This window comes from Dermochelys coriacea, chromosome 3, assembly GCF_009764565.3.
Source record: "Dermochelys coriacea isolate rDerCor1 chromosome 3, rDerCor1.pri.v4, whole genome shotgun sequence".
In the NCBI taxonomy this organism is placed as follows: Eukaryota; Metazoa; Chordata; order Testudines; family Dermochelyidae; genus Dermochelys; species Dermochelys coriacea.
Genome location: NC_050070.1, coordinates 155,806,546 through 156,383,261, shown reverse-complemented (window position 1 = coordinate 156,383,261; position 576,716 = coordinate 155,806,546). Strand labels below are relative to the sequence as shown.

General features: G+C 42.0%; 4 protein-coding genes, 2 long non-coding RNA genes and 1 other non-coding gene across 25 annotated transcripts; 2 read left to right on the top strand and 5 right to left on the bottom strand.

The window, feature by feature from the left end:
- Positions 1-18,885: 18,885 nt before the first annotated feature.
- On the bottom strand, positions 18,886-35,604 carry FOSL2 (FOS like 2, AP-1 transcription factor subunit). Of its 3 annotated transcripts, none has more exons than XM_038397012.2 (4): positions 34,613-35,604; positions 25,951-26,205; positions 21,751-21,858; positions 18,886-20,369 (listed from the first exon to the last, which is right to left on the bottom strand). In XM_038397012.2, the coding sequence occupies exons 1-4, from the start codon at positions 34,709-34,711 to the stop codon at positions 19,860-19,862; spliced, it is 972 nt and encodes a 323-aa protein (XP_038252940.1). In that variant the 5' UTR covers positions 34,712-35,604; the 3' UTR covers positions 18,886-19,859. The 3 variants fall into 3 exon arrangements, with proteins under 3 accessions (XP_038252940.1, XP_043367570.1, XP_038252941.1); XM_043511635.1 differs by lacking the exon at positions 34,613-35,604 and adding an exon at positions 34,484-34,572; XM_038397013.2 differs by lacking the exon at positions 34,613-35,604 and adding an exon at positions 34,008-34,453.
- A 3,429-nt stretch (positions 35,605-39,033) lies between these two features.
- Positions 39,034-47,488, bottom strand: LOC122459475. The gene is made up of 3 exons (XR_006280194.1): positions 47,401-47,488; positions 46,524-46,605; positions 39,034-41,272 (listed from the first exon to the last, which is right to left on the bottom strand). It is a non-coding gene; the product is annotated as an uncharacterized LOC122459475 (long non-coding RNA).
- Positions 47,489-93,778: 46,290 nt separating this feature from the next.
- BABAM2 (BRISC and BRCA1 A complex member 2) lies at positions 93,779-403,001 on the bottom strand. 11 transcript variants are annotated; one of them, XM_038396235.2, is made up of 13 exons: positions 402,683-402,832; positions 398,619-398,780; positions 354,164-354,240; positions 335,434-335,528; positions 302,713-302,907; positions 294,918-294,992; positions 287,314-287,427; positions 233,553-233,662; positions 154,086-154,185; positions 152,012-152,082; positions 149,407-149,489; positions 120,986-121,139; positions 93,779-94,291 (listed from the first exon to the last, which is right to left on the bottom strand). In XM_038396235.2, exons 2-13 carry the CDS (start codon positions 398,744-398,746, stop codon positions 94,228-94,230), a joined length of 1,266 nt encoding a protein of 421 aa, XP_038252163.1. In that variant the 5' UTR covers positions 398,747-398,780; positions 402,683-402,832; the 3' UTR covers positions 93,779-94,227. The 11 variants fall into 11 exon arrangements, with proteins under 11 accessions (XP_038252163.1, XP_043367562.1, XP_043367565.1 ...); XM_043511627.1 differs by lacking the exons at positions 120,986-121,139; positions 402,683-402,832 and adding an exon at positions 402,871-403,001; XM_043511630.1 differs by lacking the exons at positions 287,314-287,427; positions 402,683-402,832 and adding an exon at positions 402,871-403,001.
- Positions 403,002-403,071: 70 nt separating this feature from the next.
- RBKS (ribokinase) lies at positions 403,072-508,722 on the top strand. Of its 4 annotated transcripts, XM_038396239.2 has the most exons (9): positions 403,072-403,205; positions 431,347-431,479; positions 450,636-450,699; positions 452,951-453,013; positions 465,852-466,016; positions 473,024-473,115; positions 484,656-484,844; positions 497,765-497,833; positions 507,163-508,722. In XM_038396239.2, the coding sequence occupies exons 1-9, from the start codon at positions 403,144-403,146 to the stop codon at positions 507,334-507,336; spliced, it is 1,011 nt and encodes a 336-aa protein (XP_038252167.1). In that variant the 5' UTR covers positions 403,072-403,143; the 3' UTR covers positions 507,337-508,722. The 4 variants fall into 4 exon arrangements, with proteins under 4 accessions (XP_038252167.1, XP_043367568.1, XP_038252168.1 ...); XM_043511633.1 differs by lacking the exon at positions 465,852-466,016; XM_038396240.2 differs by lacking the exon at positions 497,765-497,833.
- Positions 508,651-518,358, bottom strand: MRPL33 (mitochondrial ribosomal protein L33). Its single transcript, XM_038396247.2, has 4 exons — positions 518,242-518,358; positions 515,864-515,882; positions 511,825-511,931; positions 508,651-508,965 (listed from the first exon to the last, which is right to left on the bottom strand). The coding sequence occupies exons 1-4, from the start codon at positions 518,261-518,263 to the stop codon at positions 508,916-508,918; spliced, it is 198 nt and encodes a 65-aa protein (XP_038252175.1). The 5' UTR covers positions 518,264-518,358; the 3' UTR covers positions 508,651-508,915.
- A 125-nt stretch (positions 518,359-518,483) lies between these two features.
- LOC119853313 lies at positions 518,484-525,491 on the top strand. 4 transcript variants are annotated; one of them, XR_006280192.1, is made up of 3 exons: positions 518,484-518,666; positions 522,857-522,956; positions 524,554-525,491. It is a non-coding gene; the product is annotated as an uncharacterized LOC119853313 (long non-coding RNA). The 4 variants fall into 4 exon arrangements; XR_006280193.1 differs by having other exon boundaries at positions 522,857-522,977; XR_006280191.1 differs by having other exon boundaries at positions 522,857-524,751; positions 525,223-525,491.
- Positions 525,492-561,383: 35,892 nt separating this feature from the next.
- TRNASTOP-UCA lies at positions 561,384-561,470 on the bottom strand. Its single transcript has one exon. It is a non-coding gene; the product is annotated as a tRNA-Sec (tRNA).
- Between the last annotated feature and the right edge of the window lie 15,246 nt (positions 561,471-576,716).

Below are 576,716 nucleotides of genomic sequence, written 5' to 3'. Positions count from 1 at the left end.
GTGAAACTAGCTTAGTTTGCATGTTTGATTTCATTTGCTCAGTAATCTGCTTTGTTCCGTTTGTTATCCCTTTTACCACTTAAATCTGCCTTTTGTAGTTAATAAAATGTGTTTTGTTTATTATTAAACCCAGTTTCTGTAATTTCTAATTGCGGGGGTAGAGGGTGAAGAAGTGTGCACACCTTTCTCTACATTGAGGGAGGGGGCGAATTTCATAATATATCTTTGGGGTCTGCACTCCAAGGGAGGTGGACATCTGAGTGCTGGAGCAAGTCCCTTAAGCTGAGTCTTCCCAGAGCTGATCTGCAGCTGGGTATTGCCTTGCCTGTGTGTGTGTTAGAGGAGGTATTAAGAGCCTGGCTCAGCAAGACAGGTTAAAGGCGGCCCATGCTGGCAGAACAGGAAGACTCAGTGGTATCTCAGCACCTCAGGTGGCTTCCCAAGGGGTCCAACCTGTCACAGGACTATTGAGAATTTCAGGGAAGTGGAATAGTGGGGTACTAGACTGAGTAAAAAGATATAAAACAAAAACCTTGGCAAAAAATGAATGCAGAACATGGCAGTCACAGTGCCCAAAACCAAACAAAGACAAAGCTCAGGTTCACAGCTGACTCCTCACAACACAGGAGCACCACTATCTTTACCTCTTTCATGAACTGCAGGTCTTTAGCATATCGACCCAGGTCTAACTAACATGAAATTCTGGCCTGCTTCCTTGGATTTGTGACCTAGCAGAACCAAACATCTATCCAGATGCCTCATATCTTCTAACTCATCAGTTTCTTCATCTATGGGATGGAACCATCAACAGGGCTTTCATTTCAAACAAACCTGAGGATGATAGCATCCATGTTGATGGAGCAATGGGCTAAAAGCGTCTCTTTGGAGTCAGACTTCACTCCCTGGGATGAATGGGGACAACTCATGTGCAAAGGCTGCCCTTTATTGGGAGCATGAAAATGCTTACTGAAGCTACATTTCCATTCTGCAAGCCAGGTTAATCATCAGGATTACTATGAGTAAATGTGGCCAATCAGCCAAAAGTGTGAGGCCTCAAAATCACCAGGTAGAGGGATGAAAGTCACCAGAAGTGGGATACAATCACAGCGGAGAGGAGAGTGGTGGTGAAATTGCAAAAACATGAAGGCCCAAGTTTGAATGGGGGCTTTTAGAATGCACGGTTTGGAAGGAACAATCAGTTTGATCCTACTTTAAGCACACAGCCACTAGTAATGTCTGCTGTTTTTCTCAATTCTACCTGAGATGATTTCGCCCTTAGTAATTATTACTGGATTGTTTGTTAAAGTCTCCTTGACAGTTACCTAAATTGCTATGACTATTGTGACATTCAGGTTTGCCACTAGAGGGCACCAGATTATTGCAGCATTCAATTATTTCCTCCAAAACATCTAATATAACTGGACAGTAGTTCTGCTGGAAACCGGGGAAACTTTCATAACAAGAGGGCGGCAACCAAAACCACCCTTAGGATGTGAAACCAAGACTAGATATACACTAGAAAGTTTTGCTGGTGTAATAATGTTGGTTAGGGTTGTGATTCTTCACGGCATTTGTATGCTGACAAAAAGCTGTAGTGTAGACACAGTTGTACCAGCAAAAAAAGTATATGTTGACCTGGCAAAAGAACGCCTTTTTCAGATAGAACCTACATCTCTACTAGGACTTTTGCCTTACTGCTATACCAGTATAATTATACTGGCAAACCCCTTCTAGTCTAGATAAAGTCTAAGGCTATGTATACACTACAGGTGGGAATGATGCTCAGAGATCGATCCACCGGTGGTTGATTTAGCAGGTCGAGTGAAGACCAGCCAAATCGACAGCAGAACACTCTCCAGCTGATCCTGAGCTGTAGCTCACGAAAGCTTAAGCTCAAATAAATTTGTTAGTCTCTAAGGTGCCACAAGTATGTTATTCACGTAGCTGAAGTAGCGTAACGTAGGTTGACTTATTGTGGTAGTGTAGACATAGCCTAAGACTTCAGCTCAGGGAGCGAGAGCTTGGTGAATCTAATCGATTGGTTTGTGTTTACAAAATCCATGAGAACTCACACTGGGTTTATCTAGAGCATCCTAATCCAATATTCCCCTTCACAATCTGAAGCCTATTTAAAGTCTCCCAATCTGTGGATACAGAGGCTAGTAGTGAAATACACAGCATGTCACCAGTTCAGCTCCATCTTGGGTTAGCAGAGACTGAAAGCTAACTTTCAGTGTGGCTAACTGGCACCAGTTCAGTGGCCGATTAAATGCACTGGTGGAAAGATGTCTTCATTACACAAGAAGAATCAAAGTTGGTACTGTGCCACTCCTTTGTTTTGTTGGCAGCCTTAGCAGATACACCTAGGATTAAATTAGCCATGGAGACTGATGACCTCTCTCACCATACAGATGCTGTGCTAGGCACGTTCCAAACATGGAAGAAAGAGACAGTCCTATCCAAAGAGCTCACAGTCAAAGAACCTGAGGGCTTCAGTCTCGGGTTGCCAAGCAAGCTCCTTTCACTAGCATGAAATGTACTTAAAAATAAAAATAGCTGCCAGGTTTTATTTTAAATAAAGCAACCATGAGTGATCCATTCATGATGTCTGGCATACAGCAATTACCAGGCCACAGTGGTAAAGATATTGTAACAGAATGAAAGCTAAGCAGCTCCATTGGAAGGTCACATGCATTGGCAATGGTCAAGTAAGTTGTCAAGCAGAGTCCTCAGAAGCAAAACAGCAGATTATGGATAGACCAAAGCCAGGAATGGAAAACACCAATGAGAAACATCAATACACGTTATCTATCTACTGGAGCCCATTTCAAGACATGCAATGCCACTCAAATGGGAAGCTGGGCCTGCAAACAGAAAATACAAGCTTTTAGAAAAATCTCATACAAAACTCCAACTGGCTAGGAATGTACTGGCTCTGGGTGACTGTGTGACATTGAACTCTAGTGTCTGGCTCAGTAGGAGGATAAGGGACCTATGCCCTCTACGTGAGTAAGTCCTCTTTTAGCTCAAGTTGTTTTTGGGGTGGAAGAACCAGGGACCTAGTCCCAGCTTTCTGTGCATTTATGTGCCTGTGCATGTGACTTTTGTAGCAATTTCCTTGTATGTTATGGATTTATTACCCAAGGAAGTTTACATTTTCCAGAATTTCCTCATTCTGCCCTCCACACCTCTCTATGCCTCCAGCAATAGAGTGAGATAACCATTCATGGTGACCTGTTTCCAGGGACTGTGTGTGTGAGACTGTCTCATCATGGAGCAGGTCTTCAAGGAAACCATTTTGAAGCACTTGGAGGAGAGGAAGGTGATCAGGAACAGTCAACATGGATTCACCAAGGGCAAGTCATGCCTAACCAACCTGATTGCCTTCTCTGATGAAATAACTGGGTCTGTGGATACGGGGAAAGCAGTGGACGTGATATATCTTGACTTTAGCAAAGCTTTCAATACGGTCTCCCACAGTATTCTTGCCAGCAAGTTAAAAAAGTATGGATTGGCTGAATGGAATATAAAATGGCTAGAAAGCTGGCTAGATTGTTGGGCTCAATAGATAGTGATCAATGGCTTGATGCCTCCTTGGGAGCCGGTATCAAGCACAGTACTCCAGGGGTCAATCCTGGGGCTAGTTTTGTTCAACATCTTTATTAATGATCTGGATGATGGGATGGATTGCACCCTCAGCAAGTTTGCAGATGACACTAAGCAGTGGGGGGAGAGTTAGATATGCTGGAGGGTAGGGATAGAGTCTAGAGTGACCTAGACAAATTGGAGGATTGGGTCAAAAGAAATCTGATGAGGTTCAACAAGGACAAGTGCAGAGTCCTGCACTTAGGAAGGAAGAATCTCATGCACCACTATAGGCTGGGGACCACCTGGCTAAGCAGCAGTTCTATAGAAAAGGACCTGGGGATTACAATGGATGAGAAGCTGGATATGAGTCAGCAGTGTGCCCTTGTTGCCAAGAAGGCTAATGGCATATTGGGCTGCATTAGTAGGAACATTGCCAGCAGATCGAGGGAAGTGATTAGTCCCCTCTATTTGGCACTGGTGAGGTCACATCTGGAGTATTGCATCCAGTTTTGGGGCCCCCACTACAGAAAGGATGTAGACAAATTGAAGAGAGTCCAGCAGAGGTCAACGAAAATGATCAAGGGGCTGGGGCACATGACTTAGAAGGAGAGGCTGAGGGAACTGGGCATGTTTAGTCTGCAGAAGAGAAGAGTGAGGGGGGATTTGATAGCAGCCTTTAACTACCTGAAGCGGGGTTCCAAAGGGGATGGAGCTCGGCTGTTCTTAGTGGTGGCAGATGATAGAACAAGGAGCAATGGTCTCAAGTTGCAATGGGGGAGGTTTAGGTTGGATATTAGGAAACACTATTTCACTAGGAGCGTGGTGAAGCACTGGAATGGGTTACCTAGGGAGGTAGTGAAATCTCCATCCTTGGAGGTTTTTAAGGCCCAGCTTGACAAAGCCCTGGCTGGGATGATTTAGTTGGTGCTGGTCCTGCTTTCAGTGGGGGTTGGACTAGATGACCTCCTGAGGTCTCTTCCAACTTTCATCTTCTATGATTCTATTATTCTGTTACAACTGGATAAGGGGCACCAAAACCAGCGTTGATTTGGATTTGGGTTCCATCTGAGTGGATCCTCCATGTTTCTTTTAATGGGAGAGAAAACATGACTGGATAAGTGGTATGGGCTCTCTGATAGTTTTGGTGCGACTCACAATGACAGCTTGACACTGTGATTTCAGGTCATGAATGGTCATCCAGATGCAACAACATGGCACATTCAGGCATTCACCCACAACCCACATACGTGAACTAGATTCAAAAGAGTTTCCCATCCCATGAACTAAGAACTGAATAAATCATGGGCACTGAACTTCCTTTTAACCCAAAAATCAATCCCACCCTGTCAGCATTGAGGCGTGTTGCTGCTGTCCATGTGGGTTTTTTTCCAGCATATTCAAGGATCTTCAGTCCTGTCTATTTTGTAACTTTCACTAGCACTAAATTCACTTAGGCCCTAATTCATCAAAGCATTTCAATGTGTGCTTAGGCACATCCTTATTCAGCAAAGCACTTAAGCACATGCTTAACTTTCAGCATAGGCTTATATACTTAAGTGCTTTGTGGCACAGGGTCCTGATATTTTTAAAAAACAAAAAACTCTCTTCCCCTCCCCCAGCCCATGTCAAACACTCCTCCCTGACTTCATTAGCTGAAACCTACAAGGGCTTACACTGAAACTCCTTACATAAGAAAACCCTCCCGCTTCCTCTTGTCTACAGTAACTCAGCAGCTCTTCCCTGCCCTAGGGCACGTATCTCTAGGGACAGATTAGATATGTTCCTGTTAGTTAGGCAGAACTGAAGTTCAGAAGCAGTGATAAAGGCCTGCACATCCCAGCTTGCTGACACTTCCCCTTTCTGTGGAATTTTTTACCCCCTTATTGCTCATACTTCTGGAAAGATGATGGGTGGACCTGGCCAACTAATGAGTAAGCTGCATGTCATAGCCAGTCTGCTACAAGAAGGGGTGAATGAGTTTGCTTGTCTACAGATAACATCAGGTTTGCCATCAAAATGAGGGGCGTGCATACGTGAGACCAAGCAGTGGGAAATGTAACCTCTCCTCTGACTTTCTCTTTGCCCCAGAGTTTTTACAATTCTCTTGTCATTTTAATAATTACTATCTGGTGCATTTGTAGCATCTTTTAAGCAAGGATCTCAAAGCATTCGACAGACAGTAATTAAACCTCATGACTCCCCAATTTATAGATGGAGAAACTGAGTCACAAAAAGTTAAGTGACTTGTCCGTTGTAGTACAGTGAGTCAGTGGCAGAGTTTAGGGTTAGAACCCTAGAACAGGTGTTCCAGGCTCCTAGTCCAGCATACAGACCTCTTCAACTTGACTTACATTTTGAAAGACACACTAACTTGCTTTTAGGAAGAAATATAAGAGAAACCCTTCTAGATCAGCAGCAGTTTTATCCAGCTGCCAAGGTCTGTTAGGCGTCCTACATGAACTGAAATGGTGATAAGCTTTTTATAGTAGGTTACATTGCATGCTCAGCATATCATACATCAGCTTCTCTCAATTCCCTGTACCCCATCCTATCCCTGATTAGTGTATTCTGGATTGTCACAGAAGTTTTGTCTGGGACAATGGTTGATGTTCTTAGGGGGATGTGTTCCTTCCAAACAGGCACTCTTCATGCCAGCACATGGGCTTTTAGATGTACCACACCCACACACTTTGCCTCACTCCAGCATGCAAGCAAAGGAGCATGTGGCCTAGAAAAACCGACATCCACCTCTCTCTTTACCCTTAGGCTGAGAGGCAGCTTAGTCTCTTTGAGGGCCCTCTCAGAAGAGCTCCTCCTAGCTACCTCCACCTGGCATGAGAGCTGCCATTATATAACCCAAATGGGCCAGTCTTGTTGCTGAGCCACTTAATGGACTCCACTGCCTTCCCTCACCTCCAGTATAATCATGAGAGGGTAGATTCCAGCCTGGCCAGGAGTCCCACAGGCCTGTCTAGGATCTAGAGCAGGATAACTGGAAGTCTCTAAAGTCATGTAGGTCAGTTTCCTGCATACATACCAGAACCTTCAGTCTGGCTTTTGGGGACTAGCCTTCCTGTAGAAAGTGGGGTGAGGTGCTTCTGGCCAGAAAGCTGGGATTCATCTGGCAGGCCATGAAGGGTTCGCATGCCCCAATAAACATTTTTAGGAATTACACAGTAGTTGTTAATTATGAACCAGATCAGCAGCTCAAATTTGACCCCAGATTTAGATATTGGCAGAGGCGCACTGTATGCCAGTGAGCTGTGGGTCTCGGGGACTGGGAATAGGGGCAAGCCCAGAGAATCCATCACAATAGTGGGTCTCTGGTCCTTCTCCTTCATTGTACATAGGGAAGGCAGTTCAGTTACTCACAGAAACTACTGAGTGGGGTCTAGTGGGTGGGGACCTATGGTGGGACTAAGGAGACTTGAGTTCTGTTCCTGTCTGCTGTGTGACCTTCGGCAAATCCCTTCCTCTTGACTTTCCCTTCACACCCTTCGTCTGTCTTGTGTATTTAAATTGTAAGCCCTTTAGGGCAGAGGCTGGCTCTCACTATGTGGCTGTACAGTGCCTAGCACAGTGAGGTCCTGAGCTTAGCTGGGGCATCTAGGAGCGATTATAATGCAACTAATAAGTAAATAATGAAGGGTTTACAGCAAAAGGTGCTGCAGTGGCAAATGACATAAAGCAGGTAGAACACATACAACCATTTGAGATTCTACACCCATTTTTTCCCCTCAGTGACTTTTCAAGACACATACAAACAAATGAAAATAACCAGTAAATGAGTAAGACTTTTAAATTAACACAGCGGTCATTTTTTATCCACGTCAGGACAAAGGAAAAACCCATGGGCCAGCTCCATAGCTAGTGTAAATAGGCCTAGCTCTGTTGACTTCAATGGCACTACACTGGTTAACTCCAGCTAAGGCTCTGTTTCTATATATTTAATGTCTTCCCCCTTTTACTAATGGCTTTCAGCCTTATGTCATGAGCTCGCTTGGCAGGGGAACAAGCAGCCCTTTACTAGAATGCATAGATTTAAAAGGAGTCTGTATTTAATCTTTAAAAACATAAAGCAAATGTACAATTGCAAGAAGGCATTCTGAGACATGGCTTATTGTGCAACCCCAGGATACTTAGATGGTTAATAATTATACTCAACCTTCGGTCTAGTTCCTAACAACACCCCAGGCGTGTCGCTCTTACAGAATGAAGGCACACGCCCTGCCATCTCTCATTGCTTAACAGGAACACAAAGTACAGTAGTAGGAGGTGTTTCCTTGAACTCTGAACAATTGGACATTTAGGGATTAATTACTGTTGAGGAGCTTTGGACTGGCAAACACACACAGTTCTGCTGCTGCATCTCTCAGCCAAGTTCTCCCAGTCAGCCTAATTAGGCATTATGAGCCAGTCTTTAATTACATGAGCACATACTATTTTTTGCACAGGACCCCTGCCTCATTCACGGACCATGCTCTGTGCATGACTCAGGGCTATGTAATGAAGGAAGCTGTTGTTTGTAGGACCCCTACCTCATATGCTGTGGAAGATCTGTGATGAGAAAGGATTTAGCATTTAGACTGCAGTGTCATTTGCAGTGTTTCAATCCTTTCAGAACACAGAGGAATACATAGTCCCTGCCTGGATTTTCCCAAGGGTGCAAAATATGACAGCAACATCTTTTTAAAGTGAGGGGCATAACACTCTAGCTGCCAGTATTGACTGATGCCTGGCAGGAAAATTATTGCCTGAACGGTATCCTGATTGAACCATCCATAGTGTATGTGTATATACACACACAGACGCACACATACCCCGATGAGCTTACTGACACACCAACAGGAGCACTGCAGATGTTATTAATTTTTTACCTTCATAAACTCTGGACAGCTCAGCCAATACACTTAAGTCCTGACTTGCAACACCCAACGGAAGCCTCCTTCCACCTCTTGCCATAGGCTGTTGAAATAACAATATATTTAAGCTGGCCCTCTTAGTTTGTAATGCCCTTACTGGAGAGGGACCCGTCTATATGCAAGAGCTGTTCCTTCTGCATTCTGTTGGATATCTGCACCCCAGCATCATCTGTCCTTTAGGAGCTTCCCTCTCATGATTGGATGAAAACAGGAGGATTGGGGGGGTGGGGGTGGTTTGAAGTGAACCAGTCCCCTGTACAGTTGGAAATTCAATGGCCTTGGGCCAGTCAACTTTCACAAAATCCAAGACTACCTTAAATGAGTGCCGTTAAATATTCAGTAGCAGAGGTTAGAAATCACCTGATTAATAGAGAAGTTTTACATTGACAGTACCCCTTTAAATGCTGAGGCCCCTCCATTCATGTGTGAACATGCAGTGGTTGGGGGCCAGGGCACCAAGGAGTCTTTTCCCCCTTTCAGACCCATGCACAGTGGCCATCTGCAGTTGCAGCCCTTATATTTTCCTGATCACAGGGACTGCTCCCCTGCTACTGCTGTGAGCCAGCACAAAAGGGGTGAGGAGGAAGGGGGCGCAATGGCACCATCCCTGCCTGCAACTGCCAGCAGAAATGGTTGGCCACAAAGGGGAGCATATGGTGCACTAAGAGGCATTGCAAAGGACGTGCTTTCCTCCATGCACCAGGGAACTCTGGGAGACATTGTGTGTGGCTGGTCCTCCCACCAGATCTGGCCAAAACCATGCACAAACCACTTCCTATGCTGGCCCATGTCTAATAAACATCAGCCAGTCCTCGGCGAGCAATGCCATACTCTGCCTTCAGAGCAGCAACCAGCCCTTTTCACTCACCACGTCCAAAAGGCACCACCTCAGGATGGAAGAAGTGATACAATAGTCTTCAAAATATGTTAAGGACTGTTATAAAGAGGACAGTGACCAATTGTTCTCCATGTCCACTGAAGGTAATGCAGGAAGTAATGAGCTTAATCTGCAGCAAGAGAGATTCAGATTAGATATTAGGAAAGCCTTTCAAACTATAAGGGGCAGCTGACATCTTCCACACAATCACTGCCCTGTGAATGCAGGGGCCGGAGCAGGGCCATAGTGGATTTTAGTCTTTCCCATCTTCGTCTATGTAACCCTTTGTCAGACAGCCTGGGATAAGGACCTAAGTGAGCTGGCTTCTCTTATTCCTGGGGTGGATATTGCTAATTGCTGGTGCTCATGCGGAAGCTAGCACCTGTTCTTCCCAGCACACTGCTGCTTGGGCTGCATGAAAACAAAGGTAGGCAGTTTTCAGATTTGCTTGAATGTAACATGGCTTAAGCTTCCTAAATCTGAATTAGGTGAAAGCACTTCCCTGGCCCTGCAAAAGTGTCCATGCTACACCCCAGGCATGAGGGGTTGGTGTTGTAAAAGACAAGAACTGATCCAGACCTTCCTTTACCCAAAATTCAAGCAACATCTCTTGCTGTGGAAGCTCTCTCATTTTTTTAAGCACCAGCACAAGTGTCATTAATGGAAATTAATAATGAATGTACCTGAATGTAGAAGCCAGAGGGCAGCAGTTTTGTGTTATATACGGAGGTGAGAGTAGAGAGGAGGAGTGTCCTTTGGTGGGTTCTGCCTGTAATCCTTCAGACACGCATATTGAAGGACCATGACCAGAGTACCACTGGCTGGAGCTCCTTATCTTCCTCTCCACAGGAACTGAAGGACAAGCTCTGACTACAGAATAAGGAGAGTAGAAAGAAGAACAGAAAGGAGTCTACTCTGGATAGGTTTCAGAGTAGCAGCCGTGTTAGTCTGTATTCGCAAAAAGAAAAGGAGTACTTGTGGCACCTTAGAGACTAACAAATTTATTACAGCATAAGCTTTCGTGAGCTACAGCTCACGGTGAGCTGTAGCTCACGAAAGCTTATGCTGTAATAAATTTGTTAGTCTCTAAGGTGCCACAAGTACTCCTTTTCTTTTTACTCTGGATAGAAGACAGAGGCAGTATATAATTGGAACTGATTACCAACATCACAGAAGTGCTCAGCCACACAAGCCCTGTCTCCCTACACAATGCTTACCTTTGGAATGGAACACGTGAAATGAAAGAGCAACTTCAGGCTCAATCTCCCACATGCTGAACAGTTTATTTCCTTGTCTACCATTATGTCCTCCTCCCAACTTAGTCCTTGCCTCCTTGGCCTCAGTCATCCCCAGAAGAACTAATATTTCAGCCTACAGACCAAGGAGACTCCTACCATTCAAATGTGCTAACACTTGAGGGTGGAAAGAAGTGTGTGCACATTGTACTGGAAGATGGAACGAATCCACTTCTATGCTGCTTGGATAGTTTCAAAAGGACTTCAAGACCCTGTCCTGCCTTCATCAAGGAAAGTCTTTCCCTACAGGCTTTAGGGCTCATTGCACTGCACATTCCCCTGGATATCTTACTACTAAAGCTCAGCCGTAGAAGAGGGACCCAGGAATATCCACTCAGAGCAATGATCCAGCTAATCTAAAACCTGCTCCCTAATACTGAAGAAGGACAAAGTATGTTGCTGAATGAGGCCAACAATTGAGTCACCATACATAGAGACATGGGGACTTGGTATCCAATTTGACTGTCACAATTAAAGTCAAAGGTCTTGCTACTTCTGACATGAAAACTAATTGGAATTGGGCCATTGAGTTCAATAGGAGCAGGACCAGAAGATAACGTCAAAAATGCATCAGTTGTTCCATTTCAGTGTATTTGATGCAACACTCGTGTCACAGTTTTTCTCTGTCACATCCTTCCCATATGGCAGTGGAAACATCACTGCAAAACAGCATGCTGGATGATATCCTCCCCCAACTCTACGTGCCACTTAGCATTCTCGAAGTATAGCATGGAGCTTGTACTTTCCATTGATTGCAATGTTTGCCTCCCCATCTGCTCCTGTAGTGATAAAATCAAAGAGCTGCTGATGTCAAAGCTGCCATCTCCAGTGTAGTATAGCCACATCGTCCCTTTAGGCTACAGCCTTGTTCCAAACACCAAAGCATTGCTCAAGGTAAAGTCCCATGGGTGTTAAACCTCAGCCGACAGTGTGAGATAACTGTGCCTTAAAGTTAAGAAAAGGGACCTCTGGGTTCCTAAGAACTGGCTACACTATTGTACACTGACTGTTGGGAAAGGAGATGCTTTCTTGCACGCTAGCAATGATTGTGATAATGGCCCTAGTTCAAAGAGGAGAGCCTGCTCTCTCTCATGATGGGAGACCAGACAAAATGAAAGTGATGGCTTCCCCTAATTGTTGAACCCAGTAAGTCAAAGTGATCCTACTAGACAAGAGTTAATAGGTCAGAACTTTGTTAGTCTGTCCCTGTAAAATGACCAAGGCAACAGCTGCTTCTGGCATTCCTGACTTCCAGGATAACATGCGCTTTGTGGTAATACAAAGTCCCGTGGTTCCATAGTAAGCTCCATGAACCTATATAACAGAGGAGAAATCTTCTCCCACATGAAGTGAAGGGTTTAAAAAAAACTACAGAAACCAAGATTCCAATGTAAATGTGGTTGGACTTAGCCTCCCACAGAAAGGAAGGCTTTGCTCTGCTGTGTAATTTCATCCTTTAGAACCAAATTATAGTAACTGCGGACATTCCACTAGCTGTGGGCTAATGATGGGAAAAGGCCATTCTAGCCAGTGCATACTGGGAGAAAGAGTGGGAGGCATGGGTTTGTAACCAGCTTTTACAGAACAGCAACCCTAACTCTTCTGGTATAGCACCGTATTACCAAACAGGGGCTCACAGTGTGCTCTGTTTCTAAGGAGAATGGGAATAATATGGCCTTCTGATGGCTGATTTTTTTGTTTTGTTTGCTAAGGTGAATTTAATGCTGGTGAAAAGTACTAATCTGATACCTTGGAGACCTCTGTGCAGCTTGAGAACAGAGACAGAGCAGCTGAAGCAAGGCACTCGCATATACGTGCTCAGAGTCCTTCACCAATCACACCATCCCTGCCCAAGAGGGGCGAACACTGAGATAGTTCAGTCTCCATGGCCTGAGATAGTTCAGTCTCCATGGCCTGTTTGCTCCTCAACTTCTGTGTTTGCTTAGCGTCAGTTGTAATTGTGATGTAGATCACTGACCATTAAGTTCACTCACACAGGCATATTCTCAAGGCCTGGTAGCTCATGGTTACACAAAGTGCCCTGAGCATTCCCCTAAACTTCAGAAAGCTTGTCATACCATGTTATTAATGTAAGCCATTCCAGCACATCAGCATATCCTTCCCTAACACCCATTTCCACAGTGTGGCAAGGAACACAGCTTCCTTCATGGAAGAAGGGGCGGTGCTTGTCTTTCAAAGGAGATGCAAAACCAAAGTACTAATTGCACATACTCATAAAACATCCAGTGACGCTGTAGGAATAGAGCTGCTTTGTAGGAGTTGGGGCCGAAGCCAACATGGCCAAGTATGTATTGCCTAACAAAAATTGCTCCTGTATTTTCAACTGGATACAGGATCCTTTAGTTCCTGTCCTAAACTGTAGCATAGTGTTGCTGTGTGCTGGTAAACAGATGCCACCTTCCACCCCAGAGGCAGCTGCTTTTCATAGATGGGTGACGTTATCCCTGTATAAATCCCCAGCTAAGTGCAGGTTGCTTCCACAGACTAGCTAGGTGCCCAGGAACAGACTTTAGTCACCAGGTTGTAACAGTGGAAGCTTTGAGTCCTTCTGTCTGAAAGATGGTAAAGCAGGTCATTACATCTTGCATTTTCTAGTTACATCCCCTTCTTTTTGAAGGCAAGAGAAAGGGATTAATGCAATATTTGCTTTTTAGCCCACATAGTTCATTCCGTTAGCGTCTGCCCCATTTACCATTGTTGCTGCTGAAAAGCTGTCTGGATTACATCCCCTTTGATGAAAGAAGCCCTGAAATGCTTTATAGACAGGCATCAGTAGCCATTTGTTTGGATTGAAGGAACATGCACGCTTTTAATTGTTCACGGCAAAGACAGCCTTTTAATTACTTCAATTAACAGAGAGAAGAACGCCAGTTAGCTCTCCTTATACAAAAGGTGTCCACAACGTCATTAAAAACAGGATTTACAAGTGTCATAACTCCCAGCAGCATAGTCAACAACACAGGCAATCATTACAACTGAGCACCGAGGGAGAGGAGGAATAAACCATGAAGGAATGGAAGGAAAAGAAAAGAGGATGAAATGAAGAGGGGAGGGGGAAAAAAAAAACTTCATTCTTCTTTTCCAATCTAAATTGATTTTATTCTACAAAATGCTACTCAGTTAAAATTGTAAAAGCAAAACTGTTTTAATATGTTCTTTCTTTCATAGCAGCAAGCTTTCTCTAACAAGCTTTTTGTTTTAGTGCAAATACTGTAGGCCTGTATTACAGTAAAATAACAAGAACAGAAAAGAGACAACACCAGAGATTGCTTCAGAGCCAAGATTTTCCATGATCGCAAGAACTATACAAAGATCAAAATGAGCAAAGGGTCCCAATTTAGCAGTCACCTTTAAGAACCTTTGACAGGAATTATTTCACCCCAGACAAAAAAAATTATCTAAATTTTTGAGGGGTCAGGGGGAGATAATGGTGCCCCAAACATACAAAGATCTCCATAGATTTATATGAATCTTTGGGGCCTGATTCCAACTTCTCTCACACCAGTTTTACATTAGTGTAACTCCACTTATTCCCTTTTCAGAGGAGTTATTCCTGATTTATACACATGCAAATGGAATCAGAATCAGGCCATTTTTTTCAAGGATCTTAAAGTAGACTTCAGTTGACACTAGTAACTTATCGCTCTACTAAAGATGCACTATCCCTTATTGATGTTACTTTGAACTACACAGTATATCTAAATATATACACATTTTATCCTCTCATTGAGCTAAAACAATCAGATACCTATTTTCTACACATTTTTAATATCAAGTAACCACAAACAAGAAAGTGGAGTAACCCTTTAATCATACAGTGTGGGAGGAGAACAATTTAAGTAGAACAGGACAGGATTTTATTATTATTTTGTACTCAGATTTGTCCCCAGCCCCAGCTATTGTTCACAAAGGAGTGATAATGCATCTTTAGAAACAAATATCTTTTTATACATTTTATACAGACAAGAAAAAAAAATAAATTCAGGAATTTTTTTTTTTCCTTTTTAAGTAAAGAAAAAAAGCATTAACAACCAGCAAAACCAGACAATTGAAGTATTTGTAATGCTCTCATTATTATATCCAGGTCTGGAACAGAAAAAGAGATGTAAACATGACAAATAAATAAGAAATAAAATGAAAATTGTTCCCTCCTTTCTTAAAATGTTTGATCTGGCCTTTCTGAGGAGAATGATCTTGTAATGGTCATTGTGGAAATTATTATTTTAAAACATTTCAGAATTCTGCTTTAGAGTTGGAAAAAAACAAACCAAAACAGGAACATGAGTTGGGAGGATGTTAAATTAATGGTGGGCAGCTCTGTTGGAGCAGACACAAAATGTTTGCCTGCCAATAAATAATGAGATACTAGGCTTTTTTAGGATGAAGGCCAGGTAGATCATACATACAGAAAGCAGCAAAATTAAGGATTCAAATGAACTTAATAGATCATTTAAATAATATTAAAAACAAACAAACAAAAAAATCCCTATTGACCCCCAGCAGGTTGGTCCCAGGCCTACCACCCCTCAGCTTTCAGACTAGTCAGCCCCCTCACCAAAGAGGAAGGAATAGATAGGGGCCATGCCAGAACTGGGAGGGGTGGGAAATGGGGGTGAAATCAGCATGAGAAAAGCACATGGAGGTTGAAAGAATGTTTCCTTTGATTTAGCTGCTGTTGCTCCTCCAATTCAGGAGTAATTTACTCTAAATGTGTGCTCAGGTGCTTTACTGAGCTGGGGCCAAACACTAGAGGACTGATCCAAAGCCTGTCGAAGTCAAGGGAAAGATGTCCAGGGATTTACATAGCCTTTGGATCAGAGCCGAGTAGCAATATGTCCCCAACCACAAAGAGAACATTTGAAGACACTGCACATTTAGGAATCACCATGACACAGGTGTGATGGAGATTCCTGGTTGCAAAATGATGGAGCATGTCACTAGCTGAAAGAGGGCAGGTCAAACGGACACTGGTAAAAGATGAATCCAGAGCCAGCTCACAGCAGCAGAGAGGTCATGCTGTGTCTGATTTGCAACAGAGTAAGCAAAGCCAAGGCTACCTACCATTCCACTCAAGTGGAATGCACAAGCCCTGTGGCCTAAGAGAGGTTCTTAATCTGGGATTCCCTGAAGGGTTTGGGGGGAGGGGGGCAAAGCAAGCAGGTGGAAAAGGCTGCAGAGCTTCTGGGTTTTCTCCTCTTGCTTTTTGTTTATTTGTTTGAATTTATAAGATACACAACTATAAAAACTGTCTGTCACGACTGACAAGTTGTCCAAGGTATTTTCAGTTATTAGAAAAGGGTTCCTCTGCTTCTGACGGTCACAAACACGCTGCCTAAGGGGTCACCACTCAGCAGGGATGCCGCTGCCTCAGGCTCAGCTCTGAAGTGCTCACTGAAAGATCAAAACAAGGGGAACAGTGAGGGCAGGAGGAAGGTGAGCACCAGCAAGGAGGTTGGGGGTACGTCTACACTACCCGCCGGATCGGCTGGTAGTGATCGATCTATCGGGGGATCGATTTATCATAGCTAGTGTAAACAATAAATCGATCCCTCATCACTCTGCTGTTGACTCCTGTACTCCACCGCGGCGAGAGGTGGAAGTGGAGTTGATGGGGGAGCGGCAGCAGTCGACCCCTCGCCGTGAGGATGCAAGGTAAGTCAACCTAAGATGTGGCCACTTCAGCTACGTTATTCTCGTAGTTGAAGTTGCGTATCTTAGGTCGATTCCCCGCTCCTCCCCCAGTGTAGACCAGGCCTTGGGCTCCTTTGGGTAACATCTCAATGAATTAGGCTTAAAGAGGAGCCTGGTTCTCTCTTGGATGTATGCCCATGTCACAGAGATGAGGAGTAGGGTTCTATGGCTTGGTGGAGAGACAGACAGGTCAGAAGGGACCATCATGATCATCTAGTCTGACCTCATTTCAGGCCACAGAATCTCACCTGTAATAGACCCCTAACCTCTGGCTGAGTTACTGAAGTCTCAAATTACGGTTTAAAGACTTGAAGTTACAGAGAATTCACCATTTACACTAGTTTAAACCTGCAAGTGACCTGTGCCCCATGCTGCAGAGGAAGGCCCAATAAGTTTAGGCTCAAACTTGCCCAATTAAGCAGAAGAGGAGCTGATATCTGGAAGGGGGAAAAAACTTGAGACATCCAGATAGACCAGATGTGAAAAAAATAATTTCTCATTTCTGAGACTAACTCTTGTTGGCTGGCAAAACAGGGTTTTATAGGCAGGGGAAAGGACACTTGAAATTTTCTTTCAGAAACATTCTATTTTGCTACCGCAATTACCCACAAAAGCTGGCCAGGTCTTCCACTCTTGGACAGATTTCTCACCACCCTTCCACAGTAATGAAAAGGACTGTCTGATCCCAAATCAAATAGATAGCTGATAGGATTGTGAGCATCACCTGAAGTTACATTAGAAGAAGGGACAAGTTATTTTTCAAGACACCACAAATTCAGTTTGGTACTAAGGAGACTTTAGAAGAGCCTTTTGTTTGCATGCTACCAATTTTGTAATCCTCAGAAATCTGGGTAAACAGGTACCTACTCAGTTCTTAATGGGTATGCTAATCATGAATTAATTCTAGGGAGGTTCCTGCAGAACAGTGGGTCAGTTCAACTGGCCCAGGGAGAAATTACATGCGTTTAGGAGTCACCGCTTGTTGATATTATCTTCTGCCCTGCATAAGTGGAAATGAAACATAGGAGACATTTTACTGAGTGACCCCAGATTTGTGATTTAGATCAGCCAAAATGAGCATCTGGTAAACTGAGGGGGAAAAAGGACAGAAGCCACAGTTTATCTTGAAGTGACACTTTCTAGCTAAAAAAAATATTAAAAACAATCTTCGCTGGGCAACTTATTGAAAAATGTTTAAAACCACTTAACTGATTAATAGAAATAAAGGTAAGTTTTGCACTTCAACTAAGGACAATTAAACTAACTGGTTAGTTTCACTTTTGGGTCTCTGGCACGAGCATAAAGTAGGGAATGTTCCAATAATTAAGAAAGAACAGGATCAATGAATTTCAGTTTCATGAACAATTCACTACAACATTTCTGTTCCTGGCAAGTTTTGTACATGTGTGGCTTTGGTTTGGTTTGAAAGAAAACCTACATTCAGACAGTATTCCTTTAAACCTTACACAAGCAACTAAGCAACAGTGAGGGTTTGTTAGAATCCATAATTGCCACGTAAAAGCCCAATTCTCTGAGATGCTGAGTACCGTTAAATCCCAATAGAGGCCGTAGGATCCGAGGGTGCTCATCATCTCACAGGATTGGGCCCTAAAATAGAACACTGCCCCAAAGATTTCTCCATAGTCTAGCCTAATTCAGAACATACCCAGATTTCGGCTGATAAACCAAAGAAGATTATACCCCACACAATTAGATATGCTGACACAGCAGCTTCAACGGGCTTAAACGAATGGAGATTCTCTTTGAATGCACTGAAAGGAGCTCTCAGCTACTACAACAGGAGCCTGATCCAACTCTCATGCACTCTATCTTGGAAAAACCTCTGATGCACCTGAGCATGGTTTCTAACTGCCATCAACCTTCAGTAGGAGTTGGATTTGGCTCCGGCTCCAGAGGAGTTGAGGATAAACATTAATTTTAAATGGCCATGCCCATTGTGTGCATTCTGCACTGTCAGTTCATAGAACTTGCATCCAGTTCATAGAATATCAGGGTTGGGAGGGACCTCAGGAGGTCATCTAGTCCAACCCCCTTGCTCAAAGCAGGACCAATCCCCAATTTTTGCCCCAGATCCCTAAATGGCCCCCTTGAGGATTGAACTCACAACCCTGGGTTTAGCAGGCCAACGTTCAAACCACTGAGCTATCAGCTGAGACCCTGTGTAGGAGAAGACAGAGGACTTCTGTCCTGTTAGGGGCAGAGGCTCTGCTTGTCTTGAACACCAGAATTAAAAATCCCCCAATCCAGCAAGTATCAAAATACAACAGGGGCTAGGAATCAAGACACAGTGACACAGACAAGGAAAGACAACAGAGATGCAAACTGCATTGCATGCATGACAAGAGAACATCCAGGCAACTTCACCCTTTTGTTCTTAGTAAATCTCTGTCTTAGATGCACTGGAATGGCACTTACTCGTCAGTGATATGTTTTGGAAAGATGGGCTGAGGAGGAGGGGTTTGCCCATGGAGTGGAATCAGCATCTGAGTCAGGCATACTGAGAGGAGGAGCAGGATGCATTGCACCCAAGATGGCAGGTAGCCAGGGTGAAGGAAACAAAGGATCCACCAGCAGATTTGACAAACACTAATTACAGGAGAAATGCTGCCAAAGACACCGGCTAGTGGAAATGTACTCTGGTATCCTATCAGCTACTGGGGCATCACTCTGGGTCCCATTACTAGGCATTTTGCTAACCTGGCCTTTGCAGCATGGGGACAGGGGGACAAAATATCCATATCTCATCCTCCAACTTCTCCAAACAAATCTTCCCCTCAGTTCATGGCATCCTTGCTACTGAGCTCATGGGCTATTCACTTACAAGCGCTACCCCTGTGACCAAGCATTTGTGACTCCTCCCAACGCTCCCCACAGCAAGAATTTCCCACAGCTCCTCCCGCCATCAGCAGCAGCAGCAGCAGCAGCAAACAAAGATCATAACAAGCCTTTAGAGTGGATATCGACTAGATGAAATGTCATGGTATCAGTGTGTGAGAGAGAGAGAGAGAGAGAGAGAGATCAACCAACCAGAATGAACTAAGCACAGAATGTATGTAATCAGATCAGTTCACAAAGGAAAGGGGTAACTAGTGATTTTCTGCAGCTCGCCTCCAGTCCTGGCCAAGCGTGTTTGCCAAGTCCATTAAAACACCCAAAAAGAGATTTCCATAGGCAGCTCCTCCAGAGAGGAGATTCCCCTCTCCAGATGTACTGAGCGTGTCATTTCCACCATCACCATCTCTGCTTCCATGGAGTTTACATTTGTTCTTGTTCTTCCTGCTCAAGGAGGCTCCTGGAGCCACATTTCCCCTTTTCTTGTTCTTACTGCCCTTGTGCTTGAACGCCCTTGTGCCAGTCTTTAATCTTGTGGAGGAGGTTCCCCCCACCCCCACAGTCCTGGGTGGGAATGTAATACACTGGCAAATGAGGGACACGGGGTGGGGGTTACAAGGCCAACAGGGTTGGAGAGTTCAAGGAATCTGAGGACTGGTCACCGCTGCTGCTACTTCTCCGGTGAGCTTTGGAGCATGACTCCGAAGGGGAAAGAGGAGACTCCTGATCCAGCACACTGGGGTACGTGAAGACCAGGTTGGAGGTGCCAGGAGTGATGGCAGGTGTCGAGGTCACCACAATGGGAGTGTTGAGTGGCTCCTCCCCATAAAACCCCCCTGCAATGCTGATAGGCTTAATGACAGACCTCTGAGCTTTGTCGAGGCCCAAAGAGGAGGATGGGATCTCTTCTTCCACCGGCTCCTGCTTCACCACCACTTCTCCACTCACTCCAGTCCGGACTGTCTGGAGGCTGTGAGATGGTGGGGTGCGACGCTCCTCAGGGCTGATTTTGCACACAGGGCCATGAGCCACCAGCATGAACTCCAGCTTATCCTTCTCTTTCTGGAGTTCAGCAATCTCCTTCTGCAGCACTGATTTCTCTTCCTCCAGCTCCTCCGTTTCCTGCAGACCGAGGAGAAATTAATAAATATGACAGCCTAGGGGAGAGAGCGCGGTGGGCAAAGTCAGAGCCTTATCAGAATGTGCTAAGCACAGAGAGAAGCTGAGCAGATATGCTGCATACCCCTCTCAGAGACCATCTACGAGCAGTAAGAAACACGGCAAACCTTTGGGATCTACCACTTAGGCAGTACCAAACACACTCTTTCAGAGCCAGTCAAACAAAAAATGTCCCCCTGGGACCTCAGAGGGGTGCTTCACTGCAGAAAGGACCAGCAATGAATGGGTATTAGGGGAAATCACAAACAATGATGCATGGCGTCCAGGGTGCAGCAGTACAAGTTATGAATGACAGAAACATGCCTGCCTCTATTCCATTCTCAGAGTGGCCCTTCCTCCACCACTGCTGTAGTGTCTGGGGCCAATCTGCCATTGCATGTTAAGGAAAACTTACAGCCACTTCACCTGGCACATTTCAAACGCTCAAAACTGCCTTGGGCATTCAGGCTAATCTAAAGGGGTTCCACTGGACTGAGTTTCCATTCCTGGGTCCATGCTCATCCCCAGCCAGCTGTCTCCTTTAGGTGCTATGCCAGCTAGGCACCAATAACCCTGTGAAGTGAAGAGACCCTCATGGAAATTCCAGCTGGCTCCTAATCACTGCAGTAGGCAACTAGGTTCTGGGACAGAACAAGTGATGTATTGGTCCGCATATGAAAACCAAAGTATCTTAGGCACCTGTATGGCCACCTTTATTATTGTATCTGAGCACCTTGCCATCTTTAATGTTTTTATCCTCATAACACCCCTCTGAGGCAGGGTAGAGCTGTTATCCCATTTTACACCACTGGACCATCCTACCTTTCCAGGGGACCTGTAGAAAGATCCTTCTAAGTATACAGGGAGTTGTACTAGGGGAAATGTGATCGGTTTAACCTATTCAATTACTTCAGCGTGAATTAACATTATATAAAGGGAAAATCTATACTGACAATCAAGCACTGAAAAGAGGTGGGGTTTGGAGGGTGTGACAGTGAAACAACTATATATGCTTATAACTTGGGCAAACAACAAGAGAGTTGTGTGGGGAAGGGCACATGGGTGCAAGTGTAATACTCCCCACATACGTTGTTAGGAGGCTTTGAACCCAGGATATTGAGCATCAGAGCACATAACTACCACATGAGCTAAAGGAGTGACTTCACTAGCTGATAGCAGTAGGAAGCAGTGATTTCTGAGCCTGACTTGAACCAGCCACTGAAAGGGCATGTGCTACATATTTTGCAGTATATTTGTGTCACCCACCAGCAGGAGGAGAGGCGTGGTTTAGAGTGACCCAAGGAGTATATAACCAGAAGGGGAGAGATGCGTGCAGAGTACATACCGCCTGGAGTTTCTCTGTTAGCTCTCGACGCCTGTTACGGCACTTAGCAGCTGCCAGCTTGTTCCTCTCTCTTCGGATCCTTCGCTTCTCCTCTTCCTCAGGTGACAGCTGTAGGCACATACCAAAAAAACTCAAAACCAAACCACAAGATCTGAGCAAATCCTTCCTTGCACTTTGTGAACAACAGTTCACCACAGAGCAAAAAGGGCCTGATTCTGTAAGGTGCTGCGCACTCTCAACTCCCACGAAGGTTGCTAGAAGATGAAGGTGCTCAGCATCTCTCCTAGGATTGGCTCCATAATGAAGAGGGTTGAAGTAGAGAGGGGCGCGACACGACTGTGCAAGAGGACAGTGAATCTGCAGCCAAGGCCAAGCAGACAATGGGTGGCACATAAAGCAAAACCAGAGCAAAATGTCATAAGCGCCTCTTTCTTGAAACAAAATATCTGCTTCTTTCCACACAAGCACAGTCATTAACCTGAAGGTCAGGGACCAGATCCTCAGTGGGTGCAAATCAAAGTAGCATTACTGAAGTTGATAGAGCTATGCTAATTTACACCAGCTGAGGATCTGGCCCCAGATTTCCTAGCCAAGATAACACACTGTACTTCCTGTATCCGCAGGCAACTATCCAGCAACATAAAAAGACCCACAGGGCAGATTATGTTCTCTCAGAAGCCCATAGAGTGACACTGTTGTAAATCCAGAGTACTCAAGGGCAGCAGATGACCAGCCGTGTCCAGTCACGTCAGGCTCAAAAATTTAGGTTTTGGAACAACGTTTGCAAAATCTCACAGTAACAGAAATGCTTCCATTGCTATAGATACCAGGCCAGCTCCTCAGCTGATGTAAACCAGCACACTGAATGAAACTCATGCGGCTACCTAGACTTACAACAACTAATGATCCGGCCCACTGTTTTTAAATTCCAATGCAAACTAGATTTTTGTTTGGATTTTATCATTCCCATGCAGGGTTCACAACTAGAACATGAGAAGCAAAGAGTGACACTGGGCCAGATCTTCAGCTGGTGTGTATTGACAGCTCCACTGACTTCAGACTTGCTCTGCAACTTTAAACCAGTAAGGATTAGCCCAACTGATTAGAAACAAAACTGAAACAGACTAATGTGGTGTTAAGATCCAAGTTGATCTAATGCAAAAAAATAAACTGCCAACAAAGAGGAAGCATTTTGTTCAATTAAAAAGAAAAAGAAAGCTTTCAATTTTAATACCTTAGGGCTGTGAACAAACTAGTCATCGCTTTCAGTATCTGTTCTTGTTTATGGTTTTTTTTACTCTGCCTAACTTCATTCTGGGGTTTTATTTATTTATATATTTTGTTGCAATCATTCCCGTTTCAGTACATTCATTTTAATCTGCGTGTTTGTCCCCTGCCCTGATCCCATTGTGCTTTTGCTCTTTTATTAACTTTATACATTTCTGTGATTGCCCATACATGAATTTTTATTATGTATAAAATGTGCATGAACGTGTGTGCATACATTATATACAGTTTATATGGCCCCTGCTCAGCAGAGCCCTAAAGCACATGCTTAAATTGTTAGCTGACTTGGGGCCTATGGATGGGATTCTCAAAAGCACCAATGGGATTTAGCAGCACAAGTCCCACTAAAACAGGTTTCAGACCAAAATTTTCTTCCCAGTAATTTCAGTTCTATTTAATGATCTGACTCAGGTTGCCACTTTAACAAGTCCATGAACAACCACGACTGGTGACAACTCAGGCCCTAATCTGGCACATAATATTTGCATATGTGTAACATTAACTGGGGCCTAAAAATAGGAACAGTCCTTGGTGTTTTTAAAGGAGTCCAGTTCTTCATTGTTCATACCCCTTTCGTATTAATTCTCCGTGAATAGGCTAGTAGATGGGTTTGCCAGCAGAAACAGTTACCAAACCACCTATTTTCGGCAAATATTATAGAATAGTCTCAGAAAATGAATTCTGAATTTGATTCATGAGCCCCCACAGCAGAAATCTGATCCTAGGAGTCCCATTCAGCTCATCAGGTACTGAACACAGCATACGTCTAATCAGCACAGCTTGAATCGGAAGGACCCACAATGAATCGCTCACAAACAAGCCACAGGCCAGGAATTACTGGCCGGCATTCTTCAGGAAATAAAGTCAAACAACAATCAAATTGGAGGATATTGGGATCTCTTCACGGCCAATTTGTGAACGCAGAGGCAACGTTTGTCATACAAATTATTTGTTGCTAATTATTCCTCTGGTTCCAGTGCCAGCTTTCCTCCACTTTAGACAACAGAGCATTGGACCCAGTGAAAGCGAGGAGAATCCATCCTTGTGCAGGGGGCCAGCACAAGACCTATGCACCGCTTTACTCTTAACGGAGGATTGGGCTCCTCTTGAGCAAACACATACTTATAAAAATAGGGCTTAAAAATGGAACTGTGTTAGCCCTCTGCACAGAGGGGATTTTCATTCACTATGAGCAATATTAACCCCTTGTCTGCCTTTGAGATCTCAAAAAACCAGACAGGCTACAATAGTCAGACTGAAAATCAAAATGGATGATGTGGAAGTAAAAGCAAGGCTTAGTGTTTTATTAAAACCAGACCTTGTGCAATACCCATCTAATCTGCTGGCCAGGTACAGTGTCCCATTGCATTTCTCTGCAAAGGCCTGCACAACTGCGGCTTCAGAGTCACACAGGGTGATCCAGATTATTTCTAGTTTCTTTAGAAGTGAATTTTGCACTAATGGAAGGCACTGGTTTGACCGCCCTGGCAGCTAGAGTCCACTATTAACTCACATAACAGGTAAAGTGTGGACAGTGGAAGTCCAAGCTTGCCCACACCAGCCATACTAATGTCCCTCTGAGCAGCAAAGCCCTGGGCAAAATGAGCTCAGTTTACAAGATCATTCAGTCCTTGCTCAAACTGCCACCAAGGGATTGGATATTGTTGGGTTTGCGAAGTGGACTCCTACCCACTAGGAAATAGACTTAGATCTCCAGCCACCCACTACACAGGCAGCTCTTTTTAATAAGCATATGTTTGTGCAGTAAAAGCCTCCCACATCCCAGTTCTGGTTACTTTCATGCTCATGCCAGGAATCAGAATGGGACCAGCTAGCCGGGGAGCACACTGGAAAAGGGAGGAATTGGCCCAGAGGAGAAGGGATGGCGTGGCACTCCAGCAGGGTCAGCCCTCCCTCCTCCAATCCCCGGGTATTTTCTTAAGCAGATTGTATAAAACTCAGTTGTTCCGAGGTTTTCTTCTGTTTGAGGCCCCAGCCAAATAAACTCAAACTGAAACCCAGTCTAGACTACAGAGTTTCACCTGGTTTTGATGTGAAGCCACAGATCGGCCCAGACTTGAGGGAGCTTGGCTGAATTACAACTTGTAATGATCTCACATCAATAAAATTGCCTCCTTTCGTGTGATATTCTGAAGGACCTGAAAGGCCTTTATAAAGTAAGGGCCAGCCCTGGATGGCAGGGTGGAAAGGAGTGTGATCAGAGTGTTCTGTGCTCTGGAAATCTGGAGCTGACTGAACAGTCCTTAAGAGTCACTGTAACCACAGGGTTGCTCTAACTGGCACTCCTAGGACGGAGGGAATGGAAACATGACTGAAAGCCACCTCTCTCTCACACACACACACACACTCACTCACACACTCACTCACTCACACACGATGCTAAGCAGCATTCAGGCATACCTGAGGATCTGGCCCTAGGAATTAATTCACCTATCACCAAAATGCAGCCACCCCTGAAAGGGAAACCTGGCAGCTATTTAACAAAGCACCATAACACCACATATCAAATTGAGGACAGGGAGTGAAGAATATGTTACTCATTGAAAAATGCAAGGAGGGAGGAATTTTAGGGAGACAAAATAATTAGCCAAATAGAATTAAGTCAGCCTTAGAGGGATTAAAACCCTCTTACTGTTGCAAAAGTTGCCATGGATCCTTGTAAAGCCCCAAGTTGTCAGGGCCTTGGTTTTTAGGCGTCATCCAAAAGAAAGCCCTTCCAGCAACACAATACCAAGCTGGGGTGGGCATCAGTCAGTTTCAGACCTACTGAATCACCAGCCCTATTACTTGCAGCACCTAAGGTTGTCTTGCAGTTGCCCATCCAAACACCCGCTATACCCAAAACTGCTTAGCTTGCAAGTTAGGATGAGGCGTTCTATCCACCATGGTTACCTGCTCATCTCTTCTCCTCCTGCCCACTGTGGTCCCAATAGTTTTAATGACACCAGGTCTCTGAAGGGCTGTATGTCCACCAACTGAAGACAAGTTGGGCAGAGGATGGCTGTAGGGATGTGAGCGAGAGTAGGGACTCGACATGGAGGTGATCACTGTGGGCTGGACCATCCACTGCAGGTCTTGGCTGGTTGTTATGGCATTAATGGTGGGGATAAAAGCACTGCCTGATCCTGGCATATCTATCCGGAATTTCTAGAAGGAGACAAAAAAAGGGAGAGAGCAATCAATACATGCGCGCTATTGATGTCTAAGCAGAAACAAGAGGAGAAGGAGATTCACTGGGAGAATCTAAGTAGGTACCAGAACCAGGACATAAACACCTGAAGCAGACCGACTCAGTGACCCATCGATATACAGATGGCATGGAAAGCTACGCCCTTCCACAAGCAGACAGCCTGGTATGGCAACCAGCAGAACAGGCTTCAGCATCTGGCACTTGCCCCACACATGCCATTTAGTTTCCATGCAGAATAGCCTGTGTTTGCACTTGTTCCGGAGGAGTGGATGGGACGGAGAGCACCTGCATAGACAGCACATGCCCTGTGCACCTTCTGGTACTTGAACAAAAACTAAAAGCCTCACAGTGGAAGCCTATCATGTTGAAGGATCTATGTTGTTCTGATGTGTGAAGTGAAGGGCCTTTTCGCTTGTCACAATGATTATTTGTACCTCTTGATGCCATTCCGCTCTGGTGCAGTTTGGTTTTACTTCACTCCTGAATGAGACTCACTGCCAAGCAACTCTTCTTCCCCGCCCCCAATCCCAAAGCAAATCCTTCCCTCTCCCCTCCAATCCCACTCCTGCCAAACGTTTCCTCTCTTTCCCATAATACACTTGCCCTCTCTGCAAACAGTGCAAAGCATGTTATATAGAACATTCACCCCACACAGCAAATCATGGCCAAGTCTAAAAGGGGAATTGAGGAGTTTCTAGAAAAATACTTCATCAATCCAGAAAAAAGGAAGAGAAATTTCAGCCATAAACACCAACACATAGTTCACTGGAACCTTTTTACGGGATCTGTTCTGCCCATATAACTCGGGAGCTTTGGCCAAAGGATATGGCTCTATGAATGAAAGGTTTGTATAGACAATTGCAGTGATAACAGAGAGACACACAACACAACAATTCAGGGCTTCATTATGTGGAACCATGCTCACCACAAACAGGTTCTAGGGTATAATGTGAAACGCCCAGCTCTGGGACGGTTATGTGCATGTTTACCTATTTTAAATCCAGCCTATAAAATGTGTTTCAGGATTCAGACTGGACAAGTTCCTTGCAGCTCTTGGCATTGTCTAAACAAAACAAGGCAGCAATAAAACCAAGACAGTAGGTAATGATCTCCTCCATAAAACTTGTACACCTGGTTTCAGTCAGACTTAAGTAAATCCACCCGGATAATATGCTGGCACTAAACAACTAGGAAAACAATGATGTGTCCAGGAGGGGAAAGCATGAGAGAAAGAATGCTTTTGTCTAGGAAGAGATCCTTTCAGGAGACGCTCAAAGGGTAGATTAGGTTTTAAAGACATGTCTTGCACCACCAACATTCTGAACTTTAAATACAGAAGTGACAATAGACTTCTAGGACCAGAGGTGAGAACTATCAGCCAACAACAGTTTGTGGCCCTTGAAATTATCCTGTGCAAATGCACATCCTTACGTCAATTAAATGACATCACAGGAGCCAGAAAACTGGAGGAATGGGAAATCACCACCACCCCGATTCAAGAGAGTACTTAAGCATTAAGGATGATCTTGAAGTTAAGCATGTGCTTAAGTGTTTTCCTAAATCAAGGTCTATAAAAATAATTTTCCAGATTTTATAGGACCAGAACTTTAGCCATTGGACTCCGTGTGTGTAACACTGGCCCAAATTCCTGATGACTTGAAATTCCTGATGCAACCAGAATTGAGCCCAAAAGAGCCACCTGAAACACAGAAAAATTCCAATTTAAAGCATCAGACAGCCCCAAACTAAGGGGGAAAGTTAGGAGAAGAAATGAGTGAATCAGTTAAGGGAGGGAATGCAAGAATGAACTTGTCCCCTGATATCAAACCTTCAGCAAAAGCCCCACCAGAACCTTAGGTCCTTCTATACTGCCTCTTCATCACTCCTATAAAGGAGTTTGCTGAAAATAGTTACATGTCCCACTCTTCTCTCTCCCTGTTCTCCAACAAGGTAAGCTATGCTTGTAGTACCGGACAGGATGTCTTCATGTCTTCACATTATATAGTGTAACTAGTGCTAGGATGAGATAGAGGAAAAATTACATTAAGGTCATAAAGAGGGAGCATGAGCTAGTGTAGCAGTTAAAGAACAGCTGTGAGAGTCAGGAGATCTGGGTTCCACTTCAAACTCTGCTACTGATTTCCTGTGTGATCTTTGCCTTTCTGTGCTACCGTTCCCCCTCTCTTTAAAGAGGGGAATAATTATTCTTACCGTCTTCACCTGCGTGTTGTGATGCCAAATTAACCATTGCAAAATGTGTTGACAGCCCTGTATTGAAAGTTCTATAGATATGCAAAATCATCATTCAGGAGAGTTTATTGCAAACCTAAGGGTAATGACTCTTGCAATGACATACATCCTGACCTTCAACTCCTCGTAACCAGGAAGGAGTTCACATCTGACAGGTCATAAAAATTATAATAATCACCAAATTATCTGGATGAAGAGTAAGATACTAACTTCTCCCAATCCATTAAGAGATGAAGATCAGGCCCCATGTCAATGTCACTGCCCTTAGATTCGCAATCAGGTCTCCCATTTGATCTAGAACCCTGCTATCACATGGAATGAGTTCTTCTCAACACACCTATTCCTGCTAACAGTGGCAAACGCAACCAGCTTAGGGGGCCAGTAACAAGATAAAGGCATCTATACAGGGTTAAGGCAGGGTTCTGTCTTGTAGATGGAGCTTTAACTGCATCGCTGGATTGTGCTAAAGCCTTGGACCATCCATCTGTAAACCCAGGATATTTGCCTTTGTGCCCAGACAAAATTGTCTACAACAGGCTTAGAGGCAGAAGGAAACACCTCTATTTTCTGCCGGGACTCGTGTCCTCCTTTACTCTAGCCTCCTTCCTAATCCCTTAAAATGGTTTCAGAAAATTTCTGCTGAGACAGGCAACTCTGAAAGGTGTCAGTAAAAATCCTCCGTTATTATTCTCCTTTTGCCATCTAACTAATTACAGGATGTGTCACTTATCACGAGACTGTGTTAAAAGACGCTCCACTCTGACTCATGTTAGGTCTCTAAACCGAACGCACAATTACCTACTACATGTAACCGTGGTCATTTCCACATTCTGCTTGGTGCTCAAGGGGCCATGATCCTGATGGCGGCAACTCTCTCCTTCCCATCTTGATCAACTCACCTGCTTTACAAATCAGACACTGCACTGCCATTCACTTTCCCGTACAAAAATGCTAGTAGGCCCCAAGCCCTTTGCACTGGAACGCCACAGTGGTTACCTATGAGGCTCCCAATTTGCTTCCAGGTCTAATCCACTGTGATACCATAGTTTTCAGTGGCAGGTTCTGACCCGCTCCACCTCCTTTTGAAGTTCAATGGGTGCCAATTTGTTCCCCTCACCTAGCAGGCCTGCATAATCTTGCCCTCACCTGTATCTAAACTCATTCCCAGTAGTCCTTTTACTGCTCTTCCCAGACCTAACTATTTCTCCTTTCCCCACAATCAGCTTTATACCTTCCATCATGCTGGCCCTTATTCCTGGAACACTCTCCCGACCCTCATCCACCAAGTCCCCCTTCCCTTAGCCCCCCTTTCTCCAAATCCCACTTTATAACCTCCTGCATTCATCTCCTCAGCAGTAATCCCCACACCCACCCTCTCCTGATTGGTTGTTTTATGTTTTATTTAGATTGCAAGATTGGTGTCTATGTTTCTGAAGTGCCATGGAGATTCATGGCACTATATACAATGTTTAGCAATAGTAAAATGGTAATGCTGCACACTTTAGATCTCCACACCCCGCTCTGGAACGTACAACCACTGCAATACTGCAGAGTCAGCGCCCTAGCACGGCCCCAAGCAACATGCAGATCAAGATAGCATCACATTCCCTGGTAAAAGACAAACGCGCCTCTAGCTTTCCCATTGCTTCCAAAAGGGCTGAGGTCTATTCCCATTATAATCTAAAACATGGGACTGGGTAATGGCCTCCCATGCTCCATCTCCCAGGGACGTTCCAAAGATAATGAATTAAATCTTGCCACAAAATGCAAAGGGATGGGCTAGATCAGTGGGTCACAAAGACCTGTATATATACCAGCAACTGCATAATATTTCAGGCTGATGGGACTGCACTTTTCCTTCCTCATCTTCATGGGGAGCTTCCGTGCTGCTCCAAGTGTGTCACTGCTGCCCATGAACCCAAGAAAGGTTGATCCCCTCCAACCCAAATGATCCTATAACAAATTAACGGCTCAATATTGCAAGCTTTTCTCATGCAAGTAGTTTCCTTGCAGGTCAGGCACTGCAGTGGGATAATATGTAGGAGGAAATCTTCCAGTCTGAAAGAGCAAATATATTATCCTCATTAAATTCTACGTTCACCACAAGGCAAGTTTGTTATTAGGTATAGAATATTTTACGTAACATTAAAAAACATCACAGCGCTGCACTGTAAGGATAGAACAGTTAAAAGGCATCAAAGTTTTGGCTCAGAAAGACGATTTCCACTGAAACATGACTGATGCAGCCTTTCTTGCTTCTGAGGAAGAAAGATTCAAAAGAAAACTTTGCAAGTTGTGTATTTTATGTGGTAATAAAACTGCTGATTTCCATAGTACAGAATCAGTGGAACTGCCTATTCCTAAAACAGAGATGAGGCTTCTGTTTGATCCTAATCTACAAAATCTGCAAGGGGAAAGAAGACACAAGCATCTTGAGAAATGTCCCAGATTTTTAAAGAAAACACTTATGTCCTTATTAAGCCAATTTCCTGATCTAAGACCTAATAAGAGAGTAACCTTAAAAACTATATTCTGGCATCCATATCAAACACACACTCTTTTTCTCTCACCCTTTGAAAGAAAAACAAGGGGAAAAAAAATAAAACCAGCGCATTTCATTTAGACTTCATTAACTCACACATTCAACACAGCCAATCAATGTGTCACAGCCTCTGCAAAATTCACTTGATCTACTGTATGTATTGAATTTGAAAGATACAAAACAAAAACAAAAACCAAGAGCTCCAAGCTATCCAAGCATGTTCAATTTCTCATCCCCCTTCTCTCCTCCCTCCTTCTCACATTTACTGAAAATGAGTAAATAATCTGATTCCAAACTACAATCCCTGGAAGCATTCCTACTGGGATTATCCTACAGAGGGCACCAACGAGATATATTTGGAGCGAGCTGGTAAACTTTTGAGTCATTTCTGGTAAAAGTTCTTTGATGTGAGGAATGTCACAGGCTGGTACTGTTGGCAAAGTTTAATATAGGGTGATTTTTAAAAAATGATCCTATGACTTCTTGATGCGACTCCCACTCCAAGTTAATTTGCACAAATTATGCAAGAAATAATAATAATTGGGGGGAGGAGGGGAGATGAAGCAACCCTGGTGGGGGGAAAAAAAGGGAGAGAGAAAGAAGAGAGTGAGAGAGAAGGCCAGCTGATGTAAACAAGTTATGAAATAACATAGGTTTGTGTAACTGGCCCGATTGCGTAATGCTTTCCACAGAAACCATGGATTTAGTTTATGCAGGCACATAAGCCTTTCTGAAGTGTTTTCCTAAGAAAACTAAAAGGAAAAAGGCCCCTTTATAAAAAAAACAAACAAACAAACAAAAAAAAACGACCAGCCTTTAGGTTCATGTAGTCACGCAACTTCAACAGGAAATATCTTCCATTCTTCTAGTTCCAATATTATGGGAGATCAGAAGCTTACAACAAGAAAAAAGTTATCTCAAAAATGTAACTAGATCCCATGAGCTCTGTAAGAGCTTGCATTCTGAGGGTCAAGAGAACAGGAAAACCGAACAGTAAATACCAACAAGCCGCAATCAGCAAGCTGAGGAATGTCTGAATACCAGAAGAAAGCAAAAATATCACTCCCTAGGTACGTAGGAAGCCTGGCTAATACAAAAACACATTCCATCCTCAGAGACAGACACTATTAAAAAAGGGGGTGTGGGCGCGCTCTACTGAAATTCTTTAAACACCTTCCAAATCAAATAAAGTCTACTTAAAAAGATTCCATATATTTTAACTCCCTTGCAATAAAGGACCTTGAGACTGAGTATCACAGGACCTATTAGGGTAATAGCATATAGATGTCAAGGAAGTAATGCTGTTTTGGTTCAGCTCACAAAACAGCTTGTCTACTTGGGAGAAGATGGTGGGGGAGGGAGGAGCTTTTAACTAAAACAAGACAGGAGAGAGCGTCACAGATTTTTTTTATTGTTATTATTTTTTAATAAGTTACCTTGAGGATTCCTTGGCATGAAAAGCAACTATTATTGCTGAAAGGTACCAAATAACAAAGTAAGATTTCCATACTATTATTAATTGCAAAATCTATGTGAGTATTACACCAGGCTGTGAATTAGCCAACACTTGCTTTCTGCTTAGCCAATGATTATCCTCTCCCTATGGGTGGATGGATTTTTTTTTTAAAACCATTCTTTCTTCCTTTCAGCGCTTTTTACACTAAAAAATGGGAAAACTACTTCAGTGAGGTGAGTGAAAAGCCCCAAATAGAACTGTGACCCAAAGACCATGTAATGTTCTTTCCAAATTTTTATTTACAAATAATAGTAATAAAATAAAATAATAATAATAATAATAATAAGGGTCTGAGCTCTGGATTGTATTTACCTACCTATAGGAATTGGAGCTAGATACCTGGTTTGTGTTCAGTGATACAATCCCAGTTATCTGAGCAGAAAACAGAAACTTGTCTTTTCCAGGAAAGTTTGTGAAGCAGAGGAGCATTCCCACCTTTGTCTTAAAACTATTGGTCTACTTAGAAATTCATCTCTCATCTATAGGCTTTGGGAGCAATCTGAAAGCAGACTAATGAGATTAAGGTGTGAGATACTCTTATGTAAAGATCACAGACCCACCTCTGCACTTTTTATTCGGGCGAGCTGCCTAGGGGTGTCAGGATCAGACCCTATTTCCTGGTGTCCTGTCTCCCATCAAGATTCTGAAACGTCATTGATAATACGTGGCATTTTGAAATAAACCGTAGTAACTAGCACCATTCACTTGGGTTAAATGTTTAGTAGAATTCCTACAGAGCTGGCAGTATTTCAGATTACATTGCATTGCCTTCACTTTCCAAGGATAAATAAAAGTCAGGGATTCTGACTTCCAAGTCTTCAGTACCTGTTTGATGACATCTGCCATGTCTGTAGGTACGCTCAGCTAGCACATGGGATAAGTATAGAAAAGAACACTATTTTAGTGGAAAGCGGAGTAAGAGTTGATATTTTTAGCACTGTGAAACATTTCATACAAGTAGTAACGCAAATGCATTGCATACACTCAAAGATGCACATAAGGTGCAGAGCAGCAGTCATACAGTATATGCACAACATACTGCATGTATTTATATATAAACACATACACATTTCCATACACAGAGACAAATTGGTTGAAAGTCATTTTAATACGCTCTCTTTTTTTTTTTTTTTTGTAATTACTCCCACTAGGAAATCCACCAGGAATCTACACACACACACTCCAATCCCCAAACTGTAACGCATATACTTTCGTTTTATGCCAGTCTCCCTCTCTCCCTCACACACACACACGTTGCTTCTTTCAGCCCCAAATTAACTCCAGCAGAGGACAGCAGAACCCACGATGAGTGACTGACCCAGTAATGTCGCGGCGGCGGCAGCAACACCAGGGTGTGTGTTTTCAGCACAGACCCCGCTGCCCCCCTGACAGCAACTGGATCCTTGAGACGGCAATTTCAAGAGGAAAACATAAAGCAACACTTCACTCACACACTAAACACTTAGCTGCACTGGCGATTAAACGTTGCCTTTCTCTCCTGACCTGGCGTCCTGTAATCCGTAGATTAGATTCCTCATTATTTACATTCACACAAAACCGCCCAAACTCTTGCAAAGACAAAAGTTGTTTTCCCCCTCCTTTTAAGGCGTGGACTCGAAATGGATTTGGAGTGCCAAAGGATAGGCAACACCTATTATTTCCCTAATCTCCAACTAGGCAGAGGTTTGATAAAGGCGCTCAGAAAGTGGACTGGGTGTGGCAAGTGAATTTTACTATTTGGTTAAGCAGATTTTTTTTTGAAGTATCTTAGAGGAAAATGGCCCACAAAAGCACAATATAACAAGGATATTACAGACACAGATATGTTATACACAGCCACACTCCATTATTTAATCCTGTCTGAAGCGGAGACCTGGTCTCAAAGTAAAGCTCTTGGTGTGCAAAGTGGAAGACAGAATTGTGTTACCTACTGTCCTTGGGTTCCACAGCAGAGGGTGCTCAGATGATCAAAAATAAAGATGCACTGAAGGGGGGGGGAGGGAGAGAAGCTTTGATCATGTCAGTTGCATGGCAAGGTGCCTGTGACCGCCCCTACCTGTTGTGCTGTGCCGCTGGAGTAAGTCTCTGGGTGGCCTGGAGAGCCGCTGCTGCCCCTGGAGGAGGTATCAAAGTTCCCGGGATAGTCCTGGTACATGATCCGAGGTAGAAGCCGGAGAGAAACGCAATGTAGTTTCCTTCACACACACACGCTCTATTTCTCCGCCTCTCTCGCCTGATTTTTATTTTCAGCCTTCCAACTGCACTCCGTAAAGATTTGGGGGTTGGTTGGTTGTTTAAATAAAGAGTTAAAAATAAAGCCCTTTCCTCAACTTTTTCCTCCTCTCAAGACTGGGGGAAAATAATATTTCCCACCTCACAAAATAGAGGCCACTCTCTCTGATCCCAAAGGTCTTTGGTGCACCCCGGGGGAAAAAAAGTGGATTTAAAATTTGCCGCAAAAAAAGAGTGTAATTAGACGTCTCTCTTTGTTTTAAAGTCTCTTTCTGTCTTAAAATCTGTTACATTTGCTCTGAAGAAGAGAAAGGGGAGGGAAAAAAGACCTAACCACACACACTTAAAACGCGTGGTCTATTGCCCTTCTTCAGACTTCCTGTGAATATTTGCTCTGGTTTCAATGCTCCTCTGGCTCTGTAGTTTTCAGTCAAGAGGCTCTTCGCCTCCGATTTAATTAAGTCCTTTATAAAAGTGCCAGTTCCCTGCTCTAACTGAACTGGGTGACTCAGTCCAGGATTTTAGCCTCTTGATTTTTTTTTTTTTAACTCCCTTAATTACGGATCTGTACACTTGCTGCCTGCCCGCGTGAGTCTCTCTCTCTTCTCCCCCCGTGTCGCCGGCCCCCCTTTCTGTCTGTCTGCGAGTCTCTCTGCTATCTCGTTCTCTGAGCTCCTTTGCTCTCCCTGGATGAGTCAGTGCAATGGCATTAGTTCAACTCCACACTCTTATTAGCCAGCCCCTCCTCTGAGAGCTGTACCATGTGGAGTCACACACGTCAAACCCCGCTTTGCAAGGGGGAGCCTCCCACCTGGCGGGGGGAGGGGGAAATTCCCCCCGACCACTTAATGCGATTTGGCCAAACCCAGCCCGCCGCCTGCGAACCAATCTCAGAGCCCGGCAGGGCGGGACGGCACCATCCCCGGTGCGACGGGGGAGCAGCCCGGGGCGCCGCGCGTCTGGTTTGTTACGGGCAGAGGCCGCCCCTTCCCCCCCCCCTCACGGGCGGCCTTTAGTCTGTTCCATTGGCGCACGTTGCCAAAGATGATCATTTGCGTTATCCGACGCCGGCCCGGGTTTCCTTGGTTAGGATGACGCGGCCCGAGAGGGATTCCCTACTCGCTCGCAGCAGGTCGGCTCCGCTTAAAGGGGAACCGGATCAGAAAAGGGGAGAGAGAAGCGGAGATTCGAGTTCCTCCGGAACGCGCACCTGGCTGTGTGATACCGGGGAAGGCGGGGGCTGGACCCCCAACTACCCCGGCGCTGGCTTTGCAGCGCGGGGAGCGGGGTGGGGGGAGTGTGCAATTGGATCCAGAGTTGTCCTCGCCACGGTGTGTGTACAACTGGAGCCAGAGTTATCCTTGCAAGGGCGGGGGGGAGCCTTTGAGTGTGCAACTGGAGCCAGAGTTGACCTTGCAACGGGGGAGTGGGGAGAGCTGGATCCAGGCGCTGGCTTTGCACCGCGGGGGAAGCTGGATCCAGGCGCTGGCTTTGCACCGCGGGGGAAGCTGGATCCAGGGGCTGGCTTTGCACCGCGGGGGAAGCTGGATCCAGGGGCTGGCTTTGCAGCCCTGCCTGCAGTGCTCATTGGCACCGTTTCCCCTCGCTGCTGTCCCCTGAGAGACTCTTCCTAGAACAGGATCAGCGAGAAAAGTTCCTGTTCGTTGCCTTCATTCCCGTGCAAGGCTTTGATCTCGGTGGTTTAACACCAACGTTCCCGCGAACATTGTTTTGTTGCGGGTTGGCTGCAAGAGGGGGCCACCCTACCAAAGGCGGATTCCACCCCCCACCCCCGCCCTCTTACGGCTCAGACCCTCACACTGATCTCCCCACGCCCCGGGGCTTCACCCCCAAAGGCAGAGGCTGGCCACGCGTAAAACTCCTCTGCACCCTCTGGAGCGGCGCTGCCCCTTCCGCTGGAAACAGGCGCGCTCCGTGCTTTGTTTACACAAGCCCTTCCCAGCAGGACGAGTCAACGCAGCTGGTGGGAGGCAGCAGGGCCGCGGCGATCGTGCGGCGGGGCCGGGGCCGGGGCCGGGGCGGGGGCGAAGAGAACTCAGAGACCAGGGCTCACCCTTGCCGGCTGCCCGCCCTGCCCTCATCACAGCGGGCTCCCGCGCCCTGAGCAGCGGGCCGGACGGCCGGGCCCCCCAGAGCTGCAGCAGAGCCCCCCCCCCCCCCCCGAGGAGCGGCCCGATCCCAGGAGGAGGGATCCAAGCAGAACAGGCTGCGCCGCTCCCCGCCTCGTCTGCCCGTCGCACCTGGGCATCAACGGGTGTTTGTCTCCTTGTTCCCCGCCAAGTGGCAGCTCTGCCAAAAACGCTACTCCCCTTCCCCAGCCGAGCGGGCCCACCCCTTCCAGTAATGCCTGGGAGGGGCCCAGGCAGGGGAGGCTGGTGGCTGCTCCGGGCTGCGCACCGCACGCAGCGATCACTCCCTCTGTTCCCGTGGCTTCCAGTAAAGCGGCTGCTGGATAACCCCAGCCTCTGTCTAGAGCATCACGGAATCTGTGCTGCTTGCGGATGCAAAGTACAAGCCTCTGCGTTAGCAGCTGCAGCCCGGCACGGAGCTGTGGTGATGACAGCTCCCCGGGAGGGAGCTGCAGGCAAGAGAGACCTGAACAAAGATCAACTCCAGTGTTCCAGCTGAGTAATTACGGGGGGGGGGGGGGGGGGGATGAAGTCCTTGTAGGGGGTCCGTGCGCAGGGGGGCAGTTTTCCCCTAGGAAATGTCTTTGAAACGACAGATCATCTGGAGAATTCCAAAGGCAAAATGTTTGGTCTTCAGGAGGCGCTTGATGAACCAGGGTGAAAAAAAGATCTCCCGTGGGAGATATTATTGAGGAGTATCCAGAAAAGGGGGATCCATTTGGCATTTTTGTGGGCCTCCTTCCTGCATAAACTGAGCCCCAAGGAAATATCTCCCTTCAGTTCAGGCATTGATCATAGGCTCCTTAAACATGTAAGCCAACGCACACACCCAGTGAGGTTGAGCACATCAAGGAAATAAACCACAAGTGTATGAACAACTCAGAACAAAGGTTACATTTAAGGGACACCACCCAGCAACACTGTACTGCTGGTAGAAAAATCAGACATTTATTATGTCCTCTTTTGCATGATTTCCTTGTAACTCTGTTTTTTCTCTGATCAAATGTTTTTAGTATCTCTATCAAAACAAAGGATGTGGAACACTAACAGGAAATGATAGATGTCCCTTAAAATGTAAGAAAGATGGTCAACATAACCCCAAGTCATAGTAAAATATATAGATACATAATCAGTATTCCTTGTCCTTTAAATTGAGACGAGAGAGCACATCTAAGAAGTCTAATAATGAGCACACAATGAGTTTCAGCCACTTGTTTTTCAGCAGCTGATGATGAAACAAATGCATGGAATACCAGTGGTCTTCACTGTGTATCAGAGATGAGGCAAGGAAGTGGAGGGCAGGCCAGGGTCAAGCCCTACTATGCAACCTCCCATAAGTACATACCACAATAGGACAGAACCCCAGACTTGCATCAGTCAATGCCTTTTGAGAGCTCTTTAGTTTAATGGAGATTCTGTGACTTTGTGCTCTGATGGATGAGAACAGAGTGTTGTCTAGGGCAGGGGTGGGCAAACCTTTTGGCCCGAGGGCCACATCTGGGTATAGAAATTGTATGGCAGGTCATGAATGCTTATGAAGTTGGGGTTAGGGTGCAGAACGGGGTTAGGGCTCTTGGTGGAGGTGCAGGCTCTGGGGTGGGACCAGAAATGAGGAGTCCAGGGTGTGGGAGGGGGCTGGGGCAGAAGGGCTGCAGTGCGGGGGTGGGGGGGCGTGAGGGCTCCGGCTGGGGTTGAAGGCTCTGGGGTGGGGCTGGGAATGAGAGGTTTGTGGTATAGGAGGGTGCTCTGGGCTGGGATCGAGGGGTTCGGAGGGCAGGAGGTGGATCAGGGCTGGGGCAGGGTGGGAGGTGATGGCTCTGGCTGGGGTACAGGCTCTGGGCTGGTGCTGGGGGGTTTGGGGTGTAGGAGGATGCTCCGGGCTGGCACCGAGGGGTTCAGAGAGCAGGGGGGGGAGCAGGGCTGGGGCAGAGGATTGGGGCATTGGCGGGGGGGATCAGGGGTGCAGGCTCTGGGTGGCGCTTACCTCAAGGAACTCCTGGAAGCAGCAGCATGTCCCCCCTCTGGCTCCTATGTGGAGGCGTGGCCAAGGAGCTCTGCATGTTGCCCCATCCTCAGGCATCGCCCGCAGTTCCCAGCCAATGGAAGCTGTGGGGGCAACGCTTGGGGTGGGGGCAGCATGTGGAGTGGAGCCACCTGGCTGCCCCTATGCGTAGGAGCTGGAGAGGGGACATGCAGCTGCTTATGGGAGCCACACGGAGTGGCCAACGACCCTACTTCCTGGCTGGAGCGCTGGAGCAGGGCAAGCTCCCGACTCTGTTCCCCAGCCGGAGCTCAAGGGCCAGATTAAAATGGATGGTGGGCCAGATGCGGCATGTGGGCCGTAGTTTGCCCACCCCTGGTCTAGTGGTTTGAGCAGGTGACTAGGATTCTGGCACTTACTTGGTATATGACTGGGCAAGTCACTTAACTTACTTCTCTATGCCTCGGGTTGCCCATCTGTGAAATGGATGTATCGATACCATTGCACAGAGGTGGAATGTGGCTTAATTAATTTCTGTAATGTGCTTTGAGCTAAAAGGAGCTGCATCACACATCTCTGTTTCTAAATATGTTAATATCACTGTTCAAATAAACTGCATTGCACACCAGCAAGTACAGTGTTCCCCCAGGTAGAACAACAGCCACTGGTGGTGTGCCAGACTCTGCAAGTACAGAAGTACACCACAGAAAAACGGTGTCTCTAAATAGGAACCTGCAAATCAGCATTTCCCTTCATAGCTTTGATAGTAAATATAGAAACACTTGTGACCCTATTATCTTTAGGTATGACTAAATCCCACAGTTTCCTGCATGTGACATATTATATTGAGTACTTCGGTTTCTGCAATGGAAGGACTTTTTCCTAAAGCTTTCTAAACAAATAGCCACGAAAGCTTTAAGGAAGTGGTAATGGGTGGAAAATGGAAAAAATTAAAATTTCAAGTGACTAGGACTGTGAAAGGTGTCAGGATTGACAGTCTAAGGAGCATCCCCCCCCCCTCCAGTCTGTCCAAATTGCTGCAGCTAAAGTGGTCATCTCCTGCTGCACCAACCTTGTCACCTTCAATTTCTTTTCCAAGCTCTGCACAGCTTTGCTCATCCTGCTTTCCTCCTACAGCCCTCCCAAGCTGTATGCTCTGCCCAAACCTCTCTCCTTAATGCTCCCTTTATTTCCTTCTCCTGCTCTCAGCTTTGTGTCTTTTTTCTCCCTGCTCTTGAAATAGTCTCTTCCTTCTTTTTGCCAAGAGCTTTCTGTCTCCTTCTTCAAATCTCTCTCTTTAAAACACATTCTTTCCCCCTTCCTTTCACTAATCCTATGATACTGTGATGATGTATGGTATGAAAACTTAGATAGAGCTACGTCTGTCTCCTTTAACCCTTCTGTCTCACCCTTTAAATCTGCTTGTCTCCCTGTGCACTTTTGGCACCATGGTCTGTATTCTATTTGCCTGAATCAGACTGTAAGATTCTTTAGGGACCCATACAGCTATGGAGCTATATACGTGATTTGTAATAATAATAAGGTTCTGTATGTAGCCATAGGACAAATACACAAGAGCACACTCCTTCAAAGATATTCTTTTCCCCTCCCTCAGGAGTGGGTGGGATGGCCTCTAATGGAGAGAGATGTTTGGTCTACATGGTCCATTCAGTGTTTGACTGAAAGAAATTGGTTTGGTGATGATTTTTATGATGTGGACACAATTCCATTAGGAACTGGCCTGAGAATCACCAATTCATTTCATGTAGGCCCCAAACAACCATCAGATGGCAACTGTAAATCACTATCAACCTGGAGTCAAATTGGCAACCAAGGCCTGGTGAAGAAGACTATAGGCCATTACTAATTCACTATGCCATACGATTCCCTCGACTGCTATTATATTAATGATCATCCTAGAATAGAAGATGTCAAGATCAGACTATGGCCAGGCATGCCAGACATTTTACTGAATAGATATGCTGACTCTTGTGGGGATTGTAGGATCAAAGATGAAGCAGGTCACCTAAAAGAGAAAAATTACATGCCCCACTCAAGCAACTGGAAATACAACAATCATACTAGTTTAGTGGTTATTAAAATGTTGATGTTCAAAATGAAATGTGTATGTTTTCTTAGTCCTCTTCTAGAGGATGCATCCAGCACTTAGCACATCTCCTTAGCTGCTAAGGAAGATGACATCTAAATTCAAACTATAAAATCCCAGTATGCTCTCTTTGGAGATTACATGTTTTTCTACAAACATCCATCTGGGAGTGGGGGGCTTTTCTTCACTTTGTCCTTACCTTCACAAAGATGCACTAATAAAGAATTCCAGCTCATTTCTGGAAGTCTGAAAAGAGACAGCACATCAATTAAATAGTTTTTAGTACCTGACAAGTTAGACATTTAGAAGCAAAAACTCCTGCTGATATTGTTTGGTTTTCAGCACCTTCATTTTCCAGGCAATTGAAATTCTTGGTCCAAATTAGTTAATCTGTTTCATGCAGTGTCTAACTTTAGAGGAGGTGGGGCTAATGCTATAAAAATAAACCAGTGCCTCCAATTTGCATTGCATTAGGATTAAAGGGGTGGGGGGAGAGTTGCTTTAATAGACACTGTGATACTGTGACGTCTTTTTTCCTTTTGATTGTACGTCAAATAGATGAGCTGCACTTGCTTGATCTCCACCAGCAGAAAGAGAATTAGATCAAGATGTGAGAGGAATTTGCCTGCAGTTGTTATGAGATGATCAGAGAGAGAAGCATTGAAATACTGAAATAAAAATAACTTCTGCAAAAAGTTCCTTTGCTTTGGTCATCTCTCTTGGACTACTGAATTGTCTCCCACTGGGCTCTGATGGGTCCTGTACTGGCTACTTCTGGACACAGGATCCCAGATTCCATGGACCAGTGCTCTGATCTAGGATAACAAACCCCACGTCCCTGAATGTTTCAAAAGTCCAGCTGGTGGTCTCCTTAGCATTTAGCAGGACCATTAAAGTCACAGATTATTATGGTAACTGATTAAACAGTAGAATTAAAATCATAACAACAACATACTGGGTCTATTTTGGCCCTTCTGCTCCCCGCCACTTCTGTGAGGAGGGAAACTTGCATTCTTGGAGCCTGACTGGGGAGGAGGAGGAACGCCACCTGCATGACACATTGGCGGTCCTGCAGAAGATCCTGTACAATGCCCTGCACGGTGCCAGCTCTGCAGGTGGGGATTTGAGCAGGCAGCTCTCAGGCCTCGACTGGTTTCTCTCCTCACCTCAAACCCAGGGGGGAAAGGCAGTTTGACTTATTGCAGATATAGCCTGTAATAACTCATGCTGTCTCACCAAGGTCGGTTGCACAGCCGGCCATACCAGCATGGCTGCCCCAGGAGTGACACTGCACATGGGTTGCAGGGGGTGGACAGTGATGCAGAGGCAGTGGAGTTTCTTGTGGATCCCTCACGATCCACAGGTTTGTGGAGCCCCAGCCGCCACTGAGTTCCGAGTTCTGAGTTCCACTGAGAACAAGTAGATGTTCGCAAAAAATGATTTGCGAACATCTACTTTGGCCAGCCAAACTCGCATTGGAACCCAGTCTGGCTACAACTTGCTTTAACCCATCTTTAAACACAGTTTTTAAATTTGGGTAGCGTGCACATAATTAGCTAACACTTGTAAATCCTTGGGTGAAAAGTACTGTGAGAAACGCAGAGCTGCACCAGTTTACATTCACTGAGGATCTGGCCCACCATGAGTCTCAGGCCTGAATCTGTTCTCCAGTTTTACATTGTTACACCAGTTTTACATTGAATTCACTGTTGTCATTCCTGGTTAATACTGGTGTCATTGAGAGCAGAATCAGGCTCTCACCAGGGTCAGATCACAGGTACAAAAGTAATTAGTGAGTGGTCCTTCCTATGAGAAAATAATCAGCCCTGTGTAGCTTTTTCTATCTGGCAATCAGTTCTTCGTAATAAATTGCTTGGTCAAAGTAACTCCAAACAAGCCTGTCTGACAGTGCCCCAGACACACATTCTTAGCTGCACGCACTGCATTGTGCAATAAACTCTACAAAAACAAGAGATAACATGCATGCCTACCTAGTTTGTTCTTGCCTGAGCACTAGGCCAATTAAGACCAGCCCAGGTTCCAGGGCAGGAGAAGATCATTTTAAGGCAAATGAGGCTTGGTTCATTGTGTTCCAGGGCTTTTGCAGCAGCAAAACTGGAGCAAAGAACTCAGTGCAGTTGTTTACATTTTCTTAAAGGAATGGGAATTGAAGGCTCTCAGTAACTGGCCAGATTGGGCCATGTGTAATTTACCCAAAGTAAATTTTGGCAAGTCAGTGGCAAGTCAGTGGCAAAGTCTGGAACTGAATTCATGTTTCCTGACTGCTACTCGACCCCTCCTGCTCTATGCATTAGACAATGCTGCCCTTTTAAAGACATAGTAATCAATTTTAGTTCCCTGTAGCAGGGAGGAATGGCAGCTACAGCCATTTTTTTAGACATGCTGGAAAAAAACCCTTCAGACATGACATACAAAGAACCCTTTGTCTAAAAGATGAACTACAAAGGGGAAACAAAGTTAGACACACACAACATTCCCACCCATCTCTACCACAGGCTGGGAAAGCTGCAACTCAGGTTTCAGCAAATGGTGACATCACAGGCCTCCAGTAAGAGCAGCTAAATCAGGCCAGGATATTCCTTACGTTTCTAATGTGACAATGAAGTGATAAAAAAGAATTGAGGGGTGGAGGCTGGGTAAATTTGTGACTTTATCCCTCCCAGAGGAGCTCAGGAAAAGGCCCATATGGGGTTTCACCTTTCAGTAACCATTTAAAAGTCTCCCAGTACAATGATGTTTGACTTTTTGTCGGACCTCTGCTACATGACCAATATTTGCTGCTCTCTTGGGAGGTTAAGACAATTTTCACTGGGTTTCTGCTGTCATATCAGGGCTCTCAAATGCTCCAAACAAAGTATTTTTACACACACCAAAAGCTTGCTTTCCTGTTGTTTCTCTAAGTATTAAAGTGTGAGTATTTTGGTGTTAACCTCTGGGAGTGCATTTTTCAGCCACCACATCATCATCGATTCTTAGTTCTTTGTTAAGCACCCCAATGTGTACAAGACAAAGAATAAAGACATTCTCTGCCCCCAAAGAGTTTATGGGCACAATCTTGCAAACACTTATCACCAGGCATAGAGCTTGTTCTGAGTGTGTGTAGTCAGAATGTGGAGCTCTTCTTCACTGATGATCCTACTGTCTTCAGTGGAGCTAACTATGCATCAGGCCCCAATCTCCCAAAGCACCTTAACTTTAAGGATAGAAGTAATTCCATTGAACTGATCTCAGCTGACTTCAATGAGTCTACTCATGTGCTTAAGTTCATTGCTGAAGTAGGGCCTATGTGCCACCCAGTGTGAGCTAGGGTTCCACAATCCAGCCCATCCACATCAGTGGGACCAATCTCTGTAATAGTCACTACTACTCATATTTGCAGGATCCAGGCCATAGAAAGTTTCAATCCTAAAATATACTCCAACTCACTGTTTCCAAAAAGGAATGGAAACTGTCCCCTTAAAATACCCCCTGGCCAATGTAGAACTGGCATAGTGGCCCTGCTCCTGGCCCCCATTGTATGGGGTAGAATGAGAGCTTGTGGCCACTACAGCTATCCTCTGCTTTCCAGGGCTCATAGGCAGCCTTGGAAAACAGAGCATAAGTTAGAGCTGCCCCAAAGTTGCTCTAACATACACCAAGAGTTGGGCAGGCTCTCTCATAGCCCCAGAATATGGGGCTATACAAAAGTGGCTTAAGGTCACCTTTGCTGGCCCCTCTCCCACCCCTGTCCTATGCAAAGGAACAGAAACAGAGACTTGGGCTAGGTTTCTCTCAGTATACAGTGAACATAAATTCGTTGATACAAAGTTTCATCTCCCCCATTCACCCAACTTGTCCTGTTTTTCAGTGGGGAAGTCTCCTGTAAGGGAAGGGATCCACATTCCTTTCCTTTTCCTTCAGACAGCTGTGTGAGTTTAGTGCTCAGTTAAACACTCATTTTAGCTCAGGAGAGCTGTTTTATGCCGGAGGGAGCTGCTACTGTGTCTTGTGGAGCAGGCAGGTATTAGCATGCACTCACTCATCAGGGTGCTTAGGTCACTAGCATCAGGTGGGGAAAATATTTCAAAAGTACATTCTGGATAATGAAGAAAAATTCCAACCCACCCACCTCCCTCCCCCCAAAGCTATGAAGACCCAAAAGACTCCGATTTGCTCATGTGATGCTCTTGTTAACCAGGATAGTGGAGCCACAGTTGCAGCTGTAGAAGCCGTATTTCCCCAGGGTCCTTCTCCAGTATGAAAGTGACAGACACTCCTTAACCTGCCACTTGAGATAGTCCCTACATCTAACTAGTGCAGCCAACACAACTACAGAGCTAGCTACAGCTCCCAGGGCTTCCTACTGCCTCTTGCCCTGTGCTGTTGAAAGAAGAATCCTTTCTTAAGCTGGCCAAGTTGGGGCCTGCTCCTGCTCCCACTCCCATTAAAGTTAGAGGCAAAACTCCCCTTTGACTTCCATGATGGCAGGATCAGGCCGTGCCTTATAAAGGAATTAATAGCGTGGAACTTGGCTACACTGCAGACTTTGGACCTGATTTTCCCCTGATGAGTGAGCATAAGGTGGGTATAGAATGCTATCTCTGTTACAAAGGAGTGGAGTAATTTGATTTGGTGGTGTTTTGCATCAGTTTGGCCATGTGTAAATGACTGCACAAGGTACAAGGCAATAGGGAATCAGGCCCCTAATCCTAACAAGTAAGCCCTTGCCTTCAGTGCCGACTTGTGGCAGAGAGTTCCAATGGTTAATTAAATACATAGATTATGTATACATTATTAATTATACACTAATTTTTTTAAAATTTCTTTTATCTGTGTGGAAGAAATTGACTGACATATGGTCAGAAGTAGAGATCTGTAAAAAGAAACCCTGGGTCAGAAGGTGACACTCGTATATACAGTATCACTATATCCATTCTAAGAGCCTGATCCTGAGACATGCTGAGCACCAGCAACTCCCATAGAACTGGATGTGCTCAGCGCCTCCCAGAATCAGGCCCACAATGACTTCAACCCCTATATACCAATAAAAGGGATATAAAACCTCAGGCTTCAGGACTTAAACCAATCTTTAACTATTAGGGGACAGATTATCCCACATCTGCCTACTCTGGGGTCCTTGCACCTTCCTCTGAAACATCTGGTGGTGGCCATTCTCAAAGACAGGATACTAGATTAGGTGGACCTGGGGTCTGATCCAAGATGGTGATACCTATGTTCCTTTCCCATGTTATTCCTCCCTTCTCCAAAGTATTCAATGAAGAGCACAGAGAAAAACAGAGAAAAGAAGAAGGGCTGAGAGAGGGATAAGCACAGCTATTCCTCTTGACAGCAGAGGTTAGACAGTTGAGAGTTAATGTCTGTGCTGAGATCTAGTGCAGGCAATCTGACCTTTCTGCAGGTTACCTTCCCCTCCCTTGATGTGAGAGAGTTTGACACTAGCACTCAGGGGAATGTGTCACCGATAACTGAGACATACCTTCTCTGGGAAGGAATATCGATCAGTTGCATAGGACTCCATGTGAAAAGGAGGCTCGAGAGAATATTTCAGCACAGCTAACCTAGGGATCAATCAGAAGGGACATTTTAAATGCAGTCATAAAACTACAGAAAATCTTTTTGATGGTGCATGTGAAAGGTCCCTTATTTTACGGCAGTGAATTTTGAGGTGGTGAAAGCCTTGAAGGCTGAAGTCCCCTGTTTGTTAAACAGTTACTGTTTGGGCAATGGTAGTGCTCTATCAACATTACTTAGTCCTGACCTGGAGGGGACATCTCAGTGATTGAGTAGCTAATTCAGTTTCCCTGGCTCATCCATTCTTTGGCTTCTCTGCCAAAAAGGGGATCGGCTAGTGCTAGTGGTGGTGATGGTTTCAGAGATTTGGGCAACTGCAGATTCCTAGATTCCAAGGCCAGAAGACACCATTGTGATCATCTGATCTCTTGTGCAACACAGGCCCTAGAACTTCCCCAAAATAATTCCTAGAGCAGAGCTTTTTGAAACAAATCCCATCTTGATGTAAAAATGGTCAGTGATAGAGAATCCACCATGACTCTTGCTAACTTGTTCCAGTGGTTAATTACCCTCACTGTCAAAAACATATGCCTTATTTCCAGTCTGAATTTGTCTAGTTTCAACTTCCAGCCATTGAATCATGTCATACCTTTCTCTGCTAGATTGAAGAGCTCATGATCAAATACTTGTTCCCCATGTAGACACTTATAGATTGTAATCAATTCACCCCAAACTTTCTTTTTGTTAAGCTAAAACTAGAACTGGAAAGTGGATTGAGACCATCAACTCATTTGCCCTAGAGAACCAAACAAGGATGGTCACAATGTTTAGTCATTACCTACCTGGGTTGGATTTGTGCAAGAGATCTGGAAATGAAAGCTCCATATGAATGTGTGAGTTTCTGTGTTAAGTGAAATGAGAGTGCATCTGGGGAAAAGGAAAGAGGAGTTAACACAGAACAAAAGAATTTCCCTGCAGCCTCATCCTGTGAAACAGTATAATCCCACATACATTGGGCCAAATTCTTCTCTTAGTGCAACCCCACTGATGTCAGTGTCCTTATGGGTAAGAAGCCAGTTTGAAGTAGTATCACTGGAACAAACAGCCTCACCACATTAGCAGACTTGGCCAGCTATACGATCTCACACTAGGTGACAGGTAAGCCGTTAGGCTGAGCTGGTCCATTGCACTCAGATTTCTCTGGTGGCCCCAACAGAGAAGGCAAGATTTCCATTTTTAAAAAGTTATGATCAAGATTTTAAAGAGCATCAGCCTAAAGTTAGACTACAGAGTGGTCAGGATATTTGAAAATCAGGCCAGTTGTTCAGTAGCCATCCACTTTTGAAAATCTTGGTCTAAATGTCTAGCTCAGCTGTTCTCAAACTTCTGACAACAAAAATGACTACATCTGAGCCTAGACCAAAGCCTGAGTCCAAGCCTGAACTCCACCTTCAGCCCCAGGCAGGGGGGCTGAAGCCTGAGCCCCTCCAGCTTCAGCCCCAGGTGGGGGCTCTGGGCTTTGGCTTCAGCCCCGGGCCCCAGCAAATCTAACACCAGCCCTGGAGACCCCATTAAAATGAGGTTGCAATCCACTTTGGGGTCCTGACCCACAGATTGAGAACCACTGTAAAAAACTAGCTCTTATGCTTGTCAAGAAACACTTCCAAATGTAATGAAATGCAATGCTGTTTTCCAGAGCTCAGGGACAGCCTGAAACAATTGATCTAGGAAAGGTGTGAACTATCCCAATTCGTCTCAGATGGATGTTCACTCAGAAGCCTAGTGATTACAGTTTAATGCAGCTGATCTTTCTAGTGCAAGCATGGAGCGTCTCTGGGCAGACTGTTATAATTTAGTCTTTGTTAAATGCCAGCAGCATGATCAGCCTGTGCAAGACACAGATGACTCAGTCCCTGCACCAAGCAGTTTGCAATGTGAATGGGCAAGTACCACCACTTATTTCCCCCTTTAACTTCTGGTTAAGCCAGAGATGTAGAGGTTACCGTGCGGATGCAAAAGGAGAGGGAGTTTAGCACCAAAGATCATACACAATAAAGGTTTTAGAGTAGCAGCCGTGTTAGTCTGTATTCGCAAAAAGAAAAGGAGTACTTGTGGCACCTTAGAGACTAACAAATAATGTTATTGTTGTTTTTTAACACAAAGATTTGGGTGACAAACAAAGAAATTTAAGACAACAATTTAAATGGAACACGGGTGATATTGTGTAAACTGATCTGGGGCACATCCTGACTGAGAAAATGTTAGCCCATAGAAAGTTGCAAGTCAGAGGCTTACTCAAAGTTTTCTTGTAACTTTTAGAGTTATTGGGCTTCGTCCATGAGATAAATGAAATAAACTACAATAATTTTGTTTACTGTAGTTTAGTAAAGCACACAACTGAAAGCCATGATCAGTTAGCTAATACAGCAATATTTTAGCAGGGGGTAGCTAGATATACATTAGTATCCAAGGTTATTTCCTGGTATTTTAATGTATGTGGTAAAAATACTGTTGGGCCTTTGGCATTGTGTAGACATAAGGGGCCCATTTGCATTCTCAGTACACCACTGTAACTCTAAGGGCGTTATACTCTGGATTTACACTGCTGTCACTGAGAGCAGAATTTGACCCATAAACTTTGAAAGCCAGTGGGAATTGTGTCCCTAGGGCACTTAGGAGCTTTTGAAAATCCACTCCTATATTCCTGAGTAGCCTATGTCAGTATTTCATCAAAGCAAGTGTCCATGTGTATATTTGGTGTAACAAGGATGTGCAGCCAAGTTACAAGGCAGTGTGATCGGGGGAATGAGCACAGTCCTCAGGAGTCAGTCCAAAGTCCTAACCCTAGCTTTGCCACCTACTCCCAGTGTGATCTTGGGCTAGTTACTTCAAATTTCTGTCTCAGTTTCCCCATCTGCAGAGGAAGATGATAACATTTGTCCACCTAGCAGAGGGCGTATTGTGTGAATTAATAGTGAATGTCTGTATATTCTTTGACATGTAAAGTGCTGTATAAATGCTTGGGATTATTGTTTCATATAGGACCTGACTCTGATCTTCCTGTAATTTTACACCAGTGTAACTCAATTGACTTCAATGGCAATATTCTTGATTTACACCTGTGTCCATGAGATCACAGTCAGGCCTACAGTTTATGAAAGACTCCTATGTAATTGTCTGATATTTCTTGCAAGTGATCTAGTCCAGGAGGCCCTTAGAGGGCAAAAGTCAAACTTCAACTACCTACAGGATAAAGCAGTTAGTATTCAAGAGGTGCTCGGCTAATGCCTGTATGGGGCTGTATCAGTCCTAGATAGATAGATCAATTCAGACTTGTGACAGCATAGACACTCACCATCTGCCCCCAAAGGGTGAGAAAAGAACAAACTCCATCATACCTCTGCCCTCATTAATCCACAGCCAAAATGTGAGAGAAGGGGGAGGGAGGGGAGAGGGATTACTTTTAATGGCTCTTTAGAAATGTGAAGGTCTCTCTCCCACAATCAGCCTCCGTGTGGCTGGGAAAGGGGTTATCTTTTTTCAAATGAAATTTTTTGGCAGACGATATAAGATATACTCTGGGGAGATGGTGATGTGTTTAATATGTGATGCATTTCCATAGAAATCAAGGGCACAGAATGTGTGTGTGTGTGTGTGTTGGGAAAGGGGCAGTGAAATTATATTTTCTGATTGAATGTGCACCATGTTTCAGTCCACTATGGGAGAGTTTACAGTGGTGCTAAGTGGCTACATCGACAGTGGGGTGGGGAGGACCCACAGCGAGACAGGGCAATCCCAGAAGTGGGTGGCACTGGTTTCCAACCCACATGGGCTGTGCTGACTTTGGGCATACTTGCAGCAGCCTTCATCAGCAGTGCTCCTCTAGAATGAAAGCTGCTTATTGCAGGAGGACACCTGTTGGCTTGCCCAGCCTTGGGACGAGTCTGCTTCAGGCAGAGCGGGCCCAGCCTGGCGCAGGGAGATGTAATGTTGACTTCCCTGTGCCAGCGGGAGTGAATCTTGTCTCTTTGGCCAACACTGCATTCATTTAAATGCACCATGTAGGTCTTCAGGCCTGGAAGCTTTTGTATTGAAACATGCGCTGGTCTAAACCAGGCTGATCCCAGCTGATCTTTCTTTCTGGCACTAGCATAGCTGCACATAGTGGAATTGTAAAGGCTACGGAATCCTGTTCTCTTTTGTGAGTAGTCATGTGCTCCATCATGCTGCACTGGCAGATGTCAAAGCTGTCTATTATCAGCGTGTTAATAACCTTTCATAATGTTTAATTACTTGGAAAGGTAATCAGTCCGTTGGTAATTACTTAAAATGCATGCCCACTTTACTTGCTCTTGGCAAAGACTACTGTTCTCCCTTTCGCTTGTTCTTCCAATAACTATGTTATGACTGATCCTGCTTTGAAAAGGCTAAACTCATTTGTAAAACAAAAGAGAAGGTTGCTCAGTGATTTTCTGGTTTCTTCACTCCACTGACATCAGCTCTCACTGACACTACTGCGATTTCAAGGATCAAGGGGAGACTTACACAAAAAAATTTAAAGTGGAGTCTTACTTTGGGTGCGCAACTTGAGACACCTTTTGTCTGATTTTCAGAAGTGCTGAGTGCACATAGATCCAGGGGTGGCAGGTTTGTATAATTTTTGGTGGTGCCCAGAATGGGTACAAGTCCCACCCCTCCCCCACACCTGCCTAAGGCTCTGGGACGGGAGTTTGGGTGCTGGGTGCAGGCTCTCGGCTGGGGCAGGGGGTGGGGTGGAGGAGGGGGTACGAGAGGGGTCTGGTGTGCTGGGTGCAGGAGGGGGTATGGGTGCTGGGTGTGGGCTCTGGGCTGGGACAGAGGGTTGGGGTGCAGGAGGGGGTGCAGGGGGTGGGGCTGGGCCGGGGATGATGAATTTGGGGTGCAGAAGGCAGGCTGTCCTGGGGCTGGGGGCCAGAAAGGAAGACTTCTCCTGCCCTCTCCCCGCCGAGAGCCTCGAGCTCCAGGGGAAGGGTAGGGGGGCCCCCTCCACAGCACGACATTCTCCCAAGCCCCCCCCAGGCTGCTGCTCAGGAGGACCGGCCAGGATAAGCTCCCCCGCCCTGAGTTGACTTCAAAAGTCACCTGCTGGGGGGGTGCATGTGCCTCTTCCCCTCCTCCCTCTGCAAACACAGCAGCCGCCTCAGCCTGCCAGCGCAAAGCTGCAGGGAGAAGCCGCCCGCTGCCCAGGGCAGGCAGGGACACTCTGGGGAGCGGGCGTGCAGGGGCGGCAGGCGGGGCTGGGGGAGGCACGCGGGGGTGGCAGGCAGGGCCAGGGGAGAGACCCGGCCCTGAACATTGGTGGAACCAGGCTCCCTAGGCCCTGAATTTGCTGGAGCCCGGGCACCACAGCCCCATACAACTCACCGCCCCTGCATAGATCCCATTGACTTTGAATAGAGCTATGGGTGTTCAGCACTACTGCAAACAACAGACTCAAGATGGGCCTCCAAAAGCTTGGGACATTCAAAATCAACTGCTTTTTAACATGTTGACCTAAATGCTAGTCCAGTGACAAAAAGAAAACACCCTCAAGTTACTAGATAAGAATGAGACCCTGTTGGGATGTGCATTGGAAATCAACTCTGAAGATGAAAGACCCAGAATACAGTTGTTATTGAGTTGAAGGCATAGGTGTTGGAACTAGGGGTGCTGCTGCACCCCCTGGCTTGAAGTGGTTTCCATTATGTACATGGTTCACAGTTTGTCTCAATGGCTCTCTTTCCCCCACTATACAAATTGTTCTCCACCCCTGGTTTAAAGGGCACATCTTGCATTTATTGCGCTGAAATGTGCTGTGATTCTTTCAGTTCTGATTGGCTCCTATAAATCTTTCTGATCCAATAGGCTACTGCGGTCAGAATTCATCCCTATCTCTATGCCTACAGAAAATATTTGATTTCCTCCTCATCCTGTCTTTCTGCACCAAACCCCTCTTCTCAATTCCTCACCTATCCCCCAGTCCCACACTACTTGTCCCTTGGGGAAAGTTTGCTCCCATACCACTAAGACAACTTACTCATTGACTTGTTTTTATTTTCAGGAATTACAGTAAGTAGGGAGGAGTCAGTAGCTAAGGTAGATGTGTTTGTGGTCATACAATATCAAATACATTCCTGGTATAAACAGTTGCAGCTTCCATAAAAATCAATGGGAATTGAACCCACTGACACTAAAGATGAATTTGGCCCACGGATGGGGAGTTCTGAGGGCAGCCGATCAGATCAAATGGATTTACAGTAGCCAATTGAATAATTTTACAGTCATTATGCAACTCCCTCTGCTTTGACTGGCTACTTGTAACCTCAGCCAATAAGAGTGCAGGAGTTTGTATACTGTAACGTTGTTAAGAAACAAACATATAATTGTGTGTCCCGGAGCTCTGATTGGCAGAAAGAACTCAATTTCAGTATAACTACCATCAATCCACATAGGCAGTTCCAACAGGATACATGATTCAGTCCCTAACATTGTCAATGTTGCAGAGATGGCCAGGAAACAATGTCTTTCCCATTGTAATTCTTACTGGTGCTTCATGTCACCATCGTCAAGGCAAGTAGACTACATGCAATATCCAGTCCAGGCACATTGGCCAGTAGGACTTTATAATTCAGCAGATCTCTTTTAAACCCCTTTAGACCTTGTGAGGAACGTTACATTTTTATTTCAAGATAGGAGTGGAGTATTGTAATTTAGGACTGCTTTTCCATAACTCTGAGGAACACTAGCTAAATTCCACAGGGAAAAGAGGAAGCCATTCGGAAAGGTGTGGGAGAAAGGAGGAGGTAGAAGGGCAGATGAAGAATGCAGTATTTTTACTCAAGGGCTACATCTATAAGTGAATTTTTCATCACGTCTAGCGCCCACTGCAGCTCTGAGCAAGGTTACAAGACAAGATAGTAAAAATGCCTGCACCTCATATACCCAAGTGCTTTTACTCCATTGCTCCCACCAATGGAGCAGTACTGGAAGTGCTGGTAGGAAAACTGCTAATGTAGACAAGACCTAGAAGTTGGGGGGAAAACATCTGTATTTTGTTTTTAGTCCTTAAAAATGGGGATAACCCTACTTGCCTGCAGCATCTGGGCTTCAGTCAGTTGATGGTCTTCTGCTCAATGAGGTTTAAGGTTCCTAAGAGTCTCTCTGTTGCTGGCTTTCATTCCGGAGGGTGTTGCTATTCTTGTTAGATTTGTTTCAGTGGATGCAGAATATTGTTTTCATGGCTGATGCACTGTCAGAGGGAAATGAGGTTGAGACTAGGAAGTGGCTTGTTCTTATTTTTATAATTAGCTCTCTTTGCAACCTTTGTATTCTCTTCTGGTTTCTCACCTAGAGAGGGTTCTTTGATCATCTGATAGGCGTTTTTCAGAGTAAGGGCCTAGGTTGCTAGTTGCAAAGCATGCTAACAGGTCAGTAGATCATATCTTCTGATATCAGAGCCATTATGGTTTTCTTTTAAATTATGTCTCACTATGTCATTATCACCATTCATAAATAAAAATTCTTCTGTTCACTTGGCACTGCTCAAAACTTACCCATAGTACAAGTCTCTCTTGTTCATTCTGAACCCATAACTCCCATTGTGGTTAGAGAGAGATGTGTCATCTGTGAAACAAATGCAGACTATGTAATAGCAATCAGCACTTCAAACAAAAGATCCCCAACAGGAGGAGTAGTGGAATCAAGTAACCCAAGCCTTAAAGGCAGAAGGGGTGGCTTATTGGTCTGAGCAACAGGCGTGAAACTGAAAACAATGTCTAATTTTGCATCTGCACTTAGAATCATAAAAATGTAGGGCTGGAAGGGACCTCGAGAAGTCATCAAGTCCAGCCCACAAATCTAGACTATCCCTGACAGGTATTTGTCCAACCTGTTTTTAAAAACCTCCAGTGATGGGGATTCCACAACCTTGCATGGAAGCCTATTCCAGAATTTAACTACCCTTATAGTTATAAAGCTTTTCCTAATATCTAACCTAAATCTCTTTTACTGCAGATTAAGCCTATTACTTCTTGTCCTACTTTCAGTGCACATGGAGAACAATTGATTACCATCCTCTTTATAACAGACCTAAGCATATCTGAAGTCCGTTATCAGCCCCACCCTCCGTCTTTTCTTCTCAACACAAAACATGCCCGTTTTTTTTAACCTTTCCTCATAGGTCAGGTTTTTTAAACCTTTTATCATTTTTGTTGCTCTCCTCTGGACTCTCTACAGATTGTCCAGATCCTTCCTAAAATGTGGAGCCCAGAACTGGACACAGCACTCCAACTGAGACCTCACCAGTGCCAAGTAGAGCAGGACAATTTCTTTCCGTGTTTTACATACAACACTCCTGTTAATACATCCCTGAATGATATTAGCCTTTTTCTCAGCTACATTACATTGTTGATTTATATTCAATTTGTGGTCCAGTATAATCCCCAGATCCCTTTCTGCAGTACTACTGCCTAGCCCAGGGGTCTGCAACCTTTTAGAAGTGGTGTGCCAAATCTTCATTTATTCACTTTAATTTAAGGTTTCGTGTGCCAATAATACATTTTAATGTTTTTTAGAAGGTCTCTTTCTCTAAGTCTATATATTACATAACTAAACTATTGTCGTATGTAAACAAGGTTTTCAAAATGTTTAAGAAGCTTCATTTAAAATTAAATTAAAATGCTGATCTTATGCCACCGGCCCGCTCAGCTCGCTGCCAGCCTGGGGGTCCATTCACCTAGGCCGGCAGCAGGCTGAGCAGGGCCTGCAGTCAGGACCCCGGCTGGCAAGGGGCTGGCAGCCAGAACCCCAGACCAGCAGTGGGCTGAGCAGGGCCGGTGGCCGGGACCCCAGACCGGCAGTGGGCTGAGCGGCTCAGCCCACTGCCACTCAGCCCACTGCTGGTCTGGGGTTCCGTCCGCCGGCTCCTGCCAGCCAGGGTCCCGGCTGCCAGCCCCGCTCAGCCCGCTGCCAGTCTGGGATCCCAGCCCTGCCCACATAGAGTGGGTACCTACCTTCTCCCTGGTTCTAGCCCATTCTCTTCCTCTCTCTCTGCACTGAGCTGAGGGTGGGAGTGTGCTGAGAACAGGGCTGGGGGTGAAGAAGCAGGCTGGGGGTTGGGGTGCAGGGTCTGGCCAGGAGCTAAAATGACAGAGGGGGCTCAGGGTTGGGGCCGGAGGTTTGGGTGTGGAGCGCTTACCTCCCATTTGGTGCGAGGGGTGCAGGTGGGAATGGGGGGGTGCAGAAGCTCCCGTTTGGTGCTCAGGGTGGGAGTGGGGATGTGGGGGATGCAAGAGTCAGAACACAGGGTGTGGGGGGGCTAGGTATGTGGGGGGGTGCAGGAGTCAGGACTAGGGGTGTGTGAGGAGGGTGCAGGAGTCAGGGCAGGGGGCTGGGTATGTCTGGGGGGTGCTGGATCAGGGCTGGGATTGTGGGGGGGGTGCAGGGGTCAGGGCACGGGGCTGGGGTGTGGGGGGGTGCAGGGGTGAGGGCAGAGGGATGGGGCTGTGGGCTGGGGTCATGGTGATGCTCCCAGCCCCCTGCCCTGAGCAGCTCATGGCAGGGGGCTGGAGGGGATATGCCCTGATTCTACCCCCTTCCCAAGGTCCCTGAAGCAGAGAGAGGTGCTGCGGCTCCGCTTTTCCCTCTCCCGATTCCATAGCAAGGGCCACCAGCTGATCGGCGGCAGGGAGGGAGAGGAGGAGGGGCAGGAACCCAGCACGCTGGGAAAAGAGGCGGGGGGAGGGGGAAGCTTGCCTGCCCTGCAAGGAGAGAGTGGTGGGCGGGGGGCGGAAAAGAGTGGGCCGGGCCGGGCTGGGCAGGATTTTTAGTGGCACACTGCTGTCTGTCCAGGTCTGGCAGACAGCAGCGTGCCATTAAAAGTTGGCTCACATGCCGAGTTTGACACGCATGCCATAGGTTGCCAACCCCTGGCCTAGCCATACTCTCCATTTTGTATTTGTGCATTTGATGTTTCCTTAGTAAGTGTAGTACTTTGCACTTGTCTTTATTGAATTTCATCTTGTTGAATTCAGACCAATTCTCTAATTTGTCAAGGTTGTTCTAAATTCTAATCCTGTCCTCCAAAGTGCTTGTAACCCTTCCCATCTTAGTGTCAGCTGCAAAGTTTATAAGCATACTCTCCACATTATTATCTGGTTCATTAATGAAAATACTGAATCATACCAGTCCCAGAACTGACTCCTGCAGGACCCAATAGATACACCCTTCCAGTTTGACAGCGAACCATTGATAATTACTCTTTGATTATGTTCTTTCAACCAATTGCACACCTGTCGTATAGTAATTTAATCTAGACCACATTTCCCTAGTTTGCTTATGAGAATATAATGTTCGACTGTGTCAAAAGACTTACTAAAATGAAGATATATCATATCTACTGCTTCCCCCATCCATGAAGCCAGTAACCTTGTCAAAAGAGGAAATTAGATTGGTTTGGCATGATTTGTGCTTGACAAATCCATGCTGGCTATTCCTTATAATCTATTATCCTCCACGTGCTTATAAATTGATTGTTGAATACTTTGTTCCCATATTTTTCCAAATATCAAAGTTAGGCTGCCTGGTCTATAATTCCCCAGGTCCTCTCTTTTTCCTTTTTTAAAGATAGGTACTTTGTTTGGTGTTTGCCTTCTCCAGTCTTTTGGGACCTCTCCTGTCCTCCAGGAGTTCTCAAAGACAATTGCTAACAGTCTCAATATTGCTTCAGCTAGTTCCTCGAGTATCCTCTGATGAATTTTATCAGGTTCTGCCAACTTGAATACACCTAACTTATATCAATATTCTTTAACCTGTTCTTTCCCTATTTTGGCTTGTATTTGTTCCCCATCGTTGTTAATATTACTTGTGTTGAGTATCTGGTCACCATTAACCTTTTTAATGAGGAATGAAGGAAAATAGGTATTAAACACCTCAGCTTTCTTTATGTGTCTGCACTAAAATAGATAGCCACTCTAAAATGCACGTGCAATTAATTAGTGGGTGTAAGTCAGAGCATTCAAACATTTAACTACCTAACTAGTCCCACAAAGCAGGCAATTTGAGATCTTAAGGCCATGTTTACACTACAAACTTGGACCAACACAAGTTATGTTGGCATAAAGCCACCAGTTAGGATATTGCTTGTGCACAGGCATACTCGACTCCTTGTGTTGGCACTGCATGTACTCACAAGAAATGCTTGTGTTGATGCACAGTGCAGTGCACTATGGGTAGGTATCTCAGTGTGCAACTCACCACCATCCAGCCATTGTCTTTTGGAAAGATCTGGCCATGCATTGTGGGCCAGACACAAGTTGCGCAGATGACTAGGAGCAAAGAGTCAAGTTTCTAGCAGGCAATTTTCTCCATCCCATAATGTCATCCATATCCCATAATTTTCATGCCTTTTTAAAAACTCCCATGAACGCAGGAGGTCCTCCTCCCTGTCTTCCATTTCTGACAGAAGCATGGAAACTGCACAGTTCTGCACTGCTACAGGGAGCATTGCAAGCGCAGGATGCATGACCTCTGGTATTTGCAGTGCCTCAAGAAGAGCTGCATCAGTGGGGAACATGATGATTTTATGAAGGACATGTTGCTATGGGACATAGCAGAAACCAATTCAAGGTTGATGGTGGTGTTTATGGAGCAGCGGCAGACAGCGAGCACCGCTTCTGGACCCGAGAAACAAGCACTGATTATGGGCTTGCAACTGTAATGCAGATGTGGGATGATAAGCAGCAGCTGCAGAACTTTCAGATGCAAAGGCCATGTTCCTGGATCTGTGTGTTGAGCTTGCTCCAACTGTCCGCCGCACGGACACCAGAGTGAGAGTTGCACTGAGGTTGGAGAAATGAGGGGTGATTGCACTGTGGAATCTTGCAACACCAAATTGCTACTGGTCTGTGGGAAATCATTTTGGAGTTGGAAAATCCATTGTGGGAGGCACGGTCATGCAAAGGTGCAGGGCCATTAATCGTCTCTGTGAGTGTCGGTAATATGCAGGCCATAGTGACTTACAGCAGTGGGGTTCCTGAATTGTGGTGGAGCAATAGACAGGCATGTGTTTCCCTCTTTTGGCACCTTGCCCTAGAGTATATCCACAGAAAGGGCTACTTTTCTATGCAAGTATCAGTTGATCATCAGGGATGCTTCTGTGACATCTATGCTGGATGGTCAGGGAAGGGGCATGATGCTCATATCTTTAAGAACATGGGACCGTTTGGAAAGCTGCAAGCAAGGACTTTCTTTCCTGACTGGAGGATTACCGTAGGTGATGCTGAAATGCCTGTCGTGATCCTGGGGGACACCCAGACTGCCCCTTTTCCCCCTGGATCATGAAGCTGTACACCAGCCATATTGGCAGCACCAAAAGGAGAGATTCAAGTGCTGACTCAGCAGATGCAGAACAAAGATGGAATGTGCTTTCGGCAGATTGAAGGAATTGCTGGCATTATTTACTCACAAGATTCTATCTCTGTGAGAAAAACGTCCCAATGGTTATAGCTGCCTGTTGTGTCCTGCAGGTCTGTGAGACAAATGAGGAAAAGTTGCTGCCGGGGTGGAGGGAGAGTAGCTGTCTGCTGAGTTTGAAGAGCTCAGTGTGGAGCTATATGGCTGAGGAAGTCCTTGGAAGAGCACTTTAACAGTGAGCCACAGTAATGCGTTATGGCAGACCGTGCTCTATCAGGCCCTGCAGTTTTGGGGACCTGTTAGGAACTGATTGGTGCTTGGTGTTCGTCTATGAATATACCAGTATCAATGCATCTAATAATTGTGTGGTGCTTTCTGTACATTTATAATTTATACATTGTGTTTGTCACTGATCCTGAGTCCTGATCCACTGTATAATAACAAGTAAGTGGGGGCTTTCAGTACTGCTAGGCATTCTGCAGCATATATTGTGAACTAATAAAGACGAATGACTTTCCAAAGAATAGAGTAAGAAAACCAGTGCAAAGAAAAATCTGGGCAAATTAAATGCAAATACATTAAAAATGCAATAAATTATCGGAACAGAACTTAACAAGGGGAAAGAATATTCGTTTCCATCTTGGCTACATACACAACATGCATGGCTCTCACAGGACAGTGTATGTGAAGCCGTGGTTGTCCTTCCTTCCCCCAGGAGTGGTAGGGGTAGGGATGTGGCTCCTCATAACGCGTGGAATGTTAAAAGGGGGGTGTAGGGAGGAGGTGCAATGGAGTTATCCAGGGACTGCAAAGGGAAGTGAGCCCATGATTGTTGAACCTGTAGGTCCACAAGAGTCTGCAACTTCTGTGTTTACTGCTGTAGAAGCCTCATTATTTCCTAGGGTAGGGATTCTCAAACTAGGGGTTGGGACTCCTCAAGGGGTCATGAGGTTATTATGGGGGGGGTCGCAAGCTGTCAGCCTCCACCCCAAATCCCGCTTTGCCTCCAGCATTTATAATGGTGTTAAATATATAAAAGAGTGTTTTTAATTTATAAGGGAGGCCGCACTCAGAGGCTTGCTATGTGAAAGGGGTCACCAATACAAAAGTTTGAGAACTACTGTCCTACGGCATCTCACTTTCCTTTTCTTGCTGGGACTCCTGGACTTTGTGTAACCCACACACTTCCTGGGTGTGGTGTTCTGCCCCCTCCAGTGGCACTGAGACCACTTAGCCCTGGTCTACACTACAAGTTTAGGTCGGATTTAGCAGTGTTAGATTGGTTTAGCCCTGCACCCGTCCACACTATGAAGCCATTTTTTCTGACTTTAAAGGCTCTTAAAACCGGTTTCTGTACTCCTCCCTGACGAGAGGATTAGTGCTGAAATCAACCTTGCTGGGTCCAATTTGGGGTAGTGTGGACGCAATTCCACGGTATTGGCCTCAAGGAGCTATCCCAGAGTGCTCCATTGTGACCGCTCTGGACAGCACTTTCAACTCAGATGAACTGGCCAGGTAGACAGGAAAAGCCCCGCGAACTTTTGAATTTCATTTCCTGTTTGGCCAGCGTGGCGAGCTGATCAGCACAAGTGACCATGCAGAGCTCATCAGCAGAGGTGACCATGCAGTCTCAGAATCGCAAAAGAGCTCCAGCATGGACCGAATGGGAGGTACTGGATCTGATCGCTGTATGGGGAGACAAATCCGTGCTAGCAGAACTCTGTTCGAAAGATGAAATGCCAAAATATTTGAAAAAATCTCCAAGGGCATGAAGGACAGAGGCTATAACTATAGCAGTGCCGCGTGAAACTTAAGGAGCTCAGGCAAGCCTACCAAAGAACCAGAGAGGCAAACGGCCGCTCCAAGTCAGAGGCCCAGACATGCCGCTTCTATGATGAGCTGCATGCTATTCTTGGGGGTGCCCCTACAACTATCCCAGCCCTGTGCGTTCCATCAACGAACTCTCACAACAGGAATGCGGATTTTGGGGACGAGGAAGATGACGATGAGGAGGAGGTTGAAGCACAGCAAGCAAGCAGTGAAACCGTTTTCCCCGACAGCCAGGAACTATTTTTCACTCTGGATCTAGTACCCTCCCAACCCACTGAAGGCGGGCTCCCGGACCTAGAAGGCGGAGAAGGGACCTCTGGTGAGTGTAGCTTTGTAAATATAATACACGGCTTAAAAGCAAGTGTGTTTAATGATTAATTTGCCCTGAAGACTTGGGATGCATTCGCAGCCAGTTCAGCTACTGAAAAAGTCTGTTAACGTGTATGGGGATGGAGTGGAAATCCTCCTGGGACATGTCAATGAAGCTCTCCTGGATGTACTCCAAAGTCTTTGCAAAAGTTTTCTGGGGAGGGAAGCCTTATTCTGTCCTCCATGGTAGGACACTTTATACCATGCCAGGCCAGCAGCACGTAGTCTGGAATCATTGCATAACAAAGCATGACAGCATATGGTCCCAGTGTTTGCTGGCATTCAAGCAACATCCATTCTTTATCTCCCTGGATGTGTGTGTGTGTGTGTGTGTGTATGGGGGCATAGTTAGTTGGGTCTGTGCTGCACGTTAACTCGAAAACCGCAGCCCCTCCTTTAAAATGGCCAACCCATTTTAAAGGGCCAACCCAATGGGCCAACCCAATGGGTGCTTGGTATGTGAAATGGGGGCGCTGCTGTTTGAAACCATTCCCACATGTTTAGAAGGTTAAAGAAGCCAAAAGACTGGCTTACCATGTCTATCTGCAAGCCAAATTCTGTTGCCCGCCGGCCCTGTGTGTATGATCTCTCACACCATACCGGCAGGCCCTCGATATAAGAGGCAAAATGCGACCTTGTAAAGAAAGCACACGTGCTATGTAATGTTAACAGCTTGGTTCACCCATTGTTCTCTAAAATGTCTCTTTTTAAAGATTAATCTCCCTTTTTTCCCTCCCACAGCTGCAAATGTTTCATCACTCCACATATCATTTCTGTCCCAGAGGCTATCAAAGATTAGAAGCCGAAAAAAATGCACTTGCGATGAAATGTTCTCTGAACTCATGCAGTCCTCCCATGCTGAAAGAGTCCAGCACAATGCATGGAGGGAGACAACGTCAGAATCCAGGAAAGCACAAAATGAACATGAGGACAGGAGGGATGAGCGAGAGGAGAGGAGGCAGGATGCAATGCTGAGGCTACTGGAGGATCAAACTGATATGCTCCGGCGTATGGCTGAGTTGCAGGAAAGGCAACAGGAGCACAGACCGTCGCAGCAGCCCCTGTGTAACCAACACCCTCCTCCCCAAGTTCCATAGCCTCCTCATCCAGATGCCCAAAAACGTGGTGCGGGGGCCTCCGGGCGACCAACCACTCCACCCCAGAGGACTGCCCAAGCAACAGAAAGCTGGCATTCAATAAGTTTTAGAGTGCAGTGTGGCCTTGTCCTTCCCTCCTCCCCCTCCCCACCATCCCATCCAGTGCTTCCCTCTTCCCCCACCCCTCCCGGGCTACCTTGGCAGTTCTCCCCCCATTTGTGTGATGAATTAATAAAGAATGCATGAATTTGAAACAACAATGACTTTATTGCCTCTGCAAGCGGTGATCAAATGTGGGGAGGGCGGTTGGCTTACAGGGAAGTAGAGTGAACAAAGGGGGTGGGTTTTCATCAAGGAGAAACAAACAGAATTTTCATACCGTAGCCTGGCCAGTCATAAAACTGGTTTTCAAAGCTTCTCTGATGTGCACCGTGCCCTGCTGTGCTCTTCTAACCGCCCTGGTGTCTGGCTGCACGTAATCAGTGGCCAGGTGATTTGCCTCAACCTCCCACCCCACCGTAAATGTCTCCCCCTTCTCTCACAGATATTGTGGAGCACACAGCAAGCGGCAATAATAATGGGAATATTGGTTTCGTGGAGGTCTAACCGAGTCAGTAAACTGCACCAGCGAGCTTTTAAACTTCCAAATGCACACTCTACCACCATTCTGCACTTGCTCAGCCTGTAGTTGAACAGCTCCTGACTACTGTCCAGGCTGCCTGTGTACGGCTTCATGAGCTATGGCATTAAGGGGAAGGCTGGGTCCCCAAGGATAACTATAGGCATTTCATCATCCCCAACAGTTATTTTCTGGTCTGGAAAGTAAGGCCCTTCCTGTAGCTGTTAAAACAGACCAGAGTTCCTGAAGATGCGAACGTCATGTACCTTTCCCGGCCATCCCACTTTGATGTTGGTGAAACGTCCCTTGTGATCCACCAGTGCTTGCAGCACCATTGAAAAGCACTCCATTTGGTTTATGTACTGGCTGCCAAGGTAGTCTGGTCCCAAGATAGGGATATGGGTTCCGTCTATCGCCACACCACAGTTAGGGAACCCCATTGCAGCAAAGCCATCCACTATGACCTGCACATTTCCAGAGTCACTACCCTTGATAGCAGCAGCTCAGTGATTGTGTTGGCTACTTGGATCACAGCAGCCCCCACAGTAGATTTGCCCACTCCAAATTGATTCCTGACTGACCGGTAGCTGTCGGCATTGCAAGCTTCCAGAAGACTATTGCCACTTGCTTGTGAACTGTGAGGGCTACTCTCATCTTGGTATTCTTGCGCTTCAGGGCAGGGGAAAGCAAGTCACAAAGTTTCATGAAAGTGCCCTTATGCATGCAGAAGTTTCGCAGCCACTGGGAATCATCCCAGACCTGCAACACTATGCAGTCCCACCAGTATTTGCTTGTTTCCCGGGCCCAGAATAGCGTTCCATGGTATGAGCCTGCCCCATTGACACCAGAATGGCCAAATTGCCGGGGCCCATACTATGAGAGACGTCTGTGTCCATGTCCTCATCACTCTCCTCACCGCGCTGCCGTCGCCTACTCGCCTACTTTTGCAGGTTCCGCATATACTGCTGGATAATGCACGTGGTATTTAGAGCAGTCACAACTGCCGCGGTGATCTGAGTGGGCTCCATGCTTGCTGTGGTATGGCATGAGCAGGAGAGCAGAGTGGCAGCAGAAGCAGCGGGTGGATGACGATGCTGACAGCAATATGGCGCCTGCATGGAAAAAGATGGCACGAAACGATTGTCGGCCGTTGCTTTCACAGAGGGAGAAGCAAGGGGTAGGCTGGCAGCAGATGGTGCCGTATGACTGCTAGCCGTCGTCATCTCCTGGGTGCTTGCCAGCAAACAGTGCAGTACGACTGCTAGCTGTCATCATCTCCTGGGCGCTCGTGGTGCTGCTGGCTGGGACAGCAGCCTGAGGCAGAATGGCCCCCTCAAGGATTGAACTCACAACCCTGGGTTTAGCAGGCCAGTGCTCAAACCATTGAACTATCCCTCTGCTAATATTCCAAGCAGGACTGAATCTCCATTAGACAAAACTTAAAGAAGAGAATGACCTGAGTCACTCCCATTTATGTCCAGGTGCCCCTGACAGACCTCATCAAGGTCTGCCAAGAGCACCCATGTCTGCCCAGGCGCCCTGACCAACCTCACCGAGGCCAGCCAAGAGCACCCAGGAGACAACGAGGATGGCTACCAGTCGTACTGCACTGTCTGCTGCCACAAGGCAATGAGCTGCTGCTGTGTAGCAATGCAGTCCCACATCTGCCAGCACCCAGGAGATGTACGGTGATGGTGAGCTGAGCAGCCTCCAAGCTTGCTGTGGTACGGCGTCTGCATGGGTAACCCAGGAAAAAAGGTGCGAAAAGACTGTCTGCTGTTGCTTTCATGAAGGGTGGGGGGGCCTGACGACATATACCCAGAACCACCCACAACAATGTTTTTTGCCCCATCAGGCATTGGGATCTCAACCCAGAATTCCAACGGGCAGCAGAGACTGCGGGAACTGTGGGATAGCTACCCACAGTGCAACGCTCCAGAAGTCGACACTAGCCTCGGTACTGTGGACGCACTCCGCTGACTTAATGGTCTTAAGTGGGGACACACACAATTGACTGTATAAAATTGCTTTCTAAAAAATTGACTTCTATAAATTTGACCTAATTTCATAGTGTAGACATTAATGAGTCTGCTACAACCTTAGCTAAGGGCCTTGTGGCTTTTAGGTCATGCAGTAGAGGCTTATGCATTAAGATTTAGAGGTCCCAGGCTCGATTCCTCCTGCTGACGATTGGGGTCTGTCAGTGTTACACTTGCTTCTGTCTGTTCTTTCCTTCTCTATACAGCCTGAAATATTCACCCTCCCATCCCACTGCTCATGGGCTGATGCACCACTGGCTTGCATGATCTCATTGAACATGTCAGCCCAAGTCCTTTTCTTTTTCCTCCTTAACTGGCTTAAGCGTTCTGCTGGTATGGAGGGCAGCAGCTACAGATAAAACACACAGAGGTACCATTGTCAGTATAGTCACAATGGAAAACGAAAGTTACGGTTCAGAACTCCCTTTTCTTGCTCCCCCAAAGTTTTAAACAAGACATTCTTCTTCACACTTCTGCTTTGGAGTGCACCTGCACTTCGCCACTCACAGCAGCAGCCCTGGGGAGTATGTCCCACCAATGGCAAGGGAAATGAAGAGAGAATTGCTCAGTTGCATGAAACTATGAGTATAGGGCAACGGCACTGAATACTGGCACCATTTCCCACAGGCAGTGGTGATTCTAGCTAATCTCTCGCTCCTGGGGGTAACAAAGGCATAGACAGCACAGCTGCTGCTGGTATCCTGAAGCTGCCTGGGCCCACATGCTGCTAGCCTGTATACTGCAGTGGTGCCTGCCAAAGTTATCATGGACTGGTATGGGAAAGTGTCCTGTTGTGGAGGAAGAAATAATACTGCCATCCACAGGTGCCGACTCTGTGGATGCTCAGCACCCACCAGCAGCCCTCCATCAGCTCCTGTCCCCCCAGTGCCTCCCACCCGCAGGCAGGGCTTGCGGATCATCACCTCCCCTCCTTCCCCAAACCTCCTGCCTGCCACAAACAACTGTTTTGTGGTGTGCAGGAGGCTGGGAGGGAGGGGGGAGGAGTGAGGATGCGACACACTTGTGGGAGGGGGCGGAACTGGGCGGGAAGAGCCGGGGGGGCCTTGGGGAAAGGGGTGGAGTGGGGGCAAGGCCTGTGTCAGAGGCGGGGGTCGAGCACCTCCTGGCACTTTGGAAAGTCAGCCTGGCCTGCCATCCCTAGAAACCTTCAGGAGAGAACGGCAGTGTACCTCCATGAAAGAGGCATCAAGAACTGTCAGGAGGATTGAAGGAACATCCCAGCGAACGTAGATACATAGGTCAGGGGAGGGGATGTGAAACAAACGCTCCACAGAGTAGTGAAAAGCAGATAACATCTCTACCTCTTTGATGGTACCATGACCTCTCCTTGTAGGAGTAAATGAATGAAAAGTTGATAGCTGTGTGCACCATTGTAACAGGAAATACAATGACACATTTACCCAAGGTTTTTTCCCAGGCTCCACTGCTGGGACTGACTGGACTGCAGTGGAGTCTCAAACAGGTCTTGACTCTTGGCATAGCTGGACCTCCCTGGTCACAAGTGCCACATCCTCTTTCTCCTCCTCCTCCTCCTCACAGTTCATGGCAGTGATGGGGTCTTCACCGAGCGTGGCATGCATCTCTTTGTAAAAGCGGCCAGTCTTCAGCTTGGCACCGGATTGACTGTTGGCCTCTATGGCCTTCAGGTATGCCAGCTAGTTCCTTTGTTTTAATACAGCCCTGATGCTGATCCCTGTTGAACCCCTTCTCTGGCATCCCCTCTCTGGCTGGTCCATAGATATGGCTACACAGCCTCTTCTCCCTACAGGCCCAGGAGAACCAATACCTCCTTTCTGCTCCAGGCAGGTATGTGTCCAGCGTGTGTAGTCAGCAGGATCAGCCAGGCAGTTGCACACAACATTGCCCCCGCCAAGCTGGGCAATCAGGAAAAGGCATTTCAAAAATGTGCAGGGTTATAAAGAGGGGAGAGAGGGTTTTTGATCTCCATGACCCCTGAGCAGTGGAGTTCACAAAGTGACCAGAGCAGTCAGTGTTGGGCATTGCAGAACAGCTTCTGGAGGACATAGGCAACACAGTGTCTACACTCGTGCTGTATTGACCTCAGTACATCCAGCACTCTACACCGTTTGGGGAGGTGGTGTTACTCCGTTGCCATAAGGGGGTGCTTACATCAGTGGGAGACAAATGTAAGTTAGGCACATGCACAACTAGGTCAATACAAGGCAGCTTATGCTGACCTAGCTCTGTAATATATACCAGGCTTAAGTCTTACCATTGGCACTCTCACTTAATTGGGCCTACATTTTTTTGTGCCCAGTTAATCCAGGCACAAAATTGAAGGCCAGTTTTTAAAATCAGGCTGAAAACATGCCATGGTACTTAGAGTAAAATTAGGGTTTTGCCCTGGTATACTTGTTCAATGTTTCTCTCTCTTCCATTGTTGCATAGCATCCTATGAGCAGATGATGGGCTGCTGCCCTTCATTTCAGAAAGGGATACACTTGCCTTGGGAAGAAAGGCTTATTCATGTAAAATATCAGAGATGGATGCCAATGCCCCCAAACCTTGGGGGACTTGTTAAATTCAAGCCTAGATCCAGCTCTGAGTTTTCTCAAATGGCCCCGAACCAAGTTCTTAGATCTTAATATCCCCAAATGTTGCAGTGTTTAAAATCCAGATCGGAATTTACAACCCATTTCTATTTATGTTTTTTTCATTTTGGTCGAAGTCTTGTCAGGTTTTTTTTAAAAAAATGTTTTTAAAAGCCCTGGGGAGCAAGGCTTGCAGTTGCTAAATCACAAGGCTCGCCACATTGAAGTGTAGGGACATGCCCACGAATGGGAACTGGCTGTCTTTACTTTTGTTCTTGAATGCTTGCCAGAGCCCTTAAGACAACACAATTAGGTTCAGCCACCTAACATCCCTGCACAGAAGACAGCCTATAAATATGCACACTGGCATATCAGACACCATCAGCACATTTGCCAGCAGGCAGATGTCCCTGTTGCAAGGGTGTTTAAAGCTTCCATGATGAGAAAGAACAGAAAAGCCTAGAAGCACCGACCATGTATTCTCCGTGGCAGCTTTAGAAGGTTGAGGTGACCTAGGATTCAGTGTCATTTCAGAGCTCAGTGAGTAGAGAGAAAAGTGAGATACTGACCCATCATTCCTCTACTTCCTTGTGTTCATTCTTGTTTAAAGGTTCTCATGGTAATGAAAGACATTAGAAAACCTTCCACAGTAGCACCATTGTGGCCTTTGAGTCTTTTTTGGACTGTGATGGGTTTTGCTTTCAAATGACACAATTTAGATGACAGGTTTCAGAGTAGCAGCCGTGTTAGTCTGTATCTGCAAAAAGAAAAGGAGGACTTGTGGCACCTTAGAGACTAACAAATTTATTTGAGCATAAGCTTTCGTGAGCTACAGCTCACTTCAGCTTATGCTCAAATAAATTTGTTAGTCTCTAAGGTGCCACAAGTCCTCCTTTTCTTTTTACAATCTAGATGGCTTGACATTAAAAATAAGGTTACCCTAGATTTTGCCCCTGCTTCACTAAGAGTATTCACACCACTCAACCACAGAGTGAGTGGTGATGAGAGCTAGCTCTGTGCCAACAAGATGAATGCTCATGTTCTTTAGGTCATCCTGTACCTCAAAGCAGCACCCTGGAAACCCCATATTCACCATTGTCATATAATTATGAGATGTTTTGTATGAAGTATGCCTTGTGAGATATCATTTTAAAAGTCTTGATCTGTTGAACATTAATATCCTATTGGATTGTATGTGCTGCCATTGCATGTGAACTTATGAAGTTTTGTTATGTGTGTGTTTCTGAAATATGTTGTGAGGGTGGGAACACCCACAATCAGCCTTTCAGGTACAACAATGGAGTAGCCAGATAATGGTTAAAGGCTCATCTACACCCATCAAGGAAAGAATTCACCATCCCAGGAACTGTATACAATGGAGACTTCTCAGAGAGAACTCAGAGAGACTGCTTGACCAATGGGGGTGGACTCCCACATCACAAGTATAGATCTTTCTAGCACGTTGCAAGATACTATAAACAAGGGGAAGTGACATCACTTGATCTCTTCTCCCACCTCCCCTCCCACTCAACCCCTGGAAGAAACATCTGAAGGACAAAGACTTTGAACTGGAGAGGGTGACAGTAGGCTGGAAGAGTCCCAGTCTGCGTATTGAGGATTTGTAACCTGCTTGTACCATCTGTCGGGTGAAACACTGCTTGATTCAAATTCTCTTTAGTTTGTAGAACTCAGACTGTGAATTTATTTTTGTTTTTTAAGTAATCAACTCTGATCTTTCTGCCTGCTACTTATAATAACTTAAAATCTATCTTTCTGTAGTTGATCAATCTGTTTTATTATATTTTACCTAAAACAGTGTGTTTGGGTTGAATTGCTTGGGATATTTCAGCTCAGTTTACAAAGGCTAATGTGTGTCCTCTCCAAATCAAGGGAGGGGTGAACTGGATAATGAACTAACACTTGTCAGGCTTCTGACCAGGGCAAGGCAGTACAGTTCTGGGGTGCAAGGCTGGAGAACTCAGAGGAATTGGCTGGAGCCTTTCTATTGTTGGTTTATGAGTGGCTGGCAAAGCATTCCTGTTACTCAGTTGGGTGTGTCCCTGCCTGTGGATGTCTATGTAAGTGCAGCACCTGTCAGACGTTTGTGGCTTAACAACAGAATCACAGGGTGACAGGAATACCCCAGGTTGGGGGGACAGAGGGCTCAGCAGTCTCACTGTCCAGATTGCACCCCAGGGACCCCATCACACATACTTTAAATCATCATCCTTTAAGACTAATCGTAAAGGGATTAGAATCCTCAGAACTGTGTGTTGGGAAAGGGAACATAGTACATATGAAAATAAATACACGGGCATTCCCCAAAGCCACATATGGCACAGTCAGTAGCTTCCGCAACACAACTCAGCCAATGCACTGAGCTCTGACCAGCAGCTCCCCAAACTACTCCAGTTCCAGACATTCCCATTTATCTTGGCCAGTGCTTCCCAATTCTCATCTCTAGCTATATGTAGACCCTCTGTTTTTCTAATCATGGGGTTAGACAGAGATCTGCCAACATACCTCAGGACAATGTACCACACCTCCTTGGCCCCCACACTTCTCTGTCAGTGCTTGCTTAAACAGACCTAGGGATGGAGTATGATCTAATGGTTAAGGACAGGGCACTGGGCACTGGTGATGTAGGATCTCTCCCAGGCTCTCTCAGTGGCTTGGGGCCTAGTCTATCTTATAACTAAAACAGGTTAAACTTAGGTGTTTAGTTAGGCACCCAAATCTATATTTAGGCATTTGTGTCAAGATCAACTAGTACCTGGTGCTCTGTGCCTTGATTTCCCCTCACCTAGCTCCAGACACTTCCATCTCCTGCTCTTAGATGTGCCAATTCTCCTGTCTCAAAATGATTTAGCCCTCAGGCCAAATCATAGAATCTGTCTTCTCTTCTGGGATAAACAAAAAGCCAAACAAAACAAGAGTCCTCAAGTCTTCACCCTTGGCTCCAGTTCCCCCAAGCCTTTTGGCCCTCCTTGAGGACTCCTCAATCACCTTTGTATCACATATTTGATCCCTTCTTCAGGGCTTCCTACTCATCCTTGCATCAGGGCTTCCGGCCCCAGCTTCTGTCAGCTCTCCAGATTCCTCTGAGCAGGGAAGCTCTGCTGGCCAACTCCAGACTTGGGACTCTCTGGAGAGACCTCCCCCACCTCTTTCCTTTCTAGCTGTCATCTCCATAGCTCATGGCCTCCTAGCAATTCCTACCACCCATCTGGCTCTATTGTTGGAGAACTTCCCTACATGCCCCCACCACCCACCCCCGAGTAGACTCGCTCTTATAGAAGCAATGCCTCTGGTCTAATGCCAGCTAATGCTTGGTCACCTGACCCAGCCCCTGACCTAGGCTCAAACCCATCACCAAGGAAACTAATAACTAGGTGCAGTTGGGGTTGAGCCCAACTCCTTTAAAGTCAGCCTGCCCTGTGACAGCATCCAAATAAATTTCTTGGTTGTCAAAAGTGCTCAGCAACACAACTCCCATTGAAGTCAATGAGCTCACCATCTCACAGGATGGGCCCCTAGCCCTGTACTTCAGTCTGGTTTATAAGTTAGGTTATAAAGTTCAGATAGTAAGTAGCAGTCCCACCCACAATTTCTTTCCACATAGTTATAGTTAGCTAGATACCAGGAAAAGGAGAGCTCCTACCCTGAGCTGCTGACGTCTTTTTCCTTTCGGGTTCATTGGCAGCTTTATTGTGGTTGAGTTTTCTTTCTTTTTGCTGCCCAATCTCTGTTTGACTGGAATCGCTCCCCTCTTACAAATGTGTGACTTATTGCTGAAAAGCAACTCTGCCACTTCTGCAGAGAAACAGCTTGTACAAACGACACACTGGTGGTTACGGGATGTGTGGTTTACCTCAAGACGTCATGTCTCCTCCTCCACAGAAATCAGAAGGGTTATTGCTCAAATTCAGCTTCAGTTGTATAAAGGAAAAAAGCCCTATGACTTTCACTACTAATTTTAATGTTCAAAGAAACCCTCACACCCACTCCCCAGCCTGTTTTAAAGAGATACGGTCCCTTTAGTTGAGGCTCCATATGTAACTTTTTTGTAAACACATGCATATGAAGTATGTTACAAAACACAGTGGGTCAAATCTCAAGTTTTTAAGAAGTCATTACCCAGGGAAAATTTCCATTGCCTTTGATAGGATTTTTTTTCCTGAGTAAAGCCTAGGTATAAACAAAGTAAGGATTTCAAGGACCAGATTTTCTGCTTAATTCCTTCCCCTTTGGGTCACTTATGAGAGACATACCAGGCCCTACTTCTTGTACTAGTGCTTTGACTATGCTCAGCTGGCGAATGGTCCCTGGGGGATCATGGCTAGCTGGCACAGGTTAGAGCATCTCCAAAGACTTTTCTCATGGTCCCGAGTGCTGCGCAGAGAATCAATGTACAGTACCTGGTTCGCTGACAGCCCCCACTCTGGTCTGCCAAGGGTGTCTATGTTATGGGAATGGATGCATCACAGAAAGCTGCTACACGGTGCAGTTTTTTCAGTCCTGAGTTTTGCAAGTAAACAGTGGTGTGTTAAATTTAAACAATCTGAAATCAAAAGTGAGTTTCCTTTTGCCAGAATCATCAACCCTGGCATCTGTCATGGATGCAACATTACAGGGTCACCTAGTGAGAAGGAGATTTATATTATAGACTGGCTGCATCCCAAAGCTGCTGCTGCACTTAGTTCCAGGGAAAGGACATAGTCCGCACACATCACAAAGCTGCAAGATGGTGCAAGAAGAATTAGAAGACCCCTTTTTATCTATGGTAAGATATTGCATCAGCATATCAGAGTTAACTCATGGTATCTTCCTCTACGCGTGAAGTACTATGCTCGGGGCCTGCCCAGGAAATGCATCTGGTTTCCTGCAGGGCAGTCAGATCGTCAGTAATTAGTTAAGCAAAGCACTTACTTACCTGCAGACTGCCTCCCTATAGTAATACCTAGCTCTTTTGTAGTCGTATAGATCTCTAAGTTCTTTACAAAGGAGATCAGTATCATTATCCCCATTTTACAGATAGGAATACACAGGGAAGGGAAATGACTTGACCATGGTCTCTCAGCAAAGAAGCCAGGCCTCCTGAGGCTCTGTCCAATACCCCAGTGGTTCTCAACCTTTTTTTTTGCAGACCACTTGAAAATTGCTCAGGATCTCGGTGGATCACTTAATGATCTTTTCAAATGTTGTTTGTACCATTAGCTAACTATTGTAAAGCAATTTGGATAAAAGCGCTATATAAAAAAAACCCTTAATAATAAATGGTTTTTTGTTCTACAGATAAAAGCACACAACTCATATTTTAATATCAGTAGTCTTACCTTTCTAATGCGACGGATTAATGCTGGGGCTAGGAAGGAGGGGGGAGGGTCTCTCCCTCTCTCCCCTGCCGCGGCAGCCCCCGAGCTGGGGCTGGGAAGGAGTAGGGTCTCTCCCTCTCTCCCCCATGCAGCAGCCCCTGAGCTGGGGCTAGGAAGGACCGGGGTCTCTCCCTTGCCACAGCAACCACAGAGCTGGGACTGGGAAGGAGGACCATCTCTCCCCGCCAGCTCCAGCCCTGGAGCTGGGGTAAGTTGCCTCTTTCTCTGGTTGTTGCAGCCCTGCATGTCCCAAATTCCCCCCACCCCCTCTTCTAACCCCACTGCTCCCTCCCACCTACCCCGTTTCCTCCCAAGGTCACCACCTCACCTTACATGTGTATCTTCTCCAGGGTCCAGGCACCTAATTAGTGGAGCCAGGCCTGCACGGCTCCACTAGTTAGGTGGGTGGCCCTTCATTCTCTTGTGTGTGGCCGCCTAGGCATGCACCTTAGAGGGAACTATCCGTTGACCACCTGAATGGAGTTCACAATTTGAGAACTATCCACGGATCATAGTTTGAGAATCTTTGCAATATCCTATCCACTAGGCCACACTCTATCCTTACTCAGTCAGCCAGCCAGCGCGGATACTGCAAAAAGGAGGAGGAGAGAAATGCAGTGACAGTGGAAATGTGGCAGCTATTAGGAGACAAGCATTTATATTGAAACTTAAATTGAGTGATTATGCAAAACAAACTTAATTAAAGCCTTTGAAATCTCTCTCTTTTTGAAAGCAAAATATTAGTGTTTTTTATGTTCAGAAGACCCTTTCTTTGATTAAAAGGAAAAGGTTAATTTTACTCTCTGTTCTGGTGTTTGAAGGGTATTCACTTCTGATTCTAACAGAGATGGACACCAGGTGGAGGAGAGACTGGATAGAGAAGGTGGGGGAAATATGGCTTTGGTTGATGTCTTTAGAACACTGGATGGCTAATCAGTTATGAATGGATACTTTCGGCTGACAGGTCGAACATGGCACCAGTTGCTTGGATCCTGGTTCATATTCCAGTCAGGGACATCATCTGGTTGGCTCCTTTCTCCTCAGAGGGAACAAGATTATGGGCATTTTATCTCGCTGTGCTGAGGCAATGCAGTTGATGTCAGGCTCTTATGAAAAGCCGACAGAGTGAGATGTAGGCTACGAGGAAAAAAATAGTGGGGCAGAAAGTAACACAACAGGGAAGGAACACAGAACAAGAGTTTACATGCCTCTGCGATGCTGGCAATTAGGTATCTGCACTGATGGGCTCAGGACTGGAGGACATGATGATGTGATGGTTTTCAGGACTCACGGGTGAAAAACAGAGTTCCCCAAACAAGAGCAGGACCTGTTGGCCTTCTTCTCAGGAGGACAGTCTTTCAGTCTGGTTTGCTCTTTCTATTTTAGAATCAGGGAAGATGAAATGATACAAGCTGGGATGCAAGGTTGGAGGGGAAAAGGCTCATTATTTTGTCCACCAGTTAGGACTAATATCTGCCACGCCAATCTTGGTTCATTAATTTCCGGTTCCACATTGTCTGTTTTTACCAAGCATGATTTCACCATAGTCCTTGAATCATATCAACTGAGCCTTTTTGTTTAGACTAAGTTAGTCTTTCTGTCTGGTTCTCTTGCACCTCTTCATAACATTCACGATGGAAAGCAATTTGACTTACTTTCTACTAACGCTTGTTATTCTAGGTTATGTAATGTCTTATGAACTTGCATATACTTTTCACAGCTGAGCTCACAATTAGGGTAAATTTGTAGTCCCAGTTATTACAACAGGATAGATTGCAGTTCCACACTAATCTGGGCAGGGATAGATTTTGTGACCCAGCATATTCATTCCAGTTCCTCCTTTCTCTGATTCTCTGGGTAGATTCATGGACTGGTTTATCAACCCCTCAATAGCTGAGAACAGCCAGAGCACATTACTTTGACAGTCACACTTGCATGTTATCAACAGAGCTTTCCATCCAAGGATCTCAAAGTGCTTCACAACTATTAATTCACTCTCCCACCTCGGAGGTAGGTACATATTATAATCCTCATTTACCAGCTGTGGAAACTGAGACTCAACTCACCCAAGATAAGACATCAAGTCAGAGACAGAGTCCACTACATAACTCATGATTCCTGCCTCCCAGTCTCCTAATCCTGCCTCCAGACAACACTCTCTCCCATAGAAAACAGTATCAGTCCGGGAGTTAATAACTGTGTTTGCACACAACTCACATGTTATCTTCCTTAGGAAATCAGTAGGGTAAAAGGGCAGCAGAAAAGAAGCATTTGCATTTTAGAATACAATGATATAATCAGTTCCACTCCTGCAGAAAAATTGGACCAAAAAAAAATAAGAGAGCGAGAGAGAATGTGCAGGGCTCCCTCCCCTTTAAAATGCCCACTACAAACACAAAAGCTTTCTGTCTGAGGAGGAAAGTTGTTTTAATTACCCTTGATTCTGCTCTAGATTCCTTTTTATTTTATGTGAAATTGCTAGGTTCTAAAAGGCAATGGGCTGTAATTCAGGTATGAATGGAGCACAGAGATTCTCTAAGCACACAGGTCAGAGACCTTCAGCCCAACTATCTTGCTTTTTTATTTCATCTGATGTTATAAATTTCAGGGCCTAAAGTTATTTCATTTTTATCAAATGCTTTGTTTGACTGTCCCATATCCCAGTTAGGTCTGTACTAAGCAGTACTGGACTGAAACTGTTTATAATTTAACATCAATAGACTCTTAGATTTAAAGGCCAGAAGGGACCACTTTGATCATCTAGTTTTAATTGCATAACACAGGCCATAGAATTTCATCCAGTTGCGAGCTCAATAACTTGTGTTGAGCCCAGTAACTTTAGCTATTCTTTAGTTAGCTCTCACTGATGTCATCTACTAGCTATTGACTGATTTCTGAAGCTGCTCCACCTGCAGAACTCCCATTCAAAATAGCCTGGAGAGTCTGGAGAATTGGGCATTTAATCTGCAGATTCTCTACCAAACAGGAGTGTTGTGAGGATAAATACACTGAAGATTGTGAGGTGCTTACTATGGTAAGGGGGGCATATAAGTACCTTTTGTAGATAAATAGCAGAGGCCAGAAAATACCACATGGGGCATTAAGCCTGACACCGCCCACTATACACTTTGCAGCACTTACTACATCAGTCCCTCTATCTTGCCCTTCAATCTCTGTAGTGACGGTGGTATGGCCACCTCCTTTGGGAATCCATCTTATTGCCCTCTCATTCTTAGGATTAAGAACCTTTTCTCATATCTACCTTACACTACTTCTCTAGTTCAGGCCATTGCTCCTTGTCCTCCCACCTTCTGAAACCAAATAGTTCTTTTTTTAATCTGGTTACCATATAGAAATTCAGATACAATGAACATGTCCCCCATTCATCCTAATTGTGATTCTTTTCTCCCCTGCACTATCATTGTCCCTTCCAGTCCTTGTATCATTTCCACTGCCCTTCTTTATAGTTTCTCTATATATCCACCAGGACTGTGTAGAAAAGCGCTACTGCCTCCTTAGTTTCACAGGTGATGTTCTGAATAGAATTACAGCCTAGAATTACAGTGTAGAAGTAAATGAGGAATGTCAAAAAAGTAAAACACCTCCAACAAAAACAATAAATCAGATACATTATGGACATGTCTAGATGGGGAAAATAGGTTTGTGTTCTAAAATGTGTCAATGAACCTGTGTTAAATAGATAACACATTTTAAAATGTCACTTAGCAACCAATGGAGACAAGGGCAGTGATGTTTAAAGATACGTTAACGGGCCATGATCAGGAGTAGGCTCCAGTTTGGTGCTTTTCCACATTGTCCAGCTACACCATGTTAGCGCTTGTTTATATGGGAAAGTTTTACCAGTTATACTAGTATAATTATACTGGATAGTTAAACCACTATAGTCATACCAGTATAAATCCCTATGTAGCAGGGCAAGCACGAGACCCTGCCCCCTCCATGGTCCCACCACTGCCCCTCCTCTTCCCCCGGAGGCCCCGCCCTTGGCCAAGCTGGAAGCCAGAGCCTGCCGTGGTGGGGATCCCAAGAGCAGCCCCAAGCCTGTTCCTGTCCCCTGGGTCCCCCACCCTGGGCAGGTGGAGTGTCCATGGCTCCCCACAGCTGCCTGCGTAGCTCGTACCCTGACCTGCTTCAGCTTCCGGCCTGGTCTGGGGGCGGGAATGCTGACCAGATTGGTGAAGACTTGAACGGATCATCTGTTCTACTTTGTGAGGCTTTAATAAGCACTCAGGTACATTGACTTCCCTTGCTTTCCTGAACATGCTCAATGAAGGCAGGCTGCCAAAGATTGTGTTCCCTGTTGTTTTATGAGAAAATGCACTAAAAAAAAATACAATTCAGTGATTGCAATGTGTACAGTCTGAGCAGCTTTGCGCACACCCTGCAGCTGTGCATTAATGATGCTCTGCTGAAGCAGTTACAAACAGATTGATTGATCTGTCCCAATCTGCACTCAGTCCTGCAACTAATATTTTATTGATTGTATTATAGTTGAGCTGGAGTGAAAGCTCCTTGGGGCAGGGACTGTTTCTTTGTGAGTGATTATAAACTATTTACATAATTAAAAAAAAATAGTACTTATCAATGAATTAGGCCGTGGTATAGTCTTCTAAGGATACTCTGGAAACCCCATCACTTGAGTCATTTAAATCTGGACTGGATCAAGTGTTTGAGAAATGAATATCATTGCCTGTTGGCCACTATGTCAAAGATGGTCTGTTTATCAAAAGCTTTTATGAACTCTTAGGTGGCTAAAGAGCACAATTCTTTATTTACAGGCTTTTGGACAAGTTTGGTGGGAGACTGCTGTGGTTTTTGTTACCTATGTTTCTATTCCCTGCTCTTTTTATTTGTAAATTCCTTCCCTCTCTTGTTGACTGTGACAAGATTGCAGACTCTAATGCAGGGGTCTTCTGTAGAATTATCCTAGGCTCAGGTGCTACGAACTTGCATTAAGGGTCAGGATAATTACTGCTGAGTCATGCTGGCAGGTTTGTCCATTTAGCTCCAACCAGGATACAATGGGGATGGGAATATCATTTTGGGCCAGAAGAAATTAGGGTTTCCCTCCAGAAGCTCCCTAGGAACAATCAAGCATGGAGAGGAAGCTTAGTCCGATCTTTATATTGCGTTATTGTTTTTGAGTTACCATTAAAGCCAAATCCTAAGAAGGGAATGAGTTTGGGACAAACTCAGGGTCCATGTATTCTGATGAGGTCAGGGAGGGACTCAACCTATTTGCAGTAACATATCCCCCTTCACAGCTTTCTGCACTAGATGTTCTTCTGATTGATTTGTTTGCTGCTTTAGCTTCCCACGTGTTGATGCTGATGTCACACTGGGCGAGGTTCTTTTTCAGGACATATTTGAATCTCCTCTGCCTCCTAATCTTTTGCCTAGTACAAATTCACTATACAACTATTGCGTTGGGAGGATGGTGCCCTCCGTGAAGAAGATATGTCCAGCCCAGTGAAGATGAGTTTTATAAACATTGCTTCAGTACTTGTTGAGCAACTTCTTTGCAGAATTTCATTATTTGTGATTTTATTATGCTACTTGGTATGCCTAATAGCTCGAAGGTACTGCTGATTAAATTTTTCCAGCTCTTTGACATGCCGGCAATAACACATCTATGTTTCTCAGCCTTCAAGTAAGTGGAAAACGCTAGCTACAGTGTAGTAAAGATGGACTTTGTTCTTCTGTGTAGGTTCCAGATTCAATGTGGCAATCTGCTTCTGGGCAGTACATGTTCCTTCATTTGGGTAGTGATTCATTGGTCAGTGGAGGCTGTTTGGCAAAACTCCACCAAGGAACATGAAATCCATGACCATGTTGACCTCTTCACCATTGACTGTGATGATAAGTTTCTATGTATCTTTCCCCAGGAGTTGTGGCTTCTTCACAATGAGGCCAGATTGTCAGGTGATGTAAAAGCAGCATAGCTTCATGAAATTCAATGGATTTACACGCCTTACAACAGCCTAGAGTCTATCACATCATTTTTAGCTACTCAGCAAACTAGTTGGTGGTGAACTGAAGGTCCTCCATGAAAAATAACATTTATCTGCATAAGGAGCCCATGTGAAACCTCCTCATTTCTTTTTGTAGAAGTTTTTAGTCTGCCAAAGTTAAAAACTTGCCAGTTCAAAGTTTAATAACATTTTTTGGTATCGCTACTTTTCGTGTTTATCAGCTCTCCAGTATTAATTCACCTCTGTGGATTTGTCAGTGACCACCACAAAGAAACTGTGAGCCAAAATAAACCTGGCATGTCTTGATTTGCTTTTACAAATGGATTGGCAGGAATGCTGACTTTCCACAGAGGCCCTGATTCAGAAAAGCACGTAAGTGCCATTGACTTCAATGAATTAAAAGTTAAGCAGGTGTTTAAGTGCTTTGCTGAACTGGAGCTCAGCTGTCTGCGTGATATGAACAAACTTTTAGAGGAGTGTCCAAATTTTGAATCAGGTGAAAGCATCAAAAGCTTTGGAAAGAGCAATAACGACTGTAGTCAAGGCCCACATTTTGTTCCTTATGTTTTCCCCCTAGTTACTGATGATAGGTTAAGCATTAAAGATTCAAGTACAGTGAATGGAACAATATAGAGACATACACAGTTTTGTTTTTGTTTTTTTAAGACCCTTCAATCCTCTAAAATTTACAGTCAAATCCTGAAGGTCCTCGGGCAAACTCCTCACTGAGGGCAATGGAGATTTTTGTAAGCATAAAGACTGAGAAAGGCCTTCAGGTTCTGGACAACTATGAATGTCATTTGCTTCATGGCAGCTGGAGATGTGTCTAGTGTTTATACTGTATGCCACAACCAATCTCCCTTTATGCAATTTTATAGGCATATCAGTGGAATGTAGGGTTATAACAAAACACAACAATCTGGGAAATTTGCTTCTCTATTTGGAAATGGCTCATATGTTTTTAATCTGATTTTTTAATTTTTTTTAAAGGAACATGTTATTTTAAACTTTCTGACTGTCTAACCCAATTGAATCTGTGTTAATTTGCTCTATATTAAATCCACATTTTTCATTGTTTCCTTTGCTAATCAAAATTTTTTCATGCAAAATGGAGTGTGGTGAGCAAATAGAATATCACAGCTCAATCAAAAAGCAAAAGTAATATCATGCAAATGACCCCCCCAACCCAATTCTCCTTATAGTGAAAGCAGTAGAACAGCAATTTTTAATAATTTTTCATTTGTGGACCCCTAAAAATGTTCAGATGGAGGCACAGACCCCTTTGGAATCTTAGAGTCAAAACCACAGCAGCAGAAGAACCCATGCTGTAGGTTGAATGTAGAAACTGCTGCTTCTTGACATGAGTGATAATACTTGGCTGCAAACATTGAGATGATTGATGAATGCTGACAATCAGCTGCAAACCTGAATGTTCCCCTAGTGACTTCCTTTTTAGCTCCAATCACATTTGAACACATTACTTGGAAATGCCATGATATGGGGAAACAAAACCATTGTCTCTTTAATACCAGGAAGAGTTTTTCTCTACTGCAAGAAGGTAGTGTGTTGCAGTGGTTAGAGCAAGTGCATGGGAATCTGCACTCCTGCATTTTGTTCCTTGCTCTGCCACTTAACCGCTCTGTGCCTGTGTTCCCGTCTATAAAAGGGACATAACTACTACTTTGCAGGGTTGTTGCGAAGCTCAATTAATGCATGCTTCTAATGTACTTTGATGTCCTTGGATTAAAGGTATCTATAATTGCGAAGTGTTATTAATATTATAAATCAAAAACTTCACACAATGTCTTCACCTGTCAAAGTGGATGATTAGATGCTATCAGGTTTGCAGTTTGCATTTACAGCAGTTGCCAGCACAACTTTGATCATGTTTCTGTTTTTAATATTAATATCTATTACAGTTACAATCCAGTAAACGAGGGGTGCCCACCGTTGTCCACTCCCTGTAACCACAGAGCTAGAACAAAGCTGGTGAAATCCACCAACGAGCAACTTTGTCTTCTACCAATATAAATACATAAATAAATACATAAATAAATAAAAAAAAAAACCAAGGAAAAGCAGGTATTATGATTGAATACAGTAGGCCTAATTCATCCCTCGTGTAACTTAGTTTCAAGATCTTCTGGTCCTAAATCTGGAAAGTATCCATATTCAGGAAGCACTTAAGTATGTGCTTAACTTTAAGAATATGCTTAAGTACCATTGAAGTCCATGTTTTTCCGATTAAGGGCTTCTCCTCCCATGTCAATAAGATCTTCCTTTTTGGTATTTAATGTCTTTTACCTTTATGGCCCCAAACTCGATAATTGGATCCAGTAGAATGGACTCCCATTTCCATGCTGAGATACACTGGCAGACCTGACTACAGGATCAGACCTTAGATTTGTTTCCACCGGATTAACTGATTGCTTGACCTATTTGCCCCAGTGTTCTTTAACTACTGGACAAAACTACTCTTAACTGCTGGACAAAATTTTACCTTCGGTTACACTAGTGAATCCAGTAAATCCAAATTTGTATTTTCTGGTGTAACAGAGAGTACAATTGGGCCCACTGTTTTAAATTCCTAAGATTCTTAAGATGCATGAAATGAGCACTATGTCTAAACTAAAGGGAAATTATCAAGCTTATTTTTTAAAAAATCCAAATTCCATTACCTGTGTACCATACACAATTAATGCGGGAAGAATTTTTTAAACTCTCACTTTCTTTCCCCATTTAATGCTATTTGTTTACTATTGGGTAAACCTAGCCGAAATGTATGTTGCACTTGAACTATAAAAGAACTACAAAAACTATAGACCTATAAAAGAAACTATAAAAAAAGTTGTATAACCAGTTCCTCTCTATTTAGGGGGCAAATTTTGCAGCTAGTAAGAATAAAGGCAGTCTGCAGTAACTCCCCTGAATTCAGTGGGTTGTTCCAGATTGACATTGGTATAACTGTGATCAGTATCTGGTCCCAGCCCTTTTTTTTTTCTTTATTAAAAAAAATCTGAATTTGTTTCTAAACTTCCAGACACCATCCCTTTAATAAAACGAGTAAATAAATATATATTGATATGTAAGTTAAGTGCAGGGCCTTGGGCTCCTGCCATATTGCCGGCATCACAAAGTTAAGGCACTCCTGCAATAAAGGTATTTGTGCTCTTGGTGCTTTGGGGAGTTTGTGCCAGACAGGATAATCTCTGTGCTGCACAAGGAGGGCTTGGCATCTACCCTCAGGTCTCCATGGAAAAGAGCAACACAATTGGCAGCCAGAACCCTTGAATAAGCACTATTTTATGGCTTCTCCCCACGCTCATCTGGACACCATTCAGAGGATAACATCAGCCCTCGTGGTGCTGCTGCTGGTGGCAATGAAATGCTAGAAGCAGAGGCAGGCACTTTCAGCAGCAGTGTGTGTGTCTGTGTGTGTCTGTGTATGACAGTGGAGAGGGAAAAAGGGGGCAAGAACTAAAGCCAAGTTCAGGTGCAAGCAGCTGGATACAGGAATATGCACAATGAAAGGAAGCTGGGTACAAGAAATGGGCCAGACTCAGCCTTTACTAAAACAAACAGAAAAATAAAAAGTAAAAAGCAAGCCACAACAAAGGGAAAGAAAACACAAATTTGCCATTGTCAGCAATAATGTTGTGATGGGGGCATAAGAGATTGTACCCCGAGTGGGGGTCTGATGGGGGCTTGAGAGATTGCTATAAACAAACAATAAGGCCAGAGAGTGTTTTGCTTTCAGAAGTTAATCACAGTTTGCCGAATGTTTATATTTTTCTTTTCTATAAAGGCTTTTTTGGTCTGTCTCCCAAACAGCTTGTTTTGTCTGTGAGATTTAATCTGAGTGGCACGATCAGGTGCAAGACAATTTAGACAAACCTCAAAACAACTCTTATTTTTGTACAGTGAGATGGCGGTATGCAGGAAGCTCCTGCAAACAGACTGCTCAGGATAAGAAGTATCTTGACTTTTGCGACTGTATTTGTGCTGATATTAATTCCTTGTAGATATCACCTTGGATCACCCTCAGTGTTTCATTGAACTAGGGCTATGACTATATTAGAGAGCTTACAGTGGCACAACTGCATTGCTGTAAGCTCTCCAATGTAGCCGCTCTCAACCATCTCCTGTTGGCGAGTGGCGGTAGCTATGTTGGCTGGAGAAGCTCTCCCCCCGACATAGTGCTGTTGTCACTGACATTTGTTGGTGTAACACATGTTGCTTGGGGGGGGATATTCTCACCCCCTGAGTGACATAAGTTATTCTGACAAAAGCTATAGTTTAGATAGCCTCAGGTTTAACTCTTTCACTCCTTAGAGACTAACGAATTTATTTGAGCATTAGCTTTCGTGAGCTACAGCTCACTTCATCAGATGCATCTGATGAAATGAGCTGTAGCTCACGAAAACTTATGCTCAAATAAATTCGTTAGTCTCTAAGGTGCCACAAGTCCTCCTTTTCTTTTTGTGGATACAGACTAACACGGCTGCTACTCTGAAATCTTTCACTCCTGTTTGCCAATCAATCTCAGACCAAGTTATTTTAAAATATATTAGATTTCAAAGTATATTGGGCCAATTTCTGCTTCCTTCATTGTAAAAGGAGGTGTGTTTGTAAATCAAGAGAGGTGACTGGAGATAGCTATTTTGCTGTAAAATCCTAGTGAAGCCAAGATATTACCATTTTTCCTTGATGGAGCTAGTCAATTTAGACCCCAGATGGGTGGGGTGGGGGAAGAGGAACCTGATTTGACAATAAGGTCTCAGTCACACTTTTGTAACACAACAGCATTTGTGATTTGAAGATCTGAAAATCCTGTTATATGTATTGAAGTTTTAAAGTCTTTAACCATTCTCTGCTTTTCATTTTCCTCTCTTCTTCCTATTTCTCATTTCCCTCTGAATTATCTTTAAAGGTGCTTTGTCTGCATAACAAACTAGTGGGTGGACTTTTGTTACAGCTAGCACAGATTCTGGGATTTTCAGAGTTTTCAGAAATTCTGTCTCCATGACTTGACAACGTGGAGTTTTGCATGCAAGTGAATTGAAGTGATGGATACACACATTGATATGATAAGAAGGTGAACAGGCAGGACAGAAAGTGAATGGCTGGGTAGATGTCAATGAGTGTGAGAGGGACAGATATTTGGGTGTGCCCAGTCAGTTTGTTGCTTGGGTGGAGGTGTTGGCTGGGTGGGTGGCTGAGGCGAGGGGAATGATGGCCAAACAAACATGACAGATGAGTGTGGGGTGTGTGTGTGTAAAATGGGTATGCTGGATGTGGCAGGCGGCAAGTTGCAGTCTGTATTGGCTATGCTCCTCCATGGCCAGGTGCAGTGCAAGGCGGAAGGTGGGAGGACGACCCAGGACCGCCTGTTACTCTGGGTCCCAACCCAGGGACCCTCTAGCAGCAGGCTCTCTGACCTCCCTCTCTCCCTTGTCTGCCTATCATCCCTGGGCCACTTCCCCTTGGCCCTTGCATTTTCTTGGCACTTTCTGGCAAGTGCCTGCAGCCTAGAAGGTAACAGGCCAGAGCTCACCTTCCGCTCCCCTGAGCCTACCCAGCACTGCTCTGTCTCAGGTGCTAACCCTGGGAGCCAGTCCTCCTCCCTTGCTTGTCAGGGAGAGACCCTCCTGTGCTCTGCTGGGCAGCTCCTTATATCTGGGCTGCCCCAGTAGCTGCCTCCTATCTGGCTCCTAACAAGCCTCGCCCTAATTAGCTGCAAGTTTCCACAGCCTCCCTGGCTGCTTCTGCCACCCCCCCCCCCCCCGCTGGAGTGGGCCACCTGCACCACTACAGGGAGGAATCAGAATAGGGAGAGCAGGAAAGATTGGGGTGCCCATCTGCTGCCTCAGATTCAGGGTCCAAGACTGGAGCTCCAAAGTGCAGGTGTAGTGGAGTTCCCCTCTCCTGTCAGCACTGAGGGACCACTAGGACTCTCCGTGGGGACAGGGAGAGAAAGGAATGGGAGGGAGAATCAGCATAGAGTTAATAAGAGTGTATTGGAGGGCAAAGACAAGGAGAAGCAGAGAAGAGCGTGAGGAGGCCAGGGAGGGAGAAAAGCAGAATGAATAGGTGAAAAGAGATAGCAAAGAGCAGTAACCTGGAGAGAAACAAGGTGTGGAGACAACAGCTTGGGCTCCATGATTCTAGGGCTGAGCTGAAGGCTAGTAATATTTTAGACGTTTAAAATATTCTTTGTTAGCAATGCTGTTATTTTTCCATGGCCTTCTGGGTTGGAAGACATCACCTCCCCCTTCCCTCCCACCTGGTGGCTTACATGAAGGTTTTTATGTCAAAATGTTCTGACCATGGCTAATGTCCGTAATAGGACCATCTGCGATGCCAACAGTGAGAGTGCTAATGCAGACAAGGTACCACTGGCATTTCATACCAACATGTTGTTTAAAGCTGCTCAGGGCAGAGCCAGACAAGATGGTGGCAAGCACACTGGTGGCTGCAGGAACTTTATGCACACTAGAGCTCACACTACTGGAGATGCCCTGGGGTGGAAGGAACATTTTGCAAAAAAAGTCTCGTGTAGACCCAGTCCATGAAGGGCTAAGGGCAACATTCTGAAGCTTCCCTTGAACTCACCTAAATATATTTTACAGCTCCCACATCCTATGCAAGTGACAGTGCTTCATACACAAGTAATCTTTTGCCATCCCTGTCCCGAGTATAACACTATGTTCTAGAAGAGGTAGGAGAAATTGTTCTCAGTAAAATTAATCTCTGGGAAAATTCTACTCTGTGTGATACTGGCAAGCTCTACAGTGTCAAGAGCAGTTATCTTCAGATGCCTACCTTCAAGCATAAAATCTGCCTTCGGCACTTTCATGATACCTTTAGAACGGACAAAATGCTTTAAGAGCGGGCAAAAGGAAATACTGTGCAGTTACCATGTGGAACTTACTGCTAAACTAGGTCACAGTGATGAACACAGGGACGGAATTTTAAAAGGGGCTGAGTAATGTTATAACCCATTCATAAACACTGTTATGCAAATTAAGATATGTGTAATCAACCCCCCAGCTTGAGGGTGTAAACTGATTGTCAGTGAGCATCAGAGGATCCTCAGCCCCCATGTACAGTCATTGCACAATTGACTAGCTGGATTATTGAAGTGGTGTGGGAATGTCACTGTCCTTAAAAGTACCACAATATTGGCCAGTGGAGATTACGTGGACTGACATTCTATTGGGAAAATCCTATGCTTCTAATCAAGCAATCTTTGTTATGCTGGCTGAAGCCTCCCCTTTGAAAATTCTTCCCCTCCCTCTGTCATGTAACTGAGTGGTTACAGTTTTGCAGTGAGCAATCCATGTTGGCGATGAATACCAGTTCACTAGAAGTTACAAGGGAGGGTAAAGTTGCATGGGTTTTTCATGCAACCTGCCCATAATTAGCCCCAAGCAGAGGCTGAGTCATTCATAAGAGTCCAAGGTACTATTACAGCCAGACACGCCAAGGCCCGGTATATAATTTATACAATCCATGACTGTGCGGAAACTGCCCAATTAAGCCTTCTGACCCCACTAGAAAGAAGCCGTTATTGCTTCATGGTTACAAGCGCTGTTAGCGCGTCTCAGAGGATGAGTCCAACTCATACAGCACAAGCTCATTCACCCAAACTCACGTCCTTCTTGCTGAAACCAGAAAATGCCAGCCTGTTTCCTGGTTCATCAGCAGGTTACCTGAGCTTGAAACCTGCAGTCCTGAGGCAAGTGGAAGATGCTGAGACACAGCCTTACTTACATCTGGTGGATGTGGTGAAAATACATCAATGCAGAGGATCTATATTGGCAACTGAAATGCAGCAAGCTCAGGGATCTTCTCCATCAAAATAAAGGCATTATAGTTTTATTACAAGGAAAACAGGAACTGAAAAAAGCACCAGGCGAAAATTGAACTATTTCTATGAACCGGGGTTTCATTTTTAAATTTGCTTCCCCTCCAAACAAGCAAGAATGACTGGGAAGACTGGATGGCTCAGGATATAGTTTATGGGATATGGAGCCTTTTATGTCCACCTAGAGTTGGGGGCACAGGGGAGCAAGCTGTCTGCAACTTCTATTCTATTGGTGGGCTCAGAGCCAGTGGACAGAGTCATCCAAGTGGGGATAGTCACTCAGCCCAGGCTGGTCAGAATACACAAACGTTTCGGTATTAGCTGGCAGGGCTCTAATGGAGAGGCAGCTAGATTTTACAGCTGCCCTTTCCAATCAGAACTTCAGCAGAGGTGCCCCACCTCTTGCTCTGTTGGGGTGAATCCTTCCAGCAGGCACAGCTGCTCCATCCAGTTCAAGAATTAATCTGGCCCAATTTGCCAGTGACCAAAATTTGTTACCTTGTGAAGGCTGTTCAGCGTTCTATGTGCAGTGAGCTGGTAGGGACTTAGCTTAGTTGCTAGTGGACAAGGATATGCACTGCAGCACCACTATAATAACTGAGACTCCTTGGCCCCTTGCTGGCAGTCTGAGCAAAAAGATCAAAAAGTGACTGGGCTATGGAGCATAAATTGCTCTGTCACTCCTAGGAGTAGTCCCGTCAGGGGAGGTTAAAGTTACATCTGCTGGAAAAGGGTGGGAAAGCGGCTGACTGCTGTTTTGGGGCTAACCAGAAGATTCCCGTCTGACCAGAGCTGTCACTCTTGACATCAGTGCCAAGATGCGAAAACCCCAATGTGTCTTATTTATTAAGCAAGTATTACAATATTTTAAATGCAGAAGACATTTTAAATAAACACTGAGACACGTAAAGGTACCTAGTTTGCTGACAGGCTTAGCAACTTACAAAATACTCACTCCTCCCCAAATCAAGGACTTTAGAACTCATCAACGCTGGAATAGATTCCTCTGGTAGCATAAGATTTAGTTTTCATTGGCACAGCTTTGCCATTCTCACAGGTGGAAAAGCAACATTAGGGTTTAAGTAGAGTTTGATGAAAATATGTAGCACCCCAAGGATCAATTTTCACTGTAGGAGGTTGCAGAATGTATTATTCGCTAGGCATTAATTCTACATCCTCTTCTGATGTCAAGAGAGCTGCAGGCATGAATAACATTAGACTTCTGGTTTGTATTTTGTACCTGCAATTAATCCTTCCTTTATTTCCTGTTGTTTAATATTGTATTTGTTCTTTATTGCTGCAAGAAAAGCCTCTCGTGTTCTTCTGGGTTTTTTTTTACGCTGCAATGGGATATATTTGAAGGCCCATACTGTGGTCCCAGCAAGCAGCAGGGCAGCTGCCAAACCTCATTTCCTTTGTTGATTTCTTGATACTTTAAGAATTATTTTCAACAGTTAATCTTGATTTTTTTTTATGCTTCTTTGGCAGATAATTACCACACAAATGAAACTGTATTTTGCACAGTGCCCTGGAAGCAAGAGTTGAGCCTTTACACAAAAGTGACGAATAGAGGTGACCCTTATGGAAGCAACATTAAAATCAGTAATACCGTGGCCACTGGAAACACACTGTGAACTTGGCGAGGCCAACGGTTTGGAAATATTCTATTGCTAGAACTAAAAACAAATCTCACTTATTTCAAACCCACTGCTGTGTCTAGTGCAGCCATTTTACTGGGCTTACCTGTGAAGACCCTGATGAATTCTCTCAAGAAGCAAAGAGCAGATGATACCACTGACAGACGTGGCAGTTTTATTCAGGTGCAGGCTTTCTTCAGAGCAAGAGAGTACACCGTACTTTATTCCTCCACTGATCCTAAGGTGACATTTAAATTAAGCTTTGGTGCAAGACTGATCTGATGTCAGTCTGAAAACAAATATTGCTCTCCACACTTCATTAAAAATCAGTTCAAACATAGGGGTGATTTTAGGACACAATCAAAGCATGAAAACTAGAGGCAGCAGTGACTAGAATACCCATGTGAAGACTATAATTTCTGCATGCTTACAATTAGTGGGATCACATGCAGACATGATAGTGATTATCCATCCTCTTTCTGGTTAATGATGGAGTTAACCTCCCTGTACCAGCATCCTTCCCTGCAAAATACCATACTTAACTTCACAAGTAAGAATTGCTTCTAGCAAAAGACTGGTCATCTTTACAGAACAATATTCTATATTTAATACAGGTCTATGAAATAGCTGCATGCACTTAAACAACTGCTGTCTCTTTGTTAACACATCTCATGGAGCTTAAATTTGCTCTAACTCGCTGTCAAGAAACGAATAGCTTAGCGGTTCTCAAACTGTTGGTCAGGACCCCAAAGTGAGTCATGACCCTGTTTTAATGGGGTCACCAGGGCTGGTGTTAGACTTGCTGAGGCCTGGGGCCAAAGCCGAAGGCCAAGTCCCACTGCCTGGGGGCGAAGGCTTCAGCCCTGGGAGGTGGGGCTCAGGCTTCAGCTTCAGCCCTGAGTGGCGGGCTCAGGTTACAGGTCCTACCCTCCCATGAGGATGAAGCCCATGGGGTTTGGCTTTGGCTCTCCTGCCTGAGGCGGCGGGGCTCGGGTGTACTCAGGTTTCAGTCCCCCCTCCTGGGGTCGTGTAATAATTTTTATTGTCAGAAGGGGATTGCAGTGCAATGAAGTTTGAGAACCGCTGAGATGTACTCAAAATTATATGAGTTCACATTTGTGCATAGAAAGATATGTGGTATAAAGTGATAATACATCTGATTGGCTTTGTTCACACTGGGGTCCAAACAGAGTTATGAAAACACATTTAAACATGGATTCAGCTAAACTGGTTCCTAATCTGGCTTGATTAGTGAGTGGGGATAAATCCAGACTGCCTTGGAATATTACAGAGAACAGAGATTAAAGCTCAAAAGTAGGGGAATTAAGGGATTTTCACTAGCATTTTAAAAAACTTAAAATAATATAGCATTTAGATTTAATGGGAGCAACTGTGTGTTAATTAAAGAGACAGTAGCTATTTAAGGAAAGATTGATTGATTGCTCGTTGGTCATCTGCTTTGTCATAGACTTCTCTTGCCCAACGGGTAAAGGACTGCATCCTGTCAATTTTCAACCAGGCTCAGAGGCTGCGTCCAAATTTTATCAACTTCCTGCAGCATGCTTTCTTCATAGGCTTGGAAGTCTGAGGTATCTTCTATATCTGCAAGGTGCCCACTCGGCACTCCCCTTTCATATTCATCTACCATTATTGATTGTACTTGATGTCTGAAGTGGATTCCAAATTTGGAAGGGTGGTCTTCCCTGCTCTACCATGAGGTTTCTATTGCCTGTTACATCTGCTGTTAGTGAAGGCTATTGTTAGATAAGATGGGAGAAGAGGGACACACATAAGAAGGAAATGTTACTGAGCTCCCTTCCAACCCTGATATTCTATGATTCATCAGTTTTTTGCAGCCCTCTCCTATGCCTCCAGCCTTGTCTCAGGGAGTGCTGCTTGAAGTAGGCTACCTATTCTTATTCTACTCTTTCCTGCTTTGGAAGTCTGAGGGACAGGGGATGATCTAGCAACTTGTGCTGCAGTTCATTGACAGATCTTATTTCCTGACTGACAGGGCCAGAACACTGACAGTCAAGGCTGTTGCTAGATAGGATGGACAAGAGAGACCTATGGGAAAATATGTCTAGTAAGGTTTTAGTAATGTGTAGGAGATACATGCTACCTTCAGCAGTGATCTTAGCTCTCAGAAACTAGAATGCGACAGGCCCACTCAATACTTGAATGGGATGACTGCCAAATAAATCCCAGATGGTGATGAAACTTGTGTTGTTGATTCAACGGGTGAGATGCTACTCTCTCCAAACCAGTGCCCCAGCAGAATGGAAGGAAGTTCCAAGATCAAAGGTCAAGATATACTTGTCGATGACTGTTTTTTTTCATTATTCTTCCAGAATAACCATTTCTTTCAACCATTCACTTCATAACTTTACCAGAGGAGTTTACTCCAACTTTGATCTGAATAAGTGGGTACAGTTCATGTCAGAGTTGGTGATGTATAAAGAAAAAAGGGCTTCATTGTGTATTGTCACAATTCAATATATTTTGAGGAAGTTCCATGATAAAACCTGAATTCAGAAGCTTATTGAAGAAAGGGCAAATGCATTCCCTTCGTTGAAGCATTTGTTGGGGTGGAACTTAAATTTTTTAGACATATTCACAACAATTTCAAGGTGTTTAGTTATTTATCATATGTTCTGCAGTTAATTGAGTCAAGCTTCTGTATTTTATTTTTTTTAAACTGCATATATTAAGAACAAAAGAGTGATGGTCTCATTCCCATTAAACTGGTTGCAAGGAATGTTATAATTAGAATATACACTCAACTCTATGCAAACAGGTAATAACCACATGCATAACAGCATTTGCCTCAACAAATATCTGTAACTTATTAATGTAAGACTGGTCAAACAAACTCTCTCTTAAGCATCTCCCACTTTATCATTCTATAAACCGATTTATAAGACAGAAATTCTCTCATGTTCCTCCCAACACACCAATTCTCTCACTGGCGATTTTTCAAAATATATTGTTCTGTGAATGATCAGGATGGCCTCTATGGACTGTTAGCAGTTCACAGATCACCGGTTGAGAAGCACTGCTTTGGAATGATAAATAACTAACCATGTAGCTCTTCTATAGCGCTTTTCACCAGTAGATCTCACAGTGCTTTACAAAGGAGGTTAATATAATTATTTCCATTTTACAGATGGGGAAAAGCAAATGCTCATACCATCTAAGATTAGAATACTGTACTTTTAAAAAAAAGGAAAATTTCAAAACATTAAACCTGGAGACTGAAATTACCCATTTATCCAAGCTACAGACAGTACAAGTTTCTCCCAATGGAGGACAACGTACCTCAATTGTGATTTTGAGGGACTACAAATTAGGGTAATAAAGCTCAATCGCCATCATCCTTTCAATCCATGGAGACTCTGACTACATGGCAAACAATAATGCCAACTGTGGTTTGTCATGTGGACATATGATCAGTTAGGAACTGGACTGAAACCATCAATTCATTTCACCTAAACCACTGAACAGCCATTAGAGATTAGTGAATTTTAACATATCACATGATTGATTAGGAGTTCTTTATAGTGTGAGAGTGGTGCCTTAGGAGACTTTTGGAGCACAGAAAACACAATACTAGAGTAGTCCAATGTCCAAAATACATAGTATTGATGTTAAGGATAGAATTTTGATTAAAAATGTGTAGGTGACTGTCATATTGAAATGCTTGAGGAACATTACCAGCCTTTGGTAGCTTCATGACAATTTCTGACATGTAAATAAATTAAAAAATGGAGATTATTATTCTTGCCACTTGAGCAATCAAAAATCTAAGCAGATATTCTTGAGTGAACTTTCCAAATCTTCTTAAAGAAGTCAGTCCCATCACAGAGTTCCTAAGTTAATAAATGCAGTGTAGATACATAATGGTATACAAGCTACTGTTACTTAGTTTCAGCTATGCATCACTAGAAAAGAAATATTTTAAATATCTCCTTCTAGAGATAAAGCAAAAAACTAGCACAGGAACTTGGATTTCAGCAGGAGAATAACTGTCTTTCTATATCCCCTCCCAACCACCGCATATATGAAAATATGCTTGGTATATTTATACGTCATTTTGATTTATACCTCAGGATGTGCAGGTTGATGGTTGTCTCATATAGATTAATGTAAAGTTTGTTCATATGCAGTTATGACGCACGAATAGCAAAGACATATTTAATTACAACCTTGCTTAGCTTAGCTCGACAAAGGGCTTCAGTTCTGTTTACAGCAGCGCAATGTATGACCTGTGCTGGGAGAATCTGTTCTCAGCCCTTTGAAGACTGTTTACAGCAAGGTCTATGATTTGACTCCAACTTGGTCTTTAACTCCTAACTGACTTTGACTTTTGATAGTATATGGCCATTTTAAAAAAAATACAATTTGCTAGAAGGTTGGTAGTTTCTCAGGGAAACTAGACTAATAGAATGTATTAATTAAGAAAATTTAATTTACAAAGATCACACTTGTTCCTTGGACACACAGTTCTTCTAGTAGACAATACTTTTCTCTATAAATCCAAAGTTACATGAAGATTGGGGAAATACTGCCAACCAATTAAAATTTGTATACAGATATCATAACATTAGCAGAAATAGTGATTATATTACTTTTCACTATTATGTCTTCAGCACAGCTCATCAGTCCAGTTCCCTAACACTTAGCAGAAGGTACTTTTTCTGTATGCCATTTATAACAACACATAAACATATTCCATGCTGGAAAGTACCCTGGTCTATCTACAACTTAATTTGGGAAGTGACACCAGTAAGAGTCAGCTATATATGGCCTGTTATAACAAATCACAAGAAGGGGAAGATGAGTGGCTGGGATTCTTCATTTAACATTACAGCACTAGAAAAACTGATGCATCCCATTATGTCTTCTCATCAATTCTTTAAATATATGTGCTGACTATAACTGCAAGTCTTAGGTTAAATAAATCTGCTTCCCTAGATTATTGTATTTGTTGCCTTCAAAGACTCCAGTAATTCCTTGTTTCATTAATGGTATTTATGTTACTTGACAGAGTTGTGGGACTATGCAGGAAATCTATATTGTCTCCTTAATTTACACAATTGGTTACTTGAACAGTTGATACTAAAGTGATAGCCTGCTCTCAGTAACAGCAACTGATGTCAATTAGAAAGTCACCTTAAATTGTATTACCTGAAATAAGCTAGAATATAAAGACACTGAATTCAACATATGAGTTTTCAATTGAGATATTAAAAAAAATACTGGCATGTCAATATCAGACGCATCTGAAAGGCACTGAGTAGTTAAATATTGCAACTCATACATGTGTCGATAAGAACCATAAATATAGGCAAATGTCAGAGGCAGAATATTGCATTATAAAGTCCATTAGGCATTTCTGGTAAGTATGGCAGCTTTATATATTATTAGGATATGCTGAAAATATACAAAGGTTCAGAAAAACAGAATACTGGTATGAAAACAATCACTTAACAACACCTGAAAGACAAGCATTTCTGAAACAAGGCATCGCATATAACGTTGTTACAGGGAAATGGTATCACATCAACACTAAAGTTTTAATTTATTCAAGCGGCTATAAAAGGAAATGATGGTGGTAGGAGAGGATTGGATAAGGAGTATCAAATATTCAGTTTAGAATTAGCCAGCTGAGATCCTTGTTTTACAGAGTTAATGAAGTCTGTGGTGATCAAAGCTATTCCAGAGGCAAAAAGTATATATAAAAAAAAAGAGATTCCAACCCACTTCCAGGAAGTCGTCTTGGGGCTGATATGCATGTGGATGTAAGAATCTGTCTGGTATCTTCTCCAGACCTGGTGTTTCCTACAGCTTTCCATTGGCAAAAGCTGCCTCTTGGAACTGAGGGACGAACGTTTTGAAATAAGCCCTAGTGGGGAAAAAGAAAATCTGTGGTTAGCAAAGAACAAATTCAGAACAATCGTGTGTGTGGTATCTACAGCCAAGTTTTTTAAAAAATGGAAGCCTGAAGTTAGCTGCCGATGTCCATATTTAGCCACATAAATAAGCGAGCTGATTCTCAAAATTCTACAGTGTATTTTTGGTGATCCTTGTGCTTCAATCTTTTTAATTTCCATAGGTATTACTTCCTTTGATGAACTGACCACAATCATATGCAGCACTGCTAATGTGATCAGTACCAATGTCGTCTTGTAGTGTCAGCATAACTTTGTCTGATGCATATTTAATATTTTATACATTCCAAGACTATGTTTTGCAGGAAAAAATATTTTGTGACTCATTGGCAATTGCTCTCTTTTCTTTCTTTGATTTGTATTCTAATTCCTTTAGTCTAGGTACAACAGTACATCAAATACAGAGATAAACAGTGTTGGGCTCTCTGAGTGAGAATCAGTGAGAAACAGAGTGAAAGAAAAGGCTAAATCATTTGCTACAGCATTATAAATTTGGCATTTGTTATATACTTGATGGTCACCATGCTTCTGGGATAACTGGATTTATTCAACTTTTGAAAAAGCTTCAAATATAGCACCACAATCACTCAACAGAATTGCACAATCAGCTGGGAAAGTGAGAATACTGGCAATGGACAAGCTTTTGATTTGCCTTCTTCCAGGAACATTTATGAAATACAGGGCAAGTGTTGACAGGAGTAGAGCAGTTTATAAAAGCATCAGTTAATTCTCTGTGGTGAATAAATTAAATGGATGAGCAGTAATTCTTTGCATGCTAATTGGTAAAAGAAGAAAACTTCTGAGTGAAAGTTTGGAATAAAGACATATCATTTTGTAAATGGGGGTGTACTTTGTGTATTCTGGACCTTAGTATCACTGTCTTCTCTATGATGAAGTTAGTGAGTCACTTTATCTGTCCATAGAATGAATCCATCCTGATCACTGCAAGTTGGTTTATACTGTACCTTTGGGTTCACTGTGCTTCTCCCCTCAACTCTGCACTAACAGCAAAATGTGTCCACTTCTGCAATTAGAGGCTCCTCAAGATCTTTTATTTGCCAGGTAAAACAAAGGCAATTAAACCTTAATTCTGCCACTTGTAACTTTTACCTACTACTTTCTGTTCTGTGAACTCTTCATTTTTCTATTTTTTGTTTTAAATCTGTTTTACAATCCATATTTATATTTTCTCATAGAGTATTTTTTTGTAATTTCTGAAATGAGGATACCTGTAAATTATGTTCACTGTATTACTTATATCTAGTGCTATGGTAATAATGCATGCAAAGAATTCCAGATATCGCATGAGACAGGTGAATATGCTGAATCTCCACAATCAATCAAGTGAGATATCTAATTTCATAAACTGGATAGAATTTCTTGCTGCCATAGAACTATTACTCCTGATCACGACCGAGACTGAAAATACTGTATGATCAAAAAAGGGAACGCTCCTCTCCTCTTTGTGGCAATATGCCTGCTAAGCTCATTAGAAGACAATGGCAATCAACTTGCATAAAATTTGTAAGGCTGTATGAGAATACTGGCCAAAGGCCAGATGAGTAGTGTAAGATAAGAAAATTGTAGGACACCTTAGGGAATCTGAGATCACACCTTGAGCTTAAGAATGATAATGGAAAAAGAGAGAGAGAGAGAACGAGCGTGCACACGAAACAGTAAATCAGTATATATCCTTTACTGAATACACAAAAGCTCCTGATTTTGTGGACCAAATTTTGGAAGAGATGGACTCTGAAACTGTGCTCACAAAAGTGACTTCACATCAGTATGGCTATACCAGCTAAGTGTGTGTGTTATCATCTGATTTGTACAAGAAGATATGTGGTTTGCACTTGCATTTTTGCAGTAAACATTTGAAAATGTGGCCTATTGGAGTATATCATGACTAGCTCTGCAACATTCTGCCAGATATGGGAATTTCCCTTATATTTTGTCAACCATAGTATCTCTGTTATCCTCTTAGCGTTTCTCCTTGTGTTATTTGTCTTAATGTTAATTATATTTCCTCTACATGCTTATTTTAAATTGCTTGCTTTCTTCCCCTTTGAAAGCTTCTCTGGACTCTCCTATTATGCCTGCTCCTCTCCTCTTGACTTCTAGTTTCAACAGTGTCTCAAAAAGCCACATATATTTTCCTAAATGGCAAGAAAGTTCATTTTTGTTAAGTTGGATGTGTGAGAGAGTATTTCTATAGTTAGTTCCATTTCTGAAACATCCATCTATATTTCTCTTCCCTTTTGTATTAACACCACAAATACTGTTATCACTTTTCAGTCAGCTTTCTGCAGTGGCATGATTCCCAAATTAAATCTTACTGACACTAAGTACACACTTCTATGCTATCTTTATCTACATCTACAATGTCCCTTCTCTTCACTGTTTCCTCTTGTGTGCTTGTCTGTGCTGCTGCAATACTAATTTTAAATTCCTCCATACAGTCTGATTCTACAGTACTATTTCAGCAAGCACATTACTCTATTGTTAGTTCAGATTGAATTTATTGCTCTTCTAAGGGTTCAAAATGAATTTAATACTTTATAAAATTAAATGCCTATTCTTCCTTCCCAACTCGTAAGCCATATGTTTAGGTTTCTACTTTGTCATTTATTGTCTTGCCCAGAATGAGGTACAGGTAATATCAAAGGCAATTACTCAGGATGTATTTTCCCATCTTGGTACCTGAGATGCAAGACATTATGGAAGACTTGAGATGATGATTATTCAACACACTTACTAGTTGGCTGCAGAAAGAAACAGGGAACATGCAAAGAACTTCAGCCATGTGACATGCTCAGACAATTCTTTTAGCTGCAGCATGTTGGACAGACTGGGGATGAGAGACAAGGAGATGAAAAAGGGGCAATTCAGATACGAATGTGTCATGGTGTAAATCAGTGTTTTAATGGGGGGGACAGAGAGGAAATGCCAAATTTTAGAAATGTTCGAGAAGTGACAGGAATTGTCTAGAGCCTCCATATGGGGAGAGGAGGATAGAAAGAAGTCAAATGACTCAGATTATTAGAGCTGATTGGGAATTTTCAGTCAAAATAATTTTTGCTGTTTCTGTAACACTGACATTTTTAAGTTTGCTGAAATTTTTTTATTTTTCCCAGTGGCAAATGAGAACAAAATATTTTGTTTCAGCTCAATTTGACCCAAATTGAAACATTTTGTTTTACTGCACTGAAAAATGTTTTGTTTCAAGTCAGTTTGACAGTAAACTTTATCTGCCTGAAGTGCCACAGTGCCTTATGGGAGTTGTAGTCCAGGTGTTTTATGGTCCCATTCTCTATTATGGGCCAGGCTCCCATAATGCACTGCAGTCTCCCTCCTGAGCTACATAATGCATTACAGGAGTCCCATGACTGTGGTGCATCATGGGAGATGTAATCCAGTCAGGGGCCCTTGCCCTTAGGAAAGAATAACTGCCTGAGGCACCCAAATTACAACTTCATGAACCGGTACAGCACCACCAGCAGATGCAGTTTAATATTGAACTGGCTCAAAACAAAACATTTATAGCACTTTTTGTTCCATGAATACTTTTAATATATCAAGTTTTCATCCCAATTTGGGCCAAAACAAATGTCAAAATATTAAAATTAAAATTTAAAATAAAAATGAGATGGAAAATTTTGATTTTTGCTTATTTCTGGAGATTATTAATTGGAGGAACCATAATTGTGGAGTTGTTAACTGGCTAAGAAAACAAAGCCATTTCATGAATTTGTTTGCTGGCACCTGTGCAGTGTGGTGAGGTTCCACAAGCCTTTTGTGACAACAGAAAAAGACTAGAGCTGAAGAGGACATTGCCCTACATCAGGTTGAGGATGACTATGGGAAAGAATAACTCCAACAGAAAGAACAGGAGTACTTGTGGCACCTTAGAGACTAACAAATTTATTTGAGCATAAGCTTTCGTGAGCTACAGCTCACTTCATCGGATGAATGTAGCTCACAAAAGCTTATGCTCAAATAAATGTGTTAGTCTCTAAGGTGCCACAAGTACTCCTTTTCTTTTTGCGAATACAGACTAACACGGCTGCTACTCTGATATCCAACAGAAACAAAGCCAAGTAATGCTAAAGAGAAACAAAGAGGCTGTGCTAATCTACATTGGTCAGCAGAAGAGATGGAACATGGCTTTCACCAGACTGAATAAACTTCTTTTACTTAGATCTGCATTTAAAAATGATATACAACCACATACATACTTTCATCCTATATACCCCCCCTCACCGTATGTAACCAAAAACTTTAAGCAATGCTTAATTTCTCACAATATCCATTCATTTAACTGCATTCATACTGAATGACTTAATGCTCTCAGCAATTTAAATTTGAATAGTGCTATGCCACAGAACACTGGGCAAAATATTTCTTAGCAATTAGAAACCACATTTTTATTTTTACAATACTTTACCGTCTGGTACAACTAAACATCTCAAAAGATCTTGTTTTAAAATTCCTTCTCCCACCATGCAAGTCTTTCGATTCCAGACAAGAGGTTGTTAAAAACAATGCAGTCTTCCAGGTAACTGTTGAGACACAATGAGGATTGGGAAGCCTGCTCAGAAGCTGCTTGGTTTGTGGCATCTCCGCCTTGTACCACTTAGGGAGTGGAGAGATTTTTTTGGGTCAATTTTTGGTTGATTTTTTTCCTTTTGGGAAACGCTGAGGTCCCTTCATTCTCTGCTTTACTTCCTCCCCTTCAAATGGCCCTATATCACAATGATATCACAACAAACTAAGGAGGACTGGCTGCAACACTCCCTGGAGTGCAGCAACACTCCCTGGAGTGCAGCAAAACTCCTGTGTGCAAAAGCCTCTCATCCAGGTGCTGAACATGATACCTTTGCAAACCTCTCACAACTGTTTAGGTCTTAGCTTACACTGTGGCCCTGTCTACACTGGCAAGTTTCTGTGCAGTAAAGCAGCTTTCTGCGTTGTAACTCCCAAGGTGTACACACTGCCAAGCCACTTAGTATGCAGAAACTGCGCAGTTGCAGCGCTATAAAAAAAACACCCCAACGAGAGGTGTACAGATTTCTGTGCTGGGGGGTACAGCACCCTGGTTGATTACAGTGCTGCAATTGGCCTCCAGGAGGTGTCCCATAATGCCTGTTCTTGCCTCTCTGGTCATTGGTTTGAACTCTACTGCCCTCCCTCAGGTGACCAACCGTCATCTCCACCTCATATATTCATTTGGAATTTTGAAAGTCCCCTTCCTGTTTGCTTGGTGATGCATGCAGTGGTCTCAGCACATCTTTCCAGGTGGCCATGCCTGCTCCACCCTGCAGGCGATTCCCAGCTTGGAGCAATGCTGAGCTGCTGGACCTCATCACCATTTGGGGAGAGGAGGTTGTTCAGTCCCACCTGTGCTCCAGCTGTAGGAATTATGACACCTATGGACAGATTTCATGATGCATGACAGAAGGGGATCATGACCAGGACACACTGCAGTGCAGGGTCAAAGTGAAGGAGCTGCGGAATGCCTACCACAAGGAATGGGAGGCAAACCGCCATTCTGATGCTGCACTCACAAGCTGCCAGTTCTACAAAGAACTGGACACAATACTTGGCGGTGACCCCACCTTCACTGCGAAGACCACTGAGGATACTTTGGTGGCTGGCGTGTCAGTCGAGAGTGGACTGAGCCAGGAGGAGGAAACCTTGGATGAGGATTTGGAGGGGGAGGGGTACCCAGAATCAGAGGATGACTTGAAGGTCAGAGATGCATGCATCCAGGAGCTCTTCTCTATCCCAAAGGAGGCTAGGTAGCCACAGTTATCAGATCTTGGCAAAGCGCAAACAGGAGAGGAGGCCCCTGGTAAGTGGATTTGATTTTGGGAATCGCTGAAGCCAGTTGTTGGGGGCAGGAGGGTTGCAGAAAGCAGGCTTGTCTCCCATCACATGCCTAGTCTGACTGGCGGAACAGGCTGTTGATTGAATCCCTCACGTCACAGGAATCTGCCTCAGAAATCTCCAGGAAACTCTCATGGAGATACTGGGCAATCTGCTGCCACAGGTTCTTTGGCAGAGCTGCTTTGTTTCTTGCCCCATTAATGGTAACTTTCCAGCGCCACTGTGCCATCACGGGGGTGAGGGTGGGGGATCATTGCTGCATACAGGCAAGCCGCATAGGGGCCAAGGTGGAAGACCCTCCCTTGATTCCCTGCTCACCCTCAGCAGTGAGATATCTTCCATACTGATCACATCCTGTGGAAAGTGTGGGGACAGGAATGATTATCAGGCCCCCCCTACAGTGCTGGCTCTCTCCAAGAGCCACATGCCCAGTGTACAACGGGGTCTGGGAACACTGATTTACCCTGTGGCTACTCACCATTTTGGGGGGCTTGTGCTTCAAGTGTGCTTGCCTGGGATCAGCCAGTTAGTGACAGGTGTGTGAGTACTGGCCATGTTTTAAATCACTGAATCAGTGTTCTCTGTGTTGCAAACAAAACTCCTCTGTGAAATGTTACGTTTTGGCTTCACAGCGATGACCTTGGGAGCCCAGCCTCTCTCCTTGTTATCGGTGGCTGAACGGCTGTGCAGAATTAGAAACGACCAAGAGGAACTAAGGAGGACTTTCTGCGTGAAGTTATGATGTACTCCACTGCCAAGAAACAGGAACTGAAGGAGTGGCAGGACAGCAAGAACAGGGACCGAAAGGAGAATGCAGCATGCCAGAATGAAGCCATGGAGCGGCTCTTAAACATTATGGAGCGCCAAGCAGACATGCTCCAGGCGATACTAGCACTGCAAACTGAGCAGCTCCGCACCCACCCTCTCCTGTAGCCGCTGCCGCAATACTCTTTCCCAAGCTCCCCCCAGGCACCGCCAACACAGTCTTATCAACCTCCTGGCTCCAGTCTGTACCCGCTGCATTCCACTCCTGCCCCGTCACAGTCCAGCACTGCAGACTCAGACTATCCACTGCACTCAACACCTGTCCCTCTGCAGTTTTGCCCTGCTGAAGTACAGTACTCGCTGCATTGTACTCCAAAGGAGAAGGTTGGATATGATCCCCGGACGTACACAAATCTTCAGTTGTCCCAGGACCCTTCCCTTCCCCCATCCCTCTCAGTGCTGATGGGTTTTTTTGTTTGACTCTCTCCTGTGGTTGTTGCTTTTTAATAAAAGAATTGTGTTGGTTTGAAAGAAATCTTTATTCTATTAATTGAAAGCAAACAGAGCCCTGCAATGCAGCAGACAATTATGTTAAATCTTCATATTGCATTGTCTGCACCAATCACAATCACCTCCTAGCATTACAAGCACTCCCGAGCATAGTAACAAATATTAGTGGCTTTCAGCTTCACATTGCTGCCTCAAGGCATCCCTGATCCTTATGGCCCCGCGCTGCGCCCCTCTAATAGCCCAGATTTCTGGCTGTTCAAACTCAGCCTCCAGGTGCTGAGCCTCTGTGGTTCAGCCCTGAGTGAAGCTTTCACCCTTCCCTTCACTAATATTAGCCCCGTGAGGCACGCAGCTATAAGCATAGGAATATTATCATTGGCTAGGTCCAGCTTCCCATAGAGGCAACGCCAGCAGGCCTTTAAACGGCCAAAAGCACACTCAACAGTCATTCTGCACTTGCTCAGCCTGTTGTTGAACTTCTCCTTGCTGCTGTAAAGTTGCCCCATGTATGGCTTCATAAGACACAGCAATAAGGGGTAGGCAAGGTCTCCCAAGATCACAATGGGCATTTCGACTTCCCCTACGGTGATCTTCTATTTCGGAAAGAAAGTCCCTGCCTGCAGCTTCCTGAATAGGCCAGTGTTCCAAAAGATGCGTGCATCATGCACCTTTCCAGACCAGCCTGTGTTAATGTCTGTGAAATGCCCACTGTGATCCACAATCGCCTGGAGAATCATAGAGAAATACCCCTTCCGATTAATGTACACAGTGCTGTATGTAGGTGGTCTAGTGCCAGAATTGGAATATGCGTGCCATCTATCGCCCCTCTGCAGTTAGGGAAGCCCATTTGTGCAAAGCCATCTACAATGTCACGCACGTTGCCCAGAGTCACGGCCTTTCACAGCAGGATGCGATTAATGGCTTTGCACACTTCCATCAACATGAGCCAATGGTCGACTTTCCCGCTCCGAACTGGCTAGCGACCGTTCGGTAGCAGTCTGGAGTAGCCAGCTTCCACAGTGCAATTGCCACACACTTCTCCAATGGCAGGGCAGCTCTCATTCTCATGTCCTCATGCTGCAGGGCTAGGGCGAGCTCATCACACAGTCCCATGAATGTGGCCTTCCTCATCTGAAAGTTCTGCAGCCACTGCTCGTCAACCCAGACGTGCATCATGATGTGATCCCACCACTCAGAGCTTGTTTCCCAAGCCCAGAAGCGGCGTTCCACTGTGGTCAGCACCTCTGTGAATTCCACAAGAAATCTCATGTCATAGCTACTACGTGTGGCAAAATCAATGTCACACTCCTCTTGCCTTTGTAGTTTAAGGAATAACTCCACTGCCATTCATGACGTGTTAATGAGAACGAGCAGCATACTGGTCAACAGTTCGGGATCCATTCCTGCAGCCCAAAGAGGCAGGATGCGTAGTACATGAACAGTTGAAAGATGGTGCCAAATGCGGATGGAAGCACAGGGATTGCTGGGATGCAAAGCAATGCATCACAGGGCATTGGGACAGGACCCAGGATGCCCCGCGACCCCATCTATCTTCCCACAACTCTTAGCAGCAAAAGAGGAAGAAATGCTCTGTGGGATAGCTGCCCAGAGTGCACAGCTCGAAATACCGCTGCAAGTGCTGCACATGTGAACACGCTATTGAGCAAGCAGCTGACAGTGTGAACACACAACAGCAGTTTCCGTTCAGCGCTCTCTGAGGGCGCTGTAACTGCCAGCGCTGTAACTCTGCCAGTGTAGACATGCCCTGAGTATAAGGGGTTTGCTATCTTCACTGCTCAGAATGGGTGTGAATCATCGCACAGGTAGATGTCTAGCTCTTTTATAAGCATCTTGCTGCAAGAATCTTTTGTTTTTGTTTCTTCACATGGTCATTTTCCAAGTTCAAGGTGTAAGTCATTGGGTTTCTATGGCAATTTTTCTTTAGCACTTTAGAAAACAACACACATTCTCTGTATTTAACCAATATGTGTAGATAATAGCATACACTGAATTGCAAGTGCTATGCTCAAGGACACTACTGAGAGTAAAGCACTTATCTTTCCTTGACCTTACTATCCACTAAAAAGAAAGGCTTGCTATTCCACATAGTAAATATCTGAGAAAAGGAAGAATCAGACAACTCAGTGTTTACATGTTCTTCCAGTCATTTAAAACCCTGACAGTGGTGCAAGGTCTCAAGAAGGCTACATTTATTAATATATGTCTAAATCCAAGAGGCTTGGAAGCCAGGTGCTGAAAACATACTTGACTCACAATTCACTTGCTTTTGTGAAATTTCACCCTACATTTAATGTTATTTTAATGCAGTGCAGTGTTGGATTTTATTGTTTAAATGGTAGCAAATCTGCACTGACATTGTACTTTGCCATTATGAGGTGGTTTCTACTGACTTGCAATGCTATTGTTTGACCTTTAGATTCCAACAAGGAAAATCCTCTCCACAAACTAGATTTGAAATTGTTTAGCTGTAGTAATTTCCCATTACACAAGACTTCCCAGGAGCTTATGCTGAAAGAGTCCTGCCATTGTGATGCACTTTCTGTTTTCTCTCTCTTTTTCCTTTATTCTTTTTGCTCTTATAGATAATTGTTTAATAGTTTTCTTGCTACTGGTTGGTGTGTAAGAGTGTTGAGAACTGTTAAGGGTTTCTGTTTCTCTTCACCACCTTGATGTTCCCAAAATGTCAGATCCTGACCCCAGAACAATCAGGATTCAAGCTGAGAGAGAAAAAGCCACATGAAGTGCCTTCCCAACCAGCATTTATTATGCTTCCTACGTCTGGGACAGGGACATGATGGTTGTCAGTCATCTTTCCAATTCACTCAAAAAGCCAAGCTGGAGAAAGATAGGCACTTCAAACTCCGCTTGTGCAGGAATGTTTTGGTGCCAGTTTTCTGACACGGACAGCCTCAAAATCATGTTTTCACTGACATCCTACATCTGTGTCAAAAACTCAGGCTATCGTCCCAGTGCCTTATATGTCAAGAGATTATTTCAGGAAGAAAAAAAAAATTCTTGATGGTCAAAGCATGGTTGCAAGGGCTCTTCCATACCCACTGCACCCAGAGCAGAAAACTCATCATCAATATGGTATAGTCTGTCTTCGCACTGGTTTTCAATGGCAAGTGAAAGCCCTCCAGTAAAAAAATTGGATCCATCTTCTAAAGATATAGATGTCACCACCTTCTCCTAGATCACTTAATGTCTGGATTTATGTTCCTTCTCACTTGGAGGCAGCATCAGCTAATCCCACTTTGATTCCTCCCTGGTGCCAGTTTTGTGGGCAAACTTGGTCCTTTAGATACTACTTGTCATTTAAGCATTTTAGTTAAGTGCTGTTTAAAAATGTTTCAGCAGTTAGTGTGAAAGGATTTAACACCCTTAAAAATATGTTACCCCAAGGATTGACCATAACATTCGAAAGTTAAATCCTGTTTATAGATGTTGAGTGGAGTTTAAAATCGTATTAGCTCATGTGTTGGGTTTTTTAAACACCCTTTTTCCTAGTCTAGATAGGGCCTAAAGGAGAAAGGTGGTTATTTGCCAGTAACTGAGGTGTCCCTGTTGCAAATCCAATTTAAACCTGCTGTATCTGGCTGGAAGGTGTACTCCGCTCTAAAGATGGGGATCCCTGGAAAGTCAGGGAGCTCTGTTTCATCTTCTCATGGATCATGCTAAGAAATGTGGTACCCTTGGCCTCTGGCAATCCCTAGCTGCCTGAATAGCCCCTTGGGGTTACCAGGTAATGCCCTTTAAGGCAGCATAAAGGCTGCTGCAAATTATGGTGAGGACTTGGCCCAGGACTATACACTCCCACCCCACTCCCAGCTGCAGCTAGTGATTATTGGATGCATCTGAGAATCAGAGCCACAGAGACTAAATGACACCTTCATAGACATTACCTCCGAATTTGCTCCAATATCTTCAGAGAACACCATTTGCTTATAAATAACTTCACTCTAGCTGAAATTTTCACGTGTCAAATGATGAAAATCAATTTGCACCTCTCCTTCCCAAATGAACCGCTGTTGCAAAACACCCACAAGTTCCTCTAGATCCATGGAAGCTGTAAAGGAAGTTCTACAGGAAAGACACTAGGGACTTTATTCTCAGTACTTTGATGGAATGTACAAGGCATAGTGGTGACTCAATGTAAATGTTGATTGAGTTGTCTCCTTTCCCCACTACGGTGTTCACAGCAACAGATGGGATGAGCTTACCCAAAGCAGAACTTAATATACTTAAGAAATTATTCAGGCAAAGTTTATTTTTACACAAAGCTTAAACTAGTAACAGTACCAAAATTAGTTAGATCTTGAGTTATGTGCTCTGGAAGTGGTGGGGAAGTATAAACTACACTTCAGCAAATTTAACGTGAACACTGCATTAATGTAATTTCTTCACTCTCTCCTAGTCAGGTTATTACAACTCCCCATTGCCATAGTATCTAAGAACCTTGGTATACATATCTATATTTGGTAACAGGCACTCAGGTCAGAAATTCTCCTTTTTTCTGATCCTTAACAAAATATTCCAGTTACTGGGGAGAGTGGAAACAATTCAAGTCAGAGAAGATTCTTTCATAAATTAGCTGGGAGAGCCACACTTCACCCTCTTCCGAGTAAATTAGGTGAAGGCCAGATCTAAACAGAGTACAGATCAGTGCAGAATAGAGCTCTGAGGCTTACTAGTGTCTTTCACCTATTCCTCCAAGACTAGAATTATTATGCTGCGACTTCTTAATAAAATCATAATATATCAGCGGTGTCAACAGCATGGCCATGTTAGAATTAAAAGAGAGGATCTCCAAATCCTATTAAAGTAATCTGACTATTCACTTTTTGAAGTGCAAAGTGGTGTTTATAGGACACCTTTGTATTCTTCTGTTCCTGCTGCAACTTGTTCTGAAACAAAGAAAACTTGTTTTGAAAATGCTTGCCACCCACAACAATCTGTTCTTGGGCACTTGAGAAGAGGGCTTGTCCTTTCCTGACCACATCAGCGCTGTCTCTTTCTGTGCAACTCCCTCTAACTAATCCTTAGAAGTGTAAAAGGTACACATCATAACCCTCCCAAAGACAGGAGTGGCCATTTTTCCATAACAGGACAAAGCCAAAGAGAGAAATGTTAATGATTCTTTCAAGTCTGTTTCTTCTTAAATTCAATTTCAATAACTTTCAGGCCCTATCCAATTCAACTTAATTAATATAAATTAGCTATGTTAATTTATAATTGTAGAGTAATGATTACACATATTCCTATAATGGATTTGTATTTAGGTCACATTTTGCAACAGCATTTGCTAGAACTGTAACCTGTGATTATACTCTTCCTTATGTATTCTTAAGATCTACAAAAACAGTTTTGAATTTAACAATGATGTAATACAAAAAGTTCATCAAGTGCTAAGGTCATAAGAGAAATGTAACACACACTGAATGACAGATATGAACATCCATTTAATATACAAGTGTGACATTATACCAGCTCTTTGGCTACAGTTAGTATTTTTATTTTAAACTCAGACTTGGGACATGAAACATCTCTGCTATTTTTACACAAAGCGAATTGAAACTTAATAACCTAAGTTAATATACTGAATATAATAATTATTGTTAAAATATTTCATTTGCTAACCCATATTTTGAGTTATATTTTATTTATTGATATGTATTTCTATAGTTCTCACCACAATAATACCAGAGTACCTCACAAGGTTAAGGATACATTAGCACCTACATGGTAGAACTTGCATCTCTAGCTCTTTGCCTTTTTAACTGTTTCTGTACAACAATAGGAGCTAGTGGAGGGTATCTTATGACACAGCTATTTAAGGGAAATGATAGTTTAAGCAGATATATCATGGACTACACCCTAAAGGTGAATGCCAAACAATAAAAATAGAAAATATGAATTTCCACCTCTCCATCACCACATAAAAGTGTGAACTTCCGAAGCGAATCCCCATAAATCTATGAGGTGCAAACTCTAAACTCCATTCACCTCAATGAAGTGTTGACTTCTGAATTTAACTAGGAACTCTTCACTCCTCCAAAATTTTTGGTTAGAGAGTCTATACAATTTCTAATTTACTTCACACCCACGGTAGAAGAAAAAATTGTCATTGAACATGTCTTTCAAGGGTTGGCCCATTGTAGAAATGTCAGGTGGCACTATTCTGCCAGAAAGGAAACAATAATAGACATTAGATTTGTAGTTTGTTGTGCACTATTAGAAATATTTCAATAAAACTGCAGGTTATTGAATGACTTTTTTGAATCAATTCACATTATCACAGAATTCAGTGTAGCTCAGTCACATAAATAATGAGGGTCTTACTAATACACCACATAGTACAAAAAGCCTAGTCCATCTATCTGAAATAACAAATAAAAAATAAGTACAAAAAACTAACTACGTTGAAGGTAAAATGGGTGTAAAGGAAAAGGAGCACGAGGGTTCTGGATTCTCTTGAAAGATAGGTCAAGGAATTAATTTGGAGGCAAGGTTACATCTCCTTATATAACCTTCCATCACACGTTCAATTCTGAGAGGGGACAAACACATGGCCACTGCTTCCAGAGAACTCTGACCTTGGTCTCAAGAGCACGGATCTCTACTGATAATGCAGAAGAATCTAATTGCTGTTGAAATCTAAGTATACATTAAATCACCTTTTAGACAACTATCAAAAATGGATTAAGAGTACTCTAACAAAAAAAGTAACTTTCCTGAATCATCTATAAATACTATATCTTAAAATCAAGACTCTCTGAGGGTCTATTCTTTTATCAGCATTTGTGAACTTACATTTGTGAATTTATATTGCATTAAAACTCATGTGAGCAACATGTATGAGCCCCATTAAACATCAATGGCAGAACAGACCCCCTGCATTTTAAACTGGCTTATCGATGCCTTCTGCCTGGTTGTTCAAAACAGATAAGTATTTTACTTCCTTCACCTTCTCCCCGGGTTCATAAATAGACTTGGTTTAGTCAGATGAAGACTTGTGGTCTTAGATCACAGCAGTTTTACTTCTGCTTTCTTAACTTCCATTTTCCCCAGGGGATTAGTTGGTGCTTAGAGTCCCAACTGTCTGTGAGGATAGGAGTCACTGGATTTTCTCTGTCACCATGTGAATGTTCAGCTTCTATGCTAGTGGATCATATGAAAGATATTCCAGAGGCATCATGCAAGTGTTTCATCTTAATGTAATCTCACTAAATAAATTCCCAACTGCGCGATCCACAGTGTGACAGGCCCACTCTATCTTCCCGTTTGTTTGAGGGCATTAACCATAGCTTTTCAGTAAATATTTTTAAAGATTATCCTCCTTAAAAAGGACATGGCTGATGTATATTTATTATTACTGTTGTTTACTTCTGTAGTGCTGAAAGTGTGGACAGTAGATTAATTGAGCCATATGGTAAATCCCAAACCTGAGGAGCTTCAAGTTTAAAGTTGCAAGTGGTTACAAAACAAAACAGCAGAAACACAGAATAGTGCATGGCAATTATAGCTATAATGCTTTATTGAACAGGTGTGATTTTTGTAGGAGAAGGAAAGAGCTAGACATGATGTAACTGAGATGCTGTTCCAAGCATAAAAGGCAGTATGAAAAATGTGTGAAGTAAGGAGTGGGGGAGGTGTGGGTAGAACTATGGAGGAAGACGGGATGTAGGAAGAGATTAGGACAAAGATGTAATCAGAGCCAGAGTTAGATAGCTTTGCAAATGAGATATCTGAAAGGACTGCAAGAGAAAATAGGAAGCCGTACAGAGATTCAAGATAGGCAATGACTGTGGCTCTAACAAAATTTAACTATTTCAGATACTGAAAAAAAAGATCAGCCCCTCAAAACAGAAGGGTTAAATAGTGATACATTGGTGACTAATCATCAGGGCAATCAGCCAACCAAAAACCTTTGAAGGTGGGTTTTCTTGAGTGTGGATGTATATTGTCAAACCATTCCCTTTGCGCTGCCAGTTTGGCTCCATTCTGATGAGCACAGGCAGGTTACTGAATTATACAGGAATTCTGTTTGGGCATTCAGAAGAACAGAGCAAGCAGTCAGAGGGAAAAGGGATGAGATGAGATCCATGAAGAATCACAGAAATGTAGGGGTGAAAGAGACCTTGAGAGGTCATCAAGATCAGCCCCCTCCTCTGAGGCATGACCTAGTAAACCTAGCCCATCCCGGACAGGTATTTATCCAATCTGTTTTTAAAAACCTCCAATGATGGGGACTCCACAACCTCTCTTGGAAGCCTACTGTAGATCTTAACTATCCTTAGATAGGAAGATTTTCCTAATATATAAACTAAATCTCCCTTGCTGCAGAATAATCCCATTACTTCCTGCCCTACTTTCAGTGGACACGGAGAACAATTGATCTCAGTTCTCTTTACAACAGCCTTTAACTTATTTGAAGACTGTTATCAGGCCCCCTTCAGTTTTCTTTTCTCAAGACTAAAGAGGCCCAAGTTTTTTTAAAATCCTTCCACACAGATCAACTTTTTTAAACCTTTTATCATTTTTGCTGAGCTCCTCTGGACTCTCTCCAATTCGTCCACATCTTTCCAAAAGTATGGTGCCCAGGACTGGACACAGTACTCCAAATGAGGCCTCACCAGTGCTGAATAAAGCCGGACAATTATTTCTCATGTCTCACATACAACACTCTTGTTAATACACCCCCAAATGATATTGGCCATTTCACAACTACATCATTTCACTGACTCATGTTTAATTAATGATCCACTATAACCCCCAGATCTTTTTCAGCAGTACTACTACCTAGCCAACTATTCCCCATTTTGTAGTTATGCATTTGATTTTACCTTCCTAAATACCCTGAACTTGTCTTTATTGAACTTCATTTTGTTAATTTCAGACCAATTCTATAGTTTGTCAAGGTTATTTTGAATTCTATTCCTGTCTTCCTATGTGCTTGCAATCCTTCCCATCTTGGTGTCATCTGCACAATTTATAAGCATACTCTTCACTCCATTATCTGGATCATTAATGAAAATACTAAATAGTACTGGAATCAGGACTGACCCCTGTGGGACTCCTCCAGATACACCCTCCCAGTTTGATAACAAACTGTTGATACCTGTTCTTTGAGTACAGTCTTTCACCAGTTGTATACCCATCTTATAGTAATTTCATCTAGACCATATTTCCCTAGTTTGCTTATGAGGCTGTCATGTCATATCATATCTACTGCTTCCTGCCTATCCACTAGGCCGGTTACCCTGTCAAAGAAGGGAATGAGGCTGGCTTGGCATGATTTGTTCTTGACAAATCCAGGTTGGCTATTCTTTATAACCCTATTATTCTCTAAGTGCTTACAAACTGATTTTTTAATAGTTTGTTCCACAATCTTTCCAAGTATCTACGTTTGGCTGACCAGTCTATAATTCCTCTTTGTCCCCTCTTTTAAAGATAGGTCCTGTATTTGCCCTTTTCTAGTCCTCTGGGACCTCACCCATCTTCCATGAGTTCTCAAAAGGTAACTGCTAACAGTTCTGAGATTGCTTCTTCTGGTTCCTTAAGTACCCAACAGGCTGAATTTCATCAGGCCCTGACAACTTGAATACATCCAACTTATCTAAATATTCTTTAACCTATTTTTTCCCTGTTTTGGCTCGTGTTCCTTCCCCCTTGTTGATATTAAGTGTGCTGATCATCTGCTCACCAGTAATCTTTTTAGTGTAGACTGAAGCAAAATAGGCATTCAACACCTCTGCCTTCTTGATGTCATCAGTTATTAATTCTCCTTCTCCACTAAGTAGATGACCTACACTTTTCTTTGTCATTCTCTTGCTCCTAATGTATTTAAAGAACCTCTTCTTATAGCCTTCTATGTTCCTCGCTAGGTGTAACTCATTTTGTGCCTTAGTCTTTCTGAATTTATCCCTATACTTGTGCTATTTCTTTTGTACTCCTCTTTAGCAATTTGTCCATGTTTCCACTTTTTGTAGGATATGTGAATCAACAAAACAAACTAAAATGTTTATTTATTTATCTGGATTGATGAGACATGCCTGTCTGTACTCTAGGCAAATGCGTAACATAAAAGTTACAAATTTGACCAAGACACCAATTAAAAATATTAAACATACCTTAATCATTTAACTAACCAACATTTAAAATCCCAGTATCCATCTAGATTATTAAAACCCAACTCCCCCCAAATCCAGACACTTCATCCTGCCCTTTTCCGCTTTTCAAAAGCCCAGAAGAAAAAGTGGGTATTGCAGAAGTCCCTGGAGATAAACACATAGGTCTTAATTTAGATTTAGCAGTCTTGACTGCCTCCCTTTAGGGAACCCCACTATCTGTTTATCAAATCAGTTGATCAATGGTATTTTTAGAGCACCTATTTCTACTGTACCTAAGAGCAAATAATGCTTATTGCCCAAATTTTTAAAGTTAGCCTACATAATGTTCTAACTTTCAATAAAATAAAACAGCTTATATGAAGTGCTCTTTTTATATTCCAAGTTTGCCAAACAAAAAGCCTTATTTTGTGGATTTTCCTTGTTGATAAAATGTATCTATAGATAAATTAGATATTCTTTCAGTAGAAATAGATTCTTTCCCCATGCATATTTCATTTCATACAGTGTTCTGTGTTCTTTAATAGGTTTCAGAGTAGCAGCCGTGTTAGTCTGTATTCGCAAAAAGAAAAGGAGTACTTGTGGCACCTTAGAGACTAACAAATTTATTAGAGCATAAGCTTTCGTGAGCTACAGCTCACTTCATCGGATGCATTTGGTGGAAAAAACAGAGGAGAGATTTATATACACACACACAGAGAACATGAAACAATGGGTTTATCATACACACTGTAAGGAGAGTGATCACTTAAGATAAGCCATCACCCACAGCAGGGGGGGGAAAGGAGGAAAACCTTCCATGGTGACAAGCAGGTAGGCTAATTCCAGCAGTTAACAAGAATATCAGAGGAACAGTGGGGGGTGGGGTGGGAGGGAGAAATACCATGGGGAAATAGTTTTACTTTGTGTAATGACTCATCCATTCCCAGTCTCTATTCAAGCCTAAGTTAATTGTATCCAGTTTGCAAATTAATTCCAATTCAGCAGTCTCTCGTTGGAGTCTGTTTTTGAAGCTTTTTTGTTGAAGTATAGCCACTCTTAGGTCTGTGATCGAGTGACCAGAGAGATTGAAGTGTTCTCCAACTGGTTTTTGAATGTTATAATTCTTGACGTCTGATTTGTGTCCATTCATTCTTTTACGTAGAGACTGTCCAGTTTGGCCAATGTACATGGCAGAGGGGCATTGCTGGCACATGATGGCATATATCACATTGGTAGATGCGCAGGTGAACGAGCCTCTGATAGTGTGGCTGATGTGATTAGGCCCTATGATGGTATCCCCTGAATAGATATGTGGACAGAGTTGGCAACGGGCTTTGTTGCAAGGATAGGTTCCTGGGTTAGTGGTTCTGTTGTGTGGTGTGTGGTTGCTGGTGAGTATTTTGTGTTCTTTAATAGTTGTTTTTCTTTTCCTTCAATGATAAGTGACCAGAAACAAGTATTCCAGCCCTCCTATCTTGGCTGAAATCCACATAATGCATGACAGCACTGAAAATCCCTGGCAGGCACCTCAGAAGCTAACATACCATATCTTAAGTGTCAGACTTAATTAGCCAAGAAGTCAGTTTCAAAGCTGTACATGAAAAATGTGATTAAACTAGAATGACTTTGTTATATGTATTGTACAATGTATATACACCCAGAGCGTATTATCTTGATATGAAATGCTATTCTGTTTAAGCATTAAGGTGGAAGATATTCTTTGTTTATTAATTTGCTATTTTTGCCTATAATACTGTATCTTACAATTAAAAATGGTTTTGATATTAAGGTTATCCTATACAACAACATTATATAATGTATTACAAAGAACAACGTTATCATTTGTGCTTTAGAAATATGTTACTCCCCACTCCTTTCATTTACCTGTCTTCTTTTTGTGTATAATTCATGTCAGGATGCTGCTCTGTCAATGAATATGAGTTTTGATTTGAAGAGTCATAAAACTGAATTAAGTCCACCACAAACCTTACACAGCTGGGTCATATTCTATTGCTATATTAGAATTTACTGGCTCTTTGAGGCTCAGGGGGAAAGACCATCTGGGGAAAATAAAATCTGCCCTCAGCTGATCCTTGGAAAGAAAACCCACTACCTCTGTTTCTACTGCAAGGCTTTAGCCAAGAACAGCAAGAGTTTCTTTTTTCTTTTTCATAATTGCTGCTGTCAAAGATAGTTCCTGGGACCCAACGTTCAGAGTAGTTTTTGGTGGATCTTATGTTTTTTTGTTTTGTTTTGCTCTGTTAAGTTTGACTGCAAATCATTATTATCACCAACTGGATTGCGATTAATGCACATGAAGATAACGCTTTGGATAGCGAGCAGGTAAAACACCATAGTTGTGGTTGACTTGACCAGACCCAGCTAAACCCACTTTAAGCACAAAGTACACATTTAGTATACATCCAGATTTAGCAAGCTTTGCAAGTAAAACCAAAGAAGCATGAGGTACAATACAGAAACTGCAAGCTGTAGGATGTAATATATATATATATTTGGTATTCAATAGTAGATATACTTTGGAGTGCTTTTCATGCAGTGAGAGCCTTCATCCAGGGCAATCTTTACAAGTGGCTGGACAATACAAAGCAGAGAACAATAGCAAAGGATATACAATGCTAATACGCTCTTGAAGGAGGATGCAGACTGGTGGGGAAAGCCTTCCTGGCTCTAACTTTTTTCTTTGGGGATTGTGAATATTTTTTAACCATTTTCTCTTTAATTGGTGTGCCTGGTAGAGAGTCATTTGTTACAAGACACAGGATTCCAGTGAATGCACTGCTTTGTGCAGGACATATTAAATAATGATGGATGACCAGGTTTCTAAATGTAACTTACCATTTGTTGCTGCAAATCATAAGTTCTAATAAATAAAAAGTTCTGACATACAATTTTAGAAAGGGTGATTGGGTGTCAGGATTATTTGGAATTTTCTCAATTCCTGGGGTTCTCTTCTATGGTACAGAAAACTCGCTTAATATGTGGTAGTGCATCCTGGAGTTGTAAAGCTCAGATGTATAATATTCCATTATTATTATTATTATTTATTCAGGTGGCATTTGAGTGTAGCTAGAGCACATCTCTTTTCCATTATCTTCTTCATTCATTATCACCTTTCTTCCTCCCTACCCTCCATTTTGAATTTTTAAACTTTATTATAACTTCTGGATCGTTTACTATAATATAGACACACACAAAAAAAGACTACATGTGGATAGCTGATGTGTGGATGCAGAAAAGCTGATTTAAAAAAATCTACTGTTAAAAGATCCTGAGTGGATCTGAAACAATCATTTGAATGTTTGTGTTCAGAAGGTTTTTTTTTTTCCCATGGAATCCTTTTTATTAGCAGGCTGGGAGAAAACTATAATACAGATTTAATTCTTCCCAATAATTTTGCACTATGATGTTTACTTGTGCCAACGTAAGGGTAGGAAATAAAAACTGAAGAAAGTTTTGCATGAATTGTAAATATTAAACTTTTCAAGGCCATCCAAAGTATCATAGATGGAAACCAAGAGTTTCAGGGTACTAGTAAAGACTTTTTTTAAAACAGTGTAAACAATATCAATAGATATTTTGTCTAAGATGTGGTAAGCCATATAATTGACTTCATATAGGAACATGGGATACAGGACTGGAAGGGACCTCCTGGGTCACTAAGTCCAGTCCCCTGCTATTGCCACCATATAATCCCACTCATAAATGTATCAAGCTCCATCTTAAAACTAGTTAGGTCATTTGCCCCAACTCCTCCTAGTGGAAGGCGGTTCCAGAACCTCATTCCTTCTAATTTCCAGTTTATATCCATTTGTTCTTGTGCCAACATTGCTCTTTAGCTTATATAGCTCTTGTCATTCCCTGGTGTTTATCCTCCTCATGTATTTTTAGCAAGCAATCATAACCCCTCTCAACCTTCATTTTGCTAGGCTAAACAAGCCAAGTTTTCTTAGTCTCCTCTCATAAAAGAATGAAGGCAGATGAGATGAGATACTGGCTGATGTCACTATATGAAGAATGGTTGCTAAAACAAATGTAAGGAGATTCATACCCAAATGTATTACAAAAAGCTGGAAACCACTGGTTGAGCACGTAAGCCCCACTCAAGCCTGGACCCATACAGAGCATGCAGGGGCACGTAAATCTGTAATGCCACATTAAGCAAACACACCAGCGAGTGGGTGGATGGTAACAGTATTATTCAGAAACAAAATTGGAATAGCCAAGTTGGAGAGAGCACATAAACCCTGAAGTATAAGTATTTATTGGGATACCAGTTTTCCACTCTTCTGCAATTTTTGACAAATAAAATACTTTATTTAGGCTAACACTAGGATAAAGGACTAAATGCATCCCTAACTTGAGCTCCTTGCAGCTCCGCTGAAAGCCATGAAGCTTCACAGGGTGCAAGTCGGGGCAGAAACTCAGTCAGAATATGTCTAACAACTGAACATAATTTGCATAAACAAACAAGCGTTATTTACAATATTCCTTCGTGAAATCACAGGCTCAGAGTCTGCATATTCTTTAAAGACATAGTTCATGTACACTTGAATGCCTACTTAAGAAAAAATCAAGAGCTTTCCCATGGAAACCACACAAAGATATTTTATTTCACAGGTACTGCACAAACACAGATGCTAGCTTTCCATAATGTACTATACATTCTTATGCTAGCCACATATTTTAGGACAACATCTTTGGCACACTTTTAAACAGATGGCTCATATGAGTTTAAAGGTTTGTCTATTCTGGGGAATTGTGTGTTGTTTTCAAATGTGCTAACTAACATGTTTGAATTAAAAAGCTCAAATACACTTTAGCCCCTAGTGTAGAGAGTCATGTTAAAAATGAATTAGCTGGTTGTGGTGAAATGTGTTAGCTGGTCCTAAGGATTGGGCCACATTACAAAATGTTACCATAAAACATACCTTAGTTTGGCACATCTTTCTTTGTGTCCACACTTACTTTTGAGTCCTGGTAGTAAAACTCTAACTTTCTGTTGGTCTCATTAAACCATCTCCCTGAATGACATAAGCCCCTCTACCTGCACTATTCCACTGCTACAATGTCTTTGTGGATCATGTATTACCTATGCCAGTAAAAACAGTCCTCTGGGAATAGACCTATAATGCCCCTGTCCCTGTGACAATGACCCTCCTGATCACCATTCTGAAGTCTCTTGTCAAGGAGTCACAGTGACCAGAATTCCTCCTCCTGCCAAAACACTTTAAAACACCAGCATGTTTTGGAAATGCATCTCTTCCGGAAGCCTACCTCAGAGCAGACAGATATGGATACCCATAAAGAAACAGGTAAACCTTGCACTGCTGCCTGGTCAGGAAAGAAGTCTTGGATTTTCTCAGCCTGTGGGGAGGAGCAGTGCAAGCCCAGATGCAGAATAACTGCAAAAGTAAAGATGTCTATTTGGACATTGCAGAGGGAATGCAGCTGGGGCACAACAGGGAGGGGCATCAACGTTGGGTGAAGAAGAAGGAACTGCAGCAGCTGGACAAAAGGCAAGGGAGGCCAACAGAAAATCTGGGGCTGCCCCACATACCTGCTGCTTCTATGCAAAGTTAGATGCCATATTTGGTGGGGATCCTACCATTACCCCAAAAGTGACAGTGGACATTATGTGAGATCCTGAGGAGGGAACCCCAGCAGTGCACAGCAAAGAAGAGCTTGTCAAGGACACGGACACAGAGGATGCAGATCCAGTGGAGAGCCAGAGTCAGCTGAACTTGACTCAGTTGAGTCCTGAGGAGGAACTCATTATGCACTTTCTCTGACTACCCTTGGCTAATGTCAGTGAAACCTTCCTGGTGATCCACTAATGCCTGCATAACCATGAAAAGTACTGCTTTCTAAGTATTCAGTCTGAGGGATGGGGGTGGGTGGGCCAGGATCAAAATATGCATTTCCTTTATTACTCCACCACAGTTCAGGAAGTCCACTGCACTGAATCAGCAGTCTATTATTTCCTGCACATTGCCCAGAATCACAATCCTGTGCAGCAGGTGACAATTAACAGGCTTGCACACCTGGATGATGACTGTCCCCACTGAAGACTTTCCAACACCAACTGATAGCAATCTAGGATCGCAAGCTTCCACAGCAAGATTGCTACCCATTTTCCACTATCAAAACAGCTCTCATTTTGGTGTCTCTGCACTGGAAGGCTGGGGTGAGTTCAGCACACAATTCCAGAAACGTGACCTTCTGCATCTGAAAGTTCTCAAGCCACTGCCTGAGCATCCCAGATTTGAATCCATTCCCAACCATCAGTGCTTATTTCACAGGCCCAGAAGTGCTGTTCCACCATGTGTAGCTGGTCAGTGAATGCCTGCAGCATCAGGTGACTTTCATTCACTGTCTGCATCATTCTCTCCTCCTCAGTTTTCTCATTTTCACTGTTGCATGCCTGGCCTCCGTGATAGTTGCTGAAGTTCCACAAATACAGAAGAAGCAGGTGCCCTGTCTCTAAAATTGATATGAGAATTCCAATGCTTTTGCCAGTGAGGTGGCAGAGAGATTGAAAACTGGTACAAGGAACTGTGGGAATTTTAGGAAGTGGTGTGAAAGAGAAGATCATGGTGGGAACAGAGGGAACTTGACCCCAAGGTCCCACAGTTCCCTGAGAGGAGTACTGGTTTCTCACAATACACTTCCAGAAGTCCCAGGAAGCTGGACCGTGGTGTGGGGCACACTGGGATGCCTTCCTGTAGAGAAACACACTTTTTCTCCGATACAACCTCTCGACTTGAAGGCGTTCTGCACTGGCAAAGGCAGTTGAATCTGCCCATGCTCTACTCGAATTGCAAAATCGGCAGGACATGCTGGCAGAAATACTACCAATAAAACTTTCTAGTGTAGGTGTGACCTAAAGTAACCTTGGCTAACACATCTTAACCTGTTTCAGAGTAGCAGCCATGTTAGTCTGTATGCGCAAAAAGAAAAGGAGGACTTGTGGCACCTTAGAGACTAACAAATTTATTTGAGCATAAGTTTTTGTGAACTACAGCCCACTTCATCGGATGCATGCAGTGGAAAATACAGCGTGGAGATTGTCTTTGTCTACACTAGATGTTACATGGAGCTTAAAATGTATTAACTAAAACATTATTCATTTTCCCAGTGTAGACAAATCCAAAGAGAGAAACTGCTGCTTTCTTCCCAATAGAGAGTAGGTTTTTTTTTTTAAATCTGGGCTGCCCACCCTGCAAGATGCAGTAAAGTCTGCAGTCACTCCCACAAACATACCACTATAAACAGAAGAGCTTCTCTCTTCCTTTGTGCTTAAGAGATGGATACCCCAATCTTCTCTCTTCCCCCACCTGCTCACACTCTACTCCCTCTACTGTATGTATTTATATTTAATCTAACTCTTCTTATATGCGAAGACTCAGAGGTGACAAACCTCAAAAAATGTCTAGAGGTAATACTAAAGAAAAATTATGCAGTCAGTGCTTTTCTAAAGGACTGTTAGGAATGGTGATTGGGCAGGGAGGTTCAACTTGCATGTGCTGATTTGTATATGAGTATAGCGCAGACAGAGTGTGTGTTTGTGTACAACTCCCCCCCCCCAACTAATGTATTGTCCAGTTCAGGCATGAAATAACTCACAATGATGCTTCCGAGTTATATTTTTCATTCTTTTAAACAAAACATATGTAATATTCTGGCACTTGCATATCCCTCATCAATCCTAACAAACCAACTCAACAAAAAGAAAATACGTTTAACAGGAGACAGTGCTCCTAAAAAGTCAATTATTATAAACAATCAAAAACACATACCTAGTGCAATATGTCATCCAGAATCCCAAATGCTACTATTTGATATTGTCCATATTACTTAAGGCATTATAAAATTTGCATGTGTTTCATTTATTCACAGTTTACTTCTACCCATCCCAAGTTATAATCTATACAACCATGTGCATCATTCACCTGATTTTTGCAGCTGAGCTATTTTCTTTTGACTTCCTTGTTTAAGTGCCCTTTGCTAATTCATTTTAATCTTTTGATTCTGGTGTTCAAAGCCCTTAATTCTGATATGTTATTTTATTTATATATTTGATGTCTATATTTGCTGTAGTCCAACTTGTACTCTAAGTTATTGCTGTTTCAGCATTTCTACAATTTGCAACATCTAAGTACAGGGCCTTTGCCCATATAGTTCCATCTAGGTAAAATGTGTGTTGCTTATTCATTGCCTCACTTTTAAGTCTTATTTTAAACAGTATATTCTGGTTTATTTCCTTTCTACACCTTTGTGTTAATTCTATGTTGTTTTAGATATAGCACTTTGGTGCTTACAGTAAAGTAAAGCAATAGTTAATTAACATTAACACTGTACTATGTACCAAGATATAAATGTCTAAGTTATACTTAGTTATCCTTGAATTTGTAAATACGATGACTACAATCAGAAACTCCAGCCAGTAGGAGCAGGTGCAAAGCAACCCATTGCTACACTGGGGGGAGAGGGTAAAATGAGGCCACCGCTCCCCTCAGTATCCCCCAGACCCAGAACTGTGCAGGGGAGAACCTCCCATACTCTGGGGAAACAGGGATCCAGGAAGTGCCTCTTGGCCAATCTGCCTTGTGGCCTTGGGGAAGGAGTGCAGAGTCTCCAGCTGGTAGGACAAGCTAAAGAAGCAGCCAAAGCAGGGAGATTCAGAGAACTTTCCATGGTTTTAACTGGATTTTCTCTGCCCTGTGTTGATTGGTTGTTTGCTCCACCCATTCCCTTTCCCATCTTTCAGAATCTCTTCACTTCAGATGCAGTCCACACCTGCCCCTGAGCCTCTTCTCCCCAGCCCTATTTCCCTTACCCCCTCTTCTGTTCAATGTTTCTTACCCTTCACTTTTCTTTCTGTTTAGCGTACCCCCTGCGAACAAAACCCACCTAAAAAAAATTGTGGAATGAATATGACATTTTCTGTCTTCAAACTGTTGACTCTGCTTGTTTGTGACACCCCTTCCCTCCAACTCTGTGTTTGTCTTATCTATTTAGATTGTAAGATCTTTGGGGCAGGACTAGCTGTTACACTGTTTGCACAGTGCCTAGCACAATGGGGCCTCACTGGTTGGTCCTTTGGCAATATCATAATAATTGATTATTAATAATAAAATATAAACATGCAAGTTACACTCAAATGTGTGAATATTAAGACTGCATTCAGTTCCAACACAAAAATAACCAAAGAAAACACTAGACAGAAACAGTGCCATATATAAGAATGTCCAATGCATACAGATAAATCTATACTCTAATACTGAACAACACTTGACCCTCTAACAAATGAAACTTTTAAATTATAGTCTTACTTACTTTGCTCTCTTGGCCATCTCATTACCATCCCAGCGTGGGCTGTAAGGGTAGTTTTTCTGGGCCTGGGAATACAGCTGTCCACTGTTAGTGAAGTGATAGACTGACTGAAATGTTAGAGTTGGCTGGTCTCGAGGAAAGTACAGTGGTAGGTCAACTGCAAAGACAGCAAAAGAAAAAGATGACATGAAAGAGACACCTTTTCTTGCTTTCATCTTTATTGTGAAATATATGATTCCTACCTATTGACTCTAAACTCAGGTTAAGAAATGTAGCTAACCAGATCTTAAATGAAAAAAGTGAAAATGATGGGGAATTCTAACATCTCTTCTTGTACTTCCAATAAACATGGATTACATTATCTCGATGTCTGACTTAATTTATGTTTACTGAAGTATTTTATTTTACAAAGCAAATGACACGATTTTATTGTGCATTTACAGGTTAATTACAGTATTTCCACCAGTTCAGTCTCTCACTCTCTCTTTCTAATATGATCATAGAATATCAGGGGTGGAAGGGACCTCAGGAGATCATCTAGTCCAACCCCTGCTCAAAGTAGGACCAATCCCCAATATCTGCCCCAGATCCCTAAATGGCCCCTTCAAGGATTGAACTCACAACCCTGGGTTTACCAGGCCAATGCTCAAACCACTGAGCTATCCCTCCCCCTAATGCTTAATGCATTAAAGTCTGTATTTTTCCAGCTTAGTTTCTACTTTCAGGAATGTTACTACACATTCTGTTTTGCGAAACAGAGCAATATTGTACTTGTATAGACCCTTTCATCTGAGGAGCTCAAAGTGCTTTATCAGCCATAATTAATCCTTATACCTTGCCTGGGAGATGCAAGTATTATCATCCCCATTTTACATATGGACAAACTGAGGCCCAGAGAGGTTAAGTGACTTAATCAAGGTCACACCTGCAGAATCTAGAACAGACCAAAGGAATCCCAACTCACAGTCATCAGTGTTAAGCAAACAAACAACTCAAACTACAAAGTTACTGATATCAGAAATGTTTTACTCTTAAGTATCCCCAGAATTAGATCCTATCTCTTTTAACTCTCCTTGCTTATCACCCAGGAAGGAGGCCATCTCAAGATTAGTCAGGTCTGTTAGATCAAAAAAACAGTCTACAAGAGAGAGTATTCCAGAGGCTCTTCAATTGGTAAAACTTAACCTTTTAATTGCCAAATGTATTCTTGGAGTATAACATTTTCTTGGGTCTTTTATATTCGGTAGACTTAAAAAGTCTCCCTAGTTTGTTTTAAGACTTTTACTCATACATCAATCTCAGTATTTATTTTTAAGGCCCATCCTGCATCCACTGAAGTCAGTAGCAAAACCTGCATTGTCTTTAGTGATACAGGATTTGGCCCTCAAAGCACTCCTCACTATTCCATTTAATATCCCAAAATGATGCATTCCACTAACCCTAAGAGACAAAAGAACAAACTCTTTAGTCAGCTCACCAATTTAGTTTTGTAAGACTGTAGCTCATTCATGGTAACTTGGGACCTCAGAAATCTTCATTTGTGACTTCACAATTCTACCTATTCTACCTACCTATCTTGAGACGTCAAGGATCCTGACTGAATAATGTCAGATGCAGTACCAAAAGAGAAGCCAACCACCAACTGTAAAATTGCTGAGAATAATAGCAACTAAAAATGGAAAAGGCATGTTAAATCATCTATCCCATTTCTACGCCAGAGCAGGATTGTTCCTTCCAATATATTTGCTAGTGCTTTGTGCATTCTATTTTTAAATGTTTCAAGATATGATGCTTCCACCACTTCCTTTGAAAGCCTCTTCCACAGCCTAAGATAGAGCAATCTCAGAAAGATTTTCTGATAGCGTAAATTTTCCTACTCTTTGAACTGGACAAGCCTTATTTCCCCTGCACTCCAAATCAAGCCAGCCAACCCCACAGTCACTCCCTCCATGTGTTTATGGTAATGAGATACACAAAACTTAATGAGGGATTCCAGCTGTGGTCTCAGGCTAAAGCAGATCAGTTAAAGTACTGATGTCTGGCCAGTTCAGTGACCCAGCGTCTGAGTTTTATGTCGTGATAAGGCTCTGATTAACTGGGGGACTCAGCCCACACAAAAGCTTACTTGATACATTTCAGAGGTAACATGATGGACTGATTTCAGAGTAGCAGCCGTGTTAGTCTGTATCCGCAAAAAGAAAAGGAGTACTTGTGGCACCTTAGAGGCTAACAAATTTGTTTGAGCATAAGCTTTTGTGAGCTACAGCTCACTTCATTGGATGCATTCAGTGGAAAATACAGTGGGGAGATTTATATACACACACAGAGAACATGAAACAATGGGTGTTACCATACACACTGTAAGTAGAGTGATCAGGTAAGGTGAGCTATTACCAGTGGGGGTGGGGGAAACCCTTTGTAGTGATAATCAAGGTGAGCCATTTCCAGCAGTTGACAAGAACGTCTCAGGAACAGTGGGGGGAGGGGAGAATAAACATGGGGAAATAATGACAGGTTTCAGAGTAGCAGCTGTGTTAGTCCGTATTCGCAAAAAAGAAAAGGAGTACTTGTGGCACCTTAGAGACTAACAAATTTATTTGAGCATAAGCTTTCGTGAGCTACAGCTCACTTCACTGGATGTTGCATCCAATGAAGTGAGCTGTAGCTCACGAAAGCTTATGCTCAAATAAATTTGTTAGTCTCCAAGGTGCCACAAGTACTCCTTTTCTTCATGTGGAAATAGTTTTACTTTGTGTAATGACCCATCTACTCCCAGTCTTTATTCAAGCCTAAGTTAATTGTATCCAGTTTGCAAATTAATTCCAATTCAGCAGTCTCTCGTTGGAGTCTGTTTTGAAGTTTTTTTGTTGAAGAATTGCTACTTTTAGGTCTGTAATTGAGTGACCAAAGAGTTGAAGTGTTCTCCAACTGGTTTTTGAATGTTATAATTCTTGATGTTTGATTTGTGTCCATCTGAGTTAGTTTGATCAATTTTGGGGAAGAACATTACTATGTTAAAGAAAAAGAAAAAGAAAAATTAGATTAAAAAATGAAATACTTTGTCAAAGTCTTCTTGGTAGCATAGTTAATGCATGATATCCCTGAAAAAGAATTGCCACACAATGAGCCACTTATCAGTAAGCAAACTACTTGTTCCTCTCTCTCACAGACATTACCCTTATGCCAAAGAATCAAAAGAGCTGCTCTGTAGAGAGCAACGGAAACCCCACGAGACTGGTTCTCAGTTTTGAAGTTGGAAGTTTACTTTGTTTTGTGCTGTGTATTGAAACTCCATTTCTTAGTACAACTTTTATCTGCTCTCTCTGCAGAATCAGTTCCTTGAGGAAAATCCTCCCTCAAATAACTGTGCAAATGGTATGAAACACTTGTTTGCTTATAAGTACGAAGGATAGCAAACTCCAGTAAAGAAATTAAATCATATTATCTCTATTTATTTCATTTATCTTTTTACTAGAGAATTTCTGGTCTCCATTAGCTTGATTCTGAAAACCTCTCTCTATGTGAAAGAGGCAGTAATAGCATTTTTCCTCCCATTAACTAAACCAAAAGCTTTGTTTTTAAGAAAAAGTATCTAGCAGTAGAGCTACTGTCTAAAAGCACTATAGAGACATTGCTGTCACTTCAGAGAAGCTCTCATTTTCTGTGATTAGCCTTTCATCTTTCAGAGTATTTTTTCAACAGAGGTACAGCAAGAGAAGAAAGAAAGAAAGAAAGAAAGAAAGAAAGAAAGAAAGAAAGAAAGAAAGAAAGAAAGAAAGAAAGAAAGAAAGAGCTTCCTCCTTTTCTGAACCAAAAAATTTAGGTAGACTTTCAGGAGTCAAATATAATGTAAACTGTGGAACCAGATGATCAACATAGATAGGTTTACATTTGAACTGTCCACTCCTGGCCAAGAGCAGTACCATCTTGAACTTCAAGCCAAATCTTGAAAAGTAATGGTAGTTGCCTTTGATTTCCAAAGCTATTGTCCACCTGATAATACAAAGGATAACCAAAACTCCCATTTTTTAAACCAAGTGCTTCTCTAATTAAGGATGTGAGCTGAGTCTCATGAAGCAAAAATGTGACCCTAATTATGGAGCACAACCACACCTATAGTTCAAGAAAACAGGAAATGGCTTTGAACTTTAACCTGCTCTACAGATCTCAAATAGCCAGCTATTATTTCAGAAGTAGACATTAAGGGCCAAATTCATTGCTGGCATAGTGGGCATAAATCCACTGGAGTTAATAAAGTAGTAGTTTCTTATGTCAAGTTTGAATTCAGCCCCAAAGTTTTCACATCACATAAAATAAGCAAACATGTTATAAGTTAATATTTACAAGTGGTTTTGAAGATAAAAGGTCATATTTTGCTCTCGGTCAAACCTGAGTTTTTGTGGAGGAGGCAAAGGTGTGATGGAGAAGATTTTTGCCCTTTACTGGTTATACAAATGATATAACTATGTATTATAGAATACAGATAAAATCTGCTTCTGTATAGTATAAAAGGGCACAGAGTTAAATGTTGGCAAAATTGTATCAACTGCAGACCACATTTATATTTTACTATGTAGAATGCAAAAAGAAAAGGAGTACTTGTGGCACCTTAGAGACTAACAAATTTATTAGAGCATAAGCTTTCGTGAGCTACAGCTCACTTCATCAATGCTTATGCTCTAATAAATTTGTTAGTCTCTAAGGTGCCACAAGTACTCCTTTTCTTTTTGCGAATACAGACTAACACGGCTGCTACTCTGAAACCTGTCATTATGTAGAATGCATCACAGTGCAAAATAACAGGTTTCAGAGTAGCAGCCGTGTTAGTCTGTATTCGCAAAAAGAAAAGGAGTACTTGTGGCACCTTAGAGACTAACAAATTTATTAGAGCATAAGCTTTCGTGAGCTACAGCTCACTTCATCGGATGCATTTGGTGGAAAAAACAGAGGAGAGATTTATATACACACACACAGAGAACATGAAACAATGGGTTTATCATACACACTGTAAGGAGAGTGATCACTTAAGATAAGCCATCACCAACAGCGGGGGGGGGGGGGGGGGGGGGGGGGGGGGGAGAGGAAAACCTTTCATGGTGACAAGCAGGTAGGCTAATTCCAGCAGTTAACAAGAATATCAGAGGAACAGTGGGGGGTGGGGTGGGAGGGAGAAATACCATGGGGAAATAGTTTTACTTTGTGTAATGACTCATCCATTCCCAGTCTCTATTCAAGCCTAAGTTAATTGTATCCAGTTTGCAAATTAATTCCAATTCAGCAGTCTCTCGTTGGAGTCTGTTTTTGAAGCTTTTTTGTTGAAGTATAGCCACTCTTAGGTCTGTGATCGAGTGACCAGAGAGATTGAAGTGTTCTCCAACTGGTTTTTGAATGTTATAATTCTTGACATCTGATTTGTGTCCATTCATTCTTTTACGTAGAGACTGTCCAGTTTGGCCAATGTACATGGCAGAGGGGCATTGCTGGCACATGATGGCATATATCACATTGGTAGATGCGCAGGTGAACGAGCCTCTGATAGTGTGGCTGATGTGATTAGGCCCTATGATGGTATCCCCTGAATAGATATGTGGACAGAGTTGGCAACGGGCTTTGTTGCAAGGATAGGTTCCTGGGTTAGTGGTTCTGTTGTGTGGTTGCTGGTGAGTATTTGCTTCAGATTGGGGGGCTGTCTGTAAGCAAGGACTGGTCTGTCTCCCAAGATCTGAGAGAGCGATGGCTCGTCCTTCAGGATAGGTTGTAGATCCTTGATGATGCGTTGGAGAGGTTTTAGTTGGGGGCTGAAGGTGATGGCTAGTGGCGTTCTGTTGTTTTCTTTGTTGGGCCTGTCCTGTAGTAGGTGACTTCTGGGTACTCTTCTGGCTCTGTCAATCTGTTTCTTCACTTCAGCAGGTGGGTATTGTAGTTGTAGGAATGCATGATAGAGATCTTGTAGGTGTTTGTCTCTGTCTGAGGGGTTGGAGCAAATGCGGTTATATCGTAGCGCTTGGCTGTAGACAATGGATCGCCTGCGCATCTACCAATGTGATATATGCCATCATGTGCCAGCAATGCCCCTCTGCCATGTACATTGGCCAAACTGGACAGTCTCTACGTAAAAGAATGAATGGACACAAATCAGATGTCAAGAATTATAACATTCAAAAACCAGTTGGAGAACACTTCAATCTCTCTGGTCACTCGATCACAGACCTAAGAGTGGCTATACTTCAACAAAAAAGCTTCAAAAACAGACTCCAACGAGAGACTGCTGAATTGGAATTAATTTGCAAACTGGATACAATTAACTTAGGCTTGAATAGAGACTGGGAATGGATGAGTCATTACACAAAGTAAAACTATTTCCCCATGGTATTTCTCCCTCCCACCCCACCCCCCACTGTTCCTCTGATATTCTTGTTAACTGCTGGAATTAGCCTACCTGCTTGTCACCATGAAAGGTTTTCCTCCCCCCCCCCCCCTGTTGGTGATGGCTTATCTTAAGTGATCACTCTCCTTACAGTGTGTATGATAAACCCATTGTTTCATGTTCTCTGTGTGTGTGTATATAAATCTCTCCTCTGTTTTTTCCACCAAATGCATCCGATGAAGTGAGCTGTAGCTCACGAAAGCTTATGCTCTAATAAATTTGTTAGTCTCTAAGGTGCCACAAGTGCAAAATAAATCACACTTTTTTAAGTGAGCATCTGAATTGTGAAGATTACAAAAGCAAGCTTTGGTTTGGCATATTATTTAGCCACAGTACTTAGATACTTAAGAAACACAAAAAAAGTATTCATGTTGAATGTAAGTGCTATTTCCAAATCAAAGCTGTCTCACAAGTACCTTGGTGGTGTATCTGCAGACAGTAAGTGGATGACTCATGTCTGTAAATTCCTGAAAGTGGCAATAGACCCTTGCTTAGTCATCTTTTGCATGGATGCTGTTTCATGAGCTTTGTAAACCATAATGAGGGATTTAGCTCTTTACCAGCATTTTTTTTTTGCCCTTCTACACAGTACAAATTACATCTCTAAAAATAACTTTATCTAGGTGAGTCACGTCACTTAACAAGCTTCCACAAGTCATATGGTTAAACAGTAATATTTACTTAAGAAGGTACAAATCTTGCTGTCAGACTAGTCTTGGTTTTAAAATGAAAAGGTTGTCCAAGGAAGTCCCATTTACTCCTTCTCTCCCAGGAATGGAAGCACTTCCGTTGGAAAATGTAAACTATTAACTAGTTCAGGAAAATAAAGCTTTCTGATTCAGTTTCAGATTCAGCATAATTTAATCATTTTGATTTTTTACTTTGGCTTATTTTTTTAAAATAATCATTTAAAGTAACACAATAATTGGCCAGAGGAACACACAAGTAGGGTTAAAAACAGAAAGACACTTGTTTCACTCAGACTAAGACTATACTAACATTTACAGACTAATTACCAATAGGGTCAACTCCCTAATCTGGCAAAGCTCCTATCCTTATTCAGGTAAAACTTTTATGGTAGTGCTGAGTAAATCCGAGCTAAGAACATCAAGATTGCCCCTATCTTTTTATTCTGTGTTTATTCCAAAATGAAAAAGAAATAGTGATTTGCACATCAAGAATGAATCACAGAGATTTAATGACAGCTTATAAATAGTTTGATGTTTTCTACATATAAAAGAAGCTACAAAAAACAATACATATACATTTGAGTTTTTCTTGCTTTTGTGCTGTCATGTAATTTAATGGATAAACTCAGTATATTTTCAATATTGTTATCTAAATGACAAACCCTGGCTAACAATTGCCTGAAAAATTATGCCAGGAGTTAGTAAGCTTCTTTTGTTTACCTTCTCAAAGATCAAGTAACACTGAGATCTGGAACAGAACAATGTTAACCATTCACATCACACACGCAAACAACTCCAGAGTTAATAAGAAAGCATTATTTACCTTGGAGCTAATCTAACAAGTTAATATAACATGCAAATCTTTGATTCCTGATTAGATTGGTGGTAAAGACATTTTTTTTGGACATTTGATTTTATATATCCTTTTAGCAATACAGTACAACCTCAGAGTTATGAACACCTCAGGAATGGAGGCTGTTTGTAACTGAACAAAACATTATAATTATTCTTTCAAAAGTTCAAACTCTAAACAAAACTGGCAGCAGTATGCAGGGGAGGTATGTCATAACCAAGAATATCCCTGCTCCATTTCATTTACAATAAAACCTCAGAGTTATGAACACCAGAGTTACAAACAGACCAATCAACCACATAGCACATTTAGAACTGGAAGTACACAATCAGGTAGCAGCACAGACCCAAAAAAAAAAGGCAAATACAGTACAGTACTGTGTTAAACGTAAACTACTACAAAGATAAAGGAAAAGTTTAAAAAGAAAGATTTGACAGGGTAAGGAAGCTGTTTCTGTGCTTGTTTCATTTAAATGAAGATGGCTAAAGCAGCATTTTTCTTCTGAATTGTAAAGTTTCAAAGCTGTATTAAGTAAATGTTCAGTTGTAAACTTTTGAAACAACAACCACAGCATTTTGTTCAGCATTATGAACATTTCAGAGTTACAAACAACCTCCATTCCTGAGGCGTTTGTAACTCTGAGGGCTTGTCTACACTTATTGGGAGATCGGTGCGTGGCGATCGATGCATCGGCGGTTGATTTAGCGTGTCTAGTGAAGACCTGCTAAATCTACCACAGATCGCTCTCCTGTCGATTCCTGTACTCCACTGGATTGAGAAGCGTAAGGGGAGTTGACATTGCATAGTATGCACTCCGTGGTAAGTAGATCTAAGCTACATCGACTTGAGTTACACTATTCACATAACTCAAATTGCGTAGCTTAGTTCGAGTTTTTCCTGTAGTATAGACGAGCAGATCCCAGAGTATCCCAGAGCAGGTCCCTCCTGTACACTAAAAAATGCAGGGGTCCTGTGAAAAAAACAGTATATGATCATGTAACTAAACTGTATCATAAAACATACATACTACAGAGGCTGAATTAGGCAATCTTAATTCTCGTGTTTCCTAACTTTTGAGTGCTTAACTTTTCAACCTTAATAATGGTTCTTTTAACACAGTTATTTTGTGTGTAATTTCCTACATTTTATAAAAACAAACTGAAAAAACAAATTTCATCATATGACATAATCATAGAACCACAGACGTGTAGGACTGGAAGGGACCTCAATAGGTGATCTAGTCTAGTCCCCGGCACTTAAGACAGGACAAAGTAATAACTGGACCATTCCTGATAGGCGTTTGTCTAACCTGCTCTTAAAAACCTCCAATGACCAAAGTTCCACAACCTCCCTAGGCAGTGTGTTCCAGTGCTTAACCACCCTGTCAGGAAGTTTTTCCTAATGTCCAACCTAAACCTCCTTTGCTGCAACTAGAAAAGGAGTACTTGTGACACCTTAGAGACTAACACATTTATTTGAGCATAAGCTTTCGTGAGCTACAGCTCACTTCGTCGGATGCATGCAGTGGAATGTGAGCTGTAGCTCATGAAAGCTTATGCTCAAATAAATTTGTTAGTCTCTAAGGCGCCACAAGTACTCCTTTTCTTTTTGCGGATACAGACTAACATGGATGCTACTCTGAAACCTGTCACTTTGCTGCAACTGAAACCCATTACTTCTTGTCCTATCCTCAAAGGTTAACAAGAACAAACTTTTATGTACTTGAAAACTGTTATCATTTCTCCCTCAGTCTTCTCTTCTCCAGACTAAACAAACTCAGTTTTTTCAATCTTTCCCCATAAGTCATGTTCTCTAGACCTTTAATAATTTTTGTTGCTCTCCTCTGGACTTTCTCCAATTGTCCACATCCCTCATGAAATGTGGCACTAAGAACTGGACACAATACTCCAGTTGAAACCTTATCAGCCCCCACCTGGGTCATCAGGAGGGTTGGATCTTTTAGCTCCACCACACAGACCTCTACCACTTGAGCTAACAGAGTAACTGATATGAGTAGTAGGTTGCCATCCTCTAGCACTTGAGGGGGATGAGAGACACACTTTGCCGGTGGGTTTCACGGTTATTTGCTGACAGCAGAGAAATGCTGAAATTCAGGAATCTGGGGTTCCTTTCCAGGTTCTGGAAAGGAATGTGCTCTAGTGGTCACAGACCCTTCTGTATCTTGTTTCCTCAAACCTGATCACTTCTGCCCATGTCCTCTTCAGCCTCTTCACTGTCCCAGTCCTGTTTTTGTAAGCAACTGAAAACAGGATCTTGTTTTGGAAAATGTTGGGCAACCTTACTAATAAGCAGTGCTACCAGCTCCACCTATACTAAAAACGGTCTCCTATGTGTGGCTGGTTGTTCAACTGCTCTTTTCAGATCAAGCATGACTGAGGTACAGAGATAAGTGTCCTCAACATATTGATACCTCTGCACCCAGATATCCTAACTAACCTTCCTAACTGTCTCATGTACACAGGTTAATGAACACACACACAGATATATGATCTGACCTTCCTGTTGTTTTACATTGTGAGATACTCACACACCTCTCAGAGTATTCTAAAGGTTGGGGTCAAATGCCCACAATTCCCTCTGATTTATCCCATAATCATACACTTTCATATGACATTTACGAACTTGCCACTGCAAACTCAGATGCAGCAAAGAGGAAAGCAGCTCTCTGTTCCACTGTAAGGGCAGCACATACAATCCTTTTGTATTTGCAAGGATGCAGTGCTTAGAGAGATTCAACTGAAGCTGACTCAAGAATGAATTTAGAGTTTTACCATCTCCTTTCCAAGTCACTGTGATATTCTTGTTCCTGAGGGAGGGCGGTAGCTGTGCCTGCACATGGCTCCTCTCCCCATAGTGCATCTCCTTCCTGGATAAAGCAACAGCATGAGACTGAATGCAAGAAGCCATGTTTTCAGCAAAAGATGGCAGGTAAGAGGAACAGATGTGGCTGTGAAGAAGACTGCACTGGGTATTTAAAATGAGGTGAACTTCTGGCCACTGTGACCTCCTGGGCAGCAGAGTTCAATCAAATGTACTATTGGAGAGGAAATTCTTAAAGGGAATGTTGCTTTGTGGGGCTGCAGCTGAAGGACTGTTTATAGGGGTGTAGGTACATGTGAGTCCAGAGTGCTACTATGCCAAAAGAACTGAACTGCAAGGGGCCTATATTGCTCTGAAAACAGGTATAACAGCTGGAGAAAGTGGGAGGTTTTTTTGTAGGAGACACAATTAAGTATGGATGCACACCAAGCTTTACAGAACAATGGAGAGTTTTGTTGGTATGACTTTCTAATGTAGATCAGGCTTTAGTCTTACTACAAGCAAAGGGAAAAGGAGTACTTGTGGCACCTTAGAGACTAACAAATTTATATGAGCGTAAGCTTTCGTGAGCTACAGCTCACTTCATCGGATGCATTTGGTGGAAAATACAGAGGGGAGATTGATATACACACACAGAGAACATGAAACAATGGGTTTTATCATACACACTGTAAAGAGAGTGATCACTTAAGATGAGTCATCACCAGCAGCGGGGGAGGGGGGGGAGGAGGAAAACCTTTCATGGTGACAAGCAGGTAGGCTATTTCCAGCAGTTAACAAGAACATCTGAGGAACAGTGGGGGGTGGGGGAGAAATAACATGGGGAAATAGTTTTACTTTGTGTAATGACTCATCCATTCCCAGTCTCTATTCAAGCCTAAGTTAATTGTATCCAGTTTGCAAATTAATTCCAATTCAGCAATCTCTCGTTGGAGTCTGTTTTTGAAGTTTTTTTGTTGAAGGATAGCCACCCTCAGGTCTGTAATCAAGTGACCGGAGAGATTGGAGTGTTCTCCAACTGGTTTTTGAATGTTATAATTCTTGACGTCTGATTTGCGTCCATTTATTCTTTTACGTTGAGACTGTCCGGTTTGACCAATGTACATGGCAGAGGGGCATTGCTGGCACATGATGGCATATATCACATTGGTAGATGCACAGGTGAACGAGCTCTGATAGTGTGGCTGATGTGATTAGGCCCTATGATGGTGTCCCCTGAATAGATATGTGGACAGAGTTGGCAATGGGCTTTGTTGCAAGGATAGGTTCCTGGGTTAGTGGTTCTGTTGTGTGGTGTGTGGTTGCTTGTGAGTATTTGCTTCAGATTGGGGGGCTGTCTGTAAGCAAGGACTGGCCTGTCTCCCAAGATCTGTGAGAGTGATGGGTCGTCCTTCAGGATAGGTTGTAGATCCTTGATGATGCATTGGAGAGGTTTTAGTTGGGGGCTGAAGTGGATGGCTAGTGGCGTTCTGTTCTTTTCTTTGTTGGGTCTGTCCTGTAGTAGGTGACTTCTGGGTACTCTTCTGGCTCTGTCAATCTGTTTCTTCACTTCAGCAGGTGGGTATTGTAGTTGTAGGAATGCATGATAGAGATCTTGTAGGTGTTTGTCTCTGTCTGAGGGGTTGGAGCAAATGCAGTTATATCGTAGAGCTTGGCTGTAGACAATGGATCATGTGGTATGATCTGGATGAAAGCTAGAGGCATGTAGGTAGGAATAGCGGTCAGTAGGTTTCCGATATAGGATGGTGTTTATGTGACCATCGCTTATTAGCACCGTAGTGTCCAGGAAGTGGATCTCTTGTGTGGACTGGTCCAGGCTGAGTTTGATGGTGGGATGGAAATTGTTGAAATCATGGTGGAATTCCTCAAGGGCTTCTTTTCCATGCGTCCAGATGATGAAGATGTCATCAATGTAGCGCAAGTAGAGTAGGGGCATTAGGAAACGAGAGCTGAGGAAGCGTTGTTCTAAGTCAGCCATAAAAATGTTGGCATACTGTGGGGCCATGCGGGTACCCATCGCAGTGCCGCTGATTTGAAGGTATACATTGTCCCCAAATGTGAAATAGTTATGGGTGAGGACAAAGTCACAAAGTTCAGCCACCAGGTTAGCCGTGACATTATCGGGGATAATGTTCCTGATGGCTTGTAGTCCATCTTTGTGTGGAATGTTGGTGTAGAGGGCTTCTACATCCATAGTGGGTAGGATGGTGTTTTTAGGAAGATCACCAATGGATTGTAGTTTCCTCAGGAAGTCAGTGGTGTCTCGAAGATAGCTGGGAGTGCTGGTAACGTAGGGCCTGAGGAGGGAGTCTACATAGCCATACAATCCTGCTGTCAGGGTGCCAATGCCTGAGATGATGGCGCGTCCAGGATTTCCAGGTTTATGGATCTTGGGTAGCAGATAGAATACCCCAGGTCAGGGTTCTAGGGGTGTGTCTGTGTGGATTTGTTCTTGTGCTTTTTCAGGGAGTTTCTTGAGCAAATGCTGTAGTTTCTTCTGGTAACTCTCAGTGGGATCAGAGGGTAATGGCTTGTAGAAAGTGGTGCTGGAGAGCTGCCTAGTAGCCTCTTGTTCATACTCTGACCTATTCATGATGACGACAGCACCTCCTTTGTCAGCCTTTTTGATTATGATGTCAGAGTTGTTTCTGAGGCTGTGGATGGCATTGTGTTCTGCACGGCTGAGGTTATGGGGCAAGTGATGCTGCTTTTCCACAATTTCAGCTCGTGCACGTCAGCGGAAGCACTCTATGTAGAAGTCCAGGCTGCTGTTTCGACCCTTCAGGAGGAGTCCACCCAGAATCCTTCTTTTTGTAGTGTTGGTAGGAAGGTCTCTGTGGGTTAATATGTTGGTCAGAGGTGTGTTGGAAATATTCCTTGAGTCGGAGATGTCGAAAATAGGATTCTAGGTCACCCCAGAACTGTATCATGTTCGTGGGGGTGGAGGGGCAAAAGGAGAGGCCCCGAGATAGGACAGATTCTTCTGCTGGGTTAAGAGTATAGTTGGATAGATTAACAATATTGCTGGGTTGGTTACGGGAAAAGCAAAGGGTAATTCACGACCTAATCACAGAGCTGCTTAGGGAGGGGTGTAAGGCAAAAAGGACAGTTTGCCCTAGGCTCCCACATTTGAGAAGGTCCCCAAACCAAGTGACATTTTGACCTGAGGTATGGGGTCGCAACACCACTCAGATTTCGCCCACCATTTTTTGCATACCAGGTTGCAATATCTGGAGTGGGGAGTGGGGCCCAGCTGCATGGGACAGGAGCTGAGACACTGCTGCAGCATGACTGTGGGCTGGCTCACTCTCCAAACCAACCCCCTGCCTCCTGGGCCTCCCATGAGTGGTAATTTTTTGGAAGGGTGGGGATGCCTCCGTTTCAGATTTTGTCCCAGGCCTCCAAAAACCTCTGTGCACCCCTGCTTAATCTGTATCAATTTCCTTAGACCCAGTCTACACTTTCCCCTTATTTCATCTCCTTACCCACTGTTATCCCTCTATGCACCTCTTTAAATAACTGTCCTCCCTCCCTAGGGCTTAAATTTAGATTTTAAAGTAAAGATTGAGCCTGAGTATTTGTATATTTTACCTGCAAAATAAGAAACATTATAAACAAACCCTGGATTGTGAAACACGAAATAGACTATGAAAGTCAGTCACTGAAACAGAGTGATTCATTACTAACTTACAGAACTGTAAAGTGTGCCCCCACGGGCAGTGCAGGTGAAGGTTATTTTTCTAGAAACTATGTACATCTAAAGTTGTAACAATAGGGTCCTATGTAGACCTTTTCATTTCAGTGCTATCTTGCAAGCAAGGTAATAAACCACAGACAAAAAGGAGAGGAAACACTTTTTCTCTTTTAAAGAACACGTCCGATATATTAATAATTTCCTATCTATAAGCAACCCAGAATTTGTTTTATATTACAATACCCCAATTCACATTTCCAGCCCCCTCTTCCAGGCTGCACTTGTCTCCCACATTTATAAATCTCAAAGAAAAGATAAGGTACTCAGACCATAAAAAAAGAAACAGGAGTGGTTTCACCCTATCTTTTATCTCTACCATATATTTGACAGGAACCCTCCCATTACCTATTTGTAAAGAATTTGCAGTACAACACAGGAACATGACTGCCTCAGCAATATTGTAGCTAAGGACAAAAGAAAAAATTACTTCTGTGTTAAATACTATGAGAAGGAATGGGAGATATTCTGTATACTTGACAACATGGCTACCAAAGAAATCAATTCTTGATATTTATCTAACTTTTTAAAGACAGAGACAGTAGTGTAGTTTAGTGGTCTGAGCAAGAGCGGAACATCTCTTAACAGTGACTTCCTACATAGTGGGCAAGTCTCAAATTCTTACTGCAAATGTACTACTAAATTAAGCCGACCTAAGTCATGTTGACATACAGCCACCACAGTAATGGAATTGTTCACATTACGCTCTGTGTGTTGGTGGTGCGCTCCCTCACCAGGAGCACCTGCACCAATTTAACTGCCAGTGTTGGGGCATTGTGGGACTGTTTCTGAAAGGCAGCAACAGTCGACGTGAGCAACGCAGTGCCTACACTGACACTGTGTTTACCTAACCACTATGCCTCTTATGAAGGTCGAGTTATTAAGTTGGCATAGTGGGCGAGTTACATCGGTGGGAGCTATATTTTAGTGTAGATGCTTACAGAATTAGGTCAACGTGAACGGCCTTACGTCGACCTAACTCTGTAGTGTAGACCAGGCCTTAATGAGCTGTTAACACATGTCAATCAGTCTGCGCAGTCTAGCATGGGACTGATTCACATGCCAACTTGCCTCAGTCTAACTGTTCATACAGACAAAAGCACTTAGTATTTGTTAGAGCAATATGTTTCCAAAGCTGTAAAATGGGGCTAGTAATGCCAGCATACATACCACACCAGAGTGTTGGGAAGCTCAATGAAAAGGGCTAAGCATTCATTTATGTTTTGGACATTGGGCTGGAATGACTTCATTCTATCACATTTCATTGAAAGGATTGTTCCACCTCCATACTTTCATACAGTATGTAATGAGGGAATGAAACCTCCTACAGTGGGTGGAGATCAGAAATACAAATGCACTTCTGTTCTGGTAGAGAGAACAGTAACACACAGAAGCACTGGGGATTATGTAGACAGTCTACCACCCATATGAGATTAATGACTGACTAAGAGTTTGAATTTTTTTAAGAGGTATAAACACATACACTTTATTTGAGGTATATAAGAAACATACCTGGTGAGCTGATCTGGTACTGGCTAGATCCTTGTAGTGATAATTGTTTAGTATTTACTCCTGCATCTGTTCTGATATGTTATATATGTATATTTCCTTGTAAGAATCAGGTAACATTTAAAGGATAAAATATGTAACATTATCCAATAACACCGTGAATTGTATACAATACCTTTCCTCATGAAAGAGGAGAGAGATCACTTGATCATTACCTGTTAGGTTCACTCCCTCTGGGGCACCTGGCATTGGCCATTGTTGGTAGACAGGATACTGGGCTGGATGGACCTTTGGTCTGATCCAGTATGGCCATTCTTATGTTCTTACAGACCATGGACCAGATTCAGACCATGGGTGCAGGGACATGAACATTGTATCCTCTGCATAGGTTAGGACAGTTACACCAGGGGAGGCGTTCACCACTGGGAGAAGGCAGGTGATGGTACCATTGCACCTCCTCCAATTGGGTTTTACTAAAGAAAGCAGCTTCCATGAAGTTCTTGTGGGAGCTCCACCAGTGAAGGCTCTATAAGAGATCTGCTGATTTAGTGCACCTCCTGAATGGTCTGACCTGTCCTAGTTACCAGCATGTTTGGCTTTGCGGTGGTTGGGTCAAGATCCCTCAGTGGATCAGGGTTTATAGTTGTTTGGCTACTGTATCCCACCACTCCTCCCTTGGCTTTCTGCTGCTGAAAACCTGTAGCCTAAATTCTGCTGATTCAAAGTGCAGACTGAAGGGGTGAATCTGGTCCATAAGTATAGGAATCATTGTCAACCAATGAAGTGAACTTATCAATTGGTTGGAAATGCATCAGCCATTCTATGTCAGCGACACCACCGTGCTAATATTTTTAAGGGAGAAAGAGAAAGAATGAAGAATAACTTTAAACTGAAATTACTGGGGCAAATTAAGTCTGTAGGGACACCTGGATTAGAATTTGGTAAATATATTAGGACTAACATCCCTTCTGCTGCAGAAGGTCCATAGGATCTTCAAAGGAACACTCTCAGCTGGAAATCTGCAACCCAGTAGATTTTAAAAGTGAATTAAAAGCAGTTCATGGTGCTCCACATGCCCCCGAGGCCCCCACCAGTTTTGTGCTTTTGTAATCACATTTTATTATTTTGAAAAATGATTTTCTTTCTCTTGTTGCTGTGTGAAAGATGCATGCAGACAACATGGGGAACTGATTGCCTTTCCAGCTGAAAGAATGAAATTGATTATACACAAAGTGCTGTCAAATGTACCAAGTGCAACTGAAAAAGAGAGAAAAATGTATGCTTTCTCTTAAGTCTTTGGGTTGTATATTAATCTTAGGTGTAATAACAAAAGTAGAAGGTTAAAAAAATCAGAAGTGTGTCATTTTAAGTGGAGTCCCTTTAATAACTGTATGTTGGCAATATCCAGGATTTACATTCTGTCTCAAATTCATACCCCCTAGCATCATGCTGGAGCATTAATTTAATAATGACAGAGAAGGAAGACTACTACTCATTGAGGACCCAATCCTGAAACAAGTTCTGTGAAATGGTGGACCCTTACAACCATGTGAAATTTTCCTGCCTCAGTTGATACGAAGATCAAGTATTCAGGATTAGGAAGTAGGCCAGGAGTCCAGTGAAAGGCTCAGAAGGTGAATTTGCTAGAGGGGTTATGGACAGCCTAATGGAATGGAAAGACTGGGGGTGGGGGTGGGGGAAATGTTGGTGAATCTTTGCCTTGGTCAGCTTTAATCCAGCCAGGTACCTCTGGGGCAGAAGGTTAGTGCTGTATGCTCATTCAGTTCTTGGCCTCTCTGTGAAAACTGAGAGCAAAGGATCAACTAATGACAACTTCGATGGTGTGTATTGTGATGGAAACATGCTTCTTTTGAAATGGACAAAGGCCTCTAACTCTTTTTCATATTGGACAGGAATGGCTTTCAATCACTATAAACCTCAGCTAGATTTGAACTGGTGACTGAGAAGAGCAAGGCTATATATCCCATTTTGAAGACCTTGAGCCATCCAACTTGTCCCTCCCCAAACATCTCTTATGACTGCATATAGCATCTTTGCAGAAGGCCAACTTAAAAGTCTAAAATACAGAAGTGGTTATTTTTGATTATAATGTTTTTCCATAGCCCGTGTCTTTCTGAATAACGGAAACAATGACTTATGTTGGAATAAACTATTTCTGCATATTATGGAGTTTGAACTTGTTTATCTTGTGGATTACACTGAGCCTGGAATTTATGCATCTCCTATAAAAACTGTTCTTCAGAAGTGTGAAACTCTTTCTGGTTTGAGAATGACTGAACAGCGTTTTGCCATTGCCATGTCTATACTGAGATTTTTCTTAAAATTCCTACCAGTGGTAGTAACAATGGGAGTTATAGTGTAGACCAGGCATTGGTGACCACTAGCATTTTTACTACTGTGTCATCTAGATTTGATCTGCACAGAGATTAAGGTGACCAGATGTCCCGATTTTATAGGGACAGTTCTGATATTCGGGGCTTTGTCATATATAGGTGCCTCTTACGCCCACCCCATCCTGATTTTTCACACTTGCTATTTGGCCACCTACCAGAGATAGATGACATGGTGGTAAAAATACCAGTGCTTTGTCTACACTAGAGTTCCCACTGTTCCCATCAGTAGGAGAGCAGCACTAGTAATAGTGCAATGGAGCAAAACTTTACAGAAAGCATCAGATTAGACAAGGCCACAATGCCAAAACACTATTCTGTCCTTGTCAAATTTAGCCTGATCTAATGACTATGTATTAATTATATTGATTACTTAAGAATTCTCAGTTATCACTTTGAGGTTTAACAGGTTCTTGTCCCAAGATCAGGTCCAGTATTATTAAAATTACAGTACAGTGGAGAACCCTGATGTGCACAGTTGCAATACTCACACTGTAGGAACCCTTCTATATTTACAATAGTTTATTAATACATTTAGCAAAGTCACAAACACTTTAAACCAGTAAGGTTTCTCTTGTCTTCCTCATTTGTATTTCCTCATCTTACTAATATTGGGGTGTCATTCTCCTATAGATTAACATATTAATTATCTCAATTTATTATCATATATGTCAACTTGTTGCCATGGCACTCTTGTGGTCGGATAACAGTGGATGTTCTATCCAGAAGCTGGTGTTAGTTCATGTTCCTGTGGTTTGCTGATGTTGTTAGGAACAAAATTCACCCTTCCACACTCCATTTCCCGTTCTCCAAAACTTAGGGGTGATGGTTGGACCATTTATCTGTGTCAATATTCATGGGCCTCAAGTCTTATGCTAACTACTGAAGCCAATTTCTTACAAGATACAGGCCTGTAGGTTCCTTGCATTACTGCTGAATAAAACAAATGCTAAAGTTAGCTCTATGGGCTACACAAACCAGAAGAGGTTATATACTTCAAAGGGGCTTTCCAAGAAAGACACAAACAGTTCCACTGAATAGCTTTTACCTTATTTATTGTTAGTGGTAGATCTGCTGAACTTTGGGTTTTTTACTACCCCATTCTTATAATACAAAATAATCGCAGTGCAATTTGGGATGACTTTTTAGAAAGACTGTGCCCTCCAGCTTGTGAAAACGATAAATTTAAAATATGTCCTTCAAACAGAGTTTCTGTATGCTTTGTTTAGTCTTATATGGGAAATAGTTCACAGCACAAATTAAGAGTCTGTTCAAACAGTCTCCAGTAATAAAAGGAAAGCATATGATAGGATGTTGTAAAACTAACCTGGCAAATGCTTTATAATCACTTCTATCTTTTGAGTGACGTTATCCTCCATCTCCATTAAACCTTACTGCTTTGGACTTTTAAAAGCTAGACTGGACAAAATACCAGAAAATGTACCAAATGACACTATCTTGCACTGGCCCCTGGGAAACGGAATGGATAACCTAATAGGTCTCTCTGTCTCTAATTCTTATATAATTCTCTCCAGTGGGATTGGAGGGGGGCAGGGGAGAGTTGCTGTCTGTCATGTGCAAGCCACGTGTTAATGACTTTTCTTCATCTCTCTCTCTCTCTGTCTCTCTCTCTTTTTTTTTTAAATTCCCAACGGTTTCCTCCTCTGGTTTCCACTTCTTTGTATTGTTTCTGGTGCACCAGTTTCTATAGCAACTTCTCCTAGCAGTGATGAAACACTGGTGCACTATAAAGCTGAACCTTGCCTATTTGAGCCATTTGAAGTCTGCACTGTAAGTACAGCAGTGGTTTCTACCAGTGTAGAAAAATCTGTGCTCAAACTTAGCATAGATTTTGGACTATGGTGTCCCACTGCTGGAGAAAAGAGACATTTATTTATCCTTCTTATGGTACTAATGCTGTTAGAGGAGAGAGAAAGCCTTTGCAATTTGTTGAGTAGTTGCTAAATAGTGTTTCAGTAGAATACGGAGGCATTTAAAGTGTGTTTCTCCTCTGACAAGTGTCTGTTTAAAAACGGCAGTCAATTAATAATGGTTCCTTATTAATTTTACTCAGTTTACAAGTAATGATGTTTTTTCTGCTAGTGTTTCAAACTCAGCCTGGGAGCTGAAGATCAAAATGAGTTGTTTTCTGCTCACGTTTCACCACCAGAAATAAAGTTCCTAAAATCTTGATGACATCTGTGCAACCTCACCCTCTTCTGATTTCACTCCCATGCAATCTCATTGTTTTCAAATTATACTCTAAATTACTCCTGCACAATCCAATTGTCTTCCAATTCCACTCCAGTTACTTCATAGAATCACAGAATAGAATATCAGAGTTGGAAGGGACCTCAGGAGGCCGTCTAGTACAACCCTCTGCTCAAACCAGGACCAATCCCCAATTTTTGCTCCAGATCCCTAAACGGCCCCCTCAAGGATTGAACTCACAACCCTGGGTTTAGCAGGCCAATGCTCAAATCACTGAGCTATCCCTCCCCCCAAACTTCCACACACCCTAGTGCTGGCAGATTACATCCTAAATTGCATCTGTGCCATCTCACTTCCTTTAGTTGTGGCACATGTGTAACAGGTGAGAATTTGGCTCTGCAATTGGAATTTACTTCATGTTGCTGATGCAAGAAGTATATTGGCTTTGTAGTGATAACAGGGTAAAGAGCTAAAAGCTTACTGTCTTAGAAAGTGAATATTTATAACTCTGAATACACACAGGAAGCAAGGATGGAGAGGAAAACTAGTCTTGCTGTTTAGGCACTGAACTAAGAAATCAATATTTAATTCCCAGTTCTGTTGCACATTTCCTATGTGATCTAAGGGAAACCACTTAATTGAATTGGCCTTGTTAGCACTGACCCCCACACTTGGTATGGCAACTTCCATCTTTTCACGTGCTGTATATTTATACCCGCTTACTGTATTTTCCACTCTATGCATCTGATGAAGTGGATTATATCCCACGAAAGCTTATGCCCAAATAAATTTGTTAATCTCTAAGGTGCCACAACGACTCCTTGTTGTTTTTACTTAATCTCTCTGTCTCTGAGTTTCACACCTGTAAAGTAGGTATAATACATTTTCCCTACCTCATAGGTGATCTTTGAGGAAAAGTTCATTAACGTTTGTGAGGTAACTGTTCATTATGGTAGTAGTGGTCTAGACACACTGTTGAGTAGTGACATTTCTACATAGTCACTTTTCAGAGTAAAAGAAGCTACTGTGAAAGTTGATGACTTTTCTAGACACTTGTTAAAGAGCTTGTAATTCCCATTTCAAAGCAGATGAAGCAATACTAAATAATGAGCTTTAAAATATCCAAAGCAATATAATAAAAAAATGAAAAACTTCAAAAAAATGCAAACCATACATATGTTTCCTTGAAACGACAGACACTGCCAATGGAAACTAACATTATACCAAAAAATGCTTGCTTCTGCTACTACTACCACTGCCATAAAACCAAAGAATTTTAAAATCTAATTTACTTTTCACTATGTATGGTTTCCATTCATATTAGGTTTTATAATTTGTCCGATCTCAACCCGCTGTTATCAACAAAATCTACTTAAAATATTGACATATTTTTATATCAATCTAATATGAACACAGGCAAACAGAATAAAAGGAGACAAACCACCTCTGCCTTCAACTTTACTAGCCTCAAACACAAAGCACTAAGGCCTGCAAAATGTCATTCAGCTCATAGAATATTAACATCCAGCAAGGAATCATAGGAACGTGATGCTGAAATATTCTCAATAGATAATGATGAGGTTATATAATTATTTACGATACAATACAAATTTGAAACTACAACTGATTGACAATGCCCCTTTAAAGACCTGGCAATGATGGAAACTCGGTAGCAAAAGGGCAGTTCATTCTCCACAATATTGCAATTGAGTTCTGGGATTAGCCTCGGACTGTACCCAGTTAAGTGAGAAACAGAGTAGCTTGTCTGTGACTAAAACCACTTTCCCACCAAGGTGCCTGATCCTTAGCGGTGGGGAGTACTTGCAATTCCCACTGAACTCAATAGGTGACATTCACCCCATGCTCAAGCCCTATGTAGCACGTAAATTCCACTTAAACCTTATTGTGAGGACTTATGTGGGACTTAGATGTGGGACTAAGCTTTGTACAGATGCTCTCTACACAAGAGTGAATTTTAGGATCAGACACCAAAGAATAAACATTACTGGGAGCAAATGGCAGGTAGCCAGAGGAGGGAATTGGTTTGCCAGCTTACCCTTCTTTGCCGACTCCACAGTCAAGGAATCACTCCCAAGAACTGGTCCTAGTGACCTCCTGGAACCATTGCTAGCCTCAGCTTTCCAGGATTGGTCCTTGAAAAGCTCCAGCTTTTCCTGACTAGCTGTCACTAAGAGCAGAAAGCTATCCTGTCATAACCGTAACAGACTTCTGACTTCACTGTACCTCAGTATTGAGCTTCTTACTTTTAAACCAGGGTTTTTGTTATTATGCTTAAACTACCTTCTGCTTCCGAACCTTCCCTTCTCTTAACTAACGTGCATCACACCCTTCTCCTCTGTCTTGCTCCTACATTATTGTGCATTTGCTTTCTTTGTCTCGTCCTTTTCCCTTTCATTTCCACAAATTCGCCTTCCACAACCTTTCACCTCTCTTCTTGAAGCCACACCGCCACGAACAATAAAATAAAAAGAATCATACAATAATCAGGAGAGATTTTAGTTTATAAAACAAAAATTTAAAATATTTAATTAAAAACACAGAACCATCAAGATGTGTGCCAACTATCTCAAGTAAATACAGAATCTTACTGTTGTAACCCATGTCCTCCATTTGCAAGATGACTGGGCCATATGACTGCCTGTTTTCCCAGACATTTAGCTGAAGGTGGCTCCTCCCGTGGAGGAGGAGGAGGAGCCAATCAAGTTCAAAACCCCAAGGAGAGCAGGAACCATAAGACAATCTGCTTGGAATTTTAGCCATTAGTCACGATTGCTGGCAGATATTTTGATTGAATTGGAGGAACAATTCTTGAAGACTATTTTCTTTTCAGCACCCAATGGTATGGGAACAAGTCCCACATGGGAGGAAAAATTGACAAGGCCCCCAAACTATCAAACTCATTAACATTATTATTTTTATTATTATTTGAATTGTGGTAGCACCTGGGAACCCCAGTCGTAGACCAGGATCCTACGGTGCTAGTCACTCTCTGCTTCTAATATTTAACTCCACACAAGAGGAAGGTATTGGCTTCATGACCAAATCTGCTGACAGACAGAGGATAACTGTGAGAGGGTGCACTGTCTTTTATGTTCTTAGTTCCAAATCAATGTCTCCACTCGCCTAACCCCTAGAGACTTTACTGCTTTACACAGTTCTTTGATTTGCGTGGCAGGGCATGTAACTCCTGGACTAGGAATCTGCAGAAGCAACTTCACAAAGGACAACAGTAATACATGTCAAGGTAAAGCAACAGTTCTTTAAATAAGCCAGCTAGACTCAAATATGACCAGACACTAAACAGTACAATAGGTTGCCTTTTTTGGTCTGAATGGTTAGCCAATATTTGAGGCCTTGCAGGATGTTTCCATTAGGAGGAGAAATTGATGGTAGAGTCAGGTATTTATTTCCTGCAATCCTGTTTATTTACAAAACACGGACACAAACACCTGTTTCTCTGAACACAGTATGAACAAACAGAGCAGGCAGTGTCCTTGCTGGTTATTAGCCTCCCTTCCAGACAAAGCTCTGCCCAGTATAATTTCTCTCTCTCAGCTTCCTCTCAGGGTCATGCTATCAGTGTTTCTCTGGCTTTGTCCTTACTTTTCTGGCTGCTTTCTTCTTCTAACACATACAGCTAAAATCAAATTAATACCCCCAACCCCTGCTTTTGCAATCAGTTCCCAGTGAAACCCTCTCATTCTTACAAAGTTAATTTTTTGCTCAGACCTTTCATTTGGTCAGTGCTTGGGGTGGTGACTTCTAGTGCTCCAGCTATCTTACTACATAAAGGAGCTTAATTGCTTTTTCCATTTTGCCCAAGTCAAGTGTGCCCATCAGCTTCAAAAAGGTACGTGATTGCCCACAGAGTACACACTTGCTGGAAGCTACCAATATACTTGAAGGAAGCTACCATGCTCGCTGGTATAAGATCATATATGGAGCAAATAAGCAAGATCTTTCCATTTGAACATGTATCCTTACGAATCCTCCATTATAAGAAGAAACAACCACTAATTCATCACTGATACTTTTAATTACTATTTCCAATCCTTCTATCTTCTACCAATCTCATTTGTGTTGAGATGCTAAATGCACATCTACAGTAAAGATCAAGTTTCAAAAAAATTATGACAGGTTTCAGAGTAGCAGCCGTGTTAGTCTGTATTCGCAAAAAGAAAAGGAGTACTTGTGGCACCTTAGAGACTAACAAATTTATTAGAGCATAAGCTTTCGTGAGCTACATCTCACTTCATCGGAATCCGATGAAGTGAGCTGTAGCTCACGAAAGCTTATGCTCTAATAAATTTGTTAGTCTCTAAGGTGCCACAAGTACTCCTTTTCTTTTTGCAAAAAAATTATGTAACACATTCTCACTCTGTCTATATCCAGAGTTCTATTCAACCTTGGACACACATCCATGAAATCTGCATTAACATTAATGTGAGGCATGTGTACATAGCCAAGGAAAGAAAGACCTTGTAAGTCTCTGAAAATGAATAATCTTATTTACAAAACTAAAGAAAAAACATCATTGTTATAAAACAGTAGCAAAGGGAATAGACTTACTCTTCAACTACACCACCATTAACATTAAACTTGGTTAATGACTTCCTCTCCCAAGTGAATGAACATGAACTTCTCTGAATGTTCATTTCTTCTCTCATAATATGTACTGAAAACACCTGATTAACTTTTAGAACTAAATCACTAAAACAACAATTCCTGTGACCTCAGTTTGACCTGACTTCGACAGACTCACATAATGATTAGATTAAAATGTTGCTAAAGTCTGCAATTAGATAGCTCTCCTATATTGCAAGACAAGCTGTACAGACTTCCTTTACTGAGCCCTTTATTTCATAAGTACTGCACAATACTGTACTTTTGATCATGTGAGACTGTTCTGGAGTGGAGGCGGGGGTTCCAGTAGACATAAATCCTGAGCTGAGTCAACAGAAAAAAGACTTTAATACAATATTAGAATAGTGTACGTAAAGTACAGTATTCTGTACCACTGTATTATTATTTTAAAATTCAATTTACCTTTTACAGTTTCAGTCCTTTACTTTTTCACTTAACTCAGGCTACTTACTCTATGAACCCTGGGTACATAGTCATTTGTGCAACCCACACTAATGCCTGTACCACCAAAACTTCACTGCTAATTTTAGTGAGCTAGCTAGATGAAAGCCCGTGTAGGTATGTCTACATGAGCTGCAAATCTATTTTATAAAGAATCTTATTCCTTTTACTTGGTTTGCCACGATGCCTTCTGCACATTTGCACAATTCCTCATTTTTCTCACTTATATTTTATTTATTCTCTGAACATTTTTTCCATATAGCAAATACATGAAGTACAATATTTTTTCAACTTAAATCTATCTGTGCTAGACATTTTAACGTCAGGCTGATAAATATTCAACCATAATATACACAGACATTTCAGTGATTAAGAGATGAAAGTCTGCATTACTTTATTCAGGAAATGAAATGTAGGTTTCATTGCAATATCCTTTAGTACATGTAACTTATTTAAGTTATGCAGTGGGTTATTCAACAAGCAAGTGATGCAATGACTTGTACAGATAAGTTACTGCACAATTTACAAAGCCTTGGAGCTAATTCATAGTGACAAGCTGTTCCGTTATAATCATACCTCTCAAGGGCTCGACAGTCATAAGTAGAGAGCTCTGAATATTACTTAACAATTAAAAACTGCTCTACCATTTAGCAGAAGTTTGAATTTTGACTCTTGTGAAACCTAGCTACTTCAATGTTTATTAGGGCTAATACCAGGCTTTCTTCTCTCAAGACAAAAATCAGCTCCATGGGAAACTTTAATTTAATACAACTTAAAACCAAACTATAGACAATAGGGATGAAGAAAGCTGGGGAGCGTTGGGGAAAAAGATGGGGAGAATGATGCAGAAAGTGAAGGAACATTCAGTAGGACACCCCTGGCCAATGAGAGCATGGAGTGGGAAAGGAATGTGAGTGAATGTGTAACAAAAGGTTGACTTGTCCAACTAGACCTTCTTTACTGGCTAATGCTGTAAGTCCTACAGCTATAGTGGGAATTACTTCCAGTTTCAAATTTTTTGGAGTTCATAAACAATAGGATCAGATGTTTTCTTTAGAATCAAAAATGATTATAGTCTCTTGAATTCAGCAAGTTTCTATTTAGACACCACCATCAGTGTTCCCATAGGAGAAACAGTCCCAAATTAAAGAAAAAAGAAAGAATACAATCAGGAATATTCTGGCACTAAAGGGCTAACATAATACAATATTGTAGGCGCAGTGTGGTATTTATCATTGTTTTACACTAAATGGCACCACAGAGAAGAGTACTAGTCAAAAATAAATAAATAAAGGGTAAGATGATTGACAGTCTGAGGACAGGGCACAGATACTCTTGCCCAAACCAAATTCTCTCTATATTTCTGTGTTTCTAAGATTCATGCATTTAAAGGCCAGAAGGAACTACTGGTATCATCTAGTCTGATCTCCTGCACAATGTAGGCCACAGAACCTTACCTAGTAATTTTTTCATAAAGCTCAGCTTTTGTTTGAGCTATAGCATATCTTTCAGAAATATATCAAGTCTTAATTTAAAGACTTCCAGTGATGGAGAATCCACCACATCCATAGGTAAGTTGTTCCAATGGTTAATTACTGTAACTGTGAAAAACATGCACCTTCTTTCTAGTCTGACTTTGTCTAAACATTAGTTCCCAGCCCCAAAGGAACTGGTTATATTTTTGTCTGCTAGACTAAAGAGCCACCAACTATCAGAAATCTCTTTCTCATGTATATACTTGTAGGCCATGATCAAGTCACCTCAATCTCATAACATGTTCTAGTGCTGTCTTGATTTACAAACTTAGTTTAAAGCGTTTGCATCAAGGATGCCCAAAACATAGCTGGAGGGTCAACTGTGGCACACTGAGTCCTAAAATCTTGCTTGTGGCTGTCCTCTCTCTAACTACAGGAGGACAACAAAGGTGATCAGGTGCAGGTTTTTCTAGAGGGTGAATTGAAAAAAAGCAACAACTTCTATTCATTTACCTCAGAAAATACAAGTACAAGAAACATTATGGATGTGTACATTATTTTGATCTAAAAACACCCACATATTTATTGGTTTGTGGCAAGTGATGAATGAATTTGGGTACCCCTGAGTTATGTACACTAATGGCCTGGGTGCCCCTGAGTTATGCACACTAATGGCCTGGGTGCCAACATGTGCTGCTGGAACCTTGGGGCAAGTTACTGGAGCACTTTCCCCAGGGCCGGCTCCAGACACCAGCGTTCCAAGCTGGTACTTAGGGCAGCAGTCAGAAAGGGGCGACAGAGTTTCCGCAGCAGCAGCTTCTCCGTTCCGCTGGCCTCAGTGGCAATTCAGCAGCAGCTTCTCTCTCCCCTGCCGTCCGGGGTGGCAATTTGGCAGCGACAGGTTTTTTCACTGCTTGGGGCAGCAAAAATGGTAGAACTGGCCCTGACTTTCCCAGAATACATTTGGTGTTTTTATAAATTAGAAAATCAGATCTATCTGCATAAATCATCCCTCATTCTCAAATCACAGTCAAGATTGTGTGTTTTCAAAAGTGTGATGGCCACATCAAAAATACATAGTCATTAAATAAAAATAATCAAAGCTGATTGCCTTTTTTCCTTTTATAGGAAACAAGTTAACAGCTACTCACTGTGAACAAGGAAGCAAAAATCTTTCCACATCAGCAACAGTGTGAGCTTTGTGAAGCCCTCTGCATCATATTCCACCACACCACTATAAAAACAGAAATATAAAACAAGAACACAGTTTTACACAATATTCCTTACAATAATAAACAATAAGCAAATGGATATTGGGTTAAAGCGAAGGAAACTACTCAAGATTTTACTTTATTTACTGTCTGCTATTATGTTCTATCCAAATGCAGGCTGCATGTGGCTCCTCTCAAATGGAATAATTTTCTAACTTACATCACAATAATGGAGCTTCCATCTGAGGAATGGCTATAGTCATTGTAAACAAGATACTTTTGAAAATGCAGTGAGCTCTGCTTATAGCACTTGCAATGGTAATTCAGTAATAACTGAACATATCTACCCAAAACTGCATGTATGTTACTCAGATAGAGATCATTAATAGACTATGACTATTGAAGTTAGATGTAAAAAGCAGAGACCTTACTGAAAATCTAGGGACCCATGTCAAAACACTGACTTCCAATAGTCTAGGTCAGGGGTGGGCAAACAATGGCCTGGGGGCCACATCCCACCCTCCAAACATTTTAATCCGGCCCTCTAGCTCCTGCTGGGGAGTGGGGTCTGGGTCTTGCCCCACTCTGGCACTCTAGGCGGAGAGCAGGGTCAGGGGCTTGTCCTGCTCCGCGTGGCTCCTGGAAGCAGTGGCATGTCCCCCCCTCCAGCTCCTACGTGTAGGAACAGCCATGGGGAGCTGCACACTTCCCCAACCCCAAGCACCACCCCCACAGCTCCCACTGGCTGGGAACTACAGTCAATGGGAGCTACAGGGGCAGCGCTTGCGGACAGGGCAGCAGGCAGAGCTGCCTGGCCGTGCCTCCACATAGGAGCTGGAGGGGGGGACATGCTGCTGCTTCTGGGAGCTGCTTGAGGTAAGTGCTGCCTGGAGTCTGCACCCCTTCCCCCCGCCCCAACCTCCTGCCCCAGCCCTGATCCCCCTCCTGCCCTCTGAACCCCTCAATCCCAGCCCGGAGCACCCTCCTTCACCCCCAACCTCACCCCAGAGCCCGCACCCCAGCTGAGCCCTCACCCCCTCCCACATCCCAACCCCCAATTTCATGAGCATTCATGGCCCACCATACAATTTCTATACTCAGATGTGGCCCTTGGGCCAAAAAGTTTGCCCACCGCTGGTCTAGGTGGAGTCTAAATCTGACAATTTATACATTGAAAATATACAAATATACATTCAAAATCCACAAATCACATTTTAAATTTGAAGAAGAGTTTCACACGGACATATTTTTTACTCACATAGAGAAAAAAAAATCCATCTGACAGCTGAATTAATATCTTCATCCTCGATTCCTGATTATCTTATATTGTTAAACACTCAGGCGTCTCAAATTACTGTGGTGCTGTTGTTGTTGTTGTTATTGTTATTTTTGCTGCTGTTGTTTTTTTAATTTAGTTTTTGTATATTGTAAAATTTATCACATTGTCATAAATAACACACAAGGACCTAAATTCTGATTCAGTTGCTTATGCAATTCCCCTTCACCCCGAAATGGATTAAATACCCAAACCAGTGTACGACAGCATCAGAACATGTAAACTGGAATGTTTCAGTATACTAATTTGTTATGTACCATTGTGCGTTTCATACTTTTCATCATCAACTGAGAGGTAAACAACTTTATCTTATCGACCCTGGGATCAGATGGTATCTACGGTCATGTTTAAACCACAGCAGGATGCTAGCACAGTTTACTTGGTCATTAGGGAGATGGATTCTTTTTGCCTTAAGAACTGTGTTATAAATCCACTGCACAGATGGAGGGTTTTCTGAAGCACAGATTGGATTGAATGATTCTCAGAAAAGAAATCATGTTTTTAGTCAGACCAGTTCTTCAAGGTCTGTACTAACTTCTGATTTGCACCATGGTGTAATTTAAGCCATTGATATCGATCTATAAAGACTTCTATGGTTTGGATCCATAAGAGACTGCCTCTCTCCTTAGGTGTCATTGTGCCACCTCAGACCATCTGGGGTGCTCCTCCTTACAGTCTCTCTATAACCATCCATCCATTCATTTTCTGATGTGCCTATTGTCATAATATCTCTGTAGTCACTCTATACAGAAATAAGGAAATTTCAGTTTCTTCACAAAAGGATGAAATCTACTATCTCCTCCTCATTTTAGCTTACTTCCTGAGTTGAATTAATGTGGTGGCTGGCTTCCAGGAGTAATAATGCTGGATTGCTTGTTAGCATCACTACCAGGAGAAGGCCCATGTGCATCATTTTCTGAAGATGGCTAGATGTGGACTCATCCAGTGGAAGTTAATTATATAGCCCAGGGTCATGTAATGAGCATGCTCTCCTGCCCTACAGCAAGTTTTACCTCTAGCTTCAAGTCATCCTGTTGATTGTAGCTGTTATAGTAGGATTATATATAATGTGTCAGCAGAACCTTATAATGAGAGGTAGAATGTCACTGCCTCAGCTAACAACCAAGACATCTAACTGTGAATCAGAAAGGTAAAATAGTTTTGCTTTTGCAGCTGTTACAGGAGAAGATGCATTAAAAGAAGACTTACGTTCCAAAGTGACTCAGGAAAGCTGCAATATACTCCCTTCTCTTATGGTATCCCTGAATAACGTACTGTACCTGGGGGGGAAAAAAGCCAACCCAAAGCTATGAAGACATTTTACAAAAAGAAAAGGCTCCCAACTTTTCATATTTTTCTAGTTTTATTGGAGAAATCTATTTACAGAATATTAATAACATTGTATTCTACTTTTAGATGGCACGTTTCATCCTAAAGGATGCTAAAATGCCTTTCAAACAAACTGTACACAGGGCTCTCTTCATTCACCTGTAGGTGAAGCAGCACCAGGTAGCACTACTGTGCAATAAGAAGTGAAGAAGAATATCATATCCAGTTGAAGCAATAGAAAGAACCTTAGATGAGCAATATATAATTGGCTGAGCTAGTATTTGGCCAGGATGCTAGAGAAACATCCTGTTAAGAAAATTGCTAAGGACCATAATTGTGTGTGTCATCTGAAAAACAGCATCTCTAGCAGCAGAGTACTTCCTTACAGTAAGCTGTATTATTGGCTTCAGGCTGACCCAGATAGAAGAGAGCCACTTACTGAATCGCCAACACCAAATTCTGAAGTATCCCGAGTTTCCCTTGAAAGTCTTTCATCCCAGCAATGATCCAGACCACTACGCTTAGGTTGGAAGATCTGAGCCCATTGAATAGTCCTTGCTTTACATGAATAGTCCTGTTGACTTGAATGGATTACTTGCAAGATAAGCAAGGTTGGACTCATGATGAAATCAACACCAAAGATGCTAGGCTGAAAGAGTATCTAGTTCCCAACTCATTATGTTATATCTATAGGATGCTTCCATTCATAGTCACTTATATAAATCCGACTTTGCTTTTCATAATGGAAACTAACTCTTTTAGAGCCTCTTAATGCAGAGAGAAAGAAGAGTGCGGAAAATATATACTTTATTTGTGTTGGCAATGGCAACATTGGATTTCCTTGGCTGGCAAATGCTTGTGTTAAGTTATTTGAAATAACCTTGATACAATCAGTGCTCAGAGCTATGTTATACTCTCTCAAAGAAAAATAATTCTATTTATAAAATAGAACTTATTTCAGTTTATAAAAAAGTGCTCAGTTTGAAGGCTTTATATGGGATCTGAAGCATTATTTTGGAAAAAGGAAAACAGATGATAAGTTTGCTTAAGTAACTTTGTTTAAAAAAAGGATAAAAACAGTCCTGTGTACTTGTAGGTTTTAAAAACGGAAAGTAGTTTTAACAGAAAACCACAACAAAACATCTCTAAAGATAGATTTCTGTATAATTATGGAAATGCATTTTGAAGGAACTTTTTCTAAAAGACATTTAATTTCCTCATTTAAACAAGAAAAACAAAAAAATATGAAATAAAAAAGACAAATAGGGAATCTACAGTAACCAGATTGCTGAATGTCTGGCCCTAAGTTACTGTTCTAAGTTAAAAACTACATTTAAATCATCTGAGAAAATTTTCAAAGTACTGTACCTAATGAATAAATCTTCTCTTTGGCTGAGACTCTAAGCCAAACGGAATACAACTTTCCATTAATGAAACGGTAAGTGGCTATTACTTTACTATATCAACATTCATCAGAGAAGATGAATCAGTCCATTTGGATGAATTAGCTGAGATAATGTCTCTGTAACAGGACCTTTTGTCAAGTGCTCACAATCGACAGTAATCTAGGGATAGTCAGCTGTCTTTCCACTGAAAGATAAATTCATTGGCTATACATTGCTATTTATCTAGCAAGAGAACAATAATATGTTGGGGTGACATTTTTATCCTAATGTTCCTTAAAAGAATAAGAAAACCCCTTTAAAAACCAAGAAATGCTGTATACCTACAACTCCCACTGACTTTACTGGGACATGAAAATGTTCAGTCTCTCAGAAGATCAGGTATAAGTTGATGTTACTTGAATAGTTTAACTTGCTTGAGTTTGCTTTACTTAAATCATCTGGTCGAATAAGCAGAATCCTTTGTTTCCACAGTGGTTTCATAAAAGTGCTTGTAAAAGTACAGTATAACACAAGAAGAAGGAGAAATTAAGTTCTGTGTATTAACTTACCTTGTTAGTTAGCAGCTGGCACACTTGTGGCACATAGTCAATGAGACAGCCTCCACCTGGAAAGGCTGGGATGTGAAGGGCAGAGGAGCCTCCAAGAGCACTAAAATTAAAATAATTTTATTTCACAATATATCAGATGCTGCTCCTATGGGACATGTTAGTGATTCTTACCTTTCCCAATGTAAAAAGCCCAGCATCACAATAAGAAATGGTTACAAACTGATTTATATTAGCCCTGGACTATGTAATAAATATTAGAGATACAAACCGTAACTTTACCGTATACTACTGCTGACACCTTACTGACAGCAGACATCTTTAACCAAGAGTATCAAACCCCTCCAACTGGAAGAGTTAAGTGCTCGTACTAGGAGTGGCAGACATACCAAGCATCCTCTCAAAGAATAGTTTTAATTTTATCTATTTAATTATTTGTGTTATTTTTATCACCATTGCATGTAGGTTCATAGCAGCTTAAATGCAACCAGACATTGCATCAAACTGTACACAACAGACATTATAAACAGCCTTCCTTGTAACACCCAAGCATCCATAAATAACCCACTTATCTTCACAGTAGTTCAAAAAGAGTAGTTTCTCAACACCTTTGAGAGCCACTAAATAACGTATTCATTACCACTACCAAATCCTGTAAGTGTGAGATCAACACCTCATGGTCAAGCATATCAAAGGCATATCCAATAAAATCAACATGAACGTTTGACTGGAGCTGGCTGCACTGTTTTAAAATTACATTATGTGCTCTCCTCTTCTCTTGACTAGCTCTATACCTGAACTTTGTCCATCACTAGAAAAAGATCATCTGAATAAAGATACTAACTCTGTCCCTGTACCACACACAGACCAGAAACCAGAATGAGAGAGACCTAGGACAATGAGAGGAATCCAATGCTGCATAGGCACAACATTTTTAATAACCTTTCCCATAAAAGGAAGATTTGAGGGAGGACTGTCAAGAATTGTCAAGGCCAGGAACTTCATCTGATGGCTTCCTCTGTAAGCAAGGCCATAGCCACTTTTTCTGAAAAGTTGATTGTACACCCAGATAAAGGCAATACCAGTTTTTTCAACAACAGACCTAAATCCTTCCCATTGTCTTTTACCAATCATAAGGGACCTGAACCTATCTTACAGGTCATGGCTTGTATCTCTCTTTGAACATACAGTACTTCTCTATAAATGAAACTAAGCTATACTCCAAAAGTTAAGATGTTACTTTGTCTCATGCTGTTTACGTATTGCTCCCACAAAAACATTAGGATCCAATAGATCTTCTCTGCAAAGCAAGGTCCTTATCCTACAAAGGGATCCTCTGGCATGAATTCTTATGCCTTGACCGACTTTTTCTTTGTCTAGGTAGAAGGGTCTGTACTGGCAAAACCCTTTGAAGGATAGAAACCTAATCGAAAATTTATCATTATGAGGTACACTGAAATCTGTTACTGAAACAGTCTGGAGTCAGCAGATTGTTCACCACATGAAATAGTTCTGCAGGTCTGGACTTTGCAGATGCAAGATTGAATAAGAAAAAGAAAACACTTCAATGTATATCACAGCCACAGAGGAACAAAACTCATTATGCTGTCATTAGTCAAATATGGAGCCATTTTTTGTCACCAACTTTAGTTTCCTTCTTGGTTGCTTTGTTTGTTGCAGGTCATCTCTTTTCCAAGGTGATGTGTTGAGGAGTATGGGAATGCTATCTGGCCACTTATGGATGATCATAACGTATTAGCCAGCCATCAAAAGCGCTTTCCGATAGCCAAACACTAATTTCCCCTAAGAAAATTCTGAAATTATATTCAGATTGGAGGAATGAAGCAGGGTCCTCATCCTGACAAGTTAAGAGTGGGCTCTGATCCTACTCTGAAGATGATAATGATTGGGCCATGTCAAGTTTACAATCACCACTCCCTATATTATACAAATATATCCCCGAACACTCCTACCTTTAAACAAAGGAAATGCTACTGCCCATCCCACAGTCTCCCTTGCTTCAGTTGCATCCAAATCTGAGGCTCCTCTCAGCAGTAAGATTCCACTGGAGATGCTCAAAATAGTACAAAGAAAATCAGAGATTTCTCTTTTGGTTCCAACAGACATAAGAGAATCTCTAACAGTTTTCAAATGCTGCTTCTTTTCTTATATTGCCCTAGTGCAATCCATTTTCCAGACTCTGAATGATTATTTTAAATTTAATTTAATAACCAATGGCTTGTCTACACTCTAGAGAGTTTTGCCACTTTAACTGTAACAATTATAGATAAAGTGGCAATACAATTCTCTACTATGAAAGCAGTTATACCAGTATAAAAATGCCTATACCAGTATAGCTTACTCTGGTTCAGGTACTGAAATAACCAATAAACAATACCATTCTAAGGCCATGTCTACACTTGCCATTTAAAGCGGAAAAAGTCCCTTTTTTTTGCACAAAAACCATGGGAGCGTCTACACTTGCCAATGACTTTTTGCAGTGAAACTCAGAAGTTTCACCACAAAAAGAAAACCACCTCCACGAGAGGCATACAGCTTTTACCAGTGATGTTTTTGCAGTGATGTGCAAGTGAAGACATGTTCTTCCTGTGTAAACAGCTTTTAGCCTCCGGAGGATATCCCACAATGCCTACGTGACCACTTTAGCCAGCAGCTTTGCTGTTCTGTTGCCAGGTAAAAAAAGACATTCACCCCTCCCCCTGTAAAGCCCAGGGAACTTTGAAACTCCCCTTCCTGTTTTCTTGGCAAGTACTCACTTATCTGGCCAGGTGACAATGGCTACTCCACAGAGCAAACGATCCCCTGCTTGGAGCAATGCTGAGCTACTGGAGCTTATCAGTGTGTGGGGAGAGGAGACTGTGCAGGGACCCCCTTTCCTACAAGACCCATGGTAAAACTGGAGAGAGCTGCACTGTGGGACAGCTGCTCTAGAGCGCGGCTCTCATCCGCAATGGAAGTGCTGCTAATGTAAACAGTCTCTGACGCCTGAGGAATTAAGTGAGTACACAAACCAGCGCTTTACTTTCACCGGTTCCCTATCACCGGTGAAACTTACACCGCAAAAACTCTGCAAGTGTAGACATACTCTAAGACACCTTTATACTGATATAACTGCACTGACACTAGGCTCATACCAGTATAGATATACTGGTAAAACATAACACCTCAAACTGAAGTAGTTATAGTGGTATAACTTTTCTAGTGTGCAGCAGGCCTAAAAATGTCTAGGAAAACCAAAGCATGCTTAAAACAGCAGAGATGGAGCTAGCCCACCAAACCACGAAGACAGAGATGGAAGGCAGAAGGTAGGGTAGTTGTTTTGCTACTACTATAAAGATTCTCAGTCTGCCTGAGAAAAATCTTTGCCTTACCGTTTCTAAGGGGAAAAATAAATTCCCCTTTCACCATAAAAATGTCTTACAAATGTTCTCCTTAATATTCTGCTGATTTCATACAAGAGGAGTTTTCCAGTCTGGTTATATTTTTAATTTGAACTAGTGAAAATATATTTTAAAAACTCCCTTAGCAAATGAAATCCCTATTAAGCATGTGTGACACATATTAAGAACCAATTTTGCCAACTACCTGAAAATTAAAATGTAGATATACTGAGTATAAGGAAATAAATCCATCCTATATGAACTCAAGTAAGAATGTATGTTCAATTATAAAATATCTATGCATTTAAACTGCATAAAAATCTGCATGCCACTAATCTCCTTAAATCCATTACTGGGGAATAACGGTGACATGCCCTGTATAAGAAAGAAAGACTCATCAAAATGCTCAGGCACATCTAATTATGTGGTAATCTATTAACAAAGATAAAAGGGAAGATAATGTTTTGGGACAACTGGATAAAAAAAACCCTTAAAGATGTCAGACTTTTTGGACAAAGAAACAGTTTTGGAGCTTTTTAGAATCATAAACAAAAATTAGGGTAGAAAATATTAATTTTGGCAGCACTACAAATGTGTCAATGTATGTAAAAAAATCTTGAGGAATGAGTTCATATTTCTCAAACAAGCACTTATTAATGAACACAACATAGAGAAGCTATAGTATTAGTGAGCATGCAAACCACAAATGGATACATCTCAACATATTTTATAATTTTTTTACAGATCTTTAGTATTAATGAATAGAAAATGATGAAGTTATCTCCCCTGGAAGTGCTTAAAGGAAACAGGAGACTGCAAACATGTAATCTGCATCTGTCCAAAAAACAAACAATTTTAAGATCATAAAAAGAATCAAGCTTCTTCAACTTAATGTATCCAGGTACACTACTTAGTAGAATCAAAATATCAGTACAAAAAGGGCAGATAAATTTCACCGAATTAACTAATGGATGAAGATTATCCTTAAATACTGGAAAGATACAACAGCATCAACAGAAAAAGAACAATTTTTGGAAACGCATCTTAAAAAATAATACATATGTGGAGAATGAAATGGAAGAGTATAGCAAAATGTGAGAACTATTTCTAAATTCTATCAAGAGAAAAAGAAAATAGATGAAATTCTAAAATAGATGAAATATAGGTCTAGAATTTGGGACATATGTACTCAAGTGTGTAAGCAAATCAGGAATGTGTGTGCAAACAAAGCAGGTGTGTACTCACAAGCATGCAAAAGCACGTTTACTCTATTTAAAATAAGGCAATTTATTTACTTCCTTTAATCATAATATATTTATAAACTGAGCTAACTTTTAGGTGTTGCAAATATCAGTGAGCACAGAGAACATTTAAAAAGACAGGGAAGTTTGAAATATGGGCAGAAAGGTATGAAAATGAGATTGCTGGAAAGCTCTGTTGCTTAAAGCAATCTAGGGATGGAGACATACTGTGTTATGGAGTAATGACAGCCCTTCTATATACAACTAATAAAGAATTAAAGGAGGGTAATTTAATGCCAATCCACATGGGGTTATGAAACATATATCCTGTCAAACTATCTAGATATCTTTTTTTGTTGAGATTACAAGTTTGGTTGAAAAAGGTAGTAGTGTTGATGTAATACACTTAGATTTTTGTATGCAGTGTAGTTGTGGCCCTGTCGGTCCCAGGATAAAGAAGAGCTCTGTGTGGTTCGAAAGCTTTTATTGACCAACAGACAGCCAATAAAAGTTACTACCTCACCCACCTTGTCACTCTAGATATCTGAAAGGCATCTGACTTGATACCGCATAACATTTGGAGTAAAAAACTAGAAAGATATAAAATTAACATAGCACATATTAAGTGGATTAAAAGATGGCTAACTGATAGGCCCCAAAATGTAATTGTACATGGGGAATTATCATCGAACAGGTGTGTTTCTAATGGGGTATTGCAGGGATCACTTCTTGGCCCTACTCTATTTAGCATTTTTATTAATGAGTTGGAAGAAAACATAATATCATCATTGATAAAATTTGCAGATGACACAAAAATTGGGAGAGTGGGAAATAATGAAGAGGACAGGTCCTGGATTCAGTCATCTGGACCACTTTTTACACTGGGCAAAAGCAAGCAATATGTGTTTTAATATGGTAAATGTATACATCTAGGAACAAAGAATGCAGGTCATACTTACAGGATGGAGGACTCTATCCTGGGAAGCAATGACTCGGAAAAAGATTTGGGGACCATGGTGGATAATCTGCAGAACATGAACTCACAATGCGATGCTGTGGCCAAAAGGGCTAATGCAATCCTTGGATGCATAAACAGGGGAATCTTCAGTAGGAGTAGGTTATTGCACCTCAGTATTTGGCACTGGTGAGACCACTGCTGCAATGCTGTGTCCTGTTCTGGTGTTCACAATTCAATAAAGCATATTGATAAATTGGAGAGAGTTCAAAGAAGACCCACAAGAATTATTAAAGAATTAGAAAATATGCCTTACAGCAATAGACTCAAGGAGATCCATCTATTTATCTTAACAAAGAGAAAGTTAAGAGGTGACTTGATCTCAGCCTAAATGAGGAACAAATATTTAATAATGGGGTCTTCAATCTAGCCGAGAAAAGTAGAACACAATCCAATGTCTGGAAACTGAAATTAGGCAAATTCAGACTGGAAATATGGTGTACATTTTAAACAGTCAGGGTAATTAATCATAGGAACAACTTATCAAGAGTTGTGGTGGGTTCTCCATCACTGACAATTTTTAAATAAAGACTGGATGTTTTTCTAAAACATATGCTCTTGGACTCATTCTGGGGAAGTTCTATGGCCTGTATTGTACAGGAGGTCAGATGATCCCCATGGTTCCTTCTGGCCTTGGAATCTATGTATCTATGAAAAAGCTTGTGAGAATGCACCTACAATGTTGTATGCAGTTCTGAGCCTCTCAATACAAGAAAGATGGAGATAAACTGGAGAAAATTCAGAGGAAAGCATCTTAATGATTATGAGGTTGCAGAGTCTGCTGTAGGAGGAAAAATAAATTTAAAAAATCTGAATAGGTTTACCTTGGTTAATGTCAACTAAGGGGATATATAATAAAGACCTACAAGTGTATGATGATTTTAAACCTCAAAGAGATGAATTGGTTAAGGTGAGCCAGTGGTTAAAATTGAAAGCAATAGGGAGAAATTGAGCAAAGGAAAATGGAGTGAAAAGACAATCTCAGAAAAAAATCTCAACAAGAATGATCTGATGAACTACACAGTAGCATCTGATGGACCATGGCGGTAATCCTGTCACTGGAGACACTTAAAACAATCCTGGACAAAGCACTGAAAGGAACATTCCTGCATTAGCCTAGGGATGGACAAGATGACTTAACATGTCTTTCCATTTCTAACTTCTGTGAGTTGGATCAGTCTCTCACAGAGTCTCTTTAAATTACTCTACGTAAAAGAATAAATGGACACAAATCAGACGTCAAGAATTATAACATTCAAAAACCAGTCGGAGAACACTTCAATCTCTTTGGTCACTCGATTACAGACTTAAAAGTGGCAATTCTTCAACAAAAAAATGTAAAAAACAGACTCCAAAGAGAGACTGCTGAATTGGAATTAATTTGCAAACTTGATACAATTAACTTAGGCTTGAATAAAGACTGGGAGTGGATGGGTCATTACACAAAGTAAAACTATTTCCCCACGTTTATTCCCCCCCCACACTCAGACGTTCTTGTCAACTGCTGGAAATGGCCCACCTTGATTATCACTACAAAAGGTTCCCCTCTCTCCTCCCCCCACTCTCCTGCTGATAATAGCTCACCTTACCTGATCACTCTCGTTACAGTTTGTATGATAACACCCATTGTTTCATGTTCTCTGTGCATATAAATCTCCCCACTGTATTTTATATTGAATGAATCCGATGAAGTGAGTTGTAGCTCACAAAAGCTTATGCTCAAATAAATTTGTTAGTCTCTAAGATGCCTTTAAATTATGAGAGAATTAGACTGTGAGATATTCCAGATGTTAAGAATCTTTTACTGAAAGTTTATTTTAAGATGATGCTTACTCCAATCGTTAAATATTTCAGTAGTTATGAAGTCAGGGGACAGAACCTAATTTCAACAGAAACTGTCCAACATCATACTGATAAGCCCTGCTGACTGATATAAATATCTGCCTCAACAGGTAAACATACTAGTGCCTGACATTGCACTGCTTTTACTGAATGATCTCAAGTGACCTCATTACTCTAAGAAAATAAACATTGTAAATAGTTTCAAAAGAAACAATTGAAAAAAGGAAGCTATATAAATGTAATTTTAGAATTTACTGTAATAATTTTTATTTACCATATGAACAAAGACATATCAACACAGCCTTTGTATTCTGCTCTGAAGGACATATTTCTCGTACCTCATCAGTCCTTTCTGTCATTCTCATCTGGACTGTGCATGCCTCTTTCTCCCACTTTTGGGCACCATGAGAACGCTAGCAGTACCCTATGCCTTTCCTCTGTGAAGGTCTACAAACTGTCCTCTTATGGGCTTGAAGGGAAGGTTGAGAAACACCAACAAGAAAAGGATGGTCTTTCTCAGAAGTGTAAGTCAAGAGAGGACATGGTTCAAGACAAAGGGCAGCTATTTGTGATTTAATCCTTCCAAGAATTCTGGTTTGGTCCAGCTTCCCAGCAGCCAGAAACTCTTCCTCCTTCCTGGTACAGTGTGCCTGGAATAGCCTCTAAATAAGCCAGTTCCCAGATGACAAACCTAGCAATTTAAATTTCTAAGAAGTCTGATCTACTGGATTAGAATGGCAAGCTGCTATGTGTGGTCCCAGGTTTGGAGCTCAGTGCAGGCTGGAACTGCTGTGGAGTTAGTATGCTTGCCCCTTGAGGGAAGCAAGAGGCATCACATTACTCTCAAGCCATCTCCTTTGGCTGATCTATAAAACATTTTGACAGAAACTGAGCTTAACCCTGCTCAGCTGCAAAGTAGGTTAATAAAAGGTAGGATCCATAGAAAGGAGGGAATCCTGGTGCAGACCCCCTTCTCTGAAAAGAGAAAATGACTGCACAGAATTTATTTAAAGAAAATAAAGGTAAACAGGGCCAGGTGGAACTCTGAGCAGATGTGCATGTTTTTTCCTTGTGCTGGGCTGAAAATCTGTTTGCCAAGTACTTGAATAAAATAATATTTTGCATTTTAAAAGTGCCTTCCATCCAACAACCTCAAAGCATTTTACAAATATTAACTAATTAAGCCTTACAACTGCCCTGTGAGGTATTATCTCTATTTTACAGTTGGGGAAGCTGTGGCACAGAGGTGAAATGACTTGTTCAGTGTTACACAGGAAGTGTCTGGCTGAGTTGGAAAATGAACCCAGGAATTCCTACTCCAATAGATACAGTTAAAGATAAAACGTGAGGTAGCATACATACATTGCATAAATAGCTCAATACATTTTCCAAGAGTTTTAAATAGATGTTCTTATGCATCCGATGAAGTGAGCTGTAGCTCACGAAAGCTTATGCTCTAATAAATTTGTTAGTCTCTAAGGTGCCACAAGTACTCCTTTTCTTTTTGCGAATACAGACTAACACGGCTGCTACTCTGAAACATGCTTTTTAAAGTTTCCATTGAAGGCTCTCCATCTATTGTGATTTCTTTCTTTTTCTATTTAACTGGAGATTGCTGCAACAAAATGCATCTGCCGTGAGAATGGAGGGAAGCTAAATCAAAACTTAGGTTGCAGAAAATCAAGGTTCACACCAGGCAAACCTGCAAAGCAAGAACTAGATTGAAAGTCACGTGGTAGTCTGCTTGTGACATACTCATTTCAGAATTTATGGTGAATGGATAATGCACAGTACTGATCCTGACTGGAAAATACAAATGTCTAATCAAATGAATGCTGTTTTCTTTCAGGGTCATATTTTATAGGTCTATCCAGGGCAATAATAGCTTGCAGGAGATTTTTGTTTTTATCTTGCAGGCAAGAGGTCTGGAGGAATTCAGACTTTTGTATCCCAGCCTGTCAGTCAGGTCAGGTGGAACTGCCTGAGGTATGTGTTCTTACAAAGTGGGCCAGCTTGTAATTTTTCTTAGAAAGAAGGAGGTAGTGACATAGTAATGCATACTGTAAAGGACAGACATTTCTGAACTTCAAATTGCCAAGTAATAATACAAATGTTTCCAGGATGATAGAATACAAAATATATCCAGGGCCACAGTTCTGTTACCTGACTGTTCAAGAGCATCAAATGAATTGTTCTGATGGAGCAGAAATTACAAAGCAAAGCTGAGCTGTTTTGTCAGCCAAAGACGAATTCTCAAGAACTATTTGTGACAGGGTGGGCCAGCTACAAAAGTGTAAGGGGCTATCTGGCTATCATATGATTCAGTGTGATTTAAAGGAAGGGGTGTATCCCTTTGGGGGGGAAGGGCAGAGAGTTGTATATAGCGTAAGAACTCTGGACCATGCAGCATGTTTTCCTCTGGGGAATAGCTTTGCTTTGTTATTTAGTGAGTTTTTGTGTTATGAATTAATAGTGCATTGAAGGAAGGGCCAGAAAGAGATATGAATTCTTCCAGGGCTGGTGACAGACCCCATCAGCATACAGTAACATTTTATGTAAATCATTTTTGAATGGTTTCTCTGCTGACTATTTAAGATATACTTACATTTGTGGTTAATTTGTGTGGGTTCATTGCATATTAAGCACTCTTCATAAATAAAATGGATGCCTATTTCTGGGATGAGATCAAAAGATTTGTAATATCATAGTATCAACTTCAGTTATTTCATTAAAAAAAGAAAAGGAGTACTTGTGGCACCTTAGAGACTAACAAATTTATTAGAGCATAAGCTTTCGTGAGCTACAGCTCACTTCATCAGATGCATTTTATTTATTATTTCATTAAATCAATTACAAAGAGAGAAAAGAGCAGAGGAAATATGATGAGGAAAAGTTTTTTTGCTTTGTTTTTTGCAATAATTGCAAACAGAGTAAGCCTAATTATGTGACAACTAATCAAGAATGTGTTTAAAATTAAGTTTTCCAGTGGTTTGTTAGCATCTTAAAGAGGCCTTTAAAAGGCTGCAATCTTAACAGATGCCCCACCACCGAGATTGTATTAGCATGCAGAAAAAACTTTGAAAAAGCAACAATCTTAGCAGATGTTGCATCATTAGGGTTTAGTTGCACATGTAGATCTATCTGTGCTAGACCCTGCCATCTATGATACAAACATAATTATATTGTATATGTAACTAGTCTTTGTAACTATGTTTTCCTACCACAAGTTACCCTTGTTGCTCCAACTCCCAGTTTGTTATACTAACTTGTTGCTGTACTTACTCATACCTAAACACCTACTTGTTGCACCTCAAAGTTGATCGTAAGATTTTTGTGGTAGGGACTATCTCTTACTATGTGCTTGTACAATGTCAAGCAACATACTATCAGTTTCAGTTGTTTCATTAAATCAACTTCAAAGAGAGAAGAAAGCAGAGGGAATATCATGAGGAAATTTTTTTTTTGCAATAACTGCAAACGGAGTAAGCCTAATTACATGACAACTAAGCAGGATTGTGTTTAAAATCAAGTTTTCTAGTGGTTTGTTAGCATCTTTCAAAGGCTTTGTTCTGTGAATCAAACTTTATATTGATAGACTCCCACTGTCAAATTCAACCAATGGCTAGTCTACATTAATAGAGGGTTTTGTTCTGCAATTAACGTATCTGCCGTAAACTTAAGCTTATGATATTGCTTGTGTGTTTCGAGTCGTTTGTTGTCCCCATGTTGCTACATGTTTTTAAATGGATAAGTCTTAGGAGGCCCTCTGTACATACAATCCAAAGTTAACCTAATTAAGTTAAATAGTTCTCCCTGAGAAAGGTTCAGTGTCACTGCTTTTAGTTTATTCTGCACAAGTTTACAGAAGTTCCTGCACTTGTGCCTGAGATTCTACATGCAAAAAACTAAATAAATTCACATTCCTACTCCACCTTCCTTAAAAGATTCCTCTTTCATAACTGAAATGAGCTACAGGGAGGAAGGAGGGTCCAGTGGTTACAGCATTCAGGATTTGGGAGACCAGGTTCAATTTTGTGCTCTGCCATAGATTTCCTGTGTGACCGTGGGCAAGTCAGTTTGCTGTTCCTCTGCCTATCTTGCCTGTGGGGCCTAATTCAGTAAGTGTGTTCAGAGGCCACCTAGCTATACATAAAATAGCTAGAGGAAGTGGCAGTGGCTTCCTTTATAGCAGTTAGCCCTGTGGTTAGGGTACTTATTTGGGGGATGTAGGAGACCCTGGTTCAATTCCCCCCTCTGCCTGATAAGGAGACGGGATTTAACGATTACAACAGAGGCCTCTTCCTTTTCTCCCCCTTTCCCTGAGTCATTTTGTATGGAGGTAGGCAGGTACCTAACTCATTCTCGTAAGAAAAAGCGTAGGCACTTAAGCCATCTAACTCCAGGTGAGGGGGTCCTGGTTGTGGATCAAAAGCAGAGATACCTTGAAGCTTGGACTTAGTTCTATGAAAGTGGCAGGGCTTAGGACACAACCCTCTAGCTGGCATTTCCCATTGGCTAGCTTAGATGACTCCACACCTAGCATGCTGTTTTTTGTGGATCCCATTCTTAGAAGCCTTTCTCTCCCTACACTTGATTCATGCAGCCTAGGTGCCTAACTCAGGTGTTGTGGATCCCAATGTTGTTCCACTGATTTTCTAGGCACCTACACTTTCTTTGTATTGATCCAGGGGTTAATGTTTCTGTGCCTCAGTTCCCCATCTGTAAAACAAAGATAATGGTACTTCCCTGTATTCCCAGGAATTTTGTGAGAATAAACACTATTAAAAAGAGTGTGAGGCACTCAGATACTACCATAATGAGGTCAATATTACTGTAGATAGAAAGAAATATACAGTACTTGTTTTTTTTGCATCATTATGTAGACTAGGAGCCCCAGATACTTTTGACCTAAGTCTAGAGTTATTTTACTGTCAGCAAAGAAAATACATGCATCAACTTCCCTTTCAACAGCATCAGCAAAGGAAGGAGCATGCATTTGAGGTAACACTGTATACTCAAGTGGGAGTTCTCTTACACAATAGCAATTTATTTTTGCTCTATGAGGGGAAAAGAAGTGGAAAGATTTTTACATTTGTGAACAAGGTCTGGAACAATGGAAGGATGCGCACACACTCATATTTATACCTGTACCCAGTGTCAATATACTATGCAACAGCAACACATCTATCAACAAGTGCTATATATTAATTATTTGTATTCAAAAATCTTACTAATAAGCTGTATTCTTGCTGCAAAAACACATTAAAATAATATCAGAAAATGACATTTTTGAGTGGTAATAAATCATATGGTAGGAAATTACCCAGCCTTGAAAACGTAAATAAACAAAAACTTGCCTGGACATGGGGAACCTGTTTTTGTATTAAGTTTTTTTTTAACCTAGGAGTTTGTCTCTTGGATTGGCCAATGTTAAAACATGTTAAATCCCATTTACTGGTGATGGAAGGCAAGCTTTATACACTATAGCCCTTTCTTTTACCTGGTTACACCCTTGTTAATGCTCTCAATATACACTTTGTCTTGCCTTATTTTGAAATTGCAAGTTCTTTTCAGACATAGGCAAGCATTTAAAGAGATCTGTCATTCAGGATGGCTGTAAGGAAGAGCAGCCTGAAGCATGTGAAAAGGAACTCCCATCTTCTCTCTTTTCTTCCCGATTGAAGACAGGTATTATGGTCTTTGATCTCCTGCTCTGTTTTCTTTCTTTCTCCTTTGTTACTAAACAGTTCTCTCTCTCTCTCTCTTTTTTTTTTTTTTAGCTTCATCACTTTTAGTACATTACACCGTTTGGCACAGGAGACAGAAGGAACCACATCAAATAAAAGAATGTGACCACAAAAGCTGCCTTGAGAACCATGATCCCAGATTTGTCATAAATTTACCATTTTCAGATTCACTCATCCATAATCAAATCCTCCCTATCATATTAACAATGTGGTGTTGTGCAAAAACATTGAAATTCTGCTTCAGTCAGCAACAAAGAGTTTAACAATACAATGAGACAACAAAACATTGCCCTTGTTATTAAGACATATTCAATCTAAGTTTGATACTGTTTTCTCCCCTTTCCAACAACTCACTATCAATAGTAAGGTAAAAGCTCAAAGATATTGCATGTTGATTCAAATCTACTGCAAACTAAAAAAGATACCAAAAATAAAATAAACAAAAGGATCCTCACTCCAGAAATTGTGATTTAGGACTGGGTTCTCAGGCACTGGGCTCCATTTTTATAAGAGCAATTTTATGCCTGTAATTACATCTACTACAATTTAGTTCACTCAGACATCTAAGTTCCCAATTACAGGATACAATTTGACATAGAAATCTGAGTGATCTAAAATTCAGACGCAAATAATCATGGAGACAAAATTGTGCCCCATATTCTACCTGGAAAAAGAGAGTCCTGGTCAAGGCTGGGCTCAAAATCTGGTTGTTGGAGAATAAAGGAAATGTACAGCTTTCCTTTGTTTAGTCTCTGGGGGTTCTGGGTAGGAGTCTTTGAATAGCATCAATCTTTGGGATTTGCAGGTGCAGGAACATGAAACTCCTATTGTAAAAAATGAAAATTAAAAACTAGAAGCACCTTGGTCCAGTAGCTAGAGCAGGAAACTGTATGTCACGTTTCCTGAGCTCTACTTTCAGCTTTGCTAAAGACTCAGGTCAGGTTTTCACCAGACTTGCTAAATTGGCGCTACTATAATCGATGCTGCGGTATCGATTTAGCAAGTCTGGTGAAGACATACTAAATCGACAGGAAAGTGTTCTCCTATAGATTTCTGTAATCCATCTCCCTGAGAAGCATAAGGTAAGTTGGCGGGAGAGCGTCTCCCGTTGAAACAGTGCAGTGTAGATATCATGGTAAGTAGATCTGGCTACGTCGAATTCAGTGACGTTATTCACTGAAGTAGCATAGCTTAGATCGATTTACCACGGTAACGTAGACCAGGCCTCAGGGATGTTTATACAGGATGTTAGTGTGCAGCAAGCTAGGGTCTGAATTTACAGAGCACTACCTACTCCACACTAACTTCCCATGTGGACATTCTTAGTGTGCACTTTAGTTTAATACACCTTAAAGAGTACTAAGCTAAACTGCCGCAGGGCATATTTAGTGTGCAATAATAGAGTGTTCACATGGGGAGTTAGTGTAAAGTAGTTAGTGCACAGCAAATACACACCTTGCTATGCTGCACACTAACTTTCCCATGTAGAGAAGCCCTCAGTGTGTGTCCTTGGGTGAGTCACTTAACTTCTTTGTTCCTGTGTTTGTCCGTCTGCAAAATGGGGGCATTAACACTGACCCGTGCTGGGGTTTAGTAATGTTTGCAGAATAACATAAGAGCCTTGACTGAGAGTCACCTGCAAGAGAAAAGTATAATCATCATTGGGCTCTTGTTATATCAACTGGTGGACCTTCCTGCAGTAAAACTCAAGCAGCAATTAGCTTGTGGCATATCACTTACTGTAGGTAAAGTGAATATACTAAGAAAAGTCTTATTTTAAATTTAATTGTCTTGGGTTCAAACCAAATAAACCTTTTAATAAAAAAATAATTTTAATGTATGAATAGTAGCTCAGCTGATGCAATGATGAAATATATTTCTGGGGACAGGATCGCTATCTCCAGTAGTTGAACATTTTTCTCTTCAGGAAAAAAAAACCATGCAGCATAAAATGAATGGATAGCTAACCTTATAATTAGAGTATTTTATATAAATTTTAAACTAAAATGTGGGCAGGAAAGTGGAAAGCTAAACAGATGATCTTGCAAAATTTAAGATTTCTTGAGGCTATTGGATTAATATAAAAGTACAAGAACTCTAATACTACTATACCTTTTAGTTTCTTTAGTTGCTTGATTAATTCCCCTTTGTTCCAGGATTAATTGTATTCTAATTTTCTCACTAGAGATTCATGATGCCTGTGTAAAATATGTAGAACAGTTTGCCTTATGCTATCCAAGAGCAAGAGAATGTTATAGGCAGAAAACAACACGCAAAGCGTGTATAAAAGGGAGTGTAAAAGGTTTCCACGAAAACTCTTGTAAACCTAGGTTGATGGTGATAGAAAGGGGAGTTCTCTCACAATCTCTCTCTTGTATCACATGCCCCAGAGAGCAAAAACCTTTATATGGTGAAGTTCAGAACCCAACTAACTGGGCTGTTAATGAAGATTCCTTTGAGTGAAAAACAAATATATATATATATTGGTTTTTCACTCAAAGGAATCTAACTTTTTAAAGAATACTTTGAGAAAACCAATGCTCACAAGGACAGTAGTTGTCCAGTAGTTGAGCCAGTAGTTGTGGCTCCAGAGTCAAAGCTGTAAAAAAGGCTTCTGTTATACTGTAGGCTCTATTACGAGTCTCTTTCTAACTTTCTGATAAAAAATCCTTTTGGATTGAAAGTTGCTATATTGACTCTGACTGCAGAGGATAATACTTTTTTGTTGCAAAAGTCTGAAAGACAGTGGTCAATGGGTTTCTGAGTTATGAGTATGTACAAATGTAACATGCTTAACGTACTTTTTACAAATGTGGAAAATGTATTTGGGAAATCATAACAGAAATAGCTGGAGTGGGAGAAATGAAATTGAAGGCATTTGTTAATCTCAGAAAACTAAAGAGTAGAGTTTTTATGTACTAAAAAATTGTGTTTAATTGATAACACTATTAAAAGTTTTCTTTTTGACCTGGTTCTCTGCTGGAAATATCAGTGTAGAATTATTTTAGACAAAAGAAATAATTATTGCTATTTATTAGTGCACCTGAAAGTTTGTTAGATATCTCATGGTACACATAGGAAAACATAAAAGAAAAGGAGTACCGGTGGCACCTTAGAGACTAACAAATTTATTAGAGCATAAGCTTTCGTGAGCTACAGCTCACTTCATCGGATGCATTTGGTGGAAAAAACAGAGGAGAGATTTATATACACACACACAGAGAACATGAAACAATGGGTTTATCATACACACTGTAAGGAGAGTGATCACTTAAGATAAGCCATCACCAGCAGCAGGGGGGGGAAAGGAGGAAAACCTTTCATGGTGACAAGCAAGGTAGGCTAATTCCAGCAGTTAACAAGAATATCAGAGGAACAGTGGGGGGTGGGGTGGGAGGGAGAAATACCATGGGGAAATAGTTTTACTTTGTGTAATGGGTATTCTATCTGCTACCCAAGATCCATAAACCTGGAAATCCTGGACGCCCCATCATCTCAGGCATTGGCACCCTGACAGCAGGATTGTCTGGCTATGTAGACTCCCTCCTCAGGCCCTTCGTTACCAGCACTCCCAGCTATCTTCGAGACACCACCGATTTCCTGAGGAAACTACAGTCCATTGGTGATCTTCCTAAAAACACCATCCTAGCCACTATGGATGTAGAAGCCCTCTACACCAACATTCCACACAAAGATGGACTACGAGCCGTCAGGAACAGTATCCCCGATACTGTCACGGCTAACCAGGTGGCAGAACTTTGTGACTTTGTCCTCACCCATAACTATTTCACATTTGGTGACAATGTATACCTTCAAATCAGCGGCACTGCGATGGGTACCCGCATGGCCCCACAGTATGCCAACATTTTTATGGCTGACTTAGAACAACGCTTCCTCAGCTCTCGTCCCCTAATGCCCCTACTCTACTTGCGCTACATTGATGACATCTTCATCATCTGGACCCATGGAAAAGAAGCTCTTGAGGAATTCCACCATGATTTCAACAATTTCCATCCCACCATCAACCTCAGCCTGGACCAGTCCACACAAGAGATCCACTTCCTGGACACTACGGTGCTAATAAGCGATGGTCACATAAACACCACCCTATATCGGAAACCTACTGACCGCTATTCCTACCTACATGCCTCTAGCTTTCATCCAGATCATACCACTCGATCCATTGTCTACAGCCAAGCGCTACGATATAACCGCATTTGCTTCAACCCCTCAGACAGAGACAAACACCTACAAGATCTCTATCATGCATTCCTACAACTACAATACCCACCTGCTGAAGTGAAGAAACAGATTGACAGAGCCAGAAGAGTACCCAGAAGTCACCTACTACAGGACAGGCCCAACAAAGAAAACAACAGAACGCCACTAGCCATCACCTTCAGCCCCCAACTAAAACCTCTCCAACGCATCATCAAGGATCTACAACCTATCCTGAAGGACGGCCCATCACTCTCACAGATCTTGGGAGACAGACCAGTCCTTGCTTACAGACAGCCCCCCAATCTGAAGCAAATACTCACCAGCAACCACACACCACACAACAGAACCACTAACCCAGGAACCTATCCTTGCAACAAAGCCCGTTGCCAACTCTGTCCACATATCTATTCAGGGGATACCATCATAGGGCCTAATCACATCAGCCACACTATCAGAGGCTCGTTCACCTGCGCATCTACCAATGTGATATATGCCATCATGTGCCAGCAATGCCCCTCTGCCATGTACATTGGCCAAACTGGACAGTCTCTACGTAAAAGAATGAATGGACATAAATCAGACGTCAAGAATTATAACATTCAAAAACCAGTTGGAGAACACTTCAATCTCTCTGGTCACTCGATCACAGATCTTAGAGTGGCTATACTTCAACAAAAAAGCTTCAAAAACAGACTCCAACGAGAGACTGCTGAATTGGAATTAATTTGCAAACTGGATACAATTAACTTAGGCTTGAATAGAGACTGGGAATGGATGAGTCATTACACAAAGTAAAACTATTTCCCCATGGTATTTCTCCCTCCCACCCCACCCCCCACTGTTCCTCTGATATTCTTGTTAACTGCTGGAATTAGCCTACCTTGCTTGTCACCATGAAAGGTTTTCCTCCTTTCCCCCCCCTGCTGCTGGTGATGGCTTATCTTAAGTGATCACTCTCCTTACAGTGTGTATGATAAACCCATTGTTTTATGTTCTCTGTGTGTGTACATAAATCTCTCCTCTGTTTTTTCCACCAAATGCATCCGATGAAGTGAGCTGTAGCTCACGAAAGCTTATGCTCTAATAAATTTGTTAGTCTCTAAGGTGCCACCGGTACTCCTTTTCTTTTTGCGAATACAGACTAACACGGCTGCTACTCTGAAACATAGGAAAACATGGTTCTTGTGCCAAACAGTACATATAATCAGACACTGCACAACAACACGGGCAACTACACAGTAGGGATGGATTGGCAGAGGAGGAAGGGCTGGGACTTTAGCAATGAGATTATATAGTTACTCAGCAAAGGTTTGGATCAAAAATAAAATACAACAAGACAAAACAAAAACACGTTTTTTAAGTGCTTTGTAATAATTTCTGATAGGAAGAGTGGTAGAAGTCTTACAGAGGAATTTGAATGCGGAGAGGGTAGTGGACAGGCAGGATCCCTCAGGTAGGGAATTCCATGCACAAGGGATAGTGTGGAAAAAATAGTAAATGGTTGTGGGGAAAGCAGACAGATGGAGCATTGAGGCTGAATAAAGACAAGAGACAAGCTCAGTTAAGTAGGTATGGACATGTTGGATCTTAAAGATGAGGTCAAGAATTTAAAACATGAAGTGGTGAGGAAGGGGGAGCAGAAAAAGGGTTCAAGATAGAAAATTACATGGTCATGTTCATAAGCCAGGAAAATTATCTTAATGGTTGTGTTCTGTATGGATCTGAGGAGGACGATATGAATATTAGGGAGTTGGAGATTGGCAGTTATAATAATAATGACTGAGATTATGATAGTTTTTGATGTCTGAATAAAAAACCGAGATCTTAGAAACGTTGTGGAGACAGAAGCAGTAGTATCTGTCCACATCTTGAATATGCCAGGTGAAAACCAGGAAAGAACTGATGATGACTCCATGTTATGGGGCATAATAGCAGGAATGATATCAACAGAGAGAAAATAAGTTGAAAAGTAATCAATTAAGAAGTTTTCTACAAGGAAGTGACAGGTTGTTACAGCATAAAGAGATTTCTACATTTCTGCCTCCCAAAATTCTATGGGAGAGGGATCTGACAGATATTTTACTATGACAGTGAATGGCTAATTAATGTAATATGCATCCGCATGATAGCACATAAATCATTCAAAGACAGAAAAACTATTTACATTAAAGCATACAACAGAGTGTTTGGCAGTGAACTGGGTTTTGATTGCCCTTCTTCCTGGCCCTTTTCTCCCTTAGACAAGTGGACCCATTTTTCTAGACTAGAAGATAGGGTCTACACTTGATTTTAACAAAGTTTGGCACTGCACAAAGTAATTGGCCAAACTGTTTTTAAAAGAATTAGATGAAAAAGTATTACACAACTAAGTTATAAATCAATTCTGCAACTAAGCGTAGATTGTAAAAAATCAGATGAGTAAAAACTATATTTATCAGATCTGGAGAATTTAGTCCTATTAACAGCATATCTCTATCACTGAAATACACTGTAACTTTAATTTTTTGACCACAATAGAGATGGGAAAGCTGTAGTACCTACAGGAAGTATTTGCATTAGCATTTGAAGTTAAAGATGTGAAAATGTTTCAAGTTGTTTAAATATTTGTTCTACTCCCCGATCAACATTAGAGAACTGATGATGATGGGAGGGCAGCACTGAAATTAGTGTCTGAAATTTAACTGTGAATTTCTTGTCCTTCAGACATCTATTTTAAATAACACCTGCTGTTTAGTAGGTAACTTTATAACAATCTTTAAGGTAATAAACTTTTGACATACAGGAAATAATAGAAACATAGAATATCAGGGTTGGAAGGGACCTCAGGAGGTCAACTAGTCCAATCTCCTGCTCAAAGTAGGACCAACCCCCAACTAAATCATCCCAGCCAGGGCTTTGTCAAGCCTGATCTTAAAAACCTCTAAGGATGGAGATTCCACCACCTCCCTAGGTAACCCATTCCAGTGCTTCACCACCCTTCTAGTGAAAAAGTTTTCCCTAATATCCAACCTAAACCTCCCCCACTGAGACCTGAGACCATTATTCCTTGTTCTGTCATCTGGTACCACTGAGAACAGAATAGATTCATCCTCTTTGGAACCCCCTTTCAGGTAGTTGAAAGCAGCTATCAAATCCCCCCTCATTCTTCTCTTCTGCAGACTAAATAATCCCAGTTCCCTCAGCCTCTCCTCATAAATCATGTGCTCCAGCCCCCTAATCATTTTTGTTGCTCTTCGCTGGACTCTTTCCAATTTTTCCACATCCTTCTTGAAGTGTGGGACCCAAAACTGGACACAGTACTCCAGATGTGACCTCACCAATGCCGAATAGAGGGGAATGATCACGTTCCTTGATCTGCTGGCAATGCTTCTACTTATACAGCCCCAAATGCTACTAACTTTCTTGGCAACAAGGACACACTGTTGACTCATATACAGCTTCTTGTCCACTATAACCCCTAGGTCCTTTTCTGCAGAACTGCTGTCTAGCCACTCGGTCCCTAGTCTGCAGCAATGCATGGGATTCTTCTTTCCTAAGTGCAGGACTCTGCACTTGTCCTTGTTGAACCTCATCAGATTTCTTTTGGCCCAATCCTCTAATTTGTCTAGGTCCCTCTGTATCCTATCCCTACCCTCCAGTGTTTCTACCACACCTCCCAGTTTAGTGTCATCTGTAAACTTGCTGAGGATGCAATCCTCCAGATCATTAATGCATCACAAATCTGCTAAGTAAATCTTGTTTTTCTACTCAGAATCATTTCTCATGCTCAAAAGTATAAGCCTTTCAATTCAAATCTATCACCTTGCAGTAAGAACTATAAAAAAAAAGGAAAATGGATTACATGTAGAATGGAGATGGGAATTAGGATGTTGAGAAAAAAATCTGGCTAGATTTAGGATCTGTATATGTTTTACTGTAGTTCTTTTCCCTACAGATGTCAAGAAACTTTAAGCATATATAAAGGAGTTAGAGATCATGAAATTAAGCAATCCAAAAAGAAACAGGACGAGAAAATATGCACATTGTGAGCACTCTTCTGGAAGAGTTGTGTTGAATAATTCTTGACAAACATCTGAGATTTATGTATGGTGAAGATCACTGGGAATTCTTCTGCATTGTGTCCATGTGTGGTACATCAAACCACTTGCCTTTTGATTTGTGATGCTGATTTCTGTATTGTGGCCCACCCCTGTTGCAGCAGTGGGAATTTCTCCTGGAACTTCACTGTACAGAAGATGATTTATCTCAATGTACATGTGTATCTTGTACCTCTCTCTACAGGGAATGTTCAGTGTAAATGAATGTCTTCCTAAGACTGACACCATCTACTTGAGATATTAAGTTCCTCTGCAAAAAAAATATTAATGAACATTCATTGGAATAAAAACTGAATTTGCATGGATGGTTTTCACAACCCTTTTCATTGTTTTTTCCATGACATGAGGTTTATATGAGCACATTTTGTGTGCTCTTAAGAATGTTTTCAAAAAGCAAGCAGCACAAATACCCATGTGAATATGTGACTCCCCTGAAAACAGAGGGAACCTTGGCTGTGTTACAAACCAAAAAGGTCAACCTTTGGAAACTGAAAGAAGGATTGTGAATAACAATCACAGTAACAAACTTTCAACCCTAAAGACTGATCTACACTGGCTATACTTTCAAGGCTATTTCTGCAATGAAAAGGATAGAGACTTAGTTTAAAAAGAAAAGAAAGCAGAGATTGGTGTTATTATTTGTCATGTATAAATCACATATAAAATCTGAGCAGGGTTTTTGTGCATGCACAAGTACAACTAAGTGCTAGCCTTTGTAGATGAAGCATAAAATTGCCAAAAGCACATAAGTGACTTAAGAGCCTAAACCCCACTTTCAAAAGTGACTTAGGTATTCAGGAACCTAAGCTTCATTCAAAATCAATGGGACTTTTGTTCCTAAGTACCTGAGTCATTCTTGAAATTGAGATTTAGGATCTTAAATCACATAGGCACTTTTGAAATTTTTACCCAAACTCAAATATATTGTTATATTGCTGTTGCTGTCATTGGGAAAACATTCATTAGACATAATGAGCAACTGGAGTAAAATACGTCACATCACCAATAAACACAATTTGGGTGTAATTTATTTCTTTAGTTGCTTTTGACGTTTCTATTTTGCTTGCCATATACTGATATCATACCTATATAGTGCACAAAACAGGATGTGCACTCAGCAATGACTCATTAGCAAATATGTGCTTTGCATAGGTGTATATAGGCAATGGTTTGGATTAAGACACGTGCATCTGACATAATGAATATAAATATAAGGAAGGGGATTTTTTTTTTAAAACCCTTCAAGGTCTGTGTGTAATGTTTCATAATAGGGAATACATATGCTGAATATCCTCTAAAAGAACGTGTTTGCTACAGATATTGGCTAAAAGGACTGGTAGCCAACCATGGGCCATTCATACCATTTATTTTTAACAGCTAACGCTAATATCCAGAATGGATAGAGCCTTTCTAAAACAAATCTCTTTGCTGATGCTGCACTTATACTTCCATGTCAAAGATTTAATATCCAAAGTGAGAATTTGTGTGCATGAGGTATCAAACAAATGAGGAGGACAATGGCATATTTGTTATACATTCTCATGTGATACCTGACAATAATGCTGCTGTTGGACATTGTCATTAGTTATATTAAGAATTTAGTTTTATTAATTGAAAACCATCCCAGAACCTGATGATGGAAGCAATTTATGGTTCACTGACAGCATACTGCCTATCTGAATTTCTTAGCTTTTTTGTGATATCAAATTGAGACACCCTCTATAAAGGGACTGTATTATTTTTATTATCTTTATCTAATGCAATGATTAATAAAGCCCTTGAAACTAAAGAATATTATCTACTACAATGAAGTGACTTGAGAGTTAAACTACCACAGACAGATAAATTCTTCTTTCCCCAAAGTCACATGGATCGCCCCAATAATTTGACTAAGCCATTAAGAAAATCTGCAGTTACAGAGTATACTTACTAATAAATAACAGATATTTTAGTTGCACTATTTTTGAAACAGCTGATGATAATACACTAGGTATGTTTGACTGAATCAAATGAGTAAGAGGAGGCAGTTATAACTGTTCTGTATGGATGAATAAATGACTAATTACTACAAGGTAACTAATGTGCAGTTTAAAAGTACTTTAACTCAATCTAATTTTGCATGTACGTGAGAGAGACAGTACATAAAGTGAAAAATGTCTATATTTTTATTGCTTTTGGCTGTTCTTGAAGTACACAATACACCGTGTGTGTTTTCAAATTTTTATGTGGATTCTGGTGCATGAAGTACATGAGAAATGAGAAAAACATATGTCTACAAACAGATCTAGGAAAATAACAGAATTTCTTTAAATGTTTCCAGATAGTCTCATTTTTCTTCTCCCTTTCATAACCAACCACTGTGTCATTCAAACTCCATTCTGCCAGGTGGGATAGGGCATTTTTTCAAAATTATGTTAATGCTATTTGATGATTCACTAAAATATAACACAAGACTAGCTACAATAATATATTCCAAAGTCTACTGTGGACTAAAATTGAACTATATGATGTTGTGATACTCTATACATCTTCTATTTTTGTTCTTTCTGTGCTCTACTTTTCTCTCTTAAGAAACGGAATATTTTTTATTCTGTTATCAGAGATATTTCCATATCAAGTTAATTCATGCATACTACTGGGAGCAAAGAATTTCTTTGTTTTAATCCCAGCTCTGCCACTGGTTATCACCATCTCTCTTTCCCAATCTCTAGTATATAGAAATTGAAATTTACCTACCTGACAGGGATTGTGCAAAGACTAACTAATTACCTTAACCGCTATAAACAGGGGCGGGCAAACTTTTTGGACTGAGGGCCGCACTGGGTTTCTAAAATTGTATGGAGGGCCGGTTAGGGGAGACTGTGCCTCCCCAAACAGCCAGGCGTGGCGTGGCGTGGCTTGTCGTGGCCCGGCCCCCGACCCCTATCCAAACCCCCCTGCTTCTTGCCCCCTGATGGCCCCCCTCCGGGACTCCTACACCATTCAACCCCCTGTTCCCGTCGGCCCTCCCGGGACTCCTGCCCCATTCACCACTTCCTGTCCCCTGACTACCCCAAGACCCCTTGCCCGACTGCCCCTTGCTGCACCATCCAACCCCTCTTCTCATTCCTGACTGCCCCCCTGGACCCCTGCCCCCATTCAACCTCCCTGTTCCCTGCCCTCTGACAGCCCCAACCCCAATCCACACCCCAACTGCATGACCACCCCCCGAACTCCTCTGCCCTCTATTCAACCTCCCCCCCTGCTCCTTGCCCCCTTACCGCGCTGCCTGGAGCATGGTGGCTGGCGGCGCTTCAGCCAAACCTCCCAGCTGGAGCCAGCAACACACCGCTCAGCACAGAGCACTGGGTCAGGCTGGGCTCTACAGCTGCACTGCCCCAGGAGCTTGCAGCCCCACCACCCAGAGCATTGAGCTGGCAGCGCAGTGAGCTGAGGCTGCGGGGGAAGGGGAACACCAAGGGAGGGCCGCCCGGGCCAGGAGCTCAGGGGCTGGGCAAGAGGGTCCCCGCGGGCCGGATGTGGCCCATGGGCCGTAGTTTGCCCACCTCTGCTCTATAAAGTACTTTGAAGATGAAAAGTGCTCTATAAGTAGCAACTATTAAGATCCTCACCATATGCTAATTGGACATTTAATATTGGTTCTGTTAGTATAGGTTTTATTAAAACTTCAATACAATTTTATTCATTTAAAAAGTATGCTGCAGAGAGAAACACAGCACAAACCATTTAATACTTTTTCAATGTCCTTAAGACCTAAGTACCACAGTAATTACTCTCTCAATTCTATAGTTAAATCAGTGTCACTAGGAGAATCCAGCAAAACTGGGAAGTTCTCCTACCAACCACTGAATGGACATACCTGAGGGTGACTGAATCAACATGGAGGATCAGAAGATCAAAATCCTTTGGCATTTTAAAATAAAATCAATGAATAATAAACTTCCTTCACAGAACATCTTTCATCCTGTAGGGTTCTGAAGTGCTTTAACAAACTGTTATCCAACTTCTGTATAATACAGGGATCTCTTCATCCCCCAGTCACATGCAGTTTATTGTTTAACATTGCACAACAGTACTACACAATGGTGTAGAGCAGGGTTTTGAATAATGTCTTATGCAACTAAAACTGCAGGAGGAACCTAGACAATTAATTACTGTGATGAAATATGGCCAGGACATCTGTGTTAATAATCCTAGTCTTACAAAAAGGGCCCTAGGTTCTTTCGCAAACGTAAGTGCTGGTCAGGACTTTGTTTTTACAGTTCATACAAATGGCGCCACTTTCAGTTGCACACTTGATACACTTATTACCTTGTTAGTGAATTAAGGAAGAGTGTTATTTAGGCACTAAATAGTGTTGCCTAGTGGTAGGGAACTGGACTGGGACTCAGGAGACTGGGTTCTATTCCCAGCTCTGCCAGTGGCCTGCTGGGTGATCTTGAATAAGTCATTTCCCCTCTCAGTACCTCAGATTCCCCACCTGTAATATGGGGGTAATGACCTCCTTAGAAAGCGCTTTGAGATCTGCTGATGATAAGAGCTGGGAATTATTATTATTTACTGAATTCCAAACACCATTTTCTGAAGCATCTAGGATAGGTCTCCTTATCAAAGTTTTCAGAGTAGCAGCCGTGTTAGTCTGTATTCGCAAAAAGAAAAGGAGTACTTGTGGCACCTTAGAGACTAACAAATTTGTCTCTAAGGTGCCACAAGTACTCCTTTTCTTATCAAAGTTGTGACCCAAACCAACCCTACATGAGATCAGACTCAATCACAGCAAAAATGGTCTGGCTCTAGACAATTATGACTCTTTAATGCTAGAAGGCAGGCACTCAATGCCAAGAAACACTACTTGCCATAGGAAATATCAAACTTTTATTCCATCTCTCAGTTTCTGTTGGTTATTCAGGAGCCTAGAGACTCATGTGAATATTGGCCAACACTGACTTCTTCACCATCACCACAGATTATAGCTGACATGACTATAACTATTCATAGTTCATAATGACAATCGTGGAATACCCTCATTCTTACATTCTGAGAAAGGCAAACAGAGATTTTCACTGGTTATCAACCAGGGGTACATGTATCCATGGGGGTATGCAGAGGTCTACCGGGGGTAATCAACTCACCTAGGTATTTGCTTAGTTTTACAACAGGCTACATAAAAAGCAATAGTGAAGTCAGTACAATCTAAAATTTCATACAGACGATAACTTGTTTATACTGTTCTATATATTATATACTGAAATGTAAGTAAAATATTTATATTCTAGTTGATTTATTTTATAAATTATATGGTAAAAATGAGAAAGTAAGCAATTTTTCAGTAATAGTGTGCTGTGACACTTTGTATTTTTATGTCTGATTCTGTAAACAAGTAGTTTTTAAGTGAGGTGAAACTTGGGGGTATGCAAGACAAATCAGACTCCTGAAAGGGGTACAATAGTCTGGAAAGGTTGAGAGCCACTGTTATAATCACTCATTATTTTACAAACCTCTTTCATGTCCCCTCTTATGCCTCTCCTCCATAAACTAAGTCTGAATATTTTTAATCTCCCCTCATAAAGAAGTCTTTCCATGTCTTCTGTCATTTTCATTGCCTTTCTCTGGCACTTTTAGAAGCCAAAACAGAACAACAGTATTTAAGGCTAGTGTGAATCACTGATTTAAATAAAAGGCATTTGACATGATTTAGGGATATGTTTGTGCAACCTATGAATTCTGGTTGATAGTATAGAAGTTATATGAAGTTATGAAATTACTGTATCATCAAAAGCCTCTGTACATGTGTATTCACCACCACTGTCAGGATCTGCAACAGAGGCACACCAGACTGAGGATAAAAGGAAGTACTTAGCTTTAATGACTGTGCTTTGATAATAGGTATGCAAAAAGAGTTTGCTTGAGTTGGGAGAAGGTACTTCTCACCTCCTGCCTGAAGAGAGAGGGGAAGTAGGAGTGTGGAAAATTCCCAAACATAGGACAAAGAAGCCAGGTGACCAAGTGAGAGCCAATAAAGGACACAAAGGAAGTTTGGGCAGGAGCAAGGAAGGGCACAGACTAGCCAAGGTCAAAAGAAGCAAGCTGACCTAGGGATAAGGCTCCATATTTCAGAAGACAAGCCAGGCAGTGGTGCAGAAGGAGTCTGGATGGGTCAGAAGGACTGTGACCCCAGTCCAATAAATCCTCTGGTGTGATGAGGAAACTGAAGCAGGGAAATGAGTGTAGGGTTTATTATTTTTTTATAGATCTTTGTATTTTTCATGTGATTAAGTGCAATGATGAATTAGAACTCTGTGCAAAGTGTCTGTGTGTTATAAGCTAAACCTACCATGTGCCCCCTTGAAGAAGTAAAGCAGAAGGCTCACACCTTTGGGTGAAGTCCTGTGCGAGGGTGTGCCTAAGCCATAGGGGAAGTCTAAGGGGCCACCAGTGAGTAAAGGGGCTAAGTAGCTGGCCAAATGGTCACAGCTCTCAGGAAGGGTGCTAAACAGAGGGTCTGCACCCTGAGCATATGCATAAGGACCCCAAGACTGGGACAGTGTGAGGGCTTTGTTTTGATTCCAGAGGCTTAAAACCCCAAGTATTTAAATATTTTCCATCCCTTTCTGACCACAGCCTAACATCTTGCATGCTTATTTGACCACCACCGTGTACTGAGTACATATTTTCATTGAGCTGTTTACAACGATGCCGAGGCTTTTATCAAAGTCGCCACATGTAGTTTAGAACCTGTCAATGTGTACTACTATGAATATTTCACCTACCATCATGTTACCCCAATCTAGTTTTGGGACTGGTTCTGTGAGGTATTCTGCATCTGCAACTTGCAATGACTATCATGGCAGTTGAGGGTGATCAGACTCTCCAGGAGGTCCTTAGCAATTTGCAGGATCAGGCTAATTGTCAGTTCCTTTTAAATTCCTCACAATCCTCTCTAGTCTTAAAAGATAACCTACATAATCTTAGTTGGGGCTTCTAGGCGCCACTGTAATACAAATAATAAATAATAATAGTTTTGTGTCAGCCATTATTTGCCATCTCACTATTTACACACTCTTCCAAAATAATTAATAACTTAAAATTGTTATTATAACATCACCACTAACTTCCTAAACAATGTTCCCTCTAATTTTTCTTTGTACTGAGCAGTCTGCAAATTCACCGGAGCACTACATATTTTTGTCCCATATTTATTAAAAATAAATAAATAAAGGGAATTCTTTCACAGAACTGTGGGAGAGTAGACACAATGGATTACAATTGCTTTTCTGAGAGACTACAGTCTATTGTGTGAATTAGTATTTCAGGACTTTTAAAGTATGGATTATGTAAATGTGTATCTAAGGACTTTAAAAATGTATAGTATTGACAGGCCTACTACAATAGATTATCATGTAAATGTGTGTCCAGGGAGTTTTCAAGACACGCAATATTGTGCCATATTGTGCCAATAGTTGAATGTGCACTTAGAAAGCTTGAGACCTGCTTCCATTTCCAGCAGAGATGGTGAGCCTAATTAATTACACTATGAGGTGTTTTCAACAATAATTTTGTTCAGGATTCTAAATTTAACCATTAAACTCAGGACCATGTTTGGCATTTTTTGGGACTCTGCATAACAGTACCCACAAAACAGATTTTTGCCATGTTCACACAACTTTAATTATAGCATCACTCTAAGATTCTCAATGTAAGGAACTGTAAACCAACTTTATATTAGTAAAAAGAAAAGGAGTACTTGTGGCACCTTAGAGACTAACAAATTTATTAGAGCATACGCTTTCATGAGCTACAGCTCACTTCATTGGATGCATTTCCGATGAAGTGAGCTGTAGCTCACGAAAGCTTATGCTCTAATAAATTTGTTAGTCTCTAAGGTGCCACAAGTACTCCTTTTCTTTTTGCGAATACAGACTAACATGGCTGCTACTCTGAAACCTGTCTTTATATTAGTAAAAACAGATGGTGCAGGTGTCTATTTATGTTTAGATTTATGGCTTTTGATAATTAAAAAAAAGGGGGGGATTTAATTGCCTTATTGTAACTGGAGTTCTTGGAGATGTGTGGTCCCTATCTGCATTCTATTGTGGATACACATGCAATCCAAGTGTCTGAGACAGGAGAATTCTTGCAAGTAATGTCCACTTGTATGTAACAATGCCCATTTTCCTCATGCTCCATAGCAAGAGTATACGGGGCAGTTCCTTCTCTACTGTGAATCTAGTCATGATCCACAGAAGAGGGGGAAGAGGGTGGGTAGCGGAATACAGATAGATATCACACATCTTAAAGAACTCCAGTTACAATAAGGTAAGTAACTTCCCTTTCTTCTTTAAGTGCTGGTCCCTATCTGTATTCCACTGTATGTCAATGACTGACAAGCAGTGGTCAGAGAGAAGAGGGGTGTGAGGATGAAGGTGGTACACTGCTTGTAGGACTGCTGTCCCTAAGGATACATCAGCAGTTGCATTTTTGGACCAAGCTGTAATGTCTTGTAAATGTGTCGCTGCAGTGTAGCTATCCTGCAAACATCAAGCAAGAGTACTTCTTGAACTGAGTCTACAGAGGCTGCCTGAGCTGTCACAGAGTAAGCCTATGTCAACTGATAACAGAGTAAGATACAATTAGAGATCCACTTAGGGCTCCTCTGAGAAAATACCTCATACTCATTCTACTATGGCAACAAATACTCTAGCCCAGAGGTTCACAAACTGTGGTCCGTGGACCACCAGTGGTCTGCGAGCTCCATTCAGGTGGCCCATGGACCAATGTTCCCTCTAATTTTTGACAGGCTGTGTGCACAAAAGATTTCTTCTGTGCAAATTTTTGACAATCCGTGTGCGCAAAAAAATTCTTCTGTGCAAATTGTGCTTCTGTGCAAATTTTTGTGTGCATGGTGTTTTGCCATGTGCGTGGGATTTAGGATCTGTGTGCGCTCACGCACGCGCACAGCTTAGAGGGAACAGTGCCGTGTACAGTTTCCTCTAAGGTGCGCGTGTAGGCGGCGGCACACAAGAGAATGAAGGGCCACCCACCTAATTAGTGGAGCCGTGCAGGCGTGGCTCCACTAATTAGGTGCCTGGACCCTGGAGAAGATGCACATATAAGGTGAGGTGGTGGCCTTGGGGGGAATAGGGAGTAGGTGGGAGGGGGCAGTGGGTTGAGAAGAGGGGGTAGGGAGAATTTGGGATGTGCAGGGCTGCAGCGGATAGAGAAAGAGGTGACTCTCCCCAGCTCCAGGGCTGCGGCTGCCGAGGAAAGATGGCCCTCCTTCCCAGCCCCAGCTCTGTGGCTGCTGTGGCGGGGGGAGAGAGGGCACATCTATCTCATTAGAAAGTTGAGACTACTGATATTAAAATATGAGTTGTGTGCTTTTATTTGTAGAACAAAAAAACTTTGATTATTAAGAGGTTTTTATATAGCGCTATTATCCAAAGCGCTTTACAATAGTTAGCCACAGTACAAACAACATTTGGAAAGATCATTAAGTGGTCCGCCGAGACCCTCAGTAATTTTCAAGTGGTCCATGAAAAATAAGTTTGAGAACCCCTGCCCTAGGGGACTTCCTGATCTGCTTTCCTCTCTGCAGATAGAATGCCAATGGTCATTGCACACTGAGGGAACAATGTCTGTGCTCCTTGCTAAAGGCAGGGGGCTTTGGAAAAACCACAGGTAGGTGAACTGACTGGTTTATGTGAAATTCCAAAATGATCTAAGGAATGAATTTCAGGTGGAGTCATAGGGAGACTGTATTTTTATGAAATATTTTATGAAATATTATGAAATGGTGGATCTGCCATTAAGGCTAAAAGTTCACCTACCCTTCTGGCTGAGGTGATGGCAATGAGGAAGGCAACCTTCATTGATAGTTGAGACACAGAACACACAGCAAATGGCTAGTGATTGTGGAAAGCATTACATTCAGGTCCCAATGGGGGGAGGAGTTGGTTTCGTTATTAGTGGAAAGATTCTCATTAGGCCCTTCAAGAACCTGGCTATTACCAGGTGAGTAAAGATCAAGTAGCTGTCTGTTGGCAGATGACACACAAATTGCTGCTAAATGAACCCATAGCAAATAAGGGAAATGCTCATCATCTTGATGGTAAAAAGATATTTCAAATAGCAGGAATATCCACTGTTTCTGGAAATATATGGTTTTGCTGGGCCCAGACAGAGAAATGTTTCCACTTTGATTAAGTACCATTTTCTTGTGGAGTCTTTTCTGTTACAATTAAGAATGATTTGCACAGTTACAAAGCAGGAACATTCTAGGGTCGACATCCAACCAAATACCAAGTTGTAAAATGAAGAACATTGGTATTGGGTTGCCTGATCCTGCCATTTTTCTGGGTCATGAGATCTGGAAAGGTTTGAATGCTGACAGGTAGATGGAATGACATTTGTAAGAGGCTTGGAAACCAAAACCGTCAGGGTCATCTGGTGGTTTTGAGGATGACTTGTGCCCTGTCTTGTCAAATTTTCTGTTGAACCTATGGTGGTAACAGGATGGGAAGGAAGGCCTAACTGAAGAGATTTTTCCAAAGTTGAAGGAGAGCATCATCCCTGGAGGACTGACCAGGGTTGCTGACTATTTGAAGATTGTGTTTAATCAGGTCTATGAGAGTGTCCATGGCATGAAATCTGTCGATGGGCAGGTAGCCTCTCACCTTGATTGAACCCAAGGCTGCTCCTACAAATTCAATGGTGTGTCGGAATCAAGGTAGATATTTTCATGTTTATACAGATTCCCAGGGATGCTAGAACATGGAGCTACAATGAAGCTGACATTAAAACATGCTGGTGAGAACAGCTGGTTAGAAGCCAGTCATCCAAGTATGGGAAGATGTTAGAACCACCACCTTGTCTGAGCTAAACTGCTACTACTGAGAACACTTGTGAAGACTCAGAACGTTATCAAACCCATATGGAAACACCCTGCATTGATATTGGTGAGGGCTCACCACAACCCTGAGTAATCATCTGTGAGAGGGGTGAATAGCCACATGAAAGCATGTGTCTTTCATATGGAGAGCTGTGAATTATGTGCCTTTTTGTAGGGATGGTATTATTGATGGTAATGTAATCATATGAATGTTTTTGAATAAATTTCTAATAAAAATGTTCAATTGACACAAGTTGAGAATGGATCTCTAGCCTCCTTCCTTCTTGGTGACTAAGAAATACTTTGAATAAAACACTTTTCCTTGATGTTAAGAGGGTACCAGTTGTATTGCTCTTCGTTGGACAAAAAGAAAGAGTGTACCTCCAGAAGGATAATACCTTTGTGAGAGTGGTGCGTGAAAAGGTTTGGTGAATGCAGATTTGGGAGAGGTAGTCAGAAAAAGTTGATGGTATAGCCAGAATGGATGATGTCCAGCACCCTCTTGTATGTTGTTCTTGCCACCCAGTTTTGGGAAAATTTTGCAAGGCATCCCCTAAAATCGATCTTGGAATCAGGTGGAGATGGCATAGATATTGGCTCGCAGCTCTCTGGTGTCATTTCAAAAATATCTTTTGGAAGATTAGGTTGGGGAGCTGTGGCTGAAGTGGAAGACACTGTGTATCTTGGTCTCTGCATTTTCTGTTTGTGACTCATAGGGGAGCAGGTCATAAAATGGCTGAAGTAAAGGGTTTGATTTGTAGGGCTGTTTATGACATTTTCTCTTTGAGGCAGGGGTGTATATACCCAGAATGTGGAGGGTTGCTCTACAAGTGCAGAGACCTCAGCCATTTTTTTGTTGAAAAGATTAGGTCTCATGAAAAGGTAAGTCTTCAAACATGTTTTGAAACTTCCTGGGGAACCACAAAGAGTGTAATCACAATTCCCGTTGCGTCACAACAGTAATCATCATGGATCTTGATGCCATATCAGCTGAATCAACTGGGGCTTGTAATGAGGTTCTGATCACTAGTTTGCCCTTGTCAATAAGGGCTTGAAATTGAGACCTGTCTTCCTGAGGCAACTTATCCTTAAAGTCCAGGAATTTAGAATAATTCAGGAAATGATATTTGGAGAGAAGGGCCTGATAATTTGAGATCCTCAACTGCAGGGTGGTAGATGTAAAGACCTTCCTCCCCAAAAGGTCAAGACACTTGATCTCCTTATCTGCAGGGGTGGCCTTTGGGTGTTGTTGCCTGGATCTTTCGGTGGCTGCCTGATAACTACCGAGGAGTTCAGGGCTGGGTGGGTGAATAAATCTCTGCTGTCTTAGTTGGGACAAAGTACCATTTCTCTGACCACTTGGGGGTAGGGGCACAGGTAGTCAGTATGCATCATACAGGCCTTGCCAGTTCCAGTATGGCTTCATTTACTGGCAGCAACCCAACTGGAGCCCACAGGCTCCAGGATATCCAGGAACTTATGCTGCAGGTCCTGGACATTCTATAAGGAGATCTGGAAACTCTGAGTCCAGGAGGACAGAGATATTGTCAGGAGTGATATAAGTCACCAGTACCTTCAGAGATTGTGATTTGTCACTCCATACGACTGGACAAGGTGTCGACAGTGGTTTCTTATTGGAATGTGATGGTATCACTGGTGAATGAGACTCTGACCCCACTATCTCCGACGGCATGAGTGGTGCCCGATCTTTCAGGTCTTGGTGTTTTGTTTTAGGTGACACCATAGTCAGTGTTGCAGTTGGTGCAGAGGCTGGTACTGAAGGAGTCTTGGCTCCTATGAGTCTGTTGAATATGTCTACGTGGCTTAGGAGGACCTAAGTCCTTATGGCTTGGGCATGAAGGCTAACCCATCTTGAACAGGATCAGGAAGGGACCTCTCCTCTTACAGAGTCTAGGAGGGGATCAGCTTTTGTATATGTGAGAGTGCCTCTTACTCTCATGGGGGCAGGGCATACAAAGGGTCCTTCCCTCTGCCCTTCTCCATTCTGGAGTCAGACATAAGTAGGGGCGCATGCCTGATCAACTCTGGCTGATATATGTGGAGTGACAGGTATCTCTCTAGCCTGGGTCTGACTGATGCCTCATCTTGTGCTCCATGATCTCTAGTGCCTGCCATGCTCACCCACAGAAGGAGCAGCAGACACTGCACTTGAAAGAGATACATGCCTCCCCAAAGCACCAGAGGCAGTGCTGATGGTTGTCCCTGACCAAAAAAGAGTGGGAGCAGGAAATATATTTTTGAAGCCCGGGAGACTGTGAGGGTTCCCCACGGTGGGGATTCTAACACTAGCAAACTAGAACTATCAAAACACTAACAACAAAACTAAAATATAAAACTATGAATATTTACAGGGAGAAGAGAAAGGATCAGCTCCAGACACTGGAGAATTCTGACTCAGGCCATTTGGTGATAAGAAGCAACTGGAGAGGCAGTCAGTCTGCCCCACCTTTTATTCCCGTGGTGTGGAGCATAAGGAGAGCAGGGGCACAGGCACAGACCAATGGACACTACTTGCAAGAATTCTCTGGTCTCCGGAGCAAGGAGCTCATGTGTATCCATGGTGCAATATACATAAGGATCAGCACTTGAAGAAGAACATCACATTACTGATATTAGAAAACTGGCTACTGTTTATTGTTACTCCATGTATTTTAGGAACTTCTATGTCAGAGTCAGGAGTCTCAGCCCTTGAGGGAGCCCCCACTAGGATTCCCCCTTCCAGTAGTCCATGCCTCCCTCACCCCATTCCTTACCTCCTCCCAGCTGCCTTGAGAAGCGGGTGCTGAGATGTGCTGTCGTGTTGTGGGGAGGGGAGCCCCTTTCCCCCCATGTTCTATTTCTGCAAACAATGCAGATTGCTCACCCCATTTGGGGTTTTTATCCTCCCTAATCTACAGTTTTCCCACTCTACCACTCTCTGGCTGCACCTCTACTCCTTTTTTAACCCCATCTCCTACCCCATCTGCCTCTCTCCTTCCTGTGCCTCCATCTGCTTGACTCCCCCTGCACAGTTTGACCCTCTGCACAAATTCACCCATCTCTCCCTTCCAATTTGCCCCCTCTTCACCCTTAAGCCCCTGTTAATAGCAGCAAGCATATTGTGATTCTAAGTGAGGGCAGAGTAAGGGTAGCAACTTCAGCAGATTTTACTGATTTTACAGTAACAGTAAAGTAGGAAATTGTGTCACAAAGCAGTCTATGCCAGTACATTGGCCATGCAACCAGATGTACACAGTGGATACAGGATAGCTGTGTTGCCACGTGTGCCCACAGCTTACAGGGAAATGCTATTTCTAACTATACTATTCAAAAGTTAAAGAAGATATATTGTGCATAGAAAAAAATCGAGGGACCTAAACTAGATCAAAGTTCTTGCCTTCTACTTATAATGGTTGAACACTTTATATGCATATAAATAGTTACTTTAAAGCTCAAGTATGTTATGTTTTGAACAGCGTAAAGAACAGCTAAAGGAAAACATTCAGCAATATTTAAAACTATAAATAGTATTTTTAAATTCCAGTGTGTCTGTTGGCTCCCTGGCATTAATAGCTGACTTGGGCTTCTACATGTGTAGGTAATTATTTTGTTCAGCATTCTGAAGTTCCCAAAAAATCACGATTCCTTGCTTTTTCCTCCGTTTCTAATATACAGAAACATCAATGATGGCCTAAGTTAATTACAATGAATGTGTCAGTTTTTGAAGATTTTAGGCCTGCTAGATTTTAGTGTTAGATTTAAAAGAAGTTGTTCTCCATTTGAATCTAAATCTTTCTGCCATCTAGAGTCTCTGCCCACTTGGTTCCTTTCATAAATGCTTTGGAGGACTTGGCTTCAGTTGTTACTACTATAGTTAGTCTTTGGCTACTGGTCAGTTTCCATATTTCTTAAAAAAAGCAGAGGTTATGCCCTTATTGAAGAAGTTTTTCTTAATGATCTCCCTCTCAGGTTTGGCATCCCTTACTAAGATTTTGGGAAAAAGAAGCCACTACAGTATACAGTATATGATCAATTTCACTTTGGGTTTAGGGCAGGTCATAGGATTCAAGGAAACAATTTGTTCTGTAAAACGAATACAGGAAATGTAGGAACTAGAACCAAATCTTGAGGTTCTTCAGTTTTTTCTCAGGAAATTCCTACTGATTTCAACAGGAGTGTGCCTAAGTAAGAAAAACTGAATAAGGACCTCAGAATTTGATTCTATTTCTATGAGAATCTGACATGCACCAAAACTTGTTCCTGCTGTATGTCACATGCTATGCTGATTGTAAAATTTTCTTGATCAAATGCTAATCTAAAAATGTGATATATATGTGATATGGCATAATGTATTATTCACATTGGAACAATTACATACACACCTAGATCTGTACAATATGGAATGTAGAAATCTTAAAGCAAGTATAAGTATTTGAATTCAGTGTCAGGTACCATTCTTTTTACTTTTACCCACATGACTATATGCATCTATAAGAAGCTGATACCCTCATTTATATCAAATGCTTAAAACTATGTCAAACATTGTAATTAAGATTTTATAAACACAAGAGTTAAGAAATTAAAAGTTATAATTCCCACAGCAACCATAACTTGGCCACCTTGTGTATGTGTGACAATCTGTAATGCTGTGAATGCTGTTAACTTTAATGCCATAATACAATATATGGGAACAACATGGTCTAGTAATGTGATCTGGGAATCAAAATCTTAAATACCGTGTCTTCTGTGTATATAAAAAGCAACTACAGTGTTTCACCAACGTAGTTTTTGCATTTCCTTGATTTATTTTTTTAGATATATACAATAAGAACTTTTTAAACTATCACCATAGTTTCCCCAAACGTAGGTAAATATTCAGGGTGAAATCCTGACTCCATTGAAGTCAATGACAAAACTCCCATTGACCTTAATGGGGCCAGGATTTCATCCTTATTCTTTACTGAAGGCTATAAATTAATGCTAAATCTGAAGCTTTAAATCCACATAATTTTTTAGTTATCTGAACAAGCATGTTGAAAAATATTAACTGGCAAAGCTCACAGATCAACATGTTTAAATAACTCGGACTAGATGAACATATTTTCTTCAAACACTCGCTTCCTAGGTAAGAACAAGCATAAGAAATTGCATTCTATTAGGTAACTGTTTGTCAAAGGCATTGAATGTAGAAGCTTAAGTATGTACGTACAGAGGCCTTTGAAGTAGTGATTTTTTCCCTCCAATCTCCTCTCATCAAAAAGCACCTACACCATTATTGTGCAAACTTCCAAAACTACTCATTTTCAGGCACAGACCAAGCATGGAAATTTCAGCCTGAAAAAGTAAAAGGTTCAGAAAGTAATGAATGAATGAAAAAAGAGTTTATAACGAAAAATATGCAACCTCAATGAAACATAGCAGCTTTCAGAGTTCTGAGCACTCATAGCTCCTATTGGCTTCAGTGGAAACTCGGGTTGTTCAGCAATTCTGGAAAACCAGGCAATTTCTAAATTTGGACAAAAGACCTTAATTTTACATTTAAATATTTGGGCTAGTTTTGGACCCTGCTGTGTATTTTGGTGTCTATATATCTCTTGGGCAGTGTCGACACTATGACATTTTACAAAAAAAAAAAAATCTCACCAGTGCTAACTTTGCATCATCAACACCTCTGTGTAGGTGGGAGATCTAGTATAGATGAGGCTCTGGTGGCTTCTCGTACTTTTACGACTTTGTTTGTGTGACGGGATGTACTGGAGGCACAATCATCTTGGCACAACCCACCCAAATAAGGTATCCTTTTGAGGGAAAACAGAGTTCAGATCTCCAAGAACTGCCTGTACAGGCCACCCAGGATTCCTTGCTGGTGGAACCAACAAGAATTAGTCCTCCAGTGGCTAGAAGGGCCAGGAGCAGGCAAAAGTCAACCTGGGCCTAGCAGATAAGATAAAACGGGGTGGCTATTCCTTCCAGGGGACAGTTTTGGGTGAAGCTGAGTCAAGGAAGGAAACATCTTCCCTGTCTTAACTCACAGAGCTCAGCTTGGTCAGAGGCCTAACTCTGACTACATCTTTTTGGTTGAACCAGCGAAAGATTGGTTTATGTTATGGCCATCTTGAGTTTAAATATCAATACACGGATAAAAAGTTAAGGAGAACTTTCTTTGAGAGATGCCTAACTAGCTAAGGGAAGCCCATGATAGTTAGTTAAACTTTGCCTGGTGGGAAGAGAAGGGTAAAGATTAAATCTACTGACAAGATTTAATTAACACAATGGCTAAATTCAGCAGAAGCTGTCCGAGTCTTGTATACATCAGAACTCCCACTGGTGCAGCTGAATTGATGGTATTTTTGTGCCATTTTCTGATTTAGACAAGGTTGTTGTGCTCTCTTTTTTTCCAATCAGTTTGAATGAAACAGTCATTTTGAAATGCAGGTAGCAGTCTCTGACCGTAAGCTTCTTCATAGACTATCCATTTTAAAACCCGATATGGTAAAAAGATTAAATATTGTTGATGCATCGTCTCAAAGCTAAAAACTCTTCCACAACATAAATTTCCGGTTGATACCGATATGATTGTTCTGTTCACCTGTGTTTAAAAAAAAGAGGGGGGGGGTAAAGAGTCTTCCCTAAGTCATTACTTCCATGCCTAGTGAAAGTTTCTAGTGATAGTGACAGTTCAACAATGTTTGAATTCGTCGTTCATGTACTGTAAAATAGCAGTCTGTTATGCAAGGATAGTTAGATTATCTAGGAGAGATACCCTCCGGATCAATTCAGAAATTCTGTCTCTTACATTTACTTGAATTGTTGCTATGTGTCTATAAATCTGCTCCCACGTTGATGATGTATACAAGAGAATTCACCTGCTAAATATAGTATTATGCTTCTGATTTTTCTCAAGTTCTTCCCAAAAGGATGGACAACTTTCAATCATAATGGACACCTGTCAACAGAATTAACAGTGATGTGCCAAGCCAATGTGTTTTGCAATGGTCACTGAAGACATGCACTAGTATAAGAAAAAGTTTAACAGCTAACCAATAGTACTGTATATTTTTACAGACCCTTTCACTTGGAAGGCTCCCGTAAAGCTTTCCAAAGCTAACAAAGATTAATTTTTTTCCCACAGAAAGGGAACTAGATTAAGGACAGGTGATTTGCAAATGATTAGGTTAAAGCCACTAAGAAGCTCATAAGCCAACACATTACTTGAATAGAGCTGCTAAATAAATCATCTCATTGAAAGATAATATGCCTTTGCTGAATGATCAATGGCCTTAGTTTCAAAACACCAATTGCAGAGATAGTAAGAATATTCTGTGCTCCCTGAGCTCCCACCACATGGCCTTGAGAGGTAGAAGTGAAGAAATACTTCCCTAGAATCCACTTCTTTTGTTGTTCTGCCAGAACAACTCTCTTTGGAACCTTACTGTCATGACAACTCTACCAACATCCACCACTGAGGGATTCACAGAGTGCAAGGTGGCTTTTGCCTAAGATAATGCTGACAGCAGCAAATTTCCTCAGGTTCTGGGAAGGAGGATGCCATGGACAGCGACCATTTCCAGCCTTCCTTCCTCCTGCCAACATTCACTTCTCACAACCTGAAGAGCCTCAAACCTGGAGGGAGGAGGGGAGAGAGAAGAGAGGATGTCATCATTTCAGAGCATTCCTCCTATTAGGACAAGACTGGCTGGTGATGGTTGGCATTTCAGCAGTTTCTGGTGCCTCAGTACATGGAGGACAACTAGATAATTTGTAGCTCTACATAGGAATCGCCTCTCTCAATACTAAAATAGAGCAAGTCTCTGGGATGAGGTGTACAACAGGAAATGAAGAATATCTGAAACTGAAAGTGATGGGGTTATTTATGTAGGTAAAATTTCATTATTTATATAACGTGTGAGTATATGGCACAGCAACAAGAACTATTCATATTTACTTCCTAGGAAAAAGAAAACCTCTGAAATAAATGGAGCTACAGGACATTAGAACAGTATGTAACTCCAAACGGACATTTCCAAAGCCTCTGTAATGGTCATAATATAATTACCTCTAGTATATGATTTTTACTTTACATATTTTCAATGCAGTTTATATATGAATTCCTATGAGTGCAAGGTGAACACTAAAAAGAAAGTTTCCCTTAGTGAGCTGAAGTAAAAAAGTAATAGAGTTTCAGAATGGTTTCTCTTTCTTTCTGGGGAAAGTTGTAAATTGACTAGTTTTATGACCAGCAAATGAATATGGATGGTATCTTGTGTGACAAAGTTCCGAACTTGTCTCAGTGGGTCCCGCGCTTCCTGGCATACTATGCTAGCCTCAGAGGCTCACTGTGACCCTCCACGTAGCCCTTCTCTCTCTAGAGACAAGGGTCACAGTCTACTGAGCCATTTTCATCATAAGCCAGCAAGGGAGGTGAGGAGAAGTTATCCTCCCTCACACAGTCTCTGTTGTCTCCCAGTCTCAATGATTAGTCGGGGAGGGAAGGGGAGGGGGGAGCCCGAGCCCACCCTCTACTCCAGGCTCCAGCCCAGGGACCCTGATAGTAGCAGCTCTTAGTAGCTAACTTTTTGGAAACAGGACAAATATGATTCCCTGGACCACTTCCCCACAGCAGCCCTCACTTCCTCAATATCTACGTCACCCTTACCTCAGGGCCTCCGTTTTTGTGCCTGATAAGGTTTGTACTGCTCTATTTCTCCAGGAGCATGGCTCCCTTCTGCAGCTCCTAACACATGCCCCCCACCTAACTAAGTGGGAGGCTTTTAACTAGGTTCAACCAACCCTTGATTGGCTTCAGGTGTCCCAATCAACCTAGCTGTCTCCATTGCTTTCTGGAAGGATCTAAATTGGCTCCAGGTGTCGTGATTAACCTGGAGCAATTGCCATGTGGTTACCATGGTAACAGGGATTTGTTTAGCCTGGGGCTAACATACCTGTTTCTCACTACTTTCCTATAGTCATCTGGCCTTGCCCCGTCACACTTGAAACATATTTTTGCTAGAAGTGGCTGCCTTAAGTTTGATGAAACCACTGAATACACATTGCAATAAAAACATCCTTTGACTTGCAAGCTTTACTGCAAACATTTAGCTGTGTAGAAAACACCCACTCATATCCATCTTTCAAAGCAAAACCAGAGTTTTGAAACACTGGCTGGGCATACCTCATGTTACCTGAGACTGGGTGGAAATTCTGGAACAGAATCCCATTTGAAGGTGTAGGGCCTTGCCTTCCTCTGTAAATGCAAATGCTGTGCCGAAGATCATGGCCACATTTTTATTAGTGCACAGCTCTGCAAAACAGACTGTTAGCTTCCCCGACCTGGCTTAAAGTACAACCCATTTAGCAATGTCAACTATTGCCTAACATTACATTTCACATACCATCTTGATTTAGGTGGCATGATGCTGGTTTAAAAGAGGATTTGAAACACTAACAGGGATACTGTGCTGAGAGAATGAATTGTTTAAAGAGAACAAAGGATGTAAACTGAGAATCAAGTTTACAAAATGGGTGTGATTCACTCCTCTGTGGGGGTACAGCAGTGCAAACTGTCAGAAAAATCTATGTTCTGCTAGGGGACACAGAGCATGCCAGCACAGTCCACAAAGCAAGTAGGAGTCAACTGGGGACAAACCAGGCCAAGCATGGAGTCCACCAGCAAAACTCCTACAGGGCCCTGGCTGGAGTTTAAAAGTATTTCCCGTTGGTGGAGGGCAGCAATGGTACCATCACTAGTCTTCTACATAATGCTGTATCTCAACCTGGGCACAGCTGTGAGCATGGGACAGGAGGGTGGAGCAAATTACTTGCTTATGCGCTGCCGGGATGAATCAAGACCAGCATATTTAATAATCAATGTGAATTTACAGGCAATAAAAGTGTTGTATGATTAAAGTTCTATTACTAGTCACAAACTCTGCTATGTCTGTGACCAATATTTGTTTATGTCTCTAACAGATAGAACGATTTTGATAAACAGCCAGTGTCACTGCTGGAATCTGTTTACATGCTGCATGTTTTCAACTTGTCAATAGAGCTTGGGGTAGTTTGAGACAAATTTAAAATTTTATTTAAAATTTTTGAAAAAATAAAAAATATAAACATTTAACTTGCTACAATGTTTTTCTTTTTCAATTGTTCTAGGAGACAACTTTGACATGAACAGAGGAGGGATAGTCACTCAAGTTACTTTCAAAAGTATAAAAATTGGAAGAAAAGAAATAGCGGACAGCACAACTGGGAAAATTTAATGTTTGTTTTTTCATTTTTAGTGCTGACGAGTGTGTTGCATGGACACTTCCGGAGACTGATGTGCATTACACACAAAGCCATTTCAGCATGGACAGCAACAATGTAAGCTTCCCTACTGTACCACCATGTCTGAATCTAGACTTGGAGGACCCAACTCTAACAGAAACAGGGGAGTTCAATCCCCATGTCCCACTCAGTCTTTGGCCATTCCACTGAGACTTCAATTAGAGCTAACAGTGAAACAAACATTTGTCAACTAGGGGACAGATTCATAAAAGGATGTAGGCACCTAACTCCCAGAGTCAGGCCCTGCTGGGATTCACAAAACCCCCACTCAGCTGCCTCTGAACCCTGTAAATACCTATATTTTTGCAGGAAAAGTCCCCTAGGTGCCTATCTTTCTGCTTCAGAGCGTGCACACTGCAGACCCACCCCAGACATCCAAACACCTAAGCCCCATAGTGATGCACGAAATGGAAAAAGACAGGCATTTCTCTATCTGACTCGCCTGCGGGGCCCAATCCAGTAGGCATGATCAGAGCTTACCTGCTGCATCGAGTCCCTATGGAGAAGTTCACACAAAATGCCAGGTGGGGAGACCAGGAGGAGGATACCCTCCCTCATAACTTTAGACGAATGTTTAGGTATGTGGGAGATACCCAGTTCAAGTCCCCCTTCCATCTGAGGGAGAAGACGAATTTGAACTGGGATCTGACACCTTTCAGTTGAGTGTCCTAGCCACTGCACTATAGGATATTGTGATGTGGGGCTTCCTCATTCTCTCCTGTTGAAGCTGTTTCACTGTGAATGAATAATGAAAGAAAAGGAGTACTTGTGGCACCTTAGAGACTAACAAATTTATTTGAGCATAAGCTTTCGTGAGCTACAGAAAGCTTATGCTCAAATAAATTTGTTAGTCTCTAAGGTGCCACAAGTACTCCTTTTCTTTTTTGCGAATACAGACTAACACGGCTGCTACTCTGAAACCTGTTATTATGCAAGGCACTGAATAATGAAAGAATAACTGAGCCAGAGAGAATGATTTGTAGCCTGGTGGTTATAGCAGTCATCTGGGAGGTGCAAAATCCAGGATCCAGCTCCCCTGCTCCAATTAATTTAATTATTTATCCACAGTGGAACAGCTTCAACAGGACAGACTGCCACATCAGAATAGCCTATATTGTAGTGGCTAGGGAACTCATCCGAGAAGTGGCAGATCCCAGTTCAAATCCCTTTTCCCCCTGAAGTGGACTTGAACCAGGGGCCTCCCATATCCCAGGTGAGTGCCCTAATCAATGGCTTAAAAGTTACAAGGGATGTGAAACACCTGTCAGGGATGATCTATAAAATACTTAGCCCTGCCAGGAGTGCAGGAGACTGGACTTGGGGACCTCTCGAGTTCCCTTCCAGTCCTATGGTTCTATAAATCTTGTGAAGCTAGCCCTAGGATTTCAAGTGAGATCATCAACTCACATAGGCCATCTAGGTCTTCTTATACTACATGAAAATATACTGGATGATGAAAAAGCAACCAGTTTCAGACTCACAAGCCTCTCCCCTCTTCATCAATTTGCTGCCATTCATGATAATTGTAAAAGGGTGGGGAGCTGAGAGCAGCTTTGCATTTTTACTTCCTCTATTGCGAAAGAAGTAGTTTGCCAGCAAGCTGATGCTGTGTAAGTTCAGAGTTTGTAATTGTCTGTTTCTCAAAATGAAGAATATAGGCAGAATTTCATAGGCAAACAACCTCAGAAAAATAATACAAAAGAAAACGACGTCTTTACTACAAGGAAAGAACCTGAGGGCTGGTATTGTTCTGTAGTCGTGTAGGCAAAGGGTAGAGGCCACTTAGAATTTTTAAATTTGCATTTAACATGCATGCTAAAAGGCACTAAAAAGAGTAGAATAGGAAGGAAAACAACTATTTAATACTATTATAATGAGCAAGTAACTGGCGGATAAATCATTTAACTTATGTCAGGCACTTTAATCACACACTTGAAGCCACACCTTTCAAGAAATAGAAAGAAAAATAAAAATCTGCAACACTATCAGAACTGCTCTGAGACAATACCTTCCTATCTTTCAATCTTGTATTTCAGCCTTATTTCTGTGTCAAATACAGATGGTAAACTCCATGACAGAGGGACCATGTCTACTTTTTGGTTTTTTTTAAGTGCAAAGCATGCTGTTGGCACAGAATTAATGATTGCAATGACAATAGCAAAGAGGCTTAGGAACCAAATTTTCAGGCTGAGCACGACAGTTGTATACATTTCAATCTTTTCGCTTCAAGTCTCACATACATTTTCCTAGCCCATCCATTTCAATTGATACTTTTATTCTCCTTAGTTCATGAAGCTAGTAATATGCAAACTGCCATCCTAATACTAGACACCTGGACTATCCACCACAAGATTACACACCATTTTTTTCTTAATAGATGTAGAAGGTTTCAAAGATTTTCATTGAACATTTTAATAGAGATTGTCCTGTGGACACCTAACCTCCTACTGTTGATTGAATAACATCCTTCTGACAATTACAGTAATAACTAGAATGTATTTAACTCATTCTTAGCATCTTTTAATTCAATTTATTAACTGGGAACAAGGAGGAAGGCTAGCACCATGTGACCAGCGACATCGCCACAAATGACCAGAAAGTGCTCTGCAGATCAACAGTGGGCTATGGACCACAGTCTGGGAGCCCCTGCCGCAAATTTACTCTTCTTAGGACAAACTGACCTCTCCTCTAACACAACTGGAGACCAGTAAGCATGTTAATTCACTAACAGCATACAGTCAACTCGCACAGAACATTTAAACAAATGAACAAAATTGTCTATTACCAAAAAAAAAAAAAAGTGAGCTACTGAAACAGGACTGTCTCATTCTCCCCTCTTTCATGTTCTCCTCCCACCTCATTTTTCCTGTGTTCCCCTCTTCTGTGTAGCTGCATTATAATGATGCATGAAGTTATCCCTGTATGTAGCCTGTATTTCAGTTACAGTTTGTAATGCACTTTGGGATCTTTTAGGGGAAAAAACTGTTATAGAAAGATAAAAGGTAAACTGTGTACATGTATGCACATGCACAAACAAATTTCTGAAGTGTGTGGAATTTTAACATTTGATTTGCAATTCACCTTCAAATCCAGTACAAGTTGTACAGTGCAAGTGATAAATGTTTATTAAACAATCTCAAACATTAAAAAGCCAACTTAAAGTATCCCACATGGATCAAGTTTGCTCTGCTGCAACGGACCATCTCGATTAAGGAAGCAATTTTCACTGTAGCTAGCCGTCTCTCACTATCCCCTGCTACAGAAATCTTCTCTCCAAATCCTTAGATAAAGAGAATTGTACCAATAGTAATCGAACCAGTGGGATTGTACCAATGCAGTCCACCTACACCAACTATCTTGTGTGTGGTTCTACCCTGTATCTACACACTACACATCTAGCCAAGTGTTGCTGTTGAACTATGCACATATCCTACCATTCTTGACAGAGATCCCTGAAGAAGCAGCTTGCAAGACATTCTGAAAGGCTTCCTAGGACATTAAGGGAATTGTGGAAAACTGGTTCAAAACTACCACAACTCAGAAGGAGAGGCAGCCATTTCCATATTCTCAAAATGGCAAATAGTCAGAACTCACACTTTGCTCAGACAACTCCTGAAAAGGAATTGCCAACTGTCTCAGGCAGTCCAGGAGAAGTGGTGGATAGTGTTCCAGCAATACACGCAGAGAGCCAGAAATGAGACTAGTGTTAAGTGGAATTAATGCAGCAAGTTTGCAAGAGAAGCTCTGTTCTCTCCCATTTCTAGAATAACCAACTCTGTGCTCTACTTCAAAATAAAAATCTCTGGGTGCCTTCTGGGTCAGGACCATCAGCACACACACATTGCACAAAGCTGTTCTTGAGACTCTGAGTGAACGGTAGTGGCTACAGAACTTCTGAACGAGGTAGACTTTGCTCCAATGACTCTGCCATTGCAACTATCAGACCAATAGGTGGAGATCTCTATGGAGAAGACTGGTGATCGCTCTGTGGAAGCTGGCTGCCCTGGAAAGCTACAAATCAGCTGGATACCTGTTGGTGGTTGGAAATTTGCTGATGGGTACTGATGTGCTGGAGGTGTGCAAGAAAATAAATCAGAAGTTGCAAGGGCCTGTAATCAAGATGGCAAATATGCCTGAGATCACTAAGGGATCTGAACAGTTGGGCTACTGAATGGTGCAGGAGAAATGGATGGAACCCATAAGCCCTTTCTGCACCCATCCTACCTAGTGTCACTGAATACGTTAACAGAAAAGGCTACCACTCAGTAATGATGCAAGCCACGATGGAGCATTATGGCTGGTTTCTAGCTGTTTATCCAGGATGGCTAGGCAAAATGCATGTCATGAGAATTTTTTTTTTAAACTCTGGACTTTTCAACAGCAGACAGAGGGGCCTGCTCCTCTCATTCCATAACAGTGTTATTAATAGGATCTCCATCCCAAACATGATTTTCATTGTCCCTACTTACCCATTGCTTCTTTGGGTTACAAACTATCCAAATCCTGAAAGGCAGCGAATCAACAACAGACTCCGCATGTGTAGAATATGGTTATGTGCACTTTAAGGTGACTTAAAACAAGGTGGACATGACTACTGAGATGCAATGATAGTGTAATCAGTAATGTGGGTATCATATCTATCCGTTGTGTTCTGAAAGCAAGGGTGAGGCATTTAAAAAATTTTGGACTGAGGAGGTCACATGCTTTACAGAAAACTATGTTGTATCTGTTGCAAATTTTTCTGCAAAAATGGTCAGCAATCAATGCTATAAAGAATTGGGACCTATCTTATAGAGCCCTCCTCCTACTGGACCATACTTTGCTTTGGTTGAGCAAGGGGTAAATCTGTCTGAGCTCTCTCAAGAAATCTAGGGAAGCAGTTTCCAGAAGGGTTAGTTGTTTTATTTTAAGGCTTCTTAACAAAACAAATAAAAACCTCACAGATTCTTCCCATAAAAGTCTGTAGGCTGAGTAGTCCCTTCCCCAAGTCTGTCCCTTATACCACTAACATCAGCAACCCCAAATTTCCCGGCTTTTACCTCAGAGCCTTAGAAATAAAGGACTTCACAGAGTCTCCCTTCTGTCCTTAGTTTCTGCAGCAGTTACTCTCTGCAGTAGCTCCAGTAGCAATCCATTCATTGGAAGCATGGCCTCCGGCCCCTCAACTTTCTGGAGGGTGTTGCAATTCTCCCCTCTGTTCCCTGCTGCCCTCTTTTATACAGGTCAGCTAATTAAGTTCCAGCTCTTTCTCAGGCACAGCAAGTAGGGCTAACCAACCAGCCACAGGCCTCTATCCCCAGAGGAATGGTATCCCTTATATCTTCACATAGCCAGCCCCACTCGAGTGGGCCTTTTGGAGCACTCACTGCAGGGCTCCTATCTTCTTTGGTTCTTGAAAGGAAGTCCGCAATACGATGGTCCTTCCTGGGCTGATGCCCTATTCGAAACTGAAAGGGCTGTAAGGCTAAATACCAACATATAACAAGGGCATTCGAGTCCTTCATGGTTTAAAGATACTTTACTGCTGCATGGTCAGTGACCAAGACACTGGGTGTTCCAAACAGATATTATTTCAGTGCCTTTACAGCCCAGTGTATGGCCCGGCATTCCTTCTTGAGGACAGAGTACCGGGTTCCCCAGTCTAAAAGTTTTGTACTTATGTAAAGGATAGGGTGCTCTTGTCCATGGAGGGTTTGGGACAGCACTGTACCCACGGTGCAGTGCTAGGCATCTGTTTGAATGAATTCTTAAGAGAAATTGGAGCTTTCCAATACCAACTTAATTTTCTGAAATGTTTGATCACACTGGGGAAACCATGTGACTTGTCCGGTGGCTGATTTTTAAATAAGGTCAGTAAGAAGTGAGGTAATAAGGCAAAGTCAGGCACTATAGTATCCTGTTAGGCCTGAGGTGGGAAAACTACAGCCTGCGGGCCACATCTGGCCCGCAGGACCTTTCTGCCCAGCCCCTGAGCTCCCGGCTGGGGAGTCTAGCCCCCGGCCCCTCCCCCATTGTCCCCCCTGCCCCGCAGCTATGCCGCCACACGGGCAGCATGGCTTGTGCCTGCCCACCTCCCAGGTTTTCCAATAAGCCTGTCCTGCAGCTCTGAGCGGCCTGGTAAGGGTAAGGGGGCGGGGGGAGTGGGGGTTGGATAAGGGGCAGGAGGTCCTGGGGGCAGTCAGGGGACAGTTGGATGGGGCAGAGGTTCGGGTGGGGGGGTTGGATAGGTATGGGAGTCCTGGGGGGCTGTCAGGGGGCGGGTGTGTGGATAGGGGTTGGGGCAGTCAGGGGACAGGGAGTGTGTGGGGGGGTTGGATAGGGTGTGGGGTCCTGGGGGAGACGGTTGGGGCGGGGGTCCCGAGAGAGGGCGGTCAGGGGACAAGGAGCGGGGGGCGGGGGGTTGGATGGGTTGGGGTTCTGAAGGGGCCAGTCAGGGGGTGGGAAGTGGGAGAGGGTAGATAGGGGGCGGGGGCCAGGCTATTGGGGAGGCACAGCCTTCCCTACCCAGCCTTCCATACTGTTTCGCAACTCCAATGTGGCCCTCGGGCCAAAAAGTTTGCACACCCCTGTGCTAGGCCTAGGACGGCCCAGACCTTCTTTTTAGGTCTTGGTATTGTGTGTTTGCCAGGGCCTCAACACTGTCCACTAAGGATTGTACCTTACTGTTCCCTACTAGATACCCCACATATTCTGTTTCCAGTTTTCCTACCTTGCACATTTTTGGGTTTACTATTAAATTGGCCTCCCAGAGGGCTTGAAGGAGAGCTGCTAGCTTCTGGAGGTGAGTTGGCCAGTCCCAACTGTAGACTACCACATCATCTAGGTAGGCTGAACTACAATGATGGTGGGGCTGTAACAACTGCTCCAGCAGTCTTTAAAAGGTGGCCAGAGCCCCATGCAACCCAACGGGCATAGTAACAAATTGGAATAGGCTCACCAGAAAAGGTGAAAGTAAGTCCTTTGAAGTAAGGAAAATTTGGCAATAGCCCTTTAGCTAGTGATAAAGCAGGCTTGACTGAGGCAATCCAGCCGATCATCGACTCCGGGCATAGGATCTGCATCAAAGTCAGAAATGGCATTCATATGACAGAAATCTACACAAAATCAAACAGTCCCTTCTGGCTTTGGTACCAAGACCACCAAACTATCTCCAGGGCTATGGTACTCCTCGATTACCCCCATCCTTAATATTTCCTGAACTTCCTGAACTCACAGGGGTTTTACACCTTCTGGGATTTGATATGATTTCTGAATGGGCTTCACCTCCAGCCCTATTGCTGATATGGTGAGTCACCCAGGAGCTTCGTCCCAGTAGTGGTCAGGATGCTTTTTATTTGCCTTCTCTGCCCATTAGACAGCCCCTCCCCAAGTGGCACCTCCTCTATCCCAATTTCAGCTGTCTTAGTGAGCTGAGACCTCAGATTCTCTTCTCTCTCCTTTGGGAGGATGAACAGGCTTTAACAGATTATTATGATAAATCTGCTTTTGTTTTTGCTGGTTACATTTCATAATCTACAGGTCCCATCCAATGGAGTACTTTATATGGGCCCTATCATTTGGCCAGAAGCTTGCTCTCTGAGCTGGGAAGGAGCAGAAGTAATCGGTCTCCTGGCTGGAATTCCCTGCCTCTAGCCACTTTATTATATTGCTCCTTCTGTGTTTTTTTAACCTTAGAGAGGTTAGTTTCGGCAAAGTGGTCTAAGCATTCTAACCTTTACTTCATTTGAATGACATATTGGAAGACACTGCTAGAGCAGGTGGGATGAGCTTCCCAAGACTATCTGAGTCTAACAGTCCTCAAGGCTGTCTCCCATAAAAAGCGCAAAAGGGGCGAAGCCTGTGGAGGCCTGCAGTACTTCTCACACCATAAACAAAAGATAGGGGAACAGCTGGTCCCAGCCTTCAGCCTATGTTCCCACAAACTTTTTAAACATATTTTTGAGGGTCTTATTGAACCACTCCAGCAAACCATCAGTCTGGGGATGGTAGACCGACATCCGGAGTGGTCATACTTTCAACAGTGCCCAAAGCTGTTGGAACACCTGGGACATGAAATTTGTCTCTTGATCAGTGACAACTTCTGATGGAAGGCCACCCTGCAAAAAATAATTAGACCAACAATCTTTCTCGGGTTTTCATCTTCCCCAGGTATCTGGACATGTGAAGAGAAATGGGCTAGCTATAGATGGTCTTGGGGACTAGGAGATTATATTGTGTTCTTTAGTCTGGGGATGTCTCTCTACTTGGTACAAAACCTCATCCCAGAATTCAAAACAGGGAAACTTGTGAGATGCATGTTCAGTCTTTCTTCTGTCCATTTGGTTTCTGGAGCAATTCCTCTCTATACTAGTTCCAGTAGCAGTCCATTGAGAGCATGGCCTTCAGTCCCTCAGATTTCTCAATGTCATTGGAGTTCCCCACTCCATTTTCTACTGCCCTGTTTTATAAAGATCAGCTAATCTAGTTCCAGCTCTTTCTCAGGTGCAGATGGAGGGGGCCAATCAACCAGCTGCAGGCCTCTGACCCTAGAAGAATGGTATCCCTTGTACATTAACAAATTTTTTAAAAATGACTAAGCAAAGACTAGATTCCCATCTCAGGACTATTGTTTCTCAAAATTCAGCTTTTGCTTGTTTGGGGTCTTAGAATTTGACTTTGCTAACTCAGGTGGGAACAACTTCTGTTGCTACTATTCCAGGGTAACTTCAAAGGCATGTAAGGGCAAATTTGGGTTATGGATTTTACAGATTTTGCTTCATTGTAGAGATCAAAACACCAATGTGCTGCTTAGTTTTTCCCAATGTTATGATAAAGGCACAGTATGAGATCATTCTTCCTAGTAACAGACACAAAAACAAACATCTACTATGAACTTACATGCACTACATTGACTGTATGATGACAGGAACTTATCATTGGAATTTTCTTCTGATATAAAACCAAACTGATAAGGAAAGCGTTTCTACTTCAGGATTATAGCTGTAACCTGGGAGGGTACTCCTTTGTTGAAACCATGTTGTTCACTTGGCCTTAAATTATTTTTTCTTTCCAAAACTATCAATTTGGGAGATTCAAAATACCAGACGTACAAAAATGAAATGAACAATGTCAAAAAAAACTAATCTCAGAACCTTGGAAACCACTGCTGAAGTGTCATTTTCCATCAGCATTAGAGAGACATCTTTTAAACTCTCCCCAACACAATCCCTTTCTGAAAGGCCTGAAAACAAGGGTGGAGTCTCCTCTTTTCCTTATAGAACTCAAATGATGTATTAATCATAAAATAATATCTATTTGCTGGTATAATAAAGAACCAGAATTTTTATGAAGGAACTTACCATCAGACTAGCTTAAAAAGAGTAAGAGGAAGGCTACCAACAGTTTCTGTGTTATTAATCAAACCAGGCAGGTCTTGCCTAGATCTGAATTCCTGTTGTCCAACAGAATAGGAACTGGTGATGCAGGAAGAAATGCTTAACTGTACAACATTATATTGCTTTGGCTCAGCAAGCAGTTAACCACATAAGCAAAACTCTGCCAAGATGCCCTCTTACAACAAAATAAACCTTTTTCTTTTTCAAAAAATATTTACAGAACATGGATAACTGGTCATCAGTAACTGACACGTTTTGGACAGAACACTATTTATTTAATGTGTCCTCAAAAATAGCATCCAGCTCATTTTACAGCATTTTGCACACTGAAGTAAAATAATATGCTCTCTGCTGATTAGAGTCTAACCATACAAATGCATGCAGCTTGTAGATTACAATATACTTCTATTATTACATGAAATCCTGCATCTCCCCCAGGTTCTGTTATGACAACCACTGTCTGCAGAAGACCCTCTGCTATAACTTCTTCAGAACCAAATTCTGGCAGCTATCAAGGCCCAAAGGCTTGGCAGGCTATTAAATAAATCTTTTATATGGCAGCGAGAAGTGCGAATAATGTAATTTTTGCATAGCAAAACTGTGAGAACTGATCATCCTATGCAGATCATATTGTTTTAATGGAATTTTAAAAAAACAATGGCTGCAGATACTTCGGGAACATGCATCTCATATTAATGTGTACTTAAGCAAATACAGCACAAAGATAGCATCTGTAGATAGCATAGGGTAGACTTGAAGGAGGACACCAAAGCCAAGCTGTGGGCAGAATCAATGACAAAAGTGCAACTGGGTGGTCACGGGACAAAATTTGACTGCTTTACTAATTACAAGGTCCAAAGTTTTCAAAACCCAGCTAGCTCCTTTGGTACAGATGTGGGCTCTATCTCAGGTCATAGGTTTTAGTCTCATTTGGGTCTAATTTTCTAATAGTGAAAGTTCTCTGACATGGATATAATAATACCTACCTACCTTGCAGGGTCCTGAGAGGTCAAATTCATTAATATCTGTAAAGAGTTTTAAGATCTTCAGATGGAAGGAACAGTAAAAAGAGTTATCAGATTGTGAAATAATACAAAGGGCGAAAGCTCCACTATTTGAATTGTTTAAAATCAACACTGGAAAAGCCGCAAAATATAAGTTGTATTGTATTTGGCAATCCCCACTGGCAATTCTACCATTAGGACATATTGATGGCCCTGTAACATTGAGAAAAATAAGAAAATAAATCAAAGTAAAATAAATGTACTTTCATTTCCATTTTAAATACTATCCACAACTCTCGGGTTTAACAGCTTAAAGCTTATGTGAGTACATAAAGAATGGAACAACAATGAAAAAACCCTCAAATATTAGTTTCTACAGAAGGATGTCCTTCCAGGAACTCCCCCACAAACTCTTGTTTAAATTATACTGCTTAACTACAGTGTATCGCAGCAATATACTTTAAGGACTTTCCTCCATAACTTGAACTGAACAGCCACATATCCCAGTTAGCTGGGGATGAGTAAAAGAAAACTCAGAGATATATATAGATATATATGTATATATATTAAAATTAATTTATACTAATTAAAAAAACTGTAGTGTTTCAATTGTATAATATGTACTGGTCCTGCTATGCTTCAGATTAATAAATGTATGTCTATGAACTTTAAGATACTTTAAATTCTAAATGGCATCAACTACAGGACCTACTTAGTTATTAATTAACAAAGGAACTGGGAGTTGCCTAGGTGAAAGGTAAACATTGCACACAGGCTGATGTAACATGGGTGGTTGCAGACAGACTCGACTATTAAACTATTAATTACAAATACTCTCAACAGATTGGGAGGGGAATGAGTACAGGACACTGGACTTGCCCAATACACAATTTGAACAGAAGAGAACAGGCCTTCCTTTTCTCTTGCCTGCTTTGGAAGTAGACTGAGTTAACTGTAGGTAGAAAAGATAAAGTAAAATCAGGCCAACTGCTGAGGTCATTCTCCATATATTTGAATATCAGTGCTATTCAGACTATTGTTATGTTTGAAACATACATTATTTGAGACAGAAATAATCTTAGCACAGTAACCGTCTACTTATGTATTAAGGAAAGAACAGCACCCTATACTGCCTACGCATGGTAGAGCCAGATCCTCTTCTGGTGTGGTAGTGGTGGTGAGAATGGGGTTCAACCGTGGAGACATAAAATTTCCTACGTTTTCCTCCCTGCACAGCCCCTATGCTGTTCTCACCTGTGCTCGCTTGCAGCTGTTCCTAAGGGACCATCCACCAGCTAAGCACTGCCAGAGCACATCAAGTGCATTCTCCCTCCCGCCCCAGTATGACCCCTTCGCTGTTGGAAGACAGGATACTGGGCTAGATGGACCATTATGCCAACTTTATGCCAGCTCATGGTGACTTTAAGCTAGAGGAATTCTTTATTGGCAACATACAGTCAGTATCTGGCTCCTTTGTACTGCCTGAGAGGCTACACTGAGGGAAAGAATCCTGTCCATAATTTACTGGGGGAGAAATAATTGACAAATTGCACTGGTATAAACTAAGTTAATTTCCCACAACTGAGAAAGACAGAAAACATTTTAATGCTCTAAAAATTTGTCATCTCCATGTTTCTATTGTTAAAAATAAAGTGCCAACAGGTTCTCTGTAAGACTGTAATTATCGGCTGCTTCAGAATGTGATGCTTGCTGTAAACTGAAATAATCCCCAATATTGTAATGCACCCCACAAAACCAAAAAACAGTGAAGATATTCACAGTTGAGGGAAACATGGTGCCCATCAACATACAGGCACTAAATGGAATACTATGGAAGGAAGAAAAAGGGTATTCATTTGTGCATACAGTAGAACCTCAGAGTTACGAACTGACCAGTCAACCACACACCTCATTTGGAACCGGAAGTACACAATCAGGCAGCAGCACAGACCCTCCCCCCCCACCGCCCCCAAAAAAGGCAAATACAGTACAGTACTGTGTTAAATGTGAGCTACTAAAAAAATAAAGGAAAAGTTAAAAAAAAGATGTGACCAGGTAAGGAAATTGTTTCATTTAAATTAAGATGGTTAAAAGCACCATTTTACTTCTGCACAGTAAAGTTTCAAAGCTGTATTAAGTCAATGTTCAGTTGTAAACTTCTGAAAGAACAATCAAAGTTTTGTTCAGAGTTACAAACAACCTCCATTCCCAAGGTGTTTGTAACTCTGAGGTTCTACTGTACTGACTGGTTTCAGAGTAGCAGCCGTGTTAGTCTGTATTCGCAAAAAGAAAAGGAGTACTTGTGGCACCTTAGAGACTAACAAATTTATTAGAGCATAAGCTTTCATGAGCTACAGCTCACTTCATCGGATGCATATGGTGGAAAAAACAGAGGAGAGATTTATATACACACACACAGAGAACATGAAACAATGGGTTTATCATACACACTGTAAGGAGAGTGATCACTTAAGATAAGCCATCACTAGCAGCAGGGGGGGGAAAGGAGGAAAACCTTTCATGGTGACAAGCAAGGTAGGCTAATTCCAGCAGTTAACAAGAATATCAGAGGAACAGTGGGGGGTGGGGTGGGGGGGAGAAATACCATGGGGAAATAGTTTTACTTTGTGTAATGACTCATCCATTCCCAGTCTCTATTCAAGCCTAAGTTAATTGTATCCAGTTTGCAAATTAATTCCAATTCAGCAGTCTCTCGGAGTCTGTTTTTGAAGCTTTTTTGTTGAAGGATAGCCACTCTTAGGTCTGTGATCGAGTGACCAGAGAGATTGAAGTGTTCTCCAACTGGTTTTTGAATGTTATAATTCTTGACGTCTGATTTGTGTCCATTCATTCTTTTACGTAGAGACAGTCCAGTTTGGGAATGTATATGGCAGAGGGGCATTGCTGGCACATGATGGCATATATCACATTGGTAGATGCGCAGGTGAACAAGCCTCTGATAGTGTGGCTGATGTGATTAGGCCCTATGATGGTATCCCCTGAATAGATATGTGGACAGAGTTGGCAACGGGATTTGTTGCAAGGATAGGTTCCTGGGTTAGTGGTTCTGTTGTGTGGTGTGTGGTTGCTGGTGAGTATTTGCTTCAGATTGGGGGGCTGTCTGTAAGCAAGGACTGGCCTGTCTCCCAAGATCTGTGAGAGTGATGGGTCGTCCTTCAGGATAGGTTGTAGATCCTTGATGATGCGTTGGAGAGGTTTTAGTTGGGGGCTGAAGGTGATGGCTAGTGGCGTTCTGTTATTTTCTTTGTTGGGCCTGTCCTGTAGTAGGTGACTTCTGGGTACTCTTCTGGCTCTGTCAATCTGTTTCTTCACTTAAGCAGGTGGGTATTGTAGTTGTAGGAATGCATGATAGAGATCTTGTAGGTGTTTGTCTCTGTCTGAGGGGTTGGAGCAAATGCAGTTATATCGTAGCGCTTGGCTGTAGACAATGGATCGAGTGGTATGATCTGGATGAAAGCTAGAGGCATGTAGGTAGGAATAGCGGTCAGTAGGTTTCCGATATAGGGTGGTGTTTATGTGACCATTGCTTATTAGCACCGTAGTGTCCAGGAAGTGGATCTCTTGTGTGGACTGGTCCAGGCTGAGGTTGATGGTGGGATGGAAATTGTTGAAATCATGGTGGAATGTACTGTAAGTCTCTGACATATCATGGTATAAATAACTAACTGGGAAATTCCTTGCCTTCACTGTCATGTGACACAACCCTGAATACTTATTTTTCCTGTAATTTTGGTGGGGTGAATTTCCTCTTTGATTGCCAGTTTGCTTAAAAAAGAAGCCATATTATTTTTGGCCAAATAATGAAAAGTATATAATGTTTATATACTGCAAAACCGCAAGCAGAAGGATCCTTAGGTAAAACTACAAAACTTTCTCTGCCATGCTTACAAGATGAAAATAAAATAAAAATGAAGAAAGAATGGTTTCTCACCCTGTTCAGTAACTAGAGTCCTTTGAGATGTGCAGTCACTATCTGTATTCCAATCTAACGATGCACAAGCTCCATGAGCTTGAGACCAGAAGATTTTTGCTACCAGTCTATTTGTCCACACCTATGCCCTCTTCTCCTTGTGCTCTGAATCAAAGGCATTAAGGGCAAAGTGGACTGACCATCTCTCTCCAGTTACTTTTCTACCACAAACAGTCCTATGATATGGCTCCGCAGCAGAGGGGGGCGGGGGATGGGGAATCTAGAAAATATGGTAGGTTTACTCAGCGTCTAATGCATGTTGGTTGTTATCCCAATATAAATAATATAGTAGTAGTAGTGGTGAGGCCATCTTAGGAGCCTCCACCCTGGTGTTGAATATTACCCTACATGCATACACAATTTCTTGTAAATCACAGAATCATGTAAGTGTAGGTAGGGCTGGAAGGGACCTTTACTGAGGCAGGATTAAGTATACCTAGACCAGGTGGATGTATATATGTCATGATGCCATCCCCTTTGCTCTGCCAGTTTGGCTCCATTCTGATGAGCACATGCAGGGTACTGAATTATACAAGAGTTCAGTTATGACATTCACAAAAACAGATTAAGATGTCAGAAGGGGAAAGGATGAGATGACATCCATATAGAATCATCAAAATGTAGATCTTGAAGGGATCTCAAAAGGTCATCCAGTCCAGCCCCCACCTTGGGCTGAGGCAGCACCAATAAACCCACACCATCCCTTGCAGGTCTTTGTCTAACTGTTCTTAAAAACCTGCAATGACGAGGATTCCATGACCTCCTTAGAAAAGCAATGCTTAATGATCCTTGTAGTTATAAAGTTTTTCCTAATATCTATCGTAAATTTGCTTTATTTACTTGCTGTAAACTAAGCTGATTACTTCTTGTCCTATTCTCAGTGGACAAGGAAAACAATGATCACAGCCCTCTCTATAACAAACTTTTAAATATTTGAAGACTATGTCCCCCCATAGTCTTCTTTCTTTGAGACTAAACATGCCCAGTTTTTTTAACCTTTCCACATACGTGATGTTTTCTAAACCCCATAACATTTTTGTTGTTCTCCTCCAGCCCCTCTCTAGTTTGTCCAGATCTTTCTTACAGTGTGGTGCCCAAAACTGGATTAAGTGCTCCAGCTGAAGTCTTACCATTACCGAGTAGAGCCGAACAATTGCATCCCATGTCTTACATTTGACACTCCTGCTAATACATCCCCAAATGACATTTGCTTTTTTTTGCAACAGGATCATCTTGTTGACTCATATCCAATTTATGATCTATGATCCATTATAATCCCATATCCTTTTCTACAGTACTGCTACCTGGCCAGTTATTCCCTGTCTCGTTTTGGGCATTTGATTTTTTCTTCCTACGTGTAGTACTTTGCAGTTGCTTTATTGAGTTTAATGTGACTGATTTCAGACCAATTCTCTAATTTATCAAGATCATTTTGAATTCTAATTCTGTCCTCAAAACTGCTTGCAACCCTTACCAGCTTGGTGTCAGCCACAAATTTGATAAATGTACTCTGCACTCCATCATCCAAATTGTTAATGGAAATACTGAATTACACCAGTCGTGGGACATACCCCACACCCGCGGGGAACAAAGGGGACTCAGGGAATGGTATGTCCTCAGTTTGACAGCCAACTATTGATAGCTACTCTTTGATTATGGTTTTTCAAACAGTCATACACCTACCTTATAAAAAGAAAAGGAAGACTTGTGGCATCTTAGAGACTAACAAATTTATTTGAGCTTAAGCTTTCGTGAGCTACAGCTCACTTCATCGGTATCCATGCTGCATCCGATGAAGTGAGCTGTAGCTCACGAAAGCTTATGCTCAAATAAATTTGTTAGTCTCTAAGGTGCCACAAGTCCTCCTTTTCTTTTTGTGAATACAGCCTAACATGGCTGCTACTCTGAAACCTGACATCTACTTTATAGTAGTTTCATATAGACCATACTCCCCTAGTGTGTCTATGGGAGAATGTCATTTGGGACTGTGTCAAAAGCCTTACTAAAATCAAGATATATCATGTCTACTGCTTCACCCCTTTCCACAAGGCTGTCACCCTGTTAAGAAAATTAAATTGGTTGGCATAATTTGTTCTTGACAAATCCATGTTTGCTATTACTTATCACTTTATATTCCTGTAGGTACTTACAAATTGTTTGTTTAATAATTTGTTCCAGTATCTTTCCAGGTAACTGCTCTTTGTTCCCCTTTTTAAAGTTAGGTACTATGTTTGCCTCTCTTCTCCAGGCCTCCTTCCTTCATGAGTTCTCGAAAATAATACTTCAGTTAGTTCCTTATGTACTCTCGGGTGAATTTCATCAGTCTTGCTGACTTCAGTACATCTAAATATTCTTTAATCCGTTCTTTCCCTATTTTGGCCCGAGTTTCTTCCCCCTTGTTGCTAATACAAATTTTCTTAAGCAGTTTTTCACAATTTTCCTTTTTAGTGAAGACTGTAGCAATATAGACATCAAACACTTCAACCATCTGTCTATCATCAATGATTTGCTTTCCTTCCCCGTCAAGTAATGGACCTACACTTTCCTTCATTTTCCTCTTACTTCTAATGTATTTATAGAATCTCCTCTTATTTCCTTTTATGTCCTTTGCTAATTGAAACTTATTTTGTATCTTAGCCTTTCTGATTTTGTCCTTATATGGGTGTGCTATTCTTTTATACTCCTCCTTAGCAATTTTTCCTTGATTTCACTTTTTGTTCAATTCTTTTTTCATTTTCAGGTCATTAAATAGCTCCTGATTGATGCAGCCATATTGGTCTTCCACTTTTCTTCCTGTCTTTCCTCAGCATCAGAATAGTTTGTTCTTGTGCATTTAATAGTCTCTTTTAGAAACTGCCAGCTCTCCTTAACATCTTTTTCTCTTTTTAAATTTCCTTCCCATTGCATCATTCCTACCTGAGTTTGCTGTAATTTGTTTATAACATAAGGATAAGTTTCTGATTCAAATATAGTATACAGAGAAGAACTTAGCTTGAAACTAGCTATCAAAGTTGGTTTATTTCAATTTAGTGCATTAGGTACATTTGTATAACATTTCTTAAAAAAAAAAAAGGAGTAGCTAGGAAATCACAATGAAGCAGCAATAAAGCGTGCCAAACCGCCAAAAACTATCTGTCTGAGGGAACTAAACATCCCTCCCGCTAGAAGAAAAAAGTGTGTCAAAATTGCTGACTACAACCAATTTTAAAATGAGTCTCCATGAGATTTACTAATTTATATCCCTTAAACGTAAGCACATTACTGCAACTATAGTATGACTGGAATATCAAATTTTTTGTTCTTGTTCAAACTCGAGCCTTTACTATATATCTTTTCTAACCAGGCATTAATTACTGAAATGAATAACAATGGTTAGTCACAGTGACTGTAATGAATATATAAATGGAAATGTATTCAAAATGTATGGAACACAAGATTTCTAATTCACTCCCCTTTTAAACATGATTTTGTTGTAGTGTGGACATGTTTTTCTATTCTTAGTATAACTCCAAACCCAGTATTGCAGATATCATCTTCCCTTACAGAATGCACTTTACTCTCACTAGTTTTGCATTCTCAGAGTATGTGGCTTGTTTCTTGAATACAGTGAAGCTTCTTATAGTAAAGTCATTTTGTTCACAGAACAACATCACTGTAATTGGAAGCTCCACTCTTACCAGAATTGTAATCTTCACATTACAATGCAGTGAAACAAATTTTCGACTCTCTTTCTAATTCATTACACATGGACTTTTGCTCTAATAGAGTTTACAGTAAAGAAGGCCTATTGTATAAATAAATGTGCCATTTAGCATATATTTGGCAATGTTTTGGATAGTGTATTTTGAATATTGAGTATAGAACACTGGTTGTATTTTGAGTACTAGTTGAAAATTTAAACTCCATGATCAGAATATCAACTTTACTTTCTAGTGAGCATGTCTATGAACTGACTTTTTTCTTATTATAATGTATTTCTAGGTAGATAAAAAACAGACTTTTCTGAGTAACAGCAAAGAAATTGATAGTGTAAGGGACGGTACCTGTGAGCTATAACTATTTCACTGATTTTTTTTTACAATGTTGCTTGCAACTGCCCTAATCATTATGTTATTGTGCCCACAAAGACTACCTAAGCACGTAAGATCTGAGCAGCATTCTGCTCAAGTAAAGATGAAGCATAACATGCTTGGGTCTGTAGTTCTCTCTCACCACAGTTCTGTATGGGAGATGAGCGTTGCTGCTGTGCGCTCCATTTGTGCAAATTAGGTATGATTAGCAACAAGAGGTCAGTAGGGCTCCAGCTGACGAAAGTTTGGGAAACTCTTATTTAAGGTATTTACCTAAACAGTGACACCAAATAGTTATTTTCTAAAATCTTTTATTTCAGTGGTTCCATATTCTCATAAACCATGTAACTGGCATACTAGTATTTTGGAAAAAATACATATGTGCCAGCATAGAATGTCATGGAATTAATATCACAGGCCTTGTGTGAACATGACATTTAACATGTGCATTCAAAATGTGTCTACATTTTTTATCCAAACAGAAACAAATTCATCTGGAGGACAATCGTGATTTCTAGAATAAGAAAGCATAGATTTGTATTTGTTACCTTTTTAAGCTAAATATAGAGCTTATTTTCGGTTCCAGAACTAAACTGGTAATATACCAGAAGGAAACACACACACTTTTACAACAATTTTCAGTGAGTAAAGTTGTGTTAGCACCAGAGTAACACATACTCTACAGTGGAAAAATCTGTACAAATAGAGCGAAACAATTCTGCTTGCAGATATTTTCTGTTTAAGCCAATAAAAGGGCTTTGCTCTTCTGTGTGGCTTACTGTCTTGCTGGAGGCAGCTGTGCTACTGAAGTGCTTTCCTGACCTTAAATAGCCTATATGCCGGGCATTAGAAGCATACAAATAGAAATGTGGGGCATGTAAGGACACAAGGAGGCAGGAAACCCATCAAGTCCCTACCCTCCTCTGAATTAGCAGATGTATCCCACAATATTTTTTCCTTCTTGATATTTCTCCAAGTTATTTCCAGAACAGTTTATACTAATTGTTCCCTTGTGCTGCTTTGGTACAGTTTATTCCATATGTTAAGTACTGCATGCAAAGAAATTCTGCCTAACTTCTTCCTGTAGCTGCCCTGTCCTTAGCTTAAGTCCATCCCCCTTTGTTCTTACATTTGATAATAGCTCAAACAGCCTTGTAGAATTTAACATCACCATTCACTTCAGAAAGCTGTATGCCTCATTGATGTGTCCCTGTCCTCTGTTTGAATCCACTCCCCTCTTTTCCAAAAATTAATGGCTTCTCTAACATTTTGAATAAGTAATTTCTTTAGGTCATGTTGTCTTTTTGATTGGCTTCTTGTGTACTTTCTATTTCTCTATCATTCCCATTAGATGGTAAGGTAGGCATAATGGTGCCTGTATGCAGTAGATAAATTGTGATCCCATTGGCCCCTTACACAGCACAAGGATATTTTTCTTCTTCAAGTGAGGGTCCCTATGTGTATTCCACTCTAGTGTGAATGTGCTCCATGCACTTGAGGTTGGAAGATTTTTGCTAGCAGTGTTGTTGGTCCATGCTTGTGCCCTTCTCGTCATGCACCTAACCAAGGGCATAAGGGTCAGTACAGACTGACTGCCTCTCCAGTTCCCTTCTACCGCCCATGCTCTGAGATGGAACCCCTTCAGTGTCCAAAGCGTTAGCTAGTGTTCTTCTTTAAACCTGTAGCCATCTGTAAATAGCTTTTTAAACCTGTTTATATGGTTGTTAGAGTTAGGGTATTTTTAGTAGTTCCGAGTTTGCGGGTGTCCGCCCATACTGACCAATAGGTTTACCTAATGTGCTTAGCATTGCAGGATTAAAAAATTGTGTGTCCTGCCCGCGGGCCTTTCCAGTCATTGATGACCACAGCAAATGCCTCTACTGCCTCAAGGAAGCTCATATTCCCACTTAGTGCCCATCTGCCAGTCCTTTCCAAGCTGAACCCATCAAATCTTTGAGTAGAGGCTTTGAAGATACCTAATGGATAGAGCTTTGAGGTCCCAGTCCGTTCCTGGCCCATCAGCCTGTCATGTACATTGGGCAGAGTTCTGAGAAGTTCTTCTCTGACACGATGATGTCAGGCTCCAGGGTCATTTAGCAAAGGATTCCTCCAAACAAAGGCACGAGGAGGGTAAGAACAAACATTCTCTCAAGAAATCCCCCTCCAAAGCCTTGTCCAAAAAGAAGGCCTCCTCTCCGACACTCTCTAAGTCAGGTGAGACTCTGCTCCCTGGTACGGGAATGTCAGGCGCTCACAAAGAGAACAGTATCATTTTCAGGCATTGAATGGCCCTAACCAAAGGAGAAGGACCATATTTGGTACCAAGAACTGGTACTTCTTTAGCATAGGAGAAGAGGTTTTTATTCAAGATATTTCCTTATCCCCCAGAAAGAAAGGATGCTGGAAGCCCATACTAGATCTCAGACAGCTGAATGTCTTTATCCACTGCTTGAGGTTCAGAATGCACACACTGGCCTCTATAATCATCTCTCTGAATAAAGGTGATTGGTTCACAGCTCTCAATTTAAAGGGCACTCATTTCCACACAGACATCCACCCTGCACATAGGAGATGCCTGAGATTCACCGTTGACCTACACCACTACCAATTCAGAGTGCTCCCCTTTGGCCTTTTGATAGCACGAGGGTATTCAAAAAAGTGCTATTAATAGTCACAGCCAACCTCTGCCATCAGGCCTCCTCAGTGTTCCCCTTACCTCAACAACTGGTTATTTACACGAAAAATCTCATCAGGAAGTATGGGCAACAACCCTGTTCCGACTCAGTCTCCTACACTCCGTAGGGCTGCAAATCAATATAGAAAAGTTCACTTTAGTTCCCACACAGACTATAGACTTTATTGGAGCAACCTTAGACTCAGTCAGTGGCAAGGCATACCTTCCTCAAGGCAGATTCCTACCTACGAAGGATCTCATCACTCAACTTTGGCTGAGCCCCCAGATAATAGTCCAAACTTGTCTCATCCTCCTGAGTCACAAGGCCTCTTGTACCTATGTGACACCATTCGCAAGACTTTGCCTTCAATGTCCACGGGCTTGGTTACTGTCAGTTTACACACCGGGCAAGCACAGTCTGTATAAACTTACCTCACTCCCTCACAGAGTTTGGACTTCTCTCTCCTGGTGGGAGGAAATGATATGGATGAAGATTCCCTTTGTCCGTCCCCCCACCTCCCCAACCCTTGACACAAAGACTGATTACCAATACCAGCCACCTGGAGTGGGGAGCCCATCTGAAAAAAAACATATAGCATAGGGTACCTTGACCCATCAAGAATACAGTTCCATGTAAACTTTCTGGAATGCATACAGTACATGAAGCCTGCAAATTCCTACCATTTATTCACACCTTGTATGTCCAAGTCACATTGGTTTACTACATTAAAAAATGGGAAAGCAAAGTCCACCCCTCTTTGCATGGAAGCAGTCAGTCTCTGTAAGTGGTGTATTCACCACCAGATTACCCTCTTGGCGTTATGCTTCCCAGGGGTACACAGCACATGATCAGGCAGCCTTAGCAGGCACTTCTCCACAGACCACGAATGATAATTATATGTTTTTGTAGAAAGGAACCTCTTTCAGCAGTGGTGATTCCCATCTTGGGATCTCTTTTCATATCAACAGAACAAGAAATACCCAAACATACTCCTCCAGAGCAGCTCCAGAAGGGTGCATTCCTATTAAATGGTTGGGACCACTGATGTACATGAGTACATGATTCCTGAGTACAATGATTCTGCCCATCTCTCTCTTAATTCGAGTTCTGAGGAAGATCCAACAAAAGGAAGCATCTGTGATCCTGTTTGCTCCCAGATGGCCCAGGCAGTTATGGTTCCCTAGCATTCTTCAGATGTCTGCATGCTCATGCACCCATATTCAGCAATTCCCAGACCTGTTGACTCAGGACAGAGGCAAGTTTGAACACGCCAAACCAGCATCCCTCCATCTAACAGTGGTGTTTGGATGGACAACTGACCTAAAAATGTCATGCTTGGAGACGTACAATCTATCCATCCATCCATCAATACTAGGAAAAGTTCTATAACACCGTGCTACACAGCGAACTGGAAACAATTTTGTGCCTGGTACCAGCATTGTTGGGTGCCGATATTCCTTCTATTCTGGATTGCCTCCTCTTTCTAAGAACATTGGGACTATCGCTCAGCTCTGGGCGAGTGCACTTGGCAGCTATCAGTGCCTTTCAACCTCCAGTGGCCAGACATTCAGTCTTTGCCCATTCTACTACAGAACAAAAAGAAAAGGAGGACTTGTGGCACCTTAGAGACTAACAAATTTATTTGAGCATAAGCTTTTGTGAGCTGACAAATTTATTTGAGCATAAGCTTTCGTGAGCTGAAAGCTTATGCTCAAATAAATTTGTTAGTCTCTAAGGTGCCACAAGTTCTCCTTTTCTTTTTGCGAATACAGACTAACATGGCTGCTACTCTGAAACCTACTACAGAACAGTTTCTGAAGAGATTCTATTCCTCTCATAGTGACACCTATCTCTATCCCCCCATCCCTGCCTTGCTCATAACCTAAAAACACAAAAAAACAGGCTTCTTTTTCAAAGCACTCCAGGAAGTCTGGAGCTGAACTTACAGGAAGAGAAGTCCAGAGTGCTCCCTACTTTAGTGTAGGAGGTGACAACTACAAGGAAATACGGCACTCCATACGCATCATGATTAACTCCTAGGCAGACAACAGAATACACATGATCATCTGTTGCAGACATAGTTCTACCGAATTGACACAGACTGAAGCTGCTAAGCAGCCTTCCTTTCTCCTTCAAAAATGTACTAGAAAGGGAGATACAACATGTGACACCAAAATAAACATTACAACATGCTAGAATATGGGGCAGACCTTGGTGCACCAAAGCCTCTAAAACAAGGCATTAGTGTGCCTTAACTCAGGCATGAGGTTGCCAGGACAAGAAACCAAAGTAACCAAGATCAAGGCAGGCACCAAAAATGCCAAGAATGTAAGTATCAAGGAAAGGGAAAAATAAGTGTGAATGTACTACAAAAATGCCATTGTGTGCCAAAGCAAAGACCACACAACTTAACACAACTGTTAAGGAACCAACAGCAAGGAAGGGATTACTAATGAAGGGTAGGATGGAAGTACTCAGTGTTGGCTTAATGCTACTTCTACTGAAGTCTTCAATGGGAGTTTTACTGTTGTCTTTTAAGAAGCAGACTCAGACCAGTGCTGAGAGACCTTTTGAAAATCCCATCCTAAAATGGTACAGGTGTGAAGGGCTGGAGCAGCAAAGTAGCAAACTGGAAGATTTCCACCAACCAAAGTCAAGAAAGAATTGAAAAGAATCCCCTTTGGGGAGTGGAGCTTGATGGAAGGAGACTGCTCTGTGCCCTCTTCAATTACCATTGTCCTCAGAAGGCAAAATTCATTAAGGGCTGAGGAAGTTCTACCACTCTTACCCTAAGGAGCTAAGACACAAGGAACGAGAACCATAGAGGATGGCACTTTTAGGGAAACTCAATGTAAAATAAAATATTTAAAAGTGACTGTGTAAAAACAGAGATTATAATAATTAAATATAGTATAGTATAACAAAGCATACACTCATGATAATACAACCAATATACCTGAAAACTAATGCCCTAATTGTATTTTATTAGGCTGTACTGCAGGAAAAATGAATATGTCTGAAAAAGTTAATATCTAGATGGAAAGTGTTTTATCTAGATCAGACAAAAAAATTTGTTTAAGCTTCTTGAATTTAGGTTGATCATTCCAAAATAGTCAAAAGGATGAGGGAAATATGATGTATTTTAAAATCATATTTCTTTCTGCTCTTTCACATTTCATTTCTAACTTCTTACTTACATCTCCAATCTTGCAGCTCTATGGTGAAAGCCCATAAAAGCATGCAGTAATACATATACAGAAATGTATACATACATTTTACCTTTAAACAATCTATATAATAACCTACCAGCTTTCACAATCCCCTGCAAAAGCATGAGGCCCAACATTAACATTCTAAGAGAAAGAACATATTAACATATCAATGAAGGCAAGAGATGGGAAAGATGATACACTACAAGCCCAGTCAGTTCAGACACCACTGTTGACATATAAATAGTTAAACCATGTGAATAAAAGAATAAAATCTAGTAAACTCTTGTAAAATCCCATGAGATAGCACAAATTACAAGAGACTTCCAATATCCAGCCACACATATTAAAATAATTAATTTTAATATGTTGGTTTAAATGCTCAGTAGTAATAAGAGTCACATATAATGCCAGTAGGTATGATATACCCATATTTTGGAAGCTGACAGTCACGTAAAAGAAAGAAAGAAGGATGTTGTTTATTGCTGATAAAGTAACATCACTGTAACTTGAAAAAAGAAATGGCTCTCAAATGTTTCCTTTCTGCAGACCTCTTCATAAGAGAGAGGTCATTTCATAGACAATCTCCCCAATGTTCAATCCTCTATACCTCTGGTTTCGAAGTGTTGATTCTGTGGACTACCAAGAAGTATTCTCTGTATTACTGATGGTCCACAGGTCATAGTATAAGAACCACTGATTTGAAACCACAATAAAACCTCTTGCCTCATAAAAATATAATTAAATGATCAGCCTCTTCTTCACCATTCTGTCTTATAAACATTTCAAATTTCCTACCACCGGGCCCGTTTAGTCTAGTCTGGAAGGAGTTCTATTTCTAAACAAAGATCTACTTAAAAATTCTCACAAACAAAAATATCTGTCAATACGTGTTCAATATTAAAGCACTATTAAGGAACTCAACCCCACCCTCACCTGCCCAGAAGAGACTCTCCAGGCCCTTTGTCATTAGAACTGGCTGAATTTAATGTTTACTGTTTAACTTTCAATAAAAAGAGTCTGGGCTGGGATTCTCTATAAATGAAATCAAATAGAAACTTCCTAAGGGTAGGAAAGGGGAATTCCCCAACCTTTCACATGTCTGTTCAGAATCTGCTTTTCTAAGAACTTCATTTTCCTATCAGCTACCAGATTTAGGTAGCATTTTTGCTAGCTTTTGTTGTTTCTTTCGTTTAGCCTCCACAGAAGAGGTTGTAGACTCCATATTATCAGTTTCAACTCAAGTAACTATATGTACCTCAAAGATACTGAGTTCAGTAAAGGCCTCCTCTATCATATCCAGAGATAACTGGCTGCAGAAAAGTCTCTCCAAGGAAGTGGTGGAAACTCTACGGTAAGATATATTTTAAAACTAGACTGGACAAAACACCAGAATATGCACTATAGGAAATAATCCTGCACTGGCCTCCAGGTGATGATCTGGAAAATGTAACACATTATTTCCATCTCTGCCTTCTAGGAATCTATGATACAGCTAAGTCGTCCATTCGATGTAACCGTGTTACCAAAAAGTCATGCAGAGCAGGGCTTTTGAAATGGTAGGAAGAACTTGTGTTCATGGGCTCCTGAATAGATGTTGCATGTCAATTCCATTAGTACACATTCTCAAATTAATTTAAAACTTACAATGAACAGTCACTACTGGTATGAGACTCATATAAGGAAAGTGCTCTAATGCAAGGTAGTAGAATGTTTTTATTACCTAGTGCACTTTTGTTACACAATTTTTAGGGTAAAAATGTAGCATTAATTCTTACCATTACAGTTTACTGTCAAATGCAAGGATTTCTTTATGTCTCTCACTCGACACTTAATAATTTACCACTTGCCTCATTAACTTCAGTTTCAGCACGTAGTCATAATTTATATCTCTTCAGTCCCGCAATAAAATTGCCTTGCACGTTAAATTTGTTAGCAACTAAGTCTTATGTCCTTCACATTCTATTTTACTGTTTGTTCTGTGTCAGTTTCAGTGGTGAAGACTGAAGGAAATATGGTAGGCATCTAGCAGCACTTAGAGACCATGGTGGTGGATATTAAACAAACAAAAATAAGATAGGTATGTAAATGAATTGCCACAATAAAAATGAAGAAATTATACAGAATATAAGCACCTGAGATAATGTTATTCCATCATTACTTTAAATTAAAAACTTATGTTACAAGTAAATGAGAGTTTGCCTACACCTTTATCTTCCTAAGATTATGAATTTGAGATCTAAAGTCATTGTTTATTCACCTTTGAAATACGTACATAATTCTAATAAATCATAATAAGCATTTTACGGTGCCTTTTCTCTAAGGATCTCTCAGCACTTAACTGTATAAACAATACTTTTCACAACATCCCTGTGAGACAGGTATTATTACACCCCCTATACGGATTAATTAACTGAGAAAGAGAAAATTAAGCTACTTGTCCATGAGTATACACAGCGAGTCAATGGCAAAGCTGGCATCAGAATCACAGAGACCTGACTCCAGCTCTCCTTTTTCTAGTCGCTTGTCTGAAATCATACTGCCTCCCTATTAGCACTGATGGGATTTACAGGTATGCAGTTTGAGCAAATTAGACTTTTAGCACCTATTATCCAGTTCTGTTTCATTCATCTCAACAGCTGTCAAGGACAGGTAGCAGTTCAGTTCATCTGATCGTGCTGGTACAGTAAAACTATCAGATAAATTTATGTCCTTGGGTAACTGCACTTCTGGTAAGCTCTGTTCTTTACATTTCTAGTACACTACTCTGTACTCTCATTTCCAGTACACATCAACAATTAATGCTGTGCACAGTACACAAACATTAGATAAAGTCTCATGGGCAGATATGTATAGCAAATTCAGAGAAGTAATGTATAAAGAAAGTTTTGTAAGGGGAGGAGAGCTCTTATTTAACACAATAGCACTGAACTTAAAATAAATATATACAATGAGCCGAAGGGGATAACCACAATCATTAAACTGAATATTTATTATTTTCATGCTGATTGGATTTTCTTTCCTTTTCGAAAGCACATTTAGAAATGATGAAAAGGTGGTAGTTTTACAGTTCTGAAGTACATAGGTTCTCCTCAGAACAGCTGCTACACAGGCACTGGCAATGCAAGCTTTTGCCATTTCACGCCTCACCAAAACGCCTTCGCCTTGACTTGGAGAGATCAATTACAGGGGACAAGAGATCAAGTCAATCTCTATGACCCATTCAGTTCCTGTCCCTCTATTGAGACGGCCAATAAAGCAGCCAATCAGTAAAAACTAGGGTGGTGTTTTAGTGACGTGATTACCTGTCCACTAGGAACCAGACAGTTGTCTTCAATTCATTTTATTAAACCAAACAGATAAGTGATATTTCTAAATTAGATGCTGTCAAATCTAATTCCCTCAAGCACCCCTCTCTTCTCAACAGACTTTTATAAAAACAGATAGATGGAAACATCTAAATATTACTAATTGCTCAGGGGTTGTTTCCATTTACATAACATTATGTTCCCTAAATAGTCTATTCTAGAGCAAATACACACAGGAGTTTAATTTTCTTCTCAAGTTGTTTGTTGAAAAATACATGGGGCTGTTAGAAATCTAAAGCTGAGACCATGCTCTTCTGCTTTTCTTGATGGGCAGGGGAATATTAAAAAAGTTCAGTAGTGTTGAAAACTTGCTGAATATAGAATTCCATCCTCAATCATGAAGAACTCTTCTGGCCCTGCTCCCAGATTAGTAAAAGGAACATTCCAGTCTTTCTAAAGGATAAAGCATGGACCCTGCTCCCTTAAAGCAAAACAAAACTTCTTCTACTGGCAGCTGGTTTTCTTAGCATACTCAAGTTTGTGTATTTATCAAAGAAAAGCCCTTCAGGACAACAGTATTTATGATAGGATTATTTCTGTGAATCCAGGGAACACAAGCACTAGCTAAACAACATTATTTTCACCCTTTATCCTATTATTTAAATGCTGAAAAAGGCTAACCAAGTCATTTTAATTTTCTTTTAACAAGGACTGCTCATAAGAAAAAAAAATAAATTAAAACTACAAAATATCTGTCACCTTGCAATGAATTTGTGGAGAACTGAAATAGTTTCCATCTACTCCTGTAGAACGCAGCTCTTCAACCTCTCACTACTTTCTTTGACTGTGCCCTGGTCTACACTACAGAATCAGGTCCGTCACTATACGAACATAATAACTCCACCCCCCAGAAGTGTAGCACTTATGCAGTTAGGGCGACTCAATGCAGTTAGGGCGACACAGTGTCCATGTAGACACTGCATTTACTTACATTGCCTGCTGGCCGTCAGTCCTGAGTGGAGCTGAGAGATGGAGCTGTCCCACACCGCCCCGGCGCTGACAGCCTGAGCCGTCAGCTGGGTGCGGGGCTCACTGCTGAGCCCTCTGCCACAATGCTGACTATCAGGTGCTGAGGTTGTCAGCCCCAAGACTGCTGGCCTGCAGCTGTCAGTGTCCCTCAATGCCCCACTTCAGTCAGTGGATAGCGCTCCTGTTGAGGACCTGCACCACTAAGAGAAGGAGCAAGTGTGGACATGAATCATCGCTTTTATTACTGCGGTGACTGTATATCGACTTAAGTCAACTTAATTTTGTAGTGTACACAAGCCCGTAGATTCTAGTGACTTTGACAGTAGCAGGAAACGTAATGATGTGACAGGTTTTCTATTATAAACCCTTTTTTCTTAGAGATTCTTAGAGCGAAAATAAGTAAATTCAGTAAATTTACCTAGTAATAGGTACTGGACTGATAGTCCTGGAGACTGTACTACAGATTCTCTCTTTATACACAGAACAGGTGCAGTACCAGGCAGCAGCTCTAAGAGCGTCTCAGACCCCATACCACCAATAGGCTTCAAACCTGGCCTGGAAAGTCCACTTTGAGGAATGGAAAGTCAAGTCATTCTCTATAGTTGTGTCAGTTTTACATTTTTGAGGAAACCTCCCACTGTCGCATTAGCACCAGTGCAGCTATGGTGGTGCTAGCAACAGTGGGCATGCCAGTGTAGACGAAGCTCATAAATTCTTACTACAATGTCATCTATACCTACTTAAAGCATGGTTAGACAACACACCTGAGCCCCGTTTACATGAGTACTCCCACTATTGCCGCCACCAGCAGAACAGCACAGCTGCTACTGCAACCGTAAAAGATTTCCCCAAAATGCTAGCATAGATAAGATTCATGCTGATACAAAGGCCATGTTTATACTACAGAGCCTATGCAGGCATAGCTAAGTTGGCATAGCGCCTTACAATAGGCACAGGATATGCCAACAGAAGGAGGAGTTCTGCAGTTTGACAGAAGGAGTTCACCATTAGCTATGCCCAGAGAAGCCCCTCTTCTGTCAGCACAACTGTTTCTGCACTGGAGGTTTTGCTGGAATAGCTACGTCAGCTAGGGCCATGATTTTTTCACACTTCTAGCCGACATAGCTATGCAGGCATAAATTTGTAGTGTAGACCAGGCCACAGAGATTCTCAGGGTATGTCTATACTACCTGCCGGATCGGTGGGCAGCGATTGATCCAGCAGGGGTCGATTTATCGCGTCTAGTCTAGATGCGATAAATCAACCCCCGAGCGCTCTCCCATCGACTCCTGTACTCCAGCGCCGCGAGAGGCGCAGGCAGAGTTGACGGGGGAGCGGCAGCAGTTGACTCACCGTAGTGAAGACATTGCAGTGAGTAGGTCTAAGTACGTTGATTTCAGCTACGTTATTCATGTAGCTGAAGTTGCGTAACTTAAATCGATCCCCCCCCCGACCAGGCCTCAGTCTGCTGAGACTGCTAACAGTGAGGCCAGCTAACAGATTATTGTGATGATGCCCATTTTCAACATACAGAATCTCTTCAAGCAGAAAATTCATTCAAAGTGTCTGAACCTGGATTCAATTTGTTTAAATTTTGAAAATATTTTCTTTAAAAGTTTAAGGTAAAGCAGAGAATGCTTTTCAAAACTCAAATTTATATAAAATAAATTAAGCAAATTACTTTTAATACAGTCAGGAACTGTTGGTATTTTTAAAACCTAATACAAATGCTGAAAACTGATTGGGTCAGGCAAGACCTTTTTTCCCAAGGATGTTTTACTGTGGTAAGCAGCATAGGAATGGGCCTGATCCTGCACCCCTGGTATGAGAGATGGCTCAGGCCCCTGGGTTGTATTCTTTACTCAGCTACTGACTTGCTGTGTGACCTTTTGGCAAGTTACCTAATCTCTTTGTGCCTTACTTTCCTCTCTCTAAATGAGGACACTTTCCAGCTTTGTTAATTCTTTTGAGAGCTTATGATGATGCATGTAATGTAAGAATTATTTTGTTTACCATGCATACGTAAAACACACCAATGTGCATTTTAATAACTGTGCAAAGTAAAAACAGTGTATTTACATGATATTGTGTTATGCCTCAAGTTGCTGATATGCTCTGCGGGTAAATATACATTTTATAAAGTATGGTCATGTGTAATTATAGGATAGGGCCTAACAGTGAAAAAATCTCTCAGAAAATTTGGCCAACTTTCATGTTTCATAACAACAGAGCTCTGCTTTACTTGCTCCCAAAGTGGAAACGTTCGTAGCAGAATGAGCCTTTTTCATAAAGTGTGAATGTACAGCTCATTTAATATTCCTCCCTAAGAGGGATACAGTTGGCGGCAGTAATAAAGTTATATTGTGATTATGTGGGAAAGGGGCATTTTGTAACATTGTTCTGTTTCCGCAAATGTTGATAATTTCCCCGAAATGCTTCCCAAAATTGCTATTACCTCTCCTTAAAACCTGCCACATACAAAATGTTTTGCTAATTTGCTTAGACAGTTTTGGTATATCCAATTATAATCTTTAGCAGCAGCAGGAGACTTCTGTAGCAGTTCCCAACACAATGTAACATGTCATGGCCTCAAGTCATTAAGATAATCCTCAGGGCTTCTTGAGGCCATTTTGTAGTTTTGAAAAAAAAATTACAAAGAAGTAAATATTGTTGGTTAAATGCTTCAGTTTTCAAACAATGGAAGTTTAACATCTTGGAAGTTTAACATATAACATCTTGACTGTGTCAGAACCTCTGTTAGGACCATTTTTGGGGAGTTCAAAGAACTGAAATGTAACTTTGCAAGGAGGCCCAGTTCAATAGACAGTACTGAAAACCTGGTCATGAAACTTCTAAATTACAAGAAAAGATGCTGTTAGAATGAAGGAAGATTCAACAGCCTAATTAAAGGGCAGCGGAACGTGCTGAGAAGAGATCTACCTCAAGGAACAAGAGAGATCATAAAAATTACAACGAGCATAAGTTACTTTGAAAGAGTAACTTATTGTAAACGACTAATAAATGGATCGGAAAAGTAATTATATACTATGGATTACTGGTGCCTACATATCATGGTAATGGTGTTTTGTAAATGAAATAGATAATCTAAGCTATTCTAACACTTTCTGACTAAAGAACAATTAGATTGGTAGATGAGATACACAAAGTGTGCATCCAGGTTTGGTGTGGCACTGCAGGTTTTATTGGTCTGAGCTTGGCATTACTCATGAGTGACACAACCATGAGTGAACAAGTTATGCAAGTCATCTCAAAAGTGTGTCAATAAAACTTGTATACCACACCACCATGTAGTCTGTATACATCACATATTTAAAACAGATATAAAATATTTTAAAGAGTTTAAAAATATATGGGTATTGTTTTTTTGTATCACTCCACTTGTAAAGCAAGTTGTGGAGAATGCAGGAAATTTCTGTATTATTTTTATGAAAAGTTGGCTTGATTCAGTAACCTACTCAGTTTTGTATTGCTATCTACTTGGTCTCAAGGAGTTAACTTCTTTCCAGAACCATTTGACAGGAGGAGGGGGGAAAGGGATGTATCTACTGGCTGTGGACCACACAGAAGTATCTGGATTGGTATAAATGAACTATCAAGAATTGTCAACACTGTGAACAGAGCTATCTTGGAGATACAATGAAGACCAACAACTGGACCATTAACTTTTAACAACTTTAAGGGACTTTTTAAAATGGATGGGTGATTACCTGTCTGGACACAACCCCTTTCCGCTCTGAACCCAAGAAGGGCAATACACAGGAAAAGTGTGACTGGGACTTGTGATAAAGGAGATGTGTTAAGAAGAGGCTTATATAAGAAACTTTGCTCTCCCAGCAGAAAAGAGCTAAATCCAATCCAATCAGGGACCGTTGGGCAGGGCCAGGGTGCAGACATGCAGTCTGTCTTCCAGGCAAATGCTCTTAGGCTATATCTACATTAGAGACCTTACAGCAGCACAACTGTAACGCTGCGGCTGCACCACGATAAGGTCTCCCATGTAGCCGCTCTATGCTGACGTGAGAGAACTCTCCCATAGGCATAATTAAACCACTCCCAACAAGTGGCGGTAGCTATGTCAGAGGGTGAGCGTCTCCTGACCAACAAAAGTTTTACCGACAAAAATGGTAGTGTAGACATAGCATTAGCCAAGCAAGCCGTATGATCACCTAGAAGGTTAGGGGAGAGTTGTGCATTTAGACTTTTCCTTGCCATTTTAACCCAATGTCCCTGAATATTGTATTCTTGTTAAATAGTAAATAATCTATTGTTCTGAAATGGCTGACCTGTGTCACTGCAAACATTTGCTGGCTGCGTAACTCCCAAGGGTGTAACTAGGGTCCAAACTCATCTGGACCTACTAAAGGAGCCACAGTGAGAAACAGAGGCATTGAAGCAGGATATCTTTCTTGAGCAAAGGCTCAAAATTTGAGTAGGCTCAAAATTTTTGAGGCAGATGAGAGAGTTAGAGGTACGTAGTAAATATAATTGATCACATGGATAACATGAACATATGTGGGATGGCTAGCTGGAGACACTTACTTTCTGACAGAAATAACAGAGCTCTGAAACATTTTCACAGTGTAGACCACATCTTATTTTGCAATGTGTGTGAGAGAACTGGACAGCGAGCCTATGGCAATTCTGTGACCAATATATTCCTTGCTAATGTGAAAACAGTAGCAGATAGGACAAAATCACCTGCAAATCTTTATGGGTCTGTTAAGTTCAATGCTCTTCTGCATCTTCTCACAGAGAAAGCACTGCAGCACTGGAGCATGCAAGGGGTGTGCCTGTCTTCCCTGGTCTAAGATCCATAGGAAAAGACAAAGACCTTGTCTACACTAAAGGGAAAAATCGATCTAAGCTACGCAATTTGAGTTACATAAATAGTGTAACTCAAATCAACGTAGCTTAGATCTACTTACCACGGGATCCGCACTAAGTGACGTCGATGGGAGACGCTCTCCCATCGACTCCCCTTACTCTTCTCGATCAGATGGAGTACAGGAGTCGACGGGAGAGCGATCGGCGGTCGATTTAGCGGGTCTTCACTAGACCTGCTAAATCGACCGCCGATGCATCAATCGCCACAGCATCGATCCCCCAGTAAGTGTAGACAAGCCCAGAGAGGACGTCAAAGATTTCTGCCCCCATGAAGACAATTCTTCCACTTTCACACTTTTCCATATAGTGCCAACCTCTGAGCTTTGGCACTGATGTGCTGCCATTGGTTAATCATCTATCAACTAAGTACTTCTGCTATCTTCAGGCTGTTGAAGGGGCTGAGGAGTTATCTCTGCTCAGAGCATTAAAACTTACTAAGGGGTTGTCTATACCTGAAAGTTAATTGGGATTACGGCACAGTGTGATTTTAAAGTGCAACATCTGTTCCTGAATAACTCCACTCCTGAACAAGAGTGTCCACACATGGAGTTAATCAGGAACAATTACTCTGAATGGGAAACATGCTGAATTGAGAGGCTGTTCCCCCAACTCTTCTCCCTTTCCATCAACATGCCCTCTGTCTCCATGAAGTGGAACTAGGTTAACCATATATCCTGTTTTGGCTGGGACAGTCCCTTTTTTAAGTGCTGTCCTGGCCTCCCGACTTCTTTGGCAAACGGGACAAATGCTCACTTTTGTCCAAAAAGTGGGGTGCGGAGGAACATGCCTGGGGGAAGGGGAAGAGTAGTGACATCATCCCTAGCCCCATAGGGTGGGGGAGGCCTTGGGCCAGCCCCACATGGTGTCCCGTTTTCCCTTTGGGAAATATGATCACCTAGAACTCCTGCATAGTTGCTAGAAAAGAATAGTAAGAGCTAGGCAGCGGGCGGGGGTGGGAGTGCGGGGGATAAGATATTAATGTACCTTCAACCTGCAGATTTTCTGCATTATTACTTCCCTGCACACTGCAGAGAGGAAATGTATGGTAGACCAATGTATCATCACTTATACTTGAGATAGGAACAGTGAAATGACCAAGTAAAGTAACTGACCTTATCTGCATTATTCTGGCCAAAAAAGTAGCAGCAATACTATTATTACTACTATTAATGTGAACCTCCCATCTAAGGGCAACAAACAGCTTCAATGAATGTATTAGTTAAGCCTCACAACACACTTGCAGAGCACTGTAACTAAGTACAATAGTTTATAGAAAAGTAAATGGACCCAGAGAAATTACGTAACTTGCCCAAATTCATTAAATTAAATGCATTTAATGATACAATCAGGTTAATTCAGCATTTATTAAAAAAAGAAAACAGTTCATATAATCCATTATTTAAAATAATCTAACGGCATGTAACTTGTTACCCTAATCATGTTGTACCTGAGCTAACCTTTTCACTATCACAAAGCTCATCAGAGAATATGACTTGCATTTAAAATGAACCACTAATGAAATCAACACAGCCATAAATAATGTTAAATGAAGGAGAGAACAAAAACCTTTTCTAAAATAAGGTTAGATGCTAAGAAGACTTGAAAACTCAAAAGAAGCAATATATACATTTTCTATAGATTTTTCTTTCCAGATACCTTGTAAATCTTATGATTTTATCTCAGAACTAATCTTGGATTTTTTAACCAATCTACCTACATCTTATCCATATCAATGCCTTTTTGGTTTAAATATCAGAATGTCATGCCCTTTCTCAAACTCTATGCATTCTTAGTGAACTTTTCTAACACTATGGTAGACAGTACTTTTCCATCTCTTCTACTACACTCAAGGTATTTTCAGCAGTTGAAAGAAATGCCATTTCAGTACTGACCAGAAAAACAAAAGCACTCAATCAATGTTAGCTTAACTTGACCTCTGTGTAACTGCAAAGTCTAATGTAGTTACTTCTGTGTAGTAATGTAGATAAACCAAGTAAAATGCTTAACAAGGCAAAACAAAAGAAAGTGAAAAACAAGCTCTCCTTTTAAAGTATATTTATTAATATCAAACACTTCCCCCACTACCATTGGTTCCTTATTCTGCACTCTAGAGTTATAGTTAGGCAACCAGACCTCCTCCCCCATACTAAGAAGTCTTTTCAATATTCCTCTGTAAGGACATTATGACTCTTCAAAGTTTTCTTCAAGGTAACAAAGTAGGAAGCTTTTCGTTTGGAAAACTTTTGTTTGTCAGGTGCCATGCAAAATAAGGACTTGCACTACAAGATCTTCCAATTTATCTCTAAGTGAAAGTCACTTGTAAGCCTGAAGTGCTTTTGATGAAACTTTCAAGCAAATATTTCAAGACTGAAGCACGGAAGGGGAGGGGGAACATTGTTAATTCCAAAAATGGAAGAAGCAGAATCTAATTTAGGAAGCAGACAGATTTTTTCCTTCCGACCCTTCCATTTTAGGAGTAAAAATTTGTTTATTAGCAACTCTGTGGGACAACTGTGTTGTCCAACAACCTTAAAATGAAATATTCTGATACACCCTCGGAAAAACATCTTACTGAGACTGCAAATTCCTGACCACAGTTTAACAAATATAGCCTTACAGCTCTTGTAATAAACATTGATTGGAAACTGTTTAACTGTATCACTTCCTATTGTACAAACTGTCTCTCTTCAGGGAATATGCATCAATCACACACAGGTACAGTGCACACCTACACATACAGAGATATATAAACACAATCTTAAAAAACAAAGCTCTCCCTCTTTTCTGGGGGAAATCTGCCTGCTAAGCTGAACCTGATGCCACTTCCAGTACGAGTCATTCCAGGAAAATGTAGGCTGACTTTCAGGGATCAGTGGGCCCCACAACAGTCTAGCCAATGGTGGCTCAGCTCTGTAAGTGGTAGGCACATAAAAATGGGACAGGCAAGACTAACTGAATTGCTCCCTTCCAGTCAAAGCCAATTACAGTAATCACTGTCATGGCTTTTGTCAATTAAAAGCCAAAGTGGTTTTATGGCCTACCAAAGACTGCCTACATAAACAATCAGAGTAAAAATTAAAAGTTCTGAGAAGAACTGGAATACTACAACAATTATTCTACTTACTGTTCAATACGTGGAGACAGATACAGCTTGGGGAAAACCTGAGCAGCTTCTGTATCCTCAAAACTGACTGAAAGAAGAGCAACATCCTCTCCTGGATCTTCATTCACATCCTGAATACAAGGAAAAAGCAGATATCATCAAACTTAAAGTAATCAGAACCTTACTAGTAAGGGGTGAAAGAGGGTCAAATACGCAGTGTGGGTAAAAGGAACATCATAAAGGTTGAAGGGACAAAATTTCACAATTTAAAAAAAATCTGTTTGTACATTTCACTTAATTTTTTAAAAATATTTTGACAACAAATTCCACAGTGCTCATTTTTCTTCAATGGATCAAAAGACAATCAATGATACTAGCCCAGCATTCACAAGCAACCTCTTACAGTAACATACCACCTTTTCAGTGTGTTGGAGCATAAACATTTCAGTAAAAAACAGATTTCATTTCTAAGATTCCAGGGACTGTTATAAACATCTGATGAAACTACCAAAACATTTTCATATAATATCGTTGAGTCATTAAGTAATACATCCAGATGTTACATTTATAAATTTTCGTTGAAGTATATAGACCTGATTCTCTGCTGTGTTCAGCTTCTGTTTGAGCTGAGGGTGGCAGGAATTCGGATGGTGACATTAAGGTGTAGGTTATGGCTCCCTGATTCTCTGCTTCAGCCCTGGCCTCAGTGCAGATTAGAGTGTGCATTAATTTAAGGCTGCCCTTTCATAACCAATATCTGAGGTATCCCTCTCTCATTTAGGCCCTATCTGCACATGACTTCCAACTGTGATTTTGTAACCAGTAAGTGGTAATGACCTTAAATAGCCTCGCAGACATACACACAAAGTAGCATCAACAATACACACAGCAATATGCTCTGGGATGTTCTATCACACCATAGTTGTGAGGAAGAAGGAACATCTATTAAACCTAATAAACAATGCTAATAACCCTATTAAACAATGCCAGGTGATTCAGCCCAACCTACCAAAACCACAGTGTGTTGACTGGTTACAAGAAGATAATCATGTGCCAGCCCAGGCTTCTGGCAGGAGTGAAACACTACTGGCTGTCATGGATTCTAGCAGCATATTAACCAGGTGGTATGTGCAAACCAGGTGGTATGTCCAAACCATACCAGTGACTTGTTCCAAACACAGTTAAAACTGTAATGTGGCAGGGCCTTAGAACAGGCTGGCCATATTACACAAAACAATAAGAAAGAGCTGACAGTGTTTTTTCAGGTATTTCTCCACTCTGTGGCATAGTTCTGATCTACAATACAACAATAGTGATCGCAGTCCACAAAACGTCCCCTGAGTACTCTATATGTTTTGATGGCTAGGGAAAATCTGAGACAACTAACATCTTTCACTCCTGAAGTCTAAGTGCAATATTAACTGTGTTTCCCTATTAACTTGCTAAGTCACACTAATCAGACAAACAGAAGTGTTAAAACCGATTAAGCAGTAGAGTCTAATGACCAAAAGGATCTTGTTTTAATAGATAAGCATTTGTCATATGATGCAAGGTATAGAGTATGTTTACCATTTTCATATCCAGGGTATCTCCAAGACCACAAATTCTTTTATGCTAGAAACCCTTTTCAAACACCGTGCTCACATTAGCACTGAACACGTGCTTTTTATTGGCTGCACAACAGCAAGGAAAAATTGAACAGTTAAAATCTCACATGAGTATTGTTAATGTTCAAATAGATCAAAAGTTCAACTCTTCACACATACACTCAATACAATTTGACAGTACATGTATAGTTTCTAGAATATACCATCTAGCTCTACCTTCCTTCCTTCAAGATCTCAGTGATCAAAAGGACTCGAAAAAGACAGAGATATAAAATAACAGATATCAGGGAAACTAAACGAAAATTACCAAGAATTATTATGACCACTAATAACAGCATTTAATAGAGACTTCCTTGGTGGGAGAAATTTTAAAATATATACTCTTACATGAACACAATACCTTTGATATTTTAAGTTGCAACAAGTTGAAGTTTGCAAAACAGGTGGTAAACCCAGATGCCTAATTTTTCTCCCTCTACAAAAAATAATATACAATAGTAACAAGTTAATGGTGCAAGTACTTCTGCCAACATGGCATTGCACTGAATATGAATATAGCTACAGGTCAGTGCAAGTTTGTGGAAAGAAACTGACATGTTGTCCACTACATTTCAGATTGTCATTTTTCAAATATACGGTATAAAAAAGGTCAATCAGTTACAGACACAATTTGCTTAATTCTCCAAAAAAGGTTTAAAAAGTAACATAATACAATAACTGTTGCAGAGCTATTATGAAGCTGGCTGACCCCGAGGCTCACCCTGGCCAACATCGGATGGCCACAAAGCTATCACAATACAAAGCGGCAAAAAGATCATTTTTGTACAGATTGGCTGGACCTAGGTGCATATTTACTTTATGTCAGACTATCAAACATTATTATAATTAAGTCCTTTTGTACATAACAACACACTGTTTATTTCTTTCATACTGTACTTTGTTACTTTTATTTATGCAACAATCCGCTTGGTGGAACTTAATTCAACCTTAGTATGTCGGTTACAATTGCTGTTTATAAAACTAAATTGAAAACACATGTTGTACAGATAAACGATGGGGAAAAATCTGCTTTTTAAATTAATGGACCTTTTTGAAGTGTCTGTGACAGTCAAGATTTAACCCCTCAGAGCTGCATCTTTCAGTCATCTCTACAGACCTGTTAATGATTAGATGACTCGAAATTCAGTGTTTGTGTTGGGAAACAATTATCTTTTCACAGGACAAAGGCAGCTCCTTCGCAGGGATCACAAGAGTCAAAAGGCCAAGGATGTTTTTATATTTCGTACCAAGCTATAACCAGACGTTATTTCCCCGCCTGTCTACATTTTATGCATGTGTTTTAGTCTCAAAGAACAGGCCAAATAGAACAAATACAACAGACCAAGGAAAATAACAAAGCAAAAGCACCTTTTTCTTATTATTTTTCGTTTAGTTTCAGAAAGAATGATATTTCTAGAGAATATACTTTCCTGTTACTGTATCTTCCTTAGTGTCATAAGCAAATTTTGTTTCTTCAGTATTTTTCCCATTTCCAGAATACAGAAAGAAAAAGGTACTCAAACTTAAATGGACACAAATTCTGAGTATTTAAAACAAAACAATCTTTTGCACAACGTATAATTAACCATGGAACTTGCTGCCATGGGATGTTGTTAAAGCAAGTAGCTCATACATTTCAGAACAGAATTAGACACTTGTATGAATTAAGAATGGAATTTTTATAATGAACAATAGCATCTGTAGTTAGACTAGTTAGGCGAAAAATAATACTACTTAGCATTTATATAACGTCTTTGATCAGAAACTTTATATAGGGTGGGTATTATTTATATTCGGTTTCCCATCTGTAAAATGGAGATAATAATCCTTCTCTACATCACAAAAGCATTGTGTGATGTAATGACAGAATGTTTGCAAAATATTTTGAAATTCTTGGATAAAGCACATGGTAGTAAGTAAAAATATCAGGGTCTCAGTAATATACAGTATCTTAAAGAGACATTTTAAGCAACTTGAAATCTAGCCCACGTAAAAAAAATATATAGATTTAAAACTAGTTCCAGGATGTCCCTCTAACAGTTTAGGTGGCTTTTTTACAATTACACATTCCTACTTTAAAAAATGCTTTCTCTCCCGTTTCACTCACACAACAGAGAAAATGAACTGCACAGAAAGTCAGTGAAAATGATTATAAAAGTGTTGTCAAATGCACAAAGTAAAGAAACTAAAAGAAAAGGATGGATTTTCCTCGTCTTTCAACTAGTCACCTTCAGTGACTACTTATGACAACAGCAGGTAAAACATTTCAGATATAAATGCAATTTTTAAGTTTTTGATGAACTGGAAGAAAAGTCTCAACTCTCAGCTGTCATTTACACTTGTACTCCCATGTCAGAACTTTAGTAAATAAGAATCAGGATGATAATCTAAATCCTGAAAACTACTAAAAGTCTCCAAGTTTTGTGAAAATACAAAACTAACACAAAAGTTATGAAAAGTGTGGTTCTGAGACATTCAAAGAAAAAAATGGTCTTTCCTTGGAAGCTTAAACAAGGGACACCGTAACATAGGAACCAAAGAAACATATAATTGAGTTGTATTTCAATTTATATTAATTAGCACTATCTAAATGATCATGTGCTGGCTTTCATTCACAGCTAATGAAGTTGTCATTCACAAATACCCTTCAGTTTTACATTTTATTGCAACAGCTGCACCTCTTTCACAATAATTTATCCTTTTGTAAATGAATATGGATTGTGGTTAACTGTTAATTCCAAAACCACATTTTATATTTTTAATTTAAAGGCATTGTTTTCCTGCATCCTACCTATTGTAACTGAAAACTGGGAATTTACGGGAACTGAGGATTTATGATGAGTCAGATGGTTGATAGCTAGTCCAACCAAAACATCTGCTCTTCACAGTCACAACTGTTATAATCCATTTCCTCTTGGGCCTGGAGCATAACCAAGTTGTAGATTAGGGCTCTTTTTCCTTAAAAATGCAGATTCTGGAAAATCAGGCATAACTCAGAAAAGGTAATCTAGAAGCTTTTTGTCTTGCTACCTTAGTTTGTAGTACACTTTCAAGAAGAGACATTTCTATAATTTGATTTCCAAAATATTCAATCTGTTTTCTTCAAAGCAGTTGTTTCTTTATAGCACTTACACTTCAATTATGTCAAGAGGCTACTTAATTAACTGCCTTCTTTTCTGTGTAACCTATCATTGTTATTATTAATATTTGTACTGCAATAGTGCCCAGAGGTCCTATTCAGGACGGCAGCTCCACTGTGCGAGGTCGTATAGAAACATATATTAAGACACATCTTGGACCCTGCTCTCAACAGCTTACAGTCAAAAAACAAGCATCATGGTGAAGATGTGGGGAGAGGGACATATTCGAACAGACACAATTTTAATATATTTACATGCACATCATATTTTTGCTTCTTTTTTAACACACTTAAAGAACTAACTAAGAACAATGCCATGAAACTGAGAAAAAGTAAATGGGCTGTTACCAGGAAATACTTCTTAACTGGGTGTTCTATCATATTGTGGAATAAGCTCTTCAAAAGGAAACAGTAAAAGCCCCTGTAACTTAAAAATGTTAACACTATACTTGACAAAGTATTGGCAAATATACTGTAGGGAACAAACCTGTGCTGGCCAGAGACTAGAATTCTTTTCCATTTTTAATCTCTATGGTTCTGTGAAAGGGGAGTACAATTAAAGCATATTAACAAACTGTTAGTCTGTGTCAGCAGGGTTCACATGAACAGTAAGACTGCAGCAGGCTAGTGAGAGTTAGATTCTCACACCAGCTTGCCGTAAATTAAACGTTCATGTAGACAAGCCCTATGTTTAGTAGTTTAAAAAAAACAAAACAAAACACATAGTAGGGAAAAGTAGTAAGAAATCAGGAGAAACAAATGCTCACTCTCAGTCTCCCCTGCTTCACTCTGGGGAGAAGACTTAATTATTCCAGAAAGTGATTTCTTGTGTCTTCCAGGAAATTCATCAGGATTGATCAAGGAGTGCCCATTCTTTAAATAGCATAATTTATTAAAAGAGAGGCAGTCACCTTGCTTGCACTACACATAGTACTGAAATGTTACAAAAAACAGCTCATATATCAAGCTAATACATTATGAAATCTTTACCAAAATACTAATCAGGATAAAGTTCTGAAACTACAAAAAATGCCTACACACTGCTTTCAGCGGCAAACACTTTGGTTAGCTGGAAGCTGTTTCTGATCTTCACCAAAAGTTATACAGATCTGAATTGTAGTGTCTGAAGAACATTTGCACAACTTGAATAGTTCATCTGTTGTAGAATATACCCAGCCTTCTTCATTAAAATGAATACAGAACTAACTTTAATAAACTTGCAAACTGAATATTTGGTGAGCGTGAGATAATCATTAGCAGCACTAAGGAGGATCCCTCTAGGCATCCATAATCAGCTATAAAGACACATAGAACATTACTCACGCATAAGCAAGGCACCAGTTATATGAGTTTTCTGAGAATTTTACATATAAATATATGGTGCCTGCCTACCACGAGCAACATTATGGGTCTGGTGTATATCCAAGCAGTTTTCTTTTAGTGCATGCATAGTAACTCACCACTACATTCCCTGTACAAGAGGGAAATAGCATCGAGTTAGACAAACAACTCTGTTTGGAAGAGCATAGAAAAACCAGCACATTGAAGAATAAATACATAAGATAATATTCTTGTCTATGGGAATACACATTAGACAACACAACTTCCAAGATGGTTTTGTCCACTTATGTGGCATTTACTTTGCACCTTTGTTCTGTCATAAAGAACACAAGCAACCTCAAAATATGGAGCAGTTTCTTTTAAAGAGTTAATTGAACACTGTGGGAAGCAAGAGCAGGATTATGGACTTGATAGACCAAACCCTGTATGAAAAAAATGCTGGGATAGTCTCTCTAATGGATAAATATGGATGACTTTTAAGAACAGATAAAAAGTTTAGCTGGTTTTGCACTAAAATGTGTATACTCTGTAAATGCAACAGTGTAACGGTTACAAAGGAGATTCATTATATTCTACTCTAAAATTGGAATTTTTAGGTCCTCACAAAGCCCTCTACCTATTGGGTGTGCTTTAATGACATTGGGCCAAGGTTATTTGTTTGTTTGTTTTTAATACTAAGGACCTGATTCTGCAAGATGCTCAGCATCATCAACTTCAATTGAGTCAATGAGAGGCAAGCGCCTCAGCATATTGCATAAAATGCTGAGCATCTCATACCATCAGGCTCCACATTAAGACTTCAACATAACATTTACACAATGGAGAATATTTGTAGAATGGATTACTATTTACAATCATCAGGAATTCACAATTAGGAGGAAACGTGACCAATTAGTTAGAGCACAATAGAAGTAAAGACTGCTGGGTTCTGTTCCTGGTTTTCCCATTGTTTTTCGGTATAACTCCCAATAAAGTATTTTAATTTCTCTGTGCCTCAGTTTGCCCCACTGTAAAATAGGGATATCTATCTTTCTCAAAGGGATATTAAAAGGCTTAACTAATCAGTGTCTGCAAGCTGATTATATAAGTATAAAGCTTTATGAAAATATTACCAAGTTGTTCTATTTCTACCTCTTTTTCAGGTGTTTTATCATCAGATCCAAAACAGCAGAGCACTATATAGTATCTCTATATGAAGAATGTCTTTTGCTTTCCTAGTTGGGAAAACACAAAGTTCTATGGTTTGGGAACATATGCCAACAGCATCACATCTCTCATAAGGCTTCAAACAAGACAAACACAGGTCTCTCAGCCATCACTGGCAAATAATGGGGCACATGAAAGACCTGGAGACTCCAAAGTTTAATACTTTTTCTGAAAATATTCTTCCTCCAGCATGTCTGCACTTATAACCCTGAATCATTCCATTCACTCTCACCAAGCCACATTGCTTTGTGTGCCTACCTAAAATCCATTTTCTCTCTTGAAAACAGGAACACTAATATATTTTTCAAAAAAAATAAAGATTTAAGCAATTTTTTTTAAGCATGACAGTTTGATGACAGGTTAAATCACAAGACCTGTTGGTTTGGGATAGTCAAGATGACTTCAACAAGTTACATTGATTTCTTGACACTGAAGGACAAAAGGCAAGTATTTGTATGTGCCGATACATAAATGTGTAAAATAACTCTTATTTTATTTCTGTTAACATTTATACCAATTATTGAGTTGTAATCCAAACACTGTGCTACAAAATAACACTAATGATATCCATAATGGGCAGCATAGGAACTGTTGCCTTTCTGTAAGATGCATCATGTAATCCTATAAACTGTGAACCATGTTAGTGGAAGTCAGGCAAACTCCCTCAGCTGATGCTGCCCCCCTCTATCTCCACCTTTCTGTGTATCAACAATCAGCACTGCATACTTCTCCAGCTCAGCGTACAGCTAATCTGTTTTCATCATGATCTTGGTTTGAGACTCGGAAGTAATGAAATTTGTAGAGATGTAAAGGATTTACATTTAATAAAAATTAAAACATAAACATTCTTGGGAGACTGAATGCGTCACTTTAGTAATTGATGATGGCCACATTCTGCCACCTTTACTTACATTGAAATCAAAAGTGCTACCAGCAGCGTAAGGAACTACTCCGTGTGAACAGCAGCATCAGAATCTGGAGTTGAGAGCACAAGACTGAAAACTTTAATGCTGCTTCATAAGCACATATCTAGGTCAAATGGTCTTTAAAATATTGCTCCATAGTAGTGAAATATGATTCTTTGAGTTAATTGCTTCTTGGTTTAAATATAAGGGTAAGCATCTTGTGTACCCTGAAAAACATACATGTTTGCAGATGCAATGGGACTCATGATTGAAGAGCTGTAAAACTGGATATTCAGACTGACGCTGCCAGTGTCCTCAATCAGAGATTAAATGGGAGAGGGAGGGAATGGAACTCTGTCCACTGGTATCGGCCCAATTCATGCCCTGTCCTAAGTATATTAATGAAACACTTGTTGAGACAGGGCACACATTTAATTTGTTCTCATGTACTTATGTTCATGTATGAATAAAAACAAATTTTTCTACCACCTTTTTACAGCTTTTGGGGTAAATTTTTAATTTGATTGATATACATAAACTGATTGATAAAATAATAACACTGAGGATTCCACGTATATTTCCCTGATTAGAGTGTTGCCTAGTACCCCTCCTGAAATGGTTCTGCTATACCATTATTAAACATTAGAGACAGAAAAGCAAAAACTAAAATGGGGTGAAGCCCAGGTTTCTGTGCTTATTTCTACATGTATGCTGTGAAGGAGGTTCAGCACCGGAAAACATTTTTAAATCAGACTAACTTTTAAACCATTCTTATCTCTGTAAACTTCTTTTATTACTTCGTGGTTCAGTGAAGATTATTCTGTGAAATCGTAAGTATCATAGATTACGTGGGTCACCCCAAGAACTCTAGTGTGGAGTTATAGTCTCAGATACCTTCAGTGAACCAGGAAGTACCAAGTTCTCACAGATGGAAAAAATTAATAATAAAAATGTCAGATAAAAACAAGCAAACAAATGTAGTTGTGTTCAAGGCTCTCTCCTCCAGCCTGATTAGTTATTGTTATCTTGATTTCAGTATCTAAAATATTTTAAAGGATATTGTTAAGCTGGAAATATTATCCGGTAATATATTTACCAACTGAAGTAGTTGCATTCCTTAAAGTACTCATAAAAGCTCTTTTTTAAAATAATGTAAAATATACTTTCATAGGAAAAGTCCATAACACAGCTAGCTGATTATGTATTATATGCTGTATTTGAAGCAGATTAATATGTACCTACATATTTTTATAACTGTTTTAAAGAAGGGCTCTATTATTATTATTCTTTTGTCCTTCTATTATGGCAGTGCCCAAAGACATAAACAAGTTTGAGGTCCCGTTGTTCTAGACACTGTACAAACACAAAAAGCAGACACTATCTCCGCCCCAAAGAATTTATAATCTAAGAAAATAATGGGTGTTATATTTATATTTTGAGATTACTGATGACAAAATAGTACTTATTTTAGGTCAAAGGTAAGGATATTGGTACAGAGTCTCTGGATTCTCTGGTTAAGCACAGTCCTAGGGTAGTGGAGGCAAAGGTGGCACTGCAATATCTTTGTGGCATTAGGACCCTGGAGCTGGCGAGAAACCAGATGGTTTTCTGGAGTAAATTATATCAAGTTGCCCTCCTATCCCCCTGCCTATCCATTCTAGCAGCCAAAGCACATCATACAAGCATGTGTACATATGTATATACTTATTTTACTGAACCCATCCCGCTCTCTTTTAACAGATCCTAAGTAATTTTCATATCCGGATAGAGTCAGAAGACATGCCTGCTCCAGTTCCACACTCACAATGACCAACACTGCATTGTGCACAGAATTGCTACAAAATATTAAAGATTTTGGGTATTGAGACAGAGGCAAGGAAACTACTGCAGACGGACACTCCCTTTTCACAATATTCTGCAAGCTATTCTTTGGTATCTGAGATACGTGCTTGCTCTGTTCTGCCACTTGCCCATCTCAGAGTAAATTTACCCTTTGTACACATATCAGCCCAGGGTGTGGAGGAATTATGTGCACAACACCCAGTAATGACAGGCTGAAAATGTACTCCAATCAACTATAATATCAAAACTAACTTCCTGACTCTGAGGACTTATCTACATGGGGACATTTATTGGCATAATTATACCAGCATAACTCCCTATGTGGACACTCTTATACTGAAATATGAGTGTCCACTTAGGGCACTATACTGGTATAATTATACCAATATAATTATGCTAGTAAATATCCCTGGGTAGATAAGCTCTGAGAGTTGGTAGCATGCAGAACAATTTCCAAAAAGCTATGAGTGAGTTCAAGCTAACAAATCCCATAACTATGATTTACATCATTATTCAGTGATGATTTTGACAAACAAAGAAACAAACAGAACTCTGACTAAATGGTTTGCAGAAGAGAAATAAATCAGTGCATGACAAATGGAAAAGGACTAAACTGTAAGAAAATATTATTTTTTTATTTCTCAAGACAGTAAAGAAAAGACATTTTAAAATGTTCAATACAAATTCTACAGGTTTTATTTTTCACATTAATACCTGGTGTTTAACTATTATGTTATATCTTTTGGGATATAAAATAAGATTTGTGTTAAATGATACAGTGTGGTAGACAAAAGGTACTAATCTGACACCTTCTCCCTGTCCCAAGCATTGGCTCTCTACTCTACTAAAGGTCTGTGGAGGAAGTCACACCACCAGCATAGTGCATATTGTGTCTTCATATGGAGCAGAAGTGATGGTCAGTGCATGCCATCCAGTAAGGTGAATTTTAGGGTAACATTCTGAATTCACCACCTTACACTGGCTATTGGAGGCATATCCCACCGTTGAAGGAATTTAGTAAAATTCCTTTGCAGTGGCCATCATCTTGAATTTTCATTTTTTAAGCAATGCAAGAAAGAGGGCAGTGGAGCAGGAAGAGGCCTGGCATTTGTTATTTTAAACAAACATATGTTAGCAAAAAACTAAATTATATTGTAACAGATTATGATCCCATCTGGTGACACAGTGATGCTACAAAATCATGTCATAACCAGAAACCCAAGACGGAATTTGTCTCTTCAGATATTGGTGGGAATACATCATTCTTCAGTGCTGATTGTTGACTCAAGAGGGGCAATATTTTTCTTTTAAATTCCTTGCCAATATTTGTACTCAGCTCTGGAGGAGTGGGAAATTCCTGGAGACCCAGTATGGTTGCAATTTTCAAACCCTGAAAGAACACAAGCTATGAAACTGCTATGGACTAAGCTGAACCAAATGAAGCTGTTGAAACAGTTTGTTTTTTCCCTTCTTACACAAAAATAAAAACAGTTACTTACCCTTCAGTAACTGCAATTCTTCAAGATGGTGTAGTCAGTGGGGATCCCATTGTAGGTGCACAAGCATGTCATGCATGCAAGATTGGAATATTTTGAATAGCTGTGTCTGTTGGGGCCATGCATGTACCCTGTTGTGCCTCTTTATGGACCAGTGTGAGGGCATAAAGGGAGGAGCAGCCACAACTCTCCCTTAGTTCCCTTGCATTTCAAAGCCCACGTTAGCTGAGGACTCCTAAAGTGGGGATAGAGGGTGGATCCTAGATCCACACTGACAACTTGAAGAACTATAGTGACTGTAGAGTAAGTAACCATGTCCCTACTGGTCCCTCAAGAAGGAGGGTGAAGGTATAACAAGATAATGAAGATTAGGAAAAAGGACCAGCAAGCTGAGAACCTGTCTCAGATCTGGCTTTTTCCCAAGCAGAACAGACATTGACTATATATCTAACAGAGAGGGATGAAGCAGTAATAGGATGGATGGATGGATGGATGGATGGATGGATGGATGGAATTTGAACCATAAGCAGCTTAGAATCCACAATGAGTTCACCTTGCTGTGCAAGGAGTTGTATGGGAAGGTTGCCAGAGAGAAGTAGAAGAAAGAAGAAATTTTTTGTGTGTGTGGGCGGGAAGATATTCAATTGGAAGAAGGGGAGAAGATGAAGTTCTTCAGAAATTGTTTATGAAATATAAGTTTTGAAGCTCTCAAGAGTAGTTGGTCAGAAACCTGCTGGGTTATGTCTCGCTGACACAGGTGATAAGAGGGAACTGAGGAAAGGTTGTAGCCACTCAGCACTTTATTCACTTGCATGGGAGCAGAAAGACACACAGGGCCCATGAGCAACCTGGTGGACACTGCTATTCAAAAGATTTCTGCATATGAGGTGCATGATCACCTACAGTGGGATCTACACAAAAAAAAAAAAAAAAAAAAAAAAGAGAGAGAGAGAGAGAGAGAGAGAGAGAAAGAAAGTAGTTGTTTGAACTAGTTGTTAAAGAGCAATTCTGGGCAAAGATGACCCCACCCAGCTGCACCTGCAGAGCATGCTCCAGATGGAGATGGAGTGTAAAAGGAACCCAGACAGCTCAGAAGGGGGCTGACAAGGCCTGGAGAAGGACTTGCCCTGGACACTCGTGAGGAGGGGTGCTGCAGAAGCCTTCTCTTGGAGAAGAGGCACATACCTGCTGGGCCCAGACAGACTGAAGGTGCAGTTCATACCTTTTTCTATTACTTTTCACAACAGACTGCAAAACCTGGACAATAGAGTGGGTGATATGAATTGGCACAGGGAGGGCAGTCTTAAGGCCAGGCCCTTGGTAACCCTTACAGGGCCCTAGGCCTGAGCCCTGTGGAGTTGGAAGGCCCGGGCTTCGCTACCAACCTCCTTCTGAATTAAGGCCCGACCCCCCCAACCATCAGGCAATGCTTCCAATGCGAACCGACCATCACAGGGGCGACCTTTAACCTCTTTGTCTTATCCCCTATTTTGTCAAGGGCATAATTTGTTTGTAAAGGTGAAAGGCTCTATACTTATTTTTAGGGCTGTCAAGCGATTAAAAAAATTAATCCCAATTAATCACGTGACTAATCGCACTGTTAAACAATAATAGAATGCAATTTATTTAAATATTTTTGGGTGTTTTCTAAATTTTCAAATATATTGATTTCAATTACAATACAGAATACAAGTGATCATTTTATATTTATTTTTTATTACAAGTATTTGAACTGTAAAAAAAAAAAAAGAAAGTATTTTTCAATTCACCTAATACAATCTCTTTATCGTGAAAGTTGAACTTACAAATGTAGAATTATGTTCAAAAAACTGCATTCAAAAATAAAACAATGTAAAATTTTAGAACCTGCAAGTCCACTCGGACCTACTTCTTGTTCAGCCAATCGTTCAAACAAACAAGTTGATTAAATCATTCTCATGCCTCTTCTCTGAATCCTCTCAAATTTTTCAATACCCTTCTTGAATTGAGAACACCAGAACTGGACACTGTATTCTAGTAGCAGTTGCATATTTGGCACGTAAATACCTTGCAATGAAAGTGCCATGCAAATGCCCATTCTCACCTTCTGGTGACATAAATAAGAAGCGGGCAGCATTATCTCTTGTAAATGTAAACAAACTTGTTTGTCTTAGCGATTGGCTGAACAAGAAGTAGGACTGAGTGGACTTGTAGGCTCTTAAGTTTTACACTGTTTTGGTTTTGAGTGTAGTTATGTACCAAAAAAAAATAAATCTACATTTGTAAGTTGCACTTTCATGATAAAGAGATTGCACTACAGTACTTGTATGAGGTGAATTGAAAAAATACTATTTCTTTGGTTTAACATTTTTACAGTGCAATATTTGTAATAAAAATCATATACACTTTGATTTCAATTACAACACAGAATACAATACATATGAAAATGTAGAAAAACATCCAAAATGTTAAATAAATTTCAATTGGTATTCTATTGTTTAACAGTGCGATTAAAACTGCAACTAATCGTGATTAATTTTTTTAATCACGATTAATTTTTTTCAGTTAATCACGTGAGTTAACTGTGATGAATCAACAGCCCTATTTATTTTCCTTCTTCACACCTCTGCGGAAACTCTTCAGTCTCTTTTTATCCTCCTCCAACTGAATACTGGTCTCAATTGGCCATGCCTCTTCCAAAGGGTTACTCCATGATGTTTCTTTGGCTTCCTTCTGCCAACAACTTCAGCTGTTTGAGTCCATCCAGAAATGAAATCTGTTTGTAATTCACATACACCTATCCATACTAGTTTTCATTAAGAAATAGTGCACATTTGACATCAGACTGCCTTAGAGCCATTTTATGTCCAAGTACATGCTTCGTACTTATATATGCACCTTCTCTTGTTGGAACTTGCCAATGTCTAGACACTTCACTATATTTTTCTCCTCAAGGTGTTTGCTGTAGTCTATTTAGAAAACAGTTTGAAACACCTCGGCATTAATTAAGGGTAAATATTCTACCCACATAAAGAAATTTTTCTCTGAAGGTATTGTAATATCTGGGTACCTGGGTTTCCATCTGTATCACATTGAAAGTTTAACCCTAACAAAGACAATATAATTATTATTAGTAGAGCTATAATAATTGGTTTAGTGGCAACAATATATTTGGTGCTATACTGTATACAAAAATGAAGACAACCCCTTTCCTAAAAGTTTACTGTCTAAAAGACAGACACACAAAATATGCCTGGGAAATCCAAAATGTGCTTTTTTTGAAAGGAGGAGAGGCGGTGTTTCTTTCTGTTTGTTTGTCTTTATAAATTCTCTTCTTGTGGGCCTCACAACAGATGTGGAATTTTACTAGAGAAGAAGCTGCCAGCAGAACATTTTCCATGAGGGTCTGCTTGACTCTGGAACACATTTTCACACTCCTTGTTCAGTGACAGCCCAGATTTTTTAATCTGCTGGACATAATACAAAGCTCACATTTTTTCCCAAACGAGGAGGACTGCATGAGGTTATTTAGCAGACTAACCAGATTTTCATTGTGGGAAGAAAAATGGATTAATGTAGCTCAATGTGATTTACAGTATATTACAGTAATCAAGATGTGAGATGATCAGAGCCTGGGACATGAGTTTTTGTTGTTGGGATAGAGGGAAAGGCTTGGATTTCTCCTGTGCTTTTACTTTACTTTTTGATTGAAGACAATTAGCTGCAACAAAAGATTTAGGGTAAAAAATTTTGTAAGTGATTTAGGAGTTTAAGTCCCATTTTCAAAGGGGATTTAGGCAATTAGGACTGGTCTACACCTAAATTTTTTTAAAAAAAAAAATCACACAGTTAAGCCAACCTAAGTCCCGGTATAGACACCATTAGGTCAATAGAAGAATTCTTCTATCGATCTAGCTACCACCTCTTGAGGGGGTGGATTAACTTCAGCAATGAAACCCTACCCCCCTTTTGCCGCTATAGTAAGTGTCTACACTACAGCACTATAGACATAGTAGTGTCTGTAGTGCAGTCATGAACTGTCTCGTTGAAAGCCCCCACAGGCCCTTTTGTACATTGCTCCTTGAATTAAAATTATTTTAAATCATTTACCTGAGTTTAATTATAGTTTGGTACAATCAATACAATTACTGATCTTGTGAACCCAGAGCAAGTTTGTTTGCTGTATTAACTAATATTAATTATTCTTTACCTTAACTTCAGGTTCTTTCTGATATTCTTTTATAGACTGGTGTGTGAGAAATTAAAAAAAACCCACATAGTAGACTTGTGTTAAGACATAGCATACAACTCAGTAATTAGCCTAAACTCACCCCCCCAAAAAACACTCCTAGCACAGCAAGTCATGCTTAATTGATATATTTCATCAGTTTGAAAAAGTACAACATGGGAACCCTACAATTAAAACCAGCATGAATTAATGTTTAAAATAAGATGGTTTGGGGACTTATTAACTTTGGCCTGAATAGAAACAATCAGATTCTCCAAAAACCATGAAATTAAAGGATGTTACTTAAAGATTTAAAGCATCTGTTGAATGTGAGATCTCCAAGCTTTGTAAAGTTGAGCCATAATAAACAAAGATTCAACTAAAACAAAAAAAAAAAAGCACAGAGTGTAGCTTGTATTTGCCTATTAATGAATAAAATACTATGTACGGGATGATAACCACAACTAAATTAGTAGGGAAAATAATATAATACAGTGGTTAGTTCAGGGACTGGAAGTCAAAACTACTAAGATCTATTTCTGTTTTGTCATTGACTTTCATCCCCCTGGAAAAGCTACCTAACCTACTGGTGACTCAGTTATCCAGTCTAAAAAATGAGGATAATGATACAGCACTTTCCTAAGGTAGGAGAGTGTTATGAGGTTTAATCAAAGATGGTGAAGTGCTTTGAGCTCCAACTACTGACTAATGCTTCCGAAATGGCAAGAGACAGTCAACAGATTCAGAGGTTATAAGACCAGAAGGGATCCTTGTGATTATCTATAACACAGGTCCTAGGACACTCCTGAATTAATTTCTGTTTGAATTACAAATTGAATTATCTTTTAGCAAAATATTCAAACTTGATTTACAAATTGTCAGTGATGGAGAATACACCACAGCCATTGGTAAGTGTTCCAACGTACTTTGTTTGAATATACTTTCACTGTTAAAAAAACTGCACTTTATTACTAGTCTGAACTTATCTAACTTCAACTTCCAAGCACTGGATTTGTCTGCTGGATTGAAAAGCCCTCTATCATCAGATTTCTGTTTCCCATGTAGGTTCTTATAGACTCTGATCGAGTGACAAATGTGTAGTCACATTGCTTAACACTCTACTCAGATACTAGGATGATTAAATATAAAAACCTATATAGAACAGAATAGAAACTTCTCTTTTTTAAACTAAACAGATTTAACTTCTCTTTGTTAAACTCCTTGAGTCTATCATTACAATAAAGCATGTTTTCCAATCCTTTAAATCATTCTCACACCTCTTCTCTGAACTCTCTCCAATTTTTCAACACCCTTCTTGAATTGAGGACACCAAAACCAGACCCTATTTTCTAGTAGCAGCTGCACTAGTGCCAAATATAGAGGTAACAATCTCCTATTCCTAACCTGTTTATATATCCAAGACTGCATTAGCCCTTTTGGCACATTTGGCACATGCTCAGCTGATTATCCACCATGGCCCCCAAATTCTTTTTGGAGTCACTTCTTCCCAGGAAGGAGTCCACCGTTCTATAAATATGGCCTACACTATTTTGTTCCTAGATGCATGACATTATATTTGGCCTTATTAATACACATATATTTTGTTTGAGCCCAATTTACAGAGTAAAGCAGATTGTTCTGCATCAATGATCTGTCCTCTTCATTTGTATCTTCTGAAAACTTCATCAGTGAAGATTTTATGTTTTCTTCCAGGTAATTGATAAAAACTTTAAATAGCATAGGGCCAAAAACTGATCTCCTATGGGACCCCACTAGAAACACCCCCTCTCGACAATAATTTCTTGTTTACAACTACATTTTGAGACCCATCATTTAGCCACTTTTTATTTCATTTAATGTGTGCCATGTTGATTTTGTATTGTTCTAATCAAAATGTCATGCCATATAGAAGTCAAAGCTGTAAACTTTCATAGCTGTAGGAGTATTTCCAGTATCACATAAAAACATTAAACATATATAAGATAAAATAATAGCCATTAAAATAAGAATATAAAATAATAATTCCTGGGACAAACCCTTATGTGCCAAAGTTCTGCCCAAAGCTAATTTTTATAGCAGAGTTATAAATCTCTGAAAATAGGACTTCATGTTCTTACTTAAAACACTTAGACAAAAAAAAATAGCAATGCATATGTACCACAAAAACTCCTCTACTTGTCTGAACTGGTTCTGTTGCTTTAACATACACAATTTTTGTATATATTTCTCTCTCTGAAGCACAGGACACACATGCTTTTATACAACCATAATAATTACACTTTATGTTGCATATGATTTAGAAAAACTATTTAGATGAACATCTTTATTTATGATCTGATCCTCTTCTGATTGACTTCAGTGGGAACAGAATTGACCCCACATGGAATAAAAAGCATAATAAGCTTTGAGTGACAAAAGTCACAAATTGACCAACATATTGAAACTATCTTACTAATAAGAGATATGGTATAAAGTTTGACAAATATGTGATTACCTTAAATCATAAACAACACAAACACAAAGCAGAATAGGAACTATGTTCATATCCTTCTAACAAAATTAGTAATTGTTGCCTGCATCAATTGTTCTGCAGGACTAGAGCCTTTGTTTGTATTATTACTCACAAGGGAAAAATAGGTGGCTTATGAGCATCTGAAAACAGCAGTAAAATGAGTCAGTAAATTTCTATAATTTGCCTCATCAGACGTCAGTGGTTCTCAGGAACTGTTGCAACATTAAGCAGTTCAACTGTGTTTGGAAATGAGCACACTCTGACATGCTTATCTGTGATGAACAGTAGTTTGTTTCTAGTTTAATGTAATCTCTTCTTTAGATCACGACATTCGGAATGTATATTACTGTTGATTATACTGAAGTCCAAATGATTTTCTGGTGGAAGTGAGGAGCGCTATTGAGTAATATGGTATGTGGGTATTACAGCAAATGAATGAAAATTGCCTTTATTTGTGATGTCCTTGATTTTTAGTGATTGCACTGATGGAGTTTACACTTAACAACTTCAACTCTAACTCTAAATTAACTAAGTTTTTTGTTTGGAGGATATTAACTGTGGATTAGGATAGTTTTAAACAAACCTATGGAGGAAAGATAACCTCTTAAAAAGGACCACATAAGGCACTCTGCTTCTGTTATACTTTCCTTACATAGAAAGCAACCTTACATTTCCAATCTGAATGTCTTCTGTGACAAAGTTCCTGCTCTACCTTGGTGGGTCTTGTGCTTATTGGTGGATTTGCTCGCCTTGGAGCTTCACGGCAGCCCTCAGCTTGGCCGTTTTTCTGAACTCACAGTCGACTCCTCCTTTGTCTGATCAGGAGTTGGGAGGTTTGGGGGGAACCCGGGCCCGCCCTCTACTCCAGGTTCCAGCCCAGGGCCCTGTGGAATGCAGCTGTCTAGAGTGCCTCCTGGAACAGCTGTGCAACAGCTACAACTCCCTGGACTACTTCCCCATGGCCTCCTCCCAACACCTTCTTTATCCTCACCACAGGACTTTCCTCCTGGTGTCTGATAATGCTTGTACACCTCAGTCCTTCAACAGTCCATGTTCTCACTCTCAGCTCCTAGTGCCTCTTGCTCCCAGCTCCTCACACGCACACCACAAACTGAAGTGAGCTCCTTTTTAAAACCCAGGTGCCCTGATTAGCCTTCCTTAATTGATTCTAGCAGCTTCTTGATTGGCTGCAGGTGTTCTAATCAGCCTGTCTTAATTGTTTCCAGAAGGTTCCTGATTGTTCTGGAACCTTCTCTGTTACCTTATCCAGGGCAAAGGGACCTACTTAGCCTGGAGCTAATATATCTGCCTTTTATTACTCTCCTATAGCCATCTGGCCTGACCCTGTCACACTTCCTTTAGATTACAATAAACTACAAAAAGAACCAAAGTAAAGCCCCCAGAAGGAAGCACATTTTCTCCCTGTAACATGCTACTACCACTCTGCCTCATAAAATTGCAGCTGCCCTGCTGACAGGCAGATTTGTTGGAAGTTTAAAGATACATTTCAGAGACAATAAAGTAACAAAAAAGTTACATCGCTACAGATGCTACACAGTTTATCATTTAAAAACCACCAACAAATTGCTGAATTAACACTAGGAAGGAGGGCTTCATTTTGTTTCCCCGTTTCTATTTTGGGGATCCACAGAACTACACTGCCAGCACCACAGACTTGCCATACTGTCATGAAAATTTAGCAGTCCAAGGCACCAAATGATTGGTTATCGTTTTCCATGATGTTGATAATAATGAGGGAACAAAATTTTACCTTTCAATTTAAAAAAAAAAAAAACCCTACTTGCCCAAGCAAATAAGTCAGAACACTTTTGAAAGGCTGGAATAACCATTATCACAACAAAACTATTTGGCATAGGTAAATTCTATACTACACCCTCTTATAAAGCTGAATCTTTATAATTTCTCATTTTAAATATTACATTTGGAAGAAATTATCTGACCTCAACAAAGCAATCTGCAATAGGATATGCACGCCTGAACTTGCTAGCATTACTTATTATATTCTCCAGTTTTTTTTTCAGAAAATCAAACTAAAGCCAACTAGCACTCATTTGGACCTTATTACAACATTTAAATAAATTATTTCATATGTGTTACACTTATTTACAAACAGAGAGAGAGTTTAGAGGAAAGAATAGATGGAGAGGTTACTTACCTGTAACTGAAAGTTCTTTGAGATATGAGGTCCCTATCTGTATCCACTGCGGGTTATCCGTATGCGCCATGTGCTTGGAGCCAGAGCTTTTTCAAAGTAGTAATGTTCATAGTCTGCACATGCACCCTTGCACTGACTCATGGTTTCACCTGAGATGATAAAGGGTGGGGCAAGCCGACTACATCTTCCATTTCTTCTCCACCGCAGATCTACCAGATCCACAGCAGAGAAGAAGGAGGGTAGGATTGGAATACAGATAGGGACCATGAAGAACTTCCAGTTACAGGTAAGTAACCTCCCCTTCTTCTTCTAGTGATGGTTCCTATTGTATTCCACTGAGCGTGATTAACAAGCAGTACCTAGATATGCGGAGGGTGCGAGGAAGATGATGGAACCATGGAATGGAGGACCGCTGCGCCAAACAAGGTGTCTGTCACAGAATCATGCATGAAAGCAGGGGTAGGCAATCTATGGCACGATGCCGAAGGCGGCACGTAAGCCGATTTCCAGTGGCACTCACACTGCCCGGGTCCTGGCCACCGGTCCGGGGGGCTCTGCATTTTAATTTAATTTTAAATGAAGTTTCTTAAACATTTTAAAAACATTAAAATGTATTCCTGGCACGCAAAACCTTAAATTAGAGTGAATAAATGAAGGTGGCACATCAATTCTAAAGGTTGCCGACCCCTGCACTAAAGCATAATGAGAAGAAATGTTGTGCACCGAACTCTATGTGGCTGCCTTACAAATGTCTGCAAGGGGCACATCATGGAGCGCGGTGGCAGTTGATGTTTGTGCTCTCGAGGAATGTGCCCGTATCCCACCTGGTGAGGACCATCCTGATAACTGATAGCAGAGCGTAATGCACCCTGAGACCCACTTTGAGATTCTCTGGGTGGAGATGGCCTGTCCCTTAATTCTCTCTGCTATAGCGACAAGCAGTCTGGGAGATTTCTGGAATGGCTTCATCCTTTGTCAGTAAAAGACTAGACTAGAGTAAAAGACTAGAGTTCTAGGCTTTAAATCAGGTTCACCGGGAGAAGACCAAAGCCCTGAGGTAAGTGGGGAAGTGGGATACTGGGAGGAAGCCTGAGCAGGAGAGCGCAAGAGGGGAGGATTCCTGCCTCATACTGAGAAAGTGGAACAATCAGCAAGTTATCTTAAGTGCCTATACACAAATGCAAGAAGCCTGGAAAACAAGCAGGGAAAACTGGAAGTCCTGGCACAGTCAAGGAATTATGGTGTGACTGGAATAACAGAGACTTGGTGGGATAACTCACATGACTGGAGTATGGCCTTGGATGGATATAAACTGTTCAGGAAGGACAGGCAGGGCAGAAAAGGTGGGGAAGTTGCACTATATGTAAGAGAGCAGTATGACTACTCAGAGCTCCAGTAAAAAAATGCAGAAAAACCTGAGAGTCTCTGGATTAAGTTTAGAAGTGTGAGCAACAAGGGTAGTGAGAGTCTGCTATGGACCACCAGACCAGGAGGATGAGGTGGACGAGGCTTTCTTCCAGCAACTAACAGAAGTTACTAGATCACAGGCCCTGGTTCTCATGGGAGACTTCAATCACTCTGATATCTGCTGGGAGAACAATAAAGCAGTGCACAGACAATCCAGGACATTTTTGGAAAGTGTAGGGGAAAGTTTCCTGGTGCAAGTGTTGAAGGAACCAACTAGGGGCAGAGCTCTTCTTGACCTGCTGCTCAAAAACCAGGAAGAATTAGTAGGGGAAGCAAAAGTGGATGGGAACCTGGAAGGTAGTGACCATGAGATCGTTGAGTTCAGGATCCTAACACAAGGAAGAAAGGAGAGCAGCAGAATACGGACCCTGGACTTCAGAAAAGCAGACTTGGACTCCCTCAGGGAACTGATGGGCAGGATCCCCTGGGAGAATAACATGAGGGGGAAAGGAGTCCAGGAGAGCTGGCTGTATTTTAAAGAATCCTTATTGAGGTTGCAGGAACAAACCATCCTGATGTGTAGAAAGAATAGTAAATATGGCAGGCAACCAGCTTGGCTTAACAGTGAAATCCTTCCTGATTTTAAACACAAAAAAGAAGCTTACAAGAAGTGGAAGATTGGACAAATGACCGGGGAGGAGTATAAAAATATTGCTCAGGAATGCAGGAGTGAAATCAGGAAGGCCAAATCACACCTGGAGTTGCAGCTAGCAAGAGATGTTAAGAGTAACAAGAAGGGTTTCTTCAGGTTTGTTAGCAACAAGAAGGAAGTCAAGGAAAGTGTGGGCCCCTTACTGAATGAGGGAGGCAACCTAACGACAGAGGATGTGGAAAAAGCTAATGTACTCAATGCTTTTTTAGCCTCTGTCTTCACGAACAAGGTCAGTTCCCAGACTGCTGCACTGGGCAGCATAGCATGGGGAGGAGGTGACCAGCCCTCTGTGCAGAAAGAAGTGGTTCAGGACTATTTAGAAAAGCTGGACGAGCACAAGTCCATAGGACCAGATGCACTGCTTCCAAGGGTGCTAAAGGAGTTGGCGGATATGATTGCAGAGCCATTGGCCATTATCTTTGAAAACTCATGACGATTGGGGAAGGTCCCGGAAGACTTGAAAAAGGCCAATGTAGTGCCCATCTTTTAAAAAGGGAAGGAGGAAAATCTGGGGAACTACAAGCCAGTCAGCCTCACCTCAGTCCCTGGAAAAATCATGGAGCAAGTCCTTAAGGAATCAATTCTGAAGCACTTAGAGGAGAGGAAAATGATCAGGTACAGTCAGCATGGATTCACCAAGGGCAAGTCATGCCTGACTAACCTAATTGCCTTCTATGATGAGATAACTGGCTCTGTGGATGAGGGAAAAGCAGTGGATGTGTTATTCCTTGACTTTAGCAAAGCTTTGATACGGTCTCCCACAGTATTCTTGCCACCAAGTTAAAGAAGTATGGGCTGGATGAATGGACTATAAGGTGGATAGAAAGCTGGCTAGATCATCAGGCTCAATGGGTAGTGATCAATGGCTCCATGTCTAGTTGGCAGCCGGTATCAAACGGAGTGCCCCAAGGGTCGGTCCTGGGGCCAGTTCTGTTCAATACCTTCATTAATGATCTAGAGGACGGAATGGACTGCACCCTCAGCAAGTTTGCAGATGACACTAACCTGGAAGGAGTGGTAGATACAGTGGAGGGTAGGGATAGAATACAGAGGGACCTAGACAAATTAGAGGATTGGGCCAAAAGAAATCTGATGAGGTTCAACAAGGACAAGCGCAGAGTCCCGCACTTAGGACAGAAGAATCCCATGCACTGCTGCAGACTAGGAACTGAGTGGTTAGGCAGCAGTTCTACAGAAAAGGACCTAAGGGTTACAGTGGATGAGAAGCTGGATATGTGTCAACAGTGTACCATTGTTGCCAAGAAGGCTAATGGCATTTTGGACTGTATAAGTAGGGGCATTGCCAGCAGATCGAAGGACGTGATCATTCCCCTCTATTCAGCATTGGTGAGGCCTCATCCAGAGTACTGTGTCCAGTTTTGGGCTCCACACTATAAGAAGGATGTGGAAAAATTGGAAAAAGTCCAGCAGAAGGCAACAAAAATGATTAGGGGGCTGGAGCACATGACTTATGAGGAAAGGCTGAGGGAACTGGGATTGTTTAGTCTGCAAAAGAGAAGAATGAGGGGGGATTTGATAGTTGATTTCAATTACCTGGGAGCGGGTTCCAAAGAGGATGGATCTAGACTGTTCTCAGTGGTAGCAGATAACAGAACAAGGAGTAATGGTCTCAAGTTGCAGTGGGGGAGGTTTAGGCTGGATGTTAGGAAAAGTTTTTCACTAGGAGGGTGGTGAAGCACTGGAATGGGTTCCTAGGGAGGTGGTGGAATCTCCTTCCTTAGAGATTTTCAAGGTCAGGCTTGACAAAGCCCTTTCTGGGATGATTTAGTTGCGGATTGGTCCTGCTTTGAGCAGGGGGTTGGAATAGATGACCTCCTGAGGTCCCTTCCAACCCTGATATTCTATGATTCTACATACATGGAGGGAATGGAGCTGCTGATACTCACAGAAGGTGTGCAGTTTAGGAAAAAGTGGGTAGATGTATAGCTTGGTTGAGGTGGAAGCAGGAAACCATTTTTGGTAGAAATCTGGGATCCAGGCACAGTGAAACACTGTTCTTATGGAACATGGTGAAAGGGGGGTTTGCCATCATGGCTCCCAGTTAGCCAATTCTCCTTACAGAGGTATTAGTAATCAGGAAGACAACCTTCATGGAAAGTAGGGAAAGACAGCAGGAAGCCACAGGTTCAAAGGAATATTTCATTAATGTCATAAGGACTAGGTTGAAGTCCCACTGGGGAGCAACAGGCTGAATGGGCCGGTATTCAGGTACAAAGCCCTTCCAGAATCGGGCAGTCAAAGGATGGGTAAAGACCAAATGTCCCTCTGCCAGAGGGTGAAAAGCAGCAATAGCCACTGCATGCACTGTGATGGAGCTGAGAGCGAGCCTCGAGGCTTTCAGATGGAGAAAATAGCCTAAGAGCATTGGGATGTCCACAGCCTCAGGGGCAAAACCTCCCAGTTGGGCTCAAGAAGTAAACCCTGTTCATTTGACTTGGTAGGATCTCATGGAGTCTTTCCTGCTATTGGAGAGGACATCTCATATTGCTAACAAACACTCCTGTGTTAGCAGAGGTGTCCATCCAAAAACTAAGCTGTCAGGCAAAGCATCCGTGGACCGGGGTGCTGGAGTCTGCTGTTGTGTTGTGTGAGCGGAATCACTGATAACAGGAGGGGAGAATGCTTTGACAGGCAGAGAAGAAGGGAAAATCAGAACTGGTGAGGCCAGAAAGGTGTGAACAGGATGACTATTGCCTTCTCCCATCAAAGTTTGTGACGGACACGTGGCAAGATTGGTAGGAGAGGGAAGGCATAGTTGATTCGGTCAGACCAGTCGACAACACTGTATCCTCTTGTTTGTTTATGCAGTAAACTGTGGTGATGATGTCCAACACAATGAGGACAAGGCAAGAACAGATAGCTGATAAAAATGCATGGCATGGCTTGTGCACCACTCAAAGTTCCAGGATGTTAATGTGCATTCTGGCTTCCAGAATGGTCCAAGTGACTTGTGTCATGCAATCTCCTATGAGGGCACCCCAGCTGTCGAGCGATGCATCCGTTATGATTGTCACACTCAGGGAGGGTGGAAGGAAGGGCATTCTGAAGCAAACTTGGAGCAGGTCTATACACCACCGAAGGAAAGAGATGACTTCTGGCGGAATGGTAAGAATGCTGTCCATGGGTTGGTGCATGGGAGTAGATTCCCTGCAGCCATAGCTATAGACAGTGGAAGTGCAGGTGAGCGAAGGCCGTGACGTATGTGCATGCTGCCATGTGACCAAGGAGGGAAAAGCAAATTCTGTCTGAGACCGAGGGACTGGAAGTCATCAAGACAATCAGGTCCAGTAAGCTCTGGAACCTGTCTTTTGTCAGATAAGCACATGCGGAGGCTGCGTCAATGCATGCTGCTATGAATTCCAGGCACCGTGTAAGGTGCAAAGTCAATTTTTCTGTGTTGATGCTCATTCCTAGGGAGGAGAGGAGATGGGACATCGACATCGACTCTCAATCTTCCTTTCTGGACCATGGCACCAGTAGCCAGTCATCTAGGTAAGGGAACATGAGGATTCCTTGACATCGGAGGTGAGCTGCTAACATGAAGAAAACCTTGAAGGCCCATGGGGCAATGTCTGAAGGGAGAACCCCGTAGGGGAAGTACCGAAGAGCCATCATAAACCTCAGGAACCATCTGTGGGTCCTGTGAATGTCGATATGGAAATAGGCATCTTGCATATTGAGAGCTGTGAACCACATACCTTTTTCTCGTGAGGGAATGGTGGCTGCAAGTATGACCATGCAGAACTTTGGCTTGCAAATGGAACATTTGAGGTGTTGGAGATCCAAGACTGGTCTCTGACCCCCCTTCTTCTTGAGTACCATAAAATAGTTGGAAAAGAACCTTGTGCCCTGAGAGGCTGTGGGGAGGTTCCACTCCTCCTCTCCGCAGGAGGGAGTCCACCTCTACAGTAAGTGTATTGCCGTGAGAGTGATCCTTGGGCTGGGATCGGGGCAGTGGATGAGGAGGAAGTAGGACCACAAACTCAATGGTATAGCCATGTCAAATGACATCCAAGACCCACTCGTCCATTGTTATTGCTCTCCATGCTGGCAGAAATAGTTTGAGACAGCCCCCAAAAGGAGTGGCTGGCAAGAGTGTTGGGGTCCAAAGTGGTTAACAGCTCTCTAGCTGCACTCAGAAATATCATTTATGTGAAGATTGAGTGTATTGCGTGGAAAACTGCACCACTGGAACAGGTGGATGGGATCTGTGAACCCTGGGGCATTTCTGTGGAGGGCTCATTGGTGGTAGAACTAGGGAGACCTGTAGCATTGCATAGACAGCAGAAGATAAAATTTTCGCTTTGGTGCTGAAGTATATATGCCTAAGGAGCACAAGGTAGCTCTGGAGTCTTTCAGTAAGTGCAAGGAATCATCTGTCTTCTGATTGAAGAGGTGTGATTTGTCAAAAGGGAGGTCCTTGATTCTGTTCTGTACCTCCCTACGGAAACCTGAGGAATATCACCAGGATTCCCTCCTCATGTCAATTCCAGTCGCCAGTATGCGCAAGGATGTGTCCGCTGAATCAACCGCAGCTTAATGTATGGACATAGCAACCAACTTGCCTTCCTCTAAAATAGCTTGGAATCAGGCATGATCCTGTTGTGGATTATCTGTACAATCAACCATCTGTCCATAGAAGTCATATTTGGCCATCAGTGCCAGCTAGTTTGAGATCCAGAACTGGAGGCTGGCCGAGGAGAAGACTTTTCAACCCATAAGGTCTAATCTCTTGCCCTCCTAATCAGCAGGTGTGGAGCGTGGATGCTGTTGGTTAGCCAGCTCCATAGCAACCTGTAACACCAGGGAATTAGGCGAAGGATGTGAGAAAAACAAACTCAGACCCCTTGAGGGTGGGAACATAGTATCTCTTTTGTGCCCTTTTCAGGATGGGGGTACATGTGGCTGGGATATGCCAAAAGTTGCTTGCTGGATGTAGAATGGTATAACTGATCGGTAGGGCCACACTGGCCGGTACTGATGAATGCAAATTGTCTAATAGTTGGTGCTGACCCTCCTGCACCTCTTCTAACAGATCTGAAGGGCATTAGCTATCCTCCGTAGCAGCTCTTGAAACTGACAATAGTTGTCTGTAGGAGAGGAGGGTGCTGATGACACAGCCGCATCCGGGGACAACAAGGAAAACGTCTTCGGATCCATCGGTAAGGTTGGGGTTGGGCTGATCGGTGCATCTTCTAGCCCCAGTTCTGAACAGCTACAAAGGATGAGGTGGTGAAAAAGATGAGTCCTCCTGTGTTGAACGAGACAGTTCTGAAGGTGAATATTGGGGCCACGAGCTCCAATATGTGAACCCAGTTGATCCCACTTTTGCAGCAATGGTGCCAAGGAGTCGCATACCAGTGACTACTGGGTTGAGGTAAGGGAGGGTACTGCCACGGTGATGTCAAGACTCTTTGATAGTCATCTCTTAGGAGAGGAAGCAGCGGGTCATGCATAACATCTGGATCCTCAGACTCAGCAGAATTGGAGTCCTGTACAAATGGTGATGCTGATGGAGCCAGGTGAGTTGTAGGAACATGACCAGAAAGGGGAGGAAACAAACACACAAAGACCTCCTTTCCAGGGCGAACTGCTCATGAGGCCGAAGAGCACTTCTGAGTCTCCCCGGAGTCTTCAGTACCCGATCTATGGATCTGTTTCTGTACCAACGAATCCATGCGGGTCCAGAACTGGGACCAGCAGATCCAGTGAGCAATGCAACTTCTTGTCTCTCTTATGGGCCTTGGAATGTAGCACTGCTCCATGGCCAGAATTCATGCATGACCCAGAGTCTTTCTTAAACCTGGAGGAAGACTTACTGCCATGCTTATGCGCATGCTTCCATGATTCATGGCTAGGCCCTGGGTCCGTAGCACTGGTATTGGACTGAGGCACCTCAGTAAGAGGCACACTCTTGGACTGTTCAGGCCGATGTATGGGGCAGGGAGGGGTTCCCCAGCCAGGATCCAACTGCGATGCCATGGCGACCTCCATGAGAAGCTTCTTAAGACAGAAGGCTCTGCCTTCTCGAGTACAAGCAGGAAAGGAGAGGCAGATACTGCACCCGGACATAGCATGGGTTTCCCCAAAGCAGTACAGACAACGTTGGTGCTCATCATTGAGGGAAAACAGATGAGGACAGGAAGCGCAGACTTAGAATCTCGGCCTCTTCGGCATAATCCAGTAGCCAGACCCGGATGCCGGGGGAGACGAGGACTGTTCAGTTGTTATGCTGGGAAATGTGTGCTGATTTATGTGGGTGGCAAATGAAAGGTGGGTACTGCGATGAGGGGCTGTGTGTATTTGGGGTTATTGTGTGTGCTGATAGTGTTGTTGTGTGGTTGGTTGTACAGACTATTATGTGGATTGTGCTGTAAGACTTGTGTTGATGAATGAGGGGTATGTACTGCACAAAAGGTCTGTGCGTGTGCTGGTTATGCTCATTGTGTCTGGGGATAGTGCTGGAGGATTTTGTGTTGATTTGCGTCAGGATAGTGCTGGGAGATTTTTGCTGATTTTGTATTGGTCTGTTTGTGTGTAGGGGTTGTGTTGAGGAGTTTGTGTTGAGTTGTAAAGGTGGAGAATCAGCCTTTGAAGATCTGTGGCATTTGGACCAAGTAATCCACTGTCTGTGCAATCTCTCTCATATCACTGACTCATTACAACCGTTTAAATTGTTGCGCACAAATTAGCTTTATAGCTAGACTGACTGGTTGAGATACCTCTGGTATCTGCTGGTAACTGCTGCATGAAAATTAGCTGCAGAGTAAGGGTGGTGACTAGTTGAATTAACTCCGATATCTCAGTGGTCTAGGACTCTTGGCCTGGCATAGATTCCTTTCTACGGCATGAGTTCAATTTGTACAATCAAAATCGATGAGAACTTAAAAACTGGAGGGTAACAGACTGTGAATCCCAGCAATGACTGAACCTGATGACATTCTGAACAAAAACAGCCCTCCAACATGCTTGTAGCTGTTTCCAGGACTTCACACTGACTCAACAGACATTCTAGGCTTCAGAATGACAACCGTAGAATCTCATTATATAGATAGAACAGATAAGATTAGCACTATCTGCCCCTTTACAAAGGCATGAATTCCATCAACAGCGAGCCAGTGGCAGAGATGAAGCTGGTGGTTGTCCTTTGTGATTAAAGGCAATTCTTAGTACTGATAATTTTAACAAGAATAGAAAAATATCCACTGAGTATAACAGAAGTAGAAGTGCACTTAACAGGTTAATGGTGGCTTTTCACTTTCAAATCTCTTCCATGAGATTGAATGACTTGTATAGTTTCACACAACAAAATGTAACATTTTCACAAAATAAACTGTTTGTTGTTAGTTTTGATCAGAATTCCCAGGAATCTCTCCTCAGCACCATAGGAAAATAGACCACAAATAAATATTAACTGCAATACTTATATCTCCACAAAAACAATGCAGAATAGGAAAGACAGATAAAAGACCATTCCTCTTAAAATACTGAAGTAAATTCTAAGGAATATATATTTAGAAAAAAAATAATGCTAGATTTTGATACTAGCTTATTTTTCTGCATTTTACATGTAAGTTTCAGCTACCTGATCATGTAGAGGTCTGAGTTACAAAAACAGAAAATGATTTAGGCTAGACTAGATACCTTAAGGGAAGATACTTTCAAATATTTCAGCATGTCACTAAAAATGCAATTTCTAACTTGATGAAGTTCTTGCAGTTACTTCTTAAATTTTCAGTTTTATATATAACCACAGGTTGTTAATAAAACACTAGTTGGTTATTAGCTAGAAAGCAAGTGACTCGTACTGTTGCTTCACCCGTCAACCAAGGTTGATTTCAGGCACATTATTCCTTCACACACTGCCTGAAAGGAAATATTTCTCTGCAATAAAAATTCTTTCTGTATTTTTTACTCCCTTCCAGCTAATGCAAAACAGGAAGGCATAACACATTTCCTTTTATGGTTAAAAAAGATCAGACCAAGGTTCTTAATGTTCTTGGACAAGTGATGCCCACATTATTACCACAACACTTTTTTGACTTAACACTGTTTGAAGAGGAAGATGATGCCTTGTATGCTCTAGGCCTAATAGATTTGTTAGGAAGATATATCCTGACAGACTTGCTTACCAGAATAAGGTCATTGATTAATCAGGCAGGGAGTCTATTAGAATCGTGGAATTAATGTATCTGAAGATGGTTACTTAAAAGGACATTGTCAAGGTATTTTTATGATTTTTAAAAAATATTTTTCTTTTGATAACTTTCTTACTGCACAATTCTTTAGCCTCCATTATATCAGCAAACTGGTTTGTGATTGCAGAGTTGCCCATAATTGCACAGGGCTGTTCACTTCGATTATTATTTTTAAATAAACAAAAAGAACACAAGCATTTTGAAAATTCCCTTTTCTCTATGTAATAATTACATAAGACAGTGCAAACGTATCTAAGCATGTAAGAGACAGAGAAGTAAATACTGGGACCTGTACCTTTAGAGCTTTGGACAGTACTATATCTCAAAGTCCAAAACCACAGTGAGCCTTTCTATGGCATATTGGAAACTCACACCATGGATTGATTTAAATAAAAGCAATTTAAATCACTGATTTTAATCGTGGTTTAAATGAGCAAGCAGGAAGTCTTAATTTAAATGATTGATTTTAATGGTGTTTTGCATTTGTACTTTCTAGTTGTTTTCCTAAAGAAAGATTGATTCTCATTGTTTGGTAACCATTAAAATAGCTGAACTGCAAACAAATAGAGCCTTTAAACTAGATTAGGTGATTTGTTTTGCTAATCTGGAGGATACACTAAATCAATACACATCTATTTAAGCAATTATAGCTTAACTTATATATATTCAAATTCTTAACTTTTTACATTTTTATTATGTTAGAAATAGTGAATTATGCATTTTTATTTACTAGACGATGATTACATTTTTTACTTGTGATCTATGCCAAGCAATATTTGGATGAAAATTCAAATTCAATTAAAAATGTACAAAAACACTAGGATAAAAAAATAAACATGACCTTAAAATTTGTTGGATAGATAAGGAAAAATAAAGTTTAACATAAAGTTATCAAAATATGTCATATTTAACACTAGAAATATCTGTAGTTAGTGAATTGAACTGATTGTTTCTGATCACCATGCCCTTCAAGATTTTAGAATTAATAGATCTCATCCTCTCACACACAGTTTTTATTCGTAAATTTGAAGAGATTAACAAGCTTTCCTGCTTTTTTCAACTCTCAATTGGTTTGTGAAATTTGAATTAACTAGTAATTGAACTGAACTAGTTGAATAAACTGATAATGAAAAACATGGTTTCTGTACTGTAGAAGAGGCTACCACTGTCAAAAGCTGGGTCGGCACTTCAACAAACTCTGGTTCCAGGTGCTTAGCCAGTGACTTTAAAACTTGGCAGCAAACATATAATGCTTAATATTATTATTTGTATTTAATTTAAATGATTTTAATAGGTGATAATAAGTTTAGACCTTAACACAGTTTGTCAGTTCTAAATTTAATTTTAAATAGATTTGTTTTTTAAAAAATAAACCTGCATTTAATTTAAATAAAAAGATATTTTAATCATTAATTTTTATTCACCATGGAAACTCATGTTTAATTTCCAGTCCGTCCTCATCCCTAGAGTCTTTCATCTCTACCACTTTCCATATTTTAGATTGTTTTCTGGTTTTCATTCTTCCAAGCTGAATCTCATATTGATCTTTTTCTTATTAGGGTTCTAATTTCTCTAGGTTCCTACTATTTCACTTTCCTGACATATGGGTATTTTTTAAAGATCATTTCTCTGAATTGATGACAACTGCACCAAAATAACTACAGGAATGTTACAAATAATAAAGAGAGCACTGCCTATGATGGACCATGTAGCTGGTGGTTAATATATAAAGCCTAATTGCTTGAGTATTTCATTCTACATGGGCAGACCCCTTCTAAACCTGATCTAGCATCATTATTGAGGTCAATACACTGGTCTGCAACTTAATCACAAAGTTTCCAGGAATTAATTAGGCTTTTATTATAAATCAAAAAAGAATAATTAAATGTGTCCAATGCTTATTAAGTAGCTGCTGCATTATAACACTACCACATTTGATGTTGTGTTAGTGTTATGTACAAAAATACCTGTATAGTTTGTGACTAAACTTAATGGTATTTGCTCCTCCTGAAACATTTACTATTATGATCAGAAGAAGTGGTAACTTTAAACAAAAACATTTACATTATTTTATTTTTTAGGGGCGCTGATAAAACATGCAGTTTTAAATGTTCATACTACTAGTTTCAAATTGCTCCAGATTCGTGAATTCTCCAGTGTGAGTCATGGTTGTATACAGCCCAACAACTTGCACTGTTTCTTTAAGGAGACCATCCTTTAATCCCCCTATTTTGAAATATCAAGTCAACAATGGGTTTAGGTTTTAAACATGTCAAAAGTTCAGTGCCTACTCCAAGATTTAAATTGTGATGTCTTAAGTGAATTCTTTATGTAAGATAAACAACTCTTCAGATCGGTACCTCTTCTGAAATCTGTAGTCAAAGATAATTACAACATGGAACAAAAGCCAAAGTTTACTGAAATTTTAACAGGATTTTATATATACTGTAAATATATAACATTCATACAACATATATATGAATAAACAAAGAACTACAGTTCTACCACAGTGTATCGTAAGTCTTCCATTTAACAATAAACTCAAAACCGTGGTGTAAAAGAAGATATTCAAATAAATATTTTAGCTTGAGTTTAGCTCTTTTTAACTCAGAGAGCACTGACAGTCAGGTCTGGGTTCTCTTCCTTACTCTGCCACTGATTGTCTATGTGACTGAAAAAGTCACTAAACTTTTCTCATGCCTCAGTGTCTCCACAAGTGAAATAGGGATATTATTTTTGTAACTCACAGGAGTACTGTGAAGCATGATTAATCTTTACTGTGCTTTGAGATATTTGGATGGAAGATGCTATAAAACTGCTAAGTATTATTTTTGAAATGTTAAGTGGCATTTAATATACTCTATTTCAGCAAGTCTTATCATGCCCCATTAAAAACCTCATCCTGAGCACTAATGAGTACTTGCAATTATCACTGGAGTCAATGGAAGCTGGGGGTACTCTATGTTTCTCGAAATCAGGACCCAAATTATCCTGAATAGAGCTGGTCATAAATTTTCCATCAGGAAAATCAAAATGATTGCTAAACAGCTGCCTGCCTAACTCTCTGCCTCTCAGCCCCCTCCCTGGGACCCGAAGAGGCAAAGAGCTTGGGTGGCTCAGCCTCACTGCCAGCTCCAGCAGCCAGAAAAGCAGACAGCTAGAAAGCTCAGCCTCCCAACCAGCTCTGGGTCCACAGAAGCACAAAGCCAGAATGTGCCCAAGTCTCCATGACTCTCCCCAGCTCTGGGGCCAGACAGGTTGAGCACCCAGTCAGGCAGAAAGTAAAACTGACAAGAGCCTTCCAGGCAGCCAGCTGAAAAATTCCATTTAGGGTCTTCTGAAACAGAATTTTTCTTGAAATTCCCTTCTGGGAAATTTTTTTTGCAGTTTTGACATTTTTTACTAGTTCAGGACAAAATATCTTTCAAAAATATACATTTTTTCACAAGAAGGGATTTATATTTTCTGGCCAGTTCTAGTCCTGAATATTTTAAAAAACAAAGGGTAGAATTTTCGACTGAATTTTTTAAACACTAATTTTTACTGTTTGCATAATAATGTATTTGGATAACAGAATAGGCATATCCCACCAGAAAGTCTGGAGCAGAAAAACTGACATATGCGTAGCTGATACATCCACTTTTTTATAAATTATTGGGCCAAGTCCTGGGAGATACTAGGAGACCTCAATACTCATGCAAATCACTGGTAATTAAGGACACAAGACCACAAACACCCAGCTAAAAGCACCAAAATCAGTGGAAGAAGGGGTCCACAAAAAACAAAACAAACCAAAACAAACCTGAAGGGCTTGTCTACAGAGGGAAACTATTCTGAAATCATAGAATCGTAGGACTGGAAGGGACCTCAAGAGGTCATCTAGTCCAGTCCCCTGCATTCATGGCAGGACTAATTATTATCTAGACCATCCCTGACAGGTGTTTGTCTAACCTGCTCTTAAAAATCTTTAGTGATGGAGATTCCACAACGTTCAAGCAAGGGCGTGAATTTAAAGCAAAATTCTTTTGAACTAGCTCTCCATGTGGATTAAGCTAAACCACATACAGGCACTCTTTGAGTGGAACATGAGTGTCCACATGGGGAGCCAGTGTGCAAGAACTGTTGCAGAATAGCTATTCCTGGCTATTATCCGTGTAGAGAAGCCCTAAGTAGAAACAACATTCTGAAACCAGACACTTCTCTCATGAACTAAAGCTGCACAAATTTTCCCTTGACAAAAAAAAAAACAGGCTAAAAAGTACTGGCTAAAAAGTTCTAATTAGTAGTCAAATTCATTGCAGCTGCAGTATTATCTATGTGATTGAAATTATTTAGGAGAGTGCATGATTGCACTTATTTACTGTATGACCTTGTGATTAAACTACTGAATGAACTCGGAAGACCTGCATTCAATTCCCAGCTCTGGTACAGAATTCCTGTGTGATTTTATGTAAGTTGCAATCTCTCTGTGCCTTAGTTCCCCTTCTGTAAATTGGACATAATACTTCTCTACCTTACAGAGGTGTTGGGAGGGATAAATTAATTTATACTTGTGAGATGCTCAATATGGTGGTGACGGCCATATAAGTAGATAGAGACACAAACACATCAAAGTGGAATGCACAGGGGAACTTCCATATAAATTGTCCAATGCTTGCTAATTTTATAACAGAGTAGACAGATGAAAATTAAACAAGCTTTATGATTTATAAAAGCCCTTAGTCTGGTTGAAATGAGATGGAATTAATGATTTTATCTAGGGCACACACATTATAAATGCTAAAGCAGTGAAAATACTCATTTGGAACTAACTTCTTTATTCTTTATCAACCAACCTACTGTCCTCAGGGCTCTTGCAAACTAGTAGCTGATGATTTATATAAGATCAGAAAGACATCAGTCAGCTAAGATGATTCTTCACATCTGTCTAGCATTTTTCAAGACCCTAAAACATTTTTCAGTACAACAGAGGAAATATGCTGGCTCAATACAAACTGGTTTAGACATACAGAAATAGAGGTGGGGGAGAGGGGACATATTATTTGCAGAAATTCTTGTTGTGATGAGCATTAACCCGGAAATCAGTAAGACTGGTGGTAAGTACCAAAGTTATTGGTTTAACTTTATTTCATCCTCTTCTTCCTTCAAATACAGTGCTTCCTGTCTGCAGTACACAGCTATATTTAAAAACATAAGGATTTATGCATTGCAAAGTTCATTATGAAACTGGGAACCAACGTTTACTTCAGGAGCATCCAAATTTTGCCCAAATGAGGGCTGCACTAGCAAACTGACAAGAGCCGTGGGGGTGCGCCAAATTGCCCAAAGTAAATAGACTGATGCCATACTCATCTTTCACCTGGACATGCATCTTGCAGAGATTACGGGTTCCAGCATACAACAACAGTACAGGTTCCAGCATAAAAATGTTTAGTGGTTAAATTAAGGGAGTAAGAATCAAGAGATCTGATTCCATTTCTGTCTCTTCCACAGACTTGCTATGACATGCTGGACCGGTTAGTTGTTTCTTTACCTTATTTACCCATCTGTAAACCCCTTCCTCAGAGGGATACTGTGAAACAATTCATGTCTGTAATACTTTCATATCCTCAGATGGAAAATGCTGTAGAAGTGCAAAGCTTTATGTAGCATTATAGGGAAGGAACACCGTATTTCTTTGGCAGGAGTTAGTGGAAACATCATTGCTTTGTATCCTTTTGGGGACGGAACCAAACAGCATAACATGCTGCATTAGTTATCTTTGTACTTTGTTGTGTAGTATCATAAGTTACACATTTTCTAGATCAGTTACATACAAAACATTTGATGGCTCACTGATTAGACGACAAAGCTCTTAAAACAAGTTTTAGTCTTAAAGCTATGAAACCAAATCAAGGTAGGATAAAATATTGACCAGCAACTTTTTGAATAACAATTAAGAAATAAAACATGCACTAGACTGCCTTTATAAGGGGAAATGTATATCATCTCCTTACCTGGAGATGTTATAGTCAATCTTAAGTGATAATAAGTACGATACCACTAATACATCTATAGCCTTTACAACGTATAATGCCATTTTCATATGTGGAAGTACTTCAGTGCCACAACAGCTGTGATGCTGCAGTGTTCATTCAGGCCCCACTACAATTCCCACAGTAGGCAATGGAAAGACATCCACTAACTTTAAGGGGCTCTGGAACAGACCCTCACTGTTTAGTGACAGGATGTGATGGCTACACTAGTAAAAGCAGCCCTGCTGATGCACTTAGTGGATTATTGCCACACTTACAACGTCTTTTCTGCGATTTTTGAAAGGCTGTCTTATCTACAAGCAGGGAAATTAACTCATTTGGAATCTAAAGCAAATGTGCAATAAAAAAATTCAAGAAGTTAATTCTATTTTCAGACCATTGTATACTGCTTGTTTTGTGCAATGTGATTGGACAAGAAGGGGGGATGAGGCGGGAGGCGCTATCATTATGTAATAACCTGCAATTATTTTTATGGCAACTGCATTCCAATCTTCTTACCCAATATACACAGTGCTAATGTACAGCAATGCACAGATTACACGTTTTAACAGAGGAGTAAAAGTGAAGCAAGTCACGCAATGTAATGTGTTTGTGAACTTCCCCACCTGATGTGACAAAGCTGATTAAAATACAAAAGCTAGTCTGCTTAGCTTCTTATTTTTCTTAAGTTTCTTAAACAAAAACAAAAAACACCTAAACCAAACAAAAATTCTATCTCAGCTCATTTCAGAATGCCAAAGTAGTATTTCTATCAGACAGTGGGAAAATCCAAACTAAAATTATGTGGCTACAATTAGCTTTTTGATATTATATAACTGCATAACTTGATGGTTCTTTTTCCCAGTGCTACAATTATAAAAACAAAATAAAATGTTTAAAACACTAAATAGATGTCATTAGGAATTTAGTTGATTATGACTATGAAGGATTATGATTCATATTAAAATCATAACCTATAAAAATCATCAGCTATGCTGGGTGAGCTCTTCCAGTGACAGATCTCATCAAGAAAATCTGCCAATAAAATACAGACAAAGCTGGTTAAAAAAAATTCCTATTGAGTTTCAGCATATGGAGTTCAGGTGCTCCTGACACTGACATATTTTGCATATTTTTAGCTGCTGACTACTAAAAACAATGAGGTTGATGTGAAAAAGCTGGAGCTAATAAGATTTGGCAAGCACCAAGGAAATAGCACAGTTTTTTTTTTTTTTTACAAAATGTAATAATAATGTTCTGTGTATGGAACACCTTTAGCTCAATATTTATAACTGTTTCACCTGCCTTGAAATGGGGACTACAAAACAGTTGGATAAATGGACTAAAATGTTGTCCAGTTCCACCATAGCTTCTGTGTTGGGAGTATGGCAGTGAACTGAGGTCTCGATGTATTGGCAGGTCCAGAGTGGACAGGAAGCCTTTTGGGATCCATGCACCAGTCCTACAGGCCAATGGAAAGTATGCCAGCTCTTGCTGGCTCGAATTGTGGACTGCTTGTGACATCCCAAACAAAGACCTGATTGAAGACCCAATGAAAGAAGTCCTGGGATTCTACCTACCTATCCGATAGGTAGTGGACTGCACTTAACTGCACTGAGACCTACTGCATGGACAGTGTGGATATCTCCTCCACAAATGGAAAATCAAAGAATCACGAAATTGTGACTTTGGTGGGGTAAATACTATGCAACACTTCACAGAAAACTGCCCCATTCACACTTACAGTGGTGGCATAAGGAGGATCCACCTAGCTGCCCTAGAAGCGTTAGAATGTCTTTCAAATCTCATGATTCAATTATATCAGCCGATTGCTTTTCAAATGCCATATGAAAGAAGACTGCAGCTTCTTTACATGCTTCTGGATCTTCTATTCAAAATGCTATTTGAAAACATGCTAAAGCAAGTTTTTCAGTGAATTGTGGCATGCATCCTTACATCTTTTCAAGTAACTGCACACTACAGGGATTGTTCTTCCTCTTTCTCCAGTGACAGATACACAGCACAGGACCCCGTATTACAGTGTGATGGTTTCAGTCCTCTCTGCTCTAATGCCCTCTTACATCAGTTATGTGGTTTACATCATGTGGCATTTTTACAAACATAATTAACACAAACTACAACACTGGTAAGTAAATAAAACTGTTAAACCACAAAAGTAAAGAAACTGCACAAGCAAAAGTTCCTCAGAACCCATATATTATACTCAACATTCCCACAGATTCCTTTTGTTTGTCTACTTCTTTTGAATACTCACAAGTAAATGTACACAAGCACTATCATCTTCTTTCCATGGAATTTGGTCTGTCTCATAAACAAAGTTCTACCACAGTCTTTAACACAGATTTCTAAATGATGAAGTCACCGTAGGGATTAAACAGCAAATATGTTCTTATCTTTGATGATAAACCTTCTGCATTGACAGCACAGAACACAGTGCTTGTCCCCTGGCAGTGTGTCTAGCCAATGTCTGTTATTCGTTCCACTTCTTAAAGATATGCATTGAATACCATTACTATGTTCATAAAAGAAAAATGAAAACACATTTGTGCAAAACTAAAAATATGTGCCCTTTACATATTTCATTCATATCTGATTAGTTGGAGATATAAAAGCATCTGAAAAATTATACCGGAACTGGTCAGAACTGCATAGCTATGATTGGGGGCAGACCCTGGCTACCCACTGAAGCACACCAACCTTGCATAAAAACTAGGAAATTAACACATACAACAACTGCATTTAGTGACCCAATTAAGCCTACATTAGGACACACCCATCCACTTCAAACCTTGAAAATACCTATACAAGACATTAACGGAAGTCTCCTGTGTACTTTGCTGGTTTCTTGTTGCCTACAACACTGTTGATAAACTATCATTTCATAAGGCAATCACTTAGATCTCCATGGACACAAAAAAGCTATACATTCCCTAACTTTATTACGCTTACACTCAACATAAAACTTTAATGGCAACCTTAGTATTTTAAAGCAGATTAAATTCCTAAACGAATAGACTGGGTGACAGTCACATATGCTGGTCTGTTGATGCAGAAGAGTATGAGATTATCATTAAGGTTTTGTGTTGAGTGCAAGTTTGATGAAGCTGGGGTATATATTGCTTTTCGGTATCTATTGCAGCTGGAATCCCAATTGGCCTGGTCTACACTACGAGTTTATGTTGGATTTAGCAGCATTAAATCGAATTAACCCTGCACCCGTCCACACAACAAAGCCATTTTTTTCGACATAAAGGGCTCTTAAAAACGATTTCTGTACTCCTCCCCAAGGGGATTAGCGCTGAAATCGACATCACCATTTTGAATTAGGGTTAGTGTGGATGCAATTCGAAGGTATTGGCCTCCAGGAGCTATCCCACAGTGCACCATTGTGATTGCTCTGGATAGCACACTGAACTTGGATGCACTGGCCAGGTATACAGAAAAAGCCCTGGGAACTTTTGAACCTCATTTCCTGTTTGGCCAGGCGAGCTCATCAGCACAGGTGACCATGCAGTCCCAGAATCAAAAAAGAGCTCCAGCATGGACCAAATGGGAGGTACTGGATCTGATCCCTATATGGGGAGAGGAATCCATGCTATCAGAACTACATTCCAAAAGACGAAATGCCAAAACATTTAAAAAAATCTTCGAGGCCATGAGGGACAGAGGCTACAGCAGGGACACAACACAATGCCGCATGAAACTTAAGAAGCTCAGACAAGCATACCAGAAAACCAAAGAATCAAACGGACGCTCTGGGACAGAGCCCGAGACATGCCGCTTCTACGCTGAGCTGCATGCAATTCTGGGGCGGGGCCACCACCACTACCCCACCCCTGTCCGTGGACTCCAATGGTGGGGTACTCTTTGCTATGCCTGAGGATTTTGCGACTGGGGAAGATGAGGAGGAGGAGGAGGAGGACAAGCTTGAGGACAGCACACAGCACACCGTTCTCCCCGACAGCCAGGATCTTTTTATCACCCTGACTGAAATACCCTCCCAACCCAATGAAACTGCAGAAGGGACCTGTGGTGAGTGTACCTTTTAAAATATAATACATGTTATAAAACCAAGCGTTTTTTAATGATTAAGTAGCCCTGAGGACTTGGGATGCATTCGTGGCCAGTACAGCTACTGGAAAAGTCTGTTAACGTGTCTGGGGATGGAAGGGAAATCCTCCAGGGACATCTCCATGAAGCTCTCCTGGAGGTACTCCAAAAGCCTTTGCAGAAGGTTTCTGGGGAGATTAGCCTTATTCCATCCCGCATGGTAGGACACTTTACCACGCCATGCTAGTAGCAAGTAATCTGGTATCACTGCATGACAAAGCCTGGCAGCGTATGGTCCCGGTGTTTGCTGGCATTCAAGCAACATCTGTTCTTTACCTCTCTGTGTTATCCTCAGGAGAGTGGTATCGTTCATGGTAACCTGGTTGAAATAGGGGAATTTAATTAAGGGGACATTCAGAGGTGGCCGTTCCTACTGGGCTGTTTGCCTGTGGCTGAAACAAATCCTCACCGCAGTTAGCCACGTGGTGCGGTGGGGTGGGGGAGGGAATTGGCGCTGAGCTGTTCGCATTTGGCTAGCAGGGATCTTGCTTGATACCAGCCATGCGGTGGGGAGAGGGGTAAAGCGATCATCCCAGAGAATTGGATGGGGGGGGCGGGGTTAGTTTGGTTTCTGCTGCTGCACGTTAAGAGGAAAACTACAGCACTAAATGGCCAACTCAACGTGCTTTGCTTGGTATGGGAGAGGAGGGCGCTGCTGTTATAAAGGTTGCAGAAGCCGAAAGACTATGGCTTACTATGGCTGCCTGCAAGACGAATTCTGTTGCCTGGCACTGCATGTGTGATCTCTAACACCAAAGCCTCAAGCACTCAATATAAGATACAAAATGCGACCTTGTACCAAAATCACATTTGCTATGTAATGTGAATAGTGTTCACCATGAAAGAGTACAGTCATTGGTCTGTAAAATGTATCTTTTAAAATACTTCACTCCCTTTTTTTCCTCCAGCAGCTGCAAATGTTTCAAGCCTCCCTCCTCTGTCCCAAAGGCTATCTCAGATAAGGTGGCGAAAAAAACGCAAGCGTGATGAAATGTTCTCTGAGCTCATGCAATCGTCCAGCACTCACAGATCTCAGCAGAATGTGTGGAGGGACACAATAGCAGAGTACAGGAAAGTGGCCGATGAACGTGAGGAGAGGTGGTGACACGAAGATCAGAGGAGGCATGAGGCAATGCTGGGGCTACTGCGGGAATTAGGACATGCTCCGGAGTCTGGTGGAGGGTCACAAATGGCAGCAGGATCACAGACTGCCGCAGCAGCCCCTGTTTAACCACTCTCCCTCCTCCCCAAATTCCATAGCCTCTTCACCCAGACACCCAAGAATGCGGGGGGGGGGGGAGTGGGGGAGGCTCCGGGCACCCAACCACTCCACCCCAGTGGACAGCCCAAGCAATAGAAGGCTGTCATTCAAGAAGTTTTAAAGTGGACTTTTCCTTCCCTCCTACCCTCCTCCCACACCCCACCCAGGCTACCTTGTGAGCTATCCCCCTATTTGTGTGACGAATTAATAAAGAATGCATGAATTTTAAACAACAATGACTTTATTGCATCAGCAAGCGGTGATCAAAGAGGCAACCAAGGGGGCAGGTTTTCATGAAGGAGAAACAAACAGAAGTGTCACACAGTACCCTGGCCAGTCATAAAACTGGTTTTCAAAACTTATCTGATGCACAGAACTTCCTGCTGTGCTCTTCTAACTGCCCTGGTGTCTGGCTGTGCGTATTCAGCAGCCAGGCGATTTGCATCAACCTCCCACCCCGCCATAAACGTCTCCTCCTTACTCTCACAGAGATTGTGCAGCACACAGCAAGCAGTAATAACAATGAGAATATTGGTTTCGCTGAGGTCTGAGCGAGTCAGTAAACTGTGCCAGTGACCCTTTAAACGTCCAAATACACTCTACCACCATTCGGCACTTGCTCAGCCTATAGTTGAACAGCTCCTTACTACTGTCCAGGCTGCCTGTGTATGGCTTCATGAGCCAGGGCATTAAGGGGTAGGCTGGGTCCCCAAGGATAACTATAGGCATTTCAATATCCCCAACAGTTATTTTCTGGTCTGGGAAGTAAATCCCTTCCTGTAGCCATTTAAACAGACCAGAGTTCCTGAAGACACGAACCTTTCCCGGCCATCCCATGCTGATGTTGGTGAAACGTCCCTTGTGATCCACCAGTGCTTGCAGCACTACTGAAAAGTACCCCTTGCAGTTTATGTACTGGCTGCCAAGGTGGTCTGGTCCCAAGATAGGGATATGCGTTCCGTCTATAGCCTCACCACAGTTAGGGAATCCCATTGCAGCAAAGCCATCTAGTATGACCTCCACATTTCCCAGAGTCACTACCTTTGATAGCAGCAGCTCAATGATTGCGTTGGCTACCTGCATCACAGCAACCCCCACAGTAGATTTGCCCACTCCAAATTGATTACCGACTGACCAGTAGCTGTCTGGTGTTGCAAGCTTCCACAGGGCTATTGCCACTCGCTTGTGAACTGTGAGGGCTGCTCTCATCTTGGTATTCTTGCGCTTCAGGGTAGGGGAAAGCAAGTGACAAAGTTCCATGAAAGTGCCCTTACGATTGCAAAAGTTTCGGAGCCACTGGGAATTATCCCAAACCTGCAACACTATGCGGTCCCACCACTCTGTGCTTGTTTCCCAGGCCCAGAATCGGCGTTCCATGGCATGAGCCTGCTCTAGTAACACCATGATCTCCAAATTGCTAGGGACAGCGGTTTTAGAAAATCTGTGTTCATGTCCTCATCACCGTGCTTCTGTCGCCTCCTTGCCTGGTTTTTCAGGTGCTGGTCTGCATAAACTGCATGATAATGCATGAGGTATTTACAATGGTCATAACTGCTGCGGTGAACTGAACGGGTTCCATGCTTACTGTGCTCTGGCATCTGCTCGGGCAATCCAGGGAAAAGGGTGCAAAATGATTGTCTGCCGTTGGAGGGAGGGGCAACTGACAACATGGCTTACAGGGTTGGCTTACAGGGAATTAAAATCAACGAAGGGGGTGGCTTTGCATCAAGGAGAAACAGAATGGCCCCCTCAAGGATAGAACTCAAAACCCTGGGTTTAGCAGGCCGTTGATTTCACAGAGGGAGGGAGAAAGGGAGGAGAAAATGAATACAAAACAAACCTGGTCTATTTCTTGTTTTGATCCACTTCATCTATCTTTATACATCTTGCAGGCAGCAGACAGTGCAGTACGACTGCTGGCCATGGTCGTCTCCTGGCTGCTCATTAGAAGACAGTGCAGTAGGACTGCAGGCAGGACTGAATCGCCATGAGACAAAACTTAAAAGGGAAATGACCTGGCTGAGTCACTCCCACGTTTGCCCAGGCGCCCCTGACCGACCTCACCAAGGTTGGCTAAAAGAGCACCCTGGAGTACAGTGACGATGGCTACCAGTCATACTGCACTGTCTGCTGCCAAAAGGCAATGAGCTACTGCTGTGTAGCAATGCAGTACCATGTCTGCCAGCACCCAGGAGACATATGGTGACGGTGAGCTGAGCTGAGCTTGCTGTGGTATGGCGTCTGCATGGGTAACCCAGGAAAAAAGGCGCGAAACAATTGTCTGTCGTTGCTTTCATGGAGGGAGGGAGGGAAGGGGGAGCCTGACGATATGTACCCAGAACCACCCGTGACAATGTTTTTGCCCCATCAGGCATTGGGATTTCTACCCAGAATTCAAATGGGTGGCGGGAACTGTGGGATAGCTACCCACAGGGCAACGCTCCGGAAGTCGACGGTTGCCTCGGTACTGTGGACACACTCCACTGACTAAATGCCAACTAAATGCACTTAGAGCATTTGTGTGGGGACACACATAATCGACTGTATAAAAACGCTTTCTACAAAACTGACTTCTATAAATTCGACCTAATTTTGTAGCGTAGACATGGCCTCACAGAGCATAGGAGCTTATTATTGTGAAAGTGAGTGGCAAGGAAGACGAGAGACTTCTCCCTTATCTTATTTCCATGGTTTCAAGACTTTGGGTTGGTGTGGTGTGTCCTGACACAAGCTTTGCTATCACGAAACACATATTTGTGTTACTAATACCAGCATATGTTTAAGACCACATTGCTCCTCTCAAATGAAATTGACTGATTAGTTATAAACAAAATTACATCCACAAAACTCACTAATTAGCAGTACAGCAGAACCTCCGAGTTATGAACACCTTGAGAACGGAGGTTGTTCATAACTCTGAAATGTTCATAACTTTGAACAAAACGTTATGGTTGTTCTTTCAAGAAATTATAACTGAACATTGACTTATTACAGTTTTGAAACTTTACTATGCAGAAGAAAAATGCTGCTTCCCCTCCCCCCCCTTTTTTTAGTGGTTTACATTTAACACAGTACTGTGCTGTATTTACTTTTTTGTTGGTGGTGGTAATGGTGGTGGTGGTCTCTGCTGCTGCCTCATTATGTACTTCCGGTTCCAAATGAGGTATTTGGTTGACTGGTCAGTTCATAACTCTGAGGTTCTACTGTCCTATGATGTAGAATGTGTAATTATAAGTCAGACTACCCTCTCACTTGATCTAACTATTTCCTTTACTGAAAATGGAAAATTCCACAAGTCTGTGGATAACAAGCACCCCTCCTTTCATTCATCTTATGCTATTCAATTCAGGCAAAATAGTAAAACTGCATTATTTAAACAAGTATGATAGACCCAGACCAGTGGGGTACAGGAGTCTGGTCTTATTGGGATCCGGGAAGTGGGCGGGCGAAGCCCGTCCACTGCTAAAGGGTCCCCCCCAGCCTAAAAGGGGGATCCACAGGACCTAGATACCCAAAAAATTCCGGGGGACAACTAATAAAATAACAGGGACAGGAGTGCGGTCAAAGGGTCAAAAGAAGGGAACCGGACGGGGACACCGAGCAGAGAACCCCGGACAGAGCCCACTGCTCCTCAAAGGCGTCAAGGGAGTCAGAGGACGCCGCCCAGAGGAACTCTGCCCGGATACGTGAACGGACCGAGGATCGGAAATAGGCCCCACAGTCACAGGAGACTCCATCGGCCAACCTCCTCACTCTGGTTTTGTAGATGGCCATTTTAGCTAGGGCCAGGAGGAGGTTGACCAGGAGATCCCGGGACTTTGTGGGGCCACGGATAGGGAGTGCATAAATGAGAAGGTGAGGGGAGAAGTGCAACCAAAAACGTAATAAGATATTGGTGAGGAGCCGGAATAGGGGCTGCAGCCTGGCACACTCCAAGTAGACATGTGCCAGGGTATCCCTCACGCCGCAAAAGGGGCAGGTGTCTGGGATTGTGGTGAACCGCGCCAAGTACACGCCCGTGCTCACGGCTCCGTGAAGGAGCCGCCAACTGACATCCCCGGCGGGCTTTGGGACTAAGATGGAATATAGGCTGGCCCACCGGGGCTCTTCACCCTCCAAAGGTGGCAGGAGGTCCCGCCATTTTGTATCGGGGCGGGACACGAGGGTGCGGGCGTGAAGGGTGTGGAACACGAGCGTGTAGTACAGGAGTCTGGTAGAAGGCAAATATACTGGCCACTGGATGAACAGTTTTCTGTTCCCTGAGTGACCACAGCAGGGGCTGCACTAGAGCCATCAAGAACCTGCTAGAACCAATTAAGACAGGCAAGCTAATTAAGATACCTGGAGCCAATTAAGAACATACTAGAATCAATTATGGCAGGCAGACTAATCAGGACACCTGGTTTAAAAAGGACCTCCCATCATTTAGGGGAGGGTGTGCAAGGAGCAGGGAGTGAGAAGGTGTGTTGCTGGAGGACTGAGGAGTACAAGCATGTTCAGGCTTCAGGAGGAAGATCCTGAGGTGAGGATAAAGAAGGTGTTGGGAGGAGGCCATGGGGAAGTAGCCCAGGGACTTGTAGCTATCACACAGCTGTTACAAGAGACCCTGTAGATAGTTGCAATCCACAGGACCCTGGGCTGGAACCTGGAGTAGAGGGTGGGCCCAGGTTCCCCCCATCCCCCTCAACTCCCTATTTGAGACAAGAGAAGGTGACCTGGACTGTGGGTCCCACCAGAGGGGAAGGTCCCTGGCTGATCCCCTGGCCAACTAGGTGGGTCTGCAGAGACTGTGGGGATTGTTTGCCTCCCTTTCCACATGCTGGCCAGTGATGAGGTTGGCTGAGTGAAGCAGGTTTGAGCCACTAGCAAAAGTGGCCAAACTAAGGGCTGCTGTGAATCTCTGAGGCAAGCAAATCTGCCAATAAGTAAAGGACCCACCAAGGCAGAGGAGGAACTTTGTCACACAAGATAATGAATGTCACATTCAGATCTTTTCAGCTAACTGAAACACTGCTACTACAACGTCTACTGAGACCTCAGTCAGACCAAACTCCCATTAAAAAATAATTTTGCCTGAGTAAAACTTGACAGGACTTCAGGATTTGTCCTAGTATTAACTGTATTACTTGTGATGTGCTAACTTCCCTCTTGTGATGTGCTAACTTCCCTCAAGCTGATGGGAGATGAGGACAATCAGCACCTCTCAGAACTGGAACTTTATGTACCACTACAAAATAATTACCAAAGACAAAGGGTTGGATTCTCCAGTCCACCAAGTTTACTTTGCACCACTTACTTAGCACAAAATGAATTTACAATGGAGTGTAATTGCCACTGGAGAACTCTCCCTGGCTAAGGGGAATCGCCATCAGCATAAAGTAGATAGACTCTGGGAAAGCCGACCCACTGCAAGTATAACTGGCGCCAAGGCTGGGTGAATGAGAATCAGAAAGTCGCGTCTAGCTCCCTGATAGCAGGGAGTTCCCTTTCACTTCAGGTGCAGTGGAGAATCAAGCCACAATTATTTACGGACATGATCCAAAGCCCACTGAAGTCAATGGAAAGACTGCCATTGACTTCAATGGGGTCTGGATCAAGTCCTTAAGGAGGAAGTTGTTGTTGTTCAGCATTATGGGGAAAATTTTGCAAGGCATTCATGTGATTTGTCTTAAATTCACATTTTTGAAAAGCCCAAGTTATTTATTAGCAACAGTAAATCAAAGATTTATTTCAGTCAAAAAATTCAAATTTTATGGGATTTCTGGGTATTCATTTCAACAGTCATAAAAGCATGGCTTAAGTTATTTGAAGAAAACTGCAAATATTTCCTTTTGGATTAGAATAGGACAGCAGGGTTCCAGTGAATACTTTACAGCCTTTCAGTTACAGCACAATTATTTATAACTTTACAGCCAGATTTCACAAGTTTAAGCAAAAGATTTTATTTCTAAAAGCTGCTAATAATATGTGATTTCTGGAAAACAAAAATCACTAAAAAAGGTACACAATTCCGAACCATTCCTTCAGAGATTCTGCATAAAATCCTTATCTTGGAGTCAGCCTCCATATTTATATTCATTTTGCAAGAATGCAGGGTGAATTAATAACTGCTACAGTATTTTGTACTTGCTGAAATAGATCAATTGATCAATATCAGCCTAACAGTGTTGTCTCATAACTCAGCATGGCCAGAAAACAAATTAAAAATAAATGTCAAAATTTTCCAATTTCCACCTCAGTAAACAGAATTTTAAAAGGTTTCCTAATGCAATTCACATGGCAAAATATATGCCTAAAAGATGCTAGCGAAAGAGATAGCAAAAAAAGAGCTAACAAAATATTTCAAACCCTATCTTTACCGGGGGGAAATATATTTTTACAGATATACCTACATTTTCAAAATACACAGCTAGCCACCTTTCCTAAGAGTAGAGGAGAAATTAACCATGCCACTTAAAGATTTTTTTCAAAACTCTTCTTTTCAGAGATCATCAGAAAAATATTATATGTAAATACCTACATCTTATCCAGCCATAATACCATAGTCTCAAACTATTTCCTTAAAGCTCCTTCTCCATGGTTACAATGTTCGATTCCCTTGCAAAACACTTTAATTCTCTCTTTAAATCCTCACAACAGTTACCATTTTCAAAGTGTCTCTGACCTCTGTCTTTCAAGAGTTGCCAGTAGTAGGTTAGGCAGCATATATTTAACCTTGGGCTTGATCCTGAAGTTGTTTCAATCTGTGTAATATTCACATCTTGCAGTCAGTGAGGATTTTGCATAAGAAAAGAACGCATGATTGGGTACAAGGCTCTCATGTTCAATTCAGTAAATAAAAAGTATAGTTTTGCAAAGAAAAAATATGGAAATTTGTCTTTGCTGCAAGTGCATTTTCATTATGTTTAATCCTTTCTTTCTGAACCATTCTTTTGTTTGTAATATACAAGATCAGATGCTTTTTATTTGCTTCTAATATGAAGCAATATGCCTAAAAAAATCCCACAATCATTAATGTCATAATCTATTAATGACCCCCATGATGGCTGTTATACTTTCAGTCTGCAAGAATTGGATCTGTTTTTACATCTGAATGGTTTTTAAGGAAGAGAAAATTGTCTAAGACAGCACCTCTGGTAGTTACATTTTCATGTGGATCTTATTGGCATTCATACTTTTATTTTTATACCCACTACTGTTCTTAGAATTCAGGAAGCCAGCTGAACTCAATTCAAAATTAATAGAGTAACTACTTTAAACATGCTCCATTCCTTCAGTCTCTCTGATACTTAAAACTCCATTTATATTTGACCATCATTTAAAATTGCTATTCTTTGACAAATGAAAATGCTCTCATCACAATACATTGATGGAGAAAAGATAGCAGACATCCCCATGAATCAAGAGGAGACTGTACCCCAAAGATGTAGTAGCACTGCTAAGAGTTTTCTCAACAATGCAACTCTTCAAACAAGAGCATAACCTTTCAATAAAGAGCTTTAAAGAAACATGTCCTGTATTTGATTAGCTAGTGAGAAACTGGTGAGAATTCAGAGAAGAGCACCAAAAAAAAAAATCAGGAGTCTAGAAGGACTGATTTATGACAAAAGATTAAATAACTACAGCTTGTTTAGGGGACAGTGTGTGTTTGTGTGGAGAGGTGGAAGTGAAGGGACAGGAGAGAAGAGACATAGGACATGTTTACACTGAAGCTGGGGGTGTTCTTTCCAGCTCAGATAGATGTGCATGCACTAGCTTTCATCAAGCTAGCATGCTAAAAATAGCAGTATAGCCACAGGTGGTAGCACAGGCTGGTTGTCCAAGTACATGCATAGCATCTCAGTTGGGACTGTACTCCAAGTAGCTAGCCTGTGGTGCTGTCATTGCTGCCATGGCCACACTGCTATTTTTAGCTCATAGCTCAATGACAGCTAGCGCATGTACATCTACCTGAGCTGGAAATGTCACCTCCAGCTGCAGCCTATAAATATTTGAAGGGTATAAACACAAAAGAGGGAGTGGAATTATTCAGCATAATAAAAGAGTATAACCAGAATAATGAGATGAAATTACAAAATAGAAAATGTAAGTCAAGTATCAGGAAATACTTCCTAACTGTGAGATCTATTACGACTGCAGAAGAACTCTTCAGGGAAGTGGTGAAAATGCCATCATTTAGGTTATTTAAAATTGGATGGAAAAAAAACAGCAATACATTTTAATAGGAAACAATTTTGCTTTGACAGGAAGATGGCCTAGATTAACTAATAAGCCTTCTCCATATGATCAAGCTAACCCTTTAACCTCAAGCAAACACAAACTCTTAACCAGTTTAACTCTACTTTACAGTTCACCATTGAAAACTCTTAGAGCTTATCTTCATTAGGAAAAAGTTGTACTTTTAACACGTTAACCAATAGTGTTAAAATCCTAGTGAAGACAAGGCAGTTGTAGTTTTAACATGTGTTATCTTGTTGAGGTAAACCTTAGTGGGGAGCCTAGGGCTTACCTTGACAAGATAACACATGTCAAAACTACAACTGCCTTGTCTATGCTAGAATTTTAACACCTACTCATTTACATATGTTAAAAATACATCTTTTATGTTAGTTTAGATATGATCTTATAGGAGCTTCCTCCTCCTTTAACTTCACTACTCTAATATAATACACTATTTGGTGTTCTTTTGAAGACTAGCAGGATTAACGCTATTTAAATATTTGAACTAGATTGGAACACAAGATGACTAGCAACTACTGGGTAAACATGAGGGTCTTATGGCAGTTCACTGCACAGCCATGTGAGCAATGAGTTTGATTCCTAGATCCAGCCTGCTATTTAATGAAGCTAATCAGGACAATGAGTTATGGGGGCAGCACGTTGGATCCTTGGGGAAAAAGGAGTACCACACATTGCTCATTAATTATGATATGGTGCCAGAAGCAAAGAGTACAGGGGGGAGAGGGGAATGGGAATGGGAGAATGGAGATGACCCAAGTGACAGCACAAATAATCAGGGTTCAGGCATGAACATACCAGTCGGGAGCGGACAAAGAAAAAGGTACTGTTAGACATCTTGCAGGCTTGGAGACAGAATTTTCATTAGCAAAACCACAAAGCTATAACTTATATTCAGCTGCTCAACCATTTAACTACAATTAACTCTTAGGGTATATCTACACTGCAAAGAAAGAGCTGAGGTGCGGAATCTTAGAGCCTGGGCCAATTGACTCAGACTCGTGGGACTTGAGCTGTAGGGCTAAACATAACAATGTAAATGTTCCCAATCTGGCTGGAGCCTAGGATCTGAGACCCTTCCCTCTCATCAAAGACCAGGGCCTGGGATCCAGCCTGAGTAGGAACTTCTACACTGCTATTTTTAGCCTCTTAGCCCAACCCCTGAGAGCCCAACTCATTTGACACAGGCTCTGAGATTCAACATCATAGGCTTGTCTTTGCAGTGTAGACAAACCTTAGCTTATAGTTTGATTAGTGACTCGTTTGATAAAACATACCCATAAACTTTAAAAAGTGTAGGTCCATGAAAAATGCAGACGTGAGGTCAGTCTACTAAGGGTATTTCTTCATTGTTGTTAACTTGGCAACTGGAACTGAGTACTGGGTTAACCTGGTTGTGGCTACACTGCAAAACCATGCCCAAGTTACTGTGCCCTCACTGGTACTCTATGCACCCATGTGTGTCTCCAGGACTTTCGAGGGCATAGCCACGGTTCTTTGTCCTGCAGTAAGCTGAGCCACTCTACGATTCTTTCCTTCTGCACATACAGGAGGAACTACGGAAAGGCAATGGAGGACCATCAGCCCAACTCAAGACTCTGGATTCTGATTTGCAAAACTGCCAACCCCTCATAGTTGCAACTGAAGTCAGTGGGAGCTGTGCTATATAATAGTAAGTACTCTTCAAAATAAAGCTCTAGACATCTCAAATAGGTACCAAAATTAGTGGACATTTTTGGCCTGAATCTTTCAATGCCTCGATATAAAACAGGGATAGTACAACCACTTCATCTCAGAAAGCTGTTTTGAAGATAAATTGCTTCATATTTATGAAGCATTCAGATATTATAGTGATGAGCACTATGGGGAAGCCCTTGAAGAAAGCAATAATTCTGCATTCAAAGCAGGGGTTGAACAGCATGTAGTAAAGCTGCAGTAAAGTTGCACAGGCAACTTTAATTCCGCTTGACATTGTAACCTTAACACTCTTTTAATGTACATTTTTGTATGTAATGCTATATTTATCTCCAAGAAATAGAAGTAGAACAAGGGCCAAACTTTCCCTTTGCTTTAATCCAGTGAAAGTCAGAGGTCCATGAGGATTAGAATTAGAACTACTACATACTTTGCACTTTTGCTGCCATGTAGCATGTGATATTTGGCCCATCTCTTTCCTCACCCTGTAATGAGACACTTCAGGCCACCATCCTGCATATGAGATCGGCCAGAGATGTCAAAGGAGGTTTTGGTGTAGACTGATAGCTGGATGTGGCTCTGTAATCTTAAGAAAAAATGAGTCTTCATATTTCAGTTTCTTTTTTGTGAGGAGACAGAGTGGCTCTGGCTAAAATTTTCCAAAACATCTAAATGAATTTGGTACCCAAGTCCCATTTTCAAAACTGATTTATGCATTTAGCCTCCAATGCACTTATGCATCCGATGAAGTGAGCTGTAGCTCACGAAAGCTTATGCTCAAATAAATTTGTTAGTCTCTAAGGTGCCACAAGTACTCCTTTTCTTTTTTGCGCTTAGCCTCATAAGTCTCATTGAAAGTCAACAGAATTTAGAGTTAGGACTTGTCTAGACGAATAGTAAGTGCACAGCACTTTCCTGTTTGCAGGATTGCTGAAGCCCAATCCCACAATCAGCGTCTCAGAGTTAGTCCCTTATTTGTATTGATTCAGATCAAACTTGTGTCCACGGCTAGCTGACACTCAGTGCCACTTCCCCTTAGGAGCTGGTAAAGTTCCTCTCTTACACCCTGCCTGTTTTTCAAAAGGTAGCAAAGAGTCTCTGACTCAGGAGACCATGAGTATCTGGCTAAAGTACTTGCTCTTTTCTAATTTGCATGGTCTCCAGCAAGTTCCACTTTCATCAGGAACCCTTTCTCCTATAGCTGGGGAGTCAACTATGCACTGAGTTCATTTCTAAGTCTCATTTCATAAATACACCCCAGTGATTAGCCTACTTAGCAAATCTTTCCCAGAGGAAAAGGAGAGAGAGAATGGGTATCAGATTTTTAAAAATATTAAATTGCCATGTGTATTTAAATTAGATATTCTAGATTTAATAATATATTTCTATATTAGATTTTTGAAAAGTCTCCTCCAATATTTCCCCACCAGTTTTGAATAACACTCTCATCTGGATATTTTTGGAAAGTCCTGATGAACTGATCTGATCTCTCAGTGAAAGATGGATAAGTTATTATTCCTGATGTTCATTTAAGTGGGGTGTGAGGGGAAGCTAATCCTATGAAGACCTGAAGTTCTGAAGGCTATGTTACTGTCAACAGTAAAAGGAAGCAAACAAATCTCATTGCAAACCTACCATGTTATTTGGGCTTGGCTGGCACAGGCATTCATTTGAGCTCAATCTTGTGTGCATGTGCAGTGAGTTGCAAACTTCCACTCCCAGCCTAGGAACCAAATCCATGGTCCTACACTAAAATCAATAGGAACAAGAAGGAAATGACTATGATACAGTCTCTCCCCAATTCTCAGATGTCTGTCTACCGCCATATACAAACATTTGCATTTATAATCACTAGAGTCTTTGCACAATGCTCAGCTAACTGATTACATATTATGCACCTATGAAAATAATAAATTGAAATGTTTTTCATATTTACACACTATATATTATATGCTCTGTCTAGTTTAAGGAAGATGGAGGCAATTTCCATAGTGCACAGGACCACAATACTCTTTAATCCAGCCTTGAGCGTGCCACCTATTAACAGTCCATGTGGCCCCTCCTGATGCACACTAGAAGTTCCCTAATGTGCTTTGTGTACTGATGTTAGGAAGGGATCCTGAACTTTTTGCTGTTGCAACACAGTGTCATAGTGTGGAAACTAGGACTGTCAAGCATTTAAAAAAATGAATCATGATTAATTAGGCAATTACACTGTTAAATAATAATAGAATACCATTTATTTAAATATTTTGGATGTTTTCTACATTTTCAAATATATTGATTTAAATTATAACACAGAATACAAAGTGTACAGTGTTCTCTTTGTATTTATTTTTGATTACAAGTATTTGCACTGTAAAAAAACAAAAGAAATAGTATTTTTCAATTCACCTAATACAAGTACTATAGTGTATTCTTTTTACCATGAAAGTTGAATATACAAATGTAGATTTATGTACAAAAAAAGCTACATGAAAAACAAAACAATTAAAATTTTAGAGCCTGCAAGTCCATTCAGTCCTACTTCTTGTTCAGCCAATCGCTCAGACAAACAAGTTTGGTTACAATTTGCAGGAGAGAGTGCTGCCCGCTTCTTGTTTACAATGTCACCTGAAAGTGAGAACAGGTGTTCTCATGGCACTATTGTAGCTGGCGTCGCAAGATATTTACGTGCCACATGTGCTAAAGATTCATATGTGCCTTCATGCTTCAACCACCATTCCAGGGGACATGCATCCATGCTGATGCAGGGTCTGCTCGATAATAATCCAAAACAGTGCATACTGACGCATGTTCATTTTCATTATCGGAGTCAGATGCCACCAGCAGAAGGTTGATTTTATTTTTTGGTGCTTCGGGTTCTGTAGTTTCCACATCGGAGTGCTGCTCTTTTAAGACTTATGAAAACATGCTCCACATTTTGTCCCTCTCAGATTTTGGAAGGCACTTCAGATTCTTAAAGCTTGGATCGAGTGCTGTACTATCTTTAGAAATCTCACATTGGTACCTTCTTTGTGTTTTGTCAAATCTTCAGTGAAAGTGTTCTTAAAATGAACAACATGTGCTGGGTCATCATCTGAGACCGCTATAACATGAAATATATGGCAGAATGCGGGTAAAATAGAGCAGGGGACACACAATTCTCACCCAAGTAGTTCAGTCATAAATTTAATTAATACATTATTTTTTTAACGAGCGTCATCAGCATGGAAGTTCCTCTGGAATGATGGCCGAAGCATGAAGGGGCATATGAATGTTTAGCGTATCTGACACTTAAATACCTTACAATGCTGGGTACAAAAATCCCATGCAAACACCTGTTCTCACTTTTTAGTGACATTGTAGATAAGAAGAGGGCAGCATTATCTCCTGTAAATGTAAACAAATTTCTTTGTCTTCAATTGGCTGAATGAGAAGTAGGACTGAGTGGACTTGTAGGCTCTGAAGTTTTACATTGTTTTGTTTTTGAGTGCAGTTATGTAATTAAAAAAATGTACATTTGTAAGTTGCACTTTCATGACAAAGCGATTGCACTACAGTACTTGTATGAGGTGAATTGAAAAATACAATTTTTTTGTTTATCTTTTTTACAGTGCAAATATTTGTAATAAAAATAATATACACTTTGATTTCAATTATAATGCAGAATATAATATATAGGAAAATGTAGAAAAACCTTCAAATATTTAACACATTTCAATTGGTATTCTATTATTTAACAGTGGGATTAAAACTGTGATTAGTAGCAATTTTTTTTGAGTTGATCGTGTGAGTTAACTGCGATTAATCTCCAGCCCGAGTGGAAACATATGAGAAACGCTGTTTTAGAGAATATATGTATAGCATTTTTTTTAATGCAAACAACATAGAAAATAGGACTCTGAATTGATCCTGGAAAGTGTCACAAAGAAGCCAACATTCCACGACTTTTAAATATAAATATAGAGACAACTAATCCCTCCCTTGTCCATGCTGTGATGAGGATCAACAAAAAAGCTGACAACTGCAGCGTCCAGTCTAGGAATCCCGCCTGCAAGGATACAATTCCACAGTATAGGTATAGGGAACAGCCAAAGGAGCAGATCAAGTCACCAGCTAACGCACGCTATTCACTAAGCATGCATGTTTGGACATACAGAGAGTAGGACATGCTTTTAAGCCAGCAAATTGTCTCCTTTTGCCTGCAGTATGCAGTTCCCAATTTAGAGCACATGGGAATATCCCATGAAGAGATCCTGTCCTGCTGCTTGCATGGAATGTGAAGATGGTACCTTTAGACTCTCTCCCCTTAGCACTCACTTGCAGCATAGAGAACGTCTAAGTTCTAACATGGCTGAGCAATAGAGCATTTACTTGTCTAGGAATATTATATACCAATCAAGCTCTAGATTTGTTGAGAAATGGATTAACCACTATTCATATTCTCCTCCAAAAAGTTCTGCAAGACCTAGGTAGGATGATTCAGCTCTGAAGCAGTTTTGTAAACAGAGAATGAGGGGGGAGTAGCAACACTTAACCAACAGAGGAAGTCTAGAGTATGTGGACACAATGAACATAAATGACCTCAGAACCCTCTGGAGGTGACTGGGCTCATTCAATTAACAATGTACTTTCTAAAAACTGCCAAAGTAGTAATGAATGTGGTACTGTATGTAAAACACATATCGTTCTTGCAATGCATCAATGGTGGGCTCCATACTCCAGGAAAGATGTGGAAAAATTGGAGAAATTTGAGAGGATTAAAGGTCTAGAAAACATGACCTATGAGGAAAGATGAAAAAATTGAGTTTGTTTAGTCTGGAGAAGAGAACACTCAGGGGGACATAACAGTCAAGTACGTAAAAGACTATTACAAAGAGGAGGGTGATAAATTGTTCTCCTTATCCACTGACGACAGGACAAGAAGTAATGGGCTTAAATTGCAGCAAGAGAGATTTAGGTGAGATACTAGGAAAAAACTTCCTAACTGTAATGGTAGTTAAGAACTGGAACAAATTACCTAGGGAGGTGGTGGAATCTCCACCACTGGAGGTTTTTAAGAACAGGTTAGACAAACACCTGTCAGGGATAGTCTAGATAATACTTAGTCCTGCCTCAGTGCAGGGGACTGGACTAGAAGCCCTACCAAGGTCCCTTCTAGTCTTACATTTATATGGTTTTTCAAGTGAATAATAAGCATTCCCAGTGTTAGAACACACTTCAAAATATCACACAATAACCCAGCATAGCTCTATCTAATAGATATTTATTCTTAGTACTAGCACCAAAACATCCTTTCCTCCAATATCTCCACAAGCTCCTCATTCATTTCAGGATCTAGTGAAAAACTACTCTCCTCATTCTAACACCCTCTCTGGGCTTGTTCAACTCTACTTTTATGGATCCTGTCTGTCTCTGCTCCACTTATCTAAATCATTAGTCTTCTCTCAATCTCTATAACATACTACTGTAAGTGTAAGAGCCTTCTTTTCTGCAAATTCTTACATCTGAAATAGCATCCTTCTATTACTCTACTTTATGTGCACTCCACTCTCGTTGTTTTTCACATGAGATTTGAAAGCAATTGCCTTTAATGTTGCTTATAAGATCACCAAAAAGCGCAATCTTGCCACACAGTAAATTTACTGAAGCATCACAGAACTATTTATGGAATAGCATTTATATATCATATTTCACAGTCCTTCTGTAAATTTACAATAGGAAAACTACATTTTTGGGACCTTTACTATACCTCTTAATTTCTGTGTCCCCTTCTGCTACTATTTAATTCTAATTACACAAATTGACCTCTACTTGGGAAAAGCCAATTTGGGAAAATTAAGCTCTATGAGTTCACATTCAGAGATCAGAGTAGCAGCCGTGTTAGTCTGTATTCGCAAAAAGAAAAGGAGTACTTGTGGCACCTTAGAGACTAACAAATTTATTTGAGCATAAGCTTTCGTGAGCTACATTCATCCGATGAAGTGAGCTGTAGCTCACGAAAGCTTATGCTCAAATAAATTTGTTAGTCTCTAAGGTGCCACAAGTACTCCCTTTCTTTTCACATTCAGAGTTTCTTTAGAATAGTCTCAGCATTTGTAGCTTTGCTCCCTCCTTCTACCTCATGGAACTGGCCAGCATTTTGGCCCCCCAACCCCATGGATCACTAGAAAACTCCAGAAACCATATCCATCTGTCAAAAGGCCTTATTTTCTGTCCCCAACCCACAGTAGAAGTTTCAGATCTGGGTCCCTTCCATTTCTGGAAGTGGAGGCGACTTCTCAAACCAGTAATATATAAAACTCTGTAAAGTTCTTTGAATTCTCTCTTGTATAGACAGGTTTCAGAGTAGCAGCCATGTTAGTCTGTATTCGCAAAAAGAAAAGGAGTACTTGTGGCACCTTGGAGACTAACAAATTTATTTGAGCATAAGCTTTCGTGAGCTACAGCTCACTTCATCGGATGCATTTGGTGGAAAATACAGTGGGGAGATTTATATACACACACAGAGAACATGAAAAAATGGGTTTTATCATGCCCACTGTAAGGAGAGTGATCACTTAAGGTGAGCTATTATCAGCGGGGGGAGGGGGGAGGAAAACCTTTTATGGTGATAATTAAGGTGGGCCATTTCCAGCAGTTAACAAGAACGTCTGAGGAACAGTGAGGGGTGGGGTGGGGGGGAGAAATAACATGGGGAAACAGTTTTACTTTGTGTAATGACCCATCCACTCCCAGTCTCTATTCAAACCTAAGTTAATTGTATCCAGTTTGCAAATTAATTCCAATTCAGAGTCTCTCGTTGGAGTCTGTTTTTGAAGTTTTTTTGTTGAAGGATAGCCACTCTCAGGTCTGTAATCGAATGACCGGAGAGATTGAAGTGTTCTCCAACTGGTTTTTGAATGTTACAATTCTTGACGTCTGATTTGTGTCCATTTATTCTTTTACATAGAGACTGTCCAGTTTGACCAATGTACATGGCAGAGGGGCATTGCTGGCACATGATGGCATATATCATATTGGTAGATGCGCAGGTGAACGAGTCTCTGATAGTGTGGCTGATGTGATTAGGCCCTATGATGGTGTCCCCTGAATAGATATGTGGACAGAGTTGGCAACAGGCTTTGTTGCAAGGATAGGTTCCTGGGTTAGTGGTTCTGTTGTGTGGTGTGTGGTTGCTGGTGAGTATTTGCTTCAGATTGGGGGGCTGTCTGTAAGCAAGGACTGGTCTGTCTCCCAAGATCTGTGAGAGTGATGGGTCGTCCTTCAGGATAGGTTGTAGATCCTTGATGATGCATTGGAGAGGTTTTAGTTGGGGGCTGAAGGTGATGGCTAGTGGCGTTCTGTTGTTTTCTTTGTTGGGCCTGTCCTGTAGTAGGTGACTTCTGGGTACTCTTCTGGCTCTGTCAATCTGTTTCTTCACTTCAGCAGGTGGGTATTGTAGTTGTAAGAATGCATGATAGAAATCTTGTAGGTGTTTGTCTCTGTCTGAGGGGTTGGAGCAAATGTGGTTATATCGTAGTACTTGGCTGTAGACAATGGATCGTGTGGTGTGATCTGGATGAAAGCTAGAGCATGTAGGTAGGAATAGCAGTCAGTAGGTTTCCGATATAGGATGGTGTTTATGTTTATTTTTATGGCTGACTTAGAACAACGCTTCCTCAGCTCTCGTCCCCTAATGCCCTTACTCTACTTGCGCTACACTGATGACATCTTCATCACCTGGACGCATGGAAAAGAAGCCCTTGAGGAATTCCACCATGATTTCAACAATTTCCATCCCACCATCAAACTCAGCCTGGACCAGTCCACACAAGAGATCCACTTCCTGGACACTACGGTGCTAATAAGCGATGGTCACATAAACACCACCCTATATCGGAAACCTACTGACTGCTATTCCTACCTACATGCCTCTAGTTTTCATCCAGATCATACACACGATCCATTGTCTACAGCCAAGTTCTATGATATAACCGCATTTGCTCCAACCCCTCAGACAGAGACAAACACCTACAAGCAAAGAAGAGGAAATATATCCTCTTACCAAAATAAAGATAATGTTTATGTCAAAACAGTATTTTATTGCTTTAATAAACTGCTTATATATATTCCTAAATACATATTCACATGATCTTAAATAGATGCCTATTGAAACAATTGAATGAATGATACAAGCATGCATGCATGAGTCTACAGGGGTGCCCAGGTAAACATATTGTTGTTCTGGAATAGAAAAGTAATTAGTAGACCTAAATTAACTCTGCTTCATACTCATTTTTCAAGTTCCTCATTTTGCTTTACTATATGCATATTTGTAATAAGGCTAGGTCCAGGGGACCTGCTGTATTGTGCCAGACACCATCCCTGCTTGGGTTGTATAATCCAGGTTGCATAACGAAGAGTTAGTCAACTGTAAATTGAGGATGAAGGTTTAATGAAGCACAGACTTGACTCAAGAAAAGTACAGTGCAAATATTTTCTTGAGTTAATCACATGAAAATCTCTTATAAATAGTGCCTGTATTTTCAGTGCCTCAAGCCCTTATTTAAATACTCTACTCTACAGAGAACGCCTATTTTTTGCATGTAGTACACATGCATACAGCACACCTCTTGTTGGCACCTACACCCACAAAGAACAGGGGTGATGAAAAACAGCTACAGCAAACCGCTGCTTATTAGGCAAAAACCACCATCCATTCCATCCTGATAGCTGCACAGATTTAAAGGTTATATTTGATTTCATTCTTGTATTGCTTTTCTGATGTTGATGATAATACCACGTTATCATTGTAGTACAATTGGCTGCAGTTTTAGGTGAGTAGGAAGAAGGGAATGTAGGGTCAGAATAATCACAATAATAAAATGGATTTAGTGACTCTTAAGCTCCTGCATGGTCTTTAAGATGGAATCTAATCAATCAGTATGTTAGTTTTGTTAGTCAATTAATCCAGGAGGATTCTCCCCTCCCTCCCTATCCTGATGGATAAAACTTTGGGGGGGGAATGGGATTTTTTTTTTCCATTTGGAAGAAAACTCCTTTCATTGTTACACATTTGCAAGGACAATTGAATCATGAATACAAAGTAACTCTACTGACACTTTTCCAGCCCACTAACCAAACATTTTGAAAGATATGATTTTCAGCTTCTTAACTAAATTTCTGAAATTCAAAATAAAATTATTACTGAGAACATCTCACTAGTCCAAACTTTCTCACAAAATGAGCACTGTCAATACAGTCACTTATTTTACCTTGAGAAGGTATGTGGGAATATTGCTGAAATCCACTGGTAACTTCAAAAGGAAATGAGCTGAGAATTCACCAGTCTGAGGAGAAAGCACAAAAATAATGAGACCTAGAGCAAAAGTGAACTCACTCTCTATTATCTACAGCAAACAGGGTCATAAACTGAACCTATTCAGACTGAAATATTTAGCAAGGCAAGATCTTCTAGCAACTGGGGAGGAAGAGTTAAGCAACAGCTTTCAACGGTAATTGTTGAAAATGAAAAAAAAACATTTATTTACAGCTTTCACAATAAGCAATATGGCAAAGTACTCCAAGACTCTAAGGACATCGCTCCCACTGAGTCAATGGTAAAAAGGTCCTTTAGAGAGCATAATGGCTGGCACCATATAAGAACCTAGATTAGATTAAGCCAGGCCCTATGGCTTCTCTTTACTCATCACTTTTGAAGTCATTGCTTCTGCAGCTGCAAGTTAACTTGCATCCTAGTGTTTTAACAAATGGATTACATCTAGTAGCAAAAACTATTCCCACAAATATAAATACCTCGTGAAAACTCAAACTACAATAATAAGGAGGGAATGTAAAGGTCATCAATGACGTGTTCCACAAACTACATCCTCATGCTAAATAGGTATGTCTTTAAAGGACTCTACTTTAAAAATCACAGGCAAAAGAATTACTATTCTGTATTGCATCCAGAATACAATGTAATACACAATCTCTCTATCCTGGTGTCACTTAAACATCCCAATGAGGACAAGGGCTCTACTGTACTTAATACTGTACATACACAGAGGTAAACAGTCTGTAAACTCTTCAGGGTACTATCTAATTTTAGGGCTAGATTTTCTGAAGAGTTTAGAACCAACAGTTCTCACTTAGGCACTTAAATATATTGCTCAGATTTTACAAAAGTGCTCAGCACTCAATAGCTCCCACTGAGAATAATGAGAAAAGTTTGCCCCTTCGTTTAGGTGTCATAGTGGAAACTGAGCATGTTTTTTTTTGAAAATCAGGCCCCAATTTTGCAAATCTGGCTATTTGTGTGTTCCAGTACAGCATTTAGATGTATTGGAAATTAGTATGCCTTGCACACATCTGATTTTTTTTTAAAAAGAAATTCATTATATGTATTTTGATGATACACTTATTTAATATAGTGACTGCCTGAATGTTACTGGGAAGAACTGGCTGAATTATCACTAATAATTAAAGAGACTGCAGCCCTGCCAATCTCATCAACACTTTCGTCTACAGTGAAAATAAAGCCCAAAAAATACAGTGAAAGTACTAGGGTATCAGATAAAAAGAATAATTTTTCCTCGCAACAGAATAATCACATATACACAGAAATGTCTTTTTTTTACCACTGAAGGGACTTGTTGAGAGAAAAAAGGAATGCAACAAGGTTACTCTTTCAACAGGTATCTACTCTATACATCTCTATTTCCAGGGATTTAAAATATGGCTTAAAAATCCTTTGAGCATCTACCTGTCCAACTGTACAAGATCTTTCTTTGACAAAACTATATTAGAACATTCATAAGTTATACTAGTGGAAGAAAATAGAAAAGCATGGATAGAGTTTTCCTCTTCCCCCATCATTCAGGTATGTGCTTGCTTGTTAAATAACATTTTTCATACCATTAATTTCCAAAGCGGGATCATGTCTCTGAATGGAGGTGGGGGGGAAGACTAGTAGATCTTTTATTTTATAAAGAGAGCTACAGAACCTATATGGCAATGTAAATTACTTCTTTTAAATAGACATTTATGCAAACTTGGTGTTGTTGTAGTCTAGAAACCAAATTTTAGCTTTCCACCATTTTAGACCACAAATTAGTTTGCCCACAATTCATCCATATTGAAAATTTCACTCTGTCAACTAATAATTAGAAATGAGTGAAGGAAATTTTGTTCAAATTAGAATCCACACTGGACTATGATATGAGTTCGAAGACAAACTAGAAGTACCAGAGCTATAGTTTGAGTTTGGAGGATGCCATAAATCTTATGAGCTGTTTGATAACAAGCTGCAAAATGGGGATCTCTCACGGAGAAGGGATTCCTATATCCTCTCATTAGGGTAGTCCACCTCTGCACACATCTGAGTAGCAGCCCTTTTCTGTCAACGGAAAATGACCGCCCCTGATTCTCGGGAATGAAATGATCCTCCTACCTGTGAAGGGCTCAAGTTTGCTCCCATTGGCTTCAGTGGCACAGGATTTGTTCAAAGATAAACAAATGTACTGAGAACTTTAAGACTGATTTCTGTAAGTAAAGCCTTTGTTTGTGAGAGTAACTGGAATGTGCCAAATAATTTGTATATAATCAGGAAGGGAAAGAGATTCTTTCATTCTCAACATCTTCGGGTTTGTTCTACTCTTAGTAAACTTGGAGAGATCTTAAGGTGTGAGAACTTGAGCTGAAAATAGTGTAGATGGTTCAGAAGTAGCATTTAAATCAGTATGGAGGAAAACCCTCTTACCAGTTCTTTCTATAATTTCTCTTCAGGATTATGTAAATTGTAAGACCTGGAGGGCTGCTTTGCAACTGTTGTCTACTGAGAAGTTGCCAAACTCTCCCTAACACATTGCTGTTTTTATGCATCAAGTGTACGTAAAGGAAATGGGAAGGATTTCCTTTCTGTTTCATACGCTTCCTTAAAATGAGGCCTTATCCACCTGGCTATGAGAAGACTATGCTCATTCTTCTAGAAGGAAATAAACGTTGGTCTGATTTCCTAAAGATTTTAACCCCGCTGAGACAAAATAAGGATATTTCATGCATTATGTCAAGAAAGTGATGAAGTTTCTTTTTTTGTATAACCCATGAAAAAAAACACCCCTTTAATTAATCTAACATTAAGGACAAAAAAATCAGGATATACTGAGGACAGGCCAGGTGAATGCTTGTTCAGTTTTAACTTGGTCTTATTTTTTGAATATGCATTGTAGATCTGGTATCTAATTACTCAGTCATATACTGTTTTTCAAATACAATACTTTTTCCTATAACCAACGGGGGAAAATTTAAGGTTGAGTGAATGTTTGGTGATAATTCAGCATTTCCTGACATTTTTGTGCCACTTTCATGTTGCACGACTAGAGTTCTTTGCATATGATTTCCATGGGGTTTGAAAAATTTTAAGTGGACAGAAACAGGGAAAAAAAAAGGAAGAAGAAAAAAGAAAGATGTGAAACTACTGAATGCAAGTACCATACATATGGTGTGTAAATGAAAATGTGCTTGTACATGTAGGGGCTAGGTATACATTATGTACTCAAAGAAAGGGTGTGTGGTGTTTGTCTTTGCAGGTAGGTGCAGATAAGATTGCTTGTAGTTGTGTATGCAGCTTTAACACCATGTAGGGAGGAGTATCCATACATGCAATCTGTGTCTCTCTCAGAGTGTGAGGTGAACTGAGGCTCTCTATGTAGAACATATTAAAGTATGCACTTGGTAAAATTTCTATAGAAATAATTCCACAGGGCATTTTTATAATTCAAGTTCAGTTTCCCTCCAAACTTAGCATAGCAGGGACTTCTTACTGAGAAATACTTTTCACATCCCAAGTCTTCTGGTGACCGTCTTTGACATACTCAAAGCACTCCTTAAAACTTATTCCAAAAGGCCTTTCCACAATAAATGTCTAAGGGCCTGACAAGTTAAGCCCACCTGCTTGTGCTGGGATTTGTGCATAGTTAACAACACTAAGTTTTTCAAGACTCATCTATGTTCTATGTTTTTCTTATCTGTATGACCCACAATATGTTTGAAATGTACAATGCTTCTATCTACACTATAAGGTCTTCATTTTCCTACATCTTCTCTTTAGCAGCAAATACATTTTAAAATTCAGATATTTTTATCTGAGTTACAATAAATGTGTCCATAATTTATTTAATGTTAACAAATTGAATGTTTCCACCCTCACGTAACTCTTAAAATGTTCAAGGGATTTTCTTCAAAATTTATTTAAACACCTTTTTTGTAATTGAGACAGAAAAAGAATTTAGAACATAAGAACGGCCATACTGGGTCAGACCAAAGGTCCATCTAGACCAGTATCCTGTCTTTCGACAGTGGCCAATACCAGGTGCCCCAGAGGGAATGAACAAAACAGGTAATCATCAAGCAATCCATCCCCTGTCACCCATTCCCAGCTTCTGGCAAACAGGCTAGGGACACCATCCCTGTCTATATGACTAAGAGCCATTGATGGACATATCCTCCATGAACTTATCTAGTTCTTTTTTGAATCATGTTATAATCTTGGCCTTCACAACATTCTATGACAAAGAGTTCCATAGGTTGAATGATCGTTGTGTGAAAAAATACTTCCTTTTGTTTGTTTTACTGCCTATTAATTTCATTTGGTGACCCGTAGTTCTTGTGTTATGAGAAGGAGTAAATAACACTTCCTTATTTACTTTTTCCACACCAGTCATGATTTTATAGACCTCTTTCATAACTCCCCTTAGTAGTCTCTTTTCCAAGTTGAAAAGTCCCAGTCTTATTAATCTCTCCTCATATGGCAGCCGTTCCATACCCCCAAATCATTTTTGTTGCCCTTTTCTGAACCTTTTCCAATTCCAATATATCTTTTATGGGGCGACCACATCTGCATGCAGTATTCAAGATGTGGGCATACCATGCATTTATATAGAGGCAATATGGTATTTTCTGTCTTATTATCTATCCCCTTCTTAATGATTCCCAACATTCTGCTCACTTTTTTGACTGCTGCTGCACATTGAGTAGATGTTTTCAAAAACTATCCACAATGACTCCAAGATCTCTTTCTTGAGAGGTAACAGCCAATTTAGACCCCATCATTTTATATGTATAGTTGGGATTAGGTTTTCCAATGTGCATTACCATGCAGTTATCAACACTGAATTTCATCTGCCATTTTGTTGCCATTCACCCAGTTTTGAGAGATCCTTTTGTAGCTCTTCGCAGTCTGCCTGGGACTTAACTATCTTGAGCAATTTTGTATCATCTGCCAATTTTGCCACCTCACTGGTTACCCCTTTTTCCAGATCGTTTATGAATATATTGAATAGGACAGGGCCCAACACAGACCCCTGGGGGACACCACTATTTACCTCTCTCCATTCTGAAAACTGACCATTTATTCCTACCCTTTGTTTCCTATCTTTTAACCAGTTACCAATCCATGAGAGGACCTTCCCTCTTATGCCATGACAGCTTACTTTGCTTAAGAGCCTTTGGTGAGGAACCTTGTCAAAGACTTTCTGAAAATCTAAGTACACTATATCCACTGGATTCCCCCTTGTCTACATGCTTGTTGACCCTCTCAAAGAATTCTAGTAGATTGAGGCATGATTTCCCTTTACAAAAATCATGTTGACTCTTCCCCAACAAATTATGTTAATCTATGTGTCTGACAACTTTGCTATTTACTATAGTTTCAACTAATTTTCCCAGTACTGAAGTAAGGCTTAACGGCCTGTAATTGCCAGGATCACCTCTGGAGCCCTTTTTAAAAATTGGTGTCACGTTAGCTATCCTCCAGTCATTTGGTACAGAAGCTGATTTAAATGATAGGTTACAGACTACAGTTAGTAGTTCTGAAATTTCACATTTAAATTCCTTCAGTGAATACCAGCTGGTCCTGGTGACTTACTACTGTTTAGTTTATCCATTTGTTCCAAAAACTCCTCTGACACCTCAATCTGGGACAGTTCCTCAGATTATCACCTAAACAGAATGGCTCAGGTTTGGGAATCTCCCTCACATCCTCAGCTGTGAAGACCGATGCAAAGAATTTAGTTTCTCCACAATGGCCTTATCATCCTTGAGTGCTCCTTTAGCATCTCGATTGTCCAGTGGCCCCACTGGTTATTTAGCAGGCTTCCTGCTTCTGACGTACTTAAAAAAATTTTGCTGTTACTTTTTGAGTCTTTGGTTAGCTGTTCTTCAAATTCTTTTTTGGCCTTCCTAATTATATTTTTACATTTCATTTCCCAGAGTTTATGTTCCTTTCTATTTTCCTCTATAGGATTTAACTTCCACTTTTTAAAAGATGCCTTTTTGTCTCTCACTGCTTCTTTTACTTTGTTTAACCACGGTGACACTTTTTGTTTCTCTTACTATGTTTTTTAATTTGGGGTATACATTTAAGTTGAGCCTCTATTATGGTGTCTTTAAAAAGTTTCCATGCAGCTTGCAGGGATTCACTTTTGTACCTTTTAATTTATGTTTAACTAACCTTCTCATTTTTGTGTAGTTCCCCTTTTTGAAATTAAATGCTACAGTATTGGGCTGCTGTGGTGGTTTCCCCGCCACAGAGATGTTATATTTAATTATATTATAGTCACTATTACCAAGCGGTCCAGCTATATTCACCTCTTGGACCAGATCCTGTGCTCCACTTAGGACTAAATCATGAAGTGCCTCTCACCTTGTGGGTTCCAGAACTAGCTGCTCCAAGAAGCAGTCATTTAAGGTGTCAAGAAACTTTACCTCTGCATCCCGTCCTGTCCAGGCTATATCTACACATGTACCCAGTCAATATGAGGATAGCTGAAATCCCCCATTATTATTATTGAATTTTTTATTTTAATAGCCTCTCATCTCCCTGAGCATTTCACTATCACCATCCCAGGTGGTCTGTAATATATCCCTACTGCTATATTCTTATTACTAGAGCATGGAATTACTATCCATAGAGATTCTATGGTACAGTTTAGTTCTTTTTAAGATTTTTACTTTATTTGATTCAATGCTTTCTTTCACATATAGTGCCACACTCCCACCAGCACAACCTGTACTGTCCTGATATATTTTGTATTCTGGTATTACTGTGTCCCATTGATTAACCTCATTCCACCAAGTATCTGTGATGCCTATGATATCAATATCCTCATTCAAAATATTTAGGGTGTGTGTGTGTGTAGGTACAGGGAGCTAATTTTCTAGAGCATGCTTTCCAAACAACAACTGTGAAAGGATTTCCCTACATTTCATTTCAGCATTTTTTTTCCTGAATGAGGGGTCTGAGCAGATACAGTACTGTGACTTACAAAAGCAGAGTGGAGCTATGAGACCAAGTAAATGTTAAGAGGGTGGTCAGACAACATGTAAGAAAAGGGGTTAAGGGGTTGACAGTGCCCTATAACTATAATATAATCAAATACGCCTGTGTTATCTACAGCCCTCAGATAGTGCAGTTCAGATAATGAAACTAAAATCAGGGCCCTGGAGTGTGGAATTTGAAAACTTCAATGACATCCAGGTTATGTCCACACTAGAAGGCTTTGCTGGTACAGCTATACTGGCAAAGTGCTCCTAGTAGGGCCAGAGCTATACTGACAAAATTGCACTGTTGCCAGTGTAACTGTGTCTATGGTAGTGGCTTTTGGCGGCCCAGCTATGTCAGTAAAATCACATTCCATCATACCCTAACTGAAATAACTATATCAGCAAAAGCCTTGTAGTGCAGACATAGCACGTGATTCTCAACAAATTTACTAATTCATCTGTAAACCAGATGCACTGCCATCAGCTCTGAAGACAGTTGCTCACCTGGAAATCAGATTCAAGTGAGGCAATGGAACAGAAGCAGTGAACAAAAGAGGGAGTGGAGAGTGCGGACGTGATCTGGGGACAAACAGGGTTTTTTTCCACCACTGTAAACACACAGTACGTGTGCACACATCACACAAATAGCTCTATTTTACAAGGTAATGGCTAGAATTACTATAGTGAAAGGAACTCTAAAAGCATTAGTTTATTGTGCTTTTATCAGAACTGTTCTTAATAGCTTACCCAGTTGTTTTTTTTGCCAGCATAAATTTCCATGTTCTCTCCATACTGGGGTTCTTCAAGTAAAGTCTGGTATTCAAACATGAGGCGAGAGCTCTCCCGTAATCGGCTGCATTGGAATTGGTGATATTGCTGGATGAGCTCTTTCACAACAAGCAGGAGGCATTCAGGATTTGAGGGATTCCAGGAGGCTAAATTCTGTTGAATAAGGGAGAAAAAGAAAGCACAGATGAGTTTACAGCAGTAGAAAGAGATGAGCATTCTTGCCTACATACGAGTACTAACTAATATTTATAAAGTCCTCATCAACATGGTGTCTTGTTACCTCTGAGGACCTGAGACCTTTCCATTCACAAAACAAAAATTGATCTGAATAGTTTATGCGAATTGGTTCAGACAAATGCAGTCCTGTATTTAATCTGAATCAAAAAGTACTAAGTCAAGCTAGTGCCAGTGAATAAGCCAAACTGATAAGAGCTTGGAAATCATATTCCTCTGCTTATCCACAGAACAGGTACAGCATGGGCTGGAGCAGAACAAGCTTCTACCCAGCCTCAATCACATGCCTATCGGCCTGATGTCACTGCAGAGTTAATTAGAATTATAAACTGAATGTTGCCCTTACCTTAAGTCCCATCCACAGACAAAACACCTTAACTTCAGTGTGTTGGTGTTTTTAAACTTGAGTTCGCTGGCCTGTCAGAGGGCACAGGCTACAGCTCAAGTTAACACAAAACGTCAGCTGCTGACATGGCCACTCTGTGATAACTAATCCAATCACTCTGTGCAGCTCAAGTATTTCAGAGCATGGCTGTTCTCACTCAAGTTAGGAAGGCTATGTCCTCACAGCAAAAAATTTGTGTGGGGGGAGGGGGGTTCCCAAGCAGGATAATAATGTACATTAAGTATCCCGCTGAAAAATCCTAGTGTACTTTTTATCACAAAGTAGCTAGGAGAGGTCAACAGTATACACTCAGCTGCGGATAACTTCACCTAGTTTACCTTGTGGTAAAACTACAAGGACTTGTGTCTACTAAGATTTTACAATGGGATAGCTAATACATGTTAGATTTATTTTAATTGTATTCATTGTATCATTAATTATGTTATGGTGCCTATAGCCTGGAACAGGTGTCTATTTTTAAATCTAAATAATAAAATAGTAATAAATATCAGTCCCCTCTCTTCACCTTCAATGTAGGCATTTCTATTCAAACAAACAATCTAAAGAACCTACAATTACTTTTGACATGGAAATATTAACTACTTATAATGGATATTTTAATTGTATACAATCTGCATGTGTGAATAAAAACACATTGACATTTCTGAACATTCTAAAGTGGAACAAATTTTTTTTTTAGTATGTAACATTTCAAAAGCTAGAAAAGGCTTTGTTTTTTAAAAAAATGAACAGCAAGTGACTTTTGTATTTAAATATATGCCGACATTTATTTTTAACCCAGATTTTCATAAAATGAATTAAATCAGAATAAAAGTTTGCCCCAAAACATGTGTGCTACATTTTGTACATCACCAGGGATAATAAATACTAATAAAAATATCAAGATAAAGAACCCAAACATTAAAAATATGGAGAGGCTAAACAAGGGAAAGAATCCAGAGTTCTGACTTGTAAAATAAAAAATAGCTGTGTCAAATATCTATTCTGCCGTTCTAGGAATGGAGATGGGACACTTGTATCGCTATTCAGACATGAGCTTGCTTGCAGTCCTTTAGGAACACTATTTCAAGCAAAATGTGCTAATGATACATATCTTGCAGAATGTGACCATTTGTTTCAGGTTATTAAAAATGGGACTTCTCATATTTCTTGTAACTGAAAATTGTAAGTTTCAGAGTAGCAGCCGTGTTAGTCTGTATTCGCAAAAAGAAAAGGAGTACTTGTGGCACCTTAGAGACTAACAAATTTATTTGAGCATAAGCTTTCTGTAGCTCACGAAAGATTATGCTTAAATAAATTTGTTAGTCTCTAAGGTGCCGCAAGTACTCCTTTTCTTTTTGAAAATTGTAAGTTTATAGTACACATCCTCAGACTACTTTTATAGGATTTGAATGCATCAGTGTTTAAGTCAACGTCACTTTTCTTTTTCTCTCTGCAACTATTTCTCTCTTTGGGCCACTTCATCATTTATCTGGGAAAAGATTTAAATATTAAATTATTAAAAAGATATTCCCCAGTTTTGAATGTTATGATCCAAAGTAAAACACGACTACAATCCCTCAGGAGGAATGATATTGTGCATGTGTAAAACATCAAGATCCTTTCTTTGCAAAATTGTCATGAAGTTTACCAACATAGGCATAAAATCAGTGTTAACAATTTTCATGATTTTATTTCAAGTTTCATGATATTTTGTATTTTCTTCAAGCCCCAAATCCTAGAGGATTTTTGTGAGAATCTCAGCTTTTACTACAAATTTTTCTAGAAATCATGGCTGGGAGAACAGCCTGAAAATATGAATCATGCATACCCTAGAAGCTCAAAATCCACAAGGCAAATTAAAAGAATGCAATTAAAAAAACAATCATTAATTTTAAGCCACTATCTTGACTGTTTGGGGCCTGACTCATGATTTTTGAATGCCTGGGGTTGGCAATGCTGCAATATCTCCTCACCACTCATTATCAGAAAAATAAAAATAAAATAATGACGATGTATCAGTCACCCATTTAAAAATAAAATGTGTGAACTGAATTTTGGAAGGCTGGCCTCATTCTTCAAAAATATAGACCCCATTCTTGCCTGAACAGACACAAGTCACGTGAACAGAGTGCTTAAGGGTATACACCTCTACCCCGATATAACACGGTCCTCAGGAGCCAAAAAATCTTACCGCGTTATATCGAACTTGCTTTGGCCTTGAGCATTTCCATTATTAATAGTCACTTCCCGCCCCCTGACTGACCCTGCCGAACCTCCGACCCATCCACCCCCCCTGCTCCTTGTCCCCTGCCTACCTCCTCCAGAGACCCCTGCCCCTAACCACCCCTCCCAAGACCACACCCCCATCTAAGCCCCCCTGCTCCTTGTCCCCTGACTTCCCCCTCCAGAGACCCGCCCCGTCTCTAATCACCCCCAGGACCGCACCCCCTACCCAACCCCCTGCTCCCTGTCCCGTGACTGCCCCGACTCCCATCCACACCCCCGCCCCCTGACAGGCCCCCCGGGACTCCCATCCCCTATCCAACGCCCCCATTCCCCATCCCCTGACCGTCCTGCCCCAAGAACCTCCGAACCATTCAACCCCCCCCGCTCCCTGACCTCCCCCCGAGACCCTCTGCCCCTTATCCAACCCCTCGGCCTCGGTCCGGCACCCTTAACACGCCGCTCAGAGGAGCGTGTCAGAGTCAGACACATTGATGCGCTGATCTGCCGGAGCGCACAGCCCCGCCCCCCAGAGCGCTGCTTTACCATGTTATAGCCAAATTCGTGTTATATCGGGGTAGAGGTGTAGTTAAATCCAAAGTGGGTATTTGAAACAGGCTAGGGACTGATAGATTTGTAATACCTCATGTCTGAAAAAGATGCTGTGACTTCAAGACTATGACTATGCTAAAGAGCCAGATGACCTATGATACCTCTATTTTTATTTTACACACACGCGCGCGCATGCACACACACATACGGCAATTGCCCATAATCTGGTACAGCTGAGTGTTGACTTGTGATCCTGGGATGAAGGATGTCCAGTGGCTAGTTGCTAGCCTGTGACTCCAAAAACCAGGATATAATTTCCTGCTTTGCCACGAACATCCTGTGTGACCTGGGCAAACCACTTTGGATACTGAGGCACAGCCTCACTATCTGTAAAATGGGGATAATAGTACTGCCCTACCTCACAGACTGTTGTGAAGATAAATACATTCAAGTCTGTGAGGTGCACAGATACTATAGTCATGACAGCCATATAAGTACTTAAGATTGATACCACAGAAGTGATTATGAAAACCCTCAGAACTGACAATCATTTCTTATCGACCTGAGTTCATTTAAGTTTAGTCGATTTGATAAAATAGTCTAGAAAATAATATTCAGTACACAATGTCTTCTAGGAAACAGAGCTTGCATCATACAGTCTGAAACCAAGCAAACATACTATGTATAACCTCAGACTTCCTGTTCCCATGCACCTAGTCAAACAGAGCATTTCCAGAAAGCCGAAGAATGTAATATGCTCGTGTGTACTCACAGCAGCCAGAGAAATAGGAATAACCTTTCCACCAAATTCTATTGTGTTACATCAACGCCAACATGTTGTCAAAGGAAATGACTGACGGTATTTTAATAACTGGCCTAATTGTAACTGAGCATTTTTTTTAAAAAATAACATTACACCAGAAAAGAAGAAGGCAGCAAGAGGAAGCTCATTGTCATCTGTTCTGTACAGAACTATGGAATGACAATTGTCCTTGTCAACAAGGAACTCAACATCGCATCAGAACAAAGTTTTTATGCTATCTTGTCACCCACAGCATATCAATTACAGGAATTCAAAAGAAATTATGTCATTGCAGGGCTTCTAGGTTAATGTGTCTTTCATTCAGAAACTAGTTAGAAATTAAAACCGGTAACATAGCAGATAACTTGTTAGAAAAAAACAACAACAGAATTTAGCAAACCTAGCAAATGCTGTGCAGCTTTCCCAGTGCAGATTTATGTATTTATTTCAATAGAGTCACACATAAAGTAAAGCAAGAAATATGTATAATGGCTACATTCCATTACTTTTTCACTTAGACCATTTTAATTAAAAGGTCTCTTTAACATGAGGTTGCACCAACTAAAGATAAAAAGAAAAATCTTAAAAACTGGTTTAACACAACTGCCTGAATAAATTGAGGTTTTTTCTGTTGGATTTCTTCGTGCTACTCAGTTGCTGGAGTATTTGCTGATCTGAGGACACTTAACTTTTCCATCATCGCATCCTGATCCAATCTCCATAATATGTGAAAATACATGTTTAGCTGTTCCTTAAGTGTTTCAAATAGTACCTTCTCTAAAATATTCCTTCTTTTGTTTTACAATAATCCAAAGGCAATGTAAGCACCCTGCTGCAATTTTCAGCTTTGGGAAGAGAAAAAGTTAAAAGAAACCATTTAAAAATTTTAAGTCATCAAGTTCTGTTTTAGTTAGAGATTATAAAACGTATGATAATCACTACAACCAATCACGAAGAAGAGTAACAAATTAAGTTACAACCGGTCAAACCCTTCCTCTGAAAACACGCATATAGCTCTCACTGAAGTCAGTGGGAGTTGTCGTCTCTGTGTATCTGAGAGAAAAATTCACCCCTACGTTTTTTAAGATAAAGGAACGAAATAAAAAAGTAATTTTCTTAATCATCCAGGTTCCTGAATGTAGTATGGGCCTTCAGAAGAAATGTTAATGAAAGGGAGTTTGGATTTAAGGTTTGTCTACATGAACACTTCCCTGCACTAGACTGCCATACATTAAGTGCTCTGTGGACCCTGATGCCGTGCACTAAAACTTCTCTAGTGCACTTTAATCTACTCCTACTTCAAAGCACACAAGGGAATTTTTAGTGCAGAATCCAAACAAACACGTAGTCTGTAACATGCTAGTTCAGGTTAGATTTATATTCCAGCTTCCCATAAAACTAACTGTTTGTTTAGACAAGGCCTAAGACTCTGAAGAAACCTATAGGTCATGCTGTCAATAGTGTTATCACTGTGATGATTTAGGTCGGGGTGGCCAACCTCAGCCTGAGAAGGAGCCAGAATTTACCAATGTACATTGCCAAAGAGCCACAGTAATATGTCAGCAGCATCCCCGCGCCCCACTGCATCAGCTCCCCCGCCCCACTCCCAGCAGCTCCCGCCCACCCGCCCACCGCCAGTCCCACTGATCAACGTCCCTCCCTCCTTCCCCGCACCTCCCAGTCAGCTGTTTCATGGTGTGCAGGAGCCTCTGGGGGGGGGGGGGGACAAGCAAGGGCAGTGCAGGCTCAGGGGTGGAGAGGGAAGGGGTGGAGTGGAGTGGGGGCAGGGCCTGTGGCAGAGCCAGGGGTTGAGCAGTTAGCACCCCCCAGCACATTGGAAAGTTGGCGCTTGTAGCTCCAGCCCCAGCGTCAGTGCCTATACAAGGAGCCGCATATTAACTTCTGAAGACCTGCATGTGGCTCTGGAGCCAGCCCTGATTTAGGTTATTAATTCTTAATTTTTTCTTTGTGTTTTCATTTAAGTTTTCTACAACATGAATCATATCTTTCTTCATGCCTGCACATACCACAATTTGTTTACAGAAGGAATTCAGGGCTAAGTCATAAATAAATAAAATGTTGTGTGTAAGGTAATTGAAATGAGCCATCTGTAACAGCTGATGCTTTGTACACCAACCAGTTCAGGGATCAAAAGCGAAATCCCAGTTCAGCTCAGCAATCCTAAAACATCGAAAGAAAACAAACCCAAAACATCCTGCCTGTCTTCACTAGGAGGAAAAAAGGGTGTGTTCTTAATTTGAGTTAGTTTTAATACAACCTGCTAATTCACATGAAAACTTGTCTTCACCAGGATTTTACTTTGAGTGAGGTCTGGTTACACCTAAAACAGGGGTGGGCAAACTACTGCCTGGGGGCCACATCCAGCCCTCCAGACGTTTTCATCCAGCCCTCAAGTTCCTGCTCTGGAACTCCAGCCAGGAAGCGGGGTCAGGGGGTTGCCCCACTCCGCATGGCTCTGAAAGCAGTGGCATGTCCCCCCTTCGGATCTAAGGCATAGGGGCAACCAGGAGGCTCCACAGACTGCCCCTGGCCCAAACGCCACCCCTGCAGCTTCCATTAGCCAGGAACCGTGGCCAATGGGATCTACAGGGTTAGTGCCTGCAGACGGGGCAACGTGCAGAGCTGTCTGTCCACACCTTCGCGTAGCGGCCAGAGGCAGGACATGCTGCTGCTTCTGGGAGCTGCTTGATGTAAGTGCTGCCCAGAGCCTAACCCCTGACTCCCTCCCACGCCCCAACCCCCTGCTCCAGCCCTGATCCCCTTCCCACCCTTCAAACCCCTCTGTCGCAGCCCGGAGCACCCTCCTGCATCCTCCACCCCTCATCCCCTGCATCACCCCAGAGCCCGCACCCCCAGCCGGAGCCCTCACCTCCTCCTGCATCTCAACCCCTAATTTCATGAGTATTCATGGCCCACCATACAATTTCCATACCCAGATGTGGCTCTCAGGCCAAAAAGTTTGCCCACCCTGACCTAAAACTTAGGTCAACCTAGCTACATCGTTGCATCGCTGTGCAACGTAGTTAGGTCAACCTAAGCCCCACTATAGATGCAGCTAGGTTGACAGAAGAAGTCTTCCATTGACATAACTACTGTCCCTTGAGGGGGTGGATTTACTAGAGCAAACGGAAAGACCCCTTCCATCACTGTAGCAAGAGTCTGCACTTCAGCAGCATAGCTGCAGCTGTGCTGCTATACCTGTAGACACATATCCCTCGTTAACTCAAGTTAAAAACATACCTTTTTTTCCCCTAGTAAAGACAAGGCTCAAGAGAAAAATACAGTCATGAACTTAACCAGGGTGAAACTTGGTGATGAAAAACAAATGCGTGAAAGGAGATGGCAGTAGTTTTTCTGTATACCCACTTATTTTTAGTTAATTGTTAGCAGGTGTTTCAAGGCAAAACCCCTGGTGTTCTAACAGCACAGTTTACTGCAGTATATGGATGCAAGAAATAGTATTAAAAAAAAAAACAGAGTCAGTTTCAAATAGCATCAGGGTAAACTAGGCTGAAAACAAGCCCTCTGTATTCTGTGGCTACAAGATTTGGCACAGAATTCAATCCTTGTCTAAGCAACATACACTCCAAACTGTCAGTTAACTTTTTTTAAAATTATGCATTTAGTCATTGTGGCTGCAAAGAAGATCTTGAAAATGTGAACAGAGCGTAAACCAGGGGTATCAAAGTCCCAGCCTGTGGGCCATCTGCAGTCTGAGAACTTCCCCAATGTGGCCCGCGGGGCTACAGCAATTTTGGGGCCGCTTGCTGCCCCAGGGCGCTCTCCCACCCCCCGTGCATCCCCAGGGGAGATTTAAAAAGGCCCAGGGCCCCACCCACCACCGGCAGCACAGAGGAGCTGAGCTGCTTCCTGTACACTCGCACCATGTGACTGCTGGCCCCTCCCTGCGGCCCCAGGGAAGGGGCTGTATCTCCACGCGCTGTCCCCACCCCGAGCGCCCCGCGGCCAATGGGAAGCTATGGGGACGGTGCCTGGGGGCAGCAGCCCATGGAGGCTCCCCGGCCCGCCCCATCTTGGAGCCCCAGGTAAGTGCCACACCCCTCGACCCCCTCCCAGAGCCTGCACCCCCACCTCCCTCCGCACATACCCCCTCCCGCCCCCAAACTCCCTCCAAGAGCCTGCACCCCTCCTCCATCCCAGAGCCTGCAACCCCTCCTCTTGAACTCCCAGCTCCTGCCCCAGCCCAGAGCCTGTACCCCAGACCCCCTCCCCCACCCAAACTCCCTCCCAGAGCCCAACCTCTTACCCCTTCTGCGCCCAAACTCCCTCCCAGAGCCTGCACCCTGCACCCCAATCTCCTACCCCAGACCTCCTCCCCCACCCAAACTCCCTCCCAGAGCCTGAGGCAGGTGGGAGGAGGAGTTGGGGGGGGGCAGGTCCTGGGCGCATGAGTGACATTATTGGCCCGCTGGGAAGATTTGAGGACTGGTCCTAAGGTAAATTGAGTTTGAGACCCCAGCATAAACAGATGGAGTGTTGTCTTCCAGAGCCTGCAGACAGGCTTCATGCAGCCCAAAATGTATGAACTATGCCATTCATCTCAATGGGCTCTTAAGCCTGAAACTTAAGATTAACTATTTAAATAACAACACAGTTAACTATTTCACTGATGATCATTTTAGAAGAAACATTCAGCTATGGCAAAGGACAAACTGTTTCCCATGCCACTGGAAGTGTTAAAAGCTCAACTGCCCCTATTCAGTTGTTATAGCCTCCAACTTTACCCAACAACATTTATGGTGCAGTTACACATTGTCAATACAATAATGAAAACTGAAAATGTGAGGACAGTATTTTTTTTAAATTGAATTTAACAAAAAATAATGGACTTATGTACAGATAGTATTATTAATGTTTGTATTTAAGTCAATAAGTATCTACATTTTTTAGTGTAACTGAAGTTGCTGTAAAATGGTAATGCTGTAAAATGTCCAATGGACTAATGCAATTCCACAAACACTAGTGATCTATTAACACCTCTCTACAATGCAGGAAATCCAGGCTTGACTCTAATTCCTTATCTCTTGCTCTGCATGACAAGTGATATGTCTTCACTGCAGTTAACTCGAGTTATCTGTACTCAAGTTACTCCTCTCAAGTTAACTGAACTTGAGAAACCTCACTGTGAAACAACACATAAAAGTTACCACAAACATACCTCAAGTTATTGCGTCCACACTGATGCTCTTCTCACTCTGGAGGCATAACTTATTGTTCTTAGTACTGCACTTAGCTAAACCACTCTATGAATTCTCTCTCAGTGTACAATGAGAGAACTTTTTTGTCTTTTCCAAGAAATGGTGCTAACTCAACAACTCATTCAAGTAAACCACTTCCACTCCACTTTTCTGTCCACGGTCTCCACTACAACTGGGTGGCAAAGCATGGATCCTACTCTAAGAAATGAACAGTGCTTAATGCTGGCATTAATGCAACCCATGTGAGTTTCATTTTGTGGGGAGAAAAGGGGGTGACCGATATAAGGCATGAGATGCAATTGAGGGCATTTCAGCATTGGCTTAGTGCCATGGGAAAATGGCAGCACGCTTTGCTAAGAAGAGCTGCATTCAGAATTGGAGGAGTGGAGACAGCCAATGCAGTTTGTAATGGCTGACAAATCCCCCTATGATGACTGGGAATTTTGGGCCAGGACCACGAGCATAGAGTGGTGGGGCTACATCATCACGCAGACCTGATACAACAAGCTGTGGACCCAGAACTTCCACATGAGGAAGGCCAAATTACTGTAGCTGGGTGAGGAACTTGCTCGGACTATTCAGTACAAGGACGCGCAGATGAGAGGAGCCAAAGCCAGTCCAGAAGGGGGTTGCTATTGTCAAATGAAAGATGGTTACCCCAAACAGTCATAAATCTGTTCAGCATTGGAAAGTCAACTCTTCTATTGTGGAAGAGGTTTGCCATGCAATTATTGCTTTGGTCCATCCATCGATGGTAATGACTTGAAACGTTCCCAGAGTAGCAGTGGGCTTTGAATACTTTGAACAATGGGCTTCCCAAATTGTGGTGGGGCTGCTGATGGCTCATATGTGCCCATTAACTGCCCTACCTCCCAAGGAGAACATAATCCTATAAACTGGCAAGGATATGTGAGCCTTGGTGGGTCATACAAGGAAGTTCCTGGACTCCCACATGGGGGGCACTGAATTGTACTATTGTATTTGGGAAATCTGACGTATCTGAATTTGACCAAGTTAGGACTTTGTTCCCAACCAATAATGTGGATTTCAACAAGATGTCTGTCCTCAATGTTGTTTTTGGAGACCCAGCCTATCTTTATTCATATTATTATTAATTAATTATTAATTACTATTATTATTGTGTTACCACAGCACCTAGGAGCCCCAGTCACAGACCAGGGACCCCACTGTAGTAGGCAGTCTACAAACACAGAACAAAAAGATGGTCAGGCCACACCCAAAGGGGCTTACCATCTATTTATAAGACAAAAGACAACGTGACAATACTGGCCTGCATGACAGGCAGTGATTTCTACTCCCCCGATATAAAATAACCTGCCATAGAAAGGTTTAATTGCACACAGACCAGGTGCAAGCTAGTGGTAGAATATGCCTTTGACCGACTGAAGATAAGCTGATGTTGCCTATAAAATAGTTTAGGTTGTATGTATCCGCTGCATGGAGAGAACAATTTGGAACACTTAAATATCAATTCTTCTAGCTGAATAAGGTTATATACTGATTGGATTCTGAAGGGAGAGACCTGTCCAGATGATCCGCAGCCAGAGGATAAGTCTAAATGTGAGTTTTTAAAGGGTGGCTGAGTACAAAGAACAACATGAAGGAGCATCTCAGCATTAACAGGAAAGATTGAAGTCCCTCTCACCAGTATACAGAATTTACCTTTTTAGAATAGTCATGAGATCTGACTTTGGGCTAAGAAATAATATTCAGCCTTTAGACTGGAACACAGTGTTTCATGCTCTTTTCTTTATCTTTACATAAACCTCCTCAGCCCCTACATCAAAACTTCATAATGGGTGAGAATTCTCTTTTCCCCATTTTTAGCTTATTAAGCACCTTGTGTCCATTAACAGCTAATTCATAGATTCCACAACAGAATATTGGCTATTTCAGACGTTCAAGCAATGTCCACAATAAACTGTAACCTCACAATATCAGAAAGAAAATAAGCGAACATAATTTCTAATTGAATACAAGTTGTTTTTCTTAAGAATGTGTTTAAATATCCAGGTTGCCAGAATATCTTCCAGGAATGTGATTTTTAAGAAGACAGCTTGTTACTGTTTTTCCTGGCTACACTACAGGAAACAAACGACAAGATCTTATTTAAGCCAGTGTTCTTCTGTATTTCTAAGCAAGAAACTAACTCTAATCCATTTCATGAGAAAATGTCAGTAAACACAAAACCTCTGAAGCCCTTGATGACAATAACAGTAATGCATTTGCATTTCTATAATATCTTTTAATCAAACTGATCACAGTGCATGAGACATACAGATTATACAAGCACATACTGCATTTTATTCATATTATATACCTTCCCCTCACACAAATAGGTGTAATATAAAGGCTTAATTAGTAATCATCTAGGTTTTGCCACAAGTAAGTAATGTGGTCATCCTAAACTTACAGTGTTAAAAACCCATATTCTATCACACTTTTTTTTTAATTATTACACTCACACATAAAAAGAGGAAGGATGGCCCAGTGGTTAGGGCACTAATCTGGAATTTAGGACATCCAAGTTCAATTTCTTGCTGTGCTACAAACATCCTGTGTGACCATGGGCAAGACTTTTAATATTTTTGTGCCTCAGCTCTCCACCTGTAAAATGGGGATAACACTACTTTCTCTGCCTCACAGGGCTGTTGTGGAAATAAATGCATTAAAGATTGTGAGGTGCTGAGACTCTATGGTAATGGAAGACATGTAAGTACTGTGATCCAGCATGGCCAGAGGGCAGCAGGAGAGTGTTAGAATGGAGCCTTATTCCCTGTAGAGGGAAGAAAGTTTCCTATAGATTAATTAAAGCACCTGAAGCCGATTAAAGCACCTGAAGTCACCTGATAAAACCCCTTCAATCAGACAAGGGAAGGAGTTGAAGCAGAGTGGGTTGATGTTGGAGTAGAGAGTAGTTTGGAGGAGTTGAAGCAGAGTGGATTGGTGTTGGAACAGAGAGCAGTTTGGGGGAAGCAGAGGAAAGTTTGGAGAAGTGCTGCGGTGGGCTAAGAAGACCAAGACCCTAGTAAAGGGACACCTGGTTTGTGAAGAGGGAGGGCAGGAAGCCCCACAAGCTGAAGGGCAGGAGAGGGAAGTAGCCCAGAGGAAGGAACCGCTAGTTCAAGCAGTTTACCGCTATCCCTAGGGCCCCTGGGCTGGGACCTGGAGTAGAGGGCGGGCCCGGGTCCCTCCCTCTCCCCTCCCCTCCTCTAGGACACTAGTGGTGCAGTTAATACCCCAGTTCAGGGGTGATAAACGGTGCCCTGAACCCTCCCCAAGAAGAGAAAGCATGAGACCCATCAAAGTAGTGCCTGCAATTTGCCACAGTACCAAAGACAGACAGATGTTTTTTCTCAGTAAGTCTACATATATAAATATTTTTAACATACATACATGGAATATATAATAGGAGATGTCACACTGGATCAGCCCACTGATCCAACTAATCCAGTGTCTTTTCTCCAACACTGGCCAGTATCAGTTCATTCAGAGAGCATTTTGTCTCCAAAAGAACACAGTCATGGAATAACTTGCCCAAAGCAAAAAGTCTGCTGTCTCGAAGCACAAAGGTTTATATCCCTTCTAAGACTTAGTTATTTTTTTAAATGCTTGATTTTACAATTCTGTATATTCTTATCCATAAATATGTCCAAACATTTTACTAATCTTGGTAAGCTTTTGGTCACAACACCTTGTGGCGATGTGTTCCATAAACTAATTATGCGTTGTGTGGAAAAGTATTTCCCACTTTTATCAGTTTTAAATTTCTCACCTTTCAGTTTAATTGATAGTCCTTTTTTACCTTGATTATCAAAAAGGACGCAGAGAAGTAACTGAACTACCTTCTCAAGATCATTCATTATTCTGTATACAGTTCTGTCATGGCCAGCCTTAGGGAAAATGGCACTCATATGGGAGAACTCATATTTTGGTGCCCTTGGTCCCCAGGATGTAGCTCCCTGCTCCTGTACTCATGTGGAGAAACTGACGCGGATGCACAGAGCACCTGGCATTGCTGCTCGTTTCCCCCCCTTGAACACTGCTCCTACATGCTCTCCTAGGGAGCTGTGATGGGAGGGAGCGAGGAGCAACACCAAGCACTCTGTGCATCCAGGTCACTTTCCCCACCTGGGCTGCGTAAGGCGAGGGCAGAGAGCAGCAGCTCCTGATGCTAGCCTCAGCACAGCCCAGGGGGGAAAGTGACCTGAATGCACAGAGCACTTGGTGTTGATGCTCATTCTCCCCTTCCCAGCCCACTAGGAGTGTGCGGAGGAACGCTGGGGTGGGGAGAAGTATCTGTGTGTCATCGTTGCCTCCCCCTTCCTCCAACAGGAGGAAGAAGGGAGAAATCTGGGTGCCCACCACACAAACACACCATGACGCTCCCCTGCCAGCTGGAAGCAGTTTCTGACTCTATACCGGCAGCGCACATCTCTGCCCTGCTTCAGGGTGCCCCCTTGACCATGGTGCTCCTGGGTGATTACCCAGGTGGCCCACCCCTAAGGCTGGTCCTGAATACTGTATATATTATTCTGTTCAGAAATGAACAAAGTAACCCAAGTGAAGGTAAACCATTTATTTATATAATAGCATTGTAATATTTCCCATTTTATTATCTATCCCATTCCTTTTACTTCCTATTTATTTATTTTGCCCCGCCCCCTTTTTAACCACTGCTGCTAATGAAGTAGGTGTATCCATCAGTCTTTCTCCTGAAATGTTACTGCTAATTTAGAACCCCCTAAGATGTATGTAGGTGGGGGAGGAATAGCTAGGTGGTTTAAGCATTGGCCTGCTAAACCCAGGGTTGTGAGTTCAATCCCTGAGGGGGCCATTTAGGGATCTTGGGCAAAAATTGGGGATTGGTCCTGCTTTGAGCAGGGAGTTGGACTAGATGACCTCCTGAGGTCCCTTCCAACCCTGATATTCTATGAATGCGTAGTTCATATAATTCATTCCCACATTCATTAGCCTACATTTGTTGACACTGAATGGGGAAGACAATGGCAGATGAAATTCTCCTACTACGATTAGATCTCTGTGAAATTCCTCAGTCCGATCCAGTATTGACTAACCTAAATAATCTTAGAGACTAACAAATTTATTAGAGCATAAGCTTTCGTGAGCTACAGCTCACTTCATCGGATGCATTTGGTGGAAAAAACAGAGGAGAGATTTATATACACACACACAGAGAACATGTTCTCTGTGTGTGTGTATATAAATCTCTCCTCTGTTTTTTCCACCAAATGCATCCGATGAAGTGAGCTGTAGCTCACGAAAGCTTATGCTCTAATAAATTTGTTAGTCTCTAAGGTGCCACCGGTACTCCTTTTCTTTTTGCGAATACAGACTAACACGGCTGCTACTCTGAAACCTAAATAATCTTATATTATTTGCAAACTTTGCCACTTCACTACTCAGCTCCCTCCCTTTACTAATTCATTAATAAAGATATTAAACACCAGTCCCAGTAAGCAACCTGGTGGCTCCCTAATGTTAACCTTTTGTCATGTCGACAACTATTTATTCCTACTTCGTTTTCTGTTTCTTAGGCAGTTTCTGATCCATGACAGTACTCTGCCTCTCACTCAATGACTATTTAGGTTACTTTTTCACCTCTTGTGAGATTTTTGTCATAGCTGTTTTATAAACCCAAATAAATTATGTCACCTAGTTTTTTTAATCCACTGTTTATTGACACATTCAATGAATTCCAACAAAAATAGAGAGGCACAAATTTCCTTTGAAGAAGTAATACTAGTTACATTTTATATACTATGATGATCTCAGGGTTGTATAATTCTCTTGTTTGTTATTATTTCAACCAATTTAGCAGGTGTGGAGATAACTCCTTGTCTGTAATTCCCCAGATCACCCTGAGTTTCATTTTGTTTTTGTTTTAAATATTGGTACAACATTTGCTACCCTCCAATCCTCTACTGTGACAGCTAAAACTGCGTATTATTTTTAGCAGCTTGTGCATTTCATTCTTAAGTTCCTTCAGATGTATACCATCTGGTCCAGGTGTCTTGCTTCTTCTCATTAGTTTATTCCAATACCTCTTCTTTAACCACATCAATCTTTGATAGTACCTCATCTTCATTGGATCAGACCCAGGTAAGTATCTTCCGAACATCCTTTCTGATGAAGACTGATGTATAAATATATATGAGAGAAATCTCTTTCCTACATAATACACCCCCCCCTATAAAAGAGGTTAATAATTAATAATTTTGCTCATCAGTGTAATACAGTCACTTCTGGAATTAAACAGAGAAGTGGTTTAGCTGTATAAAGCTACCATATATACCATCTATGTTAAAAAAGCAGCAGGAATTTAGGGATGCAAAATGTAAATACTCAACTTGAAACCAGGCCAGGCCCTAGAAATACTACCCCTGCAATTGCAAAAATTACCGGGGAATTTTCAATTACCACAAATGGTCAAGACCTCTTCTTAAAACCTCACATGAAAAAATCCTACCCGTGTACCATGCCTGGGTAATGGTTTGAAGGATAACCCACCGAAATCACAAATACTACCTTCCAAAGCATCTGGATTTTCCTCCGAGGTTGTGTGTCCAAGTTCTGACCTAGCTTGACCTGCTGCTTACAAAATCTGTCAAATTTCAGCGTGGCGTACCATGACTGCAAATATCTCATGAGCAGTGGTATGAGGTTCCCTTTTTTTTTTTAGTGTTTTCTAAATTCAAATCCAGCCAATTGTATCAAACGGTTTGATGAGTAAATTCAGCACTACATGCAGAAATGTGATGAGAGAATAAGTCTGGTTTATCATCATTGCCATAAAGATAAGAGGGAAGATATGTTGAAACTCTCCCTAAATTATCATTTCCATACTGACTTTTTATGATACTCCAGATACAGTTGGTAAGCAAATTAATTATATATCCATATCACAGATTTCAGATTCCCATTTACATATTAGCTGTTGTCTGAATTCACATGAAGTACTTGTAGTATTTACTTTATTAGTTAACCAAATTATATATTACATGTTATTTACAATGGGTGGCATCTTTCAGCTGTCACTACCATCCACTGCCTGGGTATTAAACATATCTACAGTATTACATGGAAAAAACGGTTTTTTAACAGAGGAAAATATTAAGTCCTTCCACATAGCCCTCTACTCATATTTGTATATCTTTATGTGGATGGACTATCAAAACACCAAGTTTAGTAGCTTGACTTTAGGAGTAGCCTAATTCTGAGGCTTTAAATGGAGGCAAGTCATAGGGCAATGCTGGGTGGCGGTGCACATAGGAATTCTTCCCAGACTGTTCAAAGCTGCTGCCCTCTTGTTAGACTAGATATGTTATGTGATCCCATCCCCTAAGACATCTACTTCTAACTATGAGCAAGTTAAATTGTGTGTTCATTACCATATGTGAAATAACTAATTTCTGCTGTTTATTCAAAGCCCTGAGTTAGCATTTTATTGGCATTCCACCATGACCAAGATTTCAACAATTTCCATCCCACCATCAACCTCAGTCTAGACCAATCCACACAAGCAACCCATTTCCTGGACGCTACTGTGCTAATAAGTGATGGTCACATAAACAGCACCCTATATCGGAAACCTACTGACTGCTATACTCACCTACATGCCTCCAGCTTCCATCCAGGACACACGCCACACGATCCATTGTCTATAGCCAAGCTCTAAGAAACAACCGCATTTGCTCCAATCCCTCAGACAGAAACAAACACCTACAAGATCTCTATCAAGCATTCTTAAAACTACAATACCCACCTGCTGAAGTGAAAAAACAGACTGACAGAGCCAGAAGAGTACCCAGAAGTTACCTACTACAGGACAGGCCCAACAAAGAAAATAACAGAACGCCACTAGCTGTCACCTTCAGCCCCCAACTAAAACCCCTCCAGACAGCTCATCATCAAAGATCTACAAAGATCTACATCATCAAAGATCTATCCTGAAAAAGATCCCTCACTCTCACAGATCTTGGGAGACAGACCAGTCCTCGCTTACAGATAGCCCCCCAACCTGACGCAAATACTCACCAGCAACCACACAACAAAAACACTAACCCAGGAACCTATCCTTGCAACAAAGCCAGATGCCAACTCTGTCCACATATTTATTCAAGTGACACCATCATAGGACCTAATCACATTAGCCATGCCATCAGGGGCTCGTTCACCTGCACATCTACCAATGTGATATGCCATCATGTGCCAGCAATGCCCCTCTGCCATGTACATTGGCCAAAACGGACAGTCTCTATGCAAAAAAATAAATGGACACAAATCTGACATCAGGAATCATAACATTCAAAAACCGGTAGGAGAACACTTCAACCTCTCTGGCCACTCAGTAACAGATTTAAAAGTTGCACTTTTGCAACAGAAAAGCTTCAAAAACAGACTCCAACAAGAAACTGCTGAGCTTGAATTAATATGCAAACTAGATACCAATAACTTGGGTTTGAAAAGAGACTGGGAGTCGCTGGGTCATTACACATATTGAATCTATTTCCCCATGTTACATATCCTCACACCTTCTTGTCAACTGTCTAAACGGGCCACCTTGATTATCACTACAAAAGTTTTTTTCTCCTGCTGATAACAGCTCATCTTAATTAATTAGCCTCTTACTCCACTTTTTCATGTTCTCTGTGTGTGAGTGTGTGTGTGTATGTATAATCTCTTACTATATGTTCCATTCTATACATCCTATGAAGTGGGCTGTAGCCCACGTAAGCTTATGCTCAAATAAATTTGTTAGTCTCTAAGGTGCCACAAGTACTCGTGTTCTTTTTGCGATTACAGACTAACACAGCTGCTACTCTGAAACCTGTCATTTTATTGCCCGAAAGTCACTTCACTCCAAGGTGAAAGAGGAGTTACTGGTGAAGGGAGCTCATGTCATCACAGAGCAATACAAAAAGTCAAAATTCAATGAACCTTTATTGAAGCTCCCTACTTTGGCAACATCTTTAAAGGATTTGGCATTTTTTTATAATGCTTTTTCCTCTGCAGCAAGAGTTTGGTCATGAGGCGCTAGCTGCAATGTTTTAGATCATGTGACCAGATCACTATTCTTACCTGTCTGACTTATCACCAACAATGTTGACTACAACATAACAAATCTAGTAAACCTAGAAATCTTTGACTGTTTCTGGACACATCATGACTAAGCTTTCTTCCATTGTGCATCCTATATAAAAGAGCAAGTCTTCAATACAAATATCAGAAACATATCTGGCAAATGGCAGAGTTGTACAACAACAGACAATGAGGGACTCATCAAGTTGTATTAATGAACAGTTACTTCTCAAAAATTTTGAAGGCAGTTTTTCTATCAGCCACATTACTAATGCTGCACAAAACACTTCATGCATCTGATGAAGTGGGTTCTAGCCCACGAAAGCTTATTGCCAAATAAATCTGTTAGTCTTTAAGGTGCCACCAGACTCCTTGTTGTTTTGCACAAAACAGTGTTATTTGTCCAAAGCAGTTTTTTCAGTTTGATAGCTGCCTGAAACTAAGTCTCCTGTGGAAAGAAGAGTAACATTTTTTGGTCACACTGTTGTGCGGTTCACAGAGATACCAAATAAGATGCCTGAAGGGAGTTTGTGTTGACTTTGCCAGTTTGAGTCAAGCCTGGTTGAATTTTCAAGTTTTCTTTAAAAAGCCTTAAATTTTATCTTTCACTGATGGATAGTTAGTTGGTTCCTGTAGCCTCGCCTGTACTAGAAGAAGATATCTGTTGCTGACAATGGGTGTGTCTGAATTAGTTCTATACACTATTTCACTGCAAAAGTGTAACTGAAGGAATGATGCTGAACACAGTTTGTCCTTGGCTACATTTCCAGTTAAACCACATTCAGTTAAACCACATTCAGTTCAGCTGTTCAACTACATCCCTCATTCACACCCATTGTCAACAAAGATACTTTTCATGTTGACAAGGCCTAAATGTATCAACAACTTTGAAGGCTTTAGACTCTTAGCAACCAGCACTTCAGAACACCTTCCACATTCAGATCAATTAGTATAAACCTACACACCATTGACTTATCATATTTTCACATTTGCTGTTTTCCCTTTCTGAGCCATCACTGGAACAACTTCCCACAATAATTTTCATGTTATGATTCATCTTTCCAAATTACCCTCTTTGGCAAAATGAAATACCAACAAAAATGGAATGATCTGTGAAAACGGACAAATAATGCTCAGCAGCACCCCTGGGTCTTAGCAACTACAGCTGACATATCTGGTATTCCTAAGCAGTGACATTTTGTCATGGGCTATTATACTTTGCGTCATACATACCAACATTTTTATTGAGACTTAATTTCTTTTACACAGTATAAGGCAAAACCACAAATGCTCACAAGAACGGGTTTAACTTTTTATTATTATCAGAAGCTTTAGAAGTCTGATGCACAAACTCACATCTTTTGACACGGTCTCCCACAGTATTCTTGCCACCAAGTTAAAGAAGTATGGGCTGGATGAATGGACTATAAGGTGGATAGAAAGCTGGCTAGATTGTCAGGCTCAACGGGTAGTGATCAATGGCTCCATGTCTATTTGGCAGCCGGTATCAAGTGGAGTGTCTCAAGGGTCAGTCCTAGGGCCGGTTTTGTTCAATATCTTCATTAATGATCTGGAGGATGGTGTGGATTGCACCCTCAGCAAGTTTGCAGATGACACTAAACTAGGAGGAGTGGTAGATACACTAGAGGGTAGGGATAGGATACAGAGGGACTTAGACAAATTAGAGGATTGGGCCAAAAGAAATCTGATGAGGTTCAACAAGGACAAGTGCAGAGTCCTGCACTTAGGACGGAAGAATCCCATGCACCACTACAGACTAGGGACCGAATGGCTAGGCAGCAGTTCTGCAGAAAAGGACGTAGGGGTTACAGTGGACGAGAAGCTGGATATGAGTTAACAGTGTGCCATTGTTGCCAAGAAGGCCAATGGCATTTTGGGATGTATAAGTAGGAGCACTGCCAGCAAATCGAGGGACATGATCGTTCCCCTCTATTCGACATTGGTGAGGCCTCATCTGGAGTACTGTGTGCAGTTTTGGCCCCACGCTACAAGAAGGATGTGGAAAAACTGGAAAATGTCCAGCGGAGGGCAACAAAAATGATTAGGGGATTGGAACACATGACTTATGAGGAGAGGCTGAGGGAACTGGGATTGTTTAGTCTGCGGAAGAGAAGAATGAGGGGGGATTTGATAGCTGCTTTCAACTACCTGAAAGGGGGTTCCAAAGAGGATGGATCTAGACTGTTCTTACTGGTACCAGATGACAGAACGAGGAGTAATGGTCTCAAGTTGCAGTGGGGGAGGTTTAGGTTGGATATTAGGAAAAACTTTTTCACTAGGAGTGTGGTGAAACACTGGAATGCATTACCTAGGGAGGTGGTGGAATCTCCTTCGTTAGAAGTTTTTACGGTCAGGCTTGACGACAAAGCTCTGTATGGGATGATTTAGTTGGGGATTGGTCCTGCTTTGAGCCGGGGGTTGGACTAGATGACCTCCTGAGGTCCCTTTCCAACCCTAATATTCTATGATTCTATGATCTTTCACTAACCTGCAATGAACCACTAGCTGGGTTTCTCAGGATAAACAATATGATTACACTAACACAGAGCTCATGCTCCATATCCATTTTTCATCATCCTAAAGTTATTCAATTGTTTTTGCCACACATTTCCTTTTGTACTATCTTCCATCATGCTTTCTGCCTCCCCTCCCTGGCTAGGGAGACTAGATAGTAAGTGTGAAAAATCAGGATGGGGTGGGGGGAATAAGTGCCTATATAAGACAAAGGCCCTAATATTAGGATGTCTGGTCATCCTATCCTTGGCCCTACAGATTCCTGATAAATAAACAAATAAAGCAAATTCAAAGGTAGAAAAAAAAATTTGCCCACAAAACTCAGTACTACAGAAAATCTGCCCCACCCCTTCATATATGCATCCGATGCATATATGCATCCAATGAAGTGAGCTGTAGCTCACGAAAGCTTATGCTCTAATAAATGTGTTAGTCTCTAAGGTGCCACAAGTACTGCTTTTCTTTTTGCGAATACAGACTAACACGGCTGCTACTCTGAAACCCCTTCATATAATTCATCTGATAAAGATACAAGGCGTCTTACCTAGAAAGATACTATAGACTTGTCCTGTATGTCCAGCAGAGCCTGATCCTGAATTCCTTGTGAGCTTAATAAGAATTCTGGATGAGCAAGAAATACCAGAATGGCCCCAGAAGAGCATCCCCAAATTGCAGGTTCTCTCTGAAGGCAGACCCGCCTCCTTTTCCCTCAAGATTATAATCATAAAAAGAGCAGAAGCCCTAAATCTGCTAATGTACATTACCGCAAGAGACAGAGGACAGTAGAGAGTTTCTCAGGCAGAATGATCACACATTATTTAAGGCTTTAAATGTTAATAGTGAGATCTTGAAATGCACACATTAAATCACAAGAAAAAAGTGCAGTTTGTGGACATCGAAGGTCTCTTACAAATCACTCCTGAGCAGTTGTCATGCTTGAAGGTGCCAAGGCACCTCTGTCCACTTACTTAAGATAACAAACAATCTACATACCTCTTGCCTGAAGGCACACCATCCCCTGATGTAGCCTGGGCATGCCTGGCTTCCTCAAACACCCAGTTGCTGCCTATCCCACTCTGCTTTTCCTGAACAAGTCTCTGAATAGCAACCCCACCCTCATGGCAAGGAGTTCCTTTTTAAACTGCTCTAGTCATTTGCTTTCGTCAGTTCCTGGGCTTTTGATGCTTGTCAAAACAAGTTCTCTATACTGGCTAGAGCCAGGAGGTAGAATCTTTACAGTTAACAATTTGGGCATTGTCTCTTAACAACCCTTAAATGTTTACCTTGTGGTGGCTTATCTTAAGCCACTGTTTTCTTCCTAATTGCTTTTCCTTAAGCTTGCTATTACACTAAACCAATATACTCATACAGTGAGCATCCCAATAACCAGGTCAACATACAGTATTCGTAAACTATTAAAGAGCAGCTCCATTTCCATGTGCAGCAATAGCCCCAAACCTGTACATTGCTTGACAGCATGGCCCCAAATAAAACATTTCTGCATAACACTCATGCCTAAATAATAAAATGTTGGAAATCAAAAGAATTTCTAGACCATATTGGACACAATAAAGCAAATTATAATGTTCCCTTCTGAAAATTATATGTTACAAAAGGGAGCAGAATTCAAAACATAAAAATTAATCTAAATCCAAAACAGCATCATCAGACTGTTTACCGGTATTTCTTAACTGACCTTCTGTAATCAGTTAAATTAAAAGGCTGTTCTGCTTGCATATTCATAAGCAGTTAGTGACATTCTCTGCAGAAAAATGAATTATTACGGTTCAACAACTTGAGTCTAAAGGACACAAAATGGTGAATTTAAATGAGTTCTCAGTTCAAAAAGGCTTGTGCTAGATTTGATTTTCCTGATTTTTTTTAACTTTGCAAATGTGCTTCCAGAAAGCTAACAAGCTGCTGCCTCCAAGCCAACCCGCTCCTTACTGTTTTGGAGTTCTTGCAAGGGAAGGGAGTGTGCTGTGCCAATATCATTACACTTTAGGGCCAGAATCATTTTATTTTAAGCCAGTTTCCTTTACAGTACATTTTATTCAGATTCTACTAAAATGCTGCTTGCACAGTATTATATTTTGCTGAAATGAAGACTCAACTTTATTAATCTTACAATTAAGTTTTTTTTCCTTCTTATTCTTGAATAACTGATAATATTAGTTCCCCTAAAGCTGCTATTTCCAACTTTTTTCCCTAATAATTCTTCTTATAAACAGCCATGTAGGGCTAAGCATCTTTTTCAGTCTCTGCATTAAGTCTTAACAACTTGGTTTTTTGGTCTTAATTTCTAACCCACCTAGCTGTATTGCCATGGAAAGGGTAGTGGCATTAACGTAATGTAATGGCAGAAAGCAGCAGTTTCTAAAACAGAAATATTTTCTCATAGCAAATAGCTTTCTAGGTCCCATATTCCACCAGTTCAGAATGAATAGGTACTTTCTCATATTCAGATTAGGCAGAATGGCAGCAAGGAGTTTCTCTCCTTTTGGCATCCTTCAATTAACTAAACTCTGATGCTTATTAATCATTATTAATTATCATTATTTATTTGTATGATCATAGTGCCTAGGAGTCCCAGTCATGGACCAAAACGCTCTCCCCCCATCTATGTACTTCCTGTGCTGAAAAACTAGGTTTTTATTAGAATTAAAGTTTAACACTTCCCATAATAAAGGGTCTTTTAACTAGCCAACAGGATGTAATCTATGGCAGAAAGAAATGAGGTAAGAAACTTCTTTCTGTCTTTCAACTCCACAGGCAAGAACAAATGGGATCAGTTTGGCACTCCCCATTAACACATTTTCAAAGTGGGATAAGCAAAGCTGCTGTAGCTATTCAGATCCCACAACAGATGCTTTCCCAATTTATTTTTTAAACAAGAAAGAAGCCAGTTATGAGGAACTGTGGGAGTCCCAAACAACTATAGTAGGGATAGTTGACTTGGGAATGGCCTACCGAATTGTTACACAGATAATGCATCTTTCAAAAGGTCACATTTACTGAAGCAAAGCCATCCAGTCAGACTAACATGGCTGCTACTCTGAAACCAGTCTGTAATAGTTACAGGTCACGTGCAAGAAGATATCTGGGCTGCACAGTTCTCCTAAAGTAGACTCACCTATCTCAGATGAAAAGACCAAAGTTGCCTTTGTAAAGTGAGCCTCAGTGAAGACTAAAGAGGATAATTAGTAATTTTATAGGCTTTTAAAGAGTGTTTCATCTGGCTCTCTTATCTGGAAGCCAGCCAGCCTTCCTTTGCCCCTCAAAGAGAAGGAAAAGGGATTTAGAAGCCTAAAGTCTTATATTCTATCTAAACTGAACTTTAGAACCATATGCACATGCAGACTGTACTCTATCCTTTCCTTTCTTTGCGTGAGATTAGGGCCAATGTTTGACAAAACTATGTCCTGATTAAGATGAAATGAGGCCAAAACTTTGGGAAGAAAAGTGAGGCGCATACATAGGACCATTTTATTTCCATAGGAAACCATAAAGAGAGATATACAAGTAAGAGTGGCTAAACCCCTAAGAAGCCACCTTCCAGGAAGCGAGGGGAAAATATATGAAAGGGGCTAAAAGTAAAAAAGAGAGGGGAACTGAAGGACTAAATTCAAGCTCCAGGGAGGTACAGGGAAAATCTTCAAGGAGAAGGTAGAACAGGACGGCAAGGAGATGGGAGCCCATAGAAAAGCCTCCTGTCCATCCTCCTACAGAGAATAGAGGCCTGAACCTTAAGTGAAATGAGAAGAACCCACCAAGAAACACACACAGAACAAAAGGGATGCCAGATATCTTAGGAGAGAGTTTCCTCACAGTACACCATAGAGAAAAGCACTCCCTCACACAACAGTATACTATCAAGGAAGACTTCTTTCTGGATGCTAATAGAATCTTCCTGAGTCTCTTGATAATGTCTAGCTTTTTCAGCATATTCCTTTCATGTGCCAGGTCAACAGTGAAAATGGATTTGGGTTTAGATGTATCTGCACAAAGGGGCCTTAGGATAGCAGATCCTTCTGATGAGGAAGGAGAAATGTGATTTTTGGACATTCTTAGTAGTATGAATAGCATATCCCAGCCCATTAAAGCAGGTCCAGGGCCATGAAGATTACAGTTCCCCAAGTCTATTTTTATTAGAACCCTCAAACTGAGAGTGAGAAATGGAAGGCAGATGCCAGACTGAATTTCCGAGGGATGAAACCATTGCCCAGAGGTCTGGAAACCTGCTGCAAAACTTGAACATCATCCCGTTGCGTCTTATAGTGAATAAACCTATCTGTTGAAAGTTCAGTCAAGCCACCAAATCGTGAAATGCATTTTCCTTGAGGTTCCATTCCCGAGTGAATCTTTTACTCTTGTAGCTAGTCCACTTGTACTGTATGTTCTCTTTCACTAGCACATGCAAAGCCCTGATAGATTTTTTTTTCCAAGATGAAAGGCAGGAAAGTTTTCTTTTAGAAGGGGTTGAATTCTGGAATCTCCTAGAAATTAGCTGTGTTATCTGTCTTAAGGAGGTAATGCTGGGCTCCAGAAAGACAGAAGAGGATTTAGTAAAGGTTACCACTGAAGGATCTGCTGAAGGAAGAGTTAATGAAAGGTCCTGAATTTCCCTATCCTATTTGAAATATCTGCCCATTGACCTGCCTAAAGAAAGGTTAACATATGGGAATTCCCAGCAAACTTACATAAATTTTGTTTTTATACCACAAAAGAGGAAACAGGTAAGGTTTGTTTTTCTCATTTGGCTTCATCCAGAAAAATGTGGAGAGAAGAATTCTCTTTTTTTACTGTTCATTAAAGTGTCCTGTCCATCTACTTCATTAGAATTTTCCATTTTCTAAAGAAGCCCTCTTTGAGGAATCTGGGAACTCCATTTCAGGCTCCAAAGATAGCATCTGCTATCTCCTGTACCCAAGGTGATAGCAAGTTGAGGGGAAGTGGAAAATTTTAGCTTAGGGAATGGGAATGATACAAGGAAGAAGGATCTTCTTTGTTGGGGTCCAGATTGAAAAGCCCAAACTTCCCGACCAGCTGTTTTGTGGCATACAGGAGGATGGGGGGGGGGAAGGGGGAAGGGCATGGCAGGCTCTGGAAAAGGGGCAGGAAGGGGTGGAGTGGGGGCAGGGCCCATGGCAAAGTCAGGGGTTGAGCAGTGAGCACCCCCCCAGCACATTGAAAAGTTGGCACCTGTAGCTCCAGCCCTGGAGTCGGTGCCTATACAAGGAGCTGCATATTAACTACTGAAGAGCCGCATGCGGCTCCGGAGCTACACGTTGGCCACCCTCGGTATAAACTGTGTTTCCACTAGGGGGTTATCCAGGATAGTTGGACAGGTATATCTATACCAGCAAATCATTTTAAGTGTACACAAGACCCCACTATCTTGCCTCACCGCATATGAGCTACCCATTTACTCTGTGCTGGGGAAACCAGGACACAGAAGTTACTAATTTGTTTTAGAAAACATTATAAATTATTTTAAAAATTGTGCGTGTGATTTCAAGATAATAAAACTAAAGACGAAATATACATTTGTGTACATTTTTTTAAATATAGCAAGTAAACTTTTGATAAAATACAGTTTTGCACCCAAACTGAGTTTAATGGGAATTATGGGCACACAAGGAACGTAGAATTATACTTTTTTTCTATATATATTTTTTTTATTTGTATTTTACATTTTTCACTCCATTTAATGCTAGATAAAGGTGTTATACTGCTCTACAATTGTGCCTCAATACTGAGCCAAGCAGAGCACTTCAACAGTTTAGAGAACAATATAAGTGCTAATAACCTCATTGCCCATAGACAACCAAGCCACTGAGAAAAGGCAACAAATATCATCTGGGTTGGTTTGAATCAACAAGCTAAAGGTGAAAGGTTTATTATCCCACTGACAATCTTCTGATTTATCCTCTTTCATCAACAAATATTGCATTTTCAAGAAATCAGACATATTCTAACAATTAACAATATGTTGATATCTTTTCAATGACTAAGCAAACAACGTTTTGTAAAATTCGAAAATTAGATTTTGAAGTTTCTCTGTGCTATATACACCCAAATTACATGCACTATTTTGGACAAATCGTTATTCAAAATATAAACAGGATTCAGCTGGCACCTCCATTATAAGTCCAGATTTTCAGGTTTAGATATCTTGGCTCTTTTAAGCTTCCGTGGGTGAAGTTTGGCATACAGTTGCTGACCAGATGTAGATTTCAAATGTTTTTAGTCAAAGAGCTTTTCACATTCTAAAAAATAATTAACCACCTTCCCACCTCCACTCCCGGTCCCCCAAACAAATTTGGAATAGGTTTCAGACTCAGTAAGAGTAAAAATAAGTTTTATTTTTAAAGTGCTCAACCCCAAAAACATCCAAACACAGCACAAAAACAAACTGAATATTTTCAAAGGCAACAGAGGCCTCAGTGAAAAGTAAAATTGCCAATCTAGCATAAAAATGCTTAAGAAAAAACAATACATTAACTCAAAAACAATACATAAGCCCAATAAACAGCAACTAAAAGGAAAACAAGCTCTGGCTAGAGAAATGGTTTAGGCAGGAGCAGTAATGATAGAGAACAGAGATTGTAAGTGTAAACTCCCTCACTACTTTAGTTCATATACTGGTAGCAATCTTGTTCAGAGCTCTTATTTAGACCTAATGGTGTCCATTTCTATAAAAAGTTGAGCACATTCTAATACAGTTATGTGATAACATTTTACCAGTATCATTCAAGTGTATTGACTTAACTGTCTAAACCCTACCCCATATTCAGATGGTCAGCTTCCAGGCTGTGAAGATCTAGGGATATATTTTGTATATTAACTTACTCCAAGTTAGCTCATGGTGAAGGAGTTTGGACACTAATCTTCTCCAAGATATCTGGACATTCCCATATGTAGGAAGCAATTTTTGCTGGAATAAAATGGATGTAGTGCTGCAAGAACTAGAGTCTGTGAATTCTCTTTAGGAAAAACACATTCCCGCTCATCTTCATTCTGAGTCTGGCTCTGACAAAAATCTTGTGTTGAGAGCACAGAGACTTTTGGAAATTTAGGAAGAATCCATTAATGTTTTAGAAAACATTCAACTTGAGTCATGTCAGAGATTTTTTGTGTGAGGACCCATATAGTAACTCATTCAAAAAAGACTACTCACAAGAGCACCATTTATATCATAGGGTGACCCTGTATGGTTCTATCTTTCAAGAAAATGATCCTGAATGGAAAGGGAAGTAGCAGGGTCCGCGAGAATCTCGGCACAGTTTGCAAGTTTAAGAGGGACTCCTGTCACTGAACCATTCTGAAATGTTTTTAAAACCGTAAAGAAATGCTCAGTCAAAACATAAACAAAATTAGCTAACTTGCAACTTGGTTTGTAAATATATATAAACAACATAAAGGGGGAAAATCATTAAGAGAAGTTGCAAGCAAAGTTAAGATTATACATCAAAATAAATAGAGCCCTGTGCGGAGACAAAATTTGCATCCGCATCCGAGATCCACAGATACCTGCAAATAGAAAGTGGATAACCACAGATTTGCAGGGTGCTAAAAATAAAACACAAAAATTTAGAAAGTATGGAAATTACAGTTACCATCACCTAAACCACCATGAATCTGCTCACGTATCATGATGTACAGACCATGAAAAACAGAAGACAATGCTATTCTCAAACAATGTACCAATGACTCAAAAAACAGAAGTCTCCTAACTGGACTAACCCTATCTTTTCTGATAAGCTAACTGTAAACTCACTAGATTAGCATTTAAATCAAATTGCTCCTGTCTTTAAATGCCTACCAAAAATGAATGCACTCCTGACACGTTTAAACCCATATGCTGCCATTGGAAAAAGGCAGGCTTTCATTTTTTCCTTTAAGTAAAAGTGTTTGCATTGAGATAATTACACCAAAGAATATCGGTTTAAAATATAAAAGTGTTCTGAAACTTAGCAAAAAGATACCCAGCTACTATATCTGAAGATACTAAATTCTTAAATGGTCAGAGCAAAAATTAGGTAATTTACATACAAAGATATAGTGCATCATGGGATTCATATTTGAATAGACACAAAAGTGCTAAACCTAAGCCAGAGCTCCTCAACCTCACAAACTTGAAAAATAAAATGGATTTAGTCAAGTAAAGCTGATTTAGTAGATTTAACATAGCCTCATTGCAAAAGCTCTATCAAACATGCAGAAGTTAAGATTCTAATAAAGTTCTTCTTTTTGGACTTGAAATATATTCAGGAATCATTTCTCCAACCATTGAAATGCAGCCACCTTTAAGGTATAGGACAACACATTACAGAAAGGAGAGGAAAATTCTGTCATTGAGACAAAATCTGCTATTACAATAAGGATTGTGGAATCTTTAATGTCCACAAAGAGAAGATACAAAGCTTAAAAAGTCAAGGTTCCATGAAAGATCTTCATAAAGTAAACAACACATCACTCAGTTAGTGTGTCTCAGTAGACTAAATGGCTGAACTGAGTCTACTATGATTCAAATCTCTACCAAATATTGGCAGTTAGTTAAGATATCAAAAATCAATCCTAGTCAAATTCAAAGGGTAACTTTCACCATAATGCTGTTGTCTATGTCCCACCAAGCAAAGCATACTTCAAAAATATTGGAAAACCAAGGTTAACATTTCACATATGCACTTCAATTATTGACTTGCTCACACTAACAAATAACAAGGCTAACATAACAATTCTTGTTACTCAAACCGGCATCATAGAATCATAGAATCATAGAATATCAGGGTTGGAAGGGACCCCAGAAGGTCATCTAGTCCAACCCCCTGCTCAAAGCAGGACCAAGTCCCAGTTAAATCATCCCAGCCAGGGCTTTGTCAAGTCTGACCTTAAAAACCTCTAAGGAAGGAGATTCTACCACCTCCCTAGGTAACGCATTCCAGTGTTTCACCACCCTCTTAGTGAAAAAGTTTTTCCTAATATCCAATCTAAACCTCCCCCATTGCAACTTGAGACCATTACTCCTCGTTCTGTCATCTGCTACCATTGAGAACAGTCTAGAGCCATCCTCTTTGAAACCCCCTTTCAGGTAGTTGAAAGCAGCTATCAAATCCCCCCTCATTCTTCTCTTCTGCAGACTAAACAATCCCAGCTCCCTCAGCCTCTCCTCATAAGTCATGTGCTCTAGACCCCTAATCATTTTCGTTGCCCTTCGTTGTACTCTTTCCAATTTATCCACATCCTTCCTGTAGTGTGGGGCCCAAAACTGGACACAGTACTCCAGATGAGGCCTCACCAGTGTCGAATAGAGGGGAACGATCACGTCCCTCGTTCTGCTCGCTATGCCCCTACTTATACATCCCAAAATGCCATTGGCCTTCTTGGCAACAAGGGCACACTGCTGACTCATATCAAAGTAATGAGGTCCAAATTAATCTAATCTATACACACAAATTACTAATCTGGTTTTATGCCAATTGAATTTTTATCTGAATACAGTGAAACATGGTAGGGGGGGTGTTTGTTGTTATTGTTTGTTAAATACATGTCCAGTACTTCCCATTCAAAATGAACAAACACCGAAGAGAAGAAGAATTTTATTATTTACATCCTGGGAAGCGGTCTTTTTATATTATAAATATATAAACACAAATATGAAATGTAAATCTATATGTTAAGATTTTTTTTAGAAATGACAATAAAACCATATGAATGTTCATTTCCAATAATACTTTGAACTTCTAAACCACCTTCCAACTAATGATTTTAAAGGATTTTTACAAATTTTCATTAATATACAGCAGTTACAAAACAATCTAAAATAAAGGCTTTGGGGAGAAGAGGCTGTCCAGTCTCTGCTGCACTCCAGCCGCAGGAATTATGATATCTACAGACAGATTTCACAATGCATGACAGAAAGGGGCCATGACCGGGACACACTGCAGTGCAGGGTAAAAGTGAAGGAGCTGCGGAATGCCTACCACAAGGCACGGGAGGCAAACCACCAGGCCGGTGCTCCGCCCACTAGCTGCCAGTTCTACAAAGAGCTGAACACAATACTCGGTGGTGACCCCACCTCCATTGCGAAGGCCACTGTGGATACTTCGGTGGCTCGCGTGCCAGTCGATAGCAGACTGAGCTAGGAGGAGGAAATCTTGGACGAGGATGTGGAGGGGAAGGGGGACCCAGAGGCAGAAGACGACTCGAAGGCCAGAGATGCATGCAGCCAGGAGCTCTTCTCTATCTCGGAGGAGGCTAGCCAGTCACAGCTGTCAGATGTTGGCGAAGCGCAAACAGGAGAGGAGGCCCATGATAAGTGGATGTGATTTTGAGAATCGCTGAAGTGAGTTGTTGGGGGCAGGAGAATTGCAGAAAGCAGGCTTGTGTCTGGATGCATGTACCACCACATGCCTAATCTGAGCAGTGGAACAGGGTGTTGATTGACTCCCTCCATTCGCAGGAATCTGCCTCAGAGATCTCCAGGAAACTCTCATGGAGATACTGGGCAATCTGCTGCCGCAGGTTCTTTGGCAGAGCTGTTTTGTTTCTTGCCCCACTTTCCCGCACCACTCTGCCGTCACAGGGAGTGTGGGGGAAGGAAGCGTGACCTTTGCTGCACACAGGCGAGCCACATAAGGGCCAGGGCGGAAGCCGTAGTCCTGGAGAAGACCCTTCCTTGATTCCTTGCTCACCCTCAGCAGCGAGATATCCTCCATGATGAATACAGCTTGTGGAAAATGTGGGGACAGAAATAATTATAAGGCCCCCTTTACTGTGCTGGCTCTCCCCAAGAGCCACATGCCCAGTGTACAGTAGGGTCCAGGAACACATATTTCCCCTGCAATTACTCACCATTTTGGGGGTCTTGCAGCTCATGTGTCCTTGCCTGGGGTTAGCCAGTTAGTGACAGGTATGTGAATACTGGCTATGTTTTAAATGCAACACTGTGCAACAATGTATTATCCATCTAATGTGCTGATTTTATTATCTCCACTCCCCAAAGCGTGCTTCTGTCTTTACTGCAGCACATTTCATTACAAGTATAAAGTTTTCAGAATCTTGCCTGACATAATGGTGCCACAATACACTCCCACTTGTTTTCCACCATTTCTGATATTAACACAGACTAATGCCAAAGCCCAACCCAGTTATACCTCATTCTCTGCCATGAAATAAACTCTGCCAAAGTCCAAATAATGTTATAAAGGCAAGGCAAAGGTTAACCCCTTTGCTGAAAGAAGCAAATCTTTGAAAATTATCAGGCGCTAAATAGGAGCAACTGATTTTTTAAAAAGCAACTTTTTTTTGTACAGGTATGTACTGTAGAACATTTCAAATGGTTATATACGGGGAATATGTTGTCTTATTTTGATTAAAACATTTTTAAATTAATGATTTAGTTGACTCCATAATTATGGTTTTAAAGTGGAAAAAGTGTCTACGTACCCACATGACAATGAAATAAAAGATTTTTTTAAAATCTGCATTGTTAGCAAATTCCTATTGTTGAGCCATTCTCAAAAGCCAAGTCTCTCTCCAGCACATAATGATCACAAAAACACTGCAGCTGTACTCACATGCAAGGCAGAGGGATCTGGCAGGAATTCAGCATCCTCTCCAAAGATAAAATCTGGTGGCAGCTCTGGGTACTGGGCATTGAAAATTATATCCCCTGAAATAAAAATAAGTGAAAAGCACTGTTTATTTCCACTTCATATCCCCAAACTTCTAAGTACTGCAGAGGAAAAATTCAGTAAGTCCATTTTCAATTAACAGACGTCATATGCAAAACACAACTATCAGATGTACTGGATGATAAAGTTAATTCTTGAAGGCACTGAATATTCCTGTGCAAGTACAGAAAACATGGAACAAATTACTGCTTTGTTTCTCACTGCTTATCCCACAAGGGGACACCTTGAAGCACTGATATAGTTAGAAAAGCAATCATATAAAAATAGCACCTTCTTGAAAGCAGCACATCTGGGATATTAAGTAATTAAAAATTAATACCCAGCATATCTATTTTATGTATTTTTGTGAGTCATATCTGTTTACTAAAGAAAACCTGTTGTTTTGCTATTGATTTTATAAGGAAGGCACTCAGGTACTATGGTGATGGGTGGCAGTATAAAACTGTAACGTAGACAATACAGAAAGTCAAGTTTTCAATGCAGTGAATATTGGGAGAGGAAACAAGAAACAATATTGCCTCGAGAATGATCACAAAACTGTTAGGTAAGTTCCATTTGCAGAATCCCTATTACTGAAGATGACATAAGAGACAGAACACAGGTTAATTGTTGGATCTAGGTTTTCGGTGCGGACACCTGTGGAGAAAAAATATATATAATTCTGTGCAAGTTAATTTAGTTATGCCTTCCCTTCCCACCCCACCCCACCCGCATATAGTGTCTAGGATCTAGTATCTAGGATACTTACCTACCTCACAAGAGAGGCTGAAGACGAAAGCTCTGCTCCTGCAATGAACTCCACAAGTGAATCCCGGCAACTGTGCTGAGCACCATTTAAGTCAGTGGGATTTAATGCAGGTGCAGGGATCTGTCCATGCACAGCCCATTGCAGGATCGGAATCTGAACTTTTAACATCTTTAAAGCACTTTTAGGTTCTTGGAAGAAGAGCTTGTATGCTCAGATGAATCAACCCTACCAATATCTGTGTAATATTGTCCTTATTTTACAGATGGTGAAACTGAGGCATAGAAAGTTGTGTGACATCCCCACCCCCAAAGGTCACACAGCAAATCAATGGCAGAGCCAGCACAGAACACTAATTGCCTCTCAGTCTTGTGCTATAGCTACTAGATAAGGATCCTCTGAAATTCAACCCTTTTGAGTTTAGATGTTACCCAAATACTATTTGAATAAGATGGAGTTTTAAAATATACATAAGCTATGGTAAGAGGTAGCAAATTTGCAGTTTGACGCTGTTGCTCAGGTTGCCCTGTCAGGCACCGATGTGCTTACCTATCACTTGTGGCCATAGAGGTCCTTGTTGGTGACAGCATTTAATACAGTTTAGACTATTGCAATACTCTTTTCTACAGTTTTCTGGTGTCTTCAATTAACAAAAAAGGCTGTTTTTAGAACTGTCCTTAACACCAGACAGCACAACCACATTACCCTATGTGTGAATCAAGGTTCCTAGAGGACAGTAAAATTCTACATTAAAATCAATGTCCTCCCTCTTCATGTAGGAAGCCCTTCAGAGTATTGGACTGAGCTCTCTCTCTAACCAGATGACATATATTATCACCAACTGAGGTCACCTTAAGTTAGACCCCTTATCACAGCAGCAAATAAAACTTGTCATATTGTTTCTTCAGCCACTTTTTTCCAAATCAATCTTGAAAACACAGTAATTTTCCTCTTTGCTTTCAGTTATTAGTTTGATGCTTTCAACTGAATTTATACATTGGAGAGAGACAAGATAAGGTGAGGCAGCATCTTTTATTGGACCAACTTGTGCTGGAGAAAGAGACAACCTTTTGAGCTACACAGAGCTCTTCTTCAGGTCGGGGTAAGGTACTCAGAGTGTCATAGCTAACTACAAGATGGATCAGATTGTTTAGCAGTTAACACGTACTGTAATAGTCCATTCAAGCTGAAGAATACAGAGGGTATAGAGGTAGCTCCCTTCCTGCTACTGTTACTAAAGAGTTTCCCTCTCTCTGAGGCTGGAAGACAGACACACCCCACAGGCACCTCTTGAAATCACTTATTGAGGCAGGGGTTCTTCTCATATGGGACGACCCACATCCTTATGTGCTGCCTATGGGAGTACCAGGGGGACACCCAGTCATCCAGCCTAAGTACAAGAATGGTACAATATGAGGTAAAATAGTTCTTAATTTTTTTTCCATAATGTGGATCATATGTTACTAGGCAGATAGTCTTGTGCATGCCCAACCGTCCCATGTTTGCAAACAAAAGAAGGGGACAATCATATACTGCATCATGCCTGTTGCAACTACAGAAATTACTTACACGGAAAAATAACGTTAGAAATGTATTTTTAGATACTATAATACAATTTAACAGATGTAAAAAAGGAGTGGAATCATCTCCGTGGATGACCAACAAGCATTCAACAGACCAGTTTGAGAACTGCTGCGGTGGAAGAATGAATTAACATGCTTTTTTTTTTACAAGAGGGACTAAAGAAACACCAATTAGTGACTACATGAAGTCAGGAGTGATGAACTTCTTATGACCAAGGACATTAGTTATTATAAACAAGCCATGAAAAATTACAGATAGATAATATTGGAAGTTTCACTTAAACTCAGAAAACAAAGAAAAATAAAGTTTAATACTAAAGCTAATGTTCACCTTTATCCTATTCTGGACTCAACAACCCTATTCTCAACAGAATAGATAAAGCAACATACAGAGGGCTGAATTCTGCTCTCAGCTTAGCATGACAGATTTAATCTTTCCTATTCAGCTCTCCCTTTGTATACTCCTAGAGAAACATTCATCCAATTCTGCACTCAAAAGCCCCACACAGAGCATTTGAAGGGGTCCCTCTCTGGAGTCTGTCAGCCCCATTATTGAGTCACACCTGAAGAGGGGTTCAAACAGAGCATTGCAATGTATTCTTTTTTCTCCAGAATAGCTGAATTTTCTGTCTCCAACTCCTCCAAACTGTACCTAGCTCAGTTTCTTCGAACCTGAACCAACATCCCTGTGTGGCAGCACGCTGTACCTGCCATTAGACCACGCTCAATGTCTCAGTAGCTAGTGGTGCCTCCTGCATACTAATCATACACTCATCTATCCCAAAAGAATGTATTTAATTTTATAAACAGATTTTGAGAGAGAGAGAGAGGAAGAGTGAGAGAGAAGAAAACTGTCACTTTCATACTATCAGTTTTAAAACACTTTCAGAATCAGAAGCAAGTTTAAGGATCAGTTATGAATTTGGATAATATAAGCATCAACAGACACTATGGCTCCACAGCAACAAAACAAATTATTAATGAAAGTTTTGGAGGTCAGAGCTGTAGATCTTGTGCTTGCAGGTAAAGGGACTTGAGAAGTAATGTGTTCGGTGTATCTGTTTGTTTATTTGTACTCCATGGGGGTCATGTGACTGGGCTGTAGGCCTCTGAACAGGTCAGGTGAGACAGCTCTGTTTGTGTCTTGGTGAGGATTGTGGGACTGGGACATATGGGCTATGATCAGGCCCCCCATTTGAAGTCTCAAGCGGTTAATGCCTCCCTGTTAGCAAAGGGAAGGAGCTGAGCAGCAAGGTTCAGTATACAAGCCATGCGCCAAGTGAACTCCTGATTAGGTGAACAGGGGAGTTTTGGCTCTTCCATTTTATGCATGGCTCTACACCAGGTGGCAGATATGAACAAGGAACAACTCATGTGACCTGCCTTGGACATGCTAGATTTTCTTTTGTGCTGGAAGACAGAAGAGAGTCCTGGGGTGCATGAAATGCAAGTTAGTGGCCACACTGAAGGAGAAGATATGTGGTCTTTCAACACTGCCCAGCATCCAAGAAAATGAAGATTTCTTGGACAACCAAAATTCAATACTGTTGCCGCACACACCACAAGAGGAGGAATTAGTGTTAAGAGAACTGGAGGGAGTAAAAACCAAAGAAACAGACTGGCAATTTCTGACTAAGAGCGGAAAGAGAGCCAGAAAGCATTCAGCTTCACGTAATCAGATACTCCACAAAGTCAACAGCTGAGGAACCTGTGTCCAGAGAACAGAACAGGAAGCTGCAAGGGACATACATGCCAGGTGTCCCTGCAGTATGAAGCAAGTAGACACCAAGAGGTATTCTTCAATCATCCTAAGAAGTCAAACCACAGTCAACAGTAACTCTATATTAAGAAGAGTGGATGCAGAATTCAGCAAGGGACACAAGGAAAACAGGATCGTGAGCTTTTTCCCTGGAACGAAAATATGAGATGTAACTGCAAGATTGGACAGGTTTATGAAGTTGTTCTCCATTAGTGATGATACATATTGGAAGTAATGACTCAGCATTGTGTGGAACAGCACAGATTATACAAGACTTCAGGGATCTTGGAAGGGAGCAAATCCAAATGATCTTTTCAGACAACCTTCTGGTCCCACAAGTGAGAGAAGGCAGAAAATACTGGAGCTAAACCACTGCTTGCATGACTGGTGTGATGCTGAAGGTTTTGGTTTTGTGGGACACTGGGCCACATTTCAGAGAGAAACAAGGCAGAACAAACAGGACAATCTGCATCTCACAATTATGGGTGCTAATCTTCTCAGATGGAGACTAGCTGCAGGAGCCAGGAAAGAGATGGGTGCTGTGGAGGCAGATGCAGTACAAACTCAAACTCAGTGTGCCAAGAAGAGATTAAATCAGAGTGTCAAAGACCATGAAGAGAATACATTTTTCAGTTGTTCATATACCATGGTAGAAGTCTGAGTAACAAGCAAGAGAAACTGGAAATTCTCATTTAAAAAATTTATACAGTTGGCATTAGTGAAACTTGGTGGGACAATCTGCATGACTGGAATGATAAAGATCATAGATTAAAAGAACTTATGGTGTCTTTTAATGTAGGGTGCTGCCTCTCACCACTGCCCGCTATATCCTTCCTAAACAGGTTATTTGTAACTCAGAAAAACAGGATTTGAAAGCTTACAAATCAATATGTTAAGAAATGCCAGGATGGGGGGACTGGTGGGGTCTGTAACAGACTGTCAAATCAAGCCAAATAACAGGATGAGTTACTCCTTAAGCACCTGTCTAAGAAGTCTGAAAACAAAAATTATGTTGTTATGGAGGATTTCGGTTTGGAAGACATGTTAGAAGCCACATGCAGTCATCATTAGATCATTAAAGTTTCTAAAAATTATAGGTAATTTAGCACAAAAGGTATAGCATTCAACATGAGGTGACTCTATTTTGGACCTTATTATGATGGATAAAGTTGAATTAATCACTGAACAAGAAGTTGATGGTTGCCTAGGAACCAATGATTATAACCTGATTATATTCAATATGGACAAACAGAGGATCACAATCAGTAACATGTATACTTGGCCCTTCCAAAGAGCTGATTTCCCAAAGCTGAGGAAAATTATGAGCAAAATTAATTGGGAGGAAAAATTTAGACAAAAAATATGAATGAAAATGTGGAACTCTTTAAGAAGAGTTTATTAGATGGCCAAAAAGTTACGATACAACAATCAAGAAAGAGGACAACTTTGGCTAAAAGCCCATCCTGGTTCAATGGCAAAATGAAAGCAGCAATTAGAAATAAAAAAGCAATATATAACAAATAGAAACAGGGGGATCAATATAAATTAGAAGTTATGAAGCATAGAAAAGTGATAATGTAAGCTAAAGATCTCAGGGAAAAATCCATGGCTTGCAGAAGTAAGGACAATAAGGAGGTGGGTTTGAGGAGGGGGGGTTGAGATATATTAGGAACAAAAGAAATCCTAAGAATGGCATAGGCCCATTATTACATGGAGACCGTAAAAATATTAAAAATTATGCAGAAAAGGCAGAAGTGTTCAATAAATACTTGTGTTCTGTATATGAAAAAAAAAGCAGGATGATGTGCTTGGATCACAGGAGGCTGATGAGTAATTTTAAGTCCATTAGAAACCGAAGAGGATGTTAAACATCATCTACTAGAGATATACATGTTTAAATCAAAGGCCCAGATAATGTGTGTCCAAGAATCTCTGGCCCACTGATGATAATATTTAATAAATCTTGGAATACTTGGGAAATTCCAGAAGACTGGTAGAGTGCTACTGTTGTGCCAATATTTAAAAAAGGCACACAGGATGACTTGGGAAACTACAGACCAATCAATCAGATATCAATCCTGAGTAAAATAATAGGAAAAGCGATATAAGAATTAAAGGCTTGGAATACTGTTAATGCCAATCAACATGGTTTTATAGAAAACAGGTCTTGCTTGTCAAGCAAACCTGATTTCATTCTTTACGGAGATTACAAGTTTGGTTGATAAAGGTAACTGCATAGATGTAATATATTTAGACATTGGTAAGGCATTAGACTTTGTACCACACAATATTCTGATAAAAAATGAGCCATATACATTATCAATAAAGCACACGTTAAATGGATTAAGAACTGGTTAATTGAGAGATGTCAAAAAGTAGTTGCCAATGAGAAATCATCATTGAGGAGAGGAGTTTCTAATGGTGTTCTCCAGATAGGTAGGCTTGATGCTCTTCATATTTTTCATCAATGATCTATAAATAAATACAGAATCACTGCTGATAAAATTTGTTAATCACAAAGATTGGCAGAGTAGTAAATAATGATGAAGACAGGGCAGTCATATGGAGAGATCTGGACCACTTCATAAGCTGGGACCATTCAACAAAACATGCCAAATGCAGACACCAGAAAGCTATATACCTAGGAACAAGTAATTCAGACGATAACTTCAGACTGAGGAGACTGTATCCTGGAAAACAGTGACTCACAAGAGGATCTAGTGGTCATAGTGGATAAGCGACTCCATGAGCTTCTAGTGTGATGCTTTGGCAAAAATGGCTACTGGGATCCTTGGATATATATACGGGGAGGAGAGAGATGATTTTGCCTCGTATACAGTAATAGCAAGAGTGATACTCAAATACCGCATCCAGTTCTGGTTTTCACATTTTAAAAGGACATTGAAAAATTGGAGAGGGTGCAAAAAAGAGCCATAAAAGTTATTCAAGGGCTGGAGAAAATGCCTTACAGTGAGATTTTTAAAGAGCTCAATCTGTTTAGCTGATCAAAAACAAGATTGAGAGCTGACTTGATTGTTGTGTGCAAGTACCTTAATGAACAGAAAACACTGGGTACTAAGGGCTCTTTAATCTAGCAAAGAATGGCATAACAAGAACCTATGGCTGGAAGCGGAAGCCAAATGGCCTGTGATTTATAGCAGGTAAGACCAGATGATCTAGTGTCTATTTTGGCTTTAAACTCTATGAATCTTGCTATTAAGAAAAATGATACCACAACTAATTACAGTAGTGACTTGATATAACATGTGTAAGAAATTTGTACAGTCTTTATTCTTGAAACATGTTTTTTTTGTGGGATTTGTAAAGTAGAAGGACAAATCTGCAGTTAAACCATCTTCCTAATGGGTAAGCTTTTTCCATACTCAGTTAGAAGGCTGGAACATCACCCAGCCCAGGTAAGCAAAACACTGTTTTACACAATCTTCAGCACTTCTAAATCAGAAGCAAACAAGAGAACCTAAACAGAAAGAGAGAGCATATATACAAACTCTCTGTGTCTTTGCAGCCTGTGTAGTTCTGGGGATTGGTGGTGGGACACAGAACTTTTCATACCTAGGATCCCAATTCTATACTGAGAAACACTTGTGAATCTCTGTGCCCACACTTCAGTGTTCAGTGTAGGATTCAGCCCAGATAGGTAGTGACTGAACCTTGTTATTATCAGACAGTGGTCTGCTACTCTTCATGAAATGAACTGGTTGTTCTCACACCACTTCCTAACAGATAAGGGTACACATCACTAAAATACCTATCATCATTGTTGGCTGTCTGCACAGAGGTCAAGGAGTGAATGAACTTAAGAGACTGAGATTCCCACCAACCCCTTCCTACATGGGTCCCCTCCAGATCAGGATTTATTTAAAGGAGGGAATCAATATGGAGGGGAAGCTTGCATTTCCACTGCCTATAATTTACTTGTCCTGTGGAGAAACAGGATTTAAGTCTGCAGAGCTGTCACTCGGACCCCCTTTTCCGCACATCAGATTCACTCAAATTAAAACTAAAAAACAAGACCTTGCGGGTGTTGAAGTGAAACTGTAAAAGGATGAGCACGGTTTGCAATAGTTTTTAAACTGCTTCACTTCCATGCATCTCAGTTATAACTCATAATTGTGTACAAATATTTAAACTGTGGTAATGGCTACAGAAGTGACTATGTAAAATGGCACAGTATTGCTCAACAGATCTGCTCTCTCTTTATATTACGAGTTATAGTGTTTACTTTAATGACTAAAACAACATTTTACTACTGTTAAAATCACATGTTCTATACAGGCATATGAGAATGAGCCTACTTTAAGCCAGGGGTCTCAAACTCAATTTACCTTAGGGCCAGTGCCAGTCCTCAAATCCTCCCAGCAGGCCAATAATGTTACTCATGCCGCCCAGAACTCACCCCCCAAAACTCTGCCCCACACCTGCCTAAGGCTCTGGGAGGGAGTTTGGGTGGGGGAGGAGGTCTGGGGTAGGGGATTGGGGTGCACGCTCTGGGAGGGAGTTTAGGTGCAGAAGGGGTGAGAGGCTGGGCTCTGGGAGGGAGTTTAGGTCGGGGAGGGAGTCTGGGGTGCAGGCTCTGGGCTGAAGTTTGGGTGCTGGGTGCAGGCTCTGGGCTGGGGGTACAGAAGGAGGGGGTGGGTTGCAGGCTCTGGGATCTAGGAGGGGGGAGGCATGCAGGCTTTGGGAGGGAGTTTGGAGGCGGGGGGGTATGTGAGGAGGGGATGGGGTGAAGGCTCTGGGAGGGGGTTGGGGGGTGCGGCACTTACCTGGGGCTCCAAGGCAGGACAGGGCAGGGAGCCTCTGCGTGCTGCTGCCCCCAGGCACCGCCCCCGCAGCTTCCCATTGGCCGCAGGGACGCAGGTAACACACTGAGGCACAGCCCCGCCCCACCCCAGGGCCAGAGGGAGGGGCTGGCAGACACATGGAGCGAGCAGGCAGACGCCGCTCAGCTCCGCTGTGCTGCCGGGGCCCTGGGCCATTGTAAATAGCCTGGGGGTTGGGGAGCGCCTGGGGTCGGCAGGTGGGGCCAAGGGAGAGACCTGGACCCAAAACTGCTGGAGCCCCTTGGGCCACACTTGGGACGTTCGTGGGCCGCAGATGGCCCGCAGGCTGGGAGTTTGAGACCTTTGCTTTAAATAGATTAGAATCAACAGAGTTAAAGTTTTAATTTCAGAACCTTTACTACTAACAATGCTGAACAAGCCAAAAAAACCACAGCTTGACTGGCAATTAAGAAAACATGGTTTTATCTGTAAAGTTTGTAAATTTGATATGGACATCATTGTGATACAAAAAATCATAGCATGCCCCTCACTGTCACTGTTTAGAATGTAACTGCACTTTATTGTATATAAACACAATATAAAATCAACTTCACCTTTCATATAATGTATGTTGGAAAACCCTTTGCAGAGTTAAATTATTATATCTATTGCAAAGTTAAGATAAAGAAAAGAGAGAGAAAAAATTAAGAGGGTATCTGCATTGAAGAAATATGTATTTTCAGCTGAGATATGAAGACAGATGAAGAGTTGATGAGGAAGAGAAATAAGATACACCAACACTGTTTTGGATGGCAAAAGCTGCCATTGCAAAACATATAGTTAAGATTATGTGAAGGAGGAGAAACAGAGCCAGTGCCAGAGAAGCAGAGGGAGGACAGTGATAAGATATAAGAGACAGACTGGAGCAAATACTTGTTGAGTTTTTAAATAAGAGCAATTTTGTACTAGATCCTGAAGTGAACGGGGAGCCAGTAGAGGGGGCTGTATTCATTTGGAAATGTGAGAAAGTGGGAAATGTTACTTGGGACCAACGGATCACCAATAATGAGATCCTTGATAGAACTGGCCTACAGTCTATGCCAATGGTCCCCCAAATTTCACAGCCATGCCCCCCTTTGCCCCAGCTCCCCCTCCCTGACATGAACAGGAGTAAAGAGGCCAAGGCTGGGCAGAGAATTGGGGCTAGGGCCAGGAGTGAAGGGGCCAAGGCTGGGAACAGGAACGGAGAGGGAGCTGGGACCACAGCAGAGCTGGGCGTGGAGCAGGGCTGGGTGGCACTCCCTCCCTGCCCCCATGGGGGATGGTCCAGCCCCACTGCACACACCCCCAAACATTCCTCTGTGCCCCCTAGGAGGGCGTGCCCCATAGTTTGGGGACCACTAGTCTATGCAGACTGTGCTGGACGTTCACAGGCTTTGCTGGTAGGGACACGAGAAATGCATGCCTCAAGATTGTTTGCCAAAGGTTGTGCTCTATGACCAACTTAAGAACTGCCCACGATGCAGAGGAAGGCCAAAGCTCTGATACAGTGACAAGGTCAAGCAAGGTCTCAAGAAATCCAGTATTCCCACTGACAACTGGGAAAATCCTGCCCACAATCGCTAAGTTTGGAGAAGCCAGGTTAAGGCTGGGGCAGTGAGTGTGGAGAGCCATCAGGGAGCCAAGGCTGAGGCTCACAGGAGAGCCAGGAAGCAGCGTATGCTTCAACCACTATTTGGCAAGTGGCCCTGTATCCACTGTGGGAAGGTCTGCTGATCATGCATCGGGCTTTTTCCCCATACCACTGATAAGCAGCACTGATGGACTGACTTTGTCATGTCTCCTTTCATCTGTCAAGATGTTGGACGGCCAATGAGAAGATGGGCAGTAGATTTCCAAAGATGTTGGTAATTGGTATGAACATAAAAAAAGAAGCAATAGTCAAAGCAAGAGAAGATGAAGATATAGATGACTATTTCAGCAGACATGGAGCAGAGTAATGATATGTAGAGTCAGACACTGAAGGAGGTAAGTTGACTGAAGGGGATACATATCGTGGAGGTAAATGGGAGGTCCAAGTCTAGGACAGCAAAAAAGGAGGTGGAATTGTCTTGAAGGATATTTCTCTTGTTTAAGAAATAATCTACTGTCTGAAAGCTTTGGCTTAAAAAAGGAAAGACGACGCCATATGTTTACTTGCTCAAGGCAGGCTGAAATTCTGGACAGAGAAAAGTCAAAATGGCATCTAAGTCAAGGGCATGCTAGGGATAGAACTGAGGGAGACTGACTGTTTAGAAAGGGACAGCGATTATAAACTAGAAATAAGATGAAATAAAGCAAAGAAAAAAATAGGCTGCTACTGGAAGATTCCCAGTGGCGAGATTTAAAGAGAAGGAAAGAGTATCCCCAAGTAGAAGAAGCCCGCCAACTGAACTAACTATACAGGAAACAAGAACTCAATGCCTATCCCAAGCTCAAGCAAGGCATTAACCACCTCTGGTGCAAAATATTCAAAGCTTTATATAAAATACTGGGAAAACATGCTGCAGCTCAAATTATGGAAATCTCTCAAATCACACTTTAATTTGAAAAATTACTTTTACGACGGCAGGTAAACAAGAGGATCTAAAGTAAAAATAACTCCAGAAAAGCAAATAAATCAGTAAAGAGGCAAAAATGTATCAAGAGGGTTCAAACAGTTTTGCAGAACCAATAAGCAATGAATAACATAGGATCCTACCTTGAAGAAACAGGCCAAACAGAACTAGAAGAAGAGCCTATTGCACTAGGGGAAAGAATGAATAGGGAACTATAACATGTCCTGAGGGGAACATTACTGCACTGGCAGGTGGGAACAGGATAGACTGGATGACCCACTAGTATTTCCATCGGTAGTTTCTGTGATTCAAGTGAATAAGGAGCGGTGAGACAGAAATCGGACTGAAAAAATTTTTAAAAAGAAAAATTGGTCTTCAGAGGACACAAAAAATGCTCTTCACAATAAAGGAAGAGAAATGAAGTGGTGAGAGCTCAGATCTGTAAACCACTCACATAAAAACAGTGAAAATCAGGAAGAATAAGATAAAAATACCGTAGTTCAAGAGGCCATAGAGAAGCACAGTAGTATCACAAGGGCAACACATTGTTTAATCACCGTTAAATTCCAGATGACAGCACTCAAGGACAAAGAGAGAGGCACAGCGCCTGAAAAAAGAAATGTGAACAGCACAGAAGAAAATTCTATCAGAATTTCTTAGCAGTGAAAAGCAGTGAAAGCTTTTGAGTGAAAATAAATTAGAAACAAGACAAATACAGGATTCAATGAGGCAAAAGTACAATGATCCGGGGACTGATAATTAAAACAGGGCATTAAGAAATACTAGAATTATGGGTTTCAGAGTAGCAGCCGTGTTAGTCTGTATTCGCAAAAAGAAAAGGAGTACTTGTGGCACCTTAGAGACTAACAAATTTATTAGAGCATAAGCTTTCGTGAGCTACAGCTCACTTCATCGGATGCATTTCGATGCATCCGATGAAGTGAGCTGTAGCTCACGAAAGCTTATGCTCTAATAAATTTGTTAGTCTCTAAGGTGCCACAAGTACTCCTTTTCTTTTTACTAGAATTATGGTTATCATTCATGAAGGTAAAACCCAACAAAAATATTAACAAACCTGCTCACAGTGAACATTCTGATACAACATTATTCCCTTGCTCCTTCACAAAGGAGATCAGCAAGAGTAGCTGGATTACTGTAGTGTACACTTCTTCTCAAACAATAATTAATTTTTCAGAACAAGAAGTTGTCCTGTATTGGCATATGTGATAGCTCAGTTGGTAATTATGGAGACATCAGTTGCAGCTCCACAGTTAAGGCAGAGTTTTGCCCTTGAGGCAGGAATTCAATCTCCCTGTTATATATTATCTGACCCTTTTTGTACCTAATTATGTTAATAATGAGAATATCACAGACTCTTCAAAACTTCCCATATAGTAAAAACCTTGTGCATAGGCTAGATTTGAAGAATTTTTTAGGATTAATTGTCATTTCTCCATTATTCTTCATAAATGAAAGAGGCTGAATAAGTAACGTTCTAGTTCAGAGAATTCCGTGAGGAACTGTCCTCTTTCAAAATGGCTGACATCTATTATCGTCAATGGAACTGAGGCAAAAGACTGCCCGTCAGTTCAGTTACCCTTCTTAAATTGCCCTCCCAATCTCACATTTTTCTCAGTGGAAAGAAGGTCATAGGCTGCCATTAGCTAAGATGGCTCCTGCCTCCATTCACCTGCTCCTCCCAGTGTTCCTCTCCACCTCCTGATAGGACAAAGGGCCTAACATCACCCCTGAGAGCAACTTGACTTCATTTCCATCAGGAGCAATGGGAGGCAGTGGCTATTTTGAAAAAAACATCTTAACTGAGGGCAACCAACAGCCTCATGCTCACTGGGAACAATGAGATGTGATAGTAATTTTGAAAGAGGACAATTCTTTCTTTCTTTAAAGGAAAAAGGAAATAACCTAATTAAAAACAAGCATTATACACACACAATTCAGAGTTAAAAATTAGTCTTTTAATTTAAATAAATATGGAAGTTAATAATGTACTCAGTACAGCACCCTCTATGTTACCTGATATTTAAGACATTTATTTTATACTAGAATAGGAGCTGGAATTTTGACCAAGGACAATAAGGCAAACCTCTATTTTTGAAAAAATGGTATTTGTGAAAAATGACATAGGGTACTTAATAGCCATGCAAAGCAGACAGCACCATGAGTTTAAGGTCACAGCTGAAAGACCTATCATACCAAACTATGGAGTTTAATGGAACACCATAGAACATTGGAAGAATGAAGCTTTTATTAAAATACATATGCAATATAGGCAAATTAATTTATATTTATGCCTGATCTAATACAAAGTGTTCTCCAGTATAAAAGTCTCTTTTAAATTAAGTAAAAAACACTGGAGATCCCCAGGGCCTTATCTGGGCTGGTGTCAGATAATCTTCCAAGAACATCAGAGCAAGCAAAAACTAAAAGCAAAAGTGAACTGAATGTGAAATTTGAAGGACAGAATAAATCCCCATTTGGAACTGAAGAAAATGTATTAAAATGGTAGGAAAGGCCATTCTGAACTGCTAGCTGCTCAATGTTACCAAAGCCGTCAAAAACATGACTTTAAGTTGCTGGCATGCATCTACTGAATTTGCTGCAAGTAAATTTTTTCCCCTTTTTCAAGGAGGAAAGCAACAACAGTAACTATTGTGAGCTTCCTGATATTATGGAAAACAAGACCGTGACTGTACAGCTGTACTTCTCTAAATAAGTATGCCAACCGCTTTCAACACATTGGGACAAAGTACCAGGGTATTTGCATTGTGGCAGCAGTTATGATTGATGATCCGCACAAACCTGATCTGTTGCAAAGAGGATGTAGCACAAACCACAAAGGAACGAGACACTTCAGCCTATGTTTGGCACAATGCCCTGGATACAGGAGACCCTGACCATTTCAGCATACCTTTTTCTACAGCCAGATTTTGCAATCTTCCTTTGCAGAATTATTCTGCCTTGGAAAGATAAACAGATCTGGCAACAGGCTTCAGGGAGTATTTACAGATTTCTACTTGTCTACAGAGGCAGGCTTCCTCCACAGTTGTCACAAACTTATTTACTGAACTCTAAATTATTAACCCTTTCTTGTGCCCATTGGCACAAATCTTTATTGTGTGAGCCATAATATTGTTTTATGCTATGAATGATTCATAAGCATTTTTAAATTCATAATGCTGAGAAGAATTAACACTTCCATTCATCAATTATTATTAATAATCTGAAAAATCAGTTAGTCTGAAAAAATACTTATCTGCATCACTTTCCTTATTCAATCCATGTATAGGTTAACAACATGATTACATGAATGTATTGGCTGTTCTGGTTTTTTAAATCATAGAAACTGGAAACACGGTGAATGAAGAAAAGCTGATTTGATGAAATTTCCATCTTGATACCAAAGTTCAATGCACACTCCACAAAAATAAATAAGAAGGGCAGTTCCAGGCACACACTTCCAAACCTAAGCTTACTGCCTGTGTTTACCAGTATGCACTTTGTACACCTACTTCCTTGCACACAGCTCGCTTGTTTATGAAATTTTCCCTCATCGGGAATAACTCCGGTCTCTCTGCACTCAAAAACACTCACTTTTGTTGGTCTCTCAATGAACTGTTTGAAAACAGAGCTCTGCAGGTGATACATCAGGGAGCTATTATATTCCTACAGAAACTATGGAAACATTCTCAATCCCGCTGTTGCACTGTTAAGATCCTTCAGTGCAATCTGGCAATGGCCACAAAGCAAGTCTTAAACATTGTTTTACGGCAGTTAATATATGGAAGTAGGTTGTTCAAGGCTTTAAAATGCGGTTGAACTTGCCACCCTGGATGTTGAAGAATTTTATTATTTTTTAGCTAAAAATGGACATCTCTCTAAACAGAGAGGTTACAGTGTACACAAAAGTAAAGAACGCTAGTAGACGAAGTTGTCTTCTTCATATACTAGGAAAAAATACCACCGTGTCCCAAAGTAGTATGTACCAAAGGGGTTAGGCTAAATTCATGGTGGAAATATCCAAATTTATAATACTCCAGTGTGTTCTCTGTAATCTCTAGCATCTAAGATTCTATTTTCATCTTTCTGAAATTATCTACCCATATTTCTGTGATTAATCCTGAGCAACACTGTCATAACCATACAGCTAAGGGTAGCCTAGAATTCCTCCTTACCTGTAAGAGGGTAAGAAGCTCAAATAACCTGATTGGCATCTGACCAAAAGGACCAATGGAGAAAGAAGATACTTTCAAATCTGGGGGTGGGGAGGGAGGGGGCGTTGTTTTGTGTGTTCTCTTGGGAAGCAGAGAAGCATCAGGTCAGAACACTCCTTCTCCTATAAACCATCCTAAAAGTCTCTCATATTACAAAAATTGTAAGTAAAAGCTAAGCAAGGCGTGTTAGATTATCTTTTGTTTTGCTTGTGAATTTTTCCTTTGCTGAAGGGAGGTTTATTCCTGTTTCTTGCCACTTTGAAACTAAGCCTAGAGGAAATTCTGCTGTGTTTTTGAATCTTTTGTTACCCTGTAAAGTTATTTTCCATCCTGATTTTACAGAGGTGATTTTTACCTTTTTTAAAAAAAAATAAAAATAAAATAAAATACTTCTTTTAAGAACCTGACTGATTTCTCTATTGTCCTAAGACCCAGGGGTCTGGGTCTGTGATCACTTTGTAACCAATTGGTTAGGATATTATTCTCAAGCCTCCCCAGGAAAGGGGGTGTAAGGGCTTGGGGGATATTTTGGGGGAATAGGAACTCCAAGTGGTCCTTTCCCCGATTCTTTGTTAAAATCACTTGGTGGTGGCAGCATACCCTCCAAGAGCAAAGGATTTATGCCTTGGGGAAGTTTTAACCTAAGCTGGTAGAAATAAACTTTGGGGGTCTTTCATGCGGGTCCCCACATCTGTACCCTAGAGTTCAGAGTGGGGAGGGAACCCTGACAAACACTTTGGCATTTTTAGAACAGGAGATTAAATACACACTTCATCCTGACAGTCATGTTGGAGTCTAGGCGGACTATAATCACAAAATAGAAAAACTAAAATAATTTCATGGCCTACCTAAAGTAAATTCCTAGAATGATATATTTTGCTGTAAATGTCAAACTACCAATAAAATATTTGGCAACTATACAGAATGTAAACTCTGTAGATTGATGTTCATAAAAGGAGTATGGCTTCTAAGATACCGTGCAATCAGATAAAAAGTCCTAATGCACACTGAAGTATAAAGAAATTCTCAGCATTTAAATTGTACCACACACTCTCTAGATCAATGCGACTACCAGAGTACAAACAACAGGTTTTGTGAATAAAATCTTTACTATCCATCTACTTATTGACTGACCTAAATAAAAAAACACGATGACCCACCTCTAATTACAAAATAAAATTTGAGAGGGAATGATGAAATTTCAGAAATGGCAAGTGAAAACTTTACAGATTAAAGCAAAGATACAATAAACGAAGCCAGTAGACCACATTGAAATGATACAGTGTTCCAACCTGAAGGCCTCAATGCAGCAATGGTGCAGCAAGCTAGAGTGTGAACTGACAGCACACTGGCTACTCCACACTATCTCCCCAAATGAACATTCTTGCTATGTACCAGAAGTGCTCTCAGGCGGTTTAACTTAGTACAAGAGTGTTCACATAGGGAGTTAGTGCAGAGTAACTTGTGCACTGTAAATTCACACCCTAGCCTGCCGCACACTAACTTCCCTTGTAGAGAAGCCCTTAGGTTATGTAGCTGCACCACCTACCAGGTCCAGTTTTGGGATAGCCACTGCCTCGGTTTCTTCTCACTTAGATTGAACCTCCCAACCTCTCAGCTTGTTTTGGTTGCAGTGATAACTTGCTACAGAGACATGGCCATTTAGCTAAGTCATTAAAGAAAAAGTGTCTTTTGCTTGATATCCAAATCCAAAACAAACACAAAACAGTCTTCTGTCCTTCTAGTCTCAAGCTGGGCCCAGGCACTCCTTGGCTCCTTTGAGTCTCTACCAAGCAGCAGCTCCCCATGGGTTCATATCTGGATTCTCCCTTCTCTCCCTCAGGCTCTCCACAGGCTTCTGTCTTCTCTCCATCCCAGAACAGCTGATTTAGCCACACAACCTATCATGTGACTTAGCTCACGCAGATGGAGAAAATAAGTGTTACAGGTAGGATTGGATCAATCATGCTCAAAGGGCAAGTCACCCTGTGACAGGCTATAAGAATTTATTTGAGAGACAGACAAACATGGACACTTTTTGATCATTATATCTGAATGAACACTACATGAAATTCCATGGAAGTGTGATCTTCACAAGTCAGATTCATGGCCGTGATTTTGCTTCCATCAATGTAACAATAAAGCAAGTTTTTAATATGCACTTGATAGCCAAGATAGATCAGTCACTTTATTATTGCTTTAAAGTTACCCCTCCTCACAACTTCTACCATTCTTCACCTGCAGCTGAATGGCAACAAAGATGAGAAAATTCTTTCCTGTCTTCTAAAAACATGAAAGGAAATATTCTCTTATCTAATTTTTACAACCAAATACCCATTCAACAATGGGAGGGTCCAACAAACCAACATTTATCACTAGAAATGGCTTTTAGAAAGGAAGATTTGCTAGCCAAATGATCTCTGAAAGTATTAATCGCTAAAAACAAATTCCACTGCTTCACCCAGCATGACAATCTATGCCAGTTATTTGTGTCTCTATACAATATCACAAATACTGTACCAGTAAGAAAATCCTCACTACCAGAGAGGAAATCAGTATTGTCAACCCAAAGCATTCCAAGAGCATAAGTCTGGCCTCCAAAAATTATGACAGTCTTAATCACAACATTTTACAAAACAATATATTTTGGTGTCTTTTTATGTTTTCAACCTTTTCTCTGCATCTATAAAAAATAGAAACTTATTTCTTAAAAAAAATGAAAGCTAAGATTTTCACATAGTCACATTACTCCAGAAGTTGGAGCTTTAAGATGACACCAAATATCACAAGACTCACGATAAAATGGCAAAGTTTGAAACACTGGGAAATATTAAGTTGTTAGCACAGAGCATTGTGACTGACGTAGAACGGGGTGAGAGAAGTAGAGAATGGGTGATATAAATGGCTTTAACTTACATTTGAGTGTTTCTCCAGCATATGGTATATGCAACTTAAACCGATCACAGCTGGGTCCAGGCGTCAAAGAGGTACAGCTAAAAATGAAAACAAGAAAAGGAATTTCTAAACAATAGTGATAGACGTAACAATGCTTAACAAGATACAAATGAGATGAGCAAGCACTACCCAGATGGTATAGTAGAAATTCTTATGGAAAGGCTGATAGTGTCCTGCTCTCCTCACATTTCTGGAAAAACAAAAAGATTAAGTGGGGAGGGAGGAGTAAGCCACAGTGCTGGAGGTTCAGTACATTCCATTCAGTCCATCCATAAGTTCACACAAAAATTTGAGATATCTAGACCTGTCCCAATAAACAGCAGTTTCTCTACCAGTCTGAAGCATCAAAGGATCTCCCGGGAAAACAGCTCCCTGATTTGAGACACTTCACAATGACACACTTTAATCATCCTCTAAACCCACCAAACTCTCTAACTCATGTAGTACAGGTTTCAGAGTAGCAGCCGTGTTAGTCTGTATTCTCAAAAAGAAAAGGAGTACTTGTGGCACCTTAGAGACTAACAAATTTATTAGAGCATAAGCTTTCGTGAGCTACAGCTCACTTCATCGGAAATGCATCCGATGAAGTGAGCTGTAGCTCACGAAAGCTTATGCTCTAATAAATTTGTTAGTCTCTAAGGTGCCACAAGTACTCCTTTTCTTCATGTAGTACAGAAACAGCCAGCTCTCCTTGACTTACTCAACAGTACAACAGATTTGTACTCCCTGTCTCCATCATTGAAGAAACTGAGATGCACTGTGAATTTAAATGAAGTAAAAAATTCACAGCCATTTTTACCCATTTTATAGTTGGGGAAAATAAAACAGAGATTAAATTATCTGCCCAAAACCACAGTAAATTAGTGACATAGCTGGGATTAGAAATCAGGTGTTCCAGGTTCCCATTCCCATGGTCTAACAACACTAGTGATTGCACCATGTCACTTAAGAAAAAAATATTTTAATGTGTGTGTACAAAATTATTTTTATTATGTAGAATTTAAAAGCTCCAACTGAGATTGCGTCTTATTGTGCTAGGCATTTTACAAACGCATACTAAGTCAGTCTCCTGCTCCAAAGAGCTGGCAGTCTAAACAGACGGCAGAGAAAAGGTAGGAAGGGAAAGAGAGGCCTAGAGAAGTGAAGTGACTTGCCCAAGGTCACGCATGAGATTAGTGGTAGAGTCACAAACACAACTCATGTCTCCTGAGTGCCAGTGCAGTACCCTACTGACCACCTTTTCAAAATACAAAAACAGGACATATGCAGGAGCCCCACTCCCTCTGTGGCCCTGCCCCCTGATCCTACCCTTCCCCCTGAAACCCTGCCCTGACCAGGCCAGGAGCCAGAGCTATGCAGTGATAAGAGCCGAAAAGCAGCCCCTGCCTTGTGTCCCAACCCCAAGGGCAGGTGGAGGGTCCAGGGCTCCCTACAAAGGCCCAGGCTCCCTGGGTGGCTCTTAGCACTGCCCAGCTCCAGGCCTCGGAGGAAAGAGGAGGATCAGGGGGTGAGTCCTTGTGGCAACGGAGGGCTAAGGCCCACTCAGCCCCCTCCCCCCACACACACACACACCAGGAAGAGACTGGCACCATCGCTAAGCCTCGGGAAGGTGCATAGCAGCATCGCAGGGAATTCAGGACAAATGCTGACCCAGTGTCATTCAGCCTGGGACCGGGACTTGAAATGTACATTTCGGGACTGTCCTGCCCAATTAGGGACAGCTGGTCACCCATACTACCCACCGGATCATGTGCATAAACAAAAGTAAAACGTGGGAAGTAGGATAGCACAGGGACACCTAACCTTGCACAGCGAGAGCTATTATGTAGATGTAAAATTACACCTGACTTGCAGCAAAAGAGAGGTCAGAGTGAGTAATGCATATAGCTAAGTGCCTCACTGGCTTATGAGAATGGTGCTTAAGCTCATTTCTACTAAAACAGACATTCCCAAACATTTTTTGCTGTGCCCCCCTTTCTCCACGGACCCTCCCTCCTTCCCCGACTCCGACCCATCCAGGGCAGAAAGTGACTCACGGAGAACAGGTGGCTCACATCTGGGGTAGCGGCATGATCTGGCTGACTCCATCCCCAGAGGAACCTATGGCAGCGTGGAGTACAATGGGATTCTTTGCCCTCCCTCCCCTATTCCCAGAGCCTCTCAGACCCACAGGCTCCAGAGAGTAAATACACAAGGACTGCAACCAACCAGATATCTTGGCCAGGGCAGGGCAATAGCAGGGAGAGCAAGCAAGAAGTCCCCAATGGTCAAGTTGGGAGGAGGGGAAGAGGAGCAGGCTGCTGCCAGGACAGGGTGTGGCTGCGCTCCCCCTCATCTGCTGGGGACTCCCTATGAGTTCTTCCTGCTACTGCCCTGCTCTGGCCCAGAAACCCAGTCAGTCACAGTCCCACATCCCATCACATGCCTCCCAGTATCCTCACTGCACCCCCACCCAACCACCACCACAAGGGGACATGCCCCACAGTTTGAAAACCAATGTCCTAAAACACATCCATTTGTTCCCTGCACCCCACCTCTGTTTTACCTTGCACTCAGAAAACTAAGTCGAGGACATGCAGGAGCTTCAGATTGACTTTTGCTCACCATACTATTGTTTAACCTTATTTGTGTCCATGTGTAGCCTGCACCTTGTGTTCACTGCTATGCACAGAGGGCTTGATTCAATGGCTGTGGGAACAGGCTCTGAGAGAGGACTTTCAGGATCAAAGCCTCAGTGTAGTCAGAGTAAGAAAACACCATAGTTGTGGGGTTTGTTTTGGTTTGCTTGTTTGTTTTTTAAGAAGATATCTTATTTTACTTGAGCAGGTAAGAACATCAAGGTAGAAAGGAATGCTCAATGTCAGTGCACACACAGCTATGACTAGAAACATAAGTTCTCTCCTCTGATTACAAGTATCTTAGCCTATAGTTTCAAAGCATTTGTAAGACACCCATCACCATAGCATCTAAACCAAACCCTCATAGATGAGGTTTTTTAAAAAAAAATTAGTGTAGAAGCTTCCAAAATAATACATCAACAGCAGTTAATATTGAATGGCAATTTATTTTGAAATATCACAGGTCATAGGGGTCCTGTCACCCTTACCATTAAGACAATATATTTTGGTAGCTTTTAAAACATGCACCAAAATTTCTGATTTTGCAAATACAACCTTTACTTTTAGTACACTAAGCAATTTGGAAATACTTGAGGGAAAAGTACAATATACGTTACATTAAAAGAAAAGAGTGATCTGATGATATTAATGTCCCTAAAAGCAACACTAAGTATTTCTCCTAGGTTATTATAGCTCACTTAGCATGTTTTTAAATTTTACTGATCTAGAAGTGATGGAAAGTGACAGCTTTCAAAGTCATTTTTAGCAAATTACCCCTCTTTGAGTAGGCTACACAAGAGATTTAAAGCATTGTGATTGGCTGGGTAACTAAGCAAAAATCTTTCAGAGGTGCCTCTAAAGGGAACTAGCTACTTCTCACTAACAGAAATGGAAAAAAAAACCACTATAAAGCAATTCAGAATTTTGATACAGAAAGTCTAATGGAAAAAAACAAAACTTTTTAATAATTTCCTCAATGGGACAATGCTTACATACCATCTGAAGCTGAAATTAAAGTGCTGAACGTATCAAACAATTTGTCAAAAGAGCTGCTTACACAAGTCGAACAGAATGAAATGAATAACAAAACTGCATATACAAGCGGCCCATCCTGCATGCCAATGCAAGGGAATAAAGAGACTATGTCACACTCTTACTGACTTGCACTGATGTGGCATACCACTGCTTCAAGTGCCCTGCTATGCGCAGGTTGGCAGGAAGAAGCATGGTCTTGGCCCCGATCCCTTTAGGCTGGTCAGTGGCATAGCTTCACTGGCATACTGGGGAGAGTACACTGCACCAGCTATAGACATGTCAACAGTGTTCTCCCTCTACAGAGGGGTGAGGCTATCGGAAGCCCCAGAGTTACAATCTCCCTCTGGGCTGCTTCAAAAGCTTTGCAACAATGCACCACTCCCTTCCACGCCCCAACCTCATCCTGCCTCCCAGGCAGACTGTAAACTTAACACATAGCCCTTAATTATTTAGGCACCAATACTGGAAGCACGCACACATGAAGTAGTCTCACTGAATTTAAGAGGGCTAATCATCTGGGCAGGTGCAGGATTGGAGTTTTAATTGGTCATCTTCAGGCATTTTAAAGAAAAAATAAGGTACTTAAATACTTTAAGTTAACTAAAATAGACAAAAAAATTTATATTGCCATTTCTGATAAACACTAACTATTCCAAAGTACTGAGAGGTATCAATTATACTTTATTCCATAAGACCTGATTTCAGAGTCAAAACCATGAAGAAAAAAATAAAAACCAAAACACACAATGATTCTTAACTTTAATTGAGGTTAAATACTACCTTCTTCAGCTGTCTCTCTGCTTCAAGTTTTCCCATGTGGCCAGACAAACCAGTACCTGCACTGTCTGCTGATGACGTTGTGTTAGTGGCCAACCAGAAGGCTGTAGACTCATCTATTAAATGCTGGTTGTCAGCCAGTTTCTAAGTAAAATGGTTGTCCCCAAATGACTGAAGAGCCATCACAATCTAACAAAAAAAGAGAAACATGCAGCCCCGCCACCAGCGCTCCTCTTGCCTCTTTGTTACATGTAATTATCTTTGTTTAAAATCACGTGTGGGCTGAAGAAAGCAACGTGCTAGAATATGTACCAAAAATGAAAATACTGATTTTAGATTCTAAGGCCAGAAGGGACCATTGCAATCATCTAGTCTGATCTCCTGGCCATATAACTTCCCCAAAGTAATTCCTAGAGCAGAGCTTTTAAAAAAACTTCCCATCTTGATTTAAAAATTGTCAGTGATTAAACAATTTATCAAGGGTCATTGTGGATTCTCCAACAAACCAGTAAAAATGTACACCTTTTTTCCAGTCTGATGTCCAAGTCGTTAAAGTAAGTCTTATTCATGTTGTTTTCAATAGCCCTTTGTGGAAATCAATTTACTTTACGTAGATTCTCTTGTCAATACAGTAGTTAAGATTATAACCAAGTTACAGTATGATCCATAGTTTTAAATCCACCACACATGAAAGCATGGTCTTGTCTGAAAATTGCTAAATTTACTCCAAATACTAAGGAGAATTATTCTACAAAGTCTGAAGAAAATTATTCTAAAAATTTATGAGTTATAAGTCATTAACATGTTACCACGCTTTGAAGGGGACTTGTATTTAATGTTACTTTGTAGTCCTCTAATTAAAAAAGTACTTATCAACCCTTCACCATTCAGTTACACCTCATTGAAAATGTGCGCAGCAGCTATGTTTGAAGAAAATAGTTGTATTTAACCAAAGTTGTTAGCTGCTGTACCTAACTGCAATAGCTACAGTCTGTTTCAGTATAAACAGCTTGCTTTATGGTGGCGGGTTACAGGTTAGAGGGAACATAAAGGTCCTTCTAAGGTTTGCCACTGCAACAGAGGTTCTCCCTTTGCTCAAGTGGTAAAGACTTGTAAGTTTTGGAATTAAATGCCTAGCATTCTAAAACCTGGCTCTGCAGGTTGGTGTGATTCATCTAACAATTGTTTTTATAGCAATAAATTGGTTGCAAAATGACACCCTCTGTATGTGCGTGCATGTACACACAAAGAATGGAAAACATGATCAAACTGTTTTTGAGCTACAGACCATTAAAAGTTACCCAAATATGGAGCCAGATTTCAGAACAGCCTGGCTCCAGCCGATACATGGTTAGCATCACTATGTAAAACTGGAAGTAAAATGTAATCGCTAATTACCTGCAGACCAAAGAAGCTCACCATGTAGATTATTGTAGTACTGATTTGTTTTCTAGATTACCACAATTAAGGTTACCTACCACTTTCCACTATAAGTCCCTGTTTCCAATTGCTTATGATTTTGCCATACTTCAACTGTTCAGGCTGAAATTTCCCATTCCAGGGATGAGCCTCAAGCTTTTAATTTTTGTTTTTGTTTGTTTCTGTGGTTGTTTGTTTATTTAAAGAAAAACTTTCAGCTAAAACAGTTCAGCCATTTCCCACAATGAGATTGAAGAAATATACATTATTTTGACCATGCTAAAGTCTTACAACTATTTCACTGAGAAGGTCAAGTGCCTCTAGGTTTTGGAGGAAAGACTTGGAATTTGACGATGGGGTCTGGGACATGCATTGTGCTGTCCCAGTGAAATTCTGCCCAAATCTGGCCAACCTATATAGTCTTCTGAAAAATCCCACTGGATACATGCTCACTAGAAGTTAGAGTATGGCAACTAAATTCCCCATGCCTTCACAGCTCCTACATGGGACTGGACTGTGCATGTGCCATTCCCACAGAACAACTGAGCATGCGGTAAAGGCTGAGCAGAACTTTTCCTTGCTCCTCCTGGCAGCCAGAGCTATTATAGTACTGGGCACAGGAGCTGACACGAAGACTCTCTCTCCTGTACTCTCAATTTTCCCTCACTAGTGCCCAGACAGCATGGGGGAGGAGAAAGCAGCCTGACACAAATGAATATTGATGAGAAGCAGGGAGTGGGGGAGGAGGAAGAGGATAAGAGCAGGGAGTGGAGGCCAGGGCAGGAAGCATGCAGAACAGAGCACAGGGTAGAGACAAGAACTAGGGGATGAAGAGGAATAGAAGCAGGGAAGAAGACAGGAACAGAAGCTCAAAAGAGAAGACAGGGAGAGGAACAGAGGGACAGGGAAAGGCAGCAGTTCAGGAGGGATGACAGGGATAGGAGCAGAGGGTGTTTGCCCAGGCAATCTTAGTTCAGCCCCGTTGTGTGTATGCATTATGATACAGTATTTAAAACTGCCAAATCAGGAAGAGGAGGTGGATTAGGCATTTCTGGAACAAACAACAAAAATATCTAAAACACAAGACTTGGTAGTAATGGAAGACTTTAATCACCCAGACATCTGTTGGAAAAATAATGCAGCAAAACACACAATTTTCAGTAAGCTCTTGGTATGCAACTTTCTGTTCAAGAAAGTGGAAGTAGTAATCAGGGAACAGCCCTTTTAGACTTGACTGGAATAACAGCCCTTTTAGATGTGATTTTAGATGTGATTGGAATAACAGAGACTTGGTGGGATAACTCACATGACTGGAGTATTGTCATGGATGGATATAAAATGTTCAGGAAGGACAGGCAGGGCAGAAAAGGTGGGGGAATTGCATTGTATGTAAGAGAGCAGTATGACTGCTCAGAGCTCCGGTATGAAACTGCAGAGAAACCTGAGAGTCTCTGGATTAAGTTTAGAAGTGTGAGCAACAAGGGTGATGTCGTGGTGGAAGTCTGCTATAGACCACCAGACCAGGGGGATGAGGTGGACGAGGCTTTCTTCCGGCAACTAATGAAAGTTACTAGATGGCAGGCCTTGGTTCTCCTGGGAGACTTCAATCACTCTGATATCCGCTGGAAGAGCAATACAGCGGTACACAGACAATCCAAGAAAAGAGTTTTTGGAAAGTGTAGGGGACAATTTCCTGGTGCAAGTGCTGGAGGAACCAATTAGGGGCAGAGCTCTTCTTGACCTGCTGCTCAAAAACCAGGAAGAATTAGTAGGGGAAGAAAAAGTGGATGGGTACCTGGGAGGCAGTGACCATGAGATGGTTGAGTTCAGGATCCTGACACAAGGAAGAAAGGAGAGCAGCAGAATACGGACCCTGGACTTCAGAAAAGCAGACTTAGACTCCCTCAGGGAACTGATGGGCAGGATCCCCTGGGAGAATAACATGAGGGGGAAAGGAGTCCAGGAGAGCTGGCTGTATTTTAAAGAATCCTTATTGAAGTTACAGGAACAACCCATCCTGATGTGTAGAAAGAATTGTAAATATGGCAGGCAACCAGCTTGGCTTAACAGTGAAATCCTTGCTGATCTGAAACACAGAAAAGAAGCTTATAAGAAGTGGAAGATTGGACAAATGACCGGGGAGGAGTATAAAAATATTGCTCAGGCATGCAGGAGTGAAATCAGGAAGGCCAAATCACATTTGGAGTTGCAGCTAGCAAGAAATATTAAGAGTAACAAGAAGGGTTTCTTCAGGTATGTCAGCAACAAGAAGAAAGTCAAGGAAAGTGTGGGCCCCTTACTGAATGAGGGAGGCAACCTAGTGACAGAGGATGTGGAAAAAGCTAATGTACTCAATGCTTTTTTTGCCTCTGTCTTCACGAACAAGGTTAGCTCTCAGACTACTGCACCGGGCAGCACAGCATGGCGAGGAGATGACCAGCCCTCTGTGGAGAAAGAATGGTTCGGGACTATTTAGAAAAACTGGACAAGCACAAGTCCATGGGGCCGGATGCGCTGCATCCAAGAGTGCTAAAGGAGTTGGCAGATGCGATTGCAGAGCCATTGGCCGTTATCTTTGAAAACTCATGGCGATCGGGGGAGGTCCCGGACAACTGGAAAAAGGCTAATGTAGTGCCCATCTTTTAAAAAGGGAAGAAGTAGGATCCGGGGAACTACAGACCAGTCAGCCTCACCTCAGTCCCTGGAAAAATCATGGAGCAGGTCCTCAAGGAATCAATTCTGAAGCATTTAGAGGAGAGGAAAGTGATCAGGAACTCTCAGCATGGATTCACCAAGGGCAAGTCATGCCTGACTAACCTAATTGCCTTCTATGATGAGATAACTGGCTCTATGGATGAGGGGAAAGCAGTGGATGTGTTATTCCTTGACTTTAGCAAAGTTTTTGATACAGTCTTCCACAGTATTCTTTCCAGCAAGTTAAAGTATGGGCTGGATGAATGGACTATAAGGCGGATAGAAAGCTGGCTAGATCGTCGGACTCAACGGGTAGTGATCAATGGCTCCATGTCTAGTTGGCAGCCGGTATCAAGCCAGTGCCCCAAGGGTCAGTCCTGGGGCCAGTTTTGTTCAATATCTTCATTAATGATCTGGAGGATGGTGTGGATTGCACCCCCAGCAAGTCTGCAGATGACACTAAACTGGAAGGAGTGGTAGATACAGTGGAGGGTAGGGATAGGATCGAGAGGGACTTCGGCAAATTAGAGGATTGGGCCAAAAGAAATCTGATGAGATTCAACAAGGACAAGTGCAGACTCCTGCACTTAGGACGGAAGAATCCCATGCACCGCTACAGACTAGGGACTGAATGGCTAGGCAGCCGTTCTGCAGAAAAGTACCTAGGAGTTACAGTGGACGAAAAGCTAGATATCAGTCAACAGTGTGCCGTTGTTGCCAAGAAGACTAACGGCATTTTGGGATGTATAACAAGGGGCACTGCCAGCAGATCAAGGGATGTGATCGTTCCCTTCTATTTGACATTGGTGAGGCCTCATCTGGAGTACTGTGTCCAGTTTTGGGCCCCATGCTACAAGAAGGATGTGGAAATATTGGAAAGTGTTCAGTGGAGGGCAACAATAATGTTTAGGGGACTGGAACACATGACTTATGAGGAGAGGCTGTGGGAACTGGGATTGTTTAGTCTGCAGAAGAGAAGAATCAGGGGGGAATTTGATAGCTGCTTTCAACTACCTGAAAGGGGGTTCCAAAGAGGATGGATCTAGATCAGGGGTCCCCAACGCAGTGCCCACGAGCGCCATGGCACCTGCCGGGGCATTTTTTGTACCCGCAGGACACCCCGCCACTGAAATGCCGCCGCCGAGCATGGCCGCTGGAGAACCGCCCGGCAGCATTTTGGCGGCGACACTTCTTAATCGGTGGCGGCATTTCAGCGGCGGGGTGTCCAGCACCAGCCATAGTTTTCTAGCAATATGCTATTCCCACAAGAAAGGTTGGGGACCACTGATCTAGACTGTTCTCAGTGGTAGCAGATGACAGAACAAGGAGTAATGGTCTCAAGTTGCAGTGGGGGAGGTTTAGGTTGGATATTAGGAAAAACTTTTTCACTAGGAGGATGGTGAAGTACTGGAATGCATTACCTAGGGAGGTGGTGGAATCTCCTTCCTTTTAGGTTTTTAAGATCAGGCTTGACAAAGCCCTGTCTGGGATGATTTAGTTAGGCATTGGTCCTGCTTTGAGCAGGGGGTTGGACTAGATGACCTCCTGAGGTCCCTCCCAACCCTGATATTCTATGATTCTGACCAACAGGGAAGAATTCGTAGTGCATCTGAAGGTGGAAGGCAATTTATGTGAAAGTGATCATGAAATGACAGATTTCATGATTGTAAGGAAAGGAATGAGTGAGAGCAGCAGAATAAAGGCAATGGACTTTAAAAAAAGAGGGCTTCAATGAAGTCAGAGAACTGGTAGGTAAGGCCCCATGGGAATAAAATCTAAGGGAAAAAGGATCCCAGGAGAGCTGACAGTTTCTCAAGGAGACAGTATTAAAAGCACAATTACAAACTATCCTGGTGAGAAGGAAAGATAGGAAGAGGCCAATATGGCCCTGTCAGAAACCCTTCAATGATCTGAAAATCAAAAGGGAATCCTAGAAAAAGAGGAAACATGGACAAATTGCTAAGGAGGAGTACAAAAGATTAGCACAAGTAAATAGGAACAATATCAGAAAGCCTAAGGCCCAAAATGAGTTACACCTAGCAAGGGACATAAAAGGCAGTAAGAAAAGGTTCTTTAAATACATTAGCAGCAAGAGAAAGATGAAGGAAAGTGAAAGTCCTCTATTTAGTGAGGAAGGAGAGCTAATAACTGATGACATCAAGAAAGCTGAGGTATTTAATGCCTGTTTTGCTTTAGTCTTCACTAAAAAGGTTAATGGTGACCAGATACTCAACACAATTAATATTAACAACAAGGGGGAAGGAATACAAGCCAAATTAGGGAAGATCGGGTTAAAGAATATTTAGACAACTTAGATCAAGGGTTCTCAAACTGCGGATCATGACCCCTCAGGGGGTCATAAGCTGTCAGCCTTCACCCCAAACCCCGCTTCACCTCCAGCATTTAAAATAGTGTAATATAAAAAAAAGTGCTTTTAGTTTGGGGGGGGGGTCACACTCAGAGGCTTGCTGTGTGAAAGGGGTCACCACTGCAAAAGTTTGAGAACCGCTGAGTTAGATGTATTCAAGTCGGCACAGCCTGATTAAACTAACCCTATGGTACTTCGGGAACTAAATGAAACAATCTCAGAACTGTTAGCAATTATCTTTGAGAACTCCTGGAGTGCGAGTGAAGTCCCAGAAGACTGGAGAAGGGCAAACATAGTACCTATCTTTAAAAAAGGGAACAAAAAGGACACAGGGAATTATAGATCAGTCAGCCTAACTTAGATACCTGGAAAGATAGTGGAACAAATTATTGAACAATCAATTTGTAGGCACCTGGAGGTGTAAGATCTGAGGTTGTTTTCTGCAGTAAAAACAGCAATCATGAGCAAAGTTGCAGAGTTGCATCCTCACATTCCAGCTAAATTGCATCAAAGAATGTAATATTGGACTGATAAGAAGGCACTCCAGTCCTAATAGTACCCACCATCACCAGATAAAGAAACAGATCTTAAGATGTTTAAAGAAAACTTTGTTTGATAGCATTTGTCTGGGAAGAAACCACTTATCAATAGTTCTGATTGTGAAACCTATACTCCTATTGTTCTGTCTTTATGGTCCCTACCGGTGGTAGTACTGCTGAAAAAGATCTGGGGGTTATAATAGATCACAAACTAAATATGAGTCAACAATGTGATGCAGATTGGGCATGGTTAGTGTTGAGAAAAGATGACTGAAGGGGGAGCTGATAACTCTTCAAAAATATTAAAGTCGGCTATAAAGAGGATGGTGATCAATTTTCTTCATGTCCACTGAAGCTAGGAGGACAAGAAGTAATGGATGCAATCTGCAATATGGGAGATTTAGATTAGATATTAGGAAAGGCTTTCTAATTGTAAAAGTAGTTAAGCTCTAGAATAGGCTCCAATGAAGGTTGTAGAATCCCCATTATTGGGAGTTTTTAAAAACAGATTGGACAGACATTTGTCAGGGATGGTCTAGGTTTACTTAGTCCTGCCACAGCATGGACTGACTACTTCTCTAGGTCCCTTCCAGCCCTACATTTCTATGATTCTCTGATCACATCATATTTTTTCCAGAGGATTCCTGCCTTGCTCAGTGCACAGGATAGATGGCGTTCTGGGATAAATCAGGGTTGTGAAGTGAAGGCAGCTGTTGTTTCCTATGACCCCGTCTCATTTACTGCAGAAGTTAAAAAGGTTTGTGATGAATGAGGCAGGGAATTCTAGGAAGAGAAACAATTGTCTGATGGTTAACACAGTTACCACTCAGAAGAACTGCTTTCTATCTGCCTCTGCCACAGAATTTTTAATGTAACACTAGGCAAATCACTTACACCACTCTTTTTTACAGGTGACCACTAGCTGTGTGTTCCTCACTTTCTGGGTGCTCAGCTTGAAATATCTGAACATGCAGAGTCCATCTCAGCTAAGCACTGACAATTGCAACAGAGCTCAGTGGAGGCTATACATTGAACATACAGTTTCTGTGGAAATTAAAGTTACTCATCTGTAACTGCAGTTCTTTGCGGTGGACTCAACACATTCATACTCTTGGGATGTACCAATGCTGAAGCATGGATTGGTGAAACCTTTTAGTAGCAGTGCCTGTTAGAACACACACACACTACCTGCTACTCCCCTTGCAGATCCAAAAGTTCAGAGGCAAGGCTACAAAAAGGGGCTGCATTACACACACTTCATCAGCTCCTTCTACAACCTCCTCCAGGTCCAAAGTTCTGACTAGGAATCTGAGAGAAAGGGGATGGAGAGTGAGAAGTGTGAATGTGCAGAATCAAAGAACAACTCCAAATACATGTTTGTAATCTTCATTTCTACTTTCAGTGGCCTCTGATCAATTCCCACTCTTGACAGTTTGGCAGGGAAAACTCTTTACCTCTCGACAGCAGGCCATAGAGACCTAGTTAACTACTGTAATATTGCTTTATCAAATGGGGTATCTGATCTAGGTGACAGATCTAAGGAATAATGTTTTGTGAAAGTATTAATTGACCTTCAAGTGGCTGTGCTACAGATTTCTAATATGGGAATAAGTCTAAAGCAGGCCAAGGAAGTAGACTTCATTCTAATCAACTAAATTCTAAGTCCTTCTGGAAGAGGAACAGTTTTGTTTTTAATCACACTCTTCAATACAGAGCCTAACCCACTCACAAAATGGGTTGGGCTCTGTATTGAAGAGTGTGATTAAAAACAAAACTGTGTTGGGATGTGATCATCTGACCTTTACTCTTTTGCCCATAAACAACAAACAATCCAGGTGATTTTTGGTATTCTGTAGGCCTATTCAAATAGAAGGTTAATGCTCTTTTAGCATCCAAGGTGTGTAAGTTTGGCGTCCCCAGAGTGAGGCCTAGGGAAAAAATACTGGCAAGTTTATGGACTGCTTGAGATGGAATTCTGTTATCACTTAGGGAGAAATTAGGCTGTGGATGAATAACTGCTTCATCTTTATTAAAGACTGTGAAAGGGAGGTAAGCCATGACAGCCTAAACCTCACTCAACTTTTCTAGCAGATGTAATAGCTGTAACAAAGACTGTCTCCACAGAGAGATGAAACAGGGAATACTCCCCCATAGGTTCTAAGGGGGTGTTTCATGAGTTAAGAAAGAACTAGATTAGGATCCCATGTAGGTGTGCATTTTCTAACCAGAGAGGAAATGTTCATTAACCCTTCTAGAATCTTTTTACTATATCATGGCTAAGTGCAATCATTTGCTTGACTGAACTGTGATGAGCTGAGATGGCTGTGAAATGTACATTTATAGACAATATGGGAATTCCCAAAGATTTCCAATAATGTATTCTAATACAAACTATCTAAGAGATGAAGTTGTATGTATGTTACTGGTGGTTGATGGCAAAGAGAATCATTGCCACGTATAACTAAGGTTAAGATTCTGTCACGGATATATTTAGTAAAAATCAGGGACAGGTCATGAGCAATAAACAAATGGAAGCCCATGGCTTGTCTGTGACTTTTACTAAAAATACCCTGCAGGGAAAAACAGATGGCTGCAGGGTTTTGCAGCTGCTCCTGTGGCGGGGGCTGACTGTTGCGGCGGGGGCTGACTGCTGCTGCTCTAGCCTCAGGGAAGCTGACCCAACCCCAGCCACTGCTCCTGCAGCTAGGGACCGCTGTTTCAGTGGTCCCACGGCTGGCCACCGGTCAGCTGTTCTGGCAGCCCCGGGGTTGACAGCTGCTCCAACCCTGCCCCAGAAGAAGTCACGTGACCTCTGTGATAGAATCATAGCCTTACTTATAACAATAACACAGGTAGGTTGACTGCTTCCTGGAGTTTAACAGAATTGCTAAACAGGAAAGTTCTAGATCTGTCAAAGTCTTGTGGTCCATGCTGTCAAGTCAGACTCAGTCTGGATGTCAAATCTGATCCCTCTGTTAGATCAATAGGCCTGGAATTGTAGGGAGACACAGATAAACCCTTTGCAACAGTTGTGGTAGATCTCTGCACTAATGCTGTTTTGCCCAAGGCAATCAGAATAACCTTGGATTTGTGATGTCTGATTTTTTTCAGAGCTCCTTGAATTAGAGGAATTGGAGGGAAGACTCAGAGAAGACCTACCCCGAGGCTAGAAGAAATGAATTCTAGATGGACTGCCCTGCTTTTCCCTGGAGCAAAACCCCAAATGGTTAGACCTGTGTCTTTTTATAGGCCAACAGGATTATCTCTCTCTTGACACCCCCATAAGGAGAAGAAGATGTTTGTACCCAATTATTGAGTGACCATTCAGGCTTATCATGATGGACTCTGCTTAGCTGTTGTATTAGTGTATTGTCCTTGCCCTCAAAGGAGGAATTACTGGATAAATCTGGTATACTATGAGTAAGGCTACAATTTTGTCAAGGAGGTAGCAGAAGTCAGAGAATCTGTGACTTCCAAGACCTCAGTGACTTCAGCCCTGGAGTTTGGGGGCTGCAGGGTCCTGCCGCCTCCTGCAGAGGCAGGGAGTTCTGAGGTACCCCCACCGCCTGAGGCAGCGGTGTCCCCAAGCTCCCAGCCTCCACAGGGAGTGAGGGTACTCTGAAGCTCCCCACCAGCGGTGGCGGAGCAGGGCGACCCCCATAGCTCCCCGTTGCTGGGGCAGGGCAGGGGGACCTCCACAGCTCCCCAGTCACCACCAGTGGAGAAAGGGAACCCCCACAACTGCTGTGGGCTAGGGGGACCCCAGCAGCTCCCCGCCACCACAGGGGGCCAGGGAGACCCCTGCAGCCCTTGGCCAATATGGAGGGGTAGGGAGACCCCCACAGCTCCCCACTGCAGCAGAGATAGGGGGACCCCATCAGCTCCCTGGCTGCTGCCACGGGGCAGGATGACCCCGGCTGCAGCAGCAGCAGAGAGATTCCCGCAGCTCCCCACTGCTGGGGAAGGGGCAGAGGGACCCTACAGCTCCCCTCCACCCCAGAGCTCCCAGACACCCCGCAGCTGCTCAGTCCCTTCCCATTTTATCATGGATATTTTTAGTAAAAGTCTGGGACAGGTCATGGGCTTCCATGAATTTTTGTTTTTATTGCCCATGACCTGTCCCTGACTTTTACTAAAAATATCCATGATAAAATTTTAGCCTTAACTATGAACCATTCCCACCTCTTTGCACAGCTGCCTAGAATGCACTCCCTCCTGCTTGTTTATATAAAACATCCCTGTAATTTTGTCAGTGACTATTTGAAGCACTGTAGCTCATAGACAACGGAGAAAGGATTTGGGAGCCCAATGTATCGCTATTAAGTCTGAAACATAGATATGGAGAGGTTTTGTTTGTTTGTTCTGGGAAAGACTTTGTTACACCTCCACACTCTCCCCCCAGAAGGGGAAACTACGAAGGGCCTAGTCATGAAGAGGAAGCTGAGGTTCCCAGAGTAAGAGGGGTCCACAGGATGAAGGATGATGGGAGATACATCGCGAGAGAAGGGCGCAATGCCTGGCTAAAGCTAATCCCAAGAGTGACCAGGAAGAGGCACCACCTCCAGTGAGTGGATACTGTGGCAGGTAGATAAAGAAAAGATTATCAAAGCTAGGGTAAGCATATAGAATTTTAACTTTTTGATGAAAGAGTTGAGCTTTCAAAGGCCTAGAATGAGTTGGAGGCTTCTGTCTGGAATAAAATCTCTTTGTACCTGGAATAAAATTCTTTCCCTAAAATTCTTTGAGAACTTCTTCTGTGATACCAAACGATCAGTGAATGAACTTGTGATCTTAGAAAGTTTTCATGAGAAGGATCCTTGAAGAGATAGTGTTGAACTAAATGGAGTAATCCTGTAGAATGATCTCCAAGATCCAACAGCCCATATGACAGTATTCCATGTATCTAAGAAATGAGAGAGAGACAGTTTCCAAAGAAAGACAAGGTTGCTAATAGGGCTAAAACTGGTCCAGGGTTCTCAGATGTTCTGTCAAATCTGAGGCCAAGAGTCTGCTTTCAAGTGAATCTCCCTTTAGTCCATGGTTCAGGGGGTTTATATCTGTGCTGATGCAGACATGTATTCTTTTGAAATGAATAGAAAATAGAGGCTATATACAGTCATCCCTTGTAATAAAACATTGGTACACCAAATCATATCGTAGTGTGCTGTGAAATCCTCAGAGACCTTGCAGAAGACCTGCTGTACCTCATCTATTCTAGAGCTAAAATAGCCCTTCACCCTCAAACAAGGGGTCTTCTTTCCAGAGTCTTGTTACTGAAGGAAGGCCAGATGAATGTAACCACAAATGGTGTCTCAAAGTAATCATAGATGGAACAACTCTAAATGACACATCAGAAGCACTAACAGATGCTCTCAAGGTGTGCTTAACAACTAATAAACTTTCAATAATAAAGGTCTTGGCCAGTTTTTCTGGTCTTCCAGGAATGACTGGGCAAAGAGTACAGTTTTCTCCCATAGAATTGATATCTGGACATTACTGCCTGATAGTTCAACACTCTAGAGCTCAATGTAGCAGAGAAGAACATCTATCTGCCCACAACATCCAATTTCATACCCTCTCTGCTGGAAAGGGTAGAAGGGACCTGACTGATAGCTGCCACAATTAGTGAACTTGGAACTGGTGGGTTTTGAAGACTGAGAAGCCCCCAGAAGCCAACTGGTATAACTTGACCAATTTCTTAGACTCTGTTGACCCAAATGCTGGATATATCCAGATATATTTTGCAGGTTGTAATAAACTGCCTATAACCAGTACAGTAATCTTACTGTAAGAGGGCAAACCAAGAATATCAAATACCGGGCACAGGGAGGGGGGAATGTAGTTTCTTTTTAAGTTGAATCTATGTTGTCTACAAGTTCATAAAATTGAAGCACATCTTACAAAGAAGAGGAAGAAGATGCACCCAAATTGTCATCCACAGACGGTTGAATATCTGGATACATATACAGTATAACCTCAGAGTTACGAACACCTCAGGAATGGAGGTTGTTCGTAACTCTGAAATATTCGTAATGCTGAATAAAACGTTACGGTTGTTCTTTCAAAAGTTTACGACTGAACATTGGCTTAACACAGCTTTGAAACTTTACTAGATAGAAGAAAAACGCTGCTTTTAACAATCTTAATTTAAATGAAACAAGCGGAGAAACAAAAAGAAAAGGAGTACTTGTGGCACCTTAGAGACAAACAAATTTATTTGAGCATAAGCTTTCGTGAGCTACAGCTCACTTCAGAAGTGAGCTGTAGCTCACGAAAGCTTATGCTCAAATAAATTTGTTTGTCTCTAAGGTGCCACAAGTACTCCTTTTCTTTTTGCGAATACAGACTAACACGGCTGCTACTCTGAAACCTGTCATTAAGCGGAGAAACAGTTTCCTTACCTTGTTAATTTTTTTTTTAAACTTTCCCTTCATATGTTTAACAGTTTATGTTTAACACAGTGTTGTACAGTGTTTGCTTTTTTAAATTTGTCTCTGCTGCTGCCTGATTGTGTACTGCCAGTTCCAAATGAGGTGTGTGGTTGACCAGTCAGTTGGTAACTCTGGTGCTCATAACTCTGGGGTTCTACTGTATGTATCCAGAGGCTTGACAGGTCCCACTAGCTGTTCTTCATATAGCATGTCTGGGACACGTACCAGTGATTCCCACAGGACCGGTGAGAGTGAAGATGAGGGAGAAAATGTTCCAGTGAGCAGAGCCATCCCTTGAGTATAGCGAATCAGAGCGACCTCCCCGAGCCCTGTGCTTTGGGGGGCCCCACGCTTCTATAAAATTGTGAAGAGGCGGGCGAGAGAGCGGCAGGCAGGGTCGAGGAGGAGCCCCCCTGCCAGAACCTCCGTCCTCCCCCCCGCGCCTCCTGCTCACCAGCAGGCCCCACCAACCAGCACCTCTCCCTCCCTCTCAGCGCCTGCTGTGGATCAGATGTTTCGCTGTATCAGGAGGTGCTGGGGTGGAGGGGAGAGGAGTGAGGTTGCAATGCACTCGGGGGAGGAGGTGGAACTGGGCACTGAAGAGGTGGGACGGCATGGGAAGAGGCAGGGAAGAGGCGGGCTGGAAAGAGGCAAGGTTGGGGCAGAGCAGGGGTGGGAAGAAGCCTTGCGGGAAGGGGTGGAGTGGGGGCGGGGCCTGGCCGGAGCTGGGGGGAGCACCCAAACTCGACGCCTATGTCCCGGGCCCCGCACCCCCCTAGGGATGGTCCTGCCAATGAGTGACATTTCCCTTGAAACCTTTTGGGAGAAGACTCCGTAGGCAGTTGCTTTAGTGGCTGCCTTTCTTCAGCCCTTTTTGAATAAGGGTAATACTTAGGGGAGGACACATACGGCCACATTGCCCATGGTGGCACCTGACCAGTTCTGTTAGTACCCTCTAGGGTAATTCCTGTCATAATGCCTGGGTGAGAGAGGGAGAAGTTGGAACTAATAGTCCCCTTAACACTCTGATCCATTCCCTGGGATGGTAAGGAAATTCTATTCTATTCTGTTCTATGGAGGTTTTTATACCACGGTCACCGCCACAGTATCTGTACGGAATCAGGTCAGTTGTGGCCTGACTTCAGATCCAAAATGTGGATGCAAGGAAGTTTCCAGAACTCACAACGTGGCTTGGTTAAAAAGCCAAAAGAGGTGAACCAAATTTTCCCAGGGAACCAGTAGGGCCCCTAGAAAGGAGCTTTGCATATCTCTGGGTAGGCTGCATAGCTAAGGAAATAGATTTAGCCTTTAGTTGTTTTTTTTTCCTTTTTTTCTTTCCCAGAGGAGAAGCAACAGGCACCACTGCTTTACCCTTCTTGCCTTTAAATTATTTATTTGTTTAGGAAGTTTTAACAGGTTTAAAAATCTTGCTATGTAAATATCGGAGACAAAACAATAATCATTACAACAGTGAACTTTTGTTTTGAGAAACACTGTAGTGTAATATAATCATTAGATCTGTCTATTTAACAAGCTGTTACCATACTGCAGATGGAGTTTCTTTATACTACCCATGACATGTCATTTCTAGTGATTTCATTAAACTGAGTGAAATCTGATTACACATATTTAACAAACCAGGCATGTCTACCAAATGTTCATATTCAAAAAAAAATTGGACAGGTGTGCTGGGTTTTTTTTGCAGATGAATGTACGTTGAGTATTGAATAAATTGTAACCAAATATCTAAGTATCTATTTGCCCTCTGTCTATTTTGCTGTGTTCATAATTTATACTTGCCTTTATCTTTAATCACCAAGGATAACCTATCTGGTGCAGTACAAGGGACCTTCAGATCTCAGGCAGATCCGAGTGAGTGTTTCAGGGACTCAAAACAATGAACCTTAGCCATCATGATAACCATGAAACCTGTAGGAACCAACAACTCCTGCAATGAGATTTTGAACACAGAACTGATGGCCTTGGATCCGGAACAGGATGCAGATCCATAATATAGCCTTGACCCTCAAGATCACCTTTTGCTGTAGCTCTGACTTCTAAGAATGGAGCCTTATGAAAAAGCTTTTGCACTTCAGTGAACAGAACTGAAGTACTGGATTATTAGAAGTATGCTATTGAGAACTGGCTCTTTCAGCAGAGGCTGACACTTGTGAGGCCACGCATTTGCTCTCATATGAATCCAATCTTTCCAGCCAAGGAAGCCAAACTCTGAGTCAAGACTTTGCTGGGGTTTTTTTTTTTTTTAACTTGGTTGGGAGTTGGAGCAGAGATTGGTGTCCCAACACTAGGGGTCCCTGAGTTTCAAAACTGGAAGGTTTAGCTGCTAACAATTCTTGAAATAGCATAGGTTAGAGAGAATACTGATGTTCTTTCTAGCCTTGAGGGTAAAGGAATTGCATATAGAGCAATGAGAAGCAGAATGATCTTCCCCCAGCAACCCCAAGCAATGCACCTATGTTTCTGAGGCAGGAAAAACACCAGGACAAGGGGTCCACTTCTTGAACCCTGACTTTTTTTGTTTTTTTTCCCCTGACTTAGTAGAACTAAGAACCCATGCTACAATGTGAAGATCCTCTCCTGACAGGTAAGAAAATGAAAAACAAAAACAATGAAAGAAATAAAATAACTCACCAATTCAAAGCTAAGAAGATTAACAAGGCAGTTCTGGGAACAATCCATTCAGAGAAATCCTAGTCTGAGGACCTCCTGGTCCACCTGCTACCAGGGCAGGAAAGGAACTGAGGCAATCAGTGCCCCGGGCCCACTTTTATAGCCTGGTCCTCTCAAACATTCACAGTGGCAAGGAGAGGGAGTGCAAGAGAGCTCCAAAGGACTCTGCTACTATAAGTTTTGCCTGATCCAGGCTGCATGATTGGCGCATCCCAAGAGTGGGAATATGCAGAGGCCATTCAAAGAAGAATACTACATATTCTGAAAAATCAGGTCCTAGACATCTTAAATTGGGCACTCAAAGTTAAAGGACGACATTCCCATGTGTAAAATAACTAACATTCTCATGAGCAAACTAGAGAAATATGGTCTAGATTAAATTACTGTAAATTTCGGGCACAATTGGTAGAAAGTGTTTTCAAAGAGTAGTTAATGGTTTGTTGTCAAAGTGGGGGAACATATCTAGTGGGTCTCGTAGGGTTCTATTCTGGGTCCAGTATTAGTTAATATTTTCATTAATGACTTGGATAATGGAGTGGAGAATATGCTTATAAAATGATGACACCAAGCTGGGAGGGGTTGCAATCACTTTGGAAGACAGGATTAGAATTCAAAGTGACCTTGTGTCATGACCCACATGTACTGAACTCAGAACCACAGGGTTCATGGGAGCAGCCACACGCCAGTCCTCCACCTAGTAGCCTATTAACAACTACTTTCCTAGGACCCATGAAGGCCAGTCCCAGTTTGAGACTGCTCCCCTGAGGTCCTATTGGCACAGTCTGAGAGCAGGGGATTGGCCCACTGGCCCTACTTAAGCCAGCAGTAGGAACAGAAAGCTGTCTGAACAATTGGGCTCCACTCTGCTTTGGACTGTGCGCCTTGAACTTCCTGCTACCGCTACCCTGGCTTGATTTCCTGACATCCCAATGTGGGACTCGTGGATATCCTGACCTCCAGTTCGTCTTCTGCCTCTGGTCCCCTGGTTTCCTGACCCAGCCTGACTCTGGTTCTTAACTCGTAACCGTGGACTCAGTCTCTGACCACCAGATCTGGCTGTCCATAACCCAGCCGTGACACCTTGACAAATCAGGGAATTGGTATGAAATCAAAAAGATTAAATTCAATAGAGACAAGTGTAAAGTACTACACTTAGGAAAGAGTAAGGCATTAGTACTGCCAAAAAAACATCTGGGGGTCATAGTGGATCACAAATTGAATATGAGCCAATAATGTGATGCAGCTATGAATAATAGACTAATGTCATTCTGGGGTGTTTCAACAGGAGTGTTATACATAAGACAGAAGAGGTAATTGTCTCAGCAATGATGAGGCCTCAGCTGGAGTATTATGTCCAGTTTTGGAAGCCAGTCTTTAAGAAAGATGTGGACAAACTGGAGAGGGGACAGAGGAGAGCTACAAAAATGTTGAACGGGTTAGAAAACCTGATCTGTGAGGAAAGGCTAAAAATCTAGGCACATTTAGTTTTAAGAAAAAATATTATGGGGGGGCACCTGATAACCGTCTTCAAGTATGTTAAGCTTTGTTATGAAGAGGATGATCAATTGTTCTGAAGTAACGGGCTAAATCTGCAGCAAGGAAGATTTAGGTTAGATATTAGGAACAACTTTCTAACTATAAGGCTAGTTAGGTTACCAAGGGAGGTTGTGGAATCCCCGCCATTGGAGGTTTTTAAGAATAGTTTAGAGAAACACCTGTCAGGGATAGTCTGGAGGCATACTTGGTCCTGCCTGAGCCTGGAGGGATGGATCAGATGACCCCTGAGGTTCCTTGCAGCCTTACATTTCTATTATTCCATTATTTTATAATAATACCACCTTCCCTCACTGGGGTGCAAAGATAAAATCATTAATGTTTTTAATGCACGCAGATACTACAGAGAAAAGCACCATAGAAAAGTCCACTTGGAAATAAAAAAGTCTATATTCAATGCTGGGTTTAGATAGTGTGAGGAAAGTAAAGCCTGGTGCCAAGCATTCAGTGAGGAGGATAAAAAGAAATAGCTACTCTTTCAGTGAGCACCGTCCATTCTGTGCATTGAATGAGGAAGAGTCCTGTGGAAAAAACAGTACGCTCATGTAATCAAAGACTATCATCATGCCTACACACAAAGGTGCCAAATTAAGGAAGCATAAACAACTTTACTTTAGAAGAGAATTACTTCAGGACAGAGCAGGGGCACTGGAAAACAAAGCCAGGATTAAACGTTTAAGAATCTGGAGTTATAATTATTCTTTTACTTAATGGTCAGCAGATGTATTGGGTCATTCTACCTTAAAAACACACTCTCAGAATTGCCAGGAGACTTTAGGAATAACCTATAATATGGACATTTTTTAAAAGTTTCCCACTATTGTTAACACCAGTTCAGTTCTACCAGTGGAAATGATGTTTGGAGATGTACTGTAGATGGCTTGATATGTGTCAACATTGTTTTTATATCCATGTTGATTAGACTTTCACTGAAAATTAATTTGAGATATAAACCGTGACACTGGCAAAACATGTGCCAGCTTATGCCAAGGTCCCCGTGTCTCATTTGGATATTTACAAACATATAGCTAGAATCAGTCTGGTTCACCTGAATGCTAGTGTTGGTAAAATAGGTATTAGATGTGCTTAGTGTTCAGGCTTTATTGAACACTTGTAAATTGCTGCATCAATTAATCTCACTTATAACTTCTGTATCCCATATTTTAAAGTAATATTTAAGCATTTGCATTATAAATATCTGTAACCCTGTAAATCACCAGACAGGAGAGAAGTGTTAACTAGTGTGAAATACCAGTCTCCAACAGCAAAAGATGTTTTGTGTTGCCCAACAAAGAAGGCCACTCAACACCAGACAAATTGTTATTGAACATCAGAGGACAAACGATTTGTTGATTGCTTCCCCACCACACTATGAAGAGGAGATGTGCAAGTGAATTCCTCCCATCAGCTAAGTTTGAAATTCAAAGCAGAAGTGGAGAAGGAACAAAAAGTCCTAACAACTATAAACTGCATCCCTATGCTGCGTGGACTTTCGAGAGCAAGATTTCTAGGCATAAGAAAAGGATCCCCAACTGCTTAACCCTAAGGAACATACAATGCTTGCTTATTACACAAGCTTCTACTACCTTTTGAAACTTAAGATTGTAACTCATTTTTGTGTTTATATGTTTACCTGATTTAACCTTGTAAATAACTCTCTTATTTCCTTTTCTTATTTAATAAATCTTTAGATAATTTATTACAGGTAGGCTTACAAGCCTTGTCTTTGGTGTGAGATCTAAGGTGCAACTGACCTGAGGTAAGTGATGGTCCTTTGGGACTGGGAGTAACCTGACTATTACAGGTTTCAGAGTAGCAGCCGTGTTAGTCTGTATTCGCAAAAAGAAAAGGAGTACTTGTGGCACCTTAGAGACTAACAAATTTATTAGAGCATAAGCTTTCGTGAGCTACAGCTCACTTCATCGGATGCATCCGATGAAGTGAGCTGTAGCTCACGAAAGCTTATGCTCTAATAAATTTGTTAGTCTCTAAGGTGCCACAAGTACTCCTTTTCTTTCTGACTATTACAATGATCTTTGGTGTAGGGGACTAGCTATGAAAAAGGTAAGCTTACCTTGTGGCACAACAGATCACAATACCCAAGGGAACTGTCAGTGGCTCTATGTTAAGGCTGGTACAGTGCCTAAGGAGTTTATACTTGATAATTGGTTGGTGAAACATAGGTATATAACTCATAACCAATTTGGGATTTGTGCCCGTCTGCCCTAAGTTTGGGACCCATGTTCATGAGCCGCTGCAGGACAGCTTGACAAACATTTTAAAATGACACCTTTTCTATTTTTTCAGTTTATTAATGTGCATATTTTTGATTTACAAACACAATTAGTTATGACCATACCTATTTATGCTGCATTGATTACTGTGTATTTTTCATCAAATCTGTAATTTTTTTCTATGAATATGGCAACACAGTTTATTTTCCATCAATTACTTTTGATTGAGAATTAATTGTACAACTTATATCTGCAAGGTAAGTCACCTAAGCAGACAAAGAAAGCATTCTTCATCAAAAAGTGGGAGGAAGGTCAGATAATGGATATTAAACTGAGGATCTTGAGAGCAGAGCTATTTAGGGAAGCTGGGGAATTGTTTAAATGATTATATCTACTCTTCTGAAAGGTTGAAATTCCTGATGGCAAAAACTTTAGATAGTGCTATCTTTTCTTGTCCTAGCATTCAAAGCTTTTCAGGCTGCCAGGCTCCTACCACTACAGATAAAAAGTGTTGAACAGCTAATGGTGAAAAAAATGGATCCAGTTAAAACTTTCTCTGCCAGGCATGCAAAATTTAAAATGGAAGGGAGAATTAGTCAACCAATTTGGCATCTTCAGTACTTTCAGATTGTTTCTTCAACCCTGTCATTCTCAGCTACGTTAATAGATTTAAAAAAAAAACTAATATTTTCAAACAAAAAAACCCACCTCCTGAATTTAGACTTGAGTGTGCTCAAGTGTATATCTTCACAACACCACCAATACTAAAAAGCCAGGAAATCTTAAGCTAAGGTAACATCACACTCATCCCAATACACCTCTCCAGGCATTAGACCAATTCTTTTCACAACTTAAGCGCGCCAAAATGCTAATGCCCTCTGTAATAGATTCACTTTCAATTAAGAAACACTATCATCTTCAATACATACACTTAAGAACTGTGAACCACACTGCAAAGAACAATCATAACGTCAATACGTTAATTTGTTATGTAACACAATCTAAGTACGTTACTTTATACAAGTCCTGGAGCAGGGACTGTATTTTTGTTATGTTCATATAGCGCATAGCTCAATGTGACGCAAGTATATGTCTGGGGCTCCTAGGTGCTACCACAATGCAAATAGTAATTAATATTTAAAATATACGTATGAAACAGTGTGGATGCATATATTTCAATAATATTGTGTATGGATTTATTTAATAATGTGGATTGTATAGTTTATCTGATTTTTTTATTATAATATAACTATATAGTTGAATGTTTTTATAAGAAATCAATTGGAGTATGTAATAACTTTGTATTCTTTTCTTGGTCTGGTGTATAGTATGTGCAGATAAAAAGATTGCAATTTTGTGATTACTTAATTTAATGACAATTATAATGTAGTATTGTAGTTAAGGTTGTGTACTGCAGTGTGATTTTCCATTCTTTGATGTGTTCATTAAACACAATACTATTGCGGAACTGAAAGTACGCGAGTTAAAGAGGGTGGTGGTGATTTTGGTGTGACCCAATATTTTGACATTATATTGGTCATATTTAAAAATTTTCTTCTGTTTTGAAAGATTCTACCAGTTTGAAATCTTTATCCCCTATTCTTAAAACAGGAAATGCAGCTCGAACTGGTAATAAGAAACTTTAAATGTGACTGTTGTAGAAGGTTGTGTGGACACCGGTACTGTGTGCCTTTCTGGGTATAAGACACTAATTTACACATCTTGTTGATTTTGAATCCAAAAGTCATACAATGCTGGTATTTCCTAATTCTATCAGCACTTTGGTCTTCACAATTACTGGAATAAATGTTTAGAAAACTGGCACCTCAGTCTGAGAGACCTCAAATACATACCTAACATAACCTTCAACTACTGCAAACTCTGAGATGCTGTAATACATATTTTCTGTGACGCCTGTACACATGTAGTTCACTATATCATGTAAACTGGGTAAATGAGGATGGAATACTATGCAAAATATACTGCCTAATAATGCAAAGAATACGTCATTTTTTCAGAAGGAAGGTCAGGCTAAAATTTAAAATTAGGTCAATGCAGCTGCTAACAAAGTATACTATTAGTGAAATGTCACTGAAAGTGACAGTGCTCAGTGATTTCCTGTAATTAATAAAATAGCAAATTTAATAGCATTATAATTTATTAATGGCAAATGCAGGGTTACTACATAATATCACAAAAAGAAAAGGAGTACTTGTGGCACCTTAGAGACTAACAAATGTATTAGAGCATAAGCTTTCGTGAGCTACAGCTCACTTCATCGGATCCGATGAAGTGAGCTGTAGCTCACGAAAGCTTATGCTCTAATAAATTTGTTAGTCTCTAAGGTGCCACAAGTACTCCTTTTCTTTTTGCGAATACAGACTAACACGGCTGCTACTCTGAAACCTGTACATAATATCAGTGACATTTTGCTTCCAGACTGCTGCTGAAACAGCTTTAGCGGTTGTGGGGAGAGAGAGCGCTAAGTCAATCTTCTTCATTCCTCCACTCCTACCCGTCCCTAGATCCGAAACACAGCCCAAAGTCCTATCCCCGTTCTGGGGACACGAAACGAGGCAGGAGCCCCGCCACTTCCTTACATGGGATTAGAACCCAGCTGCTATTGCAGGAGCTGCAGGAAAGGGGTGTGTGAGAGAGAGAGAGAGAGAGCGAGCGCACACACACCTTCAGATACTTGGGAGCCATTTTAAAGAACTTAAAATATTTTTTAAAATAAATATATTTTAAATATTTAAAAGAGAGAAACCCTGAAAATGTTAATGTCAGCAGTTCCCTGCTCATTTTGTTTAGGACTGAGGACTTTTTTTTATGTTGACAGGCTGAAGGAGGTGCTCTCTGGGTAAGTAATGGTGGTGCAGGTTGGCAAGGACACTTGTACAGAGGATAGGGAGAGAGGGAAATAGGTTGGGGGAGCTAATAAGTAACTACCAAGCTTTGTACCTTTTAACACTTTGCTTGTATGTGTTCTTAAAATGTAAGCTTTTCTGAGTAGAGACCATCTCATGCTTTGTGCTTGTGCAGTGCTTGACACAATGGGCCCCATTCTGAGTTGGGGTATCTAGGAGCTATTATTACAAATAAATAGTAATAATAGTTTGTCCAACAACAGAGGAAAGCTTCACAATTTTGTTCAAGTAATAGATTGTCTTCTTAAACACTTTATAAAAGCTGATCTCATTACTTTGTAAGAGAGACATTTATGACTTGGGATGTGCCTGTAACTGCATTTAATACACATGTACAAAGAGGTTAATATACTCCTAACAAGAGTCAGGAGTTAACAACAATTAAAAAGAAAAGAAGCGAAGGAATGAAATTTTAAAAATCACAGATGAAGAGGAAAAAGAAAAGGAGTACCGGTGGCACCTTAGAGACTAACAAATTTATTAGAGCATAAGCTTTCGTGAGCTACAGCTCACTTCATCGGATGCATCCGATGAAGTGAGCTGTAGCTCACGAAAGCTTATGCTCTAATAAATTTGTTAGTCTCTAAGGTGCCACCGGTACTCCTTTTCTTTTTGCGAATACAGACTAACACGGCTGCTACTCTGAAAACAGATGAAGAGGGAAATTTTAAGGGAATGGCTAAATTATATGTTCCAAGGGGCTGAAGTTAGATAGAACATTCCAGACTTGACCTGATTTGTTTAGCATCATCACATAGGGTTCATTTTCTGCAAATTCAGATGGGGATAAAGTTGTAAAAAGGAGCTCATGGGGAGGACCTTCCATGGGTATGAAGGAGTTGAAGAATTGCCACTTAGGTCAATTTTATCCTTCCACACTAGCAGGATTTTTGCTTGCGAGCAAAATTAAATAAAAATTCTTGTGACATATTTTCTCAATTACTGTTCTCTTTACCATATATTTATTCATTACAGGGTAATACATAATCACACATGCACTGCTCTTTACAAATATGATTTCTGCTCTTTACAAATATGAACTCCAATTCTGAGAAAATCAACAGACCATGAATATTACCACTTATACATTATTCTCAAAAAGAGGAGTATTCAGTATGAAATTATAGTTTACCACCTGCAGTTTCAGATCCTCTTAATGATGTTCATGGACAGAACTGATTCAAACAGAAAGTTCCAAAGCTACGCTATCATAAATGCAATTTTCATTAGACAGTAAGCATTGTTTCCAGAATTCCATGTAGTAGTCAAAAATCTCACCAACATCTCTATTAAAAGCACAGACTACATTTCAAACTAGCTTTTTTGTTTACTGAAAATGTATCAATGGGACCAAGAGAGCAGTTAATGTTAGAAAATACAACATAACTAAGACTACATACAGGTTTATGTAAAACATTTTTCTTAAACTACTTAACTAATTCATTGTTAAAGGAGTTCCTTCAAAACACTAAAGCCTTTGTGTTTTAAACTCATACTTTCCCTTCCCGTCTAGTTCCCAACTTTTCCAATTTTTGTTGAATATGTTGAAACTAATTTATGTCTTGCACCCCCAAATGCTCCATTTGTTAATCTCGGGGGAACTCAAACAAACCGCTCGTGAGTACAATCGAACCATGCCCAGCTTGAATTTACCAATTTATTAGGACCTCCAGAAGCTTCAAAAGACATGTCTGAAATCTTGCAAGCCCCTTTGGGATTGGGCTAAAGCTTTTAAAGTGCCCTCATTCAATCTTGGGGCACACTGAAATGAACTCTGGGATAATCATAACGTCCCAAACAAACATCTGATTGCTGTCACCACAAAAGAACTTCCAAGCTTGAAACCTACCCTGGAAACAATGGTCCACATTGAACTGTTTCAGAAAATTACATGGCAGATGCTGTCATCTCTTACACCTCTGGAAGATGAGAGATAATGCACAATGTGACTATGGACACCAGTTGCAAATTACGGATCATATTGTAAATCAGTGCCCGCTTCAATCATTTGCTGGTGGCATCTCAGACTTACACCAAGCCACTTCCAAAGCTATTCACTGGCTCACTAATCAAGATTCGGTTAATTAAATGTTGTTCATCACCTCTCTTGCCATAAGAAAAAGAAGAAATGAACCCTTTGTCAGAACTGCTTAGGAATCCAATACTTCGGATCCGAGAGCTAGACTGAGTGGAAAGCACCAAAGGTATGTTTTGGAATTTTGAGGCTATGCCTTAGCCCTATCCTTTGACCATTAAGATCTTCAGTGATGTACCTCTGCTCTAATTACCGTACTTTCACAGTGTGTCCATAATGGACACTACAATTACAAGCTGCTTTAGGAACGAGGGCAAAAGAGCTAGATGGGAGGCCAATGACAAAAACTTTAATAGTTCCTAGCTCTTAAACTATCACTGTCATGATGAATAGGCCCCCGATTGCCATTAAAAATGGACTCAAAAATTATTTTTAAAAAACCCATTGTTTAGGGTATCCAGCAGCATTGTCCACACTAAGCATTCAAAAATCATGATACTGTTTTTAAAATAACAAGATTTTAAATAAAATACTTTTGGGGGTTGTTATATGCCTTTTGATTTCTAGGCCTTTAAGGTGAACTTGGTTCACATTTTCAGGCTTTTCATTGCAACCATGAGGAATAGAAACTTAATTTATTTTTAACGAAAGCTGAGATTCACCAAAATCACCTGCCTTCAGGAATACGGTTTTAATAACGACACCAAATATCATGAGATTTGAGATAAAAATCACAAGAATTGGTGACCCTGCATTTTGAGGTGGTAATAAGAATTTATGGGTACAGTACCTAGTGTGTGGGTTGTGCGGACATGAAGATGGAATTATAATTGAGAGTATGTAACAATAATTTAAGGATTAAAAAAATTAAAGAAATGTTGTAATTATTCCAGACCAGGCATTACAAACCCAGAGGTGGGAAAAACCCAGATTTCCCCTTAAGTTTAGAGTTAGGAGATAAGCACATTATTTTAGCAGCAACATCTAGCTAATCAGCAGTGAAACAGTTAATGTTGATATTTAATCACTTCTGATTTCAGGTTGTTTGCAAACTAAAGACAACACTAGCAGTTAAGGTTTTCAAGGTTTCTTTACAACCATAAGGAATAGAGACATTTGCAGAAACGCATGTTGCACCAGTTTAACTTGAATTGGTTTTAAAACTGATTTAGTGAAACCAATTCAAACCCTTTATCAATATCTTTGTTTTACAAGTGACTAATTTTGGTTTACTTTAAACCTGTTCCTAATTGGCTTAAGTTAAAACAATGTAAACAAGGTTTATGTCAAATTAAGAGTCTTCATGCAGGTTTTTGCACTGGTTTAACTAAACAGATTTTTAAATCATACCTTTAGACAAACTGGTGCAACTCTACATATAGACAGGCTTTATTTTAAAAAAAAAAAAGAAAAAGAAAACACCACACAGGCCTTATCTACTCTAGAAAAACTGCACCACTTTAGCAAAGTAAATTTTAAAATCAATCTAGTTAATCCATTGCTAACCCCTAATTAAGACATGCTCAAATCTATTTAACCTTTTGGTTTAAGTTACCAACGCAAGCTAAAATCTTTTCAGCAAGAGCTAAACTTGGTAGAGAATGCCCTCATTAAGATTTTGCACCAATTTAACTGGATTGATATAAAATTGATTTAATTAATCCAGTACAACTTTTTTTTAACACAGATCAGCCCTTAGATTCTGGAATGCAATTTTGTATCAAAGGGTGAATTCAACAGTGAATTTCACAGCCACATGAAGTACATGGGCCACTGACAATTACATATAAAATTGTCAGACTCCTCACAAATTCAAGGCATTTTTGACTAATCATAAGTCATGATTATTTGAATTTCCAGAGGAGGCCAGGAGAGCTTTTAGGCAGGACATGATGGGAAACAGTATCTGAGAACAGACTGCATGCTAGCCAGAAATAGTCCTTCTCCCTTCTTCTATATCAATAAAACACTGAAAAATAAACAACCATGAAGTGTTGTATTTATCAAAGTGTATTTATCATAAACAAGGCAACATTTGAGCAAAGGCTCAGTAGGAAACAGGATTCAAAAATCCCTGTGCATCAATGCCTTCATCCTAGCAGGCACACAGCACTGGTATGGGACTAGCCCAAATCTAGTTCCTTTCCAAAGCAACCATGCTTGAATCTTGATGTGTTTGGGGTGAAAGGGAATAAGGGAAACTTAACAAGAAAATAGTCAAAGTTAAATTGCCAACACAGGCAAATGGAAGGCACAGTGCCACTGGTGATGTCAATTATTAGATGATGCCTCAACAAAGGTTATGCCAGTGCTTCACAGATCCTAAATGCTAAGGTTTATTTGAGAGACTGACCACACGAGTACCATAATAGGACAAGGAGAAGTGTGTGTCAGTGGCACTGGAACTGGGGGGGGAGGGGGCAAAGTGCCACAGCCCTCCTACTTTTTGCCAGGGCGGACCCTATCCACTTCCCCTCCTCTTCCCCCCTCGGCCAGTATGGAGCCCAGGCAGTTGTGGGAGCCACGCGAGCGGACCCTCTACCTGCCCGCGATGGGGGGAGGAGACGAGGGGCTGAGAGCACCTCCCGGCCTGTGTCCCCGCCCCACTGGGCTTCCCGCCCGGCCCAGAGAAGGTGGATGTGGACGGTCCATGACTCCGCACTGGCTCACCACAGCTGCCTGTGCAGCTCTCCCTGACCCGGCTCTGGCAGGAGGCGTGGGGGCTCAGAGCCGCAGCCCAGCCATAGTAAGAGCCACGCAGGCAGCTGTTGGGAGCCGCGGACCCTCCACCTGCCCTGGGTGGGGAGCACGGGGGCGGGGACACGGGCTGGGGGCTGCTTGGGGCCCCCACACTGTGGGCAGGTGGAGGGTCTGCTGTGGCTTCCCACGGCTGCCTGCACAGCTCTTACCATGGCCTGGCTGCAGCTCCAAGGCCCCCACACCAGCTGGAGCCAGGTCGGTGAGAACGAAGCGGGCAGCTGTGGGGAACCAGGGTCCCTCCACCTGCCCTGGGCAGGAAGCAGGGGCAGGGCCACGGGCAGGGGGATGCTTTCACTGCCTTCCACCCCACCAGATGGGGGAGCGGGCTCCCTGGCCCCACTCCAGCTTGGTCGGGGGCAGGGCCTCTGGGGGGGAGAGGGTGGGGCCTCAGGGGCAGGGGCCCCAGCCCCTCACTTTTGGGAAGGCTCCAGTGTCCCTGGTGTGTGTGCAAGGGGGGAGAAATCAAAGCTGGAAACTATTATCAAGGGATACTAGGAGTTATTATTATAAAGGCGTGTGAGAATGTTCCTGAGTGAACTCATCCACCAAAACATAAAGCACTGACCATGAAGTGCAATGGAGCAGCACAGGTAAATTGACTGCAGTGTCTGCAAGGCACATTAGTAGCTGCCTTAAAGGCTTAAAATGTAAGCGCTCTGGGAATTCCTATATGGTCTCCTGTAGCAGTGGTTCTCAACCAGGGGCACACAGAGGTCTTCCAGGGGGTACATCAACTCATCTAGATATTTGTCTAGTTTTTACAACAGACTCCATAAAAAGCACTAGCAAGTCAGTATAAAAAAAAAATCATACGTCTTGTTTATACTACTGTATATAATATACACTGAAATGTTAAGTACAATATCTATATTCCAATTGATCTATTTTATAATTATATGGTAAACAGTATGCGGCAACACTTTTGTATTTTTATGTCTGATTTTGTAAGCAAGTAGCTTTTAAGTGAGGTAAAACTTGGGGGTACACAAGACAAGTCAGACTTTTGAAAGGGGTACAATAGTCTGGAAAGGTTGAGAGCCACTGTCCTGTAGGATGCACATAGCCAAGAGTAGGGATAAAATACTGGCCCCATTGAAAATAATGGATGTTTTGCTATTCATTTCAATACGGCCTAGGAATCTACAGAAATAGATATCTTGAGAAAAAATAATATTTTAAAGAAACAAGTTTTTATATTTTTATTAAAGTTTCTATTTACAGTTTCACAATACTCAGATTTCCTCAACTTCCTCCATGTTTTGATCAACTGTATTTCACCTTTGTCTGCTCAGTAATAACTAATATATCTGACCTTAACAGCAGTCCCAATATAACTCCTGAACCTCTTTGTTGTAGCTGTTTTTCTTTTGTAATCATCACCTAATCTTCTCCGTTTTCTGCCTCCAACACATCAATTTCCTTCTGGCCAAAAATGAACAGTAAAACAATGTTCTCTTTGACAAGTGCCTTTTTTGTTCTTTGGATTAGCCAGAAGGCTTACTAAGATTAGTAATGTCTCAAAGACCAAATGCAATAGCTTTGATAAAGTATAGCAAGTATCCAACCTACAAGCTATAAAAATCCTATTTGCTTATGAACCTAGTTATCCCTCATGGCAGCATATTGCCCTGGCCTCCGTCACTAGGTCAGGTCCACTTTTATAGAGACAATTAAGATACATTGAACTGTAAAGAAAATGCAGTAGCATCCTCAGGTCTCTTGCTTCTCCAGAGCAGAAAAATCAAACATATTGCAGAGATAACAGGTTTGGCCACCAATGATGAAATGACAGTTGCTTGCTATAAGTGACTTTCCTGGTAGCCTATAATATCAAGATAGTACTCAAAGTAGTCTACGTCCTCACATCATAGCCAGAAGAAGAGTACTAGGATTATGGTTATCCAAGGGATCAGAGAAAGTTTGAAAGGGATAGCACTACTAGCAGATCTTTAGTCATTTTTTTCCAGCATCCGTGGAAATCACATGCTGAATAACAAGACTTTCTTCCAGAGTAGCAGCCGTGTTAGTCTGTATTCGCAAAAAGAAAAGGAGTACTTGTGGCACCTTAGAGAACTAACAAATTTATTTGAGCATAAGCTTTCGTGAGCTACAGCTCACTTCATCGGATGATGCATTTGGCATCCGATGAAGTGAGCTGTAGCTCACGAAAGCTTATGCTCAAATAAATTTGTTAGTCTCTAAGGTGCCACAAGTACTCCTTTTCTTTTTGCGAATACAGACTAACACGGCTGTTACTCTGAAACTTTTCTTTTTACGACTTTCTTTGTTGTTGTAGCTGTGTTGGTCCCAGGAGATTAGAGAAACAAGGTAAGCGAGGTGACATCTTTTATTGGACCAACTTCTGTTGGTGAGAGTGACAGGCTTTTGAGCTTCTACAGAACTGAAGAAAAGCTCTGTGGTCTAATAAAAGATATTACCTCACCCTCCTCTCTCTTTAAGACTTTCTTTGGAAGATTTGTGTGCTGATTTATACAACGTTGAAAGCACTCCAAAAAAAAAGGCCTATGAAGAGTGTTTGCTTCCCACTGTGCCAGAACAGCACCGTGCCTCCTTGGCAAACTAGGAAACTCTCTTTTAAACCAATTTGTCCAAATACTATTAAATCTCAAAAATGACTGTCCTATAAGAAAACATAGTTGTCCAAATTTGCTTCTTACCAGACTTTGTTGTTTTCAGAAATTAAGGACTTGATTCTGCCTCCCTCACTGACACTTACTAGCACCTTACTATTCAAATAGTCTTTATTTTAGTTGGGTGTAATGTAAGGATGGCAGAATCAGGCCCTAAATGGTACTGTACATATTCATAGATTTCAAGGACAGAAGGGACCACTGTGATCATCTAGTCTGACCAACTGTATAAGCAAGGCCATAGAACTTCCCCAAAATAATTGAGAGTATAATTGTTATAAAAACATCCAAATTTGATTTAAAAATTATCAGTGATGCAGAATCCACCATGACCCTTGATAAGTTATTCCAGTGGTCAATTACTCTCACTGTAAAAAAATTGTCTGAATTTGTCTAGCTTCTACTTCCAGCCGCTGGATCATGTTATACCTTTCTCTGCTAGACTGAAGAGCCTATTATCAAATATTTGTTCCCCATATAGGTATTTATAGGCAGTAATCAAGTCACCCCTTAAATTTCTTTGTTAAGCTAAATAAGACTGAGTTCTTTGAGTCTATCACTAAAAAACATGTTTTCTAATTCTTAATCATTCTCGGGACTCTTCTCTGCACCCTCTCCAATTTATCAACATCGTTCTTGAATTGTGGACACCAGAACTGGGCACAGTATTCTAGCAGCATTCACACCAGAGCCAAATACAGAGATAAAATAATCTCTCTAACTGTACTTAAGATTCCCCCTGCTTATGAATCCCGTTCATGCACATGAACGTCAGCCCTTCAGGGTCAAACTGCTGAGTTCATCTCACCTGCACTTAAAACTCCTAAATGCAGCTATTGACTAATCTGTCTGATCTGAGACTGAAAATAAGAGCCAGCCTCCTCTGCCTCTGTTTCATTGTAAAACACCACAAAACGGCCATTTAATCCCATATCTGAGTTGCAGGAAAACACATAATTTAGCCATGTGCATCATGGAATCTGATGGGCTGAGAAGAGCTAGATGAGGAATTTAGCAAAACAGCTGTCCTTCTACATAAATCCATTTATTCTCCACCCAGTGCTGTTTACAAGGAAACTGGGGCAGAAGAACAGCTTTCTTTTTCGGTCTTTGGTCAGATATAGCAATCAGTTGCAAAAAAATCTTTGGTGCACTGACCAGGGCCTGAACTTGTCCAGCAAATGTTTAATTGCATTTGTTAAAATAACTAATTGAATGTCACTTGTCCATATTAGATATTTAGCTGCACCAGGCTTTTGACTATTATGATTTTCATAGCGTCCTTAACAGCCACCTTTACACAGAAAGGAAGCCTTTTATGACAGGAGCTTTTTCTGCACAGTGCTGCCCTATGAAGAGAAAAAGGAGGGCAGTTTTGGTAATAGGAAGCTCCCGGCAGAAATCTCTAATACGTTAATAAAAAGTCTGCTTTTCAAAAAAGGTTGAATGGGTCAACCAGGTATGGACAACTAAAATAAATAAAAAGTCTTCTCCCTATAAAAATCAGGAAGAAGTACATTTAGCACAGAGGAGGGAAAAGTACAGCCCACCATCCTGCCAGGCCCTTGAGCTAGCCCCCGGCCCCTCCCCTGCTGTCCCCCCACCGCCACAGCTACGCCACTACGCGGGCAGCGTGGCTTGCGCCTACCCACCTCCCAGGTTTTCCAATAAGCCAGTCCTGCCGCTCTGAGAGACATTGTAAGGGGGCGGGGAGCAGGAGGGTTGGATAAGGGGCAGGAGGTCCCAGGGGGTAGTCAGGGGACAGGGGGCAGTTGGATGGGGCAGAGGTTCTGGGGCGGCGGTCAGCGGAAAGGGAGAAGTTTGATAGGTGTGGGAGTCCCAGGGGACCGGTCATGAGGTGGGGGGGTGAATAGGGGTTGGGGCAGTCAGGGGACAGGGGTGGTTGGATGGGGGTGTGGTTCCGGGGGGGGGGGGGAGTTAGGGGCGGGAGGTCCCGGTAGGGGGCGGTCAAGTGACAAGGAGCAGGGGGGGTTGGATGGGTCAGAGGTTCTGACGGGGGCAGTCAGGGGGCAGGAAATGGGAGGGGGCAGATAAGGGGCGGGGGCCAGGCTGTTTGGGGAGGCACAGCCTTCCCTACCCGGCTCTTCATACAGTTTCACAACCCCGAATTGGCCCTTGAGCCAAAAAGTTTGTCCAACCTTGATTTAGCAGATAGATTTAGTGCTATATCATGTCAAAATCTCTTCAACCAGACTACATCAGACCAATTGGCACCTCACAAATAGCTTCCCCCCATTGTTATTGAAGTGTACACCTGGCTGAAACAATATTCTGCGTTTGTGAGGTCAGACAGGAGGAAGTCTCTGACTTTACCAAACTAAAGATATTAACATAAAAACATACAAGACAAAGTTTAAGTTGAATTGAGAAAGAGAGAAGTAAGTGGTCTTTCATGAAGCTGTTAAACCACAGACCCTACGCTAACACAGCAATGGCAGTTACTAACCATAATTAATTTCAATGTTCTAATTTTCTTTTTAAACCTTATAAACACTTATCTCTTTATCTACTCACCACATTTAGGCAGGCAAACAAATGCTCTTTTTTCTTTCAAAGTTATTACTTGCATCACATATATACATTCTACAAGAATGGCCAAACTTCCTGTCCCTCTGGGCCACATACGATAATCTTCAGAAGTTCAAGAGCCACAAGACATGGGCAACCTTTACACATGCATTTATTAAAATATTAACATCCTACTTACTGTAACACTGCTAATTACTGCTAGAGCTCAGAGCATTGTGGGTCTCCATCCTGGTTGTAAATCTATGGAAAACTGGTTGATATGTTGTCAAAGTGGTAAGGAGGAGCTCAGTCAGATGTTGATTTGTAAGGACTGCACAATGTTTTGGTTTTACAAACTTCATCACAGAGTACAGCGATTCACAACCGTATGTTGTGCCAATAACTGAAATGAGTCGCACACTAGTCTTCTTGAGTTGAGGATACTTCGTTCCTGGAACTTGCTCCCATAATTCAGTTGTAGACTGTGATTTATGCATCATCTTTACAGCCTGGTTTTCATGGAGTTCCAATAGCTCCTTCTCTACAGTAGATGTTTCTGTAACCACGGTTTTGGAAATTGGACAGCCATCATTGATCACATCAACCATGAAAGGGTTTACAAGAAAGATGAAGCAGAATCTCAGCTTCTGCAAGTCTTCAAACCTGGCCTGAAAGTCATTAAGCATTCCTTGTAATTTACCTCTGTATTCCTTAACTTTGTGATCTTCTTCTTTGATTTCAGGGAATGTGTTTACCCTACTCTTGAGATAGGGAAAGTGGTGGAAGTCTTTTAACACTATGTCTCTTTGCAAAAGCTTTAATTTGTTCTGGAAGCTGAAGACTGAGTAAGGTCAGAAATAATCTTATCCTTCCCTGGGAGTGCCAAGTTTAGAGTTTTCAGATGCTGCATAATATCAGTGAAAAACATCAGATCCTGGATCCATTGCTTATCTTTCAGTTGTGGATAGGACTTTTCCTTTTCTTCAAGGAAAGCACAGATAGGTTCCAACAGTTCCACAAACCTATTTAAAACATTGCTGATTGATAACCACTTCACAATACAGTAGAAAGAGACATTGTTAGGTTTGTCATCAAGATTCAGCCCTTCAATTAAATTTTTGAATTGTCGATAAATCTTCCCATTCGAGCGGATGAAATTGAGAGTTCCTAGGACTATTTTTGTAACATTTTTATACTTGAAGTATCTGCTTATGGCATGTTCACAATGGATGATGCAATGAACAGGGAGAAACTCCAGAAATTTAGGATCGCTTTTCAAGAGTCCAATAAGGCCTACTTTTTTCCCCCACAGTACATCAGCATTTGTCAATGTTTTGTCAAGTGCATTCTTCATGTCAGCACTGTGGGTTGTTTCTTTTAGCACCAAGTCCAACATTTATTCTTTCACAATTACATCTGTGGAAACATAAGAACAAATACCGCTAGTTGTGGTTTATCTTGAATATCTGTGGACTCATCGACAGGTAGGCTGAATGCTAGAGAATTCTTTAGATCATTTTGCTGGTTGCTTGCAATATCAGCACTGATCTAGGAGATCCGCCTCTCTGTAGTGTGGGGCGAAATTTGAATTTGCTGTATTAGTCATTAAAGTTTTGTGTTACTCAGATCTAACACTGCAACCACTTCTGCAATATTCTTCTTAACAAATTCTCCATCACAATATAGATGTTTAGCACGAGCGATATTCCATGCCATAACAAAACTAGCTTCAGTCATTATGTCAGCTTCCTTACTGAATGCAGAAAGTAGTGTCTGTTGAAGCATAATTTTATGTGATTAGCTTGTTTTTCCTTAATTCTGATCCAGGATGGTACTTAGACGAAAAGTTATTGTGAGTTGTTTCATAGTGATGTTTCAAGTTGCTTGCTTTATACTGAGAGAGTGATGCATTTCAGATTAGGCACAAGGGTTTGCCACCTTTATTAGTGAATGCAAAATCTTCCTCCCATTCTGGCTGAAAACTTCAGTTTTCTTCTTCATACTTGCGGTTTCTTACAGTTTGAACATGTCATTGTCATCCACGAAATTAGCGTAGGGTTAACACTTAAATCTAAAACTATTCAAATGTGACTTATGAACAGTACACACAGCCTGTAGTGTGCAGCATGCAAGGAGATCATAGCACAGGAAGTCTGCACAGCACTACAGTGATGCAATTTCCTGTTAAAATAAGCATGTGCAGCTGATGCCAGAGCCTAGGCACCATCTGCAGGGCTGAAGCCCCAGCACCAGCTCACCTCCTCCTGCAGGGCTGAAGCCCTGAGCACTGCCTTGCTGTCTCCTGTAGGGCTGAAGTCCCAATCATCAGTGCCCCCTCCTCGGCGGGGCCGAAGCCTCGAGCTTCAGCTCACCCCACTAGGGGATGAAACCCTGAGCCTCCACGCCCCCCTGGCGGGGCTGAAGCTGCAAATACCAGCTCACCACCCCCCATGGGACTGAAACCCCAAGCAATTTTTCATAATAGTATCTGTCCATAAACAAAAGCCATCAGGCCTGTCAGACTTTATCCTAAACTAATCAAATACATGTTAAAAAAATTATTGTGAACGATGGAATGCAATTTTTCTCCAGTGCTTGAAGCAGAACCTCAAACTTCAACTGATACAATGCCAGGAGATTAAAGGGTTAAGGGAAACAATATTGCAATACGGGAGTCCTTATTTCAGTATTTCACAGTCCATTCGAAAATGATATACTGAAAAACTTTAAAATGTAAATGTGCCTTTATATTAAAAAGGGAAATGCCCATATGAAAAAGGAACTATCAAAACACATCGCAGTCTGTTTGCTAAACACAGAAAATAAAGTAACACTGTCGGTCAGGAATCAGGGCAATAAATTCATGAACATCCTACTAAAGCTCTGTATAGAACTTGCATGTTGCTAGCATCTGCTCCAGGAAGTACATCATTATTTTTTACCACTGCCGTATGTACATTCTTATTTAGGAATTTAAATGATTATAAAGAAGCCTGATGTCAGAGATCCAGGGATCAGTGAGAGATTTGACAATAGAAACATCAAAATACCAAAACTGATTACTACCAAGGGATTACAAAAGGAGAATTTTCCATCGAGTCTCATCGCAGGAAACACAAAATAGACTGTATATGTATAGCATCCATATTTTATTGATATGATTATGTAGCACTTAGAAGAAAATTATACAAGAACTCAAACCTAGTCCAAATAGTTCTGCTCTTAAAACTCTGCCTGGCCCAAGACTTCTAACTAACCAAAACAAATACAATAATAAAAATATTGACTAAATAAAAAAGCCTTGTAGTATGATCTGAAGCTCACCAACCTTGGACTCTGATGTACAGTCAAGGAAAACAAGTTCCACAGGCAAAGACCCTCTAATGAGAATGTCCTTCCATCAACCTCAGAAACACAAATGCTTGAGGTCAAAGACCTCAACTTTTGTAATACGAGATAGGAAAGACAGCAGCCTCTTAAATAACTGGATCCCAGCAACACATAAGGCTTTAAAGAGAAGCTTTCATATGGAAGACCATTCCATTTCTACATCAATCTGCTTGATAACTGACTTTCCCCATTCACATTCTCTGCTCTACTTAAATACTGAACTCAATGAAAAATGCCTTCAGCCACACCTCATTGTTCTATCGTTAGATTTTTAAAACACAAGGTTAGGAAGTCGTCAGCACACAGAAGAAAGACCTCCAAAGAATTCAGTGCTGCAGGATGTGATGTTGATGCACCAGGAGGCACTCTTGTCTGGGTCAGTAACGAACTGATAACCCATCGAAGTGTGTTGATTCATTCAAACACGTTTTGAAGAGTAGGGCTTTTATTAATACACTAGAGATGCCTGATAGTGTCTTTTTAACACCAAAACTGATGTTGTTGAAAGTGACATCTTTCAAATGTGTTATAGTATCAAGGGCCTATTTTTGTTCACTGAGGAGTCCATGGCACTTTTCACAAGGACAAGGATAAGAGTGCAAAATTCTGATTTGGGTAAGTATACACTTCCTACCTAAATTCTTCCTGCTATTTCTTTTGGAATACAATATTATTTCTCTCTTCTTGTTATGCAGTGTTTCTGAGCACTGCTAAATAATTGCCACAATCCATTCCAAAGATGTCTGCATTTCAACAAAGTGGTCCCTATAGGGCTGAATTCTGAAGGCCCTGCTCACATAAGTAAAGGTAATAGGCTCATGCTAAAGATTGTATGTCTCTACATTTGTAACACACTTTGCATTATGCAACTGCAAGAAATTATTATAAAAACACATATACATACAAGGACTGCAGAAAAAAATGAGGGATTTCCTTACCATGACACTCTTCTCCCACACTCCCAAGCAGCATGAATTAACATACTATTATATTTTATCTGCTGAATCATATTGCTTAGCTGCACATCAGTTCTTTACTGAAGTTTGCAAAACATGGAGATACCTTAACTCTACCACAAACCTAGACAGTAAATTTGGAAAAGTAAATGGTAAATATGTTCGTTACTGAAAACGTCTAGCACGTGGTTTGACTTCAAAATAGCACAATGATTAAAAACACTTTTTAATCTTGCTGATCATTTAAAATTCAAAATTGATAGAAATTATATGATAGAAACATAGAGCTTGATCCTGCGCCTTTCAAGTCAATGGGAATTTTTCCACTGACTTACATGGAAGGAGGAAGCCACAGTTCCAAAATGCTGATGAAAATCTCAATTAATTTTATAACTATCCCATAACATGCAATAAAAATATGCAATGTCTTGTAAATGCTATAAGTATTCAAACTCTACCACTATGACCTAATGCAGAACATTGTTAACCCTAATTTATAAAAACCTATAACATAAGAACTGGATGGCTAGTAAAAAGATAAGAATTCATTCACATTTTGGTCATGTGCAATCCACAGATTTTAGACAAATATCTGATACCCAAGCAGATCCCTGAAACACTGTGGAAGAGGTGCCTGCAAACTTATATTAACTATGCTCATAATTACTGAAATGGCTACTTGTCAAAATTTTAGGGTCACAGAACTTTTATTTTCTGTAGCATGTTTTGATGTTTTTATTACTGTCAATCTATGCAGAGGGTAGGGGTTTTTATGATTATTACAAATTCTTACGTGCCCTGTAATAAACAAACCCATGGCAGTGCTTTGGCAGAGACATCATGTTCCCACAGCTTTATTCATATTCCCACAAAGTTATGAGCTCTCTTTTTTTAAATTTAACTTTTGATTTTTGAAATTACAACATTTACAGGAAAACTAGAAATGTTTACTGCACAGAGACTTCAAAAATTTCTGTTCAGTCAGTCATTTCCAAACATTCAAGCATCAGGTTCAAATGCCTCTTCCTCATTTTCAACACTCACTTTAACTTTAGGCCTGATCCAGCACCAGTGAAATCACAAAATGGAAATTTTATTACTGACTTCAGAGGGAGCAAAAGCAGGGTCCTTGTCCCCATCTACAGCTCTTCTTTCCTTTTCCTCCTATTCATGCCCAGTCCTCCCTCCTAATGGCTCCTTTTGTTCACGTCACAACCTACACTTGGAACAGCCTCCCATTTCCTCTAAGCACTAAGTGTTCTCCCTCTCCTCCTCCAAATCCTTCTACTTTTACAAAGTCTTCAAACTTTCATCTCATCACTCAAGATGCCTCCATGCCATTTTGTACTTGTAATTGTATCCCATTGTATCTATTGTTAGATCATAAGGAAAGAACTCACAAGGAATTTGTCTGTTCTACATTTCTGAAGTGCCTTGCAAACTCTCACAGTGCTCTATTGATAACATATTATTATACCCCATAAGTAAACTATAACAAAATCAGCAACCTTGCTGAAAGCCCACAAGCTTTACATATATTAAAAACATTTGCAGCTCACATACTTGAGGAGCAAGAGGAATTATTAGGTGTAATTAACATCCCTAAAGAGCTAATGCAATAGCTATTAAATCCTGATGTTTTGGAAAAAATTGGTAGCATGGAAAAAGTAGGGCTAATAGAGATTTTTCAAGTAAAACACAGAATCTTGAATTAATACAATTCAGTCTGAGAAAGAACCCACATACAAGTTTGAATATGAGGAACAACCATATCAAGTATCAAGACATAGCTGGGCCCTGGAACAAGAAAATATTAGGACATAAGTACTAGACCTGGTATATGGCAGAACCTAGACACATTCATCATGCAGTGGGACATAGGCCCTCTCTTTGAGGCTACTTCTTTCAAGTCCTAGATTCCTGTGCAAATACGCTAGGTACTGTGCATAACTATACAATATAAAAAATCCTACCTAAAAGAAGAAACTCGCCTAAAAGAACATTTAGAGAAACGAAGAATGAAAAAAAGCATTTTTTTAAGAAAAAACACAATATCTAAAAAAAAAAAAATCAGCCAGAAAAAACACATATTAGTATTATGCTGCACACAGAATGTATCTTGCAAAGTCAAGTAACCATCATTTGGTTTTGTGTACACCTTTCCCTCATTCCCCTTTGCCTAATGTCAATTGTTGTGTAAGTCATGTTTAACCTAGGTTGTAAACTCCTTCGGGCAGAGACTGCATCTTTACTATCTCAGTAAAATGCCATATACACCTCTAGAGTTTCCCAAGTACACATAATAATAAAAATTAAAAGCAGATATGAATCTAGTAATTGAGTAAACCCCACACAAATGGATGGCCCTGCTGATAATTGGCACATATTATGAATGTATCTTACTGCCCTCTTGAGAAAAATCAGACTGGAAGGAAGAGCTATTCTTCCTCCCATACAGCATGGAGATGTCATATTCGTTGCCAGAAGCAAGGCTATTCAAGTTTATCTTAACCTAGAGCATTCAATATCCAAATTAAAGAGAGAAAGCAAGCAAATGACAAAATCTTCACAGCTCTGGGTTTACTGCGTAAGGATCATATTATCAAGATGAAAATGTTTTAGAAAGAAAGCTGTTGCCAATAGCACAACAGATGAAGTCACAAATACTAGAGAATGGTAGTGGAGGACAAAAGAAATCTAGTTAATAGCTCTGCTCCAGATAAATTAAAATCATACTAACACAGTAAAATCAGCACTCTAAAAAAAGACATATGGCCTTCTTCTCAAATACATTATTCAAATACTTACCCTGATTTCAGGTCTGTAATTCTTAGACAGTTAGTAGCATCCAATCCTACTTTTCCATTTCTGACCACATTGGAAATGAAAGGAGAGAGTGCTGGTGAAATTCTGTTCAAGGCAATTTCAGGAGACATTTTAACGTGTCCTTCTTTCCTGCTGGACTGAGCTCTGCATGGGAAAAATCAAGAAATTACCTGGTGCAAATTCCCATGCAATGTAAGTAACTCAAAGGAAGCACTGGGATACCAAAGGGTTTTTTTTTTAAAAAAAAAGCAATAAATTTGATGTGTTAGGTAACTATTATTTTAACACAGCGATGAACTCAAACGTTCAGGAATGTTCTGTAATTATAAGCAGACTGAAGTACATACAGGTTTATAAGAGATAAGAGCAGAGTATAATAAAGCAGTTCTCTCCTCCTAACTCAACAATAATGGGCAAGTGGTCAGATCAGGAAGGCTACTCATTGAATCTGAACAAAATAATGGAACCTTTCCTGGTCCTCTGCTTTTACTAGAGATCCAATCCCTATGAGTAAGCAAAATCAACTGAAATGGATCAGTCTGACTCCTAAAAACATAGCAATGCATACAGCCTTTACAAATTAAAAAGCCATAAGTGACATAACCTGGCCCCACTGAAGTCAATGGGAATTTTGTTAGTAACTTCAATGGGATCGGATTTGGCCCCCTAGGTATATCTTCACATGTAATTTCTAATGAGACCAAAACATCAGAAAATAGATTAATTTCACTACTACGGCTGGTACACAGAACTGGCATGACTTTTGCAATTCTACTTCTTCACTAAATACCTGTTTTGAAAGACTTTGCTGAACATATCAGATTTACTTATTAGTAACAAATAATATAATGCTTATCATCCAAAGATCTCATTGCACTTCTACAAAGGTATCACTATTCCCATTTTAAAGATGGGGAAACTAAAGTGCAAAGACGTAAGGGTAAAATTTTCAGAAGTGCATACGTGACTTGGGTGCCTAGGTTCAATTAAAAATCAGTGGGACTTAGGTGCTTTTGAAAATTTAACCCTGAATGATTTACTCAAAATCATGCAGAGTCACTGGCACAGCTGGGATTAGAACCCAAATTCTGTATTCTGATTCTAGACCACAGCTTTTTATATGTTTGAAAAGGTCAACTGATGCTCTATTTACCTTCTTACTGCAATACAGCCTTCAGTTACTCTGGACAATATCTACATCCTCTATCTACAACACAGTAGAGTTCACATTTACAAAATCATCTCCAGAAACCAAATACACAAAGAATAACCCTAAAATCTGGGGGATTTGAAATTTCACCCTTCTCTCGACTTTCATTTATGCTATTTTTCCTTCTCTTATCAACCCTGATCATTGTAACTGCTGTTACTATGATATCTTTCTTCCAGAGAACAAGACAAAGACAACAATAATGCTGTGTATGGTCTGTGGCTATTATCAAGTGTTCCATAAAGAGAATAATTAGTTCCCTGCAGTAAAACCTTCACAATATCATGTTTTTCTCTTTTTTTAACATTCACCAATTTTAATCAAATCCCAATTACAAGCATTAGTAGGTGACTAATGGCTAATTCCTACAAAATTGATAACTCCCTGTAATTGATAGCAGTGTGAAGCATCTGATTTAAAAACATTAGCTTTTATGAAAGTAATTCACATGAAAATATAAATCTTCAAGAAACAGAGCCTAAATTAGCTTTTTAAAACATTCTATTAAAGCAAAGGCCTAGCACTTTATGGCAACCAAGAGACAATTACATTAGTGTCTATCTTACATAATTATCTCAACTGAAAATCATAAGGTTGCCAGTACGCTACTGTTCATGGCATTTCCAGAAGGCACAGCAACATATATCTGTGATTGTGTTCAGCTCAGCATGGATGGATTGTCTTGGACTACGCCTCATAGTCTCTTTGAAAGACACATAGGAACACCCGGATGTAAGTGTTGAGAAAGATAGTAGTTTTCACCCATCTCCTGTACAATGTGAGGGGGGATGACCCTTTCACCTTTCTGCACAAAAAAGAAAGTGCGTTCAGTTTTCACTTTGTATTATCTGGGTGATCTTTTTTCTGATTCAACTTAATCTTCAGTCACTTGAAGCTGAACCTTGCAGGATCAGGCCCTTTATCTTTGTTTCACAAAACACAAGGATATTGTCAGAATAAAGGGCTAACAGCGCCAACTCATTCTCCTCATCCATCTCTGATTATGCGGTACAGCACATCATTTATTTTAGACCCATATTTACTTCTATACTACACAAGTGAATTATTGCTCTCTTTATCAACATCACATAACGCTTAAAGAGATACTATCAACTAAATTTAAAAATAACATTCAAGTTTATTAAAAGGAGGTTTTACAAAATACACTATGTTTACAATCTGTCAGAATTTTTTTAAATTTTAATTCACACAGAAATGTTTTCCCCCAATGTAATCCTCTTCTCAGTACTGGAAACAAAACACAACAGTATTGGGTTTACCAAAGTGAAATGAAAGTGACCAGAGAGCAAAAATGACCAGTCAAGTTTCACTACCTAAAACAAAATACTTGAAAAAAGAAAACAAAAAGCACAAATGAAGAAAAGTAAATTAATTTATTTTAGTCCTTTCAGTTTTAATAATCTGTTACTAGTAACACAGGTAAAACTAACGTATGTTTTTTTACTCTTAATAATGACCTGCTAGATCTGAGGAAATTATGAGTGGGAACTGCATCAGGCTACATGAGGGATCCGAATATAGGCTATGCCCTTCCCTTCAATCTGGATGGCACCATTATGGATATTACATAAATTAATCCATAAGAAAGCAGCAAAGAATATACTGGAGAAAACAATTTTAAACTAGCAGAGGGAATGGATTTGAAATTACTTAAAGGATCCTTTCCATATAATCCTTGATTCTATAATTTCCACCAAACTTTCCTTTGCTCTTTGTGGTAAAGTCCTTCATTCCAAGGATCTTTTATAACACATTTTAAAGTTCACATTGTCCCACAATGGGGTCTTCTGATAAACAATGTGGTACAGACCACTATGTTATCTCTCCCCCCTTCTTTTACAAGATCTGCAGGAGAAAACACTATACCAGGGTTTCTTAAATAAGAGTTGCATCTGTTGAAAGCCTGAGGATGATACTAACAACCATAAAATGGGGCACTGGCAGGTTGGTGATGCCCTTAACTTTAACATAGGTGTGGGGACTGTAGAAATGACAAGTCTTCAACATTCAATGCTCCATCCTGATCCGAGATAAAGCCACTAGAATCAGGCTGTTGCTTCACAGGCTTCTATTTTAATAGAGCACTGTAGCAGCGATCTGTTTTCTTATCAGGATGGATGCTGGAACCTGTCACACAAGGGGCAAATCAGCAGTCTAATAGAATTGCTTTGAGCAAGGCTGCAGATTAGAGTGTAAACTCTTTGAGGCAGGGACTATCTTTTCACTCAGTATTTGTACAGCACCTAGCGCAGTGGGTTTCTGGTAAACGTCTGGGTCTCCTAGGTGCCACTGCAATACACATAACAAGAAGAGCAGGCACCCCTTCAGGCTCAAGTGTTGAATATGGAGAGTCATCACCACCACCGGCAGCAGCTGGGATCAGGATGGCGTGTTGCATTCTGAGACCTCTTGTCACCACAGGCCACACCTGAGATTAGACCAGTGCACTCCACGCTAGGAACCTCTGCAGTCCAGTGGCAAACCTATTCCATGCTGGGTGGGACTCCTCGCACCACCGCCCTGGGGAGAGGCCTTGTAGCAGGATCCCTCGTGCCAACGGTGAGGAGAAGGATCCAATATGTTGGGACCCCTCCTGCAGACACGTTGGGTGGGGGATGGGGGGAGCATAACCCATAGCAGAGCCCCTCATGGTGCATGGGGCAGCCCCTCCCCTAGATCCCCTCCAGGCCTACGACACGCCCCCAGGGCGAGAGAGACCCGGGAGGAGACCCACCCATCCCCCGCCCCAGCCCCAGCCCCAGCCTGCTGGGGGCGCTGCTCCCTCTGGCCCCTCCCCAGCGCTGTCTCCAGGTACCTGCAGTCACTACGGGGCAGTAGAAAAAGCCTTAGCGTCAGCCGCGGGCACGCGCCTTACCCCGGCACCCTCTTGCCTGCGGGCGCGCCCCCTGCCGAAGGCGTGCGCGCTCCCGGCTCGCAGTTACCGGGAGAGCGGCGCGGGGGGGGGGGAGGGGAGTGTCAACGTAACTGTAGGTTACTCCGCACCTGCCTGAATGAATGTCCCCGTCTCCCAGTAGCGGGGGCCGCAGCCGAGAGGGAGAGGAGAGAGCGGAGGGGGTGACCCGCAGGGCGGGGAAGGAGAGAGACAATGGAGCGGGCTCGGCAATCAGGCATTTGAGGGGAGCAACCCTGGGCTGGCCGAAGGACCCCCCCTCCCCGTTGGCAACCAGCGAAGCTCCGGAAGTGGCTGCCCAGGCAGCAGGGGGTCAAAGTTCACAGGACGGAGACCCCCGCCGCTGACCTTGCGCCTCTCGGGCGATGGCAGCTGCTGGCCCGACTGAGGTGGTGGTGGTGGGATCCTGCATGACCGACCTGGTCAGGTTAGTACGTGGAGTCGCTCGCTGGTGCGGTGACAAGCGAGCACCACTCGGTGCCCCAGCCCCGCCCCCCTCTTGGGCAGCGCCACCCCTCCCCCATTGCCTGGGATGGGGGGGGGGGCGGCTAGACGGAGGCACAGAGAGCGGGAGGGTCACACGGTGAGTCAGTGTCTGCAAGAGAGCCCAGGGGGCCTGGCTCCAAACCACAGATCACACCGGGCTGGGAAAATCCTCTTGCCCCACGAGCCTGTGCTAATAAAACCAGAGTCAGGTTCCCCACCTACTGTGGGTGGATGAATGGGGAGGAACAGGCTGAGTGTCATCGGGAGAGCAGCACTGAGCTGCCAGTCAGAAGGAGGGTGGATGGAGAGGGATGAATGGGACTGAAGCAAAGACCTGCTTCGGGTGTAGAGGGAAAGGAGAAGAGGCTGAGCAGAACAGTGTAACTGAGCTGCCAGTCAGAGGGTTAGTCCGAGCTGATGTCAGCCATACCAGTAATGCTTTGAGAGAAGCGTGTAGACCCGGGGAGAAGTGCACTGAGAGGAATGCCTAAGGCTGAACCTCAGTGTGAGCGCATTGTCTGCTAGCGCTTTGATCAGCCGTCTGTGGTAACTTGAGGACAGGGACGATTGAGTCTGGGGTTTCCAGCTGTACTCAGGCTGTTAAAAGTTCTCTTTGCCAGAAAGGCAAATTAAATTTTTCACTCACACCATAGTAGTCTGTGAACCCTTTCTTAGATCCAGGCAAGCCTACCAGAAGGACAGTTTGATTTGATCTTAAGAGAGTAAATAAAGCATGCAAACAAATCTTCAGCTAGTTCAAAGGTGATTTTCTCTACCACATAGGCAAGAGATAGTTTAATATGCTAACCCCCCCCACACACACACACACGCACACATGCCCCTCAAACCAACCCATCAACCTATATCAGCATGGGATAATACTGAATTTGCTGGTCAAGAAAGTATAAAGTACGTGGCTCAGAAGAATATGGAATGTGAGAAACATAGACAGACACCCATTCCAGCATTCATGAAAAACTGGCCTTGGGTTTTGTGTCAGGAAGATTAAGTGTTTTGTATCCGATGAAGTGAGCTGTAGCTCAAGAAAGCTTATGCTCAAATAAATTTGTTAGTCTCTAAGGTGCCACAAGTACTCCCTTTCTTTTTGCAAATACAGACTAACATGGCTGCTACTCTGATAAGTGTTTTGTGTAATTTGTAGAAAGCATCAGAAGCTTTCTGAGAAAGAGTCCTCTTATAAGCAGGGGTAAGACCTTTTAGAATTGATCCCTACGTGTACGTGAATGCTCCAGCGTAGATTTAAAAGTCCTAAAAAAGAAAATGTGGCCCTTTATCCATGAAAAGTTCCTGTTACTAGTTTGTTCTGTAAAATGCAATACAAGGAGATGCAAAAGTTTGTCACATATATAACACAACTGTCACAATTGTTAAATGCAGTTACAGTCTTAGGCCCTGTCCTGATTGGAAAAAAGAGTGTGTTTCAACTGTGTTAGTTTAATGTGATTAAAGGTTGGCCCTTGTTAAAACACATAGGATAACACATTTGAAGTCATGTTAACTGGACCTTTTATAGCTGATGGATTAAAACATATTAGCCTGCACATTAATAGGCATTGGAGGGCTTTTCACTTGTGTTAAGCTAACTTGATTTAACTAATATGATTGGAAAAACCTACCCATTTTGCTCTTCAGTACTCCGGGCCTTGGGACTTATGTGTAAAGTAGTGTTTTTAAAAAAAAAAAAAAATGTGGAAGGTTGCAATAAAGTTAGCTCAGTTGAGCTAGCTTAACTTGTTTGAAACGCCACTTAAACTGCATCTACGTTGACAGCAAGTGGGGTTTTCAGTTGAGTTTGTAAGCCAACTTGATTGAAAAAGCACCCCTTTTCTAAGTCGAGAGAGGTCTCTGCAATTTTGAAATGCTCTACATTTGCAGGCCAAAAACTACTTCAATCTTGTATCAAATTACGTTAATACTCATGATGAGGAAGACTTTATATGGGCAATTTCAAAGTCTCTGAGGGAGGTGTCTCAGAAATGCATACAGAAAGCATTACTGTGCTTGCTGATGGATCCAGTGATGAATTTGTATCTGAGGTAAATCAGCGTGCATCAGATTTGTGGAAGAGAGGAAACCTTGTACTCTCTTTGCTGATGTACCATCTGGAAATAAAAACAGAATCAGGGAAACCTGGTATTGTCATGTGGGGAATAATAGCTTTGTGAGAGTTGTGACTATCAAATCAAAACCTATTATATCTTGTGTAAACAAGGCAATGAACGGGAATTGCTATTCTGAAATATTTAATCTGGAATACTATTCCTGATTAATTCCCCATTTGGATGCTCTTATTCTGGAGTGAATCAGGAATAGTATTCCTTATTAAATTCACAACCTATTCTATTCTAGAATAATTTTCTGCATAGACATGTCCTCAGTTTGAATTTAGATAGCAATAGTTTTGCTAGTCATGCTGGTCATGTTTAGACAAGATGCTCTTGTTGTGGTTGATGCCATGCAAAGCAGCAACCTGTGCTTTATATTCTGGATCTTCTATATAAAAAAAAATCCTATCTTGAAAAATTTGAGTTTGTGTTGAAAGACATTTAAGTCTCCTGTGGCACCTTAGAGACTAACACATTTATTTGAGCATAAGCTTTTGTGAGCTACAGCTCACTTCCACTGAATGCATCCGATAAAGTGAGTTATAGCTCACTAAAGCTTATGTTCAAATAAATTTGTTAGTCTCTAATGTGCCACAAGTCCTCCTCTTCACTTTGCGGATACAGACTAACACTGCTGCTACTCTGAAACCTGTCATTTAAGTCTCTGTGATACTGGCAACACAGCTAACCTGTATCTGACCCATAACCACTTAACAAGAGGCATTACAATTGTATCAGAACAATTCACATGTATGAAAATTTCAAAGAGATGTACTAGACCAGCAATCATTAACCAAATCATTTATAGTAATAGAAACCAAGGGTAAATGCGAAGTGTATTAGTCTGTGTTTACCTGTATACTGTTAGATGTTTAACAATGTAAGTAAATTAGCTTGTAGATACTAATTCCTTTTCATGTCTTAATTGCCTTTACATTATGTATGCAACTGTTTTCAGTCAACCTTAAGATCAAAGATGTGAGACACTGCATGAAATTAACAATATTGCATATATTGTCTTCAGTTTTTCTATCCATGATATAATGTATAACCAGCAGTTGCCTTATGTTAATCAATGTAACTCAATTACTTGTTTCAGAGTAGCAGCCGTGTTAGTCTGTATTCGCAAAAAGAAAAGGAGTACTTGTGGCACCTTAGAGACTAACAAATTTATTAGAGCATAAGCTTTGCGAGCTGTAGCTCACGAAAGCTTATGCTCTAATAAATTTGTTAGTCTCTAAGGTGCCACAAGTACTCCTTTTCAATTACTTGTGTATGCATAAATAGAATGTTAACTTCAAAGTGATGGGACAATGTGTGCTCAACAAAGACGACTCCTCAGTCGCATGCTGTGCTCAAAACACTTAACAGCCTGCTTCAACTATAAAAGTGAAACCTGGGGCCTGATCCTTTCATCTCTAGTCTGCTGAACTTTGAACAGGGAAAGTTTAACCTGTGGGACTGAGATCTTCCAAGTAGTTATTTGGAATACCTGAGAAAATTTATGGAAAGACTCTCTATCAAAGTTTACATCTAAGCAGCATTTGGATTCTGACCTTTTGAGATGGTTCCAGAGAGACTGTTACAAGCCAGCAGATATAACTTCACTGCTATGATCCTAATCTTTGAACAATGATAATCACTTGTATGTATATGATTCCATAACCATTTAATAACTCTTCTTTTCTTTTATTAATAAATTGTTAGTTTACTAAGGGTTGGCTGACAGAGCGATATTTGGGTAATCTCTGAAATGTATATTGACCTGAGGGTAAGTGTCTGATCCTTTGGGATTGGTAGAACTCTTAAGTATGGTGAATAGGTTACTGAAAACCCTATCACTATATTTGACCTGTTTTGCCCAGATGGGCACCAAGGGCTGGAATGCCTAAAGGGGACTGTTTGACTTCTGATTGATTAGCGTGGTACGGCAGAATTTCTTTTGTTACTGGCTTGATTAGTCTAATTATAGAATAAAGAACCAGTTTTGGGGACTGTCTGCCCTATTTCTTGCAGTCTGCCCTGAGTATGGCATTCTCTGTGTGGCCCATCCGGGCACACGGTCACAGTCCCAAAGAATGATGGAAACTTCAAGCATTTACTGGTTACTGAGAGCTATTTTTGAGGTCTCCCCAATGTATGCTGGTTTACTATAATGAGGACAGAATAGTGAAGGCAGTGATCAAAAGTTATTTCTCTCTCACCTATTTGGGACATATTGCAAAAAATTAAATCAGAAGCTAATGTAGCCCAACTTAGGGGCACTCTTCAGGAGATCAAGAGAGACACAAATTTTTGAGACATTGCATTTAGTGAAAGACTTATTCACCACTGACACTGAATTCTATCTTACTCTTCTAGAAGATAATCTTATTGTTGAGGATTGCCTAAGCTATAAAATGCTATGCTGTGATGCACAGCAATGTAATACAATCTTCTGTCTGAACACTTAACTTTAAGGATGGCAGACTTGAAGGAATAAACATTTCTGGGTCTTTGAGACAAAGTTACCAAAAATATCAGATGCATATGCTTGAAGCTTCCATTAAACATATGCATGCCAGATTCACCAGGCTATAGCAACAACCATTCAATGCAAGTGAGCTGTAGCTCACGAAAGCTTATGCTCTAATAAATTTGTTAGTCTCTAAGGTGCCACAAGTACTCCTTTTCTTTTTACTCCATACAGTGGTCTAGCAATTAAAAGCAAACAAACCAAAAAAAAGAAGAAAGATGGCCCTTTATAGTGGTGTACAAATTGAAATCTGCTAGACCAGTTCACACAAGTGGTGAGTGAGAAGGAAAAGGAAGAGTGCCCTGTTCAAATATTGCTTCTAAAATTAGATTTAAATACCATCAAATTCACTAGAAATGATAGTGTACATGCATATTTTTAAAAAGGTTTTAACCACACGGCCACCTGCCTTTTAAGACTGCTTTTGTTGGAAATTCTGTTCTCACTGTCATAGCCCTGCAGTGGCAGAACATGGGTTTTCCACAATTATTTTAGGATAATCAAAAGAAACTCACATACATATATTCTGGCTTCTAGTGAGACCAGGAACAGAACATATTTGTGGGCACAGTCACAATCAACACTTTATCAGCAATAGCAGACAGTAGTAGTGGAAGACAAGACCAGCATTATTCCGTATGGATCAGATCTAGATATCAAAATGGATACAATCCATAATATCATTTAAATTAGACATTTTACTTGAATTTTAAAGTTTTTGTTCTGACTCACATTCCAAGACTGGTGGTGGCAGAAACATTTTAATTTATATTCTAAGGGCAAGATAGTAAACATATAAGCCCAATGGGAGTCAGACACTAAAAACACTTAAACACAAGAAACTTTAGTACAACGTTCCAAAACAGCAAATGCAGAGAAATCCCTTTAGACAATTTCTGCAGCAATAATATTTCATTTTAATTTGAGAGAATGAGACCACAGCCCAAAAATAAACATGGTTTTTTGTTGGATGTTCAAAATTTGAAATTTTTGTTTCCTATGGATGTTCTCCTTCACCCTCTCCAGTCTGTACAGTCCCTCTTAGAGCTGGGAACTGAAACTAGGAGTCCTGGCTCCCAGCCCCCTGCTGTAACCACTATTACTATTATTATAACAAGCTGGCTGAGTGACTCTGGAAGAAATTTAAAGAGATGGCAGAGAGAGCATCAAGCTACAAAGCAGCCTGAGCCCAAATCGGAATAAACAGTAGTGACAAATGCATATATGGGATTAACCCCCAAGCACACTGTGAAGCCTTATTTTATTTGACAGCTGGTGGATGTATTGTGTCTGTTTTTGACAGAGACATGAGTCTTCTGTCCCCTCTAAACTTTGGAAATACTTGCATAGTTTGTCTTGCCAATAAAAGGCCAAATTCCCTGCAGTGTAAATTGAGGGAGTGTCACTGATATGCATCCTGGAGGGTTTTACACCTTCCTCTTAAAGCTTCAAAATTGGCCACTGCCAGACAGGATATTCAGTAAATGGTTGTTGGCCAGTTCTGGTATGGAAATTCCTGTTCCTAAGTTATGTTCTTGCTAAAAATTGTTAAATAAATACATTATTTACCTTTATTTTTATTTAATACATCTTTAATTTCACTTTCTTTGTGGGACAGAAGAAAATATTTCCTTCCTCTTCTATTTCAAATGGACATTTTTTTTTTTCCTTTTCTCTTTTCCTTCTTGGTTTCCATGTATGTCTTCTCCATGTATGCACATTTCCACAAGCTCACACACATGCACATTCATTGTCTCTTTGCAACATCCTTTCCTGGTTTTATTATTTTTCTGCTTTTACCCACATGCCCCTAGTAGCAAAGGGAAAATCCTCCTCAGTCCCCACAACCAATCTCCGCAGCAGTGGCACCTAATTCTTATTAGTTTCAAACTGCTGTTGCCTGCAGCGGGAGGAAAGCACAACTGTAAAGCACTACAAGTGTAGTACAGCTGAGGGAATTATTCTGTTGGATCCAGAGAAGTTAGTAAGGCTTGAGAGAATGTGTCATCTATGAGTTTTTTTTAAAAAAAATATATATATTATTTATTTATGTAGTAATGAGAGAGCTCAGCTTCATTTCAGAACCTGGACTCTTTCTGTGTCTTGTTCTCTCTGACCCAGCAAGGCCTAGGTATTCAGTAATACAGCACATAGCCTCTGTGTTGTGTTTTCTGCAATGACTCTTATGGCAGATCTCAAAATGGCAGGGATTAGCTCCAGAGAAAGTCCCATCCGCTCTTTTTTGGCTGTAAGGAAGAATTATGTGACTTTGAACTCTTGAAGGAATGAAGAGTGAACATCAATGGGATGGAATCCTATATAATGGAATCCGGGAGCAGGGGGGGAGTGTTCTTTGCACGTACAGTTCTTGAACACTTTAAATGTTCTGAACTTTGATTTACTGACATGGTGCCTGATCCAGAGCTCATTCAAGTTAAAATCTTTTCACTGACTTGAATGGTCGTTAGATTGAGTCTTCAGGGCATAAACACCACAATGTATTTTAGTCTGAAACTCAAGTCTAAAGACTAAAGTTTTGTTTTTCAGTGATATGTGCACTAAGAATCACTGCTATGATATTTTGGAGAAGAACATTTTAAATCCAAAGAAAATTCACTTACCAAAAATGACATTTAAAATAAATCTATGTATTAAGCAGAATCAATGGGAAGGAGGCCCGGTTACGTGTCATTTAGGTTTGTTATATAAACCTGAATGCAAATACAGCTTTTGTGGCAAATTAAAATGTGATTAGTGACCTAAGCTGTTACTGTTACCCACAATAGAAAAATGCTGCACTATTTATCATGATCAACACTCGCTGTCTAAGAGAAGCCGTTGTCTGGTAAAACCGGAGATGGTATGGATATTAACTAAGTCGCATTGGTCGTATTCAGGAAACCTGCTCAATACTTCTGAATGTTGTCCCTGGCTCTTACTAGTAACATTTACTTTTGTTGTTTGTTTTTAAAATAGGTATATGAAGGTTGTGTCACAATTCAGGGCAACTGCACCTATATTCCCCTTCCGTGATCCAGCTTCTGGTTCCTAGCCCTCGCCTCTCTTAGGCAGATACCCATGTCTCTCTTGCTCCTGACTGGGTTTTTTGCATAAGGGCACAGTTCCCTGTCTGCACTGTTATTCCCAGCACGCTAGACAGGCCAGCGTCTGCACTTAGCTCTCTCTCTCTTCAGAAACTATACACAGTGTAATTGCCCACAGGTGTAAGTTGCCACACAGCTGTCTAAGCCATTTAGGTTCTCAACCTATTTATCATTGTGGGCTGCTGCCAACAATGTGTTACCTGGGCTGCAGGATGAAAACCGCAGCACGCCTCTCCCTCCGCCCCACAAACTGCCCCCTACAAACCCTTACGCCCAGCACGTGTCACCCAAGACCCCTCTAAAGAGTGGAGCCCTGGATGGGGGGCTGGGCAGCAGGGACCCCAGACCCCACTGTGTGGGGCCGGGCAGCAGCCACCACCCTGGACCCAGCCAGGCAGCAGCCTCAACTCCACAGGGTCGGCCAGCAGCCCCAACATCAACCCTGTGGGACAGTCCCCGGGTCCTGTGTGATCGGGCAGCAGCCCTGGACTCCAACCCCATGGGGCAGTCCCAAGACCCCCGCTGGGCTGGCTGCCGACCCTGGACCCCTGCTGGGGCAGCCCCGGACCCCGTCACACTGGGCAGCTGGGAACCCATACCCCATGCAGCCTGGTGGCCTTTAGCACACAGCTGGGTCACAGTTGTGTGCTAATTGGGCTGCATGCTGGCTGGGGGTTGAGAAAAGTTGGTCTAAGCAAACACTTTTATTCGTAAGGTGAAAGCATTACAGAAAAAAACATTAAAAATAATTTTTAAAATTTATACGCATTCTAATAAGCTCACCAGAGATCATCCCCCACAACTCCAACAGGGGCTCTGGTTGCAGTCAGTCCTTCAACCCCCAAGCAGAGATCTTCCTGTGGTTACAAGTTCACAAGTGCATCCGATGAAGTGAGCTGTGCTCACAAAAGCTTATGCTTAAATAAATTTGTTAGTCTCTAAGGTGCCACAAGCACTCCTTTTCTTTTTGCAAATACAGACTAACATGGCTGCTACTCTGAAAAAAGTTCATAAGTCTCAACTCAGAACAAACACACCAACTGGGTATATCAGCCTGTTTCTTTGTACAGCTTAGGCTTTTGATTTTCAGATTCCGAAACAGTAATAAGTAGACAATGGTCCCTTCCTCAGGGCATAGCTTCAAAAGGCTGGATTTTTGCACAATCAGGAAGAAGGAATTTGCGTTCACCTCCCCCCTACACATTTTCCAGTAAATCCACTTCACACATATTGTCCAAAAGAGCATTCCTGTCTGCCACATTATTCGGTGTAGTCTTTTGATCATCCAGGCCTATAAAAATACATAGCATTTGTGTTTAATACAATGGACTCCAAAGATTCTTAAACTTATTTCAGTACGTTTTTCTAAAGATGTTTCAGGAAATTGCCATATCTGTCACATATAACAAACTGCAGGAAATATAAAGATGAAACTTTCCGTACATTATCTTTTAATGCAGAAGTCCAAAAGGACTCCACTTATGAGATTTCATTTAACTAAAATTTCCCCTACCTTTTCATTTGGGTCTGGTGTCTTCACTTCTTGTCTTGAACTGTTTTGTAGATGCCTGTGCATTATCAAACTGCTGCCTACCATCCAGAGGTGGCTGTATTTTAGTGAGGGGTTACATGATCCCCGTTTATAGATTTGTATATCTAGTTTGTAAACTGCTTTGGGATCCTTTAAGATAAAAGGCTCTACTTAAATGTAAGATCATTATCTCCTCCAACATTGCTCCACTTCCTGTGCTCTGCTCAGACTTCTCTCTTTCACCTAGGGCTTGATCCTGCAAGGTACCGAGCACTGCAGCCCTGCTGTGTCAAAGCACTCAAACACAACTTTTAACTTTTCAACCCTTGAGTAATCTCACCAGCTCCTATGGGACTACTCAAGGGCTGAAAGTTAAGCAGATGCATATGTGTTTGGCTGGATTGGGACCAGAATGCTCAGTACTCTGCAGGATTGAGTTCCAGCTTCTGAAGTTATACCTTGCTTTGTGTTGCCCTGTGCCTGAAACAGACTTACGGTTCCCTTCCTCCCACTCCTTAAAAACTGACTGACTTGTTCCATGAAGGATTCCAGCTATAATAGCCATGCGCAGTTCTTTGTTAATGCTCATAGGGTTAGCCTTTAAACTCTTCAGAGCAGAGACCTAATGTCTGTTTGGCACAGTGAATTTATTACATAGAACAGGGGTGGGCAAACTTTTGGCCTGAGGGCCACATCAGGGTATGGAAATTGTATGGCAGGTCATGAATGCTGACAAAATTGGGAGTAGGAGTGCAGGAGAGGTGTGAGGGGTGCGGCTGGGGTTCCAGGGTGGGGCCAGGAATGAAGAGTTCAGTGTGCAGGAGGGGGCTCTGGGTTTGGATTACAGGGGGGTCAGGGCTCTGGGGTGGGGCTGGGGATGAGGGGTTTGGGGTGCAGGAGGGAGCTCCAGGCTGGGACCAAGGGGTTTGGAGGGTGGGAGGGGGATCAGGGATGGGGCAGGCTGTTGGGGCTCAGGGGAGGTGAGGGCTCTGGCTGGGGATGAGGGGCTTGGGGTACAAGAGGGGGTTCTGGGCTGGGATCGAGGGGTTCGGAGGGCAGGAGGGGGATCAGGGCTGTGGCAGGGGATTGGGGCGCAGGGGAGGCTCAGGGGTGCAGACTCCGGGCGGCACTTACTGTAAGCAGCTCCCGGAAGCATGTCCCCTCTCTGGCTGTGAAGTGCGGCCAGGCGGCGCTGCACGCTGTCCTGTCAACAGGCACCACCCCTGCAGCTCCCATTGGCCAGGAACTGTGGCTGGTGGGAGCTGCGGTAGCCCCACCTGCAGATGGTGCAGCACGCAGAGCTGCCTGGCTTGCCTGTACGTACTACATAGGAGCCAGAGGGGGGTCATACCAGCTGCTTCCTGGGAGCCACGCGGAGAGGGGCAAGGCTTGCACCCTGGTCCCCCGGCTGGAGCGCAGGAGCAGGACAAGCCCCAGACCCCTCTCCCCGGCAGGAGCTGAGGGACAAATTAAATGGTCTGATGGGCTGGATGTGGCCCATGGTCCATAGTTTGTCCACCCCTGATATAGAACCATTGACATTCATGGCCCTATATAAGTAAAAATCATAATGTCACTGTGCTTTGGAGATGGAGAACACCTAGTGGGTCAACTGCACCTCTAACTGTAACTTTCCATTTTTTTTCACTGTTTAGAGTCATAAAACATTTTCCCTGTAGTACCTTGGTGTATTTATGTGTTTATTCCCAGTGTCTTTCCCATTCCACCCAGATTTCCCTCCTTTCTAGTAAAGTGAGATCACTAGAAACCTATGTTTGTGATAATAGTCATTTCCATGGCAGTAGACTATGATGTCATCAGTGGAGGATTATGCCCTTCCTGTGTGTGTTTGCAATTAAAAATTATAGTTTGTGAGAGAAAGTTTGTGTTTACCAAGCTTTTAAACATAGTCCACATGAGGCTGGGAAACTATTGCTTAATTCTCAAGAGAGTTCACATGGGGTAATGGAATTCATGAATTAGGAAGCCTTTTGATTCTAGCAGGTGATAAGTTGCATTTAAAAAAAAAGGAAAAGAAAATCAGTCACTCTGTCTTGCTCCTCACTTGATGAGAGAGCACATTTGTGACTGACACAGTACCTTATCCCAGTATGCTCTGTATTACACAGAACCTCTTCTGTAATGTCTCTGCTTAGAACATCACAATTTTCCAGTCACGCTTGTTTTTTTCCTTTTAAGGAAGTCAGTGCTAAACAAATATACTGTAAAATATCCTGCTTTACCCACAGAAACGTAAAACATTCCAGCATGTGTATCACTCCTTTCATCTCTATTCCATTGGTGTCCTACTTGTCAACTATCAGTAGCTGAAACTCTTTTATACCTTGTGAGGTATGTGTGTTTTCTGCTAGCTTGATACCAGCAGTTTTCTGCCAGCTAATATTGAAAGTAAATTAGCAAATTGAAAATCCACGATTAAATGTCAGCTATTACTGCAGATGAAAACCATACACTTGAAATTGTGGGTTTGAGGTGCAATTCATTTCTTTCCTAAAATAATGCAGCAATCTCAAAGCCAAATAGGTGAAGGAGATTTGAATACAGAAGTTATGGAGTTCAGCTTTAAGCTTTTATGAAAAAGGTAATGAGTTTTGATCCTGGAAATGGAAAATAAAGATTTACCTTTTTATTATTATTTATGGATTTTGATTATAGTTAATTCCACACACAAAAAGCTGAACTCTCATGCAGTCTCTTTCTAGGGGTATGTCTACACTACGAAATTAGGTTGATTTTATAGAAGTTGATCTTTAGAAAGCGATTTTATAGAGTCGATTGTGTATGTCCCAACTAAGCGCATTAAGTCGGCAGAGTGCGCCCTCAATACCATGGCTAGCATCCGACTCACGGAGCGGTGCACTGTGGGTAGCTATCCCACAGTTCCTGCAGTCTCTGCTGCCCATTGGAATTCTGTGTTAAGCTCCCAATGCCTGATGGGGCAAAAACATTGTCATGGGTGGGTTTTGGGTACATGTCGTCAGTCTCCCCTCTCTCCCTCCCTCCCTCTGTGAAAGCAACAGCAGACAATCGTTTCACGCCTTTTTTCCTGGGTTACCCATGCAGATGCCATAGCATGGCAAGCATGGAGCCCGCTCAGATCACCGCTGCTGTTGTGAGCGTTGTAAACACCTCGGGCATTATCCTGCAGTATGTGCAGAACCTGACTAGGAGCCACCAGCACGAGGACAATTGTGAGGAGGACATGGACACAGACGTTCCTGAAAGCATGGGATGTGGCAATTGGGACATCATGGTGGCAGTGGGGCAGGTTGATACAGTGGTACACCGATTATGAGCCCGGCAAACAAGCACAGACTGGTAGGACCGCAAAGTGTTGCAGGTATGGGATGAGTCCCAGTGGCTGCAAAACTTTTGCATACTTAAGGCCACTTTCCTGGAACTTTGTGAGTTGCTTTCCCCCACCCTGAAGCGCAGGAATACCAAGATGAGAGCAGCCCTCACAGTTGAGAAGCGAGTGGCAATAGCCCTGTGGAAGCTCGCAATGCCTGACTGCTACCGGTCAGTCGGGAATCAGTTTGGAGTGGGCAAATCTATTGTGGGGGCTGCTGTGATTCAAGTAGCCAATGCAATCACTGACCTTCTGCTAACAAGAGTAGTGACTCTGGGAATTGTGCAGGTTATAGTGGTATGGCTTTGCTGCAATGGGGTTCCTAACTGTGGTGGGGCGATAGATGGAATGAATATCCCTATCTTGGCATCAGACCACCTTGCTAGCACATACGTAAACCACAATGGGTACTTCTCAATGGTGCTACAAGCACTGGTGGATCACAAGGGACGTTTCACCGACATCAGCGTGGAATGGCTGAGAAAGGTGTATAACGCTTGCATTTTTAGGAACTCCAGGCTGTTCAAGCAGCTGCAAGAAGATACTTACTTCCCAGACCAGAAAATTACCATTGGGGATGTTGAAATGCCTGTAGTTATCCTTGGGTACCCAGCCTACCCCTTGCTCCCAGGGCTCATAAAGCCATACACAGGCAGTTGGACAGTAGTAAAGAACTGTTCAACTATAGGCTGAGCAAGTGCAGAATGGTGGTAGAATGTGCATTTGGATGTTTAAAAGCTTACTGGCGCTGTTTGCTGACTAGGATAGACCTCTGCAAAACCAATATTCCCATTGTTATTGCTGCTTGCTGTGTGCTCCATAATATCTGTGAGAGTAAGGGGAAGACGTTTATGGCGGGATGGGAGGTTGAGGCAAATTGTCTGGCAACCGATTTTGAGCAGCCAGACACCAGGGCAATTAGAAGAGCACAGCTAGGCGCGCTGCACATCAGAGAGGTTTTGAAAACCAGTTTCATGACTGGCCAGGCTCTGGTGTGATAGTTGTGTGTGTGTGTTCTTGATGGAAACCCACCCCGTTCGTTGATTTTAATTTCCTGTAAGCCAACCACTGTCCCCCCCCCCCCGCCCTTCGATCACAGCTGGCAAAGGAAATCGAGTCATTATTGTTTTGAAACCATGCATTCTTTCTTTAGCAATTGGGGGAAAAAAGTTAGGTAACTGACAAGGTAGTCTGAGTCAGGTTGGGGAGGAGGGAAAGACAAGACCACATTTTGATTTGTAGCCACACTACAAATCAAAACTGTTTGATTGACAGCCTTCTGTTGCATGGGCCATCCTCTGGAGTGGAGTGGCTGGGTGCCCAGAGCGCCTTCTCCCACACGCCCGGTGTTTTTGGGCGTCTGGGTGAGGAGGATATGGAACTTGGGGAGGAGGGCAGGCGGTTATACAGTGGATGCAGCGGCAGTCTGTGCTCTCGTTGCCTTTCCTAGAGCTCCACCAGACGCATGAGCATGTCCATTTGCTCCCCCATTAGCCTCAGCATCGCCTTCTGCCTTTTCTCATCATGCTTACTTAATGCTTTCCTGGCCTTTGTCACTGTATGCCTCCATGCATTCAGCAGTGCCCTATCAGTGTGGGAGGACTGCACGAGCTCAGAAACATGTCATTGTGAGTGCGTTTTTTTTTTTGTTTTGTTTTTTGCCTTCTAATCTGTGATAACCTCTGGGACGGAGATGATAGGGGGGACCGTAGAAACATTTGCACCTGCAGGGGGATAAAAAGGGAGAGTAGAATTTAAGAAGATACATTTCTGAGAACAAAAGGGAGACTCTTTCACAGTGAATCAAGCAATTTACAGCAGACAGCACATGTGCTTTAGGTACAAGGTTGCATTTTGCCTTTTATATTGAGCATCTGCTGGTGAGGTGACACATCACACACAGCTGGGCAACAGAATTCGGTTTCCAGGCAGCCACAGTAAGCCAAAGGGTTTTGCGGGGTTGGCTTCTTTCACCTTCATAACATGTGGGAATGGTTTCAAACTTCAGGGCCCTCCTTTTCCACAGCAAGCAATGCCAGGTGGGTTTGCCATTTAAAAGGAAGGGCTGCGGTTTTCGGGTGAATGTGCAATGCACCCCACCCCACCCCATGGCTATTCTCTGGGATGATCCCTTTTAGCCAAGCGCAAACAGCCCAGCATGAATAGGGTCCTTTTAGTGTTCCCTTACAAAAATTGCCCTATTTCAACCAGGTGACCATAAATGATATCATTCTCCTGAGGCTAACACAGAAAGATAAAGACTAAATGTTGCTTGAATGAGACCAAAACCCAGGACCATTCACTGCCATACTTTGTGCTGCAGTGAATTCCAGACTACACTTGCTACTGGCTTGGAGTGGTAAAGTGTCCTACCATGGAGGACAAAATAAGGCAGCCTGCCCCAGAAACCTTCTTCAAAGGCTTTCAGAGTACCTCCAGGAGAATTCCCTCTCCATCCCCAGACACATTAACAGACTTTTCCAGTAGCTGTACTGTCTGCGAATGCATCCCAATTCTTCAGGGCAAATCAAACATTAAGCACAATTGCTTTTAAATCCTGTACTGTAGTTACAAATGTGCACTCACCAGAGGTGCCTTCTCCGGCTTCAGGGTCCGGGAACCTGCCTTGGGAGGGTATTGGCTCCAGGTTGATGAAAAGGTCCTAGCTGCCGGGGAGAACAGATTCTCCACTTGCCTGCTGTGCATTCTCCTCTTCTTCCTCCTCCTCTTCCTCATTCACAAAATCCTCCACCCTGTTGCATGAGACTCCCCTCTTGCAAGTGTCCACAGATAGTGGTGAGGTAGTGGTAGGGTCCCCTCCTAGAATGCCATGCCGCTGATCATAGAAGCAGCATGTATGGGGCTCTGACCCAGAGCAACTGTTTGCCTCCTTTGTTTTTTGGTAGGCTTGCCTGAGCTCCTTAACTTTCACGCGGCACTGCTGTGTGTCCCTGTTGTAGCCTCTCTCCACCATGCGCTGTGCAATTTTGTCATATATATTAACATTTCTTCTTTTTGATCGGAGTTCAGTCTGCACAGATTCTTCTCCCCATACTGGAATCCGATCCAGTGTCTCCAGTTCTGTCCATGCTGGAGCTCGTTTGCAATTCTGGGACTGCATGGTCACCTGTGCTGCTGAGCTTGCCACGGTGACCAAACAGGAAATGAAATTTAAAATTTCCCAGAGCTTTTCCTGTGTACCTGACTAGTGCCTCAGAAAGTGCTGTCCAGAGCAGTCACATAGGAGCACTCTGGGATAGCTCCCGGAGGCCCATTCCGTCGAATTGCATCTGCACTACCCAAAATTTGACCCAGCAAGGTCGATTTTAGCGCTACTCCCCTCGCCGTGGAGGAGTACAGCAGTCAATTTTAAGAGCCCTTTAGGTCGATAGAATGGGGTTGGTTGTGTAGACGCATTGCTTATAAAATCAACCTAACACGGCTAAATTCAACCTAACCTCATAGTGTAGATCAGGGCTAAATATCTTGCACTGGTGAATTTGAAGGGAGAAAAAACACCACATAGTGTTGTCCATTTGCACTGAAGGGGTCTGGGGTCATTAGAGTGAAATAAAGGCGTGCTTACAACTTCTTTTATTAAAGAACCATTAAGACTAATGACTACGGGGTCAGTCCTGCTCCCCCTGAAATCAATGGAAACAGAATTGGGCTTTCTGTATCAGGACTGGAATGGGGCAGTCAAAGAAGAGAATGCTTATTGTAGATTCCAGGAGGGGACTAGCGTTATAAAGCTATTAAGGTTCACGACAGCCCGCAAATCAGTGTCTTTGGTTGAAGAAAATGGAAAGTTAGTAAGGGGAGGCCAAAACATCAAGATCCATCAAATACATTTTCATCCAAACAACTGTGATTCTTTTCCTTGGTTAGCAGCATCACAAATTAAGAATGTTTGTTCATTTCTGCTGCTTGAATCATACCATTGTAACACCATGGCCCATACACAGTTGTGTGTTATATAATCTCTCATGCTACAGAAGTACTGTTGTTTCCTTCTGATTGCACAGAATTCTAGATAACTGTGCAGATGCAGGGAGCTGTGACCCACAACAGTGATATATAGGTAACTATGCCTAAGGCACTGGGGGAGGAGGCACTAAATGGAAGGGAGTGTTGGGGTGATTTCACTACCTGTGATGAAGTCAAAGACTTTCTGAAAATTCCAGTACACTATATCAACTGGATCACTCTTATCCACAAATGTTCAGTTTTCACAATGGAGAGACATGAACTACGGGATCCCCCAAGGATCTATACTAGAACCTGTGCTGGTCAACGTATTCATTAATGATCTGAAAAAGGGGGTGAACAGTAAAGCAGCATAGTTTGCAGATGATGATACAAAATTATTCAAGATAGTTAAGTCCAAAGCAGACTGTGAGGAGTTTCAGAGAGATCTCACAACAGTGAGTGACTAGGCAACAAAATGGGAGATGAATTTCAGCATTGATAAGTGCAAAGAAATGTACATTGTAGAAAATAATCCCAACTATACAGTGATAGGTTCTAAATTAACTGTTACTCCACAAGAAAAAGATCTTAGAGTCACCGTGGATGATCCTCTGAAAACTTCCACTCAATGCACAGCAGCAATCAGAAAGGCTAAGAATATGGTAGAAACTATTAGGAAAGGGATAAAATAAGATAGATCATCTCATAATGCCACTATATGAATCTAGGATGTGCCCACTTTTTGAATATTATGTCCAATTCTGGTTGCCCCACCTCAAAAAGGTAATAGTAGAACTTGGGAAAAATTTCAGAAAAGGACAACAAAGATGACCATGGGCATGGAACATCTTCCATATGAGAAGAGACTAAAAAGATACAGGTTGTTCATCTTAAAAAAAGAGATGTCTGAGGGTGGGGGCTGATAGAGGTCCATAAAATCATGAATGGTGTGGAAAAAATGAATAGAGATGTGTTATTTATCCTTTCCCACAATACAAAAACCAGAGGTTACCTGATGGAATTAATAGGCAATGGAAGTACAAACAAAAGGAAGTACTTTTTCACACAGTGCACAATTAAGCTGTGGAACTCATTGGTATGGGATGTTGTGATGGCCAAAAGTATAACTGGTTCAAAAAAGAACTGGATACATTCATGGAGGATGGTCAAGGGGGACAACCACACAATGGAGGTAATCCTGACCTTCTGACTAGCAGAAGCTAGGAGTGTAAGACGGCTGGATCATTCCATAATTGCCGTGTTCTGTACAGTACACCTGAAGCTCTGATATTGGCCACTCTGAAAGACAGGATACTGGGCAAGAAGGACCATGGTCTGACCCAGTATGGCAGCTCTTAAGAATATAAGAATGTAAGTTATTTACATCAAATGATTTTGACTGGGCCTTGGCAGCTTCAGATGTATACTCTAACCCCAAATTATGCAAAATGAACAGTATGGTACATTGTCAATAAACTCACCAGGAACAAAGTAGTGTATAAAGATTTCCATCATGTGACACTTAATGTTGTTTGGCAAGTGTTTTTTGATTGTTTCTTAGGCTATTATTGTTTAAATGGATCGATTTCCTAGTCCTTCACCCCTTGTCTCTAGAAACACTTGTATGCCAGCCACACAAGGTTGATCATAGATTAAAGGGGAAATTTTCTATAGTAACCCCTTATTAAAATGTCCATAGGACATCACTGACACAATGAAGATCTATTATATTTGAGATATAACACTAAATACTGAGAACATTGTATTTTTTCTCCTTTATGAGATGTGGAACATTATGGTGAATAGTTCCCTTCTGTCTTGTTTAAAAATTACTTACTGTATCTACCAGTAATGGAAATAATTCTCTTCCTAGATCCATCTCTGGACATAAATATCTTTACTAGCATTTGGTGAATTTTAGTAGTGGTGACGGTAAGGCGCTGCTGGCACAAATCAGAAGCTGCAGTAAAAAATCTTACAGAATTGATGGTAACAAATGAGTGTAAAAACGTTCTGGACAGGCATATATGTGACATTGCCTTTAGGAATTTTCTGAGCTGTTCTTTCCACAGAAGAAGTTTACTAGCAAGGAATTTTTTAAAAATAAAAAGGGGGGAGAGCCCTAATTGTTAGCGCCCCTTCCCTTCCCCCTCTCTCCCTCCCTGCTGTCACACACAGTAAGCTTTTCCAATTTGACATCTACTGTTTCCATCCTAGCCTAATATATGATGTATTATGTGCACAGACAGAACTAGAACAGGGTTCTTTACCCATATGTTTCCTAAACAAAGGGGTGAGGGTGTTTTACAGAATAAAGAGATCCTTGTGGAAGCTTATTGTGAAAGAAGGTATTATTGTTCCAGAGTAGGTTGGTTCTGTGTCCTCAGACACAGCCTTTTGCTTTCAGACTTTCATTTTTTTGTCACCTGTGAACCTGGATCTGCCTTTCAGTGCTTGTTGTCATGCCTCCCTCTAGTGCAGTGGTGCTCAACTTATTTATAAGGTTGCCAACTTCCTAATTGCACAAAACCAAACACCCGTGCCTTGCCCCTTCTCTGAAGCCCCGCCCCACTCACTCTTTCCCCCTCCCTCCGTCGCTCCCTCTCCCCCACCCTCACTCACTTTCAGTGGGCTGGGGCAGGGGGTTGGGGTGTGGGAGGGAGGGAGAGAGGGCTTCGGCGATAGGTGCGGGCTCCGGGGTGGGGCCAGAAATGAGGGTTTCAGGGTGCGGGAAGGGGCTCCGAGCTAGGGATGAAGGGTTTGGGGTGCGGGAGGGGGCTCAGGGCTGGGGCAGGGGTTTGGGGTGCAGACCCTGGGAGGGAGTTAGGGTACAGGAGGAGGTTTCAACTGGGGCAGGGGGTTGGAGTGTGGGAGGGGGTTTAGGGTGCAGACTCCAGCCGGGCGCTGCTTATCTCAGGTGGCTCCCACAAGCAGCCGGCATGTCCAGCTCCTAGGCGGAGGGGCCAGGGGATCTACATGCTGCCCGCGTGAGCTGCATCCACACAATATATATACTACTTGATGATGTCACTTGGGCCACAGCTATGTGCTGATTGGGCCTCAAGTGGCCTGCGGGTTGAGAACAACTGCTCTAGCAGCTAGATCTGTGCACCATAATAGCCTCCTATTTATTCATAGCAAAAAAGGAGTAGCTGTAACTTGTATTAGGGGCTTGTGCTCTTAACACAGAAGGTCTCCCTTTTGCTTCTTGATGAGAACCGTGGTGTGTCTATGCAGGGTTTGAAAAAACTACCCCACACTTGTGAGCCAAAGCACTTAAGCCTACTACCCCAAGGTGAAACATACCTGAACTGTCACACTCTGACGGCCAAACGTTCACCTCAATAAAAAAAAGGAATACAAGAGTTGTGTGATGTTTTTAACTGTAACATCATCAGTCAATTTTGTATTTAATATTTTTATATGTAACTTACTACATCTCTTTTATTATACCTTCTTTCCCTTTCTGGCTTCGTTCCACATTTTTTCCTTATCTTTTCTGTAATAGATCATGGTGTATCATTTCCTGAGTTGCCTTTAGTGTCACTTTCCTCTTATCTCTCTCCATTTCTTATCTTTCTCTATTTCTTTATTTTATTCTCTACCTCCTCCGATGTATTTTGTCTTTTTTCCTCCTACCTCTGATCTCCCCAAAAATCTCTTTCACTACTGCATTTTCCTGCCTACTCCCACCCCAGTCCATGCATACGTATGTAGATCTTCATAGTTTTACCAGATACCTACTAAGTAAAGGACTAAACCTATTAGTCCAAGACTGACATGAAAGATAGGGAGGGGGTGGCACTGACCAGGGTCAATGCCCATGTGAGAAACCAAGAGTCTTTCGTACCCCCAGCTACAGAGAAATGAGAGCCAGCTTCCTCCTTCCCAGAACAGCACCAGTACATTCCTTCACTGTTGCTCATAGCTTTCCCAAGCAGCAGCTGTAGAATGAAACTGACCTAATTCTTTTCAGTTACGCTGTCACAGCGGCAGTGAAAATGATCAAGACTCTAGTTAGTTTTCTTTCTGCTATAGCTTAGAAAAATCCTGGGCACCAGCTGAGGCACTGGAGCTGTCTGTCAGCAGATTCCAGAAGGCAGCATTGCATTGATTTATATTCCTTTAATATTTAGAGGGTTGTCTTTGGAGCCATAATTTCTAAAGACTAGAAATTTAGTCTGTTTTTAATAAAAGCTCAGATAATTAAAAAGTGAAAGATATTCACCTAGGAAATCTTCCTACTTATCACAGAGGATGAGTAGATTTTTATCATAGTATTTTCTCACCAACAAAATATCCCATTGGGTATGTTCTGGAGTGTGGAATGAAATGATTCCAGGGCCCTATACTTTGAGAGACCATATTTAATGATTGTTGTTCTCCAGAGACTGCCTTCCTCAATGGATTTATAATCCTATTATTAGAGTGAGAGATGGGCTTGTTTCAAAATAATGACTCTGATCTAGTGGAGATACTGGCATTTTGATACACCATACTTGAATATGTTCATTATCCTGGTGACATGTTGGCTGAGTGAAGCCTAGACTGAAGATTGTTCTGGTGGTACTAGTAATTTGCAGCCTGTATGTCGATTCTTTAAGAAGCACTTTACAGCTGAACCTAATGAAATGTTATACACCTATCAGAATTCTTGTCTTGGGGTGCATAATTTCAGAACAACAAACTCATTGGGGGAAATATTTGTGATAACCATGTTTCCTCCTCCTAATCTTTAGTTTTCTGAAGTGTGATTAGATAGTAACAACATTTAGATTTTGTTACTATAGATTGTAACATTAATAAAGCAAACTGTTTGTGTGTCGAAGATGTAGCTATTTAACCATAAACTGAGTTCCAGCCCTGATTTTAGAGTGTTGGAGGTTGAAAGCAGGGAGAATACACCTCACATCCCATTGTTACCATAAATTATTTAATTGAACACACAAGTATATTAGTTTCCCCTTCAGTAAATGACATTTCTATAGCCTGTTTTGAGAGCCTCAGATGGAACATGAGTATTAGCAAATTAAGCTTCCCATGTGATAGATAAATATTGTACTTGTTTTATAATAATGAAACCGAAGCACAGAACATTTCAGTGATTTAGGCAAGTCATGAAGTAAGGCAATAGTAGAGAAGAATAGAATCCAGGAGTCCTGACTTGCAGACCTCCCTGGCCTAACCACTAGACCACATTGTTTCCACTTTGTTAAATGATTATCATTCAATCCCTCTCACAATATTATAGAATGGTTTTATATCCACATATGTCTTGCCTACTCTGATCTGTCCTCAAGGACACAAAAGTCAGTTTTTGGGTGGACTATGATGATTTTTAATTTAAGTAACTGATATTTTATCATAGTATACTCTTCTAAACGTATAAGCAGTCTTCAACACTGGACAAACTGAAGAAATCTAAAAAGTGTTCTGTGCCAACATTGCAATTAGATCTCCTAAAAAAAAATACACAATTGCCGTTCCAAAAATAATGTAATTGAGAGAGACATCAAGGAAGAACAACGTGGGAGAGAAATCAAGTTAGAGTGGTAATTTTGAAAATTTCCATAGTCTTTAAATACAGGGCAGATGTTTGGTAAGAATGATGGAATGTTTTCTGAGTCTTAAATGTTTGAAGATAGATTCATATTATATTTTTTGTTTCCTTACAGCCTAGAATTTACAGCAGATTTACAGATTTTGTTTTTTCCTATTTTTTAGCCAGTTTATAGAGTGGTCAAAATCTTTAGAAAATTTGAAATTTCAACAAAAAATGTTGATGGAAAAATTCCAAGACTTTTGATGATTTTTTTTTCTGCACTTTGCAACCAGCTATAATAGTAACTTTTAGTCACTACTGACCTGAACTGGTTTGAAACCGGGGATATACAAGTGAAAGGCTCCCCTAATCCATTCTCAATCCTGCAAGCCATTCTCTCCACATATCATGGAGGTGCAGCTTCATGAAAATGGATTAGAATATAAATAGATTATTAAAATCAGATATTGAAAGAATTGCTATATTTTTGTCTACATCCCATCTGATGCAGGATTGTTTCTTCTAGCATATTCTCTAGCATTTTGACTAGCTCAATTTTAAATGACTCAAGTGATGAGGTTTTTTCACCACTTTTCAACTATTTGTTTGTATGGTGCTTAGCCTAACGGAGTCCAGTGGTTATGGGAGCTGGGTAGGCACTCGCTACACTGTCTCTAAACCCACATGGGACTCCACAATATTGGGGAATTCCAAGCAGGGCAGATACAGCCAGTTTTTTCCCCTTTGCACTGAAAGAGTGACTCAGAGGGAGCAGAGCCAGGTTTTAGCCCATACATTTTATTACTTTACTTTTGCATGCAGCATTTCTGCACACAATTTGCAAAACACATGTTATATATTTTATAATTTTATTTTTCATTTATTGAATGGGGAAATATGTCAAAACTGGACAGTGTTATCCGTAGCATGTAAGGTTTCAGTATGTAGTTGGTGTGCAATATATAGCATTTATTCTTCACAGAATTGAGCAGAAATTGCTTCATAAGCTAAGATGTAGGCTGTTCACAGTTTTCCACTGAAATCCATTTGCTATCTAGTTTAATGTTTTCAAGTTACGTCAAAGTTGTAAATTGCGTTACAAAACATTGCATATAACCATTTGAAAATTGGTGTAACAGTTTTTCTAATTAACTTGTTTAGTCTAGTTTTTTAGTAACATTAGCTGTTTCGTCATTTTTAAGGTATTATGAGTACTCTTTGTGACACCATCAGTAGCCTAAGAACTCACATGGTTCCTTAATCATGCAGATTACTCATCATTGTCGGTTCATAACAGAAGCCTGAATTGCATGTTAAGATTGTCTGATGATCAAAATCTAGTATTCGCTTATCATTGCAGAATTAAATGACAAGATAATAGCATTACATTAGAACAATGTTTCTTTTGATTGAATACCTTTTTCAGTAAAAGTGAAATCTCCAGATCTTTATATATAGATCAGTACTGTGAATGTGTTTAATAATAGGATTGAAGTGGAGAAGTGTCCTAAATAATCAGAGATCATTCTTTGAAGCCAAATCAGTTTTTTAGAGTGAATTACTTAGAACTAGCTGAATATTTTTTGCCTAATTTGCTTGGACTAGTTGTAAAATTGCATAATTGTAATTCACTGTTCTAGCTTGATCTTTGGTCTTCATATTGCACATTCTCATAAACAACAACAAAGGTCATCTTCCCATATTAAGCAAGCTGGTTGCTTCCCACAGGCACTAGTTATGCTATGCTGCTTTAAACACTGAGGCCTGGATTCTCATCTCACTTACCCTGCTTTCACATGAGTTTAGTTCCATTGACTTAATTGTGAATTACTTCTGATTTACATCAGTGTGACTGAGAAGAACAGCTCTGTTCACTGTTAAATCAAGAATATATATGAGAGTCTGCTTCTTGGAAAGTGTACATGAACTCAGAGAGCAGGGCTACTAGCTGACTTCTGTTGGGAAGCTGTGGTTACAGACCTTTGTTTAAATATATTGTAGCTTTTGTTGAGCCTAATCATATCTAGAATAAATCCCACTCTCCTGGAAAAATCTTCAGGAATGAAAGTGAATTATTAGTGGATACACGCTTTCTTAATCTAATTTCAAAGTTGAGTGAAATGACTGTTCATTATGAAATGACATATAGCTTTAGAGGGTTGCCTGCACTTACTATGATGTTGTCACAACGGGAGTCTTTTGAAAGCTGCAAAACACAGCCATGCTCAGCTCTACAGCCATCAATATTTTGGTTCCCTACAAGGCATTGTTCTGATGACACATGAATTAGTGCAAGTAGCAGTCAATTGTAATGGTTGCCATTAAAAGTCAGCATGGACCCACATTAACTACACAATGGTATTTGAGATCTTGCACTTATCCCCTCTTCTCAGTATAGGAAAACACTGCAGAATGCGACAGGCCTCTGGGTGGCAATCATTTGTAAATGCTGACTTTATTTCAGCACTTCATAATCCATCCATTGATTGATTTTTTTAAAAAAAATCTATGTATTTTGGTTTAAAATAGCTGGAACCCTTCCACTTCTCCATCCTGTCTTTCCACTTCCATCTCCTTGGAAACTGGTGTCACGGTCCAGGACTAGCTATACCTTTGATCCCTCTCTGATCTCTCCGAGTGCATCCGCATAGATAATAAGCCTTGTTCCTTCAACTCTTTCAGGGTGGAATCCCATGATTCTGCCACTCTTGGACTGGGCTCCAGTATCCTGTGTACCAACCACGATTGCCCAGCATGCCCAACAGGGATTGTCTGCCTGCAAGCCTGCCCTTCTTGAGCTGTGACCAGTGTTAAACACAGAGACAACAAAAAGCCTTTTCAAAACAGGGTATTGTCTAATCATAGCAGTAGGAGTACAACATAGCAAGAGAAATGAAGGTTTGACATAATCTACACACATCTGATTCTTGCCTAAAGGTTTAAGTAGGCCTAGTATATCCTAGACATCCCAACCTTTGGGGACTGGCGGTTCAGTCTCTCTCTCTCTCTCTCTCTCTCATGCCTTTCAGGGACTGTCTTTTTATCCACCACAAAGTTTTTTGTTTCATTTTTCCACCTGGATCCCCTCTACCTATTTTTGGTATTCATATTTATTCATATGGTTACAAGCCAGAGGTTGAATTCAACCTGGTCAGAGATGAAACTTAATATGAATGACACCTGCATTGTCTTTTAAGTATTGGTAAATAGGACCACCAGAAGCTATTATCTGCTTTCCTGCTCACGTGCCTTTAGCTCCTGCAGGAATTAATCCTTTGGAATCATATAGAAAACAACACAATAACACTCAAAGAAAATACAATATTTAACCTATTTTAGGCAGTTTCCATGTCCTTCACAACAGGTACTTAGGAGTGATCCATTAGTACAGAGCTGTCGCATTTCAACTTTCTTCCAGATGAAAGGGTTAGGGATGTTCAGCCAGTGGCGAGATCTACTTGGCTGAAAATTCTTTAATGCTGTGTAATTACAAACAGCCACAGGTATTCTGCTCCTCCTTGGGGAAGGCTCCACTGCATTATTGCAAAAGCTCTGAACCTTCCCCTTTCCCTACTTCATAGCTTTCCCTCTGAGAATCTTTCTGCCACCAGCCTTCAAACCATTTTTTGGAGCTTGTCCGCGCAAGTGTTCAGTCAGCTGGATGAGTTGCTGTTGAGTGACAAAAGGCATTCTCTCACAACAGGTGCTGAGCTTGTTGCATTTGGGGTAGCCTAGGAGGTAAAATATATTCTATTTTTTGAACCTTGTGTTTGGTATTCACTGCCACAAAGAAGCAGAATTTTGGGTAATAATATGACCAAATGCTGCTCTGCCATGGTATAGGATAACCTCTGTAGACTATTTATTATTAATACAACTGACATAGGGAGACTAGCCCTATGAATTCAGGTGAATTTTTTACACAAGAGTAGAGGTGATTTATTTATTTTGTTTTCTTGGGGTATTCAAAAAAATCTGCTAGGGTTAACAAAATATATCTTTTCAAAACAGAATGATTCCAAACTATCTTGTATACAACTCTGGTGAATCTGCACTTGTACTAGTGCATTCAGTTCAGGGCACCTTGTCCCATGAAGATGTAGATGTAACTGGAGGAAATGCAAAGACGAGCAAAATGATTAGGTGGCTGGAAGGTGTAATTTACAAAGAAAGATTAAAAGAGATAAATATGTACAGCATGTCTGAATGGCAGCTAAGAGGTGGTCGGACATGGTAATGATCTACAACTCTCTGAAGGGTATTGTCATAAATATAAAGGAAAGGGTAACCATCTTTCTGTATACAGTGCTATAAAATCCCTCCTGGCCAGAGGCAAAACCCTGTCACCTGTAAAGGGTTAAGAAGCTAAGGTAACTTCGCTGGCACCTGACCCAAAATGACCAATGAAGGGACAAAATACTTTCAATATGGGGCGGGGGAACACAAAGGGTTTAGGCTGTCTGTGTGATGCTTTTGCCGGGAACAGATCAGGAATGTAAGCTTTACAACTCCTGTAAAGTTAGTAAGTAATCTAGCTAGAAAACGCATTATTTTCTTTTGTTTAATGGCTAGTAAAATAAGCTGTGCTGGAGGAAATGTATATTCCTGGTTTTGTGTCTTTTTTGTAACTTAAGGTTTTGCCTAGAGGGATTCTCTATGTTTTGAATCTGATTATCCTGTAAGGTATTTACCATCCTGATTTTACAGAGGTGATTATTTTACCTTTTCTTTAATTAAAATTCTTCTTTTAAGAACCTGATTGCTTTTTCATTGTTCTTAAGATCCAAGGGTTTGGATCTGTGTTCACCTGTACCAATTGGTGAGGATTATTATGAAGGCTTCCCCAGGAAAGGGGGTGAAGGGCTTGGGGGGGATATTTTGGGGGAAGACATCTCCAAGTGGGCTCTTTCCCTGTTCTTTTGGTGGCGGCAGCATAGGGTCAAGGACAAGGCAAAGTTTGTACCTTGGGGAAGTTTTTAACCTAAGCTGATAAGAATAGGCGTAGGGGGTCTTTCATGCAGGTCCCCACATCTGTACCCTAGAGTTCAGAGTGGGGAAGGAACCTTGACAGGTATAAATACCTATGTGAGAGAAAAATTACGCTAGGGTAGTCAAAAGAGGTATAATTAGCACAGGCGCTGACTTTGTCCTTTCCCTGGGGGTGCTTGACCCCTGCTCTGCTCCAGGCCCTGCCCCCACCCTCCAATCTACTCTGAGCACACCCCGCCCCACTCCTCCCTTTCCTCCTCCTCCTCCCCAGCACCTCCTGCACTCCACTAAACAGCTGGTCAATGGCAAGTGGGAGGGAGGGGAAGGCCCTGATTGGTGGGGCTCACCAATGGGTGGGAGCTGATGCGGGGGCTGTTGGTGGGTCCATAGCACCCACCATTTTTTTTCCTGTGGGTGTTCCAGCCCTGGAGAACCCACAAAGTCGGCACCTATGATAATTAGCTATAATGAGATGAAATTAACAATATGAAAATTTAGGCTGACTATCAGGGTAAAACTTCCTAACAGTGAGATCTATTGTTTTATTAATATATTTATTTCTATGGTAGTAGCTCTTAGAGATCCCAGTCATGGGCCAGGACCTCATTGTCCTAGGTGCTGTACAAACTTGTGACAAAAAAACCAGTTCCTCCTTTACTTAGAACTTCTAAAACTAGATTGGACAAATCATTTTGTAAAATATGGTAAGAAACAACCTGACATGGGTACTAGATGAACTAGATAACCTAACAGGTCTCTCTTATCATCAGTTTTTGTGATTTATTGAATGAAAGGCTAACTCATCACTGCCTCCTGCTGTAGCACCAGCTTGAACATTGGTGCCACTAAGGATTGTATCAATGTAACTCTTATTTTTACGACTCTTGACCTATCAGTTACTGATATATGTTTTGTTTTGTTTTTAAATTGCAATAGCCTTACCACTCGTCTGCCAAAAGCTGGAGAAACTATCCATGGACATAAGTTTTTCATTGGTTTTGGGGGGAAAGGAGCCAATCAGTGCATCCAGGCTGCTCGACTTGGGGCCAAGACCTTGATGATTTGTAAGGTAAGCATTGTCTTGAGGCCACTGGATAACAACCAAGCCAAATGTTCATCCAAGCTTCAGTGGAACTTTTATGTGGTTGATAGAAAAATTAGCTCTCTTTTTAATGCATCTCTTCTCGTCTGGTTTTGGTTAGAAATGTATTAACAAAGTACTGCCAGGGAAACTGTTCTTCTGGTATTTACAAGACAGCAAGAACAAAGAGTTGGTTAGAGGTCCGATGGGAATTGCATGTAATGAGAAACCTCGAAGCCTAGAATAATGTCACCTGAGAGAACTTGAGATATTCAGAATTATACTGAGTTAAACTTGACCAGTTCCTCCTTTTTACCTTGTCCTGTATTGCAAGAACGAGAGGTAAATTAATGATATTTTTTGGTTCTGCATTCACCAGCCATGCTGTATTTCTATATTTAATAACATATAATCAGCCTGGAATTCACTGCCAGAAGTGGTCCTAGTCAAGTACTGATAGGCTAACAAAAATTTTGGAAGGGATATAAAACTTCATTCTTCATGGTTTAAACCAACCTTTATTAGGGATTAGAATGAGATCTTTGCAGGGAGCAGGGATTATCCTACATGTGCCTGCTGTGGAATTTCATGAATCTTCCTCTGAAGCATCTGAGTGCTGGCTCCTGTTGGAGACAAGCTTCTGGGCTGGATGGATCGTGGGTCTGGTTCAGTCAGGCAGTTCCTATATTCCTGTGTTATTACACCTTGATTTTGGAAAGGGAGGGTAATTTTATTACTGTTAATGACATCTGTTGGTATACAGGGAACAATAAGGATAATTAAATGTTATGGTTCAGGGCTGATCACTGCTAGTATTAAAATGGAACCCTCACCCCTTCTAGCCTTTACCTGCCCTGCTGTGACCATATAAGCATTCCACACTTGACCGGATGCACTACTCTCCTCCCCTCCCCCCCACCAATTCTACTGAAGTACCAGATATTGGCCATGTGTAGGGACTGGAAACCAGGTTTGATGGACCAATGTCTCTTCTAAGAGGGCAGATACGATTGGAAAGAATGGAATTTTTATTCATAATGAGGGCCACAGATCAATGACGTTGGGGTACTCTGCTCTATGCAGCCTTGGAGGCAGATCAAACCTGTCAATCAGCGGCAGGAGAGATGTGGCTCCACCTCTGAGAAACTGCCAGATTTCATCTACCTCTCCAGCTCCTCCCCGCTGCAGAGCAATTATGAACAAAATGGAGGGAAAAAAGAACAGGGGAGGCTAAAAATCTTCAGACTGTCGGAGTCTGCCATTGTTGGCAAAGAGGATTTCTTTTCTCCTCAGTCACCAGACTCTGTCCTTACTAACCCACACAGAGTGCCGCATGGCAGAGAAGGCTAAGAGAGGGAAAGCCAGCTGCTGCGTCTCCTGCACTTCCCTCACTGAGTACCTGTCCAGATGGAGAGCAGTGTCTGTTTTGTGGAGACCCTGGTCTCTCTCAAATGCTCTGGCAGGGACAGGGTTTCTAGCATCCTCTTTACGTATTTGAAAACTGTTTTCAGGTCTCCCCCCCCCCCCAGTCTTTTTTTCTCAAGACTACATATGCCCGATTTTTGACCTTTCCTCATAGGTCAGGTTTTATCATTTTTGTTGTTTTCTTCTGGATTCTCTCCAGTTTGTCTACGTCTTTCCTAAAGTGTGACACACAGAATTGGACACAGTACTTCAGCTGCGGCCTCACCAGTGCTGGGTAGAGCGGAACAATTACCTGAGAGGCCTTACCTGCGACACTCCTCTTAATACTCCCCAGAATAATATTAGCCTTTTTTGCAGTATCATATTGTTGAGTTTTATTCAAGTTGTGATCCACTGTATTCCTCAGATCCTTTTCTGCAGTATTACCACTTAGCTATTTATTCCATATGTTTTAGTTGTGCATTTGATTTTTCCTTCTAAGTGAAATATTTTGCTCTTGTCTTTATTGAATTTCATCTTGCTGAATTCTGACCAATTCTCCAATATGTCATGGTGGTTTTGAATTCTATTCCTGTCCTCAAAAGTACTTGCAATCCCTCCCTGCTTTGTGTCATCTGCAGATTTTATAAGCATACTCTCCATTCCATTATCCAAGTCTTTAATTAAAATACTGGAACCGGTGGGACTCCACTGTAGATATGCCATTTTCTATTTTGATACCAGACCATTGATAACTACTATTTGAGTAGTTTTGCCTACACTATGGAAGTATCTCAACTGGCCATTTCGCAGAGGTGGAACCTCATCTCCCATGCCTCTGACTGACAGTTCTGGTCTGCTTCTAAGGCTGCACAGAGCGGAGTACCCAATGTCATGGATCTATCGACCTCATTACTCAAAGAAAGGAAATTTTCAGGTAAGACATAGATAAATTTTCCTAATCTCCTGAGAGAGCCTTTTCTCACTAGATTTCCAGCCCAGTGTTTAGGTTAATGAGGTATAGATATGTATCCAAATCATCTGAGGTTCACCTGTCACTAGCTGTTCTCTAGGGTTTTCTTATGTTAGGGTTGTCAGTGTCCCAGATCTTGAAAGTCATAGATATTTGGTCTCTTTTTCTTCAGTAGCTGTCAGATTCTTATATTTAAAAAGTTTATAAAGAATTTGGTGTTAATGTTCCTAACTGAATGCTATTTTTTTTTGGTGGTGATATATACCTTGAATTATTTGAAAATGATTCAGAATTGGCTTACTGCCAAAGGTAGAATATGTGTTTCCTGAAATGTTTGCTTCATGAGTCAAATTCCATAGGCTGGTGGTATGGCTATTACCTTTACCAAAAATATTTATATAGACTTAAGAAGAGATAGTCCTAACAGTTTTTTCTTAATGTTATCTATGTGTTGAAGAAAAGGAAGACAAAGTAGAAGCAAGCATTTTTCTAAGCTCTCTAGAATTCACCAACATTTCTTGATTTTATTTAAAAATTATCGTTCACTTTGTAGCTTCACATAAATCTTACTTCAGACAGCATTTATACAGTCTCTGCATATGTCAGTGGGACCTGCATAAAGTAATTCTATACATTTAAGGTAAAATAGCATTGCAATAAGTCATTGCTATTTTAGTTGTTTGTTACGTTAACAATGTGACATTGTATGGAATATGTGAGACACTTTATGATACTGTTGACACCAATATTATAAAATTCCAAGGAAACTGACCAGATATGCTGTATAAGGTATCTGTGAAAATGTTACAATTCACCAAGTATGATAATTTTGTTCATATGTTTGTATCACCTTTGTATTATAAATTATAGATATGTAGCATTTATCTATATTTCAAACTTGTGCTGTGCATCTAGATGACACCCCCAGACAGATTGGCATCAGCACTGCCTAGCCTGCTTGATGACCCATCAAGGGACATCAACTGTATAATGAACTCATTGAAAGTGTCAGGGGCTACACCTTATGACTCAGCAAGCCATGCAGGGGCATGCCTATGGACAGAACTCTAAGACTTCCAGGCCATGTGCTGGGCAGCTTGTATTTGGAACAAAGGAAATACTGCATGGAAAAAGAATGTAAAAGCTGCATCATCTCCATTTTGTCTTCAATCCTGCTCCTTAACCTCTGGAATAACTTTTCTACAAACAAAGCTCTGAACAAAGGACTGAATGACCCATCCAAGCTTTGGATGTCTTCCAGAGGGACTTTCACACCAGCAAACTCACCAATACTGCTAAGAACCTGATACAGGGCCATCCTTACCCTTACGCAAAGCACGCAGCTGCGTAAGGCACCAGGAAATTTGGCACCAAATTTCCTGGTGCCCTGCGCAGCTGCTTGCTGCTCCAGGCCCTGCTCTGGCTCTTCCCCAGACCCCCGCCCCACTCGCCCCAGCCCCGCCCCTTCCCCATCCCTGCTCCACCCCAGCCCCACTCCCATGTAGACTACAGCCAGGCCTGACCCTGCACTCACCGCGTGGTAAGTGGAGCGACCGGGCCCAGCCTGTTCTGCTCCCCTGGCTCCCAGTTGCGCTGCCGGCGAGTGCTGGGGGGCAGTTCCCTCCTCCCCCCAAGCCTGGGAGCCAGGGGAGCAGAGCAGCGTGGGGCCTCAGGCCTCCGCGGCTGGGAGCCGGGGGAGGTGGCCCCAGGCCTCTGCGGGGGAGCTGTGTGAGGCCCCAGGCCTCCGTGGGGGACGGGGGCTGGCCACTTCCTGTGGGAAGTGGAGTGACCCAGCCCCAGCCTGTTCTGCTCCCCTGACTCCCAGGCTTGGAGGGAGAGGGGAACCGCCCCTCAGCACTCGTTGGCCGCAATGCTAGGAGCCAGGGGAGCGGAGCAGGCAGGGGCCAGGCCATCCTTCCTGAGGATGCCTGGGGCAGGGCCCCACGCAGCTCCCCCCATGGAGGTCTGGGGCCCAACACTGCCCCCCCCCGCAGGGGGGCTGCGTAGGGCACCCAAATAGCTAGGGACAGCCCTGACCTGATATATGGACTTTGAAGTCTTTGTATGTATGTGACTGCTTTACCATGTAACAGCTGTTTTCTTGTTCTTTCTTTTTTCCTTATAATAAACCTTTAGTTTTATGTGCTAAAGGTTTGGCTGGCAGTGTGGTATTTTGGGTATGATCCAGCCTAATACTGACCTGGCAATATGGCTGGCCCTTTGCGGTTCAGAAGAACATTTTGCATAGTGAGAAGAGTTTTTAAATAACTCCTCACCTTACTGCATCTTGGTGCTGAGTGGGAGCCAGAGAACTGGTATTCAATAAAGGAGGCTGTGTTGTTTCTTTTTTTGCTTCTTGATAACGACTGTGGGGGATCAGGAGAATAGTTTGTGACTGGTTGGGGAGTTTAACTTCAGAGTTACCCACCAGTCTTAGGAGTATCTGTTCTCACTTTTGTAGCCTGCCCTGACCTTCTGATTTCCAGTGAGGGCTGCCCTTGGCCCTACTGGGTCACAAACAAGTCATCTTAAGTTTCAGAGTAGCAGCCGTGTTAGTCTGTATTCGCAAAAAGAAAAGCAGTACTTGTGGCACCTTAGAGACTAACAAATTTATTAGAGCATAAGCTTTCGTGAGCTACAGAAGTGAGCTGTAGCTCACGAAAGCTTATGCTCTAATAAATTTGTTAGTCTCTAAGGTGACACAAGTACTGCTTTTCTTTTTAAGTCATCTTAAGGAATCAAAGTGCTTAACATCAAACAATGTTAATGCCTATGTTAGTGGATTATCCCAGGTTTTTGAAATTTCAGTCTTAAGATTCTGCCTTTCATAATTTGTTTTCAGTTTCACATTCTTTAATAATAATATGAGATGTTTACATGTTCATAGCCAATTTGATTCCAAAATTTCCAAGTGCTTTATAAGACAGAGACATCCCCTAGAGGAGAATCTATTAATGGAGATTCTCTGTCAGTGGTTTTCAAAGTTCTGTACTGGTGACCCCTTTCACATAGCAAGCTTCTGAGTCCGACTCCCCTAATAAATTAAAAACACTTTTTTATGTATTTAGCACCATTATAAATGCTGGAGGCAAAGCGGGGTTTGGGATGAGGCTGACAGCTCGTGATCCCCCAGGTAATAACCTCGCGACCCCCTGCGTGGTCCTGACCCCCCCAGTTTGAGAACCCCTGCTCTATGTCCTAGTAAGGAGGAGAGGATGGAAGATAAAATACAGGTAGGATCTAATGAGAAACAGTCAAATGAAAAAGAGTCCCATTCAATTACATCAGGTAATGCCAGACAGCTGAAAACTGACAATTTTTAAGTGCTTATATACCAGTGCTAGAAGTCTAAATAATAAGATGAGTGAACGAGAGTGCCTTGTATTAAATGAGGATATTGATATAATAGGCATCTCAGAAACTTGGTGGAATGAGTATAATCAGTTGGACACAGTAATACCAGGGTACAAAATATATCGGAAGGATAGAACAAGTCATGCTGGTGGGGGAGTGGCACTACATGTGAAAGAAAGTGTGGAATCAAATGAAGTAAAAGTCTTAAACGAACTAAACTGTACCATGGAATCTTTATGGATAGTAATTCCATGCTCTAATAATAAGAATATAATGGTAGGGATACAGTTCCAATCACCTGACCAGGATGGTCATAGTGACTGTGAAATACTCAGGAAGATTAGAGAGGCTATAAAAATAAAAAACTCAATAATAATGGGGAATTTTAACTATTCTCATATTGACTGGGTACCTGTCACCAAAGCATGGGATACAGAGACAAAGGTTTTTGACACTTTGATTGATTGCTTCTTGGAGCAGCTAGTCCTGGAACCCACAAGGTGAGAGGCAATTCTCGATTTTGTCCGAAGTGAAGCACAGGATCTGGTCCAAGAAGTGAATATAGCTGAGCCGCTTGGTAATAGTGACCATAATATAATTAGATTTAGCATCCCTGTGGTAAGGAAAACACCACAGCAGCCCAACGTGGTAGCATTTAATTTCAGAATGGGGAACTACACAAAAACGAGGAAAGAAAAGGAGTACTTGTGGCACCTTAGAGACTAACAAATTTATTAGAGCATAAGCTTTCATGAGCTACAGCTCACTTCATCGGATGCATTTTTTTTTCCACCAAATGCATCCGATGAAGTGAGCTGTAGCTCACGAAAGCTTATGCTCTAATAAATTTGTTAGTCTCTAAAGTGCCACAAATACTCCTTTTCTTTTTGCGAATACAGACTACACGGCTGCTACTCTAAAAATGAGGAAGTTAGTTAAACAAAAATTAAAAGGGTACAGTGCCAAAAGTGAAATCCCTGCAACCTGCATGGACATTTTTTAAAGACACCATAGTAGAGGCTCAACTTAAATGTATACCCCAAACTAAAAAACATAATTAGAGAACCAAAAAAGGGCCACAGTGGCTAAACAACAAAGTAAAAGAAGCAGTGAGAGGCAAAAAGGCATCCTTTAAAAAGTGGAAGTTAAATCCTAGTGAGGAAAATAGAAAGGTGCAAAAACTCCTGGCAAATTAAGTGTAAAAATTATAGTTAGGAAGGCCAAAAAAAGAATTTGAAAAACAGCTAGCCAAAGACTCAAAAAGGAACAGCAAATTTTTTTTTGTAAGTACATAAGAAGCAGGAAGCCTGCTAAACAACCAGTGGAGCCACTGGACGATGGAGATGCTAAAGGAGCACGCAAGGACGATAAGGCCATTGTGGAGAAATTAATGAATTCTTTGCCTCAGTCTTCACAGCTGAAGATGTGTGAGGGAGATTCCCAAACCTGAGCCATTCTTTTTAGGAGACAAATCTGAGGAACAGTCCCAGATTGAGGTGTCATTAGGGGAGGTTTTGGAACAAATGGATAAACTAAACAATAATGTCACCAGGACCAGATGGTATTGACCAAAGAGTTCTGAAGGAACGCAAATGTGAAATTGAAGAACTACTAACTGTGGTATGTAACCTGTCATTTAAATCAGCTTCTGTACTAGATGATTGGAGGGCAGCTAATGTGACGCCAATTTTTTAAAAAGGCTCTAGAGGTGATCCCAGCAATTACAGGGTGGTAGGCCTAACTTCAGTACTGGGCAAACTGGTTGAAACTATGGTAAAGAATAGAATTGTCAGACACATGGATGAATATGATTTGTTGGGGAAGAGTCAACATGATTTTTGTTGGGAAAGGGAAATTATGCCTCACCAATCTACTAGAATTCTTTTGAGACAATCGACAAGCATGTGGTCAAGGGGGATCCAGTGGATATAGTGTACTTAGATTTTCAGAAAACCTTTGACAAGGTCTTAAGCAAAGTAATCTGTTATGAGATAAGAGGGAAGGTCCTCTCATGGATTGGCAACTGATTAAAAGATAAGAAACAAAGGGTAGGAATAAATAGTTCTCAGAATGGAGAGAGGTAAATAGTGGTGTCTCCCAGCAGTCTGGAAAAAGGGGTAAACAGTGAGGTGGCAAAATTGGCAGATGGTACAAAACTACTCAAGATAGTTAAGTCCCAGGCAGACTGCGAAGAGCTACAAAGGGATCTCTCAAAACTGGGTGACTGAGCCACAAAATGGCAGATGAAATTCAATGTTGATAAATGCAAAGTAATGCACATTGGAAAGCATAATCTCAACTATACATATAAAATGATGGGGTCTAAATTAGCTGTTACCACTCTTGAAGTCGTTGTGGATAGTTCTCTGAAAACATCCACTCAATGTGTAGCAGCAGTCCAAAAAGCAAACAGAATGTTGGGAATCATTAGGAAAGGGATAGATAATGAGACAGAAAATATCATATTGCCGCTATATAAATCCCTGGTATGCCCATGTCTTGAATACTGCATGCAGATGTGGGTGCCCCATCTCAAAAAAGATATATTGGAATTGGAAAAGGTACAGAAAAATGCAACAAAACTGATTAGGGGTATGGAACAGCATCCATGTGAGGAGAGATTAATAAGACTGGGACTTTTCAGCTTGGAAAAGAGATGACTAAGTGGGGATATGATAGAGGGCTATAAAATCATGTCTGGTGTGGAGAAAGTAAATAAGGAGGTGTTATTTACTCCTCATAACACAAGAACTAGGGGCCACCAAATGAAATTAATAGGCAGCAGGTTTAAAACAAACAAAAGGAAGTATTTCTTCACACCTGTGGAACTCTTTGCTAGAGGATGTTGTGAAGCCAAGACAATAACAGGGTTCAAAAAAGAACTAGATAAAGTCATAGAAGAAAGGTCCATCAATGACTATTTGCCAGGATGGACAGGGATGGTGTCCCTAGCCTCTATTTGTCAGAAGCTGGGAATGGGCTACAGGGGATGGATCACTTGATTACCTATTCTGTTCATTCCCTCAGAAGCACCTGGCATTGGCCACTGTCAGAAGACACTGTGTTGCAGTCCAGCAGGAAAAATGTCTGACTTGTGTTAGTTTAATTGGTCTCCTCTGTGCACATCTTAACATGCATTTCCATCTTTATTGTCTCTCTCAAAGATTCCAGGTCATGTTTTCTCAGCTTACAAGTAAAAATACGAAAAAAATGTGAAAAAAAATAAGTGTCATGAGTTATGAATATAATAGATCCACATAAAGAGCAGCATGGATACCATAAATTGCTGTGGAATTTTGTTTTCAATACCAACCACTGACCCTGACCCCCTCTGAATGACAAGTGGCATGTTTCTTTCTGTCTTTTGATCTGCATATCTCTAGCAGTGGGTGCTGCTGCTATTTTATATGTATCACAGTAGCATCTGTTGTGCTAGACACTGTAGAGGGATATACTAACTGACAATCACAGCCCCAAAGATGAGACAGACAAAGGGTGGGAGAAATTAATAATTATCTCCATTTTATTGATAGGGAACTAAGGGACAGGAAGATTAAGTGGCTTGCCTAAGGTCATATAGAAAGCCTGTGGCAGAACTGGAAAATATACTAAGGTTTCTTGAGTTCCAGGCTATTACCTTACCCTGAAGCTCATCCTTTCTCTTTCTTTATTGGCCACCACAAAAAAAGCGAGTCTTAACAATCTTAATTAAAGCTGTTCAGGTTGGTAGGGGGGAGGAGGGAGAGGGAAATGATGTGTTCTGAATAGGTCTTGATTGTTTCACTTTTAACAGCTATCCTGGGATGATCCTAGCTGATTCCTCTAATCTTGATGTCATTGTTCTGCAGCTGATGAGTTAAATTCTGCTTGTGTGTCCCAGTTGCATTTGATTTTTTTCTCAAAAAGGAAATACTGTATTGCCATTTACATAGTCTTTCCTTTTTATAGTTCCTAGCAGTTCAAACATACAGATTGGTCTGTGAGCCCAACTTAGAAAGAATACAGTGCAATTGAACCTTTACTTTGTTATAAAAGTGTAGCTGCATCTATAATTCAGCTCAGAGTATGTAATCACCTTTTAAGCCATGTTTTTCTCCATATTACTAGCTCTGTTATTTTTAGTAGCAAAAACTGGTTGCATTCCCTATGCAAGAAAAAGAGTAAACACTCTCCAAAAAAAGTTAATGACAGAATTTAGCATACTGAACAGATGGAACAAAAGATGTGTCAGCAAAGATATTTTTCAATACAATTAATTTGCAGGTACAGATTGAGTTTGACTCTCAGACTGCTAGAATTTTATCTGTGATGATGTCAACCCTCCTGATGGCACATGGAAAAATGCTGATAGCAAGCCAGCAAAAGCACATGTTGAAAAATTGTGAATAAGAATGAGTGTGAATTACATCAAACACTGTAGCTGCAAGCCTAGTAGAAAAGGATATAAATGTAGTGATTCTGGAATAAACAAACAATATTTCAGTACATAGTATCTTCTGCAAGTCAATAGACCAAGAAATGTGTTTGTTTTTCTATTTATAAAATATTCAATCTAGCAGGGTTTGAGCACACATAGTGAACATTTAAAAACAATATATTACATTTATTGATGATGTCAGATTAAATGTACTCAATTCTAAAATGATCTTGATGCCTCATCTCCCTGAGGGCAGAGCTTGAATGAATAAATGAGCCTTATACAGTGCGCTGAAGATAAACAGACATGGATGCTGATGGTCTAGGGCTGTCCACCAAGAGCACCTTCATTTCAGCATCAAGATGTGCAAATCTAGGAGCTATAAACAAAAGTTCCCCCCCAATCTCAATTTTTGTGACAGTTGAGTAGCAAGAGATGCAGGTTTTTAAAATATCCAGGACCCAAACTTTCTAGGCTTTATAGATTGAAACCAGCAAGTTGAAGGGAATATGAAGTCAATCCAGCCTTTGGAGAACAGCTATGAAATGCCTCCGTGTAGTTATTGCCTTGTGCACTAGCTGAAGCTTCATAGAAGCCTTCATGGTTATCCCTAGGTAAAGCAAATTGTAATAATACAATTGTTAGGTCACAAAAACATGGATAACTTTGATGAGGTCCCTGACCACAGACTATCCAGGAATAATCAGTGATTCAGAAATACTGCAAATTGCAAACCTCCTTGAAAACAATGGGTATGCACCCTCACAAACCAGAGCACATGCTTATCCTACTTATTAGCATTAACTTCATCTGACCTAGACTGTTCTCAACCAATTTTCTGCCTTACAAACTGCTATTTAGAGACATTGACTGTCCCTAGTGACATTTTTAAGATAAATCTCTTGCAGATGTTGTAAATGGAAGTGCACTTCAAAATATGGCTTTACAATGGGATGAGTAAAAGAAGAGAATCATCTTATGATTTAAATTTGTGTTTAGATTTTGATTTTATATAGTGTTTCTTGTATTCAAGGTATCTTGCAGAGCTGAGGTATATACTTACCTCACAGTAGACAACGAAGCAACCACTTGCTCAGACATAGTTTTGAATATAGCACTTGTGTCATGGCCAAAAAGACCATTGGCTAGGACAGTGGGCTTATCTCCCAATACTTTGATCAATTTATTGGCCACTAGACAGCAACCAGGATGGGAAGAGCGGATCTTTATTTAACAACTTATTTGACACATGCAGTAACATTTACAGTTGAATTACACTATTAATGTTGCCCAGTTTCTGGTGTGGGACCCAATTTGCTCTCTCAGAAGTTAGTGTACAAACAACACAGCAATGCTGACATGTAGAAGCTGACCCTGCTGAATACATAGGCCCAATTGGATGAATTAAAAGTTACATTGGCTTTATAAATATGTAACATGTGGGTTTAGGTCATGTAAAAGTGACACTTTTTCTTTCTCCACATGTGTTCCCTGTGTGTCTTTGAGTTACATTTGCTTAATGTACTGAAAAAAAGTGTTTATTCCTCTGAGCCCTGCAGAGCTACTCAAAATGATGAGCTTAGTTCCAACTGCAGACTCTCTTTAAGATGATGTAAGAGGCAAAAAAGAGCACAGCTTGACTCTCAAACCCTGTTTAAAGTTTTCAGCATCGTCAGTTAAAATAAAAATCATGTTTTGATTTGTAAACTGAGTGCGTTTGGTCTGGAAGTCCAGAGGGAAAATAATTATAGAATCCTATGATAACATGTTTACAGACTCACTTTCCAGACTACACACTTAAAATGTATAAAACCTAAGGTGGCCACTCATACATTCCCAGAACACTGGACATTCCAGTACTTCCAGGAATGGCATGGGCCCAACCCTGCAGGTATGACCCTGCCCCTGACAGTTTGATGGTGCATGTGAGGTCATGCTGCACGGGAAGCGCCATCTTTAAGAGCATGTAGCCCCGCCTCTGCCAGCATGACCTTGTATACCTTGGTGTTTGCAAGGTCATGCCATACAGGGGGGTGCCATTTTAAGAGCTGGAGGGGCGGGGTGTTGTCCTCCATCCGATATCGGACAAAATCACATCCATTTTTGTCCCGCTACCAGTGAGAGACAAACCTCTCAAAAAGAGGACTATCTGGTTTAATACCAGACAAGTGGCCTCTCTAGTAACACCTGATATTTTTTCAGTGGGGGAGACTTAGAGCTAGAAAGATATTTTAAAACTCAAAATGTGGATTGCAATTAAAGAGAACAATGGAATTATTATTTCAGTCTGAACTGAAACTGAGTAATGGTTAAAAGTGCAGGATAGAATTATAGTGATGTGCAGTGCCACAATATTTAAGGTTGCATCACTACTTCTGTTTAAAGGTCATCCCCTTTCTAAGTCCTCCAAAACTGACATGCTTAGTCAGATTCCTTTGAAATACCGTCTGCCTCAGGAGAGTGCAGAGTAGAATTAGTGACCCAAATTTGGAGTTGTTTGATCCAAGAGTTCTGGACATATAATTCCCTCCAAAATAGACATTTTTAAAAAAGTTTTGAAATGTTTGGTCAGTAGGTTTGGGTTGGGATTTTGTTGCACAGAGCTAGAAATAAATAAATATTGATGCTGGTCAATATGGTCTCACTCTGTTGAGTTTTACCCAAGGTAGTGCATGCCTGGCACTCACTAAATCTTTGGGGGCCCAAACTGAGAATAGTATTTAAGAAAATGTACAATTTTTTGAAGTGTGCATGCGCCAATATAGGAAAAACATCTGGAGGGTTTCCATTCCCGCCATTTTATAAGCTTTAAAGTTCAACTCTTGTAAGTGCTCTACAATCCAAATGGTTACAAATGATTGCTTTGAAATTTGATGGTCCTCATTGAGGTGCAGGATAGTGTTAATGTGTCAGACTTGGGGTTATTTAACTGTGGGGTTCCTGAGTTATAGCTCTCCCTAACACAGTTTCCTTCTACTGCCTTGTACTGTGAAACTGAAAGGTACAGGATGAATCACCGACAGACCTCATTGAGATTGATTGCTGTGAACTCACCTTCAATTAACATAACTAAGGATAAATTTATCACAATCCCCCTGTGATAAAGTGGGAATTTTCTGTAATATTGTTATGCATGATAACTTACTTGACTAGGGATTGTTACCCAGGGGGTGCAGAAGGTTTAAGATCGTCTTGAGATAGAGCAGGTCTTGGGGTGCTTGGGTCCAGTAACTGTGTGGGGTGATGTGAATGGGTCATTAAGGGCTGGGTGAAACACTCATATCAATGAAATATCCAGAAAGAAAATGGGAACTCCAAGGCCTGAACAATTGAGCTCTAGCAACAGGAAACACCAGCAGGCGAACATGTAAACTCAAAAGGGGGTCCTTCAGGAGGAAGACAAAGGATGGAAAGGTGTAAGGTGTTAAGGACTGGCCTTTAGAGCATGACAGGAGCTTTCACCTGGAACTGATAGACAAAGAGACAGAGAGAGGGAGACAGAGCCAAAATGGATTGTACAGCAGCTTGGCTAGGTAGAGCCCTGAGGTTGGCCAGTCTGAACTCTGTCTTCACCTTTGCTTCTAAGGACTTTCCAGCAGTGTTTTGTAGTTGACTAATAAAACCCTTCTCTGTTTTAAAAAGGCTGCCTGGTGTCATTACAAATACTTGCTGAGGTGCACTGATCTCTGAAGAGAGTAAAAAGTCTCTGAACAGGAATCTATCTCAGTTGGATTCACTGGTCAGAGCTCATGGTGTGAAACAGGAGTGCTGGAGCTTCGAGGCTCAGCATTGCCACTCACTACCACTTAACTACAGAGGCATTCTCCTGTCACTGTAGTTAATCCACCTTCCTGGGATGTGGTAGCTAGGTCCATGGAAGAAGTCTTCCATTGATTTAATGCTGTCTACTTTGGGGGTTAGGTCAGCTAACTACATCAGTCAGGACATAGCTAGGTTGACTTAACTTTTTTGTGTAGACCTGGCCTCAGTTGTGGAGATCTTGAGGCCACATGGTCTGCCCCTAAAGAAGACTGGGACCCCTTGGGGGTCTGGCACACTGAAGGGGTCCAAAGGACTGTTTAACAGCTGGGGTATAAGACAGATCCTGTGGATCCATGACACCTCTTCCTAAGACCAAAGAAGTGAGTGGCTGGGGGTTGCTGCAATTTGAGAATCATGGGTGGCAGTGTTGTTTGTGGGGAATGTAATCAAAGTATTTGGGGAAGAAAAAGTAGACATGTGAATGTTTCCTGGGAAAGGGAGAGTTTTGGAAGCAGAAGAAAGAGGGAATAGTGGGGAGAGACGTTTGTGACTGCAATGACAGGACTGGAGATAATGGTCATGGGTGGGAGGGTAGGGGAGAGTGTTTTGGCGCTCAGGTGAGGGGCATCCACCAGCTCTGCCAGTGCACCTTAACCACTCTACACCCTTCAGCTCTGCCAGTACACCCAACCACCTTGTACCCCAACATTCCTTCATAGACTGATCAATTCCAAGGCCAGAAGGGACCATCGTGTTCATATAGCCTGACCTCCTGTATAACACATGCGACAGAACTTCCCCAAAATAATAGAGCATGTCTTTCAGAAAAATGTCCAATCTTGGTTTAAAACCCCCCAGTGATGGGGAATCAACCATACCCCTTGGATTAGTTGTTCCAGTGGTTAATTACTCTCACCATTAAAAATGTACAACTTCTAGCCATTGGATCATGTTATACCTTTCTCTGCTAGATTGAAGAGACCATTATATTTGTTCCCCATGTTGGTACTTACAGACTGTAATCTCGTCACCCCTTAACCTTCTCTTTGTTCAGCTAAATAGATTGAACTCTTTGAGTCTATCACTATAAATTATGTTTTTTCATCCTTTAATCAATCTTGTGGCTCTTTTCTGCACCATCTCCAATTTATCCATACCCTTCTTGAACTGTGGACCCCCTACACTGGACACAGTATTCCACCAGTGGTCACAACAGTACCAAATATAGAGGTAAAATAACCTTTCTTCACCTACTTGAGAGTCCACTGTTTATGCATCCAAGGCTTGAATTAGCCCTTTTGGCCATAGCATCACACAGGGAGCTCATGTTTAGCTGATTATGCACCACAATTCCCAAATCTTTTTCAGAGCCACTGGTTCCCAGGATAGAGACCACATAATGTAAGTATGGCCTTCATTCTTTTTCCCTGGATGTATACTTTTACATGAAGACACACTGAAACACATATTATCTGCTTGAAGTTGAACCCAGTTTACTAAACAATGCAGATCACTCTGTATCAGCGACCTGTCGTCTTCATTATTTACTCTTCACTCCCCAATTTTTATATTATCTGCAAGCTTTATCCGTGGTAATTTTATGATTTCTTCCAGGTCATTGATAAAAATGTTAAATAGTGTAGGGCGAAGAACCAATCCTTGCGGGACCCCACTAGAAACACACCCACTTGATGACAATTCCCAATTTACAATTACATTTTGAGACTATCAGTTAACAAGCTTTTAATCCATTTAATGTGTGTCATGTTAATTTTGTCTTTCTAGTTTTTTAATCAAAATGCCATGTGATACCAAGTCAAATGTCTTACAGAAGTCTAAGTCTCTTACATCAACACTATTACTTTTCTCAACCAAACCTACAATCTCATTTAAAAAAAAAAAAAGATATCGAGTTAGTTTGACAGGGCACTAACGTTGTCACCCTTGTCACTGAGGTTGAATTGAAGTCAATTAACTAGTTTCTGTTGGGGATTACTGATGCTTGGGTGGCAGTTGCTGGGCTAATGAGGCAATTGGTTCAGTAATGAGGGGGATATGTTTGGAAGGAACAGGAATTACGGGGAGCTCAGTGGGTGCACCTTGGAGAGAAAAGAGAACTGTGTGGGAAAACTCTTCCTGCTGTAAACTTGTGGTACATTCTTTTATGCTTTGACACTGAAGATTAAATGCAGACATGGTGAAAGAGAATCAGTCTGTGTGTGGTTGTGGCTAGGACACGACAGGAACAGTCTAGGCTGTGGTATTCACTGGCTAGGTGAAGGGACACTCTGTGACAGACAGGATCTATTTTTCATAAACCCATGTTGATTGGCGTTAATTATATTAGCCTCCTTTAATTCTTTGTTAAGTCCTATATCATCTTCTTCATTATCTTGCCTTGAGATCATAGAAGATTAGGGTTTGAAGAGACCTCAGGATGTCATCTAGTCCAGCCCTCTGCTCAAAGCAAGACCAACCCCAACTAAATTAATGTCAGACTGACAGGCCTATAGTTACCCTCGTCATCCTGTTCACCCTTTTTAAATATTGACACAACATTAGTTTTCTACCAGTCTTCTGGAACTTCCCTGGTGTTCCAAGACTTATACAAATCCAACATTATGATCCTCACCCAGCTCTTTTAAAATTCTTGGATGCAAGTTATCTGGATCTGCTGATTTTAAGATGTTGAACTTTAGTATCTGCTGTTTGACATCCTCATGAGATACTAGTGGAATGGAAAGTGTATTCTCATGTATTACTACACCATTTTTATTTTTCCTAAATACAGAACAGAAATATTTGCTGAACACTTCCACCTTTTCTGCATTATTAGTGATAATTGTACCATTTACATCTAGTAATGGATTGATACCATTCTTAGGATTCCTTTTGTTCCTAATATACTTAAAAGACTCCTTGTTGGCCTTACCACTGCTGACCATAAATTTCTCCTTGTATCCCTTTGCTTCCCATACCAGTTTTCTACAATTCCTTCTGATTTAAAGCTTCTGATTTATATTTATTTATACTATCAACTTCCCCTATCTTCCATTTGTTATATATTATTTTATAGCTGCCTTCCTGCACCCCATTCCTCAGCTGGTACACCCCAACCCCTTTGCACCCTCAACTTTGTCAATATAACCCTAACCTTCCTATTGTCCTAACAGTACAATACAATACAATCCTAACCTTCCTAGCACTGCCAATGCACCCTAATCCCCCTGAAACCCTAGCTCTGCCAGTGGACCCTGACCTTGCAGCCCAAAGCTGTGCCAATGCATCTCAACCCCCTCCACCCAACTACTCTGCCAATGCACCCCAACACATACATAAACCCTGCACACATCCACCAGTTAACTTATGCTGTGAGTTCTTTGGGGCAAGGACTGTTTTTGTTATTACAATGGCATGTTAGATGGAATCATGTGGGTAAGAGTGAATGGGTTCTAAAAAGGCGTGAAGTGTTTATACATTTCAGCAAGGGTAGACATAGCAGAATAAATGTTTGTATGTTAATTGGGTATATTGGGGCATTGCTGAAAGAGGGTAGAGTTAAGGTTCCATGGGCAACCTTAACTGCATTTCCTGGTTTTCAGAATTTTGAGTTTTGCTCAACTCAGCATTCTGCAAGGGTATAATGTGTCACCAAGCAACTGTTTCAGAGTAGCAGCTGTGTTAGTCTGTATCTGTAAAAAGAAAAGGAGTACTTGTGGCACCTTTGTTAGTCTCTAAGGTGCCACAAGTACTCCTTTTCTTTTTTCACCAAGCAACCATAACTCTTTCTTAATGTAGATTTTTGCCACTGAATACTCAACTTAGTGTTAGAAGGATGAATGAATTATAATGCCAGTTGTGACAGGTTGGATCACAGAAACCCCTTGGGACTGCCACCTGATGTACTTTTACTACCTCTGAGTCTGTTTTCCCGGCCAGCTTAGGACTTCAGTGCCCTGCCTGGTTTGAGCCAGACACACTTGCCTGCTACAAACCAGACCCAGAATCATATCCCCCAACAGCTGCAGGCTTACCTGATAACAGCTTAAGAAGTATTCCTGTCTCTGACACTCGGATGCCTAGCTCCCAATGGGGTCCAAACCCCAAATAAATTGGTTTTACCCTGTATAAAGCTTATACAGGATAAACTCATACATTGTTTGTCCTCTATAACACTGAGAGAGAGAGAGAGAGATGCACAGCTGTTTGCCCCCCCACCCAGGTATTAATACATACTCTGGGTCAATTAATAAATAAAAAGTGATTTTATTAAATACAAAAAGTAGGATTTAAGTGGTTCCAAGTAATGACAGACAGAACAAAGTGAATCATCAAGTAAAATAAAATAAAGCACCCAAGTCTAAACCTAATGCAGTAAGAAAATGATTACAGATGAAATCTCACCGACAGAGATGTTCCGGTAAGCTTCTATCACAGACTGAATGCCTTCCTAGTCTGGGCACAATCCTTTCCCCTGGTACAGCCCTTGTTTCAGCTCAGGTGGTAGCTAGGGGATTTCTCATGACTGCCGCCCCCTTTGTTCTGTTCCACCCCCTTATATATCTTTTGCATAAGGCAGGAATCCTTTGTCCCTTTTTGGGTTCCCACCCCTCTTTCTAAATGGAAAAGCACCAGGTTAAAGATGGATTCCATTTCAGGAGACATGATCGCTTGTCACTGTAAGACTTCAAGCCTTCATTCCTTCCAGCCTGACTCACAGGAAGGCCTGCAAGCAAACAGAGCCATCCACAGTCAATTGTCCTGGTTGATGGGAGCCATCAGGATTCCAAACCACCATTAATGGCCCACACTTTGCATAACTACAATAGGACCTCAGAGTTATATTTCATATTTCTAGTTTCAGATACAAGAGTGATACATTTATACAAATAGGATGACCACACTCAGTAGATTATAAGATTTGTAATGATATCTTACCAGAGACCTTTTGCATGAAGTATATTCCAGTTACATTATATTCACACTCATTAGCATATTTTCATAAAATCATGTAGAGTGCAATGTCACATCAGTGACGCAAGGTGAGTGTGAAAGGTGCATAATTTTGTTTGTATCTGTGATGTGCTTTTTGTTTTAGAGGTGGGAGAGCACTGTAAAATGCTATTTGATCAAGTAACAGATAAAAGAGCTGTAAAATAAAGTCTAGTGTATGATGGTTGAATTACATCAGTTTGCGGACTGTAAAAGATTTAATGTACATAACATCTTTGCAGGTTGGAAAGGACTCGTTTGGCAATGATTATATTGAAAATTTCAAGAGAAATGGGATTTCTACAGGTAAAATTTCAGTTTAAAAAAAATAATTTAATTTTTTAGATAACATTTGAAACTAGAGATGGAGGAGGTGGAAGGGTAGATTGGTTAGGCTGTCTAATTCGCACACCCATTCTGGTGCAGAATGGTTCTCTGCAGTGTGTTTGCCATTACTTTGTCCAGTCTGGTTTGAATTGGCCTATGTTAAATCTTTAGGCCAACATTTTCAAGGGTGACCACTAATTTTGGATGCCCAGTTTGAGGCACCTAGAGACTTATATTCAGAGGTTCTGGGAACGTGCAACTCCATTTGAAGTCTATAGGAGTTGCAGATGCTTAGCATGTCTGAAAAATGAGGTTCAGCTTGAGCACCCAAGTATTGAAGCATCCAAAATTAGTGTCCACTTTTGAAAATTTTGCCCTTAATTTTTACCCTAAATGTTCAATGTTGATTTACAGCAGGAAATAGCAGGATCTAAATCATTGTCAGGGCATGAAACACTTCAAAGACAGAGAAAGTTCTAGTCTCGTAAAAGTCACTACAAAGAGACTAGTCCCTCCTTAAAGTGTGGTTTGGTTCTACTCTGTAACGTGAATTTATATAAATGGAACCTTCTTACTTGACATACGTGTGTGTCCCAAATCATATCTATTCACTTAAGTGATGAAAGTAAACTGTTGTTGCCTTTTACTCCTGTTAGCCTTGCAAAGCCAACATGGCTAAGAGAGAGTGAAAGACTTTCATTGCTTTGCTGCTTTCTTCTTGTGTATCACCAATGGCCTGATGCAAAGCATTGTATAATCGATGGGAGTCTTTCCATTGATTTCAGTGGATGTTGGTCAGGCCCCAACAGAACTACTAAGTAAGTCCCATTTGAAAGCAGTGGGGATGCACAAGTGTCACTGAAGGCATAACTGGACAGGGAGGTTGCGCAGTTGTCTTTAGCACTTTAGTTACTGATGATGATGTGTGAGAAGTGAACAATCCAGCTTGATTCTCATATCCCAGGCTAACTTTGCAGGGCTGGCAGTTAAGGAAAATATCTTTTTGCTTATAAACTGAGTACATTCAATCCATATATTATAATGAAGTAATAACAGTCCAACCCTACAGTGCTATTTTTACATATCTCAGAGATCAGCCACATTTTTAAATGCACTTTTTTTTCAGGAAGTCTCTAAATCCTAGTTTCCCTCTCTATCTCAGTTACAGGCAGGGCTGCTAGTACTGCCTTTGGTTAAGGTTGCTTGACACTTCCCATTATAAGACCCAATTTTCAGTTACTAATAACTTTCACACTTTAACTGTTCAAGTTAAAATTTTCCATGCCAGGTATCCACCTCAGGATAAATTTTTCTGGAAAATTTCAGCCCAGAATGGTCCAGTTGTTTCCGAGAATGAGACTAGGGCAAAGTACATTGCTTTGCCTATGTTAAAAAACTGTGGTGGTTTCATTTGGTTTGGTTTGGCCTTTTGCCATCCCTTATGAAAATCCAACCAAATTTGGCCAAGGACTAAGCCTTTGAGAAATTGCAGTACACACATTCACAGTAGAAACTTACTAAACCCTTGCAACTATTGTCCCCAGAAGTTCTATCTGCATTGAGCATTGTCTACTCTAGTCCAGGGCTGTAAGGAGCTGAGTAGGATCATCCCTCAAATGTAGCTCTGAGTTGTTAACAGCCATCATTTTGACTCAAATTTTCAAAAATAATAATAATCAGCCAAAGGCAATCACCTGTCATGGAAAATTTCATTCCAAACGGTTAATGTTTGGCAAAGTTTTATATGTCACTGAAAACTGGGTTTTGTAGCAGAAAGTGTTGGGCAACCATAATAACAGGCCCCACTACCAGGTCAGCCTATAATAATTTAACAGAATGGATTAATCCAAAGAGGAAATGTACAGCCTCCCCACAACGTCCATCTTCATTAATGTAGGCTGCCGTTCCTTCTGAAATGTAAATCAACAGAGAATTAAGAGGGAAATATGCTGTATTATTTCAGTGCTTTTTTTAGCCTAGAATCTGTTGTTTCACTGGATAAAAGAATGCTGTCATTGAAGCAGAGACATAGCTACATTAAAGAACATTGGACTCACATTTGCTTTTTGTGGGTGTAAGTTAACACTTCTTTTGTTGTTGTTAAGCTTTTTTGGCATTGTTACACATGAAATAGTTATTAGCATTTTTAAGTGTTGGAGGTTATGGGAGGTTAAACTGCATCACATACTGTTGTTGAAATAATACATACGGTAACTTTTCCCTTTCTTAGAATTTGTAGGTCAGACTGAAGATGCTGCTACTGGAACAGCTTCAATAATTGTTAACAGTGAAGGTACATATTTCACGTTCTGAGTGGTCCCCTAGTAAGCAAAGGTTTTGCCTTTTTAAGCTGCAAAAGAAACTTTTCTCTGGCCCTTGTTAGTTGTGGGTTTTTCTCTCATTTACAGACAAATTCTGTCATCCTAACACTTCCACACTTACTCATCCTACAGACTACTAGTGGAGCACAGTGTCACTCATTGTGAGTAAGGGTGGGAGAATCTGACCCTTATCATATCTACCTACGAATAGCCATAAATAGACTAGCCCACTGGTTCATCTAATCTGACACTGGCCAGTACATAGTGCATCGGGGGGGGAGGGGAGTTTAAATATAAAAAACTTTCCCCCATAATGTACCTAGCAGATTTACAATGGGAAAAGGAAATTCCTTCCTGACCCCAGCACATGATGAATTTATGCCAGGAATTATTAAATATGATTATCCTTATTATCTTAGTCTGCATAGCTACAGATATTTTGGTTGTCCGGTTATCCAGTTGTCTTTAAAATTTTGCCATAATATTTGACTCAGAGCTCCTTCTGTAGTGCATATGCTCCAAAAGTGACATTTGACCTGCTTATTAATTGTCCTTTAGTTTAGCATGCACCTTTACTTCCATATTTTTGGACAAGGTAGAAAAAAGGGAATTGAACATTTTTCATATTGTCTTTCATAGTGACTAATTTAACTTCTGCTGTTTTTTTTTTTCTTTTCAAACAAATTCCGCCTCATACTCGCTAGCCTGTGAACTCTTTGAAAAAAATTACTAAAGTCTAGATTGAACCTTAACTCAGCCCGGAATAAGGGTCAGGATGTGACAACTCCATTCCAGGAGCAGGCCTGGAAAGGGAATTGTGATTAGGGCAAGTTGAAAAGGTTAATCTGAGTAATACTATGTGCAAATATTAAGTGCATTAGTTAAAGCGCATTAAATCCTAGTTTGGATACTCGCATTCAGAAGTAGTGGCCTTAGTTCCCTTTAGTTCAATGAATTAAGATAGACATACCAGAGTCACAATTCCTTCCCTGATGTTTCTCCATGACCCTCCCCCTCCCCCATTCCGGAGGAGTACGTTTGGGAAGTAAATTACTGAAGCTCTTGAGAGAGTGCAGCTTACATCCCTCTTATACCTGGCCAGCTACTTTGGTCAGTGAGTGGAGGCAGAGGACAAAGCCATAGCATCGCCCACTCCAAGCCCCTCTCTGCCCACTTTCCATGGGAGGAATATCCAAGAAATATTGACTGCGCTCTACACTGGACCCAAAGTTCAGGTTGGCTGAGTAAGGGACGGAGTCTTACTTCCCCTTTTAGTACTCTGCTGGGCAGAGTAAGAAAGAGCATGATCTAACCTTGAAACAGTAGTGAGTGACCTGTTGATCTGTTCTGAGGGATAACAAACAAAAACTTATGGATTAAAAACTTTTGAAGCACTAGGAAACAGAGCCATGACTATTGTCCACTGCTCTGAAGTTTACGGTGGATTTTCGTAGAAACTGATATTAGTGCGAAAGTTCAGTACTAACAGTAGTAGTTTTGTGATGTGGAGGATGAACTAAACAATGCATTGTGGCACATAGTTTATTTGAGTGAAAAATGGAAAGTTTCTAAATTAAGTTACCAAATTTAAAACTGGCCTCAGATTTTACATAGATGCTGCTGCTAGAACACGGTCAGGACAGTGCTGTAAAGCAAACAGATGTATGGAATTCATAGTGGTAATTGTTGTTAATTCTCCTTAAAACCATCTGGGGCCAAAATTGAGTTGATTACAATAAAATAGCAGTACTTGTGTTCTGTGCTGTTACAAAAGAGACTATTTTATTTGCAGAAGCCTGGCAGATTTGACCTATCAAGGGTATGTCTACACTACGAAATTAGGTTGAATTTATAGAAGTCGATTTTTATAGAAGTGATTTTATACAGTCGATTGTGTGTGTCCCCACTAAGCGCATTAAATTGGCAGAGTGCATCCACAGTACCATGGCTAGCGTCGACTTTTGGAGCGCTGCACTGTGGGTAGCTATCCCATAGTTCCCGCAGTCTCCACTGCCCATAGGAATTCTGGGTTAAGCTGGGTTAAACTGATGGAGCAAAAAACATTGTCGCGGGTGGTTTTGGGTACATGTCGTCAGTCGCCCCTCCCTCTGTCAAAGCAACAGCAGACAATCGCTTCGCGTGTGGACGCCATACTGCTTTCAGCAGATGGAGCAGTAGGCCTGCTAACTGTCATCATCGAACCACCACTTCTGCTGCAACTCTGCTCTTCTCGATAGCGAATTTCTCCATGTTGGCTGTCATGGGCTCCCGCTTCCACTGCAATTCTGCCACCTTCCAGGTCATCAGCCACCGCTTCCGCTGCATCTCTGCTCTCCTGCTCTCCTACAGACGCCATACCACAGCAAGCATGCAGCCTGCTCAGCTCAGCTCACCGACACCGCCGCTGTTGTGTCCTGGTGCTGCTGGCAGCAGACGGTGCGGTAGGCTTACACTGCCACTCTGCTCTCCTGCAGATGTCATACCACAGCAAGCATGGAGCCCGCTCAGATCATCGTGGCATTTACGAGCATTGTAAACACCTTGCGCATTATCCTGCAGTACGTTCAGAACCAGAACCTGCAAAACCAGGCGAGGAGGTGACGGCAGCACGGTGACAAGAGTGATGAGGACATGGACACAGACTTCTCTCAAAGCACAGGCCCCGGCAATTTGGCCATCCTGGTGACAATGGGGCAGGCTCATGCCATGGAACGCTGATTCTGGGCCAGGGAAACAAGCACAGACTGGTGGGACCGCATAGTGTTGCAGGTCTGGGATGATTCCCAGTGGCTGAGGAACTTTCACATGTGTAAGGCCACTTTTATGGAACTTTGTGACTTGCTTTCCCCTGCCCTGAAGCGCCAGAATACCAAGATGAGAGCAGCCCTCACAGTTCACAAGTGAGTGGCGATAGCCCTCTGGAAGCTTGCAACGCCAGACAGCTACCAGTCAGTAAGAATTAATTTGGAGTGGGCAAATCTACTGTGTGGGCTGCTGTGATCCAAATAGCCAACGCAATCACTGAGCTGCTGCTATCAAGGGTAGTGACTCTGGAAATGTGCAGGTCATAGTGGATGGCTTTGCTGCAATGGGGTTCTCTAACTGTGGTGGGGCGATAGACGGAACGCAGATCTCTATCTTGGGACCAGACCACCTTGGCAGCCAGTACATAAATCAAAAGGGGTGCTTTTCAATGGTGCTGCAAGCACTGGTGGATCACAAGGGACGTTTCACAAACATCAAAGTGAGATGGCCGGGAAAAGTACATGACGCTCGCATCTTCAGGAACTCTGGTCTGTTTGAACAGCTACTGGAAGGGACTTACTTTCCAGACCTGAAAATAACTGTGGGGGATGATGAAATGCCTATAGTTATCCTTGGGGACCCAGCCTACCCCTTAATGCCATGGCTTTTGAAGCCGTATACAGGCCGCCTGGACAGTCAGGAGCTGTTCAACTACAGGCTGCGCAAGTGCAGAATGGTGGTAGAGTGTGCATTTGGAAGTTTAAAAGCTCGCTGGTGCAGTTTACTGACTCGGTGGTTAGACCTCCACGAAACCAATATTCCCATTATTATTGCCGCTTGCTGTGTGCTCCACAATATCTGTGAGAGTAAGGGGGAGATGTTTACAGCGGGGTGGGAGGTTGAGACAAATCGCCTGGCCACTGATTACGCACAGCCAGACACCAGGGCGATTAGAAGAGCACAGCAGGGCATGGTGTGCATCAGAGAAGCTTTGAAAACCAATTTCATGACTGGCCAGGCTATGGTGTGAAAGTTCTGTTTGTTTCTCCTTGATGAAAACCCCCCGCCCCTTGGTTCACTCTACTTCCCTGTAAGCCAACCGCCCTCCCCTCCCCCATTCGATCATCGCTTGCAGAGGCAATAAAGTCATTGTTGTTTCAGATTCATGCATTCTTTATTAATTTGTCACACAAATAGGGGGATAACTGCCAAGGTAGCTCAGGAGGGGTAAGGGAGGAGGGAAGCACCGGGTGGGGTGGGGGAGGAGGGGAAGAGGGAAGGACAAGGACACACTGCACTTTAAAACTTATTGAATGCCAGCCTTCTGTTGCTTGGGCAGTTCTCTGGGGTGGAGTGGTTGGGTGCCCGGAGGGGGCCCCCCTCCCCCCGCATTCTTGGGCGACTGGGTGAGGAGGCTATGGAACTTGGGGAGGAGGGTGGGCAGTTACACAGCGGCTGCAATGGCGGTCTGTGCTCACGCTGCTTTTCCTGCAGCTCAACCATACACTGGAACGTATCAGTCTGATCCTCCAGTAGCCTCAACATTGCCTCCTCTCATCATGCTGCCGCCACCTATCATCTTGCTCCTGCCACCTCTCCTCACATTCATTTTCTGCTTTCCTGGACTCTGCAATTTTCTGCATCCATGCATTCTGCTGAGCTCTTTCAGTGCAGGAGGACTGCATGAGCTCAGAGAACATTTCATCGCGAGTGCATTTTTTTCACCTTCTTATCTGCGCTAGCCTCTGGGACGGTGATGATAGGGGGAGCATTGAAACATTTGCAGCTGTGGGAGGAAAAAAAGGGAGAGTAGTATTTAAAAAGAGACATTTTAGAGAACAATGGGTAGACTCTTTCACGGTGAATGGTTTCAAACAGCAGTGCCCTCCTTTCCCATTTCAAGCAGCCATTGGGTTGGCCATTTCATGGTGAATGTTTTGAAACCATTTCACGGTAAATTGTTTGAAACAGCAGCGCCCTCCTTTCCCATACCAAGCACCCATTGAGTTGGCCATTTAAAAGGAGGGGCTGCGGTTTTCGAGTTAACATGCAGCACAAACCCAACCAAACTGCCCCACCACCCAATTCTCTGGGATGAGCACTTCATCCCTCCTCCCACTGTGTGACTGGTATCAGGGAAGATCCCTGCCAGGCAAATGCGAACAGCTCAGCGTGAACAGGCCCCCGCCCCACTGCATGGCTGAGAGCAGGGATGATTTCTTTTCAGCCACAGGCAAACAGCCCAGCAGGAACACCTCTGAATGCCCCCTTAATAAAATTCCCCATTTCAACCAGGTGACCATGAATGATATCCTGAGGATAACAGAGAGGGATAAAGAACGGATGTTGCTTGAATGCCAGCAAACACCAGGAGCATACGCTGCCATGCTTTGTTATGCCATGATTCCAGCTACTGCTATGTTGTGCCATGATTCCAGTATACATGCTACTGGCCTGGCATTGTGTAAAGTGTCCTACCACAGAAGATGGAATAAGGCTGCCCTCCCAGAAACCTTTTGCAAAGGCCTTGGGAGTACATCCAGGAGAGCTTCATTGAGATGTCCCTGGAGGATTTCCACTCCATCCCCAGACTTTTCCAGTAGCTGTACTGGCTGCGAATGCATCCCAAGTCTTCAGGGAAAATTAATCATAAAACACCCTTGCTTTTAAACCATGTATTATATTTACAAATGTACATTCACCAGAGATGCCTTCTCCGCCTTCAAGCCAGGAGCCCACCTTGGGAGGGTAGGGAGGGTATTGGCTCCAGGGTATTAAACAGTTCCTGGATGTCGGGGAGAACAGTTTCATCCTCCACCTCATCATTATCTTCCTCATCCCCAAAATCCTCATCCCTGTTACATGAGAGTCCCCTCTTGCAGGAGTCCACATACAGGGGTGGGGTAGTGGTAGGGGCACCACCTAGAATTGCATGCAGCTCATCATAAAAGCGGCATGTCTGGGGTTCTGACCTGGAGTGGCCATTTGCCTCTTAGGTTTTTTGGTAGCCTTGCCTGAGCTCCTTAAGTTTCACGCGGCACTGCTGCGGGTCCCTGTTATAGCCTCTGTTCTTCATGCCCTTGGAGATTTTTTCAAATATTTTGGCATTCCGTCTTTTGGAACGGAGTTCTGATAGCACGGATTCGTCTCCCCATGCAGTGATCAGCTCCAGTACCTCCCATTCGGTCCATGCTGGAGCTCTTTTGAGATTCTGGGACTGCATGGTCACTTCTGCTGATGAGCTCTGCATGGTCACACCATGCTGGCCAAACAGGAAATGAAATTGAGAAGTTCCTGGTGCTTTTTCTGTCTACTTGGCTAGTGCCTCTGAGTTAAAAGTGCTGTCCAGAGCAGTCACAATGAAGCACTCTGGGATAGCTCCCGGATGCCAATACCATCGAATTGCATCCACACTACCCCAAATTCGACCCGACAATGTCGATTTCAGTGCTAATCCCCTCGTTGGAGAGGAGTACAGAAATCAATTTTAAGAGCCCTTTAAGTTGACAAAAATCGCTTTGTCGTGTGGAAGGGTGCAAATCGATCTAACGCTGCTAAATTCAACCTAAACTCATAGTGTAGACCAGGGTTAAGAGCTTGTTTACACATGCAAGTTGTATTGCTATAGCAATGCTAGTATAGTTTAAGCAGTGCAACACACCCATGTGGATATAGTTATGTCAGTATAAAAGAGCTTATATCAGTCTGTCTTATTCCTGTAAGGGAAGAGTTAAAGTTTTTTGCAGAGTCTGCATTATTCTGTTAAGATCATTTAGGACAAAGAAGAGACACAAATGCTAAATTTCTTAAAGGACTCTACTATAATTAATTTTAACTCATAAGCTAGTTACCAGAATCACTTGTAAATTTTCAGAAAATTAATTCTGTAGGCAGAGTAAGTGCTGTAAGTTTGTGGAGAAGGCACAGTATTTTTCATACAAAACAAAGAGGTTGAATCTCTGCTTTAAGAGCAAAATGGAACTCGATATATGGAGTCAAAATTAACATTTCCATTATGTGGTCCTGTGAAATCCACAATTCAGATGCATTTCAAAGTTTAGCTTTTGTGGCCTTAGCAATCTGTGTTTTCTGGAAAAGTTCACTGCTTCCAGATAGGTGCTTACTAAAGATAAACTCCAGCTTCACAAGTAGGCTTGTCAACAAGACCTTGCATATGGTAGATTTCCCCCCTCCCTCAAAGTAAGGAACTGTAACATGCCCCCAGCAGTTTTTCTGGGCACTTCCCCTTTTCAGATGTGTAGTCCCACTTTCCACTCCCACTTACTGCTGCATCCCCTTTTCACCTCCTTTGCCCCACTGCTTTTACCATTTCTACAGCACCCTGTCCCCTAACAATGTATTACTGGTTTATAGGAACTTTGTAAAATTATTATGCATATTGTTTCTGTTTTGTTTTATATAAATAAAGCAGCAGTTACAAGGCAATCTCTATATAGGAAAGAAACTTCCTCAGTGGGTAGGTTATTCCATATTATCCCCTTCACAGTTTTGGCACATTCCTCTTTCTGTGATATATCTGGCAGTGGCCATTGCTAGAGACAATACTGGACTAGATGAACCACTAGTCTGATCCAGTCTGGCAATTCCTTCATGCATAGAAAAAGCCCAGAGAAAGAACAGCAAAGACTGTGGCAGGCAATAATCAAAGTGCATTAGCAAAACAAAGTGAGGGCACAGGACTGGAATAACAGGGACTGTTGCAAGTTAGAAGTGAGGTGCACTGGCAGAACAGTGTGTGGAAAAGCAAGCACAGTGCCTGCCTAAGTTAACGTTGCCTATAGGTATTGCTATTATTCAGTCATTTCATGAACAGTGAATTCTCACACTTCTTATAAAGCGTGGGCACACTTCAATATCAAAGCACTACATGTACATGTATCCACAGAAAGCTTTTCAAAATATACATTTAGAAGTGACTAGCAAAACAAGGCAAAAAATGTGCAGAATATGAATGTCAATGTGACTGAAATATCCTTTGCATAAAGTAAAACACATGTTGTGGTCCTGTGGGCTAATAGGAAACTGGTACCTGGAAGTAGCAACTTATTTTAATATACTGGCAAATGGGGCTTTTTAATGTGTTCAGCAAGTGACTGTAGAGAAATTACATCACCATGGACACACCCAAAACTTGTCCTTATGCTCCTGAACTGTGTGGTTTGTAAAGCGACTATTTCTCATAATATTCTTTCGTAGTCACAGACATTATCATTTTTTCCTATGAAATACTGTGCAGGAGCTCTGCAGCCCTTATTGCAGTTGTACTGATAGGTTGAGAGACTGCTAAGACATATTTCAGAGTAGTAGCCGTGTTAGTCTGTATTCGCAAAAAGAAAAGGAGTACTTGTGGCACCTTAGAGACTAACAAATTTATTAGAGCATAAGCTTTCGTGAGCTACAGCTCACTTCATCGGATGCATTTGGTGGAAAATTTTCCAATGAAGTGAGCTGTAGCTCACGAAAGCTTATGATCTAATAAATTTGTTAGTCTCTAAGGTGCCACAAGTACTCTTTTTCCTTTTCTTTTTGCTAAGACATAGTAGAGTTTGTTGGCCACAGTGCAGACTACGGGAGCGTGAATTGCAGCTCATGGTAAAGTGTTGTGCTGTAACTGCCTGGCATAGACCCTGCTAATGTGAACTAAAAGGTACCTAGTTTAGTCCCTTTTAGTTCACGCTATCAGGGCCTACACAGGGCAGTTACAGGGCAATACTTTAGTGCATAGTTCAATTCATGCCCCCATAGTCTGCACTGTGGGGCCATGTAGACAAGCCCTTAAACACCACTGATGGCTTGAGGGCTCTTTCACATGTATTTGTTCTAAAGAAAAACTGTGCCCCTGTTGTATTTGGCAGTGTGTTCTGAGCCCCGGTCTACATCACAAAATTACTTTCGTATAACTACATCACTCAGGGGTGTGAATAATCCACACCTCTGAACAATGTAGTTATACCAACCTAAGCTGCACTGTAGACAGACTATGTTGGTGGGAGAACCTCTCCCGCTGATATAGCTGTTGCCTCTTGCAGAGGTGGATTAGCTAAACCGATGGGAGACGCTCTCTACTGTCAGTTTAGAGCAGGGGTGGGCAAACTTTTTGGCTTGAGGGCCACATCGGGGTTGCAAAACTATATGGAGGGCCGGGTAGGGAAGGCTGTGCCCCTGCCCCTATCTACCCCCTCCCACTTCCTGCCCCCTGACTGCCCCCCTCAGAATTCCTGACCCATCCAACCCCCCCACTCCTTGTCCCCTGACCGCCCTCTCCTGTGACCCCCGTCCCTAACTGCCCCACAAGGACCCCACCCCCTATCCAACCCCCCTTCTCCCTGTCCTTTGACTTCTCTGACCCCTATCCACACCCCCGATCCCTGACAGGCCCCCTGGGACTCCCATGCCTATCCAAGCCTCCCTGTTCCCAATCCCCTGAGCACCCACCCCAAAACCTCCACCCCATCCAACCGCCCCCTGCTCCCTGTCCCCTGACTGCCCCCAGGGACCCCCGCCCCCTTACCATGCCAGAGCCAGCCACACCGCCATGCTGCCCAGAAAGAGCAGCAGGCCAGAGCGCTGGCGGCGCGCTGCGCTGAGGCTGCAGGGGAGGGGGGACAGCAGGGGAGGGCCCAGGGGCTAGCCTCCCTAGCCAGGAGCTCAGGGGCCAGGCAGGATGGTCCCAAGGGCCGTAGTTTGCCCACCTCTGGCTTAGAGCATCTCCATTAAAGAGTTATAGTGGCGCAGCTGCATTGGTGCAGTTGCACTGATGCAGGATTTTAAGTGTAGACATGCCTTGGATATTCCTATCATAAGGCATTTGTAGAATGTATTTTAAAATAACACTTTAAATTCATTTGGCAGTTTTCAGGGTTTGTCTACATAGGGATACTCAGAAAAATTCATCTGTATTAACTGAAGATGTACATTTAAATTGGTTTAAACTGCATTAAGCCCCAATTTGGATTTTCTTACTCAGAATTGAAGTGGTCTTAATTCAGTTTAATTTAATTCACTTCCAAAGTGGTTCTCAACCAGGGGTATGCGTACCCTGGGTATGCAGAGGTCTTCCAGAGAGTACATAAACTCATCTAGATATTTGCCTAATTTTACAACAGGCTTACATAAAAAGCACCAACCAAGTCAGTACAAACTAAAATTTCATACAGACAGTGACTTATTTATACTACTCTATATACTGAAATGTAAACACAATATTTATATTCCAATTGATTTGTTTTATAATTATATGATAAAAATGAGAAAGTAAGCAATTTTTCAGTAATAGTGCACTGTGACGCTTTTATATTTTTATGTCTGATTTTGTAAGCAAATTGTGAGGTGAAACTTGTGGGGGTACGCAAGACAAATCAGACTCCTGAAAGGAGTACAGTAGTCTAGAAAGGTTGAGAGCCACTGGTTTAAACAATCCATTAAAAAAGTTAATTAACCTTTTTGTACTTTTCATTCTGTTTTCTTTATGAAAATCAATTTTAAAAACCTCATCACAAAAAGTAGATAATTCAGATCAACCTTCCTGAGTGTCTCCATGTAGCCCACAGCCTACTGCTAGTGGCCACCGTCTTTCTGACAAATGAAACGGCAGGGTTAGAAGCACAGTTAAAAGCAGTATCTATGTACTCTGCATTCATACTGGTTTAAGTATCAGAAGGACTTTTTAAATAAGGACTAAATCCCTATCTGCTGTAAATTTGTGTAGCTCCATCTCTCCAGTGGAACTATGCTAGTTTACACTATTTGAGAATGTAGCCCTTGCTATTTTAAATGAAATGTCTAAAATCCTAATGAGCAAACCTGTACTCACATGAGTAGCCCTTAGTCATTTAATTGAAATTAAGATCTACTAATGTAAGTAAGGGAATTGTAGGATAAACAGTGCACAGAAATGATCTTTTCCTGATTGTTAGTGTCCATTGCTATTTAATACTGTTTTATTGTCTCTGATGCTGGGTTCCCACCTGCTTGGAGTCACCAATGTCCTTGTTTAAGCAAATTGGTTGCCATAGTAGTAGACTCAGAAATGCTAACTTTGAATATTTTGAGCCAGATTCTGCTCTCATTTCTACTGGTATAAATTTGAAGCAACTTCATTGTCTTCAATGGTGTTACTCCAGACAAAATCAGCGTAGTTAAAAGCAGAATGTGATCCATTATTTCTCTAAATGTTGGATTGAACAAGTACTGGCTGGCACAATGTAGTAATATTGTATTTCTCTGGCCGGACTATTGGTCTAAAGTGAAATGTAAGTCTCTAGCCCGTTACAGTTGCAAAATAAAACCCTTCTGTCTGTGACCCAGTGCAGCACTTTCTACTTTGAATCTGCAAAAACAGGTTGAAACAAACAGCTACAATTATCTTAATACGCCATTAACTTTAAAATTAACTATTTTGCTGCTCATTATTTCAGCAGGACCATGCAGGTACTCCAGTGAGTAGAATTTAGGATTGTAGATAGCACACAGTTGAGTTGGACAGCCACCACAATTTTATTCCATCTGACCCCTACAATTCACCGTTTTTAGCTTCTCACCATGTAAACTTTCAGAAGGTATGTTGGGCAAAATAGATGCTGTTTGCCTTTGAATATTCCTATAGCAAAATCCAGATGCTTTTGATTGGCATCTATTTGTTGGAGAGGTTTCCTACAACCAAGATGCCCAGCCTTATCTGTTGAAAAACAAGGTGTCAGCCAAAATGCTGAGGTCTTGCTATTCAAATGCAGCTCTTTTAAACCAAGCCAGTGACAGTGGAGTTCTTTGGAAAGCTTGGGATCATTGTTCCATTGTCCTGCTTTCCCTTCAGAATGTCGGCATGGAGACATGCTTTGCATGTTGCTTACACAAGGGACTTTGAAGTCTCTTTCAAAAAAAATGCATTTTTAAAAACTAGCCATTTATTCACTGAGTAACTCAATCCATTACAGAATCAGTGGCATTTAGTGATTGGCAGCCCCTAAAGGAATCTTCAGCAGAGGCAGGCAGTAGGAACAGTAGATTAAGAAGCAACTGGTTTATTGAATTTAATACTTAGTGATTAATAATACATTTTAATTAGCAGGCATCCATGCCTGAAGGTCTCTCAGTATCTTAACAGAATAACTAAAAACAGAACTGCAATCAAATAAAGGCAATATGCTTGTTTGTTTGTTTGTTTTAAAAACACAATAGCAAGAGCCTAGGGTAATGAACCTCCCCATCCAGTCGTATATATTAAACAAACAACCAGAATGAAAAGGACACCAGAAAGAATTTGAACTGTTGCCCTCGTTGTGCTTTACAGCGTATCCATTGGAAGAGCATTCCATCTGCCAGCCCTCAAAAGGACAGGTTGCCCATCTTTACTCCCTCCCGATATTCTGTAAAGAGTTCTTGTGAGTCAAATATTAACTATCTGTCTTAAAACTCATGCCATTAGTGCTAGGGCCTGTTTCAGGTTCTCACAATGCTTCAAAACACTGACAATGTGGAGTGTCCCTGATAACTGGAGCAGGGCTGCCTCTCTCTTCTTGAAATTCACAGGATGCTCATAATTTTCAGAGATTTGACCCAATATCCAGTGATCCTAAGAAGAGGGGACAGTTAAAATTCTGAATGCATTTTGGGCATTGTGACTCACTATATCAATGTGATTACTTCTGCCAAGGTAACATCACAGGAAGGCACAAATGTCTTTAGGGGACACTCAAGACCCCGATATCTCCAATTTGGTACAGTTTAGTGGTTCTTTTTAGTACAAACAGAACATGAAAATCAAACCTGGAAAAAATCTGTGCATGTTAAATCCTCAAAAAATGCCTATACTCCATTGTGTTTGGGGTACAGTATAACCTCTTTTATGCATAGGTCTTGGTGGGCTGTCACTGAAATCTTTGGATGATTAAGTGCACCAGCATGCAGCTTCCCAAGTTTTTTTGGAAAGCACTTTGAAATCCTCATGTGAAAGGCACTGGAAAAGGGCAAAGAGTTGTTTTATTTACCTTAATTTATTGTAGTAAAGTGAAATATATAATTTAAAACATGGAATCTTCTCTCTAGGACAGAATGTTATTGTCATAGTCGCAGGAGCCAATTTGCTTTTGGATTCTGAAGACCTGAAGAGGGCTGCTAATGCCATTTGCAAGGCCAAAGTGATCATCTGCCAGCTAGAAATAACACCTGCTATTTCTCTGGAAGCCCTAAAAATGGCATACTCCAATGGAGGTAATTTACTTTAAGCATTCATCCATTAGATTAATGCTTTTACATCTTTGTCTTGGTCTCTGCAAAAGCTTTCTTCATGGTTTCTGCAAACCATTTTAATTTCTGTCACACTAGCCTGTGGTACAGATGAAACAGTGACCACAACTTCATGCCACTCTAATAAAACCTAAATTAAAATTTAAAATATCTCAATGCATATCATGGCAGATAAACATCCACATAATCTCATTTTGTGTAAACCTCCCTTATCTAGCCTCCTTGTGCGATGCTGTCTTTGCCTGTATTGTGTAGTGTCATGTCATATCTAACCAAGATTGTAATAAACTCAAGGCAGGGAGTAGGACTGTGGATCTGATTCTGATCTCACATCAGGACAAAACAGGAGTAGTTCAGTTAAAGTAAATGGAACTACGTTTATATAAAATGTATGTACTAAATTCAGAATTAGGCTTATGTCTCTATTCTTCCAGTACAGCACCATTCATACCTGTGGTGCTATATACGACTATTAAAAATAATAAAATTCCATAAAGTCTCTGATAATTTACTGATTTAGCAACAATTCCATGTGTATTCAGTGTATTTGGCATGTTGCCATAGAATGGATAATGTCACAGGCAGGAATTTATATCTAATCATTACTGTGCCTTTCAGTGCAGATTATGTTGTGACAGTGGATTTCTATACTGAAGAAGCGTATGGGTAAAATCTGTTATTCTTTTCCTAGAGAATGGAGTTTCAGTATTGGTGTGATGTTTTGTTTGTTTGTAGCACTTTCAACTACTCAAGCTTATCCACCACAGTGATTTAAACAATACTGGGTGAAAGGTTAAACGATTGTGGCCATTAGGCCATGGAAGATTCAAAATTTTGTTCTCATTTTACCCACTGGAGAACTGAGCCTGAAAGGTTACAGTAAATGACTTGGCTAAAGGCACACAGCAGTCAGTGACAGAGCTGGGATTAGAATTCAGGATTTCCTTGCTCCTAGCCCCAGCTTCTTGCTACCAAATCATGTTACCTTCAAGTTTAGAACAGAGGTTCTCAGACTGTGGATCGGGACCCCAAAGTGGGTCGCGAGTCCTTTTTAACAGGGTTGCCCAGGGTGGCGTTAGACTTGCTGGGGCTCGGAGCGGAAGCTGAAGCCCAAGCCCTGCCACCTGGGGCCAAAACTGAAGCCTGAGGGCTTCAGCTCTGGGTCGCAAGGCTCAGGTTACAGGCCCCCTGCATGGGGCTGAAGCCCTTTGGCTTTGGCCCCCCTGCTCAGGGGGTGGGGTTTGGGTTTTGCCTTTGGGCCCCCCTGCAGGGCAGCAGGGCTCCAGCTTTGGTCCCCCCTCCCAGGATTGTGTAGTAATTTTTGTTGTCAGAAGGAGATCACAGTGCAATGAAGTTTGAGAACCCCTGGTTTAGAAAGATTTGAGGACTTGATTCTCCACTGCCTTGTACCTCTTGAGGTCATCTATACCAGTGCAAAGTGGGTTTAAAATGTTATCATAGGTGTAAGTGAAGAGAGAAATCAGATTTAGTGGCATTTTAAACACATTTTGTATATAATTTGCACTGCTTAAACAACTGTGTAAAGTGCAAGATGGGAGAATCTGGCCCTGAAACTTCAATTGTTATAAGTGTTTATGGATATCATTAATAGGATTGTGCACATTGGAACAAAAATCCACATAATAGTATAATGAATTCAAAATTATTTTGATACAAATATGAATTACATGAGTTTGTTTGCAACTCCTTTCCACCTCTACATTTGGTTTATCAATCAGAAAACTTTTGTGAGACCCAAATGCTTTCCAAATTGCAGTTTAACATCTCTGTTTTGGTAGTCCAACAAGATCCCCTACAGTTTCTTAACTTGGATACATTTCCATCCATGGAAGCCTATCTTCTCAGCCCATTTTGGTTGCTGCTCTGAGACAACTTTGAAACAACTCCCTATATGCCACTAGAGCACGCATAGGACATTCTCCCAACAGAAAAACCTCATGTTGTGTGACTGCAAAATATTTTCAAAGGGGCCCTCTGAAATACCTTATTCTCAAAATTTAACCTATCTTAAAAATGTGAAATCTAATGGGGAATGTGTTTCTGGTTTCTAAATCAGTATATTTGGGAAATTAAATAGTGGCTGCTAATTACACATTACCCTCTCGGTGTTGTAGAGCCAGCTAGAAAACTGAGTACCAGTTAACTGCCAAACACCATTCCCAATAATGTGCTGACATCATGGATGACAAGTTAAGAAGCCAGAGCCATGCTGCTTGTTCTCCATTAAAAAACAAAACAAAACAAAAGCTCATAGAGTAGAAAAAAATCCATTTTACCAAATACAAAAGGACAAAACTAGCATGGGAAGTTTTCTCTGAGACCTTGAATTTAAGCCTTGACAGTTTTATAATTGTAATTATTTATAATGTTTCTGTCAAACAGGTTCCTTTGCTTTGAAATAAATATATACAGACCAGAACCAACATGCATAATTTCATCAATTATACAGCAACAGCTTTTTAGCATGCCAGTCACCAGCTGTATTGTCATGACAGGATAGGCATGGGGCAATCTGAATAGGCAGTCCCCAAAATTTATCCTCTTAAATATTTTAATAATGATAAATGTGGGAGTGCGGGAATGTTTCTTTTAGGCTAATGTAAACTTTAGCTTTTTTCCATTTTTTTCTGCAGATAAATTTTATTTTTCAGATAATTCTGTTATCCTTGGAAGACCTCAGTTATTTAGGGAATACCTGGAATACATGAGAGAAGGGGATTTTTTTAAGGCCTTTACTGACTGCACTTTATCCAAATGGTCAAAGTAATTTAGTGTAGCGGTTAAAACAGTGGACTTGAAGTCAGAACTCCTGGGTTATGGTGTCAACTCTGCCACTGACTCAATGTGTGATGCTGATCAAATCATTTTACTTCTCTGTAGCTCCTTAGGCTAAGAGATGAGTCTCTGACAAAGGAGAAATGGAGTGTTTCACTATTAAATGGAAGTGTGAAAAAACAACACGTTGAATGGGCCAGCAAAGACTATGCCTATGTCTACTCTGCACTCTCATCAGTAAAACTTTTGTCTGTCAGGGATGTGAAAAACACACACACCAAGACTGACAAAAGTTTTACCAATGAAAAGCACCAATGTGGACAGCCCTTTGTCAGCAGGAGTCGCTCTCCTGCCAACAAAACTACCGCCCCTCATTGTGGGTGGGTTGTTTTTTTTGTTTGTTTGTTTGTTTGTCAGCATAAGAGCTCTGTCCTGCTGATAAAGAGCAGCTACACTGTGTACCTTACAGTGGCACGGTGGTAGCGGCACAGCTGTGCCGCTGTAAGGTACACAGTGTAGACATAGCCTTAGCAACATTAGGCAGTACAATGTGTCAGCAAGAGACAGGAGCAGCCTTAGGACTGATACTGTTCTGAGCCTTCAGTATGGAATCGTTGTGCAGTCAAACCTTTCCAGCTCTGCCAAAGATAATATACTGCACATTGGCAAATGCTCTGAACGGTCAAATCTAAGTAAATGTTTTGCTTTGTAACACTGTGGAATCTTAAACCCATCCTGACTGTCAGTTGTTTCCCGTGGTTTAGCCTGCAGCACCCTCATGTATAATGCAATACTATATGTTAGGAAGGACACTAGACTATTTTTGTTTAACAGATGCACATCCAGATGCCTCAAATCTCTGTTTTGAATTTGGTGCTTTTTTGTTTTTGTTTTTGAATTAAAAGGAATAAGAAAAAGGGGGTGAGGATGGATGGAGTCCTAGGAGCCCTATTTTTCCATTCAGTGAATCTCACTTATATTGGTTTTGCAGAGTACATATGGAAAAGATTGGTTTTCCCAATGTCTCTGGTCGTTAAAGATTCCATGACAGTTTGTACAAGAGCAAGGGTGCCTCTGATCTGTCCTAGTTAGACTCCTGTCTTGAGGAACTATATTAAGTGTGCATAAATTCCCCTGGAAGTTTGACTTGAATACTGTATTCTTCCTTTTAACTGCTGTCTAATGTTGCTATGTGCTTTTAAACTGCTGCCATGTCCCTTCTCAGAGATGGCTCCATTTCAGTGGGGAGTGCAGTTCTTCCTACGTTTGAAAAGTTTGTGAGGATCCCAAAGTGCCTTGGAGATGATGGACAATATAAAATGGAAGTTGTTAATATCAGGCCCATTAATGCTGTGTTGGAAGAGAATTGTGATGCAGTTCTCTATCGATGGAAATGTATTCAGCTGGGGGTTTGCAAGACTTTCCTTATAATTCCTGTTCCTGGTTGCTCCAGGCCAGGGCTGGGCAAGCACCCTGGGACCGAGCACACAGGGAGGTTGTGAAGATTGGGAGTGGTGGGAGAAAGATTAGGACAGGAAGTTCACAGGGTTGAGACTAGAAATGAGTGGACAAAGAGTCTAGGACAGGGATGAAAAGGCTGCAGAATGGAGACTAACTCCAGCTAGGTAAGGAGAACAAGACTGAAATGGGGTGGGGATGGAGAAGAGACAGGACTGGGGATAAGGGGTTAAGCTTGCAGGGAATGGGCAGAAGAGTCTGTGCCCACTAGACGCACTCCCTCCAGAGCCTGGAATGGCACCCCAGATTCCTGAGTCTTACATTCCTCTGCTATCTGCGAATATCTGTGAAATCCACTGGCAAAGGGTTCCATCCCCCTTTAGTGCTGGTCCACATAAAGGATAACAAACTATTACTTTTATTAGTTACTCTGTTAGCTCAAATGGCAGAGGTCTGTGCAATGGATCTAGAAGTTCCAGTCCTGCTGATGATCTATGTGAGTATCTCAATATGATGGCATTTCTGTTTTCATTTTGCTTTTTAAAAAAATACTAGGAAATTACAAACAAAATCGGTGTCGACAGAACATTATTAAGGTGGCAAAGACAAGCACTCAAAGTTAAGAACAACTATGAAAAAAATGTGATGTAATAATATAATTAGACTGTAACATAAATCAGATGCACAAGGAGGCTGAATTAAGGCTGCACAGACAAGGCTACTTCTAGCATTTCCTAACTTCTGAGTGTTTGATTTTGCAACTTCAGTATCATTCTTGTAATGTAGTTGTTTTGTCTGCAACAGCGTTTCCAAATGATAAGAAGATAAAGAGGAATTGTGAAATTGAAAAGTAGTCACGGGCCTAACTTTTCAAATCTTGAGTGTCTAAAGTTCAGCTTCTACATTCATATTTATTCATATTACTGAAGTTTCTCATCACCTGAAATTTCTGTTCAAATAAATGGGATTCATAAGTGCTGGCGTGTCTGAAATTCAGGCTGTTTATGCTCAGGTGCCTAAAGATAGATTTAAGAGTCAGACTTGCAAGTTTGAAAACTTTTGTCACTGAATATAAGTAAAATTTCTAATCTAAGGGGTTATGTTTCATATGGAAGAAGGGATGATCTTATAGCTAAGGAACAGATGTATTAACCAGGAGATTGGCAGAACAAGGAATCCATAGATTTATGTGTTACATTGGGTAGTCACTTACACTCAATTGATATGGCAAACCTATTCTACTGTAGACAAGGCCTGAGGCTTTGTCTAGAGTAAGTTTAAAGGCAAGTTGTTAAGAGGTATTAGCTAACACACTTCGACAGGTTTTAACCAAGATATCATCTCCACCAGCTATATTAGCATTGAAACGTTAGCTAATGCCGCCTAACACTTTAAAATTGTAGTCTAGACAAAGCCTTTGTCACTCTGTGTCCCAGTTTCCTCATGTGTAAAATGAAGATTACAATGCTCACCTTCCTCACAGGAAGTTCTGAGGCTAAATCAAAGTTAGTAAAGCTCATGTTAGTAAATATTCAGAGGGAAGACACTCCACAAATGGAAATGATTTATATTAGATATCTACATTTAGATTATTTTTTTTGGTTAAAAAATCTTTTGAATACAGCTTGAATCTTGCCTAATGCTCTCCTCTCATTTTCCCCTAACAGCAGATGAATGAATGTCAATTTGGAGGGTTTATATATTTTTCTGTAATACAATTAAGAAAATGGTTAAATACTTTGTAAAATGAAAAAAAACAGGGTTTTTCTGGGGTTTGTGTGTCTGTGAGTAGATTCATAGATATTAAGGTCAGAAGGGACTATGATGATCATCTAGTCTGACCTCCTGCACAATGCAGGCCACAGAATCTCGCCCACTCAGTCCTGCGATAAACCTCCCACCTATGTCTGAGCCACTGATGTCCTCAAATCATGGTTTAAAGACTTCAAGGTGCAGAGAATCCTCCAGCAAGTGACCCGTGCTCCATGTTACAGAGGAAGGCGAAAAACCCCCAGGGCCTCTTCCAATCTGCCCTGAAGGAAAATTCCTTCTCGACCCCAAATATGGCGATCAGCTGAACCCTGAGTATATGGGCAAGGTTCACCAGCCAGATACCCAGGAAAGAATTCTCTGTAGTAACTCAGATCCCACCCCATCTAACATCCCATCACAGGCCATTGGGCCTATTTACCATGAATATTTAAAGATCAATTAATTGCCAAAATCATATTATCCCATCATACCATCTCCTCCATAAACTTATCAAGTTTAATCTTAAAGCCAGATAGGTCTTTTGCCCCCAGTGCTTGCCTTGGAAGGCTATTCCAAAACTTCAATCCTCTGATGGTTAGAAACCTTCGTCTAATTTCAAGTCTAAACTTCCCTATGACCAGTTTATATCCATTTGTTCTTGTGTCCACATTGGTACTGAGCTTAAATAATTCCTCTCCCTCTCCGGTATTTATCCCTCTGATATATTTATAGAGAGCAATCATATCTCCCCTCAACCTTCTTTTGCTTAGACTAAACAAGCCAAGCTCCTTGAGTCTCCTTTCATAAAACAAGTTTTCCCTTTATAGTTTGTATATCTGTGGGGAGAAGACGAGGAGCTGAAATGTATTAGCCCCAGTAGGGAGTTTGGGGTTCCAGGCAGTGGTTTGTAAATGTATTATGCAAAAATGCCATTGATTTAGACAACTTTTTCCATTCTGTTGCAGTGAAGACCTTATTTAATCCTGCTCCAGCTCATGCTGAACTAGATCCACAATTTTACACCCATGCTGACATCTTCTGTTGCAACGAAAGTGAGGTAATGGCCAGCTGTCATGTTAGAGAACAGTGACGTGGACAGGGAAACTTAAAAGGGACTCCGTCTCCAGCAGTACATCATAGGGGGAATCAAGCCATGTTCCTGAGACTTCTCTCTCAAACACTGGGGAGGCAGCAGGCTTGGCCCCAAGTCCAGTGAGGAAGGAGGAATACTTCGCTTCGCTGTTGAATAACCCTTCTAGAAAGCACTTGAAGTAGAATTAATAGGCTCCCAAGAGAATTGAGGCCAGCTCTTCTTGGCCATAAGGTGGGTTACCAAGAGGGGAGTGGATGAGTGAACACAAGATCCATAAATGAAACACTCTCTTAAAATGTGTTTTGCTCTAAATGGTACATATTAAAATAGATCCTCACTCCCAGCCTTGTCTTCCCTCTGTGTGAGTAATGGGAATGTCATTAGATATAGCATTGTGATGCTCTTAACCTGCCTTGCCAGAGATGGTGTTTGTGTGTGTGCTGCAGCTGAGAGGGTACAAGCAGCTCCGTATGTCCTTACCTGTTAGTTACCTTTTCAGTGCACATAGAAGAGGGACTTTTATGGGCTGCTGCTGCCAGTGTACAACAGGGGAGCCCTCTGTTTTTCCAGTTTGTCAATTTCCAAGATTTTCTCTCTTCTCCCCATCCCTTTTCTCTGCCATTGTTAGGATAATATTTATCCAAAAACAAATGATCGCATGTGTCACAGGAAACAAGCTGGCCTGAGTGTCCCACAAGGCTCTTGTTTGAATTTGCTGCTGTATATTATTGTTACTGTTGCTATGGTTTTCTCCCTTATTTATCAGACGTGTGAGGAGCAACAAGCAAGTAAAAGCCATACCTTGAATATGATTGTAAGAGATCCCTGGTGAACATGACATAGGGTTTAGGGGAAACCATGACTCAGCTTGCTGTGGGATCACCATCCCGACGTCCCTGGCTGAAGGTTGTACATCAAGACTCAGCCTCTTCTGAAATTTCTGCTAAAACCAATCCCATGTTGGCCCATAAGACATCAGTGGACAAGTTCTAAATGACCCAAATGGGCATCAAAATTGTGTCAGCAGTACCCATTTTGATGCAGGTCTATTTAACTTAGCCCCCACCACAGCATTTCGACATCTGCAAAGTAGTCAGCCCTTTCCTGCAAGGTCAGTCATTGTGGCTCATCAAGAGTCTCGGGGCTGATTTTCTAGCTCAACTGGCAGTGACATCTCTTGTGGCTCGGACAAATCTAACAGCCATCACAACTCAGCTACATGAGATGACAGAGAACGTTCAGAGCCAGCCTCTAATCATTCCTTTCCAGGCGATTTGCAGGGTAGACACTTGGAGTTTTCTGAAAGCTTTATTGCCTGGCTCTCCCTAAGGCCATTAATCCAAGCGTTGCCTAACTGTGCTACAGAACCTATTTTGGAGCTGAAAGCAGCCAAACTCTCCCACTCCTCTAGTTCACTTCAGGGTTTTTTTTTTCCTGGTTGTCACTGTTTACTTGTTTGGCTGTGGGATTTTATCCCCTACTTGTTAAATACAAAAACTTACTTCTTTATTACTGTTCTATCCCTGATATTTTTTCTCACTGCTACTTCCAACATGAATGTTGCCATATCCTCTATGTTACAATTTATTGCTACAACTTCAGCTTTCACAGAGACATCCCTTGAGATTTTTAGTCTGCTAAAGTAGGGATATATTATTACCACCACTTGGAGAAAAGAAAATTACTTCCTTTCTGAGAAGAAATACAGGTGTATAATTATAATAGATCCCCACTCGCTCACGCACATTACCTGCAGAGTTGGAAATTCAGTTTGCATTATTTTTGCTTTCTACTGTTTGCTTAAAAAAAGAACTACCAGTTGGAGACAGTAGAGATCACACTATCCCCTCAGCAAGTATAGGCACAAAACTTTTGCTGGTCAGGAGGTTTATTCATTTTAAAATACTAATTTTATGGAAGTTCCTGCCTGTGATGTTCTGGAGCGCAGACCCAAGAGTGACGCCCTGTTAAAGCACTTTCTGAGAATGAGAATTACAGGTAGATAGTTTTCTTTGCAGCTTAATATTTATAACAGTAACCTTTTGCACTTTACAATGAAATCCATTTCATTACTAGAAGTATAGTAATCATCTATATCTTCCTTCATCCCATCCATGCATGCTGATTTGTCATTGTTAGAATGTCTTTTCAGGGATGAGCTTCTGTCAGAGTTTTCTTCTTTTGTTAAGAAAACAGAAGCAGTCGAAGCATTTGTTTTTCTCATGTCAGAAATTTAAAAGATATTTTATATCAGTATGTTTTTATTTAGCAATTTTTATATATTCATGTTCCATATGTTTTCAGTTTCCTGTTATGACTTCCTTAAATTTCAAATCACTGTAATATATGCATTTGAGGATTTTGGTAGGTAGATTTATGTACATATATCTCTACCAGGACCATCAATCATGTACGAAAATGTCATGTAATGGCAATATATACCAATTACATATTTCACAGCTTTCGTGTTGTAATTGGGAGAGACAGTGGTGCAAATTATCTCAGTTACATTAATATAAATCTGTTGGCTTCAGTGGAGTTACTACAGATTTTCACTGATGTAATAAAAAAAAAAGGGGGCTCAATAGTTCCTTTCTGAAACCTCTGTTTGAAGATAACACTAATGAGAAATGCTTAGCTTCAGTGCAAATCCCACTTCAGCCAGTGCCAGCATAGTATCTCTCTCTCTCTCTCTCTCTCTCTCTCTTTTTTTATTTTCTGTACGGTATATATAGTATCACATATATTGTGTTACATTCAAAAGAACTAGGTTAAAAGAATGTTAATGTTGCAAAATTGAGTTCTCAAAAGTTAGAAAATGCCTGAATTTAGGTTGCCAGTGCAATATTAGTTTGACCCTCATGTGCATGTGCATTGTGATATAGTCTAATGACAAGATTATGTACTAGTTTTTTTTACAGGGCCTCTGCCTCATTCAGTGAACAATTCATATGTCATCATTTGGCAGACTATCAGGCAGAGTCTGGCAGCAACATTGTATTAGGCTTCAAACCGAAATAAGAGTTTATAAAGTGATTGTGCTGTCCAATTTGTTGTGTGAGTGCAAAACCTGGACCTACTACAGGCATCACATCAAGCTTCTAGATAAGTTCCATTTACAACATCTGTGTGCCATACTCCACATCAAATGGCAGGATAAAGTTAGCAATAACGAGATTCTGGAACACAGCCACTCTACGAGGATTGCTCATCACATCGCAGTTACATTGGGCTGGTCATGAACTGAGGATAGATGACACCAGAATGCCAAAGCAGTTGCTGTATGGTGAACTTAGAGAGGGTAACTGCACACAAGGCGACCAGAAGAAACACTTCAAGGACACACTGAATCATAACTTGAAGCAATGCAACATTGACGTTGACAGCTGGGAGTTGTCAGCAACAGACAGATCACTCTGGCAAGCAGCAGTCAGTGATAGAGTTAGTTCGAGATTAATTACCATATGGCTCTTGAGGCACAAAGGCTGAGTTGTAAACAGCATTAGATTCCACCGGCATAGACTGTAATCCCTTCCTCGGTATCGAACTACATATGCACTCAATGTGGAAAGGACTGCCACCCGCAAATTGGACTTTTTAGCCACAATTGTACTCACAAGAGATAATACCATCATCAATGTTATCTTCGATCATAAAGGACAACAACAGCAAAGTTATTCGATAGTTCTTTTTATCCTCCTCATTTGATATGTGGCATTGAAATGCTAGAGATTCTCAAAGAAATTGTTGTTAAAAAATAATAATCATAATCATAATAACAGGGAAAAACTGTTTGCCTTTGTTTACAGAAACAGCTGAACCATTTTAGCTGAAATTTCCCCAAAAATTCAACGTGAGGTAGACACTGGCATGGAAAATTTCAGCCCAAATGGTTAAAGTTTGACAAAGTTATAAGTAACTTTTTAGTAATTTAAATAAGTAATTTAGAATGGGAAGTATCTGGCAACATTAAGTATAGGTGTCACTACAAGTTCCACCTATAATATAGCAATAACAGTTTAATATGTATGAATCCCACTAAAGAGAGAATAGAAAACAAACTCTTTATCCCATAGTCCTTAACTATTATGTTTCTTTATTTTTCTTCTCATCTTGGATGTACACATTTTGGCAACCTACAAATCTCCTGTTGTTTCTTGTATATATCTTAGGTATGTCATCCATTTTCTTTCAAAATCATACTACTTGTCCTCCATTCAACTCAGTTTTGACCCCACCTGCCTCTCCATCTACTGCCATATCTCTGTTCTCCCCTTCCTCACCAAGCTTATGGGATGTGCCACCTACAATTGCTGTCTTAAGTTCCAATCTTCCAGCTCCATTCTTGACCCCATTCAAGCCAGTTTCCACCCTCTCCACTCCACTGAAACTGCTTTCACTAAATCTTGAATGACCTTTGTCTGGCTAAATCCCATGGCTGGTATTTCACTCCTTCAGGGGCTCTGATCCTTGATTGGAGTTTCTATGGGCTACTATAATACAAATAATTAATAACTTTAATAAAGCTGCCTTTACTATGTCTGTAACAAACTGCTTCGCAGATGGAGTATCCTTGTCTTTCTAGTGTGTAAGGTTAATTCTCTTAGCAATTAACAGATGTACAGAGATCCAGTTCAACTGTTTCCGGGATATTCTATTTAACATGGACACATCTGCGGAGGTACATGTTCAAAGCCAAATTAAGTTTTTGTGTATATATATATATATATATATATATATATATATATATATATATATATATATATATACAATACAAAATATATATATATATATATTTTCAACTATTTATGACACAACTTGCCAAGATTTCCTTAATGTTGGTACTTATCAACATATGTCTACAGGTGCTAAAGTTTTCTAGGTATATTAATAGGAAGCTATTAACCTCATGTCAGTATACATAGGAGTATGGTATCAGCAGAAATGATGAAACAGCCAATTAGATTATGGCATCCAGCATTCAGTGGTAAGAGCCATACTATAATTCATATTGTTACATAACTAAAGAAAAAACATATCTCAGGATTGTCTGAGAACAGTCATGTGATAGAGTCAGGAATGTTCTATTGTTTACCTTTTCATAGGTCAGCAGTCTTGACTGTGAAGTCTTTCAGCCTCTTCCCTCACAAAATATCAAAGGCATGGAGGTGTGAGGTGTAGTTGCAAACTTTACCACGTGATATCATATCCCAAACATGTGTGTATCTAATATAATTTCACACCTTAATGTCTGTCATTCATTAAACACTTTAGATATTAAGGCTTCTGCATACCGGCTATGGTATAACAGCATATCTTGTTCCTTATGGAAGTATGAGCTGGAAAGAAGCAAACAAAGTTATGCTATCAGTGGAACATCTACCATTAGTTTGTCTAGAAGGGTTTTCACAAGCTGTTCTTTTTACTCGTTTGCTTCAGTAATAAATATTTTTTACATCTGACAGTTCTTTCTATGTGGTTTATGAACAAAATGCTCAAAACAAATCTTGCAAGGTTATCAGTTCTTTCTTTGCTTAGCTTGTATTTTAGTTTTTTCCCCTCTTCTTTTCCCAGAAAGATCAAGCTTGTTGAAACTGGTTTGTTAATTCTCTGTACACCAGATGTAACATAACTTAATCCCTGAGGTTTCTGCAGGAATGTGCTAGCTCTCCATTCTCCTAATTCTTCTAATGAAAGAAATACAGAATAAATGTATCAAGTTTCATCTTAGTGAAAACAAGAGAGACATTTTCTAACATTTCATCTTTTTCAATGTTGAGAAGACTGACATGTACAAGTTGACTTCCTCAAGGGCAGTGACCATCTCTTTGTGATATGTTAGTACAATGTGTAGCACAATGAGGCTCTGGCCTCTAAGTGCTACCACAATACAAATAATAAAAACAATCACACGAGCTATGTGCGTGTATTGCTGCCTCGCCTTGAAGGATAGGTAGCAATACATCCCATGAATCTGAGATTCAAGTCTGACCCTAAATATACTTAGAGTCATCTGGTTCTGGAGAGGGGATATTGAAAAGTTTTTCAGAAGAAGAAAAGTTGCTTAAATGTTGGGGCAAAGGTCCGATTCATGATTCATATGAGTTGTAATCCCAGCTCTGCCTGTGACTTGTGCAGTCTTAGGTGAGTCTCTTAATCTGTCTGGCCCTTGCTTTCCCTATCTGTGAAATAAGTAGAATAATAATGACCTAGCTATCAGAGGTCAAGCAAAAGATTAATTAGTTAATATTTGCTGAGCACTGTGAAATGCCTGGGTGAAAGGCACTATATAAATATAAAAAACAACAGTTTACATAAGAGAGAGACCTACCATAAACAACCTGTCATGAAAAAATCATGAAAAACATTATACAGTTATATTATCACATTGATTTCTCCATATTATTTGTGTTAGTGAAAGCTAAATAGTTTCTGAAGGAATAATTAATGTCTGGAATCAAGAGTTTATTCATTATCACTGATAATTTATCAGAGTCAATTATGCAGTATATTCAGATTATGGCAATATGTCTGTCATTGGTTGGGAATCAAAATAGTGCTTTATAATATGGAGATTTAGTCAATAAGGAGAAGTTTTACTAAGCAATAGATAATAGATATTATATCAGATACATAAAGCAATAATCTGTCCCACATTCTTAACACCCTTTTGAGCTTTGCATGGTCTGGCATTTGCAGAGTTAATATATTGGGAAATTACTGTTGCTGCATTATTGATAGAGGGTGTGGGCATTTCACAATATAGTTACGTTTGAATTCCAACCTCATTCTAAAACCACTTTATCAGTTGTTTATAACTTTTGGAATGACATTTTTCCATATTTAGTCTTTAAACGAAATATGTGATTCTTTGGACAGTGTTGCGGGTGCAGAAAGGAGAAAGAGCTTTAAGCTCAAGCAAGTCAGCCTTTTTTGAATTATTCTAGCCTGAGAAGTGTTTTCCCCCCATATATTCTGATTAGAAATTTGGTAATTTGAAACAATTAAAAGCTACAAATAGCTAACTTGATTTGTGGCCGGCTTTTACAATCTTTCACTCATGAGCAGAATCTCAGTGACTTCAGTGGGATTACTCATCTGTAAGAATTCACACAATCAAGACTTTGTGATGTAGTTCTCAATACAATTTAAGGTTCAAGTCAAGTTTGAAACGAATTGGTTCAGCAGGTTTCAAATGAGGAATATTTTAAAATTGACACGTATCTTGAACTGGGACAATCTTAAGAACTGCAGATCATATCCTCAGCTGGTGTAACTCAGCACAGTTCCATTATTTTATTGCAACAGCACCTCAGAAGCCTAGTCATGAACTCAGTAGTCCATTGTACTAGGCGCTGTACAAACACAGAACAAAAAGATCCCTTCCCCAAAGAGTTTACACTCCTTGTTACTACAGCAATTTACACCAGCTGACGATCTGGCCCTGGAAATTTCAGATGAGCCAGAGAGACCCCAAAATCTGGCATGATTCGGAAGGCTTGACTAAGTGTGACTGGCTTATGGAGGCATCAAGCCAAATAGCTCCTGATCAATTAAATTACAAGATCCACAATTTGAATAGTTGAAATGTATCTTCCCCTTTCAAAACAAAACAAATCAAGACAATTCCATGCCTCAAACACTATATTTAATATAATGTTATGTTTGGGGTACCAAGCACTTGGGTGTCAAAAAAAAACAAACAAAAACCCAACAAATGTAAAACTGAACACTCAGCCTTAATTTTGCTTCTTTTTGTTTATGACTTAAAATATGGTCTGTCTTTAAATATATATTTGTCAAATAATGACCTATATAATCTAATGCTGTATAATTACATAAACTTGTGCTTACATAGTTAAGCGCTCAAAAGACAGAAAATGAAAAGTGAGGTTGAATATAGCCTTTTGTAACATGATCACACACTGTTTCTCAGATTATATTATCTTTTTCTACAAGTTAGCATCTATGCTGCAGCTTGTATATGCTTTTTTATAATGGATGCAGTACATTCACAAAGGTCACAATGATATTCTTAAAAAGAACAGGAGTACTTGTGGCACCTTAGAGACTAACAAATTTATTTGAGCATAAGCTTTTGTGAGCTACAGCTCACTTCATCAGTTGCATCCACTGCATGCATCCGATGAAGTGAGCTGTAGCTCATGAAAGCTTATGCTCAAATAAATTTGTTAGTCTCTAAGGTGCCACAAGTACTCCGTTTCTTTTTGCAGGTACAGACTAACACGGCTGCTACTCTGAAACCAATGATATTCTTATTATCTATGAATGTTATATTTGTATTCTCTTTAAAGTATATATTTCAACACTATAGTAGAAAACTAAATTAGATAGAAATACATAATGTGCTTTATATAGTTGACATTAAAATAAATACTGCAAAATAAAGTGTGTTTATCATAAAAATTGTATGTAGCCTTAATTTTGATTTTGAATTATTTTCATTGAATTATAAATTGCACTATGTAACAAATATAAAGACCATATTTTAAGGCATAAGAACAAGGGAGCAGAGTTTGGGTTGAGCAGCCAACCTTAACTCTGCTTTTTTCCTGGTGTTTGAGTCTCGGCTCTTCAATCTTACTGTTCCATTAACCCTCATATTTGGAATAAAATAGTAGCTTCATGATCTAAGTGTTTGTGTTGAACTTAGTTTATTGACAGTTTTGAGGGACTTACCCTTATATAATCAGAGAAAAGTAGACTCCTTTATATAGAGAGAGAGTTCAATCAAAAGCTATTAAAAAGTCCATCTTGGGCGTTTTGTATTGTTATTGTACAGTGTTTTTTGTTTGTTTTGGTTTTTTTAAGACAACCATTAGTTATTTCCTTCAATTGTAGCACAGTATTTTTTTAAATGAGATTTTATTGGTGGGAGGAAATTTATAACCCAGCACAGCAGATTTATATTTAACATCAGTTGACATTTACTGTAAAATTTTAACTATTGGCACAAAGTATCAGTCTGGTTTCTGCCACTTCTATGGGAAAATGGCTCCTAGCTTGTTCCAGTGTGTTCTAGTTTCACCATCCTGCTGGAGATGAGTTACATCTCTGTGCTAACAAACAGCTGGAGTGCTATGTTCATACATATGTAGCAGCAAAGCTATCTGCTTAAGAATCTCTTAAGAAATATTTTTTGTATGGACGTAATCAACAAAGCGGATGCAGTGGAAGAATTTTGTTAAATCAAAAAAACACCAATCACAAAACAATGGAGCAAATCCTGCTCTTTTTACTCAGGCAAAAGTCTGCTCGACTTAGGTGCCAGAAGATGGCTACAACATAAAAACCTAAGCAGACAGAATGGGAGCTTTGCTTTAGAAATGACTGCATCAATTTTCGCTTTGCTTTGATTTCTATAGAGCCAACCTCAAGATTTTTTGGACACTGTAAAATTTAAAATGACCATTTTTCATACAAACTGAAGTAATGTATTCATGTTATTCATGATCTTAGGAAATCCCCATAGTTAAATCACTGGGCAAACAGCAGCAAAAATGAATAATAATCAGCCCAATTAAACCCAAATCAAACTGACTGTCTCCCTATCCAAATCAAACCCACTCCTTTCCCAAAGGCTTGAAAAAATAGCTTGCCTGGAAAGTTAACAAATCTGGCCTTTGTGGCGGAGCAAATTCCAAAGTCACTTAGGCCATGTCTGCACTTACAAGCTTACAGTGGCACAGTTGTTGTTATGATTGTATTTATTTTTATTGCAGTGGCACCTACAATGTGCAAAGCACTGTGCACACAAAGGAAAACATAGTCCCTGTTCCAAAGATCTTATAATCTACACAAGCAATATACAAAGGACTTTGTTGATACAATGAAAATACACTTTAATAAAAAATAATTATCCACTATCCCTAACTTCCCGCTCTACCCAACTATTATTGGCTGGCTAGTTTCCTGCAAGTGTCAGAGAAGAGGCATAGTTGCCAAGTTTTGTGAAGTACTATGTGACATTTTATGCTGATTTTTAATTAGCTTATTTTCAGATAATTTGAATTTTAGCTTTAAAATATTGTATGGATTAAATTTATTTAAATATTCTCCATTTCTAGAGGGCCTTGAGCAGTATGGTGACATTAATCCACCAAACAGAAACCATGCTAAGTGTAGTAATCTTCTCCTCAATCTAAAATGTATTACATTCTTGTCCCACGGGATAGCTTCTAAACATGGCCAAAAAAACACCTTGAACTGTGAGAATTTGTTACCAAACCTTGCCACCCCCACTTATAAAATATGCTTATCTGAAAATATTTACAGAATCAAATCCTGCTAGCATAAAGTCAAACCCCCATTGAAATCAGTGGGTGATTTGCTTGAGTAAGGGCTTCAGGATTTGATCCTAAGCATATGTACAAAATAAACCCCATTAAGAATCTCATTAACTCATTGTAAACTCTCTGGGGCAGCATATCAGGGTTTATAGGCCTCTTAAGGCCAGAGCGGGAGGTCTTGGGTGGCAGGCTACCCTGCTCAGGAGTTGGGGGGCAGACAGAGAACCAGGGAACAACAGTGACAGACACTGAGAGACAGGGTTGAAGTGTTCCACTGACTTCAGTGGGAGCTGGATTGCACTCAGATCTACTTCCACAGCCTTTGTATTAATCCTAATTTTATTCATAGAAAGTTTTCAAAGTCTATTATTACTGTATTTTTAGTAATGACTCATGGCCTTGATCAGGGATCAGAGCCCATTATGCTAAGGGCTGTGTAGCCCTGACTTACAAACACAGTCCTTGCCTCAAAAAGTAAATGATCTTGATTTATGAGAAGATGCAACAGATGGATGAAACAAACAGATGGGAGAAGGAGTTAAGAGTGATGAGCAGGAGGTAACAAACAAGTTACTTATGGAAAGCGGTGGCCACACATCACCACCTGCCCAGCCGTAGTCAGCTGGGTATTACAGCGGAAGTGAGTTATGGAGGGATTTGAAGAAGGATAATGTAATATAGCGTGCATGAAGGGATATTAAATTGTAGAAGACACACACCAAGGTTTGAGAGTATTTCAGTACATTGCATGGGAGTGGGGGAAATGATTTCAAGATGGTCCTGCAATAAAAACATGGCTTGTTTGATTGTGTGTGTATGTGTGCACACGCATGTGTTTATTTATAGTTAAATTTTATATCAACTCTACACCAAAGAGCTCTCATCCAAACCTGTGTGTTTCTGTCTATCTGTCTGTATTACATGCATGATTACACTGAAATGCATATACCATCATCATAAGCCACAGACATACACATAACAGGACAAATTCACCGCAGGTTCAGTAATTCGACCTAGTCAGTTGTTTGAAAAAATCCTTCAGTAAACACAACTCTGAATATTGTTAGGAAAGATAAAGTATTTGGTTCACCTAGTTAAATTGAAAAGAATTAAATGTTCTTTTAAAGTTCAACCATTTTCTGATAAATTAGTGCTATCTGGTTCTGATTTTGATTTGTTTGGATTATTTTTCAGGCAGAAATTTTAACAGGCATCCCAGTGGGCAGCCCTGAAGATGCTGGGAAGGTGGGACTTGTGCTATTAGAAAGAGGCTGCAAACGAGTAATTGTTACTCTGGGAGCAGAAGGCTGTGTGATGATATCAGTGGATGAGCCTATTCCAAAGCATGTTCCTGCTGGGAAGGTCAGGGCTGTGGACACTACGGTATGTTTTTGAGATTTAACTGTCTTGCCTTGGAAAAGACTACTTAAGCACTAAAGCAAAGCAGTGAGTAATCAACCAAATCCCTGGGCACTAGCGCAAAGGCTAATTTATAATGTGAAACTGATATGTTGCTTCCAGCCTGTTATATATCAAATGCCCGTTCACTCAAGTTTTATAGGCTGTGCTGTAGATATACTAAAGTTATTGTATACACTGATGATATCTTCATTTTCCTTTGTCACTGGGGTTGGTACATTTCTCTCTCTCTTTCTCTCTTCCTCACTCCATTACGGATGAGGCTCGCAGCATCAGCAGCCTTATAGTTGTCACCTTTGCACGGTCATGTAATTAATCATCTCCAGAACTGAAATGACCCTGCAGTTAGTGGAATAGGAGAAAGGAGAGACCCAAGGATTCTTCCCTTCACATAATGCATGAGGGTCTCTTCCTGCACAAATCTGAACTGCTCCCACAAAGTCCCTTAGTTAGTCCAGCATAAGTTGCACCAGGTGCTCAACTTCTATAGAACACAAAAAAGGCAGAAATAATATGTTGAGACCAATCGTTTTATGATAGGTAAGGATTAAAAGGTCAGTGACCAGGTATGCTTTATAACTTTTAGGGTATTTCCCCCCCCTTCCTACTCAAAATGAAATGTAGAATACCGTACCTTAACAGAACATTAGGACTGCTTATTGAACCACAAATGAAAAGCAACAGTTAAAAGTTCTCATAGCCACATTGTGTATACTAGGACATTTTGTGCTCAGTTACATCTGATATAAATCCAAACTATATCTATTGATGTTACTGTGAGTGGAATTTGCCTCACTGTATGTACTAACTATATGTTTAACTGATGGATGTAATAGAATACTATTACATATGTTCTGCCACAATAATCCATTATAGAAACATTTGGAGATTTGACTATCTGGTGCCTCGCATATCTGAACTGTATTAATAATAAGATCTAGTTTTTATATAGTGGTTTTATCAGTAGATTTCAAAGTGCTTTACAAAGGAGGTAAATATCATCCCCATTTTAGATGGGGAAACTGAGGCATGGAGCAGTGAAGTGACTTAGCCAGGGTCATTCAGCAGGCCAGTGGCAGAGCTGGGAATAAAATCCACTTCACTCAGAGCAGGGGATCATTATGACCAGATTTCCATTGTGATTTATTGATACTATTGTATGTCAGATTCTTCTCCCTCTCCCCCTGGCTAAGAAGTCACCTGAAGCTAACACTAATGATTGGAATATCCTGAGGTTTTTATGATGACTCAAATCATTATTCTTATTGGAGACAACATTGTGTTGCAGATAAGCCATAGATCAGGAATTAAGAGATGACTGACGTTCTATTCCTGACTGTGCCATTGAGTTTCTGTATGATCTTGGGCAAATCATTTAATCTTTCCATGCCCCAGGTCCTGTTGTAACAGTGTCTTTTCACAACACAGCACACAAAAGTGAAGAAGAAATGTGTGAATTCCCTCTTCAAAAGAAGCCCCAAATTACTGTCAGATCAGCTAATATTTGATATCTAAAGTGATTTGCTGCTGGTGGGATAATATAGCAATACTAAAACCACACACTGTGGCTGAGAAGTGCCTTTTATCTTGCTTGGCAGTTCAGAACATCATGACTTGACTATATTAACTGTGGAACCTCTAGTTCAGATAAAGTGTTGGTGGCCCTGTGTTTTAAGTGCCACAATACTGCCAACCCCAAGTGTTCAAAAATAATGACATAAGCTTAAAATCATGAGACTTTTGAAAAAAACCCACCTGTTAATTTATTTTTATTTGCCTTTTGGTGTCTGAGCCTTTAGTAGGGTACACTCAAGTCACATTTGCAAGCTTTACTCTGCAGCCATGAGAGCTAGAAAAAAAATTAAATGAAAGCTAACATTCTAATGCAATATCTTGATTCCAGCAAATGGGGCTTTAAGCAGCACACCAAATATTGCGAGATTCCTGATAAAATCACGAGAACTGGCAACGCTGGTACCAGACCAGGTTCTATAAGCCTGCTGTGACCTCTAAGTGTGGGCAGCTGCCTGGAGCTGTATCTACAGTTACGCTGCCATCATTATTGAACTGCCACCAGTTCAGCACCTCCAGTGGTAGCAATGATGAAAATTTTTGGCAATTTTTGTGTAGGCCCAGACAAAACATGTGTGGAGCTTAACAGAGCTTTCCCAGTGGTATGGACAGGTCTCCCCACCCCATTAGCAAATCTCATCAGACACGCAAAGGACCAAGCAGACCATAGAATCTGAACACTCCTCTCAGTCCTAGAAATGGTCTCTCTAGATCAGGACTGAAGCCAATCTGCAGAACAATGGGAAAAGCTTGCACCCCTGCCATACCAGCAGTGTGAATGAATAGGCATATCAGCCTTCAGGCCTGAGAATCTGACATTTTTCACCCACACTTTATAAAGAAAAAAATAACTCTGTGGAATTTCTTTGTCCCTAATTACCTAAGTGAGGGCTTTACTAATGTATCTGATGCATCTTATGATTGCTAGCAGATTTTGCCGTAGGCAGTATAATATATCTAGTGCACCAATAGTGATTTAGAAGGAAGTTTTGCAAGACAGAGTGTTGTAAGACCCAAATGTCTCTTTCTCCTGTTACCGTGACATACTGTAACAAATCTCTACTGGAATGAATTGGCTTTCTTTTCAGTTTACTTGTTCTTGCTAACTTTGAATATAGTTGAATTTCAGGAACACTGTATTAGGTAACCATCCAAAAGTAATATCCAGTTTTTGTGATTTGAGAAGAAAATAAAAATATATACAGCCAAGCCATTTAATATTAGCTACTGAGCACACACACTAAGGGATTTTAGTTCAGGTGTTCTCAAGTGAGATTAATTTATGAAATAACATAATACGCTCCAGAGGATCAATTATGTCTATTTAAAACTACATTTATGGATTCTCCTTACTTATTTTTAGAGGAAGCTATTTTTCACCTTACTTGAAATGACATTGAATACACAGCACTATATTGAAACACCTTTAAAAGATCATGATCTTCCATTTATATAGCATTTTTTTATTCAGATGGGCACCAGAACACTTCATAAAAGTTACTAAAATTATACAGACCTTTACATAGAAATAGATAACACATAATGTGTATTGTGTGTATATCTACATTATGTCTCATACTGCCAACTACTGAAATGCAGCCCATCTGAAGTAGCACTATGTAACAGTGTAAAACAAGAACTGACAAGTATCAGGCCAAATCTAGAAGTGATGTAAATGGAATGTATCATTATGTTGAGCAACAATATAATGTACTTTTGAAAGCTAGACTGACTGTGGTTATGATGATAGCCGCTGCCAGTCCTGGTGGTAGGAACGTAAAAAGTTGTCCAAGCAGGAAAGTTAGGGTGGCACAAATGGGCCACAACTTCATCTGCACTGGGGAGTGTATGGATTCAGTGCAGCCTCTGCTGGTGTATAGCAACAGCAACAAAAAAGTCTCCCACTCTATCTTTCCATTTTATCTTTTTAAACCCTCTTTTTATTATCTCCCCCACAGTAATCCTGCCTTTTCCTCTTTTATGCCCATCCACTAAAGTGTAATTTACAGAACCATTTGCATCACCTCATTATATTCCATTGAGACCGCCAAGGTATATAGGTCAGGAGGATATAATTATCCAAGTTGGAATATGGCCAGAACTGGGACTTCCTCTTTGTGAAAAGTATCACAGTATCTTTTAGGGCTGCATTTTTAGTAACCTCTGTTTGACCTATAAATTTGCACTTTGTAATTTTCTGTGCACAAAACCCCGCATTCAGGCACCTAGAATCAGGTAGTTAGATGTCTGTGTCCCTGACTTACACTTCCAAATATTGTGTGTGCTTACAAATGGGGTGGGTTTGTGCACACACAGTATTTAATGGCAAACTTATAGCCATTTTTCAAAATTGTGCCCATAATAATCACAAGACGTCAAAGATGTCTGTTTTATGTCATGCAAAACACAGCATCTCTAGCACCACGGTGCCCTTTGAGTGCAGCTACTGAATTTCTAGTACCACTTCCTGCACTACCAAGGCTTTCCATAGAGATCTCGCATGTCCCATCCAAGTACTGACCAAACTCAACCCTGCTTAGAAATAAGAGCTGTGGAGATCACAGGTTGAGGTGACGTGCTCATGAACAGGGAATTCACTTACGAGCTAGGATAAAATTCCAATTTTTCCCTGCTCAGTCATGCCTACTACTTGCAATAAGTATATAATGTATCCTGTATAGTCACCCTTGCTCTGAGATTCCATCGCTATCTAGGAAAGATTATGGATGCTGTTTGTTATCATTCTGAATTTCTGTGCCATAAATATTAATATAATTTTTTATAACAAGATACAAAGGGAAAGCTCATTGTTACAATGTGAATTTGTCCCCAGACGTTTTATGTTCCAGTCATATTAGTTTTTCTTCTGGTTTCTGGTTACAATGAATTAAATCTTGCCCTCGTTTGCACTATTGAAATGAGGTAAAGAGAATGCATTTAAAGAAATAGAAAGCACATTGAGTGACTTTGTCCTGAACTTTGAAGTTGTCGTGCACTTTATTTTTCTATTAAAAAAAAAAAAGACTGATGTAAGTAGATGGTTATGCCCTATTAGATAGGCCACAATACCTATGATTACAGTTGTCTGTAGTGTAATTGTTGTCTATTGAAGGCAGTGTGGTCTAGTGATTAGACCAGAGGACTGAGTAAGGAGTCCTGGATCTGCCACTGACTTGCTATATAAACATGGATGAGTCGCATAATATCTCCGAGTTCCATTTTCACCACCTGTAAAATGGAGATATTAATTTATGTGTATTAAATACAGGAATTCTACGGCAAAGGCAAGAACAGAACCTAGGAATCCTTATTGCTAGAGTTGTCCCTTGACTTCAAGACAATTCTTCTACTCCTGTGGCCTTATGGAAACTCTGAGCTTTTTCTCTTAGAAGTTGAGAGGTCTTGTATATAGCAACTTTGTTTACACTAAAATTCTCTAAATAAAATAGACTTGTCTCCTGGTCTGGAGAATGCCCAAACCAGAAAAGTGAAGTGGACGCTGAAATAAAGCTGTAGCGTATAAATAAACCAGAGAGCAGCCTTTTAATAACAGCAATTCTTTGTCTTCTGACTTTATGGCCTAACGGCTGTGGCACAACGGGATATAAATACAACACTCCATGCAATGACTAATTACTCAAAATTCTGTGCATCAGCAGAAGTGGAACTTGTGGTTGACTGTAATATTATCAGATGTCTTCGCTATTTAATAATCTCCCATAGCTGTACGTTATTTAACATGCAGTTTGCACAAAGAACAGTGACTTTGTTTCAACTACCTCTCAACAAAATACAAATGCAGCTGCTAGTAAATGAAATATTTGGCAGACAATGTGTTTGATGGAAACTTCTGTAACTTGTTAAGAGGAGAAAAATGTTGTTGTGTGGTTAACCTTTTCCCACCCATAGCTATAGCATGAGATGGGAAAGGGCACTGACCACAAAAGAGAGGGCCTGTTTAAAAAGTCCGGTAACTATCAGGCAAACAGCTTGGCCATCAGTAGGGCTTATTCACACATAAACACAAGAAAATTATGTACAGAGCTCCCATTAATGTCCCACAAGCTAATGGTGTATAATAGCTTCTTTTATTTAACATGCATCCAAAACAAGTTAGTGAATACATTTATTTACAGTCATAGCCCACTTTCTGACTTAGTCTTCTGCTTTTCCTCTCTTACTAATATGGAACTCATTGACTTTTGGAACAGAGACACAATGAGGAATAAATGAATCTGCAAGACACTCCAATCCGCAATCTGCATTGTAAATCTATTTAAAGATGCACCCGTTATTTTCTGAAGTTCAGTTTAACTGTGAAAGGGCACATGACTGAAATAATTGCATGTGACTTGACTCACAGTTAAGTATAAATGGGAATCTATTTGCTCATCATAACTTCTGCTCCTGATTCAGACCCTTTAAATACACATCAGCATATGAAGATGATCATTAAGAGCTTGAGAGATTGAATTCAACACAAGTTAGGAATACACTGCATCGCTCTGAATCAGGAGCCAGAGGAGCAGGAGAGGGAGGAATGATAATATCCTGTACTTTTCTGAGTACTACGAATTTCCAAGTACTTTGCAAAGTACTTAAGCATCTGAGATTGGAAGGATTTATTATCCCCTTTTTACAGAGGAAAAATGAGGCACAAAATGTAATGTGACCAGCCTTTCGAAGGTGCTGATAATCTTTGAAAATCGGGCCAAAAGGCCGTAGCCAAAGTCACAAAGAGAGACAATGTAGCACAGCAGAAATAAAGCCAGGAGTACTGGATTTCAGTCCTTGGTACCAATCACTAGATATTCTGTCCTATAAGGAGAGTTTTTTATCTGACTAGTAACTGGATTTTAATCAGTGCACATGAACAAAGTAAACAACATGACCAAACAGAAGCAGGCTTGTACAAAACAACTTGCAGCTTTGTTTTCCAGTTGAAGACCACCCAGGCCTTGCTCTAGTCTTATTCTCAACCACCCAGGAATCTAATTAAATCCCTTTCCATTCCTTACTTTAAGAAGTGGAAGAGAGCCTACAGCCTTGTATAGACTCCTTCCAGATGGAAATGCATAATTTAACAGATATAGATGAGAGAGAGTGGGCTCTCAGCAATGCCTGCATTTGCATGGCACTAAATTTGCAAGGGTGCTTAATAAAGATGTAGAACGGAAAACTGTGTTAAAACCAATATTGAGACTTCTCTCCCCTCTAACACACCATAGCTAAAACATCATAGGAAACCCACTTTCTGTTTCAGATACTTAGAGAGCAAGGAATTAACTGGCTCTCTTGCCCAGAAGTTCCAAGTATTGGAGTATGTTCTCCCTCCTATTTCTTTTCTGATCATCTCATGGCTTTATTTTAGATATTTATTTGGCCTCCATCACTGTAATAACTGAGCACTTCATAATTTGTGAAACATCTGTTCTCAAAACCTTCCTGTGAGGTAGGTAGGAAGGGCATTACTACTATCCCCATTTTACAGATGGGGGAACTAAGGCACAAAAGAGATTGTGACTTGCCCAAGGTTGCCCAGAAAGTCTGTGACAGAGCAGGAATTTGAACCCAGGGCTTTCAAATCCCAGGCTGGAGCCCCAAGTATTGGACCATGCTTCTGTTCAAAGGCAAATAGGATTGAATGAGGAATGGTGCAAAAATTTCACATTGTTCAAGCTATCGTAGGATGTATCTCATATAGTCTTGTCTATGTTAGAGAATGGAACCATTGTAATGGGCAACAGAGCAGTGCATCCACACCAGCCTTCCTGTTCCAGGTGCCCAACTGTGCTGTGTCTATACACAGCATTCTCTCCAACCACTGCAGTACCAGTGTACTGTGGGCACCTATCCCATAGATCCCCAAAGAAGAGTTTTGCAGGAATAGTAATGCATGGATGGAGAGCTTCTGCACCAAATTATTTTTAAAATGTGAACTGTATATATTTTTCATTGTATGATCCAATGCATTTTTATAAATAAAAAAATGCAGTGTGTATATGAGAGACAACTCCTCCATGGTTGTGAGGGCTAAACCTGTTTGGGAAGATGGATCCATTTGCATTGTGCCTTCCAAAACATGTGCATTAAATTACAGCAATTGGAGTAGCTCAAAACAAGAAATCAGTTGATAGTATAGGAATTTCTATGCAATGCACAGAGAGTGCTCACAGAAGGGATTGCAGGGGCTTTATAGGGACTGTTCTGGGAACCCTGGCTGCAGCCGTGCGGCTACAGCACTATTACTCTCTCTCATGGAGTTTCTTAGTCTAGATTACAATGGCAGTGAGCCTTGTTTCGAGCAAATGGAATTGTAGGAGTGCTGGCAGCACCTGTGCACCTATCCAAGCGTTTGTGTGTTTGAACATGAGGTGTGTCCCCACAATGGCAGGGAGGTGTAACATCAAAATCCTCTAGTCTAGACAAGGCTTATAAAATCAGGGGCAGAGTTGAGTTTCTGTGCTGGGCCTCCAGAAGGTGCAGTGCAGAAGATGCAGCCCAGGGGAAGGTGAGGGCAAAGGTGTCTTTGTGCCCTCCCACTTCTAGGCTGCTCAAAAGGCTGAAATAGGCCAGTGTAATTTATATAGCCCTTGGATCTGCTCTAAATCATGGTCTCTCCAAGGCTGCATATGACTTGGAGCACAAGCCAAAATGGCCACAGCAGCATGGATACATCCTTGACGTACTCCTTTCTCCAACACACCCTCAATGCTAATGGCAGTCCACACAGTGCCTGCCCTAAGAGGATTCTCCTATGGGGATAATCCACCTCCTCTCATGGGTAGCCCTCTCACACTGTGTCAGCAGAAGGTACAGTACTCCCAGGATAGGCACACAGCACAGCATCAATAGCAATATGGGGCAATGCACTCTGGGATGTGCTACTGCACAGAGTTGGGAGGAAGGAAGACTCGTCAAACCAGTGTGCAGCCACATCAGCCGGTGTAAGCTCCTGCTGCTAAGAATAGCCACTAGAAGGTGGGACTTTTTGTGAACCACGAACTTCACCTTCCCAATGCCTTTTTATGACCTGAACAGCAGGAAAGGCTGAAGTTAAAAATGTGAGCCACTGTGTCATGCTGCAAAGTATCCTTGGCCAAGCTAATACATTACAAGTTTTGGATTTTATATTTTAGTTATCCTATAAATGTCAAGAGACTCCTTTCATGCTCCCTTTAAGTGAATTGAATTTGATTAAAAGTGCTGGCTTGACTTTCTGGGAGACTGGAGTCTTCTCTGCACAGAACCAGGTACAGCACACTCCGGAGGAAGAAGTATTTCCCTGCTTCCGAATACCTCAGCCTTGCCCCAGCAAGGAGAGGGTAGGTCAGGCTCCAGGGTTTCTCTCTTCTTTGCTGAGATTGCCAGTTGCAATAATGTTGAAACTGAACTGAGATCTAATTTCCCTTCCGCCTCCTACCAAACACATTTTCCACTGGTAACTAGTTTTGGTCACCACAGAAACCAAGAAAGCTTTGAATTTGATTTATGATATTGCCTCATAAGTGTTTTAAAATAACAAGAACAGAGAAATGAGAATGATGTGGAAATCAAAATTGTTGCTTTTGCAAACTCTCAGTTAAAAAACAAGGAAAAGGTCAAGAGTTGGGTTTTTTTTCTTGTCAAGAGTGAAAGGGTTAAGCCATCAACCTGGACAGAAGGTATTTTACAGCAAATTTTGGCAAATGAAAGGACACTAAAAACATAAATTTGGGTGAATAATGGCAGTAACCTGTGAGAATGGATATTTAGATTTAGGGCCAGTTTGTGGCTGCACATCATGATTTTGTCACATTCCTCAGGGATTTGTTTAGAATTAAAAAAAAAAAAATCAGCAGTCCTAGCACAAATGAGATGTGGAAAAGCAAATTCCAGCTTGTAGCTGTGATATTTGCCAGCTGTCCAAATGTTTAGGGGGCAGATTATTTATTCTTTAAAAACAAAGAAGTACAACAAAAAGATGGAAAAAGTCTGTGAAGATTTGTGCCCTGCTTACTGAAGCCTGTGACTTTCTTACCCAGTTAGTTAGAAAGGCACGCTGCCCTTGGACGGAGTAGCCCATTTTGTAGGCAGTTGTATCCTGCAAGCAGCATCTCTCTGGTCAGGGGAAGTACCTTTGTACTTGTTGCCCTCAATCACTATCTCAGTCATTCAAGCCCAGCTGTCACATTGTTAGGTTTGTTTAAATACACTTTTAATTTACCAGATCTCCATGTGCAGTAACATGCTGTGGGGTAAAGTAACCTGAGCACAAATACAGCAACTTTCCTAAGACTGACAGAGCAAGGCACTATGGTAAGGAAGCCCTGCCAAAGCATGCGTTCTACAGCAGGGGCTCTTAACCTTTTTCATACTGTGACTTCACACTTAGCTGATCCTCTCCAGATTTGCCCCAGAACCTCTTGTGCCCATTCCCACTGAGCTTCCAAGAAGCTACTATGGGATCACATGACTTGTATATGGTGTACTCCAGGCATCTGCAGAAGATCTGGTTGGAAGTGACTGACCAGATCTCCTTCAACAGAAGATCATAAATGGGGAAATGGAAACCTCTGTAGCTTTATGAGTTCTGGTGACAGCCCACAACTTGAGAACTGGAAAACTGACCGATACAGAAGAATAATATTATGTAGTACAAGAGCAATTATCTTCTATGGATCAGATGTTGCTGAATTAAGCAGAGAGAAGATTCAACAAGAATGTTCATTAGGATGATTAAAGCAGCTTGGCAGGAAAAAAAATGAAAAGAGCTACGGAGACAACACCCCCACAAAGAACTCTAAAGGCAAAACTACCAAAGCTTTTCCAGAATATATCATTCAGAGATAGCAGGGAGCCATGGCCATCTAACAAAGGCACTAGATACTGTGGTTTTAGAAGAGGCAGTCATGCATATGGAGTTTTACTGCAAAAAATGATCTTTTGATCAATTCCAGGCCACACGGCAATTGTGTGTGTCATCGGGTGAGCTCTTGGCAGACTGTAGTGTCACCATGAGGCATTTTGCATGTTCAGTTTGAGAGAGAAAAAACAAATGTGGCTACTGAAATTTTACAAGCATGCAATCTTCCTATCTCACTCATCCCCCCCATCCCCCCATATAAACCTATTTTTATTCTCAAAGATAGGCAAGAAAGAAACCAAAAAGCACAAAAATAGCTTGTTAAACAAGAACTTAACTGCAGATGCAGGCATAGGCTCCATTCTCTGCACACTGTGTTGCATTTCTGTCTGTTGTTCTGATGTTATAACATTACTATTAACATCACTATACAGAAGGACCCTGTTTCATGGAAATGACCCAGACTTTCATCCATTTAAAATGTGATTCTTTTCTTTAACTAAGATAGCCAAGATTACTTCCTGTCCCAAACCATTGTGCTACATTGCTTTGTTCTGTTAAATAGTTTGTTGTAGAAGTGAACTATTTTTTTTAATTATCCCCACACCCCAAAACGCCTACATTCACTTCAAGTTCCTGAACAGCATTTCACATCACCTCAAACAAGCAAAATCCAGAAAATAGACAGCCTAAGTCGATATTTTCCGATTCTCAAACAATGACCCAACCTCATTGGGTCCTTCTCCTAGGCTCCATCCCTAAACGCAAACTTGCAACCAAACCTACAACCTGAACTCCAGAACCATGCAGTAAAGATATGGTGCTTTGTGTGCATTCAGGTCACAGACCAGATCCTCTGGTTTGGCTAAGCTGCACTTAGCACAAGACCAGAGAGGGGACCACGTTGGTGGATCCCAGATCCCGAAGCCAATCAAAGGCTAATTCAGCCCCTGGCACAATTTAAAGCAGCCTGAGGGGGATCACTAGAAGAAGTGGCATATAGAGTAGCAGCACTAGCACTCTCTTGCGTGGTGAATTCCCCTTATGCAAGGAGAATCCCCAAATAGCTGGGTTTACAGAGTTTCCAGCTGTTTTGTGCTGCCAGAATGATGCAGAGCAACCTGGTGAGAGGCTGGAGTCTGGCTCCATTTGTTTTGAAGTATTTTGTTAAATGAGAATTACAAATTAATTAAGTAGGAGTGAGCATGATTAGGAAAAAGTTATGGTGTATGCCATAAGTGCTGAAGATGAAATACTTCTTGAAGTGAGATGAGTAAAGTTGTTGGTAGAGGTGAGAGTCTGGTTGTGTCTTACAGAGCAGGGGTTCTCAACCTTTTCTATCTCAGCCCCCCAACATGTCATAAAAACACCACAGTCCACCTATGCCACAATAATTGGTTTTCTGCATATAAAAGCCAGGCCCTGTGTTAGGGGGTAGCAAGCAGGGCAATTGCCACAGGTCCCTTCCCCACCCCCACCCCCCCAGCCCATGAAGCTACATTGCTCAGGCTTTGGCTTCAGGAATGAAGGCTTCAGGAGCTCAGGGCCCCAGGCTTCAGCCCCATGTGTTGGGGTTTTGGCTTTCTGCCCCGGGCCCCAGCAAGTCTAATGCTGGCCCTGCTTGGCAGATGCCCTGAAACTGGCTGGCGGCCCCGAAGGGGGCCCCAGCCACTGGTTGAGAACTGCTGTATAGAGGTTTGAGAATAAAGCTTGTGTAGTGCTATGAGGACCTTCTGCATAGAAGATGCTATAGTTAGAGCCAGGCCTGAACTAAAACTCTAGATCTGTATACCCTCAAACTTGGGTGAAGTTTGGATCTAGATCCACAGCTAGTCTCTTTGCTTGTAGGTTGAACCAAAACCCCATATGTGAACATTCTTAAATTTAGCATGTCAGGGCCATCTTCATGATCATTGTCACTGATGCCTAGCTACCATCCCATGCCCTTTTATGTACATAATTCAAATCTTATTGTATGTGCTGCTCTTCCCAAGATCTCTGCTGAAGGACATTTCTTCCTGAAGTTTGCCGAGAAGTGTCCTGCACTGAGTTTGTACCTTCTTTGTACATCCACCTCACCTTACCCTCTGTTTTTGTTTTTCACTGTTAGGTATATGAACTTCCAGATTAAGTGAACATGAGGCTTAAGATCACAACTCAAGTGTGAAACTAAGGAAGTGGCAGATACCAAAGGAAAGGCTAATTGTAGGTTAAACTAAAACCTACCCAACGACGTATCCTAAAGTGAAATGTTCCCCACCAAAATATCCTATACCCAGTGTACCAGGATTGGAACCAAATTAGTAGTGAATTGTTTGAGCTGAAAGGAGAATTTCATAAACTCAGCAGGATAAATCTGTGTCCGGGGAGCACTGAGCTAAGACTCAGTGGTTCAGCATATTCACAGCACTGAGTAACAAAGACATTTATCACCTCTCATTAATGATTTTTTTTTTTTTTGCTGAAGGGAGTTTATATGAGCATCAACACTCTGGGAACTGCTTTGGAGTGCCAGAAAATAGAGGACTCTTTGCAGGTAGACACCTCCTTAGCTTTCGGGAGCTGTTGTGTAACAAAGATTAAATAACTTGTCAAGTCTCTATCCATTTCCCTTTAGCCTCTTTTTTCCTGAGTTGAATGACAGTTCAGAATATTACTACATAAGAGAATGGAGCTTTTTTTTGTAGTGGGTGAATGTTTGCTAGTTTTATCAGTTTGGGCTGAGACAGTGTCAGCATCACACAAATGCCTTGGGCTGTTTTTCTTGCAAACTAAGAGGCGAGGCAGGAACTCTTCAGATCTACTTTTGACTGATATCCTGCTAGAGCCTTGGGCAACTCATTTAAGCCTAAATTTTCAAAAGTGTGCAGTCATTTTGTGCAGCTCAGTTTTTGGGTTCCCAACTTGGGCCTGATTTTCAGAAGTGATGAGAACCCACAATACACCGTTGAAGTCACTGGAAGCTGTGGATTGCCAACATCTTTGAAAATCAGAACATAGGTATCTTGAGGTGGACACTCAAAATTAGTGGAGCCTTCCTTAATTTCTGTATCTGTTTCCCATCCTGTGAAATGGGGACAATAAGTTACCTATCTCCCAGGCAGCTGATGTGTAAGGGTTTTGAAAATGTAGCGTGCTATGTAAGTTCCATTTTATTAGACCTCAAACTGCTTCGATAATTTGAATGTGCCTTTTAGATTTATGTATAAAAGACAAAATGCCTGAGATTGTGATTGTTGTGTATATATATGACTTTTAAATTATTTCCCAACATCCACCACAAACCTAATAACTCTCCAGAGGAATTCAGGTCTCTATTAGGCTGGTCTTTGATCTTGTTAGAATTGGTGAATAACTTATAAGAGGTTTCAAGAAGAAAAGAACCCATGTACACAGTAGACCTTGTGTTAAAACTCATCTCTCAGGAATGCAGGGGTTAATTGTCAGAGCCCGTTAATCACTGCTAAAGAACCTTCAGGAAATCTGTCAGGAAGTGGGTACAAATTCCTGAATGCTGATGCCAAGTATTGTGTGGTGTGTTCTGTTTTAGATGTTGCCCAACTGAAAATCTGTAGTGGACATACTTGAGCTACCGAAAGATACTAAGGCCCAAATTATGTGCTGCCGTTGTTCAGCTGCAGTTGGGAACAGGAAACTTCGCTCTTTGCAAGACTATACAAGGACCACACATAAAAGCAGTGTAGGGAAGGCAGGGACTACTCCTTCCTGCTGCCTCTGGGAAACAGGTATCTGAAAAGGAGACAGGAAGAAGGCCTGGCCATTACCCCCTCTCCTCTGCCAGCCCATGGAGTACAGGGGGAGGCTGGCACAAAGTGTTCACTGTGCATGAACACAAGCATGCACCAGAAAGTGTCTCTGAGGCTCAATGGATGGAGTACACAATGGTGCTTAGGTGCCTAACTCCCACTGATTTCAGTATGGTGCCTAAATGCCTTGTGACTCCACCCAGTCTCCCTGGTGCTTCTTCTGGGCCTCTGTGGCTTTGCTGTGGCTTGTTGTGTAAAAGCCCTAATTCCAGCTCTAAGGGGGCCTTAAGGCTGACATTCAGAATTTGTGTTAACTTTTAAATGACAAAACTTCCCAGTTCTGTTGGAATAACATTTTGGTGTTCCATTATATACTTGTTTTGTTCTGGACTAATGTCTGTAGATACCCCATGCCCTGTTCTGGCACTGTAGAAGGAACCACTTACGGTGTTAGTGGAAAAGCACTCTGCCATTTTCAAATACTTAGGACTTCAAAGGTTCAGAACTAAAGTCCTGGGCTAAGCCCCATTGGCTTCCCTGGCTCACTGTGGGCACATAGATCCACCTGTGCAGTCCTCCCTGCAGGACTGGGGCCTTAACCATTGTTCTAACATAGCGGAAGCACTTGCCCTCACTGAGCATTAAATGTGGATTAGTTTCCAGATGGAAAATACCCCAGTTTTTAGTCACCTGAGTGCCCAGAGGCGTCAGCATAATGAAATGGGTGAAAATTTCCTCTCTCTTGCCCAGTCTGATAAATGGGGGGGAAGGGACAAACCAGCAAGATTTCCAAATAAACTGCCCTCCGTCACACTGAGGACAAGTATGGGCCATTTCAACCCAAAGGGGTTGAAAATAAGCCCCTAAAAAGGAAGCTGATTCTATCACTCTTACTCACGCTGAGTGGGACCTTGTTCTACGAGCAGTCGACTAAAATCACTGGGACCATACGGAAGTGAGGTATCTCTGCGAGGGTAGCTCAATTGGGCCCTAAGAGTGGAAAGGCCTTTTCCACCATAACCATAGTGGACCCTCACTAACTTTGCACCAATCCAGAGAGCTTGAGCCACAATATAGCCCTTAGTAATGAGACATACTATAGCAATGCTGTTGCTCAGTCTGTTCTTGGAAATGGGGAAAGTCTATGGATTTTTTGGGCAGATTATGAGCTATGTGCCTCTGCAGTGGCATAAGAAAGAGTTTCAGAGTAGCAGCCGTGTTAGTCTGTATTCGCAAAAAGAAAAGGAATACTTGTGGCACCTTAGAGACTAACAAATTTATTAGAGCATAAGCTTTCGTGAGCTACAGCTCACTTCATCAGATGCATTTGGTGGGAAAAAAAAGCCTCTGTTTTTTCCACCAAATGCATCCGATGAAGTGAGCTGTAGCTCACGAAAGCTTATGCTCTAATAAATTTGTTAGTCTCTAAGGTGCCACAAGTACTCCTTTTCTTTATAAGAAAGAGTCAGAGCCTTCATTTATAGTGTGGGTGTAGATAGCAGACTTGGGACTGTGCACCCACTATTCCCCCACCACACAGAGAGGGGTGTGGATGGGGCCTTGGCTCTGCCCTCAACGTGTTGGCCAGCAGAACTGAGCTGGCTTCGGGGGATAACTTACTACTTGTATGGCAGAGTAGCATATTACTACTGGAGTAGGGAAGAAATTGAGCCTCTCTGAGCTACACTTAACGGTAGCGCGTTGCATACATATGCCGCATGCCTCCCTATCACAGGTATAAATAGCAGTGTAGACCATGAGGTTGTAGAGTACAGATGTACCTGAACCTAGGGCATGTATCCTACGCAGCTCTCTCTTCACCCTAGCAGCGCCCCCCACAGCTACATGGTGATTTTTAGCAGTGTAGGGTCCCGCTGTCGGAGCCTTTCTCCACCACAGTGAGAGACTCCAGCAGCCAGGAAAGGCTCCATCAGTAGGGACTGCTGTGTGTACCTGCACACTGCAGGGCGGATGCAGACTGCTGGTTACTGCGGCGTGTAGCTACACATACTCTGCATGCCACTGCCAGTGTACTGAGGCACAATTCCTACTTAGAGGGGAGCACGGCCATATGCTTTAGACCAGTGGTCCGCAAACTTTTTACCTCACACCCACCTTACTCCTGTCTGCACTCCCCTCCCCGCGGATCTGGGACCAAGGCTGGAGCCACAGCGGGGGATGGGGGCAGGGGCGGAGCTGGATGGCAATCCCTCCTTGCCCCTCGGGGGGGACTGGCCTAGGCCTCAGCTGTGGTTCCCCGAATCCCCAATCCCACAGGGGGGTGCACCACAGTTTGGGGATCTCTGCCTTAGACGGTGCAAAAGCACAATCTAACCATAAGACTTCACTATTTTTGCAAAATATACTGATGTACACTCCCTCGTAGACTGCTCATAATTTGAACTACACTTGTCCAATAAATGTGCTAAATCTATTTTGTGATGCATTTTTCCATTGACTCTTCTATTAGGTGTCTTGGTTTAGTCACTAGTTCAGTAATATGCGGTTCAGACTTGACTCTGTGCTGCTTCTACCATAGTGCTATGAAATGGCCCATTCCTTTCAAGATTTGCGAGCATGCTTTTACTATGGTTTGAACTGAATCAGTGTGATCAACCCAAAAAGTACATTAATTGTGGCTTCTGCGAAATCTCCAAAGCAGCATTTTAAAGTTTTACTGTGGCTTCATGCTGCCAAATTCAGGTTTTTTCTTTTATCCGATTACAATGACTCTACCCTAAGAGGAAATGACTTTCTGGAAAAAAGGTGGAAGTGAGTATAATTGGGGCAGTACTGTGAATTATGCTACTACCCCCTATGGCACAAAATAATTTTTGGTAAAACAGTAAAAATCATCTTATTGTACAAATGAAATGTATCCCATTATTCCAGGTCTGACTGATTGAAAAGTGATGTACTTGTGGGGAAATCAGCTGTGGCACAATATAGTTTCCACTTACAAAGCACTCTTCTTAAAAAAACTTCCCAGACCATTGTATAAAAATAGTTACATTAGAGGTGTGAACCACCACTGATTAATCAGGGTTTACAAAAGCGATGATATAAAATAAACAGACTAAAGTTTCATGGGTTTTCCCTCCCCCAAAGATACAAAATCTTGAGCAGTTTTGGGCAATAATAACCAAAATTGCTCCTTTCACAGACACAAAAGAAAGACAACAAGGGACTGCAAGGATTGTAATAGAGACTATAGAAATAGATTACAAATAAAAACAGTTCTAAGCCATAGAACTAAGTTAAAACCATATCATTTATTTAGGAATTGCCATACCAGATTAGACCAATAATCCATCTAGTCTAGTATTTTATCTTCTAGTGACCAATACTGATGCTCCAAGAAATGGTTTAAGAAATCCAGAAGGCACAATTATGAAATACATTGGCTATAGAAGAGGTGTTGTAAATTTACTTATGTTTGCAAAGCATGCTGAGATTCTTAGAAGGAGAGTGCTACAGGAGTGCAAAGTATTATTGCTATACAATAAAATTCATTATCTAATTTTCTCATGAGGAGAACTGGAGGTAAAACTATGTATATCTTGTCAGCTTCAAAGATGTCCATGCAGAGTACATTGTATATTTGGCTATAGTAGACTCTGAACCATGTGAATATAAATAAACTAACATTTGCTAACCAGGATACAGCAGAACCTCAGAGTTACGAACACCTCGGGAACGGAGGTTGTTCATAACTCTGAAATGTTTGTAACTCTGAACATTATGGTGGTTCTTCCAAAAGTTTACAACTGAACATTGACTTAATAGAGCTTTGAAACTTTACTGTGCAGAAGACAAATGCTGCTTTTAGCCATCTTAATTTAAATGAAACAAGCACAGAAACAGTTTCTAAACCTTGTCAAATTGTTTGGTTTTTTTTAACTTTCCCTTTATTATTTTTCGTAGTTTATGTTTAACACAATCCTGTATTTACTTTTTTTGGCCTGGTTCCAAATGAGGTGTGTGGTGGAATGGTCATTTCTTAATCTAAGGTTCTATTGTATTGAATAATCTCAATTTTATTTTAAAACATGCCATTGAGGTTTAGCTCCTTTGTGCCCTGCTTTCTCTCCTGCTCTATGAGTCCCCTATTCTGGATATAACAGGCCAAAGTTGGTAATATATGCTTCAACCACAATGCACTGGTGTGTTCAGGGTAGTGTTGAAGTGAGGAGTCTACAGGCCAACAATAGTTTTTGCTGCAGTTACCCTTTAATTGAATCAGTTCTGCTTCTGCTCTCCATATGACTTTTGACCAATTGTACCAATACAGCCATACTTAGTTTCTGCACCATCCATAGAAGCAGAGTTGAGCAACATGCCTACAAAATGAATTGTACACATACCTCTATTTCTCACACCTGGGTAGTGCTCCTACTTTGAAAGTAGTTCACATAGAAAAATGTTAGCAACTATTGTTCTTTGGGAGTTGCCTCTGTAGATTCAGGCTGATGAGACAGTGCCCTCTGACAGGTGGAGCTCGCAGAACCATTGTAAGGCTGTGTCTGTGGAAACTGCATGAGTCGCCCCTAAGGATGCTAAACATCCACGCCTGTCCAAGAAAGTGCATTCTCCAACCATCTGAGTTTGACTGCGAAGAATAGTAGGAAACCTGTCTGTGTCCATTTAGTGCCATAGACCACTCTTTCACCTCCTTGTTATTCAACATCAAGGGGCATTTTGCAGCCTTGAGGCACAGTGGGGGTCTGCAAAGGCTTCTGCGATGTCAAGGCACCATGGACCAGCTTCCCATTACTGGAAATACACCTTTGAAGAACTTTAGTTTTCCAGCTGCCTTCCATGCTGGAGCACATATTAGTCCTCTTAGTTCAGGAGCAAACAGTGAAATAATCATTTCAGGGGATTTTTTAGGACAGCGCTGTAATGGTCTTGATATCCAAGGATCCTTTCCTGTACAACTCCCTAAAACAGTGATACTCGGACCCCGGGGGGTCAGGAACCAAAATAGTGATCAACATTACTCAAAAGAGCCATAGTACTGTGAATTGAACAGTATGACAGGGGGATATATACAGTTTATATATAGTATATGACTGACCAAGTATTATTATTTTATCAGCTACAATTGGTTAATAACATAGTAAAAGCATCCTGATTCGTTGATGATTAAATCACACAGTGCTTTAATATCATGTGCTACAAAGAGCCGCAAGAGACACATTAAAAAGCCACTTGCGGCTCATGAAGTCCCCTTCAGGCGGAGTATCACTGCCCTAATGTGTGGTAGAGTTAATTATCAGATTGATGTTCTGTATGTGAGGTGGCCAGTTAACACTGGATGGTCTGAGGGCTCTTCATTAAAATGCTCAGGTGGCATGCTGCATTACTCAAGTGATCACTTTGTAAGAATGATGACGGTGTTACCATTTCCCCTTCTTAGCATGGCAGCATGAATGAAGACGAGATGTAGAATTAACAATAATCGCCTGTTTCTGTTCCACCTGCCATTGCAGTCAAACTACAGAAACAAAAGCAGAGACAGAGGCAGAACAAAAAGTGACAAAACCTTAATCAGGCAGAATGTATGTTCAAATATTGTTGACTCAAGCAGGGGCTTTGTTTACATTGTAAAGTGTAACTTTTATTAGCTTTTGATTTTACCAGACTCCAGTTCTACGTTGTGCTGACTATAGATACTTAAAGTAAGGCAGGACAGAGCTGACAAAGATGCAGGATAAACCAGGGGCTTTACTTAGGAAAAGATGTTTGACTGGAACATTCACTGCAAAATAGCACTTTGCAGAAAAGAAACCCACCCAGTACATGTTACTCTGGCATGAGGGGTCACCCCAACTGCCCATCTATCCCCCCCCTTTTCAGTTGCTGGTAACTTGACAAACATTTCTACGGGGGTGGTATTTTCCATGGGTAGTCTTAACACAAATGTGATTTTTTTTTTAATTTCCTTCTGATCTGGAGCAAAATAGTTTAAGCCTTTAGAGTGTGGAAAAACAAACAAACAAGTCAACCACATTTCCTATCTCAAATTTCCTCTCAGAAATTGTGTTCACATACCTCAAGTAGCTGAAGCCAGAAGCTTCACCCTTGTCTCACAGAGACTTACACCTAGTCTGCACTAGAAAAGGCTTGTCACTAGTGCTATACAGGCAAACCCTTCTAGTGTAAGTGCAGCTTATACTGGCAAGAGAGTGCTTTTTGCCTGTATAACCTATACCAGTTCCCTGAAATAAGCTATTTTGGGGGAAAAAAGGACTTTTTTTGCCAGTATAACTTTATTTTGCCTAGGACTTTTGCTGGTATAAAAAATTATTAAAAATCTCACACCCCTAACCAATGTTGTTATACCAGCAAAAGTTTTAAGAAATCAAGCCAGGTTTGGAACAAAAATATTGTGCAATGTTTTAAATAAGTTAAAATTTTCAGTTAGCTGGTGATGCAACACTTGTGTGGTTTAGAACATTGTGGGGATCTGAATCCCCACAAACAAGTTGTTACTAAAAGGACTCAAGGAGTAAATGCATATCATCCCCTGCTGTTCCCAGCAAAACCAGTGCTGTTTCCAGGAGGATGAGTTGGGGCATAGCAGAAGCCACCCCAGGAAGTGTATTGTGGAACTCAGCTACCTGGAGGCTCATAGAGATGTGGACTGTGGGTGGGTCAGCTACTCAGTTACACCAACCTTTGCTTCTATGAGGGGGCAGAGAGTGGTAAATGAGGAGACTGGCTACCACAGTCTGGGTTAGGAAGACACTCCTCCCTTTTCAGGCTACTGTGGCATTCCCCTCTACCCAGGAAGTGGCCAGCAGCGGACCAGCATTTGTCCCCAGGGCAGCGGTTTTCAAACTTTTTTTCTGGAGACCCCGTTGAAGAAAATTGTTGATGCCTGTGACCCAACAGAGCTTAGGATGAGCAGCTTGGGGTGTGGGAGGAGCTCAGGGCTGAGCAGAGGGTTGGATATGGGGGTGAGGGCTGTGGGGTGCAGGAATGAGGAGTTCACGGTGTGAGAGGGGGCTCTGGCTGGGGCAGGGATGTGGGAGGGGGGTCAGGATCTGGGCTGGGGGTGCAGGCGCTGGGGGATTTGGGGTGTAGGAGGGGGTTCCAGGCTTGTGGGATATCAGGGCTGGGGCAGGGGATTGGGGCCTGGTAAGCAGCGCAGCCGGGGTGCAGAGGCAGGCCCAGAAGTGGCCAGCAGTGAGTCTGGCTCCTAGGTGGAGGTGCGACTCTCACCCGCAGGCCCACCCCACCAATGGGAATGTGGAGCCAGTCCTCAAGCAGGGGCAGCACGCGGAGCCCCGTGGCCCCCCTGCCTTGAAGCCAGACCCGCTGCTGGCCACTTCCGGGGCACAGCGGGGTGTCGGAAAGGTAGACACTAGCCTGCCTTAACTGGGCAGCACTGCCGCTGGGACATTTAATGGCCAGAGCCGCTGCAACCGAGTCCCTTCCATTCTGCGACTCAGTTGTGGGTCGCAACCCATGGTTTGAAAAACACTACCCTAGGGATTAAAGCAAGGGAAGCAATTTATGCAGAGTGTGGAGCTTTAGTTACGGGCATTTCACAGTTAAAGACAGCTGGTTGCTGCATCATTCTGCAAGTAGGAATTTACAAGCCACATAGCTTAATTTCTTCACCTTCTCTCCACTCCCCCCTCCCACTTTTATAGAAAAACAAGTTAAATAAGGAGAGGAAAATGGCATTCGTTCAACATTCAGGTTGAGAAATCAAAATCAGACACTCCAATGACAGGAAATTTCAAAAGCAAAAGTTGCTGCCAGCATAACTCAGCCCCATTGCACTGAAGTGTGCTTATAGTCCAGTTTTCTCTTCTAAAATGTAAGCTACCATATATTATATACCCTAATATGTTGGATGGGTAGGGGGGCAAGAGTTAATGTTGTGGCAGCAACCTTATGTTTTGGAATTTCATAGAAATTAGAAATGGAGAAAAAGACAAATCCAGTTCAGCTCCTGGCCTTACAGGATTTCCTGGCACCAATGACTGTTGCATTAAAAGGCAACCTTTTGCATTTCAAGTAAATGCAGCTGAACTGTGTTCTTGTGTAGTAATCTGCCTAACTTTGTGTGCTTCTTTCGTCTTAGGGGGCTGGCGATAGTTTTGTGGGAGCACTGGCTTTCTTCATGGCTTACTATCCCAATCTATCCATGGAAGAAGTGATCAGGAGGTCAAACTTCATCGCATCAGTGAGCGTCCAGGCATCAGGGACACAGTCTTCCTATCCCTTCAGGAAGGACTTGCCACAGGATCTTTTCTAACTCATGGTGTCAGACACCTGCATGTATTGATTGTACAATATGCCAGGCAAGGGAGTTCTGATTGTGCACAGGCAAGCTTTTTTCCCCCCTAAGAGATTCCAGGTACTCCGCTACTAAAGGAGTAGAGAGCAGGAAAGTCTTTATTCCCTTCTCAATCATTGATTCCCTGTTAAATTCTGGTCTATAGTAGAGCACTAGGGTTGCACTCTTTCATTCCAGCGAAATATTGTGGATCTGTCCCTTGCCCCACACACTGTGCAGGACAACCATTACTCTAATGGCAAAACTTAGTAATCGATGCGTTCAACATTTCACTCCACAAACTCATGTCTGTAAACTAAAGAGACATCCCACAACATGAGTAGGGATAACTGAGCTCTGAAATTCAGTGGCCTCCACCGAGTTTGCTGTGCTCTCCACTAATTAAGATTCTCCTTGATTTTGCTGAAGTTTCAAATCTGCCACCGAGGGAGATCGCTATTGAAATGTGAATAATAGTTAGCTTTGAGTTTTCAACCAAATTCCTATACTTCTTGCTCTCTGCGGCAAGTGCCTTAGGCCAAAGTGTGACTCATCAACCGTCTGGAGACCACACATACCAGCATGCAAAGTTCCATCTCATCCATAGTCCACTCAGACCACAATGAAACACTGCATGCTGGGTCCACATCTGCTAGTTATGTTTCTCTATTGCATGATGGCTGCAGTAGGCTCCATACTGTGTCCATTAGGTGAGGTTTTCTGGTTCTGGGCAAGCTGCTGATAAAGCCCTTAGGTGAGCGAGATGTACATACAAATTTATTAGCTGTTCAGTGTTCCAGGGAAACACATGCCAAGATGCCTAGTCAGTCTTATTTGGCCAGAAACACAAACTAGTTAAAGAACAAGAAACAATCACAATGCACTAGTCAAAAAGCTGGCTTAGACATCTACCATGGGCCTACTCAGGCATAAATTCAGATGTGAAAAATAAGTCCTACAAACATGGGCTTGATAAAAAGTTCTATATTGTGTGGTCAAATCCTGATCTCACGGGAGTTTTGCCATTGGCTTCAAAGGCAGTAGCCTTTAGCTCTACAGGATGCTACAGGTCACTTTACTACTTGTATTTCTTCTTCCCACCTCTACTATAAGCTCTGAAACACTGGTGCTCCTACGGTTTCATCGGTCCATTGTGGTTTAGAATGCTTCAAGCAACCCTTCCACTGAAGTTCCCCCGTAGAAAATGTTAATTTTTTATTCCTATGTGAAACAATAGTCAGTTTCTTTGACAATTACAGCCAGTTTCACAATGGAAAACACAGACAATGGGATCTATTTTAATTTTTTTATTGAAGATTGTAAAAATAACTCAAAAGGATAAATAAATGTTGATGTGATGATCTATGTCCAGACACTAAGATTTTTCTCTCTCTACATTGTTCTCATTCACAATGGCCTTCAAATCACAGGAGGCATTGATTGAGTACATTTCCTCTCTTTTTAGCACACGCTGCAGGATTTCAGAAGCGGCATTCCACCCCCCCCCCCCCCCCGAGTCCAACCCGTGTATAAAACAAGTCCATTTACAAGGTATTGTTCAGATGGAACGTATTTTTCTCTTCTCTGTGAAGAGAACACGTTGGTTCACTGTGGAAAGAAAGCAACTTGGTAGGAAAGCTCAAGTGTTAGGATTTATTAGAAAAAAAAAATCCACACCCCCACCTCCTGCTGGCCTCCATGCTTAAACACTGAATGAATGATTACTGGCACAGTGCCATTGCTGGCCAACCTGCTTTTAAGGACTTTAGCTCTGCATTCACTTTACAACATATAACTTTTAGTACACAGGTGTCTATTTTACCCCATGAAGGACAAACATTAGGATTTAAGTGACTGTGAAAATGGAACCTTCTCACTCAACAGCTGCTCGCCATGTCTATTCTGAGTCAGTCTGCTCTGCATAGGGACACAGAAAGGTTTTTACAACTTTTCTACTTGTCTTAGCACTGCTGAGTCCAGACAGGTATGGGAGAGTAAACTGGATTCTAATCTGCCTCGCATATCAACAATCCTTCAAGGACCACCTGCAGAATCTTTATTACAAGTGATGAGTGAACTACAAACTGAGCTGGACTTTAAGTCCTCAACCTGAAGTCAGGAAAATCATTTTACTTCTAACTTGTGCATGTGATATGGAAGTCACTATGAGAGAATGAGCATGGAAAATTACAATGCCGTTTGTTCAACCACCTTTCTGCTTAACGTGAATTTTAGTAACTTAACACTGAAAAATATGTAGGGCTGACACTGTCCACCATAGAGATAGTGCATTGAAGTCATTTTCCCAACATATTACAGCCTAGTTGTGACTGAAACCTTTACATTATGCACTGCAACCATCTGGGACTTCCTACCTCACTATAAAAAGTTCCCTAAATGCAGGTCCCATTGTTTATGAAATTCACTTCACTTTTTGTGTGTAAGTGCATATAGACAGAAAGTACATCTAATACTGTGTCTGGCCTCCATGGATGACCAGACTCAAATTTACCTGCCTTTCACACATGCCTCAGAGTCCCCCTTTCTCTCTGGTATAGACTATAGGAATTTTTTTCCCCCCTCCACCAAATGTGAACCCCAGGCCATTCCAAGCTACCTCCCATTTCTATTCTATAGGTTGCAACAGGCTGTTCTACCACCAAACTCCTGCTAGGCTGGGAGCACCACACTATAGCGCATTGCATACAAACTAGATAGTAAAAAGAACAGGAGGACTTATGGCACCTTAGAGGCTAACAAATGTATCTGAGCATAAGCTTTCGTGAGCTACAGCTCACTTCATCGGATGCATTCAGTGGAAAATACAGTGGGGAGTTTATATACACACAGAGAACATGAAACAATGGGTGTTACCATACACACTGTAATGAAAGTGATCAGGTAAGGTGAGCTATTATCGGCAGGAGAAAAAAACCTTTTGTAGTGATAATCAAGGTGGGCAGAAGTGGGGGAAAATAAACATGGGGAAATGTAAAATTTCCCCATGTTTATCCCCCCCCCACCCCACTGTTCCTCACGCGTTCTTTTCAACTGTTGGAAATGGCCCTCCTTGATTATCACTACAAAGTTTTTTTTTTGTTTGTTTCTCTCGCCTGCTGATAATAGCTCACCTTACCTGATCACTCTTGTTACAGTGTGTATGGTAACACCCATTGTTTCATGTTCTCTGTGTATATAAAATCTCCTTACTGTATTTTCCACTGCATGCATCCGATGGAACTGAGCTGTATGAAAGATTACGCTCAAATAAATTTGTTAGGCTCTAAGGTGCCACAAGTTCTACTTTTCTTTTTGCGGATACAGACTAACACGGCTGCTACTCTGAAAACTGGATAGTTTTTCTAGTGGGAGGGGGTTGTGGAATTTTCTGAAGCAATAAAGTTAATATGAAATTAATATACTCGTTTTCCAACCCAGGAAATGAATCCCACCACTGCTTGATCTAAGGCTTTCCCTTGCACATGAAATTCAGTTTCTGCCAACAGGAATATTTTTTGCGGAATTTGATTAAAATCTGCTTGTATCTCTAGAAGCCTCTCTCCACAGGCATCAAACGCCTGCATTCTTAAGTCAACAGAGAATATCAATGTTAATCTTCCACCAAGACTGCACTGAAGATAATATCCCTTATGACTATCAGCCAAATGGCTATATTACATATTCAGAGCAATGTGATTTTTTAAATTATGCCCCAGTTAAATATCAGATTACCAGGTGTTTTGCAGGAGGTACCGGGGATCTGTACGGACTTAACTCTCCCATGCTATTTTAAGAGCTAAAGCAGGTTAGAACGTCCTCAACTTAGCCTTTAATGTGTTAGTTACAAACTGGTGCCTTCCCAAGTCACCTTTTAAAATCCTCTTTAAAAAAAAAAAAAAAAAAACTCTTGGCAAGTGCTGTTGACACCCATGACTTACAACGAATCAGGTTTTAAATGATGGAGAATGTTGTGAGAGTCAGAGGAACACAGCAGAAGAGTGGAGAACTTTTCTCCAAACATCTGCATTTATTTCTATATTAGACATTTTTTAAATAATAGAAATATTTTAAATAAATTTCATCTTGATGTTTTGATGAGTTTACTGCTCTTTTGGTTTAAGTGTCCCAACGAACTTCTCTGCAGCTGCGTAGCTCACTGCTGCTTCTTACGAGACCACCTAGTCTAGTAAACTGAGCATGGAAGTAGGATGTACAAATTCTAATCTCTGCTCTGCCACTGTCTTGCTGTGAGGTCTTGGACAAGTCACTGCCTCATTGTGTCCATGCCACAGTCTGTAAAATGGGGTTAATATTACCTCCTCCCCCACTGGGACATTTTAAGGAATGGTACAGTGGTTTGAGCATGTAAAATGCTAAGTATTACTCTGCTTATACTCGATACATTGTTACATTAAACTGAAAAGAGTGTGCATCTTCCAGACAGCATCTAATTTCTTAAGTTCTTACCAATGGGATCATATTTCAGCAGGACCAATTTCTCCTGTAGTCGGGCTCTCTTGATGTTGAAACAGTAGCCCGTCCCTGCTGCACTCACCATCCTCACAAGGATGTACCTAAAATGACAAGGGACATCATTATGGCCAAAGGCAGATGCATACAGTGGTGGTGAACACTGTTTTTTAGTCAGTGTCTCCACTGCAGAAATTCCCCTTTGACATGGGCAGTTAAGTGAACTGAGACATTTAATGTCACCATTTGTGCCTATTAGGGACAATTTAGTGTCAATAAAATACTAAATTTAGCTGAGCTGTTATATGGGTTTGATCGCAAGAGTTGATGAGCAACTGCAACGTCAACAGATGTTGCCAATGTGCAGCTAAGCAATGCTGATGCACAAGTGCTGTAGGTCAAGAAACTAAGTTCTGGGAGCAGACCCTGGTTTCTCTCCCCAGGCCAGCGGGCACATCATACAGGACAAGTATAAGGGAGGCAGTGAAAGCAACTTGAAATATTCACACTAAAGCTGCTTGGAAATCTTTGGTCTGAACAGTTTTCTGTTGGAAAAAGATGTTTCAACACAACCACTTGTTTTTCTTATGAAAATCACGTTGACAAAATTTCCCACACAAAAAGATTCAAAACTATTTTTAATTTCCAAAAAAATTTCAAAATTAATTTTTCATTTTGAAAATTACTTCCCCCCACACCTCTCTGTTAGTTTTACGATATTTCATGATGTCTGTAGCATTAGTGCGTAAGACAACAGGTCATATTCTGCCATGCCATAATACACGCTACTTCTGCTGACATGGTCCAAATCAGAAATTTCAAAATATCAAATTTTACTGTGAAACAGAAATTCCAAATTTTGATCAGTTTTAATTAAAACCTCCTACCAGCAAATCCATGAATAGCAGGGAACTCTGCCTGGAAAGGGTGATGGGAGGGACACAGGCAGAGAAGCTATTGATCTGAAAGAAGGCAGGGATTCAGGGAGTCTAAGAGGTGGCACTTGGAGTGAAGGGGAACCTATGGGCCAGGGGTTGGGAGGTTTGAAAACCACCCCACTAAAATCATGATGCTTTTAGAGTGCAGAGTCTATAGCAGGACTGTATATTTTAACATCAGCCTGAGGTTAATTGCTATTGAATGGAACACAGACCATGGCCAAGAGAAGTAGTTTCCACACTGAAATAAGACAAAAAAGAAAAGATCTGCATACAACTGACTTAGTATGGCTCCTTTTTAGGAAAGGAATGGAGGATGATCATATTTAAAGGTATCCAGGTTATAGCCAATACAGTATCTCAGAATACAGAGCCCAACTGTCTCTTCCACTGCACTGGGACCTATAGCAGTATGTAGATGGAGTGAGGGACATACAAAAAAGGAAAGCAGAGCTTCTCACCATGGTATGTCACAGAAACAGGTCAAGAGGCAGCAAGATTGGCGAGATGGTACTTCTCCAGAGCATCATGCCCTCACAAACCTCCAGATGATGCTAAGCCAATGGAGGAATTGGGGCAGCAGCCATGTACCGTAGAGAGAAGAAGAGGAGAAACTGGGGTATAATGTGAAGGCAACTGAGCCTCCCTGCAAATCCGTAAGTACTGCCAGCTCTCTGGTACTCCCCAGGATCTCAGGGCATCCGGAGGCTAGGGAAGGAGGGTCAAGCCCCTTAACCATTTCTCCAGTGATGATGATCTCTCCTTTTCCATCGCAATGAAATGTTCTGAAGAAAGCATTGCAGGTAGAAACCACATTCAATTTCCTGGCTCACAGACAATATGATCCCTTGAAATTAAACAGAGAAAAATCCCTATTTGCTCACCCATGCAATGTCACTCCCAACAGCATATACAGTACATGTGGCTTTGCCTGGTCTGATTTAAAGTCTAGTTTTACATGAAAAAAAAAATTCTTCCCCCCCCCTCCTCAAATAAAGGGTAACCACTAGACTTCCCTCACCTAAAAGACCCAGTGAATGACCCAGTTTTCTGTCATCTCCTGTACACCCACTACAGGGGTCAGGCATAGCACCTGCAACTACGTAGCAGACTCCTTTCCCCATACCTCTCCCACTTCCTCAAACGCCTTCTGGTCAGTCTATCACTCTTTCTAGCCCAGTGATATCAGTATAACCAGAGTTTGAAACTCTTATTTGGTACATGTCTGAGGGCAGCTTCTTTTTGAGTAAGACACTTCGTTATGAAAATTTCCAACTTAATCTGGCAACCCAAGTCAGATGCTCTAGTGAGGTGTAGGCAGAACAAGAAGGGAGGAATTCTAGGGGAGAGACCCAAAAAGGGAAAGCAAAGGGGCCAGAGGAAGACCAATAAAATCACGAAGAAAGAAGGGATGAGAACACAAAACCAAAAAGAGAAGCACTTGGTTTTGAAAATAAATTTCGTTTCTTAATGAAGGAGGAGCAGCACAAAGACAGAATAAAAAGGGGAAAAATACAAGAAAAAAAAGCCATAAAAAGCTTTTAGGTTAGTGAAATTAATTCCTCGAGAAAACTTTACCATGCTCTGTTCATTGGTGGGAGGGGATGATGGCAGAACATAATTGCTATTAAGGCTGATATCAAACTGAGACCCCTCCTATTGGGCATGTACTTTAAAACTGCACTTTGAATGTCAAGCCCTGACAATTCTGCAGAAACACCACAAGAGGAGAGACACTTCCAACCCAGCAGGTGCCTGGCACCAGCTTCATTTGGGGATGATTTTTAAATCTTCAACAAGAAGCATACCAGGAGGTCCTCTTTCCAGAGCTTTGCAGTACAAACTATTACAGATCCATGCAGGAATGCACCTTCTGAGAACCAGGGGAAACAAGAGGGATGTTTTATTGACAGTTCATCACTTTGGTCTCTTGGATTTGTCTAAATACCTTACAAATACAATTTTGGCCATAACTGTTCATCCCTCATTATATAAACATATATATTCATTCTTGTCTCCTTACTTCTGGGGGAGCAAAGACACATTTTTCAGAGTCCTTTATTTTCTTCCCAGGCCCAGACTATGCCAATCTTCTTTTTAGCCCATGGGATCCAGATCCATCTTCCTCCACAGCCCATTAACACCATTCTTGAGAGGGGCCAGGTGCTCAGAACTCTGTCTCTGCTGCACTTCCAGCCCAGACGGAGAATGTGTTAGAACTTTGCCCTCTACAATAGTTACTTTATTAACTGAAAGTGATGGCACCCATCCTGAAACTTGTTCAGCAAAATAGACACAAGCAACTGGTTTATGATCATTATACACAATTCCATATTCTACTAGGAAGGTAATGCTGATAAAAACACCACATGCATTAGCCTGGACCCCACAGAGGTCCAAACTGACCACATATGCATCCAGATTGCCCCCACTTAATGAATAACGCTCGGCAAGTAGGTGACTATGACGATCCCTCAGAGAGTTTCTCTCTAATTGTCCTGTTCAGGGAAGAGGGTTGCCATGGAGTCCCTCCCCCCAAAGTGCACCACAGGGTTGGACTCAACCCTCTCAGGTCATCCAGGGGACAAGACCATGTGCATGGAGGCCCTGTGCTTCTTCACTGTCTCACACAGCTTTTTGGAGCTCTGCTGCCAGGGATCCTTCTGCAATGGCTGCCTTCAGAAACTCCATTAAAATTAGATCCCCACCATAGAGACGATCCTACAGGAAAAGCAGCACAGCCCCAGGTCTCTAGAACTTACTCAAGTAATTCTTCCAGGACTAGTTCATTGATATGCACCCTGCCAGATCCTGCCTCCACCCAAAAAGGGTCATTTGCTGCCCAATGCTATCTCCGTGCAGAATCTAACCCTGGGGCATACCCTTCATGGGGCAGTACTGCAGATCTGCCATTCCAGAGGGTGGGGGGAGAGACTACATGCAAAGGAGATGCAGTCTGGCTCCTAGGTTGAAGGAGGACAAATACTTCATGTACATTCAGAGATTCTGCGAGAACCCCATATTTGCATATGATTGAAGGACGCAATTGTGGGAAGCAGATCATTTTCAATAGCTCAAACCAGTAAAACGTCACTTACTTGGATTTGCTCTTGGCCACTGTTTTTGGAGCACAATGATGAGGGGAAGAAAAAGAAAAAGATACATTACCATCTTGTTTTCTTTTAACTATTAACATATAAAAATTATTACAGCTTTGCACAAAAGCTGCTTTTGGAACAGTCCCAGAGCAGCCAGGCAAAGACAATCAGTTGTAAAGGAGATTCCTCTTGCCTTGTATAGCTAGGCCATGCCAAAATCCAGCTTTATTTCCCCCATCATATCATTTTTAAAATTATTTGTGCAGTGCCTAGCTCAGTAGGCCCTGGCCCGCTTGTACCCTCCAGGCAATACTGCAATGTAAGTGAAAGTATAGCAAAATCCGCTCTATGTTCTGTCTGCACAATCAAAGCTCTTGTTCAAGCCCCTAGTAGTTCTGACTACTCCCACTTCAGGTTCTTTCAAAATACTGTGAAGATCAGATCCCTTGTCACTGTATCACTTCACTCTCAGAATCCCTCCACAGGCTTCCAGTTTTACACTGCATAAAAGCTCAAGCTTCTTGCACTTACATTTAAGGACCTTCTCAGCTCTGCCTTTTCCTTCTATTTTTTTATCTTAATCTCTTAAGCCCCTCAAGCACTCTAGCAACACTCATTTATCCACTTCTCCCACCAATATAGGCATTCTGCCCCTTTCACAAAGAATACCTTTCCTGAGCTGAAACATAAGGCAGCTACCCTCCTCTTCAAATCTCTCTCTAAAGCCCATTTCTGCTGGAACACCTACAAGAAATCACACAACCAATGATGATGAGCTGAGGAAGGCAGGATCCCTGGCAGATCCTGCGTCTACCCAGACGGGGTCATCCACCCCCCCACTATTACCTCCATGCAAAATCCAATCCTGGGAAATGCCCTCCATGGGGACAGTACTGCAGATCTCCCTTTCCACAGAGCAAGGGAGGGATCCACAAGCACATGAGCTTATGTTACCATCTTCCTTCATTGAGATTCTTACCCTCACAAGAATATTTTCTTAAATTAGACTGGAAACTCTTTGGGGCATGAACTGTCCTCCACTGTCTGTTTATACAGCCCTCAACACAAAGGGGCCCAATCCAGAATCTGTAATACAAGTAATAATGCAGCACACATCACCACAAGTAATGTCCCAAAAGTTACCTTATATTGGACATTCAGGTTTCATTTGTAATGTATGTGTATTGCAGTAGCACCTATGGGGGCCCCACTCATGGACCATGAGCTCAATGTACTAGGCATTGTACAAATGCAGAACAAAAAGATGGTCCCTGCCTCAAAGATAGTACAATCTAAATAATGTTTTAAACTATTTCTTTTTCTTTCGTTCTTTTAACTAAGCCTTTCTTTCACAGTTGCTGACAGTAGTTTATGGAATTCAGATATTTTATCTCACTGCCGTTTTAAGTTTTCAGTCCACACTTGGGCCTGTTCTGACATGTCCATATGGGTTTCCAGATGACCAAGGACTCAGCCAAGTTCAGGATTAGGGTCCTCGTCATCAAATGGCCAAACCATCCCTTCATTTTTAAAATGACTTAACTCACAGGTAAACTTTGAATAAGATGTGATATTTCTAGTAATTAAATACTGTTAGCCCTGTAATTGCTCACTCACAGCTGGGGCTTTGAACATCTCCTAGGATGACATGGCTGGTTTACAGATACATGCCTGAGAAGCAGAAGGGAAAGACCAGCCAAGCCACTCGGGCAGATCTCTTAAAATTCACCTGCAGCCCCCACCTCCCTTCTTGTTACATTCACTGCAGCCTCCACCTGCCCCCCTCTGCAGTAGCAGCCTAGGTGCTGCTGGAGCAGGCAGGGTGCAGGGCTAGGTGCCCCCTGTGCCACTCCTCCCTTTCGGCTAGCTGGGGTGTTTGAGCTCGGCCTCGATCACCTGCCCCAGTCGCTCGGATTCAGTTTGACAGGGTCGCTGTGGGGGGTGCCCAGGGACCTGCAGCGATCAGAGCGCAACGCAGGCACCCCCCACCGTGACCACGCTCCGTGGGCCCGACCCAGAGCCCCCTACAGCCAAGGGAAGGGGGGGCGGTGGAGGGGGCGCTCGCCAGCTGGCCTCATATGGGTGCAGCCCGCCAGCGTAGAGCCTCGCGCCATGGCGGGGCCCGTCTGACTCGAGGGGTCCACGTGATTCCGGGGCGCGCTGCCCGCCGGGAGATGTAGTCCCAGGTGGCGCCGCAATGCCCGCCGGGAGATGTAGTGCCGATGAGGGAGGAGCAGTCGCGCAGCCTGGGCCCAAGTGCGTCCTTGACACCGTTAGACCCAAGCCTCCTCCCGCTGCCCGTCGCTCCTCCCCCGCCGCCGCCGCCGCCGCCCCAGCTAGCAGCAGCTGCGCGGAGCCGGATCCCCTTCCCCACTCACAGGCGGCCACCGTCAGGAACATGGCGCCCACTCCGCCGTGAGACCCCCCTCCGCTCCTTCGGCCGGCTCCGGAGTCCAGAACCACCGCCGCAACCGCTTCCGGGGCGCGGGCGCAACCGCTTCCGGGGCACTAGAGAGCCGGGCAGACGGAGAGGGCGGGGCTGGTGACGCTAAAGCCCCGCCCTTTGAGCGCGCGCACGGGCGCGGCCAAGCCCAGCGGCGGCCGCGGTAACTGCTGGAAGGCCACGCCCCCACATCCCCGCTCCTCCAGCCCAATGGGCAGGGCGGGAACTGCCCAGGCCTTTGCGCCGTGGGTCCTGCTCCACCTTGTGAGTTATCTGGGGCTTGGGCCTGGGCGCTGCTAGGACCCCGCTGTGCTCGGCGCTGGACAGACACAATGAAGGCGCTCGCCGTCGAGGACGCAGGTCAGCGTCTCCTTACAGATGCCGCCTGGCTTGGGGGAAGAGAGCAGGGCCATGCAGCGAGCCCAGCTCCTTGGAAGGCCTGGGAGCAGCCGAGCTTTCTGGAGAACCAGCGCACCAGAGGGCGGGAATACATTTTCTGTATAATATTAATAGATTTTTTCTAAGGCCAGGAGGGATCATTCTGATAACTGAGGCTCACCTGCCCAACAGGCCACAAGAAGCTGGCCTGCTAACTCCTGTATCGAGTCCAGGGGTGGGGAACCTATGGCCTGCGGGCCGGATCTGGCCCTTTGGTTAATTTCCTGTGGTGCTCCCCCACAGGGCTGGAGCCCTGAGCGCAAGCTTGCTGTGCTGTGGTGGGAAGCCCCGAGCCTCTGCACCCCCCTGCAGGGCTGGAACCCCGAGGGCTGGCTCCTCTCCTGCCCTGCTGTGGGGGCGGGGAGGGAAGCCTTGAGCCTTTGCACCCCCGCCCCCGGCAGGTGAGTGGTCCACGATTGATTTTTTTTTTTTGTGGGTCAATGGCCTGGGACAGAAAAAAGGTTCCCCACCCCAATCTAGCCCATCACGGAAATAAGATCTGGGACTGCCACAGCTACTGAGCTGGGACAGTCCATGTGTTCTGTCCCCTGTGCTTTACTTATACTTGCTTCAGCCACCATTCACAAATCGCTGTTGATTCCCATACAGGGCTGCCAAACCTTGCAATACTTGGTGTTTTTCTAAAAGCTGCAGCTACTGGAGTCCTGTGATTACATGAGAAGCTCAGCTTTCATTTAAAAAAAAAATAGAAGCAACTTCTGGCTCTCATGGTAGCGGTGAAAAGCTTAAAAATGTGACACCCTCCCCCAAGCCTCAAAAAATAAATTAAAAAAAAACCTAGAGTTTTTGCTTTGTTTTAATCTCACAATGTTTAAGTTGAACTTGTTATTTTTGGGGCCTAACTCATCGTTTTTGAATGCTTGTGTTTAGCAATACGGCTTTAAACATAGACCCTTTTGACTGATGATATAACAAATCTCTCGTGTCCAAAAAAGAAGTACAGTATAGTACATTATGCTGTACTATACAAGCCTTACCCAAGGCTATGCAGGGTTAAATTGGGATTTTCAAAGGAGCCAAAGGGCATTAATTGCAATTCAATGGGAGTTGAGTGCTAGAGCCCTTTAGGCCCCTCTGAAGATCCCAGTCTAGATCATAAATAATACAGTTGTAGCTGCAGAGTGAAAATAACAGGCATAGGCAAGGGAGATGTGGAATACTTTCAGAGGAGATTTGAAATGAGATGGAGTTGATGAGATGGAGGTACATAGAATGGCTGGTTCTGAAGAGTTCCATAGGCTGGGTTCACTACATTTGCTGCCAGTTGAAGACACAACAGACCCAAAGGGGAGATTAATTATTTCACTTCAGTTTTTTTAAATGACTTGCACAATAAATACGAGCAAGAATATGAAAACAATATGAACATTTCTATATAATTGAGGAACGTTATGACTCAAGGAACTAATAACAGAGTAATGGCACTAGGCTGCTAGTCTGAATCTATGCCAGGTCTCTAGTGACTAACAGCTGTTATTGCGAGATGGCAACCTGGAGCCTCTGTGATCTGATTCAGAGTGATCTCAGGCATTGTAACCCACTGGTCAGCGGGTGTATCGTGTCCCTTATCCACAGGGATATGGGGCTGTTACAGAACCTAGCTCCTTAGCTCAAGCTGTACAGACTCATGCTTTCAACTCTGGAGGTCTGCAGTATCAGTTCCCACATAAATGGGGATTCAGTCTTAATTCAAACTGCCGTAGGAGTTGCGTGCAGGTATGTGGAACAAGCTCCGTCGGTCAAGATGCTGGCCAGTGCATGTTACGTACATCCTCTGGGCAAAAGAAGCCCACAGCAGTTTGAATCCCAGACAAACTCCAACTTACATTGCAGCTGCCATTGTGGCTGACACCAGGGATTGAACTGGGGGCCTGGGCCCAAGTCCCTACAGCTGGAGCTAAAGAGCTGAGAGTTGTAACAGGCCCATTTCCTCTGTTGATCAGGCACAGAAGGGGACACGTAACACCCAGTGGGTTACCCCATCACCGCAATTGTCAATGCTTCATGTATTGTCTGGTTGTTTAGTTTCCTGATATGTTATAGGATTGCTCTTTCTTGAGTATTTTTCAGAGTGGCCTAGAGAGTTCAGATAGGAACCTCTTGTTATGTTAAAATGTATAAATAAATAAAAGGCACTGTTGCTGGCTGTGGGTCAATAAATTAAGGAGTGAATAATGTGTGGAAATTGATCTTCTCTCTGGCCTGTAAAGACCTCAAGGTCAGGGCTAAAGTGATTTGAGATGCATTTAATAACCTCAGCTCAATTTAAGGTGCAGTGTAAAGGTGCTTTTGTTACCTGCATCCTCTAAAATGCTTGCTTTGTAATAGTCCTACATCCCAGGAACAGGGACTCCTACCAGCTGACTGAACAGACCTGTTGTTTCTTGTGAGGTGCTGAGCTCACTCAGTGCTCAGCACTTCACAGGAGCAGGTGCTGATTGCCCATGACTAGGACTGTGGCTGCAAACCTTGGAAACCTGGCAATTTTATATATGTGACTAAAAGAATTTCTTCTTATAACTTGGGCACCCCCATTCAATTGCTAGAATTCTAATGAAAGATACAGGACTAAATTCAGCCTTGTCATAAGGAGATGCAATTCCAGCTGAAGTCAATGGAAGTTGTGCATGATTACACTAAATTTGCTGGCTAAATTTGCCTGTAGTTGGGCATGTGGCAAGCTCAGAGTACTGCATGTTATACAAAACAAACATGTTTGAATTTTGCCTTGTCCTTTGCATATTCATTGTTTATCTCTTTCATCTAATTGTTGCAAATTGCTATAGAAGGAGATTGTGAGCTATCAGACAGAGACTGTCAGAGCCATATGTTTGTATAGCACAGGGATCTCAAACTCAAATGACCACGAGGGCCACATGAGGACTAGTACATTGGCCCGAGGGCTGCACCTCTGACCATCCCCCCACTGCCCTGCCTCCACCCCCACTCCACCCCTTCCATGAGGCCCTGCCCTCCCTCTTCCCACCCCTTCCCTGCCCCCATTCCAACCCCTTCCCTGAAATCCCCACCCCAACTCTGCTCCCTCCCTGCCCCCAGGGGGTGCAGGAGGGGTGCAGGGTGTGGCAGGGAACTCAGGGCAGGGGGTTGGGGTGCAGCAGGGGGCTTAGGGCAGAGGGTCGGGGTGCAGGAGGGATGTGGGGTGCAGCAGGGGGCCTAGGACAGGGGTTTGGCTGCAGGAGGAGTTTGGGGGGCAGGTCTGGCCTGGCACGCACCGGGGGCAGGGCAGGCTCCCTGCCTGTCTGCCCTGCCCCCGCGCCACTCCGGGAAGCGGCGGGGGGAGGAAGGGCAAAGGGGTCTGTGTGTTGCCTGGCTGCTCCTCCAGTTCCCCGTTTCCGGCCAATGGGAGCTTCGAGGGAGGTACCTGGAGGAGCGGCCAGGGTAACACACAAACCCCTGTACCCCCTCCTCCCCTGTGTCCCGGCTGCTTCCTGGAGCGGCACGGGGGCAGGGCAGGCAGGCAGGCAGGGAGCCTGCCCTGCCCTCGGTGCGCGCCAGGCCGGAGCCGCTCTAGGTAAATGCTGGAGGGGCAGGGGTGCCACGGGGAGCTGGCGGCCACAGAAAATAACCCCGTGGATCGTGTGTTTCAGACCTCTGGCACGGGGGAATCCAGATCCCTGTTTGAGGCCCTTTGGCCCTACAGCAATACAAATAAGAACAGTAATACAACTATCAATGGTAATATCAAAATAACTCTTAACAGGTACACTCTATCACAGAGTGGGATATATCTGGTTCAAATTAAAAATTCCATTTTGTAGAAGGAATGCCATTTTGTGATATGGGTTGAAGAACCAAAGGCAGGGTTATTATGAGGTATTCTAGATAGTTAGCATGCCCAGGAAAGATGCTTGACACCTGATTGAAGGACTATGACTCAGAAGCCATCACAGAGCAATCTAGGACCATCAAGTTGAATTGTCTGTTAACTAGTGGCCCAACCCCATAGAACAATGGATTTTCTACATTGGGGTGCCAGCATGGCCGGGGGTTCTGCTGCTTCTCAGCCTGCTGGCCACATGGCCAAAGGGAGAGAGACTGTATTTAAGAAGGGGTTTCTCTTCTCTGAAAAGTGGGAGTCATCTATCGCCGCATGCAAGAAGAGGCTGGAGAGAGATGGAAGGCCGGAGAGACACTGCCTAGCCTGAAATGCTGACAGAACTCACCAAATAGGTGAGATCAGACTATTGGAGGGTACATCTCTTGACTTTTATTATTTCTCAAAGTTCTGTAATGCTTTAGTGCATTTAAAGACTAAAGTGGCTGTGGTTAAGAAATTCCTTTGCTAAGCCTATATTGCTTGCTTTTCTGCCCCATTGTCCCTGTACGGGGTTAAATGAGAAGGCAGAGGGCTCACATCTAGATAGAACTCTGGAGGAGCACGTGTAAGCAACTAAGGGGGTTGGGAGGTCTGAGGCACTGGTTTTGGGGCATAGGGCGACGGATGCCATCATGTCCCAAAGAAGGGCATTGGACTAGAGATTTGAGCCTGTGAGTATGTCCTGGAATTTCAGAGCTAGAAACAGTAACTAGGCTCCACCTAGACTCAGTTGGCTTAGGAGCACATAGGACTCAGCGACTGGATCTACTCGCAATAGACTCGCAATGTCTATACAGAGCGGCACCTGGTCAGGGTGTAACACATACAGTAGCAATTCCTATGCATGAGCATGAGAGGAAGAATGATCCTGTGCTTAAAGCAGTGGATCACAAATCAGGAGACCTGGGTTCTTTTCCTTTCTCTGCTTCAGACATATGTGACCTTAGACACATCCCTGAGCCTCTGGGTGCCTCAGTTTCCTTCTTTATAGGACAGAGACACTAATAGATGCTTGTGTTACAGAGATGTTATGAAGCTACATCCATTAATACTTGGGAGGTGCTCAGATGCAATGTTGCTGTGTGCAATAGCAAAATTTTTAAATAAATAACAAGGGACATTTCATGTTCTCCTACCCTCTTGGGTAATAAACTGTAAGTCAGGAGGATATTATACTTAAAAGAATTGACAATGGATCCAGCACTTATTTTCTCTGCTAGTCAGATAAACTGTTGATATAGGATTAAAGTCCTTGAGTATTCAGCAATTAACTGTGCAACAAAAATATGTCAGCTTGACATGCTGAAAGCAAGCTAACAAGACTAAGATAGAATGCATAATAACATCCAGTTAATGTGATATTATGTGGCATGAAAACAAATGGCTCACAGTAAAAAGACTGGAGTAACATGACATCCTCTCTGGGAAAGCACTGCTTTGTGTGTTGAGAGGCACCCTTGATTTCGGTTGACATGTTCCTTGTTTCAATTCAGTTATACCAAATTATTTTTTAATGCTACAAATGTTCTGATTTGTAGTCTTAGTACTTCAGAAATACAAATCCATTAGCCCCATAATCGTTTGCCTGCGAATATCAGAGTGAGAGAGAGCAAAATATTCAGGATGATAAAATGCTATTATTGTTGGATTTCTCCTCTTTGATCCCCTTTGCTGCTTCAGTCAAAATAACACAACTGAAAAGGGATCAGTTTGCCAGACTCCCGATTTAACTGCCAGGCACAAAAGCAACATTAAAGACAGTTTTTGAATTAAATATTTGTACAAAGTTACCATCAAACAGAGTTTTTACTGGGTCTTTTAAATATCCTGTCTGGTGGCCAAAAAAATTGTTCCAGTGACATTTTTTCTGCTTTGCAGCAACAAGGGCCATATAAATATAGATTAGACTAGAATTCAGCATTCCTCACCTTCCTCTTTTATCTTCTTTAGACAGCTTTATACAGGCATCAGCGAAAAACACGGGGTTGAAAACTTTCCTGTATGGCAAGGTGGTGAGAGCATAACACATCTAGCATGGCAGCTGTCACTGATAACCTGAGAGAGAGGAAGTGTTCTCTATTGTCTGGAGCAAAAGCGATGGAGTCAGGAACTTGGGTTCTGTTCCCAGCTCTGACCCTGATTCACTGTGTGAGTTTGAACAAGTTACTTAATGGCTCTCTGCCTCAGTTTCTCTCCCCAGCTGTAAAACAGGGGTGATAATATTTATTTTGCTGGTATGCTGTGAGGCTTAGTCCTTGAGCCTGCAGCTGACTGCACAGACAGACTATAGCACCCAGGCAAAGTAAATTGTATTAAGTGCTACGTAAGAGCTAGTAGTACAGCACTGTGAGATCTTTGGAGATGTGTTATGCAAATACAAAGTTCTCTTTCGATGTTGCCTAGAGAAAACAAGTCTGATGAACTGTAGCACCAGTCCAGATAATTCTGGGACTATTTTAAAAGAGAAGTCACTCATGGCTACAGAGGAAAAGCTGCCAGCGCCCAATAAATCAGTGTTATTCAGAATCAAACTTTTTTTTGTTAGCTAGAGACGCAATGAATTGTCATGTTGTGATCTAACTGACCGTTGCCTTTTGTTTCACCCCATTTTGCTTTCAGTAAATGACTGGATCTTCATTCTTTGCCAAGAGAGTGTGGCTAGATTCTGGCACAGTCTAAGAAGGCAAGGGACTCACCTGCAGTATTGGCAGAGGCAATGCTTCACCTGCACATGACAGTTGAGGTGAATCATCATTTGGAAAAAGCAATAGGGAGAGGGTCGGCAAGCTAAATATATCTGCAGAGCATTGTAAATATTGGCTTGGCACTATATTTTATACGAGTGACTGTCAGTTACAATATCTTGCTAAATAAATATTGGAAACAAACGATCAGCATCCTCAATCCTTGCAAAAGCTCCACCAATCCTATGGGTTTCCCACAAAAACAAGCAAACAACTAACCCAGCCAAATGCTTGCAGCTCAGGTGATGCGTAATATCATCTCCTGCAGGTCCCTTATGTTCTCCCCTCTCTGTGCTTGTTACAACTTAGCAGGATCCTTCTCTTAGCACTGCTAAGCACACACAGACACCATTGTACAAATCACGGATCCAGATACTAACTGGGTTTTGGAATTCTTTCTGCATATCTGCATCCAGTATCCCAGCACAGCCAGGCTGGGAGAAGAAGGTGAGAATTAACTCACTATCGTTATTATTAAAGCCAGGCTGGACAGGCAAGGTTAATGATAGAGAGAGCCCTTTAAATTGTTAGATCAATTTGAGTCAGGTTGATAGTTACCAAAAGTCATTTTCAGCTGATGGCTGTTCATTGGCCTGTTTGAAAGGAGCTGGTGATTGTTCTCAATCCAGTTCTTAAAGATGTTCACATCACAAAAACTATCTTTGATCTCTTTCTGACAACATGAACAGCAAAGCCAATGATTGAATGGACCTGGTAGACCTTCCCCACTCAGCCCTAGAGTGGATCCCTCCAAATCAGGAGTGGGGCAGCCGTACATTTGCACTGCCCATGCTTTGCCTGTTCTCTGTTTATTGAGTATGGAATGTCAGTCTCTGGGTCTGTTACCTCTCACTAACACAGAAGTCACTCAGATTTAAGGGGGAAAAACAAAGGCAGCGATTGCCAGTTTCCTTGCGCAATTTTTAAACACCCGTTTCCCAATTCTGATGGCCCAGCAAAGAGTACGAGGAACAACATCCTTTCACACTGCCCCCACCTCCTGAGACGTCACAGCAGTGAAACAGCTGCAACTCAAAACACTTTGTAAACAGGTGACTGAAATCCCCTGGGATGCCTGATGGCCCGGGCACGTCTCATTGTGATTATAGTTCCTGCTATACAAATTGGAGTCCATGTAGCAGGGCTTGTGCCAATTCCTAGGATGTTGCAGTTCCAGTTGTTATGGGTTTTCATGACAAAAAGATGGCATACACACAGTATCAATGATACAACACTCAGGTAGTGATCCATTCAAACTACCAATTCTGCCCTGGAAGGGCTTTCATGTTTTGGGACCTTTCTCTAGTTGAAATTCACCCCTGTGCAGTGGGCCAGCTCAAGACCTAGAACCACTTAAGTCTTCAAAATAGGGCTTGTGAGGGACATAAGTGGTGAATGACTAAGACAACAGTCTGTAGATCTATACAACCTGTGAGCGGCAGCAGGTTGTTCTCAGCAAGACCCCCACCTCTGGAACATCCTCCCCTCTTTGGTCCAACAGAATGCAAGTTTGTTGGCCGCGTAGGTATAATGAATTGTAGCTGCACACGTGTAGACACCACAGTCGTTAGCAGGGAGAAAACATGAGACCTTCAGCCCCCAAAACACAAGCCCTTCCCATGCTAAAAAAGTGACTTCTTTCACTGTAAGTAGAGGCTGTTTAAGTTGGAGGGGCCAGCCAGTGGAAGGAGACATGATGGTACCTGTAGAGACATTATATTAAATAGATCTATTGTAAGGCCTAATCACTTATGCAGGTCTTCTATAAGTCATATTTTAGTTGTTTGTTTTGGACAGGAGGTGATGTATTGTTGTTGTTGTTACTGTTTGTTTTTGCCTATGTAGGTTTGGATTATTTTTGTATTTTTCAGTATCATTTTTTGGAGCACCTGGAGTTTGTCTATGAGAGGCACTATAAAAATGGAAAAATACATACCAAAGTATTAACACCAGTCAGAAAACAGAAGAAAAAGAAAGCCAAAGATCTATTATTTCCTAGGCAGAGTGCCGGTAGCAAATGCAAGGTGCTTTTTGATCACAGGTGGAACAAGATGCCTGGCTCTCAAAGGAATCAGGTGTGTCCAGCTTGTGGGGTTTTTGATTCCTCCCTAAGAAGTCATCATTTGTCATCACAGGCTTGTAACACACATTGCTCAGAGCAATGTGGCAATCGTACAGGTGGCAACGTTTACTTAATGCTGTTTAAAACCAAGATGGAAGAGGTTTCAGACTGGAACTAAGGGATACAGAAGTAGCATCTTTAGTATCATGGAGAAGAAATAGTGCCTCAGAAAGAGTTGTAACACCACAAGACCAACCAGTGGACAATGATGCTATTAAAATCTATTATCTCAGGGCTAGTGGAGGTAGTGACTAGGGAGTGTGGGGATGGGCTGGCTCAAGGAGTTAGCTTTGGCTCATAGAGATTTTCCTCCTCCTCCAGATCAAGGGTTCTAAACCTTTTTCTTGCCGAGGCCGACCCCAATATGCTATAAAAACTCCACAACCCACCTGTGCTACAACAACTAGTTTTCTGCATATAAAAGCCAGGGCCAGCATTAGGGGTAGCAAGCAGGGCAATTGCCCAGGGCCCCATGCAACAAGGGCCCCCACAAAGCTACGTTGCTCAGGCTTCAGCTTCAGCCCTGGGTCGCGGGGCTCAGGGACCTGGGCTTCAGCCCCATGCGATCGGGCTTTAGATTTCTGCCCTGGGCCCCAGCAAGTCTAACACTGGCCCTGCTTGGCAGACCCCCTGAAACCTGCTAGCAGCCCCTCACTGAAGCCCCGGACCCCTGGTTGAGAACCACGGCTCTAGATTACCAGTTCAGGTCTGACCTATAACCTGGTTGATGGTGATGCTGCTGCCATCTGGTGGCTGATTGGTATTGGGAGACTAGTATAAAATGACAGGTTTCAGAGTAGCAGCCGTGTTAGTCTGTATTCGCAAAAAGAAAAGGAGAACTTGTGGCACCTTAGAGACTAACAAATTTATTAGAGCATAAGCTTTTGTGAGCTACAGCTCACTTCATCGGATGCATTTGGTGGAAAAAACAGGGAAGATTGATATACACACACAGAGAACATGAAACAATGGGTTTATCATACACAATGTAAGGAGAGTGATCACTTAAGATAAGCCATCACCAGCAGCAGGGGGGGGAAAGGAGGAAAACCTTTCATGGTGACAAGCAAGGTAGGCTATTTCCACCAGTATAAAATGAGTTACTCCACTTCCTAGTGGGCAAGTAAACATAGCACAGTTAGCAATCTCAGCAATGAGAATGGAGATTGAGCTGTCCTTTCCGCCTTGGAAATGGTCCCTCCAGCTTAAGGGAGACAAAAATTGGCAGCTGGAACTACCCAAGCCCAGATAAACAGAGAACATATTAGTAAGTGTGGAAGCTAGAGAACCTGAGAGAAAGACAATCTATTTGTGACTAAAGTCTCACGTTTACCGAGAAGGATGCTGCGGGATGCAAAGTTATTTTTTAGTGGCTGTTCTGCGGTGCTGCTTTCATTTCAGGAACTGTTACAAACAATGTATTATTTCGTTTACAGTTTTGGGAAATGGGACTGCAATAATACAATCCTGCAATCCTTCCCTCCTACATCCTGGTGCACTCCTTAGATAGGGTGATTTTTCCCTGTCCAGCTGACTGCAGTCTATCTGCCTTGTCTAATAATCATATGGGTTTGCTGGAGATTTGGAGAATGACTACTGATGGGCTCTGCAGAGGGCGGAGGGCTGGGGGAGACTAAATACATAGTGTCCTGTGGCTTGATGGCCGCTCGCCCTGAGAACCCAAGGGTGATATGCCTCCAGGTGTGCTTCACTGCAAGTATTTAATGCATCATCGCTCCTTTCTATATGCATTTCTGACTCTGAAGCCAGGTGGCCTTTTACACCTGACAGGATAACAGAAAAACAAACCAAAGCAGTGCAGTGTTCCCTTTATTTCTGGCTGCTTAGCCCATCTTTCAGCTGGTTACAGAGAGCAATATTTAAAAATAAATTCAATGGCACAAGTGTTAGGGACAAAGAGGTGAAGTGAGTGTGAATGTAACAATCCGTTGGAAGCTGCAGACTCTTGCATAAGAGTCTGCTTTGGGTTGGTTCCCTAAACTAGTTTTTCTCTTCCGCAGAGTCACTGTTGTCCCACTTAACCTACAAACATATGAGCCATTGAAAGCCCTGATGACGCATGCTGACTACAATATGACCTTTGCATAGTCCCTGCCAAAGATCATCTTTCCTCTTTCTATTGCATAAGCGCTGCCCATCTGTCCTTCCCCTGTCACACCCTTGGAAGTGAGGGACAGGATTACATAATGTCTTGTGGAGCAATGCAGAATTCAACTCAAAAGAAGGGTGCAGGGATACCATGCGTGGTCTGTTATAGTGTTCACTGATCACACACTGTAAGCTAGAGTTTGGGACCAATAGTCTGGGGACCTGGCGAGAGTTTTGGGAATCCACAAAGCATCCTGGCCTCTGTAGTAAATGGCCTGTATTTTAATCTGGCTGAAAATATTCCCAGCCCGGCAAAACAAGAAGCCTTTTCCCTACATAATGAGAGGATTCCAAATCCTTCACAACTACCCACAAAGCGTAACCAAAACGAGTCACAATCTTTTCCCCAAAATTCATCAGCCCAGAGGCACCGGAGAAGCCTTCCATTTTCCCTTGTTCTTTTCCCTCTAGCAACACAGGCCTGAACTATGCTAATACAACAAAGCCCCTCCTCCCAGGTATACCAGTAATATATCCACTATATATACCAGTAATAAAACTATATACTACTATATTATATAACTATAACCACTATATATACCAGTAATATAACACACTTCGCTGTATGTTGTTGATCTAGTAGTGGAGTACTCAAACCTAGCTAAATCCCTTGGATGACTCTCAGAACCCAGCCAGTCTTCCAGACCACAGGTCAGTCCTAGCCTCTCCCTGCCCTATATTCTAATGACCTATTTTTTTCTTCCAAGAAAACTATCTCAGCATAAGTGGTAATGCAAGATTGTATCTACTCTTTGAACTTTACTTTCGAACCACAGTGTTGGGATAAGATTATTCATTTAGTAGAAAAATGATGTTCACCACTCAGGACTCTCACTGGTATTGTTATGTGGTTGAAGAGACTTGAATCAGCTATTATCCTTTACACTAGGCAATCAGCACTCTTGCCTAGATACCGTACCCACTGAACAGCCTCACACGCTCCAAATTTCAGCTTTCCTTGTTAGTGACATGACTCCAACATCTGATACCTCGATATCACCCTGTACACTTCACTCTGACAAGTGAAGTAGAAGTGCTCATTAGAGAGTAAGTATGGTTTAGTGGATCTGGTGTTACACTTGAGATTCCGGAGGCCTAGGTGTTATCCCTGGTTCTGCTACTGACCTGCTGTGTGACTTTAGGCAAATCACTTCTCTGTTTCCCCTCCCACCCTTTCCCTGTCTTATCTATTTACAATGAAAATTTTCAAGGCAGGTATTGTCCCTTACTATGTGTTTGTACAGCATCTAGCAGAATGGGGTCATAAGTGGTGGAACTAGGGGTGCTGGGGTGTGGCAGCACCTCCTAGCTTGATGTGGTTTCAATCATATACAGGATGTACAGTTTGGTTCAATGGCTCTCAGCACCCCCACTATACAAATTGTTGCAGCGCCCCTGAATGGGGTCCCAGTTTTGACTGGGATCTCTGCAAGCCAGTGTTGTTATGTTCGGCCCCTTTAGTGGAACACTCTAAATCAGGGGTTCTCTGGACAAATTATTTGGTAGTCTCAGAGTGTGGCCACCAACTCTTGCTGGTGGCCACTCTCACACTCTTTCCTAAAATACTTACTTAGCTTTAGGAAAAACAAAGAAATATGCGCAGATACACGTTCATTTACATATTGCTCACTAGTAAGTCTGTTGTGAAAATTAATATTAACAAACATACAAGTATCACTTTTCACAGCAGACTTACTCAGTCCTGGCAAACCTGGGAACAAGCTCTGGATGGGCGGCCGGAGCCTGAGGCCCCACGGCCCTGGGACGGAATCCGGGGACGCAGTCGGAACAGTGCTAGAGCCCAAAGCCCCGTGGGCAAAGCCAGCTACCCTGCTACCCCAGGGCTGAAGCCCAAAGCCTGAGCTCCACTGCCCCTGGGAAGATGGGGAACTCACTGGCTACCTGCTGCTCCAGCCCAGGAGTCTCCAGAGTGGGGCAGGGCCCAACCCCTGCTAGTGGCCCCAGTAACCAGCACCAAGGTAGTGCATCCAGGAACAACAGGACGGGGGAGGGGCTGCTGCTTTGCACCCCTCCCCCCCACAGTCCAGGGGGCTGTGGCCACAAGAAAAACCCCTGGTGGTCATGGTGGCTGCCTTTGAGAAATGCTGCTCTAAATCAGGCCTCCATTCTATGATACATATCAGGTGAAATGCAAGCAAAGGCATTCACACTTAGACAAGCATCTGAAGTCAACTGCATCTGGCAACCACTCTGGCTCTATAAAGAACGGCCCCAGCTTCTCTAGTTATTTATAGTTCAGCATCAGTTTGGACCCAGTTGCTCCTGGGTAGGGATCTCTTTAGCAATAACAAAGATTACATGAAGAGCTTAAAAAAAGAATTCCACCCCTTGAAGGCTAAATTACTTCCACTATGTACAACTGTCAGAGCTTCCAAGCCTTGCCCTTTAAAGATAGCACTGAAAAATAGAACTCTACAGCTGAAACGATATTCATGCCCTCTCTAGGCAAATGAACTGTCATGGAGCTAGAAGATTCTTCCTAAACGAATAACCAAAATTCAAGCTAAATGGATGAAAGATTTAGCCACTGAGTAGAAACAGCAGCTTGTCAGGGAGCATATAGGAAGGTTAGCGCCAGTTACACTGACAAACTGCAAACACCATATGATTGCTTTGTCATAGAATCCATCTCCGGGTTAGTAGAATGGCTATATGTCTACCTGATCCCTCCACCAACTACCAGTCAGGGCTGGCTCTACAGTTTTTGCCACCCCAAGCAGTGAAAAAAATTGCCGACGAAGAAGCAGACGGCAGACGAAGAAGCTGCCACCGATTTGCCACCGCGGCTGGCAAAGGGGAGAAGATGCCGCCGATTTGCCGTGTGGTGGGTGGAACAGGGAAGCTGCCACCAAATTGCCGCCGCAGCCGGAGGAACGGCCGCCCCTTTCAATCTGCCGCTCCAAGCACCTTTTTGGAACGCTGGGGCCTGGAGCCTGCCCTGCTACCAGTCACTAACTAAGGTAGGAATTGCCATATACATGTGATGGCAGCAGCCGCTACTGGTAGAGAATTCTCTATTGTACATAACTCTAGGATAGGGGTCGGCAACCTTTCAGAAGTGGTGTGCCGAGTCTTCATTGATGCACTCTAATTTAAGGTTTTGCTGCCAGTAATACATTTTAACGTTTTTAGAAGGTCTCTTTCTCTAAGTCTATAATATATAACTAAACTATTGTTAAAAGAAAAGGAGGACTTGTGGCACCTTAGAGACTAACAAATGTATTTGCTCAAATAAATTTGTTAGTCTCTAAGGTGCCACAAGTCCTCCTTTTCTTTTTGCAGATACAGACTAACACGGCTGCTACTCTGTAAACTATTGTTGTATGTAAAGTAAATAAGGTTTTTAAAATGTTTAAGAAGCTTCATTTAAAATTAAATTAAAATACAGGTCTTATCAGTTTAGTGTGATCCTTGCCCTTGATTTTCCTTGCTGAGTTTTCCAATGTCTGGCACGTATTTGGATACTTTAAGCTGCACAAAGGCTTTTGAGTGATCAGTTGTTAACTGGCTCCGAGAGGGAAAGAGGACAGATTTCATGTGTGAAAATACCTGTTCACACAGGTATGTGGATCCAAATGCTGAAAGCATTGCAAAAGCAATTTTCTTCAAACAGTTAATTTCACTGGCAGGGACGTCCAGCAGGTCAGAATAGAGGCCCCATGATCTCTCTCAGTAGCTTCAAGTGCACTCCGCAGATCTCCAAACTTTGATGGCCACAATTCTGAGCTTTTTAACTGAATGAGCTGCATTTTGAAATCTTCAACACCCATCCACTGAAATACAGACAAATCCAAGTCGCTTTCGTTTAACTTTTCAGGTTTAATTAGAAAAGAAAGCATTGGGCCAAATCGCTGGAAATCTTGAAATCTGTCAGAAAATTCTGATTCCAGTTCATGCATGTACATTCTAATCTCAATGTCAAACGCAGCACGCTGTTCCACATGGCGTGATAGTGATGTAAGTAGCAAATCAGGCCTTAAAAATATCCCAGCATAGTGGCGCTGGAACAATTTTTAAGGTGGGAGTGCTGAGCTGTGCCCCCTTTTGTCCCTGTCTGCACCCCTCACTGCCCGAGGCTGGGACCAGTGGGCCACAGCTGGGGGTGGCTGCAGAGCCCTGGGCTGGCGGCCAGTACCCCAGGCCACCAATGGAGCCCCTGGGACCAGTGGCCGGGACCTGGTGCCAACAGCATGCTGAGCAGGGCCAGCGGATGGAATCCCAGCTGGCAGGGGGCCAGCAGCCAGTACCCCAGGCCATCAGTGGAGCCCCTAGGACCGGTGGCCAGGACCCAGGCAGTGTGAGTGCCACTGAAAATCAGCTCACATGCCGCCTTTGGCACGAGTGTCATCAGTTGCCTACCCCTGCTCTAGGACCTGCTCCTTATATTTTAAAATTGATATGTTTCACAGAATGTTATCATCATAGTTGAAAAAGAACCTCTTTATGTCAACCAATCTGGGCTGCAGGCAGTCTCATGGTTAGCCCTGTTTTCTGGCACTAGAATGTGTTGATTGACTCCCCTTTGAGGACATTATACACACCGCTTCTTAATGGAAGTACTTAGCTCCCCATGGCAAAACTATTTTCTGTAACTGTAGAGTTACTAAGTGGCTGGCCAGGTTAGTAACAAAGATCAGGACCCACAGCTGGTCTGAATTATACATGCGAGATTTTTTTTCTAACAAAAAAGTGGCCTTTTTTCTGAATGAAAAAGTTCACTCATGAAATTTGGGGTTTTATTTCAGGGTTTGGGACCCCCCCCATTTCTTGATCCTTCTGTCCATTTTCAAATAGGAGGAAAAGTGAAAAGGAAGGAAAGGGGAGAAGGGAGAAATAGCAAGTATTTTTTATAGCAAGTTTCAAAAAATAATCTTTTTTTTAATTCTATAGCAAAATTTCTAGCTTTCAATTTTTCATCCAAAAAATGTAAATTTTTCACTTACATTTTTTAAAAGTACAACCTTTAAAAAAACTGTTCAGTGAGAAAAGACTTGCCATGTTCTTCAAGCTGCTTTACTCAGAGCACAGCACTGTATTCCATCCAGGAAGCAGCACCTGATACACACCTGATCATCTAGTATGGTCCCTTGACAACAGAGATGGCCCTTCATCTGGACACAGACTGTTCCCGGAGTGGATTCCAAAAGTGCTTGAAAAGCCCCTGGTCTATTCCATGGATGGTGTGAAAACAGACTTATCATAGGAAATGGTTAAAAGGTCTCCCTCTGGCCACTCTTGGTTCTCTGCAAAGCGTTTCCATCTCCTCACTAAATCTCCTATAATTCGACATCATTGGTCGGGTTGAGCTCTTGATCAGTCAGATTCTTCTTGGAAAATATAAATGATCCCGCTTGCAGCAAGTTCCCCTGAAACGTCTATGAATCAGATTCCTGCCCTGATTTTCTCACCACACAACCCTCAAAGCTCCTGATAATTCACAAGACGTGGACACTGCACGGAAATGCTCAGGAGCTGCAGCACTGAGTGCAACAAACTTTATGATCAGTTAAAAGAAAAGGAGTACCGGTGGCACCTTAGAGACTGGTGCCACCGGTACTCCTTTTCTTTTTGCGAATACAGACTAACACGGCTGCTACTCTGAAACCTATGATCAGTTAGAAACTTTCTGGTCCATTGATCAGGGGTGTCCAGCTATCAGTGAAAATAAACAGCAGCAACAGCCTGGACAGAGACAGCTCTGAAGGGCAGAAGGGTATGGTGGGAAGTCCCTAGCCTGTTCTGTACCAGATACACTACAATACTTAACTACTGTAAATTGGCTCTGCTGATGCCTTTATGTGTCGGTTTCACTCTTTCTTTCAGACGCCACTAGTCTGGGCTATGTATACATCGCAGAGGATACTGCAGAGTGAACTTTAGAGCTGATCCTCCCAAACACCAGAGCTCAGGTGACTTTCAGACTCGGTCACAAACTTCTGTTTCATAAATCAGTGGTAATGCTGCTGTGGTTTTTCTGCCCCACGGGCACCATTACATTTGCCCTGAGAGCTCTAGATGTGCTGTGCATGCCACTTGTCACCACCATTACATTTGCCCTGAGAGCTCTGGATGTGCTGTGCATGCCACTTGTCATTCAGCTTTGTCCACCGGTATAGTGCTGTTGTGTTGAAACATGGTGACATTATCCTTCCATCATATTGTCACCTCGGTCCTGAAAATATCCAGGGCGTGATCTGAAAGTCTTAAAATGCTTTACAATATCCCACATGACCCCCCTGTGAGACAGGCAGGAGTGTGAGCCCAGTCTTGTACACAGGGGGAATTGAGGTAGAGAGATGAAGTGATGTGCCCAAGGCCATAGATGGCATGAGTGTCAGAGGTGGGATTAGAAATCAGGAGCTCCTGGTCCCAGCCCTGGGTTCATACCATTTAATTGCAACTTTTTAATAAAGCTGGAAGATTAGAAGCAGGGCAAACCACTGAGGAGAAGCTATGCTTCCAGGCGGATTCAGCCAGGTGCAATTTATCTTGTAGTCTTTCCAAGCAAATATATTAGTTACCAGTTTTTCCCTCGTTTCCTCATTCAATGAGCTGCTGAAATGTAAAGGTCAAATAATAAAAAAGAAATTAAATAAATGAAGACCATTTTACAGACTCAGATTTCACTCAGAAAAGCAGTAGCAATCAACAATGCAAATCCCAACTGGGAGTTGTGTGTAATCCTCATAATCCTGTTGCAATTTTAGGTTAATAGAATAAATGGATCAACTGACTGCAGCAGCCAGTCACCTGTCTTTGCTTCCTAGATATCAGTGAAGGGGTCTTGGTTCCAGAGAGGAGCCTGTGACTCACTAATTGATTAGCAGGAATTAGGGAGGGACGGGTGAATCAGTGTGGAAAAAATAAAGATTACCTCTAAACTTGATTCAATGTTTAAATCTCAAATGGAACAGACCCCAGAAAAGTTTCCTGAGTCAAAATGTGTATTTGTTTCTTTCTTTCTTTTGTGGTCAGCAAGGTTTCCATTGCCCCCCCACACCAACACGCTTCTGCACCTCCTACTGGAAAAGGTGACCCACAGTCTCACGCATGCTGAACGGAACAATACCAATGATGGGTTTGTCCCATCCCCGTCTGAAATTAAACCCTTTTCAAACCTCAGATTGGGGGCGGGACCTATTGCTGACACAACCGTAGGTTATTTTTTTATGGTACATGGATCCTTAAGACACAGAGCATTTGGGATTTCCCCCCTCCCCCACACACTCAGGTCCCCAAGTAGGACTTGTCTTGAGACAAGATTTAGGGCTGGTCTACATTCAAAAGGTACATCAGCATAGCTACATCTTGCAGGGATGTGAAAAAGCCACACCCCTGAGAGATGTAGTTGAGCCAACCTAACACCCGGTGTAGACAGTGCTTGGTTGATGGAAGAATTTGACCTAGCTACCGCCTCTTGGGGAGGTGAAGTACCTACAATGATGGGAGAATCCCTCCTGTCCTTGTAGGAAAGGTGTACACTGAAGTGCTACAGCAGCTGCACCTCTGTCGTGTTTTAAGTGCAGATATAGTCTTAGAAGGACATCTGATAAATGTGAATGCTAATGCAGGAAAACATGAACCAGGGCCCCATCTACAACTGAGTAATTTGCACAGGTGTAACTAGATCGGCAAAGACAAAGGCTAAGGGCTGGTCTACACTACCAAGTTAATTTGGCTTAACTACATTGCTCAGGACTGTGAAAAATTTCACACCTTGTGTGATGTAACTGAGCCAACCTAAACCTCAATGTAGACACCACTAAGTCAACAGGATAATGCTTCCAACGATCTAGCTACCACCTCTCAGGCCTGCATGAGGTAGAAGGCTTGTTTTCCAAAGACTGCTATCCCAAGGGATTAGATCTCAATACAGGTTTCAGAGTAGCAGCCGTGTTAGTCTGTATTCGCAAAAAGAAAAGGAGTACTTGTGGCACCTTAGAGACTAACAAATTTATTAGAGCATAAGCTTTCGTGAGCTACAGCTCACTTCATCGGATGCATTTGGTGGAAAAAACAGAGGAGAGATTTATATACACACACACAGAGAACATGAAACAATGGGTTTATCATACACACTGTAAGGAGAGTGATCACTTAAGATAAGCCATCACCAACAGCGGGGGGGGAAGGAGGAAAACGTTTCATGGTGACAAGCAGGTAGGCTAATTCCAGCAGTTAACAAGAATATCAGAGGAACAGTGGGGGGTGGGGTGGGAGGGAGAAATACCATGGGGAAATAGAAAAGGAGTACGTGTGGCACCTTAGAGACTAACAAATTTATTAGAGCATAAGCTTTCGTGAGCTACAGCTCACTTCATCGGATGCATTTGGTGGAAAAAACAGAGGAGAGATTTATATACACACACACAGAGAACATGAAACAATGGGTTTATCATACACACTGTAAGGAGAGTGATCACTTAAGATAAGCCATCACCAACAGCAGGGGGGGGAAGGAGGAAAACCTTTCATGGTGACAAGCAGGTAGGCTAATTCCAGCAGTTAACAAGAATATCAGAGGAACAGTGGGGGGTGGGGTGGGAGGGAGAAATACCATGGGGAAATAGTTTTACTTTGTGTAATGACTCATCCATTCCCAGTCTCTATTCAAGCCTAAGTTAATTGTATCCAGTTTGCAAATTAATTCCAATTCAGCAGTCTCTCGTTGGAGTCTGTTTTTGAAGCTTTTTTGTTGAAGTATAGCCACTCTTAGGTCTGTGATCGAGTGACCAGAGAGATTGAAGTGTTCTCCAACTGGTTTTTGAATGTTATAATTCTTGACGTCTGATTTGTGTCCATTCATTCTTTTACGTAGAGACTGTCCAGTTTGGCCAATGTACATGGCAGAGGGGCATTGCTGGCACATGATGGCATATATCACATTGGTAGATGCGCAGGTGAACGAGCCTCTGATAGTGTGGCTGATGTGATTAGGCCCTATGATGGTATCCCCTGAATAGATATGTGGACAGAGTTGGCAACGGGCTTTGTTGCAAGGATAGGTTCCTGGGTTAGTGGTTCTGTTGTGTGGTGTGTGGTTGCTGGTGAGTATTTGCTTCAGATTGGGGGGCTGTCTGTAAGCAAGGACTGGTCTGTCTCCCAAGATCTGAGAGAGCGATGGCTCGTCCTTCAGGATAGGTTGTAGATCCTTGATGATGCGTTGGAGGGGTTTTAGTTGGGGGCTGAAGGTGATGGCTAGTGGCGTTCTGTTGTTTTCTTTGTTGGGCCTGTCCTGTAGTAGGTGACTTCTGGGTACTCTTCTGGCTCTGTCAATCTGTTTCTTCACTTCAGCAGGTGGGTATTGTAGTTGTAGGAATGCATGATAGAGATCTTGTAGGTGTTTGTCTCTGTCTGAGGGGTTGGAGCAAATGCGCGGCACTGCGATGGGTACCCGCATGGCCCCACAGTATGCCAACATTTTTATGGCTGACTTAGAACAACGCTTCCTCAGCTCTCGTTCCCTAATGCCCCTACTCTACTTGCGCTACATTGATGACATCTTCATCATCTGGACCCATGGAAAAGAAGCTCTTGAGGAATTCCACCATGATTTCAACAATTTCCATCCCACCATCAACCTCAGCCTGGACCAGTCCACACAAGAGATCCACTTCCTGGACACTACGGTGCTAATAAGCGATGGTCACATAAACACCACCCTATATCGGAAACCTACTGACCGCTATTCCTACCTACATGCCTCTAGCTTTCATCCAGATCATACCACTCGATCCATTGTCTACAGCCAAGCGCTACGATATAACCGCATTTGCTCCAACCCCTCAGACAGAGACAAACACCTACAAGATCTCTATCATGCATTCCTACAACTACAATACCCACCTGCTGAAGTGAAGAAACAGATTGACAGAGCCAGAAGAGTACCCAGAAGTCACCTACTACAGGACAGGCCCAACAAAGAAAACAACAGAACGCCACTAGCCATCACCTTCAGCCCCCAACTAAAACCCCTCCAACGCATCATCAAGGATCTACAACCTATCCTGAAGGACGAGCCATCGCTCTCTCAGATCTTGGGAGACAGACCAGTCCTTGCTTACAGACAGCCCCCCAATCTGAAGCAAATACTCACCAGCAACCACACACCACACAACAGAACCACTAACCCAGGAACCTATCCTTGCAACAAAGCCCGTTGCCAACTCTGTCCACATATCTATTCAGGGGATTCCATCATAGGGCCTAATCACATCAGCCACACTATCAGAGGCTCGTTCACCTGCGCATCTACCAATGTGATATATGCCATCATGTGCCAGCAATGCCCCTCTGCCATGTACATTGGCCAAACTGGACAGTCTCTACGTAAAAGAATGAATGGACACAAATCAGACGTCAAGAATTATAACATTCAAAAACCAGTTGGAGAACACTTCAATCTCTCTGGTCACTCGATCACAGACCTAAGAGTGGCTATACTTCAACAAAAAAGCTTCAAAAACAGACTCCAACGAGAGACTGCTGAATTGGAATTAATTTGCAAACTGGATACAATTAACTTAGGCTTGAATAGAGACTGGGAATGGATGAGTCATTACACAAAGTAAAACTATTTCCCCATGGTATTTCTCCCTCCCACCCCACCCCCCACTGTTCCTCTGATATTCTTGTTAACTGCTGGAATTAGCCTACCTGCTTGTCACCATGAAAGGTTTTCCTCCTTCCCCCCCCTGCTGTTGGTGATGGCTTATCTTAAGTGATCACTCTCCTTACAGTGTGTATGATAAACCCATTGTTTCATGTTCTCTGTGTGTGTGTATATAAATCTCTCCTCTGTTTTTTCCACCAAATGCATCCGATGAAGTGAGCTGTAGCTCACGAAAGCTTATGCTCTAATAAATTTGTTAGTCTCTAAGGTGCCACACGTACTCCTTTTCTTTTTGCGAATACAGACTAACACGGCTGCTACTCTGAAACATGGGGAAATAGTTTTACTTTGTGTAATGACTCATCCATTCCCAGTCTCTATTCAAGCCTAAGTTAATTGTATCCAGTTTGCAAATTAATTCCAATTCAGCAGTCTCTCGTTGGAGTCTGTTTTTGAAGCTTTTTTGTTGAAGTATAGCCACTCTTAGGTCTGTGATCGAGTGACCAGAGAGATTGAAGTGTTCTCCAACTGGTTTTTGAATGTTATAATTCTTGACGTCTGATTTGTGTCCATTCATTCTTTTACGTAGAGACTGTCCAGTTTGGCCAATGTACATGGCAGAGGGGCATTGCTGGCACATGATGGCATATATCACATTGGTAGATGCGCAGGTGAACGAGCCTCTGATAGTGTGGCTGATGTGATTAGGCCCTATGATGGTATCCCCTGAATAGATATGTGGACAGAGTTGGCAACGGGCTTTGTTGCAAGGATAGGTTCCTGGGTTAGTGGTTCTGTTGTGTGGTGTGTGGTTGCTGGTGAGTATTTGCTTCAGATTGGGGGGCTGTCTGTAAGCAAGGACTGGTCTGTCTCCCAAGATCTGAGAGAGCGATGGCTCGTCCTTCAGGATAGGTTGTAGATCCTTGATGATGCGTTGGAGGGGTTTTAGTTGGGGGCTGAAGGTGATGGCTAGTGGCGTTCTGTTGTTTTCTTTGTTGGGCCTGTCCTGTAGTAGGTGACTTCTGGGTACTCTTCTGGCTCTGTCAATCTGTTTCTTCACTTCAGCAGGTGGGTATTGTAGTTGTAGGAATGCATGATAGAGATCTTGTAGGTGTTTGTCTCTGTCTGAGGGGTTGGAGCAAATGCGGTTATATCGTAGCGCTTGGCTGTAGACAATGGATCGAGTGGTATGATCTGGATGAAAGCTAGAGGCATGTAGGTAGGAATAGCGGTCAGTAGGTTTCCGATATAGGGTGGTGTTTATGTGACCATCGCTTATTAGCACCGTAGTGTCCAGGAAGTGGATCTCTTGTGTGGACTGGTCCAGGCTGAGGTTGATGGTGGGATGGAAATTGTTGAAATCATGGTGGAATTCCTCAAGAGCTTCTTTTCCATGGGTCCAGATGATGAAGATGTCATCAATGTAGCGCAAGTAGAGTAGGGGCATTAGGGAACGAGAGCTGAGGAAGCGTTGTTCTAAGTCAGCCATAAAAATGTTGGCATACTGTGGGGCCATGCGGGTACCCATCGCAGTGCCGCTGATTTGAAGGTATACATTGTCACCAAATGTGAAATAGTTATGGGTCAGGACAAAGTCACAAAGTTCTGCCACCAGGTTAGCTGTGACAGTATCGGGGATACTGTTCCTGACGGCTTGTAGTCCATCTTTGTGTGGAATGTTGGTGTAGAGGGCTTCTACATCCATAGTGGCTAGGATGGTGTTTTTAGGAAGATCACCAATGGACTGTAGTTTCCTCAGGAAATCGGTGGTGTCTCGAAGATAGCTGGGAGTGCTGGTAACGAAGGGCCTGAGGAGGGAGTCTACATAGCCAGACAATCCTGCTGTCAGGGTGCCAATGCCTGAGATGATGGGGCGTCCAGGATTTCCAGGTATATGGATCTTGGGTAGCAGATAGAATACCCCAGGTCCTGGCTCCAGGGGTGTGTCTGTGCGGATTTGTTCTTGTGCTTTTTCAGGGAGTTTCTTGAGCAAATGCTGTAGTTTCTTTTGGTAACTCTCAGTGGGATCAGAGGGTAATGGCTTGTAGAAAGTGGTGTTGGAGAGCTGCCTAGTAGCCTCTTGTTCATACTCTGACCTATTCATGATGACGACAGCACCTCCTTTGTCAGCCTTTTTGATTATGATGTCAGAGTTGTTTCTGAGGCTGTGGATGGCACTGTGTTCTGCATGGCTGAGGTTATGGGGTAAGCGATGCTGCTTTTCCACAATTTCAGCTCGTGCACGTCGGCGGAAGCAGTCTATGTAGAAATCCAGGCTGCTGTTTCGACCTTCAGGAGGAGTCCACCTAGAATCTTTCTTTTTGTAGTGTTGGCAGGAAGGTCTCTGTGGGTTAATATGTTGGTCAGAGGTGTGTTGGAAATATTCCTTGAGTCTGAGACGTCGAAAATAGGATTCTAGGTCACCACAGAACTGTATCATGTTCGTGGGGGTGGAGGGGCAAAAGGAGAGGCCCCGAGATAGGACAGATTCTTCCGCTGGGCTAAGAGTATAGTTGGATAGATTAACAATATTGCTGGGTGGGTTACGGGAACCATTGTTGTGGCCCCTTGTGGCATATAGTAGTTTAGATAGCTTAGTGTCCTTTTTCTTTTGTAGAGAATCAAAGTGTGTTTTGTAAATGGCTTGTCTAGTTTTTGTAAAGTCCAGCCACGAGGAAGTTTGTGTGGAAGGTTGGTTCTTTATGAGAGTATCCAGTTTTGAGAGCTCATTCTTAATCTTTCCCTGTTTGCTGTAGAGGATGTTGATCAGGTGGTTCCGCAGTTTCCTTGAGAGTGTGCGGCACAAGCTGTCAGCATAGTCTGTGTGGTATGTAGATTGTAATGGATTTTTTACCTTCAGTCCTTTCGGTATGATGTCCATCTGTTTGCATTTGGAGAGGAAGATGATGTCTGTCTGTATCTGTGCGAGTTTTTTCATGAAGTTGACAGATTTCCACTCTATACGGCTAAATTCAGTGCCTTGCATAATCACAGGTTTCAGAGTAGCAGCCGTGTTAGTCTGTATTCGCAAAAAGAAAAGGAGTACTTGTGGCACCTTAGAGACTAACAAATTTATTAGAGCATAAGCTTTCGTGAGCTACAGCTCACTTCATCGGATGCATTTGGTGGAAAAAACAGAGGAGAGATTTATATACACACACACAGAGAACATGAAACAATGGGTTTATCATACACACTGTAAGGAGAGTGATCACTTAAGATAAGCCATCACCAACAGCAGGGGGGGAAGGAGGAAAACGTTTCATGGTGACAAGCAAACAAAGCCCGTTGCCAACTCTGTCCACATATCTATTCAGGGGATACCATCATAGGGCCTAATCACATCAGCCACACTATCAGAGGCTCGTTCACCTGCGCATCTACCAATGTGATATATGCCATCATGTGCCAGCAATGCCCCTCTGCCATGTACATTGGCCAAACTGGACAGTCTCTACGTAAAAGAATGAATGGACACAAATCAGACGTCAAGAATTATAACATTCAAAAACCAGTTGGAGAACACTTCAATCTCTCTGGTCACTCGATCACAGACCTAAGAGTGGCTATACTTCAACAAAAAGCTTCAAAAACAGACTCCAACGAGAGACTGCTGAATTGGAATTAATTTGCAAACTGGATACAATTAACTTAGGCTTGAATAGAGACTGGGAATGGATGAGTCATTACACAAAGTAAAACTATTTCCCCATGACAGGTTTCAGAGTAGCAGCCGTGTTAGTCTGTATTCGCAAAAAGAAAAGGAGTACTTGTGGCACCTTAGAGACTAACAAATTTATTAGAGCATAAGCTTTCGTGAGCTACAGCTCACTTCATCGGATGAAGTGAGCTGTAGCTCACGAAAGCTTATGCTCTAATAAATTTGTTAGTCTCTAAGGTGCCACAAGTACTCCTTTTCTATTTCCCCATGGTATTTCTCCCTCCCACCCCACCCCCCACTGTTCCTCTGATATTCTTGTTAACTGCTGGAATTAGCCTACCTGCTTGTCACCATGAAACGTTTTCCTCCTTCCCCCCCCCTGCTGTTGGTGATGGCTTATCTTAAGTGATCACTCTCCTTACAGTGTGTATGATAAACCCATTGTTTCATGTTCTCTGTGTGTGTGTATATAAATCTCTCCTCTGTTTTTTCCACCAAATGCATCCGATGAAGTGAGCTGTAGCTCACGAAAGCTTATGCTCTAATAAATTTGTTAGTCTCTAAGGTGCCACAAGTACTCCTTTTCTTTTTGATCTCAATACACCAGCTTCAGAGAGGGATCTCCAAGGCCTGGTCTGTACTACAAGGTTAGGTCAATGTAAGCTGCCTTGTGTCAATCTAGCTGTGGAAGTATCTTTGCTTAAATCTGGCTCCTGCCAATGTAAACACCCCTCTATGCCGATTTAGTGATATCACCTCCCTGAGTGGCGTAGTGTCACAGTCAATGTAATTAGATTGACGCAGTGTCAGTGTAGACACTGGGCTGCTTGTGTTGCCCATTACTGGCTTTCAGGAGCCACTCCACAATGCCCCACACTGACAATACAATAGGTACAAGCGCTCCTGGTGAGGATGCACACCGCCGACACAAGCAACCAAGTGTGTGCACACACAAGCGATTTAATAACTGTGGTGGCATGTATGTATGTAAGTTAGGTTGTGTAGACATGGCCTGAGCTAAACTGATGAACTGAGAAGTAAGGAGGATAGTGGAGTTAACTGCTATGGGAAAAATGTTTTCAGCGTATTAAACTAAACTTTCCAAAATGAAATGAAAATAGGCAAGGATGGATCATCAAACTTCTAGCCTGATCCAAAGCCCTGTGAAGTCATGGGGCATCTTTTGATAGGTTCCAATGGGCTTTGGATCCAGAGTGCAAGGAAGAACTTCCAAGCCACACCTTGCCATCAGGGAAACTGCTCTGGGTTTGCTCTGTGGAGAAGAGAAAGCCCTGCTAACTGGCTGAACTTTACAGATGCAAACAGTGAAGAAGAGGTTTAAAATTGCAGCTTGGCTTTGCCTGTTTTAGGATGATCAAGTAAGCAATTAGAGAAGAGGAAGGATGGATGTGTAGCTAGGAAGCAGGAGACCTGGGTTCTGGTCCCAGCTCTGTTACTGTGTGTCCCCAGGCTATTTGCTTCATGTTTCTGTGCCTCTGTTTCCCCAGCTGGAAAAGAGAGACAATAGTACCTGTGCGTGTCATGGAGCTAGATTCATTCACATTTGTAGTGGGTTTGGGGGTCTTTGAAAGGAAGGCTGAATCAATTTTCTGAATTGCCTCACCCACCAATATGAAATCCCCCCCTCCTCCGATGAATTAGATCAAACCCTCATGGTATCACCTCATGGCCCTGAAAGCGGCTCCTGCACTTGGCCACAACAAGAACTGCGTGTCTTTTCCAGCTTCGTGGCACCCAGAATGTTTTACACAGTCACTGTATTTATTGAAAAAGAAGAGACACTCTAATAACTGCAGGAACTTTTCATTTCCCTCTCGCTTAACCAAACTGAGCAGTCTTGTATAATGGTTCATTGGGACAACCCCCTGGCTCTTGACAATCAGAGTTGTCTCACTAGCTCTTAGAGTTTGTTGAATAATGTTTGTGAATAGTTTATTCAACAATTTCCCTTCCTCCATCAATTTTTGAATAATCTATTCACAAATAACCTTTCCATTAGCCATTCAGCTCTTTGGATGGTTGAATCATATTTGTCAAATAAATTGCTAGTAACTTCCCCCTATCAATTGATGGATAAATTATTTGTGAACAATTGATTTCATGAATGGGCACGCACCTGGCTTCTTCTACAAGACATGGCCCTTGGGAAACATTGCATGCATTTTTTTGTCTTTCTTCCATGCCAGGCACTAAGCTGCCTGCCACTTTTTCTAGCTGAACCATAATGAAACATCAACGTTTCACAAAGCCAAATGTCCTTGCATCATGAGGGGATGTGATAAAGACCAGCCTGCCTTGTAATTGTTCAGTTCTTCTCTTTTAGGCTTTGGCAGAATCCAGTGGTGCATAACAAAGGATGCTATGGTGACACAAATAATAAATAATAACAACAATAATAGATTATTTATTATTTGTGTTACCATAGCATCCTTCAGCAATACGTATAGCTCCTGGTGCATCATTTGAAAACTTCTCAAAGCCAGGTGTGTTTCCTGTCCCAGGGAGCTTTCTATCTAAGGGCTGATTCGATAAACACTTATTTGTAGAGTTAATGCTTCCTACTGTATCAATCCCGTTGATTTAACTGAGGCTAAACATACGCACCATGGCTGAAAGTGATTGCAGGACTTGATACCTAAGAAGAAGGGGTGGTTTGACTTTAGAACATAGATTCCAGGGTGTAGGAGGTTCTGATCATAGTTCAGCCTGTTCACCCTGTGCAACTGACAGGCCTGGATGCTGGGACCACTTTTGTGTTTGTACAGTGCCTAGCATGTTGGAGACTGGTCCATTGCTGGGGCTGCTAGGCACTGCTGCAGTACAAATCATAAAATACCAGTTGTCAGGGGTGGCCAACCTGTGGCTCCGGAGCCACATGCGGCTCTTCAGAAGTGAAAATGCGGCTTCTTGTATAGGCACCGACTCTGGGGCTGGAGCTACATGCACCAACTTTCCAATGTGCCAGGGGACACTCACTGCTCAACCCCTGGCTGTGCCAAAGGCCCTGCCCCCACTACACCCCGTCCCGCCCCCTCCCCGAGACTGCCATGACTTCGCTCCTCCCCCTCCTGCTCCCACCCCACCCCAGAGCCTCCTGCACAGCTGATTGGGAGGTGCGGGAGGGAGGGGGAGGCACTGATCAGTGAGGCTGCCAGTGCGCGGGAGGCGCTGGGGGGGCTTCTGACGTATTACTGTGGCTCTTTGGCAATGTACATTGATAAATTCTGACTCCTTCTCAGGCTCAGGTTGGCCACCCCTGCTAGCAGTAATAATGCACAGGAGAAATGCATATCGATATAGCAAACAAACCTGGCTGTTATCTCAAGCCAGTGGCATTTTTGTAGCATCTGTCAAATTGCAAAGTAGCCTGATTCCCTCTTGTCAGCCGCAGGTTTTTCGGTGTCATTTTCTGTAGCGCGACTTGCCATAGAAGTTCCCTTTAGCTTTTCTTTAGAAAGCCACTTGCTCGACTTCACACTCTGGGCTCTGGCTGAAGTCTTCTTTCTTGAAAGTGCAAGTTTCCCTTGAATCTGGAGCTTGCTTGCATAAAAATCCCTTGTCCTTTCTCACGGCCACCCCTGATCCCACACAACCACACAATCAGTTGCAGTTGTGCTGGGTCTCCCAAGCCCTTGTAGTATTGCTGCCTTGAACTCTCCAGCCAGCCACAGAACACACCAACATGCAGCAGATGTCACCACATGCTTGGACACAATCAAGCACTGGGCTTCCCGCTTGCTTTGGAAACCTGAGCTCCTGTGAGAGGGAAGCGGCTGGAGAGCTCTATTTGTAGCACTCACTTCCCCAAACCCAGGCTGGCTTAGCCTCTCTCCATAAAGGATAACGCTCCAACTTGTGGCTTCTTACACTTACTGTATTTTTTTTTTTAAAGAAATGGCCCCAGTCCAGAAGCTCAAATCCAAACCCCATCAAAGACCAGGTTGATGAGGAAGCTCAAATTTGAATCCTCGGATGTCACTCTCTTTCTTCAGCATGGATCCTTGGGAAGCAGCCCACGAGGCCAGAAACCTTGCAGAAAGAGCTGATTTCTGAGATTTCTGCTATGTTGAGCCAAACTCTCAGGAGAAGGGCCTGGCCCCAATGAACCCCCCAAACCCTGCCCTAATCTGCACCTGGACCTAAACACCACTGCCTTGGCTCACCTGACCTCTCCCTTTAAGCCAGGCAGTTGAAAATACTTCTCCCTCCACTGCCCCGTGCTCCACTTTCACCACGCAGCCAGTGGGGGGTATCGTCCCGTCCTCCCCAGGAAGCAGAGGTATCTGAGTTTCAGATCCATAGGACACCAAAACAGCAGGGCAGGCCTGGGAGCCAAGCCCAGGAGTCTCTTTGTTAGAGGCAGAGCCAAATGCCCAGGTCCTGCACACGTACTGCAGCAATCACACATTAGCCCCAACCTCCGAGCTCCAACCAGGCAGTCACATGTTGACGTAGACAAAGGAGAGCGCTCTGAATGGTGTTACCCAAAGGTTTCTGCTGCATATCTGCTGTCAAACATTGGCCCCCCCGACATAAGTGGCAACTTTGCCATTAATTTAATTAGATCAAAATCAGGCACATGGTGTTAGGAGGTCGGGATGCCCCTAGGAATAAGGATGCTGTGGGGTCGTTAGTATTGGCATTACAGTGGCGCTGAGAGGCTCCAGTCAAGGATCATGGCCCCTTGGTGCTAAGTGTTGTACCCACCTATAATGAAAAGACAGTCCTGGCTTTGGGAAATTTGTTAAGGCACATTAAACAATAGGGTTTCCTGCCATTATCACCCAGTGTTGGCTCTTGCTCCGGGGGCCCTGGAGGTTAGGGCCATTCAGGAGCTGGGACCGAAGCAGTGGGACCGAAGTAGGAGCAGAAGGTCCTGCCTCTCATCAGCTTTTCCACCTCCCAGAGCTTTTTTCTTACAGGTGATTTCCAGCCTTCCCTGCCTTCAAGTTTAGGAGCAATAGCCCATCCCCATCTTGAGTTTACAGAATGTCTCAGCCCACAGAGCATTTTCAGCTAGCCACGAATGAAAGGGGGTTGGGAGCAGGCCATTCCTCTGTATTTCTTTACCACACAGGACTCTCCCAAAAGCCTTATGGGTGGGGGGCAGCTCCTCTCATGCCGCATTTTCCTTCAAAAGAAGTAAAGGATGATCTGGTGGTTAAAGCCCAGGCCTGTGTGTCTGGAGAGCTGGATTCTGCTCCCAGGTCTGCCACAGCCTTCCTGGGTGATCTTGAGCAAGTCACTTAAGGCTACCATTTTCAAATATGTCATCAAATCCTGGGTGCCTCAGCTCGTGGAGGTCCAACCTGAGACACTTTGACCTGCCGTTCAGTGGTGCTGGGCACCTGCCGTTCCCACTCCTTTCAATGGGAGCTGTGAGTGCACAGCCTGTGGAAAATCAGGCCTCAAACTGGATACCCAAGAAGCGTGGCACCCAGAATTAGGGGACACATTTGAAAAGACTGGCCTGCCCCCCTCTGTGTCTTGGTGTGTCACTGTAAGACTCATATAATACCTGTTTAGTTCAGAGGCAGAGAGTAACGTAGCCAGGTAAACATCCATTCATGTTTGTTCAGTGGATGGAAGGTGCTAGCTAAGGACAACACATTGTTATTACAACCAAATTCACTATTTTATTTAAAATCTCCCCCTCACCATTTTGGGACACTCCTCCCCTGATCTTTGGTGGTTTGCATTCCTGCCCATTCCTAAAACCCTGCCACAGAGATTTGGGCATGAACTCAAATATCTGGCAGCCGGAACCAGGCCCCTACTTAAGCCACCTAAGCTGACATTCCAGGCTTCCCATCATGGGGAAGAGCCCTTCCCCTCATCAGAGCTTCAGCACCCCTAGTACAAAGCCTGTCAGATTTAATTGTTAATAAGTGAGGAAATAAACTTGCTCTAATTATTGTACAAAGAGCTTAGATGGAATTCAACAGAGCGGGAGCATTGCCTAGTTATCACAACAGGGAACTGAGAGCCAGGACTCCTGGGTTCTATTTCTGGCTCTGCAACCGACTCATTGAGTGACTTTGAACCAATCCCGTGCCTCGGTTTCCCCATCTGTAAAAAGCAGGGACGGAGGATGATATTGCCCTGCCTCCCAGTGTCATTGTAAGGCTGATTTAATTAATACCTGCAAAGCAATTGGAGATCTCAGAGGGATGAATCAATAGAAATAAGCAAGGAAATATTTCTAACAGAATCAGCAGCTGTGCTCCTTTTCACGAGTAGAAAATACATTCACTCATACCAACAGATATCCTGACATTAAAGAGAACTCGGTGACCTATTTGCAGTGAACAATTTATTGAACAATTTTTACCCTTTTCTCTGTTTGTGTATTATCTACAAACAGGCTGATTCTTGCTCAATTGTTTGTGAGTCACAAATATGCAATGAAACCACTAGTTCTCAACCTCTTTACCATTGTGGGCCACATATATAGCTCTCTATGTGTTATGTGGGCCTCACATATAATATATAATATATATACTACTTGTATGGCCCTGAGGATGTCCCACAGGGCGCAGCTGTGTGCTGATTGGGCCACAAGCGGCCCACGGACCATGGGTAGAGAACCACTGGTTTAGACAAACACATCTCAGCCTCTGGGTCACTCATAGGTGAGTCACCATCACTGTTGCTTGGAGTATTTCCTATTCGTGCTGTGTGACTGGTCCCTAGACTCACATGGTATTGTTTTTGCTCACTGATTAGATGATTCCCAGGTCCACAAAGAGTTTTCAAAATGGCTGCTAAACAATTTTGGCATGAATATTAATGTCATGTGAATACACATAGATACACTCCATTTATTGGAACAGACTTGTGAATATAATTTTGCTCACACCAGTTTTCCTTAGAAGCCAATCAGTGGGGTTGTGAATACTGCAGTAGACAATTTGTGGTTTTTGATCTGAACGAACGTTCTTCAACTCTTGCTCCATCTGGGTGCAACCAGTTTGTGGGGTCTCCCATCTGGTAGCTAGACTTGCTGTATGTGTGTATCTGTATCTTTCTGTTTATCGCCAGCCAGCACTCTAAGTGGGGCAGCCATGGCTGTAGACACCAGTTCAGCTGATTGAGCCAAAAGGGAATCTCTGAATCTGATTGGCTGAGCTGCTCCCAGCTGCAAGTCACTCTTTGATGATTTTCTACTTACCAACTTCAAAAGAGATGGTTGCAAATCTGGACTCAGCCAGGTGGCTTCTCTCCTCAAGAAACATTCAACATGGGGCCCAAGTGAGACAGGAACCAACTCCTTTGAAAATCCCAGCTTTAATTAACTTTAGATGAGAGAAGACAGATTTTTCCTTTCCACGAAGCAAACAGCTTCCACTATGCACTCGGTAGTGCTTCTGAGGTTTTTTTGAAACATGATCGTTTCTGTTATATGTAGTCTCAATCTGCAAAGGGACCATCTGATAAAGCAGGTGCTATCCAGCTGGGGTCCAACCCCACCTGTAATTCTGCATTCAGTTATGGGCACCACTACAATGCCAGAAAGAGGCAGCATATCCTAATGCCACGCTGGGGTATTAGTTGAATTTTAACTTGGAGGGAAGGGGGACAGCCACTGAATTGCTAACCCCATGTCCAGCAGCAGCTGAGCTCTGAGCTCTCCCAGCCAAATATTGACTAACCCTGACCCTGCTTGGTGTCACAAACTCCAAGAAGATCACACCCCCATGGTGGGACAAAGCAGACATGAGTGGCACTGGGAAAGAAGGTTGCTCCTCTTTACAATACTTAAAATCTTTTCAAAATTCTTGTAGCTCATTGGTTAGGGCGGGGTGGCCAACCTGTGGCTCTGGAGTCACATGCGGCTCTTCAGAAGTTAATATGTGGCTCCTTGTATAGGCACCGACTCCGGAGCTGGAGCTACAGGAGCCAACTTTCCAGTGTGCCGCGGAGGTGCTCACTGCTCAACCCCTGGCTCTGCCACAGGCCCTGTGCCCACTCCCCCCCTTCCTGCCCCCTCCCCTGAGCCTCTTGCACACCATGAAACTGCTGATCGGGAGGTGCGGGGAGGGAGGGTGAGGCGTTGATCAGCGGGGCTGCCAGTGGGCAGGAGATGCTGGGAGCGGGGGGGGGGGGGCTGCTGACATATTACTGTGACTCTTTGGCAATGTACATTGGTAAATTCTGGCTCCTTCTCAAGCTCAGGTTGGCCAGGAGTCAGTATAACCTCCGGTCACTGGATGCTTCTTGACCAGGTAGCTATACCCAGCCAAACAGCTACAGTGAGTTATCTCACCCTTTTTCGATTGGCCCTGTTGAGTTAAAAACACTATGCAGAAGTTTGCATTCCAGACATGATGCAACAGCTGCTGGAAACTAAACTGGAGCAGATGCTGCCTTTGCCTGGGAACAGAGAAGCACGGAAGTGACAAAATAAAGCAAGTGGAAAGAAGAGACATGCCACAAACGCACAGGTTGCAACTGCCGACTGACACAGCTGCCCGAGGTGGCCAGTGTGTGTATTTTGGTACTAATACCTTGCGTTCACAGCACATAACGCCTTGCCGTCAAGGGTCTCAAAGCTCTTTGTAAAGATTTAAACCTCATATGTTCCCCTGCACCTCTCCCCGCTAGTGTAAGATGATGATCCCCAGCAGCCAGATGGGCACAGAGAGGTGTAGTGACTTCCCTATGGTCAGCATGAGTCAGTGGAAGAGCTGGGAAAAGAACCCTGGAGTCCTGACTCCCCATGCTCTGCATTTTCCATACAATTTATGGAAAAGCTTACCCCCTTTATCAGTCTTATTACACAGCACTCAGTGCAGATCACGCAATTAGATCACTTGACGAAGTAATCATCCCAAGCCCTAGCCATGTGCAAACTGGCTGCTGCCTCACAGCTGTGGAGCTCACAGTTGAATTCTTGCACGTTGCATTTTGATTAAAAGGAAGCAAATATTCTATATTAATTCCCACTTCAAATAAAGTGATTTCATCCTGTTCTTTATGTCAGTGGTTCAGACCAAAGGTGCCCAGTGTCCTAAAGGTGCCTTTTTTTTTTTTCCTTTGGAGGCAATTGTATTCAATTCTACTTTGCACTTTTCTGGCCCAAAGACTCATTTATAATAGGAGTGGTATATGCATGGTGCCCTCTGCATGCATTGTAGCAAACTGGTTAGTTTGTCTTGTAGTGAGTGGCATCAAAACTGCTCAGATATGTGTGTCTAGAGTGTGGGCAGTTGATGGAGATGATCCTTTAGCTCAAGTGGCAGGTGCCTGTGCTTTGTGGCATCAGAGACTGAGAGTTCTGTCCTTGCTGCTGCTGTGAAGTTACAAGAGGATATGGTGTGTAGCCACAGAGGTACTACAATACGACAGCTATAAGAAGGCTCTGCCTGGGGTGTGTGAACCAGAGTAGGAGTCAGAACATCCATCTTCGCCCTTGTTACCTGAAGAATACCTGCTCTGTAAAGCCCCGCCTGTGTTGCCATGGAGACACCGTCTGCCCTGATGACCCTTGAATTCTGATTGTTTTAGTGAAAATAATTTGATGCAATCAGGAGAGACATGAGGTTTGTGGTTACACACACACACACACACACTCTCTTTCTCTCTCTCTCTCTCTCTCCTCCGGGTCAGAATTTCAGCAAGTAGACAAATGAATCTGCTTATAAAACACTATGGCATCTCAGCCGGAGGGGATCGTTGCAGACATGGGTTCCTCTGGCCCAAAATATTAGTAGCTGCTGCTGCTGCTTACAGTGGTGTGGCATCACCAAAACAAGATCCCTAAATGAGTGAGACACGGCTAATTGAATCCTGAAGCTACCCAAATTTCTGAATTATCCCTTTCTCCAAACAGACTTTTCCTCCCAGATTAAAATGGTGCCATAGAATTATCTATTAAAGGGCACTAAATAAATTATCCCACATACTGAAATGTCTATTTTGCGAATACAGACTAACATGGCTGCTACTCTGAAATCTATATTTTTTCCGCAAGGGGCTAATTTAGTCTTCCAGATCCACACAAGGGATAGTTCCGTTCACACAGAGAGACAAGAATCTCCATCTCACCATGTTATTTGGATCCAAGAAGGGAATGCTGCTCCTTTCTTTAAAATCTTTAAAAAGTTTCGTAGACAGTTTCCATGACGGCTCCTTTTTTCCAGGAGTGACCTGAATGGGTTGGATGGTCTAATTCCAGATTCCAGTGGCCAAATCGCAGAAGGCACCATAACAATTGGCATCAGCTGGCTTCTGTGTTGGCAGTCTCAGCAGATAGGCCATAGCCTGAATAGTCTATGGAGACTCAACTTTAAAGGTGGTCACTTCAGGTCATGATTGAGACACATTGGCAGGCAAGCACAGTGTGTGCATGAAGCTTGCTCTGAAGCTGTCCATGAAGTATTTGCTCTGTGCTTTTGAGTAGAATAGATGAGGGGCTAGGTACCAGGGAGAACTTCAGTCTCTAAGTCTGTCGAGCATGAAAGTTTCTCCTGCATTCAATTTTGCCTACAATTTTCCTTTTAAGATTCCCCCTTTCTTAGAACAGAGCCTCAACTCTGGCTAGATCCCAGCAAGAGATACCAAATGGCGCTTTTTCCTTTCTTTTGCTCTTTCTTCCTTCTCGTGAAGCTGGCAGCTTCTCCAAACACACATCCAACCAACGCACAGTGCATTCGAAAACAGGCCATCTGGCTGCGCACTCCTTGAAAATGAGAAGACAAGAAAAACAACCCGCTCGGAGCTGGCAGCTGAAAGGCAGGCAGCCCGTACGTGGATTTGCTCTTGCAGTGCTGTCCAAGAGCCGTCCAATCCACGGGCAGTCCAAAGGCATTTTCCTACTGAACAGAATACGGCTGGCTCCAGAAACCGCTCCAAGTCCGCATTGTGAGTGGGATGCTGTAACTCTCCTTAGCTGCACCTGTGCTCGTTAATTAAAGTCACTTTGGAAAGTGCCCCTCACCCCCTCTACCCCACTGGGCTTGCTAGTTGGCCCTCCCTGAAATCCTTCTTGCTGCTCTGAAGCCCCCTACTGCTATACAAGCTACAGAAGCCAAGGCAGCGGAAGGGCTGCTCCAGCATGGCTCTTTCAGCTACAAAGCGGGCGCACTGCATTCATTGTTCAATGAACAACCACGGTTGGCCTACATAGAGCTGGGATGAAGGCAAACTAGTTTTATTTTGATGTGATTTTCTCCTCTCTCTGCCTGTGGCAGGACCCTGCAGAGGTGGAACCATCCATGACAGTCTCTTGGGAAAATGTGGTGAAGTCTCATGGGTTTGAGTGCTCTGAGCCACTGAGGCAGCAGGTTTCTTAATTGTGTCTCAGATGCTCATGGGCTGTGGGATATGCCCCATATCACCTCGGTCTGAAGGTAATGTAAACAGCAGGCTGCGCCTTTAAGCTGCAGTATCAGGCATAAGCTGGAATCTGGTTTTCCCTAGGAAGGCTTGCATTGAGGGGCATGGGTGAAAGCAGTCACATACCCTGGCTTATATGTGTTTAATTTCCCAGCACTACATTTCTGTGGTGACTCCATCAGACCTTTTATCCACACCTTGCTGGGACTCCCTTTGCAACTGTAGCCGTTCTCTTAGTAAGGATGAGACAGAGTGTACATAATGGCAGGTCAACCATTGGGACATTATATGGATACAGCTCAGCTGGGTGTGCACAGAGTTCTAATGCCTACCTATATCGCTGCATCCCTGCCATGACTTATGTTTCTATTGGTGCTATTCACGAACAGAATCAAGGCATACACCTCCAAACCGGTTAACTGTCTTGCTTCAGAAAAAGAGTTCTGTATCAGAAAACCTGCAATTTCCTTTCAAATCTTATTGCCATACACAGGATATACCATGTTAATACAGTTCTCCAATATAGTTGCCTTTCATGACTATTATTTTATCAATGCCATTCACCTCCTTTTCCTTTTCTCAACTTTAAAGGGCTGATAGCAACAAACTTTAGGTCCAAAATTTAGATTTTTTTTTAAAAAGGCTGTTTTGCAAATCTTAATAGGAATAGAAAGATTTCCATAGACTGAAGGGAATAGAGGAACCTTATGGATTTAAACAAAACCTCTGATTTGTTGTGACCCAACAGAATTGCCTTGTGCAAGTGTGTGAGAACCAGGAAGTGAAACTGACTTGACACAGATTATAAATCAAAGGATTAGCATAGTTTCCAAATCTGAGTGGAGTGAAATGCAAAGAGAAATTGAACAACATCAGTGGTAAAAATATATATTTTTAAAATCTTTCAGTTTTAAACTCTAACCAGTTATTTAACATTTAGTAAAAACTTTAGAACATATTATAAACTTAGTCCCACTCAAATACATGAGTTCTATTTATAACTTTCAGCAAAGCAGAATAGCATGGAAAGTAAAGAAGAGACAGAGAAGTCAGATTTATACTACAGATTGGCTATAAAGAGTCTGAATCAGCTGAAGATTTTAGAACAATGTTTCTGAGAGTCTATATGCTGGCAATAAACTCATAAAAGATCTGGCTATATACCTTACAGTACATGTTGTTTCTTTAGAGCCATCAGCTGCATCCTATGAAGTGCACAGTACCTCCTGTGACTGCTAAGAGCTCTTAGCTCTCATTGAAGTCAAATGATGTTGTGGGAGCTCAGCACCTCCCAAAACCAGGTCCCAAATCCTGTTTCTGTTACTCATGTGAATGGCACTGCCCACTTGAGTAGGGAGAGATGAATTGTCCCTAAATCCCGCTGAATGTGTATCCTGTGCATGCTAGATTGAAATAAAGGGTTTACATTCCTGACTATATGTTCCTCTTTTTTATTCCCACATAGAATGACTTACCAAATAGCAAAACTAGGGCTGGACAAAACATTTTCTGCTTCAATTTTTTTGATGGAACATTGGGTTTTTAAGACAATGAACGTTTTCACAGTGAGGGTCTGCTTTCCTTGAAAATTTGGTTTTTCAGCAGAAAAAAACCCAGAAACTCAAAAACTCCTTGACCCCCCCCCCCCTTTTTAGGCAATTTTCAGGGAAGAATTTCAGGGTTTGATATTTCAGGTTTTTGATGAAATGCTGAAATTGTCCCTGGGGCGGGGGGGGGGGCATTTTCTGACCAGCTCTTGTCAAAACCAAAGAGATCATTGCTGGATTTGGTCTGGGAAGTATGCTGGAGGGGAGGTGACTGACACCTTTCTAGTTCCAAATAAAGCCTTGCAGGATGGGGGACTGTCTAGCTCTACCCATTTGTGTGAGTCACACCAGCCACCATTTTGCCAAGGGAGTGTGTCTGTTGACATTTAAGGAGTTCAGGTCAGTATGCTACTAGCAAACACTCTTTGCCTCTCTGCTGTGCTCCGGCCTCTGTAGCTGTATGTGTGCGTGTGGGATGCACGCAGGTACACTCTGTTCAAAATCAAACCCTGGCTGCAGTGTTTCCGTGACGTCTGTGACTCATACAGACAACAATAGCGGCTGGCACTTGTCCAGGCTTGAGAACTCAGCTTTCCCCATTCATAAAAAAAAAAAACCAAAAAAAAAAAAGTTGCACACATAAGCACAGAGTGGCCCAAATCTTCTGCTGTGGTGCAGCTGCTTTGCAGTGCACCACCAGCACACTTGGGCCCTAAAGCTGGCATAGCTGGATCAGCCCAGTGTAGGGAGCCTCTCCAGTGGTACAGAACCAGCATAATGACAACTCTCAAACTCACACTTGCCCCTGCTCCTGTGTAGAGGGGGGTGGCTTTGACTTCCCTGCTGATTTTTAGTTGCCACATTAGTCCCTAGGGAAATGACCCCAGCACACAGGCAGCCTAAAATCAGCTGGGCACAGAGTTCAGCTTTGTACCCCCCACTTCCCACGCTTTGCTCTGTGCTCTTCAACTGTAGCTGATGAGCTGGGCCTGTTTGTGCATATGTACCTCACATTAACCCATCATGGGTCTTTGTTCCCCTCTTGAGGCTGGACCACAAAAAAGATTTGTGAGTGCTACTTCTTCCAAACTAATCGGACTGGATCCAGAAGTCCTGGGTTCAGCCCTCACGGGCAACCTAGGCAGAGCCATTGTTAGCTGCACACAAAAACACATGCGGTTGTACACTCACCCATAAACACATGTTCACTGAGTCAGATCCCAGTCAGGCATACGCACAGGGAGCTACGTCACCCACATTCACCATGAACACCAACACTTCCTCCACACCACACTGTGATTCCACTTGGAAAACAAAGCAAGGTGACTTCATTTCAGCAAAAGCAAAACTCTTGTGCAATGTGGGTCCAAAGATTCCTTGAGTTTTAACTATTTTTAGATTGTTCAATTAATTTTATCTTAGCCCTTTGCATGTCGGGAGTAGCGCTCATTTGGTTCAGACACTGAACACTTTACCAGACCAATCACTGAATGGCCATAGTTTATACAAAGTCTTTAGCTGCTTGTCCAACATGATGTAACCAATTGGTTCAGCATTAATGTTCTACTCTAGCCATAGGGTTCATCGGATGGTACCAACACAAAGAGGTTACCACTCTTCCAAGGACCTTGCGCCACCCACACCCTCCAATACATCAACTGGAAAGCCAGCTTCCAGTTCCCCCATTGGGGGGCCATTCTGTCTCCTGTACCAGCACAGCAGAGAATGAATCCAAGACCTACCCTTCCCCATTGACTGGATTAGTTTGTGCCCTTAAGGTACAATCCTGCGCTGGGGGTGGCACTCAGCCTCAGTAGGAGGCACTGCCCCTCCCCAAGCTCCCGGGTGTACAGTTGGTTTCCCCTTGTGGAATCCTGAATGCTGGGACTGCAATTGTCTCTAGCCCTTGTGTAGAGCAGGTGAAAGAGGCCCTTTCCATGCACTCTCTCCCCTGCTGCACCCATGTAAGAGCCAGTCACAACGTTTATAAAGCTCCACTCCTGGTTTCCCAGGCAATGCTGGTAGCGCACCAGAAGTAGCCAAGTCGAGGAAGTGTGCGGGGTCTGCCCTCAGGGATCCCAGACGGGCAAGATGTGGAATGTGTAAGTGCAGAGGGGTGGGGAGAAATGCCTTCTAGGAAAGCAGCAAGTGTGGGCTGGCTTTCAGATATTACTTTGCCTAGAACCCCACAAATCCCGCGACCAACTCTGCTTACCACAACCTTCATGGAGCAGGAGATCTACTGTCCTTTGGGTGATGTGTCTGCCAGTCAGGAACCCACTAGCTCCCCCTAGGGGTAGACTACTACACACAGTCTAAATCTGCTACTGTCTTCCAAAACGATTGGATAGGAACGGATTTGTTCTTGCTGCTTTGCCGAAACAAGCAAAGTCAACACCAAGAACAGATGCAAACTGGTTGGTTGTGCAGTTCAATTCTAGCTCAGAGCACATAACCCCCATCTGTGTGCTTGTGAGTGAGGCATGGGGTGGAATATAAGAATTTGATTGTCATAATTTAATCCCAGATTACTTCTTGGAAAAAAACAAAACAGATACAAACAGCATGTTCCCTTATAAACCACACATGAAAGAGCCTTATTATGTTCTGTTATGAAGCTGGCAGCTAGCTTTGCCGTTCTCAGCTGCCCACTGTAGGGCAAAGGCCATTCCAGAGTTACCCCTGATGGAAACAAAAGCCCAAAGCCAAATTGCATTACATTAATTAGTTTTTGAGGCCATGGTGATATTTCACACAGAAAGTGCATTATGAGCAGGGGACACAAACGGACTGATTTACAGAAACAGATGGAATGGCACAAAGCGGATAGCCATCTGGGATTCATGTCACTTCTGGCTGCATTGTGGAAAGCTCACGCAAATATCCTACACATAAATAAAAAGCCTTGATGTGACATATGCACTTCAGAGCATCAGAAAACTGTTGCCCCGTAGGCCAGTTTATTCATAAAAATGACAGTACAGGCTAGTGCAAAAGTGGAGGTTTTCTGATTGGTGGCAGCACTCAGTAGATCTAAGGCAATTAGGTTTCAGCCAAATAATAATGGCACTGGATGCACCTGCTGTCTATTATCTCAACATCCACCAGACCAAATGAGTCAATTTGTGTAATGGAAACAGAGTCAGTCAGGGTTAGCAATAGGCACAACCAGCAACAACAAACAAACACTTGAGGCCTCATGATCTTGTGTTGTAACAACACTCATGGGCTAGTCCATTCCTGCCCTGCAGCAGTGGGATTCACCAGTCAGAGCACCCACTCCTGGCAGTGTGATTAGAGGGGAGGAAATTATGGTCCAAGTTCTCTCTGCCCCACTCTGGAGCCTTCTGCTTTCTTGAGGCCCTGCAAATCCTAAGGTCAATGCTGGAGCTTCTGCAATTGGACATCACAGAATTAATGCTGCCTACCTGGACCATATATTTTTCAGCATCACATTAACCTTTATTTTTCATGGGGCTGGGTGACATCGTTAGCACCGATGTTTATCGCTGGAGTGAAGAATCTTCATGATAGGGTGGGTGGGAGACAGGGTATATTCAATATGGAGCAGATCTAAAGCATGATTTCCTTTATTTTTTCCTCTCTTGTAGGATGTGAAATGACACTAATAAAGATCTGCTTAGTAGAATCCAATTAAACTTGGATTTTCCTTCTGCATACTCCATCTAAGTCCTGTCAACTTATTCCCGCAGTGCTGAGTACCACTGCATGCTTTGGCCAAAGGAGGAAGGCAACAACAGCAGGATATCAAACTCAGGGAAGAGTAATAAACATGGCAAACTTGTTTTGATGACATGCCCAAATTCAAGAGTTCAGGAAAATGGTGTGTGTGTGTCTCTCTCTCTCTCTATGAACATGCAAAAAATATCTGCCTGTAGCCACCCAGCTCATCACTTATAGGGAAATTCTCCCAACAATGACTCAATAATAGGGATTCTCCTCAATCAATGTTACCCTTCATCCATCTAATCAATAGTAGGGACCTTCACTAATCAATCGATAAAAGGAAATACTACTAATCAAGCAACTCCCACAAGTCAACAACCTCAGCAGTCAACATGAAATAACCAGTCAGCAAGAACCTCGCCCATGAACAGCACTACTAATCAATCATACAATAATAAAGAACTCCATCAATACCAATCAATACTGGTGAGCTCTCTGCAAAGCATCGCTAATCATTGATAATCGATAGGGAAATTCACAAATCAGTAACACCCAGGAATGCATCCGATGAAGTGAGCTGTAGCTCACGAAAGCTTATGCTCAGATAAATTTGTTAGTCTCTGAGGTGCCACAAGTCCTCCTGTTCTTTTTGCGGATACAGACTAACACGGCTGCTCCTCTGAAACCCAATAATCAGTCAGCATTAGGGCCCGCCTCAGTAACAGTGGAGCTGGCCAGTCAGCGCAATATAATTAGAAGGAAACCCACCAATATTACTCCCCAAAGGAAACTCACTGGGGGGGGGGGGGGCACTAGCCACCCAGCAGGAAGGGGAGGAAAAGCACAGGCGGAGCATAGACGCCCGAAAGGTGGAATTGAACCACTCTGTCGCTAGACAGCTACAGGTTTGAAGCCTGCACCCCAGACCACTGAGGATCATCCGGGCAATAACAGAAATGCAAGTGCAACGTTATATAAACCACAGCAATAATGTTAATATTTCAAGTAGGGCGAGCAGCGTTCTTTTCTTCCCAGTACTATCTCTATCTTGGGCTTATTCGTCTCTGTATATCGACTTTACTCATTGGGGTTCAGGACCCTTTCCTTCCCCTCGCTGGAAGAAACTATCCCTAGATGCCCCTTTCTCACGCTTTTCCTACCTCGCTGTCTCCAGCTGCTTTATGCAAATATTGATGAAGCTGATTGGTTGGTTCCCAGCGGCGGCCGGAAGGAGAAGGCGGGGGCGTTCGAACAGCTGAGCGCAGGGCTGGGCCGATCGTGTCCGTCCCGCGCCCGGTTCCCTCTGGCGGCCTGAGCCTGGGAGGGGAGCCAGCCTGGGTGCCCCCGGGAGGGGGTGACTGTCTCCCCCACAGGGGTTAGTTGTGGATCTGCCCCCGCCCACAGTGGGGAGGTGGAAGCCGGCCGGGGCTTCCCCCTGTGCGGGGGGAATCCTGCCCGGGGAGGGGATGCGGGCGTGAAACCTGCCCCTAGTTAGGGCTGGGGGAGCCGGTGGGAGCTGGTGACTCACGGTCCATTCCCAGAAAGAGCAGCACCTTTAGCCGGCTGTGACTGAGCCCTCCAGGCCCCAGCCATCCTCACCCCCATCCCTTTTCCCGGGTCTCCCAAGGGATCTCTCAGCATCTTCCCGAACCTTGCATAATGACAGGTTTCAGGGTAGCAGCCGTGTTAGTCTGTATTCGCAAAAAGAAAAGGAGGACTTGTGGCACCTAATAAATTTGTTAGTCTCTAAGGTGCCACAAGTCCTCCTTTTCATCTTCCCAAAGGCAACATACATGATGGGCCAGGGGGAGAGGAAAGCGCAGGGTGGGGGTGGGGAGTCATTGCTTATCTCTGGCTTTTGTTTGTAGAAAACCAAATCCTGCTTTTTCTCCCCTGCCCCCAGACCACGGATCAGTGATGGGGCTAGGGAACCTTGGCTGTCAGTGTGGGTCAATAGCTTCCCAGGCAGGCGGGACGCCCCCTTCTTCTGCACTGTACAGTTCTGTGGTTTCCATTGTCATCTGCTGGATACAAGGCCCTAGGTACCGTGGTCTGTTGCAGGGAGACCTTTCTCTGACTCCCTCCCTCCCCCCCAGGAATTTCACAGCTAGATGGCTACCAGGAGGTGCCAGATCAGGGCATTGGGGTATTGGGTACTAACCCTCATCGCTCTGCATCAGCATTCTGTGCTGCAAACAATGGAAATAAAATGCCTTGTTGGGCAAAAATTCTTCTTTGATCCACTCTTTGTGAACCCCAACAAAGGGGGTGGAATAACACAGAGTCTGAGTGGACACAGAATTAGCAGTCTGCTGTACAGACTTGAGTTCATGTATACTCCCAGCTCTGCGTCCAAAATCTGATCCCATTTACACCTACATAAACCCAGAATAACTCTATTGACTTCAACTCAGAGTAGAATCGGACAAGGTTTTAACAGGCATGCCCCCTTTTGTTGTACATTCCACCAGGGAGATGAGGAATCACTGTGTGTGATTGTGTATCCAGGTGGGGTGCCCAGCTAATTCTAAGTAAATGTTGTTTCAAAGAACTTTCAGGCATAGAAGGCAAAGGAAGAGGAAAAAGTGAATGAAATTGTCATGAGCCTTAACACTGGAATATGCCATTCATAACTGGACAGCCTGATCAATACACATAACATGCTGAGTTTGAAAGTTCTTAAAACTGGGGAGTATATAGGAGGGAGACTGGCCTAGTGGGCACAAAGCCAGGAACGTGAGTTCTATTCTTGGCTATTGATCTGTTGTCTGTTCTTGGGGCAGTCACCTCACCTCTCTGTGACTCTGTTTTCTCTCCCATCTTCTGAATGTCTGTGACTATATGTTTGTTCAATGCCAAGCATCCTGGGACTCTGATCTGGATGGAGGCCTCTTGGCACTACTATACTACAAATAATAAAAACCTGGTTTGGACACTTGACCTTATCTTTCACTTTGCCACGGTGTAAATGCCTACAGAAAACACAAGACAGTGCAGAATCAGGCCCCTAGTGTATCGTAGTCAGAAAAAACAATACCATCCTCGCACTTCTGTGTATTTCTTCTACCTTAAACATGCTTCCCACATGCCTTTAATTGGTAAAGGAAGAATACAGGGCTAATTTCTGCACTTACATCCGTGGGGTTGCATGGTTAAGGGCAGAATTTGGCACACAGGTTTTATCATACTAGAAGGCCAATAGCTCAACTAGAGCAGTTTCTTTCTTTCTTTCTTTCTTTCTTTCTTTCTTTCTTTCTTTCTTTCTTATGGTGACTAAAGCCTTTAGGGAAGTGCATAAATCCCCCATAATGTTCCACACAGCACAAGAGTATCCCATGGAAGAAAATTCCTTCCTGACCCCTAGCTGAGGATCAGTTTGTGCCCTGAAGCATGAGGATTGAAAACCCTTGTAATTTTATCCTAGCAAGTGTAACTATAGACACTATTCTCATAAATGTCTAAACTCTTAAAAAATTACTAAGCTGTTTGCCTTGGGAGGTTCCTCTGAATCAGAGCTATCTCTTCAAATACATGTGGTTTACAGGGATTTTTGGTGAGGTGCTTCTTTTTGGTATAAGTGACAAATAAAGCTGTGAATCTGATTCTCCTCTCACACCAGTGAAAGTCAGGAATAACTTCAATGGCAGTTCACCAGTTTAAAACTGGGGAAGTCAGAACAGAATCAGGCCCACAAGTCCAAAGCTGAAACCATTTTTTGTAGATGTCAGCAAAACCAAGTAAAATATACATGGGGACCAAGACCTGCTTCATTTACAACCAGGCAAATCTCCTGGGCCTGATTCTGCTTTCATTGGTGTAAATTTTGAGTAAATCCATTGGAGCTCCACTAGTATAAGGAGAATTGGGCCCATTGACTTCAAGAGAATTGCATGGAGATATCTGAGAGCAGAATTTGGCTGCAGGTTTGTAATGAAAAAACATTGTAGCAACTTAAATGTGATTCGTTTCAGAGTAGCAGCTGTGTTAGTCTGTATCCGCAAAAAGAAAAGGAGTACTTGTGGCACCTTAGAGACTAACAAATTTATTTGAGCACTAATTTGTTAGTCTCTAAGGTGCCACAAGTACTCCTTTTCTTTTTAAATGTGATTGTTCAACTAAAGCATTTTTTAACTATATTTCACAGGAGGCAGGGTTACAATAGGGGTGCATGGAGAGGAACACAGCTCCCCTTCATCTGTTAAAGTCAAAAGGGAACTCCCTGTCCTTTCCCTGGCTTGAAGGAGCAGTGCTCCTCCACAGCTCCTCATTCCCATTAGTTCATCTGCCAAGTGCTCCCACTCCTATTTCAATCTGTAACGGAAGGTGCCACGAGCAAGCAGCTAGTGAAGCAAAAATGCATCCGATGAAGAGCCGGAAATGGGGGTGTTGAATTACTGATGGTTTCAGCATGGTTGCAAAGGTTAGCACAGAAGTTTGAGGAAAGCAAGTCGCCTCAGAGATCCCTAGGGGCTTCAAACCAGACCAGTCCTGACGTCTGCAAGGAGATGCACGTCAGCAGAAAGATAGGTTCAGGTCAGCCCAGAGGCATATGACCCTGCTGACTGTTCCATGCTGGACTAGAATGGCTGACAAAGGTCAGAGGAGAAATTTCTAGCTCGTATGTTTCTTTTTAGTCAAACCTTTATAACTCTTTCACATGCTCTTTATTTTTTCTGTAGCTTCTACCTTTTTGTGTTGCGTCTGTGGCAAGGAATCTCCATTTAATATGGTACCAAGTATCAGAGGGGTAGCTGTGTTAGTCTGTATCCACAAAAACAACGAGGAGTCTGGTGGCACCTTAAAGACTAACAGATTTATTTGGGAATAAGCTTTCGTAGGTAAAAAACCCACTTCTTCAGATGCATGGAGTGAAAATTACAGATACAGGCATAAATCTATATTGGTACATGAAGTTACCTTACAAGTGGAGAACCAACGTTGAAGGCCAATTTAGTCAGGGTGGATGTAGTCCCAATAATTGATGAGGAGGTGTCAATACCAAGAGAGAGAAAATTGCTTTTGTAATAAGCCAGCCACTCCCAGTCCCTTTTTGAGCCAAAATTGATGGTATTAAGTTTGCAAATGAATTGTAGCTCAGCAGTTTCTCTTTGAAGTCTGTTTTTGAAGCTTTTTGTTGAACAATGGCTACTTTTAAATCTGTTATTGAGTGTCCAAGGGGATTGAAGTGTTCTCCTACTGGCTTTTGTATGTTACCATTTCCGATGTCTGATTTGTGTCCATTTATTCTTTTATGTAGAGACTGTCCTGTTTGGCCAATGTACATGGCAGAGGGGTATTGCTGGTACATGATGTCATATATCACCTCTGATGGTGTGGCTGTTGTGGTTGAGTCCTGTGATGGTGTCGCTAGAGTAGATATGGGGACAGAGAAGGCAATGAGGTTTGTTACAGGGATTGGTTCCTGGGTTAGTGTTTCTGTGGTGTAGTGTGTAGTTGCTGGTGAGTATTAGCTTGAGGTGGGGGGGCTGTCTGCAAACGAGGATTGGCCTGCCTCCCAAGGCCTGTGAAAGTGAGGAATCATTTTCCAGGATAGGTTGTAGATTGTTGATGATGTGCTGGAGAGGTTTAAGCTGGGGGCTGTACATGATGGCCAGTGGTGTTCTGTTATTTTCCTTGTTGGATCTGTCCTGTAGTAGGTGACTTCTGAGTACCCCTCTCGCTCTGTCAATCTGTTTCCTCACTTTCTCAGGTGGGTATTGTAGTTTTAAGAATGCTTGATAAAGATCTTGTAGGTGTTTGTCTCTGTCTGAGGGATTGGAGCAAATGCAGTTGTATCTTAGGGCTTGGCTGTAGACAATGGATCGTGTGATGTGTCCTGGAATGAAGCTGGAGGCATGTAGGTAAATATAGCAGTCAGTAGGAGTCTGGTATAGGGTGATGTTTATATGACCATCACTTATTTGCACTGTAGTGTCCAGGAAGTGGATCTCTTGTGTGGACTGGTCCAGGCTGAGGTTGATAGTGGGGTGGAAATTGTTGAAATCCAGGTGAAATTCTTCAAGGGCCTCCTTCCCGTGGGTCCATATGATGAAGATGTCATCAACGTAATTCAAGTAGAGGAAGGGTGCTAGGAGACGAGAGCTGAGGAAGTGTTGTTCTAAGTCAGCCATAAAAATGTTGGCATACAGTGGAGCCATGAGGGTACCCATAACAGTGCCGCTGACTTGAAGGTATAAGTAGTCCCCAAATCTGAAATGGTTGTGGGTGAGGACAAAGTCACAAAGCTCAGTCACCAGGTATGCCGGGGCCTCATCATGGATACTGTTCCTGACAGCTGGTAGTTCATCCTCATGTGGAATATTGGTGTAAAGAGTTTCTACATCATGGTGGCCAGGATGTTTTTTTCAGGAAGATCACCAATGCATTGTAGTTTCCTCAGGAAGTTGGAGGTGTCTCGAAGATAGCTAGGAGTGCTGGTAGCATAGGGTCTGAGGAGAGAGTCCAAATAGCCAGATAATCCTGCTGTAAGAGTGCCAATGCCTGAGATGATGGAGTGTCCAGGGTTTCCAGGTTTATGGATCTTGGGTAGCAGATAGAATACCCCTGGTCAGGACTCTAGCGGTGTGTCTGTGTAGATTTGTTCCTGTGCTTAGCAGGGAGTTTCTTGAGGAGATGGTGTAGTTTCTTTTGGTACAACTCCTCAGTGGGATCGGAGGATAGTGGCCTGTAGAATGTGGTGTTGGAGATTTGCCTGGCAGCTTCCTCTTCATAATCCGACCTTTTCATGATGACTACAGCACCTCCTTTGTCAGCCTCTTTGATTATAATGTCAGAATTGTTTCTGAGGCTGTGGATGGCGTTGCATTCTGTATGGCTGAGGTTATGGGGCAAGTGATGCTGTTTGTTCACAATTTCATCCTGTGCACATCTGCGGAAGCACTCTATGTAAACGTCCAATCTGTCATTTTGGCTGTTAGGAGGAGTCCATACAGAATTCTTCTTCTTGTAGTGTTGGTAGGAGGGTTCCTCTGGGTCAGTGCACTGTTCAGTGCTGTGTTGAAAATATTCCCTGAGTCAGAGACGGCAAAAGTAGGCTTCCAGATCACTGCAGAACTGTATCGTGTATGGGCGTGGTGGGGCAGAAAGAGAGTCCTCGAGATCGGACAGACTCTTCTGTCGGGCTAAGCGTGTGGTTGGATAGATTAACAATATTGTGTGAGTTAAGGGTACCACTGTTGTAGCCCCTTGTGGCATGTTGGAGTTTAGATAGTTTATTGTCCTTTTTCCCCTGTAGAGAAGTAAAATGTGCATTGTAAATGGCTTGTCTCGTTTTTGTAAAGTGCAGCCATGTGGAAGTTTGTGTGGAAGGTTGGTTTTGTTTGAGAGTCTCCAGTTTGGAGAGCTCATTCTTGGTCTTCTCCTGTTTGCTGTACAGGAAAGTTAAATGTAGCCTCTAGAAAGTATGTGTATGTAACCTGTTGTTTCTTTTATCCTTACTCACTACCTGTTACATCTTGCTCTTCAATAATAAATGATTGTTTTCACTATAAATGTATCTTAGTACTGTGCTGTTAAGTGCTGCTCCTGAGTGGAAGCAAGTAAGCTGGTGAGTATACTGTCCCCTTGGAGACCTCAGAGTGGGAATTGTGTGAGTGTTCTGTGGAGAAGGGCTGGACACTGCAGGGGAATGCTTCAAAGGGGCTGGAGGGCTGGGGTGCATCTATTGTTAACCTACAAGGCAGTGTAAGGGCTTTCAGAGCCCAGAGCAGGGTGTTTGGGTGGCCAATGGACTGGGGATGTCAGGGAGCTGACCCCCAGGTTAGCACAAGCAGGCCTCTTCCTCACTGGAGGCGGGGGGCAGGGGGAACAAGGAGATTCACAGTCTGGGTCCCCTGAGAACCATAACAGATGACTGGTAAGAAGAAAAGGGGTGAGCTGTCCTTTGTATCCAGATAATACTTAGCTCTGTCTCCATCCCCACAGTTGCGTGTATTATTAGAATATGGGGCCCAGTCCAGTGGCAATGACACTAGTTCCTCTCACAGAAGTCCCCAAACACTTCTCCGAGGCTAGTGACTTTGGGCCAGCTTTACAAAGGGATTTAGGTGTTTAAAGATGCAAATAGATGTGTAGTGGGATTTTCAAACCCAGTTAGGCGACTTAGGTGCCTGACTGATTTCAGTGGGAGTTAGGCACTTAACCTGCTTAAGCACTTATGTAAATCCCACTCCGCACCTAAATACCTTCGTAAAGCTAGCCCTTAATGCCTACCAATGTGGAGCAAATTCAAACGGTTGATTGAAGGATCAAAAACCTTCCCATCTGGCATGCAGTGCTCTCAATTAAAAGTCTTTTCAGTGACTTTGGGCCAATCTCCATGACCCCGCATCTTATGCAGTCACCAAGTGAGTGCAAACAGGGTGTCAAACCCTGCCAACTGCAGGCTTGATTCAGTGCCCACAGATGTGAATAGAAAATCTCTCACTGAGTTCACCAGGATTTGGATCAGGCCCCATGCAAGTGAGTGGTGAATCTTGATTTGGCAGTGTTTCACACTCACATTGCACAGGTACCAGCGACTGCACAAGGCTGTGCAGGACGGCGGAGAATCAGGGTCCTTTGGGCTTTGTGGGGGTGGCTGCATAGGCAGAATTTGACCCAAGACATTTGACAGTCACCTGTGCCTCCTACTATTCATTGAGATAGGCTTAAAACAGGTTGGTCTTCTACATGTATATATTTCATGTTATTTTTTAAAGCACATCTACCTCTTTACAAAAATATCACTTTACCTTATTTTATTTTATTTTGTTTTATTTTTGTAGCCTGCCAGAATGCCTCGAAGTGCACTTAGTGCTTTCTGCTTGCTGTTTTCTTACCCTACCAATATCTGCCCCTGTTTCTGTGGCAGGAAAGATAAGTCGAGGGCCAGACTGTATTAATGAATTGTTATTCGGGGGTAAGGTGGGGGATGAGCAGGTCTGTTATTTTTAGCAGCAGCAATGAAATCTCAGCAGCTGATGACGTCAGTTCTAAAATGTCAGCGTGAAACAGGCTGGAACAAATTAAGAGTGTGGTGTCCTCATTGTTCAAGCCACACCGCTCTCTGGAAGCATCGTGGTTGGATGCTGAGGATGCTGTTCAAGGGGGTGGGGGAAAGAGGCTTGTGTGAGAGTTTCTTAGAAGAAATCAACAACAACAAAAAGCAACCCTCTGAAAGCAAAAGGTCAAACAAAATTCTATTCAGATGCACCACCCACTCTGTTACATCAACTAAAATCACAGTGAGGCATCTGCAAGCAGGATTCCAGGAACTATTTTAGAGAGGAAAAAAACACTTTCAAGTTGACCATCCTCTAATCATTTAGCAAACTGGGTTAAAGCCATCTCTGGCGTCACTCCAGTGACTCACATTAAGAAGGAATTTGGGCCATGTTTTATGGTGTTATTTTCCTTAAGTGAAAGTTAACGATTAAGCAGGTCTATCATTTGATTTAACCCTATCAGTTCATTGCAGGGATTTTCAATAAAGGTGTCAGGCTCTTTGGGAAGTGTTGAGATCAAGATGCACAAACCTTTTGATCAAATGCTGTAGCATAACATTCAAGAACAAATGCATCCATGTTTATTTATAAAGTAAACTTCCCTGCATGTTTATCTGTGTGTGTGCTCTTAATGAAAAAAATTAATTGTCCAGGCATATTAATTCTCACTCTGGGTGTTAGGCACAGATCTTTGCTGGTTTGAGATCACCCTTCCTTTTTTTATGGGTAGATGGGGGGAGGATCCCCAAATTCTTTGCCATTGAAATATGGGGTTGCCATGTGGAAAGGTTGAAAACCACTGATCTAATAGTATGATTTCTGTCTGATACTCCTGGCACACTAGTATTATTATTATTATTATTACTATTATTAATAAAAATCATGTCTGTAGCTCTGTACATTTACCCTTCACTGTTTTTCTCGTATGCAGTAAGGCTGGCTTTCTTTAATATTGGTGTTTAAACTTTCCCGGCCAATAGATCCAAAATACATTGGTTTTCTTATTTTCAATCGGTGAGTGGATCTGGTGCATGAATTATCACAATGAGCAACTGCTACTGCTAGTATATGTAGATGCTGGGCAAATCCCGCCCCCCTCCGAACCCCCAGCTCCATTAATGCATCTGAGTCTTGAGCTGCCACTCCTCCTGCTGATCTGTAGCTCGACTCCTCCACAGCCCTTGCCATTGTGCTTCACCTGATCTGTCACACTCTCCACTATCCGAGCTCTGGCCACCCCCACATGTTTGCCAGTGCTCCTCCATCGTAACCTGTACAACCTGCTGTTCTGGCTGTGTCCCTCCCCCATCCCCTGGCTCCTCTAACAAAGTTCCACCCAGACCTGCATCAATCAACTCCTGCTAGTCCAGTTCTGGTTCCATATTCTGGCACCTCAGCCCAAGTGAACCCACTGATCAATTTTCACCCTTTCCCTCTGCATGTGACCTGCACATTTGAATGTTGTAAGGATTAAATAGTTCCTAGTGCAGTCCAGCTCCTATTCCAGTTCAGCAAGGGCTGTTGAGTCAATACAGTTAACAAACAGAGAAACATGCAAAAGCATCTTTTTTAACCTATCAATGGCACCGATTGTCAGGAATAACTAGCAACAGGGTGACCGCAAAGGAAAGCAAAAGATGTAATCAGGTAGCTGAAACAGCCCTTTATTTTCAGGGATGATAAGGCTGTTTGAAAACCCTCAGAGAGTTACGGGAACAAAGGACTTGATACTACTGAAGTCACTTCCTGACACGTGGGAGTACCCGCTCCTCTTTGCATTGGATTTGCTTTCCCACCATGTGTCTGGGAGCTTGTCTAGACTGGTTCAGATTCATAAATTAAATGGAGTGATGCCTGGGCAAGCCAAATGTACTGAAGAAGGAAAACTGAAACACTAGGCCTCTCTTAGCATATGGAATAATCTCTCAGAACCCAGAGCCCACAGACACAAGGAAAGGACTGATAGAACTGAATGCTGAGGTCATCTAAGGCCAGGTCTACACAAGAAACATTTGCTGGTATAATAATATTGGCTAGGTGGGTGATTCTTTACAACATTTTTATACTGGCAAAAAGCCATAGTATAGGCACAGTTTTATAGGCAGGAAATTCCTTTTATCAGTATAGCTTATTTTGTTTAGGGAATTGGTATAAATGATGCCAGCAAAAGAACCCTATACAAGAAAGGGTTTGCCTGTATAGTTATATTGGTTAACCCTGCTTGTGGAAACTCAGCTAATACTGCCAAAGTGTTTCTAGTGTAGATTGGGCCTAAGTATCCACAGAACCGATGATGGACAGGCCAACAGTGGTGCAGAACCTCCATAGATAGCTCCACTGAAGTCAATTGAGTTTACAACAATTTACACCAGATGTGGATCTGCTCCAGTCTTTCTTCAATGCAGACGTGAGTCTCAAAAATACTACAGGTCCCAGCAGACATTGCTCCAGTTTGATCAGAGTGGCCTGTGCTTAGCTCAAGATAAAGCATTGCATGCGTTGGCCGCCCCCTGTCAAAAAGCAGGGTGACCTGAAGGTTATATAAATTAGATGTGAGGCTCAGGGCTCCTGGCAAGTTACTACTGTATCTCTGGGTTGGGAGAGTTAGGTGTTTTAGTGTACGCTCTTGTGTCAGGCAGTGCTGCACACAATATCCAGACAGCACCAGATGGCTTGTTAAATATGACAGGTATGCCTAGGAAGATGTACCCTAGAAGTGATGCTAGTAATGCAAGGAGTCGAGGGACAGCCACAGAAGGGTTAACAAACAGCAAGCAAGGAGCTGAGCTTTTTCATTATGCACATGCCTGGGGTAAGCCTGATGACTCTTTATAATACATTCACTCCAACCACTTCTTTCACTTAGGTTTCCCCCCCTTTGGTTTCTGATTAATACTGAGAGGTGATAATTGACATGCTACTTTACAACTGCCAGCCCAGCTCTTAGCTGTGACCAGAAAAAGTGAGAATGGCGGAAGGTTTAGAATTACATGTATTGCATCTCATCTAGTTCAAATGCACTAGAGCTGCTTGGGGAATGAGAATTAAATGTTTGCAAAAAAAAAAAAGAAGCTTTTATTTATGGCTGACTCTTTCTCTCCCCCCCCACCCAGTCGAATTTCCTGCCCTTCCCTAATATGGATCCCTGATGTAGAGTCAATGGAGTCACACCAGAATGAAATTTGTTCTGGACCTGTTTGTAAATAGCCATCCATATTTCTATGACTAATCGCCATAGGAGACCAGAGATGATTTGTGATTTCTGCGGTCTCATCCCAGCGAGTGAGTGAATGATTCTATGTGCTAGGGATGCAGCCCATGACTCATAGACTTGAGTCACAGCAATGGGACACTTCAGCACACAGCAGCACTTCAGTAGTGACAGAGAATTCAGGATGATGAGAAAGCAGCTGTTACTCAGTCTCAGCTGGACACCGTAAGCATGTTTGTACCAGTCAATATGGCTCCAGCTCCTTTTCTGTCTCCTCTTGCAGACCTGCAATTTCCTGGCTAGTGTGGTCACGTAACACTTGCCTTGGGGTGAGTGATGATCAAGTTCAAGTCTAGTCTCTGGCTCCCAGACAGACCTGTTAGTCTCTGTATATAGCTATAATAGCAATTTCCATTTTAATAGCCTCTCTCACCCCAGGATCTCTGGCCACTTTATAAACATTAATGGGTTTATCCTCCCATGAAATAGAAAAGTATTGTTATCTCTGTTCTATAGATGGGGAAACTGAGACACAGAAAGGCTAAATGTCTTGCCCAGGTTCACAAAGGAAGTCCACAGTATAGCCAGGAATAGAACCCAGGAGTCCTGTCTTTTGCTCTAGCTGCTAGACTACACTCTCATTTCCACCTGTTTTTCTTGATGGTGGCAGTTTTGGTCAGAACCAGTTACTCAAAAAGCCACCAGATTTGTTATATTTTGGCCCTTTAATTGTTACCACAAAACCCCTTTCTTTCATGAATTCTTTACATAACCATCCACTCTGATGCTTGAAAAGCTTCCGGAAGGCAAAAAAATTTTTTAAGGGGAGGGGAATTAAAAAAAAAAGCCTATTTCCAGATGGTTGAGAGGATGCACAGTGCTTTGCTATTGGCAAAAACAACCTCTTTCATTTGCAGGCTGTGTAAGTCACAGAATCGCAGCTGGAAATTAAAAAAAAAAATAAAAAAATAGAGAGAGTGAAGTAAAAATAAGAATTTGCGATGAAAATTAACCCCATTAATACTTGTAAACTCAAGTGATTCATGCTTATTTTTAGAGTGGGGAAAAGTGCATCTGTTCAAACTGATCTTTGTAGAACAGGTTAAAATATGTAACTCCTGATTTCCTTTTTAGCTTGTTTGCTTTCCATTCCTTACTCTAGATTTACAGGAAATTCAATCCCTGGCAAGTATAAACCCCGGACAGGAAACATACTGAGGAATTTCTTCCATGAAGGTACTATATTTGACTGGAAGGATAACATAGAGGATGGATCTATTTACTATGATTGGATTTAATTACCAGAAAGTTACATGTTTCTCCATGTTGACTGAGTTTTCTGGGAACTTTTGCTGTTCGCAACTTCCTGCATGCCATGGCTAAACAAATCATTCTGCTCCACCTGTCTCTCTTTCTGTGGGAATGTGTGTATCACCTCTGAGTCCAATTCTCCTCTCACTGACACCAGCATTAACTCCATTGGCTTCAACAATTCTCACGGTGTACATGAGAGGGGAATTAACAGGCCTATTATATAAATATTAAAATATTAAATAACAGGCCTATTATATTAATATAACAATTTTCGTCCCACAACTTTTGACCCGATATTGCCCTATTGGCACACTCCAAAACTGACGTTGGCTTTAAAGACATACCAAGGGCGCGTGGCACAGGGGTCCCAACCACCAGTGCTCACTGCAGATTGGGGCTTTACAAACTATAGAGAAGAGATTGCTTCACCTGCCACTGAAATGGAGCCACTGAAGAGATGGAACTCAGCAGCTGTTTGACATCTTACAGAAATACCAGCCAACAGCTTAGGGCAGGAAGTGAGAAGAATACTGGGTAACCCACACCTATTCTGCATCGCTCTCTGTCGTAGGGCAGTGTTAAAAGTTCGGGATGAGCTTCCTCAGCTAGGAGGCGTGTGTGACCCACACCCACTCAGAGTGGTGCTCTAGCTCCCTTTAGTGGTGGCTCATGAGCCTGCTACAGGCTGGGGTAAAAGCCAGTTTTTGTTTAGCTCACCCAGGTGGCTCATGTCTTTAGCGCCAGAGGCCAATCCCCTCTGCAAAGCACCAACCCAAGGGTGCGGTGTTAAAAAATGTATTGACTGAAACTGCCAGGAGAATTTGTAATGAAGCAAAATGTAATCCCCTCAGCTGGAATGTAGCCAGGAGACCAGAGCTAATGATCCTAACCTTATGAATATTGCTGTGGGATTTGTCATAGTCACTGGTGGCCAGGGCCTTGGTTTTACCACACAGCCGAGAGAGGGTGCCTCAAGCAATGCACCCTCCCACACCATTCAAAGGTGCGGAGACCAGTGAGACTCGTTGAATCACCAACTTGCTACAGCACTTTGGGTTTTCTTGGCAGGGTTCCCTTCTGTCTTTGGAGGTACTGGCCAGAGCTGCCTTGGCTTAGTGTGTGAGATCAGCAGAGATCACAGCACATTAGCATGTGGATGGGCCACAGTTTAGAAAGAGCTAAGACTCCCTAGGGAAGTGCCAGGGACTAAATATACTGTAGGGAACAGCCATGCACTGGCAGGGAAATGGACTCCCTGACCTGTCTCACATATCAATGATTCATTATGAAATACAAAGAGCGGGCTTGAAATGTGTAGTAACATGCACCGGCACCTCATGTGCTATTACAGTGCTGTTGGCGATTGCCAGTGGCTCCACTGCACTTGCAGGTATGCTCTGAAGAGCAGGAGCTTTGTGTGGGGAAGAAAGAAAAGGCGGCCCAAGGACTGAGGAACTCTGCTCCAGCCGGCCAAGCCATGGCAACCTAACTGCGTGCACGCTGCTGAAGCATGGATTTTTCTGGGGCAGGAAGTACAAGTGCGTATCCTCCCACTTAATGCTATGGGGGGGAGAAAAGGCTCACAGACTCCCCTGCAGTGTGAACAAAAATACAGCCTTGGCCTTTAGTGGCCTTTGTTACATAAACACAAGAAGTGCAGACATATTAATCAGCCTGCCATTGGGGGCGGAACTGAACAGCAACCTCAAACGCCACCCACTCCCCATTCTCTCTCCCATTTGATGTTGCTATTTTAAGCAACACATTATTTCCTGCTGTGATTTTATTTTTTTACCCAGCTTCTAATTCTGGCTCTGAGGTAAGCCATGACATACGTATTGCTCCTCTCCACCTCCCTGGCCCCCCTCCGCTCTCCTGCACCCACTTCCTCTCTAGCACTGCCTCTTAGAAATTCTCTCCCCAGCCTTCTTGCAACTGGGGCACAGAGGTTAGTTAGCCAAGGGAACGATCCTCTCCCGGCTGAAGTCGATGGCAAAGCTCCCTTTTTGACTCCAGTGGGAGCAGCATTAGGCCTGCAGTTTTCAGGGCTGAATGCTCTGACAGGATTTTGTCCACCAGAGGTGGATGTCAGCACCGCAGAGAGTGAACCTGACAAGGAATGCGAAGGCTGCAGTTTGGAAACAGCTTCCTCCAGGAGATGTAAAAACAATCAACGGTGGGCCAAACTCACCCCTGGTATAACTTATCTGAAGCCAAGGATGTTACACCAGCATTTGGGCGTATCACGGTAGAGAAGAGACGCGACTCAGTTGCAATGAATCGAAAGGGGAGTCTTTGCTGAGCCTGCTGGATTGCACATTTGCCCTGCAGTGCCCTAGCTCCCAAGCCAACTAGCACAGCCTGTGCTGCCTTGTGTCACTGCACGCTCCTCCCCGGGCTGATGCAGGGCTCCTACACCCTAGAGTGTACCCTGGCCAATTCAGCCCTGTGAAGCCTGCTGTCCCATGGAGGGCCCATCGCTCAAAAGATTGCTGTTTCCCACACATGCTCCAGTGCCCACGCTGCTAGGTGCTGACGAGAGCACTGTACAAGTCAGTTTGAGCCCCAGCAGGAAATGGGAGGCCTCCTCCCACATCACAGCTGAGACACATTGCAGGTTTGTCCCGTGGCCTCTTCAACAGCCACTATTCCCCTCCCTGCC

Excerpts from the sequence above, each read along its gene's own strand:
- RBKS (XM_038396239.2), top strand. The coding sequence starts at position 403,144 with ATGGCAGCTGCTGGCCCGACTGAGGTGGTGGTGGTGGGATCCTGCATG. Across the intron at positions 431,480-450,635 it reads AGACCTTGATGATTTGTAAG|GTTGGAAAGGACTCGTTTGG; the intron begins GTAAGCATTGTC and ends ACATCTTTGCAG. Across the intron at positions 453,014-465,851 it reads AATAATTGTTAACAGTGAAG|GACAGAATGTTATTGTCATA; the intron begins GTACATATTTCA and ends TCTTCTCTCTAG.
- MRPL33 (XM_038396247.2), bottom strand. The coding sequence starts at position 518,263 with ATGTTCCTGACGGTGGCCGCCT. Across the intron at positions 508,966-511,824 it reads GCTGAAATATGATCCCATTG|TGAACCAACGTGTTCTCTTC; the intron begins GTAAGAACTTAA and ends TTCTTTCCACAG.
- FOSL2 (XM_038397012.2), bottom strand. The coding sequence starts at position 34,711 with ATGTACCAGGACTATCCCGGGAACTTTGATACCTCCTCCAGGGGCAGC. Across the intron at positions 26,206-34,612 it reads CCAGCGGCACAGCACAACAG|AAATTCCGGATAGATATGCC; the intron begins GTAGGGGCGGTC and ends GTCTCCTTCTAG. Across the intron at positions 20,370-21,750 it reads TAACAGAGAAACTCCAGGCG|GAAACGGAGGAGCTGGAGGA; the intron begins GTATGTACTCTG and ends CTCGGTCTGCAG.
- BABAM2 (XM_043511627.1), bottom strand. The coding sequence starts at position 398,746 with ATGTCTCCTGAAATTGCCTTGAACAGAATTTCACCAGCACTCTCTCCT. Across the intron at positions 154,186-233,552 it reads CTGTCTCCACGTATTGAACA|TGCTCTTGGAGGCTCCTCTG; the intron begins GTAAGTAGAATA and ends TTTTAATTTTAG. Across the intron at positions 94,292-149,406 it reads TTTTTGCTTCCTTGTTCACA|GGCTTATTTCAAAACGTTCG; the intron begins GTGAGTAGCTGT and ends TTTCCCCACTAG.